General features: G+C 42.8%; 1 protein-coding gene across 1 annotated transcript; it reads right to left on the reverse strand.

Moving 5' to 3' along the window:
* Window positions 1-27,479: 27,479 nt before the first annotated feature.
* OSBPL10 (oxysterol binding protein like 10) lies at window positions 27,480-479,126 on the reverse strand. Its single transcript, XM_063452222.1, has 12 exons — window positions 478,488-479,126; window positions 378,161-378,336; window positions 362,397-362,470; window positions 313,853-314,044; window positions 231,252-231,459; window positions 228,802-228,956; window positions 134,791-134,928; window positions 121,082-121,562; window positions 61,125-61,311; window positions 56,492-56,674; window positions 39,777-39,930; window positions 27,480-28,020 (listed from the first exon to the last, which is right to left on the reverse strand). Exons 1-12 carry the CDS (start codon window positions 478,778-478,780, stop codon window positions 27,976-27,978), a joined length of 2,286 nt encoding a protein of 761 aa, XP_063308292.1. The 5' UTR covers window positions 478,781-479,126; the 3' UTR covers window positions 27,480-27,975.
* Between the last annotated feature and the right edge of the window lie 58,873 nt (window positions 479,127-537,999).

Raw genomic sequence — 537,999 nt, forward strand, 5'->3', positions numbered from 1 at the left:
TACTTCCTTTAACCCCTTAAGGACCAAACTTCTGGAATAAAAGGGAATCATGACATGTCACACACGTCATGTGTCCTTAAGGGGTTTAAGAGCAGTTGCTCATAACTCATTGATTCCTGATTATTGTAATAGAGGTGTCATATTCTTCAGGACACAGGTAACCCATAATAAATTAATTACATAACTGCACTTACTTTCCCTACAATAATAAACTCCTCTGACACTGGGATGAGTCTAATAAAGGTATATTGCAGAAATATTGTTGCTATATCTTGCATAACTGTTGAACAGTGGGTCACTAAATGCATTTTAAAATTGTAGAAGAGAGCATTAAACCACTGACATGCATGTAATGTGAGTCCCTGTCAAATAAATGTTAAAAAAACAAAACACAAACACAAAATGCATATGATTACAAAGTAAGATACAAATGTAAGAACATTATCTGTTAGTGCCAAAAATATCTTTCTTCAACTCGTATTCAAGATGGCCGACACAGTAGCTAAGCTGACAAGTAGAGAGCCTGCCAGTGATAAATTGTTTATGCATAGCATATTGTTTAACCAACCTGTCCTAAAACTATGTGTTCAATAGCCAAAACGGTCTATTCCATTGTTTTCCTCCTGTGTCCAGAAAATGCAGGCCGCTTGGGAGGTAAGCATTTTCAGAGTCCTATGAAGAGATAATCCTCTACAGTGCACACAATACACTCAAACAAAATTAATCTAAGTGGATATTGATCTTTTAGCATTACTGTCAAAATCAATAAGCCTTTGTTATAAATGTAATTAGGGTAGTGAACATTATTTTTGGAGATGGTTGTGTCAATAAGACAGTAGGCAAACTAGATAAATGGGTCTCTCACACACTACAAGCCAACAATTAAGACATGACATTACCTGCTGTTTACTTTGAAATAGATACACATCCTGATTTTACAGAGAGAAAAATAAGACTTTGGGAAAAACTTCTGAAGACTGAGATCAGATACCCCTTGTGTATAGGCCCAAAAATTCAGGCTTGTTCAATCTCAATTATGTTTTGTTTTAACCCATTAAGGACCATTGTCGCAATCATGGGCATCCGCAGGAGGGGGCAAGGGGGGGCATTTGCAACCCCACCCCCCTCAATTTTTCAGTTTGAGCATGTATTTTTTATTTTGAGGTCAAGACTACACTGCAATACCGGCACCGGTCAGTAGGTGGCGCTGTGTGTGGAGAGAGGCAGGGATAGGAAGCTACATCGTATCCCTGCTTCTCTCTCCTGACTGAATCTGCAGGGGAGCAGCTATAGATAGTGCAGCCAGCAACTCTCAGACTGCAGAGACAGCCTACAGATCAGGTAAGTGAGGGATGGATGGCAGGGCAGTCTAATGATAAGGTAAGTGAGGCATGGGGGGCAGCCTACAGATCAGTTAACTGAGGGATGGGGGGGACAGCCTACAGATCAAGTAAGTGAGGGATGGGGGAGAGGGGCAGTCTAAGATCAGATGAGGGAGGTGGGCAGCATAAGCTCAGGTAAGTGAGGGGTGGGTGATACCAGTGGAGAGACAAGTTCTGCTCAAAACAAAATCTCATTCCAATAACACATGGACTTAACAAGCTGATAATCATCACCTTCAGGATTATAGAAAATAATTACTAGATTTTACTATTTACATGACTTAAAGTCATAATTTTATTAACGACACGGAAGCGAGTATTATGCTGCACTCTTTCTTTATTTCCCTCAGCAGCAAAGAAAACCTTTAACAATGAAATCAACACAGGAAACAGTCAATAACATAAATCTTCCATGGCAACCAACAACCAATTAGGCTCCAGCATAATTGGCGGTATTCAGTAAACTATTTCCTCTTTCTTGCGATCCCGAACAAGGTCAACCATCCACCCGAAAAAGGAACTCCATTAAGAGGATAATGCCAACAGCAAACGGGTTTCCAAGTCAAGCTGTAAAAGAGAGTAGAATATGGTAATATCCAAGTATAACACTGGATTCATACATAAAATAACATTGGGTAAACGAATAGGCAATATCTGATATCTCGAGTTCCGCAGGAACGCGTGAGAGCGGCATTACTGCACTTTTTTCACAGCAGGAAAGGAAATTAGTAAAATCTGGTAATTTTATTAAGACATGGAGGCTCCTATTATGCCAGTTTAAAGCTGTGAAATAACTGCTCCAGCAAAATGTTGAATCGGCTTAAAATATAGATTCCAATGTCCAATCGACCGCTTGTAAAATATCTTCTAGTCGGCATCCTACCGCAGAAGCTTTAGAGGCCATAGCTCCTCGTACAGAATGTGGAGAGAATGATTATCAATGCTGGCCAATGTCATAATCCATTTGACCCATCTGGCCAGAGAAGGAAAGAATACTGGAAGGTGTGATTTGCGGAAAGAGGTGAATAATTGAGGTTGTAACAGATTCATCTGTCTAAGTACTATCTGCTGGTTCATCTATTTTGTTACATATTCGTGGAATTACCTGCCCGTACGTCCCTGTTCGTTTATTTCAGTTTATACTGAATAAAACTACCGAACAGCCGGCCACCCAGAAGAGAAGTGTGCTGCTGGTTAACCTATTGGCCTCAATTAGAACGTTGTGGTTAACTGCAGACACCTCTTAATTGGAACCGCATGCAGGGTGGTCGTCGTTTGAATGTCGACCACGAGGCGGCAGCCATTTTAAACGCGTGAATGAACAGCGGTGTTCGACGATTAACTTATGGAACTAAATACTGACACTTTTTCTACCGAACACCGCTGAAACCGCGACCGCCCTTCTTATCCTCGGGCATACGAACGCCAGTCTGTTCGGGACTTTTTATTGTACGAATGGACTTAACCCAGATAGCCATCCCATGGAGTCATTCGTATACCAAAAGAACAGTGTGAAAGACTTTGACTCCATGGCGATTGAACTGTGTGCATTGGGTCTGAGTGCTATTCGGTAGTAATGTGCGCTCAGATCTAGGCTATCTGGGGATACGTTATACAAATTAAATGCATTAGGTAGTTTTACATTTATGGATTTTTATGTGTTTTTATTATACCATGTAAAATGGCGGTTTACCTCTATCCATGGAGATAATTGGATTTCTTCCCAATCCTATATCCAGGATAGAGAGGAGGGGTTTACCTGTACAAAGGGGAGTGTTTATACCTGAGCCACTGTAATTGGCTACTGCACCTCATTTGTCCCAGTCTTCCATCTGGTCCCCTAGGGGAGTGTCCACCAGGTGGGAGACCTGCATAAATACCGGGCAGGAAGCCCTCATTAAAGCAGATTCCTGTTTTACCCTCAAGACGGAGCTTGGTCTCGTGTTTGGGGGGATTGCTACTTTGGAGTATTATTTCGCCTGTTCCAGGAGAGGAGGAGTTCGTATGATTCTCTGTTCGGGAGTTTGGAGCATTCCCTTATATCCCGTTCGGGAGTTTGGCGGTCTACAGCAACAGTGCCTGTGTCTCTAAAGGGGGAAGATCTACTAAACGGCGGTTTCACTCATTTATGCCGGGAGTGTCTTAACAGAGGTCTCATAGGATTCCAGAGCGAAGCTGTACGGAGTTCGTGTTCTTGTAGACAGGCCATTGGGCAAAGGAGAGGCTTCTCTGGAAATGCCGGGTAGAGTACGGACTTTGAAGAGGTCTTGGTCCATCTAGAGATGTCAAAGAAGATGCCTTCCGGTGTAAAGGAACAAGCATCTGCGTCAAGAGCTCGTACATCAGAGACTCTTTTGCATGACATGAGGCAGAAAAGCATGACTAATTTAGCCAAAAGTTGTTTGAGGGATAATGAAATATTCTCGTTCAGAATGTCAATTTCCGAAGTGCCAAAGTGCTAAATTTCGGAAGTGCCGAACCGAACTGCCGAAGCGCTGAATGTCAGAATAGCCGAAGTGCTGAATTTCGGAATGCCGAACCGATGTACCGAAGTCCAGAAGCGACGAATTTCGGATTTGCCGAATTGCCGAAGTACTAATATACCCAGTGGAAGAATGAAGAATGTTACACTGTATACCAGTTTAAATAAAAAGTATACACACATAGTCAGCATTCAGCTGTAAGCATTTGCAACACTTACAACAATCAAGTAACACATTCATATAAAATGTAAGTTACTTAGCCAGTCAATGGATGGGAATGAGTAAGTAGATAAATCCTAATTCCCACGGTATTAGGAAGCTATCTACCAAAAGGTTGAAAGACCTAAATTGGTCTTTCATCCAAATGTACTAATACTAAGTGAAAATTCTGCACCTACTCGCGATACAGTGAGCAGGGGCATGTCTATTAAACAGTGGCTGCTCACTGTTAAAACAAAAACAAAAAACAAGTGTCCCCCCTCCTGAACCCCCAACTGTGCCGCACAAGTGGGGCTTTTAAACTGAAGAGGGGACCTATTGCCCCCCCCTGGCCCCCAACCCTGAGCGGCAGGTGGGGGCCCTAAATTACTTCAAAGGGGGACCTATTGTCCTCCCCCAGCCCCCACCCCTGAGCGGCGGGTGGGGGCCCTAAAGTAGAATAAGGGCGGGGGACCTATTGTCCTCTCCCCCGTCCCCCACCCCTGAGCGACAGTCAGATATACAGTCACATGCAGACAATCACATATACAGTCACAGGCAGACATACACACATTTACAGGCAGAATGTCACACACACACAGTTAGAGGCAGGCAGAGAGACAGACACACACACGCACACACACACAGTTACAGGCAGACAGTCAGACATACAAACACAGTTACAGGCAAACAGTCACACACACACACACACACACAGTTACTGGTAGTTGTAAAGGATCCTGTTAGCTCTATAGTACCGATCCTTGCAGCTTCTCCTGAACTCCCAGCAGAATAATAACGAAGTAGTGATTATAGCTCCCAATTCCCCCAAACATGAGTCAAGACTTCATGAAGGGGTAAAACTGTCTGGTTTATTGATGGCCAAACTCAGCCCTTTTATGATGGTCTCCCAGCAAGGAAACTCCCACAGGGGACCTTGTGGAAAACTGTGACAAAATATACAGAACCAATCAGTTTACAGTGCAATTATTAAACACACCCACAGTAACAGTACAATCCCTCCTCTCTATCCTGGAGATAATTAACTTAAGTGGTTGGATAGAACCTAATTATCTCCAGGTAGAGAAAAAGAGATGTCCTTTTTACATTTTGACAAAACTGTATTAAAATCCATAACTTATATTTCGCCGAACGTAGTCTCCATGTTCCACATACCCCCAGATAGCTTGGATCTGATCGCACCATATAGACGAATAGGGCTCAGATCCCACGAACACAGTTCTCAATATCGTCGAGTAAAGTTTTTAGTTCACCGGAAATTGAATCCGAAAAGAGTTCCATAATTGCAGCTACCTGGGGTCGGTCTATCTCGTATAGTAAGAAAGTCCCGAATGGTAAAGTGTTCAGGAGTTATTAACCGAATGGACGGGAACTTGGTACGCGTCAGCGGTGTGCGGCTGAATAAGTGTCCAAAAACAGTTCCAGAGGATCGACGACCATCTACAGCTGAGCGTTCGACGATTTTAATATGGCGACCGCCACGTGTTCGGCAAACGAACGCAGACCACCAAGCCTTTCATCAATTACCTTGCGGTTAACCGCAAGGTCTGGGTGGTAAATGAGCTGCACACGACCTCGGTGGGAGGTCGGGTGGTTCGAGAGTTTGTTTGGTTCTTTTACAACTACACGAAATAGCCATACACACGAATATTTAGACAAAATGCTGTTTCTCTGAGTCTGTCCAAACAGGGATTTCGTTACAGTAGTCACACAAACACACAGAGTTCAAGGAAGAAAGTCAAACACACACAAGGCAGGGGCTGAAGAGGGAAGGGCATAATACTTCCCTCCCTACAGCTCCTGTCCCCCCTCTACAGCCCCTGCCACCATAATACTGCCTCTGTCCTTCCCTCTACAGCCCCTGCCTCCATCATATTGCCCCTGTCCTCCCCTCTACAGTTCCTGCCTCTATTATACTTCCCCTGTCCTCCACTCTACAGCTCCTATGTCCATTATGCTGCCCATGCCCCCCCCCCTACAGCCCCTGTCCCCCTCTCCAGCCCCTGCCTCCCCCTCTATAGCTCCTGCCTCCATTATACTGCCCCTGTCCCCCCATACTGCCCTTTCCCCCGCTCTACAGACCCTGCCTCCATTATACTGCCCCTGTCCTCCCCTTTACAACCCCTGCCTCCATTATATTACCCATGTTGCCACTGACCCCCTGCTGCCCATGTCACCCCCTCAACAGCCCCTGCCCCCTCTACAGTCCCTGCCTCCCCCTCTACAGCCCCTGCTTCCATTATACTGCCCCTGTCCCATCCTCTACAGCCCCTGCCTCCATTATACTGTCCATGTTCCCCCATACTGCCCCTGTCCCCCCTCTACTGCTCCTGCCTCCATTATACTGGCCCTGTCCCCCCCCCCCCCATACTGCCCTTTCCCTTCCTCTACAGCCCCTGCCTCCATTATACTGCCCCTGTCCCCCCTCTAAGGCCCCTGCCTTCATAATACTGCCCTCTACTGCCCCTGTTACCCCTCTAGAGTCTCTGTCCCCCACTCTACAGACCCTGCCTCCATTATACCACCCATGTCCCCCCTATGCTGCCCCTGCCTCCCCTGCTGCCCATGTCACCCCCTGAACAGCCCCTGCCCCCCTCTACAGTCCCTGCCTCCATTATACTGCCCTTGTCCCCCATACTGCCCCTTTCCCCCGTCTACAGCCCCTGCCTTCATTATACTGTCCCTGTCCTCCCCTCTATATCCCCTGCCCCCACCATAATGCCCCTGCCCCCCATGCTGCCCCTGCTCCCCCTTGCTGCCCATGTCACCCCCTCAACAGCCTCTGCCCCCATTAACAGCCCCTGCCCCTTCTACAGCCCCTGCTTCCATTATACTGCCCCTGTCCCCCCCTCTACTGCCCCTGCATCCATTATACTGCCCTTGTCCCCCCATGCTGCCCCTGTCCCCCCTCTACAGCCCCTGCCTCCATTATACTGCCCCTCCCCTCTCCTCCGCACAAAACGGTCTGAGGGGAGAGAAACACAGAAAAGGGCTGTGGGAAAGAAGAGGGTTGTATGAGACATACAAGGGAGTGTAAGACAGACTAAATGGGAAATACAATACACTAAAGGGGATATGGAATTCAAAATGGGGTTTACGAGACACCAGCGAAGATGCATTTTTGGGGGAGAGGGAAATGGGGTGGTAAAATGCATCTTCACCTGTGTAGCCAAAATCACACACACACACACACTTACTGGCAGGGCCGGCACGTCCATAAGGCGGCACAGGTGGCTGCCTTAGGGTGCACCGGCTCTGGGGGCGCAAGATTTCAGTGACCGGCAGGAGGGAAGTTCTCTCTCCTGCCAGGCCACCTTCTGGACCCCCGGCGTGGCGGGCGGCAGTGGTAAAATCAGAGGTGGCGAGGGAGCTCTAATCTCCCTGCTCTGCTCCCTCGCGCTCCATCTGCTGATGCCGCGGGAGCCGGAATATGACGTCTTATTCCGTCTCCCGTATCAGTAGACAGCCTGCGAGGGAGCAGAGCAGGGAGATTAGAGCTCCCTCGCTGCCTCTGATCTTACCACTGCCGCACGTCGCCCAGCTGCCCCACTGGACCCCAGGGACAGATCCATCATCCACACCAGCTCTCCAGGTAGGGACTGGGTGGAAAATGTTTATTTATTAAAATAATTAGTGAGTCTATGTGATGTGTATGTGTGAGTGTGTGTGTGTGTGTGTCTCTGTGTGAGTGACTGAGTGTGAGTGTGAGTGTGTGAGTGTGTCTGTGAGTGAGTGTATGTATGTGTGTCTGTGCGTGAGTGACTGTGTGTGAGTGTGTGTCTGTGAGTGAGTGTGTCTGTGAGTGAGTGTATGTGTGTCTGTGTGTGAGTGACTATGTGAGTGACTGTGTGTGAGTGAGTGTGTGTGTCTATGAGTGAGTGTATGTGTGTCTGTGTGTGAGTGACTGTGTGTGTGTCTGTGAGTGAGTGTGTCTGTGAGTGAGTGTATGTGTGTCTGTGTGTGAGTAAGTGTGCCTGTGAGTGAGTGAGTGTATGTGTGTCTGTGAGTGACTGTGTGTGAGTGAGTGTGTCTGTCAGTGAGTGTATGTGTGTCTGTGTGTGAGGGACTGAGTGTGAGTGTGTGTGTCTAGTGAGTGTGTCTGTGTGTTAGTGAGTGATTGTATGAGTGTGTGTGCATGTGAGTGTATGTGTGTTGCATGTGAGTGTATGAGTGTGTGTCAGATCAGTGAGTCTGTGTGTTTGTCATAATTGAGTGTGTGTGACTGTCAGTGTGTATACACCACTGAGTGTAGCGTGGGGGAGCGCGGTACAGGAGCTTCTGTTTCCTGTACCCGGCCAGACTGACCGGAGGTGCACACTGAGAGATCACTCCCTGTCAGTCCGGCCAGGTACAGAAAATTTAAGCTCCTGTAGGGGATCTCCTCCGCTTGGCAACACTACAAGAGAGGTAGGAGGCACACCAGGAAGGGGAGTGCGACCACTAAGGGGGTGGGGGGTGCACCAAGGGACAAGGAAGAGAGGGGAGAGAAACACCAAGGGACAGGGAAAAGAGGAGGGAGGTTAGAAGAACACTACGTTACAGGGAAGAGAGAGGACCACTAATGGACGGGGAGAGGGGCTGGTTAAGAGGCACATAGGTAAAGATGTTATTTTTGGGGGGAGGAAGAGGTCGGGGGCAGAAAAATACATCTTCGCCTATGTACCCAAAAATCCTTGCACCGGCCCTGCTTACTGGCAGACAGACACACGCACACACACTTACTGGAAGACAGTCACACACACACACAATGTCTCTCTCTCTCACTTACTTAAAAGTAAGATTAAATAATCAAAAGAAAACTCCTCTTCCTCCTCCTAAGGAAGACGTTATATTTCTAAAAATGAAACAAGTCCATGCTATTCACCTTTTTAATACCATTTCCATTTTTCTTTCATCTAACATTCATAGCCATATTTGCCTTTTCCTGAAAGTGTGGTTTCTTTTCTTTCAACGTTCCTTTTTTCTTCCTGATGATATCAATCTCCATACTGACACATTTTTGTGAATGCATACCCCACTTTCTTATAACTGTATGCGTGTTTGAGTACAGCCCTCAATGTCTCTTGTTCCCACTGAACCATACCAAGTGTCCCTATGTAGGAGGGAGAGTCAATTTTTTTTTAAATTTCACATTTTTTTAAAAAAAAAATTGTAAATTAAATTTTAATTAATATTTTTCATTGAACTTATCGTTACGTTTTAAGTTGCAGTAAAGTGGTGTAACGAAAATATACCCCAACTCGCAGGATTCAACGTAACAAAAGACAACACAGAGGAGAGATACGTCTACCGGACCTTAGAATGGCCGGGACTCGACGTATATGAGAGGAGACAGAGTCAGGAATGATCCGAGGTCAAGGGTACAAAGAGACAGTGAAAACTAGAACCAGACGGAGTCTGGTACACAGTAAACAGCAAGCCGGCAAACAGAACAGATGAGGATAAAGAGATAACGTAGTCAGAAACAAAGCCAAGGTCAATATGAAGGAACACAACTGAACACCACAAGCGCTAAAGGGAACTGCAACAGAAACCACGATAGGGCAAGGATTAAGGGAAAAAGGTGAGTATAAATACCTTCTAAATTAATGTGATTGGCTACTGTCATATCCACACCCCCAAAAGGTAAGTGTATGGGGAGTGTGGCATGACAGGAGCCAATGGGAGCCTTTTGCCAATTTAGGCTCCCACTGTTTCTTTAAGAGCGCGCCCGAGACCCGCGGCGCGCTCTTAGATTCAGGCGGTCACTGCCTGAATCTGCCTGCTTCTCGCGGTCACTGCCCGCCTTCTTGTTGCAGCCATCGGATGAGCCGCGCGCGGCTCGTGCAGCAGCAGGACCGCGCGCGGCTCGAAGAGAGGACCGCGGCCGGCCCCTGGATAAGGTAAGTAACGCTACAAGTGGTAGGACTCACAGGTCCATGGCATCAAAAATACTTCAACTAGCTAGCCACGCAGGGCTTCAAGAGGCAAGTCAAGCAGTTCAGGGAGAACAATCTATACTGTACATCATAAATGTTGTGAAGGTTACAAATCAGCGCATATGTTAAATCAAAGCATAGCAACATATGTTTAGGTATTATGAGTAGTATCATGGTATATACTATTGTATCTTGTATTAGAGTACTGTTAACGGGAATTGATGTGGCTTGAGTTAGTGATGTGGCTCCAATATCCAGCCTCCCAACCATAAGCGTGCCCTCTGGCACTGTAGACTACCCACCCACCTCCGGGACATGCTGCCTGGTCGGTTCTTGTGTGAGCCCACATTCCCACCCTCTCCCCCGGTATAGGATGGTGTAGGCATGAGCGGCAGGCCAGGGTGGAGGAGCATCGGTCATCATCTTGGATGGGCCAGTGAACCGAGGTTCCCGTCTACGTCTGGGTCAATGCCTGAGTGTCTTCCTCCCCACTCTTTGTGTCATCCCCCTGTCGGCTATATATCAGCATGCTTCGGAAATCTGGGCGGTATGCTGCCACTAGCCAATGTGTCCATATGTCTAAGTATGTTTGTGAGTGGCCCTGTGCTGTGAACGTCAAGTCTTTAAGTCCTTGCAGTTCCTCCATTCTCTCAAACCAGGTTGTTAACGGAGGGGGTGTCTGTATTCAAATATAGGGGCAAGAGATGTTTTGCTGTGTTCAGTGTCCATGTAGTCAGGGATTTGGCTGTAGGGGTCGTAGTGTGGTGTAGGAGTTATGCGGTAGGTTTGAAGGGGGGTGGTTTGTCTTTTGTAGCACCCTACTGATCATTTGCCAGTATGGGACCACTTTTGAGCATTCCCACCATATGTGTAGGAATGTGCCCGCCCCAGTGTGGCATCGCCAGCACCTGTCGCTTAGATCTGGGATCATTTTCTGCAGGGTTCGCCGCGTTCTATACCATAGGGTCAAAACTTTGTATGCCGTCTCTTGGGTTTACTTGCCAGTGTGCTGTGGTGTGTAAGGACGCATATTTTGGTCCATTGTTGTTCTGTGAAAATGTCACCCGCCATTGTTTCCCATCTTCGCGTGCTACTTCAGCGATGCATGCCGGCATTCTCTGTGGCTGGCCCTGGGTATCGCATAGGCCGGTCATGTATGTTTTGTTCTGTTTCTTATTTATGATGGTAGCAAGGAGTTTACCGCATTTGTCACTGTTTACATAAAAGAATGCGTTGGAGATGATGTTGGTGGAGAGAAGATAGTTGCCCTCTCACGTCAGCTAGTTCTTGATATGTGTCCAGGGTGTGGGCAGTTTTATATCAAGTTTCTAATTCCTAGATTTTGTCCGTGAGTTTCTAATTCCTAGATTTTGTCTGTGATCGTGGTCCCGCTGCATTTCTTCAACGCGGCTCCCATTGGCAAAAAGAATCCCTGTATCGTGCATTTATGGGCCTCCCAGATAATTGGTGTGCGGCCGTCATGTTTTCTGTAAAGTATTGCATCAGCGTTTTGTGTGCGTCTGCAACCAGGGTCGTGTCGGAGAAGAGTTTCATTAAGTCGCCAGTGGGTGGGGCGTGGTCGAAAGAGAGGGGAGGTCACAGTCATTGTCCATCCAAGTCATGGGACCTATGTTTACCTGTCTGACCCGGGAGAGGTAATAGTAAGGTACGAAAAAGTAATACAGGCGTGAGTATCTAGAGTGGGGTATGGAGTAGTGTGTGTAGTCTCTGTCCGTTGGGTGCATGGCCCTCCAGCAGTCAATGAGGCAGTGGGTACGAAAGGTGTGTCTGATCGCCAGGAGGATCTGCTCCGGTATTGCTGACGAGCCTGTCGAGGTCTCTGTCCGTGGGTCGAAGGCAATGTTAAAGTCACCCCCTAGGATCCGGAATCCGTTAGTAAAGGACATTAGACTTTAAAAATATTCCTTGTTTGGTGTTCGGTGCATAGATGTTGGCTAGGGTGCTGTTCTGTCCCAGTAGTGAACCCTTAACAAATATATAACAGCCATTACCATCTGTTTTGGTCTTGGTCTGTATGAATGAGATAGATTTGTGTATATAGTGAGTTTCCTGTATATAAACTATATGATATGTGCCTTTTGAGCTTTAAAATCTTTTAGAGCAAGCGAGCGTTTCTCAGGGGTGTTAAGCCCTCGGGTGTTAATTGAGAGGAGTTTGAGTTCCACGGGGGAAAAGGCTATGTCCCAGGGGGGGTCTGCTAACAGGGTCCCGGGTCACTAGTCACTCCAGGTCACTAGTCCGCCTGTCAGTTGGGGGGTTGGGCTGAGTGTGACGTGCTAGCACCGTAGGGGCCAGCTAGGCTAGGTGCTAACAGTAACGAGCAACTAATGCTCCTGCTAGAGCGACTGAGGTAGGTAAATTCCCCGGTCTAGACCAGCTGGGTACGGGGCAATCTCCCGCTCAGGCTGTGGTCGCTCATGGCTGAATTATCGGGGGGGGGGATCAGGGACTGATCAGGGACGGAAAATAAAGTAAAGGAGAGTGAATCTCTGCGCCGTCTGTGGCCCCTTCAGACGGGGGCAGGGAGGCTAGGTCCACCAGGTACCGGTGGAAAGGTACCGTCTGAGGGATGGTGTGATAGACCCCTTTTTAGAATCGGCCCTCTGTGAGCCTGATAACTGATGAGACTTGCCCATGGTGGTGAGTTAGGTTGGGGTTTACCGCTGTTTAACACTATGAGGAGAAAATAATTAAGCGGGCATCTCTGCTCACGGTCTGCCCCCCTCCCCTTAATTTCACATTTAAATCCCTCTGTCACTCTTTTCTATCCTAGTGTTCATGTTTGTTTTTAGTAATTCCATATTGTTGGTGTTTTTGAATATATAACAACAGCAGTAATATTCACAGTAATGTGTCTTTGAACTACAATAAATATGTTTAAAAATCAGTCTGTGTAGCTAAGATACATTGTTCATGTTCTAAATTTAATTTTAGTTGCATAAATTATTAGTAAGTCACCTAAAATGTAATTGTTTTTATACAGTTACTGACATGTCAAGTTTATCCATTTTACAGCAATGTAGAATATGATGACACCTTAGACATTATAATAGTCAACTGTGAGAACTCATTAACTAAATTACACCATTTGTATAATAACGCAGAATTCAAAAATACAATAAACACTTTAGTACTTTGTAGATCTTGTTTATTGTTAAAAGAACAATATTAATTTTAACAGTAATATTCTTCAAAGAACATTTATCCTGATTTTATAACTGAGCACAGGTAATTTGGTAAAATACAATGTTTAATGTGTGACATTTTTACAAATATATTTGACAGCAAAAATAATCATCACATTTTTGTTTTTTTATTCATTTAACTATGTTGGAAGAGAATAATAAAATGCATGGGCTGATAATGTTTATTTTAGTCTTTATCTGAATATATTTCTAGAATTTGGAGCAAAACGTTAGGGAACCAGCTGTGGATTTACATTTACACATTGCACTAGATATCGTCATTATCATGATATTATGCATACAGTGTCCCCCGACCAAGTTACTTCTCTAAAAAAAAATAAAAAATAATAATAATAAACCTTTCCATTGTGGCTGGTGGGGTCACCAGTGGTAAGATATATATATTTTGTGTAAAGCACCAGGATGGATTAGGTTTAAAATGTATGTTTTTTAAAGGTGAAGTAAGTTTTTTTGCAACCCACATCGTTATCATATCTTGAAGATGAAGAAAATTGTATACATTATTTGGCTTCTGCGGTATATATTTTATTTTGACCACTACTATTTTACCTAATGACATTCAAAAATCAGTTTAAAGGGATTCTGTTATGGTACTGTATTTAAAGTGACACGCAATGCATATAACAGCTTATACTGAATACATAAAGGGAATCAACACAGTAAAGGAGGAGACTATATTTAAAAGAAGAAAAACTACCACAACTAGAGGACATACCCTTAAATTAGAGGGGCAAATATTTAAAAATAGTATCAGGAAGTATTAATTTACTGGGAGGGTAGTGGATGCATGGAATAGCCTTCCAGCTGAAGTGGTAGAGGTTAACACAGTAAAGGAGTTTAAGCATGCGTGGGATAGGCATAAGGCTCTCCTAACTATAAGATAAGGCCAGGGATTAATGAACGTATTTAGAAAATTGGGCAGACTAGATGGGCCGTCACATTCTATGTTTCTATGTTACTATTTCCATGGGTTGTAAACACTGAGCTCCTCTTTCTTGCCCCCCTTCAACCTTTCCATTAAAGCTGCAGATTTTCAAACACATATACAGCTATATGCTTACTGCTGTAAATGTTGTTGCATCAAAGTGGGATACAATACACTGCTTGTAGACTTGTCTTGTAGATCATAGATTCACAAAAAAACACCCTGAGCAACTTGTACAAGCATTCTCAGAATGCATGCGCGATGCAAGTAACGACATTAATGAATATAAATAACGTAACTTTGTAAGGTAATAGTACCTATGCAACAGTAACCATCACAGCTGAACAACTAAATCCCTAAAAGAACTCCTGCTGGGAAAACGTTTATGTGATATGATAAAAATTAAAGTTCTAGGACTGACAGTGAGAACTGTGTTAATGTTTTTTAGCCGTACTGCAGCAACTGGGGATGATTGTTCTTTTTATGATATATATATATATTTTTATATCTTTGTTATTTTTACACATTTGTAATAGATTATGTACAAGATGTATTAAAATATAAGGTTAGTTAACCCATAGAATGTCCCTTTAAATGTGTTAGCACAGGGTGACTAATATCGGATTCCTGTAAAATTATAGCTTTGCTTTAGTAGAGTATTTTCAGAGAACCAGGCTTTCCTGGATCTATAGCACTATATTTAAATGCAATTTTATTTTTTTCCTTCTAGCAAGATAAATGTGTTACCGAGCCACTATATACAAGCCATTTCAATTATGAAAGCACAAGTGAAATCAGGCATTTTCAATGTTTTTTTTTTTAACTAAAACGAGAAAGCGAATTTCAAATTTAAAGCCAAAGTAGCCGAACTGTAAAGTTTCTTCAAGTCAGATATGCTTCTAGTTCAGCTACTTTGGCCTTACATTTTAATTTCACTTTGAATCCCCCACATTTCTCCCTTCAGTAAATAACTCAGTTTGAATGATTTAAACAATTCCAATACTTCCAAAACAAATTTCCAATACTTTAGGCTATATTTAAAGTGACACTCTAGGCACAAAAATAACTTTAGCTTAATGAATTGGTTTTGATGCATAAATCATGCCCCTGCAATCTCACTGCTCAGTTTTCTGCCATTTAGGACTTAAATCCTTTTTGTTTATGCAGCCCTAGCCAAGCACCCCCTTACTGTGACTCAGGCAGCCTTCCTAAACACTTTGTTTAGCTTCCATTATTGCAGAATGAGTTTAATTTAGAACTCTATATCTCCTGCTCTTAATTGCCCATCACAGCCTCTTGTGTGTGATTAAAGTTGAATTGACAAAGCAGGATATAATAACTTCTAAAGTAAACACACTGAGCTCTAAGATCTAATTGCAAATGAAACATTTTTATAGAGACTGTGTGAGTCTCAGTCAGGGGAGATGTGGCTAGGGCTGCATAAACAGAAACAAAAGTGATTTAATTCTAAATGGCAAAGAATTGAGCCGAGGCTGCAGGGGTATGATCTATACACCCAAAATGCTTAATTAAGCTAAAGTTATTTTGGTGATTAGAGTGTCCTTTTAAAGTTTAATAGGACAGAATGTGAGGGAGTATCATTAAGAACATTACATAATTGAAATACTGTTCATTTAATCTAAGACGGTTTATGTTTCTTCAAAGAATTAGTCCTCTTAAACAAAGATAAACACATAAAAAAATCAATAAAAGAGCAGACATTATCAAATATATTCTTTACATAGAAAAAGCAATTGCAACCATAAAAAGAGCAACTGGCATTATGTTTTGTTGTTTTATTTATTTTATCTGTAAAATAAGGCTTGAAATTACATAGATTAAGTATAACAAAAGATAATTTCCCATAGTTCTAGACATGGATAGGAAATAGAGTTGGAGTATACATAATGGTAATGAACACCCTGATAGGCCTTTTAATGAGAAACTCCAATGCAGTACAATTCTAAATGAGAAGCACATTAACATCCCAGGGTACAAATTCTCCATCATTACAAAATGAAATAAACAACAGGGAACACAGCGCGCAGCAAGAAGCCGCCAGAGTGAATTAAGCATGTGGGTTTAAAGCTAAAAGTGAAGCCAAAATTTTGATTTTATGAGATCTGTATCCTGAAACAGGTAGGCAGGTACCAGTGTTCTCCCTGAATAGTTTGAAAACAAGACACATTTACAATACATAGCACAATCACTAAGCATCTCGTAGAATGTTCGTACTTAGTGTGCAGTCCATAAGGTGACTTTGCTTCTGTATTTTGTAGGTAAGACTGAGTAAGCTGAATAGGTGTGTGGATGGTTAAACATGCATCACAGAGGTTGGCAGTAACTTTATTTTCCATAACTTCCCTGCCTGCACTTTGTTTAGCCCTGTTTTATGCACAATCATATTTTATGAATGTAGTGGATATTCACCATCATTTAGCAGATTATGATGATTGGTTAAGAGTGTCAGCTGACGGCTTTCAGCCTATCACAGAGCCCATTGCTGTTGTGAATTTCTACAATGACTGTAAGGAAGTGAGTAACCTCTACCTTAACCATACCTCCAGCTAGGCTGGACTGTGGGTGCCCAGGGACCCTCATTGAGTATTAAACTGCTCGAAAATGGTTTAGCACTGAATGGAGCCACAGTGCCAGGGGACTCCAGGCACTAAAATCAATTCAGTTCGATTAAATGTTTATAGAATACAGTATGCTATGCCTTTAAATACTGCTTGTTTTTTGTATTAATTATGTTTATCTATGTTTAAGGTTTTTTGTTTTTTTTACAAAAGCAAACTATGGGTTTTTGAGGGCATCCTGCTTCCTTAGACTTAGATGGACACTATAGTCGCCAGAACAACTACAGCTTATTGAATTTATTCTTGTGAGTAGAATCATTACTTTCAGGCTTTTTGCTGTAAACACTGTCTTTTCAGAGACAATGCAGTGTTTACATTACAGCCTAGTGATAACTGCACTGGCCACTCCTCATATGGCTGTTAGAGATCCTTCCTGGGGCATGGCTGCCTAAAATGCATCCAAACATTCAGTATCTCCTCCCTCTGCATGCAGACACTGAACTTTCCTCATAGAGATTCATTAATTTAATTAATCTCTATGAGGAGATACTGATTGGCCAGGGCTGTGTTTGAATTGTGCTGGCTCTGCCCCTGATCTGCCTCTTTGTCAGTCTCAGACAATCCTATGGGTAAGCATTGTGATTGGATCAGGCTACCACTTATGATTAGGTCAGCAGGCAGTGGGCAGGTCTAAAGGAAACATGCACAAAATAAGCAGCTGCAGACTTGAATACAAGTAAGATTTTCTATATTTAGGGAGGCATAAGGGGACCAGGGGGGCTAGATGGTGGTTTTAACCCTTTAGGGTCAGGAATACATGTTTGTGTTCCTGGCCCTATAGTGCCCCTTTGATCGAGGGTGCTGGACTCCAATGGAACAGATGGTACAAATTATGCATAACCGAATGTAATCTTTCAGAAAATACCATATAAGTGGCATTTATGTCACCACCGTACAATAAGCTATCTTTGCTGTCTTTAGATTGCAGAGCCCTCTTTATCCACTGTTCCCGTATGCCAGCAGTGTTTTGTATGCATTAAAAACTTTTTTTGTTTACCTATTGTACAGCACAGCAGAATATGTTGGCACTATATAAATATTTGTAACTGGCAGACACATTATGATATGAGCATTGCTCAAGTCACTAAGACAGTAGTGATCAGGAGTATGACGACTTAAAGAAATAGTGACCTCAGTAGGACTAGGAGGTTGTGATTAATTGGCTGTAGAAGTCCAAATAAAACGATTAGGATGAACATGAGTCAGATTTACAAAATAATACAGCTTAGGGAGGATATGGAAACGGGGCTGATTATACATTTTAGTTAGTCCAATTATTTTTGATGTCTCCAGTAGTATATTCCTTTGTGACTAATGGTTTCTCAGGACTGCTATGATATCACAGGTTATGTATAAAGGGGCACTATAATCACAGCTAAATGTACTTTTTAAATTTGAAAGTGATTTATACCAGAAAAACTAACTAAGCTGCTTTAGAATACTGAGAAAGCTACTTACAAGCAACTCAAAACTCAATTTCCTGTGTTTTAATTTAGCATTATGGGAAGCAGTAACAAACTATGCTGTTTATATATAGACTAATTCAAGCACTGGAAATAGCTGTTGTTGAAATAGCAAGAAATATTTCTGTTATTATAAATATTCTTCAAAAACATGCATTTAGAGTATCATAATGTTGCTAATTAAACTATAGCAACCTAATGTTTTTTTTAGCAGACGCAAATGAAAAAGATGAATAATGTCATTAGAACTAGTTCTAACTATAATTAAAGCTAATTTAAAATGAACCTGTTGTATAAGAGGGAAAAAACAAATATCTTCTAAAATGGGTAGAAATACATTGTTATCTTGTGATAATTGAGTGCCAAATGTAAAGATTAACGGGGTTATTCACTAAAGTGAAAATATCTGGGAATTCAAAATGATTTAGAAAATTAAGACCAAAATAGTCGAATTAAAAACATTCTTGAAGTCATTTCTGATTTCAGTTCTGCTACTTTGGCCTTAAATTTCAAATTCACTTTGAATTCCCAGCAAGTCACACTTTAGAGAATAACCTTGCAAATAATATTTTAGGCAATTAATTCCTGAGGACATCTCTATAACTTTTGGCAAATAAAAGTAACTGTGTGAGTGAAGCCATGCTTTTCAAAGATATGTCAAAGGCAACAAGGCAGGGGGCAAAATTCTAGATGAGACTTGGCACTGAGTTCATTTTCACATATAGTACACAAGATGCGTCAAGAACACAACGCTCTCCAGCTGTTGTTGAACTACTGGACTGCTCCTATGATCAGTGAAGGACACAGGTTTCCTATCCATGCCTTAAAATTTCGATATAATATAGGGGTGTCGAAATTTTAACTAAATCTGCTTATCCTGATTCCTGACACACAAAATATATTCCAATTGGGGAACCTGCCTAGAACCCCGTACTTTGACAGGGATCTTTACTAAACTCAGAATTTTTGTAAATTAAATCTAAATGGAAAAATTTAGACAAAATAGCTGATCGGGAAAAACTCTACAACTCGGCTATATCAGCAACCATTGGTTTTTCCATTCACATTTATTTTGTGGAATACATTTTTAGTTAATAGCATCATATCCTCTGCTCTGCTTATAATCTCTCCCTCTGTTCTTCTCCTAGTATGTGTGTGTCTCTGTGTGTGTGTGTGTCATGACTTTGTGTAATGTGCATGCATACATGCTGTGTGTTATGTGTGTGTTTATGTTGGCTGTGTGTAATGGGTTTGTGGTTTGTTTCAGCTGTGTGTAGTGTGTGTGGGGGTTTCTTTGTTGTGTATAATGACTGTAGTGTTTGCTGTCTCTGTGTAATGTAAGTGTAATGCTTGTTGGCTGTGTGTAATGCTGTGTGTTCCCCATTCCATGCACAGCTTTCTGCAGGAACATGCTCTGTGGTTCATTGGGGGTAAAGTATCTGGTGGTCTAGTGGGAGAAGGTGTGAACTGCAGACCACAGTCCTTTGTAGCACCAGAACTCCGAAAGTCAGAGTGCTGAATCCCAGTGGCTGCACTCTGACTCATCGAATGCCAGGACATGAGGAAGTGAATATTGTGGTCTGCACTTGCTGGTGGTGCGGAGCACATGCTCCCTGCATTGACCCTGTCCTATCTGGGACCCCTGAGGCTGGGCTAACATCCAGGGCCGGTGCAAGTATTTTTGGGTACATAGGCGAAGATGTATTTTTCCGCCCCCCCCCCCCCCATTCAAAAATAACATCTTCACCTATGTGCCTCTTAACCAGCCCCTCTCCCCGTCCATTATTGGTCCCCTCCCTTCCCTGCCCTTAGTGTTCTTCTGACAGTCACACACACTCAATGACAAACACAGAGACTCACTGATCTGACACACACACACTGATTGACACTCATTGACAGACACACTGATAGTCACACACAGACTCAATGACAAAGATACTCTCACTGATTTGACAGACACTCACAAACACACACTGACAGACACACACATATTATTATTATTATTATTATTATTTTATTATTTATATAGCGCCAACAAATTCCGTAGCGCTGTACACTGACACACTCACATGCAACACTCATACAATCACTCACAGACACACATACACTCACTCACGCACACACTCACAGACACACATACACTCACTCACGCACACACTCACAGTCACACATACACTCACGCACACACTCACAGTCACTCACAGACACACATACACTCACGCACACACTCAGTCACTTACAGACACACATACACTCACGCACACACAGACACACATACACTCACTCACGCACACACAGACACACATACACTCACTCACGCACACACTCACAGACACACATACACTCACTCACGCACACACTCACAGACACACATACACTCACGCACACACTCAGTCACTCACAGACACACATACACTCACGCACACACAGACACACATACACTCACTCACGCACACACTCAGTCACTCACAGACACACATACACTCACTCACGCACACACTCACATTCACTCACAGACACACATACACTCACTCACACACGCACACACAGTCACTCACAGACACACAGTCACTCAGTTACGCACACACTCACTCACACAGAGACACATACTCACAGACACTCACACACACACACACACAGACACTCACACAGAGACACATACACACTCACAGACACACAGACACATACTCACTCACAGACACATACACACAGACACTCACAGACACACAGACAGACATTCTCACACACAGACACATCACATACATTCACAAATTATTTTAATACATAAATAATATCCACCCAGCCTCCCTACCTGGAGAGCTGGTGTGGCTCATTCCCTGGGGTCCAGTGGGGCTGCTGGGCGGCATGTGGCAGTGCTGCGATCAGGCGCGGCGAGGGAGCTCTAACCTCTCTGCTCTGCTCCCTCGCGGGCTGTATGACGTCATATTCCGGCTTCCGCGGCATCACTAGACAGCCCGCGAGGGAGCAGAGCAAAGAGGTTAGAGCTCCCTCGCCGCGCCTGATCGCAGCACTGCCGCGCAGGGGGCGGAGATGGTGGCCGGCAGGAGGGATAGCTTCCCTCCTGCCGGTCACTGAAATCTTGCGCCCCCGGAGCCGGTGCGCCCTAAGGCGGCCGCCTGTGCCACCTTATGGACGCGCCGGCCCTGCTAACATCCCCCCCAAAAAACTGCCTGCCTGCCCAGTGCCTGGAACTGCATTTGCACTAGGAATTCCCCATCCCTGTACCAACCATGTGTTCTGCAGACATTACAATGTATTTTACTAGAACAATGAGTGCCTAGAACAACAAAATTAGCACATCTAACAAAAAAACCCATGCAATGGTATGTTTTCAAAGACACCCTGAAAATGTGTATGGTCGTATTTCTAACTAAAGAGCTTTTGGTTACCAGTTTCAATGCTAAATGCAAGTATATAGCTGTAGCATATATTTCTTGTTAATATTCTGATATTTATTCTGTCAGTGTTGGGGTGTCTATCTTGGGAAAGCAATGACAAGCAGATAGAAATTGTGGCGAACAGAAACTCGTCACCAGTCTCCTGCCTCAAGACTATGGGCCATGCGTTAAGGCTCATAAAATATTTGTTCTTGCCCTTTCTCTATTCTCAAGAACCGAACAGGCACACGAACCATGGACCTAATTGACAGTTTGTAACATGTTCCACCACAGTGTTCCAATTGTTCGTCTGGGTGGCTGCTGTTTGCATGAACGACTATGAGGTGGCAGCCATCCTGTTCGCATGAACGCAGGCAGTGGTGTTTGGTCGTCGAGTTCATGGAACTGAAATTGGACACAGAAACTCCCGAACACCGCTAAACTTCCAGCATCGCCTGCGTTCGGTTCTACACAACTTAGAAGAGCGCTGTTTGGTGGAAACGTTCCCATGAACAAGGTGAACAAGCTCTAGGGTAAGACTATTTACTATGTTCAGTAGTTTGTTTGTTTTATACACTACTGAACTAGACCGACTGCTAACCATGATTTCCTGAAACGGTTTTGGGCATAGGACCATGTGCATGGTCGGTCAAATAATTGACATCCATGAAAATCCCGAACCCCTGAACCAATCTGGGTGATTTTGGGATATGTTGGTCACCAAGATCGGGGCTATTAGGGGATGAAAATCTTGTGGGGTTTTCCTGTGTTTTGGGGGGTACTTTTGAGGTATTGTTATATTGCATGTTTTCTGTACTGGGAGATAATTTAATTTAGATGTGTACTTTGGAACAGTCTCCTCTCAGGTCCAATGGGGAATGTCCCTGAAATGTAATTAAGGAAACCCCTTGCATGGGGAGTTGCATAAAAGGCCGTATGTGGCTCTCAATAAATCAGTTCATCCCCAGCATAGAGCCTCCTCTCATGTGTGTTGGAGAAAGCTATACCAGCTATATCCCTGCACTTTGGATTGCTATATCACTAGCTCCTTTCAGGGCTATATGGCTATATTCTCTTACAGGAGAGGTCTTCCCACTGGGAGTTGGATCCAGGTGTTGGTCCAGGGTGGGAAGGGACAGCGAGACCCCAGCCAAGTTGCGGCGGCTTGGGGATGGAACTGCTTATGGTGTCCCGGTGCAGTGCTTATGGTACTCGGTGATAACTAGGAAGTGTGATTGGCGGAAGTACCCAGTTGGGGTACCAGGCAGTCCGCCACAGAAATTATTATGGTAAGGAAACAATCGTTATAAAACTCATGTTAATTTCTCAGTAGAAAAAAAAGAGATTGCCATTACTGACCTCACTTATGTATATTCATATTATTTCATTTTTTAAGCTTGTAAGTTTGCAGAATGACAGCAATCACTTAAACCAATCAGTCTTGGGCTTAGTCAAAGTTTCTCGAGATGCAGCAATTTGGGGGAAAAAACAACATATAAAAATAACATCATCTCTGATTAATATGTTTAGCTAGCGCTCTGTGAGCCCTGTGACCTTGCCTACTTGCCACGGAGCACCATAATCAGACTAAAAATCTTCTTAAAAGTGTTTGTTTTTTTCTTACAATTTTGAAAATGTGCTGTGACCTACTTTCACCATGTTAGCAGGTTGCTGAATTGTAAACATCTTAAATAATATCTGAAAATGTTTTTTAAAAAAACACCTGCCACCTGTCACCCCCTCCTTCCCTTACTGCCACCTGTCACTCCCTCCTTACCTCACTCTGTCACCCCCTAATTCCCTGACTCTGTCATCCCCTACTTCCTTCACTGCCACCTGTAACCCCGCACTGCCATCTGTCACCCCCTACTCCCCTCACTACCATCTGTCACCCCCTGCTTCCCTTACTGCCACCTTTCACCCCCTCCTTCCCTCACTGCCACCTGTAACCCCCGCACTGCCATCTGTCACCCCCTCCTTCCCTAACTGCCACCTGTCACCCCCTTCATCCCTTACTGCCACCTGTCACTCCCTCCTTCCCTCACTGCCACCTGTAACCCCCGCACTGCCATCTGTCATCCCCTACTCCCCTAACTGCCATCTGTCACCTCCTGCTTCCCTCACTGCCACCTGTAACCCCCTACTACCCTCACAGCACTCTGTCACCCCCTCCTTCCCTCACTCTGTCTCCCCTTCCTTCCCTCACTGCCACCTGTCACTCCCTCCTTCCCTCACTCTGCCACCTGTCACCCCCTCCTTCCCTCACTGCCACCTGTCACCCACTCCTTACCTCACTCTGCCACCTGTCACCCCTCCTTCCCTCACTCTGTCACCCCTCCTTCCCTGCCACCCATACTACCCTCACTGTCACCTGTCACCCACTTCCACACTCTGTCACCCTCTCACCATCCTCCCACACACACTGTCACCCACTTAGCCCTGCCACACTCACATTAACCCCACCTGATCCTGTTACACTTACCCCCTCCAACCAAACCGCACTCACCTCCCCTCAATCTGCCACACTCACCCTATCACATTAACCCCCCTAATCCTGTTACACTCAACCTTTTCTGTTACTATCACGCTCACCACTCCTCTTCCTGTCACACTCCCTCTTTCAACCCCTTTAATCCTGTCACACTCACCCTGTCAATTAACCCCCTTAAACCATTCAACCCCTTTCCCTATCACACTCACTCCGCCAACAATTCCACATTCACCCCAACCCTGTGATACTCACCCCCCAACCATGCCATATTCACCCTATCACATTAACAATTAAATCCTGTAACCCTTACCTTCCCTCACCCTGTAACACCCCCTCCTCCAACCATGTCACACTTGCTCTTCTTTATTCTGACTCACTAACCCCCCAACCCAGTCTCATTCACCCCCTTCGCCCTGGCTTACTCACACTGCCACAGTTACCCCTTTACTCACAGAAACATACATTCACATACAAGAATACTCACTGTCAGACACACACTCTCAAGCACATATACAGGTAGACAATGCCAGGCACACTCAGAAATACACACAGGCAGATAAACACACATTGTGACTGTATGTAAGGTGGGTAGGGGGACTGTGAGGTGGGTAGGGGTCTGTGTGGTGGGTAGGGGGACTGTGAGGTGGGTAGAGGTTCTGTAAGGTGGATAGGGGGACTGTGAGTGGGTAGGGGGTTTTAAGGTGGGTAGGGGTTCTGTAAGGTGGGTATGGGGACTGTGAGGTGGGTAGGGGTTCTGTAAGGTGGGTAGGGGGCTGTGCGGTGGGTGGCGGGGTGGATGAAAGGTGGGTAGGGGGCTGTGAAAAGGTAAATACCTGGTGGTCCGGTTGGCAGCTTTCCCTGGTGGTCTGGTTCTCCATTTTGCAGCTCCGCCAGGTGCAGAGCTGCAGACCACGTGGTAAGTCTCGCGATCTCTAGTCAGAGCGTTGCCGTGGTAACCCGCGGCAACGCTCTTATTGACTAGAGATCGCAAGACACCTCAGTCTGCAGCTCTACAGCAGGCTGGCTCTCCCCCAGGGCAGGCGGAGTGGAGGGGCCTCGTAACCAGCGGCATAAAGGGCAAGCCGCCGGACTCCTTCCTGTGTCGGGCCCTCGGTCTCTGACCAAGGACCCGACATGTCACACTGCCCTAAGGTGATTTAGGCGGCTGCCAACATCGCCTAATTAGAGAGCCGTCTCTGTCCTGCAGGACTACTAACGGGTACAGCGTTGCTGCTGTGGAAAAAGTGCGGGAACGCCGTTTCCACACGTTCCTGCAGGACTCAAGCCCTGCTGCTCAAGCAAATGCTTCCTCGTTAGCCCGAGCAGCACAGAGAGCATAAACTGCTGGGAACTCTCATTTAGCAGAAAGGTTTAACTCTAAATGTAAACTTGGCAACAAGGGACACCAGATACTACAACCACTTCAATTAAATGAAACGGCTACAGTGCCTCTTTAACTCATGTTGAGGGAATAGTCAAATGCCTTTCTATTATGACAGTCCTGACATGCAATCTACCATAATGTGGTATAATTATTGATTTGGGTTTATTAAAGAGGATAGGGCCAGGGATAGCCAATATATTTGCAGTCCAGACTGCTGATTCTACCCCACAAAATGCAGTCAAGGAGGCAAGCTGAACGAGGGTATGTAGCAGACTTACTCGATCTTCAAATGTTGTTGCTTGTTGATTTAGCAACATTTGTAACACTGACAATGGCACATATGGTGAAATTACATAGATAGGAAGAAATGGCATGTATACAAAATAACCTGGCGCCAGTTAGCTCTTATAAATATCTAGACACTGACCTTTCAATTGGAATACAGAGTGATAAGCTATTATTTTAACCATAAAACTGAAAAAAATCTGTTTCAATCCTGTGATAAAGAATTCCTATAGTCACGCAGTCATCTCAATGAAGTGGTCTGGGTGCAGTGGCCGTGTCCTTTTAACCCTGCAGTGTAAAGCATTGCAGTTTTTTTGCAGTGGTTAAATCTACTTATAGTGGCTCTTATACTGTCAGCCACTAGAGGTACTACCGCTCCACTGGCTGGGTAAGACTTGGCCATGTGACACAGAAGACCATAAAAAAAGCATTAAATACCATGCTTTCCTACGTGGAAGCTTGAATGTGCATGCGCACTTAGTCCTAAAAGCTCCTCTAGCATTGGACTGGACCATTGCAGAGGAGGCCACGCCTCCTTCATGTTGTCGCGAGAGGTGAAGAGGAGAGCAGTGCCAAGGCTCCCTCTGCACTAGAAATAAGATAAGTAAATTATTTATTTTATTAATGTTTATGGCAAACGATGGGGGCTCTTAATACAACTAGGCACAGGTGCACTGTAGCATTGGAATGCAGGTTTATATTCTTAAGGCTTCAGTATTCCTTTAACCATAGGGTTGTACTACACATACAAGCATTCTACACCTAAAACCCTTATACACCCATCACATTGCTAGCCTGTTCATACCTGCCTCTTTGACAAGCAGTCCTGCTCCCCGCACCCATCATAATTGAAGGTATACTTCCTGCTCCCCACACCCCCAATTATTGAAGGTATACTTCCTGCTCCCCACACCCCCAATAATTGGAGGTATACTTCCTGCTCCCCACACCCCCAATAATTGGAGGTATACTTCCTGCTCCCCACACCCATCATAACTGAAGGTATACTTCCTGCTCCCCACACCCCCAATAATTGGAGGTATACTTCCTGCTCCCCACACCCCCAATAATTGGAGGTATACTTCCTGCATCCCACACCCATCATAACTGAAGGTATACTTCCTGCTCCCCACACAACCAATAATTGGAGGTATACTTCCTGCTCCCCACACCCACAATAATTGCAAGTATACTTCCTTTACTTTAGTTTTTGTTGGCTGAAAATCTTAATCATATATATCTCTGCTATTGTAGTTTAAACCTTTCAATGAAATGTAATGTGAAAGTTGGTCTTGGAGCTCAAGCTCCCACTGGTTCGTCACACACAGTATAAATATGTGCTTTTAATAGGGCATTCTGTATTATTTATTTTTTGTGTACTTGTTATTACAGAAGTCAGTGGCTATCAAAAATAACTATCATAAATCAAGATTAAGAACCCTCAATTTAATACCTTAAGGGCCAATGCCATTTATTTTTTGTTGACATTCCAGTCTAGTCCTTAAGTCTTTATCCAAACATCTTTATCAGGTTGTTCTAATGACATTGGTTTAAGATTTAAAATGCTCACCCAGCCCAATAAGTAGTAGCCAACATTCTATGACATATTGTGCATGTGCTTCTTGCTGACCCTTCAGAGAAAATGCATCTGGAGATAAGCAGGAGTTTAACCCCTTCATTACTGATTTATTGAAAATTAAAATACTTGTGAAATCATTGGCTTTACACAAACGGGCAAAAATCATGGACGTGTTGACGTATCGAAGGGGTTCATCATACCTGAGAAAATGTAAGAATCATTTGGCAAAATAATATGTCAAAAAGGGCTTATAAAATGCTAGCTACCAATATATTTCTATTTGTATATATACATATATTTATATAGTAATATTGATTGTGATACAGAATACAGGTGTATGTATAGATTTCTCTTCTAGTTAAATTGTGTGGATGTGGAGTACATGCACACACACCAATACATATGTATTAGAAAGTGCACGCACACACATCTTTAGCTAAATCAGAAAGGCTTTTTGAACAAATTGATTTAGTTTGCAGTGGCTTAGAAATACATTCACAGCATAGCAGTTCCTTCTTTCAATTTATTCCTTTGTGCCAGAGGTTTGTCATCTTCCAAGCGGTGTCATTAATCCAATTATGATCAGTGAGGCTTCCATAGGGGGTTAATGTACACCCAGCCTTCACCCTAAAAAACAAAACAGAATGGGAATCACATATCTACTTCACTTTTAATATTAATGAAATGTAAAATACTGTATTTACTCGAATCTAATGCGCCATCGAACCGTATGTGCAGCTCAATTTTTAAAAACCCGTAAACTGAAAAATGTTTTACTGGTGATTATATTGCGCATTTATACTACTACTATACAACATTGTGCTACTATGAAAATGTTTATTGCCATATACCATATTAACATTGATGGTATTTAATTTTTTGTGTTACATGTTAAGTCTATTCTTTCTTAAGCCCTCATTCAGGAATGAAATTTGCCTGTGTGAACTCGCCGGAATGAAATACGCCTGTATTATTTCAGCAGTTTGAATTGGTGTGTCTGAATTGGTCTGTTTGAATTCATTTGTGTTAATTCGCCTGTGTGAATTCGCTAGAAAATGTAAAATTTTGCCCCGAATGTGATGCGTCAAATATAATGCCCATTCAAATTTTGGAAACTTTATTTTCCCCCCAAAAAATGCACATTAGATTTGAGTAAATATGGTATCTTAGCATTAAAGTATTCTGCAGGGCTGGATACATGTAAAAAAATTATAATAAAAATGAATGCATTTGACAGATAAAATGCCGAACGTCTCAGAGCCTGCAAATGTAAAAATCAGAAAATATATTCTGTCTCTTGTTGATTACAACAACTTTATCGTGATGAACCTCTAACATTTGTTTCTGAAAGTGGTATCACCATTCCAGATAGGAAACCTTTCCTACTGTTCTAGGTATTGCAGTTCTGACTTTACTTAGTTCTAAGTACCTATTTATCTCTGTTGTTTCAATATGTCATGAATGTGTGCATTTCCCATTTTTTACAGTATAGTAAAATAATCATGAATTCTATAAATAAATGATAACAAAACTAATAATACAATTCCCAAGCTTACAGTGCCAAAGACGTGTGCAAATCAAATAAATAAGGGACATTCTGCTCACCATATCAACATTATATAAATTAAGTTGTTATGGTGCCAGGAGGCACCCAGATGCACTCTTACCTTAAGGGGTAAACAGTTCTAAAATGGTAATACCCCAAAAGTTGCCTTCAGTGCCTAGCTCAAGGTTCCCCAGGAGGCAATCAGCTTCTGAATCTCAGTTACAGGATGCGCCGTGCAGGGGCACCCTGATTGGCTAGAGCGCTCAGCTGATGCTCTAGGCCAATCAGGAGCTCCCCTTTTGATAAAAAAAAAAGTATGTTTATTTTTTATCAATGGGAAGCTAATGATTGGCTTATAAAGCTCCTGGCGTCTCCTAGATTTATATTAAGTTGGTATGATGACTGGGGTGTCCCTTTAATTATTTGGTACTAATGAGAACACGAAGACGTCGTGATATATTAGTAATGACACAATTAGTAATGTAATGACTTTTGCATATAATCAAAACATAATTCTTGTCTTAGTTTAAGAGGTGAATGTTAATTCATTAGAAAAGTAAGTAAGTAAGTAGTAGTCAACCAGGCACTGTATTACCATATTTCTTTTGATGTACCATTGAAAGAATATTAAAGATTAAAAAAAAGAAAAGAAGCATTCTTTTAAAGAATGCATGTAAAGACACAGTAGACATGAGGCAAATCTTAAGCTGTTGACCAATTACAATTCCTATGATTCTTAGCCACCCTATGGATTCCAGGGCATAATCAATTTGAGTCTTTTTCCTTTTTTTTGTCAAACTGGCCGTGCTGCATGTTCTTTGTAGTTGTACGTGCTATCCACGGAAGCAATGGCCTATATCTGCTGCTTAGATTTGAGTCTTAAAATTCAGCTCACAGATCGCTTGTATTTTTCCAATGCTGATGTCTCTGTCGACCTTATAAGAAGCTTTAGGGTATTCAATCAATAACAGTATGGAAAGGAAAGACTGACCAAGCTGAATACTTGAATAAATCATGAATTTGCATTCTGCTTAATATTTCATTGATTCCTCCAGTGCAGTCTATGGCAAATAAAAGGAATCTTTCTGTAAGGGATGGTCTGTAAAGGAAGATTACTGTTTGTCTCTACCTAGAGCATTCATCGATTTACACATTTCGCAACCCACTAGTGTGTTAACCTATTGGGACATTAAATTAAGACTTGTAAAATCTGTATAAAAAAACAAAAAACATTTCTATTTAGAGAAAAAAAAATGGAAAGGGGAAACAACTGAAAATGAAACAATTTGTGCTAAGTAACAGTCATTCCATCAGTATTAAACCCTTCCTACCTAATCCAGTGTACTCACTGACTAACATTGACTTCATATCATTTATGCCGTAAAGCCTAACTATCCAACCCTTTTGTTCCTTCACCTATTGTCATCCTACCAAGAAACATATTTCTCCATTCAGAACTTTTGCATTTCATGCAGCTAGTGCGACTTCTATCTTTGGAACCTTGCGCAAATGTGTCTCAGAACTTAACTCACCTTACAGATAATGGGAGCAATTTGATCACGGTATCTCTTGCTCTGTTCTGTAAATTAGATCTGCCATTAGATTTTCTCCTAACTCTGATTCTTGTTAAACTCCCGTGGGCTGTGTTTAAGCATGAACTTCCCTCCCTTCTACATTTTTATTTTATTTATTATTGCCATTTATATAGCGCCAACAGATTCCGTAGCGCTTTACAATATTATGAGAGGGGGATTTAACTATAAATAGGACAATTACAAATAAACTTACAGGAACAATAGGTTGAAGAGGACCCTGCTCAAACGAGCTTACATTCTATAGGAGGTGGGGTGTAAAACACATTAGGACAGGAATTTACAATCAAATAAGGTGGGCTGCCCTTTAGGAGAGGGCAAGAGACAGGTATGTGAGGTAAGGGTTAGTCTTGGAGGCCATAAGCTTTCCTAAAGAGATGGGTTTTAAGGCACTTCTTAAAAGATGCAAGACTAGGGGAGAGTCTGATGGCGGTAGGCAGGCTATTCCATAGGAAGGGAGCCGCCCGTGAGAAGTCCTGCAAGCGCGAGTTGGCCGTACGAGTGCGGACAACGGACAGGAGGTGGTCACGGGCAGAACGGAGAGACCGAGAAGGGACATACCTATGGATCTGTGAGGAGATATAAGAGGGGCTAGAGTTGTTCAGTGCTTTATAGGTGTGAGTTAGTACCTTGAATTGACTCCTATAGCATACAGGAAGCCAATGTAAGGACTGGCAGAGGGGTGAGGTGTTAGAGAAACGACTAGAGAGGAAAATCAATCTAGCAGCAGCATTCATTACGGACTGTAAGGGTGCAGTACGGCTATTGGGAAGACCAATCAGGAGAGGGTTACAATAATCCATGCGGGAAATTACTAGAGCATGGACAAGCTCCTTGGTAGTATCTGCAAGAAAGGGGCGGATGCGGGCTATGTTTTTAAGATGGAATCTACAGGATTTGGCAACATGCTGGATGTGAGGCTCAAAGGTGAGACCAGAGTCAAGTATGACGCCAAGACAGCGCGCTTGCAAGGATGGACTAATGTTGGTACCACAAACTTGGAGGGAGAGCGAAAGATGAGGATCAGTATTAGGAGGAGGAAAGACAAGGAGCTCAGTTTTTGAGAGATTGAGTTTCAGAAAGCGGGAGGACATCCAGTCAGAGATGGAAGAAAGGCAAGCAGTGACACGTTGCAGGACGGCAGGGGAGAGGTCCGGGGAGGAGAGATATAGCTGGGTGTCATCAGCGTACAGGTGGTAGTGAAATCCAAAAGAGGTAATAAGTTTGCCAAGAGAGGCAGTATAAAGAGAAAATAGAAGGGGACCAAGGACGGAGCCTTGGGGAACTCCAACTGAGACAGGGCAAGGGGAGGAGGTATCATTAGAAAAGGAGACACTGAATGAGCGTTGGGAGAGATAAGAGGAAAACCATGAGAGGACAGAGTCACAGAGACCAAGCGATTGAAGAGTTTGAAGAAGGAGAGCATGATCAACGGTGTCAAAGGCCGCTGAGAGGTCAAGAAGAATTAGTATGGAGTAGTGGCCTTTGGATTTAGCTGCGATTAGGTCGTTAGTAACTTTGATAAGGGCAGTCTCTGTAGAGTGGAGAGGGCGGAAGCCAGATTGAAGGGGGTCAAGGAGAGAGTTGGAATTGAGGAAATGAGACACATGGGTAAAGACAAGTCTTTCCAGAAGCTTTGAGGAAAAAGGGAGCAGGGATATGGGACGGTAGTTAGAGGGGGTGGATGGGTCGAGGGATGTTTTTTTTAGTATAGGTACTACAGTGGCATGTTTAAGGTCAGCAGGGACGATGCCAGAAGAGAGCGAGCAGTTGAAGATGTGTGTTAGAGAAGGCACAAGACAAGTGGAGAGAGATCTAATAAGGTGAGATGGGACAGGATCGAGCGGGCAAGTGGTGGGGCGAGAGGAGCAAAGAAGAGCAGCCACCTCTTGGTCAGTAGCTGGGGAGAATGTCTGAAGGGTAGGAAAGGCATGATCTATGTGTGATTGAGAAACCGAAAGGCAAGGAGGGGAGAATTCTTTCCTTAGCTGTTCAATCTTGTCAGTGAAGTAACATGCAAAGTTATCAGCAGTAAGGTTAGTTTTGGGGGTGGCCACAGCAGGGCGAAGAAGAGAATTAAAGGTGTGAAAGAGACGCCTGGGGTTGCGGGAACATGAACTAATGAGAGCGGAAAAATAGGACTGTTTGGCAAGGGCAAGGACTGCACTGTATGAACACAATATGAATCTATAATGGAGAAAGTCTGATTGGGTACGAGACTTCCTCCAGGAGCGTTCAGCACAACGGGAGCATCTTTGCAGGTAGCGCGTTGATTTAGTATGCCATGGTTGGGGGCGGGTCCTCCTCGAGGTGCTTGTTTGGAGTGGCGCTGCAGTGTTCAAGGCAGATGTAAGAGTAGAGTTATATATGGAGATGGCCTGTGAAGGACAGGAGAGGGAAGGGATGGACAGCAGTTGTGAATCAATGTCAGCTGACAACTGTTGGAGATCAAGAGAATTAAGGTCCCTCCTGAGTTGAGGGGGGTTAGGCTGAGGTTTTTGGGTGAGGGGGTACATGAGAGCAAATGATAAGAGGTGGTGATCAGAGAGTGGATATGGAGTGTTGCAGATATTAGATACTGTACATGCATAAGTGAAGATTAGGTCAAGGGTATTGCCAGCTACATGGGTGGGAGAATTTGCCCACTGCAAAGACCTTCATTACAAGTTGTGAAAATGTATTGTGTAAGTAAGGTATAGTAACAGAGACTGTAAAAACTGGTACAGAGATCATGTGTGTGCTGTGTTAATGGATTGATTACTGGTAAATGTGTTTTGAGTACTATTTGGTGCAATTACAGATTCCTCAAATCTTACAGAAAAAGCAGTAAAGAAAAAAAAAATTCAAATAAAGCAGGAGTTCCCAACCCATGGTATGCGGACCCTCAGAGTTACAATCCAGAGGACGTGAAAAAAATTGGTAATGGCAGCTGTGCAACTGAACCACAGAGTGAAAGTCCATCGTGTGGCCCATGCCCCAAGAGCCACCAGCATTTGTATCTATGTGTCTGTACATATGTATGTGTGTCAATATGTGAATCTGCATTAATGTCAGTGTGTCTGTGCAACTGTATGTGTGCCAGTGTTTGCATCTGTCTGTCTGTACATCTGTACGTGTATCTGCATAGGGGTCCATTTGTGTATCAGTGTCTGTGCAACTGTATTTGTGGCAGTGTTTGTATCAGTGTGTCTGTACATCTGTTTGTGTGTATCTGTGTTTCTGCATGTGTCAGTATGTGTATCAGTGTGTCTGTGCATCTGTATGAGTGTCAACGTTCACATCTGTGTGTCTGTATCAGCATGTGTGGCCGTATTTGTGTCTGTCTGTACATCTGTATGTGTGTCAGTGTGTGTATATGTGTGCCTGTGCCTGTATGTGTGGCAGTGTTTGTTTCTGTGTATCTGCATCAGTGTTTGTATCTGTATGTGTGTCAATGTTTGTATTTGTGTATCTGCAGTTGTGCCAGTGTGTGTATCTATGTATCTGCACTATAAGAAACAGGAGGAGCTTGGAGAAGCATGGGTGGGGTGGATGGGTTAGAGAAGGAGCAGGGAAGCCTCGGGCAAAGACGACGCAGGGGGGCCTGAAGCAGAGGAGAAGCAGGGGAAGCCTGGGGCAGAGGAGAAGCAGCAGGAGCCTGGAGCAGAAAAAAGGGGGGATATCGGAAAGAGAAAAATTTATAAATTTTAAATAACAGCAACTATATTAATTTTTTTAGTTTTTTTCTAAATCTTTATTTTTGTCGTGCATGGTAGTAACATGGCAGATCCTACAACGCTCAAACAGCACATGCAGGTTCAAGATTAAACATAGCATAGAGACACATAACTGTTGATCAGCATTATGATTTGACTGCACATTTTAAGAGTGGATAGGTAGAGGAAGACAAGAATGAAACAGCACATTTTCTTAAAGGTATATTCGAGTAATAGACTCATGTGTAACTAGAAATGTCCAGAGTTCGTAAGACATGCTTATGCCCAAGGTGTCCGTGGATGGGTAAGTGCTTTTAGCAATAAAACTGGGTGGTCAGACTGACAATTTAGTTATGGGAGGCATAGCTTAGAGAAAAGAGAAGCTGGTCATAGGTAGGGCATTGCTTTGAATATAACAGGCTTAGTGTCCAACTGGTTAACATTAGAGCAGGGTAGTGATCACCACCAGAGTTTATTTGGGAAGTCACACTGTCCCCCGGGAACAGCTCCAACGAACTGCAAGTTGCGGTATGCTGTCTTATTAATTATTATTTTATTATTTATATAGCTCCAGTAAATTCCAAAGCGCTGTACAATGGGTGGACTAACAGACACGTAATTGTAACCAGACAAGTTGGATGCACAGGAACAGAGAGGTTGAGGGCCCTGCTCAATGAGCTTACATTGCAGATGGAGTGGGGTATAGTGACAAAAGGGTAAAAGTAAGGGTATCAAATTAGGTTTCTAGACAAGTATTCACTGAGGACTTAGTAGGTTTTTTTTGACAGCTGCAGCAGAGGAGTTAGGATGGGGGGATAAAAAGCTGTTAACAGTTTAATTGATACGCTATCCTGAAGAAGTGAGTTTTCAATGATTTTTTTTTAAGGAATGGAGACTGGGTGAAAGTCTAGCGTAGAAGGGAATGGAGTTCCACAGAAAAGGTGCAGCCCTAGATAAGTCTTGAAGGTGAGCATCAAAGGTGGGAGTACGGACAGAGGATAGACGTAGGTCTTCAGCAGAGCACAGGGGCTTAGATGGGACATACTTGTGTATAAGGGAGCATAAGTTGGTTGGAGCAGCATTTAGTAGGGACTTGTAAGCAAGCACCAGAATCTTAAATTGAGCCCTGTTTATGGAAATGGGCTGCCAAGTGGTACTCAAGTGAAAAAAGGTTGGGAAACACTGAAATAGAGGATCAACTTTATTGAAATTAATAGGGTACTCTCACCATAGAGAAAATGTAGATTAGTATAGAGAGAGCACCCTATTAATTTTAATCATTTCCCTTCAAATGACCTGTGCTGATATCAGGAAGTGGCTAGGATTTCATTAAACTCTCTCATTGTTTTTAATAAAAAGGCAATGCCAGGTGGGTTTAATTAACTTTCAGTGTAACTTTGTTCATTGTTTTATTTTTTCTTTGATGAAGCTGCTTGTAGTTGTGTCTGTACATAGCTGCTCTATGGGCTCTCTAACAGAAAGCAATGCACTATGTGTCCACATCCCATTAAGGATCATGCATGCATAGTTTACAGAATGAGTGAGCATATAGCTGCAGTAATATTTGCAGAATGTTACAGCTGTAATGAATAGAAACTGTAGAAAGGTAGGTACTTGCCAGTATTGTGATTGACTTATTTTTAGAAGCCCGAGTTTCTCTATGCAAGTAATATCAATCGTTACAGCTACATTATAATATCTATTTCCAAAGACGTTTTACCTTTATAACTAACTGAAATAATTTACTGTGGTTGAGTTTCTTTCTGTTTTTCGATAATACAGGAAACTAAAAAAGGAGAAGTGGTTGATCGGTAGAGCTTATCTTATATTTTATGCTAGACTCCAGTTATAAATTGTCGTTTTTGTTATTTGTCATTTCTTGAATTCTCAGAATTCAACCTTCTAGCTGCTAGCAGAGTTTTAAAACATTTTTAATTAACTGATTAAGTTTGACACTCCGTAAGAACGGGGACACCTACGATAATTGGTTAACTGCCTAATATAAGGTGAGGACTATTTATTGCCATTTAGATAGAGAACAAGGTTGGAAAAATCTGCTGTCAATATCGAAAAGAAATGTAAATTAAAAAGAAAAAATAATAATGCTTTCCAACTTAGGCCTTGATTTAATATAGTGTATTTACTAGAATCTAATCCACAAATAAAGTTTCCAAAATTTGAATGTGCATTAGATTCGATGTTGCATTACATTCAAGGGAAAATTCAAAATTTTAGGCAAATTTCATTCCTGCGAATTCACACAGGCGAATTAAAACAGGCGAATTAAAACTGGTGAATTAAAACTGACTAATTCAAACAGGCGAATTCACACAGGCAAATTAAAACTGGTGAATTCACACAGGCGAATTTCATTATGGTAAATTCACAAAGGCAAATTTTGTTCCTGAAAGAGGGTTTAAGAAAGAATAGACTTAACGCCACTTTGGAGACAGCAGCCCCTCAGCTTCACGATCAGTGCCACTGGGTGTGGACTGGGATCACCCCCCCGGCCCAGAGGTGGGGGATTGGGACCGGGTCCGCATAGGTGTAGTTTGGCTGTCGGGCTCCGTTAGGCGGGATAGTGGAGCGGCGGCCGTCCACTCCACTCACCGCCAGGGAAGGTCCCGCTTGTCGCTGCTGAGATCTCCCCTCCGGGGGACTAAAACTCAGGGAGCAAGCCTCTCCCCGGTTCCGGTAGCCCTTATCCATCGAGGGTCGCGGTCGTGGGTGAGTTGGGTGCTAAAAGACATATTTTATGGGCTTTGTAATGTCTTCATTTGCAGGAGCTGAGCTGTCCTGCAACCGCTTTGCTCGGCGGCCCGCCCCCGCCCCCTGTAGTTATATGTTTGCATATGTTATCATTTGAAAGCAATGGTGTACTTGTGTGTAGTTGTGTTGTGTGTAGTTGTGGTGTGTACTTGTGTTTCTTACAAAAGATAGGAAACAGGTTGCTCCTACTAATAATCAAGGTATACATCCAAAATAATAAAAAATTATATATAAAACAGCACAGAGTGGTAAAAGTCCAGGAATAAGGTGGCATTTGCACAGAATAGGCATCTGATACTAGTGTAGTATTTCCAAATAAGTGAATATATATATATATATATATAAAAAAAATATATATATATATATATGCAAAAGGAAATGCAAAAGGAAAGAGCAACCAGCTAGCTCAAGATCAAAAGCATGTTGCAATATTTTCCTTGCTTGGGAACTAGCGGATGTATAACATGCAGAGCAGGTAACGTGAGCGACCACCGACTGATGGAGTGACTCACAAGTGATATGTGGACATAAGCACATAAGTAGGATACCAATAGTATTTTATACCAAGTGGTCTATGTGGTAAGAAGTCAAAGAAAAACTTACAAACATCACATTCAGCTCTAAGGAACCAGCATAGAGTGATACAATCCCTGCTATGGGTCAAAAGTATAAGGTATCCTTTCAAAATCATCAATAGAATATAGAATACAAACACAGAATAGTAAACAGAGAGTCCTCTCTGTTTATGACAATGCATAGAGTAAGATAAAAATCTATGTTTTCAGGAGCATTTATTTGCTAAGTGATATCAGCATGAGTAGGATAAATGAAGGTAGATCCAAAGGATGTGATGCCAAAAGGTCTGCCGTGTACATAGAGCAAATATACTAATGTTGGATCCGCAGGTAAATAACTACTTTTATTGTTACTTATACACGCTAGTCATATGACTTATAGCTGTCATGTGACTGATGGAGTTGCTGACCTTGTTTTTTGGTTTGTGGTGCTCTATAAATAGCATTTTATTCAGGATCTCTGTTTTGTTTCACTTGATAAAGCATTTGAGGTGAAACATGTTGTGAATTAGCTTATATAGTGTTTTTAATGCTTCTATTTCAATTTTAACATATTTGTGTTATTTCTTTAATATTGATTAATTACTAATGTGAACCATTACCCTTTCCTGTGGATTTATCTACCTACTGGTCCTACATTAATATATTTGCTCTACTTACATTGATGCCCTTCTGGCATCATATCTTTGGATTTACCGTCGTTTATCATAGGTGGGGATTATACCATCCATGCTGATACCACAGAGCAAATAAATGCTCCAGAAAATTTAAGTAGAATTTTATTACAGTTTACATATAAGAAGAGAGCACGATATGTTTCCTATTTTGTGTTTGTACTCTACATTCCATTGATGATTTTGGAAGGATACCTTATACTCTTATCCCAGAGCAGGGATTGTACCGCTATGTGCTAATTCCTTAGAGCTGAATGTGAAGCTCCATTTTTGCAAGTGTGTCTTTGACTTCTTACCACATAGACTACATGGTAAAAACAGACCACATGATGTAAAATTGAATTTCTCTAAACTGAAATGTGTTCCCTATTAAGGGTTAATAAGTATATAGGGGTGTATATAATAAATACCCCTTTCTGTCTCATTAGAGATATCTTTGCCAGAAGCTCAAGGAAGCAAGGTGAAGTGTCAGAGTAGGACCCATCTAGGGGGGGTCTGCCTTGACGTTGGCAGGTGGGCATTCCCTACAGTGGCCATTGGAGTAACTAAATGACCTCCGTTTGTTTAAATATACATAGGGATTAAGGAGAGAGCGCAGGTAACTTTTTTCTTTGGATTTAACTATATGTATTTGAGTTGATGTGTACTGCGGTTGTTGCTGCCACCCAGGAGTGATGGGAGTGAGCACAGGACTTTTTTTTTTTTTTGTATTTGCAAAATCGAAAATAAATGCTATGGGAGTTTCTAGCCTGGCACATGTCAGAATTTAAAATGTTTCCATGGAATGCCACTGATCTGTGATGAAGCAATCTGTTTTGTGCCGTACCCTTATTGATTTACACATGTTTCATAACGTTAAAAAAAAAATAATAATAACATTTTCCGTTTCTGCTTGAAGCTAACTGAAAAAATGTCCCGTAAAACGTCTGGAGGGACTGTGGCAGTTAATCGCTTAAGGCTATGGAACAGACATTCAAAAACCTGTTGTCTAACCTTTGTATTTTATTAAAAATATTTTAATAGAAAGTAAAAGACTTGATGTATATGTTATTTAATGGTGGACACCAAGTAGAATGTATAGCCTCTCTACATCAGCAAAGTAATGTTACGATACGGCAAGAGGCTTCATAAAAAGGTCGAAACAGTGTAACATCAGTCTATTTTTGCAAACGGCATACATTTTAACCTCAGCAAAGTTTTAATCTCCAGGAAATTATAACGCCAGCATTGTTCTTTATACTTCCAAAGTAATATCAAAGAAACATCACCATCTCCTACATCATTATCCACCTAATAACATTTCCATGCTCCAGATATCTACATTATATTGTTTGATTACAATGTCAGCACACTACATTTCATCTAATAAACCTTTACGTGGACATTTAACTGAGCGCTTGACTGAGCCTGATGTAATATAGAAAACTATTCTGTAAAGCACCCTTGATAATGGACTCAGGTCAACATTGTATAATACACTCTGCATGCCCTGTGAAATCATCTAGTGATGTACAAATGAATGTGCAACGTGCCTCTTTTCTGAAATACTTTGGCTTCCATTGTGTGCCGAGAGATGCTCTCTGTCTTGCTTCTCCTCGTTGCCTTTCTTCCAGCTGGTGTTTGTAGTCAGAGGCTGCTTCAATGTTATTGGATTTAAGAGCATTTGTGACATTTTCCCAAACACGTCTGAGGAACAAACAAAAAAAAAGTATTACTATTTAGAAGATCTAGCCAGAGATGATACTCATGACCATGCAACCATTGAATTGGATATTGCCAGTATATGAAAAGTTACTGTGTATCTCAAGTAAGGAACAATTTCTTATGGAATCTTGTGTGAAGTCTCTGGTACTCTGGATAGACAGAACACATTTGTTACCTCATTAGAGGTCCTTGGTAATGGACTGGGTTATAAAGGTGAATAGGACCTAAGTTAATTGACTGATAAAACATCTTATACCATTTTTTTCAAAGAATTGTAAAATGAAGTTTCCATTACGCCAATGCCCTCTATCACTATCCGCCATTCAAAATTTTTTTTTATTCAATTTGCATATTTTGTACAAATATATTAAACAGCTATAAGTGCTTGAGAGACTGCCAGCAGGACACATACAATAACCAAATCAAATAAAATACATAGTTGAAATAAAAAATATAAGGAAGGGGGCATGACTTCATGAAAAGTAGGATGTTTTCGTATCGTCCAAAAACATCACAGTTTATTCTTGGCCATAAGCTCTTCTGTATTTCAGGTTAAAAGAACACTATAGCATTGGGAATATAAACCTGTATTCCAAGCGCTATAGTGTCCCTGTCCCTAGCTATAAATAGATCCCCCCATTGTCTGCAATAAAACAAAACAAAAAAACAACAACATTTTACTAACCTTTTCCGGGGCTGAAACTCCTTACCTCTCCACCTCCCACTATAGAGGAGGCAAACAATGTCCAATCCAATGCTCCTCATTGAGGAGCACTGGGGACCCAATATGCATACACGGCGAGTGTTGCGTGTGCATTCAAAGTTCCCCATTGAATCAATGTTTTGCTATGGGGCTTCTGCTTCACATGTCCGAGTTTTACTTGGTCAGTACAGCAGAAGCACCTCTAGTGGCTGCAATACTGATAGTCATTAGAGGACTGCAATGTAAGCAATGCAGTTTCAAACAACAGCAATGTTTTAAATTGCAGGAATCAAGGGACAGGGACATTGAGATTAAATGTTCTGGGTGACTATAGTGTCCCCCTGAATATTCATACATGACAAGGCACTCAAAGTCACAATTATTACACTGGCAAAGTTATCTACTAAGGCACACATTTCTACTGTCACGTCTGCTGGTTGCGTTTACTACTTCAATATCCGGAAAATCCATCAGCTATTACTACTAGCCTTCTCTTCTATTACCTATCAACTATCACACTCCAAACTTATGATCTTTCTACTTATACTTGTATCTATTTATCATTGCTGGGGGATGGGCCCTATATAGATGTAGGAGAAATAATAGGAACAGATAAGGGGATAACCCTGATTTGGTAAATGCAAGAAAACAAGAGAAAAGTTCTGTCCCTGTATAATGTAAAAGAAAATCAATAAAATCCTTTATTAAATAAATCTACAAACACACATTAGTAGTAGCAAGATCATTGGTCACCACTGCCGCAGTAATGGATAACTGAGACAGAAGAGATGACTCAAACTTAAAAATACTAAGTGAGGAATATATACAAACGGGGAGTGAAAGGACAAAATAAGTGGACAAAAAACGGGGGCACAAATCACCATGAGAGGTGAAGTAGATATGTCCCCAAAATGGTAGCTGTACAGTGTGCATGATACAATTGCAAGAGTAGTGAAAATATAATGTATCAGTGCAATCTAACAGTATCTACTTGGATTCCAAAAATAGATCCGATATGTACAGCACACCAGAAAATGGTAGCTGTAGTGTGCACGATACAGTTGCAAGAGTAGCAAAAGTATGATGTATCAGTGCAGTCTAACAATATCTATTTGGATTCCAAAAGTAGATCCGATATATACAGCCCACCAGATAATGCCCCAATGTATGTGGGGCTAGCATAATCTACTGAGTGATGACAGAGAGTTATATGGGAACAATTATCTTAATATATGCCCCTAAAGAAACAGAGACCAGATCTAGTACCAGCCTTTCGAAATCTCACTGTTAGGATAGGGTATCTGGGTGGCCCAATCCATATAGCAGAATATATAGCCCTTAGTTAGCACACAATAATAAAGTAGGTAGAAGTCCTAAGCTGTGCCTTCGAGGGCACCTGTATCTAGTGAATAAATATATGAACTAACTACCTACATAAAGAGCTGATGCCCTAATCTGTGCCTTCGTGGGCACCTACTGATAATACTTGTCACAGTGCTAGGCTAGTACACTAGAGAAAGTCTCAATAGTCTGTAGTCTATGGTTATCAAGCTACAGTTAAAGGTCCAAGGATCCTGGGTGTAGCGATAATAACTGAGAAAATAGGCGTGTAAAATAGCACGGCAATGACAGGGAATCACACAAAACAGGATCAAATGTCAAGAGCCCCTGATGAGCCTGTGTGTTCGGCGAAACGCGCGTCGGGGCTCTTGACATTTGATCCTGTTTGGTGTGATTTCCTGTCATTGCCGTGCTATTTTACACGCCTATTTTCTCAGTTATTATCGCTACACCCAGGATCCTTGGACCTTTTACTGTAGCTCGATAACTGTATACTCTCTGTGTGTAGTGTGTGTATCTGTATGTCTGTGTATCTGCATGTGTGGTAGTGTGTGTATCTGTATGTGTCAGTGTCTGTGTGTATGTCTGTGTATCTGTAGGCGTATCAGTGTGTCTGTACATCTGTATGTGTGTCAGTATTTGCATGTGTGGCAGTTTTTGATACCTATACTGACACACATACAGCTGCACAGACACACTGCCACACATGCAGATACATAGACAAACAGATACAATCACTGACACACATGCATATACTATATAATATAAGCTACATCTCCAGCACGCACACATACACATATTACATTCTGTAACGAAAATATATACCAACACGCAGAATTCAACTAAACAGAAGACAACACAGAGGGGAGATACGTCTACCGGACCTTAGAGTGGCCGGACTTGACGTAAAGGAGAGAGATATAGAGTCAGGAGCGATCCGAGGTCAAGGGCACAAAGAGACAGCGTAAACTAGGACTAGCCGGGGTCTGGTACACAGTAAACAGCAAGCCGGCAAACAGAACAGATAAGGATAAAGAGATAACGTAGTCAGAAACAAAGCCAAGGTCAAGTACGAAGAAACACAACTGAACACCAAGCACTAAAGGGAACTGAAACAGAAACCACGATAGGGCAAGGAACTAAGGGAAAAAGGTGAGTATATATGCCTAAACATCTATTTTGACTGGTCCCTGTCCCATCCACGCCCCCAAAAGGTAAGTGTATGGGGAGTGTGGCATGACAGGGACCAATGGGAGGCCTTTGCCAATTTAGGCTCCCACTGTCCCTTTAAGAGCGCGCCCGAGACCCGCGGCGCGCTCTTAGAGTCAGGAGGGACACGGTCACTGCCCGCCTTCCTGTTGCAGATTCTTAGGAAGACCCAAGGCATACGAAACAGGATTAACCTTATGCAAAACACGATAAGGAACAATAAAGCGGGGAGCCAATTTCATATAAGGCACCTGGAGGCGAATATTTTGCGTGGAAAGTAAAACCCTGTCCATCACGACATAAGAAGGAGCCGCCCTGCGATGCTTGTCAGCCTGCACCTTCTGGCGAGCAGCGGAATCCACCAAAGAACGCTGAACCTGCTCCCAAGTATTACGCAAACCAGCCAAATGCTCGTCCAGAACTGGCATGCCCTGTGAGGAGAAAGCAGCCGGAAGAACAACGGGATGCTGGCCATAGACAACGTAAAAAGGACTTTTGCCGGAAGAATCATGAGTAGCGTTATTCCGAGCAAACTCAGTCCAAGGAAGAAGGTCAGCCCAATTGTTCTGATGGTGGGATACGAAACAATGAAGGTACTGCTCCAGAGATTGATTGGCACGTTCAGCAGCTCCATTAGACTGGGGGTGGTAAGCGGAAGAAAATGAGAGAGTAATTCCCATTTCCGAACAAAAAGCTTTCCAGAACCTGGAAATAAATTGGCTACCCCTATCGGATACAATAGATACGGGAATGCCATGCAATCGAAACACCTCTCTAGGGAAGATAAGTGCCAGTTCCCTAGACATGGGCAGCTTGCGAAGAGACACAAAGTGAGCCATCTTGGAAAACCGATCTACTATCATTAGGATAACAGTGTTACCATTCGAAGGGGGTAATTCAACAATAAAATCCATGGACAGGTTAGACCAAGTCTCTCGGGAATGGGTAACGGATGCAACAGCCCACAAGAAACTCTACGAGAAGATTTCATACAGGCACAAGTAGTACAAGCACCTATATAGTCGGTGACATCCTTGCGCAAGGAATCCCACCAAAAATACAGAGAAACAGCTGACACCGTTTTGGAAATACCAGGATGTCCAGCAGTCTTAGTGTCATGATACAACGACAGAATATACCATCTCTCGGGAACATCGACAAATAGTTTATCAGTAGGCCTCTCGCTAGGTGCCATGCTTTGTTTCGCTTGTATGGTCTGCAAGAGGGACGAGGAAATAGATAAAATAGTAGTAGCTATTATCCTGTCTGGGGGAATGACAGGAGTAACATCAATCTCCTGTTTGTCAGCAGTTTCGAACTGTCTGGACAGAGCGTCTGCTTTAGTGTTGCGATCGCCTGGCCTATAGGTGATAATATAATTGAAATGGGACAAAAACAGTGACCACCTAGCCTGCCTAGAAGACAATCTAGCCTCTCTAAGGTAGGATAGGTTCTTGTGATCTGTAAATATGAGGATGGGATCCTTAGTTCCTTCTAACAAATGTCTCCATTCTTTGAGTGCTAAAATAATAGCAAGGAGTTCGCGATTACCCACATCATAATTCTTTTCTGCTTTGGACATTTGTTTAGAAAAGAAGCCACAAGGATGCAATGGCTTTTCAGGCGACTCTCTTTGGGATAAGAGAGCACCTACCCCGATATCGGAAGCATCAACTTCAAGAATATTGGGCAGTGAGGGGACAGGATGCTGTAAAATAGGTGCAGATGCGAACATAGTTTTAAGATATTCAAAAGCCTGAAGTGCCTCGGGAGACCAGACACGAGTATTGCCATCCTTTTTTGTCATACAGGTGATAAGCGCTACAATAGAGGAAAAACCTTTAATAAAGCGTCTATAATAGTTAGAGAAACCAAGAAAATGCTGAATGGCTTTCAAACCTTGTGGTAGAGGCCATTCCATGACAGCAGAAAGCTTCTGGGGATCCATACGAAAACCTTTAGCGGAAATCAAATATCCCAAAAACTGGACTTCGGATTGGTCAAATAGACATTTTTCCAGTTTACAATAAAGACCATTAGCAAGAAGGGTCTTCACAGGACTGTTGTAACATGTCTGTGATGAGTGTGTAAATCTGTAGAGTATATTAATATATCGTCCAAGTACACAATTACAAATGTGTGAATAAAGCCTCTTAGGACGTCATTAATAAATTCTTGAAATACTGCTGGAGCATTACATAGACCAAATGGCATAACAGTACAGGGAGTGCAGAATTATTAGGCAAGTTGTATTTTTGAGGATTAATTTTATTATTGAACAACAACCATGTTCTCAATGAACCCAAAAAACTCATTAATATCAAAGCTGAATATTTTTGGAAGTAGTTTTTAGTTTGTTTTTAGTTATAGCTATTTTAGGGGGATATCTGTGTGTGCAGGTGACTATTACTGTGCATAATTATTAGGCAACTTAACAAAAAACAAATATATACCCATTTCAATTATTTATTTTTACCAGTGAAACCAATATAACATCTCAACATTCACAAATATACATTTCCGACATTCAAAAACATAATAAAAACAAATCAGTGACCAATATAGCCACCTTTCTTTGCAAGGACACTCAAAAGCCTGCCATCCATGGATTCTGTCAGTGTTTTGATCTGTTCACCATCAACATTGCGTGCAGCAGCAACCACAGCCTCCCAGACACTGTTCAGAGAGGTGTACTGTTTTCCCTCCTTGTAAATCTCACATTTGATGATGGACCACAGGTTCTCAATGGGGTTCAGATCAGGTGAACAAGGAGGCCATGTCATTAGATTTCTTTTATACCCTTTCTTGCCAGCCACGCTGTGGAGTACTTGGACGCGTGTGATGGAGCATTGTCCTGCATGAAAATCATGTTTTTCTTGAAGGATGCAGACATCTTCCTGTACCACTGCTTGAAGAAGGTGTCTTCCAGAAACTGGCAGTAGGACTGGGAGTTGAGCTTGACTCCATCCTCAACCTGAAAAGGCCCCACAAGCTCATCTTTGATGATACCAGCCCAAACCAGTACTCCACCTCCACCTTGCTGGCGTCTGAGTCTGACTGGAGCTCTCTGCCCTTTACCAATCCAGCCACGGGCCCATCCATCTGGCCCATCAAGACTCACTCTCATTTCATCAGTCCATAAAACCTTAGAAAAATCAGTCTTGAGATATTTCTTGGCCCAGTCTTGACGTTTCAGCTTGTGTGTCTTGTTCAGTGGTGGTCGTCTTTCAGCCTTTCTTACCTTGGCCATGTCTCTGAGTATTGCACACCTTGTGCTTTTGGGCACTCCAGTGATGTTGCAGCTCTGAAATACGGCCAAACTGGTGGCAAGTGGCATCTTGGCAGCTGCACGCTTGACTTTTCTCAGTTCATGGGCAGTTATTTTGCGCCTTGGTTTTTCCACACGCTTCTTGCGACCCTGTTGACTATTTTGAATGAAGCGCTTGATTGTTCGATGATCACGCTTCAGAAGCTTTGCAATTTTAAGAGTGCTGCATCCCTCTGCAAGATATCTCACTATTTTTGACTTTTCTGAGCCTGTCAAGTCCTTCTTTTGACCCATTTTGCAAAAGTAAAGGAAGTTGCCTAATAATTATGCACACCTGATATAGGGTGTTGATGTCATTAGACCACACCCCTTCTCATTACAGAGATGCACATCACCTAATATGCTTAATTGGTAGTAGGCTTTCGAGCCTATACAGCTTGGAGTAAGACAACATGCATAAAGAGGATGATGTGGTCAAAATACTCATTTGCCTAATAATTCTGCACTCCCTGTATACCCGTAATGGCCAGATCTAGTGTTGAATGCCGTCTTCCATTCGTGGTCTTTCTTAATACGTATTAAATTGTATGCACCTCTAAGATCCAATTTGCATTTTTGATGGTGATTTTATTTAGACCTCTATAATCAATACACGGTCTTAAATCACCTTCTTTCTTCGATACAAAGAAGAACCCCGCTCCAGCCGGAGAAGAGGATCTCCTAATAAACCCCTTTTCTAGTGATTCCTTAATATACTCCTCCATGACACGGTCTTCTTGAACAGATAAAGGGTACACCCTGCCCTTTGGAGGTATCGTGCCAGGCAATAAATCGATAGCACAATCGTAGGGTCTGTGAGGCGGTAATTTGTCAGCCTCCCTTTTATCGAAGACAGTCTTGAGAAATCAGTACTGAGGGGGTATTACAGTAGACAAAGGAGGAGTAGTAGGAACATTAATAGAATTCAAAGGGGTGACTTCAATAGTACAAGACTCGTGGCAGGCTTCGCTCCATGATTTTATTTGCCCTGACTCCCAGTCGAAAATGGGATTGTGAGCACGTAACCATGGGTACCCTAACACGACGTGAGAAGAGGGAGAGGTGATGACCTGGAACCGAATGGTTTCAAAGTGTAAAACCCCTGTATACATGTGTAACGGTACAGTTTCATGAGTAACAACTGGAGAACTTAATGGTCTACCATTTATGGCCTCAACGGCCAAGGGTATCTCCTTCTCTCTGATGGGAATGTTGCTTTTCTTAACAAAACCAGAGTCTATGAAATTTTCAGCTGCCACGGAATCAACCAGGGCGTGCATGTGCTCAGCTATGCAACTCTCTCCCATATGCAAAGAAACAGGGAGAAGCAAACGGTTAGGAGACTTAGATATCACACCCAAGGCCAGTCCCCTATAAGGTCTTAGGTGCGAGAGTTTTCTGGAAGCAAAGGACATTCCTTTACCATATGGTCTCTCCTACCACAGTATAGGCAGAGTCCGTCCCTTCTCCTATGTAATTTTTCAGTATCAGAGAGTTTGGCAACCCCTAATTGCATGGGTTCCTCCTCAAATACTTTAACAGTCTCAGGTTTATCAACTCTGGGGTTAATAGGTGTAACAAAACGTCTATTCCTGTTTTTAGTATAGAGCCTGTCACGAATCCTATTATCTATATCAATGAGGTAGTCAACAAGGTCCTCTAATGCAATAGGAAGCTCCCTAGCTGCTACCTCATCCAATATAGTGTCAGATAAACCTTCCATGAATGCAGTAGTTAACCCATTGTTGGTCCAATCTACCTGTGAAGCAAGGGTACGAAACTGAATGGCATAATCAGCCACAGACCTAGAACCCCGTTTAATTCTCATTAATGCTCTTGCGGCATTTTTTGACCTTTTCGTTGTGTCAAAAGTTCTACGAAAAGCCATAAGGAAACTATTGAAATCATGCACCATAGGTCCATTAGCCTCCCAAATAGGATTTGCCCACTCAAGAGCTTTATCGGTAAGTTGGTGCATAAGGAACCCCACCTTGGACCTTTCTGTGGGAAAGGAACGTGGATACATCTCAAAGTGGAATTCTATTTGATTAATGAAACCTCTGCATGTCTTAGAGTCCCCTCCATACCTAGGAGGAGGTGTTAAATGGGCCGAAGTATTAGGCAAAGTAGATACTTCAGGAAGAAGAGGTGTAGGAGGGTTAGGTGTGGTTGCTGGAATAGTTCTAGATAAGAGCATCTGGAGAGCCTGGGCTATATGATCCATACAGTGATCCTGCTCTACAAATCTAGCCTCATGAGACGCCATCTGCTGAGCTAAATCTGCGGGGTCCATGGCCCTATCGTAATGTAACGAAAATATACCCCAACACGCAGAATTCAACTAAACAGAAGACAACACAGAGGGGAGATACGTCTACCGGACCTTAGAGTGGCCGGACTTGACGTAAAGGAGAGAGATATAGAGTCAGGAGCGATCCGAGGTCAAGGGCACAAAGAGACAGCGTAAACTAGGACTAGCCGGGGTCTGGTACACAGTAAACAGCAAGCCGGCAAACAGAACAGATAAGGATAAAGAGATAACGTAGTCAGAAACAAAGCCAAGGTCAAGTACGAAGGAACACAACTGAACACAACAAGCGCTAAAGGGAACTGAAACAGAAACCACGATAGGGCAAGGATCTAAGGGAAAAAGGTGAGTATATATGCCTAAACATCTATTTTGATTGGTCCCTGTCACATCCACGCCCCCCAAAGGTAAGTGTATGGGGAGTGTGGCATGACAGGGACCAATGGGAGGCCTTTGCCAATTTAGGCTCCCACTGTCCCTTTAAGAGCGCGCCCGAGACCTGCGGCGCGCTCTTAGAGTCAGGCGGGACACGTGACCGCTTCTCGCGGTCACTGCCCGCCTTCCTGTTGCAGCCGTCGGATGAGCCGCGCGTGGCTCGTGCAGCAGCAGAGACGCGCGCGGCTTGAACAGAGGACCCCGGCCGGCCCCATGAAAGGTTAAGTACTGCTACACATTCCCAGCACGCACACAGACACATACTACATTCCCAGCACACACACAGACACTCACTTCGTCCCCAGCACACCCACATAGAGACACTACCATTGCAGAAGCATATATGTTTTTTGTTTTGTTTCTTTTTTTGTTTTTTTTTGGGGGGGGGGGGGGGGGGAGGAGTGAGGGCAGCATTTCATACTTGATCCAGGCAGCACAATGTCTTGGCCTGGCCCTGGTCAAAAAGTGGGAGTAAGGGTGGAGCCAGCCACAACTGGAACCGCAAAAGTGCTGGAAATTAGGTTCTAGAATTAGAGTTTTAGAAATTAGAGTTCTTTAACTTAAGGGGAGCCAAGGGGGGCAGAGGACCTAAAATAGGGTTTTACACTTATAGTGTCAGGAATACATGTTTGTATTCCTGACACTAGATTAATGGCAGCTGCATGATGGGTAAAGAGTGTGATGTTCCTTATCTAACCAATAATTACTAAATTAATCTAGGAAGGGGTCACAAGTATTGGTCCTGACTCATGAGTTATAAGACACACTGTTTTATATTAATTGACCCCACAGCAAATGTTTGCAAATGAGTAGAGAGACTGCTATTCTTTTGCTCCTTTGCTAGTTACTGGAGTGACTGCAGAAGTTAGAATTTGGTGTCAAATATCGGCTAGAATATACCATCAAAGTATATATTAAGTATCTCTGACAATTCTGATGATGCTTCTTACTAAAATGTTCCTTTGAATCTTATCATTAGTAGGAAGGAGTGAGTGTTAAAAGTTTATATTCTGCAAAAAATGGCTTTTATGGTCTTTTGGGGACAATGAAGCTCTCTCATAAGTGTGCTTTATATTTCCCTCATTTTGTACAGTTGAAAAGTTTTATTACCTTTCCTGAACCATAACTGTCTTAAGTAAATGTTAATAGTAAAATAAATGGGAGAATATTGCTGTTGTTTTTCTGATGGTTTGACAACTAAAATATACTTAACATTTCCTTTGTCTTTTCCAACTATATTTTGCCTCAAGAACGGTGAGACTTTTCAAATGTCCTTGTGTCAAAGTTACTAAAAGAGAGAAGCAGGGTGAGAGGCAGAAGGCTTTCACAAGTGCAAGTAAGACATATTCAGAATGGATTTTGAGACAAGAACAGAAATTAAAAAATAAAAAGAGGTGAGAGGTGAAACTATGATAAAGAGGGGAAAAAGAGCTTGTTTACAACTGTGTTCCAGCTTTTTAGCATCCAGCTGGTACTCTTTACTAAAACTGTCACTACTGTTAGCGAATAGCGGCTGTTTCCTGGCTGCAACATTTTCGAAGTAGCGACAGGATGTTACCAGTTACTAGTAGCAGCTGGTTCCCGTTGTTTCCTATGGGAGCCCCTAACCACAATTAGCAACTGATTTTATACCCTGTTGCTATTCATTACCATCTGCCACTAACCCCTCTCACCCTGCCACACTAATCCCATAACGCTGCCACACTCACCCCCTCTCAACCCCTCACCCTGCCAAATTCACCCCACCTCACATTTTCAAACTAATCCCCTAACTCTGTCACACTCACCTCCCAAACATGTGACACTCACCCCCAAACCTTGTCACATTCACCCTCCTTGCCATGTCACTCTCACCCTCCAAAAGCTGTTACTCCCTCAGGACCCCTATAGACCACCAGGCAGAGCTAACCCCTGCTGGATCACTGGATCAATTGCCCACCAGGGATCACTGCCCTCCTTCCTTGAAGAAATCCAAGCAGGAGGGGGCTACACAGAGCATTATATACACATTATATACAGACACCACACACATCGCACACACACATATTGCATACAGCCAGCACACACTATACACGAACATTAGATGCAGCCTGAATTTTTGAGCCAATTTTATGGTAGATTTATGGTAGGTACCATTTCAATGCTTGCCATAGATGCTATCTTCAGTAGATACGCCTTTGCCGCTAACCCAAAAAACTTGACACCAGCCTCTCATTTAAAGAGGTTAATGACGGCTAAATTCCAATATATCTTATTGAAATGAAAAAACTTCTTCCAACTATATCAGTAAGTTTTACTGGCCAGCCACTACTTGTCTCTTGTCTGTTGCTTTTGGCAACAAAGGTTGAAGTGCACAAGCTTAGGTGTGTGTTTCTGTGCTTTACCAGCAAGCCACTAATTTGTGAGTGGCTGATATATTTAGTGGCACCAATTATTGGCAATAGGCTAAAGATCTAGCAACAAGGTTGGAAACCTGGTGGTAATTTATACTCGCTACATTCTTATTGATAATAGTAAAATCGAACAAAATCTAATTACCGAGAAGGTTATAAATAAGTACTTTGTCTATATCAGGGGTAGTCAACCTGGTGCCTACTGCCCACTAGTGGGTTCTGCAGAAAATGCCCAGTGGGCCTTGATGGCCGTGGACCAAGGCCGGCTTGGGAGATCATTTCATCTCCCCTGCTGGCCCATGCAGAGCCAGCCTTGCTGTAAGCCCTCTCAGGCTGTTGAGGAGATCAAAGATCTCCCTCACCGGCCTGCTGCCACTTAGTTCCAGCAGAGATAGGGAAGGGCCTCAGAGGCTCTGTGTTCCTCCTGCTACCAGGCTGGTCAGAGCATTGCACTTGCACTATAAAATTAGTTACTGCGGCACTGGTGGGCAGTAAGGAAATTTTACCATCAACAAAGATACAAAAGTGGGCGGTAGGTATTAAAAGGTTGACTACCCCTGTCTATATAGTGCAGACACGAAGAATAAAGGAAGAACGGTGTTCTTTGTTTTCACAGTTATTATATATGTAGCCTTATAAACGTTAAACTGGCAAAAAAATTATCAAATTGGAAAAAGGACTATTAGGCCCTCCAGGGGCTATATGCTACATAGCTGTGGATTGTACAAGTCTAGTCTACAGAGGGATGTATTCACTAAACTGCAATTTGTATCTAACTAAAATCTCAATTAGGCTTTATATCACAATAGCCTATTTGTAGAAATCCCCAAACTCAGTTCTAATAACAACTAGACTGTTTCATTCTCAGTTTCACCATTCTGACTTCAATTCTGTACAACTCAAGAGTTTAGTGAATATGCCAAAACTTTTCTGATTTGCGATTTGTAATTACCGGTAGTTTATTGAACTAACAAGCAGGTCGCAAAATCTGAGCCAAAATGGCTGTTAACATTTCTAACTCAAATGAAGGTTGTTTTTGTAAACTCCTCTATTTCACAAGCTGGCTATCAACCCAATCCATTAATCTCATTTGTAATACATAAAGCCATTTTATTTAGTGCAAAATGAAGCATTAAAAAAGTATATTTGGAACACATTGTGGCATATCCCATCACTGAAACGAGTATACTCAACAAAGGGGGAAAAAAGGCTGGCTAGGTGGTTATCTGACAACATATATGCACCCAGTATATAATTATTATATTTTTTTCGTTGCTTTGAAAGCTTATTAATGCTTAAATTATCATGTGAGTTAAACTGAAAAAAATTCTTGATAGCCTATTTTATAGATTGCTTTTTCATTTACAAAACACAGGGTTTGTCTGTGAGGAGCAGTTGTGGGCTCACAAAGCAGAGCAGGACTTTTACTTAAATGACATGGTAGCTAAATCAGAGGAAGGTTGCTATATTTATAACAGGTTTTACAGAAAGAACCTCTAAAAAACGTCATCATATACTTCTATTTTACAAGTAGCGCTGGTCTCCAACTCAATGCTTGCGTAATTTGACATAGGATCTCTAAAACTTCTGGAAATGTAGATGGTTGTTTACCTTGGCTTGTGTGCTCATACAATTAAAACAAGTAAAACCAGGAACTTTGTTGAAATCAGGAGGAGGAGATTATTGGATACGGCCTACTAACTACTAACGTACAGACATGACTCATGGCTGCTATAGCTGGGAACAGAAACATGAATGGATGCAAGAAAATTATGTATAAGAGTTTAGTAAGGATCTGCTACCTTGTACAGTCAGGAAACAAATATAAATATATCTGTTTGTTTGAAACCGTTATGAATCTTTATCAGCTTGTTCCTACGCGGCATTCTGAACACAAAGCGAAGCGTCATTGGTACATATTCATGTTATAACCATGTATAACAAAGCACAGACACAAAACTGACAGATACTGAACGTCTCAGTGCCAGTTAAAATAAGGATCTCTCAGTTCTCGTTTCTTACTTTGGTTTATCTATGTCTTTTCATAAAATACGTGCTGGAAAGTCAGTTTATTTTCACGATGCTTCCCATTTATTACAGTTGAACCTCTTCTGTTAAAAAGAGCTTATACCGCTGTTTCCTCATCTGTTCCCAGAAAGCAAGATTATTAAGAATAACTTTGATAAATCCGCTTATTTACACAGCAAACTTCTTTTTCATTACATTTTTTGGTGCTGTAATATATCTGCATTTAACTGCCTGCTGCTACTTCAATAACAGAGAGAATGCTCATCTTTATCTGTAACAATGCATTCAGTTAGTCAGCTCTATTGTGTCGCATAAATTGCTTTTTATTTTATTTATTTAATTTGTTGAATTGTGTAAATACTAGAAATATATCTTGGTTTACTTTGAGTAAATGCTTTTCATTTTTTTTTTTTTAGTTTTTTTCTCCCAGCAGGCAATGGCGATGCTAAGCAGATCTATTAAAGGAGTGGTATTCACATATTGGACACCCAGATGACCCAGAACCTTTTTCAATAATTTTGTTAACAGCTGGAAGGTCTGCTTTTGTCTGTTTTTGTAGCAATGTTTTAGGCAGTGAGATTAAGAATCATATATGTGTTTTAATGGAACCATCCCCAGCACTTACCCACAGTTCCATTACAGCACTATCAGTGCCTCATTTTCCTTTCCCTAAAGGACCACTTTCCTTCCTAAAAGTAGTATACTGTACTGAAGTATTTGTATGAGAATAAAAAGAGGAAACCAAGTAACATTTGCCACTACTTACTAATCTCTGTTTGTTTGTGGATGCAGTATGGGTGCAACACTAGAATTGTCTATAGTACGGCTTGCCAGGTCTATTTGTCTGTCCTCTAACTTGAAATGACAAAAACATGCCAGTCCCTGCCTGTTTAGGCATATCACTAGATCATAACACACTATGTACACCCCCAGCTGAGTTTCTGGAAAGAGAAATGCTTGGTGTAAGCACTGCGATGTATATCAATTTAGAATGTATGGAACATTGATTCTATGTGTCTGCACATGCACAAGTATGGCAGCAAAACAATACTTGTGTCCTGGATTGATCTATTGTATTACCTGACCTTCGAACCCCGGCAGCATCTACATGGCCTGACATACAGTGATAGCTCTGTACCTTGAACCTATGACACAACCTGCAGTAATTACTCCAACTTTCGCCATGGTCTCTATAAATAAATGTTCTCTATGCAGAAATAATCTATTGACAATGAAATTCCATTGTAAAATAGTTAAGAGATTTTAATTACTCTTAAACATACAGATCTACGCCATATAATGAATTAGGAATACGTCAATACAGTCTTTCTTGAGAAAAGAGCACTATTCCACAGTTACCTTGTATCTGCTGTATTTACTTTTATGGAGAACTGACTCTAAAGGGACACTATAGGCACCCAGACCACTTCAGCTCATTGAAGTGGTCCAGGTGCATAGGCCCAGGTCCCTTAACCCTGTAAAGCTAATTATTGTAGTTTTTAATAAACTTTGTGGGGTCACTGCACGTCTAGTGCTTGTCTACCGGGCAGTCACTAGAGGGATTTCAGAGGACATCCAGCATTACCCGAATGCCCAGAGGAAAGCATTATATAATCCTAGTGTGAGTGCGGCTATTGTCGCCATTGCATTTGGTCCCTCCCCACCAACAGACGTAGCTGGCGGAGGAGCAAAGGTGGACCCGAGCCAGTGCCGAGGGACATCAGTGCTAGACCCAGCCTGAGTGACAAAAGGAGTTTCTAACTCCTTCTGCACCATGCGTGGGGGGGAGGGGGTGGTTTAGTAGACGCGGGGTGAAACAAGTTTGTTTTTCCTGGCACTGTAGTTTCCCATTAAAGACACTGGGTTTTACATCACCAAATTGTAGTAAACTGAAAGCCAAAATGTAGGCTGAAATAACCAACTTTGATTATAACAGAGATGGGCACATTTTTACAAATCAGCTATTGTTGCCAAATTGTTGCTATTCTGCTTTCAATTATTAAGAATTTAGTAATTAGTAAATAAACCCCATAGGGAAAGTCAACATTCCCCCCCGTATTTCCTTCAAACCCAGTTCTCTCTCCTCCATCTCTCTCCAACGTTTTATTTTCTACTTCTTCTCCCCCGTTTTCAGAATTTCTTTTTTTCTTCTTCACCAAAATAAATAGTATTTATTTTTTGTTCTTCAATTGCCTACATGACCTTTATGTCTAGCACCACATCTTCTCTTATTCTCCAACATCTATATTACTTCTCTTTAACCTTTCCATCGTGTTTATTAATCCTCTAGTATCTATTGTCCTGGCCTTCTTTAATGTCTCTATCTTCACCTCTCCTCATTTATCTTCTGAGGCTCTCATTCTTGTATCATTTTTTTCTCAAGCTTAAATAACTAGTTTTTTTCCACCTCCTCTTAAAACACATCTGTTTCTTCTGAATCGATCTATCAGTAGAGAATATAGGGGTTTTGGTACAAACAAAAGGATAATCATTTGTATCTTCCCTCTATTTATCTTCAAACCCCTATATCTCCCATCCACCTTATATGTTTTATCTCTCTTGCTCCTTTTCCTATAATATGAGATCCTTTTCTACCATAGTATAATGTTGTCCCTCTCTCATTCTATTTACACTACTTCCCAAAACTAAAATACCTTTTGGCCAACAGGTCAACTGAAATATTGTTTTATTTGTAGACTTTGCCAAGGAAAACTGTAAAGTAATGTAAAGCACATGCTACAGCATAGTCTAACTATTGTGTAAATGTATTGTAGAAAGCAATCTTTACTGATTCATTACAGAATCCTGGCCATCCTCACCTTGATTCTAAGGGTCCTTGTTTCTCTAATGGCCGTATCCTTTTCCTCAAACACTGAAGCTTTGTGGTATCGATGACTTTGGTCTCACCACTGCTATATGAGAACTCCAATATTCCATTCCATTCCCCTTGGACTTTACAGACTATCGTGTTAGTAGGATTGTGCTTAACCTCAGCTGTGACTCTATAAGAAAACAAACAAGCTATTAACAGTACATTAATAATAAAGTACATACAATAGTACATTAATATTAAAGGATCACTATAGTGTCAGGAAAACAAAGCGGTTTTCCTGACACTATAGTGCCCTGAGGGTGCCCCCACCCTCAGGGTCTCCCTCCCGTGGCGCTGAAGGGGTTCAGACCCATTCAGCCACTTACCTTATTCCAGCACTGGGCTCCCTCGGCGCTGGTGACCTCTCCTCCCCCGTCTGAAGTCAGTGGAGCCGAATGCGCATGCGCAGCAAGTGCCGCACGCGTATTCAAAGTGTCCATAGGAAAGCATTTTTTAATGCTTTCCTATGGACGCTCTGCGTGATGGAGGTGAAATGTGCCTCCAGCGTCGCAGATGCGCCTCTAGTGGCTGTCCGGAAGACAGCCACTAGAGGCTGGATTAACCCCAAATGTAAACATAGCAGTTTCTCTGAAACTGCTATGTTTACATCTGAAGGGTTAAAACCTGAGGGACCTGGCACCCAGACCACTTAATTGAGCTAAAGTGGTCTGGGTGACTATAGTGTCCCTTTAAGTAATGCAAAAATGATGAATCCTTAAAGAACATATTTAGAGAATTTTATTATATTGAAATGGTTTGAGAAGAAATTGACCAGGAATTAATTTTTTTTTTCCAGCATTACAAACGACCTTCAAAATTTGCTCTTTTATAAAAAAAATCCCTTTCTTACATCTCTTGTCAAAGAAGATGCATGCAGCTTGTTGCATATTTGATGCAATTAATGTCACTTTGTTTGCTATATCATTTCCAATGGGAATGAACATCACACTCAATGACAAATGCAAATGAATTGCTTCGAGTTTCATAGCATTAAGCGATGGTTAATGTTCAAATTTGCAATTCACAACAACAGTTAAGGAAGGTCCATGTCACCTTTTGTCACGTTTTTAAATCCATTTTACATCTCTGCGAACAAAGACTGGCATTAAAAATATATAAATTATTTACACTATAGCATGTACATACAATGAGCAGATGTACACTGTTTAAATTACATGGATAAATCTCCCAGTAGCTAATAAGGAATCTAGATTTTATTTTCTTCTCCAGAATATTTATTTTTGTTATCAGTGTTACTATAGAAATAGATTGCATGTTAAATTACTATATAATACAAAATGACACTAATACTGTGTTCATTAAATTTATAAAACATAATCATGTTTCTGTCTGACTCTGCTGCACACTTCAGTACTTAAAACACTTTAATTGTGTTTAATTTATTACGGTACTGGAAGCGGCAAAAGGGTGACTGCCCCTAACAAACCTTGCATGCACACAGGGCTAGTTAACCACTCTGCACCGGTGGAGATCTGGATAACGCATGCTCAGAGTTCTAGTTCCTTGAACAGTATGTGACTGTGCATAAACATTTTTCTTTCGAAAAGAGATTGTATTTTTTCCAATGTTTTGCTGTTTTTCGTATTGATGGATTTGAAGACTGTCGCAATTGCTGTTATTTCTAGGGATGTGAATGGGGAAAAATTTTGGTTCGGTTCGGTTCGGTTCGGCATTCCGAAATTCTGGACTTCGGCCATTCGGTTCGATTCAGCACTTCGACACTTTGACAACTTTGGAATTTCGTCACTTCGGCAACTTCGGAACTTCTGCATTTCGGGACTTCGGGACTTTTCTTGCACGGTATTAGGGAACTATCTACCAAAAGGCTGAAAGATCTAAATTGGTCTTTCAGCCAAATTTACTAATACTAACCGAGTAGGGGCATGTCTATTAAACAGTGAGCAGCCTATAGCTGCTCACTGTAAAAAAACAAAACCTTAAAAAAAAAACATTCCCCCCCCCCCTGAATGGAGGGTGGGGGCCCTAAAGTAAAATAAGGGGGACACCTATTGCCCTCCCCCCCAGCCCCCACCCCTGAGCGGCGGGTGGGGGCCCTAAATATCAATAAGGGGGGGACCTATTTCCTCCCCCCAGCCACCACCCCTGAGCGGCGGGTGGGGGCCCTAAAGTAAACTAATGGGGGGGGCCTATTGTCCTCCCCCCGGCCCCCACCCATGAGTGGTGGGTGGGGGCCCTAAATACCAATAAGGGGGGGACCTATTGTCTTCCCCCTCCCGGCCCCACCCCTGAGCGGCGGGTGGGGGCCCTAAATATCAATAAGGGGGGGACCTATTGTCCTCCCCTCTGGCCCCCACCCCTGGGTGGTGGGTGGAGGCCCTAAGTTAGAATAAGGGGGGGGGGCTATTGTCCTCCCCCAAGCCCCCACCCTTGAGCGGTGGGTGGGGGCCCTAAGTTAGAATAAGGGGGGGGACCTATTGTCCTCCCCCCTGGCCCCCACCTCTGAGCGGCGGGTGGGGGCCCTAAATAAAAATGTAACCCCCCAGGTGACTAGGGGTCCCCAAACCCCTAATCACCCCCTCCCCCCCCAAAAAAATAACCCCTACCTACCCCCCTCATTGTAAAAGTAATGTATTGAAAGTAACCAATCAGAGTGTTGTTATGAGTCAAATTACACAGCGTGGGAAAATGCCAAAGAACTGTGTAGAATGGCACAGAGCACTCTGATTGGTGGATTTCAAGCCAAACAATCAGAGTGCGGTGACAGGTAAATGAAGAGACTTACCTGTCAGAGTGCTCTGAGCCTAATTGCATGGCGGGGCAAGGCTTTACAAGCCTTCCCACACCCTGCAGAGCTCAGTCTGCGCGGAGCCCTCCATGGGTGAAGATTGGTTATTATTTTTTGTGCTTGTTTTTTTTTTTTTTAAGTGCGTCGGTTATTATGGATTTTTATTTGGCCTTTTTTGGGTCTGAAAAAAGAAGAGTTTAGAAGAAAGAATGGTAAGTTTTATTATTTTTTTATTTACAGGTATTTAGATAAGGGTCCACCCTCATTATTTTTAGGATGAGGGGTGTAGGTAGGGGTTATTTTTTGGGGGGAGGGGGGTGACCGGGGGGGTTACATTTAGGGCCCCCACCCACTGCCCATGGGTGGGGGCCAGGGGAGAGGACAATAGGTCCCCCCCCCTTTATTGATAGTTAGGGCCCCCACCCACCGCTCAGGGGTGGGGGCTGAGGGGCTGAGGGCAATAGGTCTCCCCCTTATTCAAAATTTAGGGCCCTCACCCGCCGCTCAGGGGTGGGGCCCAGGGGGAGGACATTAGGTCCCCCCCCCTTATTGATAGTTAGGGCCCCCACCCACCGCTCAGGGGTGGGGGCCGGGGGGAGGACAATAGGTCCCCCCGTTAGTCTAAATTTGGGGGCCCCACCCACCGCCCAGGGGTGGGGGTCAGGGGGGACACAATAGGTCCCCCCTTATTCTAACTTAGGGCCCCCATCCGCCGCTCATGGGTGGGGCCAAGAGGTTCCCCCCCTTATTCTAACTTAGGGCTCCCACCCGCTGCTTATGGGTGGGGGCCAGGGGGGAAGACAATAGGTCCCCCCCTAATTCTTCTTTAGGGTCCCCACCCGCCGCTCATGGGTGGGGGCCGGGGGGGGGAGGACAATAGGTCCCCCCCCTTATTCTACTCACTGTTTAATTGACATGCCCCTACTCGCGGTATAGCGAGTAGGGGCATAATTTACTAATACTAAGTAATCTTTACTTAGTATTAGTAAATTTGGATGAAAGACCAATTTAGGTCTTTCAACCTTTTAGTAGATAGCTCCCTAATACTGTGGGAATTAGGGAGTTATCTACTTATTCATTCCTGTCATTACATTGACAGGCTAAGTAACTTACATTTTATATGAATGCATGTTACTTGATTGTTGTAAGTGTTGCAAATGCTTACAGCTGAATCCTGACTATGTTTGTATACTTTTTATTTAAAATTGTAAACAGTGTAACATTCTTCATTCTTCCACTGGTTAAATATATTAATATTTAGGCAATACTGTGCTTCGGCACTTCGGAACTTCTGCAACTTCGGCTTTCGGAACTTCGACACTTCGGAACTTCAGCAATTTTGGAACTTCGGGAATTCGCCAATTCAGCTATTCGGACATTCGGAAGTTCCAAAATGTCCGAATTGCCCGAAATTCGTCCGAATTCGAATTCGGACCTAAACGAATTGCACATGTCTAGTTATTTCACTGATCAAATACTTTGATCAGATATGCATGAGATTTTGACAGTTATGTATTAAATGTGTCATGTTCTGAAAGAGGTCTAAAGTACAAAACGTGGACAATCACTATGGAAACCAGTGGATTCCATAAGTGATTCTGACTCTTTTCCGTGTTCCATGTTAATTACAGACATTTTTTAACACCACATATAAACCCCATAATCCTTCCTACATCTGGTGTGTAAGATGTCCAGTGTCCAGCTCAGAGACACCCTATGACTACACTGTCAGAAACGCAGCCTCATATTTAGGCTCAGAGATTACCAAACAATAATCTGTTAGTAAATTTATTGAACACTTTTTGGATAATACCTGTGAACTTTTCCTCCATAGAAAGGCTTTGTGTGGAAGGTAACTGTGGCAAAGTAACCTGTTTTGGCACAGGAAATGTTGACCTTCCCTCCTAGTTCCACCCAGGGAACTGTGAGAATGGATCGAGCAAAGGCACAGGGTAGTGTAAATACATAGTCCTCATCATACTCCATCAACTTTAGAGTCCCTGGTGGTAAGAAATAAAAACATCACTCAGAGGTGTGATCAAGTAAGGAGAACGTTTGACATGTGCTTCAAAATATTTTTATATTTCTAAACAAAAGTTATATATCATCTTAGCAATGTAACTATCACCATTTTAATACGTTAGGGGGCATTTATCAGAAATGGACCTGATTAAACCCATGATATGGACACTATATGAAGGTGTACTGTGAAACTTTAATAAGTCTAGATGAATTTCAAAGCGGCACTGTCATGCCAAACTTACCTTTCCCTAATCACTTCCTCTTCTCTCCCTCTCTTAAGGATATGTTTTTATTTTTTTCCTGTCTGCTCTAGTTTTCTTTAAAACATTAGACAAAGTAGGGACTACTTTGTCTTATGTATTTTTCCTGTGCTTGACCTACTTTGACCCACTTCCTGTGGGTCAGAGAGACTTTCCTACAATACTCACCCTTTCCTCCATGATCTTGCAATGCCTCTTTCACTACTTCCGAACGTCCTGTCATTTAGACAAGATGCCCTCAAAACTACGGAATTTCACCCTAACAGAATGAGAACAGTTTGTTCATTCACTTTTAGTTTGGTTCAAAATTTCATTCAAATGAATGAAATTCTGATCCAATCCGTGCTGCGGATGAATCTTGCAGCCACTTAGTAGATAGCTCTCTAATACCCACTGTATCAGGGAGCTATCTACCAAAAGGCTGAAAGACCAAGATTGGTCTTTCAGTCAACTTTACTAATACGAAGTAAAGATTACTTAGTATTAGTAATAAATCTGCTTCTACTCGCTATATTGTGAGTAGGGGCATGTCTAGTAAACAGTGAGCAGCCTGTGGTTGCTCACGGTTTAAAAAAAACCCCCAAAAAACCCTTCTCATAAATGGCCCCATAGTGGGGCATCTATTAACAAGCCCACAAGTTGGGGCTATTTAATTAAATCAGGGACATAGGGTTCCCCTCGGCCCCCACCCTTGAGTGGCAAGTGGGGGCCCTAAATGACAATGGGGGCACCTATTGTCCCCCCCACCCCCACCCATGAGTGGCGGGTGGGGGGACCTAATGTCCTCCCCCCAGCTTCCACCCATGAGTGGCGGATGGGGCCCTAAAAACAATGGGGGGAGAGAAGACCTATTGTCAACCCCCTGGCCCCGCCGGTAGGTGGGGGCCCTAAATGACAATGGGGGACCTATTGTCGTCCTCCGGCCCTAGGGGCCCTAAAAAACGATGAGGTGGGGAAGACCTATTGTCGTCCCCAGCCCCCACCCATGAGCGGCGGGTGGGGGCCCTAAAAGACAATGGGGGCTATATGAAAAAATACCCCCCCCAGGTGACTAGGGGTCCCTAAGTCCCTAGTCACCTCCCCACCAAAAAAAAATTAAATAAAGCCCTACCTACCCCCCTCACCCTAAAAATAGTGAGGGGGAGAACAATAAAACTATAAACACCTGTGAATAAAAAAAAAACTTACCATTTGATGTCTTCTTTTTTCTAAAATTGTCTTTTTTCAACCGCTTCTATATTTACATATTACAAGGAGGGAGCTCCGAGCGCCGACATTCGGTGTTTGTTTGTTTGTTTGAAATTTCGATTCATTACTTCGTCTTTCTGACGAATGAATTGATGAAATTTCTGACCGAATTTCGGACAATAGCGAATGCTCAAGTGTTTAACTGGGCATGAGTGGGAATTTTGACGCTATCTAGGATGGACATATGACGTGTCCCACAGGGCCTTCATCTGCCCACACAAAGATGGCCACACCCAGGACCTAGGTCATGGCACAAAATAAAGATAAAAAAAATAGGTAATATGGGGGGTTTAGGGGCATTCGGGGTTGACTAGGGGGGCAATTAGAGGTAGTGAAGTCGGGAGTGGGGTTAAAAAAACAAAAAACGGATGCAGCCATGACAGTCCCGCTTTAAATGCACTTAGCAAGTAATAAACAAGGTTATCAAACAAAGATTGAAATGCTTTTTGTACAATTACTATTACTTTTGACAAATCCATCTGTAGCTACGTCTGACAAATTCCATCTGCAATAATCTGTTGGAGGACTCTACTTTTTGAGACACATGTTGCTTCAAAAGACCAAGTCCAACAAACTGGCTTAATTCTGGTCTTGAAGCATGGCCAACACACAAGCCTGATTACGTGCTCACACAGAGTTGGACATATTTAGCATTTGCTCTCTGTCCTTCCTCCCAATTACCCTCTGTCAATTTGGGTGTTAAGTAAACCTCCACTGGATGTTATGGAATATATATATGGATTCATATGGAATAGCAATAGTAATCATAGGATAAACATACAGCACATTTAAACATGAAGCTATTCTAAAGCCTCATGTCATTTCATGATTGGCAGGTGTCAGGATTACAGTATGATCCAGCAGGTGAAATTGTGTAACACAGAGGACTGACAGGTAACGTATACCGGACCTTAGAATGGCCGGACTAACGTACCAAAGAGTAGTCAGGAATAGCCGAGGTCAAGGGATACAGAAAGATACACAACGATAAGGAAAAGCCAGGGATCAGAGATGCCAGAAAACAGGGAAGTCAAAATCATGCCAAAAATGCCAAAGTCAAATAACCAGAATCAATAACGCACCCTCGGACAACCACAAGGGAAACCACGACAGGGCACTGAGCAAGAGGAGAATTGGGCCTAAATACCCTGCCTGTGGATCCGATTGGTTGTAACCGGCTTTTGAGCCCAAAACCAGTTACCAGGTTCCTATTTGCATGATTGCTGCTCAGCACAAACCCTCCTGTGGATTGATTGCTGCTCGGCACAACTTCAGGACAGTAATGTTGCTCGGCACAATTTTCCTGTCAGAACAGTAAATGCCATTAATCACATTTTTATGTGCGGATGAATACGTGACAGCAGGCAATGATAAGCTGACAGCATCAGTTAAACATTCTCAGCATATCATTGCACCAATCCCTGGTATGGCAGGAGGCAGAGCATAATTTTTGTATATGTACTAACTGGCAGACAGGTTACAGGCTCTTAAAGACTGAGCATCTGTGCTAAATGGTTAGTAAAAGCAACATAAGCACTTCAGTTGTAGTTATGATACCCACAGTGTTACTTTAAGTGCCAAACGTTCATTGATTTTTTGGGAATGGAATAGATCTACACAATCAGCTAAGCGTGAGGAGGGAGGGGTAAGCAGTGAAAGTGAACCTTTTGAGTAGAATACAAGTCTTGATATCTTTGTGTATACAGTTTGAGGTTCATCATTCCCTCCCTTATGAAATGCAATTTGGGAATAAATTAATAAAGTTAATCTATCTATGACTAAGGTATGCGCGGATAACAAATACAAGGCTTGTAAAAAAATGTTTATTCTACATGTTAAATCTTCATTTGGTTGTAAAAAGTAAGATTTACAGCCAGTAAGAATTAGTTTTTACGTAGAAAACCTTGATTTAAGGAGTTACTCCAACCAAAAATCTGTGTTTTCATAAACATTGGTTTTGGTCAGAGTAATCCTTTCTAAGGCGGTGCGTCCCCCCCAAACTTAAAAAGCATGATCCTCCTTGGATGATGTCACTCCCACTGGCCTGAGGGGTAGAGAGGTCAGGGAGGATGCTCTCTGGGGAGTAGGGTGAAAAAGCTACACATATGGACTCCTGGGACTACTTTGTCAAGTCTCAGGTTGACAATTTTTAAAAAAAGGCAGCGTGTGAGCCTTTTGTCAAATCTCTGCAGCCATCACTAGTAACTACTGTGGGAAAAGGCATTACACAAGTAGCTCTATGGAGGATCCCACAAACCTGCCCATACACACGCGTGAGAGTACAGCAGTGACAAAGTGACAAGAGCTTTTGGACCATATAGAGGCAGGAGCTGTAGACAGAATTTAAAGATGGTATGGTCAAGGAGGGAGAGTGGCACATAAGTATATTTTTCTTTAACTCCCTCCCCCCCTTCCCCAACCACTACACACTATGTGGTTTTGCCAACTTTGGGGAATTCTATAAGGCATGCAAAGTCCCTGAAATTGACAGAGCCACATTAAATTACGGTAAGGTAGATAAAACCTCAAGAACAGATGGTATACACACGTGTTTTTTTTTTTTTATCAGGCACAGAACCAAAAAGATTCATTTGAAACATTGCTACATAGAAATAACTCACTGACACTTACAATCATTATATGATGTCCAAACAAGGGCTACACTGATACAGCTAAAATAGAATGGAAACTTGTACTTTAACGATATGCAGAAGAGCAAAAGGATGTCTGGTGCCGAAAGGACCCAGATAAGCGTGTAAAACCCTCACAAGCATCCTAAATAACCAGGTACTCCACTGAATAACAAAAACATACACCAGCACAAGTGTAGGTCGAACCTGCGGCTGTAATCTTAACATAATTTGTAGATTTATTCATTAGTATTAGCCTTTGAAACTGAATGAATGTATGTAAATTGTGTTCAGGCATACATACTATAAATTGCAATGACAAGACAGAATATTAATAATAAACTGCATTCATTGACATCAAAGTGGACTGCACTGCATGGGGCATATCAGACTATTAACCCTGCCTTTCCTCCCACACAAAATATTTTTTTTCAATAAAATAAATGTGCAGGGGGCCTCAAGGATATGCTCCTTCCTCTACAAACTTTGAAAAATGAAGTGAAACCTGTAAAATCCACAATAATACAATGAAAAATGTCAAATATAAATCAATGAGCATCACAGATTTTTTCTTTATTAAACTTCTTTAGTTATTATTATATTAATGATTTAACAATGTATGTCAGTTAGTTGTCCATGCTGCTAGAGGAAAACATATGTTTGGTATTTACACTTGACACCTCAAAGGAAATTCTTTTGACTGTTTTAATTGCGATTCAGTTACTATTTTGCGGTTCTCCACTTGGAATTCAGCCTATTAATTAGCCAATCTGACTGTAAACAAAACAATTATCTAATTTGAAATACAACTGCAGAACTGTCAACCAACTAGCCTTAGTCAATTGCCAAATTAAAGATTTTTAATGACCAACTTAAATTAAAATTCAACAATTTGGTTATCTATTTGGGCTGAGTAGGTAACAGATACTTGATAGCTGAAACTTGATAAACATAAACAGGGAGTTTTTAGACAAAATGCCATAAGAAAAACGGCAAAAAACACTGCTACAATTACTGCACACATATTTGTAGATCATGTGAAACTCCAGGCTCAACCTCATGCACAAGGACGACAGGATTCGTTTATAATCTAAGATATGTTCAGACAGATAAAATGTGCTACATAAAACAAAGAAGTATTATGGTTGTACGGTTCTGTAGAGCAATTCATTTATCATTATGAAAACTGACAACCATGTACACTTAAAATAAAAATTAAAAAATGAAGAATGAAGAATGAAGCAAAATCCTGTGTAAGAAGCAATGGGGAACATTGAGATCTGGGAGTCAAGAGAAATGCATCACTGTTTTTCAGGCAGCAGGATGGCAATAGTATAAGCCTAACGGCAAGAACTCAGCAAGCAGTAGAGAACAGAGAAGGGTAGACACAGGCAGAGGCAAATTGATCATAAAGTAAACTCATTTCCTGCAAGTTTTAAGATTGTACTTGTTTCTCGGACCCCCTGTGTATTTTTTTTTTTTTACAGCAGCTGTTAAAAGATACTGTGCATTGTGAATTATTGATCATCCAATTGAGGTGGAAAAGGATCCCACTATACTTCACATGCATGGATATAAAAAAAGATGGCACACATATTTGTCCAGGTGCAAGGAATCAAATCAATAATTAATCTAATTAGTAGCTATAGAATATCCTAACCGAGCACCAAAGTGTGTAGAATGTCCTTGAAAATCGGAAGTTTACTGAAAACATACTGAAGCGCAACTTAAATTAACACTTTGAGGTCGCTGACACTAGGCTGTCTTAAGGGGGTGGAGAACAGGGCGGTTATTGGACTAATGTGTATTACAATGAACCTATGACCTACAAATTGTGTGGACCTGCAGGCAGATATTTTATTTAAACTATTCACTGTGCAGTCACAGCAAGTTTACAGATTGTCACAGAAAATGTGTAAGTTGAAATGTTTGTTTCTTTGAACATCTTCATCTACAACAATCTACAACATGGCCGCTGGGAATGGATATGTGTGTGCATGTCGTACAATCCCTAAATTATTTAAAGGAGCACTATAATGCCAGGAAAACAAACTAGTTTTCCTGGCACTATAGGGCCATTAGGTACCCCCCCACCCTCAGGGCCCCCCTCCCGCTGGGCTGAATGGGTTAAAACCCCTTCAGCCACTTACCTTTCTCCAGCGCCGGGATCCCTCTGTGCTGGGGAAATCTCCACCCCCTGCCGAAGGTCAGATCCAAATGCGCATGTGCAGCAAGAGCCGCGCACGCATTCAAACAGCCCATATGAAAACATTACTCAATGCTTTCCTATGGACGTCCAGCATCTTCTCACTGTGATTTTCACTATGAGAATCGCGGAAGCGCCTTTAGCGGCTGTCAGTGAGACAGCCACTAGAGGCTGGATTAACCCTCAGTGAAACATAACAGTTTCTCTGAAACTGCTATGTTTTCAGCAGCAGGGTTAAAACTAGAGGGATCTGGCACCCAGACCACTTCATTGAGCTGGTCTGGGTGCCTATAGTGGTCCTTTAATATACATATATTTTTTAATTTCATTTATTTTCCCCATTGTTGGCTCTCTTATTCATATTGTTTTTTGTTTTTTTTTTAGAAAATTATTTCCATGACAGAAAATGGTGATTCAAGGGCTTCAATTGACATTACTGGATAATACTGAAAATATCTTCATATTTACCTTAATCTAATTTCTGGGTACACCCATGGCAGCATCACTCTCGCTAGGCTCTTTAGGGCCAGAAACAAATTATACATATAGGACATCCCCCACTGGCTTCCTATAATCTGGTAACATGCTCTAAAAAAATAAAGTCAAGGTTGGACGTGGGGACTGATGCTACCATGGTTATATCCAGGAAAAGAAAATTAGTAAGTATGAATATGATATTTTCTGTATTCCTGGCTAATCCATGGCAGCATCACTATAGGGTAATACCAACGCTAGAAGGGAGGGAGACTGTAACAAAAATAGGACAGATTTCCATACATGTGTGCAGCACAACTGTATTTGGGCAGATATGGTCATCATTTTTGAGACCTCACGTCCTAAGGACATTGCTTACAGTAAAAGACACCCAAAAGTCAGAAGAGTCCATGCTTTCTCTAAGGGTTTAAAAGGACAGAGAAATAAAGTCTTCAAGACAAAATAAAGATCTCAAGGTGGTAAAAGGGATTTGATAGCAGGTCTAGCTTTGGGCTGAACACCCCACCTATTTCTGTGTAGATTTGGAATCCAGACCAGATTCCTATTGGACACTCCACCCATCCACTCTGGGTGTCCCTTTGGAGTTGACCACAGGAAAGCTTAACTTGAGGAGTCTCTTGAAGCAGTTTACACTGCAAGTAAGTATTGCAAGTTAGCATGTAAATCTCCCATGTTAAAATTAGCGTGGGACACACCGATATTGGGTTGCTGTGATGTATTGGTGGGCTTAACACAATATGGCTATATGGTGGAACTGAATCCCCATATTTATTTGCTAAGATAGGTGATTTTTAGGTAGCCTTGTTAAATGTAAAGCTGTATTTTTGTTTGTGTGCGCGCTGTTCTTTTAACTGTATATTTTAAAAAAAATGTAGGGTCTTTATGGCAGCAGCACTGCTTGAAAATGCATGTTCTAGGTGTGCCCCCAATTCCCCTTTTATTCTGTGCAGACCTTGCAATAAGGCTGTAACAACTGCTTCTGAAAATCCTCTGGAAATGAAAACACCTCTATTCAATTCATGCCATCAGATGGACTGTCTGTCCTTGAGTAAAACAATCAGGAGCTAGAGGGAGGCACCAAGGAGGCTCCACTGTCAGAGATCTGAGGAGCAGGAACAGAATGACTGCAATGACCTTGAAATGCTATTGTTTCATTCTCTTCAATGTAATACAATTTAGAGGAAATTAGGTAAAGATATAAGCCAACTTGGAAGGCCAAAGGTTGGGAAGAGTGTCCAATGTCTAAACCTTGGGATTAAAACCTCGAGAAAAGTAAGCTGTGTTTTGTGTTGGAAGTTGACACTGTGAGGTTCCCCCTGGAATACCCTAACAATCAACAAGAAGAGAAAAAAATCTGTGTATAAAGATGTCGCTATGAGGTTTTAAAATTGAGAAAGTCTGTTCTGTTTTTTTATTAATTAATTAGGAACTATTTTGCAACACTGATAGGAAAATGGAATGTGCCACCAAGTCAGGTTGCTGCAAAGAGTCTTCGAGACCAAAATATTTTCGTGGACCAGGGGTTCCTTTCTGGGTTGAACTAATGAAGAAAGATCATCTGTGAAGAATGGAGATGCTACTGGGCTCATTTTACCAACCTAATAGTTGATAATAGGGTCCCCGATATGCTTATAAAGACATCACAGAAACTGAATTATTTGCAACCACATCTCGTACTTCCGGGTGTAAGCTTTCTTTTCTCTCTTTAGACAAAAAAAAAATTGTCCTATTTTGTGTTGAACTATGCCCTCGAAAAGCACATCATTTGCTATAAAATTAGTTGTTTTTTTTATGGAAATTGATAACTCAAACAAAGGTCTGACTTGCCAAAAGAGTTTTGTCTTTTTAATCCAGAAGATTCTATCTTGGAACTTCCACCAGAAGAATATTCTTTTAATAATGAAGGATAGTTAGACTTTGCTGTCTCAGATCATTAAGCTGAATGGCATGGTTCAGAATTGGAATTGGAAGAATATAAATTCTCAAGAACATTTATTGATTGAGTGCTACGGGGATGTAAAAATATTTGAAATCTAGTAGCTAATCCTCTTGAAAACCTGGGATTATAGAACCCTCCATTTCTTCCCTTAAAAAAAAAACCAAACCAACGTAATAGATGCTTGTAAGATTTTGCTCCATACTCTGGCCCACACTACCATCTTAATCTATTTTAACAACTCTTTAGGGTGGTCTGCAGCCTCTGCTAAACATGCAATGCAAAATTGTTTAACCTCCAGGGCTTTGTTATTACATGCAGGGCATCTATTGGACTTGCGATTTCTTTTCCCTCCAGACTTTCAGATGAAACTTGCTCAGGGGCACTGCAATAAGGATATTATAGGATATTATTCCTAGCCCATAATAGGCCTTTCTTTTCCCTGACTAAAAAGACTATAACGCTTATCGTGCCTAGAGGGAGACCCACTAGAAGATCTAGAAGCTGACATCTGACAAAAAAAAAAGGACAGTTAGAGAAAAAAAGAAAACATAGTATTAACCTAAAAAAAGACATAAAAGAGAAAAATCAACTTGTATGCACTAACACTCCACCGAACAAGTGAGCAAAAGCAGAGAAAAGACAGAACGAGAGACACCAGAAAACCGGAGAGAAATCAGGAATTTGAATGTGCAGTATTAGAGGCTAAGATGAGGACAGCAAAAAAAAGAGCCAAAACAGATAAGGCAAATAAAAGAGGAAGTTTGTCAATACAGAGAAACTTAAAATAAGGCCAAACTAGAATGTCTCCATAATATCCATAGAAAAACGAGATAGGTGAAATTCCATGTCCATCCATATCCTACTACCCTAAGGATGACAGCAGATTTATATGAGTTCCTGTCATGAAGGAAGACCCTATCCCCAGGGAGCTGTTCCATATTCTTGCTACGTACTGGTAGCTTCCAAGAGAGAGAGGCTAAACTCTCTTGGGACTGCTAAATAAAAATTAGCCAAGATAATTAATAAGCTAGGTTCGATACTAACCTGCAATGACGCATTCTGGAAGGACTTGTGAGTCCCATCCTTTAGACAACACCTGTTTAACCGCGGTACAGCGCAAATGGTGACCTGAGAGCAACAAAGTACTATTAGACGTAGATAGAAATCCACAGTTAACAATGTAAGCGAATGAAGGGTACAGCAGTTTGGGAAACGAACTATCTATATGCTGAAAGGGACCTGCGAGTCCATCGCTATTAAGGGCCTGTGTGCTCAAATGGGGACCTGAGAGCAACAAAGTATTATTAGACGTAGATAGAAATCCACAGTTAAAAAAGTAATTGAACGAATGGTAAATCAGTTTGGGAAACAAACTATCTATATGCTGAAAGGGACCTGCGAGTCCATCACTGTTGTGGGCCTGTGTGCCCAAATGACGATCCATCTACAAAAAAGCCTTTACGCGCATGTTGCGCATTGATTGATATACTCATAATGCCGATGGAGACCTGCGAGTCTCAATGCATCTTGCTTTCAATAACACAAATAAACTTCATATTTACAAAAAAAATAAAAAATTAGCCAAGATAAGCTAAAATAAAAAAAGGATTATGTTTAAGACAAACAGACCAGATGATGTCCTATTTTGAATGTATTTTATATCCTAAACAGCCAATAGTAAAAAGCTAACCAAGTTGAACGAGCTAAAAATTAGCCACGGTAAGCTAAAAGACAATCAGGACAAGAAAAAAAACAAAGTGTTTATGGAAACTCGCTCACATTACTATTGAGCAAGTGAGTGACAATTAGGGGACTGTTCATTCCCTTGTCCTGTTTTGGGGGGGCTTGGGAATCATCTGGCTATGGCATATATAGGTAAGGGATGGGTGGCACTTAGATGAGGGGACTATTAGACTGGTAATTAAGTCCATTGGTCATAGATCGGAACCCTCCTTCCTTACTATGAGCTCCTGCGAACCACTTTGCTGAAGCGTTTTAGAGCTTTAAATCACTGTGATATCTTTTCTAGAATATTTCTACTAATATTTTTTGCAACGTTTCTGTAAGCTGCTTTCATAGACAGTGAACTATGCCATTTTTCTATCAACTTATTCTTTAACTCCAGGAAATTTACCATCAAACATTGGTAAGAGAATAACAAATTGCCCCTTGCTGTTTCCTGAGTTCTGTACGAACCTAGGAAAAAAAACCACCCGCTTCTTTCTCTCTGCCCAGCTGCTTTGTAATTTGACTCAACTGATCATCTAACTATAATATAACATCTAGTCCCTGGAAATTTACTAATCTAATATCGGTCTAGGAATAGCATCAGCTACACTGGCTGTACCGTATGTTCTAAGCAGCATAACACTTGAACATGATATAATTAGGCAGAAGAGGTGGACAGGAATGATGCAGAGCTGCAGCACCATTAAATACTATATGCGTGCTTTATTAACTGTTAAAAGCAAAGGAAAACAGAATCCCCCCCATCCAGAGGCGTCTCTCTAATTAGGCGATTTAGGCGGCCACCTAAGACCTTGCACTGATGGGGGCCTCGCAGCCGCCTAAATCGCCTTAGGGCATGCTACCATGTTGGGTTCTCGGTCAGAGACATAGGACCCGACACAGGAGGGGGCCCAGCGACCTGCCCATAATGCTGCCGGAGGCGAGGCCCCTCCTGTCAGTCTGCCTGGGAGAGAGCCGGCCTCCAGTCTGGAGCTCTGCTGGGAATGAGCTGCAGACTAAAATGTCTCGCGATCTCCCGTCTGTCAGAGCGTTGCTGCGGGTTACCACGGCAACACTGACTGGAGATCGCGAGATTTACCACGTGGTCCACAGCTCACTCCCGGCGGGGAGAGAGGGCGTACCACTGGGGAGAAAGGGCGCCCACAGGACCACCAGGGAAAGCATTTATGAACCCCCCCACGCCTGTCCACCCCCCTACCCCCTGTTACTATCCCCCACCCCCTGTTAGTGACCCTCCATCCCCCCTACCCCGGTCACTGCCCCTCCATTCCCCCACCCCCTGTTACTACCCCCTACCCCCTGTTACTACACCTTAACCCCTGCTACTGCCCCTCCACCTCCTACCCCCTGTCAAAGCCCCTCCACCCCCCCTACCCCCTGTCACTGCCCCTTAATCCACCCACCCCTGTCACTGCCCCTCCACACCCCTTCCCCCTGTTACTGCGCATCCACCCCTCCCACCCCCTGTTACTGCCCCCTACCCCCTGTCACAGCCCCTCCACCCCCTACCCCCTGTTACTACCCCCCTACCCCGTCACTGCCCCTCCACCCCCCTACCCCCTGTTACTGCCCCCATTCCTCCCACCCCCTGTTACTACTCCCTACCCCCTGTTACTGCCCCTCCACCCCCTTACCCCCTGTCACAGCGCCTCCACCCCCCCAAACCTGTCTCATTTACCCCCTCACCCTGTCACACTCACCCTGCCACAGTTACCCCTTTACTCACCTTGTCACAGTCACAAACTGAAGACATTCATCATACACACATGCACAAAGGTCACAGACAGCCCCCATAAACACCACACACCGCAAACAGCCACCCCACACACATACGGTCCCAGACACATACTCATAAAGACATACATTAACACACAAGGATACTCTCGATCAGACACACACTTTCATGCACATACATAGGTAGACAATGCCAAACACATTCAGAAATACACACACTGGCAGTAATGTATACACGACTGCAAGGCTATGTAATCATACCCCGCAGTTGTGTATAAATGATTAGATCTAGATTAGATTAGATCTAATGTCCTCCCCCTGGCCCCCACTCAGGAGCGGTGGGTGGGGCCCTAAATACAAATTGGGGGGGGACCTAATGCCCTCCCCCCTGGCCCCCACCCCTGAGCGGTGGGTGGGGGCCCTAAACTAGAATAAGGGGGGGGACCTAATGTCCTCCCCCCTGGCCCCCACCCCTGAGCGGTGGGTGGGGGCCCTAAACACAAATTGGGGGGGACCTAATGTCCTCCCCCTGGCCCCCACCCCTGAGCGGTGGGTGGGGGCCCTAAACAAAAATAAGGGGCAGGACCTAATATCCTCCCCCCTGGCCCCCACCCCTGAGCGGTGGGTGGGGGCCCTAAACTAGAATAAGGGGGGGACCTAATGTCCTCCCCCTAAACGCGGTGGGTGGGGGCCCTAAATACAAATGGGGGGACCTAATGTCCTCCCCCCTGGCCCCCACCCCTGAGCGGCGGGTGGGGGACCTAAATACATATTTAACACCCCTCCCCCCAGGTGACTAGGGGTCCCCAAACCCCTAGTCACCCCCTCCCCACAAAAATAAACTCGTACCTACCCCCCTCACCCTAAAATTAATGAGGGGGGACCTTTAACTAAATACCTGTAAAGATAAAAATGAACTTACCATTCAATGTTTTCTTTCTTCTAAAATCTTCTTTTTTCAGCCCCAAAAAAGGACAAATATAAATCCATAATAACCGACGCAATAAAAAAATAATAATCCATCTTTACCCATGGAGGGCTCCGCGCAGACTGAGCTCTGCAGGGCGGAGGAAGGCTTATAAAGCAATTAGGCTCAGAGCACTCTGATTGGTGGGTTTAAGCCATCCAATCAGAGTGCTCTGACAGGTATATTGAGAGACTGACAGGTAAGTCTCTACATTTACCTGTTACAGCACTCTGATTGGTTGGTTTGAAATCCACCAATCAGAGTGCTCTGTGTCATTTTACACAGCGTGGGAAAGTTCTTTGATTGGTTACTTAAAAGAGATGGAAAAGGGGAGTGCGAGATATATATAGAAAAATGGGCTCCACCTCTCTCACTTAATCACTAATATATTCTAAAGACAATTAAATTATGACATCTTGTTGTTTATTCACCTATTTTGTACACACTTTCAAAATAGGGAATGTAAAAATCATTATATATGGATTATGTAAATATATGGAGTATTTCATTTCTTATTTATTATATATTTTATTTTTCATCCTTATTGTATTATTTTTTATGTATATATTTATTTTTGTTTTATTTTATTTTATTGTATTGATTATTATTATATTTTTATTTATTTATATTTTTTTTGTAGAAAACTTTTTCCTTTTAAAAGTAGGACGTTAATGAATATATTCCTGCATTCACATCATGTGTTGTGATTTATATTGTGCTATCCAGAGTCTTTTTAATTGTTCCTCCCCCTCATTGTGCTTCTGTTCACTTGTATATCTTTGGAGAAATTGAAAATGAACGATCGTCAATTACTTCCGGGTATGTGGAACGCACATTTGGAACGCAAGGGGCGTGCGTGATGACGACATCCCGCTCAAGTAGGAAGTGCCGCCCAAAAAGAGAAGAAACACCGGTCGGGAATCATTCAATAACGAGCTTCTGGAGGGGATATATAGGAACTTTGGGGGGGGAATGTTTTTATATTTTTGCTGTAATTTATGCACCAAGTCCCTGAGGAAGTCCCATCTTAGGACGAAACGCGTAAGACGCCCAGCGGTGATATGCTAATTGTTTTAAACTTACATGTAAGTTATTAAATTTCTTTTTTACTTCACTCTGGAACAGCACTTTATTTCTCCATATATTTTCTCTTTTGAGTTAATATTCCAACCCACTGATGGGAGTATGAAGATGAACATAGAAAATATTGAAGAAAAGGATTTTATTCAAAGCTGTTTTACATCTAACAATTTGTGAGTGGCCAATTGTAAATTATACATCTTCATTTACTCTCACACAGTTAAGCGCTATGTTTTTCCATTTTATCTGTATTTAGCAGATTATCCCCTATTCTATTTGTATATATTTGCTGAAGACAAGAGGAAGTCTTTGGGGACCTTTTCTGGATACTTCACCTAACACAGGGAAGTTCCGGTTCGTTTTCAATTATCACTATTTTCACTGGGGTTGTGTTCACACATTTTGTTTGTATATATAAATGTAGAGACTTACCTGTCAGTCTCTTAATTTACCTGTCAGAGCACTCTGATTGGATGGCTTAAACCCACCAATCAGGGTGCTCTGTGCCTAATTGCAGAGCGGGGCAAGGCTTTATAAGCCTTCCCCCGCTCTGCAGAGCTCAGTCTGCGCGGAGCCCTCCATGGGTGAAGATGGATTTTTTTTTTTTTTGGCGCTGTTTTTTTTTTTTTTTTTTTTTTTTTTAATTGCGTCGGTTATTATGGATTTTTATTTGCCCTTTTTGGGGGCTGAAAAAATAAGATTTGAGAAGAAAGATAACATTGAATGGTAAGTTTAATTTTACAGGTACTTAGTTAAATGGTCCCCCCTCATTATTGTTAGGGTGAGGGGGGTAGGAGTTTATTTTTTTGGGGAGGGGGTGACTAGGGGTTTGGGGACCCCTAGTCACCTGGGGTGGAGGGGGGGTTACATTTTCATTTAGGGCCCCCACCCACCGCTCAGGGGTGGGGGCCAGGGGGAGGACATTAGGTCCCCCCCTTATTCTTGTTTAGGGCCCCCACCCACCGCTCAAGGGTGGGGGCCAGGGGGGAGGACAATAGGTCCCCCCCAATTTATATTTAGGGCCCCCACCCGCCGCTCAGGGGTGGGGGCCAGGGGGGAGGACATTAGGTCCCCCCATTTGTATTTAGGGCCCCCACCCGCCGCTCAGGGGTGGGGGCCAGGGAGGAGGACAATAGTTCCTCCCCTTATTCATGTTTAGGGCCCGCACCCGCCGCTCAGGGGGTGGGGGCCAGGGGGGAGGACAATAGGTCCCCCCTTATTCTTGTTTAGGGCCCCCACCCACCGCTCAGGGGTGGGGGCCAGGGGGGAGGACAGTAGGTCCCCCCCAGTTTGTATTTAGGGCCCCCACCTGCCGCTCAGGGGTGGGGGCCAGGGGGGGGAGGACATTAGGTCCCCCCCTTATTCTTGTTTAGGGCCCCCAATAACCGCTCAGGGGTGGGGTCCAGGGGGAGGACATTAGGCCCCCCTTATTCTTGTTTAGGGCCCCCACCCACCGCTCAGGGGTTGGGGCCAGGGGGGAGGACATTAGGTCCCCCCCAATTTGTATTTAGGGCCCGCCGCTCAGGGGTGGGGGCCAGGGGGTGGACATAAGTTCCCGCCCCCCTTATTCTTGTTAAGGGCCCCCACCCACCGCTCAGGGGTGGGAACCAGGGGGAGGACATTAGGTCCCCACCCCCAATTTTTATTTAGGGCCCCCACCGCCGCTCAGAGGTGGGGGCCGGTGGGGTCCTCCCCCCTTTTTTTACTTTAGGGCCCCCATCCGCTCAGGGAAGGGGGACCCTTTTTTATTTTTTTTTAACAGTGAGCAGCCACAAACCACAAGCTGCTCACTGTTTACTAGACATGCCCCTACTCGCGGTATAGCGAGTAGGGGCATAATTTACTAATACTAAGTAATCTTTACCGTGGGAATTAGGGAGTTATCTACCAAGCGGCTGCAACAAAAGTCCCGAAATGCCAGAGTTCCGAAGTTGCCGAAGTTCCGAAGTTGCCGAAGTTCCGGAGTGTCTAAGATCCGAAGTGCCGAAGTGTTCAAGTGCCGAAGTTCCGATGTTGCCGAAGTTCTGAAGTGTGGAAGTGCCGAATTGCCGAAGTCCCAAATGGATGAAGTCCCGAATTTCGGAATGCCGAACCGAAACGTTCTGAAGTGTGGAAGTGCCGAATTGCCGAAGTCCCAAATGGATGAAGTCCCGAATTTCGGAATGCCGAACCGAAACGAATATTTTCCCCATGCACATGCCTATTGACTAGCTATGAATATATCTATATATGTATAAAAGTGTCTAGTTATGTCTGCAAATATGTGTGTATGTGAGTGAACATACAAGTGTGTGATAGAGTTAGTGTGCCGCTATATAGGCATTTATAGAAAGCAAGACTAATTCGGTAGGCAAATTTTAGAGTGGCTAATGTGGTATTACTGTGAGTGAGTGTAATCAGACATGCGTGAGTGCGTGCACATGTTAGATAAACGGATAAAATTGTGCCTGTATCTTAAAGTCCAAGCACGACCCTTGTATGCCGGGTGTCCGTATATATTCTAATATATAATTTTAAACATTTTTTAGTGAACCCAACATTTTAAAGATGAGTAGCAGGATGAATCATTACAGGTTTGAAAGGAGAATTTGTTAAAACAAAAAAAAATGGTCTCATTGGTATTTGGAACACAGTCCAGGTTATAATAACTAAATAAACGGCAGCTAAAATAGAATCAAATTGTAACTTGGCCACAGTATAATCATGAAAAATTGGATGCAGCAGGATCCCAATCTCTCATTTCACTTACATATTAAAATTTATCATTGAAACTTTGTTCCTTATTCAAAAGCAAATGGGTCAGTTCACACTCTCAGCCAATGAATGATACGACAATGGCACAAAATTGATATGCACAGACAACACTTTTCAAAGTGCCAGGTACCATAACCACTACAGTGGACTGTAGTTGATATGGTTTTTAAGGTGCCACAATAATGTCAGTAAGTTAAATACTCTTTATAACTGATTATGTGCTTTTGTTCTCCATCCTCAATACCACTACCACCCACAATCTCCATCCCACTAGCCCCCAACAAACTCCATCCCACTGCGACCTCCTGCCATTCATAGCTTCTATCTCACTGGCACACACAACTTCCATCCCACTGCCAGCACTTTATTTTCTCTTTGTTTATATGCTAGATGAATTGAGCATCTTCTCATACAGAGCGCCATATGGAAAAAAAAATATAAAAAAACAAATCTTTGACTAGCCTATGAACTTTGAAAGCTTTCTGCTTTTTGTTTTATCAGTATGCTAGGTATCTTTCTGCATTCTAAAAAACATGGCAGTGTGAACAATCATAATTTAGAAGTGAGCCCAAATTTATTTTGACTTATTTTTATAATTTACAGGGTTCTAAGAAAGTGCCATGAAGTCTTAGGCTCTGCATTAGTCAGGGTTTAGTATGTGGTAATAGACACAGGAAAAAAGACTAAGTGAAGCACCAATAATGATGAGGTGGAGACAAGGTCAAATACCAGGTAGACAATGTTTAATGGAAGGGGCACAACTGCATACAACTTGATCAATCAGGAGCACAGTATAACTGAGCAGTGAAGGCTTGGGAGAGCAAGCAATTGATAGAAAAAAGGAATCACAAACCTCCGCATCATACATGCATCACCAACACGCCTTCCTGGTAGTGACACCCACTTCCCCTTGAAGACATGGTCCAACACACAAGCCTAAGAACATGGTGGCATGAAGACCAGGACAAAATCCCCAGCACTGGATGCCAACCACAATGTATAGAAAGCTTTGGCACCCTGCTGGATGCCTCGAGTACGTTCCTGGACTCTGGGCAAACATCCCGCACGAGAGATGCAATCAGGCTGACACTCATCATCACTCCACAGTTTTGTGTCTCTCAGGGAGAGAGAAGACACTCAGCGTGGAAGTGTGAGGTGACTGTGAGCGGAGTGGGGGCCTGACACTACCTCCTCACCCTCCTGCCATGTGCAGGATGATCGAGATGTAGCAAATTAAATCTTCTGACAAGATGGATATGCATATTGGCGGTAGGTTGCTAAGATCTTTCTCCGGATCCATATTCTTCCCAATGAATAAAGTATTAGAGGGTTCTTTTGTGTCTCAGAGAATCAAGGATACTATGGAATTCGTACTGCAGTTCACCCGCTATAACTCAATTTGGCAGAAGTGGAGTTCTGATGGAAAAGGATCATCATTGACTGGTTTCAATGAAATTTGGGATGAATGTGATTTTGTTTTGGAAGGTCCAACTGTCATGGGAATGGGAGTGCTGAGCGGAGTGTGGGCTTGACATTTTGCCATTTGTTATTATGTGGACATGCCTGTGTAAATGGCACCATATGGGTTGAGCACTGAATTGAGACATCACATCATAGAATATACTTGGGGTTTATGAAGCTTAAAGCGGTTCTGTCACCACCTCACCTTCAAAATGACTATTTCATGAAAATATAATCTTTATAAAATACTCACACTGACTGTGTTGGAGTTTCACTGAACTTTCAATGCAGTCAATATATATATATGTATATTCCCTACACCTGACAAAACTTGACAAAAGACAGAACTACTGCCTTTAAATTTTGTCACTAATAATGTAGGAAAAGAGGCATTGTCTATGGAGGGTCCTGCGATCTCGCAAATAAATAATGACATATTCTGTAGGATAAAGTATAATACACATTTAAATTTTGTTTTTCAGAGGAGATGTCATGTGTATTGCAAAATTCGGATGCCGAAATCTTCTCCTTCTCATATGGTACTTTGGATTTTCAAGCAGTTGTCTACATATCACTATAATCCGGAAATACAATATAATTAAGCTCCAAAATGTTAGACATAGTCAAGCAAGACCATTGCAATTATGTACTTTACTTGCTAATTATTACTGCAGCAAGTCTGATGATTGCTCCACGTATGTATTCCTGACCCTTGAGCATGAGCACGGTTTAGTTCATGTTCTCAGTATTTTGATATGTTTGCCATTATCGGTGTTCAAAGGGACCACTTTATCTAAGGGATTTATAGTCTTACAAATTGCACTAACATTCTGGAGTATAGGAAGCGAACGGACTGATTGATTTTGCTTGATTTATCACCCTCTGCAAGTGTATATAGATCAATCCTTCACTGGTGTTATAGGTTCAACAGTTGTAGGCTATTATATTTGAATGTGAAGATGCATTGAGAAAATAATAGGATAGAAAAAGGAAGGAAGGGAGATTTAGTACATTACAGATCATGAGATTTTTTTCCTGGTTATAATGGATCAGATGTTCTGTGGCTCTAAAAGGTTTATGTACTCAACAGTGAGCTGTGGTGATTTGACAAGTGTCTTGTAAAATCAAGACACAAAACAGCAAAGAAAGAAAAACTTCCAATGTTGCCATTTGTTATACAATTTAACTAATCTGAGTAATCCTGTGCGAAACAGCCGCACATCCCACACAGCTCACCATTTAGTAAATAATCTAAATGTCCACAGCTGTCTTTTCAAAGATGCTAAATGATTTTGTTAGTGACTGTTCCTCTTTTAGAATTAGACAGTCTACAATGTATCTCATTCATAACTCACAGGCTAATTCACTAAAGTGAGAATTCAAGGTGAATTCAAAGTAGGTTTCAAGTTTAAGAAGAAAATTGTTGAAACTAAATCAATCTGTCAGCTATGCTTCCAGTTTGTATACACACAGAGACTGCTGAACACACAACACACAATTTTGAGGATCTCAGCCAAGCAGGTGGAGCGGGGGCGCTAGAAAAAAGGTGAGTAAACACACCTGTTACCTTTTCACTATTACAACTATATATAATAATAATAATAATAAATCGCTGGTAAGACCACACCTTGAATATGCTGTGCAATTTTGGGCACCTGTTCTAAAAAAGGATATAATGGCACTAGAAAAAATGCAGATGCGAGCTACAAAATTGATAAAAGGAATGGAGCATTTTAGTTACGAAGAAAAGTTAAAACATTTTTAAATCTCTTTAGTTTGGAAAAACTGTGCTTCAGAGGGGATATGATAACATTATACAAATATATTCGGGGCCAGTACAAACCTTTATCTGGAAATCTATTAATAAACAGGGCTATACATAGGACACGAGGTCACACATTTAGGCTGGAAGAAAGGAGATTTAATCAAAGGCAAAGAAAAGTTTTTTTTACAGTAAAAGCAATAAGGATATGGGATTCTCTGCCTGGAGAGGTGGTTATATCAGAGTCCATACAGATGTTTAAACTGCAATTGGATAAATACTTGCAAAAACACAACATACAGGGATATAATTTCTACTTATTGGGGTAATAGCGGCTTGACCCAAGGAGACATCTGACTGCTATTTTGGGGTCAAGAAGGAATTTTTTCCTAGTTTGTTGCAAAATTGGAAGCGCTTCAGACTGGATTTGTTTGCCTTCTTTTGGATCCACAGCAAAAACATATGTGAGGAAGGCTGAACTTGATGGACGCAAGTCTCTTTTCAGCTATGTAACTATGTAAGTATGGTGTCATGGAAAACATGTTAGCATTCCTGATACTATGGTGTTCCTTTAAACAATGCAGCAGGCATAGAGTCCAAATGGAGGCTGCATCAGTGGAAGTGGAATCCACCCCCTGGGGCTATCAGCCTATGATAGGCAGGCCTCTTCTTTAGGGGAGCATATTACTACTGAAAAGGAAACAACAAGTGGCTGTCAAACAGCCTATGAGGATAATTCACACAACTTCTCACAGGATTTAATACGATTTTTGGGCTAACATTCAGAAATCAGTTGTGCTTTTTATTTAGCAGCAACTGATGGGCATAATAAGGGGGGAGAGGAACTGCAGGACTAATAATTAAAAGGACATAAACAACATATGTTTGATCAAACAGACACATCTCAAAGGTGTATGTTTACAGATAAAAAGTTAAAAAGCACAAAAGAAAAAAAAATTGTATAGTTTAATTAATTCCTTTTTTAATATCAACAAAAACTGGTGGGTTGTTTCCCCAGCCGTCTCTATGGGCAAGCCTCTACTAGGCCTAACATTTCTTGCCACTAACACAGCCAAGACAAGGAATCAATTAGCCTATCAGAATCCCCCAACAGCTTTTCTGTGCAACTTTTCAAAGAACACACAATTGTTGCCTATAAATATGTATGCTTTAAAAATTTGTTAATTAACTGCAATTCCCAGAACCCTGTGTCTCTTAATGGGTTACTCCAAGCACTATGGACAGTGTTTTGGAGTGGTCATAGTGCAAAGACCCTATATGTGCAGCATTTCTGTATGCACATAATGGCATATTTAATCTAGCTGCCAGAGGTAAACAATAGTTCTGGGCTAACTAATGTCATTACTTTGCATATTTCGTGCACAGACCTTCCTTCATTGACTGAGAGCTATGCAGATATCAGATGCAGTTCAATCAGCATTGAGGGAAGCTTGGCACCTGGCATGACCCAGGTAAGAGGCAAAATGGTTTGCTCTCTTACTGGGGAACAATGTCAGTTTACTCCGAGGATCATAACTGGTATAGTCCTCGGAGTAATTCTTTAGTGACATGAAACATTGTGTTAATCAGAGAAACTCTGTAGTTTTGGAATGACTATCAGATAGAGAGCTGCAAAATACAGCAAAAACAAGTATTTTAAATGAGAGATGTGGGACAAAGGGTTATAGGATTAAGAGACAGAATGATAGAAAGTCCTTATTTTTACATAATTAAAATTAGGAAATGTTCATAGCATTTTACATTTCAATACATGCTGCCAATGAAATGTGTGTTTTTTTTTTTTTAGATAATTACTTACCATATAAGAAGTTAGTCACACATTTTCCGAAAGCACTTATATTAGTTTTGAGGTATGAAATTGCATCTTGTATCTTATCTAGATGAAGATAACTGTACAGAAACATCTTTAATGATCAACCCATAAATTATCCTAGAGGAGAAGTCAATGATAAGGTCCGCATTCTAGATCTGTCCTGCAGCGAAGCAATTAAATATTTTAAAGGCTCTAAATCAGGTCTGAGAGATTAATAACAAACCAACAATCTGTTAAAATGACAGACTCTGTATTTTGCCCAAGGCGTCTACTGTGTATTGGCATTGCAGCATTTCCTTTAAGACATTAACATGACACATTAGAAAAAACAAATCTTAAATATTTTTTTTCAAGGAAAGCAGTTTGACTTGTTTGACGGCTAATGACTCAGCCCGACCGAAGTAAATGAGTTTCAAATTTTGAAAGACAAGTTCAACTATCCAGAGCTTACTTCACTGAAATGACAATAGACTGCTCTGCAGTAATTATGGTAAGTGGATGGATTACTTTAGAATAGCCTTACACGGCGCCATAAATATTGGAATCATCTAATTGGTGTATTTTAAATAATTCTGTTTTATAGAATATATCAGCAGCGATAATTTTAAAATTTAGAGACCTCCGTATGAAGCATTTTAATTTGCATCTGGTGAAACATCCTTTAAAGTAAAATATGTATTTCAGGAGGCTAGAACCTCTTTCTGGATCAGGACCTAGATATTCTACAGAATATTATGGTCATTGATTGTTTTTACCAAACTATTATAGTTTTAAAACTATATAAAAATCATTGTTTTTCCCATTGTGAAGCCCAAAGAGGCAACAATATATCTGGTGGGGCAATACAGTAAGGCATCACTAATTGTGACACTGGTAAAGTATAACATTACAAAACGTCCAAGTTTAGAAATTCAAATATATTAAGGGCCTGACCTCTATGCCGAGGAGACTCAAAGTACCGAAGCTCCTCTAGCCTGGGCAGCTGTTTTTTTATATAATTGCCTCTGTGGCGGAACCAACCTCGCCACTGTGGACTGGAGAAGCCTGGTTGCTAGCCTCCTGCCCTGCGACTATGGCCCCTGGACATATTGCACTGTAAAAACTATATTTGGGCATGTAATCAGGGCTCGAGTCCTGCAGGAACGCATGGGAACGGCGTTCCTGCACTTTTTCCAAAGCAGGAACGCCGTTCCCGCTAGTGATCCTGCAGGACCTGCCATGCGACTTGCACACAGGGGCCATCACACGCTGTGTTCCCTCTCCGGCTCTAACTCTCGCGAGACCACGGGTTACCATGGCAACGCTCCGCACAGGCGAGTCTCGCGAGAGTTAGAGCTGGAGAGGCAACACAGCGTGTGATGGCCCCTGTGTGCAGCGGCTGCCTCCCTCCACCGGACCACCAGGCGATGTCCCCCCTCCCTGACAAGGTAAGAAGCAGGGAGGGGGGGATAAAATAAAAAAAATTATACACATAAAGTAAAAAAAAAAAAATGCTTCACCCCCTAGCACCCCCCAATCATCCAGCACACACACACACATCATCCAGCACACACACACACACACACACATACACACACACACACACATCATCCAGCACACACAAACACACACACACATCATCCAGCACACACACACACACACATCATCCAGCACACACACCATCCAGCACACACACACACACACACACACACACACCATCCAGCACACACACACACACATCATCCAGCAAACACACACACACACACACACACACATCATCCAGCACACACACATCATCCAGCACACACAAACACACACACCATCCAGCACACACCATCCAGCACACACACACACACACACACACCATCCAGCACACACACACACACACACACATCATCCAGCACACACACACACACCATCCAGCACACACACACACATCATCCAGCACACACAAACACACACACCATCCAGCACACACCATCCAGCACACACACACACACACCATCCAGCACACACAAACACACACGCACATCATCCAGCACACACAAACACACACACACATCATCCAGCACACACACACACACACACATCATCCAGCACACACAAACACACACACACACATCATCCAGCACACACACACACACCATCCAGCACACACACACACACACACACACACACACATGCTTCACCCCCTAGCACCCCCCAATCATCCAGCACACACACACACATCATCCAGCACACACATACACACACACACACACATCATCCAGCACACACAAACACACACACATCATCCAGCACACACACACACACACACACACACACATCATCCAGCACACACACACACACACCATCCAGCACACACACACACACACACCATCCAGCACACACACACGCACACACACACACACACATCATCCAGCACACACACACACACACACACACACATCATCCAGCACACACACACAAACACACACACCATCCAGCACACACACACACACACACCATCCAGCACACACACACACACACCATCCAACACACACATCATCCAGCACACACACACACCATCCAGCACACACACACACAATCATCCAGCACACACAAACACACACACACATCATCCAGCACACACAAACACACACACACATCATCCAGCACACACACACACACATCATCCAGCACACACACACACACACACATCATCCAACACACACACACACACACACACACACACACACACATCATCCAGCACACACACACACACACACACATCATCCAGCACACACACACATCATCCAGCACACACAAACACACACACACACACATCATCCAGCACACACACACATCATCCAGCACACACACACACACACACACACACATCATCCAGCACACACACACACACACACACACACTGCATTCATTATACACAATCTGCACTTACTACAAACACACTACATTCACTATACACACTCTGCACTCACTACAAACACACTACATTTACTACACACACTGCATTCATTATACACACCCTGCACTCACTACAAACACACTAAATTCACTATACACACTGCACTCACTACACACACTGCATTCATTATACACATTCTGCACTCACTACAAACACACTACATTTATTATACACACTGCACTCACTACAAACACCTCATTATACACACTCTGCACTCACCACAAACACACTACATTTATAATAAACAATCTGCACTCACTACAAACACACTACATTCATTATACACACACTGCACTCACAACTAACACACTACATTCATTATACACACTCTGCACTCACTACAGACACACTAAATGTATTATATACACTGCACTCACTACAAACACACTACATTCATTATACACACTCTGCACTCACTACAAACACGTTACATTCACTATACACACTCTGCACTCACTACAAACACGTTACATTCACTATACACAATTTGCACTCACTACACACTTCATTCATTATACACACTACATTCATTATACACACACTGCACTCACAACAAACACTACATTCATTATACACACTCTGCACTCACTACAAACACACTAAATGTATTATATACACTGCACTCACTACAAACACACTACATTCATTATACACACTGCACTCACTACAAACACACTACATTCATTATTCATACTCTGCATTCACTACAAACACACTACATTCATTATACACACTGCACTCACTACAAACACACTGCATTCATTATTCATTCTCTGCATTCACTACAAACACACCACATGCATTATACACACCCTGCACTCACAACTAACACACTACATTCATTATACACACTCTGCACTCACTACAAACACACTCAATGTATTATATACACTGCACTCACTACAAACACACTACATTCATTATACACACTCTGCACTCACTACAAACACGTTACATTCACTATACACACTCTGCACTCACTAAAAAGACGTTACATTCACTATACACAATTTGCATCATCCAGCACACACACACACACATCATCCAGCACACACACACATCATCCAGCACACACAAACACACACACACACACATCATCCAGCACACACACACACACACACACACACACCATCCAGCACACACACACACACACACATCATCCAGCAAACACACACACACACACACACATCATCCAGCACACACACATCATCCAGCACACACAAACACACACACCATCCAGCACACACCATCCAGCACACACACACACACACACACCATCCAGCACACACACACACACACACACACATCATCCAGCACACACACACACACACACCATCCAGCACACACACACACAATCATCCAGCACACACAAACACACACGCACATCATCCAGCACACACAAACACACACACACATCATCCAGCACACACACACACACACATCATCCAGCACACACAAACAAACACACACACATCATCCAGCACACACACACACACCATCCAGCACACACACACACACACACACACACACACACACATCATCCAGCACACACAAACACACACACATCATCCAGCACACACACACACACACACATGCTTCACCCCCTAGCACCCCCCAATCATCCAGCACACACACACACATCATCCAGCACACACATACACACACACACACACATCATCCAGCACACACAAACACACACACATCATCCAGCACACACACACACACACACACATCATCCAGCACACACACACACACACACCATCCAGCACACACACACACACACACACCATCCAGCACACACACACGCACACACACACACACACATCATCCAGCACACACACACACACACACACATCATCCAGCACACACACACAAACACACACACCATCCAGCACACACACACACACACACACCATCCAGCACACACACACACACACACACCATCCAACACACACATCATCCAGCACACACACACACCATCCAGCACACACACACACAATCATCCAGCACACACAAACACACACACACATCATCCAGCACACACAAACACACACACACATCATCCAGCACACACACACACACACACACACACATCATCCAGCACACACAAACACACACACACACATCATCCAGCACACACACACACACACACACACATCATCCAACACACACACACACACACACACACACACACACACACACATCATCCAGCACACACACACACACACACATCATCCAGCACACACACACATCATCCAGCACACACAAACACACACACACACACATCATCCAGCACACACACACATCATCTAGCACACACACACACACACACACATCATCCAGCACACACACACACACACACACACACACACTGCATTCATTATACACAATCTGCACTTACTACAAACACACTACATTCACTATACACACTCTGCACTCACTACAAACACACTACATTTACTACACACACTGCATTCATTATACACACCCTGCACTCACTACAAACACACTAAATTCACTATACACACTGCACTCACTACACACACTGCATTCATTATACACATTCTGCACTCACTACAAACACACTACATTTATTATACACACTGCACTCACTACAAACACCTCATTATACACACTCTGCACTCACCACAAACACACTACATTTATAATAAACAATCTGCACTCACTACAAACACACTACATTCATTATACACACACTGCACTCACAACTAACACACTACATTCATTATACACACTCTGCACTCACTACAGACACACTAAATGTATTATATACACTGCACTCACTACAAACACACTACATTCATTATACACACTCTGCACTCACTACAAACACGTTACATTCACTATACACACTCTGCACTCACTACAAACACGTTACATTCACTATACACAATTTGCACTCACTACACACTTCATTCATTATACACACTACATTCATTATACACACACTGCACTCACAACAAACACTACATTCATTATACACACTCTGCACTCACTACAAACACACTAAATGTATTATATACACTGCACTCACTACAAACACACTACATTCATTATACACACTGCACTCACTACAAACACACTACATTCATTATTCATACTCTGCATTCACTACAAACACACTACATTCATTATACACACTGCACTCACTACAAACACACTGCATTCATTATTCATTCTCTGCATTCACTACAAACACACCACATGCATTATACACACCCTGCACTCACAACTAACACACTACATTCATTATACACACTCTGCACTCACTACAAACACACTCAATGTATTATATACACTGCACTCACTACAAACACACTACATTCATTATACACACTCTGCACTCACTACAAACACGTTACATTCACTATACACACTCTGCACTCACTAAAAAGACGTTACATTCACTATACACAATTTGCATCATCCAGCACACACACACACATCATCCAGCACACACACACATCATCCAGCACACACAAACACACACACACACACACATCATCCAGCACACACACACATCATCCAGCACACACACACACACATCATCCAGCACACACACACACACACACACACACACACACACACACTGCATTCATTATACACAATCTGCACTTACTACAAACACACTACATTCACTATACACACTCTGCACTCACTACAAACACACTACATTTACTACACACACTGCATTCATTATACACACCCTGCACTCACTACAAACACACTAAATTCACTATACACACTGCACTCACTACACACACTGCATTCATTATACACATTCTGCACTTACTACAAACACACTACATTCACTATACACACTCTGCACTCACTACAAACACACTACATTTACTACAAACACACTACATTTATTATACACACTCTGCACTCACTACAAACACACTACATTTACTACAAACACACTACATTTATTATACACACTGCACTCACTACAAACACCTCATTATACACACTCTGCACTCACCACAAACACACTACATTTATAATAAACAATCTGCACTCACTACAAACACACTACATTCATTATACACACACTGCACTCACAACTAACACACTACATTCATTATACACACTCTGCACTCACTACAGACACACTAAATGTATTATATACACTGCACTCACTACAAACACACTACATTCATTATACACACTCTGCACTCACTACAAACACGTTACATTCACTATACACACTCTGCACTCACTACAAACACGTTACATTCACTATACACAATTTGCACTCACTACACACTTAATTCATTATACACACTACATTCATTATACACACACTGCACTCACAACAAACACTACATTCATTATACACACTCTGCACTCACTACAAACACACTAAATGTATTATATACACTGCACTCACTACAAACACACTACATTCATTATACACACTGCACTCACTACAAACACACTACATTCATTATTCATACTCTGCATTCACTACAAACACACTACATTCATTATACACACTGCACTCACTACAAACACACTGCATTCATTATTCATTCTCTGCATTCACTACAAACACACCACATGCATTATACACACCCTGCACTCACAACTAACACACTACATTCATTATACACACTCTGCACTCACTACAAACACACTCAATGTATTATATACACTGCACTCACTACAAACACACTACATTCATTATACACACTCTGCACTCACTACAAACACGTTACATTCACTATACACACTCTGCACTCACTAAAAAGACGTTACATTCACTATACACAATTTGCACTCACTACACACTTCATTCATTATACACACTGCACTCACTACACACACTACATTCATTATACACACACTGCACTCACAACAAACACTACATTCATTATACACACTCTGCACTCACTACAAACACACTAAATGTATTATATACACTGCACTCACTACAAACACACTACATTCATTATACACACTGCACTCACTACAAACACACTACATTCATTATTCATTCTCTGCATTCACTACAAACACACTACATTCATTATACACACTGCACTCACTACAAACACACTACATTCATTATTCATTCTCTGCATTCACTACAAACACACCACATCCATTATACACACCCTGCACTGCGCTATATGCATAGGAGTGTAATTTTTTTTTTTAACGGGGGGGGGGGGGCAGGAATCTTGGGTGAGTTCCCACACTTTTTTCCCCAGGACTTGACCCCTGCATGTAATAGTTTATATTACTGCTACTGGGCCTTTAAAGGCCATCCGTGGACCTATTGGGACTTTTTGGGATACTGTACCTTTAAGACTGTGGAGCATATTACAGTAATACTGCCTTTAATCCTTTAATATCATGTATGTATTTATATGTTGAGTTATCCTGGGATATGTATGCAGCATTCATCGGATTGTTCAGTAGAATCACTCCATTCATTATATGGAGTGAAACTACCGAACAACCAGACCACCCAGGAACAAGTGTGCCTCCAATTACCGTTTGCAACAATGTTGCAAACGGGTAATTGGCAATCCGTGTAGTGTGGTCTTTGTCCTCTGGGTGGCCGCCATTCGGGAAACGAACACGTGGCGGCGGCCATCTTAAACTCCCGAACAGCAGTGTTCTGCCGTCGAGTGTCTGGAACTAAAATCGGACACTCGACTAGGCAAGCACCGCTGAGACCTCCAGACTTCCAGGATTTCGTGGGGGAAACTACCGAACAGCCCGCCGTTCGGTAGAAAGAACCCCACGAACTAGGGGGTTTATTCGAAGCCTCTTTAGGCTCCATAACCCATGCAATTCGTCTGTTTTCATTCCCTTGTCTGTGACCGACCGCAGGGCCAAAATGCATGGAACTGTTTTCGGATACTTTACCCATGCGGTCGGTCAAATCTTTGGAACCCCATATCTCCCGAACCATTTATCCGAATGAACTGATTTTTGGATATGTTGTGCCCCTTTAAAGGTGTACCCCCTGTTTTTGGGGTACATCCAGAACTTGGCTAAAAATGTGTACCGTATAATTGGGTTTACTGTTATCTGAGGGGAGGGGATGTGTGGGTGGAACCATGTATGTGATTGGTTATTTTATGCCTCCCCCTGGGTGTGGCCTGTAAGTGTACAAGTGTAATAAAAGCCAGGCTGGATGTGCCAGTCGAGAGTTCCTGTTTTACCCTCAAAGTGAAGTGTCGTCTCATTATTGGGGGAAGGATTTATTGCATGCTGTTCCAGTTGACTGCTAGGAGTGTAAGCCTATTTGTATGGTTCCTATTCAACGGTCTACAGCATTCATATGCTTGAGAAGATTCATATGCTGAATCGGTTCGGTGATTGTGGTGTCTGCCAGAGTGCTTGGAGTCCTCAGGAAGCGCTAGGAGCATCCTTTAACGGAGGTACCCAGTCGGGGTGCCAGTCGATCCGTTACAGCCTCTGTAGCCAATTAAATTCAGCCTAACACCTCATGGGAACACCCTGAGTAAAGTCTGAGCCCTTTTAAGCAATGATAGCTGCAAGCGGAATACCTTCTTCTTTTTGCAGCCTAGTTGGAGACACCAAATATTAGAGGGAACCAGCCACGTTTCAAAATAGCTGTCTGAATGATTAACAGCTCCCATACCTGCAGTGAGTTCCTTTGTGACTTTTGGCTCAAGACCTACACCTAGAGCTACTCAAGTGTATTAAATGACTGTTCCAGCAGCAGAGGTCCTGAGTCCTGAGCAATTAAGACAGGCACCCAGAACCCACAGGTTGTACCTATCAAACACCCACCACGAGATTGTATACCAACTCCAAACAAGGTTTATCCCTGACCAGATAATTCCAAACACAGTGTGAATACATGAAAGCACTAGAAAGTGATGTTGCCTGGAGAGGGTGCTTTTGTCGGGCTACTCAATAAAAAAAAATGAAAGCAAAAAAACTAACACACGTCAAACATAAAAGTACACTAGGTATTTAAGTATGACATGTTTCTTTGTAGGTAACAAACTGTCTTCTGTACCAGTCATTCCCAACCTCTTCTGACCAGAGGCATTCTACAATAACATAAATATTTTCAAAATTTTTGTTACCTCAAATTTTCTCTTTTATTTTATTTTTTTAAGAAACACTATAGGGTAGGGTATATAAATTTGATTCCAGACCCTATAGTGATAAAAACACATGTTAGTTGTCTGCCCCCCCCCCCCACATCCACCCTTCAAATAGGGTGAAAATGACATGATTTTGCTATTACATGACGAAAAGTCATGATTTTATGTAAGACACGGAGGCGAGTATTGCTTAACCCTTTCTTTACTGTCCACCAATAGCAGCAAAGAATATAAACAGTAAGAAAAAATGGTAACCATAGTGATAGACCACTCCCACACCAAGTCCCAGTATAATAGGCAGCACCTCCCCACACAATTCCTCTTTCTTTGGAGATGCAACACCGAACCAGTTAACAGGAACCGGAGAACAGTCCAGAACATCGAAGGGAAAATGTCCTGAAGTCCAGCCGGATACTGTCAGGAACCATCTGCGAACTGGAACTAAACCAACGAGAAGTGACAAATTGTCAACGATAGGGAGTCCATCACAGCACCAACCAAAGATCTCCAGCCAACGTGGTGAAGTCTTGGGAAGAAGTGAGGATCTCTGAACAGCGTCAAAAGCGCAGAATCAACCTGTGAAAACATAAGAACAGGAGCCCAAATGTTAAAGCGGTACTTAAACCAATTGCGCATGCCAAGATACGAGACATTGGAAATCAAAGACAACATAGTGTTCGTAATGCCAGATTAAGAACCCCCCAGGCATACATAACATAAGTAGTACAGATGCACATAGCAGGTCATTAAATGCGGAGCACAATGCAATACTCACCGACCAGGGATATAACCACAACAGGGGGGAAAACAAAGATAGAAAAAAAAAATTTATAGGGTGGGACAATACTCGCCTCCGTGTCTTTCATAAAATCATGACTTTTCGTCATGTAATAGCAAAATGATGTAATTTTATGTCAAGACACGGAGGCTCATATTGCTAGTTTAAAGCTGAGCAATAACCGAAGAGAAAACATGAGGTGGAGGCCTAAAGTAGAATTCCCTGAAGGTGGATTCTCTGGACCAGTCCGCCATCCTCATCAGGTCTTCCAAGCGCGCTCCTGAAGATGCCATAGATGTGGCCGATGCCTCACGCATGGAGTGAGCGCTAAAGATGGATGTATCCACACCAGCCAGGGCCATTATCCATTTCACCCAACGAGCCAAGGTAGTGCTTGATACCGGGGCGAAGGGTCGACGAATCGAGAGAAAGGGCTGAGGCACAATGCCGATCGGTGGGCCTTCGTCTGAAGATCATATTATCTCAGACAGGCCACTGTGCATAACAGCGGGGTAGTTGGAAAGCTCGGATAGGAGACTGAGCGTATAGCTGTCTTAGTCCGTCTGGAGATGTTAAATGTCACACCGCCCGGGGTGAAAATCCTGCCATCGTAGTCCAGGGCCCGTACGTCCGAGACCCGTTTGCACGAAATTTGGCTGACACCTGTCGCAGGGTGAGTTCCGAATTAGGAGGCCAGGAAGTAAACAGTGACAGGACACAGGAGACGTCCCATGTAGCCGTGTATCGGGGTCTGGGGGGACACAACAGGCGTGAACCCTTAAGTAAGCGGCACACCAAAGGGTGTTGGCCTGCCGGACAGCCGTCGAAACTGTGGTGAGCCGAAGAGATGGCTGATCTATACAGATTAATCGTGCGATATGCCCGACCCGCTTCGAATAGTGAAGTGAGGAACTGGAGAATCGCCGTCACAGGAGCTGATACGGGATCCAAGTCCCGAGCCAGGCACCAGCCAGTCCAAGCTCTCCAAGCGGTCCCATATGATCGTCTAGTGCCGGGAGCCCATGCATCTGCCAGGAGGCGTCGAGTTGTGTCCGAAACGCCTTGGATTTCCCAGGGGATCTCGAAATCCTCCATGCGAGTAGTCGCAACGACCCGTCCAGTAGGAGGGGGTGTCGGTGGCCCGATGGGTCCAGCAAAAGGTCCCGGCAGGTAGGTAGAAGTCTGGGAACATCTATCGCCAATTCCAGGAGTTGTGGGAATCATGACTGGGTGTCCCAAAATGGGGTCAGCAAGACCAAGTCGGTCATCTGGCGACGTACTTGGAGTAGAACCTGAGGGATCATGGCAAATGGAGGGAAGGCGTACTGGGGTGAGCCGGACCAGTTTTGCAAGAAGGCATCCACTGCTTCCACGGCCGGGTCCGGGCGCCAGCTGTAGAACCGGGGTAGCTGGGCGTTGAGCAAGGAGGCGAAGAGGTCGATGGCAAAAGGACCCCAGAGGGACGAGATAGTGGAGAACGCCCCTACATCCAATTTCCAGTCGCTGCTGTCTGACAGATAGCAAGAGCTCCAGTCCGCATGGGTATTGTGGAGACCGGGGAGGTATTCTGCCTGGACCATCAGATCCCTGGCCAAACAATAGGCCCAGAAGTCCTTCGCCAAACGGGCCAGCATAGCTGATCGCGTGCCGCCCATGTGGTTGACATAGCGAACTGCTGAGATGTTGTCCATGCGCAGCCTGATGCACGCACGTTCGTGAAGCTCCGGATCGCAAAGGAGCCGGCCAGGAGTTCCAGGGCATTGATGTGGAGCCGGGATTTGGCCTCTGACCAGCGTCCTCCGGTAGTCACACCGTTGCAGTGGGCACCCCAGCCGTGGAGACTTGCATCCGAATCCACCGGGAATTCCGGTTGTGAACCGAAGATGGCCTTGCCATTCCAAGCGGACAGGTTGTGGATCCACCAGGTCAATTCGTCTTGGGTTTCCGAATCCAGGGAAACCAAGTCTGCATATGAAGCCCCGTTGCGAAGATGTGCTATCTTCAGGCATTGGAGGGCATGATAATGGAGAGGGGCTGGGAACACCGCCTGGATTGAGGAGGCCAGTAGGCCAATAAGTCGTGCCAGGTGCCGCAGCGACAGCTGGGGGCGCACAAGGGTGCGGCGTAGTTCCTTGCGGATCGAGAGTATTTTGGCCGGAGGGAGGCTGAGGGATTCCGCTTCCGAGTCCACCGTGAACCCGAGGAACTCCATGCATCGGGAAGGGAATAGGCAGGATTTTTCCCAATTGAGGAGGAAACCCAAGCGAGAGAGTAGATCCATCGTCCACTGTAGGTGTTTCAGGAGGATCACATGGTCCTGTGCCATGAGGAGGATGTCGTCCAAATAGACTATAAGTCGTACTCCTCGGCTGCGCAGCCAAGCCATGGCAGGGCGCATCAATTTGGTGAAGCACCACGGAGCTGATGAGAGCCCGAAGGGGAGGCATGTGAATCGCCAAGTGTCACCTTTCCAGAGGAAGCGTAGTAAGTCGCTGGATGCTTCGGTCACTGGGACCGTCAAGTAAGCATCTTTGAGGTCTAATTTCGCCATCCAGTCTCCTCGTAGGAGTAAGTCCCGCAGGAGGTGAATGCCCTCCATCTTGAAGTGGCGGTAGCGTACTAGGGTGTTTAGGGCCCGAAGGTTGATAACTGGGCGCATCTGGCCGCCTTTCTTCTCCACAAGGAAGATGTTGCTGAGGACACCTGTGGGGGACATCGGGGCCTGTTCTATCGCTCCCTTTGTGAGGAGGGCCGATAGCTACTCGTCTATTAAGGCGCGGTCCGCCCTTGACAGTATAATAGGGTGAGGGGGATGAATATGACCCGGGGTGTCTACCAGTTCTATGTGTACCCCCTCACTGTGGATAGAACCCAGGCGTCTGTGGTGATGTCTGACCAGGCATGGAAAAAATGACGGAGTCTTTCCCCTACACAGATATTGGAAAAAGGTTGAGGTAGATGTAAGCTTACTGTAAGGGCGTCTGGAACCGGGGTTTCCTCGGAAGCCTCTGGAGCGCCATGGTCTTCCGCGAGAGGGGAAGAAAGGAGACTGTTGTCTCGTCTCCTGATAGGGTGGTCTCTGGTTGTAGGAGCCCCGTCCCGAACCACGGGCATGGTAGTTTGATCGGCCGGACAGACGGACCCTGAATCTGCCGGCCCTGGTAGAGACCCGTCCCTGGAATACCCTCTTCATAGAGGATTGGGCCTTGTCCAGGGCTGTGAAAGCACTCACAAAGCGCCCCAGATCCTTAACGAAGGATTCTCCGAATAACAGGCCCTGGGCATCTTTGCCCGCCTCCGTGAGGGCGAGGTTAGCCAATTTGGGCTCAATTTTAAAGAGGATGGCTTTACGCCTCTCTATGGACAGGGATGTGTTCACACTGCCTACTATGCAGATGGCCCTCTGTACCCAGCCGCGGAGTTCCTCCGGGTCAACCTGCCTGTTGTCAGCTCTGGCTAGTTCAGCCAGGTCAAATAATTTAGCCAAAGGACCAAAAATGTCAAGGTGTTTGTCCTGACAGGACTTTAATGCGGAATCCAATCCCTTGCGGGGATTCCAACCCATTTTAGAAAGAAACTGTGTCATTTTAGGGTCAACAATGGGGGTCTCACAGACTTTACTTGGAATCAGTGGTCTAGGACATTCTGCCCTGAGTTTGTTGCGCGCCGCCTTACTAAGGGGGCACCGTACCCAGTTCTCGAGGTACTTTGCTACATGGGCGGCTGGGAGCCATTCTGCCAACGTCGGATGATGGAGAGCATCCGGGTCAAACATAGGTTCCCCAGACGGGTCTATGAGGGTGGAACCCGCGGTAGCGGGGGAGTCGCTGCGAGAGCCACTCATTACTAACCCTGATAGGGCAGGGGCAAAGGGGTCAGTGTCCTGCCCACCAGTTTTATCATTGGAGTCATCTACAGACTCAGCTTCAGCCTCCTCACAAGACCCGATTTCTGAGTCGGAGTCGCTCTCTGCATGTGCTCTGGCACATTTCCAGAGAAAGGCTCTCTTGCGTGACATAGGCACGCTGTCATGGGTGGGTAAATTCACACCAGTCGTAACGGTTCTGGAGGCAAGGGGGCTTAAGTGTCTGGATTTGTCCGTAGCCTTTCTAGGAATGTCCCCTGTAGGCCTTAGAGCAGAACGCGCTAAGCACGGTGGCGTGGCCAATTCCTCTGCCGGCAAAGGGTGTGCCAGTAAGGCCTGAGAGATAGTCTGGGAAAGGGCCAAGGACATGGATCCCATGGCGGCCATAATGGCGTCCGTAACGGGGCGTTGTAGTGCCAGGGCTTGGGCATCATCAGGTACCGACAACAGGGTCACCTGCAGAGGAAGGGGGGCTAGAGCTGGCCGAGTTGGGGTTATCCAGCACATGGGGTACATCCATCTCCCCAGGGGAGAGTGGGGTGGTAGATCCTTTAGATTTGGGCATAATTTAAAAGCTGTGAGAATAATCCCAATGACACAAATGTAAACAAAAGGTATAATATAAATATATATGCTGCTGAAATGAATGATTAAGTTAAAACTGACAGGGAGAGCAACAAACTAGCAGGAGTTAATCACCCCAGGCTAGCTATACTATAGGAGGGTAAAGTTAGGGAGCTCACCGGGGTCCAGACCGGCAGACAGGAAGAGGACACGAAGAATAGCGAAAGACCGTGAAACATGATGTTAGAAACTGGCCGCCGGCAATCTCTCAAGATTCGCGGCAAAATTCTAACAATTCGCCGAATAACGGGTCGACCGTTCGGCAGAAAGAAGCGAATTCGAGATAGAATGGATGAAAACCATAGAAGGGGAAAAACAGATGAAAATCGCCGGCCGTTCGCATGAAAAGATCGAACGCGGCAATAGGCGTATCAGTGTCAGGATCGGGTCAGGGATCCAACACGCAAAGTACAAACAGGTACAGGGTACGTATACCGGACCTTAGAATGGCCGGACTAACGTACAGAGAGTATAGAGAATGGTCAGAGACAAGCCGAGGTCGAGGGAACGAGAGGACAGGTAAGCGAGTAACAAGCCGGGTCAAGGATAACAGAGGTAAACAGAGTAAGTCAAACAAGCCGGGTCGTAACCAAAAGGATAACTGAAAAACACCAGAGCACTGTGTGACTAGACAGGCTAGAACCACGACAGGGCAATGAGCAACAGGGCGAAGTATGTTAAATACCCTGGCTAGAGAGGATAGACACGCCTCCGACGAGTCCTGATTGGTCTCCAACGGATTGAGTGACAGGTCGTTCCGGATTGGCGTCATGACGTCGGTCTCCGGGCACCATGCTACATAAGGAAGTAACTCCCTCACGGCCGGCGTCTATGTGAACGGGTCGACCGCGAGGAACAGGAGAAACATGGCGTCCGGACGGATAAACGTCTAAGTCTCTACCTCTCTCTGAGGTAGAGACCTCAGGTACCCTGACAGTACCCCCCCTCTCAGATACGCCCACCGGGCGGAAGGAACCGTGACGAGATGGGAAGCGGGAGTGATACGCCCTGCGGAGACGAGGAGCATGAACATCCTCTTGAGGTACCCAACTCCTCTCTTCAGGACCATAACCCTTCCAATCGACCAGATATTGAACCTTCCCCCGTGAGATTCGAGAATCAATAATAGAGTTAACCTCATACTCCTCCTGACCCTCCACCTGAACAGAGCGAGGAGGGGCTGTTGTGGAGGAAAATCTGTTGCATATAAGTGGTTTCAGCAATGAAACATGAAACGAGTTAGGGATGCGTAAGGTAGCAGGAAGAGCTAGACGGTACGCAACTGGATTGATTCGAGTCAGTACCCTGTAAGGACCAATATAACGGGGAGCGAACCTCATGGAGGGCACTTTTAAACGGATGTTCCTTGTGCTCAGCCATACCCTATCACCTGGAACAAAGACCGGAGCCGCCCTTCTACGTTTATCAGCGTGTTTCTTAACCAGCATAGAGTTGTGCATAAGGATTTGTCAAGTTTGGTCCCACAACTTCCTCAAATTGGCCACATGAACATCAACCGACGGCACCCCCTGGGAAGGAGAAGCCGAAGGAAGAATAGACGGATGAAAGCCATAATTCATGAAGAAGGGGCTTGAATGAGTAGAATCGCAGACGAGATTGTTGTGTGCAAACTCCGCCCAAGGAATCAAACCGACCCAATCGTCCTGGTGTTCGGAAACAAAACATCGTAAATATTGTTCAATTTTCTGGTTGGTACGTTCAGCAGCTCCGTTAGACTGAGGATGATAGGCAGAAGAAAAGTTCAACTTGATACCTAGTTGTGAACAGAAGGCCCTCCAAAATCGGGAAATAAATTGAGAGCCTCTGTCAGATACAATTTGGGAGGGTATCCCATGTAGACGAAAAATCTCCCTAGCGAATATCTCTGCCAATTCGGGAGAAGACGGTAGTTTAGGCAGAGGAACGAAGTGAGCCATCTTAGTGAATCTGTCAACCACGGTGAGAATAACAGTCTGTTTTTTAGAGATAGGTAGATCGACAATAAAGTCCATGGCCAAACAGGACCATGGTTTCTCTGGAACCTCTAAGGGATGCAGGAATCCACAAGGGAGTGTATGGGGTTGTTTGGTTTTAGTACAAACCTCACAAGCAGCGATGAAATCTTTAGTATCTTTACGTAAAGCAGGCCACCAGAAGTCTTTGGAGATCAAAGCAAATGTTTTGCGAATACCAGGATGTCCCGCCATCTTGCTGTTATGGAGACACTGCAACAGTTCCAGTTGAAGAGCAGGAGGAACGAAATGTCGACCCGCAGGAGTCTGTTTAGGTGCTAGATGTTGCAGCTTAATGATCTTGGCCAGTAACGAATCCTGAGATACGTATTAGCAACAATATTGCATTTCGGAACTATAGAAGAAAGAACCGGTTCCGGTATAGTAGAAGGTTCATATTGGCGAGATAAAGCATCGGCTTTAGAGTTCTTAGAACCAGGTCTGTAAGTCAGCACATAATTAAAGTGAGTCAGGAATAAGGACCAACGCGCTTGCCTAGAGGACAGACGCTTGGCCTCCCCAATATAGGACAAGTTTTTGTGATCCGTCAAAATAGTAATAGGGTGTAAGGTCCCCTCCAATAAATGTCTCCACTCCTTTAAGGCTTTAATGACCGCTAACAGTTTCCTGTCTCCGATGTCATATCTGCTCTCAGGCCCAGAAAGTTTCCTGGAAAAAAAACCACACGGGTGTAGTGGTTTATCCACCCCTAACCTTTGTGACAGAACCGCACCTACTCCTGTCTCAGAGGCATCGACCTCGAGTAGAAACGGCAAAGTCGTATCAGGATGGACTAAAATTGGAGCAGAGGCAAAAAGTTCTTTGAGATTCTTGAAAGCAACGAGAGCTTCAGTAGACCACGTCTTAGTATCCGCCCCCTGTTTGGTCATATTGGTAATGGGCGCAATAATAGACGAGTAACCCTTAATGAAGCGCCTATAATAATTGGAGAACCCAATAAACCTCTGAATAGCCTTGAGTCCCTTAGGCAATGGCCAATCTAGAATAGACTGGAGTTTGTCAGAATCCATCTTAAAGCCTTCCCCAGAAATCACGTATCCCAGAAAGTCTATCTGGGTCTGGTCAAAACTGCATTTCTCCAACTTACAGTATAAACCGTGTTGCAGAAGTTTGTGTAACACCTTTCTGACTTGTCTATGGTGAGTCTCAATCTCTCTAGAGTGTATGAGTATGTCATCCAGGTAGACAATAACACAATCATGTTGGAATTCCCTAAGAACTTCGTTAATCAAATCTTGAAAAACTGCAGGTGCGTTGCAAAGACCAAAGGGCATGACCGTGTACTCATAACGACCATAGCGGGTATTAAACGCTGTCTTCCACTCGTGGCCTTGCTGAATTCTCACCAAGTTATATGCCCCTCTGAGATCCAACTTGGTGAAAATTTTAGAATCCTTTAACCGGTCAAAGAGCTCGGTAATCAGGGGAATAGGATAGGCATTTCTGATGGTTATCTTATTCAAACCTCGGTAATCGATGCAAGGTCTGAGTGAACCATCCTTCTTTTTAACAAAAAAAAATCCAGCCCCGGCAGGAGAGGAAGATCTCCTAATGAATCCCTTGTCTAAATTCTCCTGAATATACTCCTCTAAAACAGCATTCTCTTTAGTGGATATAGGGTATACATGACCCCTGGGCGGCATGGTACCAGGTAATAGATTAATTTTACAATCAAATGTCCTGTGTGGGGGTAGCGTATCAGCGTTCTTTTTGTCGAACACTGCTTTTAAATCCAGGTATAGAGAGGGTATCTGTATCCCCTTAGACTGGGTAGAACTTTCTGGTGTGTTAATTACAGCCAATGGGGATACCGTGCGTAAACACCTCTCCTGACAACCCTGACCCCATGAGAGTATTTCCCCTAACTCCCAATCGATAATAGGATTATGTCTCCTTAACCATGGGTACCCCAGAACTATGGGAACAGAGGGAGACGAAATGAGCATAAGTGATAAGTTCTCCTCGTGTAAGATACCAACAGTCAAGTTAATAGGTATAGTCTCACGCGAGATAACAGGCTCGAGTAGCGGTCTACCATCTATGGCCTCAACGGCCAAAGGTATCTTTCTTAACTGGGATGGGATAGTGTGTTTAGTAGCAAAGGCTTGGTCGATAAAATTCTCAGCAGCACCGGAATCTATCAAGGCCATGGTCTTTAGCACTCCCTTCTGCCACGTTAAAGAAACTGGTAACAGCAACCTGTGATTTTTATAATCATGAGTAGAGGACAAAATAGAAACACCCAAGGCCTGTCCTCTAGAGAAACTTAGGTGCGGGCGTTTCCCGAGCGAATAGGGCAATTCAGGCGCAAGTGACCTCTGACTCCACAATACATACCTAATCCCTCCCTTCTCCTGTACTGTCTCTCCTCCTCTGAAAGGCGAGTATTGCCTATCTGCATAGGTTCAGGAAACAGTGAGGTATTGGAATCAGGACTTTGAAATGCGGGTGCTAACTTAAAGGTAGGTCTAAGATTCCTCTCTCGAGTGTTCTGTCTCTCTCTTAAACGCTCATCAATGCGAGAAATGAACGAAATTAAGTCCTCTAAATTCTCAGGCAGCTCCCTAGTAGCAACTTCGTCAAGGACAACATCTGATAACCTGTTCAAAAATACATCTATATAAGCCTGCTCATTCCACTTGACTTCTGCCGCCAGAGACCTGAACTCTAGTGCATAATCCACAAGTGTTCGGTTCTCCTGTCTCAGGCGCAACAGTAATCTGGCTACATTGACCTTCCTACCAGGCGGGTCAAAAGTTCTTCTAAAGGCAGCTACAAAGGCATTATAATTATATACCAACGGGTTATCGTTCTCCCATAATGGGTTGGCCCATCTCAGAGCTTTCTCAATGAGTAAGGTGATAATAAATCCAACCTTTGCCCTATCGGTAGGATAGGAGCGAGGTTGTAATTCAAAATGAATACTGATCTGGTTTAAAAAACCACGACACTTCTCCGGTGAACCACCATAACGTACTGGTGGGGTAATACGGGAAGAGGCACCTACAGTGGCTACCTCTAGGCCTGAATTTACAGAGGAAATTGGAGTAGTACGCATCTCCTCTGGTGGGTTATTAGCACGAGATAATAACGCCTGTAGTGCTAAGGCCATTTGGTCCATTCTGTGTTCCATGGCATCAAACCTGGAATCAGAGGGACAAACCTGACTGTTTGTACCTGCAGGATCCATTGGCCCTGTCGTAATGTCAGGATCGGGTCAGGGATCCAATACGCAAAGTACAAACAGGTACAGGGTACGTATACCGGACCTTAGAATGGCCGGACTAACGTACAGAGAGTATAGAGAATGGTCAGAGACAAGCCGAGGTCGAGGGAACGAGAGGACAGGTAAGCGAGTAACAAGCCGGGTCAAGGATAACAGAGGTAAACAGAGTAAGTCAAACAAGCCGGGTCGTAACCAAAAGGATAACTGAAAAACACCAGAGCACTGTGTGACTAGACAGGCTAGAACCACGACAGGGCAATGAGCAACAGGGCGAAGTATGTTAAATACCCTGGCTAGAGAGGATAGACATGCCTCCGACGAGTCCTGATTGGTCTCCAACGGATTGAGTGACAGGTCGTTCCGGATTGGCGTCATGACGTCGGTCTCCGGGCACCATGCTACATAAGGAAGTAACTCCCTCACGGCCGGCGTCTATGTGAACGGGTCGACCGCGAGGAACAGGAGAAACATGGCGTCCGGACGGATAAACGTCTAAGTCTCTATCTCTCTCGGAGGTAGAGACCTCAGGTACCCTGACAATCAGGTAGTGAACAAACGAATAGTGAGGGATTCGTGAGAATAGCCGAACGGCAAGGTACATTCATGTAGAAATGGGCGCAAAGGGCGCCAAAGAGACAGGGGAATGAGTAATGGAGGCAAATACAGCCTGAGAGGAGTAAGTGAAAACGGACGGTTTAAGTAATAGGTGAAAGTAGAAAAATAATGCCAAAAGGGGTCTAGAACCCTGGGCTCAAGGATAACATATACAATACAATTCCAGAATAGGAAGAAACATAATATATGGAAAGATAAATAAGTAAACCATGAAGTAACAGCAATAAGACCATTGAATGGTATGAGAAAACAACTGAGATGAAGTAAAAAAGCAAATAAAACAGTATGCATAACCATAAGGCAATAGTAAAATGGAAGAAAATTTGTCATGTACTTATCTGTTTGGTAGCAGCAAAGAAAGAGGAATTGTGTGGGGAGGTGCTGCCTATTATACTGGGACTTGGTGTGGGAGTGGTCTATCACTATGGTTACCGTTTTTTCTTACTGTTTATATTCTTTGCTGCTATTGGACAGTAAAGAAAGGGTTAAGCAATATGAGCCGCCGTGTATGTTTATCCCAGCTTGGCACGGGTCTGTTGCGGCTGGCTTCTCCCCCACTAGGCCTCCTTGGCTCATCAGCCAATCTAGCAGACGCAAGGCAAAAGCCACACTTCACCAATCAGCATCTCTCCAAAGAGATACATTGAATCAATACATCTCTATGGGGAACATTCAGTGTCTCCATGCAAGGCTTTGGGTTCGCTGAATGTCAGTGCTATTGACACCAGAACAACTACAATAACAAATACAAGCTTAATGTAACACAATTACAACTAATATAGAAACAAAAGATAGCAGATATGGCTAAACAAGCAATATACGCTATATAAAAGGGATAGCACATAAAAAATTGAGGATACAACCTTATAATAGGGTGGGATCTTGCATCAAATCTAAAACATAAATATAATAATATGGTGAAGTATGAATGGACAAAAACAAAAGTATCCAGGAGGTAGAGAACTTACAACAGGTATAGTCGTTCTGCGTTTATCTCCCTTTAAGGGTATTGGTAGTGATTCGCTGTGCAGCATACACGTGGAAATTCCTCCAAATGTTAAATCCTCGAAATGGGCAAGAAAGAGAGATACATAGAATAGTACTGTATAAAAATATAAAAAATTTATTTCACTGATTGTACTTACAACAAGGTAGCAATCAGCGAGCATGTCTCCACTAATAAGTGGACCAAGATGTTAGATGGATGGACAATGCAGATGGAATGTAGCTGATCGTACCATAAAAATACAGGAACAAATAAAAACAAATACAATAATAAAATAAATAGGTATGAATACTCAATCCAACGCGTTTCGTCTTGTGGAGACTTCTTCAGGGATGTGAGTGCTGTTCCAGAACGTCCTTGTTTTATATCAGTTGATCCAGGTGATTTCTGTTAAGTCCTTTCGAAAAAAACGCGGAAACGGACACTTCCGGGTTTTTCTATGTGCTCTCTCATTGGTACACGATTCAGGCGGACGTCATGCGTCGTGCGTACTTCCGGGCAGGCTAGTGCTTCCGTGTTCCAACGGTGGAACGCATGACGTCATTTGTATTCTTGCGTTCCAACCGTGGAACGCATTCAACAGAGAGAGAGAACGAAGAGACTGAAAAGATTAGGACAGCAGTGGGCGGAGAAAAACCGCCCACTGGTGGCCCGAGCTTACAGGAGAGACATCTGCACATACACAATCAATCAGCATGTATATAGAACACTACAAAATAGTAAATATAAACAAAGTACAATCCAAACATAATGGATAAAAATATATATTTATATTTGCGGATGTAAAAGAACTCAAACTCTATAGGGGATATGAGATGTTTAATACCCCTCTATCATCTCAAAAAGTGAGATATAAAAATATATATAATATAATGAAAAAGAATTAAAAAACTAAATACAAATTACAAAATGTAGTTAGGTTTCTTGTAGATCCGCAAATATGTACATGTAAGTCATAAGAACAAACCGGCAAAACCCAACTCCGGATGTTTAGAGTGTAGCAAAATATAGTGATATTTATCCAACTGGCAGATATACATATAATAATTAGAATTGACAGAACCTTCTTAGATGTTCTATGAAGAGAAAAATGGAATTAATATAAAGTCAATGTACATATATTATATGTATTTTACTACAAATTCCAATGAACCCACTCAGTAAAAAAGAGAGAAAAGGGGGGGGGGAGAGAAGGGGGGGAGGGGGGGGGGCATCATAATAATCCTGTAAGATCTATGTCTTGATTTAATCCATTCCTTAGTGTTTTTAAATTATATATCCACTGCGCCTCTTTTTTGGCAAGCTCATGCATTTTGTTGCCTCCTCTCCAGTGTTTTTCGATAGAGTCTATACCAATGGCAATCAAAGTAGACCAGTTAAAGGATGTGCAAGTGTTGCAGTGTCTCGGAACACTATGTTCTACTTTGTTAGTTCTAATATTATTAAAGTGTTCTCGGAGTCTGACATGAATAGGTCTGATTGTTCTGCCTATATACTGTGCTCCACATCCACATTGCAATAAATATATTACATATGTAGATGTGCAGTGAATGAACTTCTTTATGGCATATGTCCTTTTGGTGTAAGTGCCTATAAAAGTAGTGGTCTTTTTCTTTTGATACGTGCATGTAGAACAAGTACCACATTTGTGAAATCCTGCGGTCTTTTGGGAGAGCAAAAAATTGTTAGTTTTATTAGACTTGGGAATCTGTATAGGTAAAAGACTTGGGGCTAGTTGATTTTTCAAATTATCAGCTTTTTTGTAAATAACTGTAGCGGAGGCTGATTTCTCGCAGCTATTCTCCACTTTAGATCCAAGGAAGGCTCAGGAACAAGTCATTAGTAAATCCACAGCAGAGTTTCCAGCAGGTAAAACGGTACAGCAATATCCCCACAGCACTCCCAATAACTGGACGACACACAGTTTCAGGAGTAGAACTAGCAATCGTTTATTCCAGGGTTTCTTATAAAGCCTGCTCCCATGCAAGGGAGGGAACTACAACAATTATGATAGTAACCAATAACATTCTTGTTACCTCCCACACATCTCCTCCCCTCAGAGTGGGTCATAATCCCCTTAAGTTGTACAGTAGTTTACCCCAAACTTGGATGTACCTCTAAAATATCATATAGCTTTAATATCAGGGTACCGCTGGGTAGCCCTGATCTGGGTGAATATAATATCCAAAATTCACCCAGATCGGACCAGGGGTTCGGCAGTTACCGGCAAGTGAAGTTTGACCGACCGCACACGAGTTGGTATCCGAAAAGGGTTCCATGAGAATGGGCCCTGCGGTCGGTCTCCGTTCAGTAGTTAAAATAGACATTTACAATTGCCATCCACATTTACATTCGCCTAGATAGTGATTCCCTCATTCGGTACTTTATTACTACCGAATGGGGATTCGTTATGTCTCTCCGTTCGGCAGTTACGGAGCTCTGGAGGTCTCAGCGGTGTTTGGTTGTCTGAGTGTCCGATTTGAGTTCCAGGCACTCGACGACCAAACACCGCTGGGATTTTCATGCGTAAGATGGCCGCCGCCACGTGTACGCATGCCGAATGGCGGCCACCCAGACACAAGGTTAATGCCGGTTAACTTGTGGTTTGGGAAAGAATGTGAGCCTTAATTGCTGGCACACTTCTCTCCGGGGTGGCCCCTCCGTTCGGTAGTTTCCATAAGTATGTAGTACGGATGGAAACTACCGAATAACATATAATTCACATAATAAACAGACGAACAGCAATTTTAACATAGGGAAAAATTATACGGACACAGTCACACAGGCATTTTGCAGGACAGGCTTACTGCATTCCGCTACACTGCTCCCCCTTGCCCACAAGCCGGCATACACAGTCTGATCCCACACGGATCGGCTTGGGGATGACCGGGGTGCTCACGGATCATTTCTCCAGATCAGTTTGTCGCGACAACCCGTCGGCGTTTCCATTTTGCTTACCCGGGCGGTATTGAATGTTAAAGTCAAAAGGCTGTAGCGCCAAACTCCAGCGCAGCAGCCTGGCATTGTCCCCAGCCACCCGGTTCAGCCAGACTAACGGGTTGTGATCCGTGAGCAGCGAAAAAGCCTGTCCATACAAATAGGGTTGCAATTTCTTCAAGGCCCACACCACAGCCAGGCATTCCTTCTCGATGGCGGCGTAGCTTACTTCCCGGGGTAAAAGTTTGCGACTGATGTAAGCCACGGGATGTTCTCCGCCATCGGCCCCGACTTGGCTTAATACTGCCCCCAATCCAAACATAGAAGCGTCTGTGTGGACAAGAAAACGTTTAGTTGGATTGGGAGCGGCCAAGACAGGGGCATTAACCAGTGCATCTTTCAAGTTTTGGAATGCCTGCTCACACTCCGGGGTCCAGGTTACTTGGCGGGGAAGGTTTTTACGGGTCAGGTCAGTGAGGGGTTTGGCCAGGGCACTATAATTGGGGACAAACTTCCGATAATACCCTGCTGTCCCTAAGAAGGCTAACACCTGGGTTTTGGTCGTCGGGGTAGGCCACTGGGATACCGCCTCTACTTTGGCGGGTTCCGGCTTCTGCTTACCACAGCCCACTCGGTGGCCCAGGTACTGTACCTCGGCCATCCCGATACTACATTTAGCTGGCTTTAGGGTCAAACCGGCCTCCCTGATCCTGTCTAGGACCGCTCCTATATGGGCCAAGTGTTCCTGCCAGGTATCGCTAAATATGGCAATATCATCGAGATATGCGCAGGTATAGTCTTGGAACCCATCTAGGAGACGGTCCACCATCCGCTGGAAGGTAGCTGGCGCGTTTTTCATCCCAAACGGCATGACCTTAAATTGGTACAGGCCGAATGGGGTGACAAAGGCGGACTTGGGGATGGCGTCCGGGGCCAGGGGAATCTGCCAATACCCTTTGCACAGATCAATCGTGGTAAGGTATTGCCCCCTGGCCATCCGGTCTAGTAACTCATCGATCCTAGGCATCGGGTATGCGTCGGATACGGTCTTCTCATTCAGTCTCCTGTAGTCCACGCAAAAGCGGGTCGTGCCGTCCCGCTTTGGTACGAGGACCACTGGAGATGCCCAGGGACTATCTGAGGGCTCAATCACTCCTAACTGTATCATCTCCTCAATTTCTTTGCGCATATTCTCCCGGACCGCTTCAGGGATGCGGTACGGGGTCTGGCGCATGGGGAGTTGACCTGGGGTGTCTACTCGGTGGGTAGCCAGAGGGGTGTATCCAGGTACATTAGAAAAGGTTTCCTGCTTTTCCTGCAGCAGCTGTTGTACCTCGATACGCTCCTGTGGGCTCAACCGATCCCCCAATACAACTGCTCCTAAATCCCCAGCCAGCTGTCCGTCTTCTAACAGATCGGGGAGGGGTAGGCTGTCGCTCTCTTCAGAGGTGGGGGCGCAGATCGCTGTCACCTCCTCTGAACGTTCCTGGTAAGGTTTCAGCATGTTCACATGGATCATGCGTCGCCCCCCATTCCCTGCGCAGTGGCCAATTATATACGTGGTGTCACATCGTTGTTCTACCACTCTATAAGGACCTTGCCAGGCGGCCTGTAGCTTATCGTGTCGAACAGGTTTTAAAATTAAAACTTTCTGTCCGACCTGAAAGCTGCGGTCCCTGGCGCCTCTATCGTACCAGGTGCGCTGCCGCGTCTGAGCTGCCTGTAGGTTTTCCTTTACCGTCTTGGTGAGTGCTTCCAGGCGATCTCGGAGGGCCAACACATATGGTACAATAGGGGTACCGTCCACGCTACGGTCTCCCTCCCAGTGCTCTCTAATCAAGTCTAGGGGTCCCCTTACTCTCCTCCCGAATAGCAGCTCAAAAGGGGAAAATCCTGTAGATTCCTGCGGCACTTCCCTGTAAGCAAACAGTAAGTGCGGCAGGAATTTTTCCCAGTCTCGGTGAGTCTCTGCGAAGGTTCGTAGCATCTGTTTTAAGGTGCCATTGAACCGTTCGCAGAGCCCATTAGTCTGGGGGTGGTACGGAGCACTAATTATAGGCTTAATTTTACAGAACTTCCAGAGTTGTTGGGTAACCTCTGCCGTGAACTGAGTGCCCTGATCCGAGATGATCTCCCTGGGTAGCCCCATCCGGGAGAAAACCTGCATCAGCGCCTCAGCCACCGTCTCTGCATGTATATTAGTTAAAGCTACCGCTTCGGGGTAGCGCGTGGCATAGTCTACTACAGTCAGGATGTATCGTTTGCCCGAGGGGCTGGGTTTCCGGAAGGGACCTACAATATCTACGGCAACCCTATGAAAGGGTTCCTCAATTATGGGTAGGGGGTGCAGCTTCGCCTTATGCTTATCCCCCCTCTTTCCCACCCTCTGGCACGTGTCGCAGGTATTACAGTACCTGCGTACCTCCTGGCTAATCCCTGGCCAAAAGAAACTCTGGGTCAATCGATATCTGGTACGGCTGACCCCCAAATGTCCGGATAGCGGAATATCGTGCGCTATCCGGAGTAATTCGGTTCGGTACCTCTGAGGTACCACCAGCTGTCTTGTGGTAATGGGGTCTGACCCGTCTATTTGTTTACTTGATTCCCGGTATAATAACTGTCGGTCCCATACAAATCTTTCCCCCTCCGCCCCCGGTTGGATAGAGGTGACCTTGTCTCGGTATACCTGTAAGGTGGGGTCAGTGACTACCTCGGCTACAAACTCGTCAGGAGGGGCCCAAGGGATACAGTCTAGGGAAGGGGAGGAATCTCTTACCTGGACCTCCGGCAGTGCGTTGTTTTGTTGGGTGCGGGCCTGTTGCCTGGTGACTACTGGGTGTGCTTCTTCAGTAGGTTGTGGTTCAAATGCGGAGGTGAGTTTGCCCAGGTCATTCCCCAGGACCACCTCAGCAGGTAATTGCGGCATTAGTCCCACTTCCACATTCCCGTACCCCGCACCCCAATGCAAATGTACCCTGGCTGTGTCTAGCCGATACACGGCTCCCCCTGCAACCCTGACAGCCACAGTCTTATTCAGTTTAGCCTTATCTGGAACCAAATGGCTTTGCACCAGGGTGATGGTGGCTCCTGAGTCTCTGAGCCCCTGCATAGGCTTCCCTTCCAGATATACGGTTTGCCTATGGTGCTGGCGGTTATCCGCCTGTGCCTGCAAGGGGTTAGCCTCATGCAGCACTTCCCACTGTTCCACAGTCGTGACTGGAACGGCAGAGCTGTAGGGAAGTGGTACCTCGTCCTGGTAATGATGTGCTGCTGCTCTCGGTGGTGGTGGTGGGGGCCCTGGTCGGATCCAGGTGTTGCGTTCCCTGGACTGCGGACAATCTCGTTGGTAATGTCCCCACCTCTGGCATCGGTGGCATTGCACAGAAGCAGGTGTGCGGTATCTCGGCTGCGCTGCGGCTGGTGCTGGTGGAGGAAGGGATCTTGGTGGGGGTTGAGGGTTAGGAGAAAATGAATTTACCCCCAGTGGCCGCATGGCCGGTTTGTTACCCACTGTCTTGGTTTGTCTGCGAGCATCCATAAAGTCATCTGCCTTTTTGGCCGCCTCGGTGAGGGTGGTGGGGTTACGGTCCCTCACCCATTCCTGCAGTTCTGAGGATATCCCCTCATAAAACTGCTCCAACAGCAGCATTTGTAATAAGTCCTCCATGGACCTCGCTTTACTCGACTGCATCCACCCAAGGGCTGCCCTTTCTAGTCGGCAAGCCCACTCCGCATGTGAATCTTTGTCCACCTTTTTCAGTTCCCTGAGACGTCTCCGGTATGCCTCTGCTGTTATTGCATACCGGGCCAAGATAATCTCTTTCACCCGGTTATAGTTCCTAATTTCCACATCTGGTACAGTGCGGTAGGCTTCCGCTGCCCTTCCTGACAGCCGTCCCGCTAATATGGGTACCCACTCTTCCCTTGGTATGTTATGCAGTGTACATAGTCTCTCAAAGTCCTGTAGGAAGGCATCTATATCCTCCTCTGCTTCCACATACGTTTTAAACGCTTGGTAGGGAATTTTGGGCTTACCCTCTTGTGCTATAGCTCCTGCGGTACCTCTTTCTGGTGTTTGTGGTCTCCTGTTTCTCTTTACAAATTCCTGCACCTCTGTCATGGTTTTAGAGATGATCTCTGTGGGTGGGTTTTCCCCATAGAAGGCCAGTCTGTATTGTAATTGCCTTTGGAACTCCTCCTGTTCTGTTTCAGGTCTTTGTTCCGTGGCCTGGACCTCCTCTGCTCTGTATTCTGCCATTACTTCGGTGATGAGCGTTGCTTTGGATTTGCTGCTGGCAGAAACACCTTTTGCTTCCAGAAGATCTTTCAAGGTGGTTCTTTTTAGCGTAGAAAGGTCAATCTCCATTAATCCTTGTTCCTCTGTGAGTCTGGATCCCAGCGCTGCCAACCAATGTAGCGGAGGCTGATTTCTCGCAGCTATTCTCCACTTTAGATCCAAGGAAGGCTCAGGAACAAGTCATTAGTAAATCCACAGCAGAGTTTCCAGCAGGTAAAACGGTACAGCAATATCCCCACAGCACTCCCAATAACTGGACGACACACAGTTTCAGGAGTAGAACTAGCAATCGTTTATTCCAGGGTTTCTTATAAAGCCTGCTCCCATGCAAGGGAGGGAACTACAACAATTATGATAGTAACCAATAACATTCTTGTTACCTCCCACACATCTCCTCCCCTCAGAGTGGGTCATAATCCCCTTAAGTTGTACAGTAGTTTACCCCAAACTTGGATGTACCTCTAAAATATCATATAGCTTTAATATCAGGGTACCGCTGGGTAGCCCTGATCTGGGTGAATATAATATCCAAAATTCACCCAGATCGGACCAGGGGTTCGGCAGTTACCGGCAAGTGAAGTTTGACCGACCGCACACGAGTTGGTATCCGAAAAGGGTTCCATGAGAATGGGCCCTGCGGTCGGTCTCCGTTCAGTAGTTAAAATAGACATTTACAATTGCCATCCACATTTACATTCGCCTAGATAGTGATTCCCTCATTCGGTACTTTATTACTACCGAATGGGGATTCGTTATGTCTCTCCGTTCGGCAGTTACGGAGCTCTGGAGGTCTCAGCGGTGTTTGGTTGTCTGAGTGTCCGATTTGAGTTCCAGGCACTCGACGACCAAACACCGCTGGGATTTTCATGCGTAAGATGGCCGCCGCCACGTGTACGCATGCCGAATGGCGGCCACCCAGACACAAGGTTAATGCCGGTTAACTTGTGGTTTGGGAAAGAATGTGAGCCTTAATTGCTGGCACACTTCTCTCCGGGGTGGCCCCTCCGTTCGGTAGTTTCCATAAGTATGTAGTACGGATGGAAACTACCGAATAACATATAATTCACATAATAAACAGACGAACAGCAATTTTAACATAGGGAAAAATTATACGGACACAGTCACACAGGCATTTTGCAGGACAGGCTTACTGCATTCCGCTACAATAACTATTGGTCGATCAGGTATTACGTTACCCAGAACTTCGTCCTTCTTTAAAATGGCCCAATGTTTTTGAAGGATTTTTTCTATTTTCTTAGCATGTACATTATATTTGGTAATAAATGCAAATTCTGCACGGATATTGTCTTTTTAATTTTTTTATTTATTATCAACCAGAAATTCTAAACGGTCCTTTCTTTTAATGTGTGTGATTTCCTTTTCTATATGTTGTATGTTATATCCCTTTTCTGAATACCTATTTTGTATAATTTTAGCCTGTTCTTCAAAAGTCTGCATGTTGGAACAATTTCTCCGTATCCTAGTGAGTTGTCCTTTCGGGACATTGTTTAGCCAAGTGGGATGGTGCAAACTGGTTTTTTTGATAGCTGTATTACAGTCAGTTTTTTTGAAAAAGGTTTTGGTATGTAATGATCCTGTTTCAACATACAAAGTAAGGTCCAGGAAATCAATGGTCTCTTTGTGAATATTTGAGGTGAATTTTAGATTATATTGATTGGAATTAATGTTCTTAATGAACCTTTCCAAACTCATTTCATCACCCTCCCAAATAATAAGTACATCATCTATGTAGCGTCGCCAGAGGACAAGGCTCCCTCCCAGCTGTGGACCCAACTGTATGTATAAAGACTCCCAATGGGAGACATACAAGTTGGCAAAACTGGGAGCGAACCTCGTCCCCATGGCGACACCACATAGCTGTAAAAAGAACGTAGAATCAAACCAAAAAAAGTTCTTAGTTAGTACAAAACGAATGCATGTCAATAATAATTCAATCTGTATAGAACAGAAAGTATTCTGTTGTACAAGTATGTCATTGATTACCTCTAAACCCTTAAGATGGGGGATATTAGAATATAGGGCAGTTACATCAACTGTGGCCAAAATATAGGACGGTTTCCAAACAAAAGACTCCAAGGTTTGTAAGATGTGTTTTGTATCCTTGATAAAGGAGGGGCATAGTGGTACAAAGGGTTTGAGAAAAAAATCCACATATTCTGAGAGATTACATGATAACGAATTAATCCCGCTGATAATGGGACGACCGGGGGGGGAGGACAGGTTTTTGTGGATTTTTGGGAGAAAATAAAAGATAGCTATCTTGCATGTAGGATTATAGATGTATTTAAATTCTTCTGTTGAAATGATATTATTGTCAAGCCCCTTCTGGAGTAAAACCCGAAGGTCCTCCAAAAAGGGTTTGGTGGGATCTTGTTTTAAAATTTCATATGTCGTATTATCTCCCAAAATACGGAGGGCCTCCTCCATATAGTATTGTCTACTCATAATAACTGTACCCCCTCCCTTGTCTGCTTCTTTGATTACCAATTGAGAATCTTTTTTAAATTTGTTTAGAGCTTGTCTTTCTTTATTGGTTAAGTTGTATTTAAATTTATATTTCGCTTCTTCTTTCTTTCTTACAACTAAAGCTTAATGTAGTAGTTCTGGTGTTTACAGCCTATCCCTGAAGGCATTTTAATGTAAACACTGCCTTTTCATAGCTTCCAAATGCTTCCCTATGGTAAGACTGATGACCTCAGCCAAGGAGGCAGAGCGTCATGAAACTGACCGGCGAGGCAATGGAGTTAAGATAAGTCATTTGTTTTACTTACTTCAAATGAGAGGGGGAGTGGCAATAATCTAACTGGGTACTATACATATAATTCTTTCTAACACCATAGGGTTCCTTTAAGGTTCATTAAATGTATAAAGTTTTAAACAAAATGAGATGTGAAACTTTCTTGAACCCTTACTAGAGGTAAGCCAAACTGATTTATCAGTTTTAATTAACTGCCAGTTGGGAAAACCAATTGTAAAGTTGACATTTATTAAAATATTTTAAGGACAACATTCAGTCTACTACAGTTGTGAAGTTAAAGTGTTCGTGGGGCACTTCGAGGTGGCTTGGCACTCCACAACCACGGCACACTGGTTGAACACCACTGATTTACATATTGTATGAGCCATATCACATACAAAATTATTGTAAGATAAAGGCTGTATAATATATCTCATGGTTTTAAAGCATTGGTATGATACAGGCAGCAAAACTATACATTCATATGCTGAAACAATGCAATGACTGAATGTGGGTGCACTGCATGTCAACGAGCAAGGATAATAAACTTCACATTGTATAGATCTTAACAACTCAGCTAGCATCATATCATAATGCAGAGAGAAAATCTATCTAAATATTTATAATATGAAGTCAATGCAATTTACATAAGAATCTAACTGCCCATTGAGCATTGTAAATTGAAAAACTGTGCATTGGCACAGTCACTATGCAACTTCATTTCACGGTGTAATTGCCACTAACAAAACTGTATAGTCTCCCACGTATATTTAACAACAGCTGGCGATAATGTTTCTTGAAATTAGTAAGAAGAAACAGACATTCTCGTAGCTTGCACAGAACATCTGAAATGCGTGTTGTGCTTCAAACTTTTTATGGTCTACTTTAATGATAAGATTCAACTCTCTACGTACAAGCGGCAGCCTCATAAATTCAACGTTATTAATGGTGGACCTATCCCGTGTGTTATTTGTTCCGGCTTAACTCAATCAATCCAGTTAGCCTCAATGTATCTGTATGTCAGTCATTTTATTGGGTTCCATTGGAAGATATTATAGCTGGAACAAACACTACAGAACTCATACATTTGCCTGCATATTTCCTTTATACTGTAAGCTTGCTTTAGCTGTGTCATCATTAAATCTTGCTCCTGTTTTCATATCGTTTCTCACTTTTATTTCTATGTATTATTTAGTTACCAAACAGCTCTGGAGAATACGCTGGCTCCATATTGCAAAACATAATGCTTTGTGGCAGGGACATCAGTTAACATAGGGTTTCGAGGGAGAGAACTGCAGGGCAAGGGTCACTAAGGAATCGTTGTCATGCACTGTAGTTGCGACATTTTCAGAAAAATAAGAGATTAATTTAAATCAAAACACCATCCCCAAAAATATCAAATGTAAGGATCTTCTCCTGTAAAGCCCAAGATTGGCCTTATATGATTGCAGAGATTTTCATTGACACTCATCAAAATATTGCTTACAGGGCTGCCACGTTGGGTAAATGTTGGAATGTGAGGCTCATATTGGGTAAGCACACAAATCCCTGACTCCTAACTGTAAATGCTAATTGAGCCCACTTAAATGACGCAGAAATGCACAAGGCTAAAATGATGCTGATCTGAATTTATACGACATTATTAGATGTGCCATTTTGATGCGCGCTGTTACGGAATCGCTGATTTAATAGGATACCACCTGCATATATCTTTATGTTTCACAGGCAGAAATACAATCCTGGGAGCAAAACTGTGTGAGTGCTAAAATGTGTTAGAGTGTTAACCCCTTAAGGACACATGACATGTGTGACATGTCATGATTCCCTTTTATTCCAGAAGTTTAGTCCTTAAGGGGTTAAACAGGAATTTCCGCTGTCGTAGCACTTAGCTGACAGCAGATATAACTCTACACATTAGCGTTCTGTGTGTTGATGTTTACAGCACATCTCACAGATAATAATCATGAATTATTGATGGAAAAGTATGAATTGTTCCACAACAGATTACAATAAAAACACAGTTGGCCCATTTAGATAATGGCAGTAATGTGTTTAAGGTGTAAAATGATATTGAGTATTAAAATGGGTATTAATGCAGTCAAAGCATTTACAGGGCTATTCATTAAAAGGATAATTTAAAGTGAATTCAAAAAGAAATTCAAATGTAATGTCAAAGTAGCCTGACTGGCAGCATTCCTGGCTCTATTTTGACTATTTGTACCTTGAATTTGAAATTCACTTAAAATGAATTTAAAATTCTCATTGTAGTAAATAGCCATGTGAGGAACTTTTTTTTTTTTTATGCATAATTTAAAAAAAGAAGATACATTTAATTTCAAACAAATTTAAGGTAAACAAATAGGTGTATATTTTTGATATATGTATTGTATTTACATTAAACAAACAACATGACTGTGAATAATTGCTAATGCTTTACAGCGAGTTATGAGTTATGCCACAATCCTCCCCTTACAGAACTTACAAATGCCTATCCTTACCTTTTGGAAAATACTGCAAACTTACTGACAGTCAGGAGATATATTTTACTTCTATTGATTGTCTTACCATAGTTAAAAAAAACATACCTAAAGGGACACTCTAAACACCCAAACCTCTCCATCTTAATGTGTGACACTGTTGTTTCTGATAAATGATCGTGTTTATAATTTGTTTGAATACAATCCTTACAGGAACACTATAGTGTGTCTGTCGCCTAGTTTTGTAAGTCCCCTCTTTCGATGAAAGGTTTAAAAACCCATTTGTAATTAACCATTTCCAGCGCCAAGGCTCCCTTTGGCAACGTGACAGCAATGCTCAGTGCTCGATGTGCATGCATTAAAGCTTCCCCATAGGAAGGCATTTGTTTTGGTTCAAAGTTTGGATTATTGCTTCATTCCTTAAAGGAACACTATAGGCACCCAGAGAACGTCATCTCATCACATAGGTGTTTCCTACAGGGTATTTGGAAATGTTAGACATCCTCATACTAAGCGTGAGGACGTCCAATGTAATTTAACAGAGTAAAACTCCATTAGGTGTTTCCTACAGGGTATTTGGAAATGTTAGACATCCTCATACTAAGCGTGAGGACGTCCAATGTAATTTAACAGAGTAAAACTCCATTAGGGACCCTGAAGTGCCAGTAGAGGTGGAGTTAACCATGCAATGTGTTAATTGTAGTTTCTCAGAACCTGTAATGTTTTTCATTGCAGGGTTAAACAGACAGGGGCACTGCACTCAGATCACTTCAATGAGATGACGTTCTCTGGGTGCCTATAGTGTTCCTTTAAGGAATGAAGCAATAATCCAAACTTTGAACCAAAACAAAGCCTAGAATTTGAGATATGTTGTTTTTTTTTTAACTGTAACATAAGAGATTCTCTTTAAAGGGAAACTATAGTGATATGAGTACAAAGTTGTATTCCTAGCACTACAGTACCCTCTGCCCCCTCCCTCATGCCACCGCAAAAGGGATAAAAACCCTTTTGTCACTCACCTGATTCCAGCCCCGATGTCCCTCGGTGCTGGCCTAGGCACCATCTCTGCTCCTCCTTCGACCCGGCCGGCGGGGAGTGACTTTACGAAACGCCATAGGAAAGCATTCAATCAATTCATTCCAATGAGATTAAGTGGTCTGGGTACCTACAGTGTACCTACTGGGCCCCTGTTCACCAATACCCATTAGTTGGCCCTAGGTTTTAGTGTTATTTTATATTATTTCAGCTGTTGTGTATAGTTGATCTAGGGTACATCATCCACCCCAGCAGACTTATAACCAATATACACTATTTTGACAGAGATTAATTAATATGATTAAGTTCCCAATTAATCCTTATATTGTATTATTTAAAGATGACTGCTTTAAAAGACTTACACAAAACCATTAAAATAGATAGCAGTGTATGGCCTCGCAAACAAGAGTCCTATTCCCAGATGGAACTATGAGGCTCAAGCACAAAGGGCACCCACGTCCAGAGATGATCAAACTTCCCAATATCAGGCTCTCTTTTGAGAGACCTGTACAGTCACCACAATCCAAGAAGGAAGCGCCCAAGGCCAGATGCAGGATGGATTTCAGAGGACTCTAGTGATGATGGAGAGTCTCTTACCTATTAGATCATGCCTATTCTCCCTCCAGAAAGGATGACATCAAAAAGCTGCTTATTGACCTGTGGCAAGTCTGAAAAGCTGATCTTCTAAAAACACAGGCCAGGGTTTGCAATCTTCAAGGTACAAGCAGTGGAGTAGAGAGCCTTCACGAGACCAGCAGCTTAGAGAGACCAAAAACAAACAGGAAGGACTCTCTCGTCAAATCCACCTGCTAAAATAGACAGTGGTCTCCCTAGAAAACCCACACTGGCACCACAATGTACACATAAGAGAAGAAGAGATAGGCAGGGAAGACCTACTCCAATTTGTACAGAAACTCATCACCTGCATGGGCCTCAAGGGGACTTCTGACACCTCCTAAATAACACGTTGCATGTGCGCAAATCTGCTACTGTCCCTGTGGTAGCATCTAGAGATATAACAGCTGTCACCAGAGACATAACGGCAAGAACCACCATAATTAACAGTTTTTGAGAAATGGGCACAGTGAATTTTTGCGGGACACTCCATCACGTTGTACAGTGATCTGTCATTCTACGTTCTCACAGAAAAGAGGCGACTGGGTCCAATTGCTAAAAGGCTGCGAGGCCTTGGTGCCGGTGGGGAGCAGGGGAACATTGGTGGTCCCATGCCATGAAGAATCATTAACCCTCACCTCAGTCGATGGCGCTGAGGCATATCTTTGCACATTCGGCTTGGCAGATGATTCACAGTTGCAGCTCAGGAGGTGGCAACACTGGAGGCTGACAGATATGGAGAGGGCAGTTTGAGACAGAACAAAGGACTGTATGGGAGTACGATCCATAGACTATCCTCCAGGCCTTAGAAGGCCGAAAACACTTAGACGATTGATGCTCTTAATATAGACAATAATCTTATTTTTTTTCTATATGAAAATACCTTTATAGAGCAATATATATAAATATAGAGGTTTGATTGTGTTTCAGTGTGAAGCTTAGGCGGCTTGAAATTGTACAGTGCCATGCTTGTTCCACCACATATTCCAATTTACCTTTCCTTTGTTCCAATGATTCCAGTTAATGCTATGTTGTGTGAGCTTTAATACCCATAACTAGTGTATTGTTTCATATCTTTAATGTAACCTCCAGATAATGAAAAAGTTGTATACTTTGTGTAAAAAAGCCAATAAAATACAAATTAAAAAACTAGATAGCTGTGAATTATATTCGTGTTTTGCATGTCAGGGTGAGAGGGATAACTGAAAACCAATCAGCTAGAAAAATAACAGTTTTTGGAAGTTTTTTTTAGGCGAAATTCTAAAAACACTAAAAAAAAAAAAAATCTTTTGACTAACCTTCGCCTACCATGGACACACCGACCGACATTCCCAGGAACTTGCTTTTGGTCCAGACATGAACATTGGCACACATTTTCTTTTCTTTGCATTCACAATAAAACGATGACACAGGTGGATGGTGAGAAACTTGCTCAGCTAAAAAACGCACTTTGTATGAGTCTGAAGAAACGCTCTGGGTGATGGACGATTCTTTTGCTTGTGACGAAGTATTGTGAGTCCTACAAGGTTTTACTCTATCCTTTGGGACATCCCAGCTGCAATGAAATGTTTCACCTATGATTGGGTTATAGGGCTTCTTGGCAACTGCTCCTTTTCGGCCCTCATGGAAGGATGTAAGATAATATTCCACAAAACTGAGCATTCTCTCCTCAGGTGTTATACCAACAGAAATGGACAACAACAGATCTGAATGGGTCATGAAATTTGCATACATCTCCAGCAGCGATCTTTTCTCCAAGATAAAAGTTGGAAGTGTAACCTGTGATAAAATAAATAAATGATAATTCCAGAAATAAATTCATTACATGGAACAGCAGTACTCAAGATTGAAGGAAGGAACAATCTAAATATTGGTCATTTTGTGATTTCCAAACAATGTCCTACTATAAGGTTATTGTTATGAGATCTAGCTTGTTTTTTTGTCTTTCAATTAGCATGTCCTTCATTCAAAAATATACGTTTGGTTTTCTACTGCAAGGTTCCATTTCAATTATTTGCAGTTTGGCAACCACCAAAAAATGCAACAAGTGAAAAACCTGCACTATTATTACAAGAAATTATTCTATGGTTGTCTGCCAGTAGTACTTCCAAGCAATTACTAACACTACTCTAGATGTCTCATATAACAACTCTGTGATAGAGGAGATACCCTACAGTTGCCACTGATACCAACTACTCATGGCTACCATCCTGTCCTTATTTTCCACCAATTTGGAAAATATTTTTTTGTTAAGCTGTAATAATACTTAATGTGTTCAAAACACAACGGCATAGAGCTTCCTCTGGAAGAACACAGTTCCTGCTCCATTACCACTTAATACAAGGATGAAGAAGCAAGCAAAAGCAATGGTCGTAAACAACCATGATGACCGTTTTTATTGTTCTGATTATCGATAGTTGAAACCTCTCTCTCACCCCTCCCTCATCCCTGGCTATCTGTTCTCATATGGTTTACTGGTTTCCTTTTTTCCTGTTGCTGAAAAGGCATGTCAGACATTATGTTATTTTCATCATATTGTATTTGATATCTCATATCATACAATTTTTTTTAAACTTAAGAAGATTGCTTTTGAGCAGCAGAGTGTAGAATTGTTGAATCCTTGATGGACTTCCTATTAATCATGGACCATAGATAAAATGACTGTATACATATAATAAAAATAATTTCTTTCAGAGATGTAGGCATGCTAATGTGGCAGACCCGTACCTAGCAGCGCGATAAAGTTATCGTGTTACCTTTACAGAGCTCTCATTATTATGCTGGTACTAGATATATACAAATGTTTTGACTGTTAATATGCAGGATTTATTCGCTAAAAATAGTTTTGTAGTGAACTGAATTTCATTAATAAGACAATCTGTGACTACAGCAGATTAAGAGAATTGTTTTTAGATTAGGTATTTTGCCCAAAATTTTGCTAAGATTTAACTTCACTTTAATTGGGGGGATTTAAAAAAAAAAAAAAAGTTCTCAAAAAAGACCAACTGATAGAAATAGTGAATGTCTCTAGTGAATGTATGACTGACAGCCACTAGAGGAATTTAAATCCTGCAATGAAAATATTGCTGTCGTGTTTTGAGAAGAATGGTGAAACATGGCACCCAGCCCATATTTTGTCAAGATCAGAGATCCTATCAATAGGCATGGAAGTGCAATTCTGTTACCCTTATGTTAATCCAGTCCTGTGTGCGGGGTTCTCAAATAATTAAAATATGAAAAATACATGAGGATGGGGAAAAAACAAAAATCTTGTACATCTTTTTATCTTAAAGGAACTAAAGCAGTTTTAGTGTATAGATCATTCCCCTGCAATGTCACTGCTCAATTCACTGTCATTTAGGACTTAAATCACTTTGTTTCTGTTTATGATTGACAGAGCCTGCATGAAAAAACAACTGGTTTTACTTTCAAACAGATGTAATTTACCTTAAATAATTGTATCTCAATCTCTAAATTGAACTTTAATCACATACAGGAGGCTCTTGCAGGGTCTAGCAAGCTATTAACATAGCAGGGGATAAGAAAATCTTAATTAAACAGAACTTGCAATAAAGAAAGCCTAAATAGGGCTCTCTTTACAGGAAGTGTTTATGGAAGGCTGTGCAAGTCACATGCAGGGAGGTGTGACTAGGGTTCATAAACAAAGGGATTTAACTCCTAAATGGCAGAGGATTGAGCAGTGAGGCTACAGGGGCATGTTCTATACACCAAAACTGCTTCATTAAGCTAAAGTTGTTCAGGTGACTATAGTGTCCCTTTAATGCTTTGTTACAGAGACTGAAGTAGATGACATTGCACTACCCTATCATCAGAAAGATAATATGCATTAATAAAAACATCTAATGCACTAATAGTCACTTACACCTTTTGCTCTATGTCTTGTAATTGAAAGGGTAAGTGATAGGTTAACCTTTGGAGCTGCGCTTTTGTTTGTAGACTATGTTTCCCAGGATGCTTCACTAGACACTTGGCAATGTAACAATGTAATGCAAACAAGCACAATACTAAAGGTTACTCATCACTGGTGTAGATTATATAAACACTATGTGTTAATAATACATCCTAAATTCTCGGAGGCAAATCTGAATATGCTCTATACTTACTGTGCATCGTGTTAAGTAGGGCTCACCCTTGGGAAAGGAAAAGATGAATTTTATCTCCGCAAGAGGGAATAAGATACAGGTAGTGATAATTATAGCTCTGCAGCTAAAGGGGATATGTTATATTCATTTAATAATTTTGAACTGCTGACAACCTGCCTCCTCGTCACCAAATGCACATGTTCGTGCATATAATCCTGCATTTAAATTGGTGGACTTTTTTTCTTTAAACCGTTAATAATATGTATTTGCATCAGCTTCTTTACGGGAATAACTGTAACCACGTATTTTACACTGTCAATCATTGAAGGCTATATTTTGCAGAGGGTGAACGTTACACGCCTGTAAATGAGGTAGACTGTTGTGGAAGCTGTAGGGTTGACTGTTAATATTTAGGATTTTACAGACGCGATTTAGGAATTCATTCTGGATACTGTGTATTTACTAGAAACCCCCCCCCCCCCCAATTTTTTTTTTTCTGGGGGTTGTGTCCTGTTTTCTGGGTTGGTCCCCCCCTGTTGTCTCTCCTGGTGTCTGGTGTATTGGTGTCTCGAGTGTCCTACACTTCCTTTTCGTTTATTCCTTCTGGCTTCATGTTTAGTCTGGCAGAGGTTGTTGCATTGCCTATCCCGTTATTCACTCCCGTTAGTCGTTTCTAGTCATGTGTCTACTAGCTTAGGTGTCTTTGTCCCCCTTTTCGATATTCTTTCGTGTCCCTGTTTAAGGGTGTCCCCTGTGTCAGGGGTATGTGTGCTTGTGATGGGTTAGCGGGGTGTCTAGTGCGGTTCCATGGAAGTGCCCTGGTGGTTCCTATCGTATGTCTCCTTGCGTTAGGGAGAGTCATCCCTTGTTTGGGTGCGTGATGCGTTAGTGGGGCACTATGGTGGGTATCGGGGTTGTTCGGGTTCAAATCTCGTTGCTCCCTAGGTGCGTGGCATGTGAGTCTCTGAGCTTTGGCTGCTGGTATGTGTCGGAGTGGTGCGTGTCGGTGCATTGTTGCAAGGAATTCCTGCTGTGGGGGAGGCGCATAGGTTAGTCACGCTAGGGTGTGTGAGCGTTCTTGGCTAGTATTTTTGAGGCCAAGGCCATGTGAAGGTGGGGGGGGGGGAAGTGTCTGAGGGTCCCTCCCCTCCCACCCCCCCCGCGCCCCCCCCCCGCTCCGGGGCCCCACGGAGACCCCCCTCGTTACTTGTCAGTGTTCAGTGGGGGTCCTTGTGTCTGTGTCCGGTCATGTCCCTGGGATCCTTCTTTGGTACCCTAGTTCCCATCTCCATTTTCTGTTCTTCAGGAATGCATGTTTTATGGTTGTCTGGTCGTCAGCCATCGAAGCCAGTGGAACCATATCTTTTGGTATCTCTGGGGTTGTCCCCTGGCTATTAGGATTAGTTCTTCTATGGTTCTCATGTCTTCAACCCTCGTAATCCAGTCCTTCATGGATGGAATTGCGGTCTTTTTCCAGTTTGTTGGGATCAGGCTGCGTGCTGCATTGATTAAGTATGGTATGATTGTTTTTTTGTATGTAGCCAGTGGTAGGGGTGTCAAGTGTAGCAGGTAGTTTTCTGGGGTGAGTTCGACTGCGTTGTCTGTTAGTGTGGCGACTGCTTGATGGATTTCGTTCCAAAAGGGTTGGCATGTCCACCAGATATGGTATAGAGTGCCAAATTCTGTACCGCATCTCCAACATTCCGGTGCACTCGATGTGTGGATGGTCGCGAGTTTCTCGGGGGTTTTATACCAATGTGATATCATCTTGTATCCCGATTCCTGGTATTTGGTGCTTATGGAGGTTTTGTGCGTCATTGTGAACATTGTGGTCCACTGGTCCTGGGTTAATGGGTGTCCTAGATCTCTCTCCCAGTATCTTACAAAGTAAGGCGGTTGGGCGTTTTCCCTCGGTGTGTTCAGCGTTTGGTATAGTAGTGATATGGCGTGTGGCGTGGGCGCTGGCTGGGTGCAGAAGTTCTCGAACGGAGTGAGTGGTCTTGCCGCCGTTTGGAGATTCGGTATTGTCTTTAGTGCGCTTACTAGTTGGTGGTACCTGAGTGTAGTCATCAGGTTTGGAGGTTTGGGTGCAGGTAATGCCGTTAGTGGTGGGATGTTCCCTGTTGCCAGGAGGTGTCGTAGCCTACATGGGGTCGGTAGGCCTAGACTCGTCATGGTTTGGTTGCTGTTGATCATGTGAAATCTAGGGTTGTCTGTGATATTGTACAAGGGGGATGTCGGGGGGCGAGGTCTTTGTTGTCTGCTATTTTCTTCCAGACCCTTAGGGTGGCTGATATTGTGGGATGTCTCTTTCCGTGTCCCCTTCTCTGTTGAGCGGGCGTCCACGGTAACGTGTGGAGTGGGGGTTGGGTGAAGCTCGCCTCTATGGCGATCCAGAGCTTGTCTTCCGTCCTGAAGGTCCATTCGGCAATTCGTTGGAGGTGGATGGTTCTGTGATATTTGTTGAGGTCGGGGAGGCCAAGACCCCCTTGTGGTTTGGGTTTTGTGAGGATGTCGTATTTTATCCTAGCCTTTCTGTTCCTCCAGACATATCTCGTGAAGGCAGTACGTATTTGGGCCAGGAAGGTCTGGGGGATGAAAATTGGGAGTGTTTGCATCAGGTAGAGGAAGCGTGGTAGGGCGTTCATCTTGAGAACATTCACTCGCCCCAGCCAGGTGATGTGCGGTATGCCCCATTCTCCGAGGTCTTTCAGTATGCGGTCAAGGAGGGGGGGAAGTTGTGGTTGAATATGCGGTGTGGGTCTGCAGTGAGCCAGACGCCTAGGTATTTTATTGCGTCTTTACACCAGCGGAATGGGTATCGCGTTTTTAGGTTTGCCGTTAGGGCGCGTTCGCAGCCTAGGTTTAATATCTCTGATTTTGTATAGTTGATGCTCAGATTTGATAGTGTGTTGTAGTCCTCGAATTCTTGCATGATGGCTGGGAGTGAGGTTTGTGGGTCTCGGACTGTAAACAGCAGGTCGTCGACGTAAGCCGATATCTTACTTTCCCCCCACTGTCCTTGTATGCCCTTGATGTCCAGTCTGCTGCGTACTGCATTCAGGAATGGTTCCAGGCTGAGTACAAATAGCAGAGGTGAGAGGGGGCATCCCTGCCGGGTACCATTGTGTATATGGAATGGTTTTGATAGTGTGCTGTTGACATAGACACACGCCGTCGGTTTGCTGTAGAGAGCCGCGATCCACGTCCTCATGTTGGGGCCAAACCCTAGGTGTTGTAGCGTCGCGAATAGGTAGGTCCAGTCTACTCTATCAAACGCTTTTTCTGCGTCGGTGGATATTAGGAGTGCTGGCGTCTTCTGTACCCCGGCCGCGTACATTAGGTTGATTACTTTGGTGGTGTTGTCTCTGGCCTCTCTATTTTTGACAAATCCAACCTGGTCCGGGTGTATCAGCTCCGGCAGGAGGGGTTGGATGCGAAGAGCCAGGATTTTGGCGAAAAGTTTCAAGTCCGTATTCAACAGGGAGATTGGTCGGTAGCTTGGACATTCCCTGGTGTCTTTGCCTTCTTTGGGTATCACCACGATGTGCGCCTTCAGTGTGTTCTGGTCTCCTCCCTGATGGCGTTTAGCATACTCAGTAGATGTGGGGCTAATGTTTTATAGTAGGTTTTGTAGTATTTAACGGTGTAGCCGTCGGGACCCGGGCTTTTCCCAGTCTTGGCTGTTTTCAGTGCCAGGGCTAATTCCTCGGGTGTTATGGGTTCTTCCAGTGTTTGAGCTGTTTCCGCGTCTATTTTGGACGTGAGGTGTTTGGCGAGATATGCGTTGTGTCCGTCGGTCTTGGGTGCGGTAGGGTCTCCCTCCTCCTCTCCCCGGTTGCGGAGGTGGTACAGGGCTTCATAGTACAGTCGGAAGCCATCTGCTATCTCCTTTGGGGTGTGGCAGATGGCTCCTTTGTAATTGATGTCTGAGATAAAGCATTTTTGTCTGGCTTTCCTTAGGGCCTGTGCCAGGATCTTGCCGCACTTGTTACCGAATTCATAGAAGGTCTTCTGGGCTTGTCTGTATTGGAAGGCGATCCGTTGAGAGAGGTGGGTGTTCAGTGCCGCTCTCGCTGCGACTAGTTGCGCGTAGGTGTTGTCGTTGAGTGTGGATTTATGCTGTTTTTCCAGGCCCGCCACTTTCTGCGAGAGGTGTGCTGTTTCTAGCGCGCGCTGTTTTTTCCGTTGTGCGCCATGTCGAATCAGGATGCCACGTATTACACATTTGTGTGCTACCCACACCTTTTCCGGTGTGGAATCCGGTGTGCAGTTTGTTTGAAAGAAGTAGTCTATGTGGGATTGTATCTCCGTCTGGATTAGGGGATCTTCTATCAGTGACTCGTTTAGTCTCCAAGTCCATTGTTTCAGGTATGGTGTAGGCGAGGTTATCGTGATGATGACCGGGGCATGGTCTGACCAGGACATTGGGGCTATTGTCGCAGAGAGAAGGTCATCTAGATGGCGGTGGCGAAGGAAGAAGTAGTCTATGCGTGAGTACGAATTGTGGGGTGGGGAATAGTACGTATAATCCTTCTCCGTGTGGTGTAGGGTGCGCCAGCAGTCTGACATTTGGAATTCGTGCAGGGTAGTTCGCATACCTCTGAGTACATGCTCTGGAAGGGTGGAGTGGCCTGCGGATGTGTCCATCCTCGGATCCAACGGTGCGTTAAAGTCGCCGCCAAGGATTAATATGCCATCGCTGAAGAGGTCTAATGCCGTCAGGGTTTTTCTTAAAAAGTGTTTTTGTCCCTTGTTAGGGAGGTACAGGTTGGCGAAGGTGAAGCGTGTGGCATGAATTGTGCCCTTCAGGAATAGGTATCTTCCATTGGGGTCTGATAGTTCGTCTTTTATTTGGAACGGTACTTCGGCGGAAAAGAGTATCGTCGTTCCTTTTGATTTTGAGTCCAGGTTGGTGGCGTGGAAACTCAGCGGGTAGTGTTTGTTCGAGAACTTGGGCCTTTTGTCAGTTTTGAAGTGGGTTTCTTGGAAGAATGCTATGGAGACATTTAGGGCTTTCAGTTCTCTCAGTGCCCTTGCACGCTTTTGTGGGGAGTTGAGTCCTTTAGCGTTGATTGTGAGGAGTTTGAAGGCCGAGCGGGGCCGGGGGGTCGCCATATCGATACAGGCGGCTGCACGGGAATGGGAGGGCCCGGGAGAGGAAGGGGGGGAAGGAGGAGAGGGAAGGTGAGAAGAGAGGGGGGGCGGGAAGGGCTGCTAGGGGGTCTAGTGGTCACCCACGTGCGCCCGCCGGGGACATATTGTCTTCCACCGCCGGGGGCACGCGGGGGAGCTATCTATGCTGTGGATGGTCCTTTGTGGTGTGTTTGTGTAGGGTGGAGGTTTCGGGAGTGTGTCTTCTCTTTTTGCCTCTTGTGAGTCTGGTTCTATGTGCGGTTGTGTGGTGTTCCTCTCAGGTCGCTATATCCCTCAAATTCGAGGGTGTGAGCCGTATGGACGGCAATTAGGGGCAATCTGCCTCTGGGGTAAGTTCTCACGCACACAGCGAGTGTTCAGTGAGCTAGCCAGTGGTTTGGCAGTGAGCCCGTGGGGAGGTGGGTGGCGGTCCTTTGCTCGCTAGCAAAGTTCGTCTGGTGGTTTGTTTGGTCAGGTGGCCGGGTCGTCCGAGCCCTGCTACTAGAGCTTTTATGATATGTGGTGAGACCGTGGGTGGTACTGCTGTGTAGAAGCGTCAACATGTAACATTCATATTCAACAGAGTTAGAAATAAAAACAATTGTATAACAAGTTTCAAACATTTGTATGGCAGGTAACTAGAGTAGGTTTTCAAACTGCTAACTTTTAGAGATATGTCCCGGAGGCTGCCAGCGGCCTATTACACTCTCAATGCTTCCCCATTCCATGGTGCGAGTCGTTGGGTGTCTAGTCTGGTCTATGTGTGTGTGTGGTGCGTTCTGGTGGTTGCAGGTGGTGCGTCCGTGTGTGTGTGGGAGGTTTGTCGTGCCCTGGGGGTCGTGTGGTCATATTCGTCGTTGGGGTTGGGGATAGTTTTCGTCATAGTTTGTCCTCCGGTCCGGTCTGTTCCCTTGTCGGTTCTGAGTCCGTAGTGGGTGGACTGGGTAGACCTGTCAGTCTTGCGTGGGTTTGCCTGCGGGTTCTGTCAGTGGGGGATGGGTTACTTTTCCACTGAGGGGGCTGGGTCGTCTCGTCCGTGGGGTGCCATCGTCACCTAAGTGTGTGGGTTTTCCCTTCCCCCTTCCCCTCCCCCCCATCCCCACCCCCCGCCCCCGCCAGACCCAGCTCCGTGTTCTGAGCTCTCTTGTGTGTGTGCGTTAAGCGCCACGGAGTCTATGGTTCCCACTTAGTTCATGTGGTGGCATACACACATATGGTGACATTGCTTATTACATGACTCATAGTATATACGACATGGGGTTCTCGTGGGCAGGATCTTCTGGATGAGTCCGTGAGGGCAGGTTTGGTGCAAAAAAAAAAAAAAGTCACTTTGCGGCACAATGTTTCTGTTTGTCTGTCTGTCCTTGCTCTTTGTACGTCTCGTCTAGGGGGACACCTTGGGGTCTGCTTGGGTGTAGCTGGTCGGGCCTCCATTGGCCTTGGGCTTTATTCTTCTTGTGCTGTTTGGTGGGGCGGGGCAGTGATCGGTCTGAGTGCTCTGCGCGTTTGCAGGGTGAGGTGGGAGAGGTCATTGTAGAGCTCCACGTTTTGGCCTTTGTACCGCCATGTTCTTTCTGTGCGTGCGCCCTTCATAATTTCGTCTTTCAGCTGGACATCCTGTATGTAGCAGATTACGTCTCTGGGCGGCGCTGTAGGTGGCGGTTTCGGGCGAAGAGCGCGGTGTGCTCTGTCAATGTATAGGCGCGCTTCAGGGGGCCTGTTCAGTATTAGGTTGAAGAGTGGGGTTAGGGTCTCCCTCAGGTTTTCTGGGCCTGCTGGTTCACGCAGTCCTCTCACTCTAATATTGTTCCTGTTATCCAGGAACTTCTGTTATCCAGGTCTTCTACATGAAGCCGCAGGTCCATTAACTGTCTGTCATTATTGTGTGTTAGTTGGGGTACTGGGCCTGCAGATTCCCATGCAGTTTCTAATGTGGCTACTCTTCCCTCCAAATCTGACAGGGAGGTGCGCAGTGAGGCTATCTCTGTACGGAGGGTTGATTTTACCTCCTGGACTATGGTGTGCAAATCCTCTTTCTTTGGGAGGGAGTCAAATAAGACATACCATTTTTGTGAGGGTCCCTCTGTGTCTCGAGTGCCGGCGGAGGTGTGCAGGCTGTCTTCCGACACTGTGGATCCCGGGGAGGCGGGCGCCATGTTGGACACCTCGTGTTGCGGATCCAGGATCTCCGGGGTGCGCAGGTAGGCGCGGATGGAGGCGGACGGTCCGTCCTTCTGTGTCCTCGGTGTGGACGGGGTCATTTGTGCACGTTTCGTGCGGCCCATCGGGTCTCTGGGGGTGCTGAGTGTTGCTGGATTGGGCTGCAGGGCTCGGAGCGCTGTGATTAAGCCGCCATTCTTTTCGGCGCCAAGCCACGCCCCCCCTAAAATTTATTTTATCTTTCTGTTTCCATAACAACAAATTTATTTGGTCAGATGGGTTGTAGTCAGCACACAGCTGCACACTCACTGTGGCATCGCAGGTGTTTCCGCGCAGAATGAATAGAACTGTCTTGCACATGCGCAGTACAGATGCTTTAACTTGAAGTGAATGGAAGCTCGTGCAGCCTTACTCCATATGCACGACAGATTCCATTCACTTGTAGGAGGGAAAACTTGCCATGCATGCAAGCAAGCAATGACAGTGAAGAAAAATCACAGCCCTGGGGGAAAACAGCAAATCAATTGAGACACATTCAAAGAGGTATTTTTATTTTGACGTTGTTTTAATGGACTATACGTTTAAAATGTAACATAACAAGTACAAACTCTTCCTTTCCTTCCTTACGTATGGGAGATATAGTTAAAAAAAGATAGATTTTCTAAATTTAAATCTAAATTTAACCCCTTAAGGACACATGACATGATTCCCTTTTATTCCAGAAGTTTGGTCCTTAAGGGGTTAAACAAGCTCCCGGACAGTAGAGTTTTTATATACATCTGATAAAGCTCCATAATAGCACTGATCAAGGCTCCCTAAACAAAAAAAGCATATTTTGGAGTTCTTATAAGAGCCCACATATTGCGTTCATACCTTCCGTTTTATTTCACACCCAGCTCCCTCTGCAAACGTGCATGTGGGTTGCGTAATTGCTCTGTGAAAAGGGAGATATTACACAATGTGTTGTCCTATTAACTTTTGCACATTTTAGATGATATCACAGTAGCAGCACAATACAACAGTTAACAGCTGCAGTGAACATATCAGCCGTATGTTTCAAAGGCTGCTAAAATATATATTTTTTTAAAAAACCTGTGAAAGGGGAATTATAATATATTCCAAAACGGTACCAACTATAAAGTGCATTGAGCTGATGCGGATTAAAAAAACAAACGAAAAAAAACGTGTCAGCCCATTATGCACTAAATAGATGGAAACTGATTATTTTCACCCAACACTGTGGCAAAAAAACATGGTTACACTGGGACATTTAAGATGTAAACCAAATATTCTTACTGGATCAATAGGTGGATTCTGCTAAATACCCTAATCAATTATTAGCATAATTATATATCAGCTACTGCACAGTCTCTATTTAATTTTCTAGCAAAGGCTGCAACTTGAATTAAATAAAACAAATTCCCTATGTGCTTATATTATCAAGAAAATAAAATCGTAAACACAATATGCGCTCACAGTTCTAAGCCTTGATTTTTCCATTTTGCGATTTCAAAATCTTCCTAATTACCTTTTTTCTTACTGTGCGCCTGCTACACTACAGTATGTATTTACTTGCATAATGCTTGCATGCCAAGTACTGTTTGTCTGCTCCTATAACAACAGCTGTCATGGAAACCATCTGTCTGCACCTGTAAGAAATCACCTGTCCTTGTTTTGTGTTTGTCGACCTCCTGCTCTGTAGACAAGGCACGAGGCATCCAGGCTCGGGAATGCCTGCTGATTCATTGGTACCCACTGTCGGATTGCCCATGTTAATGTTCTTTTTTGTCCACAAATAGGCTACATGTGCTAGGTTAGCAAAGCCCACAAGAGTAAGATTACACCAGCAACAAGCAATTTGTGGAATAATGAGACCCTTAATATTTAGCCACACATTGGTCGCTCAAAAGAACATTAATTCAGTGCTTAGGCATTTCCTTGCCCATTAGTCAGGCACCGAGTCACACAGCACACCTTTATAGTACATGGAGTAGGTATACATCATCACCAAAGAAAGAAAACACGATGAGACACTATGAAAAATGGACAAATACGGCATTCATTTAAAAAAAAAAAAAAAAATCCCCTTTCTCAAGGAATAAATTAAATTTGAACAGGGGCATTGAGCCCAAAAATAATTATGTGAACCGCTTACGAATGTTCCACCCTGGCCCTTCTAAAACTCCACCACTTAACACTCATCTTGACACACTCACAATTATAGACACACACACAGAGATACACACACTTCCACTGACGAACATACCCAGACACACAGACAAAGACAGAAGCAGAAACACACACACAGAGGTATACACAGGCATACATACACACGCACAGGAACACAAAGGCGAACACAGTCATACATAAACACAGGCACAGACATGCAGACAAAGGCATGCTTACACACCATAAATACAAATAAAAAGATGATGGCTCATTTCCCTGACTCTTGGAGATGGATTTCAAGCAGGGGTTGGCTAACCAGTAACTGTTTCAGGGCCCAGTGGGCCCTGCCCTTGATTGTGCATCTCCACAGGCCTTGAAGTGAGTTCAGGTCACTTCCTCTCAGCTTGCTGACATCCAAACGGGGGGCAGGAGCAGGCACACACACAGGGTGAGGAATGGAAGCATTGAACTTCCAACTCCCATCAGCCTTGGCCACCCAACTTCCATTGGACCCAGGGAAGCCACCCTCCTGCACCCAAAAGGTAAGGAACCAGGAGGGTTGTTAAACCATGTTAATTTTTCTGTTTATGTCAATGGGTACCTGTGTCTGGGTGCATATCTGTGTCAGTGTGTGTATGTGTATGTCTGTCATTGTGTTTGTGTAGCTGTGTGTCTGTGTGTATTTGAGTGTGTGTACATACTGTATACATCCTGCCTCTCTGTAATCAGTCTCCACTGCTGCTTGATGGTATCAACACAGACAATAATCATCATATAGTGGATAGACCCAACAGTTAGCGCTCCGACCGCTATCAATGACATATTTGTGTTTCTTCCGGGCATTTATAAACCATACAGACCTTGGACAAATCAAAAAAGAATGGAAAATTGTTTCATTTATCTCCTATCCATAATGAACGTACTCTAAAATCCCGCACAGCCAGTTATTTTTGTTTTTTAGAGCAAAAAGCCAACAGTATGAAATTCAATTAAATTTGTAACCTAATTCTGCATAGATCACCCAACTTCATACTATTGGTCATTTAGATTTAAATGACACGTAAATCAGACTGATGGAGACTGCTGTAGAAATTACTTCACAGGAAAGAAGAACCACACAATATCTAGATATACGTGTCTTTAGCATGCAGTTAAACAATTTAAAAAATAAGTAGCTACAATAATTTCTTCCGGCTGCAAAGATATGGCTTAGTGAACAGCAGCAACTCTAGAACTTAGTTCAATCAATGCAAATCAAAACCATGTCAAGTTAGCTAAATCCACCTTCCCGGTTTACTTCCCTCGTCTGACAAGATTTCACATAAGAATTTGTTAATCTTGTTACCAAGGAAATGGCATTATCTAATTACTCAGTTACAGCAGAAAAGGGAAAGCTTGCTGGAGCAAGAAGGCAATAAAGCACAATCTTTTCTTCGTACCTTGGTGAGATCCATGCCTAGCTTGAGCTGCGAGATAAGGTGAAGGATTACACTGCGTTGATCATCCATGACGCCTAAATCTTCTTCCTCATTATCTTCTATGTCCGTCAGCTCATCTTCAGCCTCCGGAGGACCAGCCTGTAAGAGTGGAAGAAGAGAAAAAAAAATATTACACATTGCTACATTAACTTTCACAAACAAGATACTTTTTATTTCTTTTCCAAATGGTTTTAAGAGAGATTTGCTTTTTACTCAACACATGGATGCTCTGTATTCTCTTTTTAGATTGTCACGTTAATTATTTTTATATAAGTTTAACGCAACAATTCCCTAAATTGATAGAGAATTAAATGAACACTATAGTCACCTAAATTACTTTAGCTAAATAAAGCAGTTTTAGTGTATAGATCATTCCCCTGCAATTTCACTGCTCAATTCACTGTCATTTAGGAGTTAAATCACTTTGTTTCTGTTTATGCAGCCCTAGCCACACCTCCCCTGGCTATGATTGACAGAGCCTGCATGAAAAAAAACTGGTTTCACTTTCAAACAGATGTGATTGACCTTAAATAATTGTATCTCAATCTCTAAATTGAACTTTAATCACATACAGGAGACTATTGAAGGGTCTAGCAAGCTATTAACATAGCAGGGGTTAAGAAAATCTCAATTAAACAGAACTTGCAATAAAGAAAGCCTAAATAGGGCTCTCTTTACAGGAAGTGTTTATGGAAGGCTGTGCAAGTCACATGCAGGGAGGTGTGACTAGGGTTCATAAACAAAGGGATTTAACTCCTAAATGGCAGAGGATTGAGCAGTGAGGCTGCAGGGGCATGTTTTATACACCAAAACTGCTTAATTAAGCTAAAGTTGTTCAGGTGACTATAGTGTCCCTTTAAATCATCATAGGAGATTATGTGCAAAACAGACATTTTATTGCTGCTTTATGTTATTTTCTGATAAGTGTATCTATAAGATACAGATGGGGTGACTGAATGATGACCCTATTTTTCCTTATTATACACTTCTGGCTGGGTCTATGGACATATTTATAGTCCAGTGTTCATTTCATCAATAGAGTATGGATCCAAACACGCAGTAACAGTTAATTAGAAACATATGCAAAAGTTATGCCATTATATGCATAGCAGGCCTCCCAATCATCGCGATTTCAGCAGGATAATCCCAATTTTAGCGTCTTGTCCCAAAAAAGCTAAAGGGCACTAGGATCCTGCAGAGTGTTTATTGAATAAACCCCTGTGTATTGCCTTACTGCTTCAGCTGAATGAAACATTTATATAGTTCAGCGCTGGGGATTAGCAAATGTCTTCAAATCTGTTAAATTTCAGTTTTGCCCTCCATCTCACATCATGATAAATGGTAAATTTATTATATGAGAATAAAAACACAATATGGTATTCTTTAAAATAGTGAAGGTGTTAAATGCACACTGGTTCGTAAATGCTCAGGTTTTATGGTAATAGAAATTCATAATATTTCTCTTTTACTAGTTTTTTTTCATACTTTAGTGTAACGAATATAGTCAATGACCTGAAGCACCTATTCTAAATTGACAACTGTTAAAAGTAACTTTCGTAATAATATGTTTTATGCCCCCAAGGCTAGAACTGTTTCTGTCTAGGGAGAGTGTCTTATTAAAAAAAAGCTTTAGAAATATCATACAGTAATCTTGTGAAAGCCATAAAACATGTTGCTGATGGACATATTTTAGAACTCTGCTGCTTCTATTCTTAGCTACACAGTAAATTAATAATTAGCTTCCAATTACTTAACCACAAACGCCATGCAAACAAATACTCATATGGAATAAAATCACTTATAATTTAATAGGCCAGTGGAGTGATGAGTGCACAGTGCCTGGTCTGATCTACCTCCAGCAAAAGGATGGAATTATAATTTCTATTTTGGGAATTTCAAGCTCCAGACCTTGGGGAGATTTCACAGTAGGTATATGCCCAGAGGCCCCCATCCAATAAAAGCACCTACCTAGAGGCATTCTATAGTTTGTTGTTATATTCCAATTTTCTTTTATTTCTTTTATTATGATTATCATTAATAAGCAAGTTCTTATTTAGAGAGGTTATGAGTGGTGTGATACATTGGGGACTTTGATCCACCTGATCCGTCAGTAGAAACTCCCACCTGTATACTGTAATAACACAAGGGGATGGGTTTATTACCCAAAGGGGGGGACTCTTCTTCCACTGATTCTTAGCACAGTGCATTATAAAAAAGGCCTATAGAGATTTTCAGTTTATGAAAAAGTGTTTGATTGTACTTTAAGGATTATTATGTCCTATTGGATTTGCTTTGAAGAATTAATGCCAAACCTGCCTTATCCAAAAATCACAATCAGGGTTATTTGCTAAAGTTAGAATTAAAGGTAAATAAAAATTGAATTTCTCATTTGTGACACAAAGTGACACTATTGTCACCAGAGCAACTACAGCTTAATGTAGTTGTTCTGGTAAGTATAGCATGTCCCTGCAGGTATTTACATTACTGCCTAGGGACACCTCCAGTGGCAGTCTTTCAGACGCCCACTAGAGGTGCTTCCTGGGTCAGTGCTGCGCAGCATGCAGCACTGATGTTCAGTGTCTCCACGCTCTGCATGGAGACGCTGAACCTTCCCCATAGAGATGCACTGATTCAATGCATCTCTATGAGGAGATGCTGATTGGCCGTAGGAAAGCATGGATTGGCTGAGATAATCAATTCTAATGATCTCAGTCAAGGATGCGGGGTAATGCCGTGTGGCTCTGGAATATAGTAAATCAGGAATATATGTTTTTATTCCTGACCCTATAGTGTTCCTTTAAGGTCACAATAGACAAACTAGTTTCAGCAATGCTTTCAGTTTGGCTACTCTGGCATTAAATTAAAAATAATTTTTTAATTCACTTGTAATTCTCACTTTAGTTAATAACCATGTATACAATAATAAACACTTTTAACACTAAGCTCTTCATCCACAGATACCATGAACCCACTTTCAGAGAAATTGAAAACTTTAAGAGTATTTGATTTATTCTTTATTTAAATATATGTTACATAGAGAATATTTCCACTGTTTGATCAACTTAGTAAGACTTAATTTTCACATTGCTAGTGTTCACAGCTTGCAATGACTTCCCTAGTAGGTTTGAAAGGCCACTTGAAGCTTTAACAACTTTTTTTAAACACCAACACTACACACTAATACACCACCACAATCAAACATCAACACTATATACAAATACACCACGACAATCAAACATCAACACTACATACAAATACGTCCCCAGATTCAAATGCTAAAAAAATTTACACAAACACAAACTGCATTCAAACTTGAACACTACACACAAATATACACCTACTCCATACAAAAATATGCTTGTGTTCAAACACACAGACACTACTCTCAAAAAGGGTTCTGTAAGGATGGGATTATTCTAAACCCACAGCTGACAAAGCACTGAGGGAGTTGTACAACAGTTGGGGATCTAACCTTTTTGGCCACACTTGCACTACAGAGGGGCACTAAAAACTCCTTGCAACAGGGCTCTGTAGGTTTTCACCATTCCACAAAAGGAAGAGGGGAGAGGAACAGGACCCAAAAAGGGACATATCAAGAAAGTACCAGATCAACAAAAATGCTCTATCTGATGTCTAACGTTGGCTCTACATGGCTGAGAATCTACATTCTTGGTCAAGCACCAGGGAAAATGTAATTCACATTTCTGCTATATTCCAAATTTGGCCTTCAGTGTTCTACAGGCTAACCAACTATAACAGAATATGTAGTCCACAAACACATGTATTGCCAAGGGTATGCATCAGTGACGTAGAGGTTGTAATTGAAGAAATACACAGAAGACTTCTGTAGCCCATTGGACTCACACAACATCTCACATCTCCTGCCACTAGTTTCTTATTTGCTTCTTCTTAACTGAAATTGTATTGTTTCGATGATCATCTACAGCTTCTGTAGATGTTGCTGCAAATGCTGCACAGGTGAGTATTTACATGATTATTATTATATTTTTAATCATTATTATTGTTAGGGTTTCCCATGGATCTGGATGAGAATAAGCATATGGCAAAGCAGCAGATTTTCCCTCAAAATGATTGCAGTAAGGTAGTAGAAGGTAGTAGAAACTATTAAGCAAAGCTGTGCAAGAAATGAGCTGTCCTTATTGTTATCCACTATTTGCAATGAAAGGTGACTTGGTAAATTTGGTGATTAATGAATAGTCCATAACACCGTTAGATTGGGGTCTGCAGATGTCATGAGTGTTCATGTATGATGCAATACATTTTGAAGTAAATGGAGGAATTTTAAACCATTCAAAAATAGTAGATGCTGACAGTTTTTGTTATCCAATCTCCACTAAACTACATTGACATTATTAAACATAAATGCATATATTGCATATATGGAATAGGATGAAAAATCCAAACAGTGGAAAAATTCTTCAGCTCTGATGTTTTGGCCTAAATCCATTTTTTAATGATATCCCTCTTGGTTGTTTGTTTAGTTTTCCCAGTTAATATCAAACCATTTGACTAGTTACAGTGCACCTAATTCCTCTACTGCATTATCCTGTCCAATTTTGGCTGGTAATGACATATATAACAAACAGGTATTTGTGAGATTTTTAAAATTAAATTAAGAAACCCATGATGTTATGTTCTGGAACTAAGTGTCTCAACCTTGACTTCTGCCCTTTGTAGCTGTCAGCATAGAAAGAATAGGAGAAATAGAGACCATGTGTTTGTTTCCCTTAACTTCAATGTACGGTGTGCCCTGGTTGTGCCTGTATTCACCTAGTTTGTGATGTTAATTGTCAAATCTTTAATAGACATTTAAAACAAAACACAGAATCACATGATGTGCCCAGGAACCGTCATTCAGTGTTAAACAACTCGAAAATGATTTAACGTCTAACAGAGGGACGAAATTAGGAGACTCCAAGCACAATAATCACCTCAATAAGGTGAAGTGGTTATAGTTCCTAGAGTGTCAATTTAACCCCTTAAGGACACATGACGTGTGGGACACGTCATGATTCCCTTTTATTCCAGAAGCTTGGTCCTTAAGGGGTTAAAGGGACACTATAGTAACCAGAACAACTACAGCTTATTCCATTTGTTCTGGTGAGTAGAATTAAAGAAAATAAAGTGTTTACATTACAGCTTAGTGATAACTCCATTGGCCACTCCTTAGATGGCTGTTAGAGATCCTTCCTGGGTCATGGCTGCCTAATATGAATCCAAACATTCAGTGTCTCCTCCCTCTGCATGCAGACACTGAACATTCCTCATAGAGATTCATTGATTCAATTCATCTCTATGAGGAGATGCTGATTGGCCAGGGCTGTGTTTGAATCATGCTGGCTCTGCCCCTGATCTGCCTCTTTGTCAGTCTCAGCCAATCCTATGGGGAAGCATTGTGATTGGATCAGGCCACCACTTCTGCTGATGCCAGCAGCCAGTGGGCAGGTCTAAAGGAAACAGGGACAACGTAAGCAGATGCAGACTTGAAAACAAGTACGATTTTACTATATTAAGGAGGCATGATGAGGACAGGGGGGCTAGATGGTGGTTTTAACCCCATAGGGTCAGGAATACATGTTTGTGTTCCTGACCCTATAGTGCTCCTTTAACACCCCAAAGTATTTGTTCAAATGTACACATTTATAAGAAATACAGTTAAACATCCAGGTGTTTCAACAGGAGCCATTAATGCTATGCAGCTTTTAACTCAGAAGTGCAATATAGTACAAGCCAACCTATGAAAATTAATACATTGTAGCTATTACTTCAAAGATAATCATCCTGTTGGAGTCACAAGTATTCAAAGAATGATTTTAACTATGAAAAGTGGAGAAGAAAGGCTCAAACTGCAAAGTTTTTGGAAAGAGCTGCAAAGCATAAAAAAGGGAATGGAAGACTTTAGACTGGAGGGAATATTAGACAAACCAGGATTGCTTAAATAGGACAGTCGGAAACTTTAAAGGAGTCCAAGCCATTTATTTAAATACATTAATTTTACCCAACCTCACACGGGACTTGTTTTTCACAATATTCATAAAATATTACAAGGTCATCCTTTGACATAAGTATAAAGAAACATTAACCTGCCATGTAAAAAAAAAAGGAAATTCTTTTGCAGCGACATCTATATGAAACTACTCTACACCAAAACTTTATAATGGAAACTATGGGTAATGTAGAAACATTAGGAATATTTGTAAATTGATACTAACAGTACCATCTGAGATTCAGTATTTTTATGAAAACTGTAAATAGTATACATAACTGGCAATGCATAAATATCTATCTATTTATGCCCCATTTTCTGGTTATTGATCCCTCAGACACACTTAACCTGCTCCCAGCCTTCCATTTGTGTTTAGGGCATCAAAGTCGTAGAGCTAGAGGTATAAAACAAATAGGGATGAGGCAAAGTCGGTTGTGGTGTGCCGGAACCACCCATGCGGTAGGCCTTAAATAAGAGAGGGAAAATAGAGATATCATAACAAAATTTATTCAGCCTACAAATAAAAAGACGTGCCACGATAGCTGCAAATACACTGATAGCACGGGCATGGAAGCAAACCACTTGCCCTAAGCAAACCGAGCTTCTATCTCAGATCTCCTTGAACTTAATGTATGAAACAAAGCTTACAACAAACTATATATCCCCAGGCCATCTCTTAGAGGCCAAATACAACTGGGAACTGTATACAATAGAGAGGGAACAAACAGACCCCGCATCCTAACACACAAGACTAAAAGGCATAAGAGCAAGGCCATACAAAAGGGGAACTTGACCGTCGATACCATGGTACCATGACCACTAAGAAGGCTCTGCGTAGCCAACAATGTTGACATTCTGCTTATATATAGAATGTTGGTGTTAACACCGAATGTTAAGATACCAGTGGTTGAACCTACCCTACTGTAAACTGTTTCAGATAACATGTTGTGTAATACATGAATCTTATGAGGTTCTCACAAACCTAAAAGCATTTCCCCCCACCCCCTTCTTTCTTTCTGTACCCCTGTTTATGTTTTATGTTTTCTGAGAAAAAATGTCAATAAAGTATAAATTGGAAAAAAAAAAAAAGACGTGCCACCATACTTGTGCCACAAGTCCACCAGCTTGTGGAGGTAAAGATTAAATTCTTCCCTCCTATCAGCATATACTGAACAAACCACATCCCGATATATCCCAAATGCGAGAACAAATTCCGGTATGCACAATTTGCGATTCAGTCTGGGATTTCAATACTAAAGACACATCCACATAAGTGTATGTCTTGTTCTCAAGGACATCTTCGGAGGCAATGAGGAGAGGAGTGAGACCAAATTCACATCTTTCCCCTCCAAGATGTCCTTCTTTATGTTAGCCTGCACCATATGTGCAGGGTTAGTAATATGCGGGTTCTTAGAGCCAATTGGGATATTACCAGATTGGGTGCTGGGGAGTCCATGATCTGAGGGATGAGGGGCTTGCAGTATCACCACCTCGAGATGGGGTAACATATCTAGCTGGTGTACTGGAGATAAATAATTCCTCCCTGCTTTCAAGTAGTTACGACATACTAAAATTTAAAAATAGGACGTTATGCGAGGTGTACTACCTATACTGGCTGGCTAGCTAATGCCAAGCAGCGAAAAAATTACCTCTAATGATGACATGTGACGCCCTGCTAATTGCCAAGCAGCTTGAGAGGCTCTATCTATGAGTTGGAGCAAGTGGGATATGTGGCCACAAAAAGTTGTAACAGGGTGACGGCCTCTCTGTGATATTTACAAGCATAAAATAGAATGGGAGTGACAAGTGAGGCCCTTACTATGCAACCAAGCGAGGCAACTAACTATGATTAGGCCCGAGGGGCGAACATACCTCTGAGATGAGGATGGGTGATGGCCTCGCGGGACCACTAAGCTAAGGCATGAAAGGCCTGGAAAAAAATATCATTAGAGGCCTCCTAGCCCTATAAGCCAGTATGAACCTATACTAAGAACCATAAAGGAGTATCGAGGTATGAACGGGAAAAGATTGACATACCTGGTAAACAAATAGAAAAAGGAGCAGGAGCAGGTGAAATAGCCTTCTGTAATAGCCTATGAGAGTAATTGTAGTGATGTAGAATCTATATCATATAGTTTCCTTTATACATTATACTATAAAGATACCTACCGGTATAATACTTGAGAAAAATGGACCGGCACTAAATGACATGAAAGGAGACTTGGATGGCCTAGTACATAGTAATGTAAAATAATAAACATAAGGGCCAGAGACTAATGAGACCATGAGTGGCCAGAATAACTATAACTACTAACTATATACACAGTGAATGGTAGGAGTGATGGTGCTCAAATGCTGAGCACTTTGTGGAACTGACCTATACAATGCATTTAAATCAGCCTCTGAGCATGAAAGATTATTGCATACACGTTAACCCCACTTAAATAGCCACAAAAAGGCTTAATGTAACCCCAGCTTAATAAGGGGATAACCGTACCTATAGTATGAAAAAATGAGACTTGGTAACAACTTGAATAACAGAATTATGAGGTGCCTAGAAAAGAAAAAGCTCAATTTCAAGATTAAGTATTGAATCATACCATAATTAATAAGCAATGCGCTTGTTTGATCCAAACAAATTATCAATTTCAATTAGCAGACACAACTCTAAAATATCTACCTGCAATAACAAAATTGACCACCAGAGGCCGATATTTAAACCAGCGATATATAACCAACAGAGAAATTAACATTCGTATAAATACGTTTAACCTAATGCTGAAATACTGCGTTCGGTTAAAAATATACAGCCCATGAGATGGGCTAAGTTTCATTTGGAATCGAACGTTACGAAATAACAAAAAAACATACAAAATAAAAGTTCTGAGAATATGACCACTAGTTGTTCGTACGCAGAACAAGACATTCGTGCACATGCTCCCGAAAGCCCACCAAACCTAAGTGAGCCTGAGCAGGCTAGAATTAGCTGAAAGACTGTAAGGTAACCCAAGCGTTCATATGGCCGCGAACACACGAGAGAAACGAACAGAGATGCATGAATGAGAGTTAGAGCCGACCCAGGATGAGGCTGAGTGCCCGCAACTGAGGCGCGACAGGCGACATTGACTTGTGTTTTTTACTGAAATAGTCAGCAAAGCGATCGAAGAGGTGCGGATATCCTGTCGAGGCTCTGGAGAGTAAGAAAAACAGCGAGATAGACGACCAGCGGCTGCAGGACCAAGTAAGCGTTCCCACGAGTTGCAGGTAAGTAAATGGTGATGTGCACGGACCGGAAGTCACGGTATGCAAATCACCAGACTTGAGACGGTAGTGAGAAGGGGTCTGGCGCTCCTTAAGAAGGGACACAAAGCCCCTCCCACAACTACAGGCCCATCCTTCCACATGTATATATACATATATATATATATAAATACTGTATCTCACAAAAATGAGTACAACCCTCACATTTTTGTAAATATTTTATTTTATCTTTTCATGTGACAACACTGAAGAAATGAAACTCTGCTACAAAGTAAAGTAGAACGTGTATAGCTTGTATAACAGTGTAAATTTGCTATCCCCTCAAAATAACTCAACACACAGACATTAATGTCTAAACCATTGGCAACAAAAGTGAGTACACCCCTAAGTGGAAATGTCCAAATTGGGCCCAATTACCTAATTTCCCTCATTGGTGTCATGTGACTCGTTAGTGTTACAAGGTCTCAAGTGTGAATTGGGAGAAGGTGTGTTAAATTAGGTGTTATCACTCTCACACTCTCTCATACTGGTCACTGTTAGTACAACATGGGACCTCATGGCAAAGAACTCTCTGAGGATCTGGAAAAAATAATCGTTGCTCTACATAAAGATGGCCTAGGCTATAAGAAGATTGCCAAGACCCTGAAACTGAGCTGCAACACGGTGGGCAAGACCATCCAGCGGTTTCACAGGACAGGTTCCACTCAGAACAGGCCTCGCAATGATCGACCAAAGAAGTTGAGTGCACGTGCTCAGTGTCATAACCAGAGGTTGTGTTTGGGAAATAGACGTATGAGTGCTGCCAGCATTGTTGCAGAGGTTGAATGAATGGGGGGGGTCAGCCTGTCAGTGCTCAGACCAAACGCCGCGCACTGCATCAAATTGATCTGCATGGCTGTCATCCCAGAAAGAAGCATCTTCTAAAGATTATGCACAAGAAAGTCCGCAAACAGTTTGCTGAAGACAAGCACACTAAGGACATGGATTACTGGAACCATGTCCTGTGGTCCGATGAGACCAAGATAAACTTATTTGGTTCAGATGGTGTCAAGCATGTGTGGAGGCAACCAGGTGAGGAGTACAAAGACAAGTGTGTCTTGCCTACAGTCAAGCATGGTGGTGGGAGTGTCATGGTCTGGACGTGCATGAGTGCTGTCGGTACTGGGCAGCTACAGCTCATTGAGGGAACCATGAATGCCAACATGTACTGTGACATACTGAAGCAGAGCATGATCGCCTCCCTTCAGAGACTGGGCTGCAGGGCAGTATTCCGACATGATAACAACCCCAAACATACCTCCAAGACGACCACTGCATTGCTAAATAAGCTAAAGGTAAAGGTGATGAACTGGCCAAGCATCTTTCCAGACCTAAACCCTATTAAGCATCTGTGGGGCATCCACAAACGGAAGGCGTAGGAGCGCAAAGTCTCTAACATCCACCAGATCTGTGATGTCATCATGGAGGAGTGGAAGAGGACACCAGTGGCAACCTGTGAAGCTCTGGTGAACTCCATGCCCATGAGGGTTAAGGCAGTGCTGGAAAATAATAATGGCCACACAAAATATTGACACTTTGGGCCCAATTTGGACATTTCTACTTAGAATGTACTCACTTTTGTTGCCAATGGTTTAGACATTAATGGCTGTGTGTTGAGTTATTTTGAGGGAACAGCTAAATTACACTGTTATGCAAGCTGTACACTTACAGCTTTACATTGTAGCAGAGTGTCATTTCTTAAGTGTTGTCACATGAAAATATATAATAAAATATTTACAAAAATGTGAGGAGTGTACTCACTTTTGTGAGATACTGTATAATTGTTATGAAATACTCAAGCTGAGTATTCGAAGATACCATAAGACAAAGCAGGGACAAGAGGTTGAGAGCTCCTCTGTTTTTTCCAATCTCATCAGCAGTCCTAAGTGATGACTGTGGAATTTAGGAATCATCTCACTCATCGAGATATGTGAACTATAGAGGCTCTTGCTCGTAACTGCAGCACTGATTCAAATTGTGAGGATATTTATGGGGTGATAAATATTAAACATAATATTTTCATAAAAATTATCAAAAATTAATTAATAATTTTTATTATATAGAAATCGATATCTTGGCACTGTTCCCTGAATAATGATATAAAGCTGAGAATTACTCACAATTTTAATTCTCTTAGATCCTAGAGGAAGTTTCACTAGAGGATTTTTACTTCACACAGTAATCACAAATTAACTATAAAAATATAATTTATTGTGACGATAATAATAATAAAAATAATAATATGTAACATGTATCACAACAATCAGTGAATATCTAGGTATAACATAAATATACAATATGGCAATGGTTTCACAACATAGACAGCTAAAAGCAACCAGTTGTCAACAAGATTTATGATAGGACACTGTTTAGAAACCAAATTCACAGAGAAGACAAAACTTCACAGAACACAGCAGTGCAGCATAAAGCAATAAAAACTTTGTCTGACAGTCAAATCACACTGAATTAACTCTTCCACTGCTGGCTACAATCCTCATAGGCAAGATATCCTATTATATACGCCCTCTTTTTCTCTTTGTTACTCACTCACAAGGTTGGGGAATCCCTGTTCTGTATACTGCTGCCTGATCACTATAGTGAGCGCCTATTATTTTTCGTTTTCCATCCTATTATATTGCAATTTTACAATTAAAGTAATGTTCATGCCAGAACATTTGACCATTCCTCTGTCCATCCAATAATAATAATTCTACCAGATTTTATGTTTTCAGAATTTTAACTTTCCTAATTAAGATTCACTATCTTATGGGGGGGGGGGGGAGGGGGCGTGGCCAGCTGAGCAACCGACTAGACGTGCCTGTGCAGAGCTCCTGCTAAACAGACCACAAAAACGACCAAAAAGCCACGAAAATGAGCATAATTGGAGACAAATTGCCGCTTATACCTCCAACATAAAGATGGGGCGCAAACACCGAAAGCTAACCCACACAGAGGGCTTTTGCCAGACCGATATTCGAAGGTCCTTCGATGGGCCGCGGCCCCAGGCCCGGACCAAGATGGCCCCTGACACAGCACGAGGCTCCAGTAACTCGGAAGACTCCATGGAGGAGGATGATATAGAGGCCTCGCAGACAATGAGTGGAGTACATCAGAGGGCAGAATCAGACACAGACGCATCCCCGTCCACTAAAGGGGACATTAAACAACTTCTATTGGACCTACGGGCGGTGTGGAAAGCGGACCTCGCGGGGGTTCAGACTGAGATAACCACCCTGACACACCATGTAGATGAGGTGGAATCCAGAGAGGAAGAAAGAGACGGCTTAATAGCAGAATCTCAAACTCAAATACATGCCATGTCCCTGCAGATCCAGAGACTTACCAACACGGTCACGAGGCCAGACACCGCAGGAGAAACATCAGGCTCCGAGGCATACCGGAGTCCGTGAACCAGGAGGCCCTGATGGACTTTGCTATCAAAGTAGCCGGAGCATTGGGGCTGCAGGCGGTAAACGGAGCACAGCCCTTGATGTCGGCGTTCCGAGTCCGGAAGGCCCCCACTGCCCCTGCAGATTCCCCCAGAGACACCATCGTGATTACACAAGATATCTCGGTCAAGACAGCCCTCCTGTCCCGCTCCAGAAACCAGGACCCTGTGGCGGTGGAAAACAGCCATATAAGACTCTTCGATGACTTACCATTTTCGGTGCTAGCAGAGCGGCACAGATTCCAACCAATCACCAGGGCCCTCAGAGACCACGGAGTCCGGTACAGATGGGGAGCATCCGGAACACTGGTGGTGCCCCACGGCGATTCTGTACTGGCCCTGTCAGCAGGTGAAGATCCAACCAAGTTTCTCAATACGCTGGGATTGCCCGTCACAACGCTGCAACCATGGGGAACAACGGCAGGGACGACCAACCCGGTACCTAGCCAGAACGGACCAGCCCAAAGCAGGGACCAGAACCCTCCTTAATTTACCAGCAGACTGCGGTGGCCAACCTGGCTATCCATCAGGCGGTATCACCCTAACACTGAACGATTGCTTGAACCGCAAAGAACAGCTAGAGCCTGCTTCCCAATAACTTGCAGCATAGCCCCTCAGCCCTTGTAATAGCTCATCACTAACCAGTTCCACAGTTCAGTTTAACAGGTATTCCCTAATGAGATAGTTTAGCCATATAAACCCCGCATATAGATCGACCTGTTAGTATCGTCCCTGCTTACACCTTCCATATAGTGAGGGTAAGCCCTAAACTGGTGGGAATATTTGCACTACAGAGTAACTCTCACTTTTATTACACAACACTCAATACAGGCAGAATAACGCCACTCAGTCACAGTTAACCTTTCAGGCAGTGTGACTCTCCACCTACTCCCCCGGACCAGACACAAAACAGCCGAGTACTAAGGTTAATGGCGCCAGCGCGCTTAGCCTGGGACCGTGACTGCAGGCACGCAGAGCAGAATATAACAATCACACTGCAGTCAGCCGGCCAAATACAGAAATCACTACCTGAGCCAGGATCTCCTAGGCATCACACAATATTTGCTTTACTGTAAATAAGCTTGTTTTGCAATATAACTCCAGAAGACAATGTACCTCTGGCCACTAGGCCTCTAGCGATGTGTGTGTGTCCCAGGTGGAAGCAGGCTTATAGCCCTTACTAGATAGCCGCATGCATCCTACTATGCCCACCTACAAGCCATGATTAGGCTATCACGGCCGACCTCAATGCTCTTACCTTTTGCATACTTGATATTATTATGCATAATTAGACGTATATTCAGAAATGTTAGCTTGAAACGTTTTCATTGTGTAGTACGTTTAGAAAGATTTTAGTTTACAATTGTGCAATTACTCCATACGATATATATATCTAACAAGCATTTACCTTACTTTATGCATTGACATTAATCAGCACGTAAAATGTCTGAAAATTTCGCTTATTTTCATCTTTAGTTTCTTTTAAAAAATGTGCACAGCTATCTCCATGCCATGTTGTATACTGTTATCCAATGGTTTCCTGCAACTGTTGTGGTTTAGCAAGCCAAACTGTTATTTCATGCACTAACAAAAATAAAGAATTAAAAAAAAAAAAAAAAAGATTCCCTATCTTATATCCGAACAAGTCAAATTTACAGTTAATATATTATTAATATCTTTATTCTACCTACAGGAATGGAAATTGTATAACCATATATTCCTTAAATAATTATGATTTCTAATAATTGATATCTGACTAAGATTCATCCAATAGGGAACTGTAGGTGTGTCTTCCCTACAGACTATCATCTAGTTTTTGGTCAGTAGATGGCACAATAACATCACCAAAAATTCTTGTCAGGGGTTTACCTTTTTGTCTAATGGGTTAACTGTAATTTGTGATGCTTTTTATGTAATTTTTGTTATCTTTATGGCTACTATAAATCAAAGAACCTGTCAAGTTCAATTACTTTTTACCAGTCTTAGTGTCTGGAATATACCTTTAAATCTAGCTTTCTGACATGTCTAAACTCTTCTTCACCTCTTTCTTACAATGCAACTTTGTAAGATTCTGTTTTTAGAAAGTACAATTAATTACTTATTAGTGTTATCTGTCATTGGTTTCCTGTGTTTATTATACATTATTCTCCCCATAGCCAGTAACCTGTGTTTATTATACATTATCCCCCCCATAGTCAGTAACCTGTGTTTATTATACATTATCCTCCCATAGCCAGTAACCTGTGTTTATTATACATTATCCCCCCCATAGCCAGTAACCTGTGCTTATTATACATTATCTCCCCCATAGCCAGTAACCTGTGTTTATTATACATTATCCTCCCATAGCCAGTAACCTGTGTTTATTATACATTATCCTCACATAGCCAGTAACCTGTGTTTATTATACATTATCCCCCCCATAGCCAGTAACCTGTGCTTATTATACATTATCTCCCCCATAGCCAGTAACCTGTGTTTATTATACATTATCCTCCCATAGCCAGTAACCTGTGTTTATTATACATTATCCCTTCCATAGCCAGTAACCTGTGTTTATTATACATTATCCCCCCATAGCCAGTAACCTGTGTTTATTATACATTATCATCCCCATAGCCAGTAACCTGTGTTTATTATACATTATCCCCCCATAGCCAGTAACCTGTGTTTATTATACATTATCCTCCCAAAGCCAGTAACCTGTGTTTATTATACATTATCCCTCCATAGCCAGTAACCTGTGTTTATTATACATTATCCCTCCCATAGCCAGTAACCTGTGTTTATTATACATTACCCCCCATAGCCAGTAACCTGTGTTTATTATACATTATCCTCCCATAGCCAGTAACCTGTGTTTATTATACATTATCCCTTCCATAGCCAGTAACCTGTGTTTATTATACATTATCCCCCCATAGCCAGTAACCTGTGTTTATTATACATTATCCTCCCATAGCCAGTAACCTGTGTTTATTATACATTATCCCCCCATAGCCAGTAACCTGTGTTTATTATACATTATCCCCCCCATAGCCAGTAACCTGTGTTTATTATACATTATCCCCCCCATAGCCAGTAACCTGTGCTTACTATACATTATCTCCCCCGGAGCCAGTAACCTGTGTTGATTATACATTATCCCCCATAGCCAGTAACCTGTGTTTATTATACATTATCCTCCCATAGCCAGTAACCTGTGTTTATTATACATTATCATCCCCATAGCCAGTAACCTGTGTTTATTATACATTATCCCCCCATAGCCAGTAACCTGTGTGTATTATACATTATCCTCCCCATAGCCAGTAACCTGTGTTTATTATACATTATCCTCCCCATAGCCAGTAACCTGTGTTTATTATACATTATCCCCCCATAGCCAGTAACCTGTGTTTATTATACATTATCCTCCCATAGCCAGTAACCTGTGTTTATTATACATTATCCCCCCCATAGCCAGTAACCTGTGCTTACTATACATTATCTCCCCCATAGCCAGTAACCTGTGTTGATTATACATTACCCCCCATAGCCAGTAACCTGTGTTTATTATACATTATCCTCCCATAGCCAGTAACCTGTGTTTATTATACATTATCCCCCCCGGAGCAAGTAACCTGTGCTTATTATACATTATCTCCCCCATAGCCAGTAACCTGTGTTTATTATACATTATCCCTTCCATAGCCAGTAACATGTGTTTATTATACATTATCTCCCCCATAGCCAGTAACCTGTGTTTATTATACATTATCCCCCCCATAGCCAGTAACCTGTGCTTACTATACATTATCTCCCCCGGAGCAAGTAACCTGTGTTGATTATACATTATCCCCCATAGCCAGTAACCTGTGTTTATTATACATTATCCTCCCATAGCCAGTAACCTGTGTTTATTATACATTATCATCCCCATAGCCAGTAACCTGTGTTTATTATACATTATCCTCCCATAGCCAGTAACCTGTGTTGATTATACATTACCCCCCATAGCCAGTAACCTGTGTTTATTATACATTATCCCCCATAGCCAGTAACCTGTGTTTATTATACATTATCCTCCCAAAGCCAGTAACCTGTGTTTATTATACATTATCCCTCCATAGCCAGTAACCTGTGTTTATTATACATTATCCCTCCCATAGCCAGTAACCTGTGTTTATTATACATTACCCCCCATAGCCAGTAACCTGTGTTTATTATACATTATCCTCCCATAGCCAGTAACCTGTGTTTATTATACATTATCCCCCCCATAGCCAGTAACCTGTGCTTACTATACATTATCTCCCCCATAGCCAGTAACCTGTGTTGATTATACATTATCCCCCATAGCCAGTAACCTGTGTTTATTATACATTATCCTCCCATAGCCAGTAACCTGTGTTTATTATACATTATCCTCCCATAGCCAGTAACCTGTGTTTATTATACATTATCCCTCCCATAGCCAGTAACCTGTGTTTATTATACATTATCCCCCATAGCCAGTAACCTGTGTTTATTATACATTATCCCGCATAGCCAGTAACCTGTGTTTATTATACATTATCCTCCCATAGCCAGTAACCTGTGTTTATTATACATTATACTCCCATAGCCAGTAACCTGTGTTTATTATACATTATCCCCCATAGTCATTTATCGTTGGACCTAGGCAGCATGATGTCTTAGGCCGGCCCAGAGAGTGAGTGAGTGAGTGAGTGAATAATATAATATATATGTTCAGAAACATATTAGTAATATATGTAAATCGGGTTCTTGCAAAGAGGGTGAAAAGGTATTAAAGAAAAAAACACTTATTGCATCAAATTTACAAAGCCAAACTTTTAAAAGCTTTCTTCATTTCTTTCTTGGGATGAGGAATATATCGGTTGTAGACTGAGGATTTCCATCTGCCCAATCTTTTAATAATATGCACTGGAGTGTCAGTGTTGAAGGAGACCGAAGCTGCCCCTATTCTAAATGAAAGACCCAAGACATGGATACAACCCAATCTTAGGAGTAGTGTTCTGATGTAGAAGATGAATTTAGCCGTAGTCAGAGGGATTCAGTGAGAGTAGTGGTGAGATGTGTGTGGCATGACTGAGTGTGGGTAAGTAAGAGTCAAGTATTTTAACTGGGCACTAGTTCTAGGTGGGATAAAGTGGTATAGCGGATGGATGAGTAGTTTGGTTCGTTTTAGAGGTTTGTAGAGAAAGTATATAGTGATCATGATTTTTAGCAATATCCAATATTTTGAAGGTGGTCCCAGTGCCACCACTCATATCTGGTGTCACAATAGCTTGCATTTAAAAAAATACAAACGTTTTTGACTGTAATATAATAGCAGTCAGTTTCCTTCACATGTGTGCGTTTCAGGGCCTGCCAGGGCACAGTGTCACACAAGTGCAATTCATATCTGGTGTAACAGTAGTGTACATTAAAAAAAAAAAAAAAAACTAGAAATTTGACTGTGAAATAATAGCAGTCAGTTTCCTTCACACGTGTGCGTTTCAGGGCCTGCCAGGGCACAGTGTCACACCAGTGCAACTCATATCTGGTGTAACAGTAGTGTACATTTAAAAAAAAAAAATACAGGGGGCTTGTTGTCACCTTTCGGGGACCCTTGGTGTTGTACGTGGCTGGGTGGAGGAAGAGACCTTCAATGACATCAGTGAGGACAAGGAACGGGACATGGCTAGCTTGGTATCCAACCTTGTGCAAATGGGGAGTTTGCGGTTGTGCAAATGGACTGTTTGCGGTTGTTTGCGGTGCATTAAACGGGGAGTTTGGTCTGTCACTGTGAAGCGGGCGTAACCCTTACACTACCTGATCGATACAACATCATACCTGATGTTTTAAAGCACGTTATTCCAAACTATTTAGGAATGTTAGGTGATTTATGCCCTTTATGGATTAAAACCAGACTCTGCATCAACTATGTAATTTTCCATGGGAGTTTTGCTATGGATCTCCCTCCGGCATGCCACAGTCCAGGTGTTAGTCCCCTTGAAACAACTTTTCCATCACTATTGTGGCCAGAAAGAGTCCCTGTGGGTTTTAAAATTCGCCTGCCTATTGAAGTCTATGGCGGTTCGCCCGTTCGCGAACATTTGCAGAAGTTCGTGTTCGCCGTTCGCGAACGGAAAATTTTATGTTCGCGACATCACTATAGCTGACATGTTTGGAGTCTATCATTAACTTGATGCTTTAACCATGTGCACGATGAATGCTGAGAGCTAATATAGTAGCTTACAAGTTTCACAACAGCAGCAATTTTCAATAGAAAGCCTAAGTTATCATAGCATGAGCACTACTGAAGACGAGATTATGTAATGAAGAGCTAAGACAGGGCTAGAAAGATAGAGAAAGTGAGCTAAAATATTTTACAGAGACATGTGGAGATCTCTGTATTGCAGCTCTGTACAATCCATCACAGTGATCCTGGCTGTGTGGGATACTTATGTTATCTCCTTATTGTGCCAAGCTCTGTGTATTATTTCTTGGTACTTTACTTGTTTTGTGTGTATCTCTGTTGTCTACCCAGCTCTGTGTGTTGTATAAGTATAGTTGTATTGTGCCCAGACCTGTGTATTATAGATATACAAGATCGAAAGAACCACTTCAGATCCACTGCAACAAAAATTTGCCACAATAATACCTGTGTCAACAGTTATGACACGTTATCACAGTTTATTAGAATCTACTTATGTTTTTGCTATGTGTTGCAGTTGATATGAAGCATTTCTCTCAATAACCCTGTATATCAAACAGAAAAATATAATGTTGCCTCCTAGCTCCCTAACGTTTTAACTTCTTGAGCACTCATCACACTTTGCATTTATTTGTATTTTCTTTTCAGATTTTCCCATTTTGTGTTCCCTCTTTATCAGTGCTGTATTCTGGTTTTGTGCTGCCCTAGGCATTACGAAACTCGGGCACCCCCTTCCAAATTTCTCTTCCTGACAGACACACACCCTCACTGATGCATGCACTGACATGCACGCACTTACAGATATACAGTCACACACAATGTTTAACCAATACACACTTTCACTGAAACATACACATTCACAGACATACACACTCACGCATTCACAGTTACACTCACTCACAGTTATGCACAAACTCACATTCACCGACAGACACACATATACACTAACTGACAGACATGCATTCACCAACAGACACATACACACTCACTGACAGAAATGTATACACTTACTGACAGACGCACACTCATACAGTGTCAGACACACACACACACTAAAACACACATATACTCACTGACAGATACACGCTGAATAACGCATACACACTCACTGACAGACATATATAAACTCCGTGTCAGAGACACACATTCACTAACAGACATACACATTCACTGACAGACATACACTGTCGGTGACAGACATACACTGTCAGTGACAGACATGCATACACACACTTTGAATAGTATATGTGGAACTGCACTCACTCCCACAAATCTGAGCCAGGGTGCTTGCTGAGCCGGAATCAAACACCAGATTTCCAAACATTAGTAAAGTAATAGAGGTCCAGGCACTCCTTGGTATGTTTAGATTTACTCTCCCTGGAGTAACCAGGAAAGGAGGGATTGTGAAAGAAGAAGAAGTAAGGGGAGTGAAGTAATGGTCGGCGGAGCGGGGGAGGGGGGTGGGTCAGGCAAGGAGGTGAAGTATCTAATAAAGGAGTGAACCAAGGAGTGCCTATTCATACACACACTGACATACATGCTAAAACATGCATACATACACTGACAGACACACATACACACTCACTGACAAACATATATACACTCTCAGTGACAAACACACACACTCTCACAAACAGACACACACACATGCTCACTAACAGACACACTAACAGAAACTCACTAACACTCACTAACAGACACTCACTAATACACTCACACACTTATTTTTTTTTCACTCACATTACTTTTTAAAGAGCTAGAGTGTATTCTTCCCTGGGGTCCAGAGGGGATGGCTCGGCAGACACAGGCGGGAAGGCATGAACGGTGGAGGTGGGTGGCGAGAGAGCTCTGATCCTCCTGCTCAGTTTCCTCGCGCGCCTCTTAGTGATGCCAGGGCCAGAGTGACGTCATATTCCGGCATAACTGCGGGTCACGCAAAGGAGAGCTCAGGGAAGAGTGCTCCCTCGCCATCCGCCTCCTACATCAGCGCATGCCAGCCTCAGGGGGTCCCTGAGGTGGCCAGGTGGCCAGCTCCTGGGCCCCCCAGTATAAGAGGCTGACAAGAGGGTCGGGGCTTAACCGCAGAAGTGAGCAGATGCCATTTTTCCCAGCTCCGGAGACTCGCTGCTCAATCTGCCTAAAATCCAGTGAACACTTGCTCATCCAGTAGCATACCCTCTAGCACTCACCTCCAGCCAGCATACGGCGCCGATACATGCCGTTCTTTCAGCGTTCTGGGAAAAAAAGGCAGAAGAGGAGGCCTGCGGCCTATCAACCTCACACTCACCTGAGCCTGTACGATCTCTTGAGGCCTGCCTTGCCTCTGAGTGCACCGGACTAAGACCTAATTACCGGTCCCGAAGTAATATACCTGCATACAAACATGGGGAGGAGATCCCAGAAACCACCGCCAGGCACACCTCAAGATTCGGTGGCCCAATCCAAGATGGCGGCTGCGGAGGAAAGTGAAGCCCATGCTGAACCTCTACCTTCCAATCATGGTGATCCTCCATTGCAGCCTTATCCACAGACATCGGCCTCACCTGCTCCAGGCTATCCAGATGTTTCTACTATGGTCACCAAGCAGGACATCAAGGATCTACTGACCGATATAAAGAAGCTGTTGGCAGCTGATGTGGAGTTGGTTAGGGCTGAGGTGCAGATGACCACAGACATAGTTCGTGCCATGGAGGAGGACATCACAGACATAAGGCAAGAAATTGCTGTACTAAGAGACTCACTACACTCTGTTCAAAAAACCCACCATGCATTTGCCACACAACAAGCTGTAATAACCTAAAGATACTCAGAGTGCCAGACACAATACCAATGGAAGAACTCCCACACTACATCAGGTGCCTAGTAACAACTCTGTTGCCCCCAACTCAAGCCAAGAAGCTTTCCTTTGATGGAATATTTCGTCTCCCAAAATTGCCTAGAGTACCACCTACGGGTATGTGAGAGATGTTATTATCAGATGCTCCCTCTTAAGCGACAAAAGATCACTTCTGACAGCGCTGCAAAACAAGACACCCTATTCTTTTGAAGGAGCTGCCCTCACGTTTTTCCAAGACCTCTCACGACCTACTCTGCTATGGTGGAAATAACTAAGCCTACAGACAACAATATTGAGAATGGCTGGAGTGACATACAGGTGGACATCACCGGGATCCCTTCTGGTTAATCACAATGAGACTACACATAAAATATCCACTGAAGAAGAAGCTTTCACCCTGCTCTGCACTCTGGGTCTGGCAGTACCTGCAAAGGACTCTGGTGACTGATAACGCACCCACACCCGGGACCCGACCACCGTAGTCCCCTTTACACCTCGTGGGCAACTGACTCCTCGACTAGAGACCTGACTAAGACCACGGACACTGCGGCTGAAAGCCCCACTGGATCGCTTAATTATTGTTATGTGTGACAACAGTTTTTTAGGTTATGCTTTTCAGCTGGCGAAGTTTACCAAAGCAACCTTTTGGCGTTATGGTTAGAGCGGAGGGATACTCCCCCCGAGGCCTAGATGGCTAAGGCTCTTCTCACTTAGAGAGGTGTGTAACATTAGTGGTCACGCTAGCAAGTACTGGTTATTAGCGTTATACAGTTGGCCTTCTCTCATATTCAAACTCCCACATAAGTTACTACAGGCTCTACTCCTACGCCCAATTGCCTACAGTATATGAGAAATGTTACAGCTATTATCTTTGGTTTATCATCGTGATTTTACAATTGATTTTACTATCTTTCCCTTATAATTTTAATCAGGTATTTGAGGCTTGTAATACAAGGGACACTACTCAGTCTAAAGGCTCAACTGGCCAAAGCGCCACACTTCGTTGACCTCGACTCAGTCTCAGCCTCGCTTTAATGCCTAACTTGTGTTCTTTACTGTTTTTTTTAATTTTTTTTTAATTTTTTTTTAAGTGCAATTTTATTCTCTCTAAACATCATGCCAATGTACCACTATGTATACACTGCTCAAAAAATAAAGGGAACACTTAAACAACACAATGTAACTCCAAGTCAACCACACTTCTGTGAAATCAAACTGTCCACTTAGGAAGCAACACTGAGTGACAATCAATTTTACATGCTGTTGTGCAAATGGGATAGACAACAGGTGGAAATTATAGGCAATTAGCAAGACACCCCCAATAAAGGAGTGGTTTTGCAGGTGGTGACCACAGACCACTTCTCAGTTCCTATGCTTCCTGGCTGATGTTTTGGTCACTTTTGAATGCTGGCGGTGCTTTCACTCTAGTGGTAGCATGAGATGGGGTCTACAACCCACACAAGTAGCTCAGGTAGTGCAGCTCATCCAAGATGGCACATCAATGCGAGCTGTGGCAAGATGGTTTGCTGTGTCTGTCAGCGTAGTGTCCAGAGCATGGAGACGCTACCAGGAGACAGGCCAGTACATCAGGAGACGTGGAGGAGGCCGTAGGAGGGCAACAACCCAGCAGCAGGACCGCTACCTCTGCCTTTGTGCAAGGAGGAACTAGGAGGAGCACTGCAAAATGACCTCCAGCAGGCCACAAATGTGCATGTGTCTGCTCAAACGGTCAGAAACAGACTCCATGAGGGTGGTATGAGGGCCCGACGTCCACAGGTGGGGGTTGTGCTTACAGCCCAACACCGTGCAGGAGGTTTGGCATTTGCCAGAGAACACCAAGATTGGCAAATTTGCCACTGGCACCCTGTGCTTTTCACAGATGAAAGCAGGTTCACACTGAGCACATGTGACAGACGTGACAGAGTCTGGAGACACCGTGGAGAACGTTCTGCTGCCTGCAACATCCTCCAGCATGACCGGTTCGGCAGTGGGTCAGTAATGGTGTGGGGTGGCATTTCTTTGAGGGGCTGCACAGCCCTCCATGTGCTTGCCAGAGGTAGCCTGACTGCCATTAGATACCGAGATGAGATCCTCAGACCCCTTGTGAGACCATATGCTGGTGCGGTTGGCCCTGGGTTCCTCCTAATGTAAGACAATGCTAGACCTCATGTGGCTGGAGTGTGGCAGCAGCTCATGCAAGACGAAGGCATTGATGCTATTGACTGGCCCACCCGTTCCCCAGACCTGAATCCAATTGAGCACATCTGGGACATCATGTCTCGCTCCATCCACCAACGTCACATTGCACCACAGACTGTCCAGGAGTTGGCAGATGCTTTAGTCCAGGTCTGGGAGGAGATTCCTCAGGAGACCATCCGCCACCTCATCAGGAGCATGCACAGGCATTGTAGTGAGGTCATACACGCACGTGGAGGTCACACACACTACTGAGCCTCATTTTGACTTGTTTTAAGGACATTACATCAAAGTTGGATCAGCCTGTAGTGTGCTTTTCCACTTTAATGTTGAATGTGATTGCAAATCCAGACCTCCATGGGTCGAAAAATTTGATTTCCATTTTTTTATTTTTGTGTGATTTTGTTATCAGCACATTCAACTATGTAAAGAACAAAGTATTTCAGAAGAATATTTAATTCAATCAGATCTAGGACGTGTTATTTTTGCGTTCCCTTTATTTTTTTGAGCAGTGTATTTCTATGTTTGTCATCGCTGTTGTGGCTTGACAGGCTAGTTTGTCTTCATTTGCACTGACATAAATAAAGAATGTAATAAAAAAAAAAAAAGAGGATGACAAGGCATCTTCCAGGGCGATTGGTGGCGTTTTTTCCCCCCATCCCCTAAAAGTGCAGCCCAAGGCAAATGCCTTGTCAGCCTTGCGCTAAATACAGTATGTGGCTGACAAGGCATATATATCTCATATATATTTATAAGTGATGTTTTCTTTTATTTATTTCCAATAAAAGTGACATTTTATTTGTGATAATTATTTTGAAGTTATGATTTTTAGCAGACCTTGCATTCATTAGTTTTCATTAGCATTTAGTTAGAGTCAAGCCCTTTGGATTACCCATTTAAACCTTTTTGGGCTTTAGAACATTTTTTGAATGAAGCTTTGTTAGTTTATTTTTAAAGGAACATCTTGTATTATGTTCAGCTCTCTGTACTTTATAGGGAGGAGGAGTCTGGTGTCCTACCATCTTAAATTTCCACCTGTCGCTACTGACTCCGGAAATACATTACATTTTTCCCTGAGCACTTGCTTTCATGATAGGATATATTTTTATTAAAATTCTACTATAATATTACAAGCATATAATTTTGTAATTTCCACATGTTAGTATGAAATATAACCATTCCACTACCTGTTGAGAAAATAATGAAGTTTTAAAAAAAATTGCACTAGAGAGCTAGAATTATAAAACATTTTTATTTTTTTTACACCAGCATGTTTTCAGGTAAAAATATTTCTGTTCCTCCAGTAATTTCACTATATAAGGGGGCAATTGTCCAAATTCTAAACCAAAACAAAACCTAGAATTTGAGTTATATGTCTGCTCAACTATAACTCAACTATATATGTATAAAGGGGATACTATAGGTACCCAGATCACTTCTGCTCATTGCAGTGTCCCAGCACCATTAATCCTGCAATGGTAATTATTGAAGTTTTTTTATAAACAGTTTTTTTATAATACTTACCGTTATGGGTTAACTCCACCACTAGTGTCAGTTAGGCAACTTTTGGTTGCCTAACTGACACTGGATGTCCTCACACTATGCATGAGGACTTCCAGTGTCACCGAAGGAAGGTGGGATGGGAGTACTGAACATACTCTTATACTATAAAGCATGTGAATTACAGTCGATGTGTCCTTACATTCCCCCAAGGCTACACTGCAATAGGTCAATATGGAAGTAGACCAGTTATTAAGAATTTCCATACTAGAGACTATATAGACAAACAAAACTTTTGATTAAAATAAGGGACCAGGCGCTTTCTTAATGGCATGTAGGATGTAGGACCTACCAGCATAACCCAATTACTCTCACAGGGCAAGCTGCAGGCATTCCCTTGCTTACAGGAAACCTTTGATCTACCACTTAGCTATATTTTTTAATACTTGTAAGTCAAGCATATACTCAGTTCCCACCTCATCACCTTGGCAAACCCTACTTTCTCTATAACTCCACAATTTATATATTTTTAAAAACACTAAAACCTAAGGCATTATCCATGTGTCATAAGGTACTAAAGGAGACCCTACTGATCCGCTCCCATGTATTCCAATAAAAGTGGGAGGAAAAATGTGGTATCCACTTCTGAGACGAGGATTAGGAGAGTTCACTGGGTGTTCTAAAGAAGGTAACAAAATACTACCACCATGTTGAAGCAAACTGGATAATCAGTGACTGATCAATATACCTAGCAGTTGTCTTAACTTGTTGGAAATGTGGTTGAACAGGAATGTACCATGTTACATATCTGGTGGGCATGTAAAACAATTCAATCCTTTTGGAAAGAGGTATGGGAGGTAATGAAAGTCAGTTCCGATGATGCCCTATGAACCCTTTAGATATCTATTATTCATGACCACACACAACAATCATTACCCGAATAGAATCTTGCATACCCATGTGTTGCTAGGGGCAATGCAAACAAGCAATGACTCCCTCTTCACAAAGTTTACTCGAAAGAATTGATCTCAATTACATATATGAACAAATGTGCACTGAAAATATTGCTAAATGGAAAAAATATTGACACGGCAATGGCAACCATGGTTAACTTGCAAGTCATATCGTAATGTACATTCTAAACCTGAGCTGTTGTACTTGTCAAATATTCTATTATGATTGCTACTTATTGTATCCCTGCCTTAAAATCTTTAATAAACTATGAATGGAAGAAAAGAAACAAACAAACAAAAAAAACTCAAAAACTCCAGTTTGATTCATTTGATCCTAAAATTTGCACAGCTTCCAGTTTAGTTTCTAAACCCATGGGACAGGATCACATTGCAATTAGATTAAATTAAATTGCATTAGCCATGTATTCAGTGTCATCTGTAATGTGAATGAGAAATCAATGAGATTCACTAAAAGCCAAGTTGGAAAATTCTCAATTTTTCTATTTAATTTCTCCACAATTCACTGTTTAGTGGACACACTCCTCATTCGGAAAAAAAAACACAACACTACTTCTAATACATTTGTGCTTTATAATATTTCTTATGTCAGTTTTGTATAAAAGCGAGACATCTGCTTGCTTACCTTGTGTTTATAATTTTAAATGTCTGATTAGGAAAATTAAGGGTTAGTGACTTAGAACGTTTCTAAATTATATAAACAAGGCACAAACTCAACATTATGTGTAAAGCACATCTTATGTTGAACAGCAGCTTGATTTAATTCAGAAACATGAATCAGCGACAATAATCTGAAATAAATGTAGGGTTATAGAATAATCAGCATCTACTGAGAAATCAGTTATTGAGCTAAAAACAAAAATCTTCAGATATGTTACATGTGAGATATTAAACTGCAATATTCTTCAGACACGTATACTGTAAATATTAATGGTCCCTTAATGATCCTCTCCCCTCCATGTCCCTTAGTGTTACTCTCCCCTCCCTCCTCTGTCCCATAGTGTTCCTCCCCCCTCCCATAGTTTTCCTAACCCCCCTCCCATAGTTTTCCTAACCCCCCTCCCATGGCTTTCCTTCTCCCCCCCATAGTGTTCCTTCTCCCCCCATAGTGTTCCTTCTCCCCCCACCATAGTGCTCCTTCTCCCCCTACACCATAGTGCTCCTTCTCCCCCTACACCATAGTGCTCATTCTCACCCCCATAGTGTTCCTTCTCCCCCCACCATAGTGCTCCTTCTCCCCCCCACACAATAGTGCTCCTTCTCACCCCCCCTCCATAGTGTTCCTTCTCCCCCCATAGTGTTCCTTCCCCCATGGTGTTCCTTCTACCCCCACAGTGTTCCTTCTCCCCCCCCCATAGTTTCCTTCTCCCCCCACATCCCCTCCTTAGTGCCCCTCCCTCTTACCCCCTTTGTCCCCGGTGTGTCGTTTACCTTGTAGCGTGGCCGGGCGTCTTGGACCGCGGTACAGGAGCTTCAGTTTCAGAAGTTCCTGTACCGCGGCGCGCACTGCTCCGCTCGCCACGCTACACAGAGTGCCAGGCAGGAGGTAGCACTGTGCGCCAACCTCCTGTCGGTCACTTCATCCTAGCGCCCCACGGGCCAGTGCGCCCTAAGGCGGCCCCTTGTGCCACCTTATGGACGGCCGGCCCTGTGTATGGGGTAGCTGCTCTAAGTGTGTTGTGTGTATGGGGGTCTGCCTGTAGCCTTTGTGCATTGTGTTTATGGCAAAGCTTTGTGTCCTGACTGTGTGTGTATGATGAATGTCTTCAGCTGGTGACTGTGACAAGGTGAGTAAAGGGGTACCAGTGGCAGGGAGAGCGTGACAGGGCGAAGCGGGTAAATGGACAGGGGGGTTGTGAGAGAGAATGAAGGACAGGGAGTATGACATGGTTTGATGAGAGAATGTGACAGGGTGAGTGGAGGCAAGTGTGTCAGGGCAATTGTGGCATGGTAGGAGAAACGAGTGTGACAGGATTAGGGGGGTTAATGTGAGAGGGTGAGTGTTGCAGAGTGAGGGCAGGTGAGTTTGGAGTGGGTGATATTAACAGGATTAGAAGTGGTTAATGTGAGTGTGGATGCATGAAGAGGCTGACAGTTTGTGGGGGGGTGATGACAGTGTAGGGTGGGATGACAATGTGTGGGGAGGTGACAGTGTGAGAGCGTATTAGCCGCGAGGCAAACAAGGCATTTGCCTTGGGCGGCACTTTCCAGGGGGCAGCAAAATAAAAGGAGGAAAGACGAGACAGGGGGGATATGATAAAAACATTTAAATACATAAAGGGAATCAACACAGTAAAGGAGGAGACTATATTTAAAAGAAGAAAAACTACCAGAACAAAAGGACATAGTCTTAAATTAGAGGGGCAAAGGTTTAAAAATAATATCAGGAAGTATTACTTTACTGAGAGGGTAGTGGATGCATGGAATAGCCTTCCAACTAAAGTGGTAGAGGTTAACACAGTAAAGGAGTTTAAGCATGCGTGGGATAGGCATAAGGCTATCCTAACTATAAGATAAGGCCAGGGACTAATGAAAGTATTTAGAAAATTGGGCAGACTAGATGGGCCAAATGGTTCTTATCTGCCGTCACATTCTATGTTTCTATGTTTCATAAAGCAGTCCACCTCGAGTTGCTAGTAAAAAGTGTGCATCAGTTTGTACTTTTTATTGCACGATCCTAATGGTTGTCTGACACTCGTACAGATATTGTGGGGATTTTGAATTCTCACAAGGGCGTTCCAAAGTGTCAGCCAACATTTTTTATTTTTTTTCTGTATATATACTATTGTATCTTTGTTTGTGGTTAGTCTTGTTTGTTTTAGCCCACTAGTTGGACTTTTTATTTGACTTATTCATTGTTAAGTTTTAATAGGACATAGGTTCCAGTACGGTATTATATTTCAGCCACAGCTGTTTTCAGTCCCACCCTCCTTCTCTTCCCCCTTTTGATAGTTACACCGGGGTTAACCCCCATATTGAAGGTGTGGCAACTTCAAGCTCCTACCCCTCTCGTCTTCTCTTTTCTTTCATCAATTATATCTTGCACAGTAAATCGAAGAGCATTTATCAGCACAATAAATGCCATATTTAGCAAAGGACAAAATAACACTTGCAGAAATAGTTTCATAAATAAAATCACAACTGTCACACACATTTGCTTATTAAATCTGAATGGATCTAAAACAATAGCAAAATTCCTTTTATCAGCATGTGACATGCCGGTTTTATGATAGAACAACACACTTGGAATATTCTATAAATTGTGTTAGATGCTGAATGCGTAATATTCGTATAAAACACAAATAACAAAAAAGTACACAAGATCGAATATATGTGCAATTAACTGCTGGCTAAAAAATCAGACGGAGTGACTGAGTGTTTAGAGGACATTTGCTTTAATGTTGGCAGGTGAGCTTGCATCTCATGGATATTATACTGCTACTAAAAACCTCTGTAATTTAGAAATATACATTTGGGTTTGTTAGAGTGAGCAGGTAACCTTTTTTTGTTCTTTTACTTACTCGTTGGGGCAGACTACTATAGTCAATGCAGTTCCCCAAACGTGATGGCATTTTGAGCCCCGGGCTAAATGTGGTTTTATTTTCAATAAAGTTTTATTGAGCATAACAAAGAACATTACAAAAATAAAAAGAGAATAAGAGACATGTCATAAAATTAGTGATTTAACAAAGATCTAATCCCATAAAAAATGTCATTATCATTGCATACTGTTTACAAATTGTTGAAAGGTTAGGTTTATAGTAGGTTCTTTGTCGTACTATATGTCAGCTCTGAAAAGGTCTAACACGACTGTAGCGGTTGGTGAACTAGGTAAAATAACATTCTTACAATAGAAAGAATCACCTAATTGAACGAAAAGCACAATACTTTTCAATACGTTTCAATAGTTTAGCCTGACATAATCTGATATTTTTTTTAATTTTTTTTTTAAGAGCTTGTCAAATGGGAGTGCAAAAGGCCACCGAAAATAATAGTGCTGGATAACCAATTATTTTACGTTTTGTAAAACTAAATATGAACATAAAAAAGGAGAGGAGATAAAAGAGCTGAATGTATTGGGATATATCATAGAAGCATATTTATGTATTTGGTTGTCATTTTGTTATAGCTTGCCATCGCATAAAAGACTTTGTAAATTATGAGCGACTTGTTTTACAGGCTTTCAAACCGCAAAAGCCAGTGTTTACACATTGGTATAGATAAACTGATGATGCTAGTGAAATCATAACTATCCCTTAAACAATAGTCACCTAAAGGTAGTATAGCCTAGAATAGACCCTGTGTGTTATTAAATGATAACACTGATATGTGAGCCTTGAGACCTGTGGACAAACGTAGTGGTACATGCTGAAAAAAGAAAAGTAAACATAAAAAAGCCAATATAAAAGGTAAACAAAACTAAATTCAAATCATCAGAGAACATTCCAACTTGCTTCAATGCTATCTTACAGCGACAGCCAGAATGTGTGCTCTGAGGCTAAATACGAGTGAATTTGTAATACGGGAAGGTTAAAAGACCCAGACCACTTCAGCTCAATGAAGTAGCCTGGGTGCCAGGTCCATCTAGTGTTAACCCTGCCTGGGTTAACTCTAGTGCAGAGACTCCTTCAACGCTGCCGGCTGCTCCACATCCCATGATGCCATCCGGTTCTCAAGCTGATGGTCAATCCAATAAAGCTGCAAACTTATGTTCCCAAGTTTTACTCTGTCAGTGCAACGGAAGTGCCTCTTGTGTCAATATGACAGTCACTATATGTGTCTTTATCCCTGCAATGTAAATATTTCAGTTTCTAAAAAGTTGAATTGTTTTACATTGCAAGGTTAAAATGACAGGACCACTGCACCCAGACTACTTCATTGAGATAAGGTGCTCTTGGTGACTTTAGGTGACTTTTGTAAACCCACCTCCAGAAAATCCCGGTATGGTCATGTCACACCCTTTCTTCAAAAACTCCAACGCTCTGTTTTAGAATGAATTACTCTTGTATACAAATCCCTCCTCAACCCTTTTCCCACCTTTCTTTCCTCACTGGTATCCTGCTATACCCCCATTTACCCTCTCAACCACATCACTGAAACTGCCCCAATACCCATGTATATGCTGCTTCTTAAAGTGACACTGACACCCCCAGCCTCATGAAAATTAGTATTTTTTTTAATGATTACTTTCTCTTTTAATATTTTTTATACCTGAAACTGTGGTGGAATCTCGGTTAAAATAAATTTAGTAGGCCGAGATTACCACGTGGCATGTGTACGTGCACATACTGGTGTATCGGTCGGTTGGTTGCACGTGGCAAAGATACGATCAGTAGTGTACGGAGCATGTGTGAGAATACCGGATATAGTATTCCCCTCCTCCATTATGCTGGACAAGCCATGCGGTCAAACAGGAAGTTAGTTCTTGTTCGTTTTGATTGGTTAAGAGAATGTGTGGGTGGAGCTTATTATGGGAGGAGTTATGTGCCTATATAAGGAGCCTACACTATTGTCCGGGCTCAGAACTTGTTGTATTTTGGTGACATTAGTCCCTCTGAGTCCCGATCGGTGAACCAAATAAAGAATCTCTTCCTTCCTGAAGAAACCTGTGTCCATCTCTCTGTGCTTGGCTTCCGTCAGTTTCTCCGGTATCATTTGGTGCATTGGCCGGGAAGCTCATCGTTCAACGGTAGCTGAGAAGCAGAGGCGTGAGACGGTCTATCTTTGCCCACGTTCTCTACGGTTGCACCCCTGAACTTCTGCGTGGACCTCCCTTCGTCTCGGCGCCACTGGTCTGTTGTCCAGGAGATCATCGGCCTCTACGTAGTAAGTGCTGGGGTGTCCCCGTCGATGAGTGTGAACTCAGGTTCAGGAACGAGGAGGTAAGACGACCTCTGTTTTAGACGGCGGACCCACTAGGGGTTCTGGATACCGATTGTGCGGTAGGCCCATAAGGGGTTTGAATTGTGTATGGAATTGGCCCCCTCCAGTGGAGGGAAGGAGCGAAGGCACCGGCGAAGGCACCGGACACCGGTGTCTTGTCTAGACTAGCGTTCTAGGGTGTATATTACGTTCGCTAGGTCGGAGGGACCGGGAGACTAAGCGGCGCCTGTGTAAATTCGGTTCGCTAGATCTCAACCTATCTTGGCTAAGTGGGAAGGCGTGTAAATTTGGAACCCACTAGATTTTTGATAGAGTAATTAGACTAAGAGGGTACTGTTGTAAATTCCGCCCTCTAGTTCGCTATATGTGGTGCTTGGGCAGTGTGGCTAACCAAAACGGATGTAGATAGTTTTAGGTAGTCCATCAAGGTACTGGCCAATAGATTAGTTGGGAATTGTATATGTGTTAAAGATTGTTTTAGTAGCGTGTATATCTTGCTAGATAGCGTGAGCTCTGCCGTCTAGCGAGAGTGTGAATAGTGTGTAACTGTATTATAGTGCACGGTACCATAATCATGTATAATTACTGACACTGTATATAAGTACTAATAATTGTCGTCTATATTGCATGTCTAACACCATAACCACTACTAATTGTACTGTGACCTTAAATTGTACTTTGACCTATGCTAACCGTACTGTAACTACTGTTTGTAAAGACGATGTTACTAGGGTATGTTATAGACGGGTAATTCAAATATAGGGAATTATAGCGTGGGTGACTGTGTAGTTTCGCCAAAGGGCATAGTATCTATTATTTAGTGACTGGTGTAACAGCTGTGTGTGTACGGGAATTCCCTGAGTGTTTTTGTTGTGTGCGTTTCACTTAGTAACTGTACCACGTGGTGCTGTTGCCGAGGGAACGGGTGTGACCGTTGATAGAGTGTGTGTAGAGTATCCGTTGGAAACGACGCTCCATTGTTAAGTATGGGCGTGTCAAATTCGACGATTTTGGATCCCTTAGGATGCATGTTAAAGAATTTTAAAAAGGGATTTACAAAATGTGATTTTGGGGTAAAAATGTCTCCAGCACGCCTGATAACATTATGTAGTAGGGAATGGCCTACTTTGGTTGCCGCATGGCTGCCACGTGGCAGTTTAGATCTTAATCTGGTACAGCGTGTACACGTGGCTGTATCAGGTAGGTAAACTTTACGGCCAGTTTCCATACATTGACTGTTGGAGGCAGGCCGTAAATGACTCGCCAAGATGGATCCGAGTATGCCACGAGGAGCAATGTCGCCTCATGGTGGCCAGGACTCGTTTGTCCACTAGGGCCATGATTACGCCCATTTTGGACACGCCCCCTGAGTCCGAGATCCCTATGCCGCCCCCTTACTCCTCCTCCACAGGAAGAGGAAGAGGAAGTGCTGCTGGAAATATTACACCCCTTTCCCCGTTGTCCCCATCTACTTCCTCCTCCAGTTCAGAGTCCAGCCCCCTTGTTGCAAAACCTCCCCTTCCGGTACCTACTTCCGTTAACCCCACATATCCTGATTTGGCGCCATATCAAGCTTCCGGTCAGGCTCCCCCTAGCCCGGCCCGGAATATTTTATTCACTAACCTTCCCCATAGTAAAGCTTCCCCATCCCCATGCCACACTACCCCTCGACTGGAACCCCTAACTGACGCACCTCAACGAAGCCCCATATTAACCCGACAACTGACCGGTACTCTCAAACCCTGACATTATCAAATGCCACTTCGTTTGACTCACGGCACGGCACACCTTAATGATGAAGGCCAACTACAATACGCTGACCCAGTCTTTGTATACGTTCCCTTTACGACTACCGATCTCTTTAATTGGAAAACTAATAACTCCTCATACACCGACAAACCTCAAGCCATGACCGACCTGTTCACCTCAATAGTCCAGACGCACAATCCTACTTGGGCTGATTGCCAGCAATTATTAATGACATTAATTAATAACGAGGAAAGGACTAGGATAAACCAAGCGGCCATTAAAGCGCTGGAAGAAGAAGCTCGTACACTAAATCAAGCTAACCCAGCAGCATGGGCCGCAGCCCATTATCCGAACACTGATCCCGAGTGGAATGCCAATGGCGCAGACATGATTCATTTAAAAGCCTATAGAGACGCTATTATTGCTGGCATGAAAGCCGGAGGAAAGAAAGCTATTAATATGTCTAAGACGGCTGAGGTGTTACAGAAAAGTGATGAATCGCCCAGTGTCTTTTATGACCGATTATTGGAGGCATACCGCTTGTATACCCCCTTTAATCCGGAGGCCCTTGAGAATTCCCGGATGGTTAACTCTGCCTTTGTCAGCCAAGCCTACGGAGATATTAAGTGCAAGCTACAAAAGCTAGAAGGGTTTGTAGGGATGTCCATAACCCAACTAATGGAAGTAGCTAATAAAGTTTATATGAACAGGGAAACGGAGACTAAGAAAGAGGAAGAGCGCAAGATGCGTAAAAAGGCGGATATGCTAGCGGTAGCGATCGCAGGCGTAGACCGAAGGGGAATGGATAAGGGCGATAGTAAGTGGAATAGGGAACCCCTGAATAGGAATCAGTGCGCATACTGTAGAGAAGAAGGGCATTGGAGAAGTGAGTGTCCACAAAGGGAACAGTATGAGAGAGACCGACCCAGGGCAGGATATGGTAATTATAGAGGCAGAGCGAGAGGTAGAGGAGGTCCCGGAGGGAGTAATGGTAACAATAGAGGAAGTGTTAGGGAGGATAGATATTATCCCGCAGCGCAGAGATCCCGCGATAGAGAAGATAGGGACTTTGTAGGATTAGCTGACACGGTCATGGAGGACTATACCGACCGGGCTCCATCCCCCTTGGCCGAGCGGAGCCTATGGTCGATGTATCAATAGGGGGAAAAAGGAGTGCATTCATGATTGATACTGGTGCTGAACATTCGGTGGTGACTGACCTAGTTGCTCCTCCATCTGGAAGAACTATCACCGTAATAGGAGCAACTGGAAGGAGTGCTGCAAAACCGGTTCTTAAAAGTCGACTCTGTACATTGGATGGCCACATAGTGAAACATCAATTCCTATATATGCCTGAATGTCCAGTCCAACTGCTAGGACGTGATTTGCTGTCAAAATTACAAGCGCAGATAACGTTTCTACCAAATGGAACAACATCTTTAAAGTTTAATGGACCTTCAGGTATCATGACACTATCAGTACCAAAGGAAGAAGAGTGGCGACTTTATACAGCGTTGACTAGCCGAAACCCTAAGAGTGATGAATCCTTATTCAATATACCAGGAGTTTGGGCAGAGAACAACCCACCAGGACTTGCTCGTAATATTCCACCTATTCGAATTGAACTAAAACTTGGGGTCTATGCAGTAAGCCTACGGCAATATCATATCCCGCAAAAGGCTAAGAAGAATATCCAATCATATCTGGATAAGTTCATACGGTATGGTATCCTAAAATTCTGTACTTCCCCCTGGAACACCCCATTGCTGCCTGTTCAAAAGCCCGGTACAGATGAGTATCGCCCTGTGCAGGACTTGAGAGCAGTCAATGATGCGGTCGTAAGTATACATCCAGTTGTGCCCAATCCGTATAACCTGCTTGCTTTAATTCCAGGCGGGGCTACCTATTTTACTGTCTTAGATCTCAAAGATGCCTTCTTTTGTCTCCGAATTGCTGCAGAAAGCCAGTGTATCTTCGCATTCCAATGGGAAGATGCTGTAACGGGCTCGAAACGCCAGATGACTTGGACAAGACAGCCCCAAGGGTTTAAAAATTCACCTACCCTATTTGGTTCAGCTTTAAGTCAAGACTTACTGGATTTCAAGTCCATGCCAGGAGAGTGTGTACTATTACAATATGTAGATGACTTGTTGATAGCCACAGTTACAAGAGAAATATGTCAGCAAGCAACACATGATCTACTACACATTCTCTGGAAGGCAGGATACAAGGTGTCCAGGAAGAAGGCTCAGTTGTGTCAGCCAACTGTCAAATATCTGGGATTCCATATCTCTGAAGGTCAAAGAATAATGGGGCCAGAGAGAAAAGAAGCTGTATGCCAAATACCAATACCCAAGAATAGAAGACAAGTGCGAGAGTTCTTGGGGGCAGCAGGCTTCTGTAGGATATGGATTCCCAGTTATGCGATATTGGCGAAACCTCTGTATGCAGCTATAAAGGGTACAGAACACGATCCCTTCCTATGGACCCCAGAACAGCAAAAGGCATTTGAAGATGTGAAAAAGGCTTTGATGAGTGCCCCAGCATTAGGTCTACCTGATCACACACGTCAATTCTACCTGCATGTACATGAGCAAAGAAGAATGGCTGTGGGAGTATTAACACAGTACTTGGGATCATGGCAAAGACCTGTTGCATATATGTCTAAACAACTGGATGCAGTGGCCAGTGGTCTTCCACCTTGTCTAAGAGCCATAGCTGCAGCCGCCCTGCTGGTAGCTGAAGCCGATAAACTCACTCTGGGTCAAGAACTCTATGTGCGAGTCCGGCACGCAGTACAGACGTTGCTAGATTACAAAGGCAATCATTGGTTCAGTAACAGCCGCATGACTAAGTATCAAGCTATGTTGTGTGAAAACCCAAGAGTGCATTTAGAGACTGTCAATACCTTAAATCCAGCTACCCTTTTGCCGCAACCTACTGAAAGTCAACACGATTGCTTGGAAGTGATGGATGAAGTATTTTCAAGTAGACCAGATCTTCGTGACTTTCCCATCCAGAACCCTGATGTCCAATACTATACAGACGGCAGTAGTTATGTGAAAGAGGGGATTCGCTATGCAGGATATGCAGAAACAACGATAGACAAGGTGATAGAAGCTCGGCCACTGTCAAAAGGAACATCGGCACAGAAGGCAGAATTGATTGCACTAACACGAGCGTTACAATTGGCTGAAGGTTTAAGAGTGAACATCTACACGGACTCCAAGTATGCGTTTTTAACCATTCATGCCCACGGAGCTTTGTATAAAGAAAGAGGACTATTGAATTCAGAGGGTAAAGAAATCAAGTACGCAGCTGAAATATTACAACTATTGGAAGCAGTATGGGAACCGAAAGAAGTTGGTATTATACATTGTCGAGCGCATCTGAGAGGAGATGGTGATGTAACCAAAGGAAATCGGATGGCAGATAATGCAGCTAAGCGTGCCGCTGAATCAGGAAGACAGGAATATGTGGAACATATAGCTGCTCTTATACCGACTCCGCTGTCTCAATGGACTCCAGTTTATACAGCTCAAGAAGAGGAGTGGTTAAAGACTGAACCTGGAAAGTACCTGGAGAACAAATGGTATCAGTTAGAAGATGGGAGAATAGTTATTCCAGCATCACTAGCGGTAGAAATTGTCCAGAACTATCACAACGGGACACATTCTGGAAGAGATAGTATGGAAGAATCTCTCAGAAAACATTTCTACATACCAAGATTGTCCAACTTGACTCAAGCCATTGTACGAAGATGTGTAATATGTGCTAAGAATAATGCAAGGCAAGGACCAGTAAAACCACCAGGAGTTCAGTATATGGGGGGACTCCCTATATCCGATCTACAAATTGACTATACAGTTATGCCTAAATCTGGTGGACATCGCTACTTACTAGTAGTTGTGTGCACCTATTCAGGCTGGGTAGAAGCATGTCCTACTCGTACAGAGAAAGCAGGAGAAGTTGTGCGATTCCTGCTACGAGAAATAATACCCCGATATGGACTACCATGCTCTATAGGATCGGATAATGGTCCAGCCTTTGTTCACCAGTGCCTACAACAACTGACTCATATGCTTGGTATTAAGTGGAGGCTTCATACAGCATATAGACCTCAGAGTTCTGGTAAAGTAGAGAGAATGAATAGAACTATTAAGAACCAGTTGGCAAAGATGTGTCAAGAAACTCAGCTTAAGTGGAATGTTCTTTTGCCTATAGCTCTGTTACGTATTCGAAGTACACCTACCAGAAGGATGGGTCTCTCACCTTTTGAAATCATGTATGGGCGTCCACCTCCCGTACTTGGTAACTTAAGGGAGATTTGAGTCAGTTGGGAGAAGGAATTACCCGGCAGCAGGTTGTAGAGTTGGGTAAAACTATGGAGGAGGTACAGAAATGGGTACAAGATAGATTACCTGTGAATATTTATCCCCCTGTTCATAGTTATCATCCGGGAGATCAAGTGTGGCTTAAAGAGTGGAATAATATACCGTTAGGGCCTAAGTGGAGGGGTCCTTATGTTGTTCTTTTGTCTACCCCTACAGCAATAAAGGTGGCTGAAGTGACTCCGTGGATTCATCACTCCAGGGTTAAACCAGCAGCGGTAGATTCTTGGCAAGCTACACCAGATCCAGAGAATCCCTGCAAGATCCGGTTAAAACGCATGACTCAGTCGGAGTGACGTGGAGACATTTGGATTACAATTATATTTAAAGAGATTGGTAAGTGAGTGTTTTGACGGCCATAATAACGCCTGACCACTCACCCACGTATTATAAGTCAGGATGTCTCAAGGGACCCCTGTGAAGAAGAGCAGAACTCCATTCCCTGCAGCCCTTACACCTGGAAGCTGAGGTGCCATCGCACGGACGAAGACTGAGGATGAAGACGCCGAAAGAAGTGTTTTTGATAATGTTTATTTATGTGTCTTTTTATATTCAGGAAGGTAAAGGTACCGACACTCCTAGCTGTGAGGTTTGCATTAAGACTACTATAACAGGTAATCATATTTCCCAGACCCTAATTTGGCATTCACAATATGAGTGTATGGGATATGTGTCTAGGTGTAGATACCTAGGTATAGAATATAGTGTATGCCATTTAGGAGTAGGAGAACCTAAGTGCTTCAATCCGGAGTATCAACCCCGTACAATTTGGTTGACCCTCAGGAATGGAGATCCACAGGGAACCCTAATAAATAAAACTGTGTTAGAAACCGTACATTCTTTGGGTGTTCTGCTATTTGATGCATGTAAAGCGATATCAAGTGGTAGAAAGCCGTGGAATGTATGTGGGGATCTTAAGTGGGAGAGAACGTATGGGTCTAACGATAAATATATTTGTCCCAGTAGTAAGAACAAGTACGTAAGTCCGAGATGCCCAGATAAGGAATATAATTATTGCCCATATTGGTCTTGTGTGGGGTGGGCAACTTGGGGACAGACAGCAGACAAGGATATGATTGTTACTAAGTTGCCTACCAAACCATATTGTAAGTCTATGGAATGTAACCCAGTCCATATACTTATAAATAATCCTGAACAATTCTTAGATAGGTTCGGTAATTTATTTGGATTTCAGATATATGGGACGGGTTTAGATCCTGGGACAATATTGTTTATAGGGATAGAGACCGATACCGTAGCATCCCAAACTTTTTATGAAGAGATGAGTGTAGATAATAAGATCCCCCATAATGCTAAAAACCTGTTTATAGACTTAGCTGAGAGTATTGCTGGTAGTCTTAATGTGACCAACTGCTATGTGTGTGGAGGTACTAACATGGGAGACCAATGGCCTTGGGAAGCAAAGGAGGTAATGTCCGGTTCTGAGGCAGTTGAACAAACAATATCTTCACAAGCCGATTATCAGATGAGTGTTAAAGGTAAATCCGAGTGGAGATTAAAACCCTCCATCATAGGTTATGTTTGCATAGCAAGGAAATGAATGATGTTTAATACTTTTGTAGGAGAATTAACTTGTCTAGGGCAAAAAGCTTATGATGACAGTACAAAGAATACCACCTGGTGGTCGGCTTCAAATGTCTCAGAACCACCTAACCCGTTTGCAAGATATGCCAATTTAAAGGACGTATGGTTTGATTTATCTATCACATCTAGTTGGAAAGCCCCAGCAAATTTATACTGGATCTGTGGTAAGAAGGCCTATTCGGAGTTACCGCAGGACTGGGAAGGGGCATGTGTGTTAGGTATTCTCCAACCATCCTTCTTCTTGTTGCCCATTGAAACAGGTGAGACTTTGGGAGTTAAAGTGTATGATGTGAATCATAGGAAGAAAAGGGGACCCATAGAGATAGGCACCTGGGAAGATGATGAATGGCCTCCCCAGCGTATTATAGACTATTATGGGCCAGCCACTTGGGCAGAGGATTGTACTTTCGGATATAGAACCCCAATATATATGCTCAACCGCATTATAAGGTTACAGGCGGTGGTTGAGATAATTACTAATGAGACCTCACAAGCGCTCAATCTTCTAGCGAAGCATAATACCAGGATGAGGACAGCAGTTTACCAAAATAGATTAGCTTTGGATTACCTATTGGCAGTAGAGGGAGGTGTATGTGGGAAGTTTAACCTGAGCAATTGCTGTCTTCAAATAGATGACGAAGGGCAAGCAATAGCTGAGCTTACTAGCCATATGGTTAAACTAGCGCATGTGCCTACTCAGGTATGGAAAGGGTATAATCCAAGTAGTTGGTTTGGTAACTGGTATGAGCAGTTTGGAGGGCTTAAGGCATTGGTAGGCGGAGTCATGCTGATTTTAACCCCTTAAGGACACATGACGTGCCTGACATGTCATTATTCCCTTTTATTTCAGAAGTTTGGTCCTTAAGGGGTTAATGTTGTGTCTACTCCTACCATGTCTTATTCCTTTAGTAGTTAAGTCTGTGCAGAGCGTTATAGAAAATATAGCAGAGAGGAAGGCTGCTGCACAGATAATGGTCATATATAAATATGAGGCTCTAGATCAGGGAGAACCAATGCAGGAAGAGGAATGTTGAGGGATTCACATCATCAAAAAGTCTGGTCTGGTTCATGGCAACCTGAGGTATATGCAAACTAAGGTTAAGTGATGCCTCAGTAATTGTGAAATATCAAAGGCATCAAAGGGGGGAATGTGGTGGAATCTCGGTAAAAATAAATTTAGTAGGCCGAGATTACCACGTGGCATGTGTACGTGCACATACTGGTGTATCGGTCGGTTGGTTGCACGTGGCAAAGATACGATCAGTAGTGTACGGAGCATGTGCGAGAATACCGGATATAGTATTCCCCTCCTCCATTATGCTGGACAAGCCATGCGGTCAAACAGGAAGTTAGTTCTTGTTCGTTTTGGTTAAGAGAATGTGTGGGTGGAGCTTATTATGGGAGGAGTTATGTGCCTATATAAGGAGCCTACACTATTGTCCGGGGCTCAGAACTTGTTGTATTTTGGTGACATTAGTCCCTCTGAGTCCTGATCGGTGAACCGAATAAAGAATCTCTTCCTTCCTGAAGAAACCTGTGTCCATCTCTCTGTGCTTGGCTTCCGTCAGTTTCTCCGGTATCAAAACTTCTAGAAACTGGGTGAAGCTACCACTGTCTAGAAGTGTCAATACCCCAGTCACCCCCAGTGACGTCTGCAAAGAATTGGCCTTATCTGTGAAGGATCCCCGAAGTCTCACAGGCTCCTTCATAGACCTCAATACGGTACTCAGTACAGCTTGACGTCGGTTTGCTGAAAAACCAAGAGATAAAGTGCATCTATTGGAAGAAGATGGTGGCACTCGCAAGCTTCAGGTAAGTAGAACTCACCTTTCCCCCCCCCCCACCCGGTGGGCCACCAGTCCCCTAGTGCAGTGTTCTGCAAAGTCCCCAGTTATTTCAGTCTAGTGCATGTATGGAATTGTATGTATGGTATTGTAAAAAGTAAAAAACAAAAACTGTCCTGCATGAAGGGTTTAAATAAGCATCAAACTTAGATTCAACAATTTAATCATATCTACCCATGTCTAAAAACAAAGTGTGGTGGTATTGATCGGCTTGTGAGATCAGTAAAAAAAAATTAAATTCATTTAAATTAAAATTTGGAGCCGGCTGTGTTCTTTCAAGACTCCGGTACTTAATGTATATTTGAAGATCATTACTGGCCGTGTATGTAATATTTTATTAAGCACGACTGATATAAACATCGATATGACCAATTACACTAATGTGAATTTATGAACGCTCATTCCTACCATTAGCATAATTGCACCTTTGATCCTGCATGTTCTTTACCTGAAAATGTTCAGCTAAATACTCCAGATGGCTTATTTTTATTGAAGCCTAAAAAATACAGAACTAATGTGCAGTGCTTTTACCTTTTGGATTAATGCAGTTCGACAAATTATTTCAAGTGGGGAGCTTTTAAAGCTCTATGCAATAATAATAAATAAAATAAAAAATAATCAAGCATAAGAGACCTATACTAAATTCACAAGTCTTTCTATGAAGCTGAAAGAAAGAGTTCAATAGATCAGGCTGCATGCATGGTATGGCTTTTGGTAAGAAATGAAGAACCATACCTCTCCTCCTTATTATAAAAGCTGACATACAATTCTAACAAAGTAAGGCTTCGCTATAGATAAAATAAAGCACAATTTGACAATTTAATCCACAGGCTGATTTGCCTATTGTGGGTGCAAGTTCAGTTTACACTTACTGCAACAGGCAACTAAACACATATTCCCAATATTTCAAATGAACGAAGAGGGACACTTTATTTTATTGTAAGTAGGGGAGAGGTCAGGGGGATGTTATAAGAAATTGTAGATGACTCCTCATAACAATTTAGGCAACTAAAATGTAGTTTGGAACAAGAACAAAGTATCTTATTTACATAAATTGCTTTCTAAACACAGTTATTGTAGTTTAAATAACGTTTTCTGTGAGTGTTGTTGCTGTGAAGCTCTGTTTTACACTCCGACACAAACAATATGGGTCTCCCAGAAAAGACGGAGAATTAGAGTTTGGAGAGGACAGAGGAATTTGTTCAAAAAATAGGGACTATCCATCCAAAATAAGGACATTTTGGAGGTGTGGTTAAACCTGCTACTGTATATGTTTTAAAACATCTACCTTAGTTTCGATACTTGTGGTTTATACCTTTTTGAAAAATAGTAAGATAAAATGATTATTCCTCTACAGGCCTCCTGCAATACAAGCTATGGTAGGACTTAGCGCAAGGAGTAGAAAGGAGAGACCTATACCTAATAGAGTAAACCATGAAGACTTTAGTTAAACGCCTTCGCTAACAGAAGAAACTAGGAAAGCTCAAAAGAGCTCCATATGGAACACATCACACGTCCGGAAAGGTCATGGCAGATTTGTTATTGATCAATTCTGTGGCAACATCAGAATAGGCTCTAGCAATATTGGTCACTCATCAGCTGGCTCTGAAGAACAGACTTGGAAAGCAATACAAGAATCTGATGTAAGGGTTATTAGTCATCATGGATCCACAAGTAGGATACAATTTTGGTGTTCTTATCTGACCCAAGGGCAGCTCCACCAGCTTCTTTCAAGAAAAGGACAAAAAGATGTCATGGGTCAGTGAAGTATAAGTATGTACTTCCTATTGATATTAGTCAAATTCGGTGTTATTATGTTCAAAGGGATGACAGAACAGAACTGACAACGTGAATATTAAGACCAGGGTTTCAATTGTTATTTAAAGCCCATCTGTCCTTTAGGGGGTATTTTCCTATTTTGCAAAGACCCCCAAAGTGACACTTCCAGTGATGGTCTAGTGGCCAGAGGTGCAGGGGAAGATAGTTGTACTTACCTGAAACTGTCCCTTGCACAAGCCACCATACTAGCTTTATCTGCCAGGAGCCACGAGAGTACATCACTGAGGATTCTGAGAGACCCTCCATTGATCGATGTCTGAACCCCACAGCCGTCCATTGTAACACCTACTGGGATTGCACAAAAATTGATGGCGGAGCTCTGCCTTTTGTCAACCTCAGATTTACCATAAGACAAAGTATCCCCTATTATGTCTTATTGTATCTTTGGATTGCTCTGGAATTGCTGCTGCTTTAATGAGAAAACATGTCAAGTATGGTTTGTGATTATTTATCTCTTGTTCCTGGAAGTTTTAAAGCGCACCGACGTGTCAGTGAATCGGTATATGCCCTATTATTTATACTATTACATAAATAACTATTCACTTGTCATTAAAAAAGTATACAAATGAGAACACAATGAATGCTTTGTTGCTGTATAAATACTGGTTCCCTTGATGTGCCTTTTATCTGTACACAAATGTAAATTGGCTTCAGGCCATATTGATTTTACAGGATGTTCCTGGAGTTAAATATAGCATCGTTCTGTTGCCAGAAACAAATTAATACTGTGCTACAAATAAGAAGGAAAATTGCTTCATACTTACTATAATTTTATCTTCCTGATCATTATACATGACAGCATTTACTTATGGGTTAGTTCCTCCTTTTAATGCATCAAGGATAGGAAGTAGAACTCTGAAAGCCATTGTAACTAGCTCCACAATTCTCATAGTAGATGGATAGGAACGTAATGCTGCCATGTGTAATGATCATGAAAACAAAATTACGGTAAGTATGAAACACTTTTCCATATTCCTGATAAAACATGGCAGTATTTACTTATGGAAATACCCAAGCAGTATATATAGTGGGAGGGACAGAGTTAAAATACAACTAATGGTTCGAAAAACCATTATTAAGATGCTCACACCTAAAAAGCCTTATAAAAATTTAAACAAGTAATCAATAGGGTGCCGATGCTACGCTATCAGACCCAGAGAACGAAGCTCCAACAGGAGGTGAAAGGCCAATTATGGAAACCAGGATGAAATCCCTGTTAGAGTCACTAAACACCTCACTGATGCACCAGTTCAGAGAGGTAGTGGCCAATCTCTCTAAAGATGAGGCTGATTTGGGTGAGCGCACCTCACATATAGAGAACAAAATGGCAGAGCACGCAGAGGCCCACAATAATATGGCGGATGTCATGAAAGAAATGGAACACAGATTGAAAGCCCACGAAGATAAGCTGACTGATCTGGAGGACCATTCCAGGAGGAATAATGTGCGCATAAGGGGCATCACAGAAGCCATAGACAGCAAGCAATTGCTTCAATATGTTGCAACTTTCTTATCTAAACACTTGCCAGAAGTGGACCCAGAACTCCTCATAATAGACTGCATTTATAGGGTAGGAAGCCCAAAACACATACCGTAACCATCGCCGAGAGATGTGCTCATGCAGATCCATTATTTCCATGTTAAGGATAAAATCATGAAAGCCAGCTGCAAAAACCGACCACAAGCGGAATATAAAGCTCTGCAAATTTATGCAGCCCTCTCTCTGGCCACATTGCTTCAAGGACGTGGATTCTCACTTATAACATCATCTCTTTGGGCTCAAAACGTACCCAATGGAAGGCAACTCCAGCCCCGTGGGGGATTATACATGGGCCATTTTGTTTGTAGATAATTTTTATTTTATTTTTGTACATTTTTTATTGTTTAATGCCCCTCCCCTTCATTAACCTCCCAAAGACCCGTAATTATGTACTACTAGTACTTATGATAAGGCCAGTAAAGACATACCAGGCATTCAATAGCTCTGACTCCCTAGACCACATTCATGAAAATAGTCACATACAATGTTAAGGGGTTTAATACCCAACACAAGCGGACTCTCCTATAAAAAGATTTGTCCAAATGGCAGAGCGACATAGTGTGCTTACAGGAGACACACTTTAACAACCACCGCAATCCTTATACTCAAAGCAATATAATAGACAGTTTCACTCCACTGCCCACATGAAGGCAAGAGGTGTATCCATTCTGGTCAATGATAACATAGCGTTGCACAAAATCTCAGATCCTAAGGGTAGATTTCTGATACTAGTTTGCATTGTGAAGGGAATTACATATACTATAACAAATGCCTACTTCCCAAATTCCAATCAGGCCCATTTCTTGGAGGTGTTGTGTAACAAGACAGGCGGGATCAAACAGGGCACTTTGGTGCTATGCAGGGATTTTAATTTTATAGCGGAACCAGCCCTAGACTCCTCTGCTCAGGTCACAAAACAAAGACTGAAGGCGCTGACTTCACTCAGTTCTAAAGGAATTTCTAAACCAACTCCACTGCACTGAGCCTGAAACCTGAATAAAAATTATAAACCAGACCAGGACTATTGAAGTTTGCCGAGTAGAATCTTGCAGAAATTAAAAATGAGAACTAATAAATGATAAAGTTGTGACCTGGTCATACAAACAACTAATATTCACAACTTTTAAATCAAGGTCAAATGTCCGTTGACAAAGTAAAGCATACCAATGAAAACAGTCAGGCAATTGCTTAAGAGAGTTAGTTTCTCGTGGGAGCCAATAAATAGCCCAAAATGTGCTCCTGCAATCAGGAATATTTATTAAGCTGTGCACCTGCGATCAGCAAGATCTACTAAGCTGTGCACCTGCAATCAGCAAGATCTACTAAGCTGTGCACCTGCAATCAGCAAGATCTACTAAAGTTAAACACAGCTATCATACTTAAATCAATGAGGAAATGATACCTGGCAATAGAAATATATTTACCCTTGTAAACTAGATAAAATTAAAATATTATAGTGTAGTATATTTAGTATCCAAGTCAGAATATAGGTATATATGCTACACACTCACATGGGGTGGATCCAAATTGGGAGAGGTTCATATCACACATAAGAGATGCACACAGAAGTGAAGAGTATATATATATCCCACCACTGGTGTGTTAATGGAGCGCTTACGATTTTTTAAAACTTACCCCTATGGGTTAACACAATGTTCAGTTTTAAGCAATATATTTCAATATGTAAATCTGTAACAATAAAGCTGACATTGTGCAATATTGTAGTGACACAGAATGTTGAAGAATTTATAGTTGTATAGAGTCACAATGGTCTCACTCACATGGGACAGAGCCTCTTAGGATAGGCTCAAGTCGCTTGGATGAATGTGTACTATGGTGACACGAAACCCCTGATTTCTTCCTTATTCACAAGTACCTCATAGGTAAAGGAGAGAAGAGGGCAGGGAAACAGGGGAAGCAGAACAGCTTCTAGTGTAGTTAATCCCACAGACAACAACAATGTACAAAGAAAATATGGCTTTTCACCTTTTAAGGAGCCTGGACCTGGCTCCTGGTATATAAGTGTATGTGCCTTTAAGGGGGCAACTGCCCTTCTTATGCAGCAAGATGGAAGCTGGTCGACTTAAATCTTGTATAAAATACATTTATTGAACAAATAAAAAAGCTTAGCATGCAAATTAAAATGTTCTAAAAAAAGATAATAACAAGCAAAGAGTCTTTAAGACTCTTTGTTATTATCTTTTTTAGAACATTTTTATTTTAATTTGCATGCTAAGCTTTTTTATTAATAGCTTATGTAGAAATGAATCATGCTCACCTTTTAAGAGCCAATATAACCTGAATATAGGTGTATCAACATATGCGTCTATATAGGGGGGGGGGGGGGGGACGACTTCCCTACTTTAGATGAGGAAGCAGATTGTAGACATGAAGTTCAGCAAACTTAAAATTGAATATCAATATATATTTATTAAAATAAAGTTTAAAAACCCATAAAATATTCTATACTTAAAGGGACACTACAGTCATCAGAACAACTACAGCTTATTGCTTATCCCTTAGGGATTTTTGCAGTAAACACTGTCTTTTCACAGAAAATGCAGTGTTTACATTACAGCCTAGTGATAACTCCACTGGCCGCTCTTCAGATGGCTGCTAGAGGTGCTTCCTGGGTCAATGCTGCATGCAGCCAGTGCACTTTCCTCATAGGGATGCATTGATTCAATGCATCTCTCTGAGGAGATGTTGATTGGCCAGGGCTGTGTTTGACTTTTGCTGGCTCTGTCCCTGATCTGCCTGCTTGACAGTCTCAGACAATCTTATGGGGAAGCATTGTGATTGGCTCAGAACACCACTTCTGATGATGTCAGCAAAAACAGGCAGGTTACAGGCAGAAGCAGCAGCTGCAGTCTTGAATAAAAGTAATATTTTACTATATTTAGGGGGGCAATGGGTTGCCGAGGGGGCTCGATGGTGGTTTTAACACTATAGGGGCAGAAATATATCTTATGTGTTCCTGACCCTATAGTGTTCCTTTAACCCCTTAAGGACACATGACATGTGTGACATGTCATGATTCCCTTTTATTCCAGAAGTTTGGTCCTTAAGGGGTTAAAGTCCTTAAAGGGCTCCAAATTGTCTGAGATGTGTTTCACCAATCACTATAGCTTTATCAATCTGTGTCTGCGTCATATTGGTTGGTGTGCTCTCAATCCAACCAATTGCGAGCGCTGTATCCGGCTGAGTTTTCTTCTCAGCTGTATCCCTGTAGCCGGGATCCTTGCCGCATAACTCCCTTATCTGTAATTTTTGTTAAGAGAAGTTCATTGCCGCGTCATCTCCCGGTCATTCTGTTCTTAGTTATGCAAATAGCGTCCTTAATTTCCGGATTCGGTATCATGTACAGCATAGAAAGAGATTAGTGTGCTTGTCCAGTATCACAGGAACATTTAAAAAGAAAAAGCAGCATCAGTGTTTTTGTTTAGAACATGGCTTCACATGTACATTATCATCTTATGCAGGTTACATACTTTTATTACAACACATTAAAAACAATAAATTATGCACAGAATGGTTGGGATTTGTATAATTTAGAATGTGTATGCTTACACAATAAATATGCAAATAACTTCAATAACTATTTATGCATTTTTCATTAATAGAAATAAATAGTATTTATAACCAAATTAAGTTCACTTTAGAATTCTTATTTCTAATGAAATTATTGCCATAATTAATATTACTTAAAAAAATATTGTATTGTTTACAGGAAATGGCAAGGTTCAGAAACAATACAATATATTTTTGTATTAAGTAAGATTAATAGCAATAATTCCATGATTTTTTTTATAGAAAATGTATAAATATTTATTGAAGTTTTTTTTGCATATTTATTGTGTAAGCATACACACTCTAAATTATACATCTTTAAATCCAAACCTTTCTACACATAACTTATTGCTTTTAACATGTTTAATTGAAAGTATGCAATCTCCATAAGATGACTATGTAAATGTGAAGTTCTTGTGATACTGGACAAGCACACTGATCAGCATGGTTGTTTGTGAAGTCAGTGAGAGACATTGTGTAGTAGCTGCTTTTAACATTGTTATACTCACTTTATTACGAGCACCGTAATTGCACAGAGCACTTTGTTTTTTTAAAGCTCATATGCAGATCTTATAACAGTTCCATATACTAAATATACTAAGGCTGTGTATATTTTGGGGATGTATAACACTATCTTGCACACAGAATATACTAATCACATGTATATTGAGACTGTGATTAAACAGCACCTTATACACAGATATATCATTTCTATATATTGAGGTGTGTCTTAACAGTACCTACTCTACAGAGATATTAGTCAATTGTACTGAGGCTCAACAGTACATAATACGGAGACTATTTCTGCCATATACAGTGACATTATGTCTCCACACCAGGACATATACTAAGATTATAAGAGTCAGATAAATTGAGGCTGTGTTTTCACATACACAGAGCTTGTGATAAATGTATATAATTAAAGGAACACTGTACTGTCAGGAGTACAAATGTATTCCTGACACAATAGTTTTGAAATGGCTGTTTAGGTCACCCCCATCAATCCAGTGATTTTCTAAAGAAGTGAGTTTTTCATGATCTTTTAAAGAAACTGAACCTGGATGAGAGTTTAACGGAGTTGGGAAGAGAGTTCCATAGGAACAGCACAGCCCTAGAGAAGTCTTGAAGGTAGGCCATCAGAGGTGCAAGTACGAATAGATGAGAGATGCACATCTTTGGCAAAGTGTAGGGGCCTGGATGGGACAAGGAGCAGCTTTATGTAGATATTTGTACACAAGCAACAGAATTTTAAATTGTGCCCTAAATCTTACTGGAAACCAGTGTAAGCACTGCCAGAGGGGATGCTGGTGTGGGCGGACAGGAAGATGAGCCTCACTACCACATTCATTATAGACTGTAACTGGGCAAGCTGGGAAAGCCTAGCAAGCTGGGAACGCCTAAGACCACTGAGAACCATATTTGCATATGAGATATTTTTTGAGATGGAAGCGACAGGATATGGCGAGTGACTGGACATAAGGGGTGAATGAGAAGTTGGAGTCAAAGAGAGCACCGAAGCAACAAGCCTGTGAGGTACAGTTAATGGTAGTGCCATTGACTTGGAGGGAGACAGACATAGGAGTAGCGACACTTGAGGAACAAAAGACAATAAGCTTTGTTTTGAACCGGTTAAGTTTAAAAAAATGAGCAGCCATCCAGTTAGAAGTAGCAGAGAGGCAGTCAGAGACATGAGTCAAGAGGGACAGTGAGAGATGAGTCAAGAGGGACAGTGAGAGATCAGGAGAGGACAAATAGATTTGCGTGTCATCTGCATAGAAGTGATATTGGAAGCCAAAAGAGCTGATGAGTTTACCAAAGGAGGCAGTATAGATCGAGAATAATAGGGGACCAAGGACAGAACCTTGAGGAAGACCGACAGAGAGGTGTTGCAGAGAAGAGGATGAGGCAGAAAATGAAACACTGAAAGAGTGCTGGGAGATGTAGGAGGAAAACAAGGAAAAAGCAGAGTCTCATAGACTGAGATTATGGAGGAGGGGAAGTTGTTGATGATTAATAGTATCAAAAGTAGCAGAAAGGTCAAGGTTAATTAGAAGAGAGTAGCAACTACTGGATTTAGCAGCAATTAACTCATTGAATACTTTGGTCGGGTCCATTTTGCCAGAGTGACAAGGGCAGAATCCAGACTGAAGTGGGTCTATCAGAGAATTGGATTAATGAAGTCATTCTATCTAGCGTACACAACTCCCTTAAGAATCTTGAAGGCAAACAGTATTAGTGAGAAACCGCAGTTAGATGGGGAGTTAGGGTCAAGGTTGGGCTTTTATAGAATCAAGGTTATGGTTGCATGCTTGAAGGGTGAAAGAAATATGTCTGAGGAGAGGGAGAGATGAAATATTTTAGGGCAGAGGAAGAGAAGGAGACAGAGCGAAAGTTAGATGTGAGGGAAGTGGATCAAGGTTTGTAGAGGTGAAATTAGGAGGGGCAGTAGCAACAGGGTGAAGTAAAGAGTTAAAAGTGTGAAAGAGGTGTTTGGGTTCTTGGAAGAGCATGATTATGAGGGTATTGCAGAATAAAAAAACAAACTGTACGAGCATATCATAAATTTATAGTGGAGAAAGTCAGATAAAGAAAGAGACTTTCTCTAGAAGCATTCAGCAGTTCTGGAGCATTTTTGGATGTAACAGGCCAGCTTAGTGTGTGAGGGTTGTAACCGGACAACTTACAATGTTTAAATATATGAGGTGCCAGGGCCAGATTAAGAGCCCAGTGGGCCTGGTGCTGACAATTATGATGGGGCCTAATTACAGAATCTTATCGACCAAAAACACCAAAACTGTCCTACCTCCCAAGCGTCATGTATCTGATGGAGATGGTGCATCAAGGAATGCAGCTATAAGAATACACATACTCTATGCTAATCTCTCTCTAATTTATACAGCAGTGTCCAGTGAAGCAGGAAGTCAATGGGCGGGGTAAAAGGGTGGGCAACTGTCGCGAATCACGTGACCAGAACTGCCAAAAGGGGCGAACATGCCCAAAAAGGGGGCATGTCTGTCCAAAGAATTGGATGCCCAGTCCCCTAGTCTTCCAGTGTCTCAGTGTCCTCATTTCTCCCTGTGTCCTCATGTCTCAGTGTTTCCCTTGTCACTAGGATACTAGGGGACACTGAGACATGTGGACACTGTGAGACATATGCACACTGTGAGACACCAGGGGACACAGACACTTGGGGGCACATACACTTGGGGGCACTTGTGGATACAGACATGGGGACACTGGGAGACATGGGGACACTTAGACACTAGGGACACTGACTGGGAGGCATGGGGACACTGTGAGACATGGGGGTACTTGTGGACCCGGACACTGGGAGACATGGGGACACTGAGACACTTGGGGACACTGTGAGACATGGGAGTACTTGTGGACCCGGACACTGGGAGACATGGGGACACTGTGAGACATGGGGACACTGAAAAATTTGGGGGCACTGGGAGACATGGGGACACTTGGAGAAAGATATTTGGGGGCACTGGGAGACATGGGGACACATACACTGGGAGACTATTGGACACTGGGTGCCGTGGAGACACTGAGACACTAGGGACATTGGCTGGGAGACATGGGGACACTGGGAGACATGGGGACACTGGGAGACATGGGGACACTGTGGGACATGGGAACAGTGAGACACTAGGGACACTGGTAGAGATGGGGACACTGAGACACTAGCTGGAGACATGTGGACACTGGGAGACAGATATTTGGGGATACTGGGATACATGGGGACAATGAGACTCTAGGGACACAGAGACATAGGCACGGACACTGGGAGACTAGGGGACACTGGGAGCCATGGGGACATGGACACTGGGACACTGGGAGACTAGGGGACACTGGGAGCCGTGGGGACACAGACACTAGGGACATTGGCTGGGAGACATGGGGACACATGGAGACACTGTGTCCCTAGTGCCTCACAGTGTAGCCTAGTGTCTCAGTGTCTGTGCCCCCATGTTTCCCTGCTGCCTTCCCCCCCATCCTTCACTTCCCTGAGCTGTTGTCTGTCTGCAGACTGGGAGCTGCTGTCTGAAATCTCTGTGTTGTGCAGCTGCTCCCCCCGTGGATCAGTGAGTAGAGAGAGGCAGGGAGGGATATGCTGTAACTTCCTATCCCTGCCTCTCTCCACACACAGTGACTGTGCTGGTATTGCAGAGTACTGGCTGGTGCTGGTATTGCAGAGTAATCTCCATTTATACTGAGAAAAATATCTGCATTTGTATTGCCGGTATTACTGCAATACCGGCACGGCCAGGCAGCCCCAAATACCGGCTGTGCTGGTAAAATACCAGTCAGGTGGAAAACCCAAGAGTAGTGTGTTAAAAAAAAAAAAAAATAATAATTTTTTTTAAATGGGCCTATTCCATGGGCCTGGAGCTGCAGCTCCATCAACCCCTATGTTAATCCGGCCCTGTGAGGTGCCATGATATCTAGATCAGAGGAGAGGGTGGAGTTGTAGAGGGAGTTTGCAGATCTAGGGCAGGTGAGCTTGAGATGGGTAAAAGGAGAGTTTGGAGGTTGGTTGAGAAGTGATGTATGTCAAGACAGTGGAGGTTTCTATGAGATTGATGTACTGAGGGTGATATGATTTGGGTGCAAAGAGCATATAGTGGACACATATACTAATACTGTGCTACACACCAACTTATAAAGGGATATAATATAAGTTACATATACTGAGGCTGTGTCTTCACATCAGTGCATACAGAGATGTTATCTTGGTCCCATATGCTGATTTAGATAAGCAAGAAGATTCAAAAAAATATATTTCACTCTACTCTCTGAAAGAAGCCTGTTTAGAAGCTAATATGCAAAGATAACGGAAATATATGCCATATGCATTGATAGGAACAAGTGTCTGCATGGACTTAGAGTCGAGATTTTAAATGTCATATACAAGTATGTACTTCAATAACGCACCCAGGGAAGCTTTCTCTTACCTTGGCTTTTAGCCTTCTTATATGCACCCCATATGCCTTTCATCACCACTAGTGGGGGAAGGCTTAAAACAGACCCGGGACATAGCTTTATAAATAAAAGAGGCATAACCAGGTAGTCATCTTATGTAAGGGTTTTCAGGGAAAGAGGCTTAGTCCTGGCTCTGCCTCACGTTTCTAGTGGACAGCTGACAGCATTCCTTCTGCGTCTATTTACACTGTACAACATATTCTACAGCGAAATAAGTGGTAATTATAGATGTACTTACTATATCTTGGTAAGATGAAAATAATATCGCTCTGTTAGAAATATAGTTTTAGACGCCTTTATAGAAGGGAAATTTCAAGTGACAAAATTGCTTTAAATAAGTCTTCCAAAATAAATCTGGTCTTTTCTTGAAAGAAAGCCATATCATTCATGCTTGGATGTCTGTTTATTTCAAGGGGATATTACAATTTTTTTGCCTCCTGGGCTTTGGTCAGAAATGGAGAGAAGGAGTTTTATAATGGCAGAGTCTTTACTGGACTGGCTTCTATCAGGACCAAATAAAAAACGAATCAATCACAATTACATGTTCTCTGTTTGTAAAGTAGCAGTGTACTATAGCTAGAGTTGAAAGCAGACCTCCGTTACATGTAAGATAATAGATCATACTTGGGGAAAAAAACTATTTGGATGTTGGAATGTCTGAGTGGAGTATAAATCTTTTAGCCTGAGCACCGAACTTCAATTTTCTGGCACTCCATATACACTTTTAGCTGGAAACAAAAAATATGAAATGCAGAGAGAAAATCACAAATTCAAATAGGTCTATATCTGTGATTTCTCTTTGATTTGTGCTTAAGAAAAAAATCCTAGACTGGAGAAATACATGCACTTAATATATTTGATGTGGCACGTAGAGCATTCTCTCCTGCTTTTATTATTGGAAAAGATTAATGCAGCTGCTATTCATGGGAAAAAGTTATTTATGTCCTCATTTGAGATATGAATTTTATTATTAATCTAAATTTAAAAAAAATTCTAACCAAAAGAAGGAATCTCTGTGATACGTTGAGCCATGAAGAAGCAGAGGAGTCAATTGAACAGCCAAGCCAACTTGAATATTTTTTCTTGAGATTTATAGAACATTCAATAGCTTTACAACAGAGGTTGTGGGATGAATATAAAATGTAAATATGGGTTTGTGCAGGTAAATAACAGCAAAAAAGACAGAGTAGAACATTTAATAGAATGCAGAAATAAAAATAATGCAATAAATATATATGCTAAACAATTCCTTACAATCAATTTTTTTATGCATTTATTTTGTAACAAAAAACAAAATTCTGACATTTGCTTTAGTTGGGCACTAGACTCATGTAGATTTAGCTCAAAACACGGATTTCAAAGGATGAATAATCAAAATAATATATAAATACAAAAGCAAACAAAATAATCCTAACAAGGTTTCTGAATGCAAAGGAATGAACAACAACAAACTAATTAAACTACAAAAAGTGTAGCCTTATAAAATTGAAGAAGAACATAAGAAGAAGTAAAGGAAGTTTAGAATTACAGTTTGGGCTAATTCTACAAAGGAAAATCATAGCTGGAATCAAAATAAAATCCAGTTTAATATCAGATATATATTCAAAAAGGTAGGAGGTAGTCCAGCTGACCAAAAGAAACAAAGGGCTCGTGGACAATATCCCCACAAATGATGGGTATGCCTAGCAGAAACAATCAATTAACTCAAAACAGCTTTGGGAATTGAAAACATGAAGAAACCCAGAGAGGAGAGAACAGCATGAGATAAGAAGAAAACCCTAAATTTTCTTAAACAACTAAGGATAAAAAAAAGAAATAAAAAGTACTAGCTCCTCAATTAAAAAGAGTTAAGAGAGAGGGAAAAACAACCATTGTGTAACTGCTGTAGAGAGACTACAAAATGAGGGAGCCCTGCGTAGCAAAGAAACTATTAAAGTAATCTGAGACTACAAAAAAAAACCTGATTATCTCAACACTGCAGATTGATCTGCTAATACCTACCAGGGCCAGACTGGGACAAAAATTCAGCCTGGGCAACTAAAGACAAAGCAGCCCACTAGGAGGGGCAGTGTCGGAAAGGGGGCGTGTTATGTTATCACCATTGAAAAGCACGTCCCCCCCCCCAAAATGAGTATGTTAGTGTGATGCCCCTCCAGAGCATCCAGTGCTTTTGGGTGAAGTAAATGTTCTGTTTTTGGTGGGGCGTTGTCTTGTCTCTGTTGTCCTCCATAATGGAATACCAGAGAAAAAAAGTGGAACAGTGCTGTTAATGTGTGTTGTGCATGTGTGGGGATGCTCCCTCTGGTGTTGTATGTGTTTGAAGGTTGCTTGTGAGATTGCATGTGTATAGAGCAGACTATTTGTGTTGTTTTGTGTGTGTAAAGGGGTCTGTTTGTGGCATACCATGTCTGGCTAGAGGCAGTAGTGTGCATGTGTTTCTTGGCTGTAAATTGTGTGTGTGTGTGTTTATAGGGCCTGCAGAGTGTTTGGGCCTATGAGGTGTTGTATGTGCATGTAAGGGATGTACAGTGTGTGAAAGTGTATCTAGGGCTTTTAGTGTGTGTATGCATATAGGGGTTGTAGTGTGCATGTGTATATAGGGGTATAGTGTAGGCATAGGTGGTATAGTGTGTGTATAGGGGTTGTAGAATGTGGTATAATATGTATAATATAGAGTAGTATGTGTATAGTATGTGTGTGAATGCATAGAGGGTATAGAGTGTGTGTAGTGTGTATGAGTGCAGGGGGTGTAATGTGTGTGTTTATAGGCGTATAGAGTGTGTGAGTGCAGGTAGTGTAGTGTTTAGGGGCTATAGAGTGTGTTTAGTGTGTGTGTGTGTGTATATATGTGTGTCGGGGGTGCTGTGTGTATATAAGGAGTATAGAGGGGCTGCAGTATGTATATACACAAAATCTGTTAATACCGCAGTAAAATATTTCAAGAATCAATGATCTGCAAAAAATCATTTATTATACACTAAGTACACCAAATTTACAAAAATAGAAAAAAAATTAAAAAAAAGGACCACTCCTGCCAAATATACAGACTCATGATCTCTCTAAATTCATATACAGTGAATACAACAAAATTTCATAATATGTACACCTTAATTATTTACAACTATATACAGTCCATGAGCATACTATCAATCAAGATGGAAGTTCATGTATGCTCTGGTGGATCCACCACTAATTGGTAATCCTTATAAACAGATAAATCTCACCACAGGTGATAAAAGTTGTAGGTATGGACTGTAGAATGCAATCTGGAATCTTGTAAGTAAATGTCCAGTGGAACAATGGGAGAACGATTCAAAAGTGTCACTTTATTCGGTAAGCGGTCATTGAGAGTAATCCCCATCTGATCTGATGTAGTCGATGGGCGGGCCACGCCATAAGGCATAGTGGCTGCCGCCATTATTGGATATAAAAGTGTAGTAATCTCACTCCTCACTCTAGGGCCATTGAAGGGGGATTTTTGTCCCGAGCACGCAGCCCAGCTATACACGAGACACAAATATTACAAACCAGAGAATTGGCACATATGATTATGGTGTGTGTCCAGGTATTTATTTTGTTTTTCATTTTAATAAAAAGAACATTTATTAAAAAGTCAACCATCACATGCGTCACTTCTAGTCATCAAAGACAAACTATTAAAAGGATATAAAAAAATGTAATAATTGATGATCTTCATCCAGATACTCAGCTGATAGCGTATTGCACCATATATATGACCTTCTAAAAAGTGGACAGAATTCTAGTCCATCAGGCCAGTGTACTAGCACGTGAGCTGGATATATTAGAATGCAGACTGCTTACATCCATGCCAAAAAAAAATCTAAACAATCACTTTACTGGAAAAGCACATATTTGAAAAACAAATTTGCTTTCCTTTTCATGCTGCTAGTGCTTAAAAGGATCACAGCTGACAATATTCAGACGGTGCTTAAGGGCGAAAACGAAATAATGGAGCAAAGTATTTCGTTGGCATAATTTAGCCAGGGTTCTTTTTAGAGATTTTGCTAAATAAATATAATCCTTTATGTTCGTGAAAATAATGTTAGGTGTATTGCATGGGCAATACAGCCTATCATCAAATTGTTATAGCTTATCATTAAAGTGTATGGAAATACATAAAAAAAAACTGGTTCAGCTAAAGGACTAATGGATGAACAAAGCCAGCTTCCAACTGCTCAAGTACCCAGTACTACTACTGCCCTTAGGATTTAGCCAGTTCATTACACACAGATATCATATTAAGATTTTGCATACCGCTAGCAGAAGAACCCATTTGTACATCTGACTTGAGTATTGGGAGATGCGCTTTACTAACTTGAAATAATGTAACAAGCGGCATAAAAGCTTTATTTTATTAAAAATGCTTTAGGATAGTCATTATGAGATTATATTAGTACGTTTGCCGCAGAAAAAATGATAAGACTCTAGTAGTTTGTTTGATCATTTTTCTTCATAAAATGCCAATGAGTAAACAATGCACACACTTAAAGGATAACAGAGAAAGGTAGGGTGGGATGTAAGTATGTCATTAAGTATAACGGCTGGTTATCATTAAGTGTAAGGGCACCTATATATCTGCCTGCTTCAAATCATAGATAGTAAATTAGTTTGGGCCCACTTTACCTCTAATATCCCCTTTCTATAATTGTAAAGTGCTGTGGAGCACGTTAGTGCTGTATAAATTAATTAAATAATGTCAGTAGCTTGCTCTTATTCATATGTGAATAATATAGTTATAGGGAGCTACTGATTGGCTTAGAGCGCAGTTTATGCTCCCAGCCAATCAGCGGCACCCCTATCTGCGGCAGTTCTAGGCTTTTTGTTTGAAGAATCTCAGAGAAGGACAGGGGCAGAGGGGAGGAATTTGGCATTGAACTGTTTGTCAACTGTTTAACCCCCTAAAGGTAAGTGCAAACACACATTGCTTCTCTTACACACACACAGAAACACAATGCATCTTACACACACTCAACGCACCCCTTACAGACACACACACACTGCATCCCTTACACACACATGCAAACACACATTGCTTCTCTTAACACACACACAGAAACACAATGCATCTCTTACACACACTCAACGCACCCCTTACAGACACACACACTGCACCCCTTACAGACACACACACTGCATCCCTTACATACACAGAAACACACTTTGCATCCATTATGCATACAAACACAGATTCACACAATGCATCCCTTACACACAACGAGAAACACACAATACATCCCTTATACACAAACACACACTGCTTTCTATCCCTTACACAAAAACACACTGCTTCCACTACACACAAACACACTGTATCACCAACACAAACTGGTATCCCTATACACTACATTCCATAAGCACACACATTAGATCCTCTACCATAACACATCCCCTACACACCCCACTTCTTGTGAGCGAACATATAGGTGGACTTATGGGTGGACCTTATGGGCATACTCACCGTCAGGCCCTGGGGCCCAGACCTTGAACTGTGTAAGGGGCCCCAAAAAATGGAGCTGCTTGCCGTTCTCCCAGAACATTGAATTTTGTGACCACAGTTACAAACAACCTCCAGAGATCCTGTTCTACACCAGACCAGTGGAGCCAGACTGCAGCCAGAGCCCATCACTATCCTCATCTGGTTGTAAGTAGGCAATCTAGTATATTATTAGTGACACTAATCTCTAATTTACCTCACATTAAAGGGACACTTTAGTCCCCAGAATCACTGCAGCTTAATGAAGTGGTTTTGGTGTCTATAGTTTGTCCCTGCAGGCTTTTTAATGTAAACACACACTGTGTGCAGCACTGGCGTTAGTTCATATGGCAGATCATATGGGTAGGGCATTGTGATGTCACTGGGGGGGAGGGGGGACGGCAAATCTTTCTTTTGCCTAGGGCGGCAAAAATCCTTGCACCGGCCCTGGCCATATCGTCTCAAAGGCAACATACCCAATCTGGCAAACCGCAATTTACAAAAACAGAAATTGGCAAATCTTATGTTTGACCATGTAACTTCGCAAATCACCATAAAACCTGTACTTGAGGGGTACTGTTGTACTCATGAGATTTTACTCTACACAAATATGAGTGTTTTAGAGCTACTAAAAAGACTGGACATACCCCATTTTGAATACCGTGGGTCGTCTACTTTTACAAATGGTATGCCATGATGGGGTTCATTTTCATTCCTGGGCTGCCATACGGTCTTAATTGCAACATAGGCCCAGCAAACCAATCTGGCAAATTTCAATGTGCAAACATGGAAAAGGGGAAAGCCCTACATTTGACCCCATAACACATGTATATTGGGGGTGCTGTTGTACTCAGGAGATGTTGCTGAACACATATTGGGGTGTTCTCTGTCAGTAACACATAACAGGAACTGAAAATCCATGCCTAAAGTACAATGTGAGAGAAAATAACACACAAAGAATGACTACTTAAAAGTTTGACAAAGACTGGTGGTAGAATTAGTGCATGGAAAGTGTTAAAATACCACCATTTGAAATACCCTAGGGTGTCTACATTTAAAAAATATATGGTTTGATGGGGGTAAATTACATTGTGCGGCATCAAAAATGTCCCAAATAGGACATGGGTGCATGATGACCAGCTGTGAAAATTCCATGTTGGAAAACTTTTTTTAATTTTGCATAGATTGGTGGTAAAATGGTTGCATGAAAAGAGTCAAAATACCCCAAGTTGAATACCTTAGGTTGTCTTCTTATAAACAATATATACATGTGAAGGGGTTATTCAGGGATTCCTGACAGATATCAGTGTTACAATGTAACTTTAGTTAATTTTAAAAAAAAATGGTTTGGAAACAGCAAAGTGCTACTTGTACTTATTGCCCTATAACTTGCAAAAACAGCTAAGAACATGTTAACATTGGTTATTTCTAAACTCAGGATAAAATTTAGAAACTATTTGGGTATGTTTTGGCAGTTGTAGATGCGTAACAGATTTTGGGGGTCAAAGTTAGAAAAAGTGTGTTTTTTGTAATTTGTTCATCATATTTTATAATCTTTTTTATAGTAAATTATATGATATGATGAAAATAATGGTATCTGTAGACAGACCATTTAATGGTGAGAAAGACGGTATATAATATGTGTGGGTACAGCAAATGAATAAGCGGAAAATTACAGCTAAACACAAACACCACAGAAATGTAAAAACAGCCCTGGTCCTTAACAGTAAGAAAATTTAAAAACGGTCTGGTCACTAAGGGGTTAAGTCAGTGCCACCTCAGCCACATAACCGTAAGGTATCTTTGTCCAATATCTAATATATAAAATAAGCTTGCAAACAGCTTTTTTATCCTTGTTTCCTGATTATCTTTGGGATCTTTCTACTGTACTATTATTTATAACGTGTTTAGTATTTTAAAGAAATAATTAATATTAATAAATAGTTTTTTTGTTGTTGTTGTAACATACACTTTTATTGAAATGATAGCATATATCAAGTGAATATTGTTGCCAGCATGCAACAGCTCAACAATAAAAAGGTTACATATCATAGTTAACATAAGCTGAACTAGCACATTGAGAACATCTCGTTTTATGAGTACAATAGGGAAATGCCGGGTACCCAAGAAGTGATAGGTAAGTACACATAAATAACTATCATAAATAAAAACACTAGTTGCAGAGAACAGACATGAAGATTAATAGAAATTAAGACAAAATGAATGCTTTAAGCATAAAATGAAAAAATAAAACCGCATGAGTTATGAACATATCGGAGTAACTGCAGATTGTTTGACCACCGTCGACAGAAATAGAATGAGAAATAATTCCTGCTATAGAAAACATTCAACCTTTAACTTGTAGGCTGCATAGATTACCCAGCACAAAAGGTAAATATTGTTATTAAATAATAGGTATAAGGTATAAGCTTTATACTCCTTCTGAGTAAAAACATGCACGCATATAACCCCACTCCCATCATGCTAAATCAGCCAATTCCTACTCTACACATGATGGACAGTGTCCCGATTAGCACCATCAGCAGGATTAAGCGTTGGTCTCGTGGTCACAAAGCCTTGCATGGTCTGTCAGCAGTGCCAGCACCAGATTCCAATCCCCACCAGTGCCTTCAATGCACGGGTCCAGCTTCTTATGGTCCCTAGTCCAGTAAGTAAGGGGCTAATGCAAAATTGCACTGCTGTAGAAGGGTAAGTGGGCACCTAGTGAACTCTCCTGCTTGTTACATGTTGATGGAGAATTAGTTTACCTATGCAATGCTTAGTGAATATTCCCCTATACATACTGAGACATAGATTTAAAAACATATATTATGCTGTATCTACAAATACCTGGAAAGGTCTTCCTCGATGGTTTGTTGGTGGGAGGGGAGGGGCGAGGGAATAGAGGTGACGCGCTAATTAAAGGTCCAGAGGTGTAATTAGTACATCTGGAGATACCTTGCCTAACACTCACCTGGGGCGCCAGAAAGGGGTAATTGCCATAAATAAAGGTAAATTAAGGGTTAAAAAGCCTTTTTGTCTTAGTTAAGTCTTTCCACGCCTGAAGGGTTAAAAGCAAGAATTTGCTCTCTTGGCTGCAATCGATACTCCCTTTTATTTCACAGTGCAAGCTGACACAGAGAAGATAACCTTCACATAGTTTAGAGAAGACGTGCTAGACATGCCCAGTAGATTTCCTGTAATACGTAATGTTATATGAATAATTATACTTGTTGCATTGAACATCTATGATTGGTTGATTTTGTCTTCCGTTGGATACACCCCTATGAAAACTGTGTTTGTTTCATATAGACGCTGTACCCGCATTAAACAAATTAGGCCTAAGGCCGGCCCTGTATATATCAGATACACTCCTTGCCTAACAAAAAAGGTCATATTTAGGAGATAAGTATGTAGTCAGGGCCGGCTTTAGGGGTGTGCGAGCTGTGCGGCCGCACAGGGCGCCATGGAGCAGGGGGTGCCCTGCGGCCGACACAGCTCACACATGGCCTTCTGGGATAAAAAAATAAATACAAAATTTGCGGAGGGGGCGGAGCTAAAAGCAACGGAAAACTGCTGCAGGGGAAGCAGGAAGGAGTCCCTGCTTCCCCCAACAACCAGAATCCAGGAGCTGCACTGCCTGTCTGCCTCCATAATTAACAGAGGTAACTATGTGACTGTCTGCTTGTGTGTGTGTGTGTGTATCTGTGTGTTTGACTGTCTGCCTGTGTGTGTGTGTGACTGTCTGTGTGTGTGACTGTCTGTGTGTGTGACTGTCTGTGTGTGTGTGTGTGGGGGGGGGGGACTGTCTGCCTGTGTGTGTGACTGTCTGCCTGTGTGTGACTGTCTGTATGTGTGTGTGACTGTCTGTGTGTGTGTGTGTGTGTGTGTGTGTGACTGTCTGTGTGTGTGTGACTGTGTGTGTGTGTGTGTGTGTGTGTGACTGTGTGTGTGTGTGACTGTCTGCCTATGTGTGTGTGGCTGTCTGTATGTGTGTGTGTGACTGTCTGCCTGTGTGTGTAGCTGTTTGCCTGTGTGTGTGACTGTGTGTTTGACTCTCTGTGTGTGTGACTGTCTGCGTGTGTGTGTGACTGTCTGTGTATTTGACTGTCTGTGTGTGTTACTGTCTGCGTGTGTGTGTGTGACTTTCTGCCTGTGTGTGTGTGACTGTCTGTCTGTGTGTGTGTGGCTGTCTGCCTGTGTGTGTGTGTGTGACTGTCTGTGTGTGTGTGACTGTCTGTGTGTGTATGGCTGTCTGCCAGTGTGTGTGTCACTGTCTGTGTGTTTGACTGTCTGTGTGTGTGACTGTCTGTGTGTGTGACTGTCTGCCTGTGTGTGTGTGTGTGTGTGACTGTGTGTGTGTCTGTCTGCCTCTGTGTGTTTGGCTGTCTGCCTGTGTGTTTGTGTGTGGCTGTCTGTCTGCCTCAGTGTGTTTGGCTGTCTGCCTGTGTGTATGTGTGTGTGTGTGGCTGTCTGCCTGTGTGTGTGTGTGTGTGTGTGTGTGACTGCCTATGTGTGACTGACTGGGCAGACTAGATGGGCCTAATGGTTCTTATCTGCCGTCACATTCTATGTCTGTGTGTGTGTTTGTGTGTGGCTGTCTGTGTGTGAGTGCCTGCGTGTGTTTGTGTGTGTGTATGGCTGTCTGCCTGTGTGTGTGTGACAGGGTGTGTGTGAAGGGGGATGGAGGGGAGGAAGGAGTGAGGGAGGGGGAGACGGGAAGGGGGGGCGCTGTGAAAATGTTTCGCACAGGGCGCCCAAAGGCCTAAGGCCGGCCCTGTCTGTGATTGCCTGTTAAAAATTAGTTATTAGACACATGTAGGTGAACTTCTGGTGGTGGATTTGGCTTTACAGCATCTAATTATTTACAACATTCCTAAACAGAATGGAGTAAAGTGAAAATTGCCAGAAATTCACAGTGATTTTTCAAATAGTTAAACTTAAAATTGACCTGGGGAATTGTTCCTACTGTACTATTTTGGTCTAAATTCTTAAATAAATGTAGACATTTCTTGCAATTCTCACTTTGGTGAATAAACCTGTAGTTGTTCCTTGACCTGTTTCTATCCAATGAAAATGAGCAGCAAAGAGTAGGTTGTCCCTCCTGACCTTGTGAGTGATGATTGTAATTTGACACATTGGGTTCCCAATGCTTGTGGTAGGGGGATAAAGAGATCAGCCCAGTTATGCGATCGCAACACAACTCTGCCCAAAGGAGGGCAGTCCTGTCCAAATTATTAGCAGCCCAATGAGGGGTTTCAGTGCTCTCTACAGGTTCTTGTGCACTCAATGTAGTGTTTGCGCGTCTAGCGATGCACTTGCACTATATTTTTGGGGGTCGTTGGGACTTTGTCGGACAAAGTAGGGATGATGGGACAGGACCCAAAAATCAGGACTGTCCTATCTACATTTTAGATGGTTGGGAGGCATGTTGTCATAAACTAATCTACTAATAAACTAATCTACTCTTAGTTTGGAGTAGATAAAAAAGTTTTACTAAACTTTAAAGTATTTAAAACAGTGTACACACTCTGAACTTAATTTTCAAGTTCCTTAGAGACTACTTTTCAAGAAACCCCCGTTAATTCTACAGATCTCTTTAGAAATCAAAGTGTATGCGTTTTTTAATTTGTAATCAGGCCCTTACCAGCTACTCTACTTCTAAGAGCTGTAAGACAATTTAGGTTGTATAATTACAGAGGAATAATTGCATTTTGCTATTGTACATTTAAAGGCATTGAGGGAAAGCATCTTGTGTCTAACAGCTTGATCAAACTGCAATTATTCTCTTACAATTACACACCCTGTTGTGTCGCACTGGATACAACTTTTTAACACTATGCCGAAATCATTAGAGATTAGGCAAGTGTAACGCAACAGCCTTCTACTGGGTTAATTTTAGTTTTCTAAACACTTTGCATAAAGTTTTTCTCTTTTCATAAGTACATGCTTTAACATGGTGAAGATTATCAGTGAACAAAGGAATAAAAAAGCAGGATTATGTGTATGTTATGGTGAGTAATAACAATAGAGGGTAGTGAGCAATAAGAATGTGTAAAAGGTGTGTGGGATGTTTGAAAAAAGCAGACAGTGTGCAGAATTAATGGGACACACAAATCAATAGCGCTATAGATAGGTTATGATATACTTCAAATTGGGGTAATTAAAAAAAAAGTACACTTTCTCAGTGGCCAATGTCATCAGAACTCTCATCAGAGTGTGGTTAAATGCGCAAAACCTGTATGGTGGGTATAAATGACCCTTGTTGTGCAGTTTTTCTATTACAGGCACTCCTCACTTACCGACCGGGTTCCGTTCTTACGACTCGGTCGTAAAAAGAATTGGTTCGGTAAGTGAGTATGCTCTACGGAGCATGCGCAGTCCCCGAACATAGACAAGCGGGAAATTTACCCGAACGTAGACAAACGCACCAGAGCAGAGAATCCCTCTAATCTATGTTCTGGAAAAATTCACTCAACATAGACCAGCTCTCTAAAGTGGGGAATCTAGAGAGCTGGTCGTAAGTGTGAGCAGTTATAAAACAGGTAGGTTGTTAAGTGAGGACCATCTGTATTAGGTTGTGAAAAGTGATGTCTTGTTTTATGAGAACCATGAAGTCATGCTAAATTTATATTTTGTTGTATGTCTACTAGAACACTATTTCATGTACCCTTTTGGTTCCTTAGAAATTTTGATATTATTATCATTACTTTTCAGACTTGTCCTAGATGCTTATATTGTCATTCGACTTGTCAGATGGATTTAATTGCAGTCAAAAGCAGAATTATGTCCCAAAAACATGTTAGGAAGATATCTATGGGATATGCCCACTGAATTGAAAATAATCATATCATCAGGATTGGTGAAGCTTTTAGAGTTTACTGCTGAAGATGCATAACCTCGGGATTTGCAGAAAAAAAGTATATTCTATATGATGAATTTTACATATTTCTTATACAGTGCCACAGGGGCACATAGTCAAACCATAGAGTTCTCTAATAAGATAGTCCAGTGTGCAGCATTGCCATTCAGTGTCTCCACCATCTGCACGTAGACACTGAACACATATATGTTAAATAGAGTTGATAAACATAATATTAAAAATCTGGGTAAGGGGGCGTGGCCTAGCAGCGGAGCGGAATGGCTGCCTAATCTCTGAGCTCCTCCGTACTCGCCCTGCAAATCGCTAGAAAGCTGCCCCAAACGCAAATATGGGGAAACACACTAAGGCTGGGGGTACCCCCAAACCAGCGGCCACCCGCCCACCTGCAATCCAGGCATCGGTCAGGCAATACATGACCACACAGCCGGACCTATCATCCCAGGCCTCCGCTGAGGCCTTCCTGTACTCGGAGGCCTCATCCATGAGCCCGAACTCCCAGGTCGGCGAAGCGAGTGGAGAAACCACAGATCACCCACCGGCAGACTGGATGGCCCTGCTGAGAGCACTGCCCACCAGAGCTGACCTGACCCAAGCCACATCAGCCCTCCATGCCTCGATCCGGGCCGACCTCCAACTGATGAGAGCAGACATGCAAGGTATGGCGGACCGCATGGCGCGGCTGGAAGAGGAACAAGACAACCTCACTGTGGCCCACACAACCACAGAGTCCACGCTTCACGGCCACACTGCCCACTTGCAAGCCATGGCGCGCCATGTCGAAGATCTCGACAACAGGGGCCGCAGAAACAACCTGCGGATCCGAGGCCTACCTGAAGGCGAAGAACCCTCAACCCGGCTCACTGACACACTTACCATCTTATTTAACGACCTTCTAGGCCGTCCTACGGACACGCCGATCGACTTTGTCCGTGCAAACAGGGCACTAAGACCCAGAGGCCCTGAGGGAGCGCCGCCAAGAGATGTAATATGCTGCTTAACTATCTTCTCCCTCAAAGAAGACATACTACAGGCGGCTCGCAATGCGGGATCCATCACCCATGAGGATCACCCTATCCAGATATTTCCTGATCTTTGCCCGGCCACATTGGGCTACCGCAGGGCTCTGAAACCCCTCACTCGAGCCCTGACAGCTCAGAAGGTGAGATACCGATGGACTTTCCCGACTGGCCTAATTGCTCACACTCCTAACGGTCCCATGCTGGTACGCAATCAACAGGACCTGCAAGACCTCACTGTCGAGCTCCAGCTACCACCCTTAAACATGACTTGGCCGGACCCGCTAGACTTCTACGTTGGCCCACCAAGGCCGGCACGAGACGACCCGCTGCCACAAAGAAGAACCAGATCCAGAATGGAGATGGCACGACCAGCCGGCAACCCCCGTTGAGTCCCGCGGCTCCTGAGAGACTCTGAGACCCACCGATTGAGGTATCTGCCTATGAACTATGACCCGCTGGGGAGCTTCCCATAAGGTACCTCACTAACCACACTGAACTGCCGGACTCCCTCTCTTATTTCACTTTTGGGTGGGGGGCTTAAACGGGGGATTTGACGACCCTGCGGCTTACGCTATGCTCCGACTACCACTCCGATAGGGACCATTCTCTTAACCAGCTGAGCTGCCGTAAAGCGATTGACTCTGCCACACCACCAAACACAAGCCACATAGACGTGGAGACTCGGTGCACCGACACATTTTGTGAATACTGGTAACGGAGATATAGGGTCTTTGTCGGAGGGCCCAACCTCTCCCTTTATTGAAGTGGACGGGTATATAACATGAGGAAGGGTAGGCAAGAGGGGGACACAGCCACCACACGCACACTTGCCGCTAGAGCTCATGGCCACACCACGACACGCCACCTAATTAGACACGCCATGAAGCTCACACACACACACGACTCATAAGGCTTGAAGCCTGGTCCACACGACACGCATACTTTTTAAGATACCCCACTCACAAGATCACGGATAACCTAGGGGCTAGAGTACTCTTTGGGCGGGGCGGGTAGGGGGAAACCAGAGGGGCCTTCCACGTGGGAGTTTTTCTTTTTTCGTTGTCACCGCTATAGGTGACCCCGCGGGGAAACACCCCGTTTTTTTCCCTTTTTCTTTTCTTCTTTCCTCTCCCCTCTCTGAACCGGGACCCTGGAGAGGGACCGGGTATACCCGAGAGGCATTTGGTAACCAGTAGGCCACGTTCCCACCTGGCCGGGGTGTCAGGAAGAAAGGCAAGGGGACTCGACCGAACCGCTAGTACGGACGGGACGACTCCACCTCGGCCTACACCCGAGCCATTACTTTGTATATTTTTGTTTATTGTTTACATAGTGTTTATTTTATTTTGTCTCTGTACCTACTTCTAGGCACTCAAAGTCCGGCTGCGGTGTCCGCGAGGGGACTCGGGAAGGGGCCTCATCAAGGACCATCCGTCCAGGTAACACCCTCTCCCTACACCTCCGACAAGCACCTCCCCTGCACCCACCCAACACCTGGGTAGTAACACAGCCCGTAGGCCCACCACTTATCTGCCCACATTACCCCTGACAGAGAGGTCAACCGGAGTTCCGTCATGCAGACCCCGAAACCGCTAGCCAGAGCAGACATCAACATTATCTCTATTAACGCCAAGGGCCTTAACCAACCTGAGAAACGATCACAGGCGCTCCGCCACTTTCACAGCCAAAGAGCCCACATAGTATTTATACAGGAGACCCATTTCAAGGAAGGCCTGACACCTAGAATGACTGACAAAAGGTTCTCCCAATGCTATCTCAGCAACAACCCCATAGGGAAATCCAAAGGCATGGCCATCCTCCTTCATAAATCCCTACATTTCACACCCACAGCAACCCTGAAAGATGACTGGGGAAGGTTTATATGCGTTAAGGGAACGATAGCCGACCGTACGTACACGCTAGCCAACCTGTATGCTCCTAACACTGCTCAACACCGTTTTATGACTAAATCGCTGAAAGCCATCATGGCCTTTACGGAGGGTTGTCTGATCATGGGAGGAGACCTTAATGTGGCCCTACAACCAAGCCTAGACACATCTGCGGGCACCTCGACGATACCCAGACATGTGTTGACTACTATCAACAAAACCCTTAGAGACCAACGCCTGACCGACTGTTGGAGGGCGACACACCCTGACGACAGAGACTTCACCTTCTATTCTAATCCAAACAAGACGTACTCCAGACTGGACTACTTTTTCCTACAACACTACTACCTGACAGATGTTAAGTCTGTGACGATTGGAACCGCGACATGGTCAGACCACGCACCACTCACCATGACGCTGACATCTCCCCTCTATAAACCGACGTGCAGCAACTGGCGACTGAACGAAGCCCTACTTAATGACCTAACAGTAACCACGGAATCCCGAACCAAACTTACTCAATACTTCACTGACAATGTTACTCCAGATGTGACACCCCTCTGCGTGTGGGAGGCCCATAAATGCGTTATACGAGGCTACTTCATAGCTAAAAGCGCAGCCATGAAAAAAGCAAAGGCTGCTAGACTGGCGACCATAATCGCGGAGATACAGGTGGTAGAGGCCAGGCACAAACTTACACGGCTCCAGAGTGATGGTGCCAAGCTACTGACACTACGCAGGGAACTGGCGTCCATCATGAACGCCAACCACCAAAGGGCGCACCTACGCACCAAAGCCTTCTTTCATACACACGCCAACAAATGCGGGACCTTGTTGGCCCGTATGATCGCCAAAAAGAGAGCAGAATCCTACATACCTAAAATTCGCGACAAAGACGGACGACTGAAACAACTCCCGGGAGACATGGCGGAGGCTATACGGGAATACTACGCGGAGCTTTATGCCATACACCCCGACAGGGAGCCACCGCGCCAGGGTGACGTCCTACCAGAGACTAGACAATACCTACACACACGCATACAAAACCGACTTCCCCGGGAAGCCACGACTGCCCTTGACGAACCGATCACACCTCATGAGCTAGCCTGGGCCATAAAAGAGTCGAAATTGGGCAAATGCCCGGGCCCTGACGGTCTTCCCACTAGATACTATAAAAAGTTTGCTGACGTATTATCCCCACACCTCCTGACCGCCCTTAACACCCTACGTGACGGAGCCAGCCTACCCACACAGACTCTAGCGGCCAACATCTCCCTAATCCCAAAGGAAGGTAAAAACCCGGAACTCTCTGCGAGCTACAGACCTATCTCCCTACTAAATTGTGACCTTAAACTCTTCACAAAAATACTAGCCCGCAGACTACAAACCTACCTCCCTGATCTCATACATAGGGACCAGGCAGGGTTCACACCCCAGAGAGAAGCGAGAGACAACACCATCAGGACACTCGATCTCATTCACAGGGCACAAGACGGTCGGGAAGGCCTCCTCTTGCTCTCCACAGATGCGGAGAAGGCCTTCGACCGCATAGATTGGGGCTACATGCTGGCGGTATTAGAAGCGATAGGTCTGGGCCCGCATATGATGAGCTGGATACGAGCACTGTACTCTAAACCCACAGCAAGGGTATGCGTGAACGGGTTGTTCACGGACCCGTTCCCCATCCGGAACGGCACAAGACAGGGATGCCCCTTGTCCCCATTGCTGTTTGTACTGGCACTGGAGCCCTTTCTTAACTCTGTCCGGGACAACCAAGCCATAAAAGGGATACAGATAGGACGGACGAGACACGTAGTGGCTGCCTTTGCAGATGATCTGCTGTTTTATGTCACTCAGCCTGAAACATCAATGCCAGCAATCATGGCAGAGTTCCAGCTCTACGGCCAATTATCGAACTTCAAAGTTAACCTCGCCAAATCCTCGGTTCTGAATGTCTCGATCCCACCCAATAGAGTAGAAGCCCTGAAACACACACTCCCATTCCAATGGTCTGACACCACTATAAGATACTTAGGCACCTCCATACCAAGAGACCTGTCACAAATATACACTGCTAATTTTCAACCCCTCCTGACCACAATACGCAGAGACTTGGAGGAATGGACTAAAGTCCGTCTTTCCTGGTTTGGACGCATTGGAGTATTGAAAATGAACATTCTACCCAGGCTGCTCTACTTGTTCCAGACACTACCAATTCACATACCTGAGACATACTTCTCAACGCTGCGCTCCATGGCACTAAGATTTACATGGCACAACCTACAGGCACGAGTCAAACACGACACTCTCACACTACCAAAACAGAAGGGTGGCCTGGCCCTCCCAGACTTCCAGGTCTATTACAAGGCAACCCATCTCCAGAGGGTGAAGGAATGGTCCAAATCGGAGGTCCACAAGTTGTGGAAAGAAATAGAGTCAGACCAAATATCCAGACCAATAGGGCTCTTACCGTGGCTAGACCACCACCAGGGCAGACAGCTGGCTAACCCACACCCGCTAATTAGAGCGACCTTAATGGTTTGGCATAAAGTGGGGACACCCTCCTCCCTCACCACACCCATTTCCCCACTCTTACCCCTGACTTATAATGACGCCTTCCCACCTGGACTAGACGCAGGCCCGTTTCAACAAATGTTAGGAAACTCGCTACCTAGACTCTGCCACGCTACCACCAATGGCACGATACGGACTCTTGAGTCCCTGTTGCCCGTGGAGAGACCGACGTTCATGATGCAGTTCAGATACAAACAACTCTCTGCCTACCTACTAATAATCACCAAAGACGTCCACACACACAGGCCGCTCACAGACTTTGAAAGGCTCTGCTATGACCCAAGCCCACTGGCCAGGGGACTGTCCATACTCTATAGCCTCCTCATGGACGCAAAGAGACTTCCCCCACCGGGCTTCATGAGTAAATGGGAAACTGACCTGGGAACTACACTCTCGCCAACCCAATGGGAAAAGATCTGTACCCTGTCCCTTCACTGTTCAACGTCCAGTAGCATACAAGAAACGGCCTATAAGGTACTATCTCGCTGGTACCGCACGCAACTGGTCACCCATTCCTACGACCCAACCGCCACCGACAACTGTTGGAGATGTGAGAAAGCCCTAGGCACTCTCCTCCATATCTGGTGGACATGCCCCTTGATACAACCCTACTGGGCAGCGATCCACACGATCATCACCAAATTTTCTGATACCCCCCCCCACTTAGACCCAGCAGCCTTCCTCCTACACCACACCTCCACCCGTAGCTCATCTTATAAAAAATCCCTAACGATCAGGATATTAAACACAGCCAAGAGCCTAATTCCCTTATACTGGAAACAAAAGACCCCACCACCTGTGTCGGCCTGGTTTAAACGCATGGAAGAGCTCAGGGCGCTAGAGGAACTCACCTCACACGCAGAGGGGCGAGAACAGTCGTATATGACGACCTGGACACACTGGATACTGGCTACGATGAAACCCGACTTCCAGACACTTATCACAGACTGAGTAGACAGCAGTGGGAACATGAACCGAGACGATGGGTAGGGGTGACAAGGAATGACCGAAAAGACAGCACACGTCAAACATAGAGCTACCACAGACAGAGATTAACACGATAATTTTAGCCCTGACGGGGACGAAGGGCCACATAAACCCATGGGGCAGGGAGGACGCTTTCCCAAATGCTGAGGAATCCCCCCCCCAATCTTTTCTCATCCCCTCCCCCCCCCTCCCCCCGGCCCGGGCGAACTTGCGGGCCACGCAGCCGTACCAAGATACAGCGGACCACAGGTATGCCACTAAAGGCTTAAATGCGCATGTTTTGACCTGGAAACCTGCGCGTTTCCCTGCATTATTGTACCGATACTTAAGATTCGCTAATACTGTGCCTCATAACTTGTATATGCCATTTATTGGAAACCTGCGTGTTTCACCGAACCACTCTTGAGACGTTTACTTTTCTTGTTGTTTGCAAGTTTATTCTTGAAAACCTAAATAAAATTTAATTCATAAAAAAAAAAAAAATCTGGGTAAGTGACAGTTCCCCTTTAAGCCCCATTGAGATTATTCGTAGACCTGAAAAAGTCTAGCCAATATTCATGTGACAGAAAAGAAGGCATTGCTGTGTGAAAAGTCTTTTGGGTGTTTTTAATATTTGATGCTTATTACTATTGAGAAAATAATAAACTGACACATCTTTTTGATTTTCTTGGATAATACGTTAGAATCCTGTTAATTTTCTGTCTCAATGGACAAGCATTTAAATAAAGAACCAGCATTCTTTGCAGCATGCTATGTAATTGTTATTCTGTTAGCTGACAGGCAACGGTTCAAAGGGCACTTAATAGTCACTTATTCCACTGGAGATACATGCTTAAAATAGGAACACTGTCATGTATCTAATACGCTATGTATACACAAAACATTTCACTTTGATTGTCCCTAGTGATTATTGTTAGACTAATTATCAAACATAGCTAAACCTTCTCAAACAGATGTTAATGTATTATACAAGAAACAGATAAATCTACATGCGGCAAATGTTTAGATTACCCAAGATTAATTTTTCTATTAGAGAGGATGTGTTAATCTATAGGCTATGAAGCCTACAGCTGACATTTTACAACAACAACTGACGACAAATACAGTCACGACATTCGCAATATAGCTGCATGTAACAATAGAGGTGGTCGATCATAAGAGCATGGATATAGCACATAAGCAGATATTGCAGGTAGAGATGTAACAAACAAAAATATTGCATATGGCAGACTACACCGTAGCTGTTTATCACCACAACAGTTTTAAAATGTTTTTTGTTATGTAGTCTAGAGTTTAGTTATTTAACAAATGCACAGTGCATTTTTTTAACATTTCAAAATGGATGCCAAAGCTAAAACCTATTGACTTCTAAACAAATGTTAAAATAGGCCGTAACATTACTTTACAAACAACGGTCACATTTTAATTTTGTTTGGGGGGGAGGGGCACATCATTTGACAGATCACCTCAATTTCTATATTTTATATTAAACTCCAGCCATAGTCTCTCCTCACAGTTCTACGTTCTATTCTCTAGTCGCAATCCTCTTTACAGCCATATCCATTACAATCAATATGCTTGCAAAGCTATATCTAAAGCCCTGGGGTCAGTTTTACAGTTTCATTCTGTGCCTCCTCTATTATGACTAAAACCTATTTCTCCTTCCATTTGCTAACTCCCAGTTCTCCTCTCAGTTCAATTATTCTCTTCAAAGATTGTGAATACAAAAGAATGATACCTTGCTCTGGTGAGATTCCATAATCTGGTACATCTGGATACAAATGGCTTCACATTTCCTGTCCACTTACTTATCCAGTGAAAGGATCATTATGATGAGACTCACTACTGGTGACATATTGTGATATCAGCTGGACATGGCATGAATTACAGTATCAGTGCAGTATAAAACAAAAACTTTATCCTGAGTAGTGTGATATTGAAATGGCTTGTATATATGTATAGAAACCATATTAATGTGCCTTTATATAAAGTCTTACACTATTAAGCCTCATCACAACAGGTCATTTATTATTCATGAGGTCTTGTATTCAGGTTTTATAGTGTTGGTCTTTGTGCTTGACAGAACCTACCAGTAAAGTTGTCCACCCCATGGCCATATCCCATCTGCACTGCTATATACCACACATTCACAGTTATTTTGAAGTACATTTGTTATATCAATTCTATCTATTATAATTAAATCTATTTAAATCTTAAATCTGAATAAATCTTATAATCTACTTCTCATATGATTAATAAAATGGGATACTTGTCTATGGTAGAATTCCCAACACCGCTACTCCAACCAAAAAACAGTGTTTTAAGAAGAGTAATCCTTCCTACAGTGGTGCCCTGCCCCAGGTCATCCACACCCTTTCCCCCCTCCACAACCCCCCAAAAGAAACACTCCCCCTTGATGGAAAGTGTGACATTGAGGATGGTCTGAGTGGAATAGAGAGGCAGCACCAATGACAATGATAGAGGTAAAGTTACAGTAAAGTTATGTGTAGCAAAATACTGCACATACAAACTCCAGGCACCATAACCACTTCAAATCACTGAAGTGGCCATGGTGCTTGGAGTAAACCTCTAAACTTACTAGTTACAAGTGGATCCACTCTCCTAGCCCAACACAGAATTTTATTTTGAACTATTATAATGTATATACCAATAGGATGTAGATACCAATTATTGTCGATTTAGGCATGTTGATCACTAAAAACAATACAGCTCAAGATTCATGGTCTTTTGTGCTGCTCTGGTAAATTATTAAGGGAACTGTTAGAGACACATACGCCAAAAAATTTATAATGCACTTATCGGACAGCATATAAAAATTCAATCATATGTTTCACTTAGAAGTTAAAAACAAACAAAAAAAAACAAAACATTAAAGTTGAGTTTATTCCATATGCCCAAAATGAATAATTTCACCCTTCCTAAATACTGTCTAGCTAATAACAAATCCGTCTGGGTATTATTTTTACATTAATTTAAAGCCCTTTCTTTCCTTTTTAGTACTCGAGACATTTTGCAGCTATTTATTTTTGTTGTTTTGCCGTTTTCTGCTTTTGCTTATTGTTGCTCTTCCAGAATGCCGTTGGACCACAAGCTGTTGTCTTTTTCATTAATTTATTACATGCCTGACGTATATGTAAATAGAGTAAAGCCTTATTTTATTTCATTAATATAAAGTGCTAGATACAAGCCTACCACCAAGTGGTAGGAATGCATTTACATTAGTTTAATAAGTTAGCAATTTATATAACATACAAATATACTATAATTACTATTATTTTATTTATAAATCAAAATGTTGCTGGACTCAAAGCAAATTTCTTGTTTTTGGACAAATATTTTCTTAAGAGCTTTGAAGCACAAGATGAGTTTCAATTATTAGTTTATATATGGTTACTCAGTCTAATGCGTCTGAAATAGTGGATCCTAGGCACCTCGATACCAAAACTGTGGAGGTAAGAACGGAATGTTAAATAATTCATTAATTGTACATATTATAGCCATGTGGCTAGCACAATTCCGCCATGTTTGTAAAGTAGAACTGTCACATTTTTTTTCCTAACAACCTAATAGGTTACTAAAAGTTATCTATGGGTTTTATCTATCGTTTTTAGATTTTGGTCTCCATTTTATGACTAGTTTTGCTGGGACTGCCTGAGCAAACTTTGCAAATAATTTAACCCCTGAGGTGTGCAGAATTATGGAAGGGTTGTCGAAATGTGCGTGCACTCGTGCATACGTTTTTTAGAAGATGGTCTATGCAATCATGAGTAATCTAGCAATAATATGGGATGAAGCCGTGGCTAATTATAAAAGGGAGGTGTGACTGCTGCTAAAAAGTGTAAAATATACAATGTGGAGAATTGAGCAGTGAGACTGCAGAGAAATGATCTATGCACCAAAACTACTTCGCTAAGCTAAAGTTGCTTTGGTACCTATAGTGACTCTTTAACCCCTTAAGGACTGAGGCAGTTGTACAAGTTGTGATTAAAACAAAACGTAAACAAAACTTTGAATTTGCGCTATATGTCTGTTCAACCAGAATTCACATTTTCCATATCATTATGCACCCACACTTATTATATATCATTTTGTTCAGGAGAAACAGAGCTTTTATGTCATTTCAAATATTTATATATGAAACATAATTTAATATGAATGAAATATAAAAAATAGTGAAATTAAGAAATGTTGTTATTTTTTTAGTTCTGCATGGCATTTTAATTGTGAATAGCATAATACTGTTTGCTTGTACTACAATAAAATACACATATTTGTATTCAGGGATGTCTCACAAGTAAAACAGCACCCCCATGTGCAGGTTTTATGGTGTTTTGGAAAGAGACAGGGTCAAATATAGCATGTTAGATTTTTCTGTTTACACACATTGAAATTTGCCAGACTGGTCTTGTTGCCTTTCAGACCGTATGGTAGCCCAGGAATGAGAATTACCCCCATGATGGCATACCATTTGCAAAAGTAGATAACCCAAGGTATTACAAAGGGGGTATGTCCAGTCTTTTTTGGTAGCCACTTAGTCACAAACACTGGCCAAAGTTAGTGTTCATATTTGTTTGTGTGTGAAAATTGCAAAAAAAAACTAATTTTAACGCTAATGCTCACCTGGTATCTTGCAATGAAATAGTTTTTTTGTTGTTTAATTTAATTTTTGATGTTCCTCCTCAGTACAATGAGACCAACATCCAGCATATGGAAATATATCCACAGTAAAAAAATGTTTTAGAAAATACTGTAAAAAGAAAAGTGTTTTTCCAAATCCTACCCGGATTATAAAACACATCCATCCATGCCAGAGATGTGGCCCAATCAGGTTCTTCTCACAGAGAAGCACTGGTCACTGATTCCCTATAACTCACTATGAGAGAAATACAGTTCTCTCAAATTGAGAGGGGAAGCCCTCTTGGCTGTTAGCTTCCCATCCAATATTATTATTTTTTTTTCAATACTTTATTTCTGAATTTAAAGATTCAGCATTACAGAAAAAATAGAATATGGTTTGTCATATCACAGGAACACTGTTATTACAATATGAAACAGTTTGTCAACAATGCATTCTCCTGTACAGACTGTGAGATAACATTAAGGTTTACTATTAAAGGACCAATACTCGTTTTCCTGGCACTGTAGTGGACTGAGGGTTCCCCCACCCTCAGGGTCCCACTCCCGTGGAGCTGAAGGGGGAGGAAGGGGTTAATTCCTTACCTTTTTTCCAGCGCCGGGCTCCCTCGGCGCTGGGACTCTCCTCCCTCTTCTTCCGTCATCGGCTGAATGCACATGTGCGGCAAGAGCCGCGCGCGCACTCAGCCAGTCTCATAGGAAAGCATTCTCAATGCTTTCCTATGGACGCTGGCGTCTTCTCACTGTGAAAATCACAGTGAGAAGCACGGAAGCACCTCTAGCGGCTGTCAATGAGACAGCCACTAGAGGCTGGATTAACCCATAGGTAAACATAGCAGTTTCTCTGAAACTGCTATGTTTACAGCAAAGAGGGCTAAACCTAGCCGGACCTGGCACCCACACCACTTCATTAAGCTGAAGTGGTCTGGGTGCCTATAGTGGTCCTTTAATAACATTGAAGGCCTTGCCATGATCTACATTGCAGGCCTTGTCCTAATCTTTGTGCTTTGGCTTACTTAAGTGGTAGCAGGGTGATACAACTTCAACTAGCATCGTCCTGAACTTTCTTTTATTTGTTTTATCAATAGAAGTGACAGGTAGCAATAGAAAGAGGAAAGTAAAAGGGGGAGAAAGGGAGAAAAGATTAATGGAAGAGGAGAAGGAAAATAAGGGATGAGGTGAGGTGTAGCAGAAAGGGGAGGGGATACTGGGTGGGAGTGCTGCGGGGGTATTGTTTATTAGTGTTGGCCCCTGCATGGGTGAGTGGGTCCTGTCACTTGGTTTCCACACCCATCTATATAGCCCATCCCATTTTATTAAAGGGATTTTATAGTGTAAGGCATACAAATATGTATTCCTTACACTATAAGCTCTCTCTGACACCCCGGTATGGTACTCACCAGATTCTAGCAACGCTCTCCCTCACAGCTGGGTTGGTGGCCAGACATCTCTGACACCATCCAAGTTGAGCAGCGAGCGCATATTGCCCTCCCCATTACATCAAAAGCATTTATGGGTATTTCATGGACGCTGGATGTCCCCATGCAGAGCGTGAGGACGTCCAATGTGAGTTAGACAAACAAGTCACCTAGCAAGCAGGAAGTGACTCTAGTGGCTGTCTGATTGACAGCCACCAGAGGCAGTCTTAGTCATGCAATATCATTATGGTGTTTCTATAAAACTGCAATGATTTACTTTGCAGGACTAAGGAGGACTGGGACACTGCACCCAGACCATTTTAATGAGCATATAGAGCGCATTGAGAAAGTAAACACATGAGAAGGTTTGTTTCACCTCCACCTACCCTATGATTCTCCTATGCTGCTCTTGGCAATGTGTGCCTTAGAAATGCTTGGACTGGAATGTGATGCCAATCAATAAATCTTTAATATTCACTTTAAAAAAATGGATCTTCACATGGAAAAAACGGCTTAAAACAATATATATATATATTTTGTGACTTTTTAATATGATTCTTTGTCATATGATTATGTGACTTTGACATATGATTCTCATACATATATTCAATGGTGTGATGTCCAGAGAAGTCCTTATAAGATCTTAAAGGAACTCTCCAAAGACTTAAAGTACTTCAGCTTTATCTGTGAAGAGTATATCTTTTTTTCCATTTCATAAAAGTGCAGTTTCAAAAGAAATCAACACGTTTATAAATTAAACTTGTTACAACTCCCTGACTGTCAATCAGACAGCCAGTCCTGTTACTTCATAGTTGTTTGCAGTCCTGTAAGAATTGCAAGTGCTAAGTGATGTGCCAAAAGAGCTGTGGAAATTCAACGTAGATAAATCATCCTACAGCCTAGTGATAAGAACACGACTTCAGGAAGCAATGCATGGTCATGCCATACAAGAACTGATAATGGATCTTGTTTTCACTTGTTTTCAATGTGATTGTAAGTTAAGGAGGTGTTCTTTAGGTGCTTTGGATTCTTCCAGTTTGTCACATCAATTGGTTATATGTGCTTGGAATGCCTGTTAAATGGCCATCCCTCTATCACAAGGAGAGAAATTAAGAAATTACGTTTTTCGCTAGCATGGGGAAAAAAAAAAAACAATAGACTCTTTATTCGCATGTTTTCATATTTGTATGTGCTTAAATATTTTTATGTGATTATTAATTATTAAATTATACACTGTAAGAAATTACGTTTTTGAAAGCTTGGGGAAAAACAATGGATTCTTTATTAGCATTTTTAAAAAACATTTTTAGGTCATTATCAAACCGATGTTTAATAGAAAATTATACTAAATTTCCATTTTCAAAATATTCATCACAGTACACTAAAATCAAAGAACCCATAGAAAATTCAAGTGAGCCGCATTCAGTAAAGAAGAACACATAATGGCTTGGAACAAAACACGCTACCTCACACTTAAATATAATTACAATTCTTATCTGAGATGAATGTACCATGTTAGCAGAATTAAATTCATTTAAGCTCTAGAGTGATCAGGTAACGAATGGTAAGTAATACTCTACAATATTCTAAGAGTCTAGCACACTCTCCAACGTTATGGGTACTGATAAAGCAAACTGCAAGTGATATATTGGCAAATCCTATACTTTTGTAATGGCTTAGGCGACAGATGACCCAGTTCCATGGTAAGGACTTGGAATTTATCTACTGTGTGTAACTAGGGTAGAATACGTAGAGCAAATTATAACACATTCCTACAGTTTCAGAAATAAACATTTTGTTTGATGATCTGGCATCTGTTGCTTACGGAATAAAGTACACATAAACTCTTCTTTAATGTAAGGAACGTTTTTTTCCCGGGCACTGGTGGTAGAGAGGTTAGCCGAAGCCAGCCATATGCACCTCCCTGCATTTTGAGTTTCCAAACATTTTTAGAAACATCCTGTGATAGCTTGTATTATGCATACATATAGCATTAAGACACTGCTGCAGGGGGTTTATGAGATATGCTCAGCTCCCACTTCAATCACTTGAAGTAATAAGACTGTCTGGCACATATCACCTACTTTCTAACCAAGGCAGTAATACAAACCAGATCTCCAACTGTTCTAGATTCAGCAGAACTACACTGATTATTGCCCTTTTCCCGGTGTCCCAGACTTATTCTCTGGTATACCACTTTCTGGGACACCAGACAAAAGTTCAATATGAGCACAGCATACACTGATCAGCCACAACATTAAAACCACTAACAGGTGAAGTTAATAATGTTGATTATATTTTTACAATGACACATTTCATGTGTTGGAAGCAGGAAAAATGGGCATCCGAAAAAGATGTTAGAGACTTTGACAAGGGCTAAATAGTGAAGGTTAGATGTCTGGGTCAGAGCATCTCCAAAACAGCAAGTGTTGTGGGATGTTCCCGGTATGAAGTGGTTTGTACCTACCAAAAGTGGTGGAAGGAAGGACAACTGGTGAACTGGTGTCAGGGACATGAGCGTTCAGGGCTCACTGATGCATGTGGGGAGCGAAGGCTAGTCCGTCTGGTCTGATCACACAAAAGCGCTATTGCGACTCAAATTGCTGAAAAACTTAATGCTGGCCATTATAGAAAGGTGTCAGAACAGACAGTGCATCATAGTTAGCTGTGTATGGGGCTGCATAGCTACATACCGGTCAGAGTATCCATGATGACCCCTGTCTACCACCGAAAGTATCTTCAGTGAGCATCAGAACTGAGGAAGTATGTTTTCTTTTAGATCACGTGCATGGCCTTGTGCGTCATTTACCTTGGAAGATGACAGCAAGATGCACTATGGGAAGAAGGCAGGCCGGCTAAGGCAGTGTTATGCTCTGGGCAGTGTTCTGCTGGATAACCTTGGGTCCTGGTATTCATGTGGATGTTACTTTGACACATACCACCTATCTAGAGATTGTTGCAGACCATGTACATCCCTTCACAGCAATGAAAGAGTTCCCTGATGGCAGTGGCATCTTTCAGAAGGAAAACTGCACTCTGTCACACTGCAAGAATTATTTAGGAATGGTTTGAGGAACAAGACAAATAATTCAAGGTGTTGCCTTGGCCTCCGAATTCCAATGAGTTCAATCTGCTTGAGCACTTCTGTGGGATTTACTGGAACATCAAATCAGATTTATGGAGGCTCCATCTTACAACCTGCAGGACTTTAGGATCTGCTGATAATGTCTTGGTGGCATATACCACAGGACATGTTCAGAAGTCTTGTTGAGACAATGTCTTTATGAATCAGAGTTGTTATGGCAGCATGAAGGGGACATACATGATATTAAGCAATGTTGTGGCTGATCAGTGTATGTGCATTATTAAACTACATTTCAAAATATTCTAAACATTCTGTACTTTATTATTGTGTAACTCATTCCCTTTATTATGAAATGTGTTTTTAAATATCACCCACATTTAACAAAGTACATTCTGTTTTGGGCACAGCAGTTCTCCACAATTGCCCCAAAATGCCTTCATCATGTCTTTCTGCAGGAACTCTTAGCAACGGAATGCTGTTTAAACCAGTGCGTTTATTTTTTAATTTAGATTTTTATTGTGCAGTGATATAGTGTTACAGAGTTATAACCAGGGCTCGAGTCCTGCAGGAACGCGTGGGAACGGCGTTCCTGCACTTTTTCCACAGCAGGAACGCCGTTCTCATTACTAGTCCTGCAGGACCCAGGGCTGGCACAAGCAGCTGCCAGAGCAGGGGGGAGCACAAATCCGAATCCCCTGCCTCTGACTGGGGACTCGGATTTTTAAACTCACCTCTCCCCCTGCAGTCAGTGGAGTCGTCCAGCCTCTCCTGATGATGTCAGTAGGAGGGGGCGTGACTTCCTCTGCTCCCCAGCGGTCCTGATAGAAGAGCAGAGATTGTCACGCCCCCTCCTACTGACATCATCAGGAGAGGCCGGCTTACTCCACTGACTGCAGGCTGCAGGTTCCAGATCCTGTCCCACCCCTCCTGGCCCAAGGTAAGCCTCAGGGAGGGGGAAGGCACTTTAGTTTTTTGTTTGTTTGTTTTTTGTCCCTGTCCCCCTCCTCAGTCCCTGTCCCCCTATTTAAGTCCCTGTCCCCCCTCCTCAGTCCCTGTCCCCCTATTTAAGGCCCTGTCCCCCCTCCTCAGTCCCTGTCCCCCTATTTAAGGCCCTGTCCCCCCTCCTCAGTCCCTGTCCCCCTATTTAAGGCCCTGTCCCCCCTCCTCAGTCCCTGTCCCCCTATTTAAGGCCCTGTCCCCCCTCCTCAGGCCCTGTCCCCCCTCCTCAGGCCCTGACCCCCTCCTCAGTCCCTGTCCCCCTATTTAAGGCCCTGTCTCCCCTCCTCAGTCCCTGTCCCCCTATTTAAGGCCCTGTCCCCCCTCCTCAGTCCCTGCCCCCCTATTTAAGGCCCTGTCCCCCTCCTCAGTCCCTGTCCCCCTATTTAAGGCCCTGTCTCCCCTCCTCAGTTCCTGCCCCCTCCTCAGTCCCTGTCTCCCTCCTTAGTCCCTGTCCCCCTATTTAAGGCCCTGTCCCCCCTCCTTATTTCCTGCCCCCCTCCTCAGTCCCTGTCTCCCTCCTTAGTCCCTTTCCCCAGTCCCTATCCCCCTCCTCAGTCCCTGTCCCCCTCCTCAGTCCCTGTCTCCCTCCTTAGTCCCTTTCCCCAGTCCCTGTCCCCCTATTTAAGGCCCTGTCCCCCCTCCTCAGTGCCTGCCCCCCTCCTCAGTGCCTGCCCCCCTCCTCAGTCCCTGCCCCCCTCCTCAGTCCCTGTCTCCCTCCTTAGTCCCTTTCCCCAGTCCCTGTCCCCCTATTTAAGGCCCTGTCCCCCCTCCTCAGTGCCTGCCCCCCTCCTCAGCCCCTGCCCCCTTCGTCAGCCCCTGTCCCCCTCCTCAGCCCCTCAGTTCCTGTCCCTTTCCTCCGTTCCTGTCCCTTTCCTCAGTTCCTGTCCCTTTCCTCAGTTCCTGTCCCTTTCCTCAGTTCCTGTCCCTTTCCTCAGCCCCTCAGTTCCTGTCCCTTTCCTCAGTTCCTGTCCCCTTCCTCAGCCCTGGCATACAAGCGTATCATTTTTTTTGGGGGGAGAGGGGGCGGGGAGTGGATCTTGGGTGAGTTCCTGCACTTTTTTACCCAGGACTTGACCCCTGGTTATAACTTAACAGGAACAAAACTTAAACCATATGTTGGACTAAGTCATATTCTACACATAAAGTATAGAAAAAGATACAATATGAGGCTGAGTATATGTGACTATCTGCATCATGGAGTCCTACACGTTCACCTGGGAACAGGTCAGTCCTGGAGCACATGGTAGACCTCTTTTCCCAATCCCCTTCCTTAGTTGAGTACAGGCTGAAAATAAGAGGTGGGCATAGTTGGCAACTAATACAATTCCAAGTCTGCAAATCTTTGGGCAGTATTCTCTTCTTTTGAGGAACTTCCTCAGAAGTACTTCAAGACAAGCATTGCACTTAATTCTTGCATGGACTCAAAGTTGTTTGAAATTTTTTCCACCTTATAGGGTTCTAGGTGGGACTAGTAAAAATTCATGGCTGTCCGCAAAAGTTGTGAGTAGGAGGTTGGTTGGATTCCGTGGAGTAGAGATCTGTAGGCTGAACTGATCAATGAGAAGATTTAAATCAGTCAGAATATCCAGAATTGATTGGAGTCTTCACTTAACCTATTTCTGTCAATGTCTTAGAGACATCCGTCATGTTATTGCTCAGGAGACCACATTACAAATCTAGGAAGCATAGACTACTGGCGGAGTAGAAGGTGTCTCTGAATTGGTTAATTCCCACCGGTAAAAGAGGTGACTCAGTGAGAAAATGGGGATCCAAGAAAATCGCTTAGAAAGACAGAAGAGATAGGGCATCCAACTCTCCTGTCCCATTTAGAACAAACATCAAGGTACTGCTGTCTAAAACTGGACAAATGCCCACAGAGGATTTTTTCCTTGGGTGTTCCAGCAGCTTTGCTTCACAAAGGCATCTTGAAGGGTTATAAATACAAAGTTATAAACTCCATTCACTTGCATGCATACCAAAGCATGAATTGTGATTCAAAAAGGGCATTCTGGGATATTGGCGGAAATGATTTATCAAGCTTGCTGTGCCCAAGAAAAAAAATTCGGAAACACACAATTCAGTGGTTCGGAAAAAATATTAACTCCTTTACTTTGTCTTTTTTACATATTTAACACACAGACTATTATTATACTGAAAGTTATAATAATACATAACATCCTATAACCTATGATTCTACAGAACTGCTTCAAATCTGACATTTTAAGTCTTGCTTTATTTCAGTATGCGTTGATACAGGCCATCCTAACATGAACAAATTGTCTTCAACAGCCATTTTTGTTGATGTGTGTTTGTATGATTAAGAACATTGCGTTTTGTAATGACCCACATTTAGTTCAGCGTCAGATGGATAACCTGACATTCTGTAGAATTTAGAATCTGCAGAATTCAGGGTTGTCTTAATGATAGCAAGCTAAAGATAATAAAGTCACAAAACAGCCTCAAGCTATGCTTGTCTATAGGGATGAGGTTCTTCATAACACTTCTCATGAAAGACCAGAATTCTACTTTTGATGCATATTTAGAAGGCATTCTCCAAATACATGTGTAGATTATCCATTGTAGAGCAGACTAGACAGTATTATCCTTTTTTTTTTTCTAAAGGGCAATGTTCATTAACATAACTGCCCATTTATAAACATCATTAATCAAACATGAACACTCACAAGGAGACAGCCTGCATATATACCTTTCTTGCTACGATTCTAGGCTTATTTGCTCTTTTGTGAATGTGTGGGTGCCAGGCAGCTCTTAAACAGATGTTGGGGGCACAACTGCTACTTGGTGGAGTGTATGTGTCCAAAGTCACACTTGAGTAACACAAAATGCATTGCGTTTCTATGTCCTATAAACCAAAAAGAGAGTTTGTGACAATGCTGAGAATGGGCAAATTCTTAGAAGCTTACAAATCATTTATTCCACACTCAGATCTCACACATTTTACCTTGTGCCCTTACAGACAGAACATATATCACATATCAGTCTGATAACGACAAAGATGGTCCAGATCCAAAATGTCAGCAAGATCCCTCTGCACAATAAATATAGCAATTATAAATATTAGTTTTCAGCCTTCTTTTGGCCTTGTCAATGTGGTCAAGTGATACCCTGCAAAGGCACAGTAAACAAGGAGTCCACGTATGGCTAACCCTTTTGTTGTAGAGAGACCCTAGAGATATGCAAATAAGCCAAAACAATGTATTTATTTTTAGATTGGCTTGCCTCTAGCTATTCTACACACTCGTGCATACTACCTCTGTTAAAGGATCACAAAAGTCACCCACACCACTTCATCTTGATGAAGTAGTCTTGGTGCAGTGGTCCTGTCTTTTTGACATTGCAGTATTGTAAAAACATGAATGTTTACATTGCAGATTTAAAAAAACGAACCCTCTAGTGGCTGTCTTCCTGACAGCCACTTGAGGCGCCTCTGCTGCACTAGCAGAGTAAAAACCTTGTGATGCAGTAGCTCATGGGATAGCATTAAATGTATGCCTATGAGAAGCATTGGATGTGTGTGGCACTCCCAGCGCATGCACATCGCCTCCCCAATGCTCCTCTATAAGAGCCCCTGGATGCTTAACTCGGTATACCTTAGGTGTCAGCATTCATTGCCGCAAATCTTACAACGGGAAACTAACACTCCGAGAAAAAGCATCCTTTGACTGGACGTTCAGTCCTTGACATCACTCATTTATTTCCTTATATTTTATATTCGTAGCAGTAGCGGGTGGCTTAGTGTGAGAGCTGGCTTTTGTAAGGGGTGCCCACAAAGGCACATTAGACTCTCTCACTGAAACAGGCGCAAAGTCTAGCAGCACCTTTTCCCCCGTTTTTCTATTCGTAGGAAGCCTCTTGACTTGTACACTAGTCAAACAGTGTATCAATATTATATTAGTTTTCAACATAATTTTGTAAATACACACTGTTCCTTTCTAAGCTTTGTACATACAGGGAGGACTGAATGCACCGTATTAATTTTTATCCTATTCCTTATTATGTATGGATCTTTTTTAACACTTGATATAATAAAAGTTAAGTTTTATTTTCTACTAATTCTTGCTACTCTCTTATTAAGAGAGTCACTTATTGGTAGATTTTTTTTTAATGTTTATTTTCTTTTTTTATTCTAATGTTAACTATTAGGGGTTACCCCCCTTTTTTGTTACTATCATCAGTGTGTCTCTTCACTATATAATGGGCTCTGATTTAAGCACTTAAACTCAACTGGACTTTTTGGCTATTACATGGTATATTTCAGGTCAACAAGAAATGTGTATTACACATAGTCTGCCACTCCACCTGTTTTACTACCACTGAGTGCAGTACCAACTGACTGAGCAAGGGGCTTGCTATTTATGTGTATTGAATGTCATCACGCTGTACATTGTCAGGGAGTAGATAGTTGCAAAACGTTTGCAATGGTTATGCAGATATTCTTGACAGATGACCAGCAAACACTTCTAAAGAAATATCTATTGGTACTTTAAACGGTGCTTCTTCTCTTTACTTTTTCTGGCAGCAAGAACACTACAGAGCGCGGAGACAGCAGAATTTCTACCTGATTTAGCAGTTCATCTAAATGAAAAACCAATGAAGCACAGGTAGCTACACTTTCCCATGTGCATAGAGCCATCAATGCATTTGGATCTATACACACTGGGGAGAGGAGGATGCTCAGAAATGCTTTGGGTTTTAACAGAGCATTAACTTTTACAATCGCCACCAGCAGGGAACTAAGACACCTCTGTCTGTCCTATATACATACCTTCAACAGTAAGTTATATTTCTACTAACTGTACCTTCTACCAGTAATGATCCTGGCGTAAAATAAACGCCCCTTACGTAGGAGACACAAATGGGTCCCACAACTGTTGCACTTACCAGTGCTATGGAAGAATATAGATCTGCATTGGTTAATACAGTGAATTTTATGTTATTATTTTTTTGACATTATTCCTTTACTTCAGTTCACTGCAGTGGTTATGGTTACAGGAATGCCCTAGCGCCTCCCAAGGGAAAGTAGTCAAACCAATTGAGACATTTTCGACAACTTACCTGGAATTCACCCAGGAGCACTTCCTCTGCCTCCTCTCTAGCCGGACTCAATCTATACTGAGCGTGGCAGATATGTGCTCAGCTCAGCCGGCCATGCACAGCAAGGCTTAGTTCAGTGGATCTAACATCTCCAGAATAGGGAACAACAAGACTCCAGGCATTCTGTCAAACATTTCTTAATTACTCACACTGGGAGTGCGCCAGAGTGCTCCTGGCACCATAACCACTACAGAGGGCTATAGCAATTATTCAGCTTGGAGTGCTCATTTAACCTTTTTTTTCACAAGATGCTCCAATTATTTTAATTTAGCCCATTTAAAAAAAAAAAAATTGAATTACCATGGAAACCAGTAGAACCAGAATGCACATTGCATGGTTGAGTCGACTCACTTTACAACTTTAGACCACTTTTCAGAACAGGACACTTTCATACATCATGTCAAATGTCACATTTAATGGCTTATTTGTATGCTTCTCCTATGCTGACGGCAAGATGCAAAGGACAGAGCTGCTAATAATGATTGACAACACCTCAAAAATCATGTTTGTTAAGTATAGGGGTTAGTAAACATCCGATCTCAGTCAATTCACTGCTTTCCTATAGGATATGTGATTGGCTGAGATGATCAATTCTGATTATGGCAGCCAAGAAGGCAGATCGGGGGCAGGACCAGACGCACGTAGCCCTGGACAAAGGTGAGTTTTAACCCTTTTACTTTCCTGCCAGGCAGGCTGAGGGCCTATATAGTGATATTAGACGTATAGTGTCAGTAATACATATTTGTGTTCCTGACACTACAGTGCCCTTATCTTGCAAAAGGTTGTTTAAACAGCCTTACAAAACTGCAATATCTAAAAAAAAGATACTACTTCCACAAATGACTGATCCTCATATAGAAAGTTTATAATTCCATTGCACTGACTTCTAAATAGTAATAAATATTACCTCGGGACTCCGCTTATAATGTCAAATTGTAAACTGTGCTTTGTTTAGAATACAACTCTCTAAAAGAGCATGTGGATTTGCAGTATATTTTGTAAGTCTTGTGATTTAGGTACAAAATACAGTTAAACGCTGGCCACAGCAATAGTGTAAGATCGCCATTCAAGTGAACAATTTGCTTGCTGAGTTCAGCTAACATTAGTTGGCAGATGTTTAGCATAAGAACAGGGGTCTTCAGTCCATGAATAGTCTTTATATATTTCTTTGCTTTTCAAAACTCTTCCTGTTGTATGTTAAATTATTACATAATTACAACAATTTGTAATAATATAACTGAGGGCATTAGTAGAGGGGACTATGGAAAATCTGCATTGGGAGTTGTTATATCTCGTGCTAAAATATGAAACTGAGCCGTTCAGAACCCACTGTTCTCTGCAGCCCGGATATTAAATATAATAATCCCCACTAACAAGTACTCAGTAGGCTCTTCGGTGGATTGTCACTTGCCAACTTGTCACTGGTGGAGGAACCCTTTAGACCTTAGTGACAAGTTGGCAAGTGGCAAACCACCAAGTTTAATCTATAGTGACCCTCTATTCTCTAAATATAAAGTGTTAGAACAAATATCTCACCAAACAGATTTTTTTTTATCATTTGACAAATCAGTTTATATATTTCTGCTTTTTTTCACTATATGCTCTGTTAAAAAAAAAAAAAAAAAAACACCAATCAGAAGTGTCCTGGTGGCCTTCCACCATTGTGAGGAGTCAAACTGTTTTAGAAGTTTTAGAACAATTTAACTTCATAACTGTGGTGGGACGCTGTCACTGAGTACCATACCCACTGCTCATTCGTGTGTTTTCCCCTGTGTATTGTACGTCTCCCCTTGTATTTCGTGTATTTTTCCCTGTTGAACGTTCGGGAGCACTCATGCAAATGGAACCCGTTTGTCTCCCAAACGCGGACCACCCCGGTGCCCCATTAGAATGTTCACGCCAATCCATCAGAACGTTCGCACCTGCAACATGAGTGTGAAACCGCAAGGGAAGTAATTAATGAGTGCTCCCCTGAGTGGCCGCCATTTCGGATAGACGAACGCCACACAGGGGGAGCATTCATATCCCGAAAGGATACGCTTACCTTGCAGGGTCTTCACACAGGGACTCCATGAACAAGTTCCTGAGGTTGGTGGGGACACTGTTGAGGTACTGGAGGTTTGGATCACCCTATCTGCTCCTAACTGAGCTGTAATCACTACTCCCTTACCCGGGAGCTGCGAGGCAAGGCTCGGAGCTGCCCAAGGAGCTCTCTTTCCGGTGCTACCTAAGTGGAGGTAGCCCCAGAGAGAGGCGCGAGCCCCAACGGAATCCCTGGAACTTTGAGTCAGCTACACAACCACAGAGGTCCCGCTGGCCGCCTGGAAGTCCGTACCGACCAATGGGAGAAGCAGCGCCCATTCAAACTGGGTTCGCGCCATTCTCCTGATTGGTAGGCATGAGTAAGCACTGATAAGTAGCTGCGGGGCGCAATCGACCAATTGGAGAAGGAGCGCCCTCTCAAATGGGGTTTCGTGCCCTTTCTCCTCATTGGGTGGCGAAACCCCTCTCATAACCAAGCGCCGATTGCTGCAACCGAGTTTTGCGCCCTTTCTTCTGATTGGGCGGCGAAACCCCTCTCCTCTCTGAGCGGCGATTGGTGCAACTGAGTTTCGAGTACTTTCTTCTGATTAGGCGGCGAAACCCCTCTTCTCCCTGTGCGCTGATTGTGCGAATTGGCTTCGCGCCTTTCAGCTGATAGGTTGTTACTTGGTTTAGGTGCGAAGTTTGTATTCACTGGACTAAATCAAGCAACTCTATGGAACTAATTTTGGGGATGTACAGAGCCTCGAGCCTCAGAATTTAGACAATGATTTATTGGGCTCTGTACATCCGATAGCCCCGCTATTTGCAGGAATCATAGATGGGACCCAGGGCTATCCAGTGATATGTGTTTTATGTGTGTACCCAATTCCCTTCCCGGGGCGTGGAGCCCCTAAGTGTTCCCCCATATATGTAATGTGTTTTACTGTTTGTAATATGTTTTAATGTATGCAACTGTGTCCTGTTGGTATCTCCCAGAGTGGGAGATGGTTATCTGTAACCCATCCCCCTTCTCTTGCCTGGGACAAAGGAAAGTGTATTGAAAGAGGAAGATCACCTGCGGGGGTCTGAGCATAAAAGTGGTGTGTACCAATAAAGGATGATCAGGCTTTTAACCTCCAGAGCTGTGTTTTGTCCAGTTACTAGGGGGGAAATGGATGCCTGCTTGTTGTAAGGGTTCCTGAATGGCTGAAGGAAGGGAATTAGCAGAGGTAACCAGTCGGGTTACCAGGTGGTCCGCTACATAAGTCTTGCAATTTGACGGAGCATCAGCTGATCTCTCTCTCAGCCAATTAACTAGTCACTGCACCACAGGCTTTTCTGAGATATAGAACAGGGAAGAACAGACAAGTCTCTCCATGGGCAGAAGTGGAGATAGGGAACAGTGAACAGCTGACCCTGGGTAGGTAAGAAGCCAACACATTCTAAATCAGTTTGACTCTGTACAATTGGGGGGATTAAGGGGGCAGGGCACACCTGTCCAGTGTTGTTTCCCAGAGTTAGAATTCAGGAAGCATCTCTAGTGGCTGTCTGTTAGACAGTTCCTAGAGGTTGCCTTAATCTTGCAATGTAAACATTGTAGTTTCCCTGATTGCAGGGTTAAGTGAAAGGGGCACTTTATTTAGACCACTTGAATGAAATAATGAGGTCTAGGTGTCTATACCTCTAAGTTTTCCTTTTAAACTGCCATTCTATAAATTATTGACAAGACTCTCAGTAGCCTCAGTCAACCTTTGGTTGCTTAAGGGTGATGGGAACTGTCCACAAAATAATAGACAGTGTTTATCAATGTCCCTGCAGTGTGAATCGATCCACAGCACAGAAGGAGAGAGAAAAAGACTGCAGAAAATATTTAATTACTTTCCACAATGCTTACAGTACAGAGGCACTTTGTCCTCTTTTAAACAAAGCACATGAAAATGTGTACAATGCAGAGAGGCTAATTGTAAAATCTACTGAATCTGAATGCAAATGGGTTGATGTTCTGAGCTGAATTTAAACATAGTGCTGGAAGGGACCATTTGGACAATCCATTCAGTCCATTCTCCATTCTGCCTAAGCAAGTGGTCCACAAGTTCTGTGTCAGGACCCGAAATTGGATAGCCATGCTATTTGAGTGGATTTTTAAGGGTTTGAAGAGGCACAAACAAACTGTTATTATAGCAACAAAATTGGATGGCCATGCTATTTGAGTGGATTCTCAAGGGTTTGAAGAGGCACAAACAAAATGTTATTATAGCAACTCTGCATTCCTCAGCTCAATGAAGACCCCTCTGACAGTGGGAATAGTTTAATGCCAGGGTAGGTTAGAGTACAGAGTGATGCTATGTACAGAATGTTGGTCTTTATCACAAAAGAATAAGAACCAATGGTGTAAAGTATAGCATTATCTATTAGATTTAACTTGTACTTTGCCATGTACTTCTGATTTGCATTACTTCTGAGCAGTTTAAGCAGTAAGTATCTGAGTTAGCATGTTCGTCTCCCTTGTTAAAATTAGTGCAGAACCCCCCAATCATATTGGGGTACTATAACGTAGTGGTGGGCACGACATTACGTGGCCATACGGTGTAACTAAATCCTCATATTTTGTTGCTAAGATAGGTGATTTTAAGTAGCCTTGTAAGATTTTTAACTGTATTTTATTCTGTTTCATTAATCTGTATTATGGATATATTTTGGTCTTCACAGCAGCACCAATCCTAAAAGTGCATGTTTGGGGTGTTGCACTTTTAGCATTGATGTTATGCTATGATCCACGGTTTTTGGTTGGATCTGGAAAAATGACAAGAAGAAATAGGTGAATATGCAAACTCTGTACCTCTACTCTACCCTGTACCCATAAACAACCTAACAAATTCTGCTATATTTTTAAAATAATAAATTCCAGTTAAGTTTCTTCCAGAAATGCACATATTCATTGATTGGTACTTACTAATTTGATGTGATAGTTCTTAGCGCTATAAATTAGCTACTAAAAATGAATTATTTCTGGCTAATTCCTGCATGATGTATGGTTAGAGATTTTTTTCAATGTTTGCTTTCCCTGTGGTTTTAGATGGGAATCACTGACCCTGAAGTCTGTCTCATGCCTTGTTTTCCTCTTCTGTCTGTGACCTTTACTCGCCAAGGTACAAGAAAAGGAGTAACAACGAGAAATATCTTAAAGCCCTCATGCACGCATACACAAAATCAAATGGTCATGTATTTAATGGGAGGGAAAAAAACGTTACTACCCCTTTAATTAAATCCCAACCGTTCATATTTCCTGACTTAATGGGGATTACTTGTTACTCATAGATAAAATTATACACTGGCAAATTAAATTAGGTTTTACATATTTACTAAATGATATCTCTCTATTACAACACTAAGAGAATTTATGACGCAATCTGTGATCCAGTGATGTAGTGAACAACTGTGTATATATTGATGACATAGCTGGTGAGATAATTTAGTGGTTATAGTTCCAGTCGCAGTACCTCAGAATTCTGAGCGCTGTCTAGGTTGAGTCGGATTTTTATATTTCCTAGTTTAATTAAATGAAAACCATTAAAATGAGTAATAATATTGAGGCCCGGTAACATCCTGGTTATATTGTTTCATATTTATTTTGTTATTATTAATACTAGCACATTTAGGGACAGCACCGGAGAGAATATATTTTAAAATCTATCATGTGGAAATATGAAACACAAACAATTCTGTACAGAATTAGGAAGAGCATTTTCTTGACAATCTATTAAATTATATTTCTCTTGTTTGCATTGGGTGAAACTCGTTAGCTAGTCAATAATGGGTTTTGAGTCACATGATCCTTTGTAGAACGCTGTGAAATATACTCCTGGAAGAAGAGATTGAGTACAATTAATTTTCATCTTAAAATGAAAAGGATTTAATCAGAACAGGTATAATGAGTCCAAAAATGTTAATGACTTACTTCAACATCTTGATCAAGTATTTGGTATTCTTGGGGTATACTTTGTAAAATTGGCCATGTTAGGTTGGAATCTGAAGATGGTAAGGAGATAAGACTTCCATTTTTCAGATTTTCTGTCGAATCAGACTTTGGTTGAGGCCACTCCAGGATGTTCTCTAAGAATAAACAGTATTAGTTTTTCCAATGTTAATTGTGACGTAAAAAGACACCTATATGTTCCTTTTCAACACTCTAGCTACATCCTTTTCACATACAGGAATTACGTTCTGGAAAAGCCTCACATGTGGATCATCACTCACATTAAACATTCAACCAATTGCAGTCCTCACTGATCACCTTGCTGGCATTATGGAAAAGCATGCAGGGTACAGGAATACATGTATATGTCCAGTGTTAAAATTCAGCCTGGCATTTGGATTTAGCCAAACAAAATAGCTTATATTATTTCGGTTTTCATACCATTCTACAAAACAACTATTAATTTATTAATTATTAAATAATCTGTGAATTTTAGTTAATTAAAGGTACACTTACACCCACTACAGATTGTTTACCTTTCCAACCTACTGTAATTTGTACTTCTGTAATCACTGACTCTGTATGTAAAATGTCTACGGTCTACCTTGGCTGTTCCAAAATATAGAATTACAAAAAAGGGGACACTATAGGCACCAGTAGCTCTAGAGCTTAATGTAGTAGTTCTGTGACATAGAGTCTGTCCAAGGAGCCTCAGCAGTGTGAAAACTGCCCTTTCTTGCAAAACACCACCACCTCTAATGGCTGTCCCTTGGGCAACCATTAGAGGTAGCTCCTGAATTTAGTCCTGCAATCGTTGCTCTACATGGAGCATCTCTATGAGGAAACGCTAATTGGCACAGAGGAGCAATTTTCCGCACATGCACACTGAGATCAAAAGGATAGATGATCTCAGTCAGCAGAGGTGGAGCAAAATTGCCTAATCCCAAGCTTTGCTATTTTTACAATGTGGCTGATTCTCTAGTGTTTTGAAATCTGGCTGTTCCTTCTTCGTGATTCACAGCTTGGTCGATAATCACAATAAGACCACAGAGTAAACCAATTTTACAAAAAATATTACAAGAAGTGGAGCGACATTTAGGTGATCAACCCCTTCCCACATGCAACAAAGATTTAGGAACTGAAGGAATGGGTATACTTATACTCTTCAATGGATAGTAGTCACACGTTCAGATTCATATGTTGCATATATAAAAGAAAAAATTTAAAATAGTGATAGTGCAGATCTGTATATATGGTGTATAGATTGCACCTTTCATACAGTGCTACTCCACACATTTATGCACTTGATAATTTTAATCATAAAACAAATAAATCTACACATAAATCATTAAAAAATGTGAGATGCACAACAGTCAAATAAAATTGGTAAACAGATGACTGCTTACTAGATATGATGGTGATTGCAACGCTATATATTCCCGTGACTCACAAACACGCTTTCCCACACTGGGAGATGTCTCATTTCGCCGTTCACAGACGGCTTTGTCAGGACGTAATGAGCCTCATTACGTCCTGACGAAGCCGTCTGAGAATGGCGAAACGCGTAGACGACGTCAACACGCACGAAAGGTGGGAGGAGCCAAGCGGAAGCCGAAGAAAATTTGAACGGCGATTGCAGTAGAGCGGATCAGCTGGCAATATGGACTCCATTTCATACCTCGCCTGACTAAACTCGTATGAGACATCTCCCAGTGTGGGAAAGCGTGTTTGTGAGTCACGGGAATATATACCGTTGCACTCACCATCATATCTAGTAAGCAGTCATCTGTTTACCAATTTTATTTGACTGTTGTGCATCTCACATTTTTTTATGATTTATGTGTAGATTTATTTGTTTTATGATTAAAATTATCAAGTGCATAAATGTGTGGAGTAGCACTGTATGAAAGGTGCAATCTATACACCATATATACAGATCTGCACTATCACTATTTTTTATTTTTTATTTTATATATGCAACATATGAATCTGAACATGTGACTAAATTGTATAGCGCTCCGAGAGTACTTAACTTTATACATATAAACCAATTTTACATTCAATGACTAGGTGACACTAATTATACAATATGTGTGCAAGTCAAGGATATCTCTTTCTTGAAATAATACTATCTTTCAAATAAAATGATCCTCGAAAGAAAAAGAAAAAAAGTGGACAAATTGTAGATACAACTGAAGCTCATTATCACAACTTTCACTATTCTGTGGCATTCATGGCCCAGGTAGTCATGTTTTTGGTCATAATACGCTCAACTGCTGACGTTCTAGGTCATACAGGTAAAAAATAACCAGTTTTTATAAATAACTGGCTGCAGGGGCATTGGGGAAAATTAAAGAAAGCCCAGGGAAGCACCATTAATAAATACATAACTGATGCAGGGGGCATAGTTATAAAGGAGCAGTTGGTTTTACCTGAAGTCACAGTCTTGTTGTTCTGTCCAGCTTGATAAACACTCTGTTGAAGTAAATGGAGACATTCTCCCAGGCAGCTGAGGGTGGCGGCTGAGGTAGCTTTTAAAAGTAGTAGATCCTGGTCTAAGGCCGACAGAGGACCGGAGCCTGATAATGATTCAATGGCATGCACCAGATTTCTCTGCTGTCCCTCTGCTTGAGCCATCACCTGGATTGTTTGAAGGATAAAATGCGCACTTTGATAAAGTACATAAAACATAGATGGAACTTTGAGTTGATGTTTTTAATCTACAGATGTATTTTTTAACTCTCATCATGATCATCATTTATAAAGTGCCATCCTATTCCATATTCCACATTTCATAGGGCTGTACAATAAGCAGTCACGCAAATTTGAAGAGACAAGCTTACCGAAACAAGAGGGGGTGAGGGCCCCCGAGTTTACAGTTTATAGAAATTAAGGTAAAACCATACAAAAGGTAATAACAAAATACATTCCAATCAAATTAAAAATGGATTGCAGGCATAGTAAGACTAACATTACATAACACAGTAAGAGAAGAAATGAAGCAGGGATAACTGAAGACAAAGGAGAGATGCATAAAGCATTAATAATACGGATATCCCGCCAGCAGCCAGCATGTGTATAGCAGATCCTTGTGAAGTTTGTGATCAGTGGCAGCACAGGATTTACATGAAATTGGACCTCGGGCAGAAATTTATTGGTTGCAATCCTTATCTTGTAAAAGAAAATTCTTGGCAAACAGTGTTGATAGATCTGAACAAAATGCCCCTCAAAAATTGTATTTGCGTGAACTACATTTTGATTCAGTGAAAATAACATATGCAAGATAGACATACAGACATATCGAAAATGCATCCATAGATATCCATATACACTGATCAGCAGAGGTCAAGTTCTGGGGAATAAAAGTGTGGAAATTCACACAAGATTTTCACCACCCCAAGATGAGTGAAATGCCCTGTGTGTGTATTGGGGTTGCATTGTGTATCAAGGAGCTGTAGTATGTATGTATGTATGTATGTATATGTTGAAGTGTCTGTGCCTTTTAGAGATTTTACTAACCAATAAACAGTCTGGCATTTTTTTTTGGCATGATAGAGTCTGAATATGGACTAGAAATGCTAGACCTATGTTTAATCCTTAACAATAATGGGGGGACCCAACAGTGTTCTCAAATGTAAGGAAGTGTTTGAGGACATCCTATAAGCAATGTGCTGTTGGGGTGAGATGGTCTGGTTATTGGTGTGGTCAGGTTATTGAGCCAGCAGCCAGTCTCAGCATGACACACACACACTGAACCATACACACACAGACAGACCCACCCATACAGACGCACACTGACCCATACAAACGCACAGATTGAACCACACACACCTACACACAGACTGACCCATACAAACAGAGATTGACCCATACACACAGACTTATATAAACATATACTGCACATGCCCATCCATACACACGCTGACCCATCCACACACACACTGACCTATACACACACATACTCAACCATCCACACACAAACTGATCAATCCACATGCAGAGTGAATCCACACACACAGACTAACTCATACACACTCACATACTGGCCCATACAGACACAGACTGATCCACACACAGACCTATACAAAGCAGAAACTGCCTGGATGCCACCATTCGTGCAGAGGTGAGCCTTCCCCTCTCTGTCTCTTCCCCTCGCGCTGCTCTCTGTGACCCATGAGAATGTGAAATGTATCACTTCCTCTCAGCACAGTGCCACAGTGGGGAAAAAGTACATGAACACTGTTCTCATGTTTTCCTGAAGGACTCGAGCTCTGCTGATCAGCCACAACATTAAAACCACAGACAGCTAAAGTGAATAGCATTAATTGTAACATTAAAATGGCACCTGTCAATGGGTGAAATATATTAGAGCAAGTGAACAGCCAGTTCCTGAAATCCGGGTGTTGGAAGGAGGAAAATGGGCAAGAGCCAAGATCTGAGTGATTCTATCAAGGGTCAAATAGTGATGGCTAGATGACTGGGTTAGAGCTTCTTCAAAACAGCATGTCTTGTGGGGTGTTTCTGTTATGCAGTGGTTGGCACCTACCAAAAGTGGTGCAAGGAAGGACAACCAGTGAACCGGTGTCAAAACTCACTGATGCAAATGAAGAGCAAAATTCCCTCTCAAATTGCTGAAAATTTTGTACAGACCATAATAGAAAGGTATCAGAACACACGGTGCAGTGCATCACAGTTTGAAACTTGTCTACTGTTCAATGGGGACGTGAGCGTGAGAACTGGACAATGAAGCAATGGAAAAAGGTTGCCGGGTCTGATAATTAATGTTTATCCGGGCCAGAGATGGCAGCAGGATTCACTATGGCAAAAAGGCAGGCCAACGAAGGCAGAGTTATGCTCTGGGCAATGTTCTGCTGGGAAACCTTGGGTCCTGTCATTCATGTGAATGTTACTTTGACACTTTGACACAGATATTGTTGCAGACCACGTACACCCTTTCATGGCAATAAAGGGGTTCCCTGATGGCAGTAGCCTCTTTCAGAAGGATAATGTACCCTGCCACACTGCAAAAAAAATGTTCAGGAACAGCTGGAGGAATATGACAAAGAGTTCAAGGTGTTGCCTAGGCCCACAAATTCCCCAGATCTCAATCCGATTGAGCAACTGTGGGATGTGCTGGAACAACAAATCCGATCCAAGGAGCAACTTGCAGCACGTAAAGGATCAGATGCTAATGTCTTGGTACCAGATACCACAGGACGTTCAGAGGTCTTGTGGAATCCATGCCTCGACGCATCAGAGCTGTTTTGGCAGCATGAGGGGAACCTACACAACATTAGGCAGGTGGTTTTAACATTGTGGCTGATCAGTGTATATCATGTAATGCTTTATGTTTCGCTTGTATCAGCTCTCCTGCTACCCAAGCAAAACCCTAAATGACGCACAATTTCCCACCTGTTCGTTAAACATTACATGTGTTATGATTAGTGACTTGCCATTTACTGTATTATAAATCCTCATTAAAAATGTATCTATTTCCGATTTCGACGGAGTAGCATTTTCCTCTCTAATCCTTTAACTACCAAAGTTTTTTTTGCTTTGAACATAACTACAACTTATGTACAGCTCATATATGGCACTAGCAGAAAATACTGTGTAGGAATATCGTTCTAGAGTAACTTAAAATGTAAAATAATGCTTGCTGTCAGAACCTCTTCCAGCCCATGCACAGCCACACTTATTGGCTGATAGAACTCAATTGATGCTAACAGTCAGTGAGTTCTGCATTTCTACATTTTGGGGTATTCCAGCTCCTTGTAGGAGTTTCTGGAAGCAGGGGAGGAAGAAACACGCACCAGGCGGGACCTTAGTAAGATGTCAAACTGTTCTTAGAAATTTTGACAGGTTATTCTGGGAGTATGCCATGGCACTCATAGTACCTACTACAGAGTGCTGTAGTGGTTATGATAATTGGAGAATTCCTTTAAATTATTTAAAATCATTAGAAAGAAATGCCTCTATTGTCTAATTGAAAGTCGGTAGGGGCACACGAACAATAAACAGTGCCATCCAGAAAAAAGAGAAAAGGGAACAGCATCTTCATTCATGAAGATCACTATGGTAAACCGTAGTGGTTTTGGTGCTTAGTATGTCTCTTTAAAAGAAAATGGGGCTGCCTCTTATTTTAATATTATTTTGCCATGATAGTCCAATCTATAGATGATGCAAAACAATTCTCTCTTTTTAACTTGGAGCAAGATAAACAGAGTAGCATTCTAATATTAGAGGAAACCCCTGCAAAAATCCTCCCTATGCTAGGTATTTAACTGATGTGATCATTTAGGCATACGATATGAACATAAATACCCGGGGAATGTTGGTACACAAGGGTGCAGGCAAAGGATTTTAGAAATCACAAAGCCGACTAAACATATGCACATAAAATGCATACCAGCATTAAAGGAGGTCTACTGATTAGTGAACGAGTTAATAAAATGTGAACAATAATGATGAAAGATAGTGGCACAAATCAGAATTGTCACATTGTTTTCTCTCAGGCTGTACCTTGGTAAGTAGTATTGATGCTTCTCAATGAGATGAAAGCACACTATTAGAGAATTGGAAGACAATGCTATCCTCTGTCCTGCACCCATCTACTTTGATCTTGTACCCAGGCAAACATTGTGACTCATCTTTAGCCGAGATAGAACCAAAGCAAAAGCTGGAAATGTAGATGATGAAAGAACGTTTGTGATCTTCGACCTCATTAATACAAGAGCACATTAAGGAAACAGCCTCATGCTATAAGCACCTGCAGAGTGGATCCTAATAATGAACATGTGGTATTTCCTACAATGTCTGCTTTCATAGTGAAAATTGAGCCGTGAGTAGTAAAAGAAAGCATCTACTGTTCATATATATTGATATAGCAAAACAACAATCGCAAACCTTGCCCTAATTAATATGTATATACCCAATACTCTTAAATTCATTGTATATACGTTAAACCAGTTCTGTCACTTGAAAAATACTTGATTGTTCAATACAAAATAAAAACACTGTTTTAGTACGTTTTTAAAAAATAAATTGCATCAAGTAGTTATCCGAGGGAAAAACATCAGGATGTCTTTGCAGTCTGTACCATCCGTGGAGGAAACATCCGCTGGTTTATAAGTAAATCTAATCCAGTAACACTATATTTTCTGAGTCTGGAAGTCGACTACCACACATAATTTAGATTGCTTCATACATTATTATAGTCTCAATTCACAATCTGATGCTCAGTGTTGTGCAAGCTGATATTTATTTGTCTAGTAGTCATTAACTGCCTTGGGATTCTCAATTAAGTCAATGTGGCCACCACCACTAGAAGATAAACCCTGTTTCATGTGCTTTATATCAACTCTTCTTGCCATACGGTCAAGACATATGCCATTGATGTCTTCTGGGTAAGTTGGCAAGAAAAACCAGGGTAGAGGCAAAAACCATCCAGCTGCTTGTTGCTTTACCCCACCCCCTCCCCCACTCCCCACCATCTCCCTCGCCACCCCAATGTTGCTTTTCCCCAGTGCTTGAATATTTAATAAAGAGAAAACATTTTAGAAATACCCATCTATTGTCATTGTCTTGGTAGGAGTGAGGGTGAGGGTATAAGGGGTCACTTGCATGCAACATAGATGAGGCCATCTACCATTAAGTCTTTCTTATTTCGACAAAGTCAATTTACATCAGTAACTACTCTTTAGAATTCAACGAGAATGCCTTCAATTTTGAAACCCTACTAATCATCTCTGCAAACCTTGAATCTAAATGATGTATAGTTATGCATCCAAAGCACTATAAATAATACACTACAATAATAATCTTAAAATACTCCCATGCCATGCTCCAATTTCTCATGAATGATGGGTGGACTAGAAACATCTTCTCTACTTGTACTACATTCTATTTATTACAAGCTAGTTCACAGGACAGCCCTTTCCATCTATTCAATTTGTCTCAATTTGAGTAACACAGTGCTATCTAAGAGTCCGCCCTGCCAACCCAATTTACAGAAATTGCCTTTATCTACACACTCCTGTTCCATAGCTCCAGTACCCATTATCAAATTGATTATTGCATGCCTAGTGACTTGGTATTTAGCCTGACGTTCAAGGTGTTTGATTATTTGAATGGTGTATGACCTTCCTACTCTCTTTGTTTGATATGTTCCATTACAAGCTTTTTCCATCTGACTGTAATAATTAGAAATGTCCTACAACGCCCCTCCTGATTTAAGCAGTTCTGCTTTGGGATACCCATATAACATATTGTATTTCATTATTTAAGAGGTCTCATTTGCCTTATCTCAATCCCTTTTACATGACAAGCTGAGAACCACATAGAGAAATCCTCAAACCATGACATATGGTTAGTACCAGCTAAACTGTTCCACAAAGAAAACAATTATGAAACTCTCATGAACTGGAACGGAGTCCCTTCCAGACTCTTTCAAGGTCGCTGACGGTTGATAGAAAGAATTTGTTGTGAACATTATTACATTTTCTTGTGTATACCTTAAAGTTATCCCCTTGCAGATTGTTTTTAATGACATTAGGAATTCCTCAAATGGCACTCTAAGCCCTTCGCAGCACTCCTGGCCGCACCAAGTTAGTCCTGTCGCTGGAAAGAAAGGCAAGTAAATCTTTTCACTGGCGGCTGGTCTGTCGTCTATTCTCTTACTCTTCTCTCTTTCTTCACTTCTTATTTGATTACAAATTTGTCAAAAAAAAATGGACAGGAAGCTGTTCAGTATGGTTATCAATTACCACTGTTTAATGTACGGCTTGACAAATTTGCTTGAAATCTAGGAGCCAGATTTTTCACATCAAAAACACAAATCTTAAAGGGACACTATAGTCACCAGAACCACTAGAGCTTAATGTAGTTGTTCTGAAGTCTTTATACTGTTCCTGCACACTTTTCAATGTAAACACTGACTTTTCAGACTAAAGGCAGGGTTAACATTGCTGTCTGGTAACACCTCTTGTGACAGTCACTCAGAGGGCTTCTAGAAGTGCATCCTGGGTGAGTGCTGCACAGTGTGCAGCACCTACAGTAATGCTCCTCATAGGGACACACTAATTTGATACACACACACACACACACACACACGCACTCCCTCACTGACAGAAAGCCCGGCGGTGGGGCCAGCCTGGTGTCACCAGCACGGTGTGGGGAAAAGGGTAAGTAAAAACATATTTCCTGTGTGTTTGGGGGAGGGGGGGGGGGGTCAGGCCACCTAAACATACACAATCACTGACAGACACACTAATTTGATACACACACACACACACACACGCACTCCCTCACTGACAGAAAGCCCGGCGGTGGGGCCAGCCTGGTGTCACCAGCACGGTGTGGGGAAAAGGGTAAGTAAAAACACCTTTCCTATGTGATTGGGGGGGGGGGGAGCAGGCCACCTAAACATACACAATCACTGACAGACACACTAATTTGATACACACACACACACATGCACTCCCTCACTGACAGAAAGCCCAGCGGTGGGGCCAGCCTGGTGTCACCAGCACGGTGTGGGGAAAAGGGTAAGTAAAAACATCTTTCCTATGTGTCGTCCGACTGTTCAGACAGGAAGGCGGGCAGTGACCGCGAGAAGCGGTCACGTGTCCCGCCTGCAGCTAAGAGCGCGCCGCGAATCTCGGGCGCGCTCTTAAAGAGACAGTGGGAGCCTAAATTGCAAAAAGGCTCCCATTGGCTCCTGTCATGCCAATCACCCCATACACTTACCTGTTGGGGGAGTGGAAGTGACAGGAGCCAATCACATTAGTTTGAAGGCTACTTATACTTACCCTTTTCCCTTAGTTCCTTGCCCTATCGTGGTTTCTGCTACAGTTCCCTTTAGTGCTTGTTGTGTTCAGTTGTGTTTCTCCGTATTTGACCTTGGCTTTGTACTCTGACTTCGTTTTCGCTTTATCCTTCTGTACTGTTTGCCGGCTTGCTGATTCCTGTGTACCAGTCCCCGGCTAGTTTTCGTTTACGCTGTCTCTTTGTGCCCTTGACCTCGGATCGTTCCTGACTCTGTCTTATCCTATTACGTCGAGTCCGGCCACTCTAAGGTCCGGTAGACGTATCTCTCCTCTGTACTGTCTTCTGTTAGGCTGGATCTTGCGTGTAGGGGTATATACTCGTTACATTACGATAGGGCCATGGACCCCGCAGATTTAGCTCAACAGATGGCGACCCATGAGGCTAGATTTGTAGAGCAGGATCACCGTATGGATCAAATAGCTCAGGCTCTCCAGACGCTCTTAGCTAGAACCATTCCAGCAACCGCACCTAACCCTCCTGCACCCCTGCTTCCTGAAGTATCGACTATGCCTAACGCTACAGCACATTTAACGCCTCCTCCTAGGTATGGAGGGGATTCTAAGACATGCAGAGGGTTCATTAACCAAATAGAGTTTCATTTTGAAATGTATCCACGTTCATTTCCCACAGAGAGGTCTAAAGTTGGGTTCTTTATGCACCAACTTACCGACAAAGCACTTGAATGGGCAAACCCTATTTGGGAGGCTAATGGACCTATGGTGCATAACTTTCACAGTTTCCTAACAGCTTTTCGCAGAACTTTTGATACTATGAAAAGGTCTAAGAATGCCGCTAGAGCATTAATGAGGGTTAAACAGGGTTCTAGGTCTGTGGCTGATTACGCTATACAGTTTCGTACCCTTGCCTCACAGGTCGATTGGACCAATAATGGGTTAACTACGGCCTTCATGGAAGGTTTATCAGACTCTATATTGGATGAGGTAGCAGCTAAGGAGCTTCCTATTGCCTTAGAGGACCTTATTGACTACCTCATCGATATAGATAATAGGATTCGTGACAGGCTCTATACTAAGAACAGGAATAGACGTTTTGTTACACCTATTCAACCCAGAGTTAATATACCGGAGAGTGTTAAAGTATCTGAAGAGGAACCTATGCAATTAGGGGTTGCCAAACTCTCAGATACTGAGAAATTACATAGGAGAAGGGAGGGACTCTGCCTATATTGTGGTAAGAGAGACCATATGGTAAAGGAGTGTCCTCTGCTCCCGGAAAACTCTCGCACCTAAGACCTTATAGGGGACTGGCCTTGGGTGTGATTTCTAAGTCTCCTACATTGCCTCCTAACCGACTGCTTCTCCCTGTTTCTTTACATATGGGAGAGAGTTGTATAGTCGAAAACATAGACGCCCTGGTTGATTCTGGGGCAGCCGAGAACTTTATAGACTCTGGTTTTGTAAAGAGAAACAATATTCCCATCAGAGAGAAGGAGATACCCTTGGCCGTTGAGGCCATAGATGGTAGACCATTGATATCTCCTGTTGTTACTCACGAGACTGCACCGCTACACATGTACACAGGGGTTCTACACTATGAAACCATTCGGTTCCAGGTCATCACCTCTCCCTCTTCACAGTTGGTGTTGGGGTATCCATGGTTACGTGCACACAATCCCATTTTTGACTGGGAGACAGGGCAGATAAAATCATGGAGTGAAGCCTGCCATGAATCATGTACTATTGAAATCACGCCTGTGAATTCTATTAACGTTCCTACTGTTCCTCCTTTATCTACGACTATACCCTCTCAGTATTTAACTTTAAAGACTGTCTTTGATAAAAGAGAGGCTGACAAATTACCGCCTCACAGACCCTACGATTGTGCTATTGATTTGTTGCCTGGTACTATACCTCCTAAGGGCAGGGTGTACCCCCTATCGGTTCAAGAAAACCGTGTCATGGAGGAGTACATTAAAGAGTCATTAGACAAGGGATTTATTAGAAGATCCTCTTCTCCGGCTGGAGCGGGGTTCTTCTTTGTATCAAAGAAAGAAGGTGATTTAAGACCCTGCATTGATTATAGAGGTCTTAACAAGATCACCATCAAAAATGCTTACCCTATACCTCTAATAACAGAATTGTTTGACAGGCTCAAACATGCTACGGTATTCACCAAATTAGATCTTAGAGGAGCATACAATTTGATACGTATTAAAAAGGACCACGAATGGAAGACAGCCTTTAACACTCGGTCAGGTCATTATGAGTATACCGTCATGCCATTTGGGCTTTGCAATGCCCCAGCAGTGTTCCAAGAATTTATTAATGATGTCTTAAGGGACTTTATTCACTCATTTGTTATTGTGTACTTGGATGACATTTTAATATATTCTACAGACATTCACGCTCATCACAGACATGTTACAACAGTTCTGAAGACCCTTCTTGCTAATGGTCTTTATTGCAAATTGGAAAAATGTCTATTCGACCAGTCCGAGGTCCAGTTTTTAGGGTATTTGATTTCCGCCAAGGGTTTTCGGATGGATCCCCAGAAGCTCGCTGCAGTCATAGAATGGCCTCTGCCGCAAGGTCTGAAAGCCATCCAGCGTTTTCTGGGTTTCTCTAATTATTATAGACGTTTTATCAAAGGTTTTTCGTCTATAGTAGCGCCTATTACTCGTATGACTAAAAAGGATGGCAATACACGTGTCTGGTCTACTGAGGCACTTCAGGCTTTTGACTTTCTTAAGACTACGTTCGCCTCTGCCCCTATATTACAGCATCCTGTCCCCTCATTGCCATATATACTTGAGGTTGATGCTTCCGATATAGGGGTAGGTGCTGTCTTATCCCAAAGAGAGTCTCCTGACAAGCCATTGCATCCTTGTGGCTTCTTTTCTAAACAAATGTCCAAAGCAGAAAGGAATTATGATGTGGGTAATCGCGAACTCCTTGCTATCATTTTAGCACTCAAAGAATGGAGACATTTGTTAGAAGGCACTAAGGATCCCATCCTCATATTTACGGATCATAAGAACCTGTCCTACCTTAGCGAAGCTAAAAGATTGTCTTCCAGGCAGGCTAGGTGGTCACTATTCTTGTCTCATTTTAATTATATAATAACCTATAGGCCAGGTGACCGGAACACTAAAGCGGACGCTCTGTCCAGACAATTCGAGACTATTGACAAACAGGAGATTGATGTCACTCCTGTCATTCCCCCAGACAGGATAATAGCAACTACTATATTGTCTATTTCCTCGTCCCTCTTGCAGGCCATACAAGCGAAACAGAGCATGGCACCTAGCGAGAGGCCTAATGATAAATTGTTCGTTGACGTTCCCGAGAGACGGGATATTCTGTCACTGTATCACGATACTAAGACCGCTGGACATCCTGGTATTTCCAAAACAGTGTCAGCCGTTTCTCGGTATTTCTGGTGGGATACCTTACGTAAGGATGTTACTGACTATATAAGTGCTTGTTCTACTTGTGCATGTATGAAAACCTCTCGTAGAGTTCCTTGTGGGCTGTTGCATCCGTTACCCGTTCCCGAGAGACCTTGGTCTAATCTATCAATGGATTTTATTGTTGAATTACCCCCTTCGAATGGTAACACAGTCATCCTAATGATAGTAGATCGGTTTTCCAAAATGGCTCACTTTGTGTCTCTTCGCAAGTTGCCCACTTCCAAGGAACTGGCTCTTATCTTCGCTAAAGAAGTGTTTCGATTACATGGTATTCCCTTATCTATTGTTTCCGATAGGGGTAGCCAATTTATTTCCAGGTTCTGGAAAGCCTTTTGTTCGGAGATGGGTATTTCCCTCTCATTTTCTTCCGCTTACCATCCCCAGTCTAATGGAGCTGCTGAACGTGCCAACCAGTCTCTGGAGCAGTACCTCCGTTGTTTTGTGTCTCACCATCAGGACAATTGGTCTGACCTGCTTCCTTGGGCTGAGTTTGCTCGGAATAATGCCACTCATGATTCTTCCGGCAAAAGCCCTTTTTACGTTGTCTATGGCCAGCATCCCGTTGTTCTTCCGGCTGCATTCTCCTCACAGGGCATGCCAGTTCTGGATGAGCATTTGGCTGGTTTGCGTATTACTTGGGAGCAGGTTCAGCGTTCTTTGGTGGACTCTGCTGCCCGCCAGAAGGCTCAGGCTGACAAGCATCGCAGAGCGGCTCCTTCCTATGTTGTGGGGGACAGGGTTTTGCTTTCCACACGGAATATTCGCCTCCGGGTGCCTTCTATGAAATTGGCTCCCCGCTTCATTGGTCCTTATCGCATTATACATAAGGTTAATCCCGTTTCTTATGCCTTGGGTCTGCCTAAGAATCTGCGTATACCCAATGTATTTCACACCTCTTTGTTGAAGCCTTACGTACGCAACCGCTATACCCGGCATACTCCCCCTCCCCCTCCTGTCTCTGTGGAGGGTCATGAGGAGTTCGAAGTATCTGCTGTTATTGACTCTCGTTTTCTTAGGGGCCGGCTTCAGTACTTGGTACATTGGAAGGGTTATGGGCCTGAGGAGCGCAGTTGGATTTCTGCGGATGCTGTTCATGCTCCCCGCCTTGTACGTTCTTTCCATTTGCGTTTTCCTGCCAGGCCTGGTCCTGCCCGCCCGGAGGGCGTGTCCTCAGGGGGGGGTACTGTAGCGGTACTTACCTTATCCGGGGGCCGGACGCGGTCCTCTCTTCAAGCCGCGCGCGGTTCTGCGGCTGCACGAGCCGCACGCGGCTCGTCCGACTGTTCAGACAGGAAGGCGGGCAGTGACCGCGAGAAGCGGTCACGTGTCCCGCCTGCAGCTAAGAGCGCGCCGCGAATCTCGGGCGCGCTCTTAAAGAGACAGTGGGAGCCTAAATTGCAAAAAGGCTCCCATTGGCTCCTGTCATGCCAATCACCCCATACACTTACCTGTTGGGGGAGTGGAAGTGACAGGAGCCAATCACATTAGTTTGAAGGCTACTTATACTTACCCTTTTCCCTTAGTTCCTTGCCCTATCGTGGTTTCTGCTACAGTTCCCTTTAGTGCTTGTTGTGTTCAGTTGTGTTTCTCCGTATTTGACCTTGGCTTTGTACTCTGACTTCGTTTTCGCTTTATCCTTCTGTACTGTTTGCCGGCTTGCTGATTCCTGTGTACCAGTCCCCGGCTAGTTTTCGTTTACGCTGTCTCTTTGTGCCCTTGACCTCGGATAGTTCCTGACTCTGTCTTATCCTATTACGTCGAGTCCGGCCACTCTAAGGTCCGGTAGACGTATCTCTCCTCTGTACTGTCTTCTGTTAGGCTGGATCTTGCGTGTAGGGGTATATACTCGTTACACATACACACACACACTCACTGACAGACACACGTACATACACACTCAAAGATACTCACACATACCCACTCACAGACACACACACACTGCAACACTTACACTCACTTACACATCATTACTTGTATTATTTTAAATCCTCCCAGCTTTCCTACCTTTGGGAAAACTGGAGTGGATTAGCTATCTACCCAGCTTTCCTACCTATAGGAAAGCTAGAGTGGATTAGCTTTCCTGTCATCTCTCTGCTCAGCTCCCTATTTGTCAAGCCCTGGTTTAATGTACTTATTGTATGTTCGTGCTGTCTACAACTAAATAAAGAATGGAACAAAAAGGGGGTAGAGGGGTGTAAATAAGCAGTAGACTAGTGTCTAAGTAGGACAGTAGGATAACGTTTTCTACTCCTAACACTATAGAGTGTTCCTTTAAACCATTTTTTTCTCTTTATTCAGCCTTGGCTACATCTTCCCAGCCTGTGACTCACCCAGCCTACATGAAAAAGTTGTTTCATTTTTCAATCAGATCGTACAGCACAGTGTGTTTTTTTCTTAAGAAGGTCTTATCTCCTGCTTGGAAGACTGCATTTTAATCACACACAGGAGGCTAGCAGATCTCTATTAACAGAGCAGGAGATAAGACATTCTAAATTAAAACACAGTGCAGTAATGGAAGCTAAAAAATGGAGACTCGTTTTCAGGAAATGTGTGGGAAAACACTGTAAGTCTCAGCCATAGGAGGTGTGGCTGGAGCTGCATGAACAAAGTGATTTAACTCATTAATCCCTGAGAATTGAGTAGTGAGGCTGCATAGACATGATCTATACACCAAAACTACTTGATTGAGTCAAAGTTGTTTTAGTGCATAAAGTGTCCCTATCATTACTATCATTTATGACATGACTGAAAAGTGAATACTTCATGTTATATAGTTTTGTTTTGCATTATTTTGTAGTGAAAACACAAATATATACATGCTAGTACTGTCCAATGCATCTCCTGGCTTACTCTGTGGGAGTAGCCACCTTTAAGCTTCTTTGGTTGGAAGCACCAACATTCTAATAAGATCATGCAGACTGTGAAGTCTGAAATTGTATTTTTTAGTTGCCAAGCACCTATGCATGATGTCATGAATCCTGCACGCACATTAGCTTTTGATTTCCTGCAAAGTTTTTGGTCCTTTAAGCCATGTTTCAGATCAAACAAGATTTGTAGTTGACCATCTCCACAGAAAAAAGGCAAGCATTACAGGGAACAGAGGCATTTCTTTATATGTATTCATAGCAAAATAATAAACACGAAGGCTTTAATATATGTAATCTTTTACTTTAAATGAAAATAAATAGTTATGACAGTTCTCCTTAAATATTTTGACCCCTAGATTAAAATCCAAGAATAAGAGTGGAGTGGTCCAAGTGAGCACTCACAGTCTAACTGTGTGATTGCCTGGTTTGGTCAAAGTTTGTGCAGTGGACATCTTTACATCTAGATTGGAACCAACTAGCTTTTTACCTGGTTTCCATACAGAGAATGCTACTTTTGAACTCTATTCCAATCCACAATCTTTCTATATATTTTATTAACACTTACTGAGATTGCGGTATCTATCACCATATACACATGTCCTTACAGAAAGAAAACCTGGTCCTCTCATCTTTCACAGAGCCTTCACTCATTTTAGTTGTAATGCTCCGTTTATCCCCCTCCCTTCTTCATTTTAATTTTTATTCATTATTATTGATCAATATACCCTACAGATTTATGATATGACTTGTACAATCGTTACTTAATTATTCCTAGTGAGTATTAACCTGTAAAGACAATTATGAATAAAATATTGGTTTTAGCAAACGTCACATTAATTGTAAAATATACAAATGAAAGAAAACCACCTTGGTTACCAATGGATTGAAATAACATTAAACAAGATTTTACTTACAGAGTATGAGCTGATAACCCATTACTCATACTCTATGTACACTTGACTGTTTATATCAGTTTGAAAGATCTAGTTTCCAAGCTAACGATAACAAGTTGTTTTGCACTCGTTCCAGTTTATTTATTTTTTTCAAGTTGCTACTAAACGGTGTCTTAGTATTTTATTAATGGAATTTAGTTTAACCGTCGGCAGACTATATCAATATTTATTTTATACATGTTCTATATTTTATGAACCTCATTCTATATCTTGAATTTTCAAATTTAATGTGGCTGTAGAACCATAATAACACATGAATCTATCATAAAACATATGCTCCTTATTCAACAGTTATATATATATATATATATATATATATATATAGTTTTTTTCTTTATATTATACTCCATTTCTTTCGATAGCTGGATTGGGGTTTTTCTTAACTCTTCCAGCATCATAGCACCCCTAAATATATCAAAGCCAATTACTTACTAGCCAACTCCATAATAACACATCAACTTATAATAAAACATATGCTCGACATTTAACTATATATATATATATATATATTTAGTTATATATAAACTATTGAATGAAGAACAGATGTTGTATGATAAGTCGATGTGTAATTATGGAGTGGACTAGGAAGTAATTGGCTTTAAAATATTTAGGGGTGCTGGAAGAGTTAAAGGACCACTCTAGTGCCAGGAAAGCATACTCGTTTTCCTGGCACTAGAGTGCCCTGAGGGTGCCCCCACCCTCAGGGACCCCCTCCCGCCCGGCTCTGGAAAGGGGAAAGGGGTTAAATCTTACCTTTTTCCAGCGCTGGGCGGAGAGATCTCGTCCTGCTCTCCTCCTCCGATCCTCCTCTTCTCCTCCCCGTCGGCTGAATGCGCACGCGCGGCAAGAGCTGCGCACGCATTCAGCCGGTCACATAGGAAAGCATTCATAATGCTTTCCTATGGACGCTGGCGTGCTCTCACTGTGAAAATCACAGTGAGAAGCACGCAAGCGCCTCTAGCGGCTGTCAATGAGACAGCCACTAGAGGACATAGGGGGAAGGCTTAACCCATTCATAAACATAGCAGTTTCTCTGAAACTGCTATGTTTATGAAAAAATGGGTTAACCCTAGAAGGACCTGACACCCAGACCACCTCATTAAGCTGAAGTGGTCTGGGTGCCTAGAGTGGTCCTTTAAGAAAACCCCCAATCCTGCTATCGAAAAAAAATGGGGTATGAATAATTTCCTAATTATTTCAAATTAACCTACAATTAATGTATAGGTATGTGTTGTTCTCTATTCTATTTTTATTTGGTTCTTTTAGGTCCTTCACACAAACTGCTTAACTGGTTAAGATGATGTAAGATGAATGTGACTGAAAGAAATAAAATACAAAAAACGAATCTGTAGATCTGATCAACAGAAAACAAATCTTGCTGTAGAGAAGAGAATCTTTTTAACTCAATTATAGCAGCTTTGTCCCTCGAGCTCCAGTATTGATTGAAGAAAAAAATATAGCAGCAAATTAAAACTATATTCCATTGACTGTACTATTTAAAGAATCTAATCTGAGACAAAAAAAGTGTTCTATATATTTTTTTAATATATATATATATATATATATACAGGGAGTGCAGAATTATTAGGCAAGTTGTATTTTTGAGGATTAATTTTATTATTGAACAACAACCATGTTCTCAATGAACCCAAAAAACTCATTAATATCAAAGCTGAATATTTTTGGAAGTAGTTTTTAGTTTGTTTTTAGTTATAGCTATTTTAGGGGGATATCTGTGTGTGCAGGTGACTATTACTGTGCATAATTATTAGGCAACTTAACAAAAAACAAATATATACCCATTTCAATTATTTATTTTTACCAGTGAAACCAATATAACATCTCAACATTCACAAATATACATTTCTGACATTCAAAAACATAACAAAAACAAATCAGTGGCCAATATAGCCTTTCTTTGCAAGAACTCTCAAAAGCCTGCCATCCATGGATTCTGTCAGTGTTTTGATCTGTTCACCATCAACATTGCGTGCAGCAGCAACCACAGCCTCCCAGACACTGTTCAGAGAGGTGTACTGTTTTCCCTCCTTGTAAATCTCACATTTGATGATGGATCACAGGTTCTCAATGGGGTTCAGATCAGGTGAACAAGGAGGCCATGTCATTAGATTTTCTTCTTTTATACCCTTTCTTGCCAGCCACGCTGTGGAGTACTTGGACGCGTGTGATGGAGCATTGTCCTGCATGAAAATCATGTTTTTCTTGAAGGATGCAGACTTCTTCCTGTACCACTGCTTGAAGAAGGTGTCTTCCAGAAACTGGCAGTAGGACTGGGAGTTGAGCTTCACTCCATCCTCAACCCGAAAAGGCCCCACAAGCTCATCTTTGATGATACCAGCCCAAACCAGTACTCCACCTCCACCTTGCTGGCGTCTGAGTTGGACTGGAGCTCTCTGCCCTTTACCAATCCAGCCACGGGCCCATCCATCTGGCCCATCAAGACTCACTCTCATTTCATCAGTCCATAAAACCTTAGAAAAATCAGTCTTGAGATATTTCTTGGCCCAATCTTGACGTTTCAGCTTGTGTGTCTTGTTCAGTGGTGGTCGTCTTTCAGCCTTTCTTACCTTGGCCATGTCTCTGAGTATTGCACAACTTGTGCTTTTGGGCACTCCAGTGATGTTGCAGCTCTGAAATATGGCCAAACTGGTGGCAAGTGGCATCTTGGCAGCTGCACGCTTGACTTTTCTCAGTTCATGGGCAGTTATTTTGCGCCTTGGTTTCTCCACACGCTTCTTGCGACCCTGTTGACTATTTTGAATGAAACGCTTGATTGTTCGATGATCACACTTCAGAAGCTTTGCAATTTTAAGAGTGCTGCATCCCTCTGCAAGATATCTCACTATTTTTGACTTTTCTGAGCCTGTCAAGTCCTTCTTTTGACCCATTTTGCCAAAGGAAAGGAAGTTGCCTAATAATTATGCACACCTGATATAGGGTGTTGATGTCATTAGACCACACCCCTTCTCATTACAGAGATGCACATCACCTAATATGCTTAATTGGTAGTAGGCTTTCGAGCCTATACAGCTTGGAGTAAGACAACATGCATAAAGAGGATGATGTGGTCAAAATACTCATTTGCCAAATAATTCTGCACTCCCTGTATTATATCCACTCTCTTACCCCTCTGGTCCCTTTGTGCCTTACACCCCCCTTTAGTGTGTCTCATACAACCCCTCTTATGTATTTCTCACTTTCCTGTCAGCCCCTTTCTGTCTCTTTCTTCCCCCTTGCCCCTTTCTATCTCACTTTTTCTCCCATATAGACAGACATAGATACAGGCAAAAATACATACATGCACAAATACACAAACATACAGACACACAACCATACAAGCACACAGACATAATTATTCAGGCACACAGTCACAAAGATATACAGACACACAGTCATAAAAGGCACACAATCGGGGGGCGGGGCCGGACCGCCATGCTGAGTGGACGCACAATGGAGTAGCTCCTGAAGACTCCTCAAGTTTTTGGCCATAAAAACCGGCAAAATATTTACTGAGAAACTGAAAGCTGTACCCCAGTGCAAGAAGCAACCCTGGTCCCGAGGAGTGGCTTGCTGCGAGGTTCCAGTCCCTCGGTGGGGCGATCCCAGGCTCACGCGATGGAGACCGCTCGGGCGGTGAGCTGGGTGGACGGCTGTCTTAGATTACTGTCATGGCAATATAACTACAATCTGATGTGCAACTAGTTGAGTTAAACACAATTTTAACCTAGTATGTTATACCATAAAGCGACACTTATTAGCTTGTTATCTTTATGTAATATCAAAAGAAAAGTGCATTGTCTATCTACCCCCTACTGTAACTAATGTTTAGAAATCAGCATATGGAATGCCGTTGCGGTACCATAGGTATGCCTGTAACCATTATAAGCACAGCAAAAATTAAGAATAAAAAAAAAAAAAAAAGGCACACAATCAAACAAACACAGTCATACAATCTACACATACAGGTACATTGTCGTACAAACACAGACATACATTTATACAGACACAGGCACACACAAAAATACAGACACAGACATTGGCATATAGAGACATAAACAGAGATTGGCATATAGAGACATACATACACAGTGATACAGAGACATACATACGCAGACAGTCATAAAGAGACATACAGACAAGGCATACCGAGACATACATACACAGACAAACAAAGAACCCTGCACACTGATACCGTGTAAATGCTCCGGCCATCCACAGTGGTAGATGCTCCATGTCAGGCAGACATCGCTCAATCCACCAGTAAAGTCTTCAAAAGGAATAAACGCAGGCAACACTCCAATAGTAAGGATGGTATATTTATGGATAGGTAAACCACCCCATAGAAAGTGTGATGTTTCGGCTCAGCAGAGCCTTAATCATGCAATAAGGCTCTGCTCAGCTGAAACGTTGCACTTTCTTTGGGGTGGTTCACCTATCAATAAATATACCATTATTACTATTGGAGTGTTGCCTGCGTTTATTCCTTTTGAGACTGTATGTCTTTGTATGACGGTCTGTGTATGTACACAGGATGGCTAAAAGATAGATCCCCATCTGTCGTGCAACTTCAACAATGCTTTGAAAGCTGGGGCTCTACCGATTCCCCATGCTTGCAGGATTGTATTTAGCACGGAGCAGTATTTGTGTGTTTGACTGTAAGCATGTGTTTGTATAGAGTATGTTTGTGTGAATGTAGGGGTGAGTTTGTATGTAGTGTTTGCGTTTGAATGCAAGCATGCATTTAAGTGTAGTGTTGGTTTTTGAATGCAGGTGCTTGTATGTAGTGTTGACATTTGAATGCAGGGGTGTGTTTGTATGTAGTGTTGAAGTTTGCATGCAGGTGTTTATTTGTGTGTAGTGTTGGTGTTTGAATGTTGAGATGTATGCACATATACACATACACTGCCACACACGCACACACTGTGATACACATACACGAAGATACACACACTGACACACATGCAGATACACATATACACAAACTGATACACATACAGACACACTGACAAACATAAAGATATACACATACACAATGATAGACATACCGATACACACATACTGACAGACATACACAAACACACACACAGACACACTGACAGACATATAGATACACACAGACACACTGACAGACAGACAGATACACACAGACACACTGACAGACAGACACTGACAGACATACACACACGGACACTGACAGACAGAAACAAACACAGACACACACACACAAGACACTGACAGACAGAAACACACAGACACACTGACAGTCATACAGGCACACTGACATACACACCCACTGACAGACACACACACACACAAACACACACACACACACAAAGACACATTAACAGACAGACATACACACACACAGACACACTGACAGGCATATAGATACACACAGACACACTGACAGACATGCACACACGGACACTGACAGTCAGAAACACACACATACACACACACACACAAGACACTGACATACAGAAACACACACAGACACACTGACAGTCATTCAGGCATACTGACACACACACCCACTGACAGACATACACACACACACACACACAGATACACACACATGCTGATCAAAATATACACTTTTCTAGCCATACACAGGAGGGTGGCTTACCTGAGTGCTGCCTGAGGTAGTTGGGAGTTGGGAGTTGGAGCTAGTACTGCCCAGCCCCCCTCCTCTCTGCCTTCTGCACTCTGCAGTCTTCTTGGGAGGAAGTCCTCCCATGCTGATGAGAACGTGGCCGGCAGTAGCTCCGCCCCTGCTGGGCACCAGCCGCGCTGTGTGCTACAGAGGGAGCAGGGATATGACGTGTCATATCCCTGCCCCCTCCACACAGTCAGCGGCACTGCAGGTTGGCGCTCGGCCACGCTACAAGAAGTGACCGGCAGGAGAGGGGAGCTGTGCGCTTCCCTCCTGCCGGTCACCCATGACATATGCGAACCCTGGCCGGTGCGCCCTAAGGCGGCCGCCTGTGCCGCCTTATGGACGCGCCGGCCCTGCTGCCTGTGGATAATTAGGTTTATGCATTAACTACCTTAATTATATCACAGGCAGAGGGGAGGGATTGTTTAATGTATGTGGGAGTGTCGGACATTGTTATACTGTTATTATTATTATTGGTCTGTACAGTTTGTAATGTGGTGTCCCATCAGGTCCAAGGGGTGTGCCTCTGGCCTGAGGAATTGTATATAAGCCAACCTGTACCAATAAAGTTTCAGACTTCATGACGTTTCGCCTCATGTTTGGGAGATTGGAGAACTACCTACACTCTGGGGAATGCTATAATCACTATACTCCCCTGAGTATAATCACTAAGCTCTTGTAAGAGCTTGTTCCTGTCCCTGCTCTCTGGATTAAGAGATGTCTACCTACTGGAAGCTGGATCCTGGCCTTGGGTCCAGAGTAGGTGGAAGACGGCGAGACCCCAACCAAGCTGCGGCGGTTCGTGGGGTCTGCGGTGGTTATGGTGTCTAGTGGAGTGCTTGAAGCCCTCGGAAAGTACTAGGAGCATCCGTCAAAGGAGGTACCCAGTCTGAGTGCCAGGCAATCTGTTACACGGACCATCACTTTGATTTATATATATATATATATATATATATATATATATGTATTAAGGCCGTTTGGCCTGTATTTGTGGGAGGGGCTTAAATTAATTCACTCCCCTATATAAGTGACACCCCTTACCTGACTCATATCGCTTGAGGTCAGCATCAGAATGATTTCCACTTCCGGGTCATCCAGACGCCATTTTACCTGATTACTCCATGAGGTTTTCTAAGCAGAGCTGTGTCAGGAATCCAGCCACAGGCTTTTCCGGCCTACCACCTTCTTTCTTCAATCCATCGCCGTGGATGGTGCCCAAGTGACTCACAAACCGTAAGTCGACCTACCCGTTACGCCAGGCATCAGTCCCACGGCACCATTCACGGGTCAGGTCCTCACTTTACGGCTGCATTTTGTCTAAGTCTGTTCTAAAACTATTGCATGTTCATGCATATCATTTGTTTAAACCCCCTACCAGTCTTTGGGTGTACTACAGGCTTCTTAGACATAATCACATTTCATGTACAAACCAACGAACCACCGTATTTTCGCCTACACACTGACCCCTACCGGTCATTCAGTGTACTACAGGCTTCTTAGACATTATCGCATTTCATGTACAAACCAACGAACCACTGCATTTTCGCCTACACACTGACCCCTACCGGCCATTCGGTGTACTACAGGCTTCTCAGACATTATTGCATTTCATGTACAAACCATCAAACCACTGCATTTTCGTCTGCACACTGACCCCTACCGGTCATTCAGTGTACTACAGGCTTCTCACATTATTGCATTTCATGTAAAAAACAACCAACCACTGCATTTTTCACCTACACACTGACCGCTACCGGTTTTTGGTGTACTACAGGCTTCTTAGATATTATCGCATTTCATGTACAAATCAACGAACAACTCGTTTTTCGCCTACACACTGACCCCTACTGGTCTTTTGGTGTACTACAGGCTTCTCAGACATTATTGCATTTCATGTACAAACCAACAAAACACTGCATTTTTCACCTACACGCTGACCCCTACCAGTCATTCAGTGTACTACAGGCTTCTCAGACATTATTGCATTTCATGTACAAACCAACCAACCACTGCATTTGCGCCTACACACTGACCCCTACCGGTCATTCAGTGTACTACAGGCTTCTCAGACATTATTGCACTTCATGTACAAACCAACTAACCACAGCATTTTCGCCTACATGCTGACCCCTACCGGTCAATCGGTATACTATAGGCTTCTTAGACTTTATTTCACTTCATAAGCAAACAAACTAACTACAGCATTTTCGCTTTTATACTGACTCCTATCTGTCAAACGGTAGGATTAACCCCTTAAGGACACATGATATGTGTGACATGTAATGATCCCCTTTTATTCCAGAAGTTTGGTCCTTAAGGGGTTAAAGGGTATTTTAACATACAATCAGCATTTCTGACCCCTACTGGTCAACAGCAAAACAGTCTTCACATGTCATATCCAATTTACCAGCCAATATAAATTACACATAAGATTGTTTTAAACATAACCATAAATTAAACTCCAGCACGGGCTCAACTTCAGGTTTAATTCACAATAATTTACATTTCACATCAAGACCAACAGTGGTTCTATCAACACTGCCACCTACAGGTCTGTCAAGTACATTGACAATTTTCATGGGGTTTTACAAACACCAAAACACTGACACCTATAGGTCAACAGACAAACAACATTTAACATACCAATCAGTATCCAACTACACTGCCACCTATAGGGCACTCGGCAGATCTCCAGTGCACTTGCATTTTGTAACACCATGTTCACTGACCCCTACCATTCAATAAGACATCCAACAATTCACATAGCAAGCACTATATCAACATCTGGTATAAATACATATATTATTACACAATAGCCGACGCATCTGTATATACGTAACTGGTTAATATAGTTCACATACATTTTTCACAGCACGCTGCTCACGCAACAGACTTTCCCCTAGCAAGGGGACATACAACATACAAGGTGGAGACAGACCACATTTTCACTTGTACATACGGCACTTAATGGGTTAAGATTGATACATATTTAACCAGTATGGCTACGATGTTTAATATTTACACATCACGGCACTTTACTTTTCACATATACTGTACGTATTAAGATAAGCTTGGTCTATGCCATATTTCCTTATGCCATACAGTTTTATCCATTCAGGTTACAGTTACTACTAAAAAACCTATAGGGATTGTCAGGTTCAATACCATACTACCAAGTACATACACCTGCTCACGTAGTTATTCATCTCTTACCTTCCCTGGAATAGTAATAGTATACTGGCAATTAGGGTTCTAGGGCCCAATAGGTATTACCCCCTTTTTTCTCTGCATTATGCTTCGGTTAGTGGTCCCGCGAGGCCAACACCCCGCCTCACACTCTGAGGCATACACCCCTCGGGCCACTCGTGAGCTAGCCGCCTCGCATTGTATCATAGAGAGGGCCTCACCTGTCACTCCCCTTCCTATTTTCTGGTTACTGTCACCGAGAGGCCAACATCCTGCCACAACGTTCGGTGGCCACTCAAAATCCCCTCGCGCCAAGCATAGATAGAGCCTCTCAAGCCACTTGGCAACTAGCAGGGCCTCACCAGTCACCAAAAAACACCACGCCTAATCGTTTCGCCTTACGGCTTAGCTAGCAAGCCAGTACAAGAACCCTGGTTACAAATAATAATTGCAGTCTTTATTGTTATTTAAGTATTTCTCAAAAAGATGGTGAAGAATCACCTCTTCCTAGCACCCCGGCTAGAATTGATACACCTTCAAGCAGAGGAGATGTTGCTAGTCCAGCAGCAATCAGATCCTGGACGATCCCACACATTACCACCGACCTAAGGAGGTGACAAATCCCCTACCCTGCTACAGCAAGGAAAGCAGAGTTATTCAAACTCCTCCATACATCAACGGACAACACGGAGGCAGGGGAAGGCCCAGCTACATCAACTCAGGTGACACCCAGGCTATACTAGCCTCACTCATAAACTCATGAGCCAAAAAATTTATGACAGACTGGCAATCTCGAGTTGGTCACCACAGCCCTCACAAGGCTGGGCCTCACGCTACTGTACAACCAGCACCAACCAAAACTCGGTTACCTGGTACAATCAATTCTTATGACACACAAGACGTTAACCCTGCACGTATGATCGCAGCACATTGGGGAAGCAAGGCATATATATGTATGATGATGTATCTGTGGTGGTCAGATCCAGGGATTCCAGGTAAATCGGGAACTGACCATCCCTTGGTTGGGTTGGCAATTGGAATATGTAGAGATGTTTATTTTTGCAGGTACCCATACATAAGGGATTTTGTCCCAAACAAATGGACGAGCGCTCTCAGGCTCCAGGTACCAGCACCTCTGAACTACCAGAGACCATTGATATGAGTAGTTGCATTGCATATAGACTGTTGCATATATGTTCAAATGGTTCAGGGCACATGACAAACCATGTGTCCCAATACAACTTACAAATAACGTACACACCAATGCATTTTCAACACTACTGACTCATCACCCTTCCAGACTTGTAGTAGATTTACTAAAGCTCTGGAGCTTCAAAGGGCTCCCATACAGGTATCATAAACACACCTTCAAGGAATATAGCATGCCCTCACTTACAGTCAGCACAACAAAACCATTGGCTGTAAACACACTCATAGCCAAGATTTGCAGAGGGGTCTTCCAATCTCCACCATTTACAGCAGGGCACCAAACACAAACACATTGGTATTGTGACAAGGAATCTTCCCTTAAACAAAGACTAACCATAGACTTATTGGCACCACACACCTCCGCTACCCCAAGTCTCAACTCCTTCATACCCTCCGAGGAGTTTTCTTACTATACAACACAATTGATCTACCTTTACAGCTATCACTCAAGCATGGGTTGAAGCTTGGTTAAGTAAGACCAATATAATCAACGCAGTAAACGGCTACCATCTACCCTACACACTGGCACTTACATGGCATAAATTGGGCAATCCTTTCCCCGCTCAACTTTCGAGCTACAGATTAGCCTACTATCGATATTCGCAGATACTCTGTGCTGGTTATGATAACATATCCAGAGGTCTTACAGTCATACACTATCTAGAAGACTTCTTGTTGATCAAAGATAACATATTTTTCACTAGAAGCCTCACGGCAGCTTAGTCTGGTTGACCACTTGGGCGTCCCAGTACCCCATAAGAAACAGAAGGCCCAGACACTATCATCACATTACTGGGCATATGACTTGAGTCGGCATCCATACACGCAAGTTACCACAAGACAAATAGGGAACATTCTCATCTACATCAATCACTACCTCCTGCTTAGTACTTACAACTGCAAGGAACTACAATCCCTACCAGGTTCCTTAATTTTGCCATGCCAATCATACCACAAGACCACGCTTTCACATCCAGAGTACTTTACCCTTTTTTCCACACTTCCAACATGATGATCAGAGGATGTCCCTAGACACCTCAGCAACAGCAGACCTGCACATTGGGGGGAATTTCTTAACCACTTGGCATGGTAAAAGCATGTTCCTTCCAGGATTGTCTGACACTTCTCCAACCAGATGGTCAGATGCGGCGTCTACCACGGGTTTGGCAGCGATCTACCGGGAACGATTGCTTTGGAGCTGTTGGCCATGGCATCCAGGTTTGGAAATTTTTCCACCACCTCAGCCCCTTTGGGAGATCTACCCCATTGTAGCAGCTGCTGTGGCATGTGGTAAATCATGGTCAGGGTCATCAATCCGTTATTACTCTGACAACTAGGCACATGTCATATCATCAACAATCGCCACTACTCATCCATAAGGTCATGATATTTCTGGGGAACTCACTTGGTTGGCCACTTATCACATTTCACTTTCATGTACCAGACGGGGGTATACATCCCTGCCGATAATTGTCTCATTTATATTCCAGGCATGTTCATCATACGCTTCCTACAGCCGCCCATACAGTCACGGCCACGCTTTCGTTCCAGAGACAAAATCATGGATTAGACATACTCATGCAGCATAGCATGCACTATCCCACCTAGCACTTTCGTCCCATACTTGTAGAACACATAACACAGCTTTTCACCTGGCTTAAAGAATCTCATTGGAACACGACATAGCTCAACCTGTGTCATAACATTTCTCCTAGGTTTTGCTTCTTTTTGCCACCTTAAACTTCAACTATCTCACACACCATTAATTATATCGTTTACAGGCATTCAACAACACAGGATAACCTATGGCCAAAACTACCATAACTTCATGTTATCATACCAGACAAGAATATGCTCAGAGGTTTTCAGGAATCCATTCTCCCACGTTCCTCTCAGAGATTATCAATAGCCATCCAACTTTTCATCCTTATCGGACCTATTAGATCTACAACCATTCAATTATACTACCAAGTCGGCCATTACCAGCCATGCACATTGCCTTTTATGCCTTTCTCAGGCCAGAGAATTCACTACCATCACCACCACTCAGACAGATCATTGTCTTCAACGATCCCACATACGTAAACACATATTTCATTACCTATTGGCTCTACCACATTCCGAAACGAGTCAACACGGACCAACAGTAGAGATAACATACTATCCTACCCACAACAAATGGTGTTCACTTTCGGTCCTAGATTCCTACGTTCAAAATTCTTCCAGGAATTAAATACTGTAATGCATTTAAGGAAATGTCTGGTTAATTTGTATATATTTGTTGACTGTATTAAATCTTTGATTATTCATTTTTGCCCTCTTTATTTACAGGCCTACCGTATCGTCGGTCTCGGCACACCACAACCGACTTGCTCCCTTTATACTATCCTACGCTTATGCTGGATCCTTACTCCATATACGGCTATTTGCCCTTTACACAAGTATTAAGGCCGTTTGGCCTGTATTTGTGGGAGGGGCTTAAATTAATTCACTCCCCTATATAAGGGACACCCCTTACCTGACTCATATCGCTTGAGGTCAGCATCAGAATGACCCTCCCACCCACTCCTCATTTCAACACTTTCTCTTTTCTTTCCATTTACTTTACTTTCTTACTCCTTGGTGGGCCCTCTTTATTTACAGGCCTACCGTATCGTCGGTCTCGGCACACCACAACCGACTTGCTCCCTTTATACTATCCTACGCTTATGCTGGATCCTTACTCCATATACGGCTATTTGCCCCTTACACAAATATATATATATATATTATACAGGACATACTTGAAAATGAAAGAAATCTCAATGTATCCATCCTGGTAAAATATTTTATAAATAAATAAATATAAATATATATATATATATATTTGTGCTCGGAATTTAAATACGTAATGGATAGTAACTGTGAGCAAAGTTGGTTGTGGTGTGCCGAAACCAACGTACGAGTGGGCCTGTAAATAAAAGAGGGCCCACCAAGGAGAATGTAATTATAACAGGGTGTAGGTGGGTGGGAACAATCAGCTGAAAGGCAGAGGTGAGTAGGGGCTGGGAGTTTAAGTAGGGGACTTACTCCTCCCACAAATTCAGGCCTCCACAAGTTCAGGCCTTTTAACTTGTGCTCGGAATTTAAATACGTAATGGATAGTAACTGTGAGCAAAGTTGGTTGTGGTGTGCCGAAACCAACGTACGAGTGGGCCTGTAAATAAAAGAGGGCAAAAAGATAAATTCGAGAAATACACACTTTATTGCATTTTTTACAAAACCAAGTTGCTGAAAGCTTGGCGAAGCTCTTTCTCCGGCTGTGGAATATATGCAGTATATATGGAGGATTTCCACCGCCCCAGTCTCTTGATGATATGGACCGGTGTGTTAGTGCTAGAGGCTGCAGAGGCGGCTCTTATACGGAAGGAGTGCCTAGAGAATGCAATCGGGTTGTGTCCGAGCTTAGAGAACAGAATTCTGATATGAACCATCAATTTTGCTGTGGTTAACGGGTGCCCTTGTAGTGTTAAGAGTGGAGAGTCCAGTAGGTGACCGTGCAGAGTTGACCGTAGGTGGTCTAGTACTTTTACCGGACACCAGGCATTATCAGTAGGGAAGAGAGGAATTATAGTAGGGTGTAGTGACCGGTTGGTTTTAGTTGTAGGGATCGAAAGTTGGTAGTGATCCTCTATTTTAGTGAGGTGTGATATTTTAAGTCTTAGCTTCGTATCTCCTTGACAAATTACGGTGAACTCTCTAGGTCTGAGAAAACCGTAGAAAGCGAGATATAAAGCAGATTTGATCACCGTATTTGTGCCGATGTCGAATGGGGCTGTGTCAAGGAGATTGCTAAGTGACCTGAAGATAGGCCCATCTATAGGTAATCTAATGGTAGAGAGTGGAGGTGAAACCTTTGATATTCCTTTCAAAACCTTTTTGACGGGGTATGAAGACAGGAAAGGTGTGTTGTTAGGAAAAAAAGGTGAGGCTGTGGTGCTGGACCCCCGTGAGATATAGTTTAATGGTGTTGTGAGATAGTTTAAGGTGTAGGTGGAAAAAAGAGGCAAAAGCCACCATGGTTTGAATAGAGAAGTCACCTTGTAAACCGAACTCTGCTGTGAATTTATTAAATATATTAAGAGCCCTATTGTAAGTGATAGCCGTGTTTGGTGATAATGCTTGGTGAGTGAGTGCTCTAGCGTGGTTCAAGAGTGTGCTTAATCCAGGATTAGATCGTGGAACCGTGGTGTTCTGGATGGTTGTAGGTGAGCCGTTGGGAGTGCCTGAGAAAATGCCTGAAATTGAGAACGAGAAAGAGCGTCAGCGGCCGTGTTGTGAATACCCGGGATGTGAAAACAAACTAAGTGAAACTGGCCGGATGCTGCCAACCAGGTCAGCTTGCGAATCAGCCGCATGATGGTCAGGGAAGATGATCGCCCTTTGTTCACGATTTCACAAGCTGCCGAGTTATCAGAGTAGCATTTGACTGCCTTGCCAGACCAGAGATGACCCCAGGTGTGTGCGGCCGCCACAATGGGATAAATTTCAAATAGTGCTGAGGTCTCTCTGAATCCTGGCAAGGCATCCGTATCAGTGGGCCAATGGCCCCTGAACCAGTGGTTCCCAAAAATGGCTGCAAAACCGGTATTGGCTGCTGCGTCTGTGTGGATGATGGGTGAAGAGGGGGAATAAACATGGAGATTCCATTCCAGTCCTTCAAAAACTTCCCCCACATAGCTAAGTCAGCCTTGGCGTGGGGGTCCAAAGAAACTGTGCCAGAGTCCGGAACTCCGTGCAGCAGGCAAAGGAGTCTGGATATGAAAGACCTTCCCTACGGAATGATGCGCATCGCAAAGTTCAGGGATCCGAGAAGGGACTGAAGTTCTTTTCTAGTGCAAACATCATTCCGCAGGAACAAGTCATCTCCCCTCTCAAACGTGACAGTTTGTCGTGGGGGAGGCTAGCTCTGAGGTTAACCGAGTCCAGTTCTATCCCCAGAAAGGTCAATTTAGTTGTGGGGCCTATAGTTTTGGCTGTGGACAAAGGGACTCCAAGTGTGGAAAATAGTGCAGTAGTGCTTCTGATTGCTGTGGGTGAAGGTGACCCTGGCTCTATTAGTAAAAAGTCGTCGAGGTAGTGGATAACGGAGTGACACCTGGTGACGTTCAGAAGCAGCCAGCATAGTGACTCTGCGAAAATGTCGAACAGTTTGGGGCTGCTTCGAGAACCGAAAGTGAGTCGTGTAGAGAAGTAATATTTCCCTCGCCATTTAACACCGTGTAAGTGCCAGAGTGAGGGGTGCATGGGTAGTAATTTAAACGCGTTTGTGATGTCCGTTTTGCTAAGCCAGGGTCGATTACCAGATGATATGATGGACTGTATGGCGTCGTCGATGGTTACGTACTGAAGTGAGAATTTGTCTGCTGGAATGAGTGCGTTTATGCTTGGAACAAAAGAGGAGTGCGGTGCCGATAAATCAATAATTAGACTTTTTTTTTATTAGAATATTTGTGAATAGCAATACCAATGGGGTTAGTGCGCCAGGAGGAGAATGGTGAAGAGGTGAAGGGGCCGATCATGAAACCGTGATTTCAGAGGCAATGAGAGTGTCTATGGAGACTGGGTCTAAACGTGCTGACTGGAGATTAGGGCATTCTAGTGTACCTGGGGGAATGGCTACAATACCCGTGAGAAACCCTTTAGTGAACCATGTGGTGAGATAATCCACCAGATGATTAAGCCTGGGATCCCTTGTCTTGAGCACCACAGAGATATCACCATAATTGAATGCCTTGTTCTCAAGTACATCCTGTGAGGCTATGAGCAAGGACACCAGACACACATCCTTCCCGTCTAGGATATCTTTCCTGATAGAGTCAGGGACGGAGTGTGCTGGTGACTCAAATGGTGTAATGGCTGTGCCCGGTGCTGGAGGGGGGAGTATAGGAGGGCATGTTGGTATAGTAGGTACAGCCGTGAAAGCGACTGGGACTACCGTGGTAGTACCTGGGGAGGAGATGGCGCTTTCCACCTTAGATAGCCTGCTATTGAGGGTATGTAGATTGGCCAAGATCTCTGCCAGGGTATCCTGGGTGGCCGTGCTGTTGCTTGGTGGTTGTCCTTGAGAGCTCGTCCCTGGCCTGGGCTCGGGGGCTTGGTGAGTAAGTAGCCTATAAAGTTCAGCCTTCCTAGCTGTGGCCGGAAAGGGGATTCCCCTGAGCCTAAGCTCGGCCGTAATTTTGGGAATAGTCCATGCTCTCAAGGACGTGGGGGTTGAAAGAGTGAGTGATTCGCCTGGAGACCCGGGTCTGGTAGGCGTGAATGGAGTTTCTTCTGTCAATTCTTTGGTTGGAATAGGTTCTTGGGACATTCTAAAAGGAATGATTATGTGAAAGATTAGAAGGGGCGTAAGGTAAGTAGGCGGGGTATGTGGGGTGGTGTATATGAAAGAACTGGACTGTAATGCTAGATGCCAAAGCGAAAAACTTAACTGTTGAATGTTTGGATAGGTGAGGCCCTGCTAATGCCAAGTGGCGGTGAGAGGCTCTACCTATGATTTGGCTTATGACGTAGTTGCCACAGACGTGGTGGCGGGATGTTGGCCTCTCGGTGACAGTAGAGAGAAATCAAAACGTGTGGCCGTGACAGGTGAGGCCCTGACTAGCGCCCTGTAGTAGGGCATGCGAGGCTTGTAACTATGATTTGGGCGTGGGGCCGTACCTCCGTGTTGAGGTGGGGGGGATGGAAGGCCTCGCTGGGACGGGTTTTCTGATAGGGTGCGCTAAGGCATTAGCCTAGACCCTGTAGCCAGTTCGATTGTATATTTAAGGATAAGGTGAGAGGACTGGAATGTTGTGTAGATACTAACCTTGACTTCTTGCGAATGGTATCTGGAACCTTCTGGTGGTAATAAGTGTGGTAAGTCTCATCTTATGCGGTCCTTGAGGAAGAGTCCTGAGGCTTTAAGACAGATGTTGACGTATTTATGCGTATCGTGGTGGCGTATGATTTGAATTGGGAGTAGGTTGTTTGTTAGGGGCGCAACGTGAGATCCTGCATTGAGGGATCTGGAAGGTTTAAGTGTGTGACTGGGCTGAAATAGATATTTGTGAGAAGGCTGGATGAGGCCTTGGGGTGACGATTGGACGTATTTGGGTATAGACGTAAGTACCTGAAGGTATGGCTGAGTACCGGGTCAGGTTTTGGTGTTTTCCGGAGCCTGATGGCTGTATGACCGTATGTCTGAGTAGAAATAATAGTAAAGAATTAACGTACCGTGGGCGTAAGCCTGTGGAAAAGTAGTAATGAACTTGAGACCGTGATAGGTTTTATATGAGGTGTAGTAACAAACGAGTTGTGAACTATACCTTGGTTTGACATAAAGAAATTACGTTTTGCGAAACGGTTTAACTGTGTAGAACCGGGGGAAGCCTAGAATAATACTGGAGCTAAGGGTTAACCGAAGAAAAATTCCATAGTTAACGACAGGTGTGGAGGTAAGTAATAAAACCCAATATGTAAACATTTTAGGCCTATGGCTTTATAATGCAAAGTGATAAAATACAATACAATACCTGTTCCTGTAATAAAAGATCTTGAAATAAACAACTTTAGCGCAGAAAAAGCGAGAAACCGATGCAGTCTGTAAAGCCAAAAATATGTGACAGCGTGATTATATGGAAAATGAATAGTACAGACGTTTATGCGCCGGATATTGTGTTTATAAACAGTATTTATTAGTATATGTGACAAAATGAAGTGTTTAATAGGTAAATATGTGTTGTGGCAAGGTCATAGAGGCTTTCTATGTTAGTAATAGATTGGAGTGCTCTCTATTCCCAGCATGATGGGGTTAATTGGTGGGAGTCACCCCTTGAATGTTATATACCAGGTGAATGTAATTAACCAGCACTAGGGTTTTAAAAGGTTAGCCTCTGAAGACATCAGAGAGTCTAACAGCTGGGAGAGAGGAGGCAGTTAAGCCTGAGACAAAGGTACTGTGTGAAACCTGCTTAAAGTGCTGTATTTCATTTTGTTTAAAACTGGGAACTAGATTAGCTGGCCAGTTGGATAGTTAGTAACACTGTTGTTTAGTAAGTCTCCAAGTTGGAGTAGGATTTATTTTCTTTTTGTTTTATTTTGTGGGAGAGCACAACCTTGTATATATTGTGGAAAGTGACAATAAACTGCAGTACTATTTTATCCTGACTGTTGCATTTGAAGTTTGTGACGAGCCTGGCCATCCTGCCACAGTGTATAGAAACCGTACGATTATGATAGACGCTGATATTTTAAAAAGTAGTAAAACAAATTAACTGGTTAACATAGAAAGAAAATCACAAGGCAGATTTTTAAACAAGCTAATTATATCCCCAAACTGACAAAAAAGGTATCAGTAGCAATATGACCGAACAGGGAATATACGTAAAGAAAAGTAGAATTCGTGAAATAGAACTTAGTGCATACTGTAGCCTATTTGAATAAGAACTAGCCGAATATGGATTTAGAGCAAGGTGTTTGTTTTAATCGTACGAAATAGATTGGTCCTGGGTGACCAAACGGAAATAAGAGAATGCCCGTAATAATATTACTGTGTATATAAATAATAATAGATTCGGTAGTTTCCGTACGAATATGTAAAAGCAGTGATAAAGTGCCGAGCGTTCGTCTGTTTTGGCGTGAACACTGAAATCGGTTAAAAAAGCGTGTATTTGTACGAATATGATAGAGGGAGCCTACCCCTACATTTTTAGGCCCGAACGGCGGGAAATAGCGGGGCGCTATTTCCTACGCCTAACTTACGTGAACGTGCCGGTCTCGTGACCGGAAACCGGGTACCTTGACCGGGAACCGAGTGGAAGGCCTCAAACGGACAGAGGACTGGTCAGGACGTCTGACTGCTGGAAACAGGAAAAAATTCTGGAGGGAAGCTGGACAGGAAGTGCTGGTTGCTATGGGGACAAAACAATCAGCTGAAAGGCAGAGGTGAGTAGGGGCTGGGAGTTTAAGTAGGGGACTTACTCCTCCCACAAATTCAGGCCTCCACAAGTTCAGGCCTTTTAACATATATATATATATATATATATACACATATATATATATATACATATATATATATATACACGCACATAGAAAAAACAAATTTCATAGACTTGGGCTACTCTGGCTATGGAGGTATGCTGATAATGAATCCACAAGAAACGATTATATCTCAATTTCCTGGTACAATCATTTTGCCAGCTGAATTTTTATCACAATCTTTACTCATCGCAGCTGGGAGCATAATGGAAAGGCAATGCACGTGCAATATATCAAATATGAATAATAAAAAACAATATTCTTTAAACCTGATTTTGCGTCATATGTACGAGTTGATTCAAAGCAGTCCTATGCCACTAAATGATAAATGACAAACGTCAAATTTTTTAAATCTATTGTTCTCCTTTTGCACAGTATATAGTTTAAGGCAGTGTGTTTATTGCATGTGATTTGGTTTTATTTCCGTACGTGTAAAAGAAAACATAGTTGGAGCCACAAAGACAATGGTTGTGCATGTTTGTAAGTGGATCAGAGCAATAACCGTGATTTAAATAATAAAACGTTATAACAGGAAAGTCCCTTATGTGTTTTTTTTTTATTTAAACATAGAATCTGTACAAAAACAGCTTATATATTGAGATGGAGATTCAAATCTGTAATTTAGCTGACATGCATATAGAAGACAAAGTAAAGACTAATTTCTCTTACGTAAGCCTGCATAAACAAAAAAAATGGCAAAACTAGAATATGGATTCATTTTTAGCTGTCGGGTTTTGCAATTTTTTTTATCTGCAGTTACTCACAACAGTTGATTAGAAATAACTGTATCAGGGAAATGCAAAATTAATGCACGTGGCATCTCCTTGTAAAAGGGACTGACCAGTGATGCAAACTACATCACTAGAGCTGTCAAAAGGGTCAGATCCCCCCATAATGGGGGGGGGGGGAGGTGTCGGCGCAACAAACTAGCATGCCAGACTGCCTGTCGATCAACTAGACCAGATGATGTAGAGAACAACGTTTTAGTGCTCCCTGCAACCCTCTCACACACACACACACACTGCACCACTCACACACACACTGCACCACTCACACACACTACGAGTAGCAACATCATCAATACCAGCTAACATCACACCAAAGAGAAGCAGATCCGGCCATCACATTAGGAGTAAGTTAATTAAATTTTTAAATGTTAATTCAATCTTTCACAAAATACAGCAGGCTAATTTTTACGTTGATAATTTTGTATGGCCCGCGGATGATGTTTTAAATATCCAAATGGCCCTTGGCAGATAAAAGGTTCCCCACCCCTGCTTTAAGACAAGACACATGAAGCAAGACTGAGACCACTCAAAGTCTAAAGAGTAAGTATTTGTTCACATAGCTAAAGATGATTGCCAGATCATGGCATATCAAACCAGTTTATGTTGGATTTTAACTATAGGTAATATGCTGCTGTACTCAGTAACACATAAATAAATTCAGTTATCTCATAAGTGCATGGAATGTTCTAAAGCTATACGGCACGGAAAACAGAAGAGTCGAGTGCCAATTACCTAAAGCGAGATTATAGACCTTAAACAGGTGGTTTCACCGGACTTCAAGATTTGCGCTAATGAATGAATTCCACTCGGAGTAAGAATATACATCTTAGCTAAGGATTTGGATCAGGTAACCAAAATAAAAGTACTGGATTGTATGCATTATTTACTGTACTAAGGAGAGGCTCAAGGATTTGCAAAGCTGTTTTTCTTTATCCATTTACACCGCAACTTCCTTTTTACAAGCTAATATTGTGATACAGTTTGAAGGCAAAATACAAACCATTAATCACACGCTACAAAAAAACACATAAAATAAACATTGCCACAGAGATCATTTTAAGCCAGAAGAGCTGCAATCATAATATAATTAGGCTAATGTTATCAAGATCAGCAGCAACTATTCTAACATTGAGGGGTTTATTCATTAAAGGAAGTTGAACATTTTAGATTAAATTAGTCATGCTGGACATTATTTATTTTAAAATTCTTATTTATAGCTATTAGTCAGATAATCTATCCTCTGTCCGTACTCCCACATCTGATGCTCGCCTCCAAGACTTCTCCAGGGCTGCACCTTTTCTGTGGAACTCCCTTCCTTTCTCCATTAGACTTTCACCCAGTCTCCACTCCTTCAAAAAAATCTTTGAAAACTCACTTCTTCAGGAAAGCATATCATTTAAACTGTTAGCAGGTTTTCATTCCACCCCCCCCCCCCCATGACTCCTCTCCTGCAACTGTCAAAAATAACCTACTAAGTTCCCAGTGAATACATTACCCCTACTTATACCCTTTGTGTCACTATACCCCAGTCCCTCTAGAATATAAGCTCATTGAGCAGGGCCCTCAGCCACTCTGTTCCTGTGCATCCATTTGTCTGGTTACAATTATGTGTCTGTTAGTCCACCCATTGTACAGCGCTACGGAATTTTGCTGGCGCTATATAAATAATAGTAAGAATAACTCTACAAATGAAACAAAAAGAACCCTTACGCTCTGCTGAAGACTTACGTATATCTTCTGTCCGTACTTTACAGGGCTGCACCGTTCCTGTGGACCTCACTTCCCTCCTCCATTAGATGCTCACCCAATCTCCACTCCTTCAAAAAAATCATTAAAAACCCACTTCTTCATAAAAGCGTATGAATTAAACTGTTAATAGCTCCCAACTTACTCCCCATGCAACTGTCATTAGTCAAATACTATCCTTACATTTTGTGTCACTTTACCCCACTCCCTCTAGCATGTAAGCTCATTAAGCAGGGCCCTCAACCCCTCTGTTTCTATGTGTCCAACTTGTCTGGTTTCAACTACATGTCTGTTCGTCCACCCACTGTAAATCGCTGCGGAATTTGTTGGCGCTATATAAATAATAACATAACAATAATAATAATAATAATAATAATAGGTGAGCTTATATAAAGAACCCAAATGGTAAGTACCTCCCCTAAAGTTCCACAGGACAGAAGAGATGGACCAAACTCTTTAAAGGAACAGCTCTTACCACCAGTACATCATCTTTGTAACCCAGCATTCCATCCACATGTAAAACACAAAAAGAGTGGAAACAAGTTGCTGCCATGGATGAAAACAAAATTATGATCGGTATCGATACATTTTATTTTATCCTAGCTGAACTACAGCAACACAAACAAATGGTTAATACCTAATTTTTAAAACAGAAACATAAATGCATATTCAATAAATTTATAGTAAGAGGACAAGACATACGGAAGGATTTTTGAGAACTAATACGAATAATAATAGGAGTTCAAACTTCATAAAGGTTTCCATACAATAAACATACATAAAGATATGTCAACTTTGGACTCATGATTTAGAAAGAAATCTAGGAGTCAGATTTACCGATTGGGGAAGAATCTCAGAATCACTTTCAGAAGAATTTCACTGACTGGATGCAAAACCAACTGGTTATCAAGGAAGACAGTAAATGGTGGTTTGCATAAAAGCACTTGAATCTAACACAGGTGCCTTGCCGAGCATATTGTCATAAGCAGAAGAACCTTCACTGATAACATGAACAAAGGTATCTGATTTAATAGTTTAAAGGGAAAAGATGAAAGCATCTGTAATACCAATAGTAAGGCAAAAGGATTTACATAATGATGATTCTGAACAACTACCTGCAGGAATATCATCATCAAGGGCTAGGATGCTCAGGAGATATATTTGAGGGCACACTCAGCAGATACTTGGGCATTATATTAACTGAGACTTCATTCACTATCTAATTGAGATTTTAGAAACCAGAAGATTGTAGAAGTAGATGGTATTGAATAATCTAGGGCATTGTCCCAAGACCAATCTACAAAACCACACAAAACCTGGTAAGAAGCAGGGGTGTTGGGAAGGGGCACTGATTGGTCTAGGGCAGGGGTAGGCAACCTACGGCACTAGTGCCATGCACGGCACTCAAGGTGTCTTTGTACGGCACTCAAGGCTGCTGGAGCCAAACGCACTCTGGCCTATCAGGAGTCCCAGTAATACTTCAGATATTTGCTAATACGAAGAGGTGGTGAAAGACAATCCTCAATTTATGCATTGCAGCACATAGAGTAACTGATCTCAGATCACTGCCTCCCAGCACTTGTGAATGGGAATCCACACTTTAATAGAGCAGCTATCGCAGCTCCTGTCCTTGACCTGTACCTGGCCAGCCTGGTCCCCACTGGAACCCAGGGAACCCACCCACACTGCTAGATATACACAGAAATGCAGAATAACCCTCCCCTCAAACAAATAATATGAACAGCCCACAAACAAACATGGGGCTTTCGTTTTGTGTAAACTACTTTGGACAAGCCGTAGTAAATCTATTGAGCCAGATTAATTGAGCTGTATTTTAGTAATCTTTAGAAGTCTAGAGTTACTTTTAGTAATCTCCGCAGTATATACTAGCGGGTCTTCAGACTCTGAACCATGGAAGAGAAGTTATTTAACTCATGCAAAGCATTTTGACTAGCGACTAGCTGTGTAGTCATACCGAACTAGACAAGTTCATCAAGATTCTTAGTTATCTGCTGGGGACTAGCCAGACAAAGTTTATTTAAATCTGAGTACCTGTTGCAATCCTTAGTAATCTTGACAGTATGTACCAGTGAGTCTCCAGACCCTCATTTACTGCGGAGCTCTGTTCCGTGTAGCTGCATTTGACAAGCTGCACCTATTCCACCGAGCCAGACTAATTGACATGATCTTTAGAAAGCTCTAGGAATCTGTAGTTACTTTGAGCTATCTCTGCAGTATTAACTAGTGGGGTTTTTTGACTCTAATCTATCAAAGAGAAGGCATTTAGCCCGAGCTAAGCATTTCACTAGCGGCCTCTTACAGTTAGATAATGACAGGCTGTGTATTTTGACTGAGTCAGACCAGCTGATCAGAATCTTAGTAACTTGCCGGGGTGCTAGCCGGACTATTTAACTTGAACTTCAGTAATCTGTTTTAAACCTCTATAATCTTTGCAGAGTATACCAGTGAGTCTTTAGACCCTCATTTATTGCGGACCTGCGATCTAGCAGGAGTTAGTACTATGGTATTATACTAACTGATTTCCAGAGACAGACGTCTCGTTCAGCTCTCCCTATTTGAATTTTTTTTTTGGGGACATCTATGCTCTTATACTACGTGTCCACATCACCAGATGTTGTTAGGCAGAGGCAGGGACCTCTAGCCAACTAAGTTACACCATTAAAAGGCAGTACAGGCCAGTCCAGAGTATTAACATGATCTGTCTGTTCTGGACAATTTATGAGGTCCAGACCTGATATTTATCAGAATATCTCACCCCCTTTCGGGACTTAGACAGTAAAACTCACCCTATTATATCTCTGGCGTTACCTGTCTGACTGTCTATTTGTATATATATTTTTCATTTTTCTGTGACCCTACTATTATCTTTGTACTGACTGCGGCACGGTATTCTGATATTCTCCAGGGAGTCTCCCTGCACGAACTACTACCAGCACTCTGTACGTCTCTCATATCAAACTCAGACACTCTGCTCAGACGACTCTGTGTCACTGATACATAGAGACCAGTTATTATTTCTCAGCATAACCATACAGTATAAGTCTGCACATGCAGTCTGAGAAATTTATTATCCCAGTAGGGACACATACGTTTATTAACGTTTTCTTTCTCTCTTTCTTTTATGTTATGTCCGTCTAGAGCTCGATATCTCTCCAGCTCTTAATATATTGAGAATTCATTAAAATCCTATCTTTTTATATTGATAATTCATTAAAAGTTACATTTTATTTAAGGTCACTGGACAGTCCAGTTCTTTGTTTTTTCACAAACAAACATACACACAATCCGCACAAACGCAACACCACTAACAATACACATACATGCACACAACCACACACGCAGCCTCTCACGTGCAATACCCCAAACAGCCCCACACATACACCCACTACCAAACACACAATGTGACATATCCATCCACACACAATTCCACAAGCAGCCATACACAGCCCACATTCATATGTATCATACATGATACCATAAACTACTAATGATGTAATGAACATATACAATATAATAGCTCATATACGCACAAATACAACGATACAAAGCAATTACAGTAAAAATAACCCAAGCAGAATACGGCAGCATACACACCTTAATTTAAAAAAATAGGATCGGCTCTCTACGGGACATCACAATCCTATATCGGCACAGTGCTGCTAAAAGGTTGCCTACCCCTGGTCTAGGGCCTCAAGTGTGCACCTGAAAAGCATTGGATCTAAAATATACACACTGTTATTATTAGGCTTGAGTTTCAAATCCTGGATCTGGCCAGGGACTCGGAGCTACGTGCAGAGAGCAGTCATTCAAAGCCATGGGGAGTAAGGAACAAAGAGGCTGATGGGACAGTGGACATGGAAGATGGCAAATTATAGGCTCTGTTCCCTCCATCCCTCAGGCCCATGCATTAAAGTAATGCTTTGCTCATTGTTTCTCCTTGTTCTGATTGGCCACTCTGCCCATTAAATCCCCCCTCCATACAGTATATTTTGTGAATTTTTTTTACCCTTGCAATGACTCCAGTCAGAAGTATCAGATGTGAATCGCTTGCTTTTAATGTATCACTGGCTGCATTTGGAAGACCAGAAGATGTCAAAAAGCTCCACCAAACGCCAACACCATATTATAAAGGGCAACTTGAATGCAGAATAAACCATGGTCCCGGGGACAGAGGACATTATGGGCAGGACGCTCCTAGTGCCAGGACTGCCACCACAATCACTTACACATTTATAGGGCTCCCAGTGCCTGGACTGCCACCACAACCATTTACACATCTTTCGGGCTCCCAGTGCCCGGACTGCCACCACAACCACTTACACATCTTTAGGGCTCCCAGTGCCCGGACTGCCACCACAACCACTTACACATCTATAGGGCTCCTAGTGCCAGGACTGCCACCACAACCACTTACACATTTATAGGGCTCCCAGTGCCAGGACTGCCACCACAACCATTTTAACATCTACAGGGCTCCCAGTGCCCAAACTGCCACCACAACCACATACTCATCTATAGGGATCCCAGTGCCAGGACTGCCACCACAACCATTTAAACATCTATGGGGCTCCCAGTGCCTGGACTGCCACCACAGCCACTTACACATCTATAGGGCTCCCAGTGCCAGGACTGCCATCAAAACCACTTACACATATATAGTGCTCCCAGTGCCACAACTGCCACCACAACCACTTAAACATCTATAGGTCTCCCAGTGCCCAGACTGCCACAACAACTTACACATCTGTAGGGCTCCCAGTGCCCGGACTGCCACCACAACCACTTACAGATCTATAGGGCTCCCAGTGAATTAGCTTATTGGTCAAGATTCCTGCCATCATTCACATAATTTTCCCTTCCTCTCTCTTGTTTTGCCACTTTTCAGAAATCCGAAGCACTTCTGAACTTCGGCAATTCGGTTCGGCACTTCTGAACTACTGAACTTCGGCACTTCGGGCATTCGTAAGCATCTGAATGTCTGAATTGCACGAAAGTCGTCTGAATGTACATTCAGAACTAAACGAATTGCACATGTCTAGTAATATTCACAGTAATGTGTCTTTAATTTACAATAAGTGTTTTTATAAATCAGTCTGTGTAAACAAGATACATGGTTCCTGCTCTAAATTACATTTGCAGCGTGGCTTGGCGCCGGACGAGAATGGCCGCTTAATCCTTGCGCTCTGCTCCTGCCTGCACAAAAGCACGAGCCCGAGCCCAAATGACCCCCTCCACTCCAAGAACGCAAGGGAACAACCCGCACCCCTCGATCAGAAGTTACCTCCACACTCCGGGTGACTTCCTCTCACAGGATGAGGCCTCCAATATGGCGCCCTCCTCACCAGGCTCCGTGATGTCGGAAGACGGCCCCAGCACCGGACTGGTATGCCCTTTTCACATCCCTACCAAAGAAGGAGGATTTTCAATCCCATCTTGAGAAGGTTAAGTCCACACTGCGCACGGAGATCTCGGCCCTCGGCACCTCCCTTACAGCGCTAGAGGCAAGGGTGCAGACCCTCGAATCCCAGGGCCCCGACCTGCACTGTCCTGCAATTACGACCACTACAACACAAGCCAAGCAGATACAGGACCTGCGTCTCCACGTTGAGGACCTGGATAACCACAGCAGAAGGCACAACATCAGGGTAAGGGGCTGCAGGGAATCAGAGAACGCAGAAGATACTAGGGCCCTCCTGATACCACTTTTCAATCGCATCCTAGGCCGGCCTAGGGAACCCCGCATCCCTATAGACAGGGCTCATAGGGCACTGAGGCCCAAACCACCCCCGGGCGCCCCTCCCAGGGACATAATCTGCCATATACCAGACTTCCAATTAAAGGAAGACATTATGAGGAACGATCCTGGAGGCACGAGGGACAGGTGGTCGAGCTATACAACGACCTCTCCCACCTCTCCCGCCCGAAGGGCACTGAGGCCCATAACCGATGCGCTGCAAGAGGCCCAAATTCGATATCGATGGCAATTCCCCTTTGCCCTCACAGCCCGACGGGGCAACTCTGAAGCCACAATCCGAACACCGCAAGACATCCAGGCCTTTCAAGAGGCCCTTGACCTCCCACGAATCCCCATCCCGGACTGGACCAACTGCCCGGTGAATGATAGCTACCGCAGGAAGACCAGTTCGCCACAACATCCAACAAGGCCCAGACACCAACTACACCCCTCCCCAGCAAGCAGAACCTGAGGAATAAAGAGGGTACTACCTACTCAATGCCTATCTCTCATCTGCACATCAAAGGGCCCTACCTACCTGCCTCTGATGGACATAAGGTGACCCTCCCCACCCCCAAACTTTTTCATTTTTTCTCACTCCTTTCTCGCTTTTACTACAAGATTTCTCGGATACCGCCCACCCACCCGGGGACCTACACCCCACAGCCTCGCACTATTGGACATCACCCTGTTCCCCCACCTACCCTGGACAGTCCAGAAGATTCTCCAGCTGGCTAAATGGGCCCTGCAACTCAGGCCTCCGACACGCCACACCGAGTACCCCTAGACGATCCACCACCCTGCTCACGACTTGCCCGGCACTGCCCACGCTCCCCATGGTGGGCTGGGGCACAAACGCCCGGCGACTACGCTCCAACCTCACATTGGAGCTATCCTCCCACAAACTTCTGAGGACTGCTGCTTTAACATCGCTTTGAACGCCCACCAGGAGACTGCTGTGGGGGAAAGTGACCAACTGTGCAAGTATAACTCAGGGGACCGTAACCACTACAGACACACCACCAGCCGCACACACCCCATGAGACAGCGCACACAGAGACAACAACCAACTCACGCTTCGATACATAGGCTTACACCAGCACGACACATAGCCACTCACCACACTTCCACGAAAACATAGGGGCGCTGACACCAGAAGGACTGGACACCAGGACCCTGCTTCACAATGGTCACAGTGTTAAACTGCTAATTATATTTATCTGTGTCTTAAACCATGTACTTTATTGTAAATGTAACATATGCCCTTACAATAGCTCAAGGATTGTTAACCGCTAAAACGCACCGAACCCTGCCTGACGAGACCTCCAGACGACCGGAACATCACCGTACCACGACGGGCGACTGAGCCGACGTCAGGGGGGGCAGACAGATCACGCAGAAACATTTAGTCACATATTACCAGGATTGACCACACATAGCAGCGGTCCCATGACCATGCTTGAGACTTCTTGACTCCCACACAAAACAAACAAGGGATGGGCACGCTGACACAAGACACACCTCTATCTAAACGGGGCAGCCTAAGCTAACACAGAGACGAGAAAAAAGAAAGACAAATATACATATATGATTTTTTCTTCTCTTTCCCTTCCCCCTTCTCTTCCCCCCTTCTCCTCTCTCATACCTGACTGGTTACCTTCAGGCCAGGTGTGTTCCACACGACGCACACTCTTGTCGACCGACACTGGTGGGCCCTCACACCACATGGGCATGTTTAAACCGTTTAAAATGTCTGAATTGTTTGAAATGTTACCCAAGTTCTTCTTGCTAATGCTAATGTTATATGTTATACTGTCATATCATGATGTTCCCCCTTTGCCCCGCTCAACTCTCACCTCGCTCACCCCACAGTACAAACCATAAAGGGGCCAAAACCGACGCCCGCTCCCACGCTACACAGACCGTTTTTTTTTGTTTGTTTTTTTTTTGTTTGTTTTTATGGTCCTACCCTTCATGGGTGCCACTTTACCTTACACCGCAGAGCTACTGGGCAGCAGGAGACGGATGAGGACCAACTGTGACTCACCGCCCACCGAGAAGTCACTAGTAGGTGACCGGCTCTCCCCCGACACCACCAACGGGTTCACTGCCAACAACCTGTGAGGTGGACAACAACCTGTGAGGTGGACATACAGGACGACGTCCCTAGACTTCCACCTTCCAGTGGCACATTACCCCTAACTACTGTCGCCTCCGCGACTCAACCACACTCACTGCCCCTAGGGGGATACTAGGGCCCTCCTGATACCACTTTTCAATCGCATCCTAGGCCGGCCTAGGGAACCCCGCATCCCTATAGACAGGGCTCATAGGGCACTGAGGCCCAAACCACCCCCGGGCGCCCCTCCCAGGGACATAATCTACCATATACCAGACTTCCAATTAAAGGAAGACATTATGAGGAACGATCCTGGAGGCACGAGGGACAGGTGGTCGAGCTATACAATGACCTCTCCCACCTCTCCCGCCCGAAGGGCACTGAGGCCCATAACCGATGCGCTGCAAGAGGCCCAAATTCGATATCGATGGCAATTCCCCTTTGCCCTCACAGCCCGACGGGGCAACTCTGAAGCCACAATCCGAACACCGCAAGACATCCAGGCCTTTCAAGAGGCCCTTGACCTCCCACGAATCCCCATCCCAGACTGGACCAACTGCCCGGTGAATGATAGCTACCGCAGGAAGACCAGTTCGCCACAACATCCAACAAGGCCCAGACACCAACTACACCCCTCCCCAGCAAGCAGAACCTGAGGAATAAAGAGGGTACTACCTACTCAATGCCTATCTCTCATCTGCACATCAAAGGGCCCTACCTACCTGCCTCTGATGGACATAAGGTGACCCTCCCCACCCCCAAACTTTTTCATTTTTTCTCACTCCTTTCTCGCTTTTACTACAAGATTTCTCAGATACCGCCCACCCACCCGGGGACCTACACCCCACAGCCTCGCACTATTGGACATCACCCTGTTCCTCCACCTACCCTGGACAGTCCAGAAGATTCTCCAGCTGGCTAAATGGGCCCTGCAACTCAGGCCTCCGACACGCCACACCGAGTACCCCTAGACGATCCACCACCCTGCTCATGACTTGCCCGGCACTGCCCACGCTCCCCATGGTGGGCTGGGGCACAAACGCCCGGCGACTACGCTCCAACCTCACATTGGAGCTATCCTCCCACAAACTTCTGAGGACTGCTGCTTTAACATCGCTTTGAACGCCCACCAGGAGACTGCTGTGGGGGAAAGTGACCAACTGTGCAAGTATAACTCAGGGGACCGTAACCACTACAGACACACCACCAGCCGCACACACCCCATGAGACAGCGCACACAGAGACAACAACCAACTCACGCTTCGATACATAGGCTTACACCAGCACGACACATAGCCACTCACCACACTTCCACGAAAACATAGGGGCGCTGACACCAGAAGGACTGGACACCAGGACCCTGCTTCACAATGGTCACAGTGTTAAACTGCTAATTATATTTATCTGTGTCTTAAACCATGTACTTTATTGTAAATGTAACATATGCCCTTACAATAGCTCAAGGATTGTTAACCGCTAAAACGCACCGAACCCTGCCTGACGAGACCTCCAGACGACCGGAACATCACCGTACCACGACGGGCGACTGAGCCGACGTCAGGGGGGGCAGACAGATCACGCAGAAACATTTAGTCACATATTACCAGGATTGACCACACATAGCAGCGGTCCCATGACCATGCTTGAGACTTCTTGACTCCCACACAAAACAAACAAGGGATGGGCACGCTGACACAAGACACACCTCTATCTAAACGGGGCAGCCTAAGCTAACACAGAGACGAGAAAAAAGAAAGACAAATATACATATATGATTTTTTCTTCTCTTTCCCTTCTCCCTTCTCTTCCCCCCTTCTCCTCTCTCATACCTGACTGGTTACCTTCAGGCCAGGTGTGTTCCACACGACGCACACTCTTGTCGACCGACACTGGTGGGCCCTCACACCACATGGGCATGTTTAAACCGTTTAAAATGTCTGAATTGTTTGAAATGTTACCCAAGTTCTTCTTGCTAATGCTAATGTTATATGTTATACTGTCATATCATGATGTTCCCCCTTTGCCCCGCTCAACTCTCACCTCGCTCACCCCACAGTACAAACCATAAAGGGGCCAAAACCGACGCCCGCTCCCACGCTACACAGACCGTTTTTTTTTGTTTGTTTTTTTTTTGTTTGTTTTTATGGTCCTACCCTTCATGGGTGCCACTTTACCTTACACCGCAGAGCTACTGGGCAGCAGGAGACGGATGAGGACCAACTGTGACTCACCGCCCACCGAGAAGTCACTAGTAGGTGACCGGCTCTCCCCCGACACCACCAACGGGTTCACTGCCAACAACCTGTGAGGTGGACAACAACCTGTGAGGTGGACATACAGGACGACGTCCCTAGACTTCCACCTTCCAGTGGCACATTACCCCTAACTACTGTCGCCTCCGCGACTCAACCACACTCACTGCCCCACAAACTCCACTCCACCGTCCCCTACCCTCCTCTCCCACACCACCGTCTAATTCGTGCCCGAGGGGAACCTGGTGACATGGGTATCGGCAGACATTTTGTGCTATGATAGAAATTAAAATGTATATTGTATGAATCATTTTGAACAGATCAGACTCCATTTTGTTATTTTCAGACTAACAAAAGACACAAGATTTCTATCCCTTCTGTGAAACTAACCACTTTGCCAGAGCTAAGGAATGCTTAGTATATACAAACCTGTTGATAAGAGATGAGAACGGGGGATGGACAGACTGTCTAAATGCTAATGGAATATAATCAATTCTAAACCCAGACATTTGTGACAGAGAAGATGAAATAATTTAATTTTACTTTCAATATTGTATAACGTCCCATTGTAAGTTTAAGGGTCATATTTAGTTATAACTGTCACATTAGAAATTATAGCAGAATTTGCCAGACACATAGAAACTTAAGTTATGAATAACTATAAAGATAAGGTAAATTACGTCAAAATAGCCACCAGGAAAAGTTATCTCTTTCCTGGATAGGAATGTTTAGTGGGACAAGACTGCCCTCTATAGACCAAATACTTAAATTGCTATCTGGAAGGTAACCACACCTCCAATTTTTCTATTGGTCTATCACCTAGTGATTTTTTTCCTTTAAAAGTTAAGACAAAGGGAAGAGTAGAGGTATGCAGAGAAAGCAAGAGAGTGAGCAGTCAGGGGCTAAGTCAGGATCGCAGGCTAAGAAAGAAAAGCAGAGTCAGAGCAAGAAATCCAAACAAGTTCCTGAGACTACCTACTAATCTGATGAAAATATCTACTCAACTGGTAAATATACTGGTTTCATTTAATTAATCTAAATTAATTAACATTTTCTAATAGCATGATATATGACTGGATAAATCACGATTAGATTTCGATATTTAGAAATCTTAGTTACTAAAGAAATATATTATTAAACTTTCTATTCTGCAGATAGAAATGAATAAGTATGTATTTATGTGACATATCACATGTTAGCATATCGTGATATTTATCCAGGTGTATTGATTTGCTCTAAAATAAGATAAAATATCTGTTTAGGCAAGTTAAAATTCTGCTTATAGAACATAGTAGATTACTCTTATTGGATGGTTCGAAAATCCCAGGCCCTACAGATCGCAATGGACGTGGAAACTAAACGAATCCCTCTTGGAGGACCCACTAATACAAACAGAAATACACACCGCCTTAGAGCACTACTTCCTCACCAACAACCGTAGCAGAAGAGACCTTCATAGCACGCCAAAAAGCATATATCACGCAAAATGTGACATATAAGCTCCCGCCTCGAACCATATCTGCCCTAGAGGAAGACATCACAAGCGAAGAATTATGCTTAGCCATTAAAAAGGCCAAACAGGGAAAAAACAGGACCGGACGGATACACGGTGAAATACTACAAGATGTTCGCAGACGTTCTCACCCCACACTTGCTTACCCTCTATAACTCCATCCAAAACGGAGGCTCACTAGACCCCAACTCGCTTCGAGCCCATGTCGTGATAATACCAAAAGAAGGGAAGGACCTGTCCTCATGTGCTAGCTATCGACCGATCTCCCTGCTGAACACCGATCTCAAATCATTTGACAAGATCCTGGCCCTACGCATCCAACCGCTACTGCCAGACCTCATCCACCCCGACCAGGTGGGATTCGTAGAGGGACGAGAGGCCAGGGACAACACCATCAAGGCACTCAATCTGATCCACGCAGCAAGACAGGAGCCCTCACCCGCCCTACTGGTCTCAACGGACGCGGAGAAGGCATTCAACAGGGTCGACTGGTCCTTCCTGCTGTCCACACTGGAGCACCTTGGGATGGGACCGCACATGATGGCATGGATATCGGCCCTATACACCAACCCGATTGCCCGAGTACAAATAAACGGAATCCTCTCAGACCCATTTGAGATTAAAAACGGCACGAGACAGAGCTGCCCACTGCCGCCCCTGCTCTTTGTCATCAGCCTGGAGCCGTTTCTCAACGCCGTTAGAACTCAACCCGACATCTCAGGAATCAGAGGCAGCTGGGGAGTCAGCAAAGTCTCCGCATATGCGGATGACCTCCTGTTCACTATAACCAACCCAGCACACTCCCTCAGAGAACTGATGCAGCAATTCGACATATACGGCACATTGTCGAACTTAAAAATAAACTTCACAAAATCTGAAATCCTCAACGTGGGGTGCCCCCAAACGCTGGTGACCAGGCTACAGAATGACTTCCCCTTCCACTGGTGCATCAAATACCTGGGGACCTGGCTATCGGCGGACCTCACGGGCACCTTTCGCATCAACTTCCCTCCCCTCCTCGACCAGATCAAAAAGGACTTGGACTCTTGGCACCTTCCCCACATCACATGGCTAGGGAGGATCAGTGTACTCAAAATGAATATACTCCCACGTCTCTTATACCTCTTGCAAACCCTACCAATACACATCCCCAAATCCTTCCACGCACAAACCCGTAAGACAATGGCAGACTACGTGTGGCACCGTAGAAGAGCGAGACTGAACTTTGCCATGCCAAGCTACACGGGGGTCTGGGACTGCCGGACCTGGCAAAATATCGGCAGGCTGTCCACCTCCGACGGCTGATAGAATGGACACATAACCCGAAAGACAAGCTTTGGATCCCGATAGAGGCGAGCTTCTCTCAGACGCCTCTCTCTCTCTCCTCCCGTGGCTACCAAAAGCCATGATAGGCGAACTGCCAAAGCAACACCCAACTCTGAATGCCACAATGATCATCTGGAGGAGACTGGCACTACATAAGGACATGGCCCCGGAGCTCTCACCCCTTTGCCCCATATCACACAACCCATGATTCCCTCTGGCGGCGGATCCCGCTACACCACAGCACTGGGACTACCGACCCCCTGCAGGCTGAAGGACGTGTACAAACAGGGCACGATCACGCCCCTGGGAGACCTGGTCCCGAACACTCCGCACGCCTGGCTACTCTGCTTCAAATTCCATCAACTGACGAGGTTCCTGAAGACCACGCCTGGGCTGGACTCAGCAGCTCGAGCGCTCTCTACCTTCGAGACGGTGTGCACGAACCCCCCAACCCCACCGCACGCAATTTCGTTTCTCTACCGCTTGCAAATTACGCCTCCCACCGATGCACCCCTCCCCTACTTCACTAGATACTGGGAAAGGGACCTAGGACACACATTATCTGCGAAGCAATGGACCACAGTGTTTACACTCATACACAAAGCCTCAATAGCCACCAAATTCCAGGAAACTGGGTATAAAATGCTCTTCCACTGGTACAGGACACCTGAGAAACTATCCGTAATGACATTCACCTGCGAACCAGAATGCTGGAGATGCGGGAGGGAACTGGGATCCCTCTTCCACATCTGGTGGACATGCCCACTGGGAGGCAATCCACGCAGTGGTAGTGACCATAACGGATGCGAACCTACAACTCTCACCTGAAATCTACCTGCTCCAACTAACCTCAATCCCCATAACCAGATTCAAAAGATCAGTGATACCGCATCTTCTAAACGCGGCACGTAGTCTTATTCCGGCACACTGGAAAAAACCCACGGCCCCAACGCTGAGAGAATGGCTGACCAGAGTGGAAGACATTAGACGCATTGAGGAGCTAATCCTCTCGGCGGCGGGGCGCATACAACGCTACCACGACACCTGGTACCACTGGCTCAGGTGGCTCGCCTCCCCTGCTGCGAACGGATAAAACACACAACCCTTGGGAGCAGTTGGGGGGCTCCTGTCCCTGGAGGGACCAAACAATGGCAATGAAGCGCTGATGGAGGGTTCATCAAACCAGATGGCCCGGGACGAACACGCAGACGCCGGGCCCGGGGACAGGGGGAGCTGGGACGCGGACCCGGGCGCGAGCCCCCAGAGCCCAAACTTCACCTCTCACACCCCACCCCGCCCACCCTAACTCTCTGCCAACCCCCACCAGCACCACACCCCCTACCTGATAATCCCGATTGCACGTAACCCTCTGCCAGTGCAACAACACCAAGAAAGGGAGCCACATAGAACAACCGACACATACAACCCCCTCCCCCGCCTTGATGGGGCCACCACAAGCCACAACCCCAACTGTCCCCAGGGGACCCAACCGAGACACACGGCAAACACACACATACGACAGACCTCCAGTGACAGATCCCCCACCACGCACCATAGACCGACTTACGAACCGAGGACTTCCGAACCCACCCCCTCACGTGCTAGACGAACACGGCTGGAGCAGTATCTCGACCCACGTCTCCCTGCTGCCCACGAACCCCCCCCCCTCTTTCTTTAAGGATCAGACCCTGAGTTTCAGATTCTGAACCCTCAGGGCGATACACACCCCACTATATGCGGGCATCGCTCATCGCAGCATGCTCCTACCACAAACAGTAACCACACTAGCACCCGCTTCAATGTAGTGTATCTTTTAAGCACACACAATAAACTGAGAGACTTGCTTTACATGTACTGTATACATACTGTGTCGTAGCATACTGTGATAAGCCTAAAATGTGCAATGTTTTCTACTGTCACATACATGTTTATACCTACTGTTCAAAATATGATTTGCTTCCCATTTCCGTTTTCTTACAATGGACACACTACGCCTGAATAACCTATTGAAAAATGTGCAGGACTGAACTATGCCATACTGATACCCTTGTTGAAACACTGATACTTCTATGCACTATGATGGCTTTGAATGCATAATTGTTAATTCCTTGCACAAACAAAATAAAGAATAATAAAAAAAAAATTACATTTGCATAAATTGTTATTAGTAATTAACCAAAATTTATCAGAATAACCAACTCCTGATCACAACCCTACTCAACCCCTGAAAATTAATCTCTGTCCATTTGAACTGCGTAGGTAATGAGGACATAAAACAAAATATAGTGTAATACGGTTTAAAAAGAATTATGTGTGCTGTAAGTTAATGCACTCACAGAATGAAGGTATAAAATGCGCTCAAAGGGTGCCTCCCCCTATGGTGATTGGGGGCTGTAATTCCCTCTCCACAGTCTGTATATGCCGATATCAATCAGGACTCCAGATGAAAAGTTGGAAAAAAGTGGCAGCTTTATTATAAATAAAAAGGTTAAAGGACACCAATATAATGCTTAAAAACAGTAAAAATTGGTCCTACATGTTTCGTCCCAATACTTGGGACTTCCTCAGGGACCTTACAATCAATGTTAATAACAAACATACAATCAAAGCAGCCTAACCATTCCCACCCACAAAACTTACGGGTAATCAGGGCCTTCATGGCCAAAATGGCAGGATTGCAATTACCTCAGATTTGTCACACTGAATCTCACTCAAAACAATGGGGATCAGAGGGACAAGTGGAGATAAGTATTAATAATAGAACACTCTCTTGCAGGCAGTGGGCAAAGATATACAACCTTTATATAGCAAACTATCTCCTTTAGCTTCAGTGAGGGCCATTTTGCTAATATGTACCATTTTCCTAATTAAATAGTCCTTCTTTGGCTTTTATTATAAAAGTTTATTAAAAACAACTTAAAAGGACACTATAGTCACCAGAACAACTATAGTTTAATGTAGTTGTTCTGGTGAGTATAATAAGTCCATGCAGGCCTTTTCATGCAAAGACTGTCTTTTCAGAGAAAAGGCAGTGCTTACATTTCCCCCTAGATGGCCACTGGAGGTGCTTCCTGGGACAGTGGTGCGCAGTGTGCAGCACTGCCGTTAAGCATCATTACGCTCTGCATGGAGACGCTGAATTTTCCTATGGGAAACCATTGGATTGGCTAAAAATCATGAATTCTTGGGGGTTCAGGGGGTTAACAAGGGACATGCCACCTGAATGGGGGCTTTAACACTAAAGGATCAAAAAAATTTAAGCAGTAAAAATATTTCCAAATGTATTCTTTTTTTCTTCTGGCCACTGTAATAAAGACAAAATCACTCATGCTGCCCTGTAAACTTTCACTAATATAATAAAAATAATACATAACCTACTTTTCATATATAATATAGATAGATTTTTTAGTAAGAAAGGTATTGAGATAAAGATGTTTTGCTCAATCCTGGAGAGTGACTTGCCTTTTTAGTAAATGTGATTGCTACAAAAAGAGGAGCTTAACTGACATCATACACCTGTCAAAACAGAGATGTCTTAAAACGTGTTTATGACAGCCAGTATGCCTTCAGTATGCTTAGTTATTTAAATGTATTCATTTAATCATTCAGAATTTTCAGGTTTCCTTTCCAAAGTAAAATTTAACAGTGATTATAAGGCGTCCTTTCATTTTCCGTACCATTAGTCATTCCACGACTAGTACAATCACCTGCTGTTGAACAAAAGGCCTTTGTTTTTGTAGTTTGGATGAATTGTGACACTGACTCCACATGTCTACCTTAAAGCCGAAAGGATAATAATGCGAGAAGCTGAGAGTTTGATTTAAAAACCCTCCTATTTGATCTCTGTGATGTTCAGGCCTAAATTACATTTAAAGACATCAAACTAATAAAAGACTGTTTTGCCGGCTCATCAATACAAAATGACACACATAATGCTTCAGGCAGCCCATTCACAGGATTATAGGTCACAATATTATCTTGGCTCTCATTTTACATCTAAAGTGTAACTTTTTTAGACATCACAGATTTATTATACCAATTTCGTAAAGCTTCCGATAATGTGAACACCAGCCTTGGCACTTTGCAAGATGCGGTAGTTGATATGTGATATTATAAAGCAGAACTGCTTACAACCACTCTTACAAGCCATCTTTTTTGAGTTCCACGAATTTATAAATAAATCATAATGGACGGAATATGTCAGCAACAAAAAAATGGAAACAGAGAGAGTAAGAGAGAGAGTGCTTATTTCTTTCCCTTGACAAAAAATGTGTTTAAGCAGAAACATACAATGAGCCAACCAACATTGACATGTAAGTGGTTGAAGCTCTGTGTGAAACTGGACCACTCTTACAAACCATCTTTTTAAGTTCCACGAATGTATAAGTAGATCAAAATGGATGGATTATGTTAGCAAGACGAAAGAGAGAAACACAGAGAGCGAGAGAGAGTATATTTCTTCCCTTTGACAAAAATGTCTTTAAGCAGAAACAAACAATGAGATTTTCCTATGAGGTCCAAAGTTGACATTTCAGTGGTTCAAGCTTTGTGTCAAACTAGACAAACGCTTAAGAATGGCCATTATTGATGGGAAGTAGTCTTTAGTTAACTCCAAAATAAGCCAATTAGAATGTCAGGGTTCTTTCTTAATTTTTTCAGTGTGGTGAGCATATTTGCAGGTACCTACCATGGCTCCCTCATTCACTGAAACCCAGAGAATACAAATACGTCTTTGACAGCCAGATGAACGATGACACCAAGAGCCCAAGGCACGGCAGGCAGCAGAGAGTCATCAACATCACCATGTGACTGGGAGATATCGTAAGAAGAGACTCAGGAATAAGCAACTGAAACCTTCTCCCTCCTTTAAAATGTATGGTTCGAAATATCTGATCCAGGCAACAGCTATAAAAACTAACCAGTTTAATAGTACCGATTGTAAACTACTATCTTGCCATGCAGATTTCAGAATACGGGATAGGTCTCAGGACAGGAGTCTGCTCACACAGAACCATTGCAGTTAGCAACTGAACTGATCTGTAATTGTAATAATCATTGCTCTACAGACAGAACCTCTTAATGATTTGTTTTCCACAATTCTTCCAGAATGCCATGTAGAAAATACAAATGAGCACAAACGACATTAGCACTTTTTAGATATTATACACATCATTCTGTAGATCGTATAACAACTGTTTGCGATTTCAAACATGCCTTTTAGACTACATGTATCCCCATTTAACAAATATGGAAAAAATATACTAAGCTAACACTGCTATCATATCGAGGGGACGGCCAAGCTCCTAATAATAGTTTCAGTATTGCTCCATTATTCAAAGGCTTGTTTCGCTTTATTTAACATTTCAAAATAAATCTTATTGCATTTTTATAAAAAAAATAATAATGCTAATACAACCAAGCTTGTAAATTACATTCTACATACCAAGAGTCACCAGGGGGTTGTGAATCCAGCAAAGAATAAGTCCAGGCACAATATTTCCATATTTCTTTATAATGGGCAATTAGAATGCGTTCATGTGCCTTAGTGGAGAGTGGCAGCATTTGCAAAAGGATAAGGCTGAGTGATTTTTAAAAAGGATTTGTATTGCTGCGTACTTTGACACAGCTGTTTTTTGGCTGCCAAACACAGTCTGCTCTCATTCATATTACCGCATGACAAATTCTTCTCTGGCATGGAATTAAGTAAATCAATACAAATGAGTCCATTAACACCAGATTAAGAAGTTAATGGCAATGACTATACACTATGCCAAGCAGCACAAATAACTGTGGTCTTGTGGGATGTACTACTCTCTGCGATTCTCATGCCAGTATTGCTGCTGGAAAATATGAATGCTATTAAATGGAAAACATACCAAATAGGCAAATGTATCAAATGATGCTACGCCTTCAGCATTAGTCCAAATAACTTACACAACCATAGAGATTTTTAAACAAGTAGTTCCAAGAATTGTTTTTTAAATCACAAGGCTATGTGAATTGGATTTAGAAATACCATATCTAGCTTCACATTGATTATGCGATGCAATTTTGGACTCTGGTTTTAAAGAAGGATGTTGCAGGACTAGGAAACATGCAAAGGCAAACTACAAAAGTAATAAGGGGGATGGAAAACATTAGTTATTAAGAAAGGCTAGGAAAACTGCATTTGCTTATTTAGAAGAAAAAAAAAGGTGCCTCAGAGGGGATATCATAGCACTATAAAAATATATAAAGGGTAAAGGGTTAGTACAAACCGCTATGTACTAACCTATTCAACAGCATAAATTATCGGTTTCCATAGTTTGATCAACTTTAGTCTTCTTTCAACCTAGATTACTATGTAACTTTTAATATCCATGGATTAGCACCACCTCTCATAGCCAACAGGACTGGAAATTAAGAGAGATTTTAAAATGAAGTCAGGTACAGTGAACACCAGTCAGTTACAAGCTCCACAGACCCAACTAGAACATGTCAGGAGGCCAGCAGATTTACTTACCTCCAGTCAATCATGCAGTGTGTTGATTCTGTCCTGCAAATCTCTCCTTCCCTCTGCCTCCTTCCCAGCATTGGAACATGAACACTGCCCTTCTGCCTCTTCTTATGACAGGGTGCATGCAAGCCCACGTCATGATGTAAATGACTGGCATCCACATCATTTTTTAGGCCTCCTTGTGTTTTGGGGGTTTGGCTATACCAAGTCACTTAAATATGAGCCAAATCCCATGTTCCTTACCCTATTGTGGTTCCTGGACCCCCATCATGCGTGGGTTTCATATGCTACCATGGATAATAGCCAGTAAATGAAATTATGGTAACTATGAAAGTTTTCCTTTTTACTGGCTATGTCCATGGTAGCATATGAAACCCACGCATATGAAACCCACAGGGTAGGGGGTGGGGGGGGGAGAAATCTCCCAACAATGAATCACGCTAAAGAAAATGATTTGTTGCAGAAAAATGAATAAGTAGATTTATGAAATAGAGGACCGAAGTACTTACTAATTGCAGGACCTGATGTAGGAGCCTTAACTGCTTGTGCCATAGTAGATGACTTTCAACATCTTATAATTTCTCATGAAGATGTTAAAAGAAGACCAGTTGTCAACATTACAAATGTTTTCTGCAAAAACATCAGCCACAGAAGCCCAAGGGGCTGAAACTGCACAAGTAGAGTGGGCTCCTAATCCATCCGAAACAGAGATTGTGACTGGTACTCTTTGGCAATAGCTAGAATAATCCAATGTCTTGTCCAGTGATGGAACAGATGCAGCTTCACCTCTAAAATGTCAAAGGTCAGAGCAAAAAGTCTTACTGATTTTCAGAAGGGCTTAGAACAGATAGAAGGCACATACTACATCCAATGTGTTCCATGTTCCTTTGTCTGACGAAGCAAATGAAGGAAAAACAGTAGTTAAATCAAACTCCTGATTAAGGTGGAATTCTGCAGCCACTTTTGGCAAGAATGTCGGTACTGTAATGAAAACCACCTTATCCTCAAAGAAAATGGTAACTGTAGGTTTCAAGACAAGGCCATTATTTCAGGATTCTTTTAGCAGAAGTTAAGGCCACTAAAAGAACAGTAAAGACTTGAGGGGAGAGTTTCCTTTTGGAAACTAATAACTAAATGGTTGAGGGTTCGGTGAATCCCAGACAATGCAGAAGGGGCTGATACATGAACTCTCAAGGTATTATAACTGAAGCTCTTACCTAGATCAAGCACAGTTGACAAGGGGTGTGGGACAGTGGGGTGAAATTGTGAGAGAGGGGAGTGACAGTGTAGGGGTGATGACAGAGTGGGGAGGGGTTACAATGTGTGGGGAGGTGACAGTGTGAGGGGATACTAACAGTGTGTCTGGAAAGGCTGACAGTGTGTGGGAGCATGGTAACACAACATAGTTGTTGGTGACAGTGTGTGAGGTGCATGACAGTGTGGGTGCGAGGGGGTGAAACTGTGTGTGGGAGGGGGTGACATTGTGTGAGGGAAAGGGGTGATCCTGTGTGTGAGCAGGGTGATCCTGTGTGAGTGTGGAACCTATGTGTGTGTGGGGTGTCACACTGTGTGTGTGGGGGTGATCCTGTGTGTGAGGGGGTTATTCTGTATAGGAGGAGGGTAATACTGTGAAGGGAAGGGGGTGATACTGTGTGGGACAGTGGATTGATACTGAGAGGGAGGGGGTGATAGTGTATGGGAAGGGGGTGATGGTGTGAGGGAGGGGGGTGATGGTGTGTGGGGGGTAATGGTTTGAGGGAGGGGGTAATGGTTTGAGGGAGGGGGTGATGGTGTAGGGGAGGGGGTTAATAATGTAAGGGAGGGGGTGATGGTGTAAGGGAGGAGTGATGGTGTGAGGGAGGGGGGTAATAATGTGTGGAAGGTGGGTGATGGTGTGAGGGAGGGGGCTGATGGTTTGAGGAGGGGGGTGATGGTGTGAGAGACGGGGTGATGGTGTGAGGGAGGGGAGTGATAGTGAGTGGGGTGATGGTGAGAGGGCTGATGGTGTGAGGGAGGGGGTAAGAGGGAGAGGGGTGATGGTGTGAGGGAGGTGGGTGATGGTGAGAGAGGTGATGGTGTGAGGGAGGGGGTGATGTGTGAGCGAGGGGGTAATGTTATGAGGGGGTAATGGTGTGAGGGAGGGGGTGATGGTGAGAGGAATGGGGTGATGGTGAGAGAGAGGGGGTGATGGTGTGAGGAGGGGTAATAATGTGAGAGAGGGGAGTGATGGTTTGAGAGAGGGGGGTTGATGGTTTGAGGTAGGGGTGATGGTGTGAGGGAGGGGGGGTGATGGTGTGAGGGAGAGGGGTTGTTGGTGTGAGGAGGGGGGTGTTTGTGTGAGGGAGGGGGGTGTCAGTGTAAGGGAGGGGGTAATGGTGTGAGGGAAGGGGGACTAAATACATTTTGTCATTCCCTGGTGGTCCAGTGTGGGCTCCCTGGTAATCCAGTGGGCTCCCTGGTGGTCCGGTGGTGATATCCGGTCTGCAGCTCCGCAGTGTGCAAAGCTGCAGACCATGTATCTCGTGAGACCCGGTCAGAGTGGTAACTCGTGGCAATGCTCTGATTGGCCAGATCTCGCGAGACACATGGTCTGCAGCTCTGCACACTGCGGAGCTGCAGACCAGCGGCTACGGGCGCTGTCCTCCAGGGCAGACGGCACGGAGGGGCCTCGCACCTGGTGGCATACTGAGCAAGCCGCCAGGCCCCCTCCTTGTGTCGGGTCCTCGATCACTGACCGAGGACCCAACACAGTCTGCCCTAAGGCGATTTAGGCGGCCACGAGGCTCTAGCCAGCGCGAGGCCTTAGGCGGACGCCTAAACCACCTAATTAAAGAGCCGCCTCTGCATGTCAGCTACTTCTTGGCTCCATATGCAAAGGTAATGAGTTTTTCGGTATCCTTCAGCTTTAACTCTGTGTACACTGTGTGCTCTGAGCTAATAGTGAGTCAGGAGTAGCTGAAATGATTGGAATCTATCAGTATCTTGATGCTTTAACCATGTGCACGCTGAATGCTGAGAGCTAATGGGAGTAGCTGAGCTGACATGCTTTATAATAGCAGCAGTATTTAATAGAAAGCAAAAGTTGTCATGCAAGAGCACTACTGAAGATGAGATCATGAAAGTGAGAGCTAAGAGAGGACTAGGAAAATATAGAAGGAGCTAGAGGATTTTACACCAACATGTACTGTGGATATCTCTGTATTGCATCTCTGTCTAATCCATCACAGTGCCCCCGGCTGTATGAGATAGTTATGTTATCTTTTTATTGTGCTCCTTATTTTAGTCAGCTCTGCTTGTTGTATGGGTATCTCTGTTCTACCCAGCTCTGTGTATAGTATAGGTATATTTGTATTGTGGCCAGTTCTGTGTATTATATCTCTATGTCTTCTCAGCTCTGTTTGCTGTATGGTTATCTCTGTATGGTACTCAGCTCTATGTATTTTATAAATATCCTTATGTTGTGTCCACCTTGTCTTATTGTATGAGCATCTCTGTATTACGCTCAGCTCTCTCGGCTGTATGAAGAGGAATAAAAGGCTGGGGGAATGTCTTTCATGTGGCAGGAAAACCCCTTCATTGCTCTCTTGATAGATTCTTCCAGTGCTTTTCCAAATAATAGGTCACCTTCAAAAGGAATGGAGCATAAATTGGATTTGGATGAGGCATCAGCTCACCAATAGCGCAGCCATAATGTCCTTCTTGCTGCTATAGAAAGCACCATAGTACTTGAAAATATATTAACTATATCCAAGGAGGCTTCTGAAAAGAAATCTGTGACCATTCTTAGATCACATAATTAATCCCTGAGGTCAGATCTCTTGACCCCTTTTTCTATATCAGACTCCAGTTTGTGTAGACATATCTTCATTGCTCAGGATACAGCGGTTCATGCTATTGCTGGGTGAAAACCAGCACCCACTGCTGTGTAGATCTTAGATAAATCTACATCACATTTTCTATCCATTAGGTCTCTTAAAGATGCAGAGCTATTCAGTGGAACAGCACATTTTCCTGACACTCTGGTGCATCTACCTTGGGAGGAGTTGCTCAAATTTAGGATGTATCTTCTTCTAGAGGATATAACCGTGAAAGTTTCCTTGAAAGTAGACACATTTTTCAGGATTCTTACATTCATTCAATACAATTTCTTTAAAGGCTAGGTGTAAAGTAAATTAAAGCTTTTGTCTGTAAAGAGCAGCGAAGTGTCTGTCTGAGGCCTCTGCTTTAGGTAATTCCTTTAGTATCTCCAATATCTTTCTACCCATCTGAAGCAGTTTGTCTACTGTCTTCTGGCAATTCAGAAACTAAACCTGCCTCCCCTAAAATCCGGAATTAGCCTGGTGAATCTATAATATAAGCATCTAACGATTCTGAGGAATCCTATCGATACCTTGGTCTCTTTTCCACTTTCCTGATAAGATTGATGGCTTCGGAAATGCCCTGTGCAACCTCTTTCTGTATCCATGTCATTATATCAGTACCCTGTGAAGTTGAGATAGATGCTGCCCTCTGGAGGCAATCAGTGCATTGACGTTTGCCTTCTGCAGCATTCCCATTACATCCAATAGATGTGGAAGACTTTTCTTTCATTTTCTTAAGTGGAGAAGAAGTTATCCCTTCTTCATTACTAAAAAAAATAATGATTAGATATATTTGTAATATACTGATTATAGAGCAAAAGCCTAATTTTACCCAACTCAACTTGAGATCAAGTGAGTTTTATGAGACCTTGAGGATGAGGCCACCTGGGCTACTAAAATAATGCATAATATATATTTATATTCCTAAAACATATAGTAACTTAACCATCTATTCCTGAGAGTAGAGGGAAGGTTTTATTACCTGTGGCAATGTAATCTGGAGAATACTGACAAATGATACAGGAAGGGTAAAGTCCATGTACCATTAATGTTTGGTGTTTAAATATGGTGCCAACAGACCTTCTTTAATCTAAGCTTAATTGCTTCATTTTTCCTTATCGAAGACGGTCATGGTGGCTTTATTTGTTCAACTCGAGTCATTCTTGAGCTAAGACACATGTGCGGGAATCTTACTCGTAACTGGTGTTTCAAAAGTAGAGAACCATGGAGGAGCTATAAAAATGGTAGAATGGGGGGCGGGGCCTGACCTGCAAACAGAGCAGCCGCATGTTGGAGGAGCTCCAGCCATACCAGCCACTTATTGGGATATACTCGAAATCCTCAAGCCTGAAACGATGCCGGGGCACGCCACCCATGTCGGGGGCTCCCTGGTGAAGCATCCGATACCGGACTCGAGCGCATCCCGTAACCGAGAAGGCAAGGCGGCAGGCTGCGGACCGCGGTGGACGGAGCAGGGGGGAGACGGCCGCTCTCCTCGCCCCAACACTGGAGGCACTAACCTACTGACTACCCGTTCCCCCCCCTCGGGACCGGTGGGGGTGATCCCGGTCCAACCCCCCAAGGCAGGGGAGCTAACTCAAGCACTGAAAGGTGAACCTATCAGACAGCCCTACACTACACGGGCCCACAAAATGGCGGACGCCACAAGTCCCCATAATAGCCAAACGGAAAGGCAAACCATACACAACCAGCTTGATGCCCTATTCGAAGCCTTTTGGGCGAAACTGACTAGCAGAGGCAGACAGGCTGCAGAACCAGTGCACTCACCCAACAGAGAACCCGCACGCATCCACCAGAACCACACGGGCCTCCGTCCGACGAGACCCACAAGATGGCGCCGGAAAAGGAGACCTCTCCCGCCCGCACATAAACAAACAAGACCACACTGTGCAAGGAGGCCTGCTTGAAATAGCCCACAAGCCCCTTACAGACCTGGCTGGAGCCTGAGACTCACGACACGATCAGTGACTGGCAAGCACCCCACGGAGCTCAGAACCCACCTGAAACCACAGAGGGCCTCAGAGTATCAGAGGGGAACACCACTCACCTGCGTCACCAGAACAGGCCTTCACTGCAACGAGCAGACAAACCAACAGCTGGTACCAACGACGCTGCACCTTGCTGTGACCAAGTGCGTCTCTAACATCTCACCTACAAACTTCCCACTATTGGGCATCGGCTGAAAGGGGTCTCACAAGATGGGAACCTCAAAGATACACATCCCAAACCTTTGTCACAACAGATGCTGGACAGACCACATTAAAGCTCCCCAAATAGAGACTCATCAACAATGCAAAACCTGTTTAATGTTTAATGCTAATGCTTAATGCTAATGCTTTAATGTTTAATGCTTGAACACTCTAACCCAGCTAGCATCTCACAGAGAAGGTGATTAGATATAACATGGAGGGTGGTCCTTTACCCAGTGGCCCAGGCTTTAGGGGTAATAATGACAAGCATTCTCTGATCTAACATAAACATGTTTCCCAGCCTAGACACATGGACCTAGCCTGTACCTAGCCTGTATACTTGACATTAACCCTCAGCTGACTTTATTCTTACCTTTGTAACACATTTAAAAGTATATGGTATGCATCTCCATGTACAGTCAGACACGGGGACTAGGGTGGTTAGCTCAGTCCCGTGGGGTGCTGCCTGGGCCTGACCGATACTCACACTGCGACCACTGGGTAACACCTATCTGTGAGTAAAGCAACGCTCTTATAAAACTCAGGACACTACCCTGTCCACCCATCTGTCTCACAACAAAAAAGAGAAAAGGGCTATATTTTTGTCTAACTACTGAGACATCACTACTTAGCATATAACACTCTCGTTTCAACAGTCTTGACTAAAATTATAAAATTGTGCATGCATATTGGTGTACCCCATTGTTCTAAATGTTACAATTTCGCTTGAGGATTGCCGTCGGGGTACCTCACGCTTGTATGTTATTCTTCATATGCACTGCAAAAATAAAGAATTAAAAAAAAAAAAAAAAAAAAAAAATGGTAGAATAACCTGCCAAACATCAATGAAAATGTCCAGAACCAGGGAGGAGAAAATCCTCCAAAATCTGGAGAAGCTATAAAAAATGGCCCATAAAGGGAAGGAATATAAATACCTTGCACATAACTGTAATACATCTGATTAATATATATATATATATATATATACATATATATATATATATATATATATATATATATATATATATATATATATATATATAAATAATAAAATATATAAATCCATTAATTTAGATTATGGATTATATATATGTATGTCACAAATACGGTCATACAGAAGTTCAGACAAGGGATAATCAATATAATACTTATCCAGGTTGAGAAACCATATGAGTTCATCCTAAGGGCTGTAGGACATGAGAAGACTGGTGTTCACTGTACCTGACGTAATTTTAAAATCTCTCCTAATTTCCTGTCCTATCGGCTGTAAGGGGTGGAGCTAACTCATTTGTATATGCTACCACCATTATAAAGTACAATTATTTATAATCCTGATTTATTTTTCTAATTTTCCTTAATCATTTTTTTTTTTTTTTTTTTTATCACTACATGATATCATTGAGTACAATCTTTCTTTGTATTCACTAGATTTTGAGATCTTTGAGATTCTGGGTTTAGTACACTCACTAAGAGGGTAGCAATTTGTAGATGCACAACGAAATAATAACTTTGCATATGTTATCCTCCTTCTAAACATAGGCTGTCTCCTCTTCTAAGAATCTTTACCCAACACCCCTGTGTGACACACTATGCTATGACAGCCATCAGGTACTCCTCCACAACTGTACATGACCGAGGCATATAACCGGCTACATATATTTCCCCCCCCAAAGAACAGATTTAAATTCAGGTGGAAAACATCATACACAGCAATTACTGCATTATTACATAAATATATTTTAGCTGCAAAACGTAAGTTGCCTACAAGATACTAATATGATGATAGGCAAAAGCAATTTGGCTTTTTATAATTAAACGATCTGTAACACAGTTTCATTTTCTATGCGTACCTACTGTTATAACTAAGCTAATAAACAGAGATAAGGAAGGCAAGCAATGTAACAGTAATACGGAAGGCAAGCGTGCTTCAGCAATATTATCATCGAAAAAAAAGCAGAAAAGGGGAGCATTTATGATGGTAATTTAATAAATTCTTAATGTGAGCTCACAAGCAAAGTAGCTGCCTGGCGCTATTCAAGATATTTTGATATATTGATGTTTGGATGGATTTTTAATAATGCAGATTTAACCTGGTGCTAGCTCTCAGTAAAATTAAATCCTAAGATTTTCTGCTGCAGTGGAAAGCAAGAGCCAGCACCTTTATTTAGTGGCGGAACTAACGTAGAGAGGGCCTTGGTGCAAGATTTCAAAAATCCCTACCCCTTCACACGGATGGCCAAATGGTAGATTCCCATCTGTCATATAACTCCCACAATGCTATGCCGGCTGGGGATGGAAGCATGTTTTTGTATGGAGAGAGAGGTGTGTGTGTGTGTGTGTTTGTGTGGGGATTTTTGTGTGCGTGTGTGCGTTACATGTATGTCCAGTGATTTTAATGTCGTCACATAACACTTTCTGCTCTATCTGCTGATACTGATATCAGTACTGATATTAACAGAGGGGATTCCTTACAGTTAGAGTTGGGCTACATTTTTCTGTGACGTATTCTACTGTGACTTTTTTTTTGTTGGTATCCTGTGCTCAATCTGTAATTTGTGTGGTGAGTGTCTCACCTAGCTATGTCGATATTCTGTGATTTTGATGTTAGTCTGTATGATACCCTTTCTGTGCTTCTGATGTTTCTTATGTCTCTGCTACAGAGAACTATGATTATTTGATGATTCCATGTTTTTATTGAACCCTTTCTGTGGTCCTTATATAATTTTCTGGCAGCTGATTTTTCTTCTATTCATATTATTCTCTAAGGCAGGGTTATTCAAACTTTGGCACTCCAAATGTCGCTGAACTACAACTCCCATGATTCTCTGACTATCTATGTAATTCAAAAAGTCATGTGAGTTGTAGTTCAGTAACATCTGGATGGCCAGAGTTTGGAGAACCCTGCGCTAAGACATCTGGTCCCTGTTAGTCTTATATTATGCTGTCTGATGTTCAAGCTCTTTCTGCGACTGAAATTATTCTTTATGACATCTAGTCATGTTCTGCTACTTTGATATTACTCCGTGGCAATCAATCAATCTCAGGAGCCTCGATATATTCTCTGTGGCTTTCAAGTGCATCTTGTTGGTTTTGATATTATTGTATTATATGGTTCTGATCTAACTACTCTGTGGTTCCTACTTTGGTTCTTCTCCAATTCTCTATGATATGAACTACTTTCATTGTGGTGCAGAACTGATTCTTTACTGTGTTCAGAGCTTCTTATATTCTGAAAGTGTTTTCTGTGTTTTCCAGTCAGTCCTTCTCTGAGGTTCAATTATAACTCTCACTAATTCACTACAATTCAAATTCAAGGCAAATTTTTATTGAATTTCAAATTTAAAGGGACCCTTACAGTCATCAGAACTACCGTTTATTGTAGTTGTTCTGGTGAGTATAGTCAGTCCCTGCAGGCTTCTTATCGTAAACACTGTCTTTTCAGAGGAAAGGCAATATTTACATTACAGCCTAGGGACACCTACAGTGGCAATCACTCAAATGGCCACTAGAAGTGCTTCCTAGGTCAATGCTGCACAGTGTGCAGCACTGACGTTAAACATCTTCATGCTCTGCATGGAGATGCTGAATGCTATCCATAGAAATGCATGGATTCAACACATCTCCATGAGGAGATGCTGATTGGCGCAGTGCAGCCTTTGTCCCCGCGTTCGCAATATCTCTGTAGGAAAGCATAGGATTGGTTGAGATTGTCAAATTTGATCATCTCAGCCATGAAGGTAGAGCAAGGAGGGGCTAGCGAGAATTTTCTTTATCTTTTTCTTTTCCATTTACTGAAATCGATTACATCACAGATTGCTTATAACTGCATATCCAATATTACTTAATTTTCCACAATCATCCTCATACAATGTTAACCATCATAGGCAGGATTATAATAACATACATAGTACATTTTACACAAAATCCTGTATAAATCACAGGACACAGGACAAAATCAATCCGTTGTCGAGCAGGCACATCCCGGGGAGTTGTGATACCAAGCATTATAGCAAAATATCTTCTAAAATGTCAATGTTTAGGGTTAATTAGAGTTATCTATATCCAATTTGTTTGACCATTCTTCCCATATTTTTGTTGTTTTGGATCTGTAACCTAGGGTTTTACTGATGTTCTTCTCCATTTTAATTTGGAATAATAGGCATATTGGCTGTGGTGTCTGATTTAAAGGGACACTCCAGACACCCAGACCACTTCTGCCATTGGAGTGGTCTGGGTGCCAACTCCCACTACCCTTAACCCTTCAAGTGTAATTATTGCAGTTTTCATAAACTGCAATAATTACCTTGCAGGGTTAACTCCTCCTCTAGTGGCTGTCTACTAAAAAAGTGTGCTATAACGTCGCTGAATGTCCTCACGCTATGTGAGGACATCCAGCGTCGCTAAATTCCCCATAGGAAAGCATTGAAAGCTTTTTTCAATGCTTTCCTATGGGCAGGTCTAATGCACTAAGGGGTGGAGCGTGGGCGGACCCTGACCCAGCGCCGAGGGACATCGGCGCTGGATACAGGTAAGTCACAAAGTCTTGGTTTTGTATAAATAAAATATATCTGTTCTCTCTCCATTCTTAGATTGCGTTCCCAAGGTGCTGCAATACATCATTCTGGCTGTTTTCTGCCTCTCTTCATGCTGCTCTCACACAGAGCCTGCCCCTCAGCCCTACTTCCTCTTGCAATCATAGCTTTCCCTTGGGCTGAATTCAAGCAGGAGAGATGCTCAGAGGATGGTTTCCCTGATAACATATATGTGATGATTGGCACAGGTTCTGCACATACTGAACTGACAGAGGGGGGAGGGAGGGCAGTTTGTTAACCTCAGATTTTAGAAAAATCTAGACATTTGCCAGCAATAAATTAAATTTGATTTTCTATAATATTTTAAACTTAAGTTGTATTTGTCATTACAGGTACAATTTCAGGTAGTAGTGTGAGTGGGGCTATTCTGAGAAATTTTAGGTAACTTACTAATAATGATTAATACGAATAAAATGACATTGATAACAAGAACAATATATTTAGCAGAGACTTATTTCTAAGCACGTTTATTGTAGTCCAAAGCACATTATTGCACAGTATTTTTGCTACGGGGCTCACAATATGGAGTTGCTAGAAAAGAGGAGGGAGGGACATTAGGATAGAAAATAATGATTTATGCAAATAAAAAGACATTTATAACAAGAATAATATATTTTGCCGAGACTGATTTCTAAGCAGGGCCGGACTGGGGATACAAAGCAGCCCTGGGAAAAAAAATCTATGCCAGCCCCATAAGTCATTGCGCCATATATTGTCGCATGTAATATGTAAGGCTATGTCTTGCCACCCCAGATGATTGAGTAATTATATATATACATATATATATATATATTGCTTTTTCTAATACAATATATTGGTCCTTTCAGAGCAAAACATTTAATTATACAGTAAGCATACTCACATGCAGACACAGACAATCTCACTGACACACACAAGCTCATTGATACACAGCCTCATAGACAAACAATTTCACTAATATACATAAGCTCATGGACATAAAAACACAAGCTCACTCACTAGCAGACACACACACACATGCAAGCAAGCAAACTCACTAGCAGGCGCGCACACACACAGCTTAATGTAGTGGTTCTGGTGTCTATAGCCTGTCCCTGCAGGCTTTTGAATGTAAACACTGACTTTTCAGAGAAAAGGCAGTGTTTACATTGCTTCCTAGTGACACCTCTAGTGACAGACACTCAGACGGTCACTAGAGGCGCTTCCTGTGTCAGTGCGGATTGGCTGAGATCATCAAGCTTGATGATCTCAGTCATAGAGGCAGAGACCAGCATGACGTTGGAAAAAAAAAGTGAGTAAAACACTATTTTTACAAACACACACAGACACTACGACTGACACACACACACACCATGACAGACATACACACACCATGACACAGACAGACACACACACACCATGATACAGACACACAGTGACACAGAGACACACACACACACCATGACACAGACAGACAGACACACACACACAGCATGACACAGAAACACACACAGCGTGACACAGACAGACACACACACAGCATGACGCAGACAGACACACTCCCACTGACATACATACTTGTTGCTACCTGTGTGGGTGGGTGGGTAGACTGATAGGTGCCCCTCCCCTTCTGTGCCCTCTTTTGCCCCCTGTCCTCCTGTGTGCTTTTTAGCCCCTTCCCCTCCTGTGCCCTTATGTAGCACCCTCCCTTCCTGTGCCCTCTTTAGCCCCCTCCCGTGCCCTCTTTAGCCACCTCCCTTCCTGTGCCCTCTTTAGCCCATCCCGTGCCCTCTTTAGCCCCCCTTCCGACTTGTACCCTCTTCAGCCCCTTTTGTGCTCATACTTTGGCCCCTCTCCCCTTCCTGTGACCTCTTAGCCCCCTCCCCTCCTGTGCCCTTTGTTACCCCCCTCCCCTCCTGTGCCCTTTGTTACCCCCCCTTCCTGTGACCTCTTAGCCCCCTCCCCTCCTGTGCCTTTGTTACCCCCCTCCCCTTCCTGTGACCTCTTAGCCCCCTCCCCTCCTGTGCCCTTTGTTACCCCCCTCCCCTTCCTGTGACCTCTTAGCCCCCTCCCCTCCTGTGCCATTTGTTACCCCCCTCCCCTTCCTGTGACCTCTTAGCCCCCTCCCCTCCTGTGCCCTTTGTTACCCCCTCCCCTTCCTGTGACCTCTTAGACCCCTCCCCTCCTGTGCCCTTTGTTACCCCCCACCCCCTCCCCTCCTATGACCTTTGTTACCCCCTACCCCCTCCCCTCCTGTGACCTTTGTTACCCCCCACCCCCTCCCCTCCTGTGACCTTCGTTACCCCCACCCCCTCCCCTCCTGTGACCTTTGTTACCCCCCACCCCCTCCCCTCCTGTGACCTTTGTTACCCCCCACCCCCTCCCCTCCTGTGACCTTCGTTACCCCCCACCCCCTCCCCTCCTGTGACCTTTGTTACCCCCCACCCCCTCCCCTCCTGTGACCTTTGTTACCCCCCACCCCCTCCCCTCCTGTGACCTTTGTTACCCCCCACCCCCTCCCCTCCTGTGCTCACCTTCCAGCCCAGCCAGCCTTCCTGAAGCTCTCCTTGCGGCCGCAGGGGAAGCTCTTCTGGCGGCCGCTGGGGGAGCAGGCTGTTCTGTCTCTGCTCCCCCTCCCTCGCGCGCAGCTTAATGAGACCGGGGCCGGAATATGACGTCATATTCCGGCGCCGGTCTCTTTCTAGCGCGCAAGGGAGGGGGAGCAGAAACAGAACAGCCTGCTCCCCCAGCGGCCGCCAGAAGAGCTTCCCCTGCGGCCGCCATCCAAGCTCTCCATGCGGCCGCAGGACACCCACATGTCTCCCCGGCCCCAGGTGCCGACGGCCCACCGGGAAATTTCCCGGTATCCCGGTGAGCCAGTCCGGCCCTGTTTCTAAGCACATTTATTGTAGTTTAAAGCACAAGTACAGTATTTTTGCTATGGGGCTCACAATATGGAGTTGCTAGAAAAGAGGGAGGGATATTAGGATAGAAAGCAGTATAAACAAAGGCTATTGGAGCCAAAATAGGGACTGTCCCTCCTAAATACAGATAATTGGGAGGTATCCAAACGTGCACAGAAGGCACACCTCTTGTGCAAGCCTCTGGTCGGCCCTTCTCCGTGAATCTGATTGGATTCTTGGAGGAGTCCAGTTTGGATAGTGGTTACATTAGTGTGAGTTGTTTTTAGTGTAAGTTAGTTGTTTTTTTTCTTGACAATTTTTATTCAAAGTAATTGTATATAAACCTAGGGAAAACTATACGAAAAATATGTATTTAATCTGTTTACCCAGAACATTTGTGTATACCATACTTATTAATATTTAGATAGCTGTACAAACTGGATAATTTAACCCATTCTGAACTCCAAAGATGCCGCATGATGCATCGTTAACATGTAAAAGGCAATTACCAATGACAGCGTATAATTTGATCTCCATACAGTTATGCTGCATATGAATAGTTGCTTTGAAATATTCTGACATATAAATATGAAATTGCTGAACTGTGACCTTCTCCCTTGGAAGATAATACATTTCCGCTGTCATTTTCAGATTGCTATGACTTACAGCACTGATTTATATCAAGGCTAGTTCATTCCTCAAGAAATGAAAGACTAAGATTGTAATTCTGACACAACATAAACAACCCAAAACAATTTTAAAGCAACGCGCCTCGTATAAATAGCAAAGTGTCATAAGGTTTAAGATTTTACTTACCTGCCATACAGGTAATATTAAAATAAAAAGACAAATGGTTGCCAACGCTTTAATATTTATTTTCAGTTTAGCTTGCATAAATTCTCCTACATAATTTTCATTTAGATATTAGGAATAATGTGTGCTGTCAATCAGAACACAATCATACATCTACGGACTAGAGGGATTTGTAATACACAGCTCGTGTACTTTATGATAAACATATCCAATTTACATTTTCAGTATCTACCTAGAAATGTATTAGGGTTGGTGGGACTATTCAACTTTGAGAGAAAATATACAGAATTTCTCTCTCTGAGCACAGCAAGCTAAAGAAGAATATGGTCTGCTTTAGCTCAGTGATGACGAGTCCATGGCATATTTGCCACAGCTAGAGCACTCCAACACACTTTACATAAAGTATTTTACTAATTCAGAATCAGTCAGCAGACAGGAAGGAAGAACACTCTATTGGGTGGGGAATAAACTCAATAGGAGAGACATTTGGGGACCATGGACAGAGCAGCCAATATTTAGGTGTCAGAAGGTATGCTGATATAAAGTAGAGGGATCAGCAACAGGTAGGTCTACTAGTACTAATATTAACAAGATAAAGGACTAATGTAAGAATACAAAATAGTATGATGGTAGAGAGGGGGACTGATATAGAGGATCGGGAAATACAAAACTAAAGAAAAACAAACAAAAAAACACAAGTAGACAGATAAGGTAGAGCCCAAATACTGAAACAAAATTGATAGGTGTTTAATCCATCTCAACTGGTCAAGCATAAGTTCCATTTAAATTTTTTTCTTTGAATTACTATCTATATGCATTAGTACTGCAAAACCACCAGTTTTTAATTTGCATTTTGGTTTAACCCCATTAAGGACACATGACATGTGTGACATGTCATGATTCCCTTTTATTCCAGAAGTTTGGTCCTTAAGGGGTTAAACACAGTGACCAACTTTGTGTCATGACAAATGTTCCTGAGCTGAGATATTGAGGATTCCGTAACCATCTGTATAACCAAAATGTATTGTATGCTATGACACAAGGATGGTCACTGTGGTTAAACCAAGTAAAATTTAAAATGTAAAAACTAAATGGGTCCAATACCTCTTTAGAATCTTACAAATCAAAATACTCATGACTTTCCTGAAGGCAGTTAGTACAATTTATTTGGGCTAAAAAGAGGATCACAGTAGCGACAAAAATCTTACAGGACCTGGTAAAAGAGAAGGGGTTGGGTTTGCCCAACCTAAGACTGTATTACAAGGCGGCTTTATTGACCTCAGTCATGACATCCCATGATACTCAACAACTACCGCAATGGATGGAGATAGAGTCCCACTGGGCGCAACAAACGGAATTGAAATACCTATTCTGGATACCCAAACAGCAAAGGTCAAAGTTTGGAATACATATGGCCAACCACGGACTTGCTGCTTAAAACCTGGGACTCGGTTCAAGACTTTATGTGCTCTAGTGTACCCTGGTGCTCGGCAACACCACTCTATATTGTACATGTGGTGCACCCAACCTCTGACCACTGAATGTGGGGAAGGGGAGGATGTATCCATATCCTACAATTATATTCAAGGGGGACACTGTTGCAACTGCCAGACCTGACGACCAAGTTCAATCTTCCACAAAGAGCAATCTTCCCCTATCTACAACACAAATCGATACTACACGCCCAAAACCAGATTAAAGACACGCTTGGCACAGTAACTCCCTTTGAAAGATTGTGCATAACCCGTGACACCCCAAAGAAGGCGATGTACCTCTGAATTACACACTACTCAACGGCACCACACGCCAACTGTCCACACCTCAAAAGGCCTGGCAGGCAGACCTTCACTGCGTGTTTGATAAACAACAATGGAGACAATCCTTCATTGCCCATAAAGGTAGGACAGCATGTACCACACACGTAGAACAAATTAGGAAAATAGGCTATAGATGGTACATGGTGCCGGAACGACTGGCGCGTATATATCTGGGATGCAGTATAGCCAAAGGTACAATGTACCATATTTGGTGGATGTGCGTTTGCATCCAGTCATACTGGCAAGAGGTAGAAAAGGTGATCGCAGACCTGACGCAGACAGATTTCCCACTCAAGCCTGTGAAAGAATTTACTTTGATTTGAAGGTTCAAGCTTATAGGTGTCTTATTAGATAGCCTATATTAAAATTGGCTAACTTGGACTCAGTAAATGCTTAATGCTTAAAATTACACTTAAGACCATATATGTCTTGTTCCGGGAGCAGACAGCCCCCACCTGTGCTGTCTCTCCTAAATCAGTCTGTTCTTTCTCTTTCTCAGAACTTTTTTTACTGCATAAAAACATACACTGAAAATGATGTGAAGCTATTGAAGGTATGTGCTGTTTTTACCTATCTGACAAAGGCACTATGATCCATAAATATATAAAAGATTTACATGACTTAGTACAGGATATCAAACAGGATACTGGCTTCTTTGGGGATTGGGATTGGACATTTCGGCTAGGAACATGGTTAACATAGAAACATAGAAACATAGAATGTGACGGCAGATAAGAACCATTCGGCCCATCTAGTCTGCCCTGTTTTCTAAATACTTTCATTAGTCCCTGGCCTTATCTTATAGTTAGGATAGCCTTATGCCTATCACACGCATGCTTAAACTCCTTTACTGTGTTAACCTCTACCACTTCAGCTGGAAGGCTATTCCATGCATCCACTACCCTCTCAGTAAAGTAATACTTCCTGATACTATTTTTAAATATTTGCCCCTCTAATTTAAGACTATGTCCTCTTGTTGTGGTAGTTTTTCTTCTTTTAAATATAGTCTCCTCCTTTACTGTGTTGATTCCCTTTATGTATTTAAATGTTTCTATCATATCCCCCCTGTCTCGTCTTTCCACCAAGCTATACATGTTAAGATCCTTTAACCTTTCCTGGTAAGTTTTATCCTGCAATCCATGAACCAGTTTAGTAGCCCTTCTTTGAACTCTCTCTAAGGTATCAATATCCTTCTGAAGATATGGTCTCCAGTACTGCGTACAGTACTCCAAGTGAGGTCTCACCAGTGTTCTGTACAATGGCATGAGCACTTCCCTCTTTCTACTGCTAATACCTCAGAAACATCACTTCCGTGATTGCACAAGCAGGTATTGTGACATCATGCCTGTGATGGAAAACATTTTGGAAACAGGTGGCATCCTAGCTAAGTATTTAGCTTATTCATCTAAAACCTTAGACTTTCCTTCTCTTTCATAAAATAGAAAGTCTGCTGAAAATGAACTTTTCATGGGTTCTGGCTGCCAAGAGTACATTGGCTAGATAGTGGAAACAACCATTGCTGCATTCCCAAATGGAGTTTAATCATATCCTATTTGAAGAGATAAATACAAAGATATGAAACCAGGGCCGGCGCCACCGTTAGGCAATCCGAAGGTGGGGGCGCCGAGAGAAGCCCTGTCACAGGGGGCCCAGGAGGTGGCCATCTGGCCACCTCAGGACACCCCCGAAGCTGTATTAGGTAAGGCAGAGCAGGAACCTGCTTACCTTGATGGCAGGTGCCTGCTCTACCAAAAAATGCCGGTGACCTGTCCTGAGGAGAGGGGGATGGAGAAGCCAGGCGGCGAGGGAGACTGTTCTTGCAGCCTCTCACTCTTCCCTCACGCGCTGGGAGTCGGAATATGATGTCATTCCAGCCCCAGCATACTAAACAGCGGGAGGAGTGAGGAGCTGCCCCACACTAAACCCCAGGGAGGTGAGTGTTTTATCCCAGGGAGGTGAGTGTTTGTGTGTGTGTGTGTCTGTCTGTCAGTGAGTGAGTGTACATATGTCAGTGAGTGTCTGCCTGTGTATGTGTCAGTGAGTATGTGAGTGTTTGACTGTCAGTGTGTGTGTGTGTGTCTGTCAGTGAGTGTCTGCCTGTGTGTGTGTGTGTGTGTGTGTGTGTCTGTCAGTGAGTGAGTGTATGTATGTCAGTGAGTGTCTGTGTGTGTGTGTGTGTGTGTGTGTCTGTCTGTCAATGAGTGAGTGTATGTATGTCAGTGAGTGTGTGTGTATGTCTGTCAGTGAGTGAGTGTATGTATGTCAGTAAGTGTCTGTGTGTGTGTGTCTGTGTGTGTGTGTTTCTGTCAGTGAGTGTATGTCTGTCAGTGATTTTCTGTGTGTGTCAGTGAGTGTGTCTGTGTGTCAGTGAGTGTGTGTGTCTGCCAGTGAGTGACATGAGGGGTGGCAAAATGGATCTTTGCCTAGGGCGGCTGAAATCCTTGCACCGGCCCTGTATGAAACTACAACTAGCTGTCCAGTTATCTGTTTCTTGCATCACAGTACTACATTCCTCCCAATATTTCACATGGACACTTTAATTTTAGGGGTGTGAGTGGAGGTGTACTCAGGAGTGGGCTGTTCTGAGAAATCGAAGATAAATTATTAACAACAATTTTTGCAACTAAAATGTGATTCAGATAAAAAAAAAGTGTATTGCAGTTTGAAGGCACATTACTGTGAGTATTATTGCTGTGAAGCTCTGTTATACACTCAGGCACATTTACAAAATGAGGCTCCTAGAAAAGAGAGACATTAAGATAGTAAAGAGGGACAAAGGGATATGGGCCAAAAATAGAGACTGCCCATCCTAAATAGGGACACTTGGGAGGTATGATGCTATGATATACAGTCTCCATGGTTCACCCATTCAAAGCTACATAAATGCTATTGTGTGGATTACTTAATCCCCCTCTTTTGCCCTCATCTTACTACTCTCTATTTCACCTTGCAAACCTTCTTTCTCTTTTTCTTTTTTTCACTGTATTGGTAAATATATCCATATATATTTACTGGTAAATATATTGCCTATTTTTTACTTATTTCACTTTCTTTTGTTCAAAAAAATCTTTAACTATGAATCTACAAGAAAATAATGTTCACCGCCATGGCTCTATTGTGTGGTGGTGTTGTAGAATTATTAAAACCTTTATTAAATTTCCCCATTAACTCCATTAACTTCATTATATGACAGATTTTCCTAACAGCATTTACAATATTAGAAAGAGAATGTATTTTCTAGAAGGATATGAGTAACACCGGAATTGTCAAGTTCCTGCCATATGTAACAATGTATGCCATAGTTAGATCATGAGAACTGTACTAATGAAATGTCCATTCACTAAAAAGCCTTGAACCTGACCTCGAATCTAACATCACTAACTACTCAAAATGGCGCCTAAAGCCCCCCTCCCATCGAGTAAAGCCTCGTGCTAGCAAGATGGCGCCTGGGCCATCGTGTCCACTCCCGTGTCCAAGATGACGCCACCTCTCGGTGGGAGGTCATGTAGCCGGCCACTTAACACTTAAGCCAATTAATAATATTGATGGGTGGGTATTGACATAGCCACTTAACACCTAACCCAATTAATGATGTTTATTTGTTGTTATCTTGAAATTCTATGATGATGTAATATTGCTCTTATAAGGGTCTGCGAGCCCGCTTTTTAACCAGATGCCATTAAATTTTCTCGAAGTTCTTTTAACCTGAACTCCGTGTGTCAGTGTGAATTTACTTCTGCGTATACGCAATTTAATCATCTCTAATTTGGACAGGAACAGATAGTCATTCAAACTTATTTGTTTGCTTAAAAGAATCTATATCAATTTGGCGCCCATCTAAACTAGGGGATAGTGTACTATCAAGAAAATTTGGGTGACTTTACAAACTCACCAATTGAGAATGTCCTTAACAGCTATACTTACATTTTTAAGAGGGGAAGATTTCCTGAACAGAGGATAAGGACTTCAGGTCCTTACCAGGTGACAACAGATGAACATCAAATAAAAATTAAAAGAGTACAAACAGTTGGGTATGCACCAACATTATTGCTTAATATTTCAGCTCCAAGATTTGCCACAACTACTACATTCAATTGTTCTAGTGTAACAGACGTTTGCCCCAACTTCACTAACACAGATCATATGTGTTCTCTATCTCCATGGCAAAAGGCATGTCATAGTTTTCTTACAAATACAATAGGGTTAAAGAAATACTAGTATATTTTCCTAAAGTCAACCTCTAATGGAAAAAATCAATCACCTTTAATCGCCCCCATACATACCAAATAGATAAAACTTAAAGATACATTGCGAGAGTGGGAGGCAGTTTACATCCAAACAGCAGCTCTGGGAGACTATTCTGACATCTTGCAAACAAATTCAAGCAGAAACTGTCCAAAAACGCACTAGTTCAATGGATGCAAGACTTGTGAAGCTGCTATTAAATAAGGGGTCCTATGTTAAAATGTAACGTGACCTGTTACAATATTTAAAAAGTTAAAATGTTGTTATAAGTTTGATTGAAATAGCTTTTGAGTTCAGTAAATATGCTGCAAACACAACAAATGACAATTTTCAGTTCTTTACAACCTATAAAGTGTTTTTAAACTTACTGTGCGTAATAATTTGGAACAGTGCATTGTAAGTTTTTTATGTTTAAAAAAAATACTGTTATCATTAGGAGGTTTCTTCAATAAAATTTGAATTATACTCTTAATAGTTGATAACATGAGAATTATGCTGACTGTTATTTACATCAATTATTTAGGTAAATGAGAAAAATATAATTTGCATAATAATTTGGAACAGGGTGTATATATTTGCTAGCACATCTTTCCATCACTATGTACAGATGCAATTTTATATTTCCTCTAATATATATATTTTTTTAATGCTTTATTTTTACCCAGCTCTCAAGCGTGAGTGGGTTGGCAGAAACAAGAACAATATAGACATGTTACTTATTATAAACATTGTAGTGTACATGTTACAATGCATTCCGTCACAAGTGGACATTGCTTTATTTTTATCATGGTCTATGTTGAGTGGTCATAGTCGGTATCTGGTCCAAATAGGTTGGTCGTACATAACCTTCGAGTTACATTAAGCCCGTAAGCGGAAATAGAGATTAGCAATAGCTTGGGCCCCTCTTATTGAGATCGTGAGTGCATCTTATGTGAGATATAAACCCTATGCCAGTGTCGAGGCTGCATAGGTAGCCTGGTATAGTCTTGGCTCTATGCCTGACGTTATACACCTCCAGGAACGTTTATTGTCAGGGGGTATGTCAAGCCTAATCTAGGAGGTAGGGGAGAGGGGGAGTTCCCTTTTATGTCAGTAGGGCTTTGTCTGAATGTGGACGGTACCTCGTTTGTATTGGTACAAATCAGAAAAACACAAAAAAGATTTGTCAACATAAAGTGAAAACATAATCAACTTTCAACTGCATCCTCAAAAGAGGATAAATAAAAATGACCATGACAGGTAAAAGGAAATCACAAAATAGTCCCTTATACGCAATAGACAGACAGACAGACAGACATAGACAGACAGACACAGACAGACAGACACCGCTATTTTCCAACCCACAGTAAAGATGATGGGATGAAAAAGCAGGGGTCACAAGCCTAAAGGTCATACCTTATAATATAAATGGTTTACTTATCCGCACATATTTTGAAAGGAAATGCTGTTTCCACAGATTCATGAAAGCGGCAACACAGAATGAAGGAAATGTTACAGAACAGATTTGTTCAGGTTTGAGATAACTGCAGGTGTAGGTGTTGATCTTTTTTAAATAGACAATGTATTCTTCAGAAGAATGGAACCCTGCTAAGTTAAATGACAAGTGCAATGAATCCTGCTGTGAGAAACCGAGGGAAACACAACACTAAATCAATTGAAGTGAGTTCTTCTGAAGTTCATCTGTAATTTAGCAGGGCTGTGAGCAACTCCAGGAGCATGGGATTCACTAAATGCTTCCTGGATAGTTCATTCCCACTTCACTGGAGTTTTGCTTAAGGAGCTAGAAAGCTATGCTTTTGCCATTTACTTTCTGTACAACCTTTTTATTAAATGTTAAGAAGGGTATGTGGTCTTTATCACGTCAGGTTATGTTGCAATCATCTATGTGGAATAGGGTATTTTATCTATACAGACATAATGTAGAGCAAGGTCTGGTATTTGAAGAAAAAAAGCAAAAAAAAAGCAGTGAAGATAAATAAAGATAGGGAATAGTCTGAAAAAAAAAAAGACAAGGAAATGACGAAAAAAGAGAAAAAGAGAAAACTTGGACCAAAAAATAATAGTAAGGGAAGGCGAAAACTGGTAAAAGAAAAGAGAGGATCGTGGGTGTAAGGTGTAAACAGAATGAAAAATGTGACAAGCAAAATAACTATTTAAACTCTCTTCACTAAATGAATAACCTTGTTACCACTGAGCAAAAAGTTATTTGTGCTTATCCATTAAGTTTCTATTCTGGAAATATTGAGTAACTGACTTTAAAAAAAATAAAAAAATTAGTTTGTTTGATGCATTCAAACACATTTACCTCTTCGCAGGGCTTAAACTCAATGCTCTATTAGGATTTGTTAAATGAATGATGTGTGAATGAATGTTTGGAAGAATGAATGTAGGAGAAGATTTGTAAGTTAGGATAATATCTACTGAAGTACAGTATTTTTGTTGAAAATATACAGAACAACATGTACACTATATAGTATGGCAAAGATATTTTGCTGTAATTACAATATGTGATTTGTGGGGTTTTTTTTTTATAACCTTCTTTATATGTTTTGTCTGATTTATGCATTGTCTTGTTTTCTATTTAATAAAAATACTTAATAAATTATTTATAACATAAAAAAACACATTTAGGGTTGGTGTTTTTTTTTGTGTGTTTATTTAAAGGGAGGGGGAATAATGATTTAAAAAAGCATATGATACACTGCCTTATCTTCCCTCTAAGTCTGACAGGTCTCAAACATGAAGGAATGCAGCTAATCAAATTTCCATCACCCATCTTAGATGGCATGTTTGTTTTATGATTTTGATTTGTAAATGCTTAAGTTTTAAAATGTTGTTCTGTAGTGTGCTGGACTCTCTCATCCCTTACTCTAGGAGCCACTTGCGGTGAAACCATGGCTTTAAAATTTCATATGCTCAGTTGATTATATATCAACTTGTAAAAATGTGCTGTGATACCTAATGCCATATAATTGTTTTAATATGCTGAATGGAAAGCTTGTTCTGGCTATTGTGGCATTGCAAGCCTATATGTACAACCTATGCACAACCAAAATAAAGAATAAAAATAAATTATTTAGGTTCAGTTTACATAACATAGTTCATTTAAGAGATTTAAAATAAGAAACATGTATATTTTATACATTCAATTTCTCCACTAAGTATGTTTAGAGAAAGTTGCCCTCCCGTATTCTCATGTGTGTAATTGCTGTCTGATTGTTCAGTGTGATGAGTTAAAAATTAACACATTTACTAAAGTGATAATTCAATGTAACAAACAAATGTTAGGCCATAGTAGCTGAACTGGAAGCAGAACGGACTTAGAAATCATCCAATTCAGCTATTTGTGCCTTACATTTGAAATTCTATATGGAAACTTACTTTAAAGCGGCACTGTCATGCCGAACTTACCTTTCCTCAATCTCTTCCTCTTCTCCCCCTCTCTCGGGATCTGTTATTCTTTTCTTCCTGTCTTCTTTAGTTTTCTTTAAAATCATTAGACAAAGTAGGGACTCTGTCTTATGGAGGATTCCTCCGCTTGACCAGCTCTGACCAGCGGAGGAGCAAAGTGTGCTTCATTTCCGCTGGTCAGAGCAATTTTCCCATGATCCCTAGCTTTCCTCCCTGTTCCCACAATGCTTCCTGTCAGTATTGCCGAACGTCCTGTCACTTAGACAGAACGCCGGCAAAACTGCCGAATTGCATCCTAACAGAATGAGCACTGTTTCTCCATTGGTGTTAGGATGCAATTCGGTACTTTGTTCGGATCGGAATTTCATTCAAATGAATGAAACTCCGATCCTATTCATTGCTGTGGCTGCATCTTGCAGCCGCTTAGTAGATAACTCCCTAATTCCCACGGTATTAGGGAGCTATCTACTAAAAGGCTGAAAGACCTGAATTGGTCTTTCAGCCAAATTTACTAATACTAAGTAAAAATGACTTGGTATTAGTAAATAATATGCCCCTACTCGCTATACCGCGAGTAGGGGCATGTCTAGTAAGCAGTGAGCAGGCTGCTCACTGTAAAAAAAAAAAAAAAAAATATTGCCCCCCACCCCCTAAACGACGGGTGGGGGCCGTAAAGTAAAATAAGGGAGGGAGACCTATTGTCTCCCCCCCCGGCCCCCACCCCTGGGCGGCGGGTGGGGGCCATAATAGTAGTAGGGGGGGGGGGGACCTACTGTCCTCCCCCCCGGCCCCCACCCCTGGGCGGCGGGTGGGGGCCATAATAGTAGTGGGGGGGACCTACTGTCCTCCCCCCCGGCCCCCACCCCTGGCCGGCGGGTGGGGACCATAATGGTAATAAGAAAGGGGGGGGGGGACCTACTGTCCTCCCCCCCCCGGCCCCCACCCCTGGGCGGCGGGTGGGGGCCATAATAGTAGTAGGGGGAGGGGACCTACTGTCCTCCCCCCCGGCCCCCACCCCTGGCCGGCGGGTGGGGGCCATAATGGTAATAAGAGGGGGGGGACCTACTGTCCTCCCCCCCCCCCGGCCCCCACCCCTGGGCGGCGGGTGGGGGCCATAATAGTAGTAGGGGGGGGGGGACCTACTGTCCTCCCCCCCGGCCCCCACCCCTGGCCGGCGGGTGGGGACCATAATGGTAATAAGAGGGGGGGGGGGGACCTACTGTCCTCCCCCCCCGGTCCCCACCCCTGGGCGGCGGGTGGGGGCCATCATAGTAATAAGGAGGGGGGGGGGAGACCTGGCTTGAAATCCATCCAATCACAGTGCTCTGTGTCATTTTACAAGCGTGGGAAAGTTCTTTGGAATTTTCCCACGCTTGTAAAATGACACAGAGCACTGTGATTGGATGGATTTCAAGCCATCCAATCACAGTGCTCTGTGTCATTTTACAAGCGTGGGAAAGTTCTTTGGAATTTTCCCACGCTTGTAAAATGACACAGAGCACTGTGATTGGATGGCTTGAAATCCATCCAATCACAGTGCTCTGTGTCATTTTACAAGCGTGGGAAAATTCCAAAGAACTTTCCCACGCTTGTAAAATGACAAAGAGCACTCTGATTGGCTTAAACCCACCAATCAGAGTGTTCTTAGGTTAATTGCAGGGCGGGGCAAGGCTTTATAAGCCTTGCCCCGCCCTGCGGAGCTCAGTCTGCGCGGAGCCCTCCATGGGTGAAGATGGATTATTTTTTTGTGCGCTCGGGTTTTTTCTTTTTCGTCAGGTTTTTTTTTTGGCGCTCGGGTTTTTTATTTTATTTTTAGTTCGACGGCTATGATGGTTTTTTATTTGGCCTTTTTTGGGGCTGAAAAATGAAGATTTTAGAAAAAAGAAGACGTTGAATGGTAAGTTTAATTTTACTTTACAGGTTAGCAATTTTATTCCCCCCTCACTATTTTTTAGGGTGAGGGGGGTAGGTAGGGGCATTTTTTATTTGGGTGGGGGGTGGGTGACTAGGGGCTTGGGCACCCCTAGTCACCTTGATGGGGGGGGGATTTACTTAGTGCCCCCACCCGCCGCCCAGGGGTGGGGGCGGGGGAGGACAGTAGGTCCCCCCCCATTATCGTTATGGCCCCCACCCGCCGCCCAGGGGTGGGGGCCGGGGGGGGGGAGGACAGTAGATCCCCCCCCCTTATTACTATTATGGCCCCCACCCGCCGCCCAGGGGTGGGGGCCGGGGGCTGGAGGACAGTAGGTCCCCCCTCCCTTATTACTATTATGGCCCCCACCCGCCGCCCAGGGGTGGGGGCCGGGGGGTGGAGGACAGTAGGTCCCCCCCCCTTATTACTATTATGGCCCCCACCCGCCGCCCAGGGGTGGGGGCCGGGGGGGGGAGGACAGTATTGACCCCCATAGAGTGAGGAGGGGACCTGGGGGGCTTATGAAGTGGTGGGGAGCACTGCTCCCTGCCGCTTCTGTCTTTACATATTACAAGGAGGGAGCTGCACGCCGGTAGCTCCCTCCTTGTAATAAACCGAACAAACAAACGAACACTGATACACAGTGTTAGTTTGTTCGTCTGATTTTTTCTATTCATTCATTCGTCTGTCTGATGAATGAATGAATAGGTGAAATTCCCGTTCGCATGTCCAGATGTTTCACTGGGCATGTGCGGGAATCTCACAGTCTGTGTAGTGTGGGTAGATGACGTGTCCCACAGGGACTTCACCTACCCACACAAAGATGGCGGCGCCCTGAATATAGATCGGGGCAGAAAATAAAGAATAAAAAATAGGTAATGTGGGGGGCATAGGGGCATTTGGGGATGACTAGGGGGTCGATTGGATGTAGTTGAGGCGGGAGGGGGGTTAAAAAAAAAACGGAATTCGGCATGACAGTGCCGCTTTAATGAAAACCCTGTAAGTTTTACAGTAAAGGTCAAATTCTTGAAGGAAACGAATATGGAATGCCTATAACAAGGAAACAGGGTCTAATAAACAAACAGAAAAAAAGTGTGAGGGTCTGACCTCTTTGACTTCACTCAGCTGGTCAGGATTCTGATTCTTGGATCTTCTGGCTGCAGCGGGAGACTTGTGGTGTGTGACAGTGACAACACTGGGACCAGTGTGCATCAAGTGTCTCTGGCTCCCGGGGGATGAGGAATTAGACGTCCCAGGTGGAAGCAATGAAAAACTCCTGGATCGCTGAGATGCTGAACTCTATAATGAATAACAGAGCAGGGAATCAGGCATGTTATGTACTGGAAACCTTGAATGCAGGTAGTAGCACACATTAGTTTGTCACCCATTGCATTCTGGAATCCAATAGTGATAACACCAGATATTAAGGCACAGTTGCACTTACACTGACTTTGTACACTCCATCTTTGTTTATAGGTCACGTTATTGTTTTCCTGCATCTGCATAAACTCGAATATACAAACGTACTACTAACCCTTTTTGGGGAGAACCTTTTTTTTGTTTAAAATGCCCTACTGAACACTTAATTATTAACACATTCTCCAGCCCTGTACAATAGGTTAAAAAAAAAAAAACAGCTTACCAGATGTGACAAACATAATAGGCACACAAACAGGAAAAATTAACAGGGTCCTGCTTAGATGAGTTTAAAGCTATAATATATTCCAGCTAGGTTTACTATATATAGGGTTACCATATCCACCATGTTTTCAAGGACACATATCACATATACAAAATGATGGGCAGCACATGAAAAGGATTGCCTTAAAGATGTACATATCTAAAAGGGGCAGGGCCTGACTGCCTAGCAAGCAGGACACATGCTGAAAGAGCTCCTCAACTAATACTGAGATTGTGGCCCATAACCTGATCGTTTTCACGAATTACCAGCTGAATCAGAACCCTGACATCAGGAGAGAGTTTGGGCACCACCTGGACCGAATTCTATGACTCTGCTGATAGTTTTGTGGGACCTGACAATTATTGCGGCCGCTAACTGACCTGAAGCAGAGGACGCAGCTAATCTCCTACCTTGGTGACATATTAACGACAGTCTGGGCCACGCTTCCCCCCTCTGGGCCGCTGGGGGTATCCCGGTCCCCAAGGAGTGCCTATGAACAACCCGGTGTGGGGTGTTAACTAACACCAAGCATCTAAATTTTCGGACACGCATACTCGCAGCAAAGATGGCCACTAAACGGAGACCTGATCTCTGGGGCCCCATGAGGATGGCATAGCAAAGGCCTTTGACCGCTTTTGGGCACAACTCTGGGCAAAGCTCGCTGAACAGGCACAGAGAAGGCACTCATGGATTCCTCCCGACAGCTCACGGCAACAATAGCACCAAAGCATGCACCTCATCATAATGCCTAAAGGCTGACCATACTTAGGAGATGGAGGAAGCCGTGGAGGATACCCCGACCCAGAAAACACCAACCTGCTACCAGCCATCACTTACCTGGAACTCGGGTCATGCAGGTGAAACCACCCACACACATCTCTCAGACTCGAATAGTGAGAACCCCACAGAGGCACTGGCTGCCAGCGAAAACTCTCAGAGATCTAGCCCGGACCACCCACAGCACTCACACACGAGAGACACAGTCAGCCCTGGGGTATGTCCAAGGGGGAAGTAGCAGACATCCCGCAGGCTGAAGATCACCTTGCAGGTTCTCTGTGATTCCCGCTGTCACGAGTTGGCTGAACACGGACTTACCTCCTGCTGCAGAAGCCATGCCAGAGATCTCAGACCTGCCTGACACCCATTCAGTCTGACTAAGGACATGGCTCTATGTTTAACATTTGTTATATAGCTTGAATTAACCAACACTTCCTCTTACTGTCACTGTCATACTCCCCCTACATGCAGCAGTCCTATGATATGGATTTTAGGACTAGTGGTTTATTAGCCTATTCTAACCTAGAAAAGATGATATACTCAGATTGCCGTTTCTCCAATCACTGTACCAGTTTCATGACGCACGCCTGACTACTCATGCTCTAACTCCATAATGTCAGTTAAACCTTATAACCTACTACTCATGTTTCACACCACTGACATATCTTTGGCATGCAGGTTGGTATTTTAAAGTTTAAACTATACTATCCCTTCCATTCTATCATCAGGTCTATGTGCACTTCTTGCAGGGCATGGGATGGCCAGTGGGATACTTCAAGAAACTACTAGCTGTGGGCTGTTTATTCCTGTTCCTTTTCTATCACACGTTACCTCACACCCCGAGGAACTCAACTTTTAAGCAATATGTCAGCTAATGTAAAGTGACTGCTATACTGTTTCCACGCCTATTATTACTATACAGAGGCAGAAACTACTTATTGAGCACTATGTTGTCCAAGCTCCCACTTTATCTTGTTTCATATATACAAAAACAGTGCAGCCAACTCTCGACATTTCATACATCTGCTGTATTTGGGCCTTGTCGTATGACATCTTGTGAAATGTCTTTCCATGCATGTCTGTTAACCTACACAATAAAAATAAAGAATTTCAAAAATAAAAACAAAAGTATTCAAGAGAAAGCGCAGGGGCCTCTCTAAATAAGGCAGGAGAATCATAACATGTAGCTCTGTGTTTGTACGCACAGCATTCATTTATCTCATAAGTTGTACAGTGAATATATACCCCCACATTCGGCAAAGGGTAATAGAACACAGTAGTTGAGGATTTTCCTCCGACAGTACAAATATGTTATTTTTTCCTCTGAATCCGGGGTCCAAGATACTGGGAATGCCAGGAACGGAATACAGGAATTAACCCAGAAAACCTAGCATAAATGAAAACCAGACACAGAATAGAGAACCAAAAAAAACAAGAAAACTAAACAAGAATTGTAAAAAGTGTACTGGATACCAGAAGCCATGGTCAGACATCAGAACAGAGCAGAGCAGTTCCTGACAGATAGGCTTAGATGACAAATGTAGAAAGCCAACTCGGCTGACCATTCGACCGAGTCCCCTAAGATTTTGGTTACTACATCTTTCACCATCTCCCAGTATGGGACAATGTTATTTTTTTGTTTTTTGTTTTTTTTTTTCTGCTTGCCAAATGTTATCTAAAATTTTTTTTTTTTCCAATTTGACAATTTTTATTTTGTCTTAAAACATGTGTGGGGTACAGAAAGGAGAAAAGGGGAGGGTAAACAGTTGAGGTACAGCGATCTTAGACATATCTTATGCATATCATATACAGTGAGGAGTAAAGCTCGTTGGTCCTACTTGTGGAAGTTCCTTCCCTATCCTTTAAACCTTGGTTCCACTCCTCGTCAGGTTTGTCTTTCCCTCACAGCCGTGGGTTCAGTGCTGGGTGGGGGAGTGGGAAAACAGGGAGTTGGGCAACTAGGGAAGAATGGGGGAAGTAAAGTGGGAAATAGTCCACGGAGGCCCATTGTCTATCTGTTTCTCCAGCTTGGTCGTCTAATGTTGCTTGGCCTTCGCATCTAGTCCCCTAAACTATTTACAATGTGGGTGGTTGTTCCGCTAATGCGCCGTAGTTCAGTTAACCTCAGATGGTTTTACCCCTGTGTCTGCTTTCGTACCTTGATATTGTGAGTTATGGTCACTCTGCGTCCCAGCAGTGAGGTATTAAGCGTGGTACTGTTCCGTCTCGTGTTCATGGCTATGCCTCTGTTTTTTTTTGTTTTTTTTCTCCCTCTCTCCTCTCCTCTATCGTTATCTTTCTGACTCTGATTGTTCTCCCTCCTCCTCCCTTCTCAGGTATGCCTCCCATATGTTTCTGGCTTCCTTTATGTGTATCGTTGGGTGCATCAGTTGGCAAGTTTTCGTTTCGTAAATTAGGTTTAGGGAGATCTGTTGGAGAAGGCTAGATCTCACCGGTGGTTGTGACTGTTTCCATCCCCTGGCTATTAGTAGGTTGGCAGCTATCAATATGTGGTATGTTAGGCCGGCAAATGCTTTTGGGAATGGTTCGATAGAAATAAAGAGCAGGGCAGTTTCTGGCCTCAGATTGGTTTCTGTGCCTAGTGCTCCTCTTATCAACCCCTTCAACTTCTTTCCAGTATCTCCTGATAGACTCACAGGTCCACCATATGTGCCCTCCTCTTTCTGACATCTCCAGCATAGCCGCGAGGTATTGGGATATATGGTTGCCAGTCTGGTTGGCACCAAGTACCACCTATATTGAATCTTGCGCATTAGCTCTAGGTGGGATGCACATCTGGATCTACCTTTGTGGGCTATAAAGGCCTGTTCCCATTGCTCGTTTGAGAATGTTGTACTCAGATCCCTATGCCACGCCTCTATGAATTTATCTAGCTTCGTTGGTATCTGTGTAATTGGGTTATTGAGTATTGCGTACATAAGTGAGAGCGGTCTCTTGGGCATTATCTTGGATTCACATGCCTTCTCTATGCATTGCGCATGGGTTGGGGTAGTCAGGTCAGTGGAGTCTGTCAGTATTCCTTTTAGTTGTAAGTAGGAAAATATAGCTCTGTTCGGTAAGTCGTAACTTTGTTGCAAGTCTGGGAATTGTCTCAGTTTCCCTTGATTATAGAGGTGTCTAACTAACGTGCATCCGCGCTCGGTCCAAATGCGATGGTCGAATGTGGGGTTTGCGATGTATATGCAGTATAATGGTGTGGCTAGCGCCCATTTATTCATGTATCCTAACTGCGGTTTAACCATATCCCAGTTTTTTAGTAGGAGTGTTGTAGTAGCTGGTGTATCAGGGTATATGGGGCGATGTCCGTGAGGGACCCAGAACAAGTATCTAAGGCCCTTGGGGCATGCCCACGCTGATTCCATCTCTACCCATTGTGGTGCGTTATGTGTTGTATGCGCCTGCAAGGCAGTGGTCACCAGTGCTGCTTTATAGTATGTTTTCACCTCAGGTAAACCTAGCCCTCCCTGCGCCAGGGGTTTGGTGAGTATATTTGTAGCTACTCTGACTTTCTTATATGCCCATACGAAGCTGGTGAGAGTTCTTTGTAAACGTCTCAAGTACTCGTTGGGTAGCGGTATCTGTAACGTTCTAGTTAGGTATTGGAATTTCGGCAGCAGCATCATCTTTATTGCCGCCATTCTACCCACCCAGGACATAAACTTGCTATCCCAGTGCTTCAAGGTAGCGATGAATTCTTCTAGTAACCTCCCATAATTTAACTGCAAGAGTTTTTTAGGGTCCTTTGGGATCTTCAGCCCCAAGAAAGTGAGGTGGTCGTCCTTCCAGTCTAGCGGGAATGACATTTTTAAGTTTTCTATGGTATCGTGCGCTATCCCAATCCCCATTGCTTGCGTTTTTGTCACGTTGAGTTTGTAGTATGATTGCTCCCCATAGAGTTCTATTTCCCTCAACAGGTTTGGGAGTGACAAGTTTGGTTGGGTTAGAGTTAGCAGGATGTCATCCGCAAATAGGCTAGCTTTATATTCCCTTCCCCCTAGCTCTAGGCCGTGTATTGCGGGATTTTCTCTGATTTTAACTGCTAGCGGCTCCAGTGCCAGCACATAGAGCAACAGGGACAGGGGGCATCCCTGTCGCGTACCATTTGTAAGGCGGAATGGCTCCGACAGGAACCCCGCAATCAGCACTCGCGCCGCAGGCTCGCTGTAAAGGGCTCTGACAGCTACCACGAAGCTGTAGGGGATATCAAACCTACCCAATACTTCTTGTAGGAACCCCCAGTGTAGGCGATCGAAAGCTTTTTCGGCGTCGAGGGAGACCAGCAGACCCCCCCGCCGCCGAATCTGCAGGTAGTGGAGGATATTAACCACTTTCCTGGTGTTGTCCGCCCCCTGTCTCCCCTTAATGAAGCCCACCTGGTCATCATGTATTATGTGTGGGAGGATTACACTTAGTCTGTTAGCATACAGTTTGGCGTACAGTTTTGCGTCCGTGTTGAGAAGGGAGATTGGTCGGAAGTTCTGCGGGATAGTCGGGGTTTTGTTAGGTTTTGGGAGCGTTACGATGTGAGCGGCTAGTGTTTCCGTGGGGAGTTCCCCCTTCTGAGTGGCCACTGTAAATAATCTGGCTAAGTATGGTGCAAGTGTGGTGTTGAATTTTTTGTAATACTGGTTGTCAAATCCATCCGGTCCCGGGGATTTCCCCGCTGGGAGACCTTTAATTAATTCCTTGACTTCCAAAGTTGTTATTGGTTTTGTTAGGTCTAGCTGCTGTTGCTTCGTGATCTTAGGTAGTTGCACACCATCTAGGTAACTTCTAATGCTAGTGTTCGTCGGGTGACTAACCTTCGTGTCGTGTTGAATGTTATATAACGATGAGTAGTATGTAGCGAACACATCGCTTATGCCTTTTGGGGTACGTATTGGTATACCTGCTTGGTCTGTTATATAGGATATTTTTTGTTGCGCCTGTCTAGCTTTTATCCTTTGTGCTAACAATTTGCTCGCCTTATTCCCTTGTACATAGTGGGTTAGCTTAAGCTTCTGCATGTGGGTGTTGAGTGTTCCAAGTGCGTGCTGGTGCATAAGTCTCGTAATCTGGGTTATCTTGTTTCTAGTCTCTGGGGAGGGGGTGTGTTGGTTGAGTCTGTTAAGGTTATATAGTTCTACCTGCCAGGATCTGAGTTGTGCCTGGTTCGTCTTTTTCACATAGGCTGCCCTTCTGATCAGTAGGCCTTGAGCTACTGTTTTATGCGCTAGCCATAGAGTGGAGTCTGAGACATCCCCTGTGTCATTGTGTTGGAAGTATGTATGAAGGTCCTCCGATAGGGTCCTTGCAAATCCCTCGTCCCGCAGCAGTGAACTGTTTATTTTCCACGGGCTGCGATTTTTGAAGTCATAGATATTTTTTAGCTCTATAGTTACCGGAGCGTGGTCTGACCACGTGATCTGCTGTATGTCACTATCAATGATTTGGTCTAATGCCGACCCAGCTAGGAGGAACCCATCTATTTTAGAGTACGAATTGTGTACCGCTGAAAAGTGGGTGTAAGCCCTTTCTGTGGGGTGCGTAACTCTCCAGGCGTCGTATAGATGTTGGTCATGGAGTAATTTTGCTATGGCTCTACATTGTCTCTTCAGGGGGCGGTGACATTTGCTACGTGAATGTAATGTGGTATCTGTCTGTGGGTCAAAGATGTGGTTGAAGTCTCCTCCTATGATCGTGATTCCCTTTTGCGCTGTGGCCGTCCTAGTTAGAATTTTGTGCAGAAAATTCCTTTGATTGGTGTTTGGGGAGTACATATTCACAATGGTATATTGCATATCGTTAAACAGTCCTACAAGTATGATATATCTGCCAGTCTGATCTATGTCCACAGTCTGCAGCGTGAATGAGACCGTTTTGCTAATGAGGATGGATACTCCTCTAGCTTTAGTGGGTGCCGTGGCATGGAACTGGTGCGGGAAGTCTTTGGTCAATATTGCTGGGTGGTCATTGTGTCGAAAATGAGTTTCCTGGAGGCATAGTATGTCTCACTTCTCTGGTGAGGAGATGGCGTTTTACCGGGGCGTTGAGGCCTCTAACATTAAAGGTGCAAAGCTTCACGGTGGTTTGTGATGTTTGCATCTCTTATACCTGTGACTCTGGTCTATGTATGTGAGGGTCACTGCCCTCCCCAGCTCTATCAAGCGGGGCAGTGAAACCCTCTGTGTTGTCTCCCTTATGCTAGTGGGGTCTGCGGAACTATCTGATGTTCTGTTGTCTGTAGGCGGGTGAGCTAGCTCCAAGATGGCCGGGGTCGGGTCACCCACTAACCCAATCCCCCCCTTTGGAGCACAGTATTGAACATGTAGTATACATACAATATACAAATCAACATATAACAAAACAGTAACAATAACAAAAGTATTTACAATGGTATACCGAAGAAGTATTTGCGCCATTAATACGGCGTGGCACTGCATAGTCGAGCCTTGGGGGTAGAGGCGTAAGGCCTCTAGTCCTTCGGGGTCTAACTCCCGCTACAACTATAACTAGTGTTTGTTGGGATGTCCCAACTAGTGTACTTAGCCCTGCGAGTCCGTTACTACGATTTCTACAGTTATACAATTTTAGTTTGTCTGTGTGTTCCCCTTTTATTTTGTTTTGTTTGTATATATATATATTTTTTTATTTTTATTATTTTTATTTTTGTTTTTTGTGTGTTTTTTTTTTATTATTAATATTTTATTTATTCCCTCAATCTGGGTGTAGGTGAATGTTGAATGCGTATCCCTCCCTCCAGCAAGCTGTCTACCTGTGGTTGGGTGTGTCTAGGTAATAGTATTCCCTCCTATGTAATAGATGGCTATTTTACGGGCAGTGGTTGTGTCGTTCCCAAGCTTATATATTAAAACCGTGTTCCCTCGCCCACCCCAGTGCCCCATCGTGAGCACTACCTTACCCCGTTGCAGTTCGAATAGTGGTGTACGTTACCCAGCCCCTGGATTTAGAGTCCTACAGCTTGTGATGCCGTAAGGCCTTAACTCAGTCTCTTTGGAGTTATCTCCTTTTCGCCTTTTTCCAGTCCGGTGAAGCTCTGATGTTACTGTTCTCCTGCTCAGTCGTCGGTGCAGGCGCGATGTTCCAGTCTCTTAGAATACGGCGGCCTTCCTCCGGGGATCCAATGGTTGTGGTCCTTCCCTCACGTAGCACCAGGAGCTTTGTAGGGTATCCCCATCGGTAAGGGAGGTGGTTGTCTCGGAGCTGAACGGTGATATCTCTGAAGTCGCGCCGTCTCTTTAAGGTGTAAGAGGAGATGTCTGAGTATATGGTTATCCCTCTGTAGGCTGCAGGCATTTCTTTCCTTTTTCTGTTCGCATTCAGGATAACTTCCTTAGCATGAAAGTAATGCATTCTTAGCAGAGTATCTCTCTGCGTTTCTGGTGGTAAGAATTTTGGTCTAGCGGTCCTATGGATCCGATCCAGCAGGAGCAGGTCCAGCGGCAGGTCCGGAGCAAGTGCTTTTAGTAGGCCTGTGACATGGGCGTTAAGGTCCTCATTCTTAACAGTCTCCGATATTCCCCTTATGCGGAGGTTGTTGCGGCGTGCCCTATCTTCCATATCTGCTATTTTAAGGTCCTGGTCGTTTAGTCGTGTGACCAGGCCTTCTACAGTGTCTGCAAGTGAATTGTGGGCCTCCGCCATTTCAGTGATTTGTTCCTCCGTCCTAGAGGTGCGCTGGCCTAAATCCTGTATTTCTGTTCTCAGAACTTTCATGGAGCTGTCCATTTTCCCCACTATTTTGTCTGACATTTTGTATAGGAGTTTCCTGATCGAGCTGTGTGTCAGTGGGCTTTCGTTTTCCCCCTGCTGGGTGTCTACATCATACTCCTCACCTGCGCCATCTTGGGCCTGCTCAGGCTGCTGCGGAGTCTTCGCCTGTCCTGACCTGGAGGCGAAGAAGTTGGACTTTTCTCCCCTGTCCCCTGTTCTCTTGCCTTTGGGGTGCGACATCGTGCTTTGATGCCGATCCAAATTGCTCTTGTCGGGCTTTAATATCTCCTTTATAGTCGTCGCGGCACGGAGCTCTGATTACATGCGGCTGCTCCGGTCCGCGTCCAGGACACGCCCCCATGGGACAATGTTTTGACACTCACAGATGTAAATCATTGTCCCTCTCTCAGTCTGGCATCTCCAGCATGTGGGGGGAACCGCAGGGAAAATTCTATGACGAAAGGTCTGTGTTTTATACCAAAGGGAGATCTGTTTATAATTCATCTCCTGGTACTGGGAGCTGATGGAGCTCTTATGTTGCCATAGAAATACTTTTTTCTCATTGCGTTGCCGAGAAGGTCTTGCTTCCCATTGCTGTTTACCGATCTAGACCCTACCAGCAAATATTGATAAAGCGTCAAGATTGCTTTTTCAAGTTTAGAGCTCCTTGAGCAGAGGCCCTCAAACCAGGTAAGCTCTCTGTGTAACCGTTTTTTATGTGGAAGAGTGCTATAGTAATGTTTCAGTTGTATATATCGGAGGGAGTTTACGGGCGTCTATGGTCTACCTTCCAATAATGATTCCAGGTCACGTAGTTTCCTATTTTGCAACGCCCTATGAATGGGAATATAATCTCCCTCCCATAAAAAGGACAAGGCACTCGATGAGAGCCCCCATCCCCAGTTTGCTGTTGTTTGTCACCAGAAGAAGAGGACTAGGCGTAGGCGAGATATATAGTTATTCACAAAGTATCTTCCAAGAGCAGAGTGCTTGCGATTCCGGAGCCATCCTGTCCATGTGTTCTAACTCCTTCGAGCCACTCAGCCATACCACTGACTCCAGGGAGGTATCTATTCCCCCCTATCCAGGGCTACCCACTGTTTTTGTGGAGAACCTCAGTGTCATTCAAGGGTGCATTGCATAACCGTGGCCTGAAGATACTTTTTAAACCCGGTTAATGCCAGACCCCCCTGTGTCTGGGTAAGCAAATCAGATCGTGGTGCAAACAAGATTGTTTACCCCACTATACGTATCTAATGACCGCTGTTTTCAAAGAGGAGAAAAGGGTTGCTGGCAAGGCCAGTGGGTGGGCCTGGAGAAGGTAAAGAACCCTTGGGAGTATATTCATTTTGACCACTACTACCTGCCCATGCCACGGCACATGGAGGTACACCCACCTGTCCAAGTCAGCCAACATTGTTTCCAGCAGGGGTAAGAAGTTACATTGATATATGTCTTGCGGGTCTATGGTCACCCATATATCAAGATACTTAATTTTACCAAAGCATCAACAAAATGGGAACAGTGAAACCAATGCCGCATAATCTGCAGAAGGGAGTGTGACATTCAGCACTTCGACAAGTTGAGCTTGAAGCCCAAAAATATGCAAAATCTTTCGAAGAAGATCATCTGCGTAGGCAGCGACTTTATGTTCCAACCCCTGCCAGGTATAGTCCATAATATCGGGATTACGACGCAGCACCTGAAGTAGGGGTTCCAAGAACATAGCGAACGATAGTGGGAAAAGGGGACAACCCTGCCTCTTTCTATTACTGATGTCAAAATTGGCCGTCAAGGCCCCGTTGACGCTCACCAATGCACGTGTCTTGCTGTATAAAGCAGTGATCAAAAAATAAATAAAACATAGATTTACAAAAAAGAAAAAGAAAAGGACTGCCTTGTAGTATGTAGAATTCAGAAGAAGGTGTATGAGATTAAGTAAATAGGTAATGAAGAATACTGCAGAATATGCATTATACATACTGCAAGGCAACCCTTCATGCGTTTTCATAACTATGGCAAAATTATATGTGCGTGTCCCTGAAAATATGGTGGATATGGTAACCCTAACTGTATATCCCTGTTAGATGTTACACAGCAGCAGCAAAATAGAATGATTGATGCCATTTTTGTTTAAATCTTGTAGAAGACAATCAGACATATTTCAGCATATGCTGCAACATAGGACTGTAGCTGAATTTCAGCTAAAGGAGACATTACATCCACACATCTAAAGATGATGAGAAACTTTTATAAACCAGATAATAAAACTAGACATTTATTACAATACATTATCTGTCACCAAAGTGGGTTGAAATGTGCCTGCGGATGAGCATGGTATGCAGGTATCTGCCATAAATTCATTTAGCTCCTGGTGGGAAGAAAATGGATAAAATGCACAAGAATCAGAAAGTATATTATCTCTGTGTCCACATGTCAAATATCATTTAAAACACCCTTTCCTGCACTGAATCTAAATGCTGTCATGTTTGCAATGTAATTTAAAAGTAAGTTATTGTAGTCAATGTTGGGAATAAAATGCTTTAGTTACATCTTACTTTAGAAAGGGACAAATGGGTGCAATGTTTTCAAGGTGATAATTACATGGTTTGGAGAGTAGACTGGATGCAGAGTCAAAGATTACCACTTTTCAATGGAATCTCTATACAACATGTGTTTTTAATAAGATTGAGTTAGCTGTCCAGGTAGTGACAGAATTGGGGGAATAATTGAGACAATCCAGAAGGGCAGATCCAGGAGAGAGATTATGGTGGGATCAGTGGCGTACACATGACCCATGGGGCCCCGGTGCGAAAAGTGATCCGTGTCGTCCCCTCCCCCCACCACACTTACTCAGCGTGGGCCGGGGCCGCAACACATGGCGGCGGGCACCTGGTCGCAGGGGTTGGGGTTGCAGGGCTGCGACCGCGGTATGTACCCCAGTGCATGCACACACACTTAAAGGACCACTACAGGCACCCAGATCACATCAGCTCAATTAAGTGGTCTGGGTGTCAGGTCCCTCTAGTTTTAACCATGCAGCTGAAAGCATAGCAGTTTCAGAGAAACTGCTATGTTTCACTGAGGGTTAATCCAGCCTCTAGTGGCTGTCTCACTGACAGCCGCTAGAGGAGCTTCCGCGATTCTAAGACACTGAACGTCCATAGGAAAGCATTGAGTAATGCTTTCCTATGGGCGGTTTGAATGCGCGCACGGCTCTTGCCGTGCATGCGCATTCGGAGCTGGGAGGCGGAGGGATCCCCAGCGCCATGGGAGTCTGGCGCTGGAGAAAGGTAAGTGCTGAAGACACACACACACTCTCTCGAACAGACGCATACACACTAGCTAACAGACACACACATTTACTGACAGAGACACACTCAGCGACCGACATACATACACAGTCACTTACAAAACATAGCTTTACAAAGATGGCCAAAAAATTGATATCATAAGATCGAAGAACAGGGAGGAGGGTAACTCGATTGGAATAACGTAGCAAAAGGAAGGGGGGGGGGGGGGAGGAAAAAGAGAAGAGGTCTGTTCCAAATGAAGAGTATACACAAACTCTATAAAATCTAGAAAATACTTTATTAATTAATTATAAAACATCAACAATAACTATCCCTGCTGTGGCTGTCTAACTACATGCAAAGCAGTAGTGGCAGTCAAAAGCCGAGAACACACAGAATAATGTACAAGATAAATGGAATAAGTAAGTGAAGAATTGTACAGTGGAGTAGGAAAATACTAAACTGGATTGCACAACATCGCAGTAGCGGTGTGCCAAAAAAGCTTAAAAGTCTAATGTGCCCCGGACGGCTTGCTACCATCTAAACTAGATACTAAGTGACCAATGATATGGTGATATCGAGGAGCACATAGAGGGACTGGAGGTAAAGATATCAACAATACTCCAACCCCATAGCCAGAATAGGATAGTCCAAAAAAAACCCAGTTAACTGTGCAGTTGGAAACGATAGTATCGAAAAAGCAGCCAAGACTGAATATGATACCATATACAGAATGTATACAGAGAGGAGCAGAACACCGTATTTCTATGGTAGATGTGATCGAGTTCAAGATCGTACTAGTATACAGAGTTGTTCCCTCTCCTAGCGAGATGCATATAATGCTACCAAGTTGGACTATGTAATGAAGCAAAATACATTGTAATGAGAGTGTACACTAGATACAATTCAACGTATCCAAACACTCAAAATAAGGAAACGTTCTTGTCAAAATAATACAAACTAGCTATGCATTCTCAGATGCCTAAACCCATATGCGGTTAGTCCTTTTACCAAGCTGTAATGATAGAAGTATAGCACTATCCCTACATCCATCTGCTGATATCACTAGTAAACCGTTTTCCTGAAGGCATTTCAGGTTGCTATTTGCAGATTAGTTAAGTTGAACTGCATTTATACTCTTCTTTCAGAGCAGCCAACATGTGCCAAAATAGAACTTATAAAATATTATATTATTGTATTAAAATAGGATATACATTGAAATCTATTTACTACTTTTAATTGAGTAAAATCGACATGGGAATTGTAAATTTTAGGCCAAAGTAGCACAAATATTTGCACAGTTGGAAACTTTTCTCAGTTTCATTATTTCAGACCATTTTATTGTCAGTTTTCCACAATTCACAGTTTAGAAAACTAAACTCCCTGGGTGTCCTTTGAGTAACATTGATGTGTTTATAACCCATACTCACACGGCAGGTTTTGTGTTTTATTATTTTTCTTCTAGTAACATTTATTTTAAAATAGCTTAACAACCTCACAATGTGCGGCTTGGGGACTTTTCTCAGGCGGAACAGATTCCCAAAAGAGGACTGTTTAGCCAGATCTGGGACAGCTCGGAACTATGGGTAAAATATGATTAGCAGGAAGCACAGAGACGAGGCAACTACGACATGAATTAGGTATGGTAGTGCAACAGGACTAATTAAAAAGAAAGGTAAAACAGCATTGCATGAGAGGTGGATCTTCAGTGCACATTCAGTGCACCCAAACAATGGAATGCAGCAGCAAGCAACTTTATAGGAGTGGCTAGATATTTGCAGCACTGGGAAACCAATCATAAATTACTATTCCACTGATACATGGTGTCCTCCCAACTGGCCATATATACCCATCTAACTATTCAGTATGCCGGAGATGCTCCAAATCAGCTACTCCGCATCATACATTTTGGAATTACTCAGAGACACAGAGTAATTGGAAGTCAATTTAATCACTCATTCCCGGTGTCACAAGTATCTCACTGCCACTACTCTCACAATCCTACTTATTGTGTGCTACCTCCTGAACTGCATTTCCTGGAGATGCACCTCATATTTCACATACTAGTTTGTGCAAAAATCAACTAAGCATGTCAATGGAAATCCAATCTCGCTCCACCCATCACAACACTTACAGTCTCTTTGCAATCTATCCGCAACTATGAGAAGATGACACACATGCAGCTGGGAACTCTGACGAAATTCACTTGCATATGGGACGCATACCAGAACAGAGCTTGCCCCAACCCTCAGCTCATAAGTCTGCCCATTTTCCTAGTCTTCCCCAACTAGTTAGTGGCCTTTTAGTGATATGTACTTTAATGCTAACATGTGTTAAATTGTTACAATCCCTACACATTTATGATATACAATATTATAATGTGATTTGCTGCAGTTGACTGACAATTCTTTTTTTCTTTTGATTTAAAACTTCAATAAATAAACATGGAAAAAAACATTTTTAAAAATAAAACATTACGCTGTTTTTGCACTAACTAGATGGCGTGAGCTGACCGATGGACCCTAGGTAGGTATACAGACAGAAGTAATTTGAATGTTGTTATTATGCTTATAATAAATATTGTTAAATTGTTTTTATTTTCTTTATTAAATGCTCCACAAAACATCATCTTTTGTTGAGCATGGATTAACAGGTACAGTAATTATACATTCATCAGAACATTTTGCTGTTACACATGCATCTCAAGTTCATGTTATTCACAGAGTGTTTTGACCTTTTCAATGTTTAACCACCCATAGTTAATTTCTTGTGCATTTTAAAGGACCAATTACTCCTCTCTCATCAAATTGTCATTTTATCTCAGCAGGTCACATTTCTGCTGAATGAAAACACAAGGCAATTCGCATATAACCTAGTACAGTCTCTCGCAACATACTGTACAGCCGAGTAATTTGTGTTCCGGTAATAATGCTTTGTAATAGCCCATTTAAAGGGACATTCCTGGCACAGCAAATTTGTAACCACTAGCAAATTATAAAGAGCACATTATGTAAAATAAATGTAAATATATACATACACACACCATGATGCTACCCCTTTGGTCTTTCATTTTCAAGATAACCAAAAGATGAACAGCACTAAAAGAGAGGGAGAGGGAATAGATCCCACAGCAGTATATTCCAGTGACACTTCAAGTATTTCTGCGGCACCCACTGTATAACAAAGCCCACCAGCACAAGCTCACCAATGGCACTGTATTCTACTGTTTATTTTACTGTGTCATTGGTGGGTTCCTGGCTTGTGTTTCCTATACAGTGGATGCTGCAGAAATACATGAAGTGTCACTGGAATATCCTGCCTTGGGATCTATTCCCTCTCCATAGGGGAACATTTTGCAGTATTGGTTTATGATGAAGCAGTACCATTTATTATCAGTATATAACTATCTTTAGGCCAACACCATTTTTTGGATTTTCATTTTCAAGAGACTGTGGAGGACCCTGACTAGAACTTGGTCAACTACACATTTCCCATAATCCTCTGCTCAGTGTTTTTCCCATTTCTAGTGAATGTGAAGGGAAGGAAATTACGGCTGTGAAGAAGGTCTCACACAAGTTCTGGGTGGTTTCCTACAGGTTGAGAATTTTATATAAGCACCCACTCATAGTAAGAATCCCTATTTATTGCCCCCCATATGAGTCAATGAGAGACTAAAAATTGGTCTGGGCAACCTCCTGGTTAAAATGGACTGCAGAGAAGACTGATAAAATCACAAGAAGGATGAGACATTCAGACATGTTTTGATGCATGATCTACAAAGTTAGCATCCCTTTTCTTAAAGCGAAATATTGAATGTTTGCAGCGTGGCATCACCATGGTAACACAGCCGCAGTTTTTTAATTAACTGCTCAAAAAAAGCAACAAAACATCTAAAGGGTCTCTTTAGAAAACTAAAATACAAAGCTTTAAAGGAGCCCTCCAGACACATAAAGCACTTCAACTTGCTAACAGAAGTAGAAGGCACCATAGGCCTGGGCACACCTACTTTCCCCCTTCTCAATGGCTCAGTGAGAAACACTGGAATGCCACAATCACACGTTTGCAGCACAGAGTATTCTCAATGAACAGGCACATTGATGCATACAAGTAATACAAACTTCACTGCAGTGTTCCATTACATGCAATTTACCTTCAAGATGCACATATAGAAATTTAATGTATAAATATAACTGCATTTTCTCCCAATAGTCCATGAGCACTACAGAAGTATTCTGCACATGTGCAGCCTTAAGTAGGGCCATTAGTCTTGCAATCCACCCTTTTTTGGGAGTGGAGGTGGGGCTTCCAACTATTTTCATAACTTGGCAATCAGCCCACCGCCAGCCATTCATCCATTCCCCCATCGTGGGTTCTATTCAGCATATATGGCCCTTTTAGTTGCAGCAGAGTGAGATTTCATGGATAAGAAGATCTTTAAAGAAGCACCGCGAGTGCTGTTCAAAAATGAATGGTGATTGGCCTTTGACTTGTGCCATAAATGTGTCCTTATCAGTCCGTGACTCAAAACATCCTATGACATCCCTTGATCCAGAGGACTTGTTTGCAGATCTCCCTGGGAGGCGGTATACCCCGTCCAGCATGTTCCTTTTGCCTCTTTCAGCTTTAGGGTAGTGGAGATTAGCCTCCTGGGCTGGTGAACTGTGGGAGCTCGCCAGCATTTTAAAATTCCGCTGTCTGGCCATATCTTCCAGCTGTCCCACTTTTGCTGTCAACTCTGCACGTGTAAGGGATACCTCATTTAGTTGAGCTGCTGTGGTGTCTTGTTTGACTCCAAGGCTGCAGACAGTTTCCTCCGTGGAGTTCATCCTGTTTGCCAGAATGCGGAGGTCTGTTTTCAGGACCGCCATTTCCGAGGCAATGTAGGTCTTGATCTCTGTCACCATCGTGGTGATGTCTGTTTGTGTTGCCCACTGCGGTTCGGGCTGCCGTTGAGAACCCACTCTGCCACTACCGGGTAGTGGTTGAAGCTCCTCCTGTTCTGGGTCGTCCTCCTCTGAGGCCGATGTGGATCCGCATGTTGTATCTGCCATTAGATCCGCCATTTTAGGCCTGGACAGCTGGGTGAGAAGCTGATATCCGGGGTATTGCTGCGCCCAAACCACGAGGTTTGCGTGAGTGCTTCCCATGTTCTCCTGCTTCAGTTAGTGCCTTGTAAGAGCAAATCAGCTCCCCAAATGGGGCAATTTTAGGTTGCAAGACGATTCTGTATCGGAGTTCAGGGCGCATGCGACTGTGCCATTTGCTGGTTGGCTCCGCCCCCCATATAAGAGATGTTTTATAGCTTTTTTTATAGTTTATTTTTTTTTTGAAGAGAAGAGTGTAATTTACACTGAAGATAATTACACCAATATTAAATATATATATATATATATATATATATATATATATATATATATTGTGACAAAAGTACTCCTTTCCCTTGGTACCTTGTCCTGGGATTGGGGTGTTACACACAGTCTTTTCAGGCTTTAGAGACACTTCACACGCTGGATGAGGTAAATTAACTTGCTCTTTTATTGAGGTTCCAAAATAAATGCACAGTAAGGTATAAAGGTAACAAAAATATATAAAACAAAAGCCTTGCTCTTCTGAGCACTAACTAAACAAAATAATCAGCTAACTGGGTTGGATGGCTTGTCCATTTCCCAACATAAACATAAGCATAAACAACTTTACTGTTTCAGGGTTTTCAGCTCTCTGTTTCCACTCACAGAAACCAAACACAATCTCCCTCCTTCCTTGGCAGGGGAGTACTTAATAGCACTGGTAATTGGCAATCCTTTTCAGGTGAGTTAAATTAGGATTCAAACTCTGGAACTGGACTTCTCACCTGTAGGTTCCAAGCAACTTCCAAAATGTGGAGTGGAGCACTGGCCCACCCTACTCTCCAAGTACTCCACCCCAGGGCCCAAATATACACATATTTAAAGTGCAACATTCATTATAACATTACACATTTCCCTGGGGCTAATTACACAAACTAGGAACCTTGCAAAATCTGGGGAGGTATATAGATTCCCTCCAGCACAATTCCTTGCTTTCTGTCACAATATATATATATGGTTAATTAAAATATGTTGTAGTTTTCTTTTAAGAAAGATGTATGGGCACATCATCTATAGAGTATGCTACTCTGTTTTGTCTCACCTCAACTGAGGACCTCATACACATTGCTTTATTCTTTAGCATGCAATTAGAATGCCTCTTTCTACATTGAAGGTAATTGATATGAAGACCTCTTAATCACTATGCATAGTGAGATATCAGTACAATGTATCTCACCGATAAGACCAAACATGTGTCTGGTTTTGTTTCTCTTGTGCTAAAGGATGTCTTTCTGGCATTACTAAATTGGATTCCCCTTATCTACCTCTAGAACTGTTTAATTTATTGTATGAACCTGTTGTAAGCAGCATGTAAAGCCTTTGTCTGCTATCTGTGTATCCTGGTCTGAAAATAAAGTAATATCTATCCCCACTGCATGCCTGCGTGCATTATACATTATCATTTACTATTAAAAACAAAATGTATACTTTTTGTAAGATAATAGCCTTCATTAATAAATACAAAAATGTTTCAAAATGTCCTTTTTCATTTTAAACGATGATGATTGATAATGATTTACAGACATTTTCACACTATCGTGACACACACACAAACAAACACTCATTGAGATGCATTCTAACAGGCACAATCAGGCTCTCTGATTTTATTCCACATGAAGAAATAACAAAGACGCAGACATTGCTATATAAAGGTGAGTAATCGCAATTGAAATGGGACTTAGCCCCAAGCACTCATAAATGCCCATATTTAACAAATGAAACCCTTGATGGAAACTGGATGCTTTGTGCCATAGATTGTCAATAAAATCTGTATCTTACTTTCATTTAGAATTTTCTTATTTTTGTATCATGCAAAACTTCGAATAACCACCAAGTTTAAAAATTGTGAATACATGATTTTAACCATTGCAAATTCATTTGTTTTATTGCACGCAAATTTAGTTTGCAATGGCTGTCAGAACAGCAAAACTGGCGCTATCATTTCTGTCCCGGCTTTGCTGAGCCCGCCTGTATTTGCACAAGCTGGTGAGAATATCACCAGGTCACTGTGCAGGTTGCACCTCAGGGAGCAGCTCTCTCCACATACGCCCTCCCAGTCAGAGACTGCAAGGGGGCGTTCAGATGTATCTGCACGGTACTGTTTAACAACAGTCTTTTATTAGATATAACTTCATTATTTGGTACATGAGTTTTTAAAAGAGAGTTTTTCTCTCCAACCAAATTTTCCTTTTTGATCCATTAAACAATGTGCTGTCTATGCGTATCGAAAAAAAAACAAATAAATGTAAACGTAACTTTACAGGACACCCAAAATGCTCAGATACTGGAGGTGTTTTATCTGCAAACCACGCAATAGTCAAGGGGTTAAGTAGAATATTCCAGAAGCAAACACCCACCTGCCAAAAGCTTGAGGATTACAATTTAAAACTGTATTTCAATTTTAAAGGACGCAAGTCAAACTGGTGGAACTTTCACCAAAAATTAACTTTATCAAATCTGTTTCCACATATCTCCCTGTACTGTCTAAATCTCTATTTATTTTTATTTTATTTCAGTGCTGTAGTTTTCATAAAATACATAAAGAAAATCAGGGACTATTTTCCCTTATGATAATGAAAAAAAAAGAAACCTTAACATGTTAACATGTTAACCAGTGTAAAAATGTTTCTATAATTTAAAACAGAACACGAATTCTCAAAGTAAGGCCTGCAGAACTCGACTAAAGTTGCTATGCCACACCAATTCTTTTCTAGGACATTTAGTTATCGTAATAATAGTCTGTCCAACGTAATAAAACGTCTGAGTTCTCTACAAAAGAAAACCAGAAGGAAGACAACAGTTTATCATTAGAGATAGAAGTGAATTGTTTTGCGCTGAACTAACTGAATGTTAGGGAAATGCGCATAAGGTCAGATTTTGAGACACAATGTGTGATTATGAGTGATTATTATTATTAGGGAGTTTTTTTCGTTTATTGATAGCACATTATTTAGAAAGCTCGGTGGGAGCTGGCAACCCTCGAGCTATTGCCAGCTTTATCCATCTATATGCCCTCTTACTTTCTCCATCACCATTTTTCAACTATTTACTTCTATCTATATCAACAATTGCCTGCTTTCTGGTTTCTTTTTTGGCAGACTCAAACAGTTTATTACAGTGGATAGACTTGGCAACTAATAATTTGATATACTCTATGTCCTTTGAGAATTCATATTCTATTTTAAATGATAGAATTTATTTTCAGCAGTGTAATAGCTTTCTTCACATTACTGACATTTGCTACTGTGTTACCAGGCATACAAGTTATTAACTCCAGGGGGTGAAACCATTGTTATTGCTGCTACAATTTCACAACTGTATCAAAATAGACTTATGAGAAGGAGATACTCACACATTCACAACCTGTCATAATTGTATACACCAGTTTTCTGTACTTCCTTTTTTTTTTTTTTGCATGAAAATCGCATTTATTAAATTATTTAAGTATATTATATATAATTGTTGATGCAATTTGACAATGGGAAGAGCTTAAAGCAAGGTTCTGATTCAGTTGCCAATCAAATTTACCCACAATCCATCAGTAAAGTAAATCCCACAAGAGGATAAAAAAGCAGATATCATACCAGAGAACAAAATGGTGGCTCCTAGATGGTGAGATCCAGCACAAAGGAGAAATGATAATAAATAGAAATAAAGGCAAGTGGCAAGGACGTTAGTATAACCAGTAACCTTCTCTGCCACCATCTGTGGTCTTTGCATAATTTGTGCTGTGGCCAGGCGCGGGGATAGATGAGATTGACTTGCCTGAGTCTGTCACTCACGGGTGCCATTATCTTGATCCGCTGCATCCTCTTCTGCTCTTCAGCTGAGAGTGGAGTCATCTGGGAATTGGTTTAAGTTTGGGAGAGGGGCCATGGCAGATTTACTAGGAACTCCCTTTCTCCTCTTCCAACTCCCCTCTTATGTCTGAGAGGCACAGACAAGCAATACATTCAACATACCCTGCAGCAATAATGGGCACAGGGTGACCAAAACACAAAAGGAATCTGGCCACCCACACATAGTTTCTGTCTTCCATCCTCAAAAACGGTGACTACCGTCACATATCTTCCCCTCCAACGGAAGACTAACCAGGTACCAGATCTCCAATCGGTCTGTGCCTGAGTTAGTCAGGTAACAAGTCCCAAAGAGTAAATCCAACCTGGCAGCCTCCTCGATAAAGTTTCACATAGTTTGTAAGTTTGTCCCGGTTGGGCGCGTGGAGTCCTCGCAACTGATCAGTCCATGAAAGTTTGGTCTGGTCAGGCCAAACTGAGCTTCCTGGTCACCATGTGCCCCTAATAAGCTCAGGGTGACTTAGACATAAGAGGGGAGTTGGAAGAGGAGAAAGTGAGTTCTCAGTAAATCTGCCATCGCCCCTCTCCCAAACAAACCAATTCCCAGATGACTCCACTATCAGGGGGCCACCTATACACCCACACACCCCAATAGCAAATCTGGAACCCTGTGTCTCCAGTCCAGGATAGTTTTCAGCACAGAGACCACTAAGGGGGGAGAGGAGAGGATAGAGTACTAAGGGACAGGGGGGCAGGGGAGACCACAGGATGATGGTAAGAACTTAGGGACAGGAGGAGATGTGAGAGCACTAAGGACAGGATGGGAAGAGAGAGGGTGTCTGTATCTGTGATTGTCTGTGCATCTGTGCGTATGTGTGTGTCAGTGTGTGTGTATCTGTGAGTGTCAGTCTGTATAATTACCGTGTTTAATTGCTGTGTTGGCACTTTGAGGAAAGAAAGTTGGTTTGTATTGTGGTTTGGGCACTCGGGCTCAAAAATGTTCGCCATCACTAGGCTATAATGATCAGAGGCGGCTCTCTAATTAGGCGGTTTAGGAGGCCGCCTAAGGCCTAACGCTTGCACGGGCCTCGCGGCTGCCTAAACCGCCTGTGGGTGGGCAGATTGTGTTGGGTCCTCACTGAGGGGACCTGGCGGCTTGCCCGGTATGCCGCTGGGTGCGAGGCCCCTCCTGGCTGCCTGGCCAGCCACCGCAGACACTGGTCTGCAGCTCCGCAGTGAGCAGAGCTGCAGACCATGTGTCTCGCGAAAACTGTGCAATCAGAGCGTTGCCGCGGGTTACCACGGCAACACTCGGATGGTCTTGCGAGATTACATGGTCTGCAGCTCTGCGGAGCCTAAGTCCACCGGACCACCCGGGAGCCCACTGGACTACCAGGGAGCCCACAGGACCACCAGGGAAGAAAAGGTATGTTGTCTCCCCCCTCTTCCTATCAGACCTCCCTCTTTCAGCACCACCACCCCCTAAGCATCACCCCCCCTCACTATCACCCCCCTTAGCGTCACCCCCTTCACTATCACCCACCCTCACAACCCTCAGCATCACCCCCCCTCACCACCCTCAGCATTACCCCCTCTCACTACCTCAGCATTACCTCCTCCCTCACCATCAACCCCTTCCTCAGCATCACCCCCCATCACCATCACCCCCCTTCCTCAGCATCACCCCATCACCATCACCCCCTCTCCCATTCACCATCACCCCCCTCTTCCACTCACCATCACCCCCTCTCACCATCACCCACCTCTCCCTCTCATCACCCCCTCTCCCTCTCACCATCACCCCTAGACAAAAATGCAAACATGCTCACAGAGACATACATTCACACACACACACACACACACACACAAGGATACTCTCTGTGAGACATACTCTCAGGCACATACACAGGTAAACTGTGCATCAATGTGTATATGTGACAGTGTGCATGTAATGCAACTCTATTTTTTGACACTTTTTTGTTAGTGGGGACTCATGTTTGAGTTACACCTAAGGCCTCATAAAGTCTAGAGCCGCCTCTGATAATGATTATGGTACTTACAGTTTAACCTCTTCTACCTCTTCATCCATTTAACCTTACTAACTCAAGGCTTCAAACACGCAAGAATGTATCTCAGATGACATGTTTAGTTTTGCACGATGCTAAATACATTTGTTTGCAAAATCTCTTCGGGGAGTCAGCTGTTCACTATTCATCAATCTCTGCACAATAGTTTCACTGAAAGTTATGGGAAAAGCACAAATGCACAATGGAGCAGTGAGGGCTCTTCTTTTTTCAATTAATTTAAATGAGAAAATACTGACAACGCACACATTTGATGTCATACACACTCACATGCGCCCTAGTATAGCTAATGAAGTATGAGATTGTTGAACAACCTACGTAGGTCGCGGATAACACTGTAGATTGCACTAAAAATTATATTTTATGTATTTTTTCGTATATGTATTTTGTGTTTGTATGTATTACTATAATTACTCATAAAAATGGTGGTAAGTCCAATCTAAGTGTCTTTTTATTATGCTGATTTATTCAGTGAGTGTTATTTCAGGTGTAAAATGCATATTTTAAGCTAGTATCCAAACAGCAAAATAAAGTGCCAATTTTAACACAGTGCAGTTTCAAGCATATAATCATTCACATAAATCAATACTTAACACTTAATCATAATTCAAAATATATAAGGGCATCATTTTATATAGTAAGATTTAAATGGATATCTGGGGGGCGTGGCCTGACAAGTAAAGCGGCTGGTCGCACGGAACTGAGCTCCGCACGTCGCTAGCCCGATAAAGCATTATTAAAGCAAAACCGGCTCACACATTGACTCCCTTGAGCCCCCTGTCATGGCCACCCAGAAGCACAAGAAGCAGGCAGAGAAAACTGACCGCACCAGCTTCTTTGCGACCCGGGCATCAACACCGAAATCCTCAGGCCTGACAGACCAGGACCAAGATGGCCATGGCGGGAACGACACACTGCCGCTGCAAACTTCCCCAGGGCCTCAAAACATACCTGTGACACAGGACTTCTTACAAAGCTGCCTGGAAAACATGCCCAGCAAAATCCTGGAGACCCTGCAGGGCACCTTAAGGGAGATCTGAAGAGAGGTACAGGAGCTGGGGGATAGAACGGCACGTGTGGAACAACGCATGGAGGATCAGACCTCCACTTATAATGATATGGCTGAGTATGTGCAGAGCCTGCAGCAGCAGTTGGAAACCACACAGAGGAAGGTCATGGACCTAGAAGACCGCTCACGGCGCCAAAACCTCCGTATCAAGGAGGTGAAGCAACAAGACCTACATGAGTACCTGATAGGGTACTTTTAAGCACTAGCACCAGATTTACCTGCAAATGTCTTATTATTGGATAAATATCACCGGGTGCAAAAACCTGCGTTTTTACCACGAGAAACCCCCAGAGACGTGCTCACACACCTACATTACTTCCATGTAAAAGAGGCATTGCTCCAGGCAACAAGAGCAGGAAGAGATCTCCCGCAAAAGTTCAGGACCCTCAAGGTGTTCACAGATCTCTCGGCAGCCACGTTACAAAAACGTAAGGAATTCAGGGACACAACAGAAGCACTACGCCACAACAATGTCCAGTATCGCTGGGGATACCCAATCCGCCTTCTTATTAAAAGAAATGGCATGGTGACAACAGTGAACATGCCTGAAGAAGGTCGCAAACTGTTGCGCAGCTGGAACATTGCGCCGAACCTGGAGGGAAGAAGCACGACCACGCCACACAGACTGTCGCCGGAATGGAAAAAAGCCAAAAAATGAACTGGTTCAGGGGCTAATTGACCGTGTTGCTGACCCTGCCACAGCGACAGCTGCAGTTGGGCAGTACCTGAGACACAAGTATATAATTTGCACTATGTAACCCATAGGTACACACACAACCTCTCCTGCATTGCACACACAACTAATGCCACGCTGGCATGCAGAACCACATGACTACAGACACACGCTTACACTGGTCTTTGCCGGGACTCCCGAGACAGACAGTTGCTAACAGAGAGGGCAGAGCCAGTCTGCTACACAAAACAAAAAAAACTCAAAATATTTTTTTTTTTTAAAAGGGTGGGGCAACCACAGTCAATCCCTACCTCTTTACTTTGATAACACTCCAAACCAAACATACAGTAAGCACTAGCCGGTAATCGTATAGCGCCTATAGCGTTACCCGCACGAGACAAAAGACGTAGAGAATCAGGCCAAGCGTGCTCACCCCGTCATCCAACACGCTAGAAATCTCACATAGTAACCACGCTTTCACCCTGCACTATTTACTTGGTGCATTACCCTTCAGTGGGAATGTTTGCTCATGTTGTTGAAACTGTATAAACTGTATATACTGACAATGAAGGTAGGAGTTATCATCATGGGTGACTTTAATCTTCCTGATGTGAATTGGAAAACAAAAAAAAACTGCTTGTGCCAGGAGCACACATATTCTAAACCCCTACTGGGATTGTCTCTAAAACAAGTAGTTGAGGAGCCAACTCGTAAAGAGGCCATACTAGATTTAGTGATTTGGTATCCAATATTACTGTAGGTGAAAGTTTAGGATCCAGTGATCATCAGTCAGTGTGGTTTCATATAAGAACAGTGACTGAGTGACACCACACAAAAACAAAAGTTTTAGACTTTAGAAAAACAGACTTTTCTAAAATTAGAATATGTGTAAAGGAGTCATTATCAGACTGGAGCAATTTAAATGGAGTCCAAGAGAAATGGGATTATTTAAAAGTTGCACTACTGAAGGCAACAGAAAATTGCATTAGGCTTGTCAGTAAAAGCAAAAAATTCAAGAAACCACTGTGGTACTCCGCAGATGTGGCCAAAATAGTAAAAAACTAAAAGTTAGCATTTAGTAATTATAAAAAAAAAACAAGAATTAGTTAGATTAAAAACAAAAGAAGGAAGGTATGTAGAAGAGGATAAAGGTCTAGCTGACTGCCTCAATGAATATTTTTGTTCGGTATTCACGATGAAAATGAAGGAAAGGGACCTCAGTTAAGAAAAAGGATAAATTAGTCACCTCAGTTAAGAAAAAGGATAAATTAGTAATTTATTACACTTGAGTTTACAGAGGAAGAGGTTCTATTTCAACTGTCAAAAGTAAAGACAAGTAAGTCAATGGGACCTGATGGAATACACCCAAAGTTATTAAAAGAGCTTAGTGGTGTACTAGCAAAACCATTAACAGATTTATTTAACCAATCATTGATAACAGGAGTAGTCCCAGAAGATTGGAAGTTGGCGAATGTTGTACCCATTCACAAGAAAGGTAATAGGGAGGAGTCGGGCAACTATAGGCCAGTAAGCCTTACTTCAGTAGTGGGGAAAGTGATGGAAACCATGTTAAAGGATAGAATTGTTGAACATCTAAAAACACATGGATTTCAAGATCAGAGACAACATGGGTTTACTTCAGGGAGATCATGCCAAACTAATCTTATTGATTTTTTTGATTGGGTAGCTAAAATTATAGATCAGGGTGGTGCAGTAGACATTGCTTACCTAGAATTCAGTAAGGCTTTTGACACTGTTGCACTGTCAGGGTACCTGTGGTCTCTACCTCCGAAAGAGGTAGAGACTTAGCTGTTCCTCCATCCAGACGGTCTGATGGCTCTCTTCCCCGCGGTCTATCCGGTCATGCTAGGCCGGCCGCGAGGGAGGGACTGCCTTTTACAGCATCTAGGCAGGAAGTAGTCATCAGGACACTCCCCCGGAACGACCTGTCAGTCAATTGCTGCAGGACCAATCAGGACGCCTCGGAGGCGTGGTTACTGCTCTGAACAGGGTATTTAACAGAGCTTCTTTCATTAGCTCATTGCCCTGTCGTGGTTCTAGCTTGTTCTAGTCACTCAGTGCTTGTGTATTCTATTATCCCTTTTGGTTTTGACCCGGCTTGTTTACCTTACTCTGCTTATCTCTGTTACCCTTGATTCGGCTTGTCTCTCGCTTACCTGTTGTCAGGATCGGGACAGGGATCCAATACGCAGAGTACAAAGAGTGGAAAGGTACGTATACCGGACCTTAGAATGGCCGGACTAACGTACCGAGAGTAATAGAGAATGGTCAAAGACAAGCCGAGGTCAAGGAAACGAGAGGACAGATAAGCGAGAGGACAAGCCGGGTCAAGGGATAACGGAGATAAGCAAGGTAGAACAACAAGCCGAGTCAAAACCAAAAGAGCAAACTAGAATACCAGAGCACTGAGTGACTAGACAAGCTAGAACCACGACAGGGCAATGAGCTGAAGGAAGAAGTAAGCTTAAATACCCTGGCTCCGGAAAGCAACCACGCCTCCAACAAGTACCGATAGGATGTCGGACACTTGATTGGCAGGTCGCTCATGATTGGCGTCATGACGTCACGTATCGAACGTCCTGTTAGAAAAGGACGTGGATTCCTCGCGGTCGTTGTATAAGTGACTGGAAAGACCGCGAGGAACGGGAGAAATGGCACGTCCGGATGGATAAACCTCTAAGTCTCCACCTCTCTCAGAGGTAGAGACCTCAGGTACCCTGACAGTACCCCCCCTCTCAGATACGCCCACCGGGCGGAAGGTACCGGGGCGAGATGGAAAGCGGGAGTGAAACGCCCTGCGGAGGCGAGGAGCATGAACATCCTCCTGAGGTACCCAACTCCTCTCCTCAGGACCATATCCCTTCCAGTTGACCAGATACTGCAACTTGCCCCTTGAGATTCTTGAATCAATGATGGAGCTGACCTCGTACTCTTCCCGACCCTCCACCTGAACAGGACGAGGAGACGAAACCTTAGAGGAGAATCTGTTGCAGATTAATGGCTTCAACAAGGACACATGAAAGGAGTTCGGGATGCGTAAAGCAGGTGGCAGAGCTAGGCGATACGCAACCGGGTTGATACGAGTAAGGATCCTGTAAGGACCTATGTAACGAGGAGCAAATTTCATGGATGAAACTTTTAAACGAATGTTCCTAGTACTCAGCCACACCCTATCCCCAGGAACAAAAACAGGAGCCGCCCTTCTGCGCTTATCAGCGTGTTTCTTCACCAACGCAGAATTATGCAGAAGAATTTGACGAGTCTGATCCCACAACTTCTTCAGATTGGCGACATGATCATCAACCGACGGTACTCCCTGAGAAGAGGAGGCCGAAGGAAAAATAGAAGGATGAAAGCCATAGTTCATGAAGAAGGGGCTAGAACGAGTGGAGTCACAAACAAGGTTATTGTGTGCGAACTCTGCCCAAGGAATCAAACCGACCCAATCGTCCTGGTGTTCGGAAACAAAGCAGCGTAGATATTGTTCAATCTTTTGATTGGTACGTTCAGCAGCTCCGTTAGACTGAGGGTGATAGGCAGAGGAGAAGTTCAATTTGATGCCTAATTGAGAACAGAAAGATCTCCAGAATCGCGAGACAAATTGAGAGCCTCTATCAGAAACAATCTCTGAAGGAATACCATGTAAGCGAAAAATTTCTCTCGCAAAAATCTCTGCCAATTCAGGAGAAGTCGGGAGTTTGGGTAATGGCACGAAATGGGCCATTTTAGTGAATCTATCCACTACTGTGAGAATAACAGTCTGTTTCTTGGAAGCAGGTAATTCTACAATAAAGTCTATGGATAGACAGGACCATGGTTTTTCTGGAATGTCCAAGGGGTGTAACAGGCCACATGGAGAAGTATGAGGTTGTTTAGTCTTGGCACAAGTCTCGCAAGCTGCGATGAACTCCTTAATATCCTTTCGTAAGGAAGGCCACCAGAAATCCTTGGAGATCAGAGCATATGTCTTGCGGATGCCAGGATGGCCAGCTACTTTACTTTCGTGGAAACATTGTAAGAGCTCCAGTTGGAGTTCCGGAAGGACAAAGTTTCTTCCCTCAGGAGTGTGTCTGGGTGCCAAGTGTTGTGACTTCATGATCTGGTCAAGTAACGGAGAATGGATTTTGAGACTAGTATTAGCAATAATATTGCATTTGGGTACAATGGAGGACAGAAGCGGTTCAGCTGAAACAGAAGGTTCATATTGGCGAGATAGAGCATCAGCTTTAGAATTTTTCGAACCAGGTCTGTAAGTGAGAACGTAATTGAAATGGGTAAGAAATAACGACCAACGAGCCTGCCTGGAGGACAATCGCTTAGCCTCTCCAATATATGATAAATTCTTGTGGTCTGTTAAAATGGTAACAGGATGTAACGTCCCTTCCAATAAATGTCTCCATTCTTTTAAAGCCTTGATAACCGCTAGTAATTCTCTGTCACCAATATCATATCTGCTTTCAGCACCAGACAATTTTTTAGAAAAAAATCCACATGGATGTAATGGTTTATCAACGCCTAACCTTTGAGATAGGACAGCACCTACACCTGTCTCTGAGGCGTCTACCTCAAGTAGGAAAGGCAGGGAAGTGTTAGGGTGCACTAAAATTGGAGCGGAAGCGAAAAGCTCCTTGAGAGTTTTGAAAGCAAGGAGAGCTTCAGTAGTCCAATTCTTAGTATCAGCCCCCTGTTTGGTCATGTTGGTGATAGGCGCGATAATTGAAGAGTAACCCTTAATAAAGCGCCTATAATAATTAGAAAAACCAATAAACCTCTGGACCGCTTTAAGACCCTTGGGTAAAGGCCACTCTAGAATGGACTGGAGCTTATCTGGATCCATCTTAAATCCCTCCCCCGAGATCACATAACCAAGGAAAGTAACTTGGGCTTGATCAAAGCTGCATTTCTCCAACTTGCAGTACAAGCCATGTTGGAGAAGTTTGTGCAAAACCCTCCTGACTTGTTTGTGATGAGTCTCGATCTCACTAGAATGTATGAGTATATCATCTAGGTATACAATGACGCACTCCTGCTGAAATTCCCTAAGAACCTCGTTTATCAGATCCTGAAATACAGCTGGAGCATTGCATAACCCAAAAGGCATTACTGTATATTCATAGTGACCATATCGAGTATTGAACGCCGTCATCCACTCGTGTCCCTGCTGGATTCTTACCAAGTTGTATGCCCCTCTGAGATCTAACTTGGTGAAAATAGTAGAACCCTTTAAACGATCAAAAAGTTCAGTAATCAAGGGAATCGGATAGGCATTTCTAATGGTTATCTTATTCAGGCCTCGATAATCAATACAAGGTCTTAAAGAACCATCCTTCTTTTTAACAAAAAAAAATCCAGCCCCGGCAGGAGAGGAGGATCTCCTAATGAATCCCTTGTCTAAATTTTCATGAATATACTCCTCCAGAACTGAGTTCTCTTTTGTAGATAACGGGTATACATGACCCCTGGGCGGCATGGTACCAGGGAGTAGGTTAATTTTGCAATCAAAGGACCTGTGTGGAGGTAAGGTATCGGCTTTCTTTTTATCAAATACTGCCTTTAAATCTAAGTACTGAGATGGTATTTGTGTCTCTGTAGGGTAGACAGAGTTAGCCGAGGTGTTGGCTGAGCAGAGAGGTGAGACCTTCCGCAAACATCTCTCTTGACAATTCTGTCCCCACGAGACTATCTCCCCTGAGTCCCAATTAATGATAGGGTTATGTCTCCTCAACCAGGAGTACCCCAGGACTATGGGAATAGACGGAGAAGAAATGAGCAGTAAGGATATGTCCTCTCTATGTAGGACGCCAACAGTTAAGTTAACCGGAGTGGTCTCACGGAAAATAACAGGCTCAAGTAACGGTCTGCCATCGATGGCTTCAACAGCCAGTGGTGTCTCCCTTAACTGGGATGGGATAGCATGCTTGGCAACAAAAACCTGGTCAATAAAGCTCTCAGCAGCTCCAGAATCGATTAGTGCCATGGTCTCTACTACTCCCTTCTCCCAAGTTAAAGAAACGGGTAACAGAAGCCTGTGCTCTTTGTAGTTGTGAATAGAGGACAAAATAGAAACACCCAAGGCCTGTCCTCTAGAGAAACTTAGGTGCGAGCGTTTCCCGAACGATTAGGACAATTTAGGCGTAAATGACCTCTGACTCCACAATACATACATAAACCCTCCCTTCTCCTGTACTGTCTCTCCTCCTCTGTGAGATGAGTATTACCTATCTGCATAGGTTCAGGAAAACGTAAGGACTCGAGCTCAGAACTTTGAAAGGTAGGAGCTAGTTTAAAGGAGGGTCTACGGGTCCTATCTCGAGTGTTCTGCCTCTCTCTTAGGCGTTCATCAATACGAGATATAAAAGAAATTAAATCCTCCAAACTCTCAGGGAGTTCTCTAGTAGCGACCTCGTCAAGAATTACATCTGATAATCCATTCAGAAACACATCTATATAAGCCTGTTCGTTCCACTTAACTTCTGCCGCCAAGGACCTGAACTCTAGTGCATAATCCACCAGTGTTCGACTGTCCTGTCTAAGGCGCAACAGTAATCTAGCTGCATTGACCTTTCTACCAGGAGGGTCAAAAGTTCTTCTAAAAGCAGCTACAAAGGCATTATAATTATAGACTAATGGATTATCATTCTCCCATAAAGGATTAGCCCATCTCAGGGCTTTCTCAATGAGCAAGGTAATAACAAATCCAACCTTCGCTCTATCTGTAGGATAAGAGCGGGGTTGTAATTCGAAGTGGATGCTAATCTGGTTAAGAAAGCCACGACACTTCTCTGGTGACCCACCATAACGTACTGGTGGAGTAATACGAGAAGAAGCACCTACAGTGGCTACCTCTAGACCTGAGCCTGCAGGAGAAATAGAAGGAGTACGCGTCTCCTCAGGTGGGTTACTAGCACGGGACAATAATGCCTGTAGTGCTAGCGCCATCTGATCCATCCTGTGCTCCATGGCGTCAAACCTGGGATCAGAAGAACCAAGCTGACTGTTTGTACCTGCAGGATCCATTGGCCCTGTTGTAATGTCAGGATCGGGACAGGGATCCAACACGCAGAGTACAAAGAGTGGAAAGGTACGTATACCGGACCTTAGAATGGCCGGACTAACGTACCGAGAGTAATAGAGAATGGTCAAAGACAAGCCGAGGTCAAGGAAACGAGAGGACAGATAAGCGAGAGGACAAGCCGGGTCAAGGGATAACGGAGATAAGCAAGGTAGAACAACAAGCCGAGTCAAAACCAAAAGAGCAAACTAGAATACCAGAGCACTGAGTGACTAGACAAGCTAGAACCACGACAGGGCAATGAGCTGAAGGAAGAAGTAAGCTTAAATACCCTGGCTCCGGAAAGCAACCACGCCTCCAACAAGTACCGATAGGATGTCGGACACTTGATTGGCAGGTCGCTCATGATTGGCGTCATGACGTCACGTATCGAACGTCCTGTTAGAAAAGGACGTGGATTCCTCGCGGTCGTTGTATAAGTGACTGGAAAGACCGCGAGGAACGGGAGAAATGGCACGTCCGGATGGATAAACCTCTAAGTCTCCACCTCTCTCAGAGGTAGAGACCTCAGGTACCCTGACACCTGTCTTCTGTTACCCTCGACCTCGGCTTGTCTTTGACCCTTCTATACTGTACTACTTACGTTAGTCCGGCCATTCTAAGGTCCGGTATACGTATCTGGCTACTGTTTGTACTCTGCGTGTTGGATCCCTGTCCCGATCCTGACATTACGACAGGGCCAATGGATCCTGCAAGCACAAACAGTCAGCTGGCTGCTCCTGATCCTAGGTTTGAAGCCATGGATCACAGAATGGATCAGATGGCGCTTGCGCTACAGGCTCTATTAGCTTGTGCCAATAACCCACCAGAGGAGATACGTAATACCCCTGTTTCTCCTGTCGGTTCAGGTCTAGAGGTAGCCACAGTGGGTGCTTCTTCTCACATTACCCCCCCAGTACGCTATGGTGGGGCTCCTGAGAAGTGTCGTGTTTTTTTAAACCAAATTAGTATCCACTTTGAATTGCAACCTCGCTCTTATCCTACAGATAGGGCAAAAGTAGGATTTATTATCACCCTACTCATTGAGAAAGCTCTGAGATGGGCCAACCCACTATGGGAGAACGATAATCCATTAGTTTATAACTATAACGCATTTGTAGCTGCTTTTAGAAGAACATTTGACCCTCCAGGTAGAAAGGTTAATGCAGCCAGATTACTGTTGCGCCTGAGACAGGAGAACCAAACACTGGTGGATTATGCACTAGAGTTCAGGTCTCTGGCGGCAGAAATCAAGTGGAATGAGCAGGCGTATATGGATGTATTTTTGAATGGCCTATCTGATGTAATCCTTGATGAGGTTGCTACCAGAGAACTCCCTGAGAATTTAGAGGATTTAATTTCGTTCATCTCTCGTATAGATGAACGTCTAAGAGAGAGACAGAACACTCGAGAGAGGAACCAGAGACCTTCTTTTAGGTTAGCTCCCGCTGTTCCAAGTCCTGACTCCACGATATCTTTGCTTACTGAACCTATGCAGATAGGGTATACCCGCCTCTCTGAGGAGGAAAGACAGCACAGGAGAAGAGAGGGTTTGTGTATGTATTGTGGAGCCAAGGGTCATTTACTCTCGAACTGTTCTAACCGCCCGGGAAACGCTCGCACCTAAGTCTCTCTAGAGGACAGGCCTTGGGTGTTTCTATTTTGTCCTCTACTCCTGATTATAAAGATCACAGGCTTCTGCTACCAGTTTCCTTAACTTGGGGGAAGGAAGTAGTAAGGGCTATGGCATTGATAGATTCCGGTGCTGCTGAGAATTTTATCGACCAAGCCTTTGCTAGTAAGAACAATTTCCCATCCCAGCTAAGGGAGACACCTTTGGCCGTTGAGGCCATAGATGGTAGACCACTACTAGACCCTGTTATCTTTCGTGAGACCATACCCATTAATTTAAATGTTGGTATCCTACACGTGGAGAATTTATCTCTTCTGCTCATTTCGTCTCCTTCCGTTCCCATAGTTCTGGGGTACCCATGGTTGAAAAAACATAACCCTATTATCGATTGGGAGTTAGGAGAGATACTCTCGTGGGGCCAGGGCTGCCAGGATCGGTGTTTGTGCAAGGTTTCTCCATTAGCTAATATTAACATACCGGAGAATCCTACTCAGTCCACAGAAAGACAAATACCAGACCTTTACCTAGACTTAAGGGCAGTGTTTGACAAGAAGAATGCCGATTCTTTGCCTCCACACAGGTCATTTGACTGTAAGATTAAGCTTCTACCCGGCACTATGCCTCCGAGGGGCCATGTATATCCTTTGTCTGTTCAGGAAAACTCGGTTCTAGAGGAGTATATTCGGGAGAATTTAGAAAAGGGATTCATCAGGAGGTCTTCTTCTCCGGCCGGGGCTGGGTTCTTTTTCATTAAGAAGAAGGATGGCACGCTGAGACCTTGTATCGATTACCGAGGCTTGAATAAAATAACTGTCAGAAATGCCTATCCTATCCCACTGATTACCGAGTTATTTGATCGTCTTAAGGGCTCCAAAATCTTCACCAAGTTAGATCTCAGAGGGGCTTACAATTTGGTGAGAATCCAGCAAGGTCACGAGTGGATGACGGCATTCAATACCCGGTATGGCCATTACGAATACACTGTTATGCCATTTGGACTATGCAATGCTCCTGCAGTATTTCAAGATTTGATTAATGAGGTACTTAGGGAGTTTCAGCATGATTGTGTTATTGTTTACCTGGACGACATACTAATACACTCTAAGGAGATTGAGACTCACCATAGACAGGTCAGAAAGGTATTACACAAGCTGCTGCAACATGGTCTACATTGCAAATTGGAGAAGTGCAGTTTTGATCAGTCTCAGGTAGACTTTCTTGGATACGTGATTTCTGGGGAAGGTTTTAAAATGGATCCTGTAAAACTTCAATCTATTTTAGACTGGCCCTTGCCCAAAGGACTCAAGGCTATCCAAAGGTTTATTGGTTTTTCCAACTACTATAGGCGCTTCATTAAGGGATACTCCTCTATCATTGCGCCTATTACCAATATGACCAAACAAGGGGCTGATACTAAGTTCTGGTCTAAGGAAGCTCTGGGTGCTTTCAAGACTCTCAAGGAACTTTTTGCCTCGGCTCCCATTCTAGTCCATCCTGATACGACTCTGCCTTTCTTGCTCGAGGTCGATGCCTCTGAGACAGCAGTTGGGGCTGTTCTGTCTCAAAGGTTAGGGGTGGATAAACCGTTACACCCTTGTGGTTTCTTCTCTAAGAAATTTTCTGGGCCTGAGAGCAGATATGACATCGGGGAAAGGGAACTGTTAGCAGTCATTAAAGCCTTAAAGGAGTGGAGACATTTGTTGGAGGGGACCCTACACCCTATTACGATTTTGACGGACCACAAAAACTTGTCCTATATTGGGGAGGCTAAGCGCTTATCCTCTAGACAAGCTCGTTGGTCCTTATTCCTGACTCACTTCAATTATGTACTGACTTACAGACCTGGTTCTAAAAACTCTAAAGCCGATGCATTATCTCGCCAATATGAACCTTCTACTGTACCTGAACCAGTTCTTTCTTCTATAGTTCCGAAATGCAATATCATTGCTAATACGAATCTCAGGATTCATTCTCCATTATTGGCCGAGATCATTAAGTTGCAACATCTAGCACCTAAACAGACTCCTGCGGGCCGTCATTTCGTTCCTCCTGCTCTTCAACTGGAACTTTTACAGTGTTTACATAATAGCAAGATGGCGGGACATCCTGGTATTCGCAAAACTTACGCGTTGATCTCTAAGGACTTCTGGTGGCCTGCTTTACGGAGGGATATTGAGGAGTTCATCGCTGCATGTGAAGTTTGTACTAAAACCAAACAACCCCATACGCTTCCATGTGGATTCCTGCAACCCTTGGAGGTTCCAGAAAAACCATGGTCCTGTTTGGCCATGGACTTTATTGTCGATCTACCTATCTCTAAAAGACAGACTGTTATCCTCACCGTGGTTGACAGGTTTACTAAGATGGCACACTTCATTCCCCTGCCTAAACTCCCGTCTTCTCCCGAATTGGCAGAGATATTCGCTAAGGAGATTTTTCGCCTACATGGGATACCCTCTCAAATTGTATCGGACAGAGGCTCCCAATTTGTTTCCCGCTTTTGGAGGTCCTTCTGCTCTCAACTTGGTATTAAATTAAACTTTTCTTCTGCCTATCATCCTCAGTCTAATGGAGCTGCTGAACGTACCAACCAGAAAATTGAACAATATTTACGATGCTTTGTTTCTGAACAGCAGGATGATTGGGTCGGTTTGATTCCTTGGGCGGAGTTTGCACACAACAATCTCGTTTGCGATTCTACTCATTCAAGCCCCTTCTTCATGAATTATGGCTTTCATCCGTCTATTCTTCCTTCGGATTCTCCTTCCCAGGGGGTACCGTCGGTTGATGTTCATGTTGCCAATTTGAGGAAGTTGTGGGATCAAACTCGACAAATCCTTGTGCACAACTCTATGTTGGTCAAGAAACACGCTGATAAACGTAGAAGGGCGGCTCCGGTCTTTGTTCCTGGTGATAGGGTATGGCTGAGCACGAGGAACATCCGTTTAAAAGTGCCCTCCATGAAGTTCACTCCTCGTTATATTGGACCCTACAGGGTGCTGACCCGTATCAATCCAGTTGCGTATCGTTTAGCTCTTCCTAATACCTTACGCATTCCGAACTCGTTTCACGTTTCATTGCTGAAACCACTCATATGTAACAGATTTTCCTCCACAATAGCCCCTCCTCGCTCCGTTCAGGTGGAGGGTCAGGAGGAGTATGAGGTTAACTCTATTATTGATTCTCGAATCTCCCGGGGGAGAGTACAATATCTGGTTGATTGGAAGGGATATGGTCCTGAGGAGAGGAGTTGGGTACCTCAGGAGGATGTTCATGCTCCCCGTCTCCGCAGGGCGTATCACTCTCGCTTCCCATCTCGTCCCGGTTCATTCCGCCCGGTTGGCGTATCTGAGAGGGGGGGTACGGTCAGGGTACCTGTGGTCTCTACCTCCGAAAGAGGTAGAGACTTAGCTGTTCCTCCATCCAGACGGTCTAATGGCTCTCTTCCCCGCGGTCTATCCGGTCATGCTAGGCCGGCCGCGAGGGAGGGACTGCCTTTTACAGCATCTAGGCAGGAAGTAGTCATCAGGACACTCCCCCGGAACGACCTGTCAGTCAATTGCTGCAGGACCAATCAGGACGCCTCGGAGGCGTGGTTACTGCTCTGAAAAGGGTATTTAACAGAGCTTCTTTCATTAGCTCATTGCCCTGTCATGGTTCTAGCTTGTTCTAGTCACTCAGTGCTTGTGTATTCTATTATCCCTTTTGGTTTTGACCCGGCTTGTTTACCTTACTCTGCTTATCTCTGTTACCCTTGATTCGGCTTGTCTCTCGCTTACCTGTCTTCTGTTACCCTCGACCTCGGCTTGTCTTTGACCATTCTATACTGTACTACTTACGTTAGTCCGGCCATTCTAAGGTCCGGTATACGTATCTGGCTACTGTTTGTACTCTGCGTGTTGGATCCCTGTCCCGATCCTGACATAGAAGGCTTATCAATAAACTGCAATCTTTAAGTTTGGATTCCAATATTGTTGAATGGGTAAGGCAGTGGCTAAGTGACAGGCAACAGAGGTTTGTAGTGAATGGAGTATATTCGAAGCTTGGGCTTGTCACCAGTGGGGTACCTCAGGGATCTGTACTTGGACCCATTTTCTTTAATATTTTTATTAGTGATATTGCAGAAGGTCTTGATGGTAAGGTATGTCTTTTTGCTGATGATACTAAGATATGTAACAGGGTTGATGTTCCAGGAGGGATAAGCCAAATGGCTAATGATTTAGGTAAACTAGAAAAATAGTCAGAGTTGTGGCAACTGACATTTAATGTGGATAAGTGCAAGATAATGTATCCTGGACGTAAAAACCCAAGGGCAGAGTACAGAATATTTGATAGAGTCCTAACCTCAACATCTGAGAAAATGGATTTAGGGGTGATTATTTCTGATGACTTAAAGGTAGGCAGAAATGCAATAGAGCAGCAGGAAATGCTAGCAGAATGCTTGGTTGTATAGGGAGAGGTATTAGCAGTAGAAAGAGGGAAGTGCTTATGCCATTGTACAGAACACTGGTGAGACCTCACTTGGAGTATTGTACGCAATACTGGAGACCGTATCTTCAGAAGGATATTGATACCTTAGAGAGAGTTCAGAGAAGGGCTACTAAACTGGTTCATGGATTGCAGGATACAACTTACCAGGAAAGGTTAAAGGATCTTAACATGTATAGCTTGGAGGAAAGACGAGACAGGGGGGATATGATAGAAACATTTAAATACATAAAGGGAATGTCTTAAATTAGAGGGACAAAGGTTTAAAAATAATATCAGGAAGTATTACTTTACTGAGAGGGTAGTGGATGCATGGAATAGCCTTCCAGCTGAAGTGGTAGAGGTTAACACAGTAAAGGAGTTTAAGCATGTGTGGGATAGGCATAAGGCTATCCTAACTATAAGATAAGGCCAGGGACTAATGCAAGTATTTTGAAAATTGGGCAGACTAGATGGGCTGAATGGTTCTTATCTGCCGTCACATTCTATGTTTCTGTCACGATTCCAGGAACCAAACACGCAGAAAAGGTGCAGTACCGGACCTTAGAGTGGCCGGGCTAAGCACACAGAGAATAGTCAGGAGACAAGCCGAGTAAGGGGAACCAGAAGACAGAATAACGAGAAACAAGCCGAGGTCAAAGGGTAGGAAAAAGTCACAAAGTCAGATAAACAAGCCAGAGAGTATGTAACCAGAAACACAAGTTCAGTAGCAATACTAGCAAGCAAAGACCACAACAGGGCAGAGAGGAACAGGAAAGGTAAGTATTAAATCCATAGGTTAATTCTGATTGGATAATTTCCAATCAGAATTAACAATCACACGTGGGAGATATCTAGACCTCCCACTGTGATTGAGGCACTGTGCCTCTAACGCCGGGTCAGGTGGCTGACCCCGGCGTTTATTAAAATGGGCGGTCTCCCAGCGTGCAGCATCATGTATGCTGCCGCTGGGGGACGCAGAGGAAGACGCGGGTGGCATCCGTGGCTGGGAGGATGCCGCCTGCCAAGCACACGCCAGGAAGGGGGCCGCGGACGGCTGGAGGGTGAGTGCCGCGAGCGGACTGCAGCCTCCCCTCGCAGCCGCCCGCGGGATCCTGACAGTTTCTATGTACTGTTATATTCGACTGTTACGAATACTGTTTGCACTGCTGTTTTTCCTGGCCCTGTACCCCAATTCCCCCCCACTCTCCCAAGGTAGAGTGCTCCAGTGTGGAGCACCTTAACAATTTTAAAATGTTAGACCCAATCAGCGCACCTATATACAACTCTGTAGAATATGAAAATATACAGCCATAATGTAAAGGGACTGAATACCCCTGTAAAACGGTATTGTCTGACTAGAGACGCACCCAGATATTGTGTGCTTACAAGAAACACACTTTCAAAAGGCATCCTCCCTCGCACAAGCGCATTACCCTATCCAGTATCATAGCACCTTCACATCTAAAACTAAAGGCGTCTCAATCCTGATTAGCAAGGATGTGTCTTTCAAGCTACTCTACAAGGCCATAGACAAACAAGGGAGATACATCATTTTAGTCTGTGAGATCAATAACTTGGAACACACTATTGTCAACTTATACGCACCAAACACATGCCAGAGAAACTTCTACACACAGGGCCGGCGCTACCTGTAAGGCGGACTAGGCAGCCGCCTAGGGCGCCCCTTGGGAAGGGGCGCCGCCAGGAGCGCCGGCCCCCCTAATGCTGCAGCCGCCCGAGCGCTCTGTAGAGAGCCTCAGGCGGCTGCAGCTTTGCCCGGGCTGGTGCGTCCATGAGGGCGCACCGCCCGGGCACAGCATGAGGAGAGGGAGGGGGCTGACAGGAGGGAAGCGCTCAGCGCTCCCTCCTGTCACTCCCTCTCTGTAGCGTGACCGAGCGCAGTATAGTCCGCCGGTACAGGGAGCATCTGTCTCCTGTACTCGGACGGACTAACAGGAAGTGAACACTGGTGTTCACTTCCTGTTAGTCCGCCGGGTACAGGAAACAAAAGCTCCCTGTACCCACGGACCATGATACAGAGCTCGGCCACGCTACTATAGAGGTAGGGGAGGGTGGGGGGAATAAATAGAGAGGGGGGGGGGAGATAAATAAATGGAGAGGGAGGGGAGGAGGAGAAATCAATGAAGAGGGAGGGAAGGAGGAGAAATCAATGAAGAGGGGGGGGGGGAGAAATAAATGGAGGGGGGGGGGAGAAATAAACGGAGAGGGAGGGGAGGAGGAGAAATCAATGAAGAGGGGGGGGGAATAAATGGACAGGGAAGGGGGAGAAATAAATGGACAGGGAGGGGGAGAAATAAATGGACAGGGAGGGGAGGAGGAGAAATCAATGAAGAGGGAGGGGGGGAGAAATAAATGGACAGGGAGGGGGGGATAAATGGACAGGGAGGGGGGGAAATAAATGGACAGGGAGGGGGGGAATAAATGGACAGGGAGGGGGGGGAAGACAGGGAGGGGGGAATAAATGGACAGGCAGTGTGGGGGGAATAAATGGACAGACAGGGAGGGGAGAATAAATGGACAGGGAGGGGGGGGATAAATGGACAGGGGTGGGAATAAATGGACAGGGAGGGGGGGAAATAAATGGACAGGGAGGGGGGGAAATAAATGGACAGGGAGGGGGAGGGAATAAATGGACAGGGAGGGGGAGGGAATAAATGGACAGGGAGGGGGGGGGGATAAATGGACAGGGAAGGGGGGAAATGGACAGGCAGGGTGGGGGAATAAATGGACAGGCAGGGTGGGGGGAATAAATTGAAAGGGGGGGGATAAATTGACAGGGAGGGGAATTGACGGCATTAGGAGGGGGAATGAGAGTGGGGAGGGGAGAAGAGAGTGACAACGGGGGAGACGAGAGTGACAAGGGAGGGGGAGAAGAGAGGGACACGCAGGGGAGAAGAGAGTGACAAGGGAGGAGGGGGGAGAAGAGAGGGACAAGAGGGGGGAGAAGAGAGGGACATGGGGGGAGAAGAGAGGGACAAGGGGGGTTGAGAAGAGAGTGACGAGGGAGGGAGAGGGGGAGAAGAGAGTGACAAGGGAGGGGGGAGAGATTAACATCCATCACACACACACAATGCACCCCTTGCACACAGAAAAACACACAATGCATTACACACACAGACACACACACACAAGCAATTCAACCCTTACACACAATGCATCCCTTACACACACAGAAACACACAATGCATTCCTTACACACACTCAATGCACCCCTTACAGACGCACACACTGCATCCCGTACATACACAGAAACACTCATTGCAGCCCTTACACATACAAACACAGATTCACACAATGCATTCCTTACACACATATCAGGACATCCCCTACTCCTGTGAACAAACTAATTGGTGGAACATGAAGGTGGACCCTGGGGCCCAGACCTTGAGCTGTGCAAAGGGCCTTAAAAAAAATGGAGCCTTCTTCCTGTTCTCCCAGAACACAAACAGCCTCCAGAGAGCCTGTTCTACACCAGACCAGTGGAGCCAGACTGCAGGTAGAGCCCATCACCATCCTCATCTGATTGTAAGTAGGCAATCTAGTATATTATTCGTGGCACTAATCTCTAATTTACCTCACATTAAAGGGACACTTTAGTCCCCAGAACCACTGCAGCTTAATGTAGTGGTTCTGGTGTCTATAGCCTGTCCCTGCAGGCCTTTTAATGTAAACACGGTGGCACTGCAGCACTTGCGTTAGTTAACATGGGGCATTGTGATGTCATATCGGGAGGGGGATGGGGGGCGGCAAACTTTACTTTTGCCTAGGTCGGCAAAAATCCTTGCACCGGCCCTGTCTACACAACTACACAAAATTATAACCCCCATCACGCCAGTCCAGAGGGGCGTCATGGTCATTTGTGGTGATTTAAACCATATATTGGACCCAAAATGACTCTACAATAAGACCCAACACACCCAGAATCGCCACCCTCACACGGGAATGCAAACCACTAACACACTTGCTCGGTGAGCACGACCTCTATGACGCATGGAGGGTGTTACATCCCGAAGAGAGGGATTACACTTTCTTCTCCAAGGTACACAATACCTACTGACGCATAGACGGATTCTTTATAAAGGGCACATTTCTCAACCAACTAACATCCTGCTCCATAGGCACCATAACATGGTCCGACCATGCACCAATAACTCTCGAATTGCAAGATGCATATGACTACAGACACCGCAGCCCATGGAGGCTTAACAAAACTCTTCTAGGCGACACACAATTCTGCAAAGACCTAGACACCGACATTAAACATTACTTTCTCACAAACCAAACCCCAGAAATTTCACCAGAAATGGCAGGCCCATAAACCGGTTATTAGGGGGCTCTTCATTGGGAAGGCCAGCGCACTAAAACAAAAATCCCAAACAAAACTGAAAGGTTGGCTGAAGGCACTATACCTTCTGAATAAACAAAACCAACTAGCCCCGAACCCAGCCTTGAAAATGCAAATCAAGGAAATGTTAGACGAAATCAAAGAACATGACCTAGCTAAAATGGGGTTCAACCTACGAAAACTCAGAGCTACACACTACACGCAAGGGAATAGGGCAAGCTAATTACTAGCCAGGAGACTGTCACACAGGAGCGCTAACACCAAGATACCATACATTCAAAATTCTGCAGGGGAAAGAAAAGTAATACCCAAGGACATGTCTTTGCAGACTACTATGCGTCCTTATATAACCTAGAAAATGACGCTACTACGCCTCAGCCAACCTCTGCGAGCATAAAAAGATACCTGGAAGGGATCTCCCTGCCACCCCTATCCGGGGAACAAATAGAAACTCCACAAGCCCCTGTCACAGTGGTGGAGGTCTTTAAGGCCATCTGTCACCTACCGAAAGGGGAAAGCCCCAGGTCCGGACGAAATCACCAACGCCTATTGCAAAAAATTTGCTAACACCCTAGCCCCACACTTAAAAAACCTATTCAACATAATCACACTGAAAGCAGAAGCACCCACAGACATGTTAGGAGCACACATCGTCACGATACCCAAACCAGGGAAGCCGCCCATGTGTAGACAAAATTTTAGGCCAATCTCACTTTTGAACACGAACACTAAATTATATGCTAAAGTGCAGGCCACCAGATTAACCAGCATCCTCCCCACATTGATACACGATGATCAGGTGGGCTTCACCACAGGCAGGCAAGGGTCCGACAACACGAGGAAGGTACTTGGCCTAATGCACAGCCTAATCAGGAGCCAAGAGGGGGGCGTACTCCTCTCTTTAGATGACGAAAAGGCTTTTGACCGGCTTCACTGGCCTTTCCTACACGCAGTGCTCCATAAATATAAGTTCCCTAAAGTCTTCATAAATACAGTCCGAGCACTCTATTCACACCCCACAGCCAGGGTCCTCAACTAGGGGTTCATATCCAAACAAATTACTATAACCAACGGATCTAAACAGGGCTACCCCCTATCACCACTGCTCTATATCTTAGCACCTTTGGCAGCGGCCCTTAAAGTGGAACCCTCCATACATGGCATCAATATAGGAGGTAGAGAATATAACTCAATCTGTTTGCAGATGACATATTAGTAATAATCACACAACCCCTAATATCCCTACCGAACCTTATGACACAAATCCCAAAATATGGAGCAGTGTCCTTTTATAAACTAAACGTCACCAAAACCCAGGTCCTGGGGATACAACTAGACAAGAGTCTAAAACACAAGCTACAGCTGGCGTTTCCTCTGGACTGGAGGCAGGATCACCTGACATTCCTGGGTCTTTAAATCCCCAGAAACCCAACCCACCTGTTCAGACACAACTATGCCCGCATGCACAGAGAGTTAATGGATACCCTACAGACCTGGAGGGGACGATTCCTTTCCTGGCTGAGCCGCATAGCAGCAGTGAAAATGTCGCTCATACCTAAAATACAATATCTATTTTGTACACTGCAAATACCCACACCGAAACAATACCTGAAAAACATGCAACACACTCTCAATACTTTCATATGGGAAGGGAAAAAGGTGAGGGTGGCAACGGGGACACTGCAACAGTCGGTGAGCAGGGGTGGATTGGGCCTACCGAGCCTGACAACATATTACATATTATCTCCACAACATAGCCCAACTTAACCGGCCCACCTATGCCCCCCAAAGGGTGGCAATAGAGTCACACTGGGCCCCTCGGAGAGATCTCTGATCGCTAATGTGGGCACAGACATGCTCCAGACACACCTTTGATGCCCTCCTGCCCCTTACCCAAACCCTACTACGAGTGTGGGGGGGAAATGAGGAACAAACTGGTGGCAGAACCATGCTTACCCTTGGCTACGCCAATGCAAACGATAGGGCAAGAGATCACTACATTCCCCTTGGAGACATGGGTGAGAGGGGGCGTGCGTACACCATATATACCGAGTTATTGATAGGGGCCGATTGAAACCATTTATTCTTATCCAAGCCGAGCATAACATACCCACAAAGGCTATATTTTCTTATGTTCAGCTCAAATCTTATGTTATAGACAAATTGGGGGCCCGGTCAGATTCTGACGAGACGAAACACATGACTAACTTTGAGAAACAATGTGTGGGTCTCACACCGCTTAAAAAAGCAATGCCCTGGGGATACCAGGAGCTACTCCTGCAACAAACCCACACATAAGACAAGATAAAAATGGCATGGCACCGGGAAATAGGCCAGACAATAGTGGATAGAGAGTGGGATATGGCGTACACAGCTCACAAGGGGCTCACAGCATGTGCCACACATTTGGAATTGCAGCGTAAAATACTATATCGTTGGTACTTGGTGCCAGACAAACTACACAAGATGTGGCCAGCAACCAGCAACCTATGCTAGAGATGTGGTTGGGAAGTGGGAACCATGATACATATTTGGTGGTCATTCACAAAGCTCAGGCCATTCTGGGACGAGGTGACACACTTACTCCAGAGGATGTTACCCGCCCCGAAAGTGGACACACCTCAAGCGTCTCCTGTTCATTTTGCCAGAGGGTATACCGAAACACATCAAGATAGTACTATACCACACCTTAATATCAGCAAACTTAGTGATATCCAGGCTATGGAAAAAGGCAATAACTCCATCAATAGATGACATCTATTCGGTACACGTACAGGTGTCCAAGAGGCACAAAAAACATGGGTGACATCCACAAAACCTCCAAACTAATGACCCAGGGAAACGGCCCACCACTCAGACTCAGACCCAGTAGTTCACCACCTAACTGCTAAAGAATACTAGGACAAGTACCCACAGGCCTAATGTAGTGCAAAGGCGAAGCACCACCCCCCAAAATAAGTCTAACAAGTCAGATTGAATATTGTTATGAAATCAGTTTGTTCTACGCTGTAGCACACTGGAAATTCAGTGACGTTCTGTGATGTTTATTACATATCCGTATGTGAAAGCTACCATCACCCAATGTACAACAAAATGTATAATGAGATATGTAACGAGCAATGTAATCCCTTGCACCCACGTTTTCCTTTCTGAACCCCCGAACCTGCATTGTTTTATCTTTTATAAAGAAAACAAAAAACTTCAAATTATAAATGGATATCTGATGAAAAGTTTGTTTGAGGAACAATTTTAATGGTGTTCACTAAATTGTGACTTGCCACGGATTCCGAGTGAATATTACATCCTATCCCATAATAGTGTAACTTGAAAAATTCTCCAGATTCACAATTCCACTCATATCTAATGACAAATTATTTGTCATTAATATGTTTAGATGAGTTTCGAATAATTCCACTTGTGACTCATCTGTGCAAAATTATGTTTAATTTATAATAAATAAACTATTGTTTTATAACTACAAATAAAACTTATGATGACTTTACGATAAATATTATAAAATAATGCCTGATGCAACTGAAATACACTGATCAGCCACGCCATTAAAATCACATGCCAAATACTGTGTATGTCCCCTTGGTGCTGCCAAGACAGCTCTGATGCATTGAGGCATGAACTCCACAAAACCTCGGAATGTGTCCTCTGGTATTTGGCAATAAGACATTAGCAGCACATCCCACAGATGCTCAATTGGATTGAGATCTGGGGAAGTTAAAGACAAGGCAACATCTTAAACTCTTTGTTCCTGAACAATTTTTGCAGTGCGACAGAGTGCATTATTCTGTTGAAATTGGCCACTGCTCTCAGGGTACACCACTGCCACGAAGAGTTGTATGTGGTATGCAATGACCTCTAGGTGATACGTGTCACGGTAGCATTCACATGAATTACTGTACCAAAGGTTTCCGAACAGAACATTGGCAAGAGCATAACGCTGCCACTGCCGCCCTGACTTCATCTCATAGTTCAACCTGCTTCCACCTCTTGCCCAGGTAAACTTGGCCATCTACCTGATTTAAAAGAAAACGTGGTTCTTCAGACCAGGCAACCTTCTTCCATTGCTCCATGGTCCAGTTCTGACTCTCATGTCCTCATTGAAGGTGCTTTTGGAGCTGGACAGGGGTCATCATGAGCACTCTGGCTGGTCTGTGGCTATACAACCCTATCACAGTAAACTGTGATGCACTGTGTGTTCTGAAACCGGAACAGATGGGCTAGCTTTCGCTCCCCACATGCATCAATGAACCTTACATGCCCTTGACCCTGACACCAGTTAACCAGTTGTCCTTCATTGCACCACTTTTAGTAGGTACTAACCACTAAATACTGGGAACACCCAACAAGAGTTGCTTTGACCCAGTTATCTAGTCATCACTATTTAGCCCTTGTTAAAGTCACTCAGATCTTTTCACTTGTCCATTTTTTCTGCTTCCAACACATGAAATGTAAGAACTGGTTGTTCCCTTGCTGCCCAATAGATTTCCACCACTTGAATGATGCCTTTGTAACAATATAATCAAAGTTATTAACTTAACCAATCAGTGGTTTTAATGCTGTGGCTAATCAATGTATGCAACATGTGCCTGTGTTCAGTAGAGAAGTAAAAAAGTGTATTCTGATGTGTTAAAAGTAATATCATTTATAAGTTAATGCACATAGGAGATCAATGTTCATAGAACATTAGGTTTAATATGCAAATTAATGTCTTACCAGGTTCCAAGTAAATACAGATGAATAGGCAATTGAACAGCAGGAAGCTCATTTAACAGTCCTTCAAATATAATCAGTCCTTCATGTTTAAAAATTGAAACGGTAAAATTTGTCAATTTTTAGATTTACTTATAACATCAGCTAATAATTTTTTAAGCATCTAAAGGATGCTGTGCAAACAGAAGTGCCCTTAATAGGTAGGCTGTCAGATCAGTGCATGATTTAAGGACACCTAGAAAAATGTATACTTAGTTGCTCTGTTTATACCAATATGGTCCTGAGGCACATAGACATATGAGATGTAATATTTTTGCATAAGCTTTTCAAATGAGTTAATATTTTTGCATGAACTTTTAAATATTTTTTTCAAAATATTAACATAGCAAAACATAGATCATATATTTAAAAAAACTAATATATTACTAAAATATATAAATATTAAAAGAAAATCATAATATTCAATCATTTTAAAAGTTTATCCGAAAATATTCAGTCATTTCAAAAGCTTATTTAAAATATTAATATATTATATAATATATAAAGTATTAAAGGAGCACTATAGTGCCAGGAAAACAAACTCGTTTTCCTGGCACTATAGTATTAATAGGTCCCCCCCCACCCTCAGGGCACCCATCCCGTTGGGCTGAAGGGGTTAAAACCCCTTCAGCAATTTACCTCAATCCAGCGCCACGCTCCCTCGGCACTGGTGACCTCTCCTCCCCCTGTCGAAGTCAGCTCCCTGTGTGCATGCGTGGCCACAGCCGCACGTGCATTCAAACAGCCCATAGGAAAGCATTACTCAATGCTTTCCTGTGGACGTCACGCGTGAGTTCAATGCAATTTTCGCATTGAGGATCCCGGAAGTGGCCTCTAGTGACTGTCAAGGAGACAACCACTAGAGGCTGGATTAACCCTCAGTGAAACATAGCAGTTTCTCTGAAACTGCTATGTTTACAGCTGCAGGGTTATAACTAGGGGGACGTGGCACCCAGACCACTTCATTGAGCTGAAGTGGTCTGGGTGCCTATAGGGGTCCTTTAATATTAAAATCGGAGCCATGGTGATATGTTAACTATAAACCTGTAAAGTTACAGAGCGACAAACCAAAAACAATGTATTTTAGCATGGCTAAATTAAAAAAAAATTACCTTCGTCTCACTATGATTCTTGGCACATGCTTGTAAATGATTCAGCCAGTGTTGTCTCTCCACGGAATCAGCAGCTAAAACACAAACAAAAGGAAGTTTATAAACTCAACAGCATTGTGATGATGGCATTCAGAAGAAGGGTTTAACCCCTTAAGGACACATGGCATGATTCCCTTTTATTCCAGAAACATTACTAAACCCCCCCCCCAAAAAAAAAAAAACATTCTTAAAGTGACTGCAGGTACACTACTCTATATACTGTACCCTCCACTAAAAGATATCCACACTTGAAGTTTCTGCATGTGCTACAAACCCCAAGTTCACATATTTTTGTGAAATCTCACCAAACCAGGGATTGAATAATTCAGGCATAGTACTCACTTAGAGGATCACTGAAACCAAAAAACATTGTTTTGAGGAAATACTGGTTTTGATTGCAGTAGCCCTTCTTAGACTGATCCAACACCTTAAACTTCAAAAAAAAAAAAAAAAAAACAATCTGAAACATAGCATTCAATAAGGTCTTCTGTTGATGTCACTCTTCCTCACTGGCTGATGTCAGGGAGGGAGGGTGAGGGGAGGAAATGGATTGCTCAGAGTGGGGTAGGAGCGCACTGCCAATGGCTGTCTGGGCATCAGTATGCTGACACCAGATGTCAATTTTGCACAGAATTAATACTCTTGTTCTGTGCTGGCTAATAATACTGCTGCCAGAGTTTAGAAAACTCCAGCAGCAAAGGTTTTAAACTGTGTATGTGCAGCATTTTGTATAGCGAGATTCTGCACCTACAGACTCCAGGCACCATGACCTCTTCAAATAACCTTTGAAGACACATTGTAAGCATTATAACCAGTACAGCTCACTGGAGTGATTATGCTGCCAACAGTACCTTTGGACTAGCCCCCAGTTTATTATTAAATCTCTGAGAGAATGTCAGAGAGTTCCGATGGAAGGTTAGCTCACTGTTTTCAGCCAATTAAAGTCATCCAGGTTGGACTAAATTGACAATGACAGATGCAGAAGTGTTAATTCTATATTATCAACACAGCCTGAAAGAATTTTGGTTTATATCAAAGCTATCTGAAGTGATATGTTGCTTAGGAAGTCCCCTCTACTTACCTTAACACTGTTGATGTACTTACCTTGTTGATGTTAGCACTGCTTTAAAGTGATACTATAGTGTTAGAAATACAAATCAGTATTCCAAACACTATAGCTCCCTCTGCCTCCCCCTCGCTCTCACCCCCTCCCCCCCTCCCAAGCTAATAAAGGGATTAAAAAAAAACTTTATTTACTTACCCAATCACAGCGACTCGATGCTGGTCGGCGCTCCACCTTCTCCAAAGTCATCAGCAGGCTAATGTGCATTCGCATCAAGTGAATCAATACTTTCCCATGGGGATTTATCAGACACTGGCGTGAGAACATCCAGCATCAGATAGGCGACCAAAAGTCACCTAGCAAACAGGAAGCACCTCTAGTGGCTGTCTAGTAGACATCCACTAGAGGCTGTCTTAGTGCTGTCTCACATTGCAGGACTACGGGCAATAGGGACACTGTACCCAGACCACTTCAATGAGCTGGAGGGGTCTGGGTGCCTATAGTGTCCCTTTAATTGCACAGCATGGATTTCTGTGTATTATAGTTTAAGAGCTGAACGACAGCACAGATACTTTCATACAGTGGCAACATATCCTGCAGTGCTTTACAATAATAAAATGGGGATATCTGTCAACCAGTAATTCATATACAGAATATTAACAGTGACAAGACGTGATGAATGACCTTATCATGTACAGAAGTGTTTCTGGAGCAAAAAGAGATACACTGCAGACTGAAAGGGAGCCAAATTGTGGTTACATCAATTTATAATAAAAAGACAAAGCAGCGACGAACTTACAAACTGCACCAAATGTGTGAGAATGCCCGAAGTCACTTAAAGGACCACTATAGGCACCCAGACCACTTCAGCTTAATGAAGTGGTCTGGGTGCCAGGTCCAGCTAGGTCTAACCCTTTCTTCTATAAACATAGCAGTTTCAGAGAAACTGCTATGTTTATAATAGGGTTAATCCAGCCTCTAGTGGCTGTCTCATTGACAGCCGCTAGAGGCGCTTCCACGCTTCTCACTGTGATTTTCACAATGAGAAGACGCCAGCGTCCATAGGAAAGCATTGATAATGCTTTCCTATGGACTGGCTGAATGCGCGCACGGCTCTTGCCGCGCATGCGCATTCAGCCGATGACGACGAGAAGGAGGAGGAGAGGAGGAGGAGAGTTCCCCGCCCGGCGCTGGAAAAATAGGTAAATTTAACCCCTTCCTCTCCATCTAGCCCGGCGGTAGTGGGACCCTGAGGGTGGGGGCACCTTCAGGGCACTATAGTGCCAGGAAAACGAGTATGTTTTCCTGGCACTATAGTGGTCCTTTAAATTCAAATACAATTAATATCAGCTGCTACTCACCCATTATAATGAAAGTATTCAGATAGAGCGATTCACAAGAGCGAGTATTGCAATATTGTATAAAAAAAAATTAAATATCAATAGCGACAATAAAGAAAAGCCAATTAGCCAAATCACATCTTCCTATTTTACAAACTAGTGTAATAGCTCAATTTATGGAGCTTTTTTTCCTGCAGGGTCTGATCAACAACACCACAAACAGGCTCCTTCAATTAATTCTGTTCTACACTGCGAGATAATGGTCTATTTTGACAATATCAAGTAGCGGGATTCGATGTTTATAGAGTACACGGCAGCAGAGGCCAAGACATTGAAGTGGTTCACTATACTCAACAAATATCTCTCTGTAAGTCAGTTACCAACAATGACCACAAAAGTATTTTAAAGGAATTCTTCTAGTAACTTTCGATTGCGAGATGCTGAAATACAATTACACTGCCAATTACCAAACTCTTGTGGTTTCCTAGTTTAAGGTTGATAAAAACATAGCTTTAACTCCCAGAGGAGATTGGAATCTGCAGCGTTTTTCTAAGCTATTTTCCAAATGAGCTCATACTATGTGTTACTAAGAGCTTCAGACATGACTGCAGCCAAATGGACCATTCATTATATGAAAACTCTTTTAACCTTTCTCTAGTAGTCAGACACATTATGTACTCAGGCTTTCTATAAAGGTATTTTAACAGCATGATGGAAATAATGTATTATTGAAGCCAGACGTTATCATATCTACCTTAAAATGTATCAATCCTATGGCTGCGTTGTTTAACAGGGATTGCTAATCTCTTTTACCAGTTAGATGTACACAAAAACACTCTAGACTGGACAAATATACAATGTAGGAATTGGGCAACCAAGTCTAAGAGATTGTGTATGTACACAATGGGATTTTTGGAGCAGATTCCTTTAAATTTACATGCATGTATTCTCCATAAACCAGTAATTCCAGAACAATTTCCTTTAATGGTTCGCATGCCAAAGTTGTGGCATGATTTATTTCTGATATTTTTCTAATGATATATAAATGAATTATAGGCTCAAAGATTAGTAGCTAAAATGCAATATTCTACCATATTGATTCTCGATAGTTATATTAATTACGTGAACGGCATACACTGTTGTGTTCTTTTCAGCTTCTATGCCCTTTGTCACAGACTACTACTACTTCTCCAGCAGTTTTGTATGAAGAAACCCCCTGGTATTTTAAGTTAGTCTACAGCCTTCCCCTTCCCGCACCTGCATCTAACCATGACATTTTTAGTCTTGCTCTAGGTTCAGTTCAGGCAAATGCACATCAGGCTGACCTGTCAATTCTATGGTCAGACCCCTTTATGGACAGGCCCTCATCTTTGGGAGAAGTCAGTGACATAAATCGTGTCACTGGCACATCCATTTTTGCCCCTCCCACTTCACCAAAGGACACCAAAGTTGGGAGGTAAGCTAGCCTACTGGCACATATAAATTAGATATTTATGGGGCGGGTCTTGACTGCAGAGCGGAGCGGTTGCATGTCGCAGCTGCTCCCGCTTCTAACAGCACTTACCGGCGATTACCGACGAGCTGAGGCCTCGAATTGACTCCTAGAGACGCCCAAGCGACAGAGGTTACCGAGACCTATGAGCCGACACCACGCAGGTGGATCTCCGCTCCGGTTTCGACCCTCCCGAGGTTGCGGCCTACAAGCATGGCGGCGGTGGGGGAGACGGCCGCTCTCCCGCCACAGAAACACTCAGCGAAGCGCAATTTGGGCCTCCATTCCCCCCCTATGGACTGGTGGGGGTTATTCCGGTCCCCACCGACTGGACACACGCAACAGCATGGGCTGCAGTTTCCCGCTCAGGACCGAGCTCTGGATGCTACGGGCCCGGCCTAACCGATCGGACTCAAAGTGCCCCTGAAATTGCTGCCTTAGTAACGGCCACGCCACTCGGGGAGAGCACAAAGGGCCCAAGAGACTACCACGCTGAACACGCTGCACAAGCCGCAAGACTAGATGCGATATTTGAGGCGTTCTGGACCAAACTGCAGCGGGGCATGCAGCAGCATAACATACATACACATGGCGCCCGCTCACCAAAACACCCGCGAAGAGAGCACAAAATGCCCGCAGCGAGACGACCTCAGCGTCCGAGGGGCTTACTCACTCGCCCAACATCCCACAAACAAAAAACGACTACCATTCCTCACCGTAACCACAGACGGACAGCCGCAGGGGAGAGCCCCCCGGAGCACAGAGTACACCCACGAAGGGAGACACCTCAAGGCACTGCAAACACTACAACGCACCGGCGCACCAGTATGGAAGATACACGCAGCCTGACAAGCATGAACCGTGTTCCCACTCAAGCCTGGCGCAGACGGAATAACAAGTTGGGGATAACTGGGACTTTCAACAGCCAAGGTGGACGGAAACAGAGACTAGGGATCGGGTGAACTTTTCAATCACTCAGCATATCAGTTTCTGCCTTATTCTAGCTCTAGCAATATTCATTTTCTGTTTTACTACAACCTTTTTTTTTTTTCTCACCCTCTTGTTCCCTCGACTATGATGTACAGCCTTATTGAAATGCTGCTTAAAAGTTGTGAACCAGCGAGCCGCTCAGTGTAGCTACTGTAGTCTCAATACGTAGGCTTAATCTTAAACTTGTCGTATTTTAAAAGATTAGCCAGAAATCTCAAATAATTTGGTAAGCTTAATTAAATCGCTGCCATAATTCGGTCACGTTATTAAATATGAGAGCAGGCATTTTGCTTTGAGAGGTCGGCTAAAACAGAAGCCAACTTTCATGATAACATTACTTGTAAACCGTACATGTCATTGATCTCACTTAAAATTCATGTTATGACTCCACTTCAAAGTAATCTATCATAACAAACACATAGTTGGTTTTATTTTTAACTTTTGATAAAAGCATCAGAACTATTTCAGCCACAGAAGGCATGAAAAAATAGTGGTAACTATTTTACTGGTTTCAGTATTTATGTGAAAAGAAGATTCATGTCAGACACAAAATAAGAGTTTTAATAGCATAGACAAAGGATACACAGTGCATTAAAAAAGTTTAGAGCTAGTTCCCTTTATATCTCATCAACATTGCGTCTTCTTTTATACCGGGGGGTCTTTTATCCCAGACAGGGAATGATATACCAAGAGGAATAAGGTGGGAGGCTAGATAAAATATATTTATTACAGGTCTTTGTGACATAACTAAAATGTATTGAATTATACCACAAGTTACACAAAATTCTCTGTAATAAAATGTCAAATGATAAATTGCCATCATCGGGTCTACGACCAAGTTTAGCAACTTCCCCTCACTAGTTACTCCAGACTTATACTGTCCAGCCTGTTTAGCCTGCATGATATATAACTTAACAATGTGCCACTATTTTATTCAACTACATTATCTTGCTAACTCATGTTTTTCCTCCAAAAGTGTTGTTTGGCTTAATCGTTATTGCTAATTTACCTAGCACGATTCGTCACGAAGACACTCTCTGCCCAGACAAACAAGTGTTATGTTTAACTAGTTACCTTACTTTAAATATAACATTTTGTGCTGTTCTCTCAAATGATGCAAAGTATTGTCTCTAACTGTCCTTAATGTCAACCTACATGTATCATTGAATGTACTGCAAATCCTCGCATCTGCTGTTGTGGCAATGCAGGATGTATTGTAATCTCATGCACGTTCAAAAATAAAGAATAAAAAAAAATTCGATATTTATGAGCAATATCATAGTCCTAACTATGTTACCCACCGTGGACAGCCATGGTCCAATATTTTTAGACCCTACCAAAAAACTGAATGCTTCAAAACCAACATAAAAATAAATTCTGTAGACTGCAAGTAAAATCAATTCATTACTAAAGAGTTTGAATAAAATTGATTGAAAAACTTGAGTAGTAAGCTGAGATTTAGGCATGACCCAACAAAACCGGCCTCTGAACTAGAGAAGATCAAGAAATAAAATGCATCCGAAAAAATAATTTGTATGAATTATCAATGCCAAGAGGTTTAATAAATAACCTTCTGAGAGACAAATCGAACACTAAATAGTTATTGAACAGTCGGGGAACCAGAAAAGCTCATAGAAGGCAAAACTAGCTTGAGTCAAAGGTTCTATATTCAAAGCAGTTAGACAAGTTGAGTTAATAGGCGTTAATAAGTTAATAAGGAGTTAATAAGGAGAAGAATCCAACCGGGCACTCACACAAGCCGTACAGGAACAAAGCTTGCTGTTAAATACAGAAAACTCAATCACAGACATCTTGAGGACTTAATCCTAGCATGGGGGAATAGCCCAAAATTACAAAAATATTCTAGAAATGAATTATCTGACTATAGGGAACTGAGAGCGTGCACTGATTTTCGAAACATTTTACACTAAAAGACAATTCAGCTGTGCCAGAACACCATATGTACATGTGCAAAACTAAGCACGTAGGATATGGCACTGCATAGGTGCATAGAATCGAAAGGGTGCTAGATGTGTCCAGGAACACTTCAATGCAGGGACACACTGTTCTCCTTGTCCCCAATTTATATCACTCTGGTATTGAGACATTTAAACAATATTATTCTCTGGGTATTCACCCTAATGTAATATGCTGCACACATTTATGAATGCCATTATATATTCCACTAGACACAGATGCAGAGTGTGGAGGAATACCCCATCACTTGGTTTGGCACATTTTCTTTTCCTTATGTTTGTTTATTTGTTCAAACCCACCTGGTTCGATTCTCGAACGAGGACCACCCCAGTACCTGATTACAACACGGAACACTAAGTATCCAGTGCGAAAACCACAACGGAAACAATTAATAGAATGCTCCCCTGGGTGGTTTTGTCTCCCGAACACAGGAAGTGGTACTTGGTCGTCTAGTGCCTGGAGCTGATTTCGGCTAGGCACTCCCACGAACACCGGTGAAGATGGAACTGCTACCCATTCAAGTTCCCGTCTACTTATACGAACAGCGTTCGGGAGATACAAACTACCGACTGGGGGGAGCATTCGACACTTGAAATCTTTGTATGTTGTGTGTGGTTTTCATATAAAATCCCGTGAACTGAGACCACCCCTTGCCACGATTTCTCTTACACCTCGTGGCCGGTCGGTCAAAACTTACCCTCCATGGCAATTCTAAACTATTGAACCGATCTCAGTGATTTTTAGGTATGATAGTCACTCAGATCAGAGCTATCCGGGGATGTGACTCTCGAGGGGTTTCCTTTTTGGGGGTACTTTTAGGGTGTTGTGAAATAGTTTTTCTGTACCTGGAGATAATTGAGTTTTAACAGTTCCTGACTTAATTATCTCTCAGGCACAGGGGATGAGTTTATTGTATGTATATATTCTGAAGCTTTGCCTGCATTAAACAGATTTACTCCCAACATTCACTCTCTACTAAAGTGTGTGTGTGGGGGGGGGGGGGGGGCGATACCAGCGATATTTATTTTCAGGAGTATTGGAGCTACGATATTGGGGGAAAGGGAATCCGTGGCGGCGATATATTGGCGGTCCACCATACAAAGTGAAAACAATCAATGTCCAAGAAGGAAGTCACAGTCGAGATATGTCCCCATGATTCTACAAACAGATACAGTTGTGAATATGAAGATTCTTGAGAATCAGTTAAAAGAAGGCTTTGTACAGCATTAAACAGTGGTTGGACTATGGACAGAAACGTGAGACTATGATGCAAACTGCTGGTCTAGATTAACAAACACTTCAACAACAAGTCTATAAGACAGGGATCTATCACAATTTATCATTAGATAAATATTGAAATCTAAAAGAGACTAAACATTTCACTTCATTGATTTGGTTAGATTGCTTGGATTTCCCTTGCATTGTCCCTCCATTTGGTGTAAACCGTTTTCAAGCAGTTTAACACTAAATGTGGATTCCTGTCCACCCACAGCCCGGCTCCTACTAAAGGTATGGCTAAGGCAGAGATTATATACTTCATTGCAGCCAAACCAATTCATACAAGCAAGCAATGGGTGCTCGGGTGCTCTGAAAACAGTCAGATGACTCTCAGCCAAACAGGCATTAACTTCCTCACCAGCACAAGCACAGATGGGATTCTTTTTCAGCATTAAAACCATTTAAAACGTCTTAACGCTGAATGAAAACACACCACCGTGGGAATACAGACACTGTAACCACTACAATAAGATGAAGCAGTTACAGTGTCTTTTTTTTTAAATTCTTTATTTTGGTGTGCAATAAAAGATAGACATACAGGCTTGTATTGCCACGACAGCTCTACAAGCTCGATGAATATAAACAATTCCATACAGTGTCATGACATGAGAAACAAATGCACATTTTTATATGGTAAAGGGATATTCTTCAGTATATGCTGTAGTACAATTTGCGTTACAAGTATATGCATGCTTAATAAAATAGACTATGTGCTGGAAATGATAAGAAAAGCCGGCAAAATATATATGACCTCGCTAGTAATATAACTGCTTATACATGAATTAGTATTCACTGATCAGAGAGGCTGTACATCGCTAGGTGTGTGAACAGACTAGTGCATTTAGACTTTAGAAAAACATTCAATCTAGGACTAGTTGTGTCGCTTGAAAACTATGTGGAAATCAATAAACTGATAAATGAAAGTAATCAATGCAAACCATCTTCAGTTGCAGTAAAGAGTCCTCGGCAGACAAAAAGCAGACATGACAGCGGTGCAGATAAAAGAAACAGGTGTCCCAGTAAACGTAAAGTAGTTGTTGGACACAGGTAGCCAGTTTTTATTAGGCACTCAACCAACTCCAGATTTCAAGGCCCGCAGCTTAGTATCAGGGATCCGCTCCGCTGGTGAAGGTTGTGGCAGGTTCTGGGCTTTGTGCCGGTGTGGATCTACCGCGTGCGGTGTCCCAGTTCTGGGTCGTCGTAGATTTCCGCTGCTGACTATGAGTACTGTAGGTGACTGTATATCTCGGCACCTCTTGTTTGTCAGGCAGGTGATGGTGCTGGGATCCGAGGCTTTTGGTGGGTTGCTGGTTTGTTGTCGGTGCTTCCCCCCCTGTGTGTGCTTGCGGCTCTTACTGGGTGATGGGGGTTTAAGTAATCCTCTCGCGTGTGACTGTAGTGGTGTTGCTTGTGATCCGCAAGTCAGAGTTGGGTGTTTGATGCCCCTTAGTCTGCTCTGTTTAGCTGTCTGGCCCCCTGGACGGTTGGATATCGGGGCAGCCGGTGCTACTTCTGTCTTGTGCTTGTGCGGTTGAGAGTGTGGCTCGGTTCTCTGCTCAGCCCCTAGGTCTGTCAGGAGCAGAAGGGCCTCTAGCTTCTCCCAGAATATTTGGAAGGTCCTGTTCAGCCGAAGCTCGACCTCTGGAAGCTCGCTGTGAGAGCTAGGGAAACACGCCGCCTCCGCCATTTTGAGTGCCTTGTCTTCGCTTGTGGCAGTCCCCTGTGTCACCGCGGCATTCTTGCCGGGCTGTTTCAGGGTCTCCCGAGGGTGGACCGGGATAACCCCCTCCGGTCCATAGGGGGGGAACGGGGGTCTGGTCTCCGTCTGTCGGCCGCCAGTGCCAGCAGGGGAGGGGCCGTCTCCCTCACGTCGGCCACGTGTGTAGGCCTCACAGTAAGGGCCGGTGTAGTAAGCCGGGGTCATCGCTTAAGTGGCATCGTTGTGTGCCCCTGGGCTTCACCTGTCCTCTGGGGCCCTTTTTATATCGTTATCAGATCTCGTTTTGGCTTTGTAAATCTCTACAGTGTTTTTTTAATAGAACGTGAGTGTTTTCAACAACACTTTTGACATATTATAAGTTTGGATAAAAAAACAAAACTGCCCTATACAAAAATTACAATACTCTGAACAAACACTTATAGACACAGTATCCAAACCATTTTACTTTTACCCTTATTCAATTCAAAAAGACTTAATAAATCACATGAAACAATTTTCAACTTAGAAATAGACCTTGAAAAATAACAAACTGAAAAAACATGAAGGAGAAAACGCAGAGGTTAAAGATTTATTTTGAATCATGCAGCAGAAAGAGCAAGCGAACAGATCTTTGAAGCTCACGTTCAAGTCATGCATTGGTCATTACTAAAGCAGTGAGGATCAAAAGACAATTGCTGCTTTGGAACAGCAAACCCAGAGGTGTGCTTTAAACTTTGACAGTGACAAAATTGACCCTCAGTAGCTTCAACATCAGCTGTTTCAGAGTTCTCCAAGAGCTGTACAAAAACCCAGAAACAAATAGCACTGCTGGAGCTAGCAAAATATCAACATAATGTATATAACTCTGAAATATCCAATCATGCTCAGTTGGGTTTTGAAAACAAGCTGAACATAACATCTCCAAAACAGAAAAATAAAGCTTGATACACTACTAATGTATAATCAGTATATCCTACTAGTGAGGTTTCTTATTAACTTTCCCCACGGAATAAGTAACATACAACTTCAATGCCTCAGTTAAATTTGATGATGCTGAAAGAAATTACAGTCTTTCTGGGACATATCTGTACACTATAATACACTCTATAATAAAAAGAAGTATCAAATCTGCATCCAGTTCATTTCATCCTCATTGTCTGCAAAAAAACATCACATGGGGTTGGCTGAGGTGACGTTTCAGCAGCCACCTGCAGAGCAATAAGCAATATCCACAGATGGCCTATGCAGCATGAAATGGTGGTTAGTGGCCACTGGCCATTTCTGGAGAGACAGGCAACTTTCCATCCTCCAGTCCAGTTTCCCCCTGGACAAATGGGGAAAAGGGAACATGACGGCTGCCCATGGACTGTGGGCTGGTGTAAAAGTTGCAAGAATGTTGCAGAAAATGGAGGAGTTTTAAGTGGATCAGAGGGAAGGGGATTTACCAGTCAGCAGGATCAGTTGAGGGACCCTGACTGAATTTCCCACCCTCCCTCCCTCTTTTTTGGTGTGCTTGTGTGGTCTCTCTTCGTTTTTTTTTCTCGGTTGTCACAGCTGCCGGGTTTCCTGGACAGTGCAGTCAAAGGAAGGAGTATGACGCAGTGTCACCTTGGGGAGACTACAGTGGGCACATGGATGATGGCTAGTGATGGCTGTGTTGGGCACTTGGAGAGTAGGATGGAGAACTGTCTGTTGGGCTCTCATTCAACAGCTGAAAGGTTTTAAGAATATTGTGTTATGGTATAATAAAGCTGTGGCATTTGCCCTTATCTACTGAAACAGGTGTCCAGCATGTTTTTGGGGGCAACAGTAGGTTGGAAATGGGTCAGCAGTCATTCTTGTTGCTCCCTCTCTTCAGACTTAAAATAGCAGCATTTGTGCTGTGGGTATTTGTTTCTTACTGTACAACACTAAACAATCTTGCTCTTGTTTGCTAGAAATCTCACTGTCCTTAGCACTAGTCCAGCCACAGTTCACAAAAATTCTACATTGCCATGAAAAGCAAATCCCAATGATTTTATTTTTGCAAACATCATGGAGAAAGACCTCCCTGAATTTCTCACAGTTAAGATGAAGACTATATGCAAAAATTACAAAGCTCAAGAAAATAAACCCTAAATCTCACGAAAACTGTTAAACCTTTACTACCAACCCAAAATTTCGTGTTAACACAAATTTCATGTTTAAAAAACACACAATACATGCACATTCTGTGCTTTTTACAAAAGAATGTTAAATGAATTGCATATTTTGTTTAACATAACTGATGCACACGTTGCCAGAAATCAGTGTCTTTTACAGTAATGGATGTTACACTGAAGAAGTTTGTGGGCATATCCCATGATTCTCTCTGAGCATATTGTCTTTTGGGGTTGCTAGACACCATGGGTGGTGTAGTTCATAGAAATCTTCATTTCTTACTGTGGCGAAACCAACTTCGCCACTGTGAACTGGAGAAGCCTGGTTGCTAGCCTCCTGCCCTGCGACTACGGCCCATGGACATATTGCTCTATAAACACTATATTTGGGCATGTAATAATTTATATTGCTGCTACTGGCCCTTTAAAATCAGCGATGGACATATTGGGACTTTTGGGACTAATGTCCCTTTAAGACTTTGTAACATATCACAGTAATACTGTCTTAAATATTATGTACGTATTTATGTGTTCAGTTAAACTGGGGATATGTAGAAATGTGTGTTTTATGTGTTAAATGTATCAGAATGTAATTTTATGTCTTTTACTGTCTTTTTGCAACCATGTGGTTAATGGAGTCTGACTCTAGTCCTAGATAATTGGATTACTTCTCCAATTATCTCCAGGGCAGAAGGGAGGAAGCCGGGATGCATTGTGGGGGATGTTTTACTTCTGTTTGAGCCAGATGGTCGGATTCATGCCATTTTTTAATGCCCTGGTCGGATTCATGCCATTTTTTAATATGTTGTTCCCCTGAATGGATTGATTGTGGATATGTATTTTTATGTGAATGTGATGTATGGTTTTAAAGTTATGAAAGTTGTGTAAAAGTATATTTTACTCTGTATGCATAATGGGATTATGTGTCACACTAAGGGGAGGGGATGTGTGGGAGGTAACATCTATGTCATTGGTTCTTTTATGCCTCCCCCTGGGTGTGGCCTGTATGTGTGAGTTGGAAATAAAAGCCAGGCTGGATGAGCCAGTCGAGAGTTCCTGCTTAACCCTCAAAATGAAGTGTCGTCTCGTTCTTGGGGGGAATTGGATTGTAAGCTGACTGCCAAGAGTGTAAGCGGATTGTATGCTTTTCTTGTTCAGCTGTTCCAGTTCGGAGTGTTATTTCGTATCCAGATCGGGAGTTTGGTGTTCTGCAGTAGCTGTGCCTGTCTCTAGAAAAGGGGATTATCGCCTAAACGGATTTTTCCCCTTTTATGCTGAAACGGTCCGTTACACTTACCTATTGCAAGCACTGCCTTCATTATAGAAAAGAAAAAAAATGAAAAAAATGATATGCTCAATGTATTTATTCTTTAAGGACGTTCCATGCCATCTTAACAACATTTGGCTTTAACAACGTTAGGGCAGCATGGAATGTCCTAACGTTTTGGTGTGAGCATGGTAAGTTCTGGGGCGCCTCTCTGTCAACTGGAACAATATTTAGTGGCCCCAGACTAACAAATGAGCTATATGCAGCACTCAAAGTGATCACACTTAGGATGAATGGAATATCTTCAAACAAATGTTACAAATGTACACTTTTCAAGATTAAGTAACAAATACAAAAGAAACAAATTTAAACCAATGTGGCTTAGTGGGAAGGTAAGCCAAGAAATGAAAGATAAGAAAAGGGCATTGAAAGAATTTAAATCAGACAACTCAGAGGCATCCTATATAAGATATGAGGTAGCCAATGATGCATGCAAAAAGGCAATTAGATGGGCTAAACTCGAAAAGGTGGAAGTGATTGCCAAAGAGAGGAAGACCACACCCCTCAAAACAAAATAGTGTAAGTACACTGAAATCAGAGATGGATGTGTTAGTAAATAAAGACCAAGAAAAGGAAGACATTCTAAATAATCATTTTTCTTCAGTATAAATTAAATGGGACACTATAGTCACCAGATCAACTACAGCTTATTGTATTTGTTCTGGTGAGTATGATCAGTCCCTTCAGGTTTTTTTGCAGTAAACACTGTCTTTACAGAGAAAATGCAGTGTTAACATTACAGCCTAGGGATAACTCCACTGGCCACTCCTCAGATGGCTACTAGAGGTGCTGCCTGGGGAGACACTAACCTTTCCTCATAGAGATGCATTGTTTCAATGCATTTCTATGAGAAGATGCTTATTGGCCAGGGCTGTGTTTGGTTCTGCCCCTGATCTGCCTCCTTGACAACCTCAACCAATCCAATGCTTTCCTATGGGAAAGCATTGTGATTGGCTGAGATCACTACTTCTAATGATGTCAGCCAAGAGACGGGTCAGGGGCAAAGCCAACATTAGCAGACTTGAATGAAGGTAAGTTTTAACTATATTTAGGGGGAAGCAGAGGGGCTAGATAGTGTTTTTAACACTATAGGGTCATGTTTGTGTTCCTGAACCTATAGTGTTCCTTTAAGGAAGAACCTATGGCAAGAGAGAAACAATTGAGAGCTAGAAGAAATTTGCAAAAACATTTTGATTGGATGACTCAAGACAAGGTAATACAGCAACTAAAGAAAGTTAATAAAAGCAAAGCCCCAGAGCCTGATGTTATTCACACATGAGTGCTTAATAAGTGTGGAAATAAGCAAAACTCTGTTCATAATCTTTCAGGATTCTTTCCTTTCATGAATTGTTGGAACGTTTGGAAATTTTAAATTTGGAACGTTTAACAGAAATATTCTATATGGAGAAGGCTGGCAGTTTTTGGTTTGGGGCAAGTTTACTCAAACTGTTTTCAAACTGAACCAAAATGAGAAGAGAACTCAGCATGCAGAAAGTAAGAGACATGCTGAAATATCTTAGATAATGAAGGTTGAACCCAGGAGTATTCCCACCACTTGTAAATGTAATAGCTGTTTTTCCATGGGTTCTCAGATACTAAGAACATACAGTGAAATATAGAGAGTTTTGTGGAATCCATAAACCATCTTGCCATCACCTTTTACCATTTATGAGTGTTGTGCATTTAGTAAACTAAAACAAGAATCTCAGCATCAACTATTTCACAGATCCTATTCTCAGGAAAATATATATATAAAAAAAAAATAGAATATGATATAAGAAGACATGGCTGATATAAAAAGAAATGCATTTGGAGGAGATCCTGTTCATAGTTATGTAACTTATGTGACGTCAACTTTAAATATGGCAAATGCCCTTTGTCATTTAAATTTTAAAATAAATGCTGCTTACAGTCAGCTCACGTTTGCTGTTTTTCTGATGCTAGAAGATAGCATTCCATGTGTTTATTGATTAATCTCTATATCTTACAATTGCAAAAAAAACTTCACATAGCTGTCTAGCATCTATATTCAAAGTGAAAAACGTCATATGACATCTCCATATATCATGTTGCTATGAGTCAGAACACATGCAGGTCTGCACAATAGCCCTAAAGCTGTCTCTGTATAAGGAGCAGACAGAGACAGCTCACTCCTTTGCAGTATAAGACAGTAGGACAAATACGAGCAGATATTCTGATTTGCCCTAACTGATTTGTTCAGCAAAGTTAATTGAGGGTGCAGCCCTTCAGCCTAGGTTTATGATCACCATTCATGCAATGGATTCTATAGAAAGTTCAGTCTGATTGATACACATATCAAAAAAAGATTCCATATTACTATGATAAATATCCAGAAGTTTAAAAAAAATAATGATTTTAAATAGCCAATAAGTAATTTCAGAGGCCAAGTCTTCATCTTACCTCTGAGTTTATACATGTCTCCATTTGCCGAGTATACTGCAATCATGTTGGGAAACTCATCACTCAGAGTGATCACAGCTCCTGAAAGTGACAGGGATCCTCTGGGTTTTTGGTTTTTACTTGTTTCTGTCACAAAATACTGCAGGGTACCTGAGTCGAAGTCCAAAATGAAATATCTTAAAGAAAAGAAGAGAAAAATATGACATTGTTATATGGTCTTCCATCACTAAAATGCACACAATCAAAACAGGAAATGTGAAATATTAAAGAGGTACTGTCACTTTGCAGGTTTTGTTTTTTCATTAATCATTTTTCACTTGAGTTTTTTTTTTTAATTGTTTCCCAGTTTTTTTATATATATATATTACATTAGGAACTACTTTTTCTTGCAGGCAGAATGATCTTTGACACTGGATGTAGCTTAATCAAAGTTCCATCTCAGTTGTTAAACTTAATTTACCCACAAACCATCGTTTAAAATAAACCAGTCGAAGGGAAAAAAAACAGACATCTTGGACATGTGATAATAAAATGGTGGCACCCAAATATTGAGATCCAGTGAAAGACAAACACATAATTATAAATGAAGTTGTAATCATTAAAGGAATTCTTTAGGCACCCACATTACTTAATTTAAATGTATTGGCCTGGGTGCCATACCCCTCTGGTTTTAACCCTGCAATGTAAAACATTGCTGTGAAACTCAGCTATTGCAATCGGATGGTCTCATAGAGACAATATGATTGGTGCAGTGCAGTATTTTGCCACATGTGAAAATTGGCCTCCAAATGAATTAATATGGGACAGCATTGGACTGGTTGAGATCATCAAAATTAATGATCTCAGCCAAAGACAGCACCTCAGCAAGGGAGCGAAGGTAAGTAAACTCCTTTTTCTTCCCCCACAGGGTCCAGACACTTCAACATTGAGCAGGCATAAGGAAAGAAAAACTGAAATAAATTTTTTTATTTTTAAAAGACACAGCTGTGTCACTTTAACAATTAAATGTATGACAATAGAATATGTGTGGATGATAAAATACCAAGTACAGTTTAGTTTCTCTTTTTATTTGCCAAAGCCACATTAACAGAAAATAAACTACCGGTAATCAATTAACACACTGATTTCCCATAGGAAAGCATATGGATGCTACTGCACATGCGCGGCATACAGCTGCCCTGGCCAATCAGCATCTCATCATAGAGATTCATTGAATCAATGCATCTCTATGGGGAACGTTCAGCGTCTGCATGCAGAGCGTGGAGACGCTGAACCTGAGCGTGAGTGACTGCCACAAGAGGTGTCCCAAGTCAACAATGTAAACACGCTCTGAGTGTTCTGAAAACGTAGTCTTTACATTGAAAATCCTACAAGGACATGCTAGAGACACCAGGACAACTACATTAAGCTGCGGTGGTTCTGGTGACTATAGCGTCCCTTTAAGAATTGTGTTTTTCATGTTCAAAATTAAACTTTGTTAGTTTAAAAAAGACTGGCTCCTAACTTTTTTTTGGCATACTGTGCAGCTCTGCCCACTGAAGCACCTTTAGTAGCCATCTGAGTGACTGCCATTAGAGGTGTTCTAAGGCTGTAACGTAAACACTGCCTTTTCTCTGAAAAGGCAGTATTTACGTTAAAAAAGCTTGCAGGGGCAGGTTATACTCACCAGAACAACTACATTAAGCTGTAGGTGTTTGGTGACTACAGGGCCAGCCCAAGGCTTTGTGCTGCATGGATGTAAGGATGAAATTAGGAACAGTATTCTACCTAAAACAGACAGATTTGTGGTTGACAAGGCCCATTTTAGGTAAAGAATTCAATATAGCCAAACTGCTTGCAAATGTATTGATGAAATGTCATTTCTACTTCATATTTTCTTGAATATCCGTGTCAGAACTGCACATTGTATAGAGAGATTGTAGCTGTACTCTCTCAGAAGGATACTATCATTTAATCTGGTCAAATAAAATAGCACCTGACAAGGGGAGTCCCCATTGGTTCTAAACAGCTCACGCACATAACATTTGACGCATGGGGACAAATCAATGACAAATCTGTACACAGTCGTAAAAACCATCGCCTGCAGGTTTCATATTATTGAAAATAACTGTATATTGTTGAAATATATATTTTTCATGTATTGCAAGCATCCCTATTTTGAATAATGAAATGGTGGAGTGCTTCAAATTTATCAAATAAGTATCGCTCTAACTATAGTGCCAAAAATATAACATAGAGTGAACACAATTGTAAAGTTGACAATAATTTCAAACTTTAGTAGTGTAAGAAATGTCAATATTAATGTGCATAAACCTTTTAAAGTGCAAAAGTGCTTATCAGACAACCCAACATACATTATATAAGCATACAATAATGTACAAATAATGTGCAAAAACCACAAAAACGGTGTTTTAATAAATACAAGTGTAAATACTATTAAAAACCACCTCAACTTTTCAATATTATTTGTGTGCAAAAAGAAATGCGCTACATTCACAAAATCATGTTCAAAACACACTTTTAAATGTGATATTCACAGTAAATGAATATAAAACCCATGTATACAAGCTTTTTGATCAACAAATGTACCTCGAAAGGAAGAGAAAAGAACATACAATAGTGCAGATAGTCTGAATAATATGGAGGAAATTTTATATTATACATAAAATCTTCTGGTATGCTCCCTCACATTCAATAGAGCCAAGAAATAACTCTATGGTAAAAGCACTTGAGTTTGTTTCAGGCAACTCCTCCCCTCTTTCGTTGATAAATATATCAGTTTTTTTTCTCAACCAGTTTTAATTAAAATCACATTAAAAGAAAAAAGGGAACAGATATAGTGAAGTACCATCTCATGTCATGTGTCCTTAAGGGTTTAAGACCGCAGGGCGTTCTATGCCGTCCCCATTTTGGTGGCTCTAAACGTCGCAGGGCGGCATAGAACGCCCTGCGATCTTTTGTACTTACCCGGTCGCCGGCGATCGCGGTATGGGGGACTTACCTGGGAGCCCAAGGAGTCCCCCTCCGTCCTCTTCGCCCCCCCCCCCCCGGGCCATGTGATCGCTAAACCCTTCGAGGACCCTGCGATCACATGGACGGCATAGCCGTCCAAGGCAATGCCAGCAGGGGTAGTGCCTGTAATGACAGGTACTCCCCCTGCTGTCTGAAAAAAATAAAAAAAATGTTAAAACAGTGTAAAATAACATATTTAGATCATATATATATTTATTATATATGTGATCTAAGTATATATATACATATATACACACATACACATAAATATACATACAATGTCTACGTGTATTTTAATATTAATATATACATAATTATATATATATATATATATATATATCAAAATACACGTACAATGATATTGATTAAATATATATATATATATATATATATATATAATTTCCATTATATATATATATTTATATATAATAAAAAAATAAATAAATATATAAATACGTTAAAAAATAAATAGATAAAAAATATATATACATACGTAATGTCGTTCTAACTGTATTTTAAAATTAATATATATATATTGATATCAAAATACATGTAGAACGAAATAATATATATATCTATATACATAAGTATATACGTATATATCACTATATATATACCTATTTATAAATAAAAATAATACAAAAAATGATATACATATTTATATACACATATATATATACACATATATATATATATATATTAATTCTGCGTATATATTTATGTAATAATTTTACATAATTAGGTCATTTTATTAATTACAATTTGCAGGAGCTGCCCGACAACCCAGGCCGAAAGGTCAGGGAATTTAATTTTCTAGCACTATATTTAACCCTTTTAACTTTCCAAGACACCATAAAACCTGTACATGGGGGGCACTGTTTTACTCGTAAGACTTTGATGAACACAAATATTAGTGTTTCAAAACAGTAAAATATATTACAACGACGATATCGTCAGTGACAGTGAAATTTTTTGCATTTTTCACACACAAATGGCACTTACACTGACAATATAATTGTCGTGATACGTTTTACTGTTTTGAAACACTAATATTTGTGTTCAGCGAAGTCTCCTGAGTATAAGTACCCCTCATGTACAGATTTTATGGTGTTTTCAAAAGTTACAGAGTCAAATATAAGGCTTGCGTTTCAGTTTTTTCACATAAATATTTGCCAGGTTGCCTTTGAGACCGTATGGTAGCCCAGGAATGAAAATTACCCCCATGATGGCATACCATTTGCAATAGTAGACAACCCAGGGTATTGCAAATATGTTCAGTTTTTTTAGTAGCCAATTGGTCACAAACACTGACCAAAATTTGCATTCAAATTCGTTTTTTGCATTTTCAAATATTAAGATTAACTTTGGCCAGTGTTTGTGACAAAGTGGCTACTAAAAAAGACTGGACATACTCCATTTGCAATACCTTGGGTTGTCTACTTTTGCAAATGGTATGCCATCATGGGGGTAATTCTTATTCCTGGGCTACCATATGGTCTCAAAGGCAACGTAACCAATCTGGCGAATTTCAATGTGAAAAAAATGAAATATGTAACACGCTATATTTGACCCTGTAACTTCCCAAAACACCATAAAACCTGTACATAGGGGGTACTGTTTTACATGTGAGACATTGCTGAATACACATATGTGTATTGTATTGCAGTAAAAGCAAACAGTATTTTGACATTCACAGTTAAAATGTCATGTAGAACTAAATAAAATTAAAAAATTCTTATTTTCTCTCATTTTTGTAATATTTTTTTCATATTAAATTATGTTCCATACCTAAATATTTGATGTTAAACGAAAGCCCTGTTTCCCCTGAATAAAATGATATATAATAAGTGTGGGTGCACATAATATGAAAGAGGTGAATTACGGTTGGACAGACATATAGCGCAAATGCCAGGTTTTGTTTACGTTTTGTTTTGATCACAACTTGTACATTTGGCTGCGGTCTTAAGGGGTTAAACCAACATGATCACAGAATTTAGTTTCTTGACGTGGAGGTCTACAGGTCAGATGAACATATTGGATTTACGTTATACAAAAGACCGTAATATGTAGCTTTCATTCCCCATCACTTAAAAATGCTCTACCCATCTCTCAATTTCTTCGGGTGTTGAGATATAATTGCGACACAGAGAACCAATACAGACAACTGGAAGACATGAAAACATCCTTTTTGACCCGGCCTCACTGAGACACCGAGTCAGTGGAGAGCAGGTGCAGGCCTTCACAACGACCTGGGGCTGGCTGATGGCCATCGGGCAACGGCGCCCCGCCGCCTCCCCGCGGACTCCCATGGGTGGGGGTGTTACCTTGCCAAGCAAGGGCATCGGCTGATAATGGACTCCCGACCCCAAGGACACTACACGGCTAAATCAGCAGTGATCAAACCGTGCAACAGACCTTGTAACGTACTGTAAGAACTTACCTGTACAAGCATAGCTAATGCATCATATCGCTAAGACACTATAGTACAGAGATGTCTTTATGTTTCTTGCGGCATATTGTCTACCCTGACTATTGCCTTACCTACCACCTAAATGTTTAACAATTTTTAGGCCTGAGCTTATGCTGTAAATGCTTGTTTAAATCCTCTTGCACACACTTCAGGATAGGGAACTTAAGCCTGTGTATAAAATGCTCACATGGAAACATGCATGTCGAGAATTAACCTGTTCGCAGTTCACTTTACTTGTTTTAAATGCTGGATAGAAACAGCTAAATTGTCCCTGTATAAATGTATAACTACATAATGTAGAACCTACCTAACACGTGCTTTACACAGCTCTGTTAAATTAACAGGTTACATACTAGTCTAAACATCCCTGAGAAATCCCTGATCTTAAGTTTGGCGTTAATTAATAGCTCGTTATAACCCATGCCTTACCATAATAATCACTCACCTGATACTACTAAAAGCGACAGTTATCCTGATGTATTTCTAATAGTCTACTAGACCAATGATACATCTGCCAAGCTTAGCGTGTTCAACCTATTATAAAGCCTGATATTTCTATGTTTTTACTCAAAATGTATATTGATGTTTCAACGTTACATTAATCAAGCTGGATAACCAAGACATTTATTATAACCCACCTGTTTGAATAACTCAATGTTCTAAGCTTGTTTAAAAAATATAAAATGAGGCGGATAACTCTAGGAGATTTTGTAATTTGTTGTGATGATATTAGCCCGTGTAACCCCTGCAAGTCTCCCTCTCTTTATTCTGTACCACCATAACCATATGCCTCAATAAAAGAAAGATTGACAAAAAAAAAAGAAAACATCCTTTTTAGAAAGGGGTTACCGTAAACAGGTGACCAGGAGGACAACAAGACAGATGAAGAATTGCTCAAAATTACTATTCCGATGGTATTTCACTCTGCCAGTAGTAACAAATCTAAGAATATCAATATTCTTATACACTATATATATATATATTATACACCGATCATTCACTCAGTGCTATATTCAGGACACCACCTAGAATAGCTTACAAAATAAACAAGAATCTTAAGGATTTACTTACGAAAACAGATTTACCACGGGAAAAACTCCTTCTGATCAAAACGGGGAAGAAGGGATGCTACAGGTGCACAGGTTTTGTCACATGTGGACATATGTTGTCAGGCACCACTTTTGCACATCCACAAACAGGCAATCGCTATTCCATTTCCCATTACATCACATGTCAATCTGACCAAGTTGTATACCAGATCTCCTGTCCCTGTGGTTTATTCTATGTGGGAAAAAATGATCTTACACTTAGTGACAGAATCCAAGGACATAGATCAGCCATCATGACTGCGTTCAGGGACGGGAAAACCAACAAATCTGTGGCAAAACATTTTCTTCAATTCCAACACAGATTACCAACGTTGAAATTTATGGGAATTGATATGATACCACAATTACCGAGAGTTGGGGATCATTCTAAAGTACTCCTACAGAAGGAAACTTTTTGGATGTGTCAGTTGGACACTATTGATCCTAATGGTTTGAATGAATACATATCATTCAACTTATTTTTGGAAACAAGATGAAGATGGATGGTGATTTTGGATTCATAGAAACATAGAATGTGACGGCAGATAAGAACTGTTTAGCCCATCTAGTCTGCCCAGTTTTCTAAATACTTTCATTAGCCCTTATCTTATAGTTAGGATAGCCTTATGCCTATCCCACGCATGCTTAAACTCCTTTACTGTGTTAACCTCTACCACTTCAGCTGGAAGGCTATTTCATACATCCACAACCCTCTCAGTAAAGTAATACTTCCTGATATTATTTTTAAACCTTTGTCCCTCTAATTTAAGACTATGTCCTCTTGTTGTGGCAGTTTTTCTTCTTTTAAATATAGTCTCCTCCTTTACTGTGTTGATTCCCTTTATGTATTTAAATGTTTCTATCATATCCCCCCTGTCTCGTCTTTCCTCCAAGCTATACATGTTAAGATCCTTTAACCTTTCCTGGTACGTTTTATCCTGCAATCCATGAACCAGTTTAGTAGCCCTTCTCTGAACTCTCTCTAAAGTATCAATATCCTTCTGAAGATACGGTCTCCAGTACTGCGTACAATACTCCAAGTGAGGTCTCACCAGTGTTCTGTACAATGGCATGAGCACTTCCCTCTTTCTACTGCTAATACCTCTCCCTATACAACCAAGCATTCTGCTAGCATGTCCTGCTGCTCTATTACATTGTCTGCCTACCTCAGAAATAATTACCTCTAAATCCCTGTCCTCAGAAGTTGAGGTTAGGACTCTATCAAATATTCTATACTCTGCCCTTGTGTTTTTTATGTCCAAGATGCATTATCTTGAACTTATCCACTATTAGCCGTCACGGCATTCCCTCATGCATGACGTCACTATACATCACGCGAACGCACGTCGGCGCCTGCACACTCTTTCGGCACAGTTCTGGGTTCGGACGCACGGATGAGCACTATCACACACCTAGGGTAAGTCACTCATTCATATGTATGTCAGAAGAGTGGCTGATCCATACGTATGTGTTTGATAGACAATGAGAAGATGCCTTATCATAGAATATATTATTTCATAAAATATAGTTCTCTTGTGTATTTGACATATAGCGATTGCATTGCATTGGACTAATAAAAGGAAAAACATTTGCTGACAGAATTATACGTTTTCAAACTAGACTACAGTCAACTTCTGTGAGTACCTTTACAGCTATATATATTTTTTTGTTCTTCGTTTTTTCTGAACATTAAAATTCTGCAGATTTCCACAAGTATCTCTTCCAAGCTCCAATTTAACAGAAAAGAAAATGTCAAGTCTTATTTTTTTTTTCCTAAGCTGAGAAATTAGAATAGATATGAAATAATTGAGAAAACGATTCTGACAAGAACGATTTCTTCTCGCTGTCTGAAAGACTTGCACTATGAAAGCCTATCACGAGCATTACCCTGTCACGGTTAGTTGAACAAGCAAAGCGAATATGCCTTTTCGCTATTGATCACTCTGCCAGTAGAACGGCAGAGAAATCACAAAAGGGGAGTCATAGCTGTATTGTTAATGCCATGTTTCTGTGCAGGTAATCAAACATGTATTCAAGATGAACAAAAAAAAAAGAAATAAAGAAAATGAAAAGGTGAAAAACTACTGCAAATCAATGCAGTGGTTTTATATTGTTTCATCCCAGTGCTTCTACCAACTATGAAGTGACATATCTCAAGGGAACAGCCATCATTCAGGAACTATGATCTGGTGAACTTTGTTAATGTTTGTTTCAAAATTTGAGGATTTAATCTGAAGCTTGGAAACCCTTTTTTATATATATATATATATATATATATATATATATATATATATATATATATGTATATATATATATATATATACCAGAGGTGGTAGCCTACATTTTAAAGGATTAGTAAAATATAAAAATACAGTTTATTTGATTTCTAATGTCAGTATGAAGAACTAAAAGGGGAAAATAACTCCCTATTTTTAAGTATATATATATATATATATATATTTATAGTCATGGGAAAAAGAACAGACACCCTTTTTTAATTCTATGGTTTCTGTATGACTTTATCAGTTTCCCACATTGTTGTGGAGTTATTTTGGACATTGAGGTTTGCTGGCATTTATTTATGCACAGTACTCTTAAGATTCCACTATAGCATTTCAATCAGATTGAGGTCAGGACTTTGATTGGGCCTTTGCTCCTTGATTCTTTTTGTTTTCATCCATTCTGCTGTTGATTTGCTGGTGTCCTTGGGATCATTGTCCTGTTGCGTGACCCAATTTTAGCTAAGCGTTAGCTGTCGGACAGTTGGCCTCAAATTCCACTGTAGAATACTGTAAGGTTCCCAGGACCTGTGGCCGCAACACAAGCCCAAATCATCACACCTCCACCACCCTGCTTGGCACTTGGTATGAGGTGTTTGTGCTCCACTTAGATCTTGTCTGTCTAAAGGATATTGTTCCAGATTAAACTTTGCAAACCTAAGCCATGCTGACATGTTATTTTTAGAAAGAATAGACTTTCTCCTGGCTACCCTTCCAAAAAAAAAATCATACTTGTTCAATCTTTTCCTAATTGTATTGTCATTCATAAACTTTAACATTTAAAATGCTAACTGAGGCCTGTAGAGTCTGTACTGTAACTTATGGATTTTTGGGAATTTTTCTAAGCATTGCACGGTCTGATCTTGGGGTGAATTTGCTGGGATGTCCACTCTGAGAGGATTCCAAAGCAAGAAGAAAAGTCAAGGCACTCCAAAGCTCAGCCAGGCAATTGTATTGGAACAAAGTTACAACAGAACAGAAATGTTTCAACCTACTCAAAGATTGGCAACTGTCTTAAATGTTTTCCACTTTTGGATAATCTTTCTCACAATAGAATGATGGACTTTAAATTGTTTGAAAAAGGCCTTATAACACTTTCCAGTCTGATGGGCAGCAACAACTTCTTCTCTAAAATCATTGCTGATGTCTTTCCTCCTTGGCATTGTGTTAACACACACCTGAATACTCCAGACCAGCAAACTGCTAAAACGTCAGCTTTTATAAATCTGGTCACACTTGCTGATGATCAATTAATCAAGGGCATTTGATTAGCAGCAGCTGTCTGCAACTTAGGTTCTTAATTCCTATGGAAGTAGTAAGGGTGTACTTGCTTGAGGGGGATGGCACACAGATGGCTTAGAGAGGGGCAAAGAGGCATAAAAAAGGCAGAGGGGGAGAGGCACACAGAGGGTGAATGGGGGGGTGAATAGTGAAAAGGTGCACAGAAGGACAGGGGGACAAAGAGGCAAACAGAGGGCAGGGGGACAAAGAGACACACAGAAGGCTGGGGGGACAAAGAGACACACAGATGGATGGTGGAACAAAGAGACACATGAGGGGGCTAGGAGAATGGGGCACATGAGTTGGCTGGGTGAATGGTACACATGAGGGGGGCTGGGGAAGGAAATGAAACCCATGGAGGTCTGGTGGATGAAACACATACGGAAGCATGGAGGGGCTGGTGGGGACACAAAGTGACAGGGGCTGGGGGAGAAAGAGACAATGTGATGGGGAAGAGACACACAAATGGGGCTATGGAGAGAAGGAGACACACAGAGGGGCTGGGAAGGGGGCAAAGAGCCGCAGAGGTTCTAGGGAACGGACAAAAGAGACAGACAGAAGAAGGGGCAAAAGAGACAGACAGGGGATTGGGCACTGAAGTTTAGCATATCCACTTCTGCATGGATGAACTGAACTCTCCTCACATAGATGCATTGATTCAACACATTTTGCCGTGCATGTGTTACAGCCACCCAATGCTTTCTTATGGGAATGCACTGAATTGGTTGAGATCATCAAAATTGATTATTTTAGCCAAAAAGGCATAGTGGGGGTGGGGCCAGCCAAGACAAGGCCCACATGTTGCTGGAAATACCCTGGGTTTTACACCTTTTTAACTGGGGCAGGGTGAGCTTGGGGGCCTAAATGGCATATTTAGAACTATAGTGTCAGGAATACATGTTTTTAGTAGATTTAAAAAAAAACTGACTGAGATAAAAATAAAGAGATTTGGTTACATTATATAACCATACATTCAAAAGCCTTCCGTCTTCCAGGAAATACACACATACATACACACACACACACATATTTGGCCTGAGTATCTCTGTTAATATCCCTCTTTTTCGAGCAGGATATTTTAAGTGATTATAACAGCTCATAGAAGCTCACCCAAACATCAGCCAAGACTTGATGAAGGGTGACAACAAAAAATATTTTTTTTGGTTTAACTACACACATTTATGCACAGACCCCCAACATGGGGTCCTAAACAGCAAGATGGTAACCCCGACCAAGCATCTCTGTGTCTAGAAGTAAATTAGATCAAGCACCTCTAATTCAATTGACTCCCAGGCATATAGGCACTTAATACAATTATCCTCCAAACATAGAAAAAATACCTCCAAAAACATATGGAAAACAGTGGTAACCCCACACATGTGGTATCCCCGAATAGCTCATTCCGACTGCCTAATCTGTTAAAATACTGACATGATCCATTGCATGGGGTTCCGTGCTACCTCCACTTAAAGGTTTAGAAGGTCGTGTCACAGTTCCGATTCACTCGGCAGTTTCATAGCATTTCCAGGTTTGTCCTGGACAGGCGAATGGAGTCCTCCCGGCCGCATGGAGTCCTCCCAACTGCTTAGTCAATGGAAGTCTGGTTGGGGCAAGCCAGCCTGGATTTCCCGGTCACCCTGTGCCTACAACAAGCACCGATTCACTTAGACATAAGAGGGGACAGGGAAGCATCAAAAGGGAGTTCTCCATAAGGTTGACATGGCCCCCATCCCAAACTCAAACATACCATATGTCCACATTTTTAGGGGACAAACCCACTGCAAACAGTAACCCCCGGAACCTAATTTTCCCGACCCCAGGGTAATATTTGACATATATACAGTATTTTAGAAATATATTTAAAGAATCTAAGAATCTTAATGTTTCCTGTAGATGCGCAGTTTAGAAAGACTACATGCAGCTACAGACAGGCTTTCTCTCTCAACAGAAAGAGATTACTGCAGTTAGGAACTGGGATAACCCAGTACTCCGATCCAATGAATACCATCCAACTTGGACAAAATTGTCATTAATAATGCAGAAGTGTTGTCAGGATTACAGTATGATCCAGCACGTAGAATTGTGTAACACAGAGGACTGATAGGTAACGTATACCGGACCTTAGAATGGCCAGACTAACATACCAAAGAATAGTCAGGAGTAGCCGAGGTCAACGGACACAGAAAGAGACACAACTATAAGGAAAAGCCAGGGGTCAGGGATACCAGAAAACAGGGTAAAAAAAAAAAAAAAAAAAAGTCAAAATCAATGCCTAAGTCAAAATACCAGAATAACCAGAATCAATAATGCGCTCTCGGACAACCACAAGGGAAACCACGAGAGGGCACTGAGCAAGAGGAGAACTGGGCCTAAGTACCCCGCCTGTGGATCCGATTGGTTGTAACCAGACTTTGACCCCAAAGGCAGTTACCAGGTTCCTATTTGCATGATTGCTGCCCAGCACAAACCCTCCTGTGGGTTGATTGCTGCTCAGCACAACTTTTCCTGTCAGGACAGTAATGTTGTTCGGCACAACTTTTCCTGTCAGAACAGTAAATGTCATTAATCACGTTTTTATATGCGGATGAATACGTGACACTAATACAGCTGAGGAGGGGGTCAGATCACATTCCCCAAAAAGAACAGGTTTGCCATAAAACTAGGGCATGTCACCCAGAAAATGTAGACTGTACAATCATTATAGCAAGCTGCAGTAGTTATGTAAAGTAGGTCGTCCCTTTAACCCCTTAAGGACCAAACTTCTGGAATAAAAGGGAATCATGACGTGTCACACACGTCATGTGTCCTTAAGGGGTTAAGCATTCTGTATAGAAATTCTGTTGAAGAATATGATAACCTCTTATAATTAACTCTGAAACCATCAGAATAAAGATGCAGTGATAGTATTCACCATAGTAATACAAGGTCAGTATTGGATTTAGGGGAGCTGCATATTTACAATCATTTCTAATGGACAAAGAAGAACATGTTAAAGGAACACTACGGGTACCATACAAACGTAATCAAAATGAAGATGTCATAGTGCTAGGATATCCCAGGCGCTGGCTTACTTTTAGGAGGAAAGCTGTTCACGAACGGTTTAACCTCAAAGTCTTCATTTCAGCACCTAATCATTCTGCCCCCTCCAACATCCGCTTGCAGATTGGTTTAACCCCTAAAAGTAAGCCTGCAGTTAGAGGACATCATGGCACAAGCACCAACATTTTTATGAAGTTGTTATGGTGTCCAGAGAGTCCCTTTCATTTTGGTGGTGTGAGTGGAGGGTCAGGGGTCAGGCTGTTCTGAATAATTGTAGGTGGCTTACTAATAACAATTTTTACAACTCAGTTGGAATTTAGAAAAAGAGCAATGCACCTCATTTACACAGACTGATGTATTGTATAAGACATCTGAGTCCCAGATATGCTGTATTTATTCTAAATAGGGACACTTTGGAGGTATGGAGCCATGAAAAATGTATACTTTTGGTCTGTATTAGCATAAATGAAATCCCTGGACCATGTATTTTGTATAGGTTCGCTTTAATCATTTGGTGATCTGGAAATTCTAATTTCTGTCCAAAAGAACAAAAATGCAAAATGTATAATTTTCCTGTAAACACTTCAGATGATGAAATATATAAACACACATATATCGAAGCACAAAACAGGGTATTTTGGACATACAGCAGGGGAATTTAAGACCAACTCAGTTGTCTTCTACCTGGGCTATTCTGGCCTAAAATTTGCAGTTCACTTTTCAGTTTTCCACAATCCCCCGTTTGGTGAATAAACTCCATAATTACAGACAGCAATACTACTTTAAACCTACAGTCTAGAAACAATCTCAATTTGTAATGCTATTCTAGCCGCTGGGATCTTCATCATTATTGTGATGCACAAGTACCTACACGATCGTATTCTGCATATTTAAGACAATTCATACAGATGAAATGAAATAGCTGCTGCGAATTCAGGCAGCAAATGTCTTTGTCAATCATGATATCATGGCTGAAGTGCTTTCACTCTAAATACACTGGTACAATATTGAACGGTGAAAATATATGTGCTTCCTCGTTTAAAAACGTATTGCATTCTGCTCAAAGCAATAGAGTACTTTTTCGACAATGCCATTAAATGTAGATCTGCCAACTCTGAGTGACAGACTGGCTGCCAGTTCTACTCCAGGCACAAAAAATATTAGCACTTTGTAGTTGGCTGCCTAAGTGGCTGGCATTTGCATATCCTACGGTCAATGTAAGGTAAGATCCAGCTTTTTACTATTTCAGGATTTTTAAATCCATTTGTTTAACTGCATGCCAAATTCACCTAAAACTAAACATTCAATCAAATTCTGATTTCAACAGCTTTTTATTAAGGAATACTCTCAGAGGCTACCTGTATATTAACTCAATATTCCTTGGTGGGGTGCATGTCCAGTCTTTTGTAGTAGTTTACATCAAGCAACCCCCCTCCCTTCCCTTCTCTAATATCAGTTGTTTTACATGTTAAACTCTATCAGATTGATTTGTATTGCTTCAGACCTGAGGAAGAGAGGAAAACTCTCGAAAGCTTGTCTTTGAAATATTATGTTAGTCCAATAAAAAAAGGTATCATTGCATACTGCAATACTCTGGTATTTGGGCATCTATATATATTTTTTATCATTTATTTATTTATTTTTGTTTTCTTCTCCAGAATAAAATATATTTTTCCATTCTCGGTGTGTTTCTTTCAGCTTTCCTCACAGAAAATGAATCATCTTGTTTTTACTCTGACTTCCATCATTTCATAGACATATCCTCTACTTGAAGTCCTTTGAAGCTGACTCCCTGTTTAATAAAAAAAGATGACTTCCCTTAAGAAAGAAACCAACATCAAAGGTTGCTCGTGTTCTGCATGTTTACATGGCAGACATGCTGTCTAGTGATGCATATATATATATATATATATAATTGTTAAATATTTTGCTTTTATGTAATACCTGTATGTATGAATTAAAATGATAAAAACCATAATAGAATCCTGTGATGCTGAAAATGGCGCAGCGTAGTGCGAATGCCCTAGAGTTGAGAGGTGAGAGCATTTTCAATCGCCATATACTAAAACCGAAGTTCTTAGCTAAAAAGTCAACTGTAAATAAGTGAAAACTAAGAGTTTCAAAATGTAGGACAAAATGGCCAAGTTAATTATTTTTTTTTTCAGGGTTATCTATTTTGACATTCATTTTTCAAGTTTATTTCTCAATTCACGACAATCCATTATTTTTCAAATATGCCAGGGGACTGATAGCATTTAAAAATAAAGCTTTGTATTTGCCCTGAAAATAATAAAGAAACATGTTAACAGTGGAACATAACAAAAGTTAGCATTTAGTAATTATAAGAAAACCCAGAGTGAGGAAGACAGAATGATCTATAAGATTAGGCAGAAAGAGGCTAAGCAAGTTATAAGAGCTTCCAAATCACACACAGAAGAGAAAATAGCAAAGTCGGTAAAAAAGGGGGACAAAACTTTTTTTAGATACATAAATGAGAAAAGAAAAGTAAAACAAGGATTAGTTAGATTAAAAACAAAAGAAGGAAGGTATGTAGAAGAGGATAAAGGTCTAGCTGACTGCCTCAATGAATATTTTTGTTCGGTATTTACAGATGAAAATGAAGGAAAGGGACCTCAGTTAAGAAAAAGGACAAATGAGTCATTTATTACACGTGAGTTTACAGAGGAAGAGGGTTCTAGTTCAACTTTCAAAAGTAAAGACAAATAAGTAAATGAGACCTGATGGAATACACCCAAAGCTATTAAAAGAGCTTAGTGGTGTACTAGCAAAACCATTAACAGATTTATTTAACCAATCATTGATAACAGGAGTAGTCCCAGTAGATTGGAAGTTGGCGAATGTTGTGCCCATTCATAAGAAAGGTAATAGGGAGGAGTCGGGCAACTATAGGCCAGTAAGCCTTACTTCAGTAGTGGGGAAAGTGATGGAAACCATGTTAAAGGATAGGATTGTTGAACATCTAAAAACACATGGATTTCAAGATCAGAGACAACATGGGTTTACTTCAGGGAGATCATGCCAAACTAATCTTATTGATTTTTTTGATTGGGTAACTAAAATTATAGATCAGGGTGGTGCAGTAGACATTGCTTACCTAGATTTCAGTAAGGCTTTTGACACTGTTGCACATAGAAGGCTTATCAATAAACTGCAATATTTAAGTTTGGATTCCAATATTGTTGAATGGGTAAGGCAGTGGCTGAGTGACAGGCAACAGAGGGTTGTAGTCAATGGAGTATATTCGAAGCTTGGGCTTGTCACCAGTGGGGTACCTCAGGGATCTGTACTTGGACCCATTCTCTTTAATATGTTTGTTAGTGATATTACAGAAGGTCTTGATGGTAAGGTATGTCTTTTTGCTGATGATACTAACATATTTAACAGGGTTGATGTTGCAGGAGGGATAAGCCAAATGGCTAATGATTTAGGTAAACTAGAAAAATGGTCAGAGTTGTGGCAACTGACATTTAATGTGGATAAGTGCAAGATACTGCATCTTGGACGTAAAAACCCAAGGGCAGAGTACAGAATATTTTATAGAGTCCTAACTTCAACATCTGAGGAAAGGGATTTAGGGGTGATTATTTCTGATGACTTAAAGGTAGGCAGACAATGTAACAGAGCAGCAGGATATGCTAGCAGAATGCTTGGTTGTATAGGGAGAGGTATTAGCAGTAGAAAGAGGGAAGTGCTCATGCCATTGTACAGAACACTGGTGATACCTCATTTGGAGTATTGAGTTCAGAGAAGGGCTACTAAACTGGTTCATGGATTGCAGAATAAAACTTACCAGGAAAGGTTAAAGTATCTTAACATGTATAGCTTGGAGGAAAGACGAGACAGGGGGGATATGATAGAAACATTTAAATGCATAAAGGGAATCAACACAGTAAAGGAGGAGACTATATTTAAAAGAAGAAAAACTACCACAACAAGAGGACATAGTCTTAAATTAGAGGGACAAAGGTTTAAAAATAATATCAGGAAGTATTACTTTACTGAGAGGGTAGTGGATGCATGGAATAGCCTTCCAGCTGAAGTGGTAGAGGTTAACACAGTAAAGGAGTTTAAGCATGCGTGGTATAGGCATAAGGCTATCCTAACTATAAGATAAGGCCAGGGACTAATGAAAGTATTTAGAAAATTGGGCAGACTAGATGGGTTCTTATCTGCCGTCACATTCTATGTTTCTCCTCAAGCCTGTAATGGCCAAATTCCACTCTTTTTAACAACATTTAGGGTTTAAGGAGGTAAAGGAACATCCATACACACAGTACTGATAACTATAGCTAAATGGACTGTGATCTGTGCGTGTCCGAGATGCTGTAACATGCCTGGATCCTGGGAGCATTTTAAGTGCCATAGGAAAGTAGGGCACAAGAAATATATTGAGAGACCCTCAACAGGACTGCTCCTCCAGACTTTTGGAGGGCATGACTTCTGTAGCATACAAAGCATCTGGGACTGTGAGCATATTATAAATGATTATGTGTGCTGGTAACGGACACTCCTCTACAGATCATTTAGGAGAACCCAGAATTGTGATTCAATACCAAATGTAATAGCATTTCAGAAAAGTCAACACAGGAGACAAAAGATGTTTTTCCTCTTGTACCATCATACTGCTGCATACTGTAATTATTTTACAGAACAATGCAGCATAATGAAAAATAAAGAGTATGTCTGGCACAGACGCATATATATTACACCCCAAACAGTTGATGAGTTGATGACTAACATTAATATCTTTGCCCAATCCGTTCCTCATCAGTGGATTTACACAAAAAATAACAGAATGTTCCATATAAATCTGGCCTTTTAAGCCCAAAGGAAAGTCACGAGGGATGCATATTTTTTTTTACAATGTCTCAAAACAGTACAATTATAATACATCATTGCAGGGTAACATGTTAGCAGTAACACAACCTTGCAGCTCTAGTAATGTACAAATTATTATCCAAAAAAAATAAATCACAAGGGAACTCAAAATTTTGGTGACCTACAACTCTAAAATGATGTGAATCTGATAGCCAGAGCATCATGGGAATTGTAGCTCAAAGGCATTGGGGTTGGGGGGAGGCAGGTTTTGAGATTCCTGCTTTATACTACTACTGGCTCAGTCACTAAACCGTGAACTGTGGTAAGCAGGAAATGAATTGCAAAATTCAACTAAACAAGAGGGCTGGAAAAAAAAAATCTTCAATGTAGATGTATTCTTTACACGGGCTTTAATGGCTTAAATGTTGCTACCCAGGTTTAATTCGCCACAAATCACTGTTTAGAAAGAAAACTACACTTCTGATTGCTGCTGTGAATGGAAATGTATCCATGACACATTATACACATTGTGCATCAATATGTAAATTCACAAAAAAAAAAGGGGAAACATATTTAGACGTCGCACAGGTGGATGCAATCAGATGCAATTTGATTCTCTTATTTTAGGCTGCTGACTGCCGAAACAACTGTCTGTCTTAAATCTGCTCCTTTGGTAAAGAGAAAAGTAGATTTTAATAGGCTTGTCATTTTTAATATTTAAATGAATTTCAAATGTACCACATCGTTACCGCAAACACCTGGGGATACCAGATGTTTGTATAAAACTAATCACCCGTGTAAAATCACAATACCCATTGCATCCACTTGAAAAATCACATGTAATTTTTCCATTAGGGATTATCACTGTAATTTCGCTTTCAAGAGCTCAAGAAGTGGATGCCAAACCAGTACAATTTTCTAGGAAGGTAGAGACTTCCAACAGAATACATTTATCATGAGAACTGTATGACTCTTACTGTGCATCTCAGACCTCAAATAAAATGTTTGAAAGGACGAGTAACCGCACATACGAAATAGTGGAAGCTGAAGTTTAAATGGCATTGCCAACCTGAACAGTGTAAAATGTACATGTAACTTCGGATGTATGTTTCATGCTGATTAGGCAGCAGCATTCCATTTCATTCTCAGCGATAGCTTGCTTTTATCAGTAAATAGTGAGTTTATACCTCCCAACTATCCTTTTATTAGCAGGACAGTCCTGATTTTCCCTTTAGCCCCTTAAGGACCAAACTTCTGGAATAAAAGGGAATCATGACATGTCACACATGTCATGTGTGTCCTTAAGGGGTTAAACATTACTATAGCAAAAAAGGCAGATATTCATATTTCACTGTGGATCTCTAAGGACACTGAAGTCGCTTGAGAATATTTAAAGAAAGAGGGAGTTTTTGTCATGTTTTAGAAGCACTCTCCATATCTGTATCCCGAGAGAAAATGGCTGACAGAATGACCAGTCAGTCTGGCACATATATGCACTGGTCTTACACATGCTTTCATTTGGGGTTGTTCATAATATGTATTTTTGCGTTATTTACACATAAAAGAACTGCACCTGTCCCACTTAGATGCCTTCCAATGTTGAGAGAAATAAAACATTTGAAATGAATATATCAGGAGACATCCCAAGTGTCACGGAGGTTCCGGGAGACACGCCCCATTTTGAATGCCGAACCCCGACACCTTCAAATCATATAGAATATCCCAGAAATTACACACACAATCTGGCTTATAATGTGTATCAGAATGTGTGTGTGTGATTTCCAGGATATTGTATATAATTTGTCCCCCTTCCCAATACTTGCTAAACAGTAGCCCTTTAAGAGCCAACCATGCCCCTGTGATATCAGCCGACAGGGAGGCTTCACAGAGAGCCACCAGGAGGAATAGAGGGAGATTGGAGGCACACACAGCAACATGGAGACAGAGGAGAGGCTGCAGTGAGCTGTTGCTGCATGCTCATTCCCAACAGCCTCAGCCAGGACCAGAAAACCAAGCAACCCACCCTAATGGACACATGGGAAACTAACAGGAGGGTGGCTGCAAATATATAAAATATGACATGTATCTGTGTGTATGTCAGTATGTGTATGTGTCAGTGTGTATATGTATGTCAATATGTATGTGTAAGTCAGTATGTGTATGTGCCAGTGTGTGTCAGTATGAGTATGTATGTATTTGTGTCAGTATATATCTGTGTGTGTGTGTGTGGGTGGCTGCAAATATATAAAATATGACATGTATCTGTGTGTATGTCAGTATGTGTATGTGTCAGTGTGTATATGTATGTCAATATGTATGTGTAAGTCAGTATGTGTATGTGCCAGTGTGTGTCAGTATGAGTATGTATGTATTTGTGTCAGTATATATCTGTGTGTGTGTGTGTGTGTTCATGTATGCCTGAATATCAGTGTGTGTATCTGAGTGTATGTTCCAGTGTGTGTATCTTTGTGTCAGTGTGTATCTGAGTGTGTGTGTATGTGCTAGTGTGCGTATGTGTATTTGCCAGTATGTGTGTCAGTGTGCATGTGCCAGTGTGTATCTCCTATGTCAGTGTGTGTATATGCGCAAGTGTGTGTTGCAATGTATGTATCGGAGTGTCAGTGTGTATCTGCGTGTGTGTGTATGTGCCAGTGCGTGAACCTGTGTGTCACAGTTTTCATACATGTTTACTGTATGCACCCCTCGGCCACCGCACTGCCTATAGAGCAGTCACTGTCGGAGGTTTTTACAAATTATGAAAAATCCTCACACAGTGACACAGCCGCGTGGGTTCTGATAAATGCTGGTTTGCGTGACCATTGGCTTGGGATTCACCGTATTAAACATAAAACCAGTCTTTTGCAATTTTGCAAATTTGAGGTCAAAATAGCAGAGCTAATGAAATTCTCTGGGTTCTATTTTTCCAGTTCAACTACTTTGGTCTGACTTTACAATTCCCTTGTCAATCACAGTTCCTGAGTTAGCGTGAGGGGGGCACACAAAACAAATTTTCTTCAGGTTATTCTACAAATTAAGGTCAGATTTATTTGATTAAACAGCTGATTGTTGCTTTTCTCTTTGAAATCACAACACTATACAATGCCTTGGAAACATTAACACAGAACGCAGCCACATTTAGAAGAATGTATAATATAAAGCCAGTCATTTCTGCAGCTCTGACAAGTTTCTAAATCAGCTAGTTCCCCCGAATGTACAGAGCAGTCCGTGCCAATTCAATAAATAGACTGAAGAGGGGAAAGCTAAGCTCAGCCTACACAACTATAAACACATTTGTACTGTATTAGTTCTTCCAGCGGTGTAGGACTGAAAAAAAAATCCAAAATATTTGTCTAAGTCCTACTTGACAGCCCACTAGTAAAGAACCAGTTAAGTGGAAACTAATACAGTAATGCTTTTATTTATTAAAATAGATATACATCTGAACATTCATACATTAGTAATTACTTTACGAATCCTTGCCAGAAAACGAACAGTAAAATAAAGCGTGTTAACTGTGAGATCCAGAGCTTTTCTTTATAACTTACAGTGTAAATATGCACTGCAGATTGGTAATATTGGGAGATGCCGATCTCAGTTATATCAAATTCCATTCTTAATGGGACATGAGATGATGAACTTAATAGACTTTTATATATTTTTATATATTTTATAGACTTTAAAATATTCTTGGCTTCATGCTTAAAGGAGAACTGTCACCTCAAAACTATTTTTAATATAATAATCCTTTCGTCAAGTTTTGAATTTGAAATCGATTTTTTTTTTTTTAATGAAGCACATGTAAAAAAGAAAAATGGGAAATACTCATTCCTACCTTCAGTACATGGCAGGGTATATACATGCACCTTTGGTTTGACAGTATTTGAAAATTGATATATACAGCGTTATTCACTCAACACCAATGAAAATGACCGAATTCCAACCGCGTTATCAATTAACAATGTACTGATGTACTAAATCCAAATGAGCTTAGGATGCAGCTGGTCCAACCTATACTGTAACACTGGTTCTGGATCACTCATGAATATCCGCGTCCAAACAAATTTAAAGTACAGAAATCTGAGATTTATCAACCGCATGGTGGCCAAATATAAACCTAAAGCATCCGGTAGGATGTGCGTTAAAAAATTATAATTCATTAGATTTTTGTAAGTATATTTATAATTTGAAGAACTATTTGCCTGTTGTCAGTGCTAGCAGAACTGTTAGAACAGTGCTGCGCAATCGGTGTACCGCAGCAGACCAGTGTACTGCTGTACTGTCCTAGGTGTGCAGCCCAGAGCCGGGCCAGCCATGGGTCTAAATGGGGTCATGGCCCCTGGTGGCACTTTGACAGGAGCGGCATTTTGCTGAATGTATACACGTTAACTCAGAGGCGGCTTTCTAATTAGGTGAGCTAGGCGGCTGCCTCTCTTATCTTAGGCAGACTGATTCATCAGGCCCCCGGTCTTATTCTCATTTTATGCACGGAGGAGCAACCAGACCACAAGAGAATAGATTAATGCAGAAAAAAAAGTAGTGTAGAGGCTTGTCACACTGTCACCCCCCACACAATGCCTACCTTCCACACACACACACACACACACACACACTGTCAACCCTCTGCCCCCCTCCAACACACACTGTCACCCTCCACAATGGGCAAACTGACTGTGGTTTTTATTTATTGACCAACTTACTGTGGTATTTGGCTTGGCATACGTTTAATTGGCATACTGACCGTGATATGTATTAATTGGCAAACTGTGATATTTTTTTTAACTTTTTTTAATCTTTATTTTTTGTTGTTCATAAGATAACAAGAGAGCTTGTGTTACCAGGACCGTAAATGCAAGCACAGTAATGACCAACATAGGTTACACATACATGGCAATGAGTTTGTCTTTTTTGTAGGAAAAGACAACATATTTGAGTATGCTAGGCAAACACGTCTAACTGTGGGACATAGGTCTGAAGCTTAGACATAATTAATACTGTGTAAGACTAAAGAGACGAGTGGTTTACTAAATATGCTGTTAACTAGAATATGTTCCGCGTTGTACAATAGTGAGCTGAGTAAATATGGGAGACATATTAGGTGAGACATCATAGCTATGTCCTACGGTGGAGCGCTGGCTAGCAAGGTAAAGGTAGCATTGGTATGTGATGGTAAAAATAAAAAGTGAGCAGAATAGAAACAAAATTAATATACAATGCTACACAGCTGACCATGTAGCCATCCAAGCCACGACATGGAACTATGGTATAAGTCCCAGTCGGCCTGGTGCCTGACCCGGAGCCTCAGCCTATTCCCGAGACAAGTAAATCCATAGCCTGCCGGTATTGTCTACTGAGGGTACAAGTGTATGTATGCCATGAGGGTACCTTCCTCCTATCCTGAGCCTGTATCATGGCCATCATCACTGAGCCACAGACTCGATTACTTGTTAAGGAATGCAAGGAATGTCCTGGATGGTCTGGGGCCTTTTGCGGCCCTTGGGCCTCCGTTGGTGTGGATGGTGTGCGGGGGTATTCCCCTCCTGGCCCCCAGTCTGGGTGTGCAGATGAAGTAGGAATTGCCTGGGTTGAGCCCTCTTATTTTCTTGACCCCTTTTATTCACGCTCTCCCCATCGGTACAGAGTGTTCGGTCTTCTCCCGTTTTTTCGAGAGGGTGAATATGGGGGTGGTCTGCTTACTGCCACAGGTATTAGGTGTCTGCAGGTAAGTTCTGCAATGAGTTGTATCTCCCACCTAGCTTCTTGGCTTGATGTAGCTTATGACCTAAATTCAGCCAGAATTCGGCGAATATCTTGTGAGGCTGCGCCAAGCTGGTCTTCAGCGGGTTAGGTGTAGTAGAAACTTGTGTGGCATCCACCATTTTAGTCTGATCGGTGTCACAGATTTTGTGCAGCTGAGATGCTAGCAGGGTCACATTCCCTCCAGTAGCAGGTAGGTAAAATCGTGTAGCTGGTGCCGGAATATCCCCTACCGGTGGGGGGGCCACTGGAGCTCTTCCGCCATCTTTAGTTCAAGCTGCAATACCAGCAGGGAGATCAGCCGCGTCTTCCACGCCTGAACTCTCAGGTAGGCCGCAGATGCTTTCACGTTTAGACTGCTTGGTTGACGGTAAAAAAATGCGGATTTCAGCTATGCTGTGATTATTGCGTCCCCTGCAGTTGTGGTGCGAGTTTGGGCATGTATGTAGCTGCATTAAATCACAGAATTTTTAAGAATTTTCATGGAGCTTACTCCCTGTGTAGCCTTTCAGCATGGTGGTCAGGCCCCGCCCCCTCCTGTGATATTTATTAATTGGCAAACTCACTGTGATATTTATTTATTGTAAAACATGCTGTGATTATAAAACATGCACATATTAATTAACTCAGCCATTTAATTAAAAAGAAGAAGAAATAGACATTGCCCTATCTTTAAGACAGAATCGATTTTTCTATATAATGGCTTTGATAACAGACTCAGCAAAAAGCTGTAACAGTGTTATATTGTCAGTAGCATCATTGTGTCTCTGCTGCTTGATTGATGGATGTCTTAGTGAACAGAATGACAAATTCATTTTTTAAGAAAGTACATATTGTCAGGAGGAATCCTTATATTTTTTTGTATTTGGGTTTTATTAAGGTTTTCAAATGAAATATACATCATATGAAAGTAGTATAACAGAAGACAAAAAGACACATTTCTCAACAAAGAGACAAATTTCTCAAAGGGCTAGAGCTTAAACAGTAAAGAGTACAGGCACAGGGAAAAAGATTAACTGAAGACTGCACCAGAGCACATCATCACTCTGCGTATCATGTGTGGAAGCATAAGCAGGTATTTTTGGCAGAGTCTATTTGTAAGTTCTTGCCGCAGGGCAGTGATCACTGCTGATTGGCAGCACACCTGGGTGAGTCAACCTTCAAGATGGAGGGCATCCACCTTCTGCGAGACCTCCTGCGAAACAACGGCTGGTTCACCAGGCTCGATCTAAAAGATGCATACCTGTCGGTCCCAGTGCATCCGGACTGTCAAACCCTCCTACGTTTCCTCTGGCACGACCGTCCTTGGCAATTCACCTGCCTCCCTTTCGGGCTCAGCTCGGCCCCTTGGTGTTTCACCAAACTCCTGAAACCGATAGTGGCCCACCTGAGATCCAGGGGCATCCGATGCATCATCTACCTGGACGACCTGCTTCTATTTTGCTCCGACGAACGCAGACTGCGTCAACACAATCATCTCGCAGTGACACTGCTGGAATCTCTGGGCTTCGTGGTGAACCACCAGAAATCGGAATTGACCCCGTCCCAGACGATACAATTCCTGGGCTTCGAGATCGACTCGACAACATGCACTCTGAGGCTACCAGCCTCGAAGATCTCGTCTATTCTCAAGGAGATTCGCAGAGTTCTCCAACGCGACTCCATCCCTCTCCGCAACCTGGCCAGGATTGTAGGACTCCTCTCCATTCAAGCCATATTTCCAGGTCCCCTCCACTACAGAGCCATGCAACGCCTCAAGGCAAAATACCTACGCCACAGGCACACGTACGATCAACCCGTCCCGGTGACGACGGAAGTTCGCGAAGAACTATCATGGTGGCTGGAGAGCATGCAAGCCCGGAATGGCAGGGCCATATTCGGAGATACCCCAGACTTCATACTGGAGTCAGACGCCAGCTTGTGGGGCTGGGGTGCCACCAAATGAACCATCTCCACGGGGGGACAGGTCGGCAGAGGAGCTCTCCGTGCACATAAATTGCCTAGAACTCCTGGCGGGGTCTTTCGCAATCCGCAGCCTGGCCCGGGACAGATCCAATTGCTGCATCCTCCTACGCATGGACAATGTCTTCGCGGTCCGGTATATCAATCGCCTGGGGGGCGCACGCTCACGCCTGCTGTCGGACATCACGAGAGACATTTTCGACTATTGCCTACCCTGCAACATCGCACTTCAGGCCGAATACCTACCCGGAGAGGTCAACCTCACGGCCGACTGGTTCTCTCGCCACTGGAGGGACGTCAGCGACTGGAGGCTGACCACGAGGATCTTCAGGGCCCTGGCGACCCGGAGGGGTCCCTTTTCACCTGGATCTTTTCGTGTCCCGCACCAATCACCAGACCCCGGAGTTGTTCAGCTGGCTCCCGGACACGGAGAGCAAGGCGACGGACGCATTTCTCCAACAATGGCCGACAACCGGAGCCTACGCTTTTCCCCCATTCGCCATGATTGCAAGAACATTACACCAGATACGGACGCAACAGGTCACACTGGTTCTCATAACGCCCTTGTGGCAGAGCCAACCATGGTTCCCGGAACTCCTGGCCACCTCTTGCGAGGACCCTCTACTCCTACCATCCTTTCCGGAACTGTTCACGGATCCCAAAGGGAATCTTCACCCACTTCTCTTGGAAGGCCGCCTACCCCTGGTGGCTTGGACTCTTTCCAGGGTTCCTGGCAAGTCAGTGGACTATCGCAGGCTACGAGGGACCTCTTATCGGATTCCTGGGCACCAGGAACTAGACGCTGCTACCTTTCCGCTTGGGCCTCCTTGTCTACTTGGTGCGTGGAATGGGACTCCGTTCCATTTACAGCACCTATTCCCATGATTCTCAATTTCCTTTCATCCTTGTTTTCGTCGGGTCGCTCCTACCGTTCAGTTAACGTCGTTCGCTCCGCGATTTCGGCGGCCCACACCCCCGTCAGGGACCTCCCGGTCAGCAAAGACCCTCTCGTCTGCCGCCTGCTCCGTGGTATGCGGCTCCGCCGCCCTCTGGCCCCCAGGTACTCTCACCTATGGGATGTTGGGCTGGTTCTCCTTTTTTTCAGGGATTGGCTCCCTAACGACCGTCTCTCCCTACGCCAATTGTCAGCTAAGTGCGCTTTTCTGCTTTGTCTCGTGTCCTTTGACGGTTATCGGACGTTCAAGCCTTCGACGTCGACGCCTACGAGATTGCCCCTGAGGGGGTCACATTTCACATTTCCCGTCGCACTAAGTCGGGTTCGACTTCGGTGTTCTACCCTTTTTTCCCCGACGACCCGCAGCTCTGCGTCGTGTCCACCCTTCGCAGATACGTTTCGGTTACCTCCTCACTCTGTAACTCGGCGTCGGGCCAACTCTTAGTCTCCTATGTTCGCCCCCACGCACCGGTCTCGGCCACCACACTGGCCCGATGGATTCGCTGGATCCTCTCGCTCGCCGGTATAGACCCCGCTTTCGGCGCCCACTCCGTTCGCAGGGCAGCGGCTTCCTCAGCCTTCCTAGCGGGGGCGTCCCTGTCAGACATTCTCTGTGCGGCAGACTGGTCTAGGGAATCCACTTTCCGTACCTTTTATTTTCGCACTCCCCCTTCTGCTGGGACATCTCTCCTTCAGCGTTAAAATTGCAAAATAGAAAGCCTCCTGTCATGTTATAAAATTGAAGATTATGCTAGCTTTAGTGTACTAATAATCTTAATTTTAATAAGGACAGGAGGCGAGTATTTTCCCTCCCTTTTGTTCCCTACCCTGACTCCTAGGGGGAGTGGATCTCAAAGTGACGGATGTTTTCGTTTTGCTTGTTAGTGGTTTCTCCTTTCTTTGGGGTGTATGCCGTTTCTATCCCGTCTCTCATTCCAGAAACTATGTCTTATGCAGTCAGGTTACGTTGCATCACTTACTTACACATAAACGTGTATTTATCTTTACATTACACACACTAATTATGTATCTACTCACTTATATTGACACACTCTGATATGGCTCTCCTGCGTGACCAGTTACGGTTCAGTACCTAAACTATTTCATACTCTCCTTTCAGTGTTATCCTCTTCAGGACCTCCACTGGTCGTTGGTTTGGTTACCCTCACGACTCCGCTTGATGGGATAAAGGCTTCGTTTTGTCTTCTCCCAATCTCGTTTACCAGGAGTCTCCTCAAGTTCTGCTCACCAGAGACCGTTGTTGACAGTTTCATTGTTTTTTCTGGTCGTTTCGAGCTCAGTCTGGACTTGGATGTCGCTTCAAGAAAGAGTAAGTGTACAGGCAGCATGACCCTTATATATACTATGCTTCTCAGTGACTTAATATTACTCTTTACGTTTTTCTTTACTGCTGTGGCGTTTAGTAAAGAGAGTTAATGCAAAATACTCGCCTCCTGTCCTTATTAAAATTAAGATTATTAGTACACTAAAGCTAGCATAATCTTCAATTTCTCACACTTTGTGTTAGATTTTATTCTTATTAAAAGTGTTCCATATATAAATATCTGATGTGAAATGAATGTCCTGTTTCTCTTGAAAATAATGATATATAATAAGGGTCAGTGCACCTCATATGAAAGGTAAATTCTGGTTGAAAAGACATATAGCACACATTCTAGGTTTTGTTTTGGTCAGAACTTGTACAATTGCCTCTGTCCTTTAAAGTAACACTTTAACACCTAATACACAATAGAACTTTGTGTGTGAAGAGTGTGTCCTCCTTTTCACTTTACAAAAACTGTAGATTTCAATAGAAATTGGCACTTTTATGAATTAAGCTTGTAACATCCCCAGAATGTCAGGCAACTTGTTACTTCCTGGTTTGGTTAGCTCAGTGGAGCTAAACTCGAGAGGAAGGCAATTGCCCAGAGGAACCGGTCTTGCAAAGACTCCTGAGTGAGCTGCATTGAGAAGTCTGTGATTGGACAGCACAGAAAGTCTAGGCTGGGGAAGATGTCAACATGTTAACCCTTTCTGGCATATACTGTGCATATTATTGGTAAGTAAATAACTTTTTTTTTTTTAAAGTAAACTTACCTAAAAAAATCCAGCGCTGATTATAGCTCCCTGCCCTGCTCTCCACGGCTCTGTCAAACATAATTCCTGCCCTTGCGCAGTCCAATCAAATGCTTCTCGTGGAGAAGTATTTGACTGGACCTCTGAGCCAACTTGGGGAGGCAAGGGATTTATGCACAGAGTTGAAATTAGGAAGCCCAGAACAAAGTTACATGTAACAGGGGTTTAACTAGCCCCCAGCACAAAAGTGATAATATCTCTAGATGTGCAACGTTGAAGCAGAAACACTGCATAAACAGGCTGTTACCACCGTGACCACTTCAGATCACTGAAGTGGTCATGGTGGTTGGACTAGCCCTTTAAATGCATGCAAGTTTTCATTTAGGGTATACACTATTAAATAGTAGTGATTTTTAAAATAATTTTTCTATTGGGGCAGTGGAGTGCCCTTTTAACGCACACTGAATTTGCCTCCTAGACTGGTTTTACAGTTACATCAGGTGAAACTATTAATGGAAACACCACATGAAAAATGAATTTAATTTTAAGGTAAAAAAATTGAAATTACAAATGCAGCTATACTTGTTTGATAGCTAATGAGCAGAATGTGACAAGTTTCAGGATAAAAGAGTTCAGAGAACTAGCACTGAGAAGAATTGTTTTTTAAAACAAGAGACATCTGACAGAGTTTGAAAGAGGCCAAATAACTGGCGTCGCAGGAAAATTGGTCAACAAAACCTGCAACATTTTTCATTGTTTCACAAATAATATCAGCATATAGCATTTATGGATAAAATAAATTGAAAATATGGCAGCCCACAGAACAGCTGCTAAATGTTACAATAAAAAAAAACTCAAAAGTATACAGAATTGGACTAACACCTCCATAACTTACTTCAGTTCATATCCAAGGCCATGAGAATATATGGATAACCCAGTGTAAGGAACGCAAAACAAGACCCAAGGGACATGGAGGGGGAATAAAAGGAACACTATATATACCTGTATTTCTAATTCTGTAGTGCCCCATTTCCCTCACTCTTTATAGGTACCATTTGAATGTCAGGGAGGTGAAAACGGTTAGAAAGCTCATGATAGAAATTAAACTGGCTTTGGCTGACAAGGTTTCTCGTCCCTTAATCATTGGCATTTAACAATCAAGACTGACATGAATCCATTTTACGCTATTTTTCTTTAGTTACACTTGATTCGTCAAAACTATTATAAGCAAAACTGTAAAGAATGTGTATTCTCTGTTTCCCCTCATTTTTAACAGTGTATTCATACTTAAAGGGACATTCTGGGCCCCTAAAGCACTTCAGCTTGCTAAAGTGCTTTATGTGTAAAGAGAGTGGCCTCTTTTTTCATTGTACAAAAAGTGAAGATCTCAATAAAAATTGGTATTTTATTAATCAACCTGTTACACCCCCAGGTTGTCAATAAGGCAACCAGTCCAATTACTTCCTAGGGCCGGTTTTACTATTTCTATAGAAACTTGTTTGCATAGGTGCACAGAGTCTACTTCTTCTATGCATTTACGCAAGTGGTTGAATTCTTGAGAAAGTCTGCACTTTGCGTTCACTTAAGGTATACATGTGTTAACTCCTGCAAAGTACTACCCAGAAATCTATGGAAAGACCAGGGAGCACTATTTACATTATCTAGCCAGATAAAAGAAACACAACAAGGATAGAACAAAAATCCAGTTCCAGAGTTTACTGATAAATATGAACATTCAGAAGCCGCACAAGGTCCGAAATTACCCCATACTGAAAATATATAAAGGTAACGCACATGAAACAGATCTTATTGTATTTAAAGTGTAAAGTGCAAAACAAGTATAAGAGTAACATAAACCTCAGCCAATTACTGGTTGATGTCACTGAAGGAAGTATTCTTGTTTTTGTTTTTTCCTAATGATTTGTTAAGTGATTTATCTTCATAAAGCGTAACAACTGGATGGTAAATCCACCCTGGAGGGTCCCTTCAGCAAAAAAAAGGTTTATGTCTGAGCGATCAGAGTGCACCAATTGAATAAACAAGTGAAATGTCTTCTCTCATTACAGCTCTGTTAAAAAACATTAAAAAGAGGAATTCATTAAAAACCCTTAATCTAATTATTGCTTCTTTTACTAATGCAGTTTAAGCATACAGTATAAATGGTTCTATTAGCAAAGAAGCGTTGAGGATAAAGTTGAATTAACTGAAACAACAGGTCTGTCATGAAATGACATGGTGCAATTTAAAGAATGTAATGATGTGTACTAATTGAAGCTGTTAATAATCTATTAATTAACACCGCTTTCCAGAATGTCTGCAGGAAGATGAGTCTGGATTGTGAATTGAAACTAATAGTGCGATAATGCGTATTTTACCCACAGGAACGACCAAGTGTTCACAATGGATGTCACCTGCTGTGAGACGAATTTTATTTCCCATAATATTCTTATAAATTATGGTCAACCTTCAAAAGGAGGATGCCAACATTTTTAAGGATTGTGTCCAAACTGCTGGCACACTCACAATGCACAAGTACATGTCTGACCAGGGGGGAGTATAGTCCTTAGGGTTATATATGTTAGTGAAAACATGGGATTTTAGCTGCACCAATTTTGTAAAAAGTTTTAGGCAACTGTGTGCTGTGACCAAAGACCTCTTTACACCATAACCAATGAAATAATGCCCCCCTCTTGTGGTTGGATTTCAGAGTTAGAAATTGGGGTTTTTTACATCACACCCAACAAAGCTTTTCTATGACGTCGCCTGTTAGTCCTTAACAATGAACGTGATCGGCTTACCCAATCCAAAATGTTATAAGTGTTAAGTTCTGGTATATCCTAAATATGGAGAGAGGGATAGCTGCACAGCCTGACACCTCAGCCAACTTCAAATAAAATGTGGGGACCTTGGCTAGATAGCTAACAGGATCCTTCAAAACAAGCAAGATCCATTTTCACATAACCCATGATCTTGTCAGGCTTGATGTAAGCTCTAGGTGGAGTTCACCAGATCTCACACACAAAAAAATCCATTATATTTCAGTTTCTCTCCTCTTTTATTCTATTATTGTAAAAATACTATAGTAAAAATACTATGGTATTAGTATGTCTGATGATTTTCTTAATAAATACCTTTCTCCCACAATGACAAAAAATGTTGTGAAAATGTCAGAAAATAGAATATTGAAATAAATTTTAGATACAGTGTATGCTAGCAAAAAAGCACATATGACACATACTACCTTAACACTATTTGACAAACACAATAAACATAGAATCGAATATGGGTTGAATATACAGCGCTACGGAACTTGTTGGTGCTATATAAATAATAAAATAATAATAATAATAATAGGTTCTGCAGAATACACATAGGATCATAAAAGGCATCTATCAATTAAAAGAGTCCATTGTGTCTTAATTTCTCCCAGTGGTCAAAGAGGGTAGTGCCGGTCATCAGTCAAATCATATTCAAGGAATTCTGCACAAGCATGATACCATATAGCAAACATAACTTTTCATTTAGCTGTGGAATCTCCAAAGAGATGTGGAGTATGGCTGCCCCCTATAGGAATTTGCAAATATGGCACATAAAGAACTGGACAGATAATGGGGTATGCAGTGTTAATATCTCTTGCTCACTTGCTTCCCATAACCTCTATACAAAACAAAAGGTAACGTGGGTCAATTTGAGAAATTGATAGGGTTATTTACTAAAGTGAGTATTCTTGACAATTCAAAGTGATTTTTTGATTCAAGGCCAAAATAGCCAAGCTGGAAAAAATGTCTAAGTCTGGTAAGCTTTAAATTTGGCTACTTTAGCGTTAAGTCTGAAATTCACTTTGAATTCTTACTTCATTGTAATCCGGTGGGTCTGCTGCTATCTTCATGCCACATATATATCTGCAGATGTCTATAGTGAACAACTGAGTAGACAAATTTAATACGCCACGTCTAGGTCAGGTGTGTGCAGAATATACTGAAAGGAACAATCCATTGAAAAATATCTCTTTTAACAAAGTAGTAAATATATCCCCAACTTGAGCATGCATGTATTTTCTTTTTGCATGATTTCTTCAGGGTTAATAAAAAAATAAAAATAAAGTCCAAAAGCTGTAGACCTGCTGTCTACAACCTTTACAAGTGCCCCCTATTTCCCAGACCAAGACTTTCAGTCTGTACCAGGGAATACACCAATCAGGGGATTCTCATTGATAAGTCTCTTGGCTGGAGGTGTGGGTGCATGCATGTGATCTCAGCTTTCCCAAACTTCTCAATAAGCTATAGTACAGCTCAAAGAAAAGTAGGGGGGTGGAGGGGTGAGTGGGCAAGCACACTGTAGCCTAGCACCCTGCCAAATCCATTAACTCCGGGGCGCTAATGGAAGCAGATCAAAACATCCCGAGCTTTCTGAGTCACAGCCAATGGGGTGCTTCAGCCCCTAACTGTGAACATGCTGATTTCTGATCAAATATGAGCTTTTCGAAAATGTGAAAAAATATCTTTTATAAAAGCAAGCTAAAGCCCTTTAAATGTCCGGAGTGTTCCTTAAAGTTTAGGGAAACAAGTTTAGTCATCTAAATTGCTACCAATAACTCACAGCATTGGCCTTGATTAATGTTTGACTCATTGTGGCATATTTTCAAAAAACTGTAAACAGAATTGCGGGAATAAACAGGCTTAAACAAAGAATAAAGTAAAAGGTTAAATGATGTTATTTTTGTTTTCATTAAAGCAATTTTTTTTGAATCACTTCCCTTTAAAATCAAAATAAAATTATCAACAGGCATCCAACAGCACACTGTTCTTGCAGGAAAACAAGCTATTAAATCAATAGAAAAAAAATTACTGTGAAAATGAATGTGTAATTAACAAATAAAAGAACACAATACATTTGTATGGAAAGGGACATGCTTTGGCAAAAGTCATGTTAGGTACTTAACATCTAGGATGAGTAATATGTTGATGGACCACTATTTTTATTTTTTTAAAGGCAAAGCTTTTAAACTAATGAACCATTCTAGCTCAGGTAAAATGTTAACAGCCATTTACGCCCATTTAACAGAATGGCCATAATTTCTAAAGGGGAAATCAAAACATGCAGGCAGTCATACACACACGCACCAGGTTTAGTTTGGAGAAATAAATTAGGGAGAAAACATTAAAGTGCCTTTTGCTTTATGAAGACAAATAATATATGGTGGGCAGAGGTAATGCTCTACACTGTAATTAGCCAAATTTACATGTGATGGCGCCATGGATCAACACAGCCTGTAATGATGTGTGCACGCAAACTCTCCTAATGATTCCTGAATATTGGACGATGTATTATTTTAAGGTTAATTACTGTGACATACACAAAGCTTGCAGATCAATGAAGACATGAGCCTTCCATTAAGTTTTTTTTTTTGGCTGTTTTTTTCTAAACATTAGTCTAAGGCAGCATCAATGCAACAACAACTAAAACTAAACTAGGATAATGGCATGAGATCTGAAGTGGCATTTTCGCTGATTTCATGGTAATTGTCATTTTTAGAAGCAAAAATAAATTCTTAGTTGCATGTTATGCGATGGAAGGCTTTTACAGAGATATTTTAACAGAGATAGCATATGTACATATGTTCGTAGCATTGTTTATACTGCAAGGAGCCCACAAACCTTTCATTTTTTACATTATTATTATTATTATTTATTTATTTATTTATATAGCGCCATCAGATTCTGTAGCGCTGTACAATGGGGTTGATACATGTTCTCAGCCTGTGATGTTATACAGCAAGGTAGACACGCACGTGGTGGTGGTATTGTAGAAATACACAAACGTTAAAGAAACAACCCAAGTTGAGTTAAAGGAACCCTCTATGTACCATAACCACTACAGACAGCTATCAGCTTAGAAGAGGCAGGAAGAAACACCTTGTGGGCCCCCGGTAAGAAGTGAAACCATTACAGAACAGTTCTACTACTTACATTGGAAGGTGCCAGGGCACACCTAGCACCATAACCACTAGAGTGCACTATTGGTTATGGAGCTTGGCGTCTTCTTTTAAAGGGGCATGGATGCGATCACAGATTGGAGAACATTGTGAGACACCCAGTGGCTTGATGTGCAGGGAGGATGCTGAGACATGTCCAGGGGAGGTGTGGCTAGGGCTGCATACAGAGATTTAGCTCTTAAACATCAGAAAATTGGGCAGTGAGTCTGAGGGGGCATGTTGCATACACCACAACCACTTCAGTAAGCTAAAGTTATTTTGGTTCTTAGAGTCTGCCATACAGTAGGGAAATGGAGTTTAACTTCTGTTTCCTAAAATTAAGCAGAAGTTAACACTGGCATTGACATTTTCCGCTCATATTCGCACACAGGTGGTGTATTCCCTTGTGCCCACTTTCCTTTTCTTTTATTAGGGCTCTGTGGGCACTTTTGCATTAGGTCGGGGAAGCTTGCAATGCTTGTGCAGTACATCTCTTTATAAACCTTATTATCACTAGAGAAAAAAGTTTGAATTTAGTTACCCTTTTTTTTTTTTTTTTTTTTTTAAAGCAAAGTTTAGATGGTAATGTTATGTACTGTGCATAGATAGGTTTCCTTTAACATTGTTTGATAAAAAAATATATAATATATGATGGCTAAGACTAGATAAGGCCAGGGACTAATGAAAGTATTTAGAAAATTGGGCAGACTAGATGGGCCGAATGGTTCTTATCTGCCGTCACATTCTATGTTTAATAGCAACAATACACCTTACTGCAGCCGAGATATTTTTTTTTATTTTTGTACTTCACCTTTACTCAGAAACAATGTTCACTTCTGCAGGTGACGTACAAGGCAAAATGATTAAATTGCGCAGTTATCACAAGACTCTGACATTGGTCTCAGCTGCATGTCAGGACACAGAGAAGAAGAAGATTGCAGCCTTAGCATAATATAGCATTCACTCCTTGGGGAATTCAGAAGGTATACAAAATGAATTATCTGCACAAGGTAAATTGAGTTGCCACTCTGAGGCTTTTTTCTTGTCATCACGTTCATGTTATAGTTTCATTCTTTATTGCTCATTAAGAGCAAAACCTTGTTATACAAAGGGATTGGAATCAATATGTTGTTCTCTGTACAGATCTGTACATTTCTTTCTGTCAACAGTAAGCACAAACTTTGTTCGAAAACAAGGTTATTCATAGTGTAGCTGTATTTTAAATATGCCTTGCGGGCAATCAGGTCCCTGTCAAGTCACATAGAGGATGGTGACATAGTTACATTGATGATGCAGATCTGCTATCCGCAGATTTCTTTAACATGTATGATAAGAGATTTGTAGGGTAATTACAGAATTGCTTTGGCATATTTGTCACTTTGGTAATATTTTCCTGGAAACCAATTATAAATTAAGTCATTCGGTTTTTTTGCAAGTTGGATTTTGCAAATAAATACAAGAAATTAAAAATCTCTAATTTATGCTACTCATAAGAGCCACATACAGTATAGTCACTGTGGCGAAACCGACCTCGCCACGTGTCCTTGGAGGGGGCTGCTTGCCCGCCTCTTGCCTTTGGACTATGGACCAGACTTTATGTGAATGTGTTAACCCAGATAGCTATACCCTGGAGCCTATTCATATAATGAAAGACTATGGGAAAGACTTTAGCTCCATGGCAATTGTACTGTGTGAATAGGATCTGCGCGCTATTAGGTAGTTTTGTGCGCTCAGATCCCAGCTATCTGGGGATATGTGAAATGTCTGTGTGTTATGGATAAAAAGTAACTTTCTGTATTTTAAAGTGTTTTATGTCTTTCTGTAACCATGTGGTTAATGGAGTCTGTCTCTGTGCTGGAGATAATTGGATTACTTCTCCAGCACAGAGAAGGCTCTGTAAAAAACAGTCTGAGCTGGAAAGCTAGGGGTTTTAAAAGATACTTTACTAACTTTTGAACCCCTGGTCTGATCCATGCCATTTTTTAATATGTTGTTCCCCTGAATGGATTGATTGTGGATGTGTATTTTTATGTGAATGTGATGTATGGTTTTAGAGTTAGGAAAGTTGTGTAAAAGTATATTTTAAACTGTATGCATAATGGGATTATGTGTCACACTAAGGGGAGGGGATGTGTGGGAGGTAACATCTATGTCATTGGTTCTTTTATGCCTCCCCCTGGGTGTGGCCTGTATGTGTGAGTTGGAAATAAAAGCCAGGCTGGATGAGCCAGTCCTCAGTTCCTGCTTAACCCTCAAAGCGATGTGTCGTCTCGTTCTTTGGGGGAATTGGATTGTATGCTGACTGCCAGGAGTGTAAGCTGATGTCTGCTTTTCTTGTTCAGCTGTTCCAGTGTTCGTGTGGTTCCAGTCGGGAGAGTGGTGTTTGCAATAGCTGCCTGTGCATCTGGAAAGGGGGATATCGCCTAAACTGGGTTTTATCCTCTTGTAAGTGAAACGGTCCGTTACAATTGGTGGCAAGCGGCGGGATCGTTCCTACAGCCAGAAGGACAGCTACAGAACACCAATTCCTGGATTACAATTGAGGGCAACGCTAGTACCCGTACAGCGACCCTATCTACAAAGGAACTCAGAAAATGGAGGAGAAGTTTCAAGATAGATTGAACAATTACGTCCCGGAGTCTGGAGCAGTCTCAGAGGAGAACATGTTGATGTACAGAGAGGCTGTCAGAGCCTGGTTGTGGGACAAAGCCCTAGAGGAAGTACAGTATTCGCGAGGGGATCGGCGCCGCAGCAGAAGGCAGCGAATCCTGGCTCGAATGGCAGAGTGGATGCCCCTCCTGAGAAAACAGACCGAAGAAAAGTGGGTGACTAGACTCGAGATTCTAGTATATGCAGAACTGGCGCTAGACGACGCATACCAGGCGATACAATGGTACGCAGCTCAGTGTGTCCCCGAGATGGCAGAGTATGAGTTCCCAGAAGGCAGAGATTACACTGACCTTGGCCGATTTTGGGATAATATTGACGATGAGGACTTTGGGAAAGTGACCGACTCTCGTTTTTGGGACCTGTACTACGACCGAGAGGACATGCTGGGTCTCCCTAGCGCTATTGACCTCGAGGCAGACCTACAGTATTTGGTTGCCAAGGAATGGAACCTGGAGGGGGATTACCTGCGACTCATCAATGAGGCCTGGGAAGAGACAACCGGTCCTCCTTCCCAACAGCAACCAGCAGTACCCGAGGTAGCAGATCTCCTAGACTGGTCCTCTGAGCAACCCCAGCAGCAAAGTGATATGCCAGGAGGGCAGTGTGAAGTGCAGGGAGATGAGAGCAGCGTCCTCCCTCCCCAGCGGCAGGCTGAGTTACAGGGGGCAGAGGTAGTTGTTCCTGCCCCCCAGCAGCAAAGTGATAAGCCAGGAAGGCAGTGTGAAGTGAAGGGAGAGGAGAGCAGCGTCCTCCCTCCCCAGCGGCAGTGTGTACCCCAGGGAGCTGATGGTGTCGTCCTTCCTCCCCAGCGGCAGTGTGTACCCCAGGGAGCTGATGGTGTCGTCCATCCTCCCCAGCGGCAGTGTGTAACCCAGGGAGCGGAAGGTGCCCTCCTTCCTCCCCAGCGGCAGTGTGTACCCCAGGGAGCTGATGGTGTCGTCCATCCTCCCCAGCGGCAGTGTGTGTCCCAGGGAGCAGAAGGTATTGTCCTTCCTCCCCAGCGGCAGTGTGTACCCCAGGGAGCTGATGGTGTCGTCTGTCCTTCCCAGCGGCAGTGTGTAACCCAGGGAGCAGAAGGTGCCGTCCTTCCTCCCCAGCGGCAGTGTGTACCCCAGGGAGCTGATGGTGTCGTCCATCCTCCCCAGCGGCAGTGTGTCCTGCAGGGAGCAGAGACAGTCAGTCTCGCACCTCAGCAGCAGGACAAGAGAATGAAAGGGGAGACAGCTGGTCTCCCTTTCCACCAGCAGAGAGAGTGGCAGGGAGAGGAGCCTGCTAACCCCTCTCCCCAGCGGCAGTTCACCGTCCAGAGAAATTTAGATTCTAAACCTATTAGACATTTAACAATCAGGGATCGTATATGAATCTATTTTCTTTTCTTTCTCTTTAATTAGTTACACTGGATTTGTAAAGGTTATAAGCAAAAATGTGAAAAAAAATATTTCTCCTATTTTTAACATTGTATTCACATTTAATGTTGTGTAAGATATACATATATGATCAAATGAAAGCCCTTTCTGTCCTTTAAAAAAACCCAATATGCAACCAGTTGACTCAGCAGACATATATACTCAATGGTACCATGTTATACAAGCCAAAAGCTGTACTATGTTACTGTGCGCAAACTTATTGTCTGTATTATATCTCGCATGTAACCCTTGATGATCGAATGTATAATGCTCATGTCGATTAAAAATAAAGAATAAAAAAAAACAACAAAAAAAAATATGTAATATATATATATATATATGGGTACTTAAAGGGAAACACTTAAATTATGGTTGAGCTAATCTATAGGTCAAATTCAAGGTTTTGTTTTGGTTCAGAATTCAGACAACTGCCTCCGTCCTAAGGGGTTATTAAAACACCACACTTTTCTAGCAATTTGGCAAAAACAAAACAAAGACAAAATATAATACATTTTACATATGACAGTGTCCCTTTTAAAATGCACAACTATCATTATTGATAAAAAAAAAAAAAAAATGTATACATATTTTCACCAGTTCACATAAAACTTGCATTTTCCAATACCCCAACTGCACTATCAAGATCTTCACACAAAAAAACTGAATGCCAAGAGGCAACTCAAACACAAACAGGAATACATGTCCATTATTATTATTCCACGGTATTTAATGTTCCAATAACCAGCTATTTCACAAGAATCAAGAACCTTTTGGCACTAGACAAAATGTTTGGACTTTGAAAGAAACCCCATGTAGCTCAGTGCCGTCATTTATGGACCCAAAAGGCAGGAAATCAATCTGACAGGGAATTAAGCCAGGAAAAAGCACGACTGTTAGCAATAAGAGCTTTAATGCACTTAGCACTTTTTGGAACAATGATATAGTTGTCAAAACACATAAGCTGACAGTTTTACTGATCCTCATGTCAACAATACTGAAATTCAGAGGAAAGAATCTGTAAATGAATGTGTATTTTTGTATCTGTACCATTGTTTGATTTAGGGGCAGCTATAATTTATAAACACATAACTGGGCTTTATTGAAACAGATACAGTCCTTAGAACACATTTTATATTGAAGTCACCAAATTAATTCTAGACACCAGAAAGGCCAGATCATAGTTAATTCCTGTGTTCAGTATTGTCCTCTGCTTTGTCTATCTCTCTAAAATTGTCCAAAGCATTCATGCTATATGGAAATAAATTGTTTGCAGCTATTTCTAGACTGTACCAGGATAACTTTATTTTGCATTAAAAGTGCAATAACACACCATTTCTATACTCTCTAGCTAGCGCTAGAAGCGCTGGCTAAGGAGTTTACATGGCAACTGAAGCTCATGCGCTGCGGTTGCTATGGGAGGAGAGCAGAAGGGCCTCATTTGGTAGAACTTTCCTGCTCTCCCTTGCCAGTCAATGCCTTGGCATTTTGGATAGGTTTTTCTCCCAATCTATACATTTAAGAGCAAAATTGCTAGCACAACATATAGAAAAAATTGCAAGCATAATCTATTGAGCATAAGTTGTTTGGAGCATAACATGTGCGATTTAAGGCCAAAAGGGACAGATAAGTAACAGCTGGGGAGATAGATGGTGCCTGGACTGTTTTATTTTATTTATTTATTATGAATTTTGTACGTTCACAGTTACATACAGTAGCACAAATAACAGTTGTATGTTTGACAATGTATCATTACAACATCAATAATCAGTACAATTATTCAGAGTGATTTATTTTATTTTAACCTAAAATTTTTGACGTCCCAGCAACATCATACATCATGGTGGGGCACTTCCAATTTCAACACGCTGTACCTCCTAAAATGGTGTCTTAGAAAAGACTAGTCAATAGGGAAATTTTATTACATACAATTCTTTAGCAAAAACTACCTATGTGTTTTCATTAAAAAAAAAAGTATACTATTTAGAATGTCTACATGTAAAACCAGGTAAGAGGTAAGTATGTCGTGATGCTGTCCGTGATCTGCAATAGATGACCATTGCACACTCATGCACAAGCACAGGAGCAATATAGAGATATGGTGGTAACAAGGCAGATATTTTTCTTGTACAGCAGAAAACAAATCAATATGTGCTAAGTGGCATTGCAGAGAATTCATCATTAACCATTTATACTATAGAAGAACAAATCCAGATATAGTTTTCTGGGAAGCAAAGCTAATTAACAAAATGCTGATGCAATTGCTGTCTTGCTACTTTAAATACTGGCACATACTGCACAAAAGTCATAAAGGAAACTTCTGGTCAATAAATGCTGGGGGAAAAAAAGGCAGTAGGGGTAATTCGTTAAAAAGTAAGTTGTGACAAGCTGGCAAAAGACAGAAAAACTCTCCAACACAGCACACAGCCGGTTTCCAAATTGGCGATACTATTTGATCCTAAATGTTGCAAGTCAGTTGTCAACTCAGTTCAAATTATATAAATAAATTCCTAGGAAAAAAGAGGGAAGTTATTTGTTTGTTCTGATACTATTTGAACATATACTAACTTAGCTCAGATACAGTAGCATTATTGATATAGTTAAAGGAACACTATAGTAAAAACTTGTATTTCTAACACTACTGTGTCCTGCCCGCCTTCCCCCCCCCTCCCCCCCCCCTTATAGGAATAAAGAAAATTATGGTTTGGCTTACCTTTTTCCAGCGCAAAGACTCCAACAGCGCTGCTCACCATTCGACCTCTAACAAAGTCATCAAGGAGGCATGGCCTCCTCCGTGATGGTCCAATCCATAGAGGAGCATTGGGGACCTAATGCACATGAGCAGCAAGCCATGCCCACATTCAAGCCATAGGAAAGTAAGCAGCCACTACAGGTCGATTCAACCCTCGTGGCCTGGGTGAAAACAGTGTCCCTTTAATAGGACATTAGCCAATACAACGATATTAGGCCAAAATAGCTCAGCTTATAAATTGGAATCTTTCCATTTGCATATTTTGGCATACACTTTGCATTTTTTATTTACATTTTCTTCAAATTACCCTATTAACGAAACAACTTGATGAATTTTACAGATGGGCATTAATAAAATCTGATTACAAACAAAATGAAATCTGTAAAAAATAATGCAAAATAATACTCACCTTTTCTTTCTGCATACCTTACCTCGTTTGCCTGTAACTGTATCTTATGCCCACAAGTGTTACACTATGTTGGTGATTTAAAAACCAATGAAGGCAGGCATCCCAAGTCTCCCGGCAGTTCTGAGAGACTCCCGCAAGTCATACACAATATCCCGGAAAATCTCACACACACAATCTGATGTATGTGTGTGATTTCCATTATATGATGTATGCGGGGGGTGCAGTAGCTTGTGAAATGCATTTTTGCATTTTGGGATGTCTCCAAATGTACCATCAAACATTCCATATACAAGTAGATTTGTATTCATGTCCACTGGAAAGCTATGGCTTTTGATTCATTGCCATATCTCAGAAATAAAAGGCTTTTGTTTGTAAGAAAGTGGGGACAAGGTCTATGCAACAAAACTATTACAATATGAAGTGGTTTTAGTTACTAGAGAGTGCCCCTTTATAGAGGTTTTGCCCCTTTGTTTATACCTGTTCTTCCTATAAATGTATACAGGAGGATTACAGAGAATGCTTGTCAGTTTTATCAGGTGAATAGGAAGCTGCTTGCAGGTTTTATATAGAGCTCCACGTAAAATGAATCTGATGGTATAATTACATAATACTCAACATTGGTGCAGTGTTTCTGCCTGGCCTGTCCCTTTAACTGGGCAAATAGAAAATTGCATCTTAACAAACATCTTTAGCAGTTTTCCACTGTGTAAAGACCTTTATATGATTTTGCTACCAGAGCATTCTCCCAAAGGTTTCTCTTGTTTCACTACTTTAGACCGATCATTTATTCACTTTAATTAGAGTTGCAATAGATTATTCTAGGTGAAAATAAAGTGGATTAGCTTCATTATCTCTTCCTTATTCAACAAAAATTAATACAGCATGCACTGACTAATGTTATAAACCTCTGTATATATTTCCATTAGTGTGAGGAAGAGAGACAGAGAGAAAGACAGACACACAAATGGTTTAATCAATAAACAGGGAATTATTTATATTATATAAATTTTAAATTTTTAGAAAAATAGCTTTTTTAGAAAGGTCAATTTGGGTATTTTAGACTAAATTTAGCAGTTCCTTTTTTGCCAAAATTCACTCTTCTTTGAATCAATGCTAAAGGCAGAGGCCAGGCACATATTCACACCTCCCAATAGTCCTGGATGTTACAGGACTGTTCCAGCTTTGGGCTACCATACTTCATCCTGGGTTTCTTCATTTGGAGTCACCAGGGAACTGCTACCAATCCCAGCAGTACACGTGCAATTATAAACTATTTTGCCCCCTAGGCAAGACCAGCTAGTTGTACCCCCCAAAACAATAAAAATGACAACTTTGTGTCTCTTTCTCCCCCCATTTCCTTTGTGTGTCTTTTTCTTTCCTTCCCAAAACCCTTGTTATATCTCTCCCCCCAGCATCTTTATATCTTTATCTTTATATCTCTTTCCCCAAGCCCTCTCATATGTCTCTTTCTCCCTTAGCCTCTTTATGCGTATCTTTCTTCACACCTGCCCTGTTGTGTTTCTTTTTTCCTGCCAACCCCTTTGTGTGTCTCTTCCATAGCTCCTTTTTGTGTCTCTCCCCACCCCCCGTGTCTGTCTCTTCCCCATCTCTTTTACATGCCTCTTTTTCTTCTTCCACAGCGCCTCTGTGTGTCATTGTCCCCTTACTTTGCCTCTCTGTTTGTGTCATTGTCCCCTTCCCAAGCCCTTCTGTTTCTCCACCCCCTCTATGTGTATCATTGATCCCTTCCTGAGCACCTCTGTGTGTTATTGTTCCTTCTGCAGAATAAATAACGGTTCAGGCACTGCGCAATGACAAAAAATAGCAGCTTTATTGGGGTAAAAACAGCAACGTTTCAACCCTACCGGGTTCATCACTCCGGGATAACAAAAAATAGCAGCTTTATTGGGGTAAAAACAGCAAAGTTTCAACCCTGGTAGGGTTGAAACGTTGCTGTTTTTGCCCCAATAAAGCTGGTATTTTTGTTATCCCGGGGTGACTGAACCATTATTTATTCTGCATATTTTAAAAGCACCTGGGTTACTTGGTGAGAGCGGTATCCAGTACGTCTCTACTATTGTCCCTTCCCTAGACCCTTTTGTGTGTCTTTCTCTCTTTCCCCATTGTGCACCCGCTCACCTCCCCTGTGTAGCATGACTGAGTGGTCCACAGGTAGAAGAAACTCTGTATCCTATACCCGGTCTGACAGGAAGCTGTTTATTGCACCCAGCAAGCATTTCCTGTCAGAATGGGTAGAGGATACCGCTTTGTGTATCTCCTTTTCCCCCTCAACACTTTTATGTGTCTCTTTCTCACCTTCAATCTGTTTGTGTCTCTCTCCCCACGCCCATGTCCTTTTCTGTGTCTATTGTTTACCCCTGTTTAACTACCCTGTTCCACAAAGCCTTGCTACAACAGGAGGTAAGAGGGCAACCAAGCGTGTCTACTTACCTCCTGTTGTAGCAAGGCCTCGTAGACCAGGGTAGAGGTCTTCTTTATCCTTTCCTTGGTCTGCAGCTCACATTAGACATATAGTGTCCCTTTAAGGCGTTAGAGCACTGACAGGCAGTGTACAGCAGTGTATCAGGGATCCACTTACACTAGCTGTCTTACCGCTTAAAATAAAATTGTCTTGTCATTACAAATGCAATTTACAATTTTAGTTTTGTTTGCCATAATACCAGGTAGTATGTTCTGAGATTTCTTTTTGGAACTTCCTGTTAAGTGGTCAGAACTACTTGATATTCACAGACTGCATACACAGTCTGCATGAAGAGTGTAAATAGATCAGTCCTCTTTAGTGTATACCCTATAGGAAACATTCTGTTTCTGCAGTTTTACAAGGCTTTTATGTGTTTAATGGTCCATGATGGAACATACAATGCAGTAAATGTGAATCACATAAAATGTGTTATGTTGTGACAGGAATCATATTTTTTTATATATTTGTAAACAGTAATATTGGGAACATTACAATCTAAGGGCAAATGAATTAGAAAGAGTTTTTTACAGTGCGTATTTATGGCATGAATCTTTGACAGTGGGGAAAAAAAATTCTCAGGGTTTCCTTTTGATAAACGATCTATGTCACGCTGTTACTACCACCTCTCCTTCATGTTTGCATGTGGAAATCAGAAAGGCACAAAGCCATCATTAGAAATGTACTGCTTTCTGTATTTACCCATAAATTGTGATAAACACAAGGGTACAAAAAGGGATGGAACCATGTGTTTATGTGCCTTGTTTTTTTTTTTTTTGTTTTTTTTTAACATGAGTCTCTGTTAGAACATTCTATTTAGAGCATAATGACATGAGAGGGTAAGTCCACTTTTATCCATGCCACAACATAATCTGGAGGTTTTTGTTGTTGACGTTTTATCTGCCCTCAACTCAAACACTCAATACGGAAAGCACCATAACCACTACATCACATTATTATGATTATGGTGCAACGAGTTATTGGGTTACATCTTTAATTTCATGCAAAAATGCAGTGCTTGGAGATGCTGAACGTCAGTGCTGCACATTGTGCAGCACAGACTCAGGAAGCACCTCTAGTAGCCATCTAAATGACTGCCACTAGTGGTTTTACTAGGCAGTTATGTAAACCCAGCCATTTCTCGGAAGAGGCGGAGTTTACATTAAAATAGCTGCAACGACAGGCTATAGACAAGGGAATCACTACATTAAACTGTTGTTCTGGTGGCTATAGTGTCCCTTTAAGTTAAACCACTCAAAAACGATTTGATAGAAAATATGGCCACGTTTTCCACGCTCCTATTTATTACTGACAAATAATAGGGGAAATGTTGATTTATTTACTATACAATTTAGGATAAGATGGCCAGACAGAAACAATTCTACATATTAACCAATTTTCTAATTATCCAATTTTAGCTCATAATTCTCAATCCCTTGTCAATAATCCACAATTCTTTATTTAGTGAATAACACTGAAATGTTACCATCCTCCCTATAGTACAATATAACTCACATCCCAACAAATACCAGGACAGGTGGGCCCTGAGGGGTGTCACTAGTGATGGACACATGATACTAACAATGCCCATAAAAGGGCAGGGCCTGCACACTGACAAGCTGTTTAGCTAGCCCCCAACTTCTGAAGCACTCCATGCATGGTCCTTTTATGGGCTTTTGGGGCACATCCATCTAAAGCAGGATGGAGGGACAGGACACCGAAATTGGGTCTGTCCCACCAAAAGCGGGACTGTTGGGAGGACTGCAATCATGCTGCATGGTTCCAAAAGTAAACTGACATCTAATTTTGTTTGCCAACCAGTGAGAGCTACTGAAAATTGATTATATGTATAATTTTAATAAAATAGTAAGAACATTATATGAATTTATGGTGTTATCATTACAGGGAAATGTATCAAGAAATATAAGATATAACTAAAACATTAAAAAAAATGTCTTTGTGTGACGCTAAATTTAACACTATTTTCATTTATTAAAAGGGGTATAAAGGAACTTATTACACCCCAGTCTGGTAAGTACAAGCTTAATTGACTCTTTGCTATAAACAGCTGTTTTCTTTTATTTGTTAACCGTTATGGCCCAAGGATTGTTTAGCAGACAATCTACCTTAATGGTTTCACTTCATCCAAATCTTCACATAGACAATTAAAATAGATAATATATCCAGTTTCCTAAGGGTTCCCCAGTTTAGGGGGGTAGACAATCTTCTGAACTCCAGATGTAGTGGACTACATCTAACATAATGCTCTTACAGCCATAATACTGGCAAAGCATCAGGGGAGATGTAGTCCACATCATCTGTGGTGCAGAATGTTCCCTTCTCTTGATTTAGTGTGTCAATTAGTTTACACTTTCTTACTAAGCCTGTAGAAGCAAGAGTGGTAGAAGTCTGATGGACTCTTCCAAACCTATGTAAAACCAGATTTGGCAGGGGGTGGGTTAACTACTTTAATTTACTATACCAGGAATTGCTGGAAATTGACAACCTCTGGTTCTTGTAGGAAACAGAACAGATACTGTTATTATTCTATAGGGTGTATACGTTTTGTAGAAGCAATACCTTTAGGTTCATGTGAAAAATACAGAGCAAGTTATTTCACCATTACTAAATGTCTTGATTTTTAGTGCCCTTTTAAGTTGAACTTTATTTAAATCTAGGCTGAGGATCATTTTGTCCTCCTTATCTGCCTCTGACCTAACCTTTAATACTGAAGCTCTAGATTCATCATATTAATCAAAAAGTGAGAATATCCACCAGAATCCAATCATTTCTTAGATCTGTTTGATACAATGGTTATCCCTTTCACATGCTTAAATCAAACTCAAAATGTCACACAGCAATTGGAGAGATTTTCTCATAGCTCGATAAAACCAGGAAAAATAAATATTGAATACTCTAGGTATATCTCAAAGCTAAAAGTATTTTTTCGAAGGAGGCGTCACTCGAAGTTAGAGATATATACTGCCATGATATAAGAAATCGTCCAAAATAAGGCACCATCAGTATCAGCCTTTAAGAAATCACAACAGAAATAATAAAAAAACAAATGTTGTATCTTATCACATAACATATTTCCTCTTCTTCAGACATACAATCCAGTCTCTGAAATTCCTCCAGCATCATGCAGTGTACTTCTGTTAGAATCTTAATTCTCTTGTGACTTGGCACAGTTTTTAACAAGTCACTTTCTTCTTTAATTGTTCTTCCCTTCCTTCTGACCGAAACCATGGGCATACACTCACAATCTAATTATACTTAACTATGTATCAATGTAATGTAACAATTAACAATGTAATTACATGCTAGACAATGGTGCAATAAGCAAAGAACAAGTCCCACCCAAACATACCTTTCTCATTACCTAATTTTTTTTATATCACAACCGTCTCCCCCTCCACTTTTTCTTCTGCCTACACTCACTGTTTAGCCAAAAAGTATGTGGACAAAGAGTCTCCAGGCACTCAAACCATAAGCAGGTGTATTCGATCAAGAAAATGTCAGAACAGCAACGTTTCGACCTACTACGAGGTCTTTGTCACCTATATGAGCATGCTGGACTTTCCAATACAAAACCCTCAGCATGAATTTTCAGTTGTCCCCGCTTTGGGGCTATAAGAGCCTCCAGGCTTCTAGAAAGGATTTCCACAAAATGTTGGATTTTTTTCTGAGGTGTCCAATCTAAAAAGCATTTTTGGGGTCAGACAGTGATGTTGGACAAGGGCTAGCTCACAATTACCATGTCATTTAATCTGAAAGTTGCTCAGTACGGTTAATGTCAGAGCTCTGTGCAGGCCACTCTAGCTCCTCTACATCAAATTTGTGAAACCATGTCTTTGTGTGCCTCGCTTGGTGTACAAGTGCACAGTTATACTGGAACAAGACACGGCCTACCTAACTGTAGTCACCAGAACAACTACAGCTAAATGTTGTTGTTCTGATATGTATAGTATGCCCTTTTAGGCCTTTTAATGTAAATACTGCCATTTCAGAGTATTACTGCATAGGAACACCTCTAGAGGCCGTCATTCAGACTTCCACTAGAGGTGCTTCCTGGGTCAGTGCTGCACAATGTTCAGTGTCTCCACTCACGGCGCTATAACAATGGTGAGTTGAACAACTTTTTAAACTATATAGAGGAGGGTCAGCACATAAATAATGATTTCAAAACTATAGTGTCAGGAATACAAACATATAATGTTCCTTTCATGAGTCTTGGAACTGATGAGTCTGGTTCAAACTCTGAAAAAGAGCCCCGGACTATTATCCTTCTTCTACCATACTTTAAAATAGGCACTATGGATTCCGCTAGTTACTGTTGTCACAAATACCACCACTCTCAGAAAGCCCGTAACTGGCTACAATGGGTGAAAGGGTTAGACCAAAAAGAATGATACAAATCCCTTTTAAACACCACCCACACCTATAAAAGCTGCAACCACCAAGGCAGTTTGTAAATGGAGCACCTTACATTGGCAGAACTAATGGAGAGAGGGCCCTTATGCAAAAAAATTAATTGCCCCCCCCCCCCTCTCTTCTTACCCCTTCCCCTGTAGCGTGGCCGAGCTGCTCTCCGGTCAGCGGTGCCGGGTACAGGAAACAGAAACTCCGCGCGGAACAGGAGTTTCTGTTTCCTGTACCCGGCCGGACTGACAGGAAGGTGCACACTCAGTGTGCACCTTCCTTTCACTCCGACCGGGCACCGCGGACCGGAGAGCAGCTCGGCCACGCTACAGGGGTGGGGGGGGGGGAAGCTGCAGCCGCCTGAGGCTCTTAAGAGAGCGCTCAGGCGGCTGCAGCATTTAAAGGGGCGACCGGCCCCCTCAGAGTGTGCCCGCCGGGCCCCCTGATGGCGGGCCCCCCTCCCGGCCGGGCCCTCAGACCATGTCCGAAGTGCCCGACCGGTTAGTCTGCCCCTGTGTGTATGTATGTGTGTGAGTGTGTGCGCGTCTGCTAGTGAGTGAGCTTGCTTGCATGTGTGTGCCTGCTAGTGAGTGAGCTTGTGTTTTTATGTCAATGAGCTGACGTATATCAGTGAGATTGTTTGTCTATGAGGGTGTGTTTCAATGAGCTTGTGTGTGTCATTGAGATGTCAGTGTCTACATGTGAGTATGCTTACTGTATAATTAAACATTTTACTCTGAAAGGACCAATATTTTATATTAGAAAAAGCAATATATATAATATATATATTACTCAATCATCTGTCATCTGGGGTGGCAAGACATAGCCTTACATATTACATGCGACAATATATGGCGCAGTGACTTATGGGGCTGGCATAACAATTTTTTCCAGGGCTGCTCTGTATCCCCAGTCCGGCCCTGGTCATATACAACAGATACACTAGCACACACACATACAAACAATGACACAGGGACAGACACATATGCACCAACCCACAAAAAGTGACACACATGCACAGATCGACACACATAGACACAGACACTGACACATATGTACAGATATACACACACAGATCCACAAACACTAACACACATAATCAGATACACACATTCAGAATCACAACAGGTGCCGACTGGCCCCACCACCCACTGGGGCACTGGTGCAGTCACTCCGCCTGCGGCACCTGCAGTCCCTCACCTGGAACCTTAAATTATCCCATGAAATCAGATCTAAAACCCCACAAAACATTGCTGAGCAGTTTAGTAGAAATGCCTATGAAATCACAGTACTACTTTATAGGTCAGTTCAGTAACATGACCCTAATACTAGACGAAGGTAAAACTTGATAAGGTAACATTTGTTAAGAACACAAATAGTCACAGTGCATACAAAACAAAATATGTTACAAACAAATTTACATACATGAAACAAACCAATAAAATAGCAAGGCAGAACATGAGAAGAAGCCCTAATACTCATTTTACTAGCAAGTTACCATTCTTACTGTCATAGGAAAGCTTTTGGTAAGGAAAATGGAAATCCACTACAAATTCAATTTGGCTGTCAAAATAGATTACAAGATTCTTTAGGTTTTATCTGCAGTTATATTCACTATATTCCCCCATATTCAGGACTCCAGGGAACTAAAGCGGGACTGTTGGGAGGCCTGCTCCAGGCAGCACTATTCATGCACCTCTCAACAGCATGATGACCAGTAACTACCAAGAAAGATAACTGCCAGGTATACTATAGGCACTCCAGAATCCTAGGTTTTGTAAAAAATGTGTGCAGTCTCAATTCAATAAAAATGTATTGTATTATCTGAAAAACATGCCATAAAGTGTGACAGAGAACTGTAAAAATCTGATAATTTGTTCAATTATGCGCCGCTAGACAACCATCACAAAAAAAAAATAGAAAATTAAGATGTGAAAAAATGTGTTTTAATTTAACATTACATTCTCACAGTAATGAATAGCAGGAGTTTTAGCACTTCAATTAGCAGTGAATCACTTCAAGTGTGTAAAATGATGAGCATAATCAGACTGGACACGGTATTATCAGCAAGGCCAGGATGAGACTTTATAACAGTCAGTAACGTACTAAACACAAGAGGCCTGGAGAACGTCAAACATTTTAAATGAGAGGATTGATGATATAAAACTAGAGAAATTGCAGCCATATGCACAATAATTAATCTGTTCCTTAAAGTAAACCTCGCATCCCCAAATAGCGTGGGTCACAAATTCACATTCTGTAAGGCAGTGAATAAATAAATCCATACACAGTGTTGGTGAAGGTGCAAGCAAATGTATAGATTATAATATATGCTTATAGAAAGTATGTGTTTAGATATTGCATACACATTAAGATTTAAAAAGTAGTTAGTAATGCATATTCATTATTGATATCACATGCAATCATCTAAGATCACTTAGCAAAGAAATTGTGTGCCACGTGATCCAATTTCAAGATCAATACACAACAGGGGCTTATAATATACCAAAGAACCTACTGGCTTCAAGTTTGCTTTTTACAACGTTTAATTATTTTTACGTAGAAAACAAATGAAAATTACAATTAAAAAAAGCAAAGAAAAAAATAATAGATTATTAAATAGGAAAGGAATACAAAAAAATATATAAATTTAAACATGACATGCTTTAAGCCTCTGGCAGCACTAGAGTAATTAGTTCCACTTTTAATTGCGCGATGCAACTTCCTTCCCTTTTTTTTCTTTTTTCATTTTGACGTGCAGTTACAGATAGGAAAACATTTGTATGCTTTTGTAAGACACACATATACTGAGAAATTATGCAAAATAACCGAATAATAGACGACAACAGGTCACGAACATGCTGTCATAGATGCATATTAACATAGGAATACACAATTGCACTTCTAACTAGTTGCCTAAGTGAAAAAAGCTTAGCAAAGAAACGTATAGAAACCACTGGAGTACTACCTATCACAATCAGACACAAACACAGGGCTCAGATTGCGAACACCAACAAAGACCGGAGAGTGGAATAGCTGCAGTCCCTACTTTTCCTTATGTTTAACTTTGAAAATATGCATAATTTAATTAATTTCTTATTTTATTTTTAAACGGGCCACGTAAGGGGGGATTTGGGACCTACCTACACATACAAACAAAAAGTGACAGATCCACTTTAACAGCTTCCAAAGCAAATAGCTATATCATTTATTTTAAAGATAAATTGTATATTTGCTGCTTTAGGAGTCGTTATAGGTTACGATGAACCTGGCATGACAAGTTCACTTTAAACGTCACGTCTGGAAACACTGTACAAGGACTACTATTGTGCAAAGCAAATGACTATTCCAAAGACATGTGCCAATATTTGCTTCCTGTTGCATGTTTTTCTATTGTAAAAAAATATCCAACTGGGGCTTCTCTACAACTACAAACTTTGTAATTTACCAAAGGCAGTTTTACAGCTACAAAACAGGTTCCACGAGGTTCAAAAAATGTCTTATGAATGAGCTCACACCCATGCAAGATTTAGTGGATTGGAACTCATTGGAAGAACTCGTTGGAAATGTAAGAACTGATTTGTAGATTTACACCATTTGTTATTTACAAGTGATCTTACTTTTTTCTTTTTATTGTATTAATAATTTATTGGGCTTTTTTAATGTTAAACATTAACATGGAAATAGGTACTAGTGTGATATGTCAGAAATTTTATGTGAATGTTACATTCTTAGGACAAAATAGACAAATTAGAACAGTTCTCCTAGTCATTTATACTTTCAGTTTTGCTATAAAATTCTAAATTTAATTGGAATTCTGGATATTTTGAAAATTAATGCAGTTGTGTGTTAAAATTCTAATTGAAAGATGCCCTTGGATTGTTTGGTTTTGGTATGGTATAAATACATTTTAGCGCGGACAGGGAAAAAAAATCATGTCTTTCTGATTTCTGTGTTAACCTGCTTATATTTGGAAAATGCACACTTTATAAGCCCTACATCTAAATTATGAATGTGTCTATTAGACACCATTTTTTACTTTCAATTCTGCATCAAATACCTGTTCTCTGAAGCAACACGAAATACACTTAATTTTGTCACCATAAAGAGGAAATATGTCGGGAGTGGAGCGATGATGTGAGTAGGAGTATGCAAACACACTCTAGTGGCGCGAATGTATGAGCAGGACGCTAGCTGGAGACGGAGGGAGTCATTAACCAACAGAAAAAACTAACCAGAGCCCTTCACACCTTGCATACAACGGCTGAAGAGCAGTTGATGAAAGACAATCATTGAGAGTCGGCGGAGGAGCCTTAAAGCGGAAAACGACGTGAGCCTGATAAACGCCATGAATTAGGGAAGAGGGCAAAGTGAACTAGATTCTGAATGTAAGAAAGCAGCCAGAAGCTGTGGAGGCAAAAGGTCCACCTAAACGGAATGTTTGCCAAACACAGAACCAAACACAAGTGACGTGATTTTGAGAGTTTTCTTTCTCTGGATTCACTATGTTGCTATGCTAAGCATTCAAAAAGTATATTTGAGAAGTTCCTTTTTTCTAGTATTATTTTTTTAATATATTCTCACTGTGTTCCATCTTTCAAGTGTCTTATAAGTAGTTGTAAAAGTCTTCTTGATCTATTTAGTCTCCTTGAGGGGTTGCCTAATAGACAATTAAAGGGACCAGAGGAATACTGATAACTCAAATACTATTGATATGTACTAAGTAAGTACATGAGGTTAAACTACCTTAAAAAAAAGGATATAAAAGACAATAAACAAAAAGAGAGACTATCAATTTTTATTCTCCACAATCACTATGCAGGTCAGATGATATGAATGTGACAAGTTGATCTATGCTACATGAAAAAAGGTTAGACTTAACACCACGGAAGGCTCATCTTGAGACTTTTGCAGATGTTAGATACAGCCCTCCAAGCACAGTTTCAGAAAATCGAACAGTAGATCAAATACTAGTGAACTAAGGACTGATATTATTCAATTAATTCAGCCATATATATTTTTACATTTTTCAAAAAAAAAAAACAAGGATAACTAAATGATTCTGTTGTCAGAATAGGAGTGAGTATCGACAACTGCGTTAGTGTGGCTTACGCCGCCGTGTGTGTAGTGCAATATTAATGGCAACCATGTAGTTGTGGTCAGCTTGGGAGTAATGCTTAAGTGACTTGTGTGACGATTCCTTACCAGATGACCCATGTTCGGCTAGGCCGTTATACTGTCGAGGTAAGGTTAAGTAAGGAGTGATGAGCTGTGTCAGCCCAGCTTTGTCGATGTGAGTTGTGTGTGAGCTCGTTATGCCTCGCAGCGGTGGCTAGGCTGTATGCGGCTTTCAGGTAAATCTTGCCATAGATATTTGGGCTAGTGAGTGGCTATATAATTTTTTTAATTTACGAATTTGGAAACTATTTACCAAGATTGTGATAGTGATGCAAGGTATAATATTTTAGTTTGTAAAATTGATAATGTCATTTATACATTGGTCAATATATATGCCCCTAATAGCAGTCAGGAAGCCTTTATTGAAAGGTCACTGGAAAAAGTTGAGAAAGTTGTGATGGGTACTTTGATGTAAGTAGGAGACTTTAATTGTTTCCTGGACACTTTATTTGATTTAAAAAAAGAATAGTAGAGGGGCAATTATGAATAAAAAAACATTAGAGCTTTTAAAGCATTTCCAAGATTACTCATGAAGGCTAAACTGTTGGATATATGGATGTTATTCCATCCACAGACTAAAGATTTTACAAATTTTCCTTTGTACATAATTCTTATGCTAGAACAGATCTTGTTATTGGCAATATGAATCTAATTATAAACACATCCAAGTCATTTGAAAGAAACCTGAGGCAGAGGGGAGAGCAGGGACAGCCTGGGCAGAGGAAGGAGCAAGGAAAGCCTGAGGCAGAGGGGAGAGCAGGGAGAGCAGGGAGAGAATGGGGCAGAGGGGAGAGCAAGGAGATCATGGGGCAGAAGGGAGGGCAGGGAGATCATGGGGCAGAAGGGAGGGCAGGGAGAGCATGGGGCAGAGGGATAGGCAGGGACAACCTGGGGCAGAGGGAAGAGCAGGGAGAGCCTGGGGCAGAGGGGAGAGCAGGGATGGCCTGGGTCAGAGGGAGGAGCAGGGAGAGCCTGGGGCAGAGGTGAGAGCGGAGATGGTCTGGGGAAGAGGGAAGAGCAGGGAGAGCATGGGGCAGAGGGGAGAGCAGGGAGAGCCTGGGGCAGAGGGGAGAGCAGGGAGAGCCTAGGGCAGAGAAAATGTATATATTTAAATTAAGAGCAACTATGTTCATTGCAAACATTTTGCTAATATGAGGGGTACAATTTATGAAAACGGGCTGCCAAGGGGTACTCAAGTGAAAAAAGGTTGGGAACCACTGCTCTAGCTAACTCATTATATGATGTTCACAATACTTTTAATTGCTAGGGAATGAAATCGAAGTAATAACTTTTTGCGGCCACAACTTAAAAATCAGAATAGGAATAGGGATTACGATGGAGAAGCCCAACGTGTATGGATGATAATAAATTTATTGAAAATTGGTTCGAACATGAAGTTTTAACAAAATGAGAATAGTATCTGAAGGTCTTGATCCTGGACATAACATATTTTAGTTTGGCAATTCTCCCTTTAAAAAAGAAAAATTATAATAACAAAATGTATATATAATTAATACATTGCTAAACACAAATACACACACCAGTCAAGCCATAAGACTTACTTTTCCCACAGAAATCTCACTTTAACAGTGCTCTCACTACTGCAAGGGATTCTGGGTAGGTGTATGCAAATGAGCTCAACAAAGAACCAATTTTGTGCCTCATAATTCCACTTTATACATGGATACAGGAAACAACAAAAATACAGGGTGCGCTAGGTGGATGGGAGGTAGTAAAAGGACAAGTCTCTGAAAATACACAAGGGGGTCTTGGGTAGGTCTTCTTTGGTTCTTGATGAGGTCCTCAGTGGTTGATATGAAAAACAAAATTAGACAAAAAGGAAGACCAATAGTGCACAACCATAAAGGATAATGTCACGGACAACACAGAAGAGAAAAATGCCAACTCACAATCAGTAGAGCTATGCCCAGCTCTAGGTAAAACAGCATACAGTGGTATTTGAAACTCCCCACATGTAGGATATAGCTGGACAATAGGTGATTCTTCAATACTTTGTACAACGACTCAAATGCGTGTCAGCATATAAAAAACATAAGGGAAAAGGACGGACCAATGGTACAATAACGTATGGCACCTGCAGCTACAGACAAACACTGAAGTCCTGAGAGTGCTAACTTACAATAATAAGAGCTATAACCAGCTCTGAGTAAAACAGCATACAGTGGTATTTAAACTCCCCACATGTAGGATATCCTTCTGGTGATGTATGGAGTGCAGGATTTATGAAAGACAAAAGCACAAAAGAGGGCCCATAGTGTTCTCAGTGAATAAAATAGTGCAAAAGGTAAAAAAAGTATGTGTCTGCTGTATGCAAAGCTGTGTTATGTTGTGTTTCAAAGCTGTTGTATACAGCAGTCACATACTCCAAGGAATCCATGTATAAAGTGGAATTATGAGGCAAAAATGTGGTTCTTTGTTGAGCTTATTTGCATATGCCTACCCAGAATCCCTTGCAGTAGTGAGAAGTCAGATTTCTGTGGAAAAAAGCAAGTCTTATGGCTTGACTTGTGTGTGTATTTGTGTTTAGCAATGTATTAACTATCCACTTACTTCAGGTGGAAGGGGTTTTCATCCACACTTCTTTCCCCACCACAACTCTGTTGGTATGTACACACACACATATATATATATATATATATATATACATATACATATACATAAAACTTTTTTGGCTTGTGGCAGCATCAGCACTGGTGTTGTGTATTCCGTTATCATTATGGATGTATATTTGTGTTCATGTATAAATGTTTGATATCTTTGAAATGATGGACAGGATACTTTCAGTATCTTTCGTGCATTCTGAACAATTATACATTGTTTTGCCTTTTTTGTCTTAAAACTAATAAAAAAAATCTATTCAATTAAGGGGAAATATGTTGGTGGATTCTATATTCAACATGTTAACAGAGTGGAGTTGCAAATAATCTTATTTATGAATAATAAATGAGTAAGTAAACAACAAACAAATGATAAGTCGTGGATCTGATTAACCAACGAAAAAGCTAACACAAGCAAGGTGTTAATGAGTACCATTGTAGGGTCAAATCACAAATCCACTTCGCCAGCTGTTATGTTTCCTGTTTAGGTTACAATTTTAACATTGAGTTTTGTGTTATTACCTTATGTCAGTAACAAATATCACTGAGACTTTTTTTACAGCCTCAAGTATATATCTGCGTCACTAGCTGATTCCTCGGTAACTGCTCAAAATAGTTTTTAACTGTCACACAGAGACCTAGATATTCCAGGGGACGTCTCCTACAGTTCTTCAGTTCTTAGAGCTGCAGTGATGTCAACAGTTTGACCTGAACTAAGGATCTCTCCCTGGTGCACAGAGAAAGATCCCTCGCAGCAATGATAATGTGGAAGTAACACATTAGTAGCACTTACACATTATCAGTGTCAATTTCATCCAAACTTGTCAACAGTTACTGGCTGAGATGCCTGGTAGCAGTATGTTGCTTACAGTGTTCCTTTAAAAAAAAAAAAAGCTGTATTCCAAACACTATAGTGTCTCTCTGCCCCCCACATCCATTCTCCCTCCTCTTCACCCCCCGTTCTCCCCTGCATCCTCTTAGCTATAAAAGGGTTAAAAAAAAAAACTACTTTTTTTACTTACCTTGCTCCAGCACGGAGGTCCCTCGGCAACAGCTCTGTCTCCACCTACTCTGTGGTCATCACGAGGGGGAATCGAATGCGCATGCGTGGCAAAATCATTGATTTCCTAAAGGGATTTTGAAGACGCTTGGCATCCTCATGCAAAGCGTGAGTCATCCACCGTCTTATCACGAAGTTAAACTCCATGAAACGGCTCTTGTGGCTGTCCAGTAGACAGGCTCCGGAGGCAGTCTTAACCCTGCAATGTAAACAACCCCGGTTTCTCTAAAACTCCACTGTTTTACAGTGCAAGGTTAAGGGGACAGGGACACTGTGCACAGACCACTTCAATGAGATGACGTGGACTGGGTGCCAATGTAAGATGTGAATATTTTTAATTGAGTTAACTGCAATAAAATAGATTTTTTATCTTGTATAGAACATTCTACACCATCTACACCATCGTATTTTATTTATAGCATTGTGAAATATCAAGATCCTTGTTGACAACCTATTTGGAGTGTATTACAGACTACTTGGCATTTGTTTCTATGACTATTATCTTGTGGTTTGTAAGTGCAATATATTGGGCAGTGTTTTGTGAGTTATCTAAACAGTGTTACACTATGCAGCTGTTTCTTTGTTCCGCTATTATGGGTTGGCTGTATCTCTGTATTTTGTATATAGCCTTTGTGATTTTTCATGAATGAAATAACTTTTGAAAGCTAAATCACATATTCTATTTTAGCACATTTCTGGCTTTAAAAGCAATTTGTAGGCAAGTTTGGATTTTTGCAAATCTCTGCAGCTATATTTACTACAATAAGGGGAGGCATGGGAGTTTCTTGCACTATAACCTACAACAGTGTTTCTTAACCTTTTACGCAGAAGTACCCTTGCAGATCTAAAAAAAAAAGTACCCCTGCATCGAGAAAGCAATTTCTATTGATTTAACTTCCAAATGAAACATGTGTAGACACTGATATTTAAGTTAATCTCATACTGGATAAGCCTGATTAAAAATAGTAAAGATTATATTTTAAAAAAATATGACATAATGTGAATATTCTGTATGTAAGGAGGGGTGTATGAAATATGAATCTCAAGTCTAAAAATCACAAAATGAAAATATAATACAAACATAATCGTTACACCCAAAGGACACTGAAACACACAAATATTTACCCACAGAGGACACTGAAACACACAAATATTTACCCACAGAGGACACTGAAATACACACATTTACACACACAGAGGACACTGACTCACAAACACACATTTACACCTAAAAGAAACTGGCACACACACGCACATTTAAACACCGAGGACATTGACACAAAAACATTGACATGCAGAGGACACTGACCACACATTTACACACAGAGGACATTGACACAAACACACTGACAAACACTTTTACTGACTTGACACATACTGACAGACACACTTACTGACACACACAATTACACATACTCGCTGATTTGACACACTGAAAGACACACACACTCACTGACAGAGAAAACTGACACACACAGAGAAAACTGTATAGATTTTGGTCTTTACAGTAGCAACCAGGGCCGGCGCAACCGTTAGGTGAACTAGGCATTCGCCTAGGGCGCCGGCCATGCTGGGGGCGCTGGTGGGCTCCCCCTGTCCTAGGCCACAGTGCTAGATGAGCGGCTCTAGAGCTGCCCCCCTTCCCCTCCCCCTGTCAGTGCTGGGCCGATCCTCCATCCATGCACCTGAAAATGGAGACCAATGGGCTCAAAAAGAGCGGTAAGTGCACCCAGCAGCATGGATTCCTGAGTGTTCCATTGGAATCTTGCATTGCTGTGAGTGTGTATGTATCAGACCATATGCAGATCACTGATAAAATTATGGTAATCCAGCTGTTGTGGACGGCCAGTATGATGATGCTCAGCTATCCTAGTGCTTGAGTAGTTTAAGCGCTGACTTTAAAGAGCAGGTGTGCCTAGAGCTCAGTGATACTTCTATTATACATTTAGCTTGCGATATCTGTAAGCATCCAGCCATGTTTGGCATTTCTACTGTAAGGACTCCTACTCCTTCACGCTAAGCCATCTGTAGTGCTAGATGTCAATCCAGATTGTTATTTTCTAATCCTACATGTTCTTTGCTGACAGATCACTGCATTTAGTAATCAATTATAAGACACTGGTGATGATGATGTTCATTTTATAAAGTTGAGTCCAGTCCCCATATAAAATATTTTATATTTACATATAAATGTGGTTAAAAAGAGTCCAATGTCACTGTGCAGTTAACAGCCATGATGGCAGTCAGAAAGGTCACATTCTTTGTAGTTGGTGGGGGGTCTGGTATTGTGTGCTTTATGATTGATTTTTGACACTGCAATACAGGGTTACTCAACAGATTTCTTTCATAACTTTAGTTTCATATGAAGAAACTCATACTTGTTTCTTTTTATATTCCCACATATGTCATATTTACAGATTTTCTTATTATTATTATTTTCTTTTTTTTATTTTTTTTACAAATTATATTATTATTTGAAAAGATCCAACATCAATTATATGAACTGATAGATAAGGAATAACAAACATTTCATGAAATATGCAGAAGCTCTCTTGAAATTTCAAAGGCTAAAATCTGGCAGGTTTGATGGAACCAAATGCCCTTTGTTTGTAAGATATTAATGATGTTAAATCATTAAACAAGGTTATTGGATAGGACGTCAGATAAGTTTATTCTTCCTAGATTGTAAGCTCTTTGGAACAGGGGCTTCTTCACCTCTTGTATGTGTCTGCATGATTTTGCCTGTTATTGACTTGTTAAATAACCCCACTGCATAATTGTAGAGCTTTACAGATAATGTCAGTGCTCTGTAAAATAAACAGTGAGTCTGTTCAGTGAGTTGAAATTTGCTGTGATTCCAGGAGCCAGAATATGACGTCATTCCGTCCCCAGCATACTAAGCAGTGCGCTGGAGAGTGAGGAGCTGCCCCACACTGGACCCCAGGGAGGTAGGGAAGCTGGATGTCTGAGTCTGTGTGTCAGTGAGTGTATGAGTGTTTGACTGTCAGCGAGTGTGTTTGTGTGTGTCTGTCAGTTAGTGAGTGTATGTATGTATGTCAGTGAGTGTCTGTCTGTCTGTGTATCTGTCAGTGAGTGTATGTCTGTCAGTGAGTGGTGTGTCTGTCAGTGAGTGTGTGTGTCTGCCAGGGTTGTCTGTCAGTGAATGAGTGACATGAAGGGGCGTCAAAATGGATCTTTGCCTAGGGCGGCAGAAATCCTTGCACCGGCCCTGGTAGCACCACTTCATGTTCTGGGTGCCCCCAATTCCTATTTCTATCTGTGTAGATTTGGAATCCAGACCAGATGCCTACTGGGCTGAGCACCCCTCCCATTCACTAAGGGTGCTCCTTTTGGAGGTGAACACAAGAAAGAATGAGTCTCTAAAAGCAATTGAAGCTGTAGGTATTGCAAGCTGGCATGTAAATTTCACATGTTAAAATGAGTTAAGTGTAGTGTACCTCAAACCGATATGTGACTTAGTGGTGGGCTTAACACAATATGGTTATATGGTGTACCTGAATAATCATATTTGTAAAAAGATAGGTGTTTTTAAGTAGCCTTGTAAAATGTAAAACTGTATTTATTTATTTTTTGTGTGTGCGCTGTTCCTTTAGCTGTATTTCACACAGAGGACACTGACAGACACACTCTGACTTGACACACAGTGACAGACACACACTCATTGACAGACACACACATTCCCTTACACACACTCACAACTTATTATTATTATTTTTTTTATTATTATTTAAGTCCACCCAGCCTATCTACCTTTTGGGAGAGCTGGAGTGGATCCTTTCCTGAGGTCCAGTTGGAATTCTTTCGATGGGGTCGAGTGTGGGGCTTGTGTAATCTTCATGCTCTTCCAGTACTGTTTCCTCACCTGCCGTTTAGTGTAGCCAGGGCCTGAGTGACATCATATCCCAGTTCCCAGCAACATCGTAGGGCACAATGGAGCAGTGCTGAAAGGTCATGAAGATTACAGCTCCCTCTCCTCCTCCTCCATTTTCTCCCAGCCGGCCACCTCTTGGCATACTCCCTGCCTTTGGTGAGCGTATCACAGGTTGAGAAACCTTGACTTATGAAAAGAGGAATGGTGGTTCTGATGCTTCAAGTGTAGCTATAAACATTTTACAGCAAACGTGCAGAATATTTTTATTAATAATGTATTATTTCCAACTACCTTTCTATCTAATAAAATCTCAGTTGTAACACAGCTCAGTTGTGACTGCGATCTACTATGCATAGCTAAAAAAAACATTTGATACAGGGATATTAAATTATACAGGTATCTATTTTTACCTTAAAAAATAAATAGTCTGGAATATGGGATGTAGATATATGATAGTGAGATGAGTATTTTTAATCTGTTTATTAAATGACCTTGAAAATTGTGCTGAAAACATTGTCTCATATTTTGCTGATGGTGTCAATGGCATAACAGGATGTTTTTACATTGTAGAAGAAACTGTATAAAACAGGGGCTGATAAAAATACATTTAAGACGAGGATTAGCACAGAAAAAGTAATGAAATAAAATATGGATAATAAAAATAAACCTAAAAATGGAAAACAAAATGGAAGAAAAGTAAAGTATAAGGTGGAATGAAAGTCTAAGTTTTTTTTTTCTTTTTACCCAAGCACAGAGTGAACATGTAAACTAATACAACCAATATAAAATATATAGGTAATTTTACAGGGTTGGAGTTTTCTTTTCTGCCCAGATTTGCTCTCTGACTATGATACTATATGATAAATAAAACATATAAAAAGTATAGATTGCTTTCTGTCTGATTTATAGACAAAAGATTATCTGTCACATAGGAATTTAATGTGTCTAAATCTAGACATTTTTCTCTGATATGCTCTTACTCTAGATAGAAGCTTTGAAAAGTCTTTATATACGGCTACTTTGTATCTTCATGACTACTTTCTAAATAGGGATCGACCGATTATCGGTCTGGCCGATATTCGGTATTTTCGACAATGTCGGTATCGGTCAATAAAGATACAGATATTGCCGATAATACAGACCAGGACTGCCAGGCCCATGACAAGCCTGGCTGTCCTGGGGGGGCGCCAAAAGCGCTTACTTACCTTCGCAGCAGCTCCCTTCAGCTCACCTGTGTAAATCTCGCAAGTCCAGCGGCCCTCAGAGAGTTGCCACGGGTTACCATGGCAACGCCCCGCACGGCACACTGGGCGCAAGATTTACACAGGGGAGCTGAAGGGAACTGCTGGGAAGGTAAGTAAGTGCTTGCTGTGTGCCCCCTATGTACTTTCCATGCCACTGGACCACCAGGGAATGCTATATCCCCCCTCCATAGCCAGGTAACAAGCAGGGAGAGGGGCTGAGGAGATTTTCCCTTTTTATATGCACTTCACACAGTCACTGAGTATTTCACTGATTATTTTTCAGTTATTTATTATTCTGTATATATGTTTTCCCAATAAAGATTTATTTATTTGTTATATTTTTGGGGGTGTTTCATACCGTTTGTATGGATCCCACATATGGGCGATGTGGATCCGTTCTTAAAATTAGTGTTCTCTCTTTTCTAATATATGGATTGGTCTACATTCCCATAAGTAACCTCTGGTTTTGCAAAAGAGGTGGAATTTAGAGATCTTCAAAATAAATAAATACATAAATAAAATCACTCACTCAATCAATATTAATGTTTTATTTTCCGTTAAACTACATACAATTAAATAAAATATATTTTTCATTCAGGAGAGGGATGATAATGGAACAACCTGCGTCTAAAGTTCTGCATACCGCATTCTCCCTATTCTTCAAGTGCCAGATGCAATATGCATTTTGTTAATGCAATAGCTTCATCAGATGTATGCAGGCATCTGTAAATACTTGGAGTTAAAGTGCCCAACATATAAAAAAAATATGCATCATGAAAGAGACTCTAGATCACTAAATGAAGTTTAAAACCTATTCTCTACACCAGAACAGGGGCCAGATTCAAATGAAATCTACAACCCTAAGGGGTCTACTCATATTTAGCAAATAGACCTCTAACACCAACTTTTTGGTATAAAATTCCTCTTTTGTATACTACACACTGTTCTCTTCATCTTAAACTTAAAAAGAAAAAAGAAAACAGTGGAATGCTTTTTCTGTATTTATTATAAATATAGCATTTATTCAATTGAACATACAGAATAAAAAATAAGGACACAAACAATGTTTTTAATATTTTACCGGGCTCATACTCCAGTGCGAAGTGAACAGTAAATAAGGGAAGGGGATTTAGTATAAAATATTTGATGCTAAGCCTAAACCATATTTAAAGACTTCCTGGGGTATTTTCTTCTGTAAGATCTCCAGCCAATGTACATTTCAAATTCTGAAACAGTGTGGTTTACTATATACAGTGATAAACAAACATCTTGTGCATCCCTAAATATCTGGGTTGGATGATGGGGTCCAGAAGAGGGACTGACCCTCCAAATAACAGGCACATCTACAGTATGCAGTATTCCTAACTACATGTTTAGGCCCCAGGCCTCCTCCTGACTGGAGATAAAAAGGCCATTTTAATTGCTTTTTCTCCGCCAGTGCACCAGTCTTGCAGCAGATGGCCCTGCCTCCACGGCTGAGATCATCAATCGAATGCTTTCCGCATAGGAAAGCAGTGTATGCAATGCTTTATATTCAATGCTTTCCTAAGGGATCCCATGTCACGTGACAGAGTAATACTTGGCCAATGCAGAGAAAGTTCCCTATTGAGGTGGATTTAATCCCACTAGAGGTGGATTTATTGCAGAATTAAAACTTAAGGTACACTGCACCCGAACCACTTCATTGAGACAATGTGGTCTGGGTGACTAATAGTCCTATTATGTAATATACAGATAATGCATTGAAAAATGCTAACAAATATGAAATAATCTATTTTATGACTGACCAAAGACCATCTCAAGTTATACTATCTAGAGGCTAGAAGAGAAGGCTCAGAAATAACATGTCTCTAAAAGAGTCCCTTTATTTAAAAATAACTAAATAAAAGCTAAGGCACGTTGTAAGCTGTCTTTAAAAGGATTAGCTGTAGTGCTTGGAAACAGCCACAAGTGCAGCATAGAATGGAGGGTTGGTAGCATAATGGTACCAGTTTTTTCAGGATTTACCTCCTCCCCTTCTAAGCCAATAGGGTAACATGGCATTAACAGAAGAACCCTAGTCATGATGCATAGACTACCTCTTTAACAACTATATTTTTTAATATATCCTACATTAAAAAGTACATTTATTCTATATTTAAGTACATTTAATTATCATTTAATGATTTACGAGCATGTTAAAAGTAGTTTTTTAAAATCAATACTTGCGCAACTTGGCAAGTCAGGTGGATGGAAACACTTTCTTATGTAACTGCTGGTGAACTGAGCAAACATTTTATTGTATCCTGATAGAGTTGCTATGGTAATTAATTGGAAAACTAGCCTTTTTCTGGATGTATATACAAGACTGGAAAACCAAGTGTTGGTCGGTATCAATGTAGTCTTTAAAGGCAGGGGTAGAAATAACGTGGACACCTGTTGTAAATTGTTTTTGGGCAGCAAACATCTGCTGGTTATTGGTATTAACAATGTTTAGGTGTTTTCCATACTTGATAAGTATTATAAACAGATTTTTTTTTTTTTAAATGTTGCTGATATACTGTGATATTATTCTTGTCAGGTTGTCTTCACAATGCCATGCCAATGCTGCTTTCTTTTCTTCTCTGTATCTTTTATTAATTTAAAAAGACTTAAAAAACTGCCACACTCATCACAAGTCTAATGAATAAAACACGAACACTTTCTTCCCATGCTTGTCTCTTGTAAGGTAGTTGTTAAAAGTAGTGACTTGTTCTTAACCAGTTACTGGAATAGGGGGGTTGCTGGTTACCCCTTTTAAAGGAATCAGGGCACCATGACAACTTCATCTAAATTAAGTTGTTATGGTACCCTGGTACCTCAAGTTAAACTGTTGGCTATCGAGCATTGTTCCTCGCTTTCCCTGTCCATATGCGCTTTCAGGAAATGCGCTAGACTGACGCTATAAGTCAACCAGCAACTCGCCCATTCAGTGGCTGTCTGAGGGACAGCTACTAGAGGTGTCCTTGGGAAGCAATGTAAACACTGCTGTTTACTATAGTGGTTCTGGTGTTAGGGATCTCTTTTAAAAAGGAATCGTGAAAGAAGTGATTTGCTTCAGTGGATCCTAGGCTGCAACTGTGTTACACTTTATCGAACTAATGCAAAAATGTCTGTTTTTATGATACAAAATTATATAAATATGGGATAAGATCCAGCATTTGTTTTTAAGTTGCAGCGTGTACTGGTAAATGTGTAAATATGTGAATAAGAGAAAAAAAAATATTATATTGTACTTTGTCTTGTGCAGTGAAAATTGTTAATGCTTGAGCAAAGGGGCTATATGTTAAATGAACCGTTTTTATTTTATTCCATGAAAAGGTAGTTGTCTATACCCTGATGTGTATACACTTCACTGTTCATTGACTGACTTATTTGGTATATAAGGATACATTCATGGCTTCTGATTAGTAAAACAAAGCATTGGTCTTGTCCTCTCTCATAAAATATCATGCAAGAAGAACTTGCAGTGTCTGTAACGAAACGCATCAGCATATTCGTTGTGTTGATTTTCTCCTGTTGTTGAGTCCCAGCATGAATTTTAATATGAGAAAATAAAGGTACGGTATATATTTTTTAAACAATAATTATTGGGTACTTGGACGTTCATGTCCCTGAAAGTCTTGCATCCATGTTATTTTTTGATACATGCCGCAGACTGAGGAATCTGTCTAGCCCTTGTACAACTACATACTACATACTTCAGTATGCGATTTCAACAAATGTATCCATGTACTTGTTCTTTATCATTACATAAAAATAAAATATTGATTGCTCCGATCAGTGACCCTCTCTCCCCCCTTTTCACCCCTCACCCCCATTTTCACCTCTAACATTTAACCCCTTGTATACACAAATCAGGTCAAACTATTTTATGTATTTTGCAGTATAAAATCTAGTCTGGAAATGAATTCATAAATAAAGGATGACACCAGGTCACTGTAGCAAACTTAGCTGATCCTCGAACCCAGGATGCTCCATTAATCGGACCTGAACAGAGAATACTTACCATTCAGCGACCCCAACATCTAGGTGACCCCATATTCTATCAATTTAGCTTGTCAGAGATGATGTGGACCAATTAGAAAGTTTGTTAGCCTATATAATGTTAGTTTGGGCCCTTGTTTATTGCCCTACTGTCAGAGGCGTAACAAGAAACCACAGGGCCCCGGCGCGAAAATTGCCCTGGGGTTCCCCCCCTATACATCTCACCCTCCCAGCCCCTCCATGTGTCTCATTCATGTCCCACAGGGTTAGTGTGGCATGGTTGGGGGGTTGAGTATGACAGAATTGGGTGAGAGAGGCAGGGTGATGGAGAATCAGTGTGACAGGATTGGGGGGGGGAGGGGTGAGTGTGACAGTGTGAGAGAAGGTGAGTGTAATAGGGTGAATATGGCAGAGCAATGGGTAGTGAGTACGGTATGGGTGAGTGACAGGATTGGTGGAGTTATGGTGAGTTTGGCAGGGTGAAAGGGGCTGACGGTGTGTGTGTGGTGGGGTGACAGTTACAAAGACACACTCGTGCATACCCAGGCATGCAAACAAACACACACTGACATACATGCAGATACACCATATAACACATACACACCATATAACACATACACACACTGACACACATGCAAATGCAGACACACAAACTAACACAAAGATACATATATTCAGGCAGACACACATGTAGATACACAAACACTTAAGGACAAACATTCAAATACAAATAATGACACTCATACAGATAAAAACAGTGACACACATACAGATACACAGGGCACACACTGACATACAGACATACAGATACACATGCAGACAAATCGATACAAATACAGACACACACACAGACACATACATACAGACACACACGTACAGACACAAACACAGATGCACACACATACATACATACAGAGACACACATACATACAGAGACATGCGCACATACATACAGAGACAAATACGGTACATTCAGAGACACACACACATACATACAGAGACACCTACATACAGAGACATACACACATAAATACTGAAACACACACACACATACAGAAACACACACACACATACAGAAACATACACACATACAGAGACACACACACATACATTAGCCACCCTCCTGTTTCCTACCTTTTAGTAGCAGGAGGGTAACTTCCCTGCGGTCCAGTGGTGGCTAAGGCTAATGCTAGCTCCTCTCCTTCCTCCCGCACGGCGCTGTGTGTCAGCTGGGAGGAGTTACCGGGGAAGTCACTACCTCCCAGCATCTTTATCTTTCTTATGTTAAGTCTGGCCATTTTACTGCGCGATAATACGTCTATCTAGTACCTCTGTTTGTGTGATTTGCTATTCCTGTAAACTGGGGCATTGTCAAGAATGGGTAACCCACACACACACAGAGCATAGCGAAACAGTAACCAGAATGAAGGAATCAAAAGGTATACCGGATCTTAGAGTGGCCGGGTTAAAGTGTGCCCTAGATAGGCGAAAATACAGAGTCAAAATTGAAAGCAAAGGTCAAGGACCCCAGAGATACTCAAATACAAAATAACAAGCTGAAGTCAGGGAACCAGAAAATCAGAAAAGTCAAATTCAAAGCCGGGTCAGTAGCGAGAAAAACAACTACACAGTATGCACTCTCGGGCAGAATAAACCACGACAGGGCAATGATCTCCAGAAAGAGGGTAGTTTAAATAGGGAGAGCAAAAATTTTATTGGACAGCATCATCACCCTGCAACAAACCACACAAAGGGGTGTGATCTGTGAAGGACAGATTATGTGCCCAATAATATGACCTGTCACTTTATTGCTATAAAAAGCCTACACCTACAGGGTCCTGTAGGTTCCAAGGACGCCTGCAGCTGGCACAAGGCTGCCAAAAAGATCAGGAAGCCTGGCAAGAAGACAGATCGTGCAGGGGTTGCTCTGCATGAGGAGAAACCAAACACGACACGGCGTTCACTGTGGCCGGGACGGGATGTCACTTTTCAGCTATGTAACTATGTAGCAAATAAAGCCTTACTCGCCCTTATTCATACATACTGAAAATATACCCTCTGAATTCAAACAGCACAGGAAGTTTCAATGCTTCATACCATTCCTACAATCAGGGAGAGGGGAGGTATGAAAAGATAATTGCATTGTTATCATTTCATTAGCATTCTAGAGATTGATAAAGCTATATCAGTTTTATATACATTTATTTTAGAAATATATCCACTAACTATATTTACTGTATATTGGCATTATGCATAAATGCAGGCATTCAAATTATATTGTTCCATTTTCAGTAGGCTGTACTGCTAGCAATGCCTTCAGGGTCCTTGCAAATACCTATAAGGTATTTAACCATTTATAACAAGGTATTTGACCATTTGTTTTTAAATCTATTTTGTCACATCCACTATACGTGAGAAAATTGCAATTTTGCTTCCATCGTAACATTTCATATATGTGAAATATTACAAGATAAGGGCCACTGTATACTGTTTAAATATTATTATAAAGGATGAACAAATAAGTGAAAAAGAAAAATTGTCTACATTTACATATTTTTGTCTGCAAATACAAAATTGCTGTGTTATGATAGGTTTCCATGCTAGCTATGCATCCCGTGCTTCAAATAACTTTATGCTAATGTTTGCCAGAAAAACGCATGGCAAAAAAGTTATACATTGATTTACATGTCAATGAGTGAAATAAGTATTTGACCCCTACGTTTCTTGTAGTTTGCCACCAGGTTTGTATACATCTCAGGAGGGATTTTGTACCAGTCCTCTTTGCAGATCCTCTCCAAGTCATTAAGGTTTCGAGGCTGACATTTGGCAACTCGAACCTTCAGCTCCCACCCCAGACCTATGGGATTAAGATCTGGAGGCTGGATAGGCCACTCCTGAACCTCAATGTGCTTCTTCTTGAGCCATTCCTTTGTTGCCTTGGCTGTGTGTTTTGGGTGATTGTCATCCAGGAATACACATCCACGACCCATTTTCAATGCCCTGTTTGATGGAAGGAGGTTCTCACCCAAGATTTGATGGTGTGTGACCCCATCCATCGTCCCTTTGATGCGGTGCAGTTGTCCCGTCCCCTTAGCAGAAAACACCCCCAAAGCATAATGTTTCCACCTCCATGTTTGACGGTGGGGATGGTGGTCTTGGGGTCATAGGCAGAATTCCTCCTCCAAATACGGCGAGTTGAGTTGATACCAAAGAGCTCGATTTTGGTCTCATCTGACCACAAAACTTTCACCCAGTCCTCTTCTGAATCATTCAGATGTTCATTGACAAACAGATGTCCTGTACATGTGCTTTCTTGAGCAAGGGGAACTTGCGGGCGCTGCAGGATTTCAGTCGTTCACGGCGTAGTGTGTTACCAATTGGTTTCTTGGTCACTATGGTCCCAGCTGCCTTGAGATCATTAACAAGATCCTCCCGTGTAGTTCTGGGCTGATTCTTTACCGTTCTCATGATCATTGAAACTTTGGTCTTGGCCATGGTGGAGAGTTTGGAATCTGATTTATTGATTGCTTATGTGGGCTGGTATCTTTTATACAGGTAATGAGCTGAGATTAGGAGCACTCCCTTTAAGAGAGTGCTCCTAATCTCAGCTCGTTACCTGTAAAAAAGACACCTGGGAGTCAGAATTCTTGCTGATTGATAGGGGATTAAATACTTATTTCACTCATTGACATGCAAATCAATGTATAACTTTTTTGACATGCGTTTTTCTGGATTTTTGTTATTCTGTCTCTCACTGTTAAAATACACCTACCATACCAATTATAGACTGATCATTTCTTTGTCAGTGGACAAACGTTCAAAATCAACAGGGGATAAAATACTTTTTTCCCTCACTGTATTTAAAATCACCCATCTTAGCAAACAAATATATTATTATTATTTTCCATTTCCAAGAGAGGTGTTACTTAGTTCTTAACATGTTTTACTAATTTCATCAGATTATGTTGTCGGTGCTAAACCCAGCCCTCAAAGATGCTTTAAGTACACGCTATCTATCTGTTCTCTTTGTAGACTAGGTACAATCATTAACCTTTTTGTTAGATGGGGCCGAAAGGTATGTGTTTCTCCTAAATCCGTTTCTTTGGACATAAGAAGATGTGATCCCGGGGCAGGGCCGGACCGCTGAGCTGGACGGTCGCAGGCAAAAGAAGCTCCTGCTGTTCAGCACCAAATATGTAAAAAAAAAAAACATATCTTTCGCCAAAAAGCTGACCGACAACTACAATGCCCAAAGCAGAAGGCCTGCTGGAGCCAGGGAGAGGCTGGCTTATCAAGCTACAGTCCCCTGGAGAAAACTTTGATGTCCCAACCGGGCCACCGCACCACTATCCTGCCACACAGCACCCAGCCTGGGGCTCGAACCTGGGCGGACCCGGCCCTGTTCTCCCCCCTATGGACCGGGGTGGTGATCCCGGTCCTCACCCGGGGGCATGGCAGCCGCAGCACACTTGCGCCATCGTCACACATTCGAGGGCCCGACCGCACCACATAAGATAGCGGCTGCCACGTGCACCGAAGTCTGCAGAAGGGAACGCACAACAGCGGAGCTCGGAACACCCAGTGCAACAAGCAAGAACGGGCCCAGGGAGTCAGAGAAGTTGGCGGCTCCACTTTCTCGCAGCTCACCAAACGACTTCCTACCTGTAAGAGCAACCAGCCACGAGAAGACGAGCAGCAGCGGAGGCCTACTGGACCCGAAGCGGCGGAGACACCAATATGCAAGGACTCCGCTCCACACTCATGACCCTGCCGCCAAGCGAAGAGAGCCACACGCCAGAATATGCAACATCCAATGTTGACCTCGGAGAACGCTCCTCTCGATTCCCAACAGAGGCAAGCCCAAGAGATGCATCTGGAGAGATACCTCAGCCTAAAAGGACACTAACACCGGGTCGCGCCGACATGCTGGAGCAGGCAATGGCCGACCATATGTCCACTACCACCCATGAAGCATCAGACCCACCATGCCGGCGGTTCCTGAAGCGTGTGCAGCCTTACGAACTTTTGATCAGCCTGGGTGATATTATATTATATCTGTAGATGGCTGCCTGGCCTTAACATGCTTAAGTTTATATGCTGAGCCTTTGACCATAGCTTACCGCTTGTATCCTTTTCATTGTAACACATAAAATGCTAGCATTAATGGCACCCTAAAACTGCAGAAATCGTTAATCAACCTTCACCCATGCCTCACTTGCAACCAGGGCCGGACTGGGAAAAAAATTCGGCCCGGGCATTTTTCAATCAGAGCGGCCCCCTAAGAAGGGGGCGGGCCAGAGAGGGTGTGTTTTGTCATCACTAATGACAAGCAAGCCCCCTCTCAAAGTGAGCATGTTGGTTCAATGCGCAGAGCCCCACTGAAGAGCTCTGGCATTAGAAAAAGGCCCTGAATTTGTTCTGCGCAGCGCAAGCAAATTTAATAACATGCTTGCGCTGTGTTTGCTTTTAAATTGTCTCTGGTGTCTCCACAAGTGGCATACCAGAGGACAAAAGGGCCAGGAAAGTGCATGGTGCATATGTTTGGAGCCTGCTTGTGGGATTGCGTGTGTGTAGAGTGTGGTGTGGTATTGTGCAAATAGGTCAATTTAATTTGTGTTTGTGGTGTAATGTGTGGCTAGGGGCTGTAGAGAGTGTGTGTATAGGTGACCTAGTGTGTGTAGGGGTTGTAGAGAGGGTGTGTTTAGAGAATGTTGTATGTGTTTGCTGACAAGGAATGTAGTGTGTGTGTAGGTGGTGCAGTGTGTGTGTGTGTAGGAGATCTACTGTGTAAAGGACCCAGAGTGTGTATAGGAGATTGTGTGTGTGTGTGTGTGTGTAGGGGATTAAGAGTGCATATAGGGTAAGGGATCTAGCGTGTATCTGAAGCGTAATGTGTGTAGTGGTGCAGTGTGAGGGGTGCTGTAGTGTGTATATATATATATATATATATTTGGACGTATTGTATGTTTGAGGGGCACAGTGTGTGTGTATGTAAGAGGGGTGCTGCGTGTGAGAGTGTTTTTATCTGCCGTCACATTCTAGGTTTCTAACTTTCTTTGTCTGTTAACTCACTGAGGGTTATTTTATACATTATATATATATATATATATATAATGTGTGTGTGTGTGTGTGAGCGAGGGTGCTGTTTGTCTGAGGGTGCTGTGTGTGAGTGAGGGTGTGCTGTGTGTGAGTGAGGGTGCTGTGTGTTTGGGTGCTGTGTGTGTTTGGGTGCTGTGCTGTGTGTTTGGGTGCTGCGCTGTGTGTTTGGGTGCTGCGCTGTGTGTGTTTGGGTGCGCTGTGTGTGTTTGGGTGCGCTGTGTGTGTCTGGGAGTGCTGTGTGTGTGTGTGTCTGGGTGCTGTGTGTGTCTGGGTGATGTGTGTGTCTGAGGGTGCTGTGTGTGTCTGGGGGTGCTGTGTGTGTCTGGGGGTGCTGTGTGTGTCTGGGAGTGCTGTGTGTGTCTGGGAGTGCTGTGTGTGTGTCTGGGTGATGTGTGTGTCTGGGGGTGCTGTGTGTGTCTGGGGGTGCTGTGTGTGTCTGGGAGTGCTGTATGTGTGTCTGGGTGATGTGTGTGTGTCTGGGTGATGTGTGTGTCTGGGGGTGCTGTGTGTGTGAGTGTATTTTTTGTATTTAAATTTAAATATATTTTTTTATTAATAAAATAAAAAGTTATATGACACCCCCCCTTCCGTTCTTACCGTTATCCTGGGGGGGGGGGTCCGTTCTGCCATGAGGAGGGGCGTGCTACCATGGAGGGTGCTTCCTTCCCTGGTGGTCCAGTGGTGAGAGTGAACTCTAGCCTGCAGGCTAGAGTTCACTCTCGCGAGATCTGAGCATTGCCACGGTAACCACGGCAACGCTCAGAATCCCGCGAGAGGACCCGGCGGAGCTGCTGGATAGAGCTCGTCGGGTATTCTCCTCTCTCCCTCCCCAAGCGGCCGCATCTGAGTGCCTGTGGGCCGGTGAGGGAGATCTTTGATCTCCCCACCGGCCCATGGAGGCACACAGCAAGGCTGGCACTCGGGTAGCGCGCTGGCCCTGCAGGGGCCGGCAGGGGAGATCCTGTGATCTCCCCTGCCGGCCTCGGCCTCACGGCCATCGCGGCCCACCGGGCATTTGCCCGGTGTGCCCGATGGCCAGTCCGGGCCTGCTTGCAACAGAAAAGTTTTAGGCCATAGTGTTTATTATGTGTTCCCCCACTCTGCCTGTCATTGTAACATGTGCCCTGCCTTCCCGGGTGAGCAACCTAGGAGTAATCCTGGATAAGCAACATCATCACACAAAACATAGTGTCTAAACTCGTGTACCGTATTCACTTGCCTAATTAACCTTATATTATATATATATATCCTGCCTGCATAACTCATCTAGCTATATAACTAAATAATGTTGTACATCATCTTGTTAGAACGCGACCTTAACACAAAAATGTGCAAGTACAAACGTATACCCCAGTATAATTATTGTCTGACTAACACGAGGAATGCCTTTGGGGTACCCCGTGCAAAGCTGTAACGTCTTTTGCACTGCAAAAAAAAAAAAAAAGAAGATGTGATCCCATTGTTGATTTTTGTATATGTTTCACTTATGCAATATATATTTTTTCTGTTGTATTTTAGCTTTCATTCCGTTAAACATTTGATGTTTCTAGATAACAGAGCATGTGTCATATAACAAATGACAATAGTAGTTTTTATCTTTGACTTTATTTTTAAGAGAATTTGAGGTGGCACAGTCTTTTATACTTCTATTTCAGGTCCTCACTAAGCAGAGTTTGCTTGTGGCAGCAGTTAAGGATTACAGATGTTGGATATGCTCATTTCCTACCTTGTCTTTTCTATTGCCCAGTTTACATGATGTGGATTTTCCCAGTTTCCCATTAATCTGCAATTGCATTATTTGTCTGAGATCGTTGCATGCTGTTCAATGTCTTGTTATTTTGTGTCTGCTCATTCTAGACCCCGTATTCTTAGCCCACTGCCTTTGCGTCCATACCCTAGATGTAATCCTATTCTTTGCTCCCATTTTTCGTATTGTCTTTCTTTCAGCTTCATTCTTCAGTTCATTAAAAAAAGGTATTTGTCGCATTTAATGAAGGCAAAATGATACTGTGTAGGACTTTGTTTGATTCACGTATCTATGAACAGACTTCAAGAAGCATTTCATGTAAAAATAATATAAACACTGCAAGTATCGTAACAACAACGTATGCTCTTTGCAAAGATTATGGGGCACGGATGTCACCTGTGCCTGTCTCCTTTCATTTTCTTAAAATTGCAGCAATTTACAGAAGCCCCTGTAGCTATAAGCCCTTCCTGCTGCTATCCTCCGCAGATGGAAGCTCTATGCTTGTATAGTTTGTAGTTTTATGTTTCCACCCCTGAACTCTGAAATTCTCAGTGTTTGTTAGAAAAGTCTGTGTTGAGTGGCTGCTAATAGATCCTTTAAAAAAAAAAAAAAAATACAGTGCTATTTTGTGAGGTCACAGTATCTGCACTCTTGGCATCATGTACTTTGCACAGCATTTATATTCATGTCTTTTCTTCTTAAATTAGTGAAACATCTGTCAAGTTCTAAAGTAGCCCATAACCTCTTGCTGAGCAAAGGCTTGTTGGATATACTGAGTTATTTTTTTGCAAAATGTTGTACACATAGGAAGCATGTTCAAAGGCAAGTCAAGAGAACTTATTATTTTAGGAAGTCAGATGTAGTACGATAAACCATCAAATCAAGACATCAATGGATGAAAAATGTATCTAATGGTTTAGTCAACCAACTTGGCAAATAATCATTAGCAGGCAACTCTAAACATTGCTGGGAACACAAAGAATAAAGCATGACTTATAACGGCTTGAAATAAACATGTCATACATGGTGTCTCGCATAAGTGCAGATGACAGATATAAGAATGTGTGAACACCCTATTTCAGATTTTCCCTAGGTCTGCTTCGTTTGCAAACTCTCTTGCGGACCCAGTTGTAATCATCTTGACATAAAAATAAGTGTTTCATGCAAAAACAATGTTAACGATACTTCACTACTAATTGGGAATCCAGCATGTTCTACAGTCTTTAGTTCATCTGATGCCAGAAGTTTTGTATCAGATGGTGAGTTTTCCAGGAGCCACTAGCATGCTTGCCCACCAGAGTAGGTGACTTTATGGTGTGGACAATCTAGAAACAGACGTTTGAGAGCATAGTGGCCTGTGGAAAAAAAAGTGTACCAAGCAAGGATGGCAGAGCCTGGCATGTGTCATGTGTCAGTAAATGCAGTCATGAGTACATTTGGTGATATGACCTCCTCTGGTTGCAGGGCGATGCACTGCAAGGGGGCCATAGTTGACATGATCAAAGAAGGCAGGTATGGGACTGCCCTTTACTATGGAGGTGAAATTCTAATCACCAGACTGACATGTGCCTCCCATATTTGTAAATAGTCCTTCTGGGTCTTGGACAGGAAGGTGGGAACTTGTGTGGAAACTGCTCTTCTGTTCTCTATTTTTTTAGAACGTACACTACATGAAATGTTGGTTTATTTGAGTGATGTTCAAATTACAACCATCTGTTTTCAGCATAACCATTATAGATTCGCCTGTATCTGTGTCCTAGAATAGGGGATGGGGGATTGGGGCACTATTTACAGTACGAACTGTACACAGCTCCCTACATTATCACGGAATGTGCTTGAAAGTATGTGAAATAAATGCAGACTTTCTCCCTTGCCAATTAATACCATATTCACAGGGTAAGCAGAACAGACTAAATATCCTGAAAGGAAGTCAATACCCAGACAACTAGAAAGGAGTTGCTGACATCACAAGCATGTACATTATCCAAATGATTACAGGCCACCTCCTATGATTTACTGGGCAGCACATGGTCACATGATCACTTTTATATCATCACATGTCACTAGCCTCTAGACCAGGGATAGGTAACCATAGCCATAATGATAGCAAAGCAACAGAGGATATGTAGTCCACAACATCTAGAGTGCCAAAGTTTGCGTACCCGTGCTCTAGACCTAAGTCACTATATATGGTAAACAAAATGTGAAAAATATGCAGGTGATCCAAACCACACAGGATATTTTCAATGATTGTGAATGTATTCATAAATGGAGACATACAATAAATACTTAAAATAACAGACACTGCAAAACAGCTCAAAATAGGTCATCAACATCAATGATTCTAAAGGAAATGCTCTTTTGCAGTTAAGATGTCGTGAAGACCTGTAAATACCTAGTATAAATGGAAATATGTCCATAAAAAACAGGGAGAGGACTTCTCTCAACCAGTGGTAGCATTACCTCAGGGGTTATGAGCACCAAAGACAGTGGGTACGCCAAGAGGTGGCCGACTGGCCCCCTCTGCCCCCAGGAGGCGGCCGGCTGTGGGAGAATGGAGGAAGAGGTAGCGAGGAAGCTGTACTTTTTATGATCTTACAGCATTGCTCCCTTGCATGTCCTGCAGTGATGTCAGGAGCAGGGTTATGATGTCACTTAGACATCACTATACACAGCAGTGCTGGAAGAGCATGAAGATTACACAAGCCCCACACTGAACTCAGAGAAAGGATCCACTCTAGCTCTCCCAAAGGTAGGGAGACAGGGAGGCTTTAAATAAAAATAATTAACAAAATAATATTTTGTGAGTTTGTGTGAGAGAATGTGTAGTTCATACACTCCTCCTTAACACCTTCCCGACGGTGGGCGTAGCAGGTACGTCCGACAAAAAACAGTCGTTAACGACTTCGTACGTACCTGGTACATCTGCGGCAAAAATTACCCCTGTACTCACCTGTACTGGCAATCCGCGACGATCCCGGTCGGGGGGGGGGGACTACCCGAGACCCCAGCAGTCCCCCTGCAGCAGCTTTGGCCACCGTGGCCCTCCAGGGAAGTGTGATTACCATGATCACATGTCCACAATAGGAGTCTATGGAGCTGCCAGCAGGGGGGCTGTCTGAGCTGTCAGGCAAAAATTAATAATCAAATTAATATATTATATATATTATATACATATACATATACATAATATATTATAAAATAATTAAAGAATTTTATAATATATAATACATATAATGCATATATGATTTCATTATATGTGTACTTTGAGATATATACATATATCTCAAAATACACTTCTAATGTAATCATATATATGCTTATTATAAAGTGCTTTAATTATTTTATAATATATTATAGATATATAGGAAAAAATAAAAGTGTGTGTTTGTAAATATATATATATATATATACACACACACACGTATTATATACACACATTTATTATATATATGTGTGTATAAATATATACATATATTTATATATATATATGTACATACATACACATGTATTATATATATATACACACACACACACACACATTCTACATATATACTTAACTATTAACTACATCATTATTTGATTTTATTGATTATAATTTGAGAGACCTGCCTGACAACCCAGACAGACAGTCCAGAGAATTTAATTGGCAAGCCCTATATTTAACCCTGTAACTTTCCAAAACACCATAAAACCTTTACATGGGGGGTATTGTTCTACTCGGGAGACTTCGCTGAACACAAATATGAGTGTTTTAAAAAGTAAAACGCATCACAACGATGATATCACCAGTAAAAGTGCAGTTTTTGTTTTTAAAAAAATGCAAAAAACAAATAAAAACGCTAACTTTGGCCAGCGTTTGTGACTCAGTGGCTACTACAAAAGACTGGAAATAACCCATTTTGAATAGCCTTGGTTGTCTATTTATTCAAATGGTATATCATGGTGGGGTTAATTTTCATTTCTGAGCTGCCATACCGTCTCAAAGGCAACATAGGCCCGGCAAACCAATCTGGCAAATTTCAATGTGCAAACATGGAAAAGGGGAAAGCCCTGCATTTGACGTCTGTAATTTGGAAAAACCCATAACACCTGTACATTGGGGGTACTGTTTTATTCAGGAGATGTTGCTGAACACATACTGGGGTGTTGTTTGGCAGTGACACATAAAAGGATCTGTTAATTCATGCCTAAGATACAATGTGTGTGAAACAAACCACAAAAAAAATTACTACCCAAAAGTTTGACAAAGGCTGGTGGTAAATTCACTGCATGAAAAGTGTTAAAATGCCACTATTTAAAATACCCTGGGTTGTCTACTTTTAAAAAATATATGGCTTGATGGGGGTAAAATACATTGTCCGGCTTCACAAATGTCCCAAATAGGACATGGGCGCAGGTTGACTACATGTCAAAATTCCAAGTTGGAAAACGGATATGCGCACCTGCCAAATGTGGCCTTTTAGCCTCCAAACAACCCGACAAGCCTATGCATGGGTGGTATCACCAGTGGTGTATCCTGGTTTTGTGCTGCCCTAGGCAGGACAAAACTCAGGCGCCCCCCCCCCCTCACCCCCCCGCGCAACCCTCACCCAACCCTTCCCCCCGCCCTGCCTTCTAACACACACACACACATTCACTGACAGATACGCATACACTAGCTAACAAAAACACACACTCACTAACAGATACACACACACTCACAGGAAAACACACTCACACTTAAAGACACACACTCACTCACTAGCAGACACACACTCACTAACAGACACACACACACACACATTAACAGACACATACACTAACAGACACACACTCACTAACAGACACACACACACTAACAGACACACTCACTCACTAGCAGACACACACACACACACTCACTAACAGACACACACTCACACTAACAGGCAAACACACACCGTCAGAGACACACACAGTCAGACACACACACACACTAACAGACACACACACACATTAACAGACACACACACTAACAGACACACACTCACTCACTAACAGACACACACACACTAACAGACACACTCACACACAGTCAGATAAACACTGACACACACTAACAGACACACACACTAACAGACACACACACTCACTAGCAGACACTCCCACTAACAGACAAACACACACAGTCAGACAATACACACACACACACTAACAGACACACACTCACTAACAGACACACACACACACACTAACAGACACACACACACTCACTAACACACACACACACACACACTAACAGACACACTCACTCACTAGCAGACACACACACTAACAGACACACACACACAGTCAGAGACACACACAGTCAGACACACACACACTCACTAACAGACACACACACACTCACACTAACAGGTAAACACACACACAGTCAGAGACACACACAGTCACACACACACACACACTAACAGGTTGTTGTTTTTAACCACCCCCCCAGCCTCCTTACCTTTGGGAATGCTGGGGGGGGGGGTCTCTTTCTCCCTGGTGGTCCAGTGGCTGCTGGGCGGGCGGCGCTGGCGGGCAGCTGACAAGGGAGAGCTCACCCTGAGCTGTCTGCTCAGCTCCCTCGCGCACCGCAGAGTGAGGCTGGGAGCCGGAATATGACGTCATATTCCGGCTCCCAGCCTCACTCTGCGGCGCGCGAGGGAGCTGAGCAGACAGCTCAGAGGAAGTGCTCCCTCGTCAGCCGCCCAGCAGCCCGCACGCCTGACCCGCCCGCCCAGCAGCCCAGCAGGTCTGTTAGCCGCAAGGCTAACAAGGCATTTGCCCTGGGCATTTGGGGGCGGCGTTTTTTGCCGCCCCCTGGAAAATGCCACCCAAGGCAAATGCCTTGTTAGCCTTGCGGCTAAAACGTCCCTGGGTATCACTGTACTCAGGAGATGTTGTTGAACACATATTAGTGTGTCGTTTGACAGTGACACATAACAGGATTTATGAATTTATACCTGAATTGCAATGTATGTGAAAAAAAATAGAAAAAAGAAACTACCAATGCGAAGTCTGGCAAAGATTGGTGGTAAAATGGCTGCATAGAAAGTGTCAAAATATCCTTAGATGAATACCCTGGGTTGTCTACTTTAAAAAAATATATGTTTATGTGGGGTGTTTTTAAGAGATGTATGACAGTGTTACAATGTCACTATTGATAACTTTTAAACATTTATATTTTCAAACAGCAATGTCCTACTTGTACTTATAGCCCTATAACTTGCAAAAAAAAAAAAGCATGTAAACACTGGGTTTTTTAAAATCATGACAAAATTTTGAATCTATTTGGCAGTTGTTTTCATTAGCTTTTGTAGAGGAGTAAAAGATTTTTCAAGTAAAAGTAAAAAAACTTTTTTTTCAATTTTTAACCATATTTTATTTATTTATTTAAAATTAAATTATATGACATGATACAAATAATGGTATGTAAAGAAAGCCCTTTACGTCCTGAAAAAAACAATATATAACTTGTATGGGTACAGTAAATGAGAGAGGGGAAAATTACAGCTAAACACAAACACCACAAAAGTGTTAATACAGCCCTGGTCCTTAACGTACAACATGGCCAAAACAGTCCGGTCCTGAAGGGATTAAGTTTCAGTTTTTCTTTTTTTTTTTTCTTTTTGGGATATCCACTGAGTGTTATACAGCTGCTTTAAATCACATTTAATTTATTCACGAACCTCCTTATTTTGCACACTAAGTTTGTAATTTTTGTATACACAATATTCACATTACGTCATATTTATTTTAAAAAACTTAATTGAAAACAAATCCTTTAATCAGGCTTGTTATATAATATAGGATTAACTTAAATATCAGTGTATACACGTTTCATTTGTTATTTAAATATTTGTAAAAAAAAATTTAGACCTGAAGGGGTACTTCTCAGTAAAAAGTTGACAAACTCTGCATTAGATTACAGAGATATGGAAACACACGTGAATAGTTAAAGGGACACTATGGTCACCATAACAACTACAGCTTATTGTATTTTTTCTGGTGAGTAAAATCATTCCCTTCAGGCTTTTTTGCAGTAAATGCAGTGTTTACATTACAGCCTAGGGATACCTCCACTGGCCACTCCTCAGATGGCTACTAGATGTGCTTTCTGGGGGCAGTGCTGCACAGACATTGAACTTTCCTCATAGAGATGCATTGATTCAACACATCTCTGTGAGGAGATGCTGATTTGCATGGGCTGTGTTTGGGTGGTGCTGGTTTTGCCCCTGATCTGCCTCCTTGAAACACGCAGACAATCCAATGCTTTCCTATGAGAAATTATTGAGATTGGTTAATGGGACACTCCAGGCACCCAGACCACTTCTGCTCATTGGAGTGGTCTGGGTGCCAACTCCCACTACCCTTAACCCTGCAAGTGTAATTATTGCAGTTAGGTCTCCTCGGCCGGCGGGCGAGATCAGTCTCGCCCACCGGCCGACGTAAGAAGAAGGAGGAGCGGCGGGGGAGGAGGAAGCAGCAACGTGGGACCTGTCGCTGCCTCTGGTAAGTCACTGAAGGGGTTTTCACCCCTTCAGTAACCGGGGATTGGGGGGTGGGAGGGAGAGGGACCCTCCAGTGGCAAGAAAACGGATCGTTTTCCTGGCACTGGAGTTTCCCTTTAAGTTCAACATTTCTGATGATGTCAGCCAAGCATACAGATCAGGGGCAGAGCCAGCACTAGCAGACTGGAATAAAGGTAAGATTTTACTATATTTAGGTAGGCCAGGGGGGCTTGATGGTGTTTTTAACATGATTACACCTGGAAACCCCTGGCACCATTTTTAGCTATAGTACCTAGAATGACCCTTTTAATTAAAAATGTCATTCTAGGTACTATAGCTAAAAATGGTGCCAGGAGTTTCCAAAAAACCTGGGTTTTTTAGGTGTAATAACCAAAAAAGTGAGAAGCTTTGGAATACAACTGAAGGAATCTGGATATACTGTTCTATCGCCTTAAGATATAAATATTCACTTGCTAAAGCCTTGAAAGTTGAATAACAGCTTTTCTCAGTAGGAGAACTTAAATGGTTAATTTGGAGGAACATATGCAACTTCTTCAGAGAAATTTATGCAGGAATTGGTTTAGGAGCCAGTAGGCAAAGTTTAGGCTGAGTTTCAGTAAGTAGATTAATTAAGCAGGCAATTAATTCAGTAGTTGAATTGAAATAAAATTTAGGATGAGAATAAAACAGACAGGAACAAGAGCAGGAATTAAAAGAGCAGAGTAGTCCAATTGGCTTAGCTACAGCAAGCAGGAAAGTGTAGGGATAAAGTCCTTGAAGTTATTTAAGGTACTAGTAGTAGATAGATCAAAAATAACAATTGGAATCAGCAGGCAGTAGAATAGTTAAAGTCCGTTCCGTTTTCAAGGGTTTTGACAGATCAGCAGTGTCAGTTCAGGAAAGCAGAGGTTCGGTACACAGAAATTCACAGTAGGGGACTCAGGCGGCAACTTTATATCACTTTGCTACAAGTTTACTAAGCGATTTAAAAGTTGCCGGGGCTTCCCTGATGCGTCTGATGTCAAACACATGGGTGGAGTTTGACGGGCAGAACCCGCAAGTGTCTCCGAGGGAGTTGTCGATCAGTAAGTAGGACACCAGGAACCATAACCACTTTAACGAGGTAAAGCAGTAAGTGTGCCTAGAGTCCCTTTAAATCCTCTGCCTTAAAGTGATATTTTAGACACTATAGTCAAAAATGGATCTCTGGGATTCCAGGCACTATAACAACTTCAATAAAATAAAATAGTAAGAGTGCCTAGAGTTCCTTTAAGTCCTCTCCCTTTTTCCTTGGAGAGAAGGGGATGAAAGGAGGGTTGATCAGCCTCAGAAAGGGCAGAACACAGATGGAAGTATTAAAAGTAATTTCCTTCATGCAAAGTAAAGCTCTACCAGACTGCCAATTAGACATATAACATAACAAAAGATTTCCAAGTTAGAATCCATAGATAGCAATTAATAATAATAATAAAACAATATTCTATAGTACAATACACTAAAAATCAGCAGATTACAAGATTATATTTCAAATGTAAACACAGGAAATTCTACACAGTGCATAGCAGCTGCAATATCTGTTTTTACATATATATATTTTTTTAGAAGTAATAAAATCCAGGTGGTTCCTATTTCAACTAAGTAAATGGAAAGTATTGAATCAATTCCTTATGTTCTGTGAAAATGCCTGTAACAGTGTGTGGGTTTGGATGGTCACAGCTTTACAAATCCATACAAAAAACAGAATGTTCAAACCCCATGCACTTCTAATTATGGTCGATTTTCCAAAAATACTTCCAAGTGTTTCTTAACTAAACTGCGAAGCGTATGCAGAGAAAATAATCAGTGTGGATCAACTGTGACAGACCATAAATGGGTTATGTCTCAGTGGTCCAAACTAACAGAGCATCCATGATAGATTCCAGGGATCTCTCTAACCCACTAGTGCCAACGTTACAAAAATAATAAAAGAGTTATGCAAGTACACTAAAGGTGACTACTCCTCCCCTGCCTGGAGATAATGGTAGTAGTTAGTTGAAGATTATATAGAGGATATATAGCTAAAAAAAAAAACACAAATTATAAAAAAGGTATATAGCAATTTGTATCTAAAGAATTGCAAGCTATGAAACACACCCGGTCTGGGAAGTCATAACCCTATAGCAGGGATGGCAAACCTATGGCACGCGTGCCACAGGTGGCACGCCAAGCCCTCTCTGTGGGTACGGGGCCATAGGTCGCAGAGGGAGTGGGCTGCTGGCGCCGGTCGGCAGCAATGCAGAGTAGGCACCTGCCTGCCCAAAACGGCATGCGCCTACCCTGCTTTCGTGTCGGGAGGACTAGGAGGCAGAGGGAGAGATCTCGGAAGCAGCTCTCCTGTCCTCCCGCGAGCAGGCTGTGTGGCAACCAACGTGCACACATTCAAAATTCCCTATAGGAAACCATTGAATCAATGCATTCTAACATGGTTTCCGTGTCACGTGACCAAGTTTTACTTGGTCTGTGCAGTGGAAGCATCTCTTGTGGCTCTCATACTGACAGCCACTAGAGTTAGGCTTAAAGAACCAATATAGTGCCAGGAAAACTTGTTTTCCTGGCACTATATAGTCCTTAGGTCCCCCCCACTCTCAGGGCCCCCTCCCGCTGGGCCTAAAACCCCTTCTGCCACTTGCCCCTTCTCCTCACCCTCCCGAGTGGAGCCGAAGGCCAGAGCCGCGTGCGTATTCAAACCGCCCATAGGAAAGCATTACTCAATGTTCTGCGTGCTCAATGCAATTTTCGCATATAGCGTCGCGGAAGCGCCTCTAGCGGCTATCAGGGAGACAGCCACAAGAGGCTGGATTAACCCTGCAATGTAAACATTCCAGTTTCTACAGTTGCAGGGTTAAAACCTAGGGGACCTGGCATCCAGTTAACTTCATTGAGCTGAAGTGGTCTGGGTGACTATAGTGGTCCTTTAACCAGGGCTCGAGTCCTGCAGGAACGCATGGGAACGGCGTTCCTGCACTTTTTCCAAAGCAGGAACGCCGTTCCCGCTAGTGATCCTGCAGGACCTGCCCCGCTACCTGCACACAGGGACCATCACACGCTGTGTTCCCTCTCCGGCTCGAACTCTCGCGAGACCCGCTCCGCACAGGCAAGTCTCGCGAGAGTTAGAGCTGGAGAGGGAACACAGAGTGTGATGGTCCCTGTGTGCAGCGGCTGGCTTCCTCCACCGGACCACCAGGCGATCTCCCCCCTCCCTGACAAGGTAAGAAGCAGGGAGGGGGGAATAATAAAAAAAAAAATAAACACATAAAGTTTAAAACAAAAAATGCTTCTCCCACCCATCATCCAGCACACACACACACACACATCATCCAGCGCACACACACACACACACACACACACACATCATCCAGCACACACACACACATCATCCAGCACACACACACACACACACACACACACATCATCCAGCACACACACACATCATCCAGCACACACACACACACACCATCCAACACACACACGCCATCCAACACACACACACACATCATCCAGCACACACACACATCATCCAGCACACACACATCACCCAGCACACACACACACATCATCCAGCACACACACACACACACATCATCCAGCACACACACACACACCATCCAGCACACACACACACATCATCCAGCACACACACACACATCATCCAGCACACACACACACACACACACACACATCATCCAGCACACACACACACACATCATCCAACACACACACACACACACATCATCCAGCACACACACACACACACACATCATCCAGCACACACACACACACACATCATCCAACACACACACACCATCTAGCACACACACACACACACCATCCAACACACACACACACACACATCATCCAACACACACACACACACATCATCCAGCACACACACACATACATCATCCAGCACACACACACACACACACACATCATCCAGCACACACACACACATCATCCAGCACACACACACCATCCAACACACACACACATCATCCAGCGCACACACACATCATCCAGCGCACACACACACATCATCCAGCACACACACACATCATCCAGCACACACACACATCATCCAGCACACACACACATCATCCAGCACACATACACATCATCCAACACACATACACACACACCATCCAACACACATACACACACCATCCAACACACACACACCATCCAGCACACATACACACACACCATCCAACACACACACACACATCATCCAACACACACACACACACACATCATCCAGCACGCACACATAATCCAACACACACACACATCATCCAGCACACACACACACATCATGCAGCACACATACACACATCATCCAGCACACACACACACATCATCCAGCACACACACACTGCATTCATTATACACAATCTGCACTTACTACAAACACACTACATTCATTATACACACTCTGCACTCATTACAAACACACTACATTCACTATACACACTCTGCATTCATTATACATACTCTGCACTCACTACAAACACATTACATTCACTACACACACTGAATTCATTATACACACTCTGCACTCACTACAAACACACTACATTCACTATAAACACTTCATTAACTACACACTACATTCACTATACACTACCTACATTATACACACTGCACTCACTACAAACACACTGCATTCATTATACACACTCTGCACTCACTACAAACTACATTCATTATACACACTCTGCACTCACTACAAACACACTGCATTCATTATGCACACTCTGCACTGACTACAAACACACTGCATTCATTATACACACTCTGCACTCACTACAAACACACTGCATTCATTATACACACACTGCACTCACTACAAACACACTGCATTCATTATACACACTCTGCATTCACTACAAACACACTACACTAATTATACACACTACACTCACTACACACACACTACATTCATTATACACACTCTGCACTGACTACAAACACACTGCATTCATTATACACACTCTGCACTCACTACAAACACACTGCATTCATTATACAAACACTGCGCTCACTACAAACACACTGCATTCATTATACACACTCTGCACCCACTACATCCATTATACACACTACATTCATTATACACACATCACTCACTACAAACACACTACATTCATTATACACACTCTGCACTCACTACAAATACACTACATTAATTATACACACTGCACTCATTACACACACTGCATTCATTATACACACTCTGCACTCACTACAAACACACTGCATTCATTATACACACTCTGCACTCACTACAAACACACTGCATTCATTATACACACTCTGCACACACTACATTCACTATACACACTCTGCACTTACTACAAACACACTATATTCATTATACGCACACTGCACTCACTACAAACACACTACATTCATTATACACACTCTGCACTCACTACAAACACACTACATTTATTATACACACTGCACTCACTACAAACACACTACATTCATTATACACACTCTGCACTCACTACAAACACACTGCATTCATTATACACACTCTGCACTCACTACAAACACACTACATTAATTATACACACTGCATTCATTATACACACTGCACTCACTACACACACACTACATTCATTATACACACTCTGCACTCACTACAAACACACTGCATTCATTATACACACTCTGCACTCACTACAAACACACTACATTCATTATACACACTCTGCACTCACTACAAACACACTGCATTCATTATACACACTCTGCACTCACTACAAACACACTACATTCATTATACACACTGCACTCACTACAAACACACTGCATTCATTATACACACTCTGCACTCACTACAAACACACTACATTCATTATACACACTCTGCACTCACTACAAACACACTGCATTCATTATACACACTCTGCACTCACTACAAACACACTACATTCATTATACACACTCTGCACTCACTACAAACACACTGCATTCATTATACACACTCTGCACTCACTACAAACACACTACATTCATTATACACACTCTGCACTCACTACAAACACACTACATTCATTATACACACCCTGCACTGCACTATATGCATAGGAGTGTAATTTTTTTAAGGGTGGGGGGTGGGAATCATGGGTGAGTTCCCACACTTTTTTCTCCAGGACTTGACCCCTGCCTTTAACCCAGCAATATAAACATTTCAGTTTCTCAAAAACTGAATTTTTTTACATTGCAGGGTTAAGAAGATAAACTGCACCCAGAACACTTTATTGAGATGATGTGGTCTGTGTGAATATAGTGTTCCTCTAAGCCCTTTAAAACAAAATAAGAAAGTCACTAAGAAAAATGTTGTTTTGTCTAAAAGATGAGATCAAATTAGTAGTTGTAGACATTAGCATAAAAAATCTGGACCTACAGAGCTCAGGTGACAAAGAAGGGAAGCAGGTGGGTAAGACTGAAAGTGACATAGGATGGAGAAAGTGAAAATATAAGTGACATTGTAAGGGGGAAGTAGTGACTGGTTTGACATTTGTCGATATGGTGGGTAGATATAGCATAGAGAAGTAACAAAAAGAGAAGATAGGGATGGGTGAAAATGGCAAAGGAATTAAGAAACTAGCATCCTGACATAGATTAGAATGGGAGATTATCATGGCACATGCTTGTGACATGATGAGGCCAAATAACCGCTGCATTCACAAACACTGTGACTCTCTATGCAAATACATGCTTACATACACATCCACATACCTGCATTGTCACACACACACACACAACGACCATGCACAGAAACACGGGGGTGTAGAATTCCTACTACCTGACAAACGAGCACTTTATTTTTCTTTTAGACCTACCACGGGCAAGCAAATCTGAAAACCTAAGCAGACTATTCAAAAATAAGTTTGTGTTTGTCTTGCACTTCTTACACCGAGTAAAAAATACAAATCTTCCCACGTGCAATATGTAAATGAACAAGACATACAAAGCTGGTAAAGTGATACAATTTGCATAGAGCCATAGAGATGTATGTACATTGCTATAATACCTAAAGGAAAAGGGGAAGTGGGTTCTTCAATCATGAAATGTCAGCATTATGCAATGATTGCTAAAAGGATTATGCCTAATGTCACATCAATGGAAAAAAGTTTAGGACTTATTCATTTCAATAAAATAACTCTCTCAATAATTCTGATACACTGGATGTATGTGTGTGGAACACAGATATGTGTATATATATATATATATATACACACACACACACACACACACACACACACACACTGGGGGGTATTTAAAGGCATGATACATGTTTGTGAATGCCATTAATTGGCTTCTCATTCCAATACCCCAAGGCTCACCAATCTCCAATATGTGTAGCTGTAGTACAGTCACAAGTCAGTGGGCCACCCCAATGTATTATCCTCTTTCATTTCCAGTATTGGCGCAATAATACAGCTACAGATAACGGCACTGAGTTCACCAGCACCATAACGAAAACAAAGCTTTATGGCTATCCCTAACGGCGCCAAATAGCGATGCAGAGATGAGTAAACTCAACTGATGTGTCTTTGACTATTCTGTTTTTTCCATTTCCCAGAATAGCTGGATTTAGTTGTAACAGTTTTCTGTTATATTGGCAAGGTAATTTGTTTGTCTACGTTTTGATGTCTTTCTGGTCTACTTATGTTCTTCAACTCTTTGGAGTGTCTTTAAGGTGGCTTCAAATTAACGATAAGAAGTAAGTTAACTTGGTGTAAATGGTGGGCCTGTTAGGGAGTCGATTTAACAAATTCAGAGACAAAGTGCTAATAACCCCTTAAAGGACCACTCTAGGCACCCAGACCACTTCAGCTTAATGAAGTGGTCTGGGTGCCAGGTCCAGCTAGGTTTAACCCTTTTTTATATAAACATAGCAGTTTCAGAGAAACTGCTATGTTTATAAATGGGTTAAGCCTTCCCCCAAATCCTCTAGTGGCTGACTCATTGACAGCCGCTAGAGGCGTTTGCGTGATTCTCACTGTGAAAATCACAGTGAGAGCACGCAAGCGTCCATAGGAAAGCATTGTAAATGCTTTCCTATGCGACCGGCTGAATGCGCGCGCAGCTCTTGCCGCGCATGCGCATTCATCCGTAAGGGAGGATCGGAGGCGGAGAGAAGGAGGAGAGCTCCCCGCCCGGCGCTGGAATAAAGGTACGGTTTAACCCTTTCCTCTCCCCAGAGCCGGGCGGGAGGGGGTCCCTGAGGGTGGGGGCACCCTCAGGGCACTATAGTGCCAGGAAAACGAGTATGTTTTCCTGGCACTATAGTGGTCCTTTAATGGCCACACTCTCCCCACAATCGTGGCTTAGAAAATATTCCTACCATGACAAACAATCCCTGGAGGAGACGGGGAAGATATTTCTCTATCCAGAAGTATAATGCAATTTTCCACTCCTTAGGTATCTGACTGACAGGTTTTTTTTTTTTTACTAAAGTGAGAATTGACAGGAAATCAAACTGAATTTCAAATTTGAGGTAAAGGACGAACTGGAAAAATTCTCCAAGTCAGCTAATCTTCTAGTTCAACTACTTTGGAATTAACAATTCCTTAACAAATCCTAACAATTCTCACTTTTGTAAATAACCCCGTATGTTAAACCGGAAGTCCCCAGTGGAGCATTTACCTTAGAGAAAGTTTTAGATTGGGTTAATTTAATTTACTTTTTTTTATTTATTTTTTTGTACAAAGCATTATATTTTAAAATATTTTTCTTAAATGCAAGTATTTTTTAACATTTTAGGCCTTTTTTTTTACCATTTAATTTTCTGTACTGTACTGTTAAATTATTACAATCCTATACAACATTTTTATGACATTAGAACTTGCACATACAAGCCCCAGAACAGGAAGGCAACATTAATTAGAAAAAACACTCAAACACAATCCTGGCAGACAGCAAGCAGCAGTTACTCTGAATATGGGCAGAGAATCTTCACCCTTTCCTAGCACAGAAATATAAGGCATTTCTTCATCTGGAGCAGATCTCAACTAGCTACTAAATCTACTGATCATAAAACATTCTTCCTCCCTGGAACATTAGGTTACTTATAAGTTACCCTTGCACTAACTGCTTAAACTCCACTGTCACTGAGCTCCATTGTATAGCTCAATAAGCAAAAAGCAAGTATGAATCATTACACTGAAACACATCTTACCACAAGACAAGGATAAACAAATACCAGAAGAAAATTATCAGCGTGAAAATACTGGTCCACAAAACCAGAAAAGCTTTTTTTTTTCTCACAATGAAGCTATCATAAGAAGCCAATTTCCTGAATGTAACAAGCAGAGCAGGAAGCCTGTATGCTTATTAAGCCTTATAAAATTTCCCTTGTAAACTGTTGACAGATACTGGTTAGGAATTATGGGAGCAAAGTACAGTATATTTTGGTTAGCCAGTCACATTACTAAATTTCGACTTGCTTGCAATAGGAAATGTTAACCCAGTCAACTGATCAACACTAATCAACTGATCAACACTAATGAGAATTATTTTGGCAAAAACATAATTCTAAAGCGCCAACATAATATGTTAGATTTTATATTGACTAGCCTCTCAGTGACTCCCAATTCATAAAACTGGTTCGGAAAGAAACGTACCTTTTTCAAGTCAGTTTTATGAATTGGGAGTCAGAGATTGGCTGAGAGCATCAGCTGACCGCTCTCAGACAATCAGCAGCACCCCTGCTCGGCGACACTACGGGCACTCCTGTAAGTAAAATTTCAAAGGCAGATGCCCTCTGGGGGGAGTGGAGATTGCCACTGGAGGCAACTTTGGCGTTGAACTATTCTCTGAGAATTCCATGTAATTTTCATTTGAGTTAATGTCAAATAGTCCATGTGGGAGAGCCTATTTTATTGCTGCATAATCTGTACCAGCTGCTCTTTAAAAGAATCCTGTAGACCAGCAATCTGATACATATAATACCATTACTAATACATACAAAGAATATGTTGTAAGTAGGTATTGAGCACTGTAGTATCTCAACAGTTTGAATTGACTTTAAATGTTCTAGAAATTAGTTCTGTAAAGCCAGAGGTTTTCTGCTTAAAAACAGCAGGGCTCAAATTTCATGATTTGGTTATAACTCTGGATATTTAGAGAATTCTAAATACTTATCCATTGTGACACAGGACAACTCAAGAGGAACTCACCACATTCTGATGTTTCCAAAGTTTGTCTATTGAAAGGACAAGACAAAGCTCAAATAGGATTTGCCGATTTGGAAGAAAAAAAAGTCAGCTGTTTTCAGGGCTTTTATTTTGCTCACAAGTCACTTATAAGTCACAAGTTATATATACATCCACCTTTGTGTTTGTGCATTTAAAACAGGTTGATGTGTATTTCCTAGCCAAGTGGTGGAGTCGATGAATAAGCATAATGTGTAATATTCAGTAACATATCTCGATAAGAGACCATGGGGAATAATTGGCTTTGGGTATAGTGTGCAACTAAGATATCTGCTGGATTTACATCAGGAAAGTGCGTCCACCATTTTACCAGACCCATCATAATCTTGGTCCAGTCAAGGGTGCATCGCAAGAGTGTATATAATTGTGATATGGAATAGAGGGCAGGGTTAGAGGTACATAAGAGATTATCCAAAGGGCTATTCCAAAATTCTGGCATGAAGTGGTGTGCTTTGTATTTTGTTGTAGTACCTGAACGTATGCAAACCAGGGTTGTGGAAAGTCTGGGAAGCATTCCTTGAGACATGGATAGAGCAAAATTTTGTTGTTAATTATATAATTATTGGACCCATTTTGAAAATCAGGATTTGGAATTCAAAGCATGTAAAAAGAGTAGAGAGGATTGGTTCCCATTCTGGAACAGGACAGCTTCCAGGCCGCAAATGGGAAGGCCACTAGAGGATTTTTAGAAATGTTGTCAGGAAGAAGGTTGTGCAATCTGTGGAGAAGGGGTGGCAAAGAGTCAAGTGGCGCTAGAAAGGATTCAAAGGCTAGGTTAGAGAATCTTTTTTTGTGATTTGATAGAAATCCAGAGTTGTTCAGAGTTGGGCCCTTGGCCCCTGCCAAATAAATTGTTTTACTTTTTTTTTATTTAAAAGGCATTTGTCTTTTTTTTGAGAGAATGATAGAGAGAACCTGTAAGGAATATAGCAGTTGTGGGAAGCTAACCAAATTATATAGATTTACCTGGGGGGAGGGGTCATTTTTGCCAATGTTATAATTCTGCAAAAAATGATGAGAGGATGGGAATAATATTCAATTTGTAAAGAAGTCTAATGTTTTTTGGAATTTTAATCCCAAGGTAATTTAGGGCTTTTATTTGCCACACTAAAGGGAGCATCTCAGAAAACGTGGGAGGAGACACCCTCCCCATGTAAAGTGCCCTGGACTTGGTTCAGTAAATCTTGAATCTCGCCAGGTCATATAAAATCTCAAGAAGGTCAAGGAGGGGCAGTAGCGACAAGGCCGGCATTGTGGTGTACATTAGTTGGTCATCAGCAAAAGCCAAAACTTTCAAGGTGACATTACGCATTGGTATGTCTTGAAATCCCTGTAGTGATTCAAAGGACATGCTTTTGCATCTGCTCCTGTTTTAGTGCACCAAGATCCTTCTCGGCCTTTCATTGTAGAAGTGGATGCTTCCAAATTCGGTGTGAGAGCCATCCTTTGCCAGAGAGCATCTCTGACTGCCCCATTGCATCTTTGTGGGTTCTTTTCTCATAAATTGAGTCCAGCAGAAAAGAATTACAACATTGGTAACAGGGAGCTGTTGGCTATAGTTCTAGCTCTTAAGGAATGGTGTCACTTACTAGAAGGTTCTTCTGTACCTCTCATGATACTCGCAGATCCTAAAAATGTATCCTACCTAAGTGACACTAAAAGGCTTTCCTCCAGACAAAGACATTGGTCTCTCTTTCTTTCCTGCTTTAACTATTAGATATCTTATCGAACATGACATCGCAACACTAAAGCGGGAGAGTTTTGATCTCTCCACAGACCAAGGGACAGATATACTTATCTGGGCTGGTGCTGCCCTGCCTATGTTTTCCTCAGCAGGAATGGTGTTCCTAAATTTACAGAAATGGTGTTCCCACGCGAGCCCTGCTCTTCACACAGAAAGCATCTCAGCAAGCTAAAATGCTTTATCAATCTGGAGTGTTTAATATCACTTTATGCAATGCAAGAAAAATATATTAATATCATTATTAAAATATTTTTGATAAATATGTGTGTTGCACTTTTGTACAGTCAGCAAAATACAAAAATATTAATACCACACTACCTGCCATGCTGACTAGAAGACTTTTAAGTAAATGGAAAAGCTACATGCAGCACTTCCCAAGGAATACATATTTTATCTAATTTGTCTGCTGAAGATAAGATGATTCAGATGCACAGCAATAACCTGATATATTATTCATATTTGAAATTCCTGGCTGAATCTTATAACTTCTGACTAGAGTTTGCCTATTTGTAAAATATATCTTCCCTTTGATTTGGCAATATAGTGTGCACTTTTATTGTGATTATGTTTGTGCTACAAAATAACAGCATGATACATTTAAAGGACCACTAAAGGCGCTCAAGCACTTCATCTCAATGAAGTGGTCTGGGGCCCGTGGCTTTGTAGTTTTAACCCTGCAATGTAAAACATTGGCAATTAGCAAATACAGCAATGTTTTGATTGAAGGGTTAAACACAACTCTAGTGGCTGTCTGACAGCCACTAGAGGCACTTGCACGGCAACGACCGAGTCTCACTCAGTCATGTGATGTCTAACAAATCTATGAGGATGTTGAACATCATCAAACGCAGAAAAAAGGGAAGCATTGGATTCAGTACTTCCATATGAGAAACATTTGATTGGACGCGTATCTTGTGTGAGTTTTTGGAGCGAACAAGAAGACAGCAAGCAATGCCTCCAGGATGTCATGGCGGGAGAAGGAGCAGGAGACAGTACAGAGTGAGCCTTGGCGCTGGATAAAAAGGTAAATAAAAACCATTTTCACAATTTTTTTACAGGCAAAATGGGGGGGGGGGGGGGCTGTGAATATAACTAAGGACTAGGATACTATAGTGTTTGTAGTCCTAGCGTAATAGTGTAACTTTATAAATTTACAGCAGTCAGAGGACTTACAGGATTATCCTTAAACTCCGAATTGTAGAAAATTAAGGGATAATGTATGCACCATAATTACTTCATTTAAGTGAGTCTGTGGGCACTATCTCCTAAATATCAAACCAAATCATATTGTGTTGAAGGAGGCGGAGTTTAGCTGTGAACCTGGACAGTCGCATGTTCTCTGTGCTGCGTACAACGCTACCCAATAAAGACTGAAATAGGGGATAAAACTGCCTTATTAACTCGCTGGAAACAGCCCCCTGACTGGAGGATCAAATATGGGTCATAAAAACAAAAAGCCCAAGCCAGACAAGAGTCCGCTGAGCCGAGATATTGGCGACCTATTCCAGAGCTCACAGAGGGCCACATGGGACAATATGGCTCTTAATACTCCTCGGACCACATGGCTATTGCCCCGATGGAAAGAGCCTCACTCTCCACGAAACAGTGTCATGCCCCACTAGGCGGCAGATACCTAGGATACACTAGGATACCTCACTTTATCAGACAGTTCTTTGTGGCCCACCCACCACCGAAACACGCCAAGACCATGAAGCTAGATGGTATGTTCCGTCTCCCTAAGCCACCCGGTGCACTGTTCTCTGCTACTCCGGACCTCATCCTCTATTTTAGTTCCTTACAGGACAAGGCCCTCCTACAAGCCACGGTCAGAGGAAAGACACCCATTACCTTTGAAGGCGTCTCATTACTCCTCTTTCCAGATCTTTCAAGGAACACTCTCCTGTGGTGCCGGTCTCTGCGACCACTGCTCCAACTGCTACACACAAAAGAGGTGCCATATCGCTGGGATCCATCCTGCATGGTCCTACTTACAGCCCAAGACACTACTCTTCGCACAGAAACCTACCAGGAGCTGGAGGACCACCTGCAGTTGTTGGGAATCACCTTGCAGACCACCGCTTAGGGCAGGAGCCTGTCGCATACAGACTTGGCTAAGATTAGGGAGTTCACACGCAAGACCCACTTCATCCACTGGAACCGTGACCTGACTGGAAGACTATCGGGCCCCAGCAGCTGCTGTGCTCTTATCCAAGATCCCCTACACAGCCGGGGACTTGTCCAGCATTACAATTTCATTGAGCACATGACTTTATTGTTGCTTTCTCCCCCTCTTTTCTTTATTTATTTTTGCCATACCTATCTCTACTGTATAATCTTACTCCTCTCGTGAGCTTTCTGCTAGTGGGGATACAGGGCAGGGTACTAACACTACATTTTTAAAGTAGATAGGAGCTACTGATCGAGCCCAAACCCCCCACCTGTATACACACAGCATAACTTCTGTGTAGGTACCGTCCAAGCACTTGGTGGCTTTAATATCAACAAACTCCCTCCCCCCCAATTCCTTCTCTTACATTTGAGTGGCGTTCAGGCCCTATGACTTCTACTTTAGGGAAGGACACACCCACCACTGGAACAACTAACGCCTGTATTATATTTATGACACATAATCCTGTGGTACTTTCACTCACACGAACCTTAGGCAGGTTTTCTACTCTAGAAAACAAAAACCCTCATTTCACATGCATACTTAAGCACAACACACTGCAGCTCTTCCTTTCTCTTGATATCTAATGCACTCACTGATAAGCTGTTATTGTGGTATTCAACTTGACTACGCTTTACGATCCTGTATGTTAGCAACAAATGTGTTCTGTGAAAAATAAAGAATAAAAAAAAACTTTAAAAAAAAAATGACATTGTGTTTTATTGTCCCAATCCCTATTAAACAGAACCCTTATCATTCCACAGGGATGCAGGGTCCCTTGCACGAACAGCACGGTCCCCAATTACTGTATTGCAAAGACAGAATAGTTGCGCCTACGCCATACCAGGCAGTGATAGGCTGATAGTGCCAGCTGATGTTCTCAACCAAACATTACCTATTGTCACTGGTAGGGAGAGTGGGCAGTGATTGGTTGATTGGTTCAGAAGACACTCTCAGCCTCTCGCTGCATGATATGACTATTCTCCCTCTTCCTTATACATTTATTGGGACCAGATTGTGAGCGCAGACTGGTTCTGCATACCTGTATGATGTTACAGTAAAGTTCAACAAGAAGGATGCCCATGGATTTTAGGCACCTGAACAACTTCAATAACTTGATAAAATATGATTTCATATTTTTGGATACTCTTTTAAAACTATTTTAAATTATAAAAATATCTTAAAATTGTGTTTTATTTTGATTAAAAAAAAATGTGATATTAAATAATTTTAAAAGTTTATCCAAAAATATTAAATAATTTGAAAAGCTTAACCAGCCAAATTAAATTGATGCGTTAGTTATGAGAATGACGATATATAGTTATCGGTTTAGTAAAAAGGGAATCACATATTAAAGTGGCTACCTTAAACTTCCTCCTATTATCTACTTGCATAGCGTTAGGGCGTCCAGCATCAGTTAGGTTACCAAAAGTCGTCTGACGACCCGGAAGTCCCTCTAGTGGCTGTCTTGTAGACAGCCACTAGAAGTAGAGTTAACCCACAAACTTAATGATTGCAGGATTAAAGGACCTGGCAATATGCACCCAGTCCACTTCAATGAGCTGAAGTGATCTGGGTGCCTATAGTGTCCCTTTAAGCGCCACCCTTTGTCAAGATTGTCACGTAAATGAAAAATACATGAGACAAAGTAGTCTCTACTTTGTCTTTTATATTACAGCTAAATAGATCAGAAATAAAGAAAAGAAGAACAGATTCTGAAAGAGGAAGAGAAAAGGAAACATTAGGAGGAAGGTAAGTTTGAGGTGAAAGAGCTACTTTAAGTAAGAAATATGTGTATCTATAAAGTGCAATTGTTGAACTGGAAGAAACTAAAGAGATTTAAGTCGTTACAGGAAAGCTTTTTTTCTAAAGAGAGCGTTATTCACTAAAGACTAAAAGACCAGAAATTTACTGTGATTTTCACAAGCCAAAATAATGAAGTTGGAAAAATTCTCTAAAGTCTGCTTTATACTCGGTTTGACTAGATATGCTTAAACTGTTTGAATTCATGTTGAATTCCCACCAATTCACACTTTATCGCAAAACCTTGAGTGTATTGAGAAAAAAATAAAAATCTAACTTTAAGAGGTGGAGAGAAACTTTGACGTAAAGTTGGCAAAAAATGTATTTAATGGAAAAGTATTGTAGAATGAATAGACTGTCAGCAGAGATGGAGAGCCTGATAAAATTGAAGGAATTAAAAGGATAGCTAGGATAGACACAGAGACACTGTTGAGAATTGGCCAGATATTTACAAACTGCAGCCCAAAATAGCTGATCTGAAAACACAGTTGACTTGAATAATTTCCCAATTTGGATATTCTGGGCTCAAGTTTGCATTTCCCAGGCAATGTCCTGACAACGCACAATTTAATGGAAAACCACTAGATTCACTAAAATACCTACTGTCAAGAATTGATCAGGGAATTTCAAACTTTAGGGGAAAATCACTTTGTAGACAGAATAGCTGCAGGCATAGGCAACCTTCAGCACTCCAGATGTTTTGGACTACACCTCCCATGATGATGTGCCAGCATTATGGGTGTCAGAGCATTATGAAGGATGTAGTCCACAACATCTGGAGTTCCAAATGTTGCCTGTCCCTGGCTTAGTGGATCATTTCACTTTGGCTATTTAGGCATAACGTTTGAAATTCCCTGATCAATTCCTGACACTTAGCACTGATTGTGAGGTGGAGTAGGAAATACACCCAAGAATAAAGCATGTGCTTTTAGATAAATTGCTCAGGTGACCTATAGCTAGCATAAAATATGTCCATATAGACAAGCACTGAATACTGAGTTTGAACCACAATCCTCACTCATAGTAACATTGGGACTTACACTTCACAACATTTGCAAAGTCAGAGATTGCCAGTAACTTCTAACAACTGTAAATCTGTCTGATAAACCACATCCCACTGTCACTAGATAAACAAACCACTTAATGACAAGGTGATAAGTCACAGAATACAGGAACGCCATTTCTAATAGTATATCAATCACTGCATCACATTAATACAAAAAAACAAAAAAAACAATGGTCAAATACAAATATTGACACATCCTCACTATAATTTCTGCTGCTTGGCCAGTGTTCCACTCAAAGAGTAAACCCACTAAGGAGAGTGTTCCAGAGGGTTTAGCCAGATGTGCATTAAGGGGTTAAGATTGTTGTGCTGTTATTAGGCCTGTTAGATTAATAGTGTTTACACTTAGAAACATAGCCCAGTCACTTTTACAAGTGGGCACAGTAGCAAACACAAACAAGTAAAAAGACAGGTAGACAGAAAAGCATGCACATACAGGAAGAAAGACAAGTAGGCACACATGTATACGCATACAAAGACAGGTAGGTAGACAAGCATGCACATACAGGTAGAAAGACAAGTAGGCACACACATACAAAGACAGGTAGGTAGACAAGCATACAGTTAGAAAGACAGATAGGCACATAAGTCGACACACAAGGATACACACACAGGTAGAAAGTTGGTTAGACACACAAGCTGCTTATACATACAGGTGGAAAGTCAGGTAGGTACACAAGCTTATACATACAGGTAGAGAGTCAGGTAGGTACACAAGCTAACACATACAGGTAGAAAGTCAGGTAGGTAAACAAGCTTATACATACAGGTAGAAAGTCAGGTAGGTACACAAGCTAACACATACAGGTAGAAAGTCAGGTAGGTACACAAGCTTATACATACAGGTAGAAAGTCAGGTAGGTACACAAACTTATACATACAGGTAGAGAGTCAGGTAGGTACACAAGCTTATACATACAGGTAGAGAGTCAGGTAGGTACACAAGCTTATACATACAGGTAGAGAGTCAGGTAAGCACACAGGTGTCTCTCAGCCATGTGAGCCAGAAGTTAGACAGTTCCTGTGCATTCCATGGGGTTATGTGGGTGGGTTACCTGTTCTGCCAGCCTTGTATGAGATTGGTGTACTTGCTCAGTAGCCCCTCTATGATCTGTTTGTGCTGCTGGTCCCTCACTCCCATGCTTGCCATAGCAGCTCCACCATCCAGCTTCCCAGCCGTTCCCACCGCCTGATGCTGCAATGATCGCCCGGACACCGAGCCCAGAGCCCGGCCAGCAGAGGACGGAGAGGATCCAGCCGAGGTGGCCCTGCTACTGCTCCGGCTGCTGCTGTTACTGCTGCCGCCTCCACCTCCTCCTGCACCCTGCTGCTGGGCTGCCTTCTCCATAGCTCTGCTGGATACAGTAGGCTCTATCTGTGCCCTTAACTGTAAAGCAGGAGACTCATGCAGAATCAAGTAATGGTCCCTCCCTCTTTAACCCCAGTTTTCTGTCTTCTTGCAAACAGTTTTTTTGTATGTATGTGTGTGTGCCTGTGCAATGTTTTAGTACATGCAGCTTCCTGGTCTGGGCTTTCAGTCCAGCTCTGCCTCCATGACATGAGGGTAACACATCATGCCAGCAATAAGGGAGCCTGCCAGTTGCTGATCACTTCTTGTACAAAGCCCATTTTGCTTTAAGATCCATTTGTGCCTGTCAGTTCCTAGAAGTGGATGAGGAATGGCACATGGCCCCTCCTGTAGCAGTCACAGTGAAGTGCATGGATAAGTAAGGCTCCTCTGTAGCCAGGGGCTGATTCTGCTGATGTGTATTTGTGAAGGGAATTCTCCTCCCAGTGTCATTCACTACACACACTCCAACAGCAGCATGTGCTCAGCAGGGGTTAATTCAGACTGACACATAATAACAGCAAGTAATACATAACATGATAAGGCACAGAAATATAATAATACAAATACAGACTCAGATGTGTGCTGAAAAAAGCCATGGCCTTTTATTTAGTTTACAAATTATACAAACATAACTTATTAACTTTAAAAAATTTGTAACCAAACATCTCAGGTCTTTAAACCCCCAGAGATTTAACCAAACATCTCCGGTCTTTAAACCCCCAGAGATTTAAGACATAACTCACCAGAGTTCCGTTCTATTAGCCAGAACTTAAACAAAATGATAACGAAACTCAGCTGGTCCACTCCACCCCCCCCCCCCCCCCCCCCCCCTTTAAATTAGGCAGGTGACCTCAACCCCAATAAAAGACGCGACAAATGAATATAGGGAGGGAAGGCGGGGAAAAACAGCTCCACAGTTGATTTTTTTTCTTTTTTTCTTGGCTCCAAATATCACCTCAGGGCACCATATATAATGTTTTTTTTTCCCCACTCCAATCAGAGCACTGTCCACGCGGACCACTGTATGGAAAGCTCACGAGGGCACTGCGACAGCCGTTGCTGACTAAGGCTATGTGCGCCGAAACTTGACCCCTGAATAACCCCACGACGCACATGTGTACCTAGTCGATTGACTAGGTACATTCTGTACCTTCATTTCCACACATCCTCAAAACCATACCGACCCCATGCCACATTCATCTCAAGTTTGGAGGGTGTTTAACTGGGGTTTTGTGAACTCATAATTATGGTTCTAAACTGATCATTCTAGAACACAGCTTCTTTTTTTGCTCTGCATGTGAATAAGCTCCCATATCTTTTCTGAAATACATTCTACTTTATCGCTCAGGAAGCAAGTCACATGTACATAATCTTAGGTCATGCCTGTGGAAGTGTCAGTTTTTGGTCACTGCACATTTCCCTCTCCTGAGCCTGTCTTTTTTGTGTTTCTCACTGTACTTTCTCTGACCTTTTCTCAGATCCTGACTTACTTTTAGTTTTCACTCTCACTTTATTTATTATTGCCATTTATATAGCGCCAACAGATTCCGTAGCGCTTTACAATAATATGAGAGGGGGATTTAACTATAAATAGGACAATTACAAAGAACTTACGGGAACAATAGGTTGAAGAGGACCCTGCTCAATTGAGCTTACATTCTATAGGAGGTGGGGTGTAAAACACATCTCTTGCTTACTGGTGGAACATGGGAATAGAGTGTCAGGCCAGGCCAATCACATTATAGAGGGAATAGGAGCAAGGCAGGAGTGGATGATGGGCATTAAAGTATTGTAACAACCACTGTCGTCTGATTACATAGTGCTGGAATGCTGGCAAGGAAGTAATTAAGGCCATAACAGCTTTTAAAGCAATCAAAGAAACCATTTATCTACTTGATAAATTATATAGTCATTGTTTTAGGAGCTGGTATAATTTAGATGAATTTGATGTGACAGGTTCCATTAGAGTATATGCCGATGCCAAGAGAGGCATTCCCAATTTGATGAGGGAAATAGAATTCACCCATGTTGCCATTTTTGCTGAACAGGATGATAAGAACACATCTTTAGCGACCAAACCTCAGACAATTCCATCAGCAGTCAGATAGTATATAATGCAAGAATCAGGTTCTCTGTGTGGTATCAGGATTCACAGAAAGTGTCCATGACGCCTACATCTAAAGGCACTCTCTTCTGGAACTTTAATAGTCTATTTGACCAAACACACGTGGACACCTGACAATCACACCTATATTAGCTTGCTGGACTTCCCATTCCAAAACCATGGGCACTAATATGGAGTTGACCCCTCCCCTTTTTTGTTGCTGTAACATTCACCACTCTTCTGGGAAGACTTTCCACAAGACGTGCACATTTAGCATTTGTGAGGTCGGGTACTAATGTTGGACTAAATAATTTGGCTGGCAATTGGCATTCCAGTTTATCCCAAAGGTAGGTGTTTTATGGGGTTAAGATCAGGACCTTATGCACTCGAGTGCCTCAACACTAAACATGTGAAACAATGTTTTTAAAGACCTTACTTTGAGTATTGGGGCACAGTGAGGGACTAATTAACACAGGGGTGAATGGAGCTCCAGCTCCAAGCCCATCCTGCTGTGATAAGCTCACACTACTGAATAATATGTCAATCTAGTACCTCCCTGGAAATATAAGGAAGGGAGGACATGACTGCTGGCAGGGATAAGGGGATGGTCCCTAAGGGGATACATTATGGCACCCTGGGCACATTAAGAGGGGGAGAAGGAGGAGGGTACTCACCAGTTCCCGGGCAAAGGTGTAGTGGCGCTTGCTTCCCCTGGGACTGTATCAAAAACAAAAACCTGATAATTATTATATCTCCTAATTTTCCATTTTACTCGAGTTCAAATTTGCCACTTAGTACTTAGCTGGTATCGGGAGAATGGCAGCTGTATCCAGAGTCCCATGGAGCCGGATCGCTGGATGAGGTGATCGCCGGTGTGGAGGCCCGTCTGGCACCAGCTGCAAGGTCGGAGACGGGGGAGGATGTGCGCGAGGACGATAGGAGGGCCCGGTGTTCTCAGCCTCCTACGCGCTTGTCACCAAGTCCTGTGGCGAGAAGGCGTGGTTGGCAGCGAGGGGAGCGGATCGTCACCGCCAGGACTTCACCAGTTCGAGGAAGAGTGAGCTGGAGGTCGGAGAATGGAGGCATCGTTGATGGACAAGATGGCAGCCTGGCGGTAAGATCCAGGAGCCCGCCGTCTCTTCCGATCCAAACGGCGGGACGACAGAGGACACCCAAAGTGACGGTAAGCGTCGGCGCCCTGGAACGCGGCGGACGTCAGGGCGGCGGACGTCATCAACTGGCGCACCTGGAAGTGATGCGCACCGTCGGCGCCCTGCCCAGGACATTGACTTCAAAGGGCGCCAGACGCAGAGGACGGTCGGCAGGGAGGAGAGAGGACAACCGGAATCACAACTCCCATCACCCAGAGGCATCCGGAAGCAACTCCCATCACCCTGAGGCAGCCGGTTTCTGTACTTTCAGCCTGGAGCACAGCTCAGGTCCTGCTGCAGATGACCATAGGAGGTCCCGGTCGGATTCTGCTTCGGAGGAGGAGGAGGTTCCGGTGCCTGCAGTTCCCCAGCGGTCTGGTGAGTTTTTTAATTGTGCTGGTGCTCAGGGGACTGGTGCCCAAGAACACCCAGGGGAGTGGTTGCGCCTGCTTAGGACCTTGGTTGAACGTTTCCCTTCCCAGCTTACTGGGCAAAGGGGAGCTGCAGGGCAGGATATTAGGCTACCAGTGCAGGTAAGGGTACAGGGACATGCAGGGTTACAGTCAGGGTGTCAGGTACCAAGGGGTCAGCCATGCGCAGGGACTTTTCGCACGGGTACGGTGGGATGCGACCTGGCACCTTTAGGTTTACACGTCCCCCTGGATATACAAGAGAAAATATCGAGAGGTGAGTACATGGATCTGCTGTCCTTGGTCTCCCCTGACAAGGATTCCATCGACAGACCGCGCCGTGGTGAAGTACCCGAGGCAGACAAGGGTAAGCATATCCCCAGAACCTATGGCAATTGGTTGCAAGGGTTTAATATTTTTTCAAGCATTCTAGTGCGCCGTTTCCCGTACAAGGCTCCTTCACTGTTTGGGTACTTAGACCTCATTTGGGGGGCCTATAAAGTCTACGGGTCCTTCTCGGATGCACCCCCGGCTCGCCCGGTATCATAGAGTTCGCAATGCGCAGGTCTTATTTGACGTTTTTCAGGTGGGTTTTTGGATTCCTTTTGTTTCTTCTTCATTGCCCCGGTTTGCAGAAAATCTCCGCTATGTTAGGACAAGGAAGCCACTTTGCAGGAAAAGTTAGACGCTGAGGTTCAGGCGGGTCGCATGGCAGGCCCATTTTCCTTTTCCCCCTTTTCTAATTTACGCTTTTCCCCACTGGGGCTGGTTCCGAAGAAGGAACCCGGTTCCTTTCATTTGATCCACCACCTATCTTATCCGTCGGGAGGTTCTGTTAATGACGACATCGGGAAAGAAGTTTGTCAAGTGCGCTACACATCATTCGACAGGGCATTAGAGTTGGTACGCCGTGCCTGGCATGGCGCGTTGTTGGCAAAATCCGACATAGCCTCATTTCGTGGGCTTCTTTACTATGATATGTGTTTGCCCATGGGCTGTTCAATTTCTTGTTTCTATTTTGAGATGTTTTTTTGTTTCTTGGAATGGGTTACAGTGCAGGAGACTGGTTTGTCGTCGGTTACCCATTACCTGGCGGTTGTTACACTCATTTTGGGCAATCATGGGATATTTCGGTGTCCCCGTCGCGGAGGCCAAAGCGGTGGGCCCGGTTCAGGTATTATCGTTTTTAGGGATAGAAATCGACGCAGTTGAAATGGTTTTCCGTCTGCCAACTGACAAATTGTCGGTCCTGTTGCGCATGGTTGACTTGATTTGCGGGGCCAGGAAGGTACAGTTACAACAAATGCAGGTGCTTCTTGAGCACTTGGCCTTTGCGTGCCGTGTCCTTCCCATGGGTCGGGCATTTTGTATGCGCCTTTCTCTTTCCACGGTGGGGGTTCGGGAGCCCTTTCATTTTATTCGGGTCACATGTCGATTGCGCGCGGACCTTCAGGTGTGGAGCTTCTTTCTGGAGCTCTACAATGATCGCTCCTGCTGTCTGCAGGAGGCTACGTCTAACTCCGAGTTAAACCTCTTCACGTACACATCTGGTGCCGTGGGTTTTGGAGTGTATTTCCAGGGCCAATGGTGCGCAGAGGCATGGCTGGCCCGGTGGCTGGGCTTGGACGTGATGCGGAATTTGACGGTTTTGAGTTGTTTCCCATTGTGGTCTCCTTAGAGCTCTGGGGGGAAGCTCTTCGCAACAGGGTAGTGTTTTCTCACACCAACAACATGAGCGTTGTCCATGTGATAAATCGCTCGCCCTCCAGTTCCCCTCCCGTTCTCGCGCTTCTTCGTCGGCTGGTCCTCCTTTGTTTAAAATTTTATATTTGGATAAAAGCAAGTCATGTCCCGGGTGTGCAGAACGTGGTAGCTGACTCTCTTTCTCGGTTTCAGTGGGACCGTTTTCGGGAGTCGGCGGCAGAAGCAGTGGATCTCAGCTGTCCGGACTCCTTATGGGAGATCGATTTGGATGATTGAGACGCTTGTTGGCGGACTCCTTGTCGGACGCTTCTTGAAGGTCGTATCAAGCTGTCTGGCGCCAATGGCTGGCCACGTTCTTACAGAGTCGGGTGTTGGGGTCTGAGTCTGGACGCTTGGAGGCGACCCTAACAATGCTGGAGGCGATGCTCGAACAGGGTAAGTCTTGTTCTTCGGCCGAAAAGTCCTTGACTGCTCTGTCTTTCCTATGTAGGTTTATGGGATGGCGGGACGAGTTTGGTATCCAGCGAGTGATCCGGGGTTGGAGACTTAGGAGGGCCCCAGATCGCTGTCGCCCAGTGTCAGCCAACTTGCTGTGGCAAATTCTGTCAGCTTTGGGCGCGGTTTGCTTTACGAGGTATTGCTATTTCGGGTTTAATTTTCATTTTGTTTCTTTGGGGATTTTCGCGTGGGCGAATTGTTCTCCCGCAACCGATCGTCTGTCGGTCCGCTTTTGTTGGCAGACATCCGGTGGGCTGAGGACTTCGTGGACGTCTTCATCAGGCGTTCCAAGACGTACCTAGTAGGTAGGGTGTCATGGCCGTTACCTGTAATTCCTGTCTCTTCCGGGTTGACGGACTGTAGCCACACCCCCTCTCTGACGCGGTCTCATTGCACTACATAATGCGACCGCGCCAGGCAACAGACGCTGGATTAATGAACAGCGTACCGCGGAATTAAACCGGCTGCAACTCTTCACTACAAACTTACCTGTGTACCGAACCGGACTCGTAATCGACTAACCTCCTTCTCCTTCCTCGACCACGGCTAGCACTTGACTCCTCTCAACCTCTCTCCACGGAACCTCCCCGGAGGGCACTCTGGAACCAACTTCAATTACTCTGGAAGCTAAGTTACCTCACTGTATAATACGAACTTTCCCCTGACTACTGAGCTCTCAAGCTTCAGCCTGTTCACACATTCTCCTATCGTTATAGGAGTAATTCCTATTCATTAACCTTTCTACCTCCATATGAGATGTTTTCTATCAATTAAGCTATATCAAAGTTAATCTGCATTGCTTTCCTTCATTTTATTGCTGCAATTCAATTGTATAAGTTAATCTAAGAATCCACTCAACAATCCTGAACCATTTAAAGATACAGTACCTTTGTTTCTTCAATCAAATATATTAAAGACACAGTATCAGTTAACTCCCTGGTGAACTGTCATCTCTTTATTTCCTCAACTTCTCACATTCACATCTAATTAATCAGAAATCTGCAGTTGAGCTCCTTCAAACTCTATGTGAACGTGACATAGGGGTTCGTGGGTTCGGATCGGTGCTACTGGTGGTGTGTTTTGCCCGGTCCGGCTTTTCATGGCATATTTGCGGATTAGCCCGGTGGCGTACTCCCCTTGCTGGTTCATAGCGACGGGTCTCCCATCAGTTCACAGCCATGTTTTGGGACGTGCTGGCGGAGTGTAGGTTGGATTCACGGCAGTACTCAGCTCATTCATTTTGCATAGGGGCGGCCACCCAGGCTAGTTTGTGGGGGTTCTCTGCCGCAGCGATCCAACGGTTGGGTAGATGGGGCTCTCATCGCTACAGGTCCTGTGTCAGGCCTCATTTGTTATAATGTTTGTTTCTTTCTAGGTCCTCGGCCTTGCTGTGTTTGGATATTGGGTCATTCATTTGTATTTTGGGCAGCGCAGCAAGCGGAGAAGCGTCCCTATGGAAGAAATTTGGGGTTCCCCTCTGAGGTAGCCAGGGTAAGGTGGAGGGGTACTAGGGGTATGTTATGGCAGCAGGTGTACACAGAGTGTGTGTCACTCCGTAGGTATGTGTCGGGGACGGTGACTTTAGTGATCCACGCGGGGGGTAATGACCTAGGGCGCAGCAGGTCAGTAGATCTCCTGCATGCAATAAGACATGATCTGGCTCGGCATATGGTTCTCTTTCCTGCTCTGACCCTGATCTGGTCGGAAATTGTGTCCAGGCCTTGTTGGCATGAGCTGCCTCATGCGAGGGGCATGGAGTGTGGCTTAAGGTAGCTTAATGTGGCCATTGGGAAATGTGTTCGATGCCTCGGGGGGTTTGTCGTTAGGTACACGGAATTGGAGGGAGACAACTCCAACCTTATGCGCAGGGACGGCGAAGAGAATTGGAAGGAAGTGCCCAAGCGGCTTGGGGAGTCGCAGCCTGCTGAGAGCTGATGGCGGGGGCAGACTGCTCCAGACTCGTGGTTAATTTTGATAGAGCAGTCTGTTGGTAATCCCCCAACAGCTGACAGGTTGTAGACGCTGGCAATAATCTATTAATAAAGCTGTGGCAGTTGCCCTTACCCATACAAAGGTTGTTGTGTATTTATAGGGAGACGGATGGTGGGGTTTTGGTTTGGGTCAGCAGGATCCGAAACGGCTGAACGAGGCTGGCGAGAGAAGGGGGGTTGGGAAGGCGGCCGCTTCACGCTCACCACTCCGAGCCACAAGCATGCATGAATCATCCCTCCCCCGGACCGGCGGGGGACATCCTGGTCCCCGCCACACAGAACCAGCCCGGTCACTGACCTGCTATCACAGCCGACGGACCGGAGGGGAAGGCCTCGAAGATGGCGGCCAAAAGCGATACCTACACTCGTGGCATGTAGCAGCAGCAGCATGCATCACTCTACCCCAATCCTAAAGCGAGAGAATCCCTGGATATAATTTTTGAGAAGTTCTGGGCTCAGCTACTGGCCCACATACAACCAGCCGCAGTCATACCACTCCCTGACCCACCTACAAGGCAAGCCTGCAGCCCCAGGAGGACTGGGAAACCTCTGATGGGCGCAAAAAAACGCCAATCCACTGTAACCCAAATTAAACACCTGCCTGGACAGAGGACAACGGGGGGGACTGACCCGCAGGTACCGGCCACACAAACGGAGGGCTGCAGAATCCACACGACGGCACTTGTCAGACACACGCAAGGCCCAATGCACCCGCTCACCGGGAAAGACCCTGGACCCAAGAGGACCCCAGGCTCGTGGCCTGAAGGTACCAGCTCTCACGCTGATCCAGGGCCGAAGAAGCACCATGCCTACAAAGGGCTGCATAGCCGACCAGCTGAACCTCTCCAACTGCTCCTACACCCAGATGCGCACAGGGATCGAATAATCGGCCTGAAGGGGAGTTGCAGCTGCAACCTGGTGTTGGACTTACACACAGTGAGACTGTAAAGCATAAAAAATACTTGAACTCTCTCCAACTCACTTGTACTCTATGTAACGTATCTCCACAACACACACAAACCATCACCACCTACACCACATAACATGCTAGCACCAGATAGCCATACTAAATTACTGCAACCAAAGCATCACACTTCAACAACCTCCTAGCTATGGTGACATAAAGCACAGATACTTCTGCTACAAATTATAACACACTCGCATGAACCACACATGAGTAATCTTATTATAAATAATTTTAAAATGTGCACGTTATCCTGAATACCCCATTGTTAAACCTGTAGTACTTGAGCGTGAGGACTGCCGTTGGGGCACCGCACGCAAGCTGTTAAAACCCTTTGCACTGCAAAAAAATAAAAAATAAAAGAAGAAGGGGAGAAGGGGGAGGGTACTCACCAGTTCCCGGGCAGAGGTGTAGTGGTACTAGCTTCCCACCCGCCCACCCAAAATATGTTTATGTTGGTGTTGCTGTTGGTTGTGTGCTGTTGTTTTCTTTGTTTTGTCACAGCTTGTGGTAGTCATGGCCAGCGAAAAGAATTGGAAGGAAGTGCCCAAGCGGCTTGGGGAGTCGCAGCCTGCTGAGAGCTGATGGCAGGGGCAGGGTGCTCCGGACTCATGGTTCATTTTCATAGAGCTGTATGTTGGTAATCCCCCAACAGCTGACAGGTTGTGGACGCTGGCAATAATCTATTAATAAAGCTGTGGTCATTGCCCTTACCCATACAAAGGTTGTTGTGTATTTATTGGGTGATGGGTGGTGGGTGTTTTGGTTCGTGTCAGCAGTCATGTAGTTGGCTCCTCCCACTCTTCCTGATTGAGCTCTGAGTGAGTTGCAGGCTGTGTTAGTCCTTTGATGTCATCATGAGACTTTATTGCAGTCTGCAGCCAATCAGAGCACTTGTAGGAATAAGACTGGTATTGGCATGCTGCTGGAGGCTGTGGAGAGGAGACTGCTAACAGCTACTACCCCGTGGTACATTAGGAAATAACTATTACACATTTACACACAACTACATGCCCCCTCCATTGTCTGAGTTATACTGTAAGTGAAAGATAAAAATGAGAAGGTGGTGTTGGCAACCGATGAACAAGATGTGTGGGGAAATTATAGAGCCCCCAGTAATATGCATAGTGTACTGGAAGATTGCAGAGCATTTAGTTATGTGCAGTTTATATGGGAGTATGTCAGATATCCCAACAGTCCCAATTTCAGCAGGACAGTCTCGATTTTGTGGCATGTCCCACCATTCCAATTTTATTCTCTGGTGACCTACATTCTGTCACTCAAGTGAGCTATCCTCTTGCAGTCCTGTCCTGTATATTAGAGATCAACTTGGCAGACAGGCCTTCAGTGGCATCACCGGTGGCGATATCCCCTCATGGCACGCCCACCCGTCCGATATCATTCCTCCCAATGTTGGGAGGCATGGAGTATGTAAAAGATTTTGAGAGAGACTGCTGGAAAGGAAATACCAATGTGAAAGAAACTGTTTCTAGAGACTGGTGAAAGGAAAGATGAATAAAAAAAAAATAGAAGGGCATCAAAGGGAAGGGAAAAAAAAGATAAGATGAAACTGATATTCTTCAATGACTATGTTATACATACATATGAATCATGAATCATACATACATCAAGCATATATAACACCAACTTATACCTATAATAGACAACTTAAATACACTGATTTACCTCACACAATGTACACATACTTTATGAATCACACATGTATATGTATCAGACATATACAAATCCATTCAAACTCATTGAATATTGCAAATTACATTCACATATATGAGGGTGTGATATACAGGGTTAAACATTAACCACTCAATTAACCCAAGCTGTGGCTACAATTGAATTTGATAATATCTCCAAATCAATTGTTGCTTTAATTTTGCCATTTAAATTTCAGTCCACTAAATGCCGTAGTATTTTAAACACCCCTGTTGTATATAAGAGGAAGTGTGAATAAACGTGGCTAGATTTAAAGGAACACTGTAGGCACCCAGACCACGTCAGCTCATTGAAGTCTGAGGGCAAACTCCCATCAGCCTTAACCCTGAGCATGTAATTATTTAAGTTTTTATAAACTGCAATAATTACCTGTTGGGTTAACTCCTCCTCTAGTGGCTGTCTACCAGACAGTCACTAGAGGGACTTCCGGGCTCGAAGACGACTTTTGGTTGCCTAAACGACGCTGGACGTCCTCACGCTCTGCATGAGGACTTCCAGTGTCACCGGAATCCCCATAGGAAAGCATTGAATGAACGTAGGGTGCTGTGCAGACCTCTGGTATCACCACACCATTAATAAATTCCAAATAAAAAAGGATGGTACAGCACTCAAAATGTAACAATGTTGTTCTGTTAAGTGCATAGCAGGAAGCATACAAACAGCAATGTTTCAACTCAAACAGGAGCCTTTAAGAATGGTTTGACTTCTGATCCTACCACCATTACCTTAGCCAGAGCTCCAGAAGCTCTCTGGCTGACTGAAGCCCTGCACTGCTTAGCTCATTAGCTGGTACTCTCAGCCAATGAAGTCTGAGGGCAAACTCCCATCAGCCTTAACCCTGAGCATGTAATTATTTCAGTTTTTATAAACTGCAATAATTACCTGTTGGGTTAACTCCTCCTCTAGTGGCTGTCTAGTGAATTTTTTTTAAAGGGGCCCAGTCGCGCTATTGCATGGCCGCAGCGCTGTCCGGGCCACTAAAGATATATGACCCATCTGGTGGCCCTGAGTGCTTGGGCCGGGTTCAGGACCCTGAGGGCCAGATCCGGCCCGCAGGCCGTAGTTTGAGGACCCCTGCCTTATAGCAAATAAATAGATCAGTTAAACCTCATGTGAGAATCCTTGGTTTGGTATTTCATAAAACTAAGTAATTGATTGAAATGTCTTCAACCGTAAACAATGCGTGAAAAGATTGCTGCAATATAGCAAAAGAGATGATATTGGAAGATCTGGAGAGATAGAAGGACCCTTCAAAACCAGAAATAAGTATAATCTCCTGCTGGTACCAGTGTAGGTGCAGGAGATTATACTTATTTTAGTTTTTTTGCACCTTTCAAAGTGCAGTAATTAAGGGATTTTGGCCATTGTATTTAATAGTGGTTAGCCCCATCAGTGCCAGCAGCCCCATTAGAACCAAAAGCCCCCGCAGAGTCAGCAAGGAGCCCGCCCAGCCAGCCCATCAGCTGTCATGTTCAGCATCCACCCCAGCTCTCCCAAAAGTAGGGAGGCTAGGTGGATTTAATTGAAAAAATATTAATAATTGGTGTGTGTGTCTGTCTGTCTGTCTGTCAGTGAGTGTGTGTGTTTGTCAGTGAGTGTGTATGCGTCTGTCAGTGAATTGTGTGTCTCAGTGAGTGTGTGTTTGTGTCTGTCAGTGAGTGTGTGTCTGTCATTGTGCGTGTGCGTGTGTGTGTGTGTGTATGTCTGTGAGTGAGTGCATGTAGCTGTCAGTGTGTGTGTGTCTGTGAGTGAGTGAGTGAATGTGTGTGTGTCTGTCAGAGTGTGTCAAATCAATGAGGGTGTGAGTGTGTGTCTGTCAGTGTATGTCTATCTGAGAGTTTGCATCTGTCAGTGAGTAGGTGTGTCAGTGTGTGTCTGTCAGTTAAAGTTTGTGTTGGTTAAACAGTGTGTGTGCCAATGGCTGTGTATCTGTCAGTGAGTGTATGTCAGTGCATGTATCAATGAGGGTGTGTGTCTGTAAGTCAAAAAAGTGGCCCTAACACAAATTGCTGGGGCAAATTTAGATTAGGGCAGCACAGTTCCAAAATACACCACTGACTATACAGGTTTGATGATAAATGCTATATTATATCTTCATGGTCCTAAAGCATTAATTATACATTCATGTATCAGTATCTAAAGAAACCTTTGTGGAGCATGCTATCAATACCTATTAAAACATATCCAGCGTGTATTGCTTAGTCACCTAACTTCACCTTTGATCGAAAGCATTTATAATACATTTCAAGATATCCTCAATAACTTTATGCAAGAGATAATGTTATTCTTATCATACTATAATCATATTCCAGGAATCCACTACTGCTGAAGGATATGGAAGCAGACATGGAGAATAAAACATAATTAGAATGAAAACGAATAACAGTTTGGAAGGTAAAGGACATATCAGCTGTAAGACAAAAAATGGTATACAATATACATATACCTTAAGTGGAGCGCTATGGGGGTTTGGGGGTTGTCCCTCAAGATCTTGTTTGAAACGTGCACGTCAAGTGAATATATACAAAAATATAGAAAGTACAATATAGTGCAGATTGTAAAACACTGTGATAATTCAATTAAGTAGCAGAATGGATCACTCACATTTCAAAGAGCCTATAAAATTGGCTCAGTAAACAGGGCTTGTATGCTTTTTAGGGCAGCATCCCACCACTATTTTCTGTTGGGGTTTCCTCCGGAAAGATTAAAATAATAGAAGCATCCATTGTGTAGTATAGTTGTTTAAAATGCCATAAATTGATAAAATTGGGGATTGAGCTCACCTTTTTCAGAGCTTTTAGGTCCTGGCTCTGAGGTTGACAGGCTTTGTGCCAATATAGAGGAAATGCCACTTCCTCCAATGAAGATTCCTGAGGCTTCAATGGACTTTTTAAAGTGCTAGTGTATTTATTATTCATGAAATATTTAAAATTTAATAGCAATATAAACAAATAGTAAATTTTACTTATAAAATTAAAAGTCCTAATGGTCGAAACACGTTTCACTCCCTCTGGAGATTCCTCAGTCAGCTGTAGACATTTATAATGACATATCAGCTGTTTTTTTGTTTTGTTTTTTTAAGTTGGATTTACTATTTCCAGAGATTAAATTGTAATTTATGGAATCTGTTAGACCAGGAAACCCTTCATCTTCCTAAAGATCATCTGCCACTGTATATTAAAGGAACACTCCAAATATCATAACCCGTACAGTGCACTGCAGTGGTTATGATGCCAGAACTGCCTGGATTCCCATCTATTGTAAGTAGCCAAACCAATTTAGAACAGTTTGACTGCTAACCTGGGGTGCGCATCTCCACTGTATCCAATAGAGAGACAGAAACTCCTGTTTAGAAGGTTCCGTTGGTCTCATAGCATAGCTCTGCAAAACATCAGCTGATTTCTATCTGCCAATGAGCTATGCCTTGCACTGCCAAGCTAAGCTCAATCAGAGAGCTCCCGGGCATATGACTGAAGTAGTAAAGACAGGGAGCGATGCTCAGCAGACTCCAGGTAACAAGTTAAAGAAGAAGTTAAAAATGCCAATGGGGGGCAGGGCCGGACCGTCAAGCTGAAAGGAAGCCATCTCATGCAGCTCCGGTCCTGAGCCTGAAAAAACACTGATTTATCGCTCATAAACCGACCATCTGCCACTCAAAATAATATATATGAACAGGGGAACCAGTAGGCATTATAAAGAGACCAGACGGTAGCTGAAGACTCCACAAATATAAGGAATCTGAAGCCTTGGGCCTACTTGATGGCATGAGCCTGCGGCCTATTACTGATGCTGGAAAGGCTCGGCACATGCTTCATGAACTACCATGATCTGAAGGGACCTGTCTTCCCCAATTTGCAAACAGCGACCGAAGAGGCCATGCTGCGGCCCCGCACCCCCACCCCCCCTAAGACGGGGGGGGGGATATCCCGGTCACCTGTTTACTGGTTCTGAATTGCAAGTTTCCACTTACGAGTTTATAGTTCTCAGCCTGCATTTGCTGGACGTTGGATACAGCTTTGCTCGTATGTCCCCAACCGCGGACCGAGAGGCAGCGCGCTCACCGTGAACGCTCCCTTCTTGCCTTACCAGGGAATGGATGAGATGACTCAACATACCTAAGAAACTGCCCATGCATCACTCAGGTGCCTCGGGGGCTGCAGGCAGCGGTGGCGCCAGGAGAACCAGGCTGTCTCGGGTTGGACAGTAGTGACCTCTACCTCTAGGTTATCCAGAGGCCTAGAGGGTGCTGCTCCCCGTTGCTGTGAGCCCGGCCGGGCTGGACTGTGGGGGCCTGCGGCGGACCGGTGGCCGCGGGGTCGTGTGGTCCATGCTTCGGAGGAGTGGCCGGTAATAGAGGGGGATCATGGAGGCGCCCTATCTGAAACACCGAGACTCTGGGACAGTGGAGGTGCAGAGGCCGTCCAGTTGGTGGACTCTAGAAGAGGGGGGTCTCACGGACTGGGGGGTACCTTGAGTGCCCGCTGTGCCGAGAAGCTCATGGTGGGGGGCTTTACCTGGTGTCGGGCGACACTGCATATATCGGTACCCCCGGGTGCTAGTTATTGATGCATCGAGTATGGCCATATAGAGGCTCTATGCTACTTTTAAGTCTCATCTGAGAACAGAGGCATGAGGGGAGGCACGAGACACATTCTTATGCAGTGATAGCTTCCACCTCAGACAGTCAGTTATCCTCCCGTAATTATCCCCCCCCCCCTAATATTATTTACTTATATTTTTATTTACTTATTTATTTTTAATTATCATATACAACCGCACGTGCATGGCCAAGATCCCTGGAGTCCATGAGAGGACTCGGCTAGGGATCTTCACGTTGGGCCCTATCCCGTCATTCTCGGGGGCACCTCCCCGCCCCCTTTTTTTTTGTTCTCCCTTTTTCCTTTCTTTTTATTTTTAGTCAATCGCATTATAACTGTACTGATCTTTTGCGGGAGATATGCAACGCTACAAACCTGACACACAGTTCAAGCCGTAGATCCACAACCCCAGCAACAGAATAGGGTAGATTATACAGCCTAGTCGATGACACTACCTCTGGCACTCGATAAAGCACAAGCCATCACTGGCTCACAGATATTAACTACCACACGAGCTACTTATGCTCTTTACTTACTTTCCCGCACATTAAAGGCTCAATGTTTATAGCTGTAATCTCATATATTGATTTAGTTCTTAGTGTTACGCTTTTTATTTAGACATACCAATCAGCAATACACCGTAGAATGGTACACGCTTCCAATGTTAACTTGGCATTCAACCTGTATGACATCTTACGCAGTATCGAGTCCTAGTAATAGGACTTTGTAACGGAATGCAGTGTAACAGCATACGATATCCGTTGGTACATCTAGGAAATCCACAGTCAGAGTAGAAAGCAAGGCAATGTTCCCAATCCTCCCAATAACCGGACGAAACACAGTTTGGGAGTCAACTAACTCGGTTTATTCACAGGCAGCATATTTATACAGTTCCCCATGCAAGGGGTTTCCAGACAGTAATTCCAGGGGATTTCTCCCAACATGCATTGTGACTTTCCCAACAGGCCTTGCTGCACGAGAAAGATACTCCCACTAAAATGGACGCTTAAGTGGATTATCTCCTCGTGCAGCAAAACCGACAATTGACATTAACCCCTTAAGGACACATGACGTGTCTGACACGTCATGATTCCCTTTTATTCCAGAAGTTTGGTCCTTAAGGGGTTAAAATACACAATTCACACAATATTCGGTACTTTATAATATTTGAACGTTCGGTAGATAGCTAGGGTCGGAGCGCACACTTTGGGAGAATACCGCTCTGATCCCAGCAGAATTGACCGAACGCCGCACATAATACAATAAAACATTAAAGAGGGTTTAAAAGTACCGAATAAGTACGGGACATATAATGTACCGAACGCGGGACTCCCGAACGCTCTGGAAGTCCAGCGGTGTTCAAATCATTGAGTAGCCGTTTTCCATCCCAGGCTCTCGACGACCGAACACCGCTGCAGAGACAAGGGATCCAAGATGGCCGACCGCCGCATGGTCGGTAGTCGAACGACGGCCACCTAGGAGAGCCCTTAATTACCGATTGCAACAATGTTGCAATCGGTTAATTGGTGCCACACGACCTGTGAATGTGTGGTCTACCTGGGGAGTCCACATTCGTACGGCGAACGGCCAGGATAGCCGTGTTTCGCCGTATGAATGCTTTGTATGCTGGCAGCATACGGCTGCCAGCATGCGAACGGCCATAGAGCAATACACATACATTTAACGGTATACATTATATTTGCAGCCTACGGACAACCTGTACTGTATGTAATTCAGAAGTGGCTAGTTTTGCCACAATGCTCCCCCAGAACCAAGCCGGCATACACAGTCTGATCCCAACGGATCGGCTTGGGGATGTCCGGGAGAGTACTCACAGATCACTTCTCGAGTTCAGTCTGTCTGGATAACCCGTCAGCGTTACCGTTTTGTTTTCCTGGCCGGTAATGGATAGTAAAGTCAAAGGGCTGCAGCACCAAGCTCCAGCGCAGCAGCCTGGCATTGTCTCCAGACACACGGTTTAGCCACACTAACGGGTTGTGATCTGTGAGTAAGGAAAAAGGTTGTCCGTACAAATATGGCTGTAACTTTTTAAGGGCCCACACCACGGCCAGGCATTCTTTCTCGATGGCGGCGTAGCTCACTTCACGAGGCAGCAACTTGCGGCTTAAATAGGCTACGGGGTGTTCTCCGCCATCGGCTCCCACTTGGCTCAGTACTGCCCCCAATCCAAACATTGAAGCGTCTGTGTGAACAAGAAATCTTTTAGTTGGATCAGGAGCAGTTAACACAGGAGCATTAGTGAGAGCAGTCTTGAGTTGTTGGAATGCCTGCTCACACTCTGGGGCCCAGACAACCAGTCGGGGAAGGTTCTTCTTCGTCAGGTCGGTTAGGGGTTTGGCCAGGGTGCTATAGTCAGGGACAAACTTTCTGTAATAGCCGGCTGTCCCTAAGAACGCCAACACCTGGGTCTTAGTCCTGGGGGTAGGCCACTTGGCTACGGCCTCAATCTTGGCTGGCTCGGGCCTCTGCTGCCCACACCCTACACGGTGGCCCAGATACTGTACCTCGGCCATACCTATGTGACACTTGCTAGGTTTTAGCGTTAACCCGGCCTCCCCAATGCGATCCAGTATCGCCCCTATGTGGTGTAGGTGGTCTTCCCAGGTCTGGCTAAAAACGGCTATATCGTCGAGATAGGCACAGGCATATTCCTGAAAACCGTCCAGTAGCCGATCTACCATCCGCTGAAAGGTAGCCGGAGCGTTTTTCATCCCGAAAGGCATGACCTTGAACTGGTACAGGCCAAACGGGGTGACAAACGCCGACTTGGGGATGGCGTCATCGGCTAGAGGGATCTGCCAGTACCCCTTACACAAGTCAATGGTAGTGAGATACTGGCCCCGTGCCATCTTATCCAACAGCTCGTCTATCCGGGGCATCGGGTAGGCATCAGACACCGTTTTGTCATTTAGCCTCCGGTAGTCAACACAGAATCGGGTGGTGCCATCCTTTTTAGGTACCAGGACTACCGGCGATGCCCAGGGGCTATCGGAGGGTTCGATAACCCCTAGCTGCAACATTTCGTCCAGTTCGGCTTTCATATGGGTACGGACGGATTCCGGAACCCTATATGGAGCCTGGCGCATAGGTAGCTGTCCCGGGGTCTCCACTCGGTGGGTGGCTAGCGGAGTGTACCCAGGTAAATTGGAGAAGGTAGCCCCCTTTGCTACAATCAGCGCCTGTACCTGGGCACGCTCCTGGGGGCTTAGCCGCTCCCCCAGCTGAACTCCCCGGGAGGGCTCTATCTGTTCTTCGGGTTCTAGTAGGTCGGGTAAAGGTAGATTTTCCTGATCCTCTACGGAGGAGGCACATATTGCCGTCACATCCTCTATCCTCTCATGGTAGGGCTTGAGCATGTTCACGTGGAGCATGCGTCTCTTCCCTACCCCTGAGCAGGGGCCGATCACATAGGTAGTGTCGCATCGCTGCTCCACTACCTGGTATGGGCCTTGCCAGATGGCCTGCAGCTTATCTGTGCGGACGGGCTTTAAGATCAAAACCTTCTGTCCCACCTGAAAGCTGCGGTCCCTGGCTCCTCTATCGTACCAGCGGCGCTGGCGTTGCTGGGCCGCCTGGAGGTTTGTGTGTACAGCCTGAGTCAGCGCCTCCAGACGGTCCCTGAACTCCAGGACGTATGACACGATAGGGGTTTCGTTAGTGGTACTCTCTCCCTCCCAGTGTTCCCTAATCAAGTTCAAGGGTCCTCGCACCCTCCTCCCAAACAGTAGTTCAAACGGGGAGAATCCTGTCGACTCCTGGGGGACCTCTCTATAGGCAAAGAGTAGGTGAGGTAGAAACCTCTCCCAGTCTTTGTGGGTCTCCCCGAACGTCCGAAGCATCTGCTTCAGCGTCCCGTTGAACCTCTCACATAGCCCATTGGACTGGGGGTGGTAGGCGGAATTAACTATTGGCTTAATGCCACACACCTTCCACATATGTTGGGTAACTTCGGCCGTAAATTGGGTACCTCGGTCCGAGATTATCTCTTGGGGAAAACCTACTCGGGAAAATACCTTCATTAATGCCTCTGCTACGGTCTCAGCGTGGATATTAGAGAGGGCCACGGCTTCGGGGTATCGGGTGGCGTAGTCCACTATAGTTAAGATATATCTTTTGCCAGAGGGACTGGGTTTTGGCAGGGGACCTACGATATCCACTGCTACTCGGCTGAAGGGTTCTGCTATGATGGGCAGGGGGCATAGCCTGGCTTTGTGGCGATCCCCTCGTTTACCTACACGCTGGCAGACGTCGCAGGAGGTGCAATATTGGCGCACATCCTGAGAGATCCCGGGCCAGAAGAAGGCATGGGTCAGACGGTATCGGGTACGGGTCATCCCTAGGTGTCCTGACAGGGGGATGTCATGAGAAATTCGCAGCAGCTCCTGTCTATACTTCTGGGGTACCACTAGCTGTTTATTAGTTAAGGTGACAGACCCCCCCCACATCTTTTGCCGTGACACGGTAGAGCAACTCTCTTTCCCAGATGAACCGCTCCCCCTCTAACCCTGCTTGGTCGGTTTGTGCCCGGTCCCTATATACTTGGAGAGTGGGATCGGTCTGGACTTCGGTCGCAAAGGTAGTCGGGGTATCCCAGGACATGGGGGTCAGTTGGGGAACATGGTCTCTTACCTGAGCCTCAGAGTGCATCGGTGTAGCCGTGGTGCGAGCCTGTTGCCGGGTGGTTACGGGAAGGGCTTCCTGGTACGGAGCCTGGGGAATAAAAGCGGAAGTCATTTGGCCCAAGTCATTCCCCAGTACAACATCGGCAGGTAAATTCTGCATCAGCCCCACTTCTACGGTCCCCTCTCCCACACCCCAATCCAAATGAACTTTGGCAGTAGGTAGCCGGTATACTGCTCCCCCGGCCACCCGTACTGCCACGGAGCCGCCAGTGTGGGTTGCGCCTGGTACCAAATGGGGTGCAACCAAAGTTAAAGTGGCTCCCGAATCCCGGAGCCCTTGCACCTCCTTCCCCTCCAGGGTCACTAGCTGCCGATGATGTTGTCGGTTGTCGGTGGCTCGGACTGACATTACCTCGTGCAGCACCCCAAGAGGCTCCTCAATTTGAGCGCTCAGCAATTCTTGGGTGGCGGGTGCTACCTGGTAATGGTGCGCAGCAGCCCTGGGTGCCAAATTTTGTCGCACCTGGTTCCAAGCTTGTCGGCTCCGGTTTTGGGTGCACTCTCGAGAAATGTGCCCCCACTGTTTGCAGGTGTGACACTGAATGTTAGCCCGGCCGTTGTATCGGGAGGGGGTTGGTGGAGTAGTCAGTGCCGGCCTGTGCAGGGGTGCGGTGGGGCCGGTAGGGATAAAATTATTGGGTGGCCCGGTAGTCCGAGGGAGAGTCTTATTTTGGGCACCGTGATGCCTCCTGGCATCAAAATGCTGATCCGCCAATTTAGCGGCTTCGGGTAGGGTGAGTGGTTTCCGGTCTCTCACCCATTCTTGTGCTTCTGGGGACAAACCATTAAAGAACTGTTCCAGCAGCATTAACTGCCTCAACTCCTCCATGTTAGTAGCGTTGCTGGCCTGTATCCAGCCTAGTGATGCTTGGTCCAGTTTGTGCGCCCACTCTGCATGAGAATCTTTCTCAGGCTTGCGCAAGCCCCTGAACTTGCGCCGGTATGCCTCTGGGGTAATAGCATACCTCTCCAGGATCGCCCTCTTTACTTTAGGGTAATCCTTGCTGTCCTCTCGGGGTACAGCACGGTAGGCTTCAGCTGCCCTACCCGATAATTTGCCTGCCAGCAGCGGCACCCATGTTGCGGGTTCCAAATCGTGCAAATCGCACAGCCGCTCAAAGTCCTGCAAATACCCATCGATTTCGTCCTTTTCTTCACAAAACGCTTTAAATGCATGATGTGGGACTTTGGGCTTTACCTGTCCATAGGTGGAGGCAGTAACAGACTCTGCCCTAGGCGGGGTCGCTGGTGTGCTGGTCGCCATCAGATAATCCTGTACATCCGACACCATCACGGTCAGTATTTCCAGCGGTACTGGTTGCGGTAAGAACTCCAACCTGGTTCGTAGCTCTTTTTGGAATGGGGTCTCTTCCTTGGCTGGTGGGGGTGTAGCGCTGCGGGCTCTGTCTCCCTCCATTAGTTCAGCGATCAGCACAGCCTTAGATTTGTTGCTGGCTATCTTGCCCCTAGCTTCCAGTAGCTCTTTTAAGGTCTGTCGTTTTAGTATGGTATAATCAATCTCCATACGAATTGCCCTTGCTTTCCTTGTTCGGTAGTTCCAGTTTACACGAACGCTGCTTTTTCGGCTGTAAGGTTCGGATCCCGTCGCTTGCCACCAATTGTAACGGAATGCAGTGTAACAGCATACGATATCCGTTGGTACATCTAGGAAATCCACAGTCAGAGTAGAAAGCAAGGCAATGTTCCCAATCCTCCCAATAACCGGACGAAACACAGTTTGGGAGTCAACTAACTCGGTTTATTCACAGGCAGCATATTTATACAGTTCCCCATGCAAGGGGTTTCCAGACAGTAATTCCAGGGGATTTCTCCCAACATGCATTGTGACTTTCCCAACAGGCCTTGCTGCACGAGAAAGATACTCCCACTAAAATGGACGCTTAAGTGGATTATCTCCTCGTGCAGCAAAACCGACAATTGACATTAAAATACACAATTCACACAATATTCGGTACTTTATAATATTTGAACGTTCGGTAGATAGCTGGGGTCGGAGCGCACACTTTGGGAGAATACCGCTCTGATCCCAGCAGAATTGACCGAACGCCGCTATTAATACAATAAAACATTAAAGAGGGTTTAAAAGTACCGAATAAGTACGGGACATATAATGTACCGAACGCGGGACTCCCGAACGCTCTGGAAGTCCAGCGGTGTTCAAATCATTGAGTAGCCGTTTTCCATCCCAGGCTCTCGACGACCGAACACCGCTGCAGAGACAAGGGATCCAAGATGGCCGACCGCCGCATGGTCGGTAGTCGAACGACGGCCACCTAGGAGAGCCCTTAATTACCGATTGCAACAATGTTGCAATCGGTTAATTGGTGCCACACGACCTGTGAATGTGTGGTCTACCTGGGGAGTCCACATTCGTACGGCGAACGGCCAGGATAGCCGTGTTTCGCCGTATGAATGCTTTGTATGCTGGCAGCATACGGCTGCCAGCATGCGAACGGCCATAGAGCAATACACATACATTTAACGGTATACATTATATTTGCAGCCTACGGACAACCTGTACTGTATGTAATTCAGAAGTGGCTAGTTTTGCCACAGACTTTCTTCCCGTTTTTCGCTAAACCTACAATGTATGCACTCATATAATTTTTGTGTATTTAAATGAATATTTCTGCCAGTACCTGAAGTTACCACTGTTAGTGATGCATATCTTACTCTCTTGGGTTACTGTACGCACAACCACAATGAGGTACCGTTATTCTTAAGTTAAATGTAATTGCGTTCACCCCTCATACACGCAATAACCTATGGTAATATTTTTATATGTCATATATTAATGCAATACGTTCACACTATCAACTGCAACTGTCGGCAAATTGATACATTCTCCGTAGTTTACTTTTATTGCTGCGATATCTTTAAGTTCTGCAGTCACATTATTGCAACCACGACTAACCTTACCACATTGTAATACAACACTATTGTCATACACCAGATTATACTGTAACATGTCTGCATCTCCTACTGCAAATGTATGCAAACTGCTCTAAATAAAATATGCCATTTGAAATAAAAAAAAAATAAAAAAATGCCAATGGTGTGAGGTATCTACCAAAACCGCAAGTGACGTGAATCAGCATAATCCTTCGTAAGAAAGTGATCGGACACCAAAAACAGGAAATCTTGCGACTCACGAGAGCCCCAGAGACTGATATGCATCAGCATTATTATTATTAAAATAGGAATAAGAGGAATATAATTATGTAAACTAAATCGGGTTGCCATGGAGCCGGAAAGTCACATAAAGCATGACGCATTGTCATAGCAACGCGGATAAACTGAATGAAAAAGGTAACCTGTAAAGCTAGGGAAATATCCCCTAAACATTGCTTTATCCAAAAGGCATTTGAAATACCAAATTTTAATGACAAACAAGAGATAAGATAAAGGAACCCATTCATATTAATACAGTAAGGATAATTCCATGTAGAAAGTACTATGTTGCTAAAGTACATAAAGTGCATATGAAATAATAAAGTCTAAAACTAAAAGTGCAAAGTACAAATATAATAAACACAAACAGCAATACCAGAAACAAAAGTGAATCCAGTGCATGTATAATTCCTAAGCAAAATAATAAGATAAATAAGGTGCACAAGATACACCAGCGGAGGATTATCTACTAAAGTGTTATAGTTCATCTTATATTAACACATTAAATATTTAATAGGATGTGATATACATAATTAATAAAGGGCAAATACATACAAAACACTTATACTTGAAAATAATACTAAAGAGAATGCGTAATTGAATTAATAAATTAAAGATTGAGTACAATCAAAATGAATCTCTTAAAGGTATACACTCCTATTACTCCCATAAGCACCAAATGAGAAAATACTGTTGGGAACCACCAAGTTGATGATATAAACCATAAACGTAGGGCAAAAGGAGAGCCCTTCACTACTGGTACTTTGTGTATTTCTGTCCATTCCTGGCGTTCCTCCAATTCCTTGCCGTTACTATTTCTATTGGTTCTTCTTCTGCCACACCCAATTTTCTTTCTTTTAGCCGCCTGAGATGGGGGTGGGGGGTTATCCCTAAATAAGACATGGTACTGTCTTGTGACAAGTCCAAACCAGACTTTTTACTTGTTCCCATCTCTCTTTTTCCTCTTGATTTATTCCTTATATTCATTGTAGGAATATTTTTAGAGACTCTGTAGTAATCCACAGCAAAGCTCGCAGCAGCAGTGGAAGTGGTTTGCATCCTCAAGAGGTGCACAGTACAAGCTTCCGTCTCCCCCTGCATTTGAATGGCCTATAAGAAAGATATTTGACCATTGGAGACCACTGTCTGGGCTGGCATTGAGTAGTGCCAGTCTTGCTTTAACAGCTGGGGAGACTCTTTGATCTCCCCTGTCAGCCTTGGCCTGTGGCCATTGTTTTCCACTTGGCATTGGCCTGGTTTGCGTAATGGTCAGTCCGGGCCTGCATTAGATGGCTGAAACTGAAACCAGCCTTACTGCAGCTGATATGAGTTTACACACACTCTAATTCATACTTTAGTGAACTGGGCTGTGTGTAATGACCAGCAGATCTGCAGCTGTCTCTCAGAGAGCGATCGGTTCAGGTTGTTTGTGTACCATTACTTGGTGATTAAACAAATGTAAAACACACGTTTTTGTTTCATAAGTATTCACACCCGCTGTGAAAACCACGAAATAAACCCTGGTGCAGCCAGTTGCCTTTCAGAAATCCCATAAATAGTTGAAAGGAGTCCTCCTGTGTGCAATTAATGTGTGACATGATCTCAAAATAAGTATATTTGTCTTAAATCTCTCTTCCTACCTTGTGCAGGAATTTAGTTTAATTTCACTGTAAGGAGCTTAAAGTAATCCTGTCATAACAAGCCTGTTTCGTAGTGCAGTACTGCTAATTTCAATAGCACAACGTTCTTGCAATATAGCAACGTGCACCAATCATGCCTAACATGACTTTGTGTCACCTTAAAGAGTATACAAAGGTATACATTGTGATAGCCAAAGACCTGTAAAATGAATACGTGAAGATATTTCATTTCCGCTATTTTATGCTTTTTGACAATCCTGAGCTTTGCTACAATGTCATAGGTATGCCATTGGGTGTGTGCATGTTTCAATGTTCCATTTTGTGGATAGAGCTGCATGCAGAGTCCAGGGAGAAATTCCATGTGAAAGACTGGAGTGACCAATCTATATATTTCCTGGTGATTTTGCTAGCACAGTGTTTAGATTATATAAGTACTAACCTGAATCTACACTTGTTACCCATGCAATTTGAGAATGGCAGACCCACCCTTTACTATTGTACTGAGCATACCTAATGATACACAGCTATTGATGAGCTCATTGCCACAAGAAAAAAACCCCAAACAACTACCAAACATAGATGTAAGTGGCTGGAGGAACACACAAGTGTGGTCATGGTCAGAGGATGGCATATATGTATATGTATATATATATATATATATATATATATATATATATATATATATATATATATATATATATATATATATATATTACATATTTTGAACACCATGTTAAATCTTGGTTTATCAGTGTTTATGTTGGGGGGGGGGAAGTATTGTTAGCAGAATTTATTTTGAGGGGGGGCGCCTCTCCCCATATTGGGCATGACAAATGAAGAGGGCAGATTTGAATTCTTCCCTGCTTCACCTGGTTCTGCACATGCCTGGTTTCCTTTGAGAAGAAATTGTGAGCTATCAATTCCTCTTTCTCACTAATCACAAACTGTGAATCCTCTTTTCTTGGCACTCACTTGTCCACTTCTTTCCATGCCTCCCAAAAGCCCATAACATTCCCTTTTTCGGGCCCAAACCCCTCTGTCTCTCTTTTCTATTCGAATCCCTCTTCTTTAGGAGGTCCTTATTATTTGTATGTTTGAGTGTATAGAGGAGTTCTACATCAATAATACTCACAATAATGTATCTGTAAACGGTAATAAATGTGTTTAGAAGTTATGCTTTGTAATACTTTTTTTTGTTCTAAAGTACCTTATTGTTGTATGAATTGCTATTCGTAGGTCATCTAAACCTTGAATACACAAATTCAGAGCAAGAACAATGTATCTTATTTACACAGACTGATTTATAAACACATTTATTGTATTTTCTGCATTTCGGAATTATTTATGTGTGCAGATCTCAATGTGGCTTTTTAATATATAAATTTGTGACATGTAAAAAAATACATCATTTTGATCATCTAGATTCAGTCTTTGTATCCTGCAGAAGCTCTCTTTATGAAATGCAATGCACCACTAATTTAATTATCAATAGAACGAATTTCAAAAGAGCAGTGTGCAAGTCACGTCAAAGAGAAAATAAATGTTTGGTCTGTCGGTCCTATGATCAAGTGAACATATCCTTGATTACATCTATATGGTTTTTAACTACACAGTGATGTTGGCATCAATCCCTGCTGAAACATAAGTATCAGACAGCCAGCGGTCCCAAATGGATCAAAACATATACATTTCCTCCTATACTGTATGAAATAACATAATTGATCTTTCTAGTCACCATATCAAAGTGTGCTGTGGTACAAAGCCTCTGGGATGTAATATTTCACTCTCAGTAAATATATAAACATTTTATATTCCAGACAGTGAATCCAACTAGAATCAACTCTTTAACAGTACATATTTCTTTCCTCTGGCACTCATAATTTCAGTATATCGATCAGAGGTAAGCAACCATCGGCAGTCCAGATCTTGTGGACTTTATTTACCGCAATGCTCTCACAGACATAAAGCCTGCAAAGCATCAGGGGAGATGTAGTCCACGACATCTAGAGTGCCGAAGGTTGCCTAACCCTGGTATAGATCATGCCTTTGCAGTCTCACTGCTCAGTTCTCTTCCACTTCGGAGTTAAATTATTTTTTTTATGTTAATGCACCTTAGCCACACTTTTTCTGGCTGTGACTCACATGAAATATATGGTTTAATTTTGTCATGTTATAGCATGTGTGTTTACTTTAAACAGCTCTATCTCCTAATCTATTAATTAAAATTTAAAGGACCACGCAAGATCCCTTCAGCTCTTCAGATGGTTGTTGTGCTTTATGTGTGAAGATTGGGCCCTCTTTTGTAATTTTACAAAAAGTTCAGTTTTTCAATAGAAATTGGCACTTTGATAAGTAATTTTTTAAATTTTTATATCACTTTTATGCCCTCCTTCCATGGTCTAGTTGCTCTCTGGAGTTGAGCTACACTCAAGAGACAGTGTTACAATTCTGTTTACTCTCAGTCTGGTACAGTACGTCACTGTGCCACTACCTGTCTGTGGTGCTATTGCAGGCTGTTGCACCCAGACTGAGATCTCTCTCTGTTCCCAACTGACCTTACTTTGCCATTTTCTTCTCCCTATTTAGTTGAGCCTCACCCCTTCCTTCTTGCCATATCATAATAATAATAATAATAATAATGTTGCTTTTGGTCTGGTGCTTTTGTTCTACATAACAGTCTCTATAGTTTAGCATGCTGCTTTACTGAGTTCCTAATCTAGCTACCTTCCTTGAGTTCTTGAGCATGCCTCTAGTGTGCTAGTGGCGACTCCAGGATTCATATTTAGAGGGGGCACATGAGGGGCCAGGGGGCAGTTATAAAACGTGCATTTATGTGTATGTACAGGGCTCGACAAATCCCAGGCTGCCGCGCAAATCTTTTAAGCTTTCCACCATGGGGAGCATGGAGGCGGAGTGCAAGGGAGCAGTAACCTTCCTGCAGTTCCTCTCTGTTCACTTGCACGCTATTTAGTGACATGACGTCAATCCAGCCCCTACATCACTTAAGAGCGCAGTGTAGCAGAGAGCAATTGTGTCATCGGCATATGCCACCTTAAATTCCTCTGCTCCGGCCGTTACCCCCCGCAGTGGTGTATTCCAGTTTTGTGCTGCCCTAGGCATCCCACCCCCCGTTCCAGATTTCTCTTCCTGACAGACACACGCCCTCACTGATGCATGCACATGCATCACACACTTTCACTGATACATACACATTCACAGACATACACACTAACTCATTATCAGTTACACTCACAGTTACACACACACTTACATTCACCGACAGACACACATATACACTAACTGACAGATATGCATTCACCGACAGACACATACACACTCACTGACAAACATGTACACACTCTCACTGACAAACACACATACACACTCACTGAAAAACACATATACCCTCTCATTGACAGACACACACTCACTAACACATACACACTCTAACAGACACACACTAACACTCACTAACAGATACACACTAACACACTCACTAACAGACGCACACTAACACTCACTAACAGACACACTAAACTCACAGACACACACACTCACACTAACACACACATGCTCACTAACAGACACACACCAACACTCACTAACAGACACACACTAACACACTCACTAACAGACACACACTAACAGACACACTAAAACTCATTAACAGACACACTAAAACTCACAGACACACACACACTCTCACTAACAGACACATTTACACTCACTAACAGACATACACTAACAGACACAGACTCACTAACAGACACACACTCACACTCACTAACAGACCCACACTAACACTCACCAACAGACACAAACACTAACACACTCACAATAAAAAAAAATTAAGTTTCAATCCACCCAGCCTCCTACCTTTGGGAATGCTGGAGTGGATTTTCCCTGTGGTCCAATGGGGCTGGCTGCAGCTTGGCGGGCAGGCAGACAGGCGGGAGGTCTGGCACACAGGTGAGCGGTGGAGGCAGGCGGTGATGGAGCCCTGATCTCCCTTCTCAACTCCCTCACGTGCCTCTTAGTAATGTCGGGGCCAGAGTGTCGTCATATTCCGGCCCTGGCATCACTGCATTGCACGCGAATGAGCTGCGCTGGGAAGAGCTCAGGGGAGAGTGCTCCCTCGCCACCCACAACATCAGTGCATGCCAGCCTCGGGGGGGCCCTGAGGTGGCTGCCTCCCTGAAAGTGCCGCCTAAGGCAAATGCCTTGTTAGCCTCATGGTAAATACACCGCTGACCCCCCGACCTCTCGTGCTTCTCTTATTGCCTGCAAAAAAGGTTCCAATGATAGTACAAATTAGGTGCACCCCTGTTTTGTTCCGTTTCTTATAGGAAATGTTTGTCCACTGCCACAAGAACAGTTGGTGTTCCGGTATAAAACCAACTTGATCTAGGTGGATCCATTTTTGCAATAGTGGTTTTAGCCTAGTGGCCAGCACGTTGGCCAGGATCTTAGCGTCCGTGTTGATCAGCGATATCGGCCTGTCACTACGCACCTCTAGTCAGTCCTTCCCCCTCCTTTAGCAGGAGCACAATTTGTCCAGCGTTATTTCATTGGTCAAGGTGCGCCCTCCCTCGCAGCGTTGAACAGGGATACTAGTTGTGCTACTAACAGGTCCTTGTATATCTTGTAATATGCCCCATTGAGGCCGTCCAGGCCCGGGGTCTTCTGTTCATGGATAGCTGATATAGCGTCCGATACCTCCTCTGTGGTGAATTTGCGTCCAAGTGTCTATTTTGTTTTTAATGTATTTTCTTAAATACATTTTCAGTGCTACTCTAGTCTGCAAGTAACACTTCTATTTTACATCAGAGAACACTATGATCTGGTTATATGAATATTTTATCTAGCACACTGTGAAGTACATGCTGGATACATTGTCACAATATAGAACATTCTGTTTCTATTTATCCTTTTTTGTGCACAAGGTTACATTTGATTGTATTTCCCTCTATTCTAGATAACTACACCATTAATTCTGAAAGAAACACTATAGCGTTAGTAATACAGTAATACAAAATTGCATTACTAACAATATAGTCTTCCTCTGCCCTAAGGCATCCTCCTCGGGTGTTGAAAGGGTAATAAAAAAAAAGTAAATTCTTACCTCTTTTCAGCGCCGAGATGCCTCAGTGCTGGCTCCATCTTTGCCTCGTCCAATGAGCTTGACTGGTACAAGACTGTAGTGTGTGTGTGTTGGGGGGGGGGGGGGGAGGATGGGGGGCAGATGGAGGCAAATATATATAGCCATTTAAAATAAATACATTTATGAATATATATATATGTATGTATTTCTTTAAAATTAAATACATATACATTATATCTCCCCTCTCTTCGTACTTTTGCTTAGGGAGGGAGGACATTAAAAGCCAAGCCCTGGTGGTCCTATTGGTGAGGAAACTCTAACCCACAGCTCCTAGAGCTAGAGTTCACTCTTGCGACATCCAGAGCATTGCCATGGTAACATAACTGGGGACTCTGTAATATCCCAATACGCACTACACATTACTGGCGGCTCTGTAATATCCCAGTACACACTGCACATTACTGGGGGCTCTGTAATATCCCAGCACACACTGCACATTATTGGTGGTGCTGTACTATCCCAGCACACACTGCACATTACTGGGGGCTCTGTAATATCCCAGCACACACTGCACATTATTGGGGGCTCTGTAATATCCCAGTACACACTGCACATTACTGGGGGCTCTGTAATATCCCAGCACACACTGCACATTATTGGGGGAGCTGTAATATCCCAGTACACACTGAGCATTACTGGGGGCTCTGTAATATCCCAGCACACACTGCACATTATTGGTGGTGCTGTACTATCCCAGCACACACTGCACATTACTGGGGGCTCTGTAATATCCCAGCACACATTGCACATTATTGGTGGTGCTGTACTATCCCAGCACACACTGCACATTACTGGGGGCTCTGTAATATCCCAGCACACACTGCACATTATTGGTGGTGCTGTACTATCCCAGCACACACTGCACATTACTGGGGGCTCTGTAATATCCCAGCACACACTGCACATTATTGGTGGTGCTGTACTATCCCAGCACACACTGCACATTACTGGGGGCTCTGTAATATCCCAGTACATACTGCACATAATTGGGGGCTCTGTAATATCCCAGCACACACTGCACATTATTGGGGGCTCTGTAATATCCCAGTACACACTGCACATTACTGTGGGCTCTGTAATATCCCAGCACACACTGCACATTATTGGTGGTGCTGTACTATTCCAGCACACACTGCACATTACTGGGGGTTCTGTACTATCCCAGTACACACTGCACATTACTGGGGGCTCTGTAATATCCCAGCACACACTGCACATTATTGGGGGCTCTGTAATATCCCAGTACACACTGCACATTACTGTGGGCTCTGTAATATCCCAGCACACACTGCACATTATTGGTGGTGCTGTACTATTCCAGCACACACTGCACATTACTGGGGGTTCTGTACTATCCCAGTACACACTGCACATTATTGGGGGAACTGTAATATCCCAGCACACATTGCACATTACTGGTGGCCTGTACTATGCCAGCACACACTGCACATTACTGGGGGCTGTGTACTATCCCAGTACACACTGCACATTACTGGGGGCTGCATAAATGTATAGTAGTCACTTCCTGACCTACTATGGGGTCAGGGTTACTATCAGGGGGTGACACCCAGCATTCCCCATCTGTAGCGGTGGATAAAATAACAGAACATAACATAAAATATTAACGTAACATCTGCTATGTACGGTCATGATAGATACAACCGAGCAGCAGGCAGGCTATGTGGATCATTCAGCCGATTCCCAACGAGAGAGAGTCCCAACCTCTGACAGTGCCAGTCTCCACAATGGAGCCCCTCCTCTGTGCCCAAGCATGCAGGTAGGTAGTATTCTGTGTCAATGTGTATGAGTGTCTCTGTATCTGTGTGTTTTTCAGTTTGGTTATATGTGTGTGTATGTAACTATGTGTGATTACATGCGCTTTGACTGGCTGCAGACTGCAAATACTTCCCCTGGTGACAACAGAAGGCTAACCATAGTCTACAACTCACCCTGAGCTCAATCAGGAGGAAAGGGAGGAGCCAGCTGCAAAATTGATAGGTTAGCCCAGGGGTAGGTAACCTTCGGCACTCCAGATGTTGAGGACTACATCTCCCATAATGCTCTAACAGCCATAATACTGACAGAGCATCATGGGAGGTGTAGTCCAAACATACATCTGGAGTGCCGAAGGTTGCCTACGGTCTACCCCTTGGTTTAGCCAGTATGATGGGCCTGGAGCTGGAGCTTCCCCCACCCATGTGTTAATCTTGCTCTGTACAAGGTACTAAATGAGTTCTATATAATTATCGCATTGCTTTAATACCTGTCAACCCAGTCCTTCAGCCACATCATGGTCCTCTACATTACTGTTAGGTTAGATGTAAGCTATTGTAAGACCTGGGGCGAGATTGTTTAGAGATAAGATTAACTCTGGTAGTTAATTAGCATTTATTGTTGCATTATATGGGGAAAGTTGCCAGCCAATTACTGAACATATATTTATCTATGATCATAAAGTCCATCCCTTGCTTTTAAATAGGATCTGTCTGTCAAGTAACAGGTGGAACCTGCTAGTAATAGAGGCATCCGACAATGACTCCGGGTAAACCTTCAATGAAACAAAGAATAATGTACAAACATTTAATGTTTCTTGGCACTGCAACTTTCAGTTTGTTTTTTTAAATTCTTTTTTTTTTTGTGCATTGCTTAACAAACAAATATACTGAGACATTGACCAAAAGAATGAGAAGACATGAGTATGAACCAACATTTTAGGATATGTTGATTGTACGGGACTTTTTCTCGTAAATAGGAAAAAATATCAGGAACACAGTGCTATGTTGAAGAATCAGAGAGGGAAAGAAACATGCTATGGCATAGTACTGTGGAGAGATGCTGGTTATATGAGAACCACTGGCTTTTAAGATTAAACTACAGATGATTTTGAATTAGGGTGCATTAACAGACAAAAGCAGCTAAAATAACAGAACATAACATAAAATATTAAAGGAACACTATAGTCACCTAAATTACTTTAGCTAAATAAAGCAGTTTTAGTGTATAGATCAGTCCCCTGCAATTTCACTGCTCAATTCACTGTCATTTAGTAGTTAAATAAATTTGTTTCTGTTTATCCAGCCCTAGTCACACCTCCCCTGGCTATGATTGACAGAGCCTGCATGGAAAAAAAAAACTGGTTTCACTTTCAAACATATGTAATTTACCTTAAATAATTATATCTCAATCTCTAAATTGAACTTTAATCACATACAGGAGGCTCTTACAGGGTCTAGCAAGCTATTAACATAGCAGGGGGTAAGAAAATCTTAATTAAACAGAACTAGGGTTCATAAACAAAGGGATTTCACTCCTAAATGGCAGGGGATTGAGCAGTGAGGCTGCAGGGGCATGTTCTATACACCAAAACTGCTTCATTAAGCTAAAGTTGTTCATGTGACTATAGTGTCCCTTTAACGTAACATCTGCTAGGTACGGTCATGATAGATACAACCGAACAGCAGGCAGGCTATGTGGATCATTCAGCCGATTCCCAACGAGTGAGAGTCCCAACCTCCGACAGTGCCAGTCTCCACAATGGAGCCCCTCCTCTGTGCCCAAGCATGCAGGGAACGTAGGTAGTACTTCCACAGGACGGCATCTCAGCTCTCAGCCAGGCGTCGTTTCCACTAGCCGGGAACCCCACGCAGCTGATAACATGAGTGATAGGCCAACGAGAACTGCAGGTTGTAGCAGGATTGTGTGTGGTCTCATGGCTGAGATCGGTGCAAGTTGCGGCAAAGTTGAGTGCCTGAGCGATGGGGTACTAACTGCTGTAGAAGTCTCTTATGCCTCCTCTGTGGCACCAAGCCCTTTCCTCTCTTAAATTGGTGTGTAAAAAGCCGAGGTGAAGGCTGCCCAGGATCACTGCCCAGCAGGGGCTGTTCCGTTCTCTGTTTTCCATCTGTGCACCCCCGACGTAGGTAAGGCCCCAGGGTGAGTTGTTGGCTTGAAGGCTGGTGGTATCACCCCGATTTTAGGGATATAAACGGGAGTTCACGCTGCACTCATCTGACCAGCTCAAAGGTCAGGTTCCGCCTCTGCAATTTTCAGTTTTGACTATGTGTTTTGATCTGTTTGTTTACCACTGCGTATCAGCCACACAACTCTGCACATACCTAAAATTCCTTGTGAAATAACTAGAAATTATCCAAATTAAAATAGCGTCTGAATAACAGAGGCATTTTTTTCTAAACAATTATCAAACTAGCTCTAGAACTAGCCCCCAGTGTTATTTTAAAAAAAATCTCCTAAACAAAAATGGAACTACAACTGGATCCCTCCTCCTTCCTCACCCCTTCAATTCATGTGGATAAGATAAAGGGTTAAAAAGGCAATTGTTTGCTGTTCCACCTGTACATGTATAGTTTAACAAATAAACTATGGTCCACCAATGCCCAGGCCCATATATGTATCTATGTTCCCCTTCTGCCGTAAATACAGAGCCAGTACCAGAATAAGCTTTCCTGCTGATACACTGTCATCTAAAGTGATGATCAAGAGGTAGAAGAAAGGAAGACCTCATTCAGTGTCCATTTAAAAAATCAGAACCAGCCAAGCTCCTTCCATGACAATGTCAAACAAGACCTGCAAGTTCTCTACTTGTGGGTGGGCACTTTGTATGGGAATCAGTAATTTAGACATTTAGAATTCATCCGCATGAAACTGAAATATATTCTCTAACCTCTGAATCAGAGTACTCTTTAATATGCTGTTCACTAGAACACACTGGAGATACTAACCTTTTTTTCTGTGTGTTTTTTTCAAAGACAGGATCATCTTGCATGTTCCCCTTAAACTAAACAGAGCAGAGCTCAGCGTGCTTTCAGCAGCAGGTAACTTCAAGAGCTGAAGGACAAGCTTTAACTCAAGCAAGTCTTGCCTTTCAAAAATAAAGCAATGACGCCCTTAAGAGCTTTGAAAGTTGAATCAATTTGAATGTGCCATGACGATTCAATTTTAACTTTACTGCTTGAAATTTTCCATTCTGGCTGAAAAATAAAGGACTTTTAATACTCTAGTGCAGGCCAAAATATTTCAAAGAAAACAGTAATTTCATTGCATAGTTTAAAAGGTGAATGTTAGTTCCTAACGAACTACAAGACCCAAATACTGATGTATCTTTTGGCCAGCACACTATTAATAGGGAACTATCATTTCCCAGTAATGTTAGTATTCTGTTGACTTGTGCCCTGTAATTTAACAAATACATGTTTGTGAAGACTGAAAAATAAATATAAATTAATGAATCCATGTATTAACCTCTAGGTCTTCTTCCTGTGGCTTCCTGTGATTTTTTTTAGCACCCAAAGTCCACCCCTTGAAACATTATATGAAGAAGTTTCACCTTTCCCCCTTATGTGTCCAAAATATTTAAAGTCAACGGCACCAAATCACCTTTTCAACAGTGCCCCGTTAGCCCTATTACTTAACCATGATGAAGAGACTCGCTGAGTTGTCCCATGTGAACATTGTCTTAAATTATGTTGAAGCCTAAATTGAAACTATACATGTTTTTTGATGAAAAAAATCCAAGAACACGTATGAAAACCATGTGCACTTGTAATTACCATCAGATCTACACATTGCTTTAGAAATCAAGTTATGCCCACAAGATGCTTATAAGATTTAGTTTGTTGAGTTTTATTGATAATTTATATTGATGAACATAAAGCCCCAGTAAATTATCGAAATGCTTACTCAAGCAAGTGCATCCTTCTCTGCGTGTTCTAATTACAAAGTTCATGTAAATATTATATTGCTGAATATTAAATATTGCACTGCAGTTCAGGTCCTTAGGCTCCAGTTTTAAAACAGTGACAATTGTGCATTTTACAGACAGAGTTCTAATTTAAATCTGATGTCAGCATCAAATATTCTGTCTACAGCAGAACATTAAATGGCACACTCTACTCAGCCTGGGGACTGAAAATGTCACAAAATTATTAGCTTACTAATGGGTCAAAGAACATCAAATTCTCATCTCATTATACCCATTAGTTAGATTTAAGAGCCAAAAGGTGGAAACCACGAAAAATGCTGTTATTCTACAGAAGGTGTTTTTTTTCCCTCTCTATAGCTTGACCCGTGTGAAAACATCCTTTATGGTAAGGCGTACGCAAAATAGGCACCCCTGGAGGTTTTTGCCATTTTGTCCTGAGGTGTATTGCAGGTATCGATTCCCAATTCTCTTGCATTGAACGATGTAGCTATAGGCTGACAAGACTTAGGTGTAATGCAGCAGAGTGGATGGGGCAACAGTATACTGTTACTAGGATACTACTATCTAAGTATTTACTTTGTGTCTGCTGACCTTTCATCACCCTGCATGCTTCAATACACAAATGGCTTCTGGCCACTAAGCAGTAAATGCTCCTCCCAAAAGGACATTACCTGCACATACACCTCACTTACCACATACCACTCTCTTTTGTAGGACAGCCATTCAAAACTCTAGTCCAGTGGTTCCAAAACATTTTAGGTTCAAGGTGCCCTTAATATTTCAGTATTTTTCCAAGGCAATCCAAGGCAAATGTCTAGGTTGTATATCTGTACAACGCTGTGGCATTTACTGGTGCTATAGTGTAATGTACAGTGTTGGTGTTTGAAGGGGTGCTTGTATACATTTATTGTGTTTTAATACAGAGGTGTGTTTGTAAGTAATGTTTGCGTTTGATTGCAGGGGTGTGTCTGAATGTAATGTTCACTTTTAAATGTAGATGTACATTTGTGTGAAGTATTTGTGTTTGAGTGAAGGGGTGTGTTTGTATGTAATAGCTTTGTTTGATTGCAGGAGTGTGCTTGTATGTTGTGCTGGTGTTTGACTGCTTGGATGTATGCACATACATACATACATACTTACACAGATATTCATGCACATTAACACACAGATGCATATACATACACCCGCACGTACACACAAATTCATATAGACACCGACACATACACACATATAGATACACACCGACACATACACACACATAGATATACAACAACATATACACACATGCACCCTGACACACAAAAATGTTGATACATGCCCACACCATGACACAGATACACACTGACCTAAAACACATACCCTGACACACAGATGCACATACACAGATGTGTGCGTGCACACAGACACAGATGCACACTGACATATATATATATATATATATATATATACACACACAGATGCACATACACACACTCATACACATACACAAACTCACACTCATACACATACAAACACTCACACTCATACACATACAAACACTCATACTCACACACACACTCACACTAACACACAAAAACATTGATACATGCCCACACCATGACACAGATACACACTGACATAAAACACACACCCAGACACACAGATGCACATACACAGATGTGTGCATGCACACAGACACAGGTGCACACTGACATATATATATATATACACACACAGATGCACATACACACACTCATACACATACACAAACTCGCACTCATACACATACAAACGCTCACAGTCATACACATACAAACACTCATACTCGCACACACACCCATACACACACACACCCATACACACACACACCCATACACACACACACACACACAGACACACTCATACTCACACACATACAAACACTCATACACACACTCATACACACTCGCACACACACTCATACATACACACTCACACATAAGTGATTTATTTGTATCTCCAGCCACCCTCCTGTTAGCTTACCTTATGTTCCAGGAGGGTGGCTTGGAGTCCTGCTGCTGTGGGAGTGAGGCGTCTGGAGCTCTTCATGCTGCTCTCTCCTCACACTGCGGCTGCCTCCTCTCCCTCCTGTGCTGTTTACCTGCAGGATGCTGGGAGGAAGTGACAGGCTGTCACTTCCTCCCAACTGGCCGACATTACAGGGGCCCGGTTGCGGTCTTAAAGGACTGCAGCACTCGACCGGGTCCCGGTTGAGCAGTAATGTTTCCCCGATGCTATAATCATAGCACCGGGGAAATATTCCGCAGCACCCCTGTGTGCACGGGCACCGCAACACACAGTTTGGGAACCGTTGCTCTAGTCCCTTGTCTATCTATGGTAATCTAGTAAACCTCTTTTTTTAAGCAACACCAAACGTTTTTATTTTTTTTATATGCGAGCATCATAGAGCCTGAAATAATAGTACTGTACTGACAGTAACACATGATTAACATACCTCACAAGTGCCATGATTCAGAGAAATCAGTCTGTGCTAATAAAAATCAAAGTGTCCCTGTTTGTCTATTTGAAATGTTATTGATTTCAGTATTATTATTATTATTATTATTATTATTATTATTGGCATTTATACATGGTATGGTCAGTAAATGTGTCAACTCAATGTTGCTTCTCATTTTAAATAACTTACCAAACTAGATGAATAGCTATAAAGGGGTGATAATGCTTTACTCAATATTCTTGGTAATTCTCAGTCTTGTAGCAAAATCTCTAAACAACCCCCTAATACAAAGGTGTGGATATTTGAAATAATGATTATAATTATTTGGATTAACACAAACAATAATAAACATGAATACATTCTTATAGATTCTCACGCTGGCAAATTCACTCACTACACTTGTGTTGTACATAAGTGTAAGGTATGTGATTTAGTCCTAGTATGGTGAAATGTATAGGGAGAGGGTAGCAGAGGAATGTCTAAGCCTAGGGCAATAACATAGCATAAATATATCACAGCTCATACATGGACCCTTGTCATTTCAATCGATATCAAATTAGTTTCGCCTAAATAGTACAGTTAAGACAAGCATCTATTGCAATTTCCTGAATTCAGAGAATATTCTAATGACACAAGGCCAATAGAATCATTTAGCAGAATGCTAGGCCTGCATGTGCAATGAATTCTAAATACACCAGCAGTATATCCTTTGTGTCATCCCTGACTAGCTGTTTGGCCTTTTATGATTGCTAAGGTCAATCCTTTGCTTCCTTGTGGAAAATGAAAAACTGTGCCAGTACAATGACAACAAGTATGATCTTCAGACTGACAGGAGCTCTCGTCATGTCCTCTGGCACCTGTGCTGTGCTGGCTTTGTTTACATCACGCCTTTGCTAGCTTTGCAATGGAGCTAGAAAAAGATTAAGAACGACTAGAGTAACTCTTTGCTACCCAGCATAAAATTCAAGCAGTGTTAGTTCATGTCTTTAAAAGCCCACTACATTACACAATCCAGAGTTCTCATCATTCTAGATCTTTCAGTTAAAGGGACACTATAGGCACCCAGACCACTTCAGCTCATTGAAGTGGTCTGGGTACAGTGTCCCTATGTTTACATTGCAGCACTAAGTCTGCCTCCAGTGGCTTTCTCCTTCAGGGATTTTCTGAATCCAAACAGACCTTTGGTCCGGTATCTGACGCAGGACGTCCTCACGTTCTGAATAAGGAAATCCGGGATCAGATTTTACCCCATAGGAAAGCATCGATTCAATGCTTTCCTATGGGAAGTCTAATGCGCGTGCAGCATTTGCGGCGCCTGTACATTAGAATACGCTCGTCGTGGGAAGGAGGACATCGGCGCTGGGGTAAGGTAAGTAAATAAAGGTTTTTTTTTGTTTACTATGAAAGACTGCTGTTAATCAGATAATTTTAAAGTGTCTCTAGGGCAACACTATGGGAGTGCTGCCTTCAAAGGAAAGTAGTTTATAATATACTCAGCATAGCAAATTATAATCTACTATATAGCTTATATAAAGAAACTAGTCCTGTGCTCAAACTCCCATTACTCCTGGGCGGCAGCAATGACTATAGTACACATCAGCCAAAATACGTATAGTAAGAATAAAAGAAAAAAGTTACCTGGGGGCGGAGCCTAACCACGGACCCGATCAGACGCCATTTCTAGCAGCTCCTAAGATTCCAAAACTAATCCGTCCGATATCGGCAAAACCACCAACAATCCAGCCACAGCACTCACTGAACTGGATCCAGCAGGGCAAGAGGAACCGACTGATGCCTTTTTTCCAGGCACCAAAAACAACGAGGAGGAAGCCCAGGTCTGAGGCCTACCGAGCACTCCACAGCCTGGAAGGAATACTGGGGAGCTTTACCGCGAACAGAGCAGACAACCCGCAACTCCAAACACTGCCAGCCTCACCAGCACCAATGCCAGGGAAAGGTAGGCGCTCACAAAAGCCCCAAAACCAGGCAGAAGGATATAGGGGCCATGTTACAGAGGCCCGCCCAACTCAGACCCACTCCCGCGGAAAACACGCAAGCTAGGGACATGGGCACAGCAGCAGGCCATGACAGACCTGGTAGCTCACAATCCCCACAAACCCCTCAAGCTGAGCAACATGAGCAGCCAGATGACTCAGCACCCACCACAAAAAGGGATTTAAAACTTCTCCTGGCAGAAATACACAAGTTACTGGCGGCGGACTCCGCTCTACTTAAAAGGGAGGTGCAGGCAGTCACTGAGAGAGTGCGAACCTCAGAGGAGGACATAATAACAGTGCAAACCCACTTAACCACCGTGGATACCTCCATACAAGAGCTTCAAGCCCAAAACCAGACCCTGTCACTCAGGCTTGCAACCCTGGAAGACCGCCAGAGGCGTACACATATCAAGATCAGGGGCATACCCTCAGCGGTCACGGCAGCAGAACTGCCACACTACGTTAGAAGACTGGTGACAACAGTCATGTCTCACACTGTGGCCAAACGAATAAACATAGACAGTGTATACCGTCTCCCAAGCCCTCCTCAACGCACAACGCCTCTGGCACGAGACGTCATTCTCAGATGCGTCACGCTACCTGATAAGCTCCAAATTATGGCGGCAATCAAAGATAAGGCACCGCTCACATTCGAGAACTCAAGCCTCACATTCTACCAGGACCTTACAAGGGCCACCCTCCAGATCCATAAAAGTTATGGGCCTGTCACAACCCAGCTTAGAAACGCAGGTCTGGCTTACCGCTGGGGAGCGAACGGCTCCTTAACAGTGACTCAGAACGGGACTACACATATGCTACAGAGTTTGGGAGCTGCACAGACTTTTTTGAGTACACTGGGTCTGCTGCACCCGACCGCACCGTCCACCTCCGAACACCAGGCGACCTCATAGGACCCAGCGTCCGTCACACCATTCACCCCGAGAGAGAGGAACCCACAGCCAGAGACACCGTGACTGCGGGATGCTAACTCCCGAGGACTATATTTGAAACTCAATGTTATCTTATTTTGTTTTATTTCAGTGTTTATTCGTGGTAGAGGGTATTTTACCCCCTCGCTTAAATATGGCAACACTACACAGTGCCCTCACGGGCCGGAGCCCAGCACAAGCAAGGGCAGATTAGGCTGACAAGCATATCCACTAACACCAAATGGCGTATCTTTCCCCCACACCCCTCCCCCCCCCCCACCGCCCCCTTGGGTCAGGGGCCACAGCGTGGTTACATATCCCTTTACCTCAACACCACATTATTAAGAGCACACATGCTCACATTATTCACGATAAGCAACCACCTCTTAAACCTGCAACCAGCATGATATTACATATTTTACACATGACAAGTGCCTGCAACCCGCAACCCCAACCATCAACATGCACCACCACAGGGCACAGGTCGTAAACAACGCACACAGGGACCGCAAGCAGAGCAAATCATAAGCAGAAGCTCACTATAGAGCGACATCTCCCTAGCAGTCCCCAAACAAAGTGTAAGCATGTACCAAAAAGAAAAAATGATGCTGTTTAATAATTAACACATAACAGAAATAACACTATAGAGAATGTGGTTTAATTTCACTGGTTTTATAAGAAGTTAAAAGTAAACCCTCCCTTCTCTGGATATTGCTATATTAAACACGAAAATTCACACATAACTTGTGTTAATAAAGGTTGGGTTTTTTTTTTGTAAAAAAAAAAAAGTTACCTGCTCTTTTTCCACATCCCTATATATTTTTAAACAAATTGAGGTTTTTAGTTACCTCCAATGGCCATGAGAGGGTATGCCCACCTGCCACGTCAAGGCAGACCTCTTAGGTGGGTCCTAACTCGGAGTGTATATCAGCCTCCTTAGAGAGTGGGTATACCTCCTAAGCTTTATGGACAAAGGAATTTATCTGTGCTGTTATTCCCATTACTCTCAGACACCCAAAAGTAGATAATTGTGGAAAATACATTCCACAGCATCTTGAATGCAGGTACCTATAACTGCAAGTCACCAATTACTATATGCTTCCATACTTACAACATTTAATATTGTGTGCATGGCAGGTCTCGGCTTGGAAGCACAAGTAGCCAAGAGCTACACTTTGGTAGATGTTGATCTAGCTGGGAGCCTTTCCATGTCTCAGGTCTGTATACTGCTCCCTGACAGGGCCAGTGGTGGAAGGATTTTGGTTACACAGGGGAAGATGTTCTTTGCTGCCCCCACCACTACCATCAAAAAATGCATCTTCAGGTGTGTGTCTCTTAACCTCCATTTTGAATGTCTTACCCCTTTTGTATTTTGTATCCCCTCTTTTGAATGTCTTACCCCCTTTTAGTGTATTATATCCCAATAGTGTATCCTCAGCCCCTCTGTGTGTCTCTTTCCCCATGTCCCTTTGTGTCTTTTTTCCCGCTTCCTCGGCTCCTCTGTTTGTCTCTTCCCCCCATGCAACTAGTCTTTTTCTGCATCCCCTCTGTATGTCTCTTTCTCCCAGCCCTTTTTGAGTGTCTCTTTCTCAACTTCCTCTCTGTGTTTGGCTCTCTCTCTCTCTCTGCCTTATGGTTGCGCCGGCCCTGCTCCCTGACACTATTCCTTCCTGCACTTGGTATATATCCTGTGAGACCGTGTGTTCATGGACAGCAGGTATGTTATATTACATCCTTTCACTTTTGTAAGAGTCTGTATCACAGTGGGAATTCAATGCAGGAAAACAGAAAAAGTAAATATTACCAGGGATAAGGTGAGAACTCTCTCATAATGAATTCAAAATCAATTTAAAATTACGTCCTACAGGTACGAGGACACCCCCCCTCACCACACACGCACACATACACTCAACGTACCACACCACACGGCTAAGTACTACCACAACACAAGGACCACTCGGGCAACCACAGACCTACAGGGCCTCCACTAGGCAAACACCAACGGTCCAAATGTAACCCACAACTCGAGACACAATCTAGAGCCCCGAGACCTGGAACACAAACCACGGAATGAGAACTAACACGGAATGAGAACTAACATGTATCGCAATGCAAAAGCGAATATACCTGTTGCCCCTCCTCTTTCCTCTACTTTTTAAATTTCTGTACCCCACAATAGCATATTGTAATATGTGAACCGAAAATGCACAAACAAAGAATTTACAAAAAAAAAAAAAAGAAAGGGAGAGGGAGGGAAGAGAGGAAACACGAACACGATAGACACCATTGTATACAAATCGTGAATACATGTACTAAACGAGAAACAATGCTATAACAAAGCTTGCTAAAGTTTTCGTTACCCTCTTTCTTTCTATTTCTCTTCTTCAAATTAAAAATGTATACATACCTAACATGCCACATTATTGTACTAACATAAACATGCGAAACGAGCCTGCTAACGCTGTTGTGGCGACACAGGCACTGTTGTACATACCTGCATACCTAAAAATAAAGAATTTATTAAAAAAAGGCAATTTAAAATCATAGCTGACTTTTTCCAAATCAGCTATTTTAGCTCTAGATTTGAATTTCACTTAGAGATTCCGAAAAATCCTCGCTTTAGTAAATAACCCTGACAATACGAATAATAGAGAATTAAAATATAGTGTCAGTCTCCTGAGATAAGATCTCACTAAAAATATATATTGGGGCAGGAAAAACAGAGATAGAATACAAAAGAGTGATGGTGAGAGGAAAATGGAATAAGGGGAGAGGCTGACTATGTGTTTGTAGCGGAAACCCGTTTTGGCTGTCCCATCTCTTGTTTTACTCTTGGCACTGCAGAGGTTTTTCATGCCTGGAGTACACAGATTTACATTGCACCATCTATGGCCATACTTTGTTCGGTATACGAACAAAGTACCGAACAACCGGACCACCCTGATGTACATTATTCATGTAATTTACCTCCCTGATTGCTTCTCCTATTCCCTTTGCTCATACAAACACGCTGCTATATTCCCTGGGTGGCCGCCATTTTGGCAGCCGAACACGTGGCGGCGGCCATCTTAAACCCACGAACAGCGGTGTTTGGTCGTCGAGTGTCTGGAACTCAAAACGGACACTCGACTAGCCGAACACCGCTAAGACCTCCAGGACGGCAGAAACTACCGAAAGAAACCCACAAACGGCCCATCGTTCAGTAGGATGAATCCCACGAACTAGGGGATTCATCCGGTTACCGACTCCATTATGTGTGGTATAGCCTTTCGGGAGTTTTGGGGCGCGATTAGAGCCTTCCTATAACTCCCGAACCCCTGGTCTGATCTGGGTGATTTTTGGATATGTTTCTCACCCAGATCAGGGCTACCAGGGGGTACCATATTTAAAGGTATATCACACATATTTTAGGTACATCTAGAAAGTGGGGAAAAGTATGTGCAGTATAATTGTATTATCTGTTAAGCTAAGGGGAGGAGATGTGTGGGAGGTAACATCGATATGATTGGTGTAATGTGTAATTGATGTGAATCCCTCCCTTGCATGGGAGAATCTCATAAAAGCAGGAATGTTGCCATTAAACTTCAGTTCTACTCCTGATACTGTGTGTCGTCCAGTGATTGGGAAAGGTGATGGGGTACTATTGGATTTTATTGCTGACTGTGCTGGATATTCTATGGGATTTATTACTTGTCCCTGCATCCTCTGGATATATTGGTGGAGTTAAGCTCTGAGAAATCAGCTCTCCGCTACAACGTTTAAGATTTCCATCTACCTTATTTACATTAAAGGAACATTTCAATAAAAAAGTATTTTATTTTAACAATTTAATAGATATATACCCCCAATGAAAACATGCTGATGATTTATTTTTGGGGGGCTATATCTAAAAACAGCTTGCAAGCATCCCCCTTTTACCCCATCCAGGCTTTCTGTGGCTGTACAATGCAGTTCAATAGGAAGTCTTTGCAAGACAGTAGTTCTTGGCAACTGTCTGCATCTTGAATTTAGCACCACTGAGCTGGGAGGTGGGGGTTGTAACAAGGTTAATTTACAAGTGCTAATTTCTATTGTAAAATGAAAAAAGGACACACTCTTCACACTTTAATCACCTCAGCAAGCTAAAGTGTTTAGATGTTTGGACTGTTCCTTTAAGCACAGCGACTCTAATAAATCATAACACTCCCCTATCTGTCCATTCTTGTTAGGTTTTACACTTTGAAACCTTAACAAGAGAGCTACTTAGAATGATGGAAGTGCATAGCTCCCAACATTTCAAATGGCCAAAGAGGGATACTTTCATTTTAGTGGTGTGAGTGAGGGTATGGCCAGGGGCAGGGCAGGGCAGTTCAGAGAAATTGTAGGTGAACTATTAATAACAATGTATGCAACTAGAATGTAATTTAGAACAATGTATCTTATTTACACAGACTGATTTCTAAACACATTTATTTAAATTTAAAGGATACAAATTCCCACAGTACTTCCCACAACCTTCCTCCCCCAGCACTGTAAGGGTTAATAAACCCTTACTGTAATAATCCGGTCAGCACTGAATCGGCACTCCTCCTCCTCTGATGTAACCCGACCAGGGGGGCGGGCACTAACGTGCATGGGCGGCGGGCGCAAAGCTTTCCTATGGGGATTTTATTGATGCTGAATGTCCTCATGCAGAGTGTAAAGATTTCCAGCGTCAGTTCGGCGACCACAATTCGTAGCTTGCAGCTCCACAGGGTGTCCTCTCGCGAGCACAGAGCGTTACCGCGGTTACCACGGCAACGCTCCGTTCTCATGAGAGTGAACTCTAGCCCAGTAGGTGCAGGCTAGAGTTCACTCCCCTACTAGAACCGCCAGGGATTCCACTGGACCACCAGAGATTGGAAATAATACCCCCCCTCCCTAGGCAAAGGTAAGAAGGGAGGGGGGATATAAAGCATTTATTTTTAATTTAAAAAAAACAACACATTTGTTTTAATCATCCCCCTCCCCCAACTACACACACTACCCCCACTGTACCCCCATACACACACTTTTCCCCCGTACACATATTTCCCAAACTGCATCCCATACACACACTACCCCCACTACACCCCCATACACACACTGCACCCACTGTACCCCCATACACACACTACCCCTACTGCACCCACATACACACACTACACCCCCATACACACAATGCCCCCACTGTACCCTCATACATACACTTCTCCCCATACACACATTGCCCAAACTGCACCCCCATACACACAATGCCTCCACTGTACCCCCATACACACACTTATCCCACACACACACTGCACCCCCATACACATAGTGCTCCCACTGAACTCCCATACACACACTGCCCCCACTACACCCTCATACACACACTGGCCCCATACATACAGTGTTCCCACTGCACCCCATATATACACTGCACTCCCATGCACACACTACACATCTCATACAAACACACACTGCCCCTCCTACACACAGTGCTCCCACTGCACCCCCATACACACACTGTCTCAGATACATACACTGTCCCACATACATACACACACACACATACCTACCTAGAGGCCCTATCCCCATGCTACAGGCCCTATCCTGGCAGACCCCAGTTAAATTGTCAAACTGTTCTTAAACGGTTTGATTATTTACTCTGGGAGGGCACCACAGCACTCCTGGCACCATAACCACTACAAAGAGCTGTAGTGGTTCTTGTGCCTGGATTGTTTCTTTAAATAATCTATGAGTGCCCCTCCCAAGACAAGGCTCTGGATCCGCCAGTGGTTGCTGTGGGATCAATGAGTAAAATTCCAGGAGCTGCCTATATAGAAATTGTGTCATAAAGTTCAAGTCTCTGTGTTCCAGCAATGTGGGCAGGAGATGCAATTTACCCTCTGGAGGCACATGTCAAATCTGGAGGGATGATTCCCTTAAGAGCTTCTGAAAGGCATCAGTCTCCACACCTGGGGGGAAAACTGGATTAAATGTAACTGGCAAGAACGGAAATGGAAAGGAGCAATGGAAAGCCAAATACAGAGTGAAGCTAATATCAAGGGATGGGGGGTGGGGGGTGGGGCTGTGACTCTAGCCCCTTCTAACTGATCTATACAGGTCAGCACAACGAGAGGCCAACTGATCTGCACTGCTTCCACCTCCTTCCACAACTTGGAAACCCCAGACTTGGACCATTTCACCACTCTTGGAAGATGTGTGGCTTGATAATGGAGTGTAAAGTCCAGGAGAGCCAGATGTCCCCCATTTCTTGGCAGAGTAAGGATATCATAACTGATTTGTAGCTTACCTCTGTGCCAGATATATTTTATGATACGTTCTTTTTCTTATCTTTGCAGCTGAATTGCCCTCTCAGTTTCTCAGAAAAATTCTTACACTTTTTTTTCAGCCTACACTTTTGATTGAAGTATTGGAAGACTGAAGACTGTTCAATTAAGATGAACTGGAGAAGCATCATGAATGCACTCATCTGTCACCAAACATGCATGTGCAATACTTCTCAGGAAGGAAGGGTTGCTGGTGTATGCAGAATGCACAGTCTATGTAGGCATGCACATTAAAACCATGAGTTACTCAAGGGTGCCCAAGTAGCCCAAACCGTAGCAACATGATTTTAGAATATAGAATATAGAATATATTCAATATTCAATATTCATCTTCTTAGACCTTAAGCTGTTATATACTGTATTGGCACCGCCGGACCTAATACATTTAAACTACTTTTGTAAATATATTCTATTTATCCTCTGTCTCCATAATTTTATTCCAACAGCCAATGGCAAGACATAGATTAGCTTACAGACCACACAGAGATGTGCTGGAGATGTGAGAGAGAGGTAGGCACCACATTACACATCTGGTGGGAATGTGACATGATTAAACCCTACTGGACAGGGATACACAAGATATTAGAGAAGTTCTCAGATGCGCCCCCGCCCCCCGGAACCGGACGAAATGCTCTTACACTATACACCGTCCTGAGATCAAAGTATAAGAAATCCATGACGGTTAGAATACTGAACGTGGCTAAACAAATTCTCCCTCAATTTTGGAAACAAAAGACCACTCCACCTCTTAAAGCCTGGTTTGACCAGATGGAGGAGCTCAGGTCGATAGAGGAACTGAACATGACAGCCTCGGCAACCCCCACGAAATACACTGACATATGGACACACTGGATTCTAGAGACGGCAAAGGAAGACTTCCAACAGAGCCTCCGACAGACTAACTAGACGACAGATACTGACCACCCACTACCGCCACTCCTCTCCCTTCCCCACCCCACCCTCTCCCACCCCTATACCCACCCCCATACCCACCCCCACTATCCCCCCAAAGTAAAAACTGGTCAAATGCACCTAAGGGGATGTACAAGACTAGAGACCCACAAAACACTGTCAGCAGACGAAACATAGGAAACTGAAAAGGAGAAACCCGAAACAGACATTAGAAACAGAGCAACCAAGGGACAAGACACCCGACCGGCATAAACCAGCCATCAAAGAGACCGGTTAGCCAGACAACACCCTAGAAGGTGCGACCACGGGGTCCGGGAGCCCAGAGAAAGAGACAGAGAACAGCTAGGGAGGACTAACTTTCAATAGACCGCCAAGACAAGAAAGCCAGAGGGATCCCGGGACGGGACAAGGTAGATAGGGACCCAGCCCGAAGGTCGGGATACACGGGTTTACACTCCTGTAAATAAAATATAAGGGACCTGCGTGTCCATCATACTTGTGGGCCTGCGAGCCCAAACAGATATATGCACAAACCTAACTTGCTATAACCATAAGTCATATGAATACATGCGAATTGAGGCCTGCGAGCCACACGGTTTATTGTTGAATGAAAAACTAATAAAAAGTATATTTACAAAAAAGACATAGATTAGCTTAATGTCATGAGGTCTCCGAGTCAGTGCTTGCTCGGCTGGTCTCTGTTTGCGCTTGCTGGTTCCAGCTCTGTGAACAGAATGACCTCCAAAAATAGAAATGTTAGCATTTGCTGGGTCTTTGGACCATCTGTCTATGCATTAATTGTGCTATGATTTTGATGTTTCCTGCAGTGGATAAATAGGTTATGTGTCTTAACCTTGACAACAACATAAATCCTAATAATGATGAGTCGGTCAGCACAGCACTTAGGAGAGTTAATTTGCATGTGTTTGGAAAATAACAGCGACAAGATTTAAAAAAAAAAAAAAGGAGAGTTTTACGATTGTTTTAATTTACTATTTAATTGCAAACAGAACATTTGCTCCACGGTAAACCCATTACATTAAAAAGGCTTATATGATTTATTTGTAGTAATAATTGACTTGCATTATCTCTATATTACTTTACAATTTACTGATTAGTATAAATTACCAACAATATTTTTTTTTTTAAAGTGACATCATTATTTACTAAAGTGTGAACTGAAGTGAATGCAAACTAAATTGCACAAAAATAAGCCAAGATAGCTGAAATGGCAAAATTCTATTCTGTTTTCAGTTTGACTATTTAGTCTTCCATATAAAATTCACTCTTAAAGGGACACTATATGCACCCAGACCACTTCAGCACATTGAAGTGGTCTGGGTGCACTGTCCCAGTCCCTTTAATCCTGCAATTGTAATTATTGCAGTGATTGATAAACTGCAATAAATACCTTGCAGAGTTAACTCCACCTCTAGTGGCTTTCTAAAACGTCCGGGTGGTTAGGTTACTTTTGTTTGCCTAACTGACGCTGGTTTCAATGCTTTCCTATGGGGTAGTCCTAATGTGAGCGCTGAGCTTGCCACATGTACACAATAGGTCCCTCACACCAACTGATGTTGGTGGAGGAGGAGCGGAGACGGAGCTTGACCCATTATTTAAGGATCTCTTGCTGTCTAAAATCATACTCTCCTTATGAAAGCTTGATGTGTCTCTTACCCAATATAATGTTTAAAATCAACCCTGACCCCACAGAGAGGCCTGTGATCAGGGCCCGATTAACATAGGGGCTGATGGAGCTGCAGCTCCAGGCCCAGGCCCATGCCCATGGAATAGGCCCATTTAGGCCCATTTTTTTTTTTTTTTTACACACTACTCTTAGGTTTGCCACCTGACTGTGTTTTTTTTACTGGCACAGCCGGTATTTGAGGCTGCCTGGCCGTGCCGGTATTGCAGCAATACCGGCAATACAAATGCAGGTAATTTTCTCTGAATAAATGGAGATTACTCTGCAATACCAGCACCGGCCTATAGGGGTCACTGTGTGTGGAGAGAGGCAGGGATAGGAAGTTACAGCATATCCCTGCCTCTTTCTACTACTCACTGATCCGTGGTCTAGACAGTCCAGACAGCAGCTCTACAGCTCAGGTAAGTGAGGGATGGGGGGAAAGGCAGCAGGGACACATGGGGACACTGAGACACTAGGGGACACATGGGGACACTGAGACCTTAGGGGACATATGGGGACACTGAGACACTAGGGGACACAGACACTAGGGGACACAGACACGTGGGGACACAGACACATGGGGACACAGGAAAACATGGGGACACTGAGACACTAGGACACATGGGGACACAGACACATGGGGACACAGGAAAACATGGGGACACAGACACATGGGGACACAGACACTTGAGGACACTGGAAAACATGGGGACACTGGAAAACATGGGGACTCTGAGACACTAGGGGACACTGGGACACATGGGGATGCTGAGACACTAGGGGACGCTGTGAGACATAGAGACATTGGGAAACACTGAGACATTGGGACACAGAGACACTATGTTCCCATGTCCCCCAGCCAGTGTCCCTAGTGTCTCAGTGTCTCCAAGTCTCCCAGTGTTTTTGTCCCATGTCTCTCAGTGTGCCTAGTGTCCCTATATGTCCCAGTGTCCCCATGTCTATGTCCACAACTGTCCCCATGTCTCCCCAAGTGTCTGTGTCCCTAGTGTCTCAGTGTCCCCATTTCTCCCAGTTTCCCTAAATATCTGTGTCCCCATGTGTCCCCATGTCTCCCAGTGTCCCCATGTCTCCCAGTGTCCCTGGGTCTCTGTGTCCCCGTGTCTCTGTGTCCCCGTGTCTCTCAGTGTCCCGAGTATCCTAGTAACATGGGGACACACTGAGACATTGGGACGCTGGGAGAAATGGGAACACAGACACTGGGAGACTAGGGGACTGGGCGACATGGGGACACTGACACTGTGATACATAGGGACACTGAGACACTGGGTGACTTGCGAGACTGAGACACTGGGAGACAGGGAGACACTGGGAGCAATCCAGCTATACAGCAGAATCAAAGTGTGAGTAGTTTGTTGGTGATTTTACAGAACTTTCTCTAATGTCACTCCTTGTGATTTACATCATGTGATGTCACGCATAACTAATTAATTATACAAATGATTAAGGCTGGTATTTTTTTCCAAGAAAGGTGGCAACCTTAACTACTCGTCACATACTCTTGCTTAAAGGAGCACTATAGGGTCAGGAACACAATCATGTATTTCTGACCCTATTTTGTTAACGCCACCCTGGCCCCTTCTTGCCTCCCTAAATATAGTAAAATATTACTTGTATTCAAGTCTGCAGCTGCTGGCTCAGAAGTGGTGGTCTGAGCAAATTACAATACTTCCCCATAGGATTGGCTGAGACTGTCAACTAGGCAGATCAGGGGCAGAGCCAGCACAAGTCCAACATAGCCCTGGCCAATCAGCATCTCCTCATAAAGATAAATTGAATCAATGCATCTCTATGAGGAAAGTTCAGTGTCTGCATGAAGAGGGTGGAGACACTGAATGGCAGTGCTGCACACTAGGCAGTACTGCCCCAGGAAGCACCTCTAGCAGCCATCTAAGGAGCGGCCAGTGGAGTTATTTTCTCTGAAAAGACAGTGTTTACTGCAAAAAGCCTGAATGGAATGATTCTACTTACCAGAACAAATACAATAAGCTGTAGTTGTTCTGGTGACTATAGTGTCCCTTTAAGTTTGGAAGCTTAAGAGGGATGTATGGGAACGAAACTTGTGTGGACTGGCTGACATTAAAATCAGTTTAGGTAATGCAGACGTTGGTCTCTCTAACACTGTGGCATGTCCCCTTTCTTCTACACTAACTACATACACCTTTTCTCTGTCTCAGACTATATACCAGGAACTTCTGCCTGCTAGTAAGAAGGTAAGGAGGCAAGTGGACCAGCGAGTGCTAGGGGACAATGCTTAGAAAGCATGGAGTGAGCGCATCATTAGACGCATTTATGTCAAGCTCAAGGTGCTGCCTGCATAGTATGCCCTTAGTTGGACAGCCTGCAGGATTGGCAGGCAGCCTGACATGCATTCATGCCAGGCTAACCTTCCAATTCTTTGGACAAACATGCCCCCTTTTTGGGCATGTTCACCCCTTTTGGCAGGTCTTGTCACGTGATTTGCGCCAGTGGCACAACCTTTTACCCCACCCATTGACTTCCTGCTTCAATGCTGTTAGGGGTTATGGATTTACTTGAAAAATGAAAGCATAAATTAGAGAGAAATTAGCATAGAGTATGTGTTTTCTTATAGCTGCATCCTATGAGTTTCCCTCCAGCACCATCTCCGTCAGATACATGACGCTTGGGAGGTATGACTGTTTTAGTGTTTTTGGTCGATAAGATTCCGTAATTAGGCCCATCATAATTGTCAGCACCAGGCCCACTGTGCTCTTAATCCGGCCATGCCTGTGATAACACCACCAGGTTCTTAATCCTAATTCATATGGCACAGAAAGTTAAACAAAGTCTTGCTTTTTGCTCTCAGAGACACACAGAATTCACAGGAAGTTACTTTTCTACACAATGGCGCATGGTTCATTTACAGTTATAAAAATTATTATTGTCAACTGGCTCTTCTGAGTATACTCTATGTGTAAATGTGGAATTTTGGCAGCAATTTATCATCACCTATGACACCTGTCAGGTATACCCCTGTATCTATTGCTTTCTGTCCTGGTACTCAAATGATTACCAGGGCTTACAACTAAGTCCTGATGTTCAACACTTATCAGCAGGAAACTGCAATGCAGCTACATTTTTTTTAGATTTAATTCTTTTCACCAGCGATGGAATCAGGTAATGGACAGCCATGGGGGGACATCGGACCTAGCACTATATTTCTTCTTTAATGCACTTTGAATTCCTGTCAACCCTATTAAAAACCCTGGTAAAGTTTCAGTTATATTCCCATTGCTCTTATTCAAATTTAAATGTAAAATTATTATTCAAAATTAAAGTGGCTGTGTCATGCCAAACGTTCCTTTCTTCATTTGTTTCCTACTCTCTCCAAATATGTTTTTCTTTAGTTAATTTCTGGTCTTTTTCTCATAAAATACAAAAAAAAACAATGTAGGGACTACTTTGTCTTGTATATGTTTTCTACACTTGCTAAATTCTGACAGAGGGTGGCGCTTAAAGGGCTACTCCAACCACCATGAAAACGTCAGTGCTTTAAAGTGGTTATGGTGGTAGAAATCTGTATATGTAGTGTATTAGCTTTAAATGCTGCACATCCAGAGACATAATCTTTCTTGTGAGGTGGGCTAGTTTGTACTCCCAGCACATGTGACTTATGCAGTCTGGATCTTTGTTCCTGGCTGTCTAATATCAATTTTGTGCACAATGCACTAATGACAGATGTAATTATCTTCTCCCTCACATTCAGCACACCTTGCTATCCTCTCCTGCATGCGCTCTGCGCCAGAAAAGAATGACATTTAACAGAGGAGTGCGCATTACAGAGAAAAATATATATATATTTCTTGAAAAGGGTTACAATGACCCTTTAAGGCAATTTCCACTTCCTTTGTCAAGATTTGCCAAGTCAGATTTTCCCATAATATTGACCAGCCCATCACGTCCCTCATCTATAATTTCACAATCTATCCTCTGTCCTCAGTCCTTTCCCAAGCTTTGTGCATGCCCAGTACAATTGCATTTGCTTTTGGTTTAATGGGCATGCGTGGAGAGGGTTAAAGACAACATGTGTGAGATTAGAAAGAGAGGGGGAGGCGAGGGCAGAAGAATACAGTGATAACACTTCACTACCAAGCTTCTAAAGGTGATGTCCGATAAGAAGTTGGGGGAATAAAAGGAAAAATGCGCTTAAAACTCCCAAAACAAAACACCAATTCCCTGTGACAGAGGCACTTTAATAGCACCTTTTTTACTCAGATACAGATATATTCTTTACTAAGATGCACTGTTTTATAATTGTTTTCAATTTTAATACCCCCCTGTTTGCTCAGCATGCACGGTTGTGGTGGCCGCAACACTGCCTACTTAATTTTGGTGTTGTGCTGTAAACAGATTGGTCTGGCAGTTCTGTGCCTGTGTTGTGTCATTCCCTCATTGGTGTCACCCAGTGTGGTCCACATCGCCTAGTGACAACACTAATTCAGGTACTTTGGAGTAAAGCTCGCTTTATGATGCAAATTACACTGCCCTTCTACAAACTCTTAAAATAGAACTTTAGGCCAATCTCATGGATGGGTAGAATTCATATTATTAATCCCTTAAGGACCAAACTTTTGGAATAAAAGGGAATCATGACATGTCATGTGTCCTTAAGGGGTTAAAATGCATATTCTCCCCAGATTGCTTTTTTACATTTCAGGTTCTCCCCATTTAACTCATGAAGAGAGATCTTGAGGGTTTGCAGAGGCCCTTAGACACCATCATCTGGAAGAATAAAAGATATAGGTCTATTTAGTATGTAATTTAATGGTGTACTATTTTGCAGCCTATCTTATTGGCGGACAAGATGAAACCAGTTTGCTTTGGTCTCATCTGATCACAACACGTTCACCCTCTGAATCATTCAGATGTTCAGTAACAAACTTCCGATGGGCCTGTACATGTGTTTTCTTGAGCAGGGGGGCCTTGCAGGCACTGCAGGATTTCAGCCCTTCACGGTGTAGTGTGTTACCAATTGTTTTCTTAGTGACTATGGTCCCTGCTGCTTTGAGATAATTAACAAGATCCTCCCGTGTAGTTCTGGGCTGATTCCTAACTGTTCTCATGATCATTGAAACTCCACAAGGTGAGATCTTGCATGGAGCACCAGACTGAGGGAGACTGACAGTTATTTTGTGTTTCTTCCATTTGCAAATAATCGCACCAACTGTTGTCACCTTCTCACCAAGCTGCTTGGCGATGGACTTGTAGCCCATTCCAGCCTTGTGTAGGTCTACAATCTTGTCCCTGACATTCTTAGACAGCTCTTTAGTCTTGGCCATGGTGGAGAGTTTGGAATCTGACTGATTGCTTCTGTGGACAGGTGTATTTTATATAGGTATCGAGCTGAGATTAGGAGCACTCCCTTTAAGAGAGTGCTGTTAATCTCACCCCGTTACCTGTATAAACATGGGAGCCAGAAATCTTGCTGGTTGATAGGGGATCAAACACTTATCTCACTCATTGACATGCAAATCAATTTATAACTTTTTTGACATGCGTTTTTCTGGATTTTTTTGTTTGTTATTCTGTCTCTCACTGTTAAAATACACCTATCGTTAAAATTATAGACTGATCATTTCTTTGTCAGTAGACAAACGTTCAAAATAAGCAGGGGATCAAATAATTTTTCTCCCTCACTGTAAGCCCCTCTGTGTGTCTCTTTGTCTCCTTCCAGCATTTCTGTGCGCTTCTTTTTAAGGATTTTTAATGCTTTATACCAGGCATGTCCAACCCGCGGCCCATGTGCCGCATGTGGCCCGGAACCGCAAGCAATTACTATCTGCAAGTTGATTCAGTGACCCGGTCAGACACCGCGTCTCTGAAATAGCACGACTGGGCCCCTGCTTTGTATGATGCCGCAGTGTCGGGAGGAAGTGATTACAAGTCACTTCCTACTAGTGTACGAAGAAGCCGCATGGGAGATACAAGCAAGGAGCAACCTTGGAGACTCCAATCAGACTAAGCCAGACACCACGGAACCCCCAGGGAATCCACCCTCCTGCACCAAAGAGGTATGGTAGCAGGCGGGTGGAAAAAATATGTATTGTAACTTATGATCTCTTTGTGTAGATTTGAGTATGTGTTACCAGTGTGTGTGTTCTTAGTGTGTGTGTCTTATTAGTGTGTGTGTGTGTGTGTGTGTGTGTGTGTTTTATTAGTTTGTGTGTGTTTTACATCAGTGTGTGTGTGTTATCAGTGTGTGTGACATCAGTGTGTTTGTTACCTTTGTGTGTGTTACATCAGTGTGTGTGACATCGTGTGTGTGACATCAGTGAGTGTTACAACAGTGTGTGTGTTACATTAGCGTTTGTTATCAGTGAGTGTGTGTTACATCAGTGTGTGTTACAACAGTGTGTGTTATATCAGTGTGTGTTACATCAGTGTGTGTTATCAGTGTGTGTGTGTTACATCGGTGTGTGTGTTTTACATCAGTGTGGGTTACATCAGTGTGTGTGTTACATCAGTGTGTGTGACATTAGTGTGTGTGTGACATCAGTATGTGTGATATCTGAATGTGTTTGTTACATCATTGTGTGTTACATCAGTGTGTGTGTTATCAGTGTATGTGTTAGTGTGTGTTACATCAGTGTGTGTGTTACATCAATGTGTCTGTTACCAGTGTGTGTGACATCAGTGTGTGTGTGTTACCAGTGTGTGTTATCAGTATGTGTGTTACATCAGTGTGTTACCAGTGTGTGTGACATCAGTGTGTGTGTGTGTGTGTGTGTGTGTGTGACAGTGTGTGTGTGTGTGTGTGTGTGTGTGTGTGTGACATTAGTGTGTATTACATCAATGTGTGTGTGACATCAGTGTGTGTGTGACATCAGTGTGTGTTACATCAGTGTGTGTATTACATCGGTGTGTGTTATCAGTGGGTGTGACATCTGAATGTGTTTGTTACATCAGTGTGTGTGTGACATCAGTGTGTGTGTGACATCAGCTTGTGTTACATCAGTGTGTGTTATCAGTGGGTGTGACATATGAATGTGTTTGTTACATCAGTGTGTGTGTGTGTGTTATGAGTGTATGTGTTATGTGTGTGTGTTAAATCAGTGTGTGTGTGTGTGTTACATCAGTGTGTGTGTTACCAGTGTGTGTGTTATCAGTGCGTGTGTGACATCAGTGTGTGTGTGTGTTACGTCAGTGTGTGTTACATCAGTGTGTGTTATCAGTGTGTGTGTGACATCAGGGTGTGTTACATCAGTCTGTGTGTGACATCAGTGTGTGTTACATCAGTGTGTGTTATCAGTGGGTGTGACATCTGAATGTGTTTGTTACATCAGTGTGTGTGTGTGTTATCAGTGTATGTGTTATGTGTGTGTGTTAAATCAGTGTGTGTGCGTGTGTTACCAGTGTGTGTGTTATCAGTGCGTGTGTGACATCAGTGTGTGCGTGTTACGTCAGTGTGTGCGTGTTACGTCAGTGTGTGCGTGTTACGTCAGTGTGTGTGTGTGACATCAGTGTGTGTTACATCAGTGTGTGTGTGTTACATCAGTGTGTGTGTTACATCAGTGTGTGTTACATCAGTGTGTGTTATCAGTGTGTGTGTGTGACATCAGGGTGTGTTACATCAGTGTGTGTGTTACATCAGTGTGTGTTATCAGTGTGTGTGTGACATCAGTGTGTATTACATCAGTGTGTGTGACATCTGAGTGTGTGACATCTGAGTGTGTTTGTTACATCAGTGTGTGTATTATCAGTGTATGTGTTATCAGTTTGTGTGTTACCAGTATGTGCGACATCAGTGTTAAATCAGTGTGTGTGTGTTACATCAGTTCCTCCTAGTGTACGAAGAAGCCGCGCGGGAGAGACAAGCAAGGAGCAACCTCAGAGACTCCAATCAGACTAAGCCAGACACCACTGAACCTCCAGGGAATCCACCCTCCTGCACCAAAGAGGTATGGTAGCAGGCGGGTGGAAAAATATGTATTGTAACTTATGATCTCTTTGTGTAGATTTGAGTATGTGTTACCAGTGTGTGTGTGTTCTTAGTGTGTGTGTCTTATTAGTGTGTGTGTGTGTGTGTTTTATTAGTTTGTGTGTGTGTTACATCGTGTGTGTGCTACCAGGGTGTGTGCTACCAGTGTGTGTGCTAGCAGTGTGTGCGTTACATCAGTGTGTTTGTGTTATTAGTTTGTGTGTGTGCTACCAGTGTGTGTGTGCTACCAGTGTGTGTGTTGCATCAGTGTGTGTGTGTTATCAGTGTGTTTGTTACCAGTGTGTGTGTGACATCGTGTGTGTGACATCAGCGTGTGTTATCAGTGAGTGTGTGTTACATCAGTGTGTGTTATATCAGTGTGTGTTATATCAGTGTGTGTGTTACATTAGTGTGTGTATTACATCAGTGTGTGTTATCAGTGTGTGTGTGTGTGACATTGGTGTGTGTGTTACATCAATGTGGGTTACATCAGTGTGTGTGTGTTACATCAGTGTGTGTGACATTAATGTGTGTGACATCAGTGTGTGTGACATCTGAATGTGTTTGTTCCATCATTGTGTGTTACATCAGTGGGTGTGTTATCAGTGTATGTGTTAGTGTGTGTGTTACATCAGTGTGTGTGTTACATCAATGTGTCTGTTACCAGTGTGTGTGACATCAGTGTGTGTGTTTGACAGCGTGTGTGTGTGTGTGTGTGACATTAGTGTGTATTACATCAATGTGTGTGTTACATCACTGTGTGTTACATCAGTCAGTGTGTGTGTTACATCAGTGTGTGTTATCAGCGGGTGTGACATCTGAATGTGTTTGTTACATCAGTGTCTGTATGTGTTATCAGTGTATGTTATTAGTGTGTGTGTGTTAAATCAGTGTGTGTGTGTGTGTGTGTTACCAGTGTGTGTGTCATCAGTGTGTGTGTGTTAATCAGTGTGTGTTTTAATCAGTGTGTGTGTGACATCAGTGTGTGTGTTATCAGTGTGTGTGTTACATCAGTGTGTGTTACATCAGTGTGTGTGACATCTGAGTGTGTTTGTTACATCAGTGTGTGTATTATCAGTGTATGTGTTATCAGTTTGTGTGTTACCAGTATGTGCGACATCAGTGTTAAATCAGTGTGTGTGTGTGTGTTACATCAGTGTGTGTGACATCTGAGTGTGTTTGTTTGGAGGGGGGGGGGGGGGAGGGGGAGGAGAGGGTTTTCCAGGGGCAGGGCTATTCTCTGACTTTTTTGGTGACTTAGTAATAGCAATTGATGCAAGTAAACTGTCATTTTGAGTACAATGTATCTTATTTACCAAGACTTTTTTTCTAAACAAATCTATTGTAGGTTAAAGACGAT

Source organism: Pelobates fuscus, chromosome 4, assembly GCF_036172605.1.
Source record: "Pelobates fuscus isolate aPelFus1 chromosome 4, aPelFus1.pri, whole genome shotgun sequence".
Lineage (NCBI taxonomy): Eukaryota > Metazoa > Chordata > Amphibia > Anura > Pelobatidae > Pelobates > Pelobates fuscus.

Excerpts from the sequence above, each read along its gene's own strand:
- OSBPL10 (XM_063452222.1), bottom strand. The coding sequence starts at position 478,780 with ATGGAGAAGGCAGCCCAGCAGCAGGGTGCAGGAGGAGGTGGAGGCGGC. Across the intron at positions 121,563-134,790 it reads TAGGCATGGATCTCACCAAG|GTTACACTTCCAACTTTTAT; the intron begins GTACGAAGAAAA and ends ATTTTATCACAG. Across the intron at positions 28,021-39,776 it reads CAAAGTATTTCAGAAAAGAG|GGTGAAGGCTGGGTGTACAT; the intron begins GCACGTTGCACA and ends TTTGTTTTTTAG.